This window comes from Camelus ferus, chromosome 12, assembly GCF_009834535.1.
Source record: "Camelus ferus isolate YT-003-E chromosome 12, BCGSAC_Cfer_1.0, whole genome shotgun sequence".
Classification (NCBI taxonomy): Eukaryota; Metazoa; Chordata; class Mammalia; order Artiodactyla; family Camelidae; genus Camelus; species Camelus ferus.
In genome coordinates, this window is record NC_045707.1 from 40,061,172 (window position 1) to 40,637,887 (window position 576,716).

A 576,716-nucleotide genomic window follows, 5' to 3' on the forward strand; every position below is an offset into this window, starting at 1 on the left:
TTGAAGTCATTTAAAGATTCTTTAAAATCATTTATAAAATTCATCAGTAATCTGTTGGGAATTTTATTGAAATTACAGTCTTTGCAAGTAAAAAATGATTGAATATTGGCAATTTCATACGGTTCAATCTAATCCTTTAAATTTAATATTAATTTTGGGAGAATTTATATTTTATCATTTTTAGACAAGGGGTGTTATATGCCCTTCCATATATTCATGTCCCCTTTTATATCCCTTAGTAAATTTGTCACTATATTTTTACATAGAATAAAATTCTTGTAAGTTTATTTTCAGTTGTTTCATATTTAGTAGTTCTTGTGAGAGGAATCTTATTTCAGAAAAAATTAACTTATATGGGAAACTAATAGGGGATGGCATTTTTAAGCACCTTTCTTAGTCCTTTTTCTCTTTGTTTATTTTTTCAGTTAATGTCGTAGAATTTTCTGTCACTTCTACAAATGCTAATAAGTTTGCATCTTCCTTTCTCATATTTAACTTCTCTTCCCATTCTTGAACAAGTACATTGATTATGACTTCAGGAAAAATGTTGATAATAGCTCTCATAATGGACATCTTATCTTGTTCCTGGCATTAATAGATCTGAAACTAACATTTAACCATTAGGTATGATTATCATGACTTTTTGGATAGATAAATTTGTTGTATTAAGAAGTTAGGCATGCCTAGTTACAACGTGGATTTTCTCGATGGTTTTAAATCAAGAGTGGTCATTCAGCTTTTTGGGGTTCTTCTTAGAGGTGTAATGGAAAAGGCCAGAGCAGTGGGCCTTCCTAGCAGCAGGCAGTCTTTTCTGCTCTCAGTAAATCAAACATCTCTAGGAGGTTTATCCTACCAGAACCTGCCTTTTATTTTCATCCAGTTTCCTGAGGCAGATACAGACAGCAGTGTTGCTCCCGCATGTGCTACCTCAGCCAGGAAACAGCTCCTGCCATGAGTAGTCAATTACTGTCGCTGCCTTCATCACCATAAACTCTAAGGGTGACCCAGACATACCAGCTGCTTCCTCAGAGGTTCATTGCAGTGAAGGAAGAGCCCAGACTGTGTGTTCTCTTTTTTCAGCCTAGTAACTCTGAGTTAGGCACTTACACCAAAACCTTTTTCACTTATATCCTAAGATGCTGTTTATTCTCAGGATGAAGGATTGGGAGTTGACAATGTCCCTGTCCAACATGCTCTCTCATACACAACTTCTGGCAGAAATCTGTCAATGTTCCTGGCAAAGTAATGACATTTTCCTTCAGAATTAACTAAATACTTTCTTTCTGTATTATATTAAGTCTCCTCCATCTTTATTTCTATATTGTGTAGGTGGTTTTAATGGGAATTGGGAACAATGGAAATGATCACTTGTGAACACACCGCTGTCTGACCCAGAAGTCCTCATCAATTGTCAGTTGTATTAACGGTAATTGGCATCCACTTCTCTTGCAAAAACCATGCTTTGTGAGATGCAATACAGAAACAAGTGAAAGAGGAATTCAGCTTTCTCTGTCATCTGTTAGCCTTTTACCAAGTAATGGATATCAGTTTTTTTGAATATCGATTAATTTGCTTTGCTTCCGTTCTTGATGCATAGTCCTATCCTGGCTGAAAGAGTTAAGAGTTACAACCACTGGCTAGGTATCTTTTGGCAAGTATTTCCTGAACTTTGACTTCTTCAAGTAAAGCAGAGGCAAATTGGCACCTACCTTGAAATATTGAGTGACCTGATATTTGTGAAAGTGTTTTGCACACTCAAGAGCAGCTCTGCCCACTTGAGAGCAGCTCTGCCCAATAGAAACATAAGGTGAGCCACAAATGTACGCAATTAGTATAATTTCAACTTTTCTAATAGTTACTATTTTAAAAATTTAAAAGGAGCAGGTGAAATTAATTTAATAATTCATTTACAGTTTATCCAATATATTATCATTTCAGTATGTGATCAATGTGAAAGTTTTTCAACGTGATGTTTTAACTTCTTGCTCTTAAACGAAATCTCTAAGCTCCTTCAGCACATCTCAGATCAGATCAGCCATGCTTCAAATGTCCAGTAGCCACATGTGGCCAATGGCTACCATATCAGGAAACAGTTCTAGTATATTAAACATAGAATAACTTTTTGTTTGTTTTTGGTCATGCACTAATTCTTCCTCACTGGACTCCTTAATTAGTGCTTTGTGATGGGTAGTAGGATTCTGGTTTCTCAAGCCATATCTCTTGCCTATTCCTTCAAATCAGACACCTTCTTTGACCCATAGCTGGGACAGACGTGCCCAGGGGCACTTGAGGATTATCTTGGAAACTGACTTCCTGCCACCTGCTGAAGCTGGCAGCCTGCTGTCTGACCCAGTCAGTGGGAGGGTCTGAGCAACACTGAAGCCTTCTGCTCTCCCTGCTCACAATTACTTGTCTGCAAACACTTGCCAACTGGCTGAATTTTCCCTCAGGTAACCTCCTCATTTTAGGGTGGTTGTGGCTGACTGGCAGCACAGAGCAGGCGCTAGCCACACAGACTGTGGCCAAGTCCCTGAAAACCCCCAATTTGTAACTCCTGATATGCATCAGTCTCCATAGAAACCTCTGTGAATGACAGTTCCAATGAAAAAGATCCAGAGTTTGACCACTTCTCACCAGTTCGCTGCTAACATCATCTCTTACCTAGGCTCTCACAGTACTTTCTTCCTTAGGCTTCCTGCTCCACCCTTGCCCCTGTTCATCCTGCTGGGGTGCAAGGCAACCCAAACCACTCCTCTGCCCACTCCCTCCAACGGCTTCCTGTCTCAGTCACAGTAAAAAGCCAAAGTCCTTATGTTGGTCTGTAAGATCCTTCGATCGTGATCTGGCCTATGATAGCTTTTTCTCAATTCCCGACTTTCTCACCCTGCGCTAGACCTTGTCTCCTCACCATCAGAGCCTTGGCCTTGTGTTTCCCCTTCCTGGAGCCTGCAGCCCTAAGATAGGCACTCAGCTTGCTCTCCTATCTCTTTCAGGTTTCTCCTCAAATATTACCTTATCAGTGAGCATTCCTTATAATCCTGTTAAAAATTGCAACCCTCTGCTGACACTCTCTATCTCCCTTTTCTGATTTATTTATTTTCATAGAACTGATCACCATCCAACATTCTCTCCATTTTACTTTTATGTTTATGTAGCTATTTTTCCTGCCTGTCAGGCTTTCTCCTATATTCCCAGTGACCTTATATGTCTGGTTTACTCCTGAATCCCTAGAAGCTGCATAGTGCTTGGCACATAGTAGGTGCTCAATACAAATATTTGTTGACTGAGTGAATTAATGAAAATAGTGGCTAAAACCTTGCCCTACATTGCCCTCCCAGGTCTCAAAGAAAATTCCCTGATAGACGCAGAAAACCTAGCGCCCTGCATGTTAGGAATTCTGGTTCTACTCTCATAACTGAAATGCATTTACTGTGAACCCCTCCACAAATCACTGCCTGTTCCTTTTTAACAAGGGGTTAGTGGTCACAAATGGAAACAGAAGGAAAAGCTGGCAGAATGAAAACAACAAAGTTGTTTGTACCCCCTTGGCTCATCCCCTGAAAATTCAAAGCATTTCCAGTTGTGGCCATTGTTCTTTCTCCAGCCTGACCCCGACTTTTCTCCTTTTGTAGAATTTCATGAGGAAAAAAAATCACAGGAATACCATGGCCACCTCGAGCAGACATGAGGGCTGTACTTATGCATACAAAATGAAGTAAAGGGTTAAGGCAACTTTTCAGATAACAAAAAAACAGAATCCATCAACTGGATGACTGGTTCAACCTGAAAAATTTCTAAAATTTCCTCATTTGTCCACTTCATTTTTGAAACTACACCTTTAACCCCCATTCATCTGTTTTCTCAAACACACAGAAATCTATCCCACCTCTGTTAGGTAAGGTAATTTCCATCTAAATTTCCCTATACAAATGTTCAAGTGCTTGTGTTATTGGTTTCCTTCTGATTTGAAATAAGTATGACTTGGGCTACAAAATATAGTAATGTAGATATTAGAGTCACAAAAACTATAGGTGCTAATCTTTTCATCCAGTAAGAGTCAAATCTCGAACCCTTGTGGGTAGCAGTTCTTGAACACGTGGTCATTTGAATCAAACTTCACATGGGAGAAATACCTAAGGGTCTGACTCCTGTTGGATCCATGGGACAATGGCAGCATGATTTTGGGGACAGCCTGCCAGCACTGGCCCAGTGAGTCAGATATCAAAGCCAGCCTTCTCTCCTCCCTGCATGCTGACCTGGTCTGTTCCTCATGGCCACATGGTACAGAAGTCCTGCAGACTAAGGACATTCCATATTGGATGCAGCTCAGTGTTCTTGGATTTTATGGGCACGTCAGTGATACAACATTCCTTTGAATGATGTTCTTGCTGAGATGTTGCTGCAGCATTCCAAAGCCACAAAGAAAGGTTTTCATGTAGCTAGCTGGCTAGGGCCAAGTCAACCCTTGGTCCATCTTGTTAATTAATTTATCTTCTGTTTTTGGTAAAAACCATTCTTCAGCCATTTCTGAAATTAGAATTAAGCTTTAATTTGCATAATTAAGTTCAAGAGTATGTTATTTTCACTTCCATGAAGATTAATTGGCTATGAACTCTGCCTAAGTATGGCAGAAGACAACATACTCCATTTGCATTATTTTGATGACTCTTACTCTATTTTTAAACTTCCACTCTATTATAGATAGAATATCTTGGAAATTATTTGAAAGCAGGATTTAGACAAACCTGAGTCTCTACCCACTTTAATTGACTCAAGGTTTATTTTGCCAGAATGAGTGTCCCCAGAAGTTCATGATTTTGACCACAGTGCAAAGTATTTAATCCACTAACTTCTGGAGCCTTGATATTGGCTGAAGTTTTTGATATACAATACTTATGCTGAGAAACCTCCATCCATTCCCTTTGTTAATCTATGAACATTCTACTATTACCTTCTTCAAATCCAGGCTTCTTTTAAGAAGCAATTTAATAAAAATAATAATTACTATTATTATAAACAATTATAATGTTAATATAATTATTACACTATTAATAATTGCTATAGTAATAATAGTTATATTAATCATATGACTATTATAGTACTAATAACAATATAGAAATAGTTGTCATTTATCTTATTTAATTTTCACAAATGACACATGAAGTTGGTAATTTTATTATCTCCATTTTATTTGTGAGAAAATTGAGGCACAAAGAAATGAAATTAAGTGCCTTACATCAAACAACTGATCTATTAAGGAACTGGGACCCCTTCCCTTTCTCAGTCTTGCTCTGGATTCAGATATTCTTACCTCCAGAATGTGCTTGATCACTTTCCGCACTAGTTGGTCATCACATCCTTCTGGAAATGATGAACCTACTTATACGTTCTTTGTACTTATTCATCCCACAAATTCACTCTTCAAGACCCAACTTGAGTGTCTCCTCCTCCATGAGGGCTTCCAGAGTGCTCGCATGTAGAATTAATCACCATCCCCCAGAGTTCCTATTACTTTTTATATGGGCTTTTATCATTGTACTTACTGCATTGTCCCAGAAATGTGCTCTTTGTCCCTTGAACTCAGCTTTCCAGCAAGGAGCTTTTCTTACTCATATCTGTGTCTCCAGTGCGCAGTATAGTGCTCAGTGCATAGTAGGTGCTACGCAAAGGATGGTTTTATAAATTAAACATTTGTTTTTTCCAGAAACATAGAAAAGGGCTCTCCTGTGTCTTTTGCCCTTCCCCACCATCCCTTCTCCCCAGACTTCTGGTGCTCTGGGATCTCCCTAGTTGATAATTGAATGAGATAGCTAATGGCCAGTTTCCCCAGAATCATACATAACCCAAAGGTGCACCACCACACCAAGAATCTTGAGCAAACAGAAAAAACGAAGGGTGAGTTTGGGTTGAGCTGGCAAAATCTGCTGCTTCTCTCTTCCTCTTACGAAGGATAGTGCTTGGCTTGCAGGTGAGCGATCAGAATGGTGACTCCATGTAGGGGCAAACACATTCGCTTATGGTGGTGTTCCCTTCAGCTCAATTTATTTATCTCTTCAACTAATATTTGTTAAATGTCTCCTGTCTTCCATGTGTTGGGCTAGATGCTGGGAAACAATTTGTACAAAGAGTAGAAAGCTCATCTAATGGTCGTGCCCTCATGGAGCATATAGCTGTTGTGGGGAAGACATTGAACACTGATTCCCTTCTCCAAAAAGTTATCCGTATCTGTCAGATCCCGATCCTCACTCCTCATCGACGAGTTGCCACCGCAGTTCTCTCTGCCGCCGCAATCTCTGTCCCAGATAAGAACAACCACACTTGCTGACTGTGTTGCACCTCAGTGGCACAAAAAATGGGAAAGAAATCTACATTCATAGTTGATAACCAGTATTTATTGAGTGGTCATTACACACGAAGCCTTATGCTTCCCCTCGTGTATTATATCATTTAATTATCACAGTGCCCACTGAGGTAGAGGCTATCATCAGCCCTGCTTTAATAACAGGAATTACTAATGGCATTCAACAGGTGAAGTAACTGCCTAAAATTAAACAGCTAGTAAATTAAGGGGATGGAATTAAGATCCAGGCTGTTAGACCCCAAAGCCCTGTACCCTCAACCATTTAACTACACTGCTGCCCTCAGTTCTAGCTGCAGCAAAGGAGTCCAGTGAGTTATATCCATATCAGTTTATCTTAATTATCCAAAACAGTACACTTTTGAGAATGAAAGAACTATTAATAGTTACCCTCAGGACAGCAGCTGGGGCTTTCTGGGCTAATGGGGGCATGTGACCACCCATTTTGTATATATTTTTATAGGCAATCTTAGGGCTGTAGCTTCAGGAATGTGTAAATATAAATTGCAGAAATGTAAAGTATTAAATACTTCGGTTTCCTTAAATTTATGAATTTAACACAACATGAAAAGCTAGTGTCTCCATAGTTCCAGGTGCTTAAAGAGTTCTAAGGCTTAGAGAGACAAGTAAATTACAAAGTATACAAAAGGTCCACACGTGATTTTGAACCAACTCTTAACTGCTATTGGCACTCATGCCACTGAGGTTACAGCAGAACCTGATGGTGAACTACAGGGCCTTACGTTCCCTTTACGTTATCACCCCCCAGTAGACAGTTTCAAATAAAACTTTTCATTCATTCATTCATGCACTCATACATTCATTTGTTTTTCATGATATTTATTAAGCACTAAGTGTTCTTTTTGTGTGTGCCAGGGTACTGGAGGTAAAATGGGTGAGTCACGGTACCTGCCCTCCAGACATGTAAATAACTGGCATGTTTTCCCTCCAGGCAAGAGCTCCCGCTAAGCCTCTGGAGTTATGAAAACACTAGCCCTTTACCATCATAATTCATGCCCCCAAGTTAAAACTTTTAGGACACCAAAGTATTTAATGCTTCACTTTCCTTTGTGGTTTATATTTTATAAAACATTTTTACATAAATTATCTCATTTAATCTTTACAGTGATAATAAAACAAGCTTCACCTGATAGATGACAAAACAACTTTAAGTTTTTCAAGACCATGGGGCTTGCATGGTTTTCATGTACAAATCAGAGCTATAGCCAGACCACCTTTAGAGAACACACCAGAAGGAAATGAACATCCCAGAATCTTTCTATGAATAGATTCTCACACAATTAAATTAGGTCCTTTGCACTGTTGCAACTTCTTTTCTATCCATTTGGAGGTTATTGTTAAAATATCAAAACAGTCATTAACCACAAACATACAAAACTATTTTAAAGACCAAATGATCTTTAGGTCAACATAAAGTGGCTAATCTCCACTGAAAGAGTATTTAGAGTTTATAATTCTTTTGACAGTAGAGGCTAAACAGTGAAAGCTTTGGAGACTGTATGACTTTTTGAAAATAAGATGGGATTAAGAGTTAGGCAAATCTGGATTTGAATACAATCTCTGAACCTCATGATTCTAATCTGTGCAGTGGGGATAAATATATCTTCCCTGTAGTGAAGACTATAATAAGTACACAGAGAACTTAATGGGGAACTTGGTGGGGGAAGGGGCTGGTCTTGTCACATATACTGTTAAACCCTTAGCACGTTCCAAGCATCTCCACAGGCAAATGATCACTAGCTGAATCACTGAGAGAACTTTGCTGGCACAGGGTGGATGCTCAATGTGTTATCATTATTTTTATTAATAACGCTTGCTGCTATTTGAGATTTGGGGCCGAGATAGGGGCTGGCAGGTCACAAGCCTACAATGTAATGGAACAACTGGGCTTGGTCCAGGGTCACTATGACATACTGACTGCAGCAGGCACCTTATCACACCCCAAATTTAAATGTCATCAGGAGGTGAAGGACACCTTTATCAGCACCCCATTTTGGCAGTGAAAATCTGCTCTGTTTAACTCTCCTTATCAGCAGGGGCAATGATATGTTCACATATTGATCCATTGTTTCACAAATGTTCTTTTATAACCCAAACTCCAAGTCCAGAGCACCCCATGACTGAAACCCTGTTCATGTTGTTACCTATGTAGATAGACAAAAAAGTGATTGTTTATATTTTTTAACATTTTTTATTGATTTATAATCATTTTACAATGTTGTGTCAAATTCCAGTGTTCAGCACAATTTTTCAGTTATTCATGGACATATACACACTCATTGTCACAATTTTTTCTCTGTGAGTTATCATAACATTTTGTGTATATTTCCCTGTGCTATACAGTGTAGTCTGTTCTACAATTTTGAAATCCCAGTCTATCCCTTCCCACCCTCCACCCCCCTGGTAACCACAAGTCTGTATTCTCTGTCCGTGAGTCTATTTCTGTCCTTTATTTACGCTTTGTTTTTGTTTGTTTGTTTGTTTTTGTTTTTGATTTTTAGATTCCACATATGAGCGATCTCATATGGTATTTTTCTTTCTCTTTCTGGCTTACTTCATTTAGAATGACATTCTCCAGGAGCATCCATGTTGCTGCAAATGGCATTATGTTGTCAGGTTTTTATGGCTGAGTAGCATTCCATTGTATAAATATACCACCTCTTCTTTATCCAGTCACCTGTTGATGGACATTTAGGCTGTTTCCATGTTTTGGCTATTGTAAATAGTGCTGCTATGAACACTGGGGTGCAGGTGTCATCCTGAAGTAGATTTCCTTCTGGATACAAGCCCAGGAGTGGGATTCCTGGGTCATATGGTAAGTCTATTCCTAGTCTTTTGAGGAATCTCCACACTGTTTTCCATAGTGGCTGCACCAAACTGCATTCCCACCAGCAGTGTAGGAGGGTTCCCCTTTCTCCACAGCCTCTCCAGCATTTGTCATTTGTGGATCTTTGAATGACGGCCATTCTGACTGGTGTGAGGTGATACCTCATTGTAGTTTTGATTTGTATTTCTCTGATAATTAGTGATATTGAGCATTTTTTCATGTGCTTTTTGATCATTTGTATGTCTTCCTTGGAGAATTGCTTGTTTAGGTCTTCTGCCCATTTTTGGATTGGGTTGTTTATTTTTTTCTTATTGAGTCATATGAGCTGCTTATATATTCTGGAGATCAAGCCTTTGTCGGTTTCACTTGCAAAAATTTTCTCCCATTCCGTAGGTTTTCTTCTTGTTTTATTTCTGGTTTCCTTTGCTGTGCAGAAGCTTGTAAGTTTCATTAGGTCCCATTTGTTTATTCTTGCTTTTATTTCTTCTAGGAGAAAATTTTTGAGATGTATGTCAGATAATGTTTTGCCTATGTTTTCCTCTAGGAGGTTTATTGTATCTTGTCTTATGTTTAAGTCTTTAATCCATTTTGAGTTGATTTTTGTATATGATACCTGCCCCTATAATCGCGATTTCCACAAGTGAATTAATTCATATTTACGAAGGAAACCCAGATGCTATGGGTAGAACTGGGACAGGTCCTTATATGCTCTCAAAAGCAAGCCTGGGTCTTTGAAGCAAATTTTAGAGATAAAATGTATGTTCTTAATGAGCACTAAACTGTGTGCCTACCACTGCATTAATTTTTTTTACATTACTTAAACATCTTCTTATCTCATTAAATTATCCAAACAATCCTGGGAAGTGAGTAATACGATTCTACCTTTACAGATGGGTACCAAGACCTCAATCAGCTGTGAATAAATGACTCATTTCTCTACACGCTCTAAATAAAAATAGCACCTACAATGATTTTACTTCGGTGTCTGTACAGTTTTCTAAGATGCTCTTTTGACTTTATGAGGTGAAGGAAATAAAATCGTTTAGATCTCTTACCTTCTAGTAAATAGAGGCTTTACCAAGCTGTACTTGGGGTGGGGGAGGGGCAGATACGCTCATAATATCATGTTGGAACCTCAATTAGAATACTAAAAGATCTCCAGATTATTTTATAGTCATAATCAAAAAAATAATCCAGTGACTTTTGAGGGATCCAGCCAAGATTCCACAACTTGTGTTATTCTGAGAGCATTTGGTGCTAGGGCAGCTTAGTAATGAAGAAGGAAATTAGTGTGTAAGAGATTAATTTAAAAATTATTACTTTAGAAATTAATATAAAGATTTCATTTCCTCTTTACGAGGCGATGCATGACCAACCAGAACCAAATGCCATTTCCACAATGTGTTTTTAGTTCTTAGACTTTATTGGTGAGACTGAAGTTCAGTGTGCAATTTGTTGTCAACAAGGACCAAGTACATTGGAATACAATTATGCCATGATGCAAACGCTCGTTAAATGTTTTGGGGTTCCTTTTTTGCATGGTTTGCAAGTTTTCTTGCTTACCCTGGTAAACACAGAGTCATTTCCGTGAACCTTCTATCAGATTGATAAACGGCCTGAGCCACTTGTCCCAGGGGCAGACATCTCTGCTTTGGGGATACAGGGCGACGAAAGCCAAGGACACATTTGTAAATGAGGTCCAGGCCTTCTGAACTCAATAGCGTTGATTCTGATTTGTCCTAGATTAATAATATTAGCATCATGCTTTGCGGCGGTTTATAAAGTGCCTTTATACCCAAATCTCCTTTTGTTTCCATCCAGGGAAGGAAATACGCAGAAAAACGGAGGGTCAGAGAAGGTAACTGACTTGCCCAAGGGATATAAATAGGAAACAGTGAAAGAGTTTAGATATGTGGTTCTGACACTTGAGTGTGCATCAGGGTTACATAGAGAGCTTGTTGGCTGGGCCCCAACTCCAGAGTGTGTGAGTCTGCAGGTCTATGTGGGGCCCCAGAATTTGTATTTCTCCCAAATTCCCAGGAGTTGCTGATGCCACTACTGCTCCATGGCCCCCACTTTGAGAAGCACCGGATTAAAACACAGGTCTTCTAACTCTATTCCATATCTTGTAATAACCTTCAATGAAAAAGTATATGAAAATGAATATATATATATATATATATTCACACACACACACACACATATATATACATGACTGGGACATTATGCTGTACACCAGAAATTGATGTATTATAACTGACTATATTTCAACTAAAACAAAACAAAACAAAAAATACAGGCCTTCTGATTCCTGAGACTGGTCTCTTCTCTCTAGGCCACACTTTCCTACAAATGGCAGCAGCTCCAACTGGCTTTCTCCTTACACAATTTCAAGTTCTTTCTTTAAAATGGAAAATGCAACATTTTATTTGAACAGTTCAAACCCTTTACAGTTGAGTATCTTCCACCTTGTTAGAATATTTTAACAAAAATAGAAAACACCTCCTTTTTTTCCCCTAGTGGTAGAACAATTACTAATCGTGGTTAGACTAAAGAAAAACTGTGGTTTGACAAAAAAGTTTTAACCGTTGAATCTATTGTAGCATTCATATAAATAGCCTCATTTACTGAAAGGAGACATGTAATCGATGAAGTAAAGGTGTAGTTTGGTTGGAATTGGTATTATCATGCCCCAAACCCCATCTAACTGTTCACAAAATAAGGTGTATGAGACACCTATTTGAAGGATTCTGTCACATCTAAGAAGAACCAATTAGTTTCATGTAAAAAGCGATAGCCTATTCCAAATCTTCGATATTAAACTTCAGCTCACTTAAAACCAGGGTCTCTAAACCTCAGCGCTATTAGAATTGGTTAAAGTAAAGGACTGGAAGGCTGTTGAAAGGGAAATCAAAGATGAAAAACCAGGCAAAAGATGGAATAAGTAAATAAATAAGATCCCAAACTAGGTTGAATTGATTTATGCCTAATAACTTAGTGGGCTCTGTGCTTCCTGGCAGCCAAAGCAAATAGGGGTTTAATAAAAAGCAAGAGCTGCCTAGTGCTGTCTGGCCCTTTCCACCGTCATCGATGCTGAGAATGTGGAGAACATGGCATTTAAAAATGACCAAGCAGCCCATCTGGTGTTACCAGCTTAAAATCTGTTTACATATTTGCTATAAATTACTAAAAAATTAATGCTTCCAGAATCTCAGCATTACATTTTTTGGTAATTTTATTCAGTGTTTGCATTAGTCACAAACTTTGTATGAATTTTTAAAATTTTATTTTAAGTTTGATGTATTTCAAACATGAAAAAAGTTCATAAAGTAATATATAAAACTGTTTTTAATCCACTTCTTAGATTTCACAAAATATTTTGTCATGATAACTTCAGAGCTTTTGTTTTAAATAAAATAGATTTGAAGAAAATAGATTTCCCTATCAGCTTTTCCACTCCCAGAGATAACTCTTACCTGAGGTTGTTAAGTAGCCTTTCTGCACTTTTACTACACACATTTTCCATAAACAACAGGCAATCTTATTTTGTATGTTCTGAGAATTTACATAAAAGGTATCATATTCAAGGTACACTTGGGATAATTGCTTTGTTCCCTCAACAAATTTATTTTAGGTTTTAACCATGTTGATAGTTATAAATCTTTTTCCTTGGCTTCTCTGCTCTGTAGTATTCCATGATGTAGTATATTTATGTACCCTTTATTGATGGACCATGTGGGTTGTTCCTCTCCAAAGAGGTTATAGCAGTCTGTGGGAGATCCTGATTCTAGCATCAAAGCCTTATACTGGACACTATTAAATATCTGACATTATTGGATTTATTTAGTTTTACAATCTGGAAGTGTTTCTCATCTCTTACTGTTGCTTTATTGAATTTTTCTAATTACTATGGATGATATTTTTGTGGTTTTTACTTCCTCTCTAAGAATTATTTATTCATAACCTCTTCTCATTCCAGAGAGCTGGAGATGTAGGAGGGATTGTTTTCCATTTACTTAATAATGAATTGAAGTTGTTTATCTCTTTTGGATGCTAATAAATTGCCTTTAGCCCTTTAATTTGCATTAAAAAATCTGTCTTTTTCATTTTTTCATGGTGCCTATTTTTATACAGATATTTAACTTTTAATGTGTTATTTATGATCAGTTTTTTCATTTATGGTTTATGCTTTTTGTGTCTTGGTTTTGATATCATTATTTATCCAAATATTTTAAAGATATTTTCTTATTTTTCTTCTAAACATATTAAAGTTTTGCATTTCACATCAAGAACTTTGACCTATCTAGAATTGTTTTTTGTGAAAAGTGTAAGGTGGAAATCTAGTTTGGTCTTTCTTCTGTAATGCAAGCCAAGTGTCCCAGAACCAGAGAGTAAATGGTTCTTTCTCGCCTGATGGATGTGTAATGGCACCTATCTCATACACTAGCTTTACGCCACACCCATGCGCGCAGGTGCCTTTGTATCCAAGTCTCCTTTTGTCTTCATCCAGGGAAGCAAGTGTGTGTGTGTATGCTTGTTTCTGAATTGTCTATTCTGTTTCACTGGTTTGTTTCTCTACACCTGCAACAGAATCACCCCACTTTTATTAATCTGGCTCATAATAACTCTTAATATCTGCCAGGCAGATTTCCCCTCCTAATTCTTCTTCAAGATTGTCTTGATTATTATTGACCCTTTATTCATCCATACAAATTTTAGGATTAGCTTTCTGGCAAGCACATGAAAAACCCTGTTAGGTTTGTGATTACTTGCGCTGAATTTAGAGATTTATTAGATGAAAACTGACATTTCTATAATATTAAGTCTTCCCCTGGACATATTTATCTCTCCAAAGATTATCTTCCCTTGTGTACCTTTAACAGATTTTTATAACTTTTTCCATAGGGTTTTTCACACCTTAGATAACTTCCTTACTTAAATAGTTACCTAGATTCACAGATAATTTATAGTTACTTATATATCCTGGGAAAAGTTGTTTTTATTTTCTGGATCCAAGTCCTTTATGATATATATGTTTTATGAATATTTTATTTAAGTCTCTAGATAATCCACATTTTTTGGATTGGAACTGATTACAATCATTATCTATACATGCTAAATAGAGGTTAATTGGTATCCTTAATTTGTTCCTGGTTTTGAAGGGAATGCTACTATCAGTAATTATGATGTTTGCTTTCAGTTTGAGGCAGATTCTCTTCATCAGATTAAGAGATAAAGAGAATTCCTATTTGGAATTTAAAATTATGATTGTGTTGTATTTACTCTATTTTTCCAAATGACCATTTTTTTCTCCTTTAATCTGCTCATATGATTAAATTACATTAGTAAGTATTTCTAATATTTAATTACCTTTACCTTCCTATGATAAATCCTACATCTAAACACACACACAATTGGATCTGATTTACTGGTATTTTATTTATGACTTTTGTATATATTTTGTGTATGTTTAACAAATTCATATTTATTGTGATTTTTGTATATATGATTTCTTTTTGTTGTTTAGTTTTTAGTTTTATTTTTCTCATGACTTCTTTTTTTTGGTGGTTCTTTTTCCCCCTCTTTTCCTGCCTTCTTAAAATCAATTGACTTTTCTTTATTCCCTCTTTTCCCACCATCAGTCTTTAGAAGTCATATACAGTTGGCCCTTGAACAATGTGAGGGTTAGGGACACCAATTCCCTGTGTGGTCAGACATCTTCATAGAACTTTCAACACCTTCGAAACCTAACTACTAACAACCTACTGTTGACCAGAAGCCTAACCAATAAAATAAATTGTTGATTAACACATATTTTGTATGTATATGTATTGTAACAATAAAGTAAGCTAGAGAGAAGAAAATACTATTAAGAAAATCATAAGGAAGAGAAAATATATTTACAGTACTGTATTTATCAATACTGTAAGTTTACATCGTCTGTTTCAAAATGAATTGTCTGTCAGTACCTACATCAGTATTGTTTTATTTGATATAAAACACGGTACTAATATTATACATCAAAAGTAAAAGATAACCTGAAAAAGAAACTTATGTTACTTATAGGTATAACGATTCATGCATTGATAACAAAGAAGCAGCAATATGGTTGCTTATGGTAGTAGCCTGGTGTAATCCATATGATTGCTTCACAGTAGCCAAGTCTACACACTAATGAGCGAATTGTTATAAAAAATTTATAGCGTACAGTATTATAGTCATACTGTAGTATTAGAAACATTGTTACTTAAAAAAACATTTAATTGTGATGATGGGCTGATACAGTTTTTCTAGTTAGAGAGAGGCATATGGTACAGTAATTTTTTTGAAAGCAAAGTTATAAAACAGTAAGAAAACTAACACATTACTAATTTTATATTAAATATCACTCACCTTATGCCTATGTAAGGATAGACTAGCATCTATATATATTTTATGCATTCATGATAAACCTAACTTTTTCTAAATGTTGTCAATATGTCTAGGCTATGTGATTCATCTGAGGGATACTTCAAGTTGTTGCAGATCTCAAAAAAATTTTCCAGTATGTTTGTTGAAAAAAATGTCTGCATATAAGTGGACCCACACAGTTCAAACCTGTGTTGTTCAAGAGTCAACTGCATATTATTTTTGTACTTCTAGTGGGTACTTGTAATTTATAACTGTATTTACAGAGTGTAAAGTTTAGCAATATTTCTACCTTCCTTCTAAAAGAAGCAAAAACTTAGATCATTCATCCCATATTTTATGTTATTTTCTAAAATTATAATTCCATGTTGGTTTTTTAAAACCTCCCCAAATTACTTTTTTAGAAAATAGTCCATGTTTGTTTACATTTTTCCTCATGTTTAGCATCTTATTTTCCCACGATTGCTTCTTGCATCCCATTCCTTTCAGCTTCCTTCTTATTCAAGTCCATCCTTTAGTAATCTTATTTCAGTGAGGATCTGTGGATGATAAACTGTCTCAGTCATTACATGTCTGAAATATCTTTATTTCACTCTCACTCTTGAATTTTCATTAAGCTGGACATTATTCCATCCTATTCTGACTTCTATTTTTGTTATTGGGAAGTCTTTTGTCAATCAAATTATCATCCCTCGGGAGCAATACATTTTTGCTATATGGCTATATTAAAGTAAGATTTCTCTGCAGTCCCATTATGATTTATCAGATGTGGGTTTATTCCTTTTACCCTACGTGGTACTAATGTGCTTCTTCAATCTAAGGGTTCATGTTTCTAAAAAAATTTTTTTAAGTCTCCATTACTATATCTTGGAATATTTCCTCTTACCACTTCTCAAATCTCTTCTTCCCAAATGCGTATTGACATGTTATTATGTCACTGTATTCTATCCCTCTTGTCATGAACATCCGTTTAAAATTTCAAATGTTCTCTCTTTTCATCCTTTTATGCAGCATTCTGTGTAATTTCCTCATATTTAGCTCCAGAACACTATTTTTTAAATCCTTTTTCCTAATCTGCTGTTAATTTGTTTATCAAGGTTTTAATTTAACTAAAATTACATTTTAGGCAGTTCCATTTAATGTTTCTGCAGATTTGGTTGTGTTTAGTTTTTAGTCTATTTTTTACGTTAAGGTCTTTATTTCCTATTTTATTATCTCCTTCAGATATAATAATATCTTGAATTGTGGAGGTGCTCAGCCTTTATTGTGTCTGCTGATTCTCCCTTATAGTGGATCATTTTCTCATGTAATTTGTAATTTTGGACTGTGAGTTCATCTTTATTTTCTTTCTTTGGCCCCACCTGCCAGGGTAGAAGTGTCTCTACAGTCCATGTAGTAGGTTCATTTGCTTCTGGTTTCTAGCTAAGACAAATTCTTACATGTTTCTTTGCTTAGATTACCAGCTCATTCTGGGAATGTACATTCCAAGGCCTCACCTGCAGATATTTCAAGCTTGGGCTTTGCTATTTCATGGGAAAAGCGGGGGCTTTTGTATCCTGCCTAGAGCCTTAAGGAAAGACCAGCATTCTTGCTGCTTTCATGACCTTGTTGGCAGGGGTTTTCTCCCCCACTCTTGAGTGTCAAGGCAGCCCCACCAGGGTTAGAACTTTATGCACATGCCTCAGCTCCAGCTGCACATTTAGGCAGGCCCAAGGTCACATCTTCTTGGTCTCCTTTCCCTAAAACCCCAACTCCTAGCTTTTGGGGTATGCACCTGAACTGGCATCCTCCGGACTGCCGTCCTGTTCATTTGTTCAGTCTTCATTCTAGCTCTTCATTCTGGTACCTGGGAGTTTCTCTTTCTTTATTTTGAACTTATGTATGTTTAACTAAACTGTATTATCTTTTATCTAATGCGTGTGTGTTTAGTTCAGGAAGGTGCTCTGCATTGGATCTGTCTCCCATGCTGCCAGAACTGAAAGTGCTCACAGGTACCTTCATTTAGACAGATAACATTCGACTGTAGTTTTTGCCACTTACTGGCAAAATGTCCCAGGATGACTTGAAGGATTTGGGGTAGGTCTTGATGGCTTTAGCTAAATTTGGGGAAGCAGGGATGAGAAAATTTTCATTGGAAACATGAGTTCAGTTTGGGGTTATTAGCAAACATGATCCTAATTATTTCCCCATCCATACTTCTTTGCATTGAGACTTTGCAGCTCTAACCACCAAGGAGTAGAATCTGTTCCACCCCCTCTTCTCACACCCTTTGAATCTAGGCTGGCCTTGAGGCTTGCATTGACTGGCCAGTACAATTGAGAGAAAGTAATGGTATAGCAGGTGTAAGTGTAGGCATCAAGAGTCCCTGAACACTTCGGTTCTTTCTCTTGGTACCGTGTAGCCCCCATGTGAGCAAGCAAACCTAGGCTGGTCCACTGAAGAATGGAAGACCACGTGCAATGGAGACAAATCACCTTGACTGAGGTTATCCTGGACCAGCCAGCCCCCTGCGTTACTAGACAGCTGACCACAGACATATAAGTCAGTCCAGCCAGTGCTGGAAGAACCACCCAGCTGGAGCCCAAGTTGCCAACCCACAGGATCATGAGCTAAATTAGTAGCTATTGTTTTGAACCACTGGGTTTTAAGATAGTTTATCATACAGCAAATGCTCACTTTTGTAGACATACTAAGTTTGAAATATCTGTGAAATATCCATTAGGATATTTTCAGTAGGAAGTTTTGATTCTAGATCTGGATCTCAGTAGTGTAAATGAAGTTCTACGTAGAGATTTAGGAGTGATCAGCATAGGGATGTTCATTGATGTCAAGCATGAACATTGAGAACATTTCTTATTTTCTGAACAAGATGTTAATTTTCTGGTGATAATGACTGCTGTGAAATATTATTCTTCGTTCAGCTCTCCTGCTGTCATTTCTGAAGAGACTATCATGAGATGAATAGTTAGGAAACATGTCTTTCAGAGAGTAATTGATATTTCTCTTGAGCTAGTCTGAGGTATTATACAGCTCAGAGTGTTCCTCTCAGAATGAAATGTTTGGAAGACAGGGTTTAAATTTGCCCTTTCACTGGAAGAGTTTTTGCCTCTACTCTTCCTGGTAGATCACTCTGCCTGATGTATGTGTCATAACCCTGCAGAGTGTATGTAGCTCAAAAATGAGAGAGAACCAACAGTTGTGTGAGTCAACATAAGTGACAAGTCTTGCTCGTATGTTCCTTATGATAACTCAGTGAACTTGGGATTGTGGCTATCCCCATTTTTACAGATAAAGAAACGGAGATTCCTGAGTTTTAAAAGTTGCTCAAGGTCATTCAACAAATAAAGAGCCAGGGTTCAAGCCTGGTTTTCTGACTCAAAGTCTTTCTCACTTCCTACCACACCACCACATCCCAGATGAAGGACTTTTCACCTACACAATTGAATTCAGTCCTCACCACTCTTTGTGAGGTATTACTAGTCATTTTAAAACTTCCTGTGTATCATACGGCTTTATTTCTGTCCTCTCCAATATACTTTTATACAGATTATTTAACCCTGTCTGAAATCCCATGGACACCCCTCCACATGGCCCAAGAAATAGGGCAGGACCAGACTGGGTTATGCTCCCAAGGGAGTCACGCTAACCTATCTTGTCATTTGAAATGGCTGTGAGTCTTTATCTGACCACAAACTCTAATTAATGATCATTTAACTGTACTGTCAACTCCGTTTAAATTTGAGTGATACCAGTTGTTTCTTCCTTAGGCCAACCAATAGCAACAGGGGAAGGCATTCATGCATGCCATTGTCCCAGTGGCTCTGGGCCTATAGCAGCCCAGTTTAATGGGCATTCAGAGCTCATTAGTGAGGAAACACATCAGGAGTGACCGCTCTGGTGCCACACGTTGCAACTAATAGCCCTGCCGAACAGAATCGTTTCTGTTTCTGCTCACTTGTTGTGAAATCCTTTCAATGTCAACAAGTGGTCGTGTCGGCAGGAGCCCGCCATCCTGCCCAGCAGTTTTATCCGTTGCTCTCCTGAGTCAGACTTGTGTCCTCCTCCATTGTCCGGTCCCACAAAGGAGCCTGAGCAATCACAAAGCCTTCACAGCCATTCATCATCAGCTCACCGATTCCGCGGGCAAGATTGCCCACCAAAGCATGGGCCAGTCCGTGGGCCTGGCATGTGTGGGTCCAGAGGCAGGACACTGGGCCAATGGCCCCCTGCCTTGGGGATCTGAGCAGCACAAACAGATAAGGTTTGACTTCCTTATTCAAGAGACAACCAAAGTTACATGTAATGTACAGAGTTGGGCTAAGCATGTACTAAGACCATAACAGAAAAATTGCAGTGTGGCCAGATTGGGTTATTCTCTAGTCTGGAAAAGAAAGTGAACTTTCTGATCAAAGGGGAGATTGCACCAAATAGATCAGTTTATCTACTCAAGGGATGTGTATCCTTTTATTCTTGAATAATTTGGTGCATTTGCACCGTATATAGAAATGAAAGTTGTCTATAAAATGTCACGCGAACTGTCTAAGCTATATTGTTAGATTTTTAGAAAGATAAGTGATACTCCTGTTTGTGCAATGTTTTGATACCCAGGTGGTTGAGAATTAGTCATATTTGCCAGAAGTCCAGAAGCACTAAAAATGATTCTCCAAATATAGCATTTCATACATTGGAAAAATGCTTTCTGTTTTCACTAAAAGGATAAAATTTTCTCTCCTTGAATATAATTCTTTAATCTTTCAGAGCTTTTGCAAGGAAGTGTCTGTTGTAATTCATTTTGTATTTGACAAAGTAGGTGGTGGTCAAAGTGATAAAGATCTTAAACTCCTCAGCTCACCCTCCAAGCCCCAGGCCTGGCCTCTAGGTCTGCTGTGTCCAGCTTCTGTATGTGTTTCTGTATATACTTCTTTTCTAGTCCAGACCCTACTAGATTTTTTAATTACTGGTTTCTGTGTCTGAATCCCTTGCTAAACTGAGAGCTGCTAGAAAACTATTTCTCCTTCTTGCTCGTCTTAGTTGACTTAGCATATATACATGAGTAGATGCTAAATAATTTTTTGTTGAATTAAGTAATCAATGTCACAGAGTTGTCAACAAGTGGACCTGTGCCTTTGCATTTTCAACCTAGAGGTACCACAAGAAGTGATCAAGCTGTTAAACATTTTGGAGCATTACATCTGGTTCACATTCTTTGCAAATTTGGGGCTTAAGAATACAATAGTTAGGTAGAAGTCACTTTCTAATCAAAATATTTGCAGTAGGAGAAGCAAGTTTTTAATATCGATGTTCTGACAAACAGTATGTCCCCAAATTTCTTATGTGTGTTTTCCTAAGATGTGGTTTCTCTTTATGGTTATCTGTCGTCGTTGTTACCGTCATCATACCTTCCAATAATTGAGCCCCTACTATGTGCCAGACACAAATTAATGACTGTAGTCTGTGCTCATTCACATCCACCCAGCTGCTTTTATTAATGCTGTGAATATGCAGAATAGCACGAGGGTTGTGCAGTCCTTCTGTGCATTATTGTAGGGGCAGCCCCTTGCAGAGGCTATGTATCTATAAAATACTCTGAAATTCCTCTATGGGCAATCTGTTTCAGATACAGAAGACATGCCAAAGTGAAGGGAATTCTGTTTCCTAATGGGCCACCCTGCTTTGTGATGCCTCTCTCACGCAACACTTTCAAAAGACCGCTGACTCACCCGTGGGTTTTACTGCTGTGGTTGAAGGTGCACAACGCCAAGGTTAAGCTCATGGCCCTTGCTCCTTTTGAAGGTAAGTGATGACATGCATTGGTTTCCAAAGGAAGTGCTCAGATGATAACTAAAAACTCAGACTTTGAAGTGTTTTCACAATTATTAAAATAAGAAAAACAAAAAGAAAGAATTTCTTATAGTGTCCTTTTTTAGAAAGTTTTTTGGTGTCCATAGTAGGTTAGCTCTGACCTTCACCAGTGCGATTTGGTTACAAAAGTTTTATGTAAATTATCCCATTTATTCCTTCTAAGGATCCTGTGTAATAGATCTTACTATTATCTCCATTTTACACGTGAAAAAATTAAGGATTAGAGACATTAACCAGTCTGCCCAAGTTTAGGGAGGTAGAAGGCCGTGGAACCAGGATTTGAGCCTCTTTTAGGGCTTATGTCTTTTTTTCCCCCCCTAATATTTTTAAAAATTGAAGTATAAATACTGTGCAATGTTATAAAAGTTACAGATTTGCAATATAGCAATTCACAATGTTTAAAGGTTATACTCCATTTATAGTTACGATAAAATATTGGCTATATTCCCCATGTTGTACAATATATCCTTGTAGCTTACTTTATACCTAGTAGCTTGTACCTCTTAATCCCCCTACCCCTATATTGCCCCTCCTATCTCCCCTCTCCCCACTGGGATATGTCCTCTGTATCTGTGAGTCTGCGTCTTTTTTTGTTATATTTACTAGTTTGTTGTATTTTTTAGATTCCAGTATAAGTGATATCATACAGTATTTGTCTCACTTAGCATAATATAGGGCTTGTGTCCTTGACAAGAGTATATGCTCCCACTGATCCCCCATTATGTAGCTGTGGCTGAAGTTTAAATTTGCCTTGCATCTACTAGCTGTTCCAGATGGAAATTTCCTTAAGTCTTTATAATGCCAGAGCTACTTTGGCAATATTGGCCTGGTGCTTCTAGCAGGAAGTCACTCAGAAGGTCTTTCCGCAGGCAGCTTGCCATCTCTTGTCCTTCAAGCCATACAAGAACAGCTCTTTGCTGCCTGGCCACCTCTAACATTTTACAATAGGACACATTGGGGTTCATTTTGTTTCTGTCTTACAATCCCCACAGCATGTCACTGAGGAAGTGATATAGAACTGATTAAGAGCAGTCTCTGTGTCCCATCTGCATGAGTGGGGAATGAAGGGCTTTGCAGCACATTACTTTGGGGGACTTTGAAAAGGGTAATTAAATTGTTTAAATCGAATTTGGGGGCCCCTGTCACAAATCATTACCTTGTCTTTCCTCCATCTATCTCCTTGTTCTTCAAATTAATGGCACATACCACACACTGACCTCCATTAGCTTAATTTGCTTGAGACATTTTCCAGCCCATATCATCAAAATGAGAGAGAAAATTATGTTGGCCAGGGGACCATCTGTGGAGTACAAAATGTTAAAGAAGCAGGAATTTTTCTGCATTTTCTTATTTCTTGTTTTTGAAACTATTCTGTATACGTACAACTCTAGATACTTACAGTTACAAACTCAACACGTTTCTCAGATTACTGGCTTGGATTTGGTAAATAAGACTGGCATTTCTATTCTAGGATGACATTTAAAATATTCTTATCCTCAAATGTTAACACATGAGCTACAGAAAAAAATGATTAAGGCTTTGACTTCTTAATCAAACATTTCTCTTAACTGTGAATGCCGTACATAGCTCTCTAGAGCTATATTCTCTCTAGCATTTCACAAAAAGTGCTGGGAAATAAAGTCATCTCTGAGCACCCCTGCCCAACACACTCAGTTTTTAATGCATTAATTCACTAACCAGCACTGATTCCTTCCTCCTGTAAATGAACTGGTTTTTCTAACTTCCCTGTTGGGTTAATTATCATCAATATACTTCTGAGATTAAGAAATATGATCTATAGATTTGGTGGTTATTATATAATTCAATTTAGCATGCATTTTTTGAGTATATTCTAGTTAATTATTTTTGGCCTGATGGGCACAGCATGGAGAGGAAAGTTCTCTTCACTAGAGCACAGGTAGAATGATCAGTTACCTACCAAAATAGCACTGTATTAAAAAAAAACCCTTCCAGAAACTCCATACAGGCTTAGGGAGGAAGTCTGGTGAAGTACGTTGGAAAAGGGACAGACACTTGATAGTGAGCCTGGTTCTTCCTTAAGCAGCGGTGTGACTGTGGTCATGTCACTCAGTCTTGACAGGTCTTAGCTTTCTTGTGTATTAAACCAGGCCCTTGCACAAGATCTAATTTCTCTATCCACCCCACACCAAGGACCCTTTAATTATCTTTTCCTCTGATTCCTTATGTTTTGAAAGACTTAGTCTAAGAAAGAACATTTATTAATGATTAATTTGTTTTCATTAATGATTTATTTTCTACCAGAAACATACATAGTATTGCCAATTGGACCTTTTCATAAACATGAGACCACAAAGTTACACTAATTTGATGATTGTAGCCTAAATCAATAAAATAATTTTTTGTGTGCGTAAGCCAGACGTGCTCAAACTTTCTCAATTCATGGCACTCTTAGGCCCCCCAATTTTTTTCATGGTCCTCCTAGGCCAAAAAAATAAAATAAAGTCTAGCAGTTCTGTTTATTAAGTACTTAGATCCAAACAACTTAGGTGGTATTTATGTCCTGATAACTTAGTAGCCATTTGGGAAAAAAATACACCTAACTTTTAAAAATATTTTTTAGTTCATTCTTATAAAACCACAATTATAGGTGTACGTGCCTATTGGGCACTGTGCACCTTTGCAGATCTTGGAATCAGATTTATAAACAAATTATTAACAGATAATGATAAATTATTTCTTGTTCCACATTGATTTCCACATGGCACTCACTTGCTTTTTTATTACAGCAATTGTGGAAAATTCACTTTGACAGATAAGACATTATCAAAATAAGTGTAGCACATTTAATGTTGAAATTGTGAACTACCTTGGGCTAAAAATTTCCCTGATGTCTGGCAGATTTGAGTACTTCTGTTTTCCAGAAATATAAAATTATCCTGTAGTGTCTCTCTGAGTTCACTGAGACCTTCTCATGCCCCCCTCACTCCTGTGTTCCTTAACACACAGTTCAGGAACCACAGAACTAGGCACGTTTATCATAGCAAAATACTTAATTTTCACTAGGCTTTCTTAAAATTATAAAAAGAACCAACTGATGCCATCATGACTTTCAGAGATCCCCCAAGTCAAGAACCACTAGACCAGAGAGTCTAGTACTCTAGAGTTCTTCTTTTGAATTCTAATACTGTACCATTCATTCTCTCCATATTTATTGAGCACCTGATATGTTTCAGAAATTGATCTGAACAAAACAGATGAAAAACTCTGCCTTTTTGGAACTTACATTCTAGTAGAGGAAGTAAGAAAATAAAGTAAACAGAATAAATAAATGAATTATGTTGTATGTTGAAAGGTGATGAGTGGAGAGAATCAGGAGTCCCTGGGGCAAGTACAGTTTGAAACAGGGTTATTGGGAATAGATCTTATTGAGAAAGTGATGTCTAAATAGAGACTTGAAGGGAGTGAGATGTTAGTCCTACACAAATCTGAGAGAAGAATGTTCAGATGGGACAGTGAGACACAGGCTTTAAGGCAGAAGAGCAGCTGGGATGTTCAAGGACCAACAGGGACATCAGTGCAACTGGATCAGAGGCATCAAGAAATGGAGTTGTAGGAAAAGATGTCGTAGGCAAAGCAGGGCTGGAGGCAGAACCGGTAAGGCCTGGGAGACCAGTATAAGGGCAATGTATTTTCCTCTGAATGTGATGGGGAGCCACTGAAAGTTGTGAGTAAGAGTGTGACATGATCTGATTTATATTTTCACAGGATCACTTCAGCTGCTATATTAAAATAGACTGTAGATGCTGGATAACAATTAGAGGGCTACTACAGTAATCTAAGTAGCAGTAATTATGATATAATATATCATTATATAGCACATAAAACAATACTGTATATTGTGGTATATTTATAGTATATTGAAGAAAAGTGTGGAAAGAAAAAAGAAGGGAAGCAGGAGGAGACCCAGGATGTCGATATATCAGCAAAGTGTCAGGCTGAATGGTCCTGGGCAGAAGGGCAAAGAATTATTCATGCTATAGCAAGGTCAAGGGGTTTAAGGACTGTGAAAGGGATTTGAGGACTCAGATACCCTGATGATAATCTTGGCTGCATAGTAATCAGTTATTTCGATAGTGAATTATCTCATGATGCAATCTTTTATAAAAGTGGCAACAAAAGTTTGAGAGTTATTCAGTTGGAACTGCATGCTGTTCAGTCAACACTGGCTGGCTGAGGGCAGGGTAGATTGGGTGGCCGGTGGAGAGGAGATAGGAGAATACATCGCACTGAAGTCATTCAATAAATAAATTGTGTCCTGAGAAAGAATGTCTCAGATGAATTGTGAACCACTGTAAAGGATGCATTCTTTTGTTGTTACAGTAATAGAAGCAGCAACTCAGTGTAATTAAGATTTCAGTTAACTTTGGCCTAGTTGTGAATATTTTCACGTGGGAATATCAAAGGGACTGGAAATCCAAGGTGCTTTCAGCTAGGTTAGTGTCACAGAATCCCAAAATTGAATCCTGTTTTTCTTCCTGCCAGTTAACAAAAGAGTGTGTAAAAGGAATTTAAGATTCTTTCTGTCTATTATTAGCTTCCTGGATCTCCAAGATACCTGCAGGGGGACATTCTACCAAAAAGCAAGTGATGGAAAAACCTGTGTTCTTCTTGCTCTGTTCTCCGCTGACTGAGACTTGTGGCTGACAGGTAATAGAAATCTTTTCAGTCCAGTAGCTATTGTAGGAAACGAAAATCCTTTGTGGTTCCCCTTAAATGCTAGGAATCAGAGAAAGCTATTCTCTAACAAACAAAAACACACCAAACAAAAAATTGCTTTTCTTTGCACATCATCCTGACTCCCCAAGTGCTCTGATCAGTTACCATCAGAGCATCTGTCACAAGTACTATTGATGACATCCAACCTCTTGGTGCCCTCTTATACAGATGGTCACTTATATTATGGAATTTGACAAACCACTAGATGAAAGGGCACAATCAATCTTCCCCTCTGTAGCTGCAAGTTCCACATCCTCGGATTCAACTGACCACAGATAAAAAATATTTGAGAAAAAATTACCAAAAAGTTCCAAAAAGCAAAACTTGAATTTGAAGCAAACAATTTACGTAGCACTTACTTTTTATTCACAACTGTTTACATAGTATTTATGTATCAGGTATTATAAATAATCTAGAGATGGTTTAAAGTATATGGGAAGATATGTGTAGGTTATATGCGATGCTGCACCATTTTATATAAGGGAGTTGAACATCTGCAGATTTTGGTATCCACAGGGGTCCTGGAACCAATCCCTTTCGGACAAGGAGGGATGACTGTACTTTAAAAGACACTTTTCCTCCCAGTGAGGGTAGAATTAGTCTCGTAAGAAAACAGCATTGTGCATTCAATGGTATAGTTCATCTAGGGGAAAAAAGTGATTTCAAATGGAACACATTATTGTTTTGTGTTTTTAAAAGCAAAAGATAGATGAAAGCCCAAAATGTCTTTTAAATGAAGGATAGCAGATCTCTAGGCTTGGTAAGTAATGCATGAGTAAAAAGAATCTATGCCTGATCACAGTATTTGTAATTGATAATTAGATAATCCCAGTTTTTAGATTAATTATAGATTTGCATTGTCTTTTGCTAACATAAGAATTTTTATTTAAATGGGACTTTACATTTCTTCTGTTTCTTTCTCCTGTTTCTATTCCCAAACCAAAGAGGGGATCACTCCCGTTTCGTATTGCCATTCCAGATAGGAAAACAGAAAATGAGGAAAAGATATAATGTACTACAAGAGTGTTCTGTGACCCTAAGGAAATGTTTGTTCTTGTATCTGTTTTAATTTAAGATGGGGGGAAAAAGACTTCACAGAGAAGTAAACCTGAGACACTGATTCAAGAGCCAGACAGTTCAATGAACAGGATAATCGGGGTAGTTTTTGACAGGTGCGGCTGCCTGCCTATAGCTGGCATATAATCATTACCATTTTAATAAGGCTCTAATAGGGGGGCTGATCATTCAATGGGGTGTGAGGATCCTAATTCAGCTCCCAATCCCACATGAATGTGCTAGAATTTGCAAGCTTTGTTTTCCTCTTTTGTACCTCTGAATGCCAATAATTACCGGCTATAGATTCAAAAATTCTTAGAACTGGAAGCTAAATTAGCTCTCCTAATACTGCAGAAGAATGTCAATACTCATAAAAAAAGGAAGCAAGTGGTTTTTTTGTATTCTTTTTTTTTTTATTACACTTGTAGGCATTGTGAAGATCAGCAGTTGAAGTGGGCTGGCTACAGCATGAATAATAACATTACTGTCCTTCTCATGAAGAGCCCTCCCCCTCTCAGGAACAAAAAGTTATCCATTGGTCCAAATGAAATAAGTCTTCTAAAATCATACATTGCTTTTTAGCTTTCTGCTTTTCTTGTTAGGAAAGAATTCATACCTTCTCTCTGGTCTGGTTTAGAGACAGAATCTGTAAATATTCTCTAAGTTCCAGTTGTAAGGTAGGTATCTCCCTGGGAGGGAGGGGAAAGCTTAAACCTCCCCAAAGCCTATCTCCAAAGAGATTATTCATAGTCAAACCACTTGCATCATAGGTAGAATTATAATAATAACTATTCTGATGTTGGATCCCATTATTTAGATAGCACGAGGTTCTGGATGCTTTATTTGGTGCTTCAACACCTGTATGAGGTAGATATTAATTTCAGGCCCATTTTCACAGAATGATACTTCAAGTGATGAAATAATATTCTCAGTCATACTTGTATTAAGTGGTAAAGAAAGGATTCAAACTGTCTATATACCACAATTTCAGTTTGTTTCTTGTAGGTGACAGCTGTCTGAAGCTCCCAAGGTTTGTGCACTTAAATCAGTGATGACTGCACCTCACCCCACATCTCACCCAGTGTCACAAAGTACGACAACCAGTCACGTCCCCAGTGTCAGCAGAAATACTCCTCAGTGGAGGTAAGAAACCTGGCTGAGGGTCATGCTCAGGCCAGTGCCAGGAACCAACTTTCAGAGATGCTTAAATTCCCCTCCTTCATGCATCAGACCACACTGTCTCCAAACAAGCCGTGGAAAATGAAATCTTCGGTGGTTGATAAGTAATCTTCAAAGTGTCATTTGTCTGCACTGATGACTTGCTACATCCCTGTTCTTTGGGAGTCCTGCCAGATGCTCTGCTGGCTTCTAACACACTGTGTGGGGGCGGTAATGTACCTAAGACCTTTGGGATAACATCACACGTATGCTCACCTTAAAACAAACTCTCTTCTATGTCAGTCATTGACATGCTGAAGTTTCATGTATCCATCCTTAAAGTCCAAGGATACTGATTACCATTGTCAGGCCTTATTTTGTTTAGCTGATATACTTTATTCATAAAATTTTTAATTAAATGGGACTTTGGATTTTACAGTTCAGAGAGCTGTAGTGTCCTGACCATTGTCACATAGTAGACCTGACACCAGAATCTAATTTTCATGATGCTTCAGAATTATTTTCACTATGAATCAAAGTCACTAGGGACCTTTAAAACACACACATACACGCAAATCTCCACACATTATACCCTAGCCCATTTGAATATCACTAGGGAAATATATTGTTAGGCCTAATTCCTATATGAAAGATTAGGGTCTCATAACTGCTTTCTGATGGACAAATATGAATAAGCCAACTGATACTATATGTTTATTTTCTTAAGTGTCAGAGTCTGATTTTGTGTCACTCAATGCAACTCTGTATTAGCTATTGCTGCCAAAGGAATTACCTCTACATTTAGCAGCTGAAGGCAACAAGGAACATTTTTTGGCAGTTTTTGTTGGCCAGGAGCTCAGGAGCAGCTGAGGTGAGTGGTTCTGGCTCAGGGTCTCTCATGAGATTGTTGTCAAGATGTCAGCCAAGACTGCATTCACCTGAAAGCTCACCTGGAGCTGGGAGATCTGTTTTGAAGACTGATCACGCACATGACTGTCCAGTTGATCCTTCAGGGTCTCACCACGTGCATCTCTCCATTGGGCTGCTTGAGTGTACGGGGCGATTGCTCCCCACAGAGTGAGTGGCCTAAGAGAACAAGGTGGAAGCCATAATGTCTTTTATGACCTGGTCTTAGAAGTCACACTCCATCATTTCTTCAATATCTTATTGCTTGCATGAGTCAGACCTAGTCACTGTAGGAGGAACAAGAATACAAGAAGAGTGAATCAACTAGGGGCCATCTGGGAGCCGGCTACCACAAATTCCATGGCAGAGCTCTTGACTCCAGTAACTGCTTTGGGAGAGTCATTCCCACTCAACTCACAGAGTAGAGCCAACTGGTTAATCCTCCAGATACAAGTCTCCACAGACACACAGACCCTAGGAATGAAACTCACAAGCTCTCTCACCAGTTTTCTGTTAATGTCTAACTCATGGCTAGGGAATGTAAAGACCTCTATTTCTTCTTTAGTCGTTTATTCATCCTTTCCCTCAACAAAAATTTACCGAGGACCTGCGACCTGCCAGGTGTGATAGGTAACAACAATAAAAAATATATCTAGAATGTACTCTCTAGAATTCAACTGACACCTTCACAGAAGTGTACCACTGAAGTACCATTTCCTCGTGGAAAATTCTAACATTCTAGATTTAGGGCTCCTTATTTAATCCTTTTTAAATCTGACTTGTTTGTGAATCTCATCCCAATTGCCATGTTCCCTAGGAATCAAAGAACCATCAGACCCAGAAAAGTGTTAGACAAATAAGATTCATTTTGGCAAAGGTCAACTGAACAAGCACATACCCCAAAGGGTGCCATGCAGTGCTTAAGACCATGAGACTAGAAATAACACCTGGTCCCTGGTTTATAATATCCAACTCATAACATTACTGAGAATATTTTTTACCAAGTTTATACTATTCATAAAACTGAACATGTCAGTCATGTCCTATTGGATTAAAAAAAGTTGTGCTAACATAAGAAATGACTGAAATAGCCATACCTGACAAATAATCTTTCCCCCTTTAAACCATTGAACCACATTTCACTCATTAGAAAAAAATGGGGATAGAAATAGTAGTGCCTACTTCATAGGATTATGTGAGAATTGAATGAAATAATTTATTTATAGTAATTAGCACAGTGTCTGAACTCTTAAGTGCCCAGCAAATGGTAAAATATACCAGTATATTATTCTAAACCACTCATAGCTAACTGGCTTTACTTTGGTGGTGTTCATTTTTTTTGTTCATTTGTTTTGAGAATTTCAGTGATCAATCAAAAATTTAAATTTCAAACATTGAAAATTTCCCCCAAAACATTAAAATTCTCCCATAGTTAATGGGCTCTCCTATAATCTGAAATAGATGTCTTTTCTTCTGCAGATTTTTCACTCGTTTTTATATGACACAGGAACTGGTTGTGTGACTCAGTGTAGCTGGTGTTTTTAACAAATTACAGTGTCATATTGGATTAAAATGTATCACTTTAGTCTATGACATACTTTTCCATCTGTAAAATGGGATGAACATGTTTATTAGTCTTTCATTTAATATGTGACAATTAGTATCTTGGAAAGCAGAAATGTACATTTGGATGAAATTAGTAGGTGGAATAGTCAGTAAAATTAACCTATGGCATCCTACTTTTGATAAGTAGGATCCTTGAGTTTTTCACTTGTCTCGTGCTGTGGACAAGCAGAGGACAGCAACATATTCTGCTAGCGTCCAAACTTCTGCTGATTTTGTGAATATGACCTTTCGAGCCAAACTTAGGCCTCTTCTGCTTCCAATTCTGCTGAACATGAAGAAAATGTGATTTCCTGGAGCAAAATAAAAGGCTTAGAAAGAAGACTGAGAAGGCGTCTTAGATATCAAATAGCTCTTACAAAACACCGTTTTGATGAAGCAGTGTAAGCAAGTCAGAAACATATGTATTAAATTTCCCTTGTGTTATTTGGGGTTTCAAAAATCAAGGGATTAAGAAAGTGGTAGGGGCTGCCCTTCGGTTGGACAGTGCCCTTAGAAACCCCCTAAACGTGTTTTGGGGGAGAGATTTAGTTGACCCTTCAAAACTTCAGGATATTCTCCACAGACCAGGAAGTACCCAGAACTCTTAAGATTGTCTCATTGCCAGCTTTCCAGTCCCATATCTAGATCAAAGAAATGGAGCTAAGTGCACAGATGCTGGGAGGCTTATCTGTACTGAAGTAATGATCCTTTCCTTTGGTTTGCCATGAATTAGAAATAATCCTCTTTTTTTCCCATCTTAAACCAGAAAAGAAATATTAGACACACTTTTCCTTTACTGAGCTCCAATTCTGAAGATATTACCCTCAGAAAAATTTGTTAAATTAAGAAGTATGACTAGTTCTTCTTTCACTTAGCTTAATTGAGTAAAGTAACTCTTTAGTGCCCAAAGCCCCAGTTCTCTAATTGTTTTGTTATTGGAGGATGTCAACAGTTGTCTCCAAAGGATGTTGGGGAATGCTTTAAAATGCGCTAATTATATTATTCAATGATATTCTGAAAAACAAACAGATTCCTAACATCACAATTTAAAAGGAGTGAAGGTGGAAGAAGGAATGAAGTGTCCAAAATATAACAACAAAAGGTCTGCTCTGAGGTATTGGAGTCCCATGCATTGAATGAATTCAGATTAAGTTTAAATCCAGCAAGGTTTGAAGACCATTCTCTTTGGAGCTTGGCGAAATTGGCAAATCAGCTATTAAAAAATAGGACTGAAGTGTTTTATCTGTGTTGTCCTTTGTAATTAGGCTGCTGAATAACAGAAGTATTATCACACCAGGGTTAGTGCCAGAGGATTATCCAAAGTTTTACAAATGGGATGCTAAAGTGGCCCGAACAGGTGCACACACAAAGCCTAAGGGAGGGGAAAAGTAGGAGAATGAAAGCTGAGGCCTACTACTTTCAGCCACATAGTAAAATTAATGGTTTCTGTAAATGAATGGCACGGTTAGATTACCATTGAACTTGTAAAATTAGAGGAAGGAGTCAGATTCTTCATTACACGCCTTTTTCTTTTTTTAATTTGTACAGAGGAGGTCGACCTTAATTGTCGTTTTACCTCAAAAAAAAAAAAATCTTTTCATTCGAATAATTTTGCAGCAGGCACAGTGACTCCTCAAAAGAATTGTGCTTTCTGAAATCTTTTCTTTTTTCCTCCTGGTCTACTCATGTGACCTGTGTGCTGCAGAAAAAAGTGAGTTCAATTTGAATGAGCTCATATTTGAGAAATTGATGACTCTAAAAAGAAGAAGGAAAAGCAAAATATCTTCTACCTTAAAAACAACAGTGAAAATAGCAAGTTGAATGGGCTTCATGCAGGAAAATTAAGGATTCATATTTTTTCTTTAATGAAGAGCCTTGCTTAGAAATAGAATCACATGTGTGGGAACACATGGATTCTAAACATCCTCAGTTGGACTTCAAATTAATTTCCCCCAAATCTGTCTGTTTTCCAATAGAATAGTAGTCTACTCATTTAACAATGAGTTACTTTTTTATTATTGACTTGCAAAAAATGTTCTAGATTATTTAACTTTGGAAATTTAAATGTTCTGAGGCTGCTATACAGAGGTGATTCATTTCCATTTCTACCAACTCCTCAACACTCTCCTACCCGGCTTCCCTGGAGAAGAATAGTGTACATTTGTTATTTGGCCATCTAGATAATCCTGCAGCCTTGACTTTGCTTGAATAGTTTCAAATTCCAAGAACCTGATAGAACCAACAAATTTTCAGGCCTTCTCAGGGTATCACAAGTGTATCTTCATTTTAGCCAATATAATGTATATTAAGTATGAAACTTAGCTCCTAATAAATGACAATGTGTCAATACATACTTCATTATTGTTGTTATTATCATTATGCCAGCACATCCCCAGATACATCCCACCAATACAAAACAGCTGCCAGTAGAAACAGGCTAGTGCTTCCTGTACAACCACAGAATCCAATTGGTAAGCATAACCAATAGCCATGAAACCATATCATTGATACCTGCTTTCAAGAATGAAATACGCAGTCTGAATTTCATTATATACTAATCAAATGATCTTGTCAGCCGTGTCAAAATTATTATTTATATAGCTTTTTGAGAAAAATATCAAAACATTTGCATACATCTACCACTGAATCTTAAAACAGGGTTTACTTATTTGTAAAAAATTTGGGATTAGAAAATCCAGTTATCATTTACTGAGTACTTACTACCTCAAGCACTCTGCAAAGCACAAATGTCCAATGTTATATTGAATTTTCCAACAAACCTTCAATGGAAGTATTATTTTTTTCTTTTCTATACTTGAGGAGCTTGGAGGTTAGAAATGTGAACAAATTTGCCAAAAGACACAGCAAGTGGTGAGGTCAGAAGATTGTCTAGTAACTAAAGATCTATTGCACTTCATTGTTTTATAACCTATTTTAGTACAAGATGTTTATGATCAAAATCAAAAGTCTGTTCACATGTTCCAAAAGCCATAGAAAACCCAATGTTGGTATGTAGAAGTTTCAGCCTGAGTTCTTTGTATGAAACTATCAGCTTCAGTTTTGTCCATCTAAAGAGTGATATACTTCAAAATCCATAGCTGAGATGAAAAAAAAATTTATGGTAAACAACTGATAGCAATAGCTTGGGAATTTAGCTCAAGTTTCACTACACTTCCAGTAAAAAGATGAGCTAGTTTGGCCTTGAGTCATATATTTCTTATAAAATCAAGTTCTAATTCATATAGTTAATGATCAAAATAGAAAGTCTACTTGAAAAATCTCCTGGGACAATACCAAGAGTGAACTTAAGGTCAATATGGACTTTGGGTGATTATGATGTCTCAGTGTAAGTCTATCAATTGTAACACAGGTACCCACTGATGAGGGATGTTGATTGAGAGTGGGAGAGGCTGGACATGTGTGGAGGCAATGCATATGTGGGAAATCTCTGTACCTTCTTCTTTTGCTGTGAATCTAAAATTGCCCTTTAAAAAGTTAAAAAAATAACCCTGATCGTCAAACTGGATGCTGGGGCTTTGAAGCTATTTTTACATTTGTGTCTGTACTTCCCTGTTTTCTTCACTGAGCTTCACTTCATGTCTCCATCCTCAATTGGCATGCTCTTTGAACTTGCTGTAAAGCTTCCAAAATGCCCCTTGAACAAGTACGCCAGTGCTGTCACAGAAACCCATTGAACCACTTGTGCTCCCAGCTGGCTGTGTGTCTAGTTCATACTAAGAGTCACTGAATTCTCTCATTTGTAGTGTGTTACCAGATAGTGTCACAATTTACCTACCTATTTACCTCTTGAATAAAATATGGTGGTGTCAGCTTCGATGCTGGTAGTTTTCTAATATTTTCCTGTCTTTACACACATGAGCGATTTTAAGTTGAGGATAATAACTAATCATTTTTAAAGGATAGGAATGACTTTAAGGATCAGAGGTCAAAGTAGATGTTCAATAAGTACTTTTAGAATGAATGAAGGAATATGCGAATGAAATAAAATGATGTGAGAGAAGAAACTACTAGAGATTGAATTAAGTGAGGTTAGCTCAAGTTGGAGGAAGAGGGGAGAAAAACACTAGAGATGAGAATTCTAGGGCTGGTTATGCCATGATTACCATATGGAAATCATACATCCTAGTTTGTCCAGGGTTGACCTAGTGTACCTGGTTTACATCTACCATTCTAGTATAATTATGCATATATCCTCTTTCACTCTCATAAGTGCCCTGATTTGAATGATAAATTCTTTGGTCACTCATATTAGCATGTGACATTGGAAAAAATCATTTCAACTTTTCTGGCTGCTTTTTCTCTATATAAAATAAAATAGTTGAACCAGATAGACTCTGTCTTACCTTCAGCTTTGGTACTGACTGTTCCCTATTTCTCAACATCTTTACTCATTCCTTCTGTATCTCCTTGCCAACCTGTTCCCTCTTCCCACTAGGAATGTTAAAAAAAAAAATAGTGACAACATTGAAAGAGTTTCTGTAGGAATGAATTAGATTAGGGGAGGAGAGAAAATATATTTACATTAGCAATAAGAGTGAAGAAGACTTATATTTGAAGCACAATGCAAAATATATCCAAGTTATTATGAAACTAATAAGCCAAAAATAAAAATTGTATAAATATGTGTCAATGTACACTGTAATTTTGCAAAATATCCTTACGAAACTAAAATTATAATTAAGAAAACTATTTGATTGTTTTGTAATGTCAGATTTACTGACTAAATGGGATTAAGAATCAGAATGAAACTGAACTTCTCAAAAACAACATCAGGAGCTAAAAGATGATGGAATAATGCCTATAGAATTAGGAGGGAACATTTATTTTCAACCTAAGTTTCTATACCCAGAAAAACTATCATTTGATTGTGCATGGAGAATAAAAAGACTTTCAGAAATGAAAAGTTTTACTAAACTATCTCTCATGCACTCTTTCTCAGGAAGCTACTGGAGGATGTGTCTTAAAAAAACGAATGATGAACTAAGAAAATAGAAGATATGGGATCCTAGAAAAGAAGATCCAACACAAGACAGAGGTAACAGAAAACCCTATGACTATCTCTCCATGAGGAAAGATCCAAAACAATAGCTCTATATCAGGCCTAGAGAAAACTTGTTCAGCTTAGAATGTTTTAGGAGACTCTGAGAGCAATCTATAAGAAGATGAAATGTAGAGATTACTTAGTATGTTTGAATATATTCAGAGGAGGTTTACACAACTTGGGGAGATTTTGAAGTTAAATTAGTGGCTCTTCTATAAATATCATTTGCATAAATATAATGATTAGTAAATATTTCTATAGCCTATAGGGTATGGGAATTGTACTTGTGTGTGGTGGGGAAAAGAGGTATTCACCAAATAAGAAGTTAATAGATAAATAGTCAAAACTGAATAATCAGGAAAGAGGGGATAACTCATTGGTAGAGTACATACCTAGCGTGCATAATGTCCTGGGTTCAATCCCTAACACCTCCATTAAAAGTAAATAAATAAATAAACCTAATTACCTCCCCCACACACAAAAAAATTTTTAAACTGAATAATCAGAATGTTAATATATATAGAGAGGTACACCATAGCATAGTAATGTGTGCAGACTCTTCAGTCAGAATCTTTGGGTTCAAATCCCACCACCACCAATTAATAACCATATAACCTTGGGCAAGTTGTTCTACTTATCTGCATCTTAGTTTTCTCATCTGAAAATTGGGATGATAATTATCTATCTCATAAGATTGTTATATGACTAAATTTCTAATGTGCTTAGAACAGTACTTGGCACATAGCAAGCAATACAGATATGTTGACCATCACGATAATATTATTAGAGCCTTGGAAGTAAATACGAAAACAACCAACTGAAAAAAGTAGAAATTGATTGTGGGAAGAAGAGATTGATGCAGTAGAAAGAAGAGTGTTGCTTTTCATACCTTGGAGAAATTTGATTTATTTTTTTTAGTATATGTTCATGGATAACTTTACAAACAAAAACAAAAACAAAAACAAAACCCTGAATTTAAAGTGATAGGAACCATATTCTTCCATTTAGCCAAGTTCTGGATAAAGCAGCTTTTGTTCATGTGTTTGCAAACATGATAAATAGGATAAGAAGAGTGCACAGTATTTCAGACCACTTGTGTTAATCATGATGCAGACAATAAAGACATACTGAGCTGATTTAAATACAAAGGTATTAATTGAAAAGGCATTGGGGAGCTCATAGAACTGATTGGAATGCTGGAGAACTAGGCATTAAAATACATGGATATGACAGGAAGCTATAAAGCCATAACTGCATTCTGAATCACATCACATACTTTTAAGTAAGGATTCCCACGTTGGCCACCCCTGGACTCTGAGCACTCCAGTTTACCCTAATGATGCTGGAAGTCATTATGGGTATGGTTGCCAGAACTGTCCCTGGAAGTCAAGTGCTGCTGCCACCAGAGTCTTGCCAGAAACGATTCCCTCCTCCCACATTGCTTTATATCATCAACCCCAGTTCAGATCATACCCCAGTGCATAAGATTAGGGACAGGGAGGTGGGGAAGGCAGGTCCTTCAATTTTTGTAGTAGGAGACAGGCTCTACTTCCCTCCAGAAGCCATAAGATGGGTTTCCACTTACAGAACTGGATGAGGTAGACTGTTAATCATCACTTATATTCAGTCATCTCTTATCATAGGAAAAGTGTATTATTTACCCCCATTGACTCAGGTTTAGCAATGTGACTAACTCTGGCCAGTTAAGTAGGAGTAGCAATGACATATATCACTTCAGGACAGAAGCACTAATTTCTCAATTTACTTTTCCTTACCTCTGCAAATATGGAAGTATGCTAAGATGAGGTTTCTGTCAGCCTTAATCCCTAAGTGACTGCAGTGAGTAAAGCCTCCTTACCAACCTGTGATGAACATGTAGCATGAGTGAGAAATCAATGTCATTATTTAAAACCACAGCAATTTGGGGAATTTTTTGTTACTGTAGCTTAGCCTTGCCTACCCTGACTGACGGTGGATTCAGCTGCTGAGTGATCAAAAACATAGCAAATGTTCACCATCATCCTTGTCTGTATAGCCAAACATCTTGAAACTTGTCCAGCCATATACAAACTTCCTACCTATCAGCTAATATCTATAAGCATATGTGTTCTTATGTGATTCCAAAAAAGCTGTTCTTGGCTGCCTTTTGTTTGGCCTTGACCTGCATTCTTTTAGATCTTATCTAGTATCTGCCTAGTTACTATCCCTTTTCTCTGTTTCCCACTCCTGCCTGTTGAACTCAGCCCTGATATTTGGTTTTCCCAAAGCTTGACTCAGTTCTTTCAGAGATAAAGCAGTGAACAAAACAGACCAAAATTCTAGCTCTTGAGAGCTGCCATCCTAGTGGAGAGAAAATGGTAGAGGAGTATATAATAAATACTGTAGCAATAAAGTAAGCGAGTTAAGAACAGTAGAGAATTCTGTGGGTATGTGGGAACCAATAGTTTCTATTTTAAGCAGGGCTGAACAGGTTAAGGCCTCATTAAGGAGGTAACATTTGAGCATGAACTTGAAGGATTAAGGAAGTGAGCCATTTGGCTATCTGGAAGAAGAGTATTCCAAGTAGAAGAAATAGGCAGTGCAAATTTTCTGTAAAAAAAAAAAGTGTACTTAAAAATTTTTAAGAACACCAAAGGGGTCTTTATGGGAATTCCTTTCTATAATATATATGGGTGCCTGTTTTCTTTGATATAATTTTTTTCTAACTTAAATGATGCCACAATTTGGGATTCTGTTTATGCCTTTGCTGATAAAACCCATAGTTTGTTTGTGTCCTTGTATAAGAGAAAAGTTTTAGCTCTGTTTATCTAACTTTTACATCAGTGAATTATTTGACCATAATAATGCCAGAGATTGGTGTGGAGCAACTTTTTCTCAATCAATTACAAATTATTCTAATGATCCACTCACATTCTTTCTTGGAAGTCATCAAAAGTCCGTATTTGGCTTTGTTACTAATATCCAAAACAACTGCGATGAAGACAGTAATCTCTGGATGTAATGGAAGATGTTTCAGTGTTTGGGTATCTGATGACCATTTTATAAAAACAGAAGAAGACAAAGACAATGCGAAGATGCATTCACAGATGTCTTCACCTCCTTTGGGAGCAACATGAGGAAGCACATTGGAGCTGACCTCAGTTTTCAAATCAGATATACATTCCTATAGCTGAGTTGTTTGAGGTTTGCCCTGTGTGGTTTAGTGCGCAGTATAAGATGTCAAATAAAGCATAGTATAGGATGTCAGTGTCCTTTGGACAAAGCAACTTACCAATTTTCAGCAGAAACAAAATTACATTCATGAGAATAGAAAACGCCCACCGCCAAAAGCAGGTCCCTTCTTGTCTTTAGATCAAGTACTTTCAAATATTTTGAAATTAAAATAGATCATGCAAACAATACCTATAATCAAATTCTCTTCCCCAATACCTGTCACTCCTTAGATATAAGTTAACCTGCTAAGGGAATGCATATAAGTTTTTCACTTTAATGGGGTACCATACACCCATATATGAAGCATAGTACATGCAGCCACCATACGGGTGATTAAATCTAAATTTTGTTAGTGAGAATAAAAACACTTTTCCATTGTATTTCACTATGAAATCAGAATCCCAGGAGACCTCCCAAGAGATGGAAGTAAAAATGAGTTAACGTGGTCACCTAGGTGGTAGCACTGGAGTTGAAGAATAGCAGCAATACCATGTCCCTTTGTGACTGCTAAAATTCTGGAATTACAGATTTACAGTGGAAGAGAAATGCAAAAAAAAAAAAAAGAAAAAAGAAAGAAAAAACCACATAAACATTGATGCTTTGATTCCTGCTAGCTGAATGACTCTAGCCAAATTCATATCTTCTCTAAGCCTCTGTTTTGTTAGCCTAGAAAATGGATGTTAATCTATCAGTTACTAATATTATGAGGATTAAATGAGTTACCATATGTGAAGTACCTAGAAAAACTGCCTTGAACATAAATAGCAATAATTGTTGACTTCTTCTACCCTTATTTTATAGGTGAATAAACAAATGCCCATGTAGTGTGTCAGAGAATTGCCCGAAGTTAGTCATCTAGTTTAAACTCTTAATTCAGTGCCCATTATTGTGTAAATTATTATCATCAACTTTTTCTTGATTTTTAATTTTCATCAAATTTTAATTTGCTATACTGTAAGGGCAAAAATGAGACTGATTCAATGCAAATGGTGACTGAATTAGAATGAGCATCACCAATGGAAGGGACTATTACAGACTGAAATCAGAATTTAGATTCCTAACACTGACTTTGGGGATTAAGATGCAAATGGCCAAATTGCATCCCTTCCATGATGCCAGTGACACATCCCAGGGAGGGTCACTTTCACCCTCACTGGATTTTAGTGGGTCCCAAATTTGGAAAGTTGTTCTTTCAGTCATAAAGTGATCACATGGCACTAGGAATCTCTCTAGGGATTCTCTTGACTTCCTGTGGGACTTAATCCAGAAAACCTCCACTCAAGGCCAAACAGTCTGCCCCTTTATCGCTAGCTGCTAGGTGGCCAGCTTGCATTAACGTAGCACATGGAATAAGGACTCAGGATCTGGGGTTAGCTGCCTGGGTTCAAATCCAGTTCCACCATGTACTTGTTGGGTAACCTTGGGAAAGTTACTTAACTTCTCTGTGCTTTGATTTCTCCACTAAAAACTTACTCCCTATGTGTAAATTTTCTAGAAGAGTGCCTGAAACACAGGAAGCAGAATGTGTTTGCTGTTACTAATATTATCAGGCTTCCTCCCAAGTGTGAGTCTATCCTGACTTTTATAATCTCCAGTCCCAAAATATTCTTACCTTTCTTCTCTGTGGGTTGGCATTTTACAATGCTTAATAGATGTTTTCTACATGAGGTACTCCAACTAGCAATTTAAACTCAATGCCTCCAGATTTGTAGAACATGCTAATTACATCTTTAATTATTTTTGAAAGAAGGAGGGCATAAGCAAACAGGCAAATTCACTTCTTCATATCAACCCTAATAATTTGATATCAAACTGAACATAGAGCAAATGGAACTAGAACAAAGTGCCAAAATCTTCTTGCACACAAGTTATATACAGGTACAGATTTTATTTTTCCAATGTAGAAATTTAATTGACAGATAGGAACAATAGTACATCATAGGCTCTGGGATCAGACAACCTGGGTTTGAATCCCAGTTCCATCATTTACTATCCATGTGACTTTGGAAATTTTCATTAACCTTTTACCTTAGTTTCCTTATCTATAAAATGTGGGTAATAATTATAACTAAAGATAGGGTCGATATAAAATTAAATGGGTTAGTATTTGTAAAGCATTTAGCACAGACTTGGTATATTGGAGTGCTACATACACATTTGTTTAATTATGTAAACAAGTGTTAGGTATCACCAGAATGGCACAATGTGACCAGCATAAAATAGAATGAGTCCAGTGAGAGATTTTTTCCATGTAATTCTCCCTGGGCTTTCTCCTATATCATCCATCAAGACCAAAAGAGACCAAAAGAGATTTTACCCTTTTACTGGAGTCACTGAATAAGTCCCTTTTGTGACCTTGCAGAAATGGTCCTGGATTCAGTTCTAGAATGAGTCTGAGAAAGGATTCTCTGCCTTTAGAATAAGCACACTCCCAGGCTTCATAAGCTTAAAGGTACACAGTGGGCTTGAGTGGTTGATGTAACAGTGGCAGCCCGTATTTTTATGCCTCTTGCCTTCATCTGATCACACAGAACATTAACTTCCCAGAAATAACCCAGCAAGTATCCTTCCAACGCAAGGTCTGACTTGTGTTTGAGAAGTTTGCCTGTTATTGATGTGTATTTTAAATATGCTGATTCCTTGAAGACAACCCAACCTTTGGAAATTACAAAGATGTCTCAAAGTATTTCAAACCCCACCTGTCCCAAACCAAACTACTTCCCTTCCCTTCCTACTCCCCTAGCTCCCTTGAGTTCTCTGTGCTCCCTGTTCAACATCTCACACTTTGTCTTTACCCACTCCCACATCATGCACAAAACCCTAACAATTTTGCTTCTAAAATGTCCTGTAATATTCCTTCTCTCCCATAGCCACTACTCTGACACAGATCTTCCATTATTTATAAATGAGGTGATTCTCCGCCCTTTAGATACTTTCTCTTAGGACTATAACTTTTAGCTCACAGCTCCTCATCCTTCAGTTTTATTCAGATTATCTCTCTAAATGAGATACCTTTCATTTGCCTACAGGGAAACTCGTTTATCTTGATTCTACTTTGTTATAAGACTTAAGGAGGGTTTCAGTCTGGCAGGGGATGTGCGTAGAAGGAGAGTGTGGACTATGGTGTTAGCTTTCATTGGGAGATCAAATCCTGCCTGAGCAAAATTAGCTACATTAGCATAGGCTAATCTCCTTACCTCTGTAACCCCCACATTTCTCATCTCCAAAAATGTCTATGATCAAGAACCCTCCATGAAGGAAATAAAGGCACTTGGAAATAGAGGGCTTTGGTTAGGGAGAGGGCAAATATAATTGGTGAACTTAGCAAGATTTTCACTCCAGGAGGGGCTGGAAGGCAGCCTGGAGGGGCTCACACAGGAATGGAAAGTGAGGAAGTGAGAAAAGCAAGCCTGCCTTTGCTTATGTAAAGCTTGGAAGAGAAAAAGGAACTGGAGAGAAGTTGATTCTCTCAGGACACTTGAGCATACCTCTAGGCTGAGAGGCAGAAGCTGAAAGAGACAGGAAAGGGAGAAGGAGACTAACTGAACCAGGTCTCAGAAGGGCAGGAAGAAACGGATTCAAGGGCTTCCATTCCCTGAAGTCCTTGTCACTGATAGGGTGTCCTGGCCTGACACCCAGAATCAGGAAGCTAGCCCACTCACACTAAATGCTGATGGCTTTTTATGACTGGTTTTGACTGTTCTCCTTTGTGCTCAAACATAAATATTTCTAAAAGAAGAGTATTTATATGTCCATGTGGCACTAGTTGAGTCCAAAGGAAGTTGAGAGAAATAAAATGGACAGTATGTTTCCAGATCTCTGGGGATAGCGTGCTGTGGTGGTTGTCATTACCTTTCCTGAGGTCATCTCTCCAGGGGCTCAGGCTATCCTGGCCTGAACAGGGAAGAGGAATGTTAGTCTTCATCTCCTTAAGGCTCACAGACTGTTCTTGGAAGTCTTGAACTTCGAATGTAACCAAAGAGAGGGCTGCTGGCATCTTTGAGAAATGAACTATCTGATCACCACCTCCTCAGAGCCTTTTCCAACTGGGAGCGTGGTTAAGATCTAACTTACGCTCTGATAATTCATTAGAATTAATTGTTAATTGTTTCTCTGGCCCCCTTTAGCATAAACTGGGTAATTTTGTTTTGTTTTCCTCAAATTTGCTTACCTTAGCCCATCACTGGTCATTACAGGATACTTTCAGTTTTATCTTCTTTCCAGAAAAATTGTCCTTCTCAAACCTCTGAAGGAAACCCATTAAAAGTATATACAGTATATAAATAACAAATGGGCTGATTTAGAAAATACTTGATTTTCAGTATAGGAAACAGCGTGGCTTAAAGGGGAAGGCTGTGGAAATGAGAACAGACCAGTTTTTAAGTCTTTTATTTCCTTGCATTTTTAGGCTATTTGTAGTATGTCAATAATAAAGCCATTTCTAGTGTTTTTGAAAGCTGGAGGAATTCACATGAATTGATTTTCTAGAGCCTTGAAGCTTGTTCTTATGAGATTCAAAAACAAGTTTATATAAAATTTTGACCATTTGTTATGAAAACCTTCCTAGCATATATTATGTTTTCCTTCCTTGATATGTCATGTAACTGGACCTCTAATCTTTCCTTAATGGCTAAGATTTGTTTATTCAGGTCTCTGCAGGGATACCCTAGAGCTGATGAGGTGTCTAGACCTGCTTACCCTGGCACAGAATGGCCTCAGGTGGCCATGCTTTTTGAGCCCTTGTGGCTATTCTGTATAGGATTTATCTCTTATATACAGCCATCAAGACACAATAAAAAACATTTACTCTCATTTTAAACATAATTAAAATTATTCGGTCATCTGGATTTCTAGCCTGCAGCAGATAAGGGGCTATTGCTGTCCCTGTGTCTGTTTCTGGCAACAATCCCATCTAAATCTCAGCTCAAAATCCATATGGGCTAAATACAAGGCACTGTGATAAACACAGCAATAAAGGTAGTTGTGTCTGAGAATTATGTAGCATTTTATAGAAATGCATCCTGCTTCTTTATTCCTAACACTATTTGGTCCCCACGAAAACCCAGTGAGAAATAAAAATAACACTTATTGAACATCTGCCGTGTACCAGGCACAGTGGTAAGCTTGTTATATTCATCATTTCATTTACTCATTCAGCAAATTTTCACTGATTGGTTACTCTGTGCCAGACCCTGTTCTAAGCCCAGGGAATACTACAGGGAACAAAACTTCCTGCTCTCGTGTAGCTCATATATTTTAGGGGAGTGACTGATAACAATAAGCCAACCAAACAAATACACGGAACATCCAATGGAAGAACTCTGGAGAAAAAGCAGGGAAGGAGGTAGGAAGTGCCAGGGGTGGAGGTGGGAGCTGTACTAAGCAGGGTGGTTAGGAAGGATGCACTAAGGTGACACTGGGAAAAGAATTTAAGGAGATCAGAGAACCACCCAGAGAGATTACCTAGGGAGAAAGCATTCTGGTCAGAATCGGATATAGCAAATACAAAGTCCCTGAGGTGGGAGTGAGATTTCTGTCCCAGGGGCAGCAAGGAGCCAGTGTAATTAAAACAGAGTGAGCAAGGAAAGAGTAGTAAGAGGTGAGGTCCTAGATGGTAAAGGGCCATTGAAAGGATGTTGGTTTTTATTCTGAGGAAGAAGAAAAACATTGGAAGGTTTTTGAGCAGAGGAGTGGTAAGATCTGGCTATGTTTAAATAGGATTCCACTGACTGCTGTGATGAGAACGAACATAGGGAACAAGGATGCAAACAGAGAAACTAGTTAAGAGGCCATTACCTTAATCCAGGAGAGAGATGCCGGAACCTTGGACTTGGAGGGTGATGATGTAGATGAGAAGAGGCAGGAATCAGATCATTTTGAAAATCTAGAGTCAAAAGAATTTGTTGATGGATCAGATATAGGATTTGAGAGAAAAAGTGGTCAAGGACCACTCCAAGGTTTGTGGCGTGATCAATGAAAAGAATATTTCTATTCATGGAAACAGCAAAGATAATGGGAGGAGCAAATGTAGAGGGAAAACATGAGATTTTTGTTTTGGACGTTGTTCACTTTGAGATGGCTTTTATACATTTAAATGGAAATAACAAAGAGGCAGTGGATGTATACATCTGGAGTTTTGTTTTGTTTTTTTCAGATCTGGAGCAGATGGGAGGGGATTGAATTACGGGTGGGAGAAGAAAAGTTAGCTTTGGAGAAAGAACATTTCTTTTTCCCTTAAGAGAGTTGCTTATTATTAGGAGAGGCTAGGTGAGAATACAAGGAAATAATAAGGCAGAGAAGAGGGAACATGGGGGAGCTCGTTTCAGGTGACCTCAGACTTGTAGATAAAGTATTCAGCAAGTGTTAGGAACACAGTATAACCTCTCAGGCAGTCTCCAAATATGAAGCAAAAATGCAACTCCTAGCACTTACTGCAGACGTCATTAATCAACCACATCTCTCTTCCCTGCTGATCCCAGATGCAGTCCCAAACTAGCAGTCCTCAGTTCAACCCTTCTTGGTCCAATCAGTTAGATCTTGAAATGAAACCAATTGCCAAATCTACTCCTGAGTGAGCTCAAAGCTTCCCCCTTCACTCACTCAACCTTGAAGAAGAAAACAAGCTCTGATAAGAAACAAGTACAAAATGGAGTTGTCATGGACACAAAGCCAGGCTTCCTTAATAAAGGTGGCACTGGGAGTGGGAGTATAGAAGACATTATAAACAGAACTGGTTGACAGCCTTTTTCCTCTGTATCTTCACAGTCTGCTCTATCCAGTGGAAGTGGGTAGAGAGATTGCCTCCCCTTAAAAGGCCAACTGGGAACCTGTTTTTCATTATTTTCTTGAAATCTTGTCCCTGCTTTTAAGCAGATTCATTTTAAGAGGCTTTGAGTCCGGGCCATTTATCCTTGAGCATATATAAATGTGCAGTTAGAGGAGGCAAGAAATTCTTCTGGACAGCTCAAGGAGGGCTTCCCAGAGAAAGGACATTTTGAGCATTTTTCATGAGGTGGACCAATGAGAGAGGAAAAGGCTAGACAGAAAGGATGCATGTGAGGACATGTGCAAGGATGGGGAGAAAGGAGGCATCAAGGAAAGGTGGACCCATCACTGTAACTGAACTGCAAGGTATGTCGCACAAGGTGTGCTGTGGATTGGAAGCGCAAAAGCAAAACTAGAGAGGTAAGTTGTCATCAGATTTTTTAAAATATATCAAGGCTGTGATCCGGCTTGCAACAGGTAACTTTTTCAAAGCTGAAGAATGGCAAGAACATACTTTTTTTTTTACAAGACAAATATCCACTCATTTAAAGTCTTAAGATAAGCACTAGAGCTTCACATGTTATTATCCCCCTTTTACAGATGAGGAATCTGAGGCATCAAAAGAGAAACCTGATCCAAGGTAACCTAGATGGTGATTGACTGAAATCAGAATTTATAGTTGGGCCATCTAGCTTTATAAGTTCTTTGGGACAAGACCCGTGAGGGATTTATTATTTTTAATACTCCCCCCGCAAAAAGTCTATCATGGTACCTGACATATCTCAGGCACGCAATAATCTGCTAATATCAGCTGGAGACCTCTCTGTTTTACTTTAACACCCACAATCATCCTCCTCAATATCCTAAAATAGCCTTAGAGCAGTGTTTTACCTTGGCGATCAATGATGAGAGTCCTAGGAAATTTTGGCTGAGTGTTCAGTGCACCCTAGGCACAGTGTTAATCTTTTAAAGTGCATTAACACATTCGGTCATCAAAATGGCCTTATGCAGTAGCTATCCATTTATAGCTAAGGCTCAGAAAGGTTATATAACTTACTCAGGGTCACACACTAAGTTGCAGGGCTGGGGTCTCCCCCAAAGTCTGGCAGCCTCCAGCACCTACTCCTCACCACTCCCCCCACTGCCTCCTTGCAGGGATGCTCCTGCCTTTGCAGGCCCCAATAACAGCTTGCTTCCCCATGGGCCTCCATAGTGGAGCATAGATTTGCTAGGCTTCGGCTGGGCTGTTTTGCGCAGTGACCAAGGGCACACATTTTGTTAGACATTCGGCCTGAATAAGGGGCTCAGGCCTTTAGTCTGTGGCTGTGGAACAGAGAAAAGCTAACTGACCCAGAAGGGGATTGAACTTGTGACCTAGATTTCAGAGCACCAGGCTCTAACCGCTGGGCTGCAGACACCACACCTCCAGAGGGCTGTTTTATGAGAGCCCTGCCTTGCATCTTAAATCTTGGGTCTCTTTTCCCCGACGCCCCCTCCTCATTGCTGAAGATTAAGAAACTGAGGTTCACGCAAGAGTAGAGTGAGAAGAAAATAAATCGTGATTTAAATTCATGCCTCTGGACGCGTTGCTTAGCCCACTGAACCCCTCTTTCTTCATCTCTGCCACCTCCATTCTGTGATTTATTTCAGGCGATGGCCCTCTGTGTATGTGTAAAAATCCTCCTGAATGCTTTCCCCTGAGGGCAGTCAATGCGTCTCTCTGAAGTTTAGCGCCAATGCTGATGTGTGCAAAGGGATGAAAAACGTACATTTTCAAGTCTCCCCAAAGCTTCGAGCCAAAAGAAAAAAAAAAGAAAAAAAAGTTGTCCATTCCCCTTTTTCAGCCCTCACACTTCAAATGCTAATGAAAAGTGTGTTGTCTTGGGCCGTGAATAGGTCTAAAATGCTCTGGTTTGGAAGTATTTGCATACCCTCCTGAATAGGGAGGCAGCCAGCAGACAGGATTAGCGCTACACATCAACTCCTCCGAAAAGGAGCTGACAGCACTGGAGAAAATTGAGTGTCGGCAAGAGCCTGACTGTAGGATGAAGGGGGAGAAGTATCTTCTCCAGATACTCATCCTTTCCTTTCTCTCTTGAAAAAAAAGAAAATTAAGGGAAAAAATGCATAGAATAAGGAAAAAAAAAAACAAAAACAAGAACAAAAACAAAAAACCCAAGTAAGGGAATTTGCAAAAAAGAGAGAAAAACCTTAACCTATCACTCAAAAACCACTTGTATATTTTTAATTGGGTAGTTCACCACATGCATGCAATTTTTACATGGGCATGCAATTTTTAAATGGTTGGAATTGTTTTGCATTTTTGATGTTCATTTGACATTCTATAATCACTATTTCCTTTTAAATTTCTACATAGCTTTATAAAATATTAATTTTATTGGCTACTTAATCTTCTTCTGTTGTATAAGAAGTTTTTCTCTCTTAGTTACAGTAAGTATCTTCCCTGCTTGTGGGTTTTTGAATCTGTTGAGTTATGTCCTTAGGATAAATCCCTCAGTGATTTTTTCAGGCCCAAATGATAATGGATTTTTTTTATGTTTTTCTGTGTTTTTCTTTATAGCTTTTTGTGTAATTTATCCTTTGTGAATTACCATTTTAGAAGGATATCGGAAGTGTGTGAATTTTTCAGTTTCGCCTCAAACATAGAATTTGTATGAATGTTAATCTTTAATGAATGTTCAAGTTTCTAAAGTCTTAACTTTTAATATAATTCAACATTTCTAAATAGATATTTTTGCTATCAATTTCTTTTATTTCCATTTATATGATCACGAGCAAAGATTTCAAAAAATTTTATTTGTTTATTTCCCATTCGTATTTTCCCATGGATAAACTACCTGTTCTTTGCTCATTTATTGAGTGGGATGGACTTCTTTTATAAACTTGAATGAGTCTTTGCAGATTTTAACATGAGCACTTCAGATGCAAATGTATTGTTCCAGTCTGTTGCTATTTTATTATAGTTTCATTCTTTATTATTGTAAAAGTACTTTCGACTCTTTATATTTTCCAACCAACCCGTTTTGTGGTTTGTGATCCCAACAGATACTTCGTATGAAACAATGAGCTGCAGTCCAAAGGAAGACAGTGGATCAACTTATCCTGAAACAAAAGGTGGAAGAAGCAGAGAGGGCATGAGACTGCCGTGAGGAGAGAATTAAACGGAGCACATCTCCAAGCTCAGTATCTTGGATCCTATGACATACCTGCCCTTCTTTGTCCTCCTGTAGAACTCAGTAGTCACCAGCCCATTGGTTGATTACAGGGCCGCCTGATTTACACTCTCAAGGAATCCTGCTTTCTAGGTAAGGATGGCCAGGCCTCATTTCTCTGCCCATCTTTTTGCTAACATAATTTAGTTTGTATGAAAGAAGTTAACCATATTGCACTAAAGAGCTATTTCTTGCTGGTAGTGAACTGCAGATTAAAGATCCTTCTGCTCTCTAATACCTACAATAACAGCAAGCCACATGCATGAAAAATGTATTCGATTTATGACAACCTTTTGCCATTAGAGCTTTAGAGATTAATCAAGGAAACCATCCAGTACTTAAAAGTAGATTAATTAGGCATCTGTCATCTCCTTTTTTGAGTTTTAGAATTGAAGTTTCTATCAGGGAAGCTCAGATGAAACAGGAATTCATTTTCTTCATTGTGAAAATCACATATATGGTTGCTTTAAAGTAACATTATCCACTACTGAGACAGCTATGAGGAGTTCTGAAGTCTGTCCCAAGAGATCTTTAAAAACAAGACAGCTACATACAAGTTTGTTAATGTGTAAGTGCAACTTTTCCTTAAAAGAAAAACCTTATTTGAAAGCTTTTAAAAACCATTATCTTTTGACTTAGTGTATGTCATAAACTTTATGCCCTACAATGGCTTTTATTTATTTTGGAAATTTTCTGAAGAGGCTTTTTTGTTTCCTTGTTTACCTTGAACCAAGAAGGGCTATAAAAGGAGAAAAAATGCCAAGTGTTTTTTAAAAGCTCTCTCTACCTACTTACCTATCTCTCATCTCCCTGGTCTGTCGAGTGTATGCACATCAGGACACATTCACTGCGCACCTAATATGTTCAGTGTTTTCTCCCACATACTTCAAGGACGCAAGTAGGTATTTCTTGCTCTCAAGGAAATGAAAAGCTAGATTATAATACATGGTAGTATTTGCTACATACTAAATTAGCGGTGAAGGCAAGAGGTCAAGAGCAGGGCAGCTCAACATGTAGCACACAGGCTGGGACCAATACCCCAAATGTTGGTTCTGGTCTGAGGTGATATAAATTCAGAAACTGAAGATAAGCATTTAGAAACTTCTATAGAAATTTGACGGAGTGATTTTATGCTTATTGAATCTCATAATTATGTCTTTGGCCTTGTGTTTTGTGTGGCTTTGTTTTTTTTAAATTCCTTTTTCTAGTAATTTTTTTTTAAATTATATTTTTGAATAACATAAGTAGATGAATGGTAATTTAAACAAACAAGCCTGGTCCTTCACCCTGAGCATACACACACACACACATAAACGTATATACAGACATGTGCATATATATATATACACACACACATATATATATGTGTGTGTGTATATATATATATGTAAGCAACCTGTCTGCGGAAGATTAGAGAAATACCCTATGGAAGAGCATGCATGTGGATTCCCCTTGTCCTCAGTTACTGTCAGAAAAGAAAGTTCTTTTGAAACCCTGCCTCTTCTGTTTGTCTCTAAGAAATCTTGTCCCGCCTTTGTATATACAGAGGCTGTCATCTCTGGAGCTGTTGGTGTCACCGTTCAGTCTTGAGGGTTTAAAGCCAAAGAATGAAAGTCACATTTACTGCTAAAGCACAGATATCTTATAAAAACCTTGAAGAATCAACTATACTTCCATTTTTTTAAAAAAAGAGAAGAATGCTAGAAGAAAAATTTAGAAGATATACTGTCAAAGTTTGTTATATCATTTCCCAGACATTTGGGTGGAGAAATCACCCAAAGGGCAAATTCCCATTTTCATATTTGCCCGACAAACCTCCTATAAAGCTAAAGGAAAATTATTAAAAGTCCATACCTTTATAAGATATGATGTAAATATATATTATAAATTGTACAAATATATATTATTAGATATTATGAATGTGTATTATACATTTTGTTATATTACATATACCACATTATTTTATAATGTAGATTATATGTGATACAATATGATTAATTATATCATTTTATAGATTATTAACATTAATACAAGCATAGATTTATGGACTTTGGGAGTTGAAAGAGATCTTCAAGTTTCTGCCAGGCATTTTGCAAAATGGAAATATTGTGAATAGTTAAAGAGAAAAAGGCTTCTGTGCTTAAATAAGTTTGGATAGCTTTGTGATAAATGAAGTTCCTGCTGCTGGATTTCTCAGAGCCTTTATTAATATTTTCTGAACAAGAGGCCTCTGCATTTTTGTTTTGCTCTGAGTCCCACAGATTATGCAGCTAATCTTACTGGAAAGGCTTAACTGTGAAGGGAACTTTGCATAGTACTTGAAGGAGGTAAGAGAAACTGAGGCTATGGGAGGAAGAGCATCCCGGTCAGAGGGACAAGCAAGTGCCCAGCCCCCAAGTGGCAGCACGCCCAGTGTGTTATAGGCACAGCAAGGAGAACAAGAAAAATGAGCAAGAGGGGAGGAAAAGCAGCTGAGATGGCAGTGGTGCAGGTTGGGGCAGAGAGGGGAGGACTAGCATAGGGCCCTGGAGGCCACTGTGAAGATTCTCAGCTTTTCTGTGACTGGGAGGGAAACCTATACAAGGGAGGTTTTGAGCAGAGGAGTGACACGATCTGACTTACTTTCTAACAGGATTGCCTTTGCTTCAGTGTTTAGGGTAGATTCCAGCTGGGGTGTGAGGGTGGGGAGTGTGCAGGGAGAGCATTAAGGCCAAAGCAGGGAGACTCACTTCAGGGCTGACACAAAGAAATAGAAGTAGAAGTAGCAGTTGGTCAGCTTTCTAATCTTCCTTTGTTTAGTCAACTTTTAGTGTGAATTGTGCAAGATGCCTTCACTTCCGTGTCCCTATGGACCTCTGTTATAATCCCTACTACATTATTTTGAAACTATCTATATACATGATCTGTACTACACTGTATGCACCTTGAGGGTTGGGACTGTGCCTTTCAATAGCTGGTTGAAGGAACTTGGTTCTGTTGCTTACCAGCTTTATAACCGCAGACAAATAAATGGTTTAACCTCCTTGAGCCTCAGTTTCCACATCTCTAAAAAGAGGTAATACAACTTCTTCCTTGGATTATTAGGAGAATTAACTATGCAGCACTTGGTACATGTTGTATATGATGCTGTTCCCTCTTCCTGGAACACTGTTCACGAGATAGCTGCAAGGTAAATTTTCTTACCTCCTTCAAGAATCTGCTTGGATATCATCTTTTCAATGAATATCCCATTTCCCCAACCATCCTATTTAATTTGCAACGCCCTCTACCCCACCCTGCCTTCCCAATTCCCCTGTTTTGATTTTGATTTTATAGCACATATCACCTTCTAACATACCACAAAATTATTCATTATGTGCTATTCACTAAGCTAGAAATTTGATATTTGGGACTCAGGGGAATGCTAGTTTAAAACAGCTTATATCTGCTTACCTGTTTGACCACTTGCTGAAGTGTGACATTTACATGTAATGCCTGAGGTTGGCTTCATTTGAAATAAGTCCTTGAACACTACACCTTCTTAATTTTTGTTCCTGAAAAGCTAAATGAATACTTCCCAACAGACTGTGTGCAGGATTATTTGCAAATGTTTGTCTCAACATTCTAGCGAGCCTACCACTTTTGGTCATGGCTAGGTAGTTCCTGTATGACAAACCTTCCTGGAAATAGCAGCATAAACTCTGGAAAGAATATAAGAAACAATTACCTGAAGGCATTACTAAAATGGGCAGAATCTGTAGGGGGATTGACACTAGGAAAAAGGAAATGGCATTGGGTGAGTTTTTCTGTCTTTATGGCAAGCCACAGTATTACTGGCTTGAAGAACTAGAGGACAGATTTCAGAGCAATTATAAAAAAGAGGGAGAGTCCCTGGATGAATAGAACAGGAAGACAGAGCCATAAACTCTGTGTATAAACTTTGATCAAGTCTCTGGCTGAACTCTAAACTATACATGCATAGTTTAGGTAAAAACTCCTAATAGTGCATCCAAAGCTAAAAGAACTGAACTAAAATTTCAGCTGGTGCTCACTGCAGGGAGATAAAATTTTGCAGCTAAGTTCAGCCAAGTTAACTGATAAAACAAACAAATGAAGAACAATACTTCTCAGAGGAATATAATACTATCAAGAGTCTAGACTATGTATTATTCACAATTTCCAGGATACAACTCAAAATTATTTGACATTTTAAGAAACAGGAAAATGTGACTCATAGTGAAGAGACAACCAATGAAAACTGATTCTAAGATAACACAGATTTTGGAATTAGTGAACAGTAATTTTAAATCAGCTATCATCCTCATAATCTAAAGGACACAAAATATCAGCAAAAAAGAGAAGCCATAAAATTCAGATGGAAATTTTATAACTGAAAAATGTAATATATGCAATATAAGTCACTGGGTAAGTTTAACATCAGATTGGAGATGAAAACAGTTAATTTGAAGATAAGTCAATGGAAATATTTCAACATGAAAAACAATGATAATAAAGATTTAAAGTATGAGCAAAGCCTCAGAGAGTTGGAAGACACTATCAATAGGTTTAATGTACATGTAATTGAAGTCTCAGAAGGAAAGGAGAGCTAGAATAAGACATAAAATGTTGTGAAGAAATAATGACTGAAATTTTTCCAAATTTGATGAAAGACACAAATTTATATATGTAAGAAACTCAGCCAATACCTAGCAAGATAAATAAAAAAGAAAATCATATCTAAGGATATTATAGGCAATTTTATGAAAACCTAAAATGAAGAGAATATCTTGAAGGAAGCCAGATGAAAATGACACATATATACAGAGGAACAATGATTGGAATACCATTGACATCTCATCAAAAATAATGGAGACCAGAAGATAGTAGAATACCTTTATAGCACTGGCAAAAAGGCCAATCCAGAACTTTATATCCTCCAAAAATGTGTTTCAAAAATCAAAGCAACATAAAGACATATTCAGATAAAAGAAAACTTAAGAGGATTTATTGGTAACACACATATGCTACAAGAAATGCAAGAGAAAATTGTTCAGGCTAAAGGAAAATGATGTCAGATAGAAACATTGACTTTTGGGAAATAATGAAGAGAACTGAAAATGAGAAATATGAGAAAAACTATGAAACATTCTTCCTTTTACATTCTTTCAAAATTTACCTGAGCTGGGAAAGGGATAGCTCAAATGGTAAAGCGCATGCTTAGCATGCATGAGGTCCTGGATTCAATCCCCAGTACCTCTTCTAAAAAATAAATAAGCCTAATTACCTTCCCCCCAGGGGAAAAAAACATTAAATAAACAAACAAACAAAATTTATGTGAGTAACTACAAATTTTAAACATTGTAATAAGCCGTTAGTAAGATATTCTCTGTATTATAGTGTTAGTAACATAACTACCATAGTGTATGTAGGAGGGGGCCTTTAGTGGTTCCATATGAATTTAGGATTGTTTTTTCTATTTCTGTAAATGATGCCATTGGAATTTTGGTAGCAGTTGCAGTGAGTCTGTGACTTTGGGTAGTATGGATATTTTAATAATATTAATTCTATTCCATGAACACAGGGTGTCTTTCCATTTATTTGTATCTTATATAGTTTCTCTCATCAATTTCTTATAGTTTTCAGAGTACAGATCTTTTACCTTCTTGGTTAAATTTATTCCTAAGTATTTTATTATTTTTGATGCTATTATAATTTGGATTATTTTCTTTATTACTTTTTTGAGGTAGTTTATTGTTAGTGTACTGAAATGCAGCTGTTTTTTTACATGTTTATTTTTTAATTTGAAATGTAGTCAGTTTACAATGTTGTGTCAATTTCTGGTGTACAGCATAATGTTTCAGTCCATATGTGTACATATATATTCATTTTCATATTCTTTTTTATTGTAGGCTACTACAAGAGCAGCTGGTTTTTGTATGTTAGTATCTGTGCCTTTGAAGGAGCAAACACCTCTTCCAGCCTTTACAGACTGGTTTTGGCAGGTAAAGTCCTTCTGTCAGTTCCCTGGGCTGATGGGGTAACCTCTAGAATTGCAGTCATGCTGGATTGGAGCTAGTTTCCATGCTGCCACTAGGTCCACAGTGAGGTCTACGGTTGGAGCAGGCTTGTTACCAAGGGCTAGGGTGGGACATGGATCCTTGCTGGTCTCTGGGTGGGTGGGACTGCTTCTAGTTCCTTGTTCAGTAGGATAATACAGGAATAAATGTCCACTTCAGGGTCCACAATTGGGTCCTCAGTCAGTGGGCCTATTACCAGATATGCAGACAGGTGTGGCTTCTGCCAGGTCCCTCTGAGGGCTCCCAGGATCTCCAGGGGCACAGACAGGAATATCTTTTACCAGGTCCCCAAAACAGCAGAACTGCTTGAGGACTATGCCTAGAATAGTCTGAACCCTCATTATCGGAAGCCCTTTCAGAATGTACAGCCTGAACAAAGTGAGTTTGCCCCCAGAGGTTCCTGGATCATAGCTGAGAAGGGCTAGAGTGAGTTCATAAGCCACTTCAAGTCTACAACTGGGACCAAGTTCTCTATGCTTATTACCCAATACACAGGACTCCCCCTGAGTCCCTTGGTATATGGTGTTGATGCCAGGACCCAGTCACATGGGCTGTGGTTGAGTCCTCAGGGGTATGGAGCTGTTTCCAGGTCTGTAGCCAGGACCAGGGTTGGTGAGTTAGCCACCTGCGTGCTAGTCTGTGACCTCAAAATGGTTTTCCTTGGTCTTAGACTTTACCTGGGCTTCATAGTCTCCTACTTGGATTACAAAACTCCCACAAAGGCACTTTTGTCCATAGATGGAGGCCAAATTATTGTTGTTCAGAGGGTATATAAGAAAGAACATCTTATTAGGTCATCCTGCTTTCAACACTCTCCACAACCTTGGTTTCCTGATCTAACCTTTTCTATGGTGTATTAGGTTTATCCATAGAAGCAGAACCAATATACTATATGTATATGTATGTATGTATATGTGTGTGTGTGTGTGTGTGTGTGTGTGTGTGTGTGTGTGTGTATCTTATATATATATATATGTAAGAGACAGAGATTTATTATAAGGAATTGACTCAAACGGTTACGGAGAATAGCAAGTCCAAATCTTCAGTGTGAGTCAGCAGCCTCAAGACTCAGGAGAGCTGATAGTACAGATGAAATCCATAGGCCATCTGATGGAGAATTCCTTCTTGTTCCAGAAAGCTGGTCCTTTTGTTCTATTCAAAACTTCAACTGATTGAATGAGGTCCACCCACATAATGGAGGGCAGTCTGCTTACTTAAAGTTCGCCAATTTAAGTGTTCATCTTATCCAAGAACACCCCCAAGTTGACACATAAAAGTAACCACCACATATGGCCACCTGTATCTTCATTGTTTTCAAGAGTCTTGGTGTCACCTGGTAACAATATTTGCATTATTCCAAAGTCTGGTGTCAGCATGAGGGAAGAGACTTGGGCCAGGCAGGGCTGAGTTTAAGCTCTCTGAAAGTTTATTAAGCTCTCTGAAACTCATTTGCTTTATTGATATGATTAAAATTAAAATGCCCTTCAGATATGTAGTTGCTAAAAAGATTAAAATATTGCACACAGCAGAATATCTGGTCCATGGAATATATTCAAGTAAATATTAAATCCTTTCCTTCCTTATTCACAGTTTTCTATAGTTTTCATATGCCAAGGATATTATCTTTAGATACTTGTTCTTTGTCTTATTTGGGGATGCGTTAGCTGCAAATTAATAAAAACCTGTTGAAATGCGCTCAACTAAGAAGAAAAGCGAGGAAAATGAGGAGTGTTATAATGTTATAAGAGGCACTCTTACGTGTTTCCTTAAAAGGGAAATGAGATTTAACTGAGCCTTACTTACAAGGAACTAGGGACTGGACTCTGCATCTGTGGTGTCTGCCCCATTCATTTCTCGGTGGAGTCACTTCCTCTGGTATCTGCTTCACTCATCACTTCTGTTCCTCATTTAATTTGGTTTGCATCTAGTTTTGGTCAGAACTGACTCTGCTCCAGCTTGGCATGACCTCAGTTCTCTCAAGAATGAGAGTTTGATTAGTTGTGGGCCATCCAATAGACTTCCTGACACCAATGCAAGTATCCATTCTGGTCCATTCAGGACTGTATGACATGCTACAAGCACGGTCACTTAGTTTTGCCTGCCAAGGAAGAGGGAGATAGAAAAGAGACTTATATATGTAAAAGCCCCCCAAAACATGTTGACCATTGTTCCCTCACTTTCCACCTATCAAATACTGGCAATTTGTATTTTAATTTCAGGGGAATAAGTACTCTTTACTCTCAGAGAGGTTTTCTTCTCCTTATGCTTCTCCCAGAGAAGAAAATTGTTTCCCCACGAGAGGAAAACAGAATTTACCCAAGCTGAGATAACACCAGTTTATTGACCCTCTTTTGAATAAGATATCTTTTAAAAACCGTTTGTGCTTGACATTCTCCTAAGAGACCGAGCCTGTGGGCTTACTTTCTTACTTACTGCCATAACACTTAATTTCATTATGTCATCTTGTCATTGCTACACATAATCAGGGGGCCCTGGGAAATCGGGCCAGGCTGAATGCTTTGCATTCCAAGCATCTCCTTCTCTTCTCATCAAATTATAACTCTGATGCTCTTTATACAAAATAACCAACCAAAGATGGTTATGACCACATGGATAAAATCAGATGAAGATTTAAGGTATTATCAGGTCAATTTTATCAATTTCAACAGCCGGCCCAGATAATTAGTGCAGGGAGAAAAAGATCTTTTTTTCTCAAAGGTTTGTCTTTTGTGCTCAATTATTCATGTCAGAGCTTCATACCTTCCCTTTGCTTGACGGACCTGTCTACGTTTTCGTGAGCCACAGAGCTTAGTATCTAGGTAGCTTAGTAAATTTTCAGCTTTAGCTACCATTTTCCCTGGGATGTTCATGGGTAGAAATTGTTCATTTTAAAGTATACAAAGCCAAAATTGAATATGGCATTTTATTGTTTGAGACCAAAGGTTGCATGCAAAGATCTGCATACTATGCAAATACATTTTTAGTTTTTCCACATAGCCTTTATGAAGCTTGGCAACCCCCACCAAGCCCTCAAGTAATGTGCTTGTGTTTGACATAGGTTAATTCAATGAATGCTTTACTTCTTTTCTAAAGGCATGTGAAGCAGTCGCTCAGAGTGGCCAAGTGCTGGTATGTTATTGACACTGCCATAACACAGTGTAATCTTACTCATTTATCAGTTTTCACTCAGGAGGACCTGAGGCTGAGCTCATTTAGAGACTGAATTATCTCTGGCCCTCAGAGCCAGATGGCAAGTTTCTGTGAAGGTGGGGGAATATAGATTCCAGGCATTATTGGAAAGTAATCTCCACACCTGCCATGGTCTATGGACCAGACTGATAAAAACAGAACATACTACATTCCTCCCATCAACACACAGCCCCAAACAAACACCCCACAGCCAGAACCAAATTCAGCATGAAATGTAGACGTTATCGCCCCCTGTGCTTACAAATCCCATTGGACCCAAACTCTCTAAAATACTAATTCTATACTTTAGAAAAGAAAAATTGGGTCAGCTATCACTTTCCTTCCAGGTGCTTAAGTAATACGTCTTTTCTTCCTGTCATTATGAAACATCATGTCAAAGACAGAGAAGAATGAGAAACACTCGTGTACATTTACCAGAGTATTATTAAAGAGAAGGAATTACTTTGCTTCAAAGGTAGAGATTTACAACACCTGTATAATGTTTCTAAAGGGGATAATAAAAGGTTTGGTCAGTTCTACTTATACTTATGGGGCTTTTTGACTTACATGTGTATGTTAAAACACACACAATGTATCTGTAATGTATGAATTCTATATATCCTGCCTGCCCCTTGGAGTTATCAAGAGAGTGATTCATTCATTTTCTCAGTTAGTAACTATGTTTGGTTGAAGGGATACAAAAATGGAGAGGACGTGGTTTTGTTTATAAGAGAGTCCATCCTGGAGAAAGGATTAAATTATGTAATGATATGGATAGTAACTCATGTTGTTTAAGAAAGTTGTCATTGTGCTAATACGTTTTCATCATTGTGGACCTTTTATTTTCAGCCCAAACTGGTAGATATAGGCACTTTCAGAATTATTGGAGCAGGATGGTTTATAGCAGACATATGCTGAGTTGGCATTTTCAATAGTTCTGTCTATTAGAATCTTACTAATTTTACACGAATGCTTCTTATTTTCCTCTGACTGTATTAAATTAGTAAGGAAGTAGTGCTAGAGGTATTGGAGAACATGGGCTTTAGAGTCAGCCAGACCTGCAGTTGACGCTTGGTTTTACCAATAAATCACTGAGTGACCTTGGGAAAAAAATCCCATAAATGCTGGCCTTTATTGTCCTCATCTACTAAATGGGGATGGCAATCCTTAATTCTCAAAATTTTTATGAGTTAGATATGATTCTGTATTTAAAAGCGCCTAAGAGAGTAAGTGGTTCAATAAACAGCAAAAATAAATGGTCAGATTTTGCTCCATAGAAAACCTGGTCATTATAACATGACAACTGAAGGCCTCAGACAAATTGATACCTTTCCAAGTCCAGCTCTAGGGAATCATTTCAAAGAGGTGTGAAATTTTTTTTTAACTATGTATGAATCTCCTAGGAGATTTTTGTCATATTAAATAAGTCTAGAAAGTCATTCATATGACATCCTTCTCAGTCTGGTAGGGGAAAACAAAATGTTAAATCCAACAAGAGGATAAGGACTTCAGGCTGCTTTTTTTTTTTCCTTCCAAGAGGGATAGCTCTTAATCAGAGTTCATTCTCCATTCAAAGTAATCTGTGAAGACTGGCATGAAAATGCAGATTCCTAATTGAACAAAGACAATTATTTCCAGATTGAAGTACAGTGGTGAATAGCTCTGTGCTCCAATTACCGTCAGACTTTTACTTCAAATGGGAGGCTGAAATCACAGATGAGTTAGCCTTAATTGGGAGAAATGGCTGAAATTGTACTTTTAATACCCTACTGTAACATCGTCTATGTAGGTCATCTTTTTTCATGTATACATGACAGTGCCCTGTTTATGTCCATTTGGGACAGCAAGCTGTAATGGCAAGAGGGATAGCCTTTTTACAAACAAAGGTAAAAGCATCTAAAAGTTAATCAGAACCATAAAACTGTATAGCTTTTAGATAAAGGAATACAAGAGTACATTCTTTTTTATAACTATGTGTAAACTCATAGACAGACAAGAAAACCTAACTCAAGATAGTGTTAGTTCAAGCAAGATTTTCCTTGATCCTAACTATCCCTTCATAATATATCCACTTAAAAACTATTGGATAGTAGCCCAACTATGAATACATGGGTCCCCCCAGATTAGGGTAGGTCTAAAAGATTTTTAAAAGATTGAAAGAAAGACAAATACAATGGATAGATGAAGTCTGTGATCCTCAAACAATCAGCAAACACCCAAGGAAGAAGGAGGGCCTGTGTATGGGTGAGTCAGGATGGCAGAGATTAGGATATAGAAACGTTGTTAGTAAAGATTCCTCTACTAAGTTTCTTCTTTCACATCAGCTGGGGATTCTAGAATCAGACACATGAAGCCTTGTCACCAGCCGCCATGAATCATTTGCGTCTGTGTAGACGTTTCCCATTTTCAAAGGGATTTCACAAACTGTCTTTCATTTGATCCTTATCCCTCCCAGCTAGGTTTGGTGGATATTGTCTCTTTTTACAAATGGAGAAACTAAGTCCCAGATCCTTGCTTAGGGTGACATAGTGAATGAGTGTAGAGCTGGGAGGAGGACCCAGCCTTTGACTAATAACTAACCCAGTGTAACACATGCCACTGGATCAGTCATGAATGACTTCCATGCCTTAGCGTGAGTACCACCACATGCCACTGTCTTTCAGCCCCAGAAACTGTAATAAAACATCTGTGCTGTCTGTCATCTTACATTCATTAGCTTTCACAATGAACTAGGTCTTTGTTGTCATCCCCATCTTACAGATGTGGAAACTGGGGGGCACAAAGTGTAGATGACTTTTCCAAAGTCAGACAATTAGTTAGTCAGACAATTAGTTAGTCTGACAAATTAGTTAGACAATTAGTCCATTGTCTATTAGTTAGTCAGACAAAAAGTCAAACAATTAGTGCTGGACCTAGACCCAAACCAGCATCACTGACTCCAAATGCTGTGGTTTTTCCTTTTACCAGGAGAGACCTGGGTTTTTACCTCCATTTCTTCAGCTGCTGTTCACAGGATCTGTTCATTTGTTCAACAAAACTATAGCAGTGGACAAAATTGACCCAAATCCCTGCCCCTATAGAGCTTACATTCTAGAAGGAAAAATAGATAATACACAAAATAAGTAAAGAAAAATACTGTGTATTTGATGGTGGTAAGTGCTATGGAGAAAAATAAAGCTAGAAAGGATTTTCTGGAGACGGAGAAGTTATTTTAGATCGGGTCGTCTTTGGAGGCTTCACTGAAAGGTGGCAACTCAGCAAAGACCTGAGGGAGGTGAGAGAGTGAATCTGCAGTTTCAGGCAGGGGGAGGAGCAAGAATTCCCAAGCTCAGCGTTTACTTGACTTATTCAAGGAATCACACAGAAGCGAATGTGGCAGGAGCTGAGTGGGTAAACAGCAGAGGAGTAAGGGAGGAGAGCCTGGAGTAATGGGAAGCCAAACAGAGCCAGGTTCAGGACAGCACGAGTGAAGTGAAAATAGTTGGAGGGTTTTGATTAAAGGACATCATCATCTGACTTAATGTCGAAAAGATAGTTCTAGATCTGTGCTGAGAATAAACTGAACAATGGTCTCTCATGGGCAGAAAAATCAATTAGGAGGCAAATAACAACAACAACAACAACAACAACAACAATTATTATTAAATTAAAATAAAATAGGCAAAACATGATTGACATGGGCTTCAACAAGGGAGGTGGGGAGAAATGGTCCAAAAGCTAAGAAATAGGGCTGGCTCTACCCCTGCTGCTTCCTGTTTGCCTTAGTTGCTAAGTGTCTGGGAAACATGGAGAGGGAAGGCACCCTCACAGGAAAGTGCTCCCAGGGGTGGCAGGCCTCAAGAGTGGGTTGCTCAGATCTCCCTTCAGGAGAGAACTTGCTGAGGAGTGGGGCCAGCTGATGCCTGTATCTGCTGCACCCTGGGTGCCCAGCAGGGCTCTCCCCAAGGCCACACTGTCTCCAGGCTTCTCCCAGTCAGGCTCCTCCCTAATCAGGGCTCCTGTCACAGGCTGTGTTTGCTCTGGGCAGAGACTTCCCCGGGGCTGCACTGCAGTCTGAGGCTCTTTGCACCCAGTCCTCCTGCTTCCCCTCTCTCCCTTCACAGACGTCACACCTACATTGTGGCCTGAGGACCTTCCCACCTACTCCCGTTCCTTCTCCCCTTTATCCTTCATAGGCATTTCCCCCCAATAAATCTCTTGCACATCAAATTCCACTTTGGCACCTGCTTCTCAGAGGACCCACACTGACACACCTGGCCTCTCTCATCTGCCTGGGGCTTCAGTAGCTTGCTCTCTGTCTGCTGAGGTTGTTAAACCCCCATTGGCATATCCAACTGTTTGCTCTAGCAGATAGCAAAAATGAGGCTACCACTAATAAAAATAAATATAAATTGGGCTCTTACTATGTGCCCAAAACTGAGCCAAGTGTTTCACATGGAGTGTATCTTTTTACTCATGACCACAACCCAAGAAGGAATGTACTGTTTTATGTATGAGGAAACCAAGTCTTAGAAAGGTTAATTTGCCCAGATTCAGATATGGCAAATGAAGGAGTTGCCATTGAACTTGGGCAGCCTGGGTATAGAGTATAAATCTTGCTACTATATCAGTCTCAGGACAGGGTCCTCCCACTGCCCTGCCCCACTGAATTCATGCTTTTTGGCTGTTTGATGCCAGTCTGCAAGCATCATCATAAGGTTTTGACCGAACTTATCCATGGGACACAGCAAGAAGCTAGTACCTTAGTACCCTGGTAACCTGGTACCCTGGTACCCTAGTATCCTATTATCCCAGTACCATTCCTATAATTAGATTTCCCACCAACTTCCCAAGGTCATAGAGTTCCACCTCTTCAGAATAGAGCTGTTCTCATTTCTCTGCAAATGTTGATCTGATACCTGGCTGGTGTCTTTGTGACCACATCTCATAATTTGCCTTTTACTAATTTTAAGTGACAGCTATTTCAAAAACTATCATAGGAAGAGAAAAAAACCCTGAATTTGGATCAGAAGACCTGAATTGTAGTCCCAACTCCAACACTAAGGCCATTCAAGATGTGTTCCATTGCTACTCACAAAATCCCATCTGAGGTAGCCAAGGCAAAGAGGGTATTTATTTGCTGTCCAAACTGGGAAGTCCAAAGGGTATCTCTACTTTCAGACATGACTGTGTCTAAGGATTCAAAAAATAACATTAGGACTGTCTCTCTCACTGCATCTATTATCTCTGTCTGCCACTGTTGGGGCTTTGTTCTTGTAGGCCTGTTTTATTTGACAGTAAAGATGGCTCTCCCTGACTTTATGCTACACTTTTCTCAACACTAGAGATCATGAAAGAAGAAAAACTCTCTCTCTATTCAAATAAATCTCTAAATAAGGACGTGATTGGCTGTGTTTAGGACAGGTGCTTGACTATGAATCAGTCATTATGTCTAGGGTGATGACATATTCTGATGAGCCAGCCTGGGTCATGAATGCACCTCTGCAGTGGAGAATATGGAACCAAGTGATTAATCACTACATCAGCAGGAGGTATTTATTCCTTCAGTGAAAACAAGAAAAGATGCTGGCAAGTAAATTTAACAACTTTACCCAACACATTAAAACACACATTGTGCCCCTCCCCAGGGCAACAACCCAAAGGTCCATCTGTCTGCCATGTCCAGCTCAAAGTCCCAATTCCTGGGTCATACGCAATCCTCTTCATCAGGTCCAGATGTAGCGCCTTGTGATCCAGCAAGTTAAAATAAAAACTAGTTATCCGACCCCATATATCTCCCTCCCGACCCTGGCACACAGCTACAATACACTCAGTATGTAACAGTGAAACAAGGACAGGCTACCTGCAACAAATGTCCTCTCTTCAATTCAGAGAAGAATGGTAAACTAGCAGCCTTGAGTCTTCAGCAATGACAAAACCCTTGACCTGGTAGTGGAGGAAGCTCCTTGATTTGATCCTAGATAAATGTTTTAGAATCTATTTGCTTTTAGCCAGTTCCAAGGACCAATGACTAAATTTAAAATTCTTACCTAAACATGCTCTTACAGCCTGCTTCATTTATTCATTTTCTCACCTCCTACCTCTTTCTTCCTCTCAACTTAATGTTGCCTCACTGGAGGTTATCTCAAGCCATAGCCATGGCTAGGAAGGCAACACAATCTGAATTCTGCTACAAACCCGGGTCCTTCTAGTTAACTGAGAAATCTCTGGGGTCTTTTGTTACTTAACATCTTTCTGTTATTTCCTGCTGTTTAGGGTCCAGAAGTAAATAACTCTTTTCTATGAGGTTCCCTGTTTTTGGACCCTTTCTCTTTTCTCTGTTCCCTCCACACACACTTTTTTGGTAATTTTTGCCTGAGAGTACCTCTTTCCTAGAATCCTTGGACTATACCAAGAATTAATCAACACACACTAACATCTGGCTTTTCCAAATTCTTCACGTTGAAATACAAACTCCAAAGATATTTCTTCTGCCTTCCAATTGCTGCAGCAACTGTTTTATCGAATGTTTTCTTTTAGAACCAGGGATCTCTGGTCCCCGGCAGCTCTGTTTTCTCACCATCTGACAACCAAATACTAAGCAATTGCCACGTATTTTAGATTTTAATTATAACATGACATCACTAATATTATACTACTTCAATTAGTAGTAGAATAAGCTACACTCTTGTGACAAATACATCCAAAACTGAAAGATGACTCAAACACTGTAGAGGTTTCTCATTTATATACCAGTCTGGGGTCAGTATCCTTAATTCTTGGGTTACTCTCTGCCACGTGGTCATTCAGGGACCCAGGTTCTATAGATTATTTTAATCTCACAGATCCACTCTCCCTTAAAGCTTTGCCATTATCTTTATTAAGTCAATAGAATAGAAAAAAAGAGAGCATAGAAGGACCTACCCACTTCTTAAAAGCTTTGGCTCAAAAATGGCACACACCACTTCCACTTACATTCCATTGATTAAAATTTAGTCACTAGGACTCACTTAACTGCAAGAGAGACTGGGAAATGTAGTCTCACTATATGACCAAAAGAAAAGGAAACAGATTATTGGTTGTGCTAAGTAAAGAAAAAATGTGTCTAAAGGGAGAGAGTGTTTAATTCTGCCAGTTGAAACTTAGGTACCAAATACATTGAGAGGTGATGTATTCCTAAATGACTTGGACAGTTGATTTTAATTAGAGTTTCTGTGGAATTAACCAGATACAATCTGGATTGACAGAGATTGAGATGAGTGGGAGGTGAAGCAATTGAAGCAGCAAAGTAGTAAACCCTTTTAGGATCCTGGGGTGTGAGGGAGAAAATAGAGAAAGATGGAATTGGGGGCAGACAAAGAACTTTAATTTTTTGAGCTGAAAAGACCCAAGTATGCATAAATAATGATTGTTTTCACCATACAAATGTATATAACAATTTGTTACTGGCTCCTTCTCCTGCTAAAATGTGAAAAATCAAATTAGTATTTCTTAAAGAGATAATGTCCTATTAGATGAATACCTTTTATGAGCATCTACAATATGCAAGGTACAGAGCTAATCATTATTTCATGAGCTCACAAGGAGGATATTATTAACTCTAATTTTTACAGATTAGGGAATTTAGTCTCAGACAGTTAGATATAGGATCAGTCATCAATCAGTACAGGAAACAGAACCCTCTCTAGTTATTTTAAGCAGAAAGAGATCTGGTTACTTAGTAAGCTGTTGTGAGAGTTGAAGAAGAGAGTTTTAGGCTGGGCTTCCAGGGCTGACTCCCAGAAAACTGGTGCCAAGGAAGTGGCACCTTTGCCACATCTTTTGGAATTGTTGATTCGAGAACATACAATGGGGTTGTGATAAAGCAAGAGGCCACCCCTGCCACCATCACTTAATATCCAGAAGTTAAACTAGATATTGGAATGTTGTTTCACGAGGAAAAAAAAAAAAGGTTTGCTTGTCAACAGCAAAGGCCAGAACAGAACAATAGTGCTGCCTCCCTTTTACATTCGAAATCTTATGAGAGTGCCTCTAACGGATGAAGGTTAATTTTCATCCAAAAAAGAGCTTCAAGGGAGTCTGAGAAATGTAATGTTTAATTTTCCAACCTCTGTAGCATCAGGAGGTGTGTAGCATGGAGTTGAAATGGTTGCTAAGGACCAATTCACCACAAACACCAGAGACAGTTACCAATAATTTAGGATTAAAACAAACTATTTATACTTCTTTCATGCTGTTCCTGGATAAGTCTGGAAGAATGTCCCAATCTGGAGTTGTGCAGCATTGTTTTGCAAAGTGTTATTAGTTATACCATAAAAACACACTTGGGAAACCCTAGTTTATACCAACTAGAACATGTTTCTTCATTGCAGGACTTCTTGGATGCTGTTATACGTGTGTAGGTTATCCATTGCCTCAATAATGCTGAGTAACTCATTTCAGAACTTGATGGATTAAAAACTACTTATTATTGCTCATAAGTCTACCAGTTGGCTAGGTGGTGCTGCAGATCTTGGTTGGATGTGCTCCCATAAATGGGAATTGGCTGGTTGTTGACTGCTTTAGCATGGCTTCTGCCATGATGACATCAACTTGGTTCTGCTCCATGTGTTGCATCTTCCAGCACGCGAGCTGGAAGAGAAAGGCAAGGAGCAAGAGAGACAGTAGAAAAGTTCAAACATCAAGTCTGCTAATACCCTATTATCCAAAGTGAGTCACATAGCCAAACAAAGGATGGATGGATCAGGGGACAAGGGAATATACTTCACCTTTTGATGGAAGGACCTGAAATGTTCCATTGTAAAGGACATGTAGGGAGAGCTGAATAATTGGGGACATTAATACAATCACTCTACCACAATATGCTGCTATGCATGATAATTATCCAAGAGAGGGATAATATATAAAACATTTTACAAACTTATTTGACTAGAGAATACTCTTACTGAGGATCTCCTGGGGACACCAGTCTTGGAAAAATAAAGTTACTGCACAATTACCTTGTACACATTTATTTATATATCATATCCCTTTCCCCAAACACATATCTACATTTTAAGAGAAACAAGAAAAACTGTTTCCCTTAAATGATGCATTTTTCGGGCTTGGAGGGTGGTACTGGGGAGCCATCCTATCTACTACCAAAATGTAGTAGACTTTCTAGGTGAAAGGCATTCCCTGTAACAAAGGATTAAGTCAAAAGAACAGAAACTATTTAGACCAGGAAATAAAGTATATCTAGTGTTGCTATGAGTTGAATTGTGTCTCCTCAGAAAATGTATGTTGGAATCATAACTCCCAGTACCTCAGCATGTGACCAAATTTGGATATAGGGTCTTTACAGTGGTAATCAAATTAAAATGAAGTCATTAGAGTGTGCCCTAAACCAACATGGTGCATTCTTATAAGAAGAGGAACTCAAGAGGCAGACAGATACATAGGGAGAACACCTTATGAACATGAAAAATCTATCTACAAGCCAAGGAAACAGGTCTGAAACAGCTTCTCCTCTTACAGCCCTCAGGAGGAACCAGCCCCAATGACACTTTGATTTTAGACTTCTAGCCTCCAGAACTGAGACTATAAATTTCCAATGTTTAAGCCACCCAGTTTATGGTGCTTTGTTATGACATCCCTAGCAGGTGAATAAGGGCCTCTGCTGTTTTTGCCTGCTTTTCATCTGTTCTTCCTGTGGTTCTTTCAGGGAACTCCCCCTCCCCTCCTCTTAGTTCATGTGGTTCTTCTGGATCTGATTCAATCTGTTGTCCCAGGAGTTAGCAATGACCCAGGCTTAAACAATCAGTGTGTCCCATTCCCTGACCACAGTAATTGGTCAGTGAAAATAGGCCAGGTTTTTTGCTGAAATCTTTTCAGGAGTTGCTATGCTGATGGAATAGAGGCCTGGAGCTAGTGGTGGCCACCTTGCTAGCATGAGGAAATAAGCTTCCTGGAAGTGAAGCCATTACAGAGGGAAGCCAGTCTGAGAGATGGGGAGAAAAAGAGTTCTGATAATAAACAATTTGAGCACTTGGATACAGCTGTTTCTGAAATTGCATACTGCTCTACTTTTCCATATATGTGCAACAACTTCTCTTTTATTTGAGTTTGATTTGGGTTTCTTTCATAGCAACGGAAAGAGTTGTGATTAAATGATACAGCCAGTTATTCCTACCTACTTCCAACTGCCTCTGGACTTTCTCCAGACATATTTTTCTTTGTTTCCTAGCTCCATCCTGAATTCCCAGGATATTCCTCCCCTTTACGCTGTGGAGAAACTCCAGCACAGAAGTGAGGGGTAAGTAGCATTTTTACACCTTTTATCTTCTTTAGTCTGCATGAAACTTGAAAGAAAATGTAGTCCTAAGCTGATTTTTTGCAGACTCCCTTTTAAGTACACATTCAACCTCAGAGAAAGTTTTGCTGTAGAATATCAAGGACAGTTTGAAGGAAGAATGTGAGAAAAATCAAGGTCTTGGCAAATTGTATCACTCATTGCTAAGTAACATCAAGTGAATAATTGAAATTGAGAATGAAACACCCAAAATGATTGAAAGTAGACAAAATTAACTAAATTCCTAGTATTCCCAAACAAGTCTCCTTATTTTAGAGTAAAAATATAAATTTGAAAATAAAAATTGTATAAGTAGAATGTACATGTGATTTTACTTTTGACCATGAAATGAGATATATTGGGCAGGAGGTAGAGGGAAAATATGCTGAGCTGTCTGTGGTCCTGAAAATCCAACTGTTAAAAACATGGATACTTTTTATTATTTACTTTTATTATAAGAAATGATGAGACATTTTCTCATAAAGACAGTGATTCTTAAAGAAATCTAAATACAGAGAGATAATTTAACTCATCTTTTTTTACTTTAATTACTCCTAAGCAGATAAATTAATGAAGCAGATTGCTTTTCTTATTCTGACAGAGAGCTTTAAATTAGAATAATGTACAGCTACAAAGTAATCATGAATAAAAACAGGAAACTAAACAGGAACTAAAATTTATTATCTTCTTGGTCTCAATTATAGTTTTCTTACAAGGAAAAACAACTCTCTTATCAAAGCTTAAATATTGTCACATAATCTTCCTTGTTAGATTTTTCTTTCTTATATTTATAAACAAAAGCCTTTTTACAATTATTCATTTTATTATGATATTTAAATAAATGTAGTTCTGTATTCTTGATGCTTTTTTGATGCTCTTTCTATTTGCAGCACATTTTAGAGTTTGATTTGTTGTGTTTTGTTTTGTTTCTGTTAAAGTTAGAGAAGAAAGAAACATTTCTGCAATGTGGGTGTACACCTTGGTCACTGAGCTTTCTATAATATGGCTTCTCACAGGGTGGAAGGCAGACGTGTGTCTGTGAAGGAAGTACTACACGTTTATAATATCAATGAGGAAAACTGAGTTTCATAGCAGTTAACATTGTACAATAAACAAGTTGCAGGATCCAAACTTGAGACTAACTTTATGTCTAAAATTAACCTTCCTCAAACAGTCTTCCTGGTAACTTACCAGCATAATATTACCTGGCTTACTTTGCACTTTGTGGTTCTTCTCCATCATTGTGAGAGGATGTTTAATCCCCATAGCCAGGTAGTAAGCCCATAAAGACTCTCAACTCATGTTGCATCTTCTTTGATAAAGATAAGCCGCATGACCTATGGTCAGAGCATAAGCTTTGTAGTTGGACAGGCCTGGCTTCAAAGTTTGGACTGCCAGACAGCTCTGAGCCTCATTTCCTCATTTGTAAAACCAAGTTAACAGCACCTGCCTTGTATTAAATGTGTGTAAAGAGATTAGCAAAGTATCAGATACATCATAATGTTCAACAAGTGTTGGCTTTTATATATGTGCCAGATAAACAGATAGATGGTTGCAGATGATGGGCACCTAGCACCTCGCTTGAATTCTTAGTAAACAAAAAGAAATGATTTAGGAGCACTGTAGAAGGTGCATTTTGTGATAGCTTAAATTCTCAGATACATCAAATGCCAATAGAAGATAGTATAATAGTTCACCTAGATTTCTCAGTAAGGACTCAGTAAGTTTTTGTTGAATTTGAGTTAAATGTTGGTTTGCCTCCACACACTTTTCTTTGCCTCACTCTACACCCTTTCTCTTATTTCTGTGCTTCAGTAATTATTTCTAGATGCATTTATAAATCCAGCCAGGTTATTTTTCCTAGAGCTCTAAGCCTGTATATCTAATTGCCTAATAGACTTTTCTGTGCCCTCGAGGTCAGTATGTCACAGAATTAGCTCATTATTATCCTCCCCATCCCCTATACTTCATCCTCATCCTCATTCCATATCCCAGCAAATGAAATTCCAGTTGACTAACCAGAAACCCAAAGTCTTCCTTACCCTCACATCCAGTCAGCTCCCACCTACTATTCCGTCTTCAGAATATCTTTCCCCACACATCCCTTCTCTTTCTCCTCTCAATTTCTCTGCTGCCACTGGTTCTTCATCATCTCTTTCCCTCTAAATCCCCCTACCCTCTCCAATCCATCCTCTTCCCAACTGTCAAAGTGACACTTTTAACCTAAAAACCTTATCATGTCATTTGTTACCCTGCTCACACTCCTCCAATGGCCCCCTTCCTAGACTTACTTTGCCTTGACATTTCTAGAGTTTAAAAAGTAGTACTCACTTGAGAGGAACCAAAGACATACAGAGATCAAAATGATGGCTTTATTAATGAAAATACAAAGAACTAGGCTTAGGTTTGGGGAAACAATACCTCGCTAATCCTACACCCCAGAATTAGATTGCCTGACACCTGGATACCCACAGAAAGATCTCTTCCTGTAAGGACAGACTTCTTTTACAGGTGGCCAAGAATACATCAGAAGAGATACTCTACACAGGGTAGAAGAGAAATAGAGTCAAATTCCTTGCCCCTGGACAGGAGTAAGCAAGGAGATAGAAAAGCCGGGGAAGTAATGCCAATTGGGTCCCCATGCAAGGAAGCACAAAACTAGCAGAAGTAAACTTTCTACTCGTGACCCCAACCTCAAGAGTGTACCCATCAGCCAAGCCTTTTATGTTGTCACTAACTGCTTCTCAATCACATCTCGTCCTGGCCCTCTCCACTGACCTCTCTCTCTGACTTCCATTCTTGCTGAAGGACTTGCAGGGGCCTGAACACACCAGGTCTTCTCTTGTTTCTGTGCCTTTGTACATCCTCTTCCCTCTGCTGGGAATGCTCCCTCCATAGGTTTCTGCCCAGTAACATTTTCTCTGTTACTCATCCTTCAAGTCACAGCTGCCTCCTCTTGAAGTCTCCTTGGCCTCACTCTGGCAGTCCTACTCTAGGGCTCTCACTGTATATTGTACACATTCATATCCATCTGCCTGGTTATCTTTCCCTTGCAAAGTTGGAAGCCTCTCGAGAGCAGAGACCTACACTTTGATCTTTGAATACCCAGGACCTAGAACAGTGAATACAGAATGATGAGCACACGGAATAACCTCTAATAAACATATGATGATGAAGTGAATGTATACTGGGCCTCCATTATTTTGCCTCTTCGGCATTCCATTCCCCCTTCTTATGGAACCAGCAGCTTGATTTTCCTTGGAGGGCTAACACCCTTCTCCAGTTCCTCGTATAGGAGCCAACAAGATCCAATTTGAATCTTGAGCAGAGGGTCACAAAAACCAAGGGCAGTGTTTATGAATTTTGATAATGGTGCCCAAGTGCACCTACTTGATAATGAATGATGAATGTTTGTTGAAGAAAAGAAAAGGGAGGGAAGTAGAGAGGAAGGCAGGAAAAGAGGGTGGGAGGGAGAGAGGAATGGAGGAAGAGAGAGAGAAAGGGAGAGAAGGGAAAAGCAGTTTAGAATAGCACTCTGCTGAGGATGCCAGGGACTACTGGGAAAAATCAGTCTGGCTGAGTTACAGACTGGGAGCTGTAAACCCTGGGGTCTAGACGCCTCATACCTTCTCAGCTAAACAGTTCGGTATTTAAATGGCTCCTTCCTAGCCTGGACTATTTTGGTACATCTATTATTGGCTCCCATTTAGTGTCTGTTTATTTAAATCTGCTTTCATCTGGAACATAATTCTCTTTGATTATCGGTTGATGCTGTGGCCCAGTAGGAATACTGATAATTGTCACTGTGCACATTCTGCTGGAAATATAAAATTATTATCTTTAGAGCGGTTGAGTAGGGTGTTTGAGCACGGATGTTATGCAGTGTGATTTGTAGCGTGCTAATTCCTTGGCTCTTTTACCTTGCTCTGCAGGCTGTCCTACCAGCCGCCCCCAGGAACTCAGGTAGACACCCAGCTCCCCAGCATTCCTACCATTTGTTTTCAGCTGCAAGGAGAAGGCAGTCTCCCCTCACTCAGAAGCTTGGGGATTCCTTCGTGGTCATCAGTGACCAAGGGGCCAGAGGCACAGACCCTGGATGCCAGTCACTGTCCCGGTTCTCCACTGCCTTTGAGGGGGCTGCCTGAAACAGGGGACAAAATTTGAGCTGCACAGCCCGAGTAGAGAGCAGCCTGAAGACAGTGGTTAGAGCCGGCACTGACTGGGGCAGCGGTTCCTAGGCTTTACACCCTCCACTCTTCACTGGCCTCCCCTTCCCCTCCCCGACCCCACACCTCACCCCTTCCCTTACCTGCTCCCATCCCTCCCATCTCTTACCCGCCTTCACCTACCTCCAGCTCTCAGCTCCCCACCCTAAGCGAGCTGCCTCTTCATTTACAAGCAGCATCACTAATTGCTTTTTAGGGTCCCTTTTCTACTCTCTGTTCAAAATTCACGGGGCGTTCCCTAGCCCTTTTATGCTACTTTTCTGAACCTTTTCAGCCTCTTTTACAAACTTAGCACTTTCTGTGCCTCTTTTAGTCTTTGGGAGAAGAAAGGGACTTGAGAGGGGTTTTTTTTTTTTTTTTGGCAGTAAAGCTCCTTCTCCTGTACCCCCTCCCCACCCCCAGTCCCACCGCCACCCCCTCCGAAAGCACACGCATTGACCCTCCTCCCTCTGAATGGGGCTTTGTGCAGGGAATTTCCGGAACATAGCCCAGTGCCCAGGCCTCTGTGTGAGGAGAGGAGGGGCCCAGCCAGGCAAGGAGACCCTTAAGCCCACCCCATTACCACGGTCACTGTTTGCCCTGGATTCTGTAAAAGGCCTATTGTTGCTGGTTGCCAGGTATTCCATAGCAACACTTAAGCCAAGCTGCCTACCCTATTTAGGCCCAAAACTTTTCAATGGCCTCCAAAACCCGTGCTTGTCAGCGCTGCAGACTGCTCCTCAAACAGCCTCAGAGGGGAGGGAGAAGCCAAACCGTCCCCCAGCCGTCTCTGTCTTTCAAATATCCATGTTTGAGGCTGCTTGGGGGCTCCTTGTCATTTGCCGTGAATCAGCAGGCCAAACAATCGCAATTAAAATTTCTCTCTCCCCAACCCTGGCATCTTCCCGGCTCTCCACCCCCCAGTCCAGTTGCAGACCTCTCTCTAACTTAATATTCAGCTGAGACTGGGTTTCATCATTTTCTGCAAGGGCCTCTCGACTTTCCTTCTCAACCATTTCAAAGGAAATTGCTTTATTATTTTAGGAGAGTTTGGGTTGCTTGCATGCAGGGTTTATGCCCCTCCTGTGTATGGTGAAGAGGAAAGTAATAGAATCATAGAGTCTGTGTTATAGAAGGAATCTTAATCACGGTCCCCAGATGAGGGTCTGGAGGCCCATATCCGGGAATGGACTTGCTCATGTCGCAGAGTTATTTAGGAAAAGGTGGGGGTCCAGAGCCCAAGGCCCCGGCCCCCAATCCTGTGCTTTTCCTCACTACACCACTCTGAAGTAACATGAGAAGCAGATTGGCAGAGAGAGAAACAGTCTGTGCACCTCAAAAATCGAGACTGATAGAAAGGCAGGTTCTGCTTTCAGAAGAATGCGGGATCCCTGCCCTCCTTCCTTTCCAGGTGAAACATGAGTTTCCCCCAATCCTGTGATGAGCATCCTTGGAGGCATATTAATTTTACTTGCTACCTAGACTTTCCTCACTGTAGATTTGCGGCATCTCTCCTAGGTCCTGAATTAGATGAGACTCAATTTAGCATTCTAGAACATGCTAGCCACTCAGCTGCTTCATCCCCACCACCCTACACTCCCCATTTGACAGAAATCCAGTGACTTGCCCAAAGTCACAAAGCACTTAAAATAAAATCAAGCTCCTCTCCATGACCTACACAGCCTTGCATGATCTGGCCTGGCCAATCTGCCTCATCTTCTACCTCTCTCCCTACAATTCAGTGCATTCCAGCTGTGTCTTTCTGTCCCCCCTTGTGCATGACAAGCCCACTCCTGCCTCAGGACATTCATCCTTGCTCTTCTCTCTGCCTGGAAGCTCTGCCCCCAGGTCTTTGTGGGGCTGGATCCTTTCAAGACTCAGTTTATATGTCACTGCCTCAGGAAGACCATCTCTGTTCACACGCTATCAGTTTAACTTTTCCTGTGGTCCTTTTAAATTTCCTTTATAGCATGTACTATTATAATTTTTAATAATTAATTATCATTTATCAGAGATATCTATTATATTTATTATCATCATTGTTATTATTTATAGCTATTTGTAGCTTTTTTTTTTATCTGCTTCGTTGTCAAACATAAACTCTGTGGGAATTCTATGCCTTGTTTATCATTGTACCTACAGAGTCTAGGGTAGCCTGAAACAGAAGATTTGGAACAGTAAATGTTTGGTGAATAAATAAATGAAGGCATTTGCTCATCGGTGGTAGATGTGAAAGTTAAAACCAAAGCCTCCTAACTCCCAATGTGATATCTTTTTTCTTGGAGGCACTCACTGTTGGATAAGAAAGGGAACAGCATTCGTGTGTTTTTAAGTACTTCCTTAGAACCCAGTGTTTCCCAACCCCTAAAAAATTGTTGTTGTTGTTGTTGTTGTTATTATTATTACTTCACTAAAGAGGCTTTTTAGATTGTTTTTGCCTCATTGACCCCTATGAAATTATCAAAGATGTCCTGTACATCTATTTATGTACTGTGGCTCTTTAAAAGGCTGCAAGTTACTGTCATGTCTGAGATTTCCCCACCCCAAGAACCAATTTTTGCCTCCTTGAGAGTGCATATTATAAGCAACACAGTCACTCAGAGTAAAAGCTTACAGATTTCTGATGGCGGTATAAAACCAGGAAATTAATTCTGTCCCGGATGAAAATGGAGGAGAATTGTCTCAGAGCTTAGGTGTGGAAGAATTCTAACCATTGAAAATGACAAGAATAGCCAGAAAGGATGGTGGCTGTGTTAACTTTGGGCTTCAAGTCCAGCCCTCATATTACATACTTCACAAAGGTTTTTTTTTTTTTTTGGAAGATCTTTAGAAAAACCCTTTCAGCTTAGGTAAGTGTGGTGTTAAACCACTAATCGTTAACCCCTTGCCTCTTCTTATTCAGCTCTTAATCAGATTATACAAAAGCTTTCAGATGTTCTTGGTTTCCAGTGCCACTGTGTGAGGATAAAGTAGAGTTTCTAAAATGCTGGCTCGGAAGGCAACATTGTAAACTTTTACTGCTGGATGTAGGTCCACAAAATAAATTCTTTATTTAAAAAAAATCATCACTGCCGATTGAAAGCACCTGTAGATTAAAGGCTGACATAGCTCTGTTCCGTATGTTCATTTATGCATCCATTAATTCAACAAGTGTGCACTGAGTCCCTCCTGTGTGCCAAGTACTGTGCTAGGGGCTACAAAGATATGTTATTTTCATAGCATTTATACATAAGTACCAGATACCAGGCAATGGAATCTACTTTTTTAGGTTGCATGATTAAAAGCATAATCATTATTTGACCTCTCTGATACACATTATCTGTGTATAGAGTTCTTGGAGATGCTACACAAACTATCTCCTTAGTAGAAAAGTTAGGAGTCTACCCCGCATGTAGTGGACATCTGTTTTGTTGCCTCCCCAGCATCCTTCCTTTTCTTTTTATAGTTACAGCAAACCCCTCCTCTTAGGGGAACTAGCTCCCTATTCCATGGATCCTGGAATTATTTGCAATTCAGAGTACCCTAGCCTTCACTGGATGGAGGACAGATAACCCAGGCAAGGACAATCCCTGGCCAATTAATTGCACCAGAGATGAAGCACATGGCCCTAAAGTAACAGGAAAGTGTCTTCCTCTGGGTGCTTCTACCTTTATAAGATCCAGGTGACACCATTGGAACCCATGCTTCCACTTGTACTCAAGGGGCCTAAGGGAAGGAAGAATTAATTTTAGAAGTTAAAGGTCTCTAGGGATCTTCTAGGGAGATCCCTAGGGAAGGCTGCTGTTACTTACTGCTACCACATTGAAAAAGAATGAAACCAGAGGGCAAAGTTAACATGAATTCCAAAAAGGAAGGTGGGGGCCGCATTCCTGAATATCAAGTCTGAATTTAGATCTGGAGTCAAGTCAGGAGTTAAGAGTTGATTAGGGAAGGCCTAGAGAGCTAATATATCAGGAATTGGCAAATAGGTCCTGGGTGATTGAATCATATACCATTTGGTGTTTTTGTTGACTTTATAGGCCAGCAATATGGTAAACCTAGTGACTGGCAGGCTTACAGGGCCTGAGGCAGGGAAGACTCTTAATGGGTTTTAATTCCTCCTTTTAGAAGTTTCTTGATCTATTGACTTCTGAGAAACACTTATTGTTCAGGTCCTTCCTCCTTCTTTCTGCCATTGACATGCCCCAGATTTTTTCATTCAGCCCTTCTCTTTCCTCACTCTACCACACTATTCTCATCTTCCCCTGCCATAAGCTGAACAGTGCTCCCCCAACAAAGATGTCTTTAAAAAGTGAAGGATTTAGTGTTTTATATGCTTTTCCTTGGACTCTGGGAAAGTCATAATTATCATACAGCTTTTAGATTTTTTCCTTTGCAACATTATAATTTTCTCTAATTACTCTTCAACTATTCATTAAGGAAAGCCATAATCACTCCTGTAGCTTTGTGTGGAGTGGTGCTGGGAGGTTAAAGAGGAAGGATAGTTAGAGAAGAGAGTGATCCGCCCTCATCCATTTCTCTGGTTTCTTCAGTAAATCAAGCAGTGATCCAAGCTAGAAGTGGGAGTGATGGAGAATACAGGACACTGAGCAGCAGATTCCAAAGCTCAGTTCCAGAGAAACATCAGAGGAAAACTCCCACTTTTCCAACTATATACTTAAGGAAAAAAACCCTAGAAAGGTGGGTTGGGGAAGTGGGAGATGAAACACAATGGGGTATCAGAGTTGGCTCCTACTGCCTTATAAGAGCCAATTGCTAAATTTTCCTGAATTTTGTGAGTCAGTTTTTAAATATAGCCACTATTAAAAGTTAAATTAGCTTACACCAAAATAAATTATATCAAAATAAGTTATATCCAAAACTCATCATGTCCTGTTTTACTACCCATCTATGCTCTTGATGTTATTTACATCGATTATATCAGTAGCTGTGTCATGGAAATACTATATAGTGCTGTGTTACTATTCATCTCTTCCCAAATCTGTGTTTGGTGATGTCATGTTGATTGCTGAGATCAGCTCTAACAGGAGGATCTTCAGATAACAGAAAGTAGTACAAATCAAGCTGCTGTTTCCACCCCCTCCCTAGCCATAGAGTCAGTTGTTAAATATTTTCCAGAACATCACTAGTGAATCCTGACTCCAGGGCTATAGAAAATTTTACTGGTGTACTTACTATGCCTGAGAGAAAAAGGGCCTCATGTTTAAAATCATAGTATGTGAAGGCACTAAGACATATTTGAGATAAACTATGGCATTTAATGGTCATTGTAAAAACTTGATAATATTAGGTCCATTTATACAAACAAGAGAACTGAGACTCAGAAAAGCTTTTTTTTTTTAATGTTTCCAAAACCATTCAGCCATATACTGCTTTTAGTTGCAAAGAGAGACACAAAGAAATTATATTTGGTCCTTGATCTATAGGAATTCAGACTATAAGTGAGGAGTCAAGGATATGAATGGGAAAAGTTTAACCTAAATTGAACTTTTAGAGATGAAAATTACAATGTCTCAGGTGAAAAAAATAATACACTGATAGGATTAGTGCCAGATTAGACATTGACGACTATTGAACTTGAAGACATAACAACAGAACCTAACTAAAATGAAATGAGAGGGGAAAAAAAGACTAGAAAAATAGATAGAACATCACTAGGCTGTGAGACAAAATGTATGGTCCTGTATATGCATAAATAGAGTCCCAAAACTGTAGAGGTTTGGTGGGGTATGTATCTAGAAAAAATATTTAAGGAAATAATGGCCACATTTTTTCCAAATTTAAAGAAAACTGTAAACTCAAAGTTCTAAGAATCTCAACAAGTCCCAAATAAAGAAGCATGACAAGATTTATACTAAGGCACATCATTATCAAATTGCTTAAAACCAGTTATGAAAGAAAATCTTAAAATCAAACAGAAGGAAAAAAAGCCACCTTACATACAGAGGAGCAAACATTAAGATTACATCAGAAAACTCATCAGAAAAGAACATACGTGAGAAGATAATGGAGCAACAGCCGTATAGTACTGAAAGGGAACCGAAGAAACAAAAACCCCTGCCAACCTAGAATTCTGAACTTGGTAAAAATCTCTTTCAAAAACAAATTTATCAATAGATCATGACCAAATAGAATTTGTCCCAGAAATGCAAGGTTGGTTTAATATTTTAAAATCTTATCAATGTAATTAACCACATTAATAAACTAATACAGACAAAAATTTATGACAATCTCAATAAATACAAAAAAAATTTGGTAAGATTTGACATTCATTTCTGATTGAAAAAGAAAAACCTTCAGAAAATTAGGACTAGAAGGAAGTTCCTAAACTTGATAAATGGCATCTGTTAAACACTTATGGCTAATGCCATACTTAATGGAGAAAAACTAGATGCTTTGCTGCTAACATCAGAAAAAAGAACATTCTATTCAACATGGTACTGGAGTTTCTAGCAAGTGCAATAAGGCAAGAGAAAAGGTATTTAAAATGGAAAGCATAAGGTAAAACTGCTGTTATTAGTCATTGACACCATCATCAGTGTGGAAAATCAAGTGGTATCTATAACAAAGCAACCAGAACTAATAGGTCACAGAATATAAAATCAAAATACAAGTCAATTTTAGTTTTATATACTAGCAATGAACAACTGGAAATTGAAATTTTACAAAAACAATACCATTTACAATCACATCAAAAATATATCAGCAAAATGAAAATAGATTGAAAAAAACCCAGCAGAGCCTTTCAGAAAGAAAGGAAAAAAAGGGGACTGAAAGGGGATTTGAAGAAATAATCTCTGAAAATGTTCCCAAATTTAGGAAAAGACACAAATCTATAGAGCTAGGAAGCTGAGTGAAACCCAAAGAGAATAATCCCAAAGAAATCCATAGCAAGACACAACATAATTAAATTTTTTGAAAACTAAACACAAAGATAAAATCCTGAAAATATCCATTACCTATAGGGAAATATCAATGTGAATGACAATGAATTTATCATCTGAAACCATGGAGGTCAGAAGGTAGTGACACATTTTTGAAATGCTGAAAGGAAAAAACTGTCAACCTGGATTCTGAATTCTAGAATAGCTAAAATAATCTTGACAAAGAAGAATAAAGTGGGAAGAACTACTACACCCAATGTTAAGGCTTACTCTGTACACATTACTAATCAAGATAGTCTGTACTGATGGAGCAATCAGTATATACAGTAATGGAACAAAAGAGAAAACCCCAAAACAGTTATAAATATGCCCAACTAATTTTTGACAAAGGTGTAAAAACAACACAGTGGAGGAAAGATTGCCTTTTCAACAAATAGTGCTAGAGCTATTGGAAATTCATAGTCATAAAATGGACCTCAACCTAAACCTCACACTTTATACAAAACTTAACTCAAAATAGATCATAAATGTAAGCATAAAATATAAAACTATAAAACTTTTAGAAATAAAAATGAGAAAATCTTTGCAATCTGGGACTCGGCAAATAATTCTTAGACTTGGCACCAAAAGCATCATCCGAAAAAGGAAAAGTTAATAAATCAAACTGCAAAAAAATTAGAAATTTAGAAATTTCTGCTTTATGAAAGCCCATGTGAAAAGGATGAAAAGATAAGCTACAGCCTGGGAGAAAATATTTGTAAACCACAAATCTAACAAAAGACAGCTATCTAGAATATATTTAAAAAACTTTCAAAATTCACCAATAAATAAATAAATAATCATCGGGGAAATGCATATTGTAACCATAATGAGATATCACTATATACCTGTAAGAATGGATAAAATTAAAAATATTTACAACAAGAAATGATGGTAGGGATGTAGGGAAACGGGATAACTCATACATTGCTGGTGGGAATATAAGATGGTACAGCCACTCAGGAAAGAATTTTTCAGTTGCCAGTAAAAGTAATTATTCAGTTACCATACGATCCAACAATTGTACTCTTAGGCATTTATCCTGGAGAAACGAAAACCTACTTCCATGCAGAAATCTGCAAATGTTTATAGCAGCTTCATTTGTAATAGCCAAGAACTGAAATAAGCCTAAATGTCCTTCAATAGATGAATGGTTAAACAAAGTGTGGTATATACACACTATGGAATATATTTCCCTGATGGCTATTTATTTATTACTGGTGAATTTTAAAAGTTTTTTATATGTTTTAGATAGCTGTCTTTTGTTGGATATATGGTTTACAAATATTATTCTAGGAAAATGCAAACTAGTCTACACTGACAGAGCAGGTCAGTTGTTACCTGGGGATGGAAGAAAGAGTGAAAGGAAGGAAGGAGGAATTACAAAAAGTCACTAGAAAACTTTTCCAGTGATGGATACATTCATTATCTTAATTGTGATGATGGTTCACAGCTGCATATGATATGTCAAGCTTATCACGATGCATACTAAATACATGTAATTTATAGTATATCAACTATTCTTCAAGAAAGCTATTTTAAATGGATGGTTTAGGAAAAGGGAAGTGGGAAATGGATGACTTTTATTTCCATTAGCCTAATAACTGAGGCTCAAATAGGTTGTTTCCCCAAAGTCCTATAGCTACTAGTAAAAATTAAATCCAGGATTTCAGATCAAGTCTGTCTTATTCCAAAACTTGTATTATTTCCATTACACCTTACTACATGGCAAGATGAATGTGTGCGCTATTACCACAAAAGTGCTGTGTGGTGAACCATCCCCAAACTAAACATACATTCTTGCTCACTCATCTGTAGGTCAGCTGGAGATCTGCTGATCTAGGTTAGGTTCAGTTGGGTTTGGTTCCTAAGTCCAGGTTCTGTTCAGGTGTGTTCTAGAGACTGTCAGTATCCTGGAACCAGTAGGCGACCTGGAGCGTGTTATTCTCTTGGCAATGGCAGAGGTGCAAATGGGCAAAGCCCAACAGCTTTAACACAATTCAGGTCTCTGCTTCCAGCACATCTGCAGATAACCCATTAGCTGAAGCAAGTTACCTGGCTGATCCCAAACTCAAGGGAAGCATACTCAGGGAAGCATACTCAGCCTCTTGTGGGAGGAACTGCGAAATTACATGGCCACAATAGTAAAAACAGAAAGGAGTGGGGAAATAATAGTCTCCCAACAACAGACCAATAAAAGCAAGAGAAAATGAATACCATTTCAGAATGGATAAAATCTGCAAAGCTGGAGAAGATAAAGGAATACCACTTCTGTGAGACAGGCTCAGGTAATCTCAGGTGACAGGAGGTTGCACATGGAAAGATGAAAGCTCACGAAACAGTGCCAGCAGCCACACAACCAACCCTGGACAAAATGACCATTTTGTTGGCCCTGCCAGCATCCACACCCCCTTATTTTAGTTGAAGAAGTATCATTTCTGTCAAGCAAGATTTCCTACAATTCTCTAACCATAGGCAGATAAGGCATTCAGACTCGGTGACTTTAACTCTTGGGTGGAGTGAAGTTGAAGTTGAACTTGACCTAAAGCAGAGGCAGAACTCAGGAGGGTCTTGCTTCTTGGATTCCCAGAGACGTGTGCCTTCTGCTCTTCACCAAGCCCATTCAGCGACTCTTTGGTTCTGAAAGCCTTCCCACATCTTTCCCATGCGCTTCTTTTTCCCTCAAGTTACCAAAATTCATTTTTATTGCATACCATCTAAGAGTAAAATAATAGACTCTAGATTACTCTTTGGGATGTTTTGAAAAATTTCTGATGACTCAACAGCCACATGACTTACTGTCCTCTTTTTTAATCCCAATCATAATTCCATACTCAGGACTCACTCCTTTTCTGCCTACTTCAGCTCCACTTCTTTCTGGACAGGACTTCCCTCTGCCTTTTAGTTTCTGCTTCCTACCAACTTCTGTTTACTGCTTTCCCTCGGCTGATACCACTTCATTGTCCATATTTCTGTTTGGGCGTCTGCAGTCCAACCTCCTCAGGAGAGAAGAGTTCTCTGGGTGCTGTGGTGACCATAAGGCATAGAGCTCCCTTGCTGGTCAGAAATCAATGCTAATTCTCAGACTGCCTGCAGATAGTTCCTTTTGGGGCAGCACCAATCCCTTGTCTAAAGAGCTGTCGTCAAATTTATGTAGATAGAAAGCGTCAAGATTTATGCGTAAAGTGACTCCCCTCAGAGAGGACTGTTGGTATAGCAGGCTCCCTGAACACTGCACAGGTACCAGCCTTTGTCTGATTAAGAAAGAAATGGGAGGGGGTATGTCAGTGGTGGAGTGCTTGCTTAGCATGCGTAAGGTCCTGGGTTCAATCCCTAGTACCTCCATTACATACATACATACATACATACATACATACATACATACATACACCTAATGAGCTGCCCCCCTAAAAACAAAAAAAACAAAAAAAAATTTAAAAAAAAGATGAGAGTGAGATGGAGAAGAAATGGGAATGGAAGCTAAAAGGGTAAGTTTACAAATGAGGGATCCCCAGGGGTATCAGCAGAGGGAGCCAGGCAAATGTCTTCAAGGCTGATTAGAGCATCCTGGAGAATCTGTTGATAGACATTTTGTCTTGCCCTAAGTTGCTCAGACTGAAACAGGGATAGGGAAGCCAACCACGTGGGATCTTGGAACAACCCCAGAGTGATGGGGACTGGGCAGGTCACTGAGTGTGCAAACAAGGAAGAGCTAATGAGGGACTTGTCAGAGACCTTGAAACTTCGCAGAGCCTAAGAGGGGCTGACGGCCCTTCCCCTCCCCCAGGACTATAGCCTTCGGGAACTTTGTGGCAGGATCTCCAGCCAAGAGAGTAGCTCTGCCTTTAGGGCTGACTACAGTTGGTGGTCAAACCTGGGTGATATTTAGTTAGAAAAAACCCAGAGAAGTTGCTCTGGCTTCAGAGAGCACATGATTCCATCAAACCCAAAATAAAATTCTATTTTAATAACTGGCATTAGTTAGAACCTTTCACTTAAGATAAAACTGTTTAATACCTAACTATAGATCATCTTTGAGAGCTTACTATGGCCAGAGACTGAACTAAGTGTGTTATAAATATAATCTTATTTAATCTTTGCAATAAACCTTAGAAGTAGAGGATATTGGCTCCTTTTTTACAGGTAAAGAAATTAGGGCTTAGAAAGCCTATATGACATGTTCAACAGCACAGAGTAAAGAGTCCAACTTAAGTCTATTTAAATCAAAACCCAACCCTTACCACCACATTCTACGTCATCTTTCTAGATAGTAATAAAAAAAAACCATAAAATGACATCATTAACTCCCTTTTTTAAAAAGGGGAGATTTTAGCAAAATTAAGAGCTCATGAGAATTACTCCAGGTCTTACCACTTAGTAGAAAATGGACCAGGGCTAGAATTCTGATCTTCTGACACAAAGCAGATGAACCAGGTACACTAGAAAGATCATGTCTTTGAAATCAGGCAGACTTGCATTCAAATGCCTCTTGCAGAATGTATTTACTGTGTGATTTAGGCAAATTTCTCAACACCTCTGAGCTATATAACATGGAATTTTTATACCTACACAAGAGGGGAGCTGTAAGAATTCAGTGAGCCAACTTACATACCATCAATGTTAACTTCCTTATTCCTCTCCAAAGCCTCTGTTCTTTGCACAAATTTAGATAAAATAGCAGAAGTTTGAACCAACAAATATATATATTAAGGGAAAAGGTCCAACTTACCAATGGATAGTGTTCCAAAGACTCCTTTAGCAGGTATTCTTTGGAACCCTGAATGAATTTTTTGATACAAGTAATTTTAGAGTATATTCTGTAGGTTGACTTGTGTCTCCCACTAGATTGAAATTCTAACCCCCTGGAACCTGTGAATGTGACATTATTTGGAAATCAAGTCTTTGATGATATAATCAAGTTGAGGTCATACTGAATTAGAGTGGACCGTAATCCAATGACTGATGTTTTTATAAGATAAGGGAAATTTGGATATAGACACACCAAGGAGTGAACACTGTGTAATGGCAGATACAGACATTGGAGTAATGCATCTATAATCCAGGGAATCTCAAGAATTGCCAGCAACCACCAGAAGCTGGGACAGAAGCGCAGAACAGATTCTCCCTCTGTCTCCAGAAGAGACCAATCCTGCCAACATCTTGATTTCAGACTTGTTGTCTCCAGAACTATGAGAGAATAAATTACCATTGTTTTAAGCCACCTTGTATATGTGGTACTTTGTTACAGAAATCCTAGAAAACTAATACAGTGTTTTAAGTAGAGAGTCAAATTTTTCTGCTTAAAAAATAAAACCAGCACGAAGTTTGGTGGGTTAAAACAAAGGCTGTTAATGTAGCTAATGATTATATGGGTCAGCAGTTTGAACTGGGCTCAGCTGAGCAGTTCTTCTGGTCCTGGCTGGACTCATTCACATATCTGCGGTCAACTGCTAAGTCATCCAGGGAGTAGCTGATCTCTAGAGGACACAGCTGGAATAGCTGTTCTCCACATCACTGGGTCTCTTATCCTCCAGCAGGCTTACCTAGTTACTTCTGATGGCAGAAGGACAGAGTTCCAGAGGCACACAGGGCAGAAACACACAAAGCCTTTTGAGATCTAGATTTGGAATTGGCAAGGCATTTTTGCTGTATTCTGTTGCCACACAAGTCACAAGGCCAGTACAGATTCAAACAGGGGAAATAAACTCCATCTTTTGATGGGAAGATCTATTAGCCAAATCATGTGGCCAAGGGGCTTAGACACAGGAGGGGGAATAATGGTGGCCCTTTTACCAAGAATCCACCTCAAGAGGCTCAAAAAGTCACTGTCCCCACCCAAGAGGCGTCTCCAGTGGGCTCTGTCCAGCCTCTCTACCCACCACAAACTTCAGGACAAAATGAGTGCATCCCCTTTAAAATGCCATTCATCCCTGTAGTCCTGTTTCTGCTGAGCACCTCACAGCCTGAGCCCTGTTTCTTCCACCTCTCCTCTCCTCTTCACAGTTATTTCTCACTAGCCTTCCCTTCTGCATTCTAAACAGAAAGATCTCCACTTCTCTCAGAAATTGTGTCTTCTCCTGCATTAGCAAGTATTTGGCCAATAGGTGTATGTTTCATTAATGACAAACGAGGCTTTTGAGTTATGCATAGTGGCTAACAACAGCTGTTCATTTCTGTGTGATTTTCTGAACCAGCCAGTCTTTTGGTTCTTGAGCTCTTCCCTCTTTGATTTTCTAATTCACATGATTATGTGAGAGCCAAATGAGACCACAGATACGAAAATGCCTGGTAAACTGTAAATGACTCTAGATATGTAATATACCATTGTTCCTGTTGTGGTACCACATAATGACTCTTTTCACATAAACAGCAAGACTGCTATTGTCTGCCAACATCTCTTCTCACCTTCTCTTTCATAATAGTAGAATGACTGGTTTCTTAGCTGGATGCATAGCTTTTAAAAATAATAACATTTCCCAGACACCTTTGTAAATAGATATGGCCATGTGACTAAATTTTGTGTGTCAGCAGATTGAATGTAACTTCTGGGTGCCTCCTCTTCACTCTTGCCAGAATGTGGATGTGGCCATGCACCACCTTGGACCAGATGAATTAGGACAACACCTTATGAGAAGTGGATCTTCAGTACCATCCCTGAACTTACTACACTTGGACAGTTACGTGAGTGAATTCATGTTCTAAACTTTCTTTAGCCACCATTATTTTGGGTCTGTGTTCTACATCCTAACATCCTATATCTTAATTAATGCAATATATGTGTGCCAAGAAGGTGTCATGGTTACTGTGATTTTCAATTCCTTACTCTAAGATGCTGGACAACTGCTTAACTCAGTTAGTCAGGTCACAGTGCTCAAATGAGGAGTACCATCCCTGCCCAGGCGAGATAATTCCACACTTACTTCCAACCACCTGTAGCAAACTTCTCTGTGCTACAAATGAGAACTTGGATAGATCTAGGTAAATACATCCCTACTCTGGCAGGTAAGAACATGCCACCTACAAACAATAGTACTGTGTGAAAGACACTGCTGAGAAGTGGAACTTGACCCTACAGCCTGGTGTAAGTTGGTTAGGTTCTTTTGGAGGCCAGTTTGGCAATACATGTTCAAGTTAAAAATGCTAATGCCCTGTCACCCAGCAATTTCACTTTTCAGTATCCATCCTAGAGACAGACTCATCAATGTATGAAAATGTGGTGTGTGAAAGGGAGCATTTGCATGGGTAGTCGGGCATCATTGACAAACAATGGCTGTCTTTAGGATGTAGATGCATTCTTTGAAACTTTGTGCAGCTATTTTTTAATGAAAGAATTCATTTATACTGACCTATTATATATATATTATAATTAGCACATCAAATAAGAGATTTCAGAGATATTATTGATTAGGTCTATGACAAAGTAAAAATTTAAATGAAAGGCATGAGTCAATTTTACATGGCTATGGCAGATGTAATGAAGTCATATTTGAATGAGTTGTGTTTGAGATGAACTGACTTTCAGCATCGCACAAAGGCTTTATTGCTCTGTACTAGACTCAGTGTCTGTCTGAAGAATTGTTTTGACATCTGTCTTCTCTATAAGCTGGGAACTCCCAAAGGCGTGGGCTGTCTTGCTCTCCTTTGCCTGGCCATAGAAGATTCTTAATGAGCTATTGCCTGTGGACTGAGTGATAGTTGTTCTGACATTGTGAATTGTAAGATGGCTTTCCTCATAACAAACAGCCCTGGGAAGGTTGTGGTGGGGTTGACCTGCTTGCTCTAGATCCATGGTTCTTGACCTTGACACTTGGGGGGCTTTGTAAACTCTTGATGCCCAGCCTGCACCCCAGACCAATTAAATCAGCATGTCTGGAAGTGAGACCCAGGCCTCTATGTTTTTCTAGTTCCCAGGGTACTTTCAACATGCAGCTTCAGTTGAAAACTGTGGAGCTTGGTGAGTAAAGCAGTCACCAGCTAGCCAAGTAGCTGAAAACCAGTCAGTCTCAGAGAAAATGACAGTATCAGTAGACTCTTGGACTGTTAGGGACTTCGTTTTAAAATGTTCTTTCTGCCAGAATGCTTGCCCGTTGGATATATGCTTGGCTGCCTCCCTCATCTCGTGAAGCTCACAGCCAGATTCCACTGTGTCACCAAGGCCCACCCTGACCACCATATTTCATATTTCAGTCTGCCCCAACCCCCACCCCAGGATACTCCTGTCCCCCCTTATTCTGCCCCATTTTCCCTTTTCCACAGTACATATTATCCTCTACAATTATAATTTACTTATTAATTATTTTTCTTGCTAATGATTGTCTCACGCCTCCTAGAATGTAAGTTTCTTGGGTACAGGGATCTTTGTCTTCTTTCTTCCCTAAATATCTCCAGAGCCTGGAAGAGTGCCAAGTACATGGTGAGCACTTAATATCTTTTGTGAATAAAAATTAGAGCCTAAAAGGCCTACTAGCTTGTTTGCTAAACCCAACCTTCTCATTGAACTGATGAGGAAATTGCAGCCCAGAGAGGAGATGAGATGCATCTGGGGGTCACAGAGCGAGGCAGTGGCTGAGCTGACGCCCAGCTCTGTCACCTTTCACTCCAGTATGCAGGCTTGCCGTGCAGATGTGTGCACACAGACACTTCCAAAAAGCAAATCTTGAAGAGGAGCCTCTGTTTCCACCTAAAATTTTCAAAAATCCACTTCTTGCTTCTGGAGGGCATTATCAGCATTAGGCCTGGATGAATATGATTTCCAAATTTGGGAACTCGCTGCCTGCCATCTGTGTAATCACTCCCAACCTAGAGACTGTATAGAGAGATCAATTTTTACCAGGCTTTTTTCTCTTTTTGTAGCGATTTTTGTTTTGTGGGGTTTTTTCTCCCCTCTCTAATCTGGGCTAAAATAAAAAAGCCATGAGATCTGCGCTTTGGATTTTGTAAATGAGCTCGCTGCTCATGGCACTTTCCAGCAAGATAAGGCCCAAATGGCATTTGCAGAAATGCTTCACTATCTCTCGAGCAATCCAGCTCCTGCTCGGGCCCCTTGGTAACAGCTTGGCAAATCCGCAAAAGGAATGCAACTATATAGTTTGTGTGTGGACTGCGGAGTTATTATGACTTCCAAATTGCCTAGCAGGTCATTAATCATAGGCCAAGATAGGCCATCGCAGCCACAGTGCAGTGAAAGCGCCCCGCATAATGCGAGTGAAATCATGTTTAACATGCAGCTCTTGCCGGCGTAGATATGGAAGGGGGAGAGAGAAGGAAAAAAAAATCATTCCCCTGTTAGGAAAGAAAACTTCTACTTATCTTTGATTTGCATTCAGTCCTCCCTCAATAGTCCTTAAGCCTGTTATTTAATTCATTTTGGTGCCAGGGTTCATCACAAAGCAAAAACCCTAGGCTAGACCTATGCAGTCTGTGACCTCCAAACCCCCTGTCTTTTCTTGTCAGTTCTATGTCATTTGTGCAGTTGAACTCCACCAATTTGAAATGCTGACCTCTTCCATAGACAACCTTATTCTCCTCCAGTGAAAGAAAGGCCCAGAGCCGACAGACCACTCAAGCGGGAGATGGCAAGGAAAGAGAAAAGTGGTTGACTTGTAAATCAATTTCCACAGCCGACCCAAAACCCACACACACTGAATTTGTATAATTATTTTTAATAGCCGAATGGATTGATAAAGAAGAGGGCTCTAAGAACAAAATAAAAATTTATGAATTAGAAACAGAAAGAACGGAAGCCCAAACTTTGCTCCCAGTGGGCCAGAGCGGCACCATGGGCCTCGTCACTCCTTTTCTACCAGGTCTGCCTGAGGTTATTTGAAAAGTTGAAAATAAAATTCGGGAATACATTTCCATGTCACTGGCAAAGGCAACAAAAGAGAAGAGGGGTGTGGAGACTACCAGAAAAACAGAACTTAAGTTATACACACACACACACACACACACACACACACACACACACACAGCCCATTTGCATTGTGCTATGTGTGTGTACCTGCGCTGCTGGTCCCAGGTCCTACCTGCCCCCAAATATAGAACTAGATAATCCTCTGTAACCTGTGGTTCTATGTAGCTAATTTTTTTCATGCTAAGTCTATCACTCTTCTTAGATTTTAGATCTTTTTCCATCAAAACCAATCATCAGCAATATAATGTTATTTAATAAAAATCTGCATTCATTGAGCACCTACAGTGTTTCTGCACTAGGCCTATAAAGTATATAAAGCACAGTCTCTTTTCCAAATACCTAACAATCTAGTGTGAAAACAAAATATAAAAGTTCCCTCTTACAGGAAAAAAAATGTATATGTGTGTATATATATATACATAAATATATATATATATATATGTATATATACGAATAAAAATGAGTTTCTCCTTTACATGAATTAGTTTTCCTTAAATTTTCTCTCCACATCCCTATTTTCTTGCTGTCTGGATTTTTTTTAAGCTGAGAAGAAAAGTCCCAAGTCAGTTTGCATTTTTCTGTAGACCATTCTTTCTGTTCCCTAGACCTCTGACACCTAAAGAGGAAAAAAAAGAACAGTTCTCTTCTTGTGCTCTGAAAATTGAGGGTTCCCCTCTCTTATGAAGCACATGCTAATGACCTCTTTTATTTCAGTTACTTTTAAGGCTCGTGAAACATTGTTAGACAATTAATGAGAACTCACAAATTGTTATAGTTGAGTGAGATGAGGCGTCATGGAGTTTCCTGGCTCCTTTTCTTAAGAGTTATTGTTCTCAGAGCTGCAAAATGCTCATTGTAACTCCTGGTGGTCAGTATGAAAATTGTCATCATTTCTTTTCTTGATACAGCAGAGTCTATTTTTTTTTTAAAGCAATTCTGGCAATTTTTCTGAATTTTAAATGCAGTTGAAATCCTTTTTGTTTTGCTCATTTCTCCACTCCAAGAAAAAAAGGAAGGATTGTAATCAAAGAAATTAGGGAACATTGTGATAAGGGCAACTAAATAACAACAGAATATGTAAAATTTCCAGAGAAAAAGTGATTAATCTGTGAAAGGTGAAGTCAAGGAAGCCTTCCCCGAGGAAGCAATGTCTGAGCTGGAACTTAAAGGGTAAATGAATACACCAGACCAACAAAAATAGGATGTGCAAAGGTTCTGAGGAGAAAAAGCAGGGTGTGTGCACAAGACTATAAACTGTTTGATATTGCTAGGATACAAAGGTCAACAGGCGTGGTGGCTATTTGGATGGGGCTGCAGACAGAAGCTAGATCGTCAGTGCCTTTATCAACCGTTTACTAGAATAGAAGCTCCAGGAGAGTATCCACCATGTTTGCCTTGTTCAGCATTGTATGGACGTTGCCTGGCATAATACTGGCACCTAGTAGGAAACTTTATAAATACTTGGGAGAGTGACTAAATTAACTACTATCGCAGACAGAGGAGAAACCATGAAAGTGTTTTAAACAAGAGACATGTGATGTCGGAAAGACCACTTTGATGGCAGTCATGTGGTCTACATATTGTTTTTAAAGTACTCAGGTGGCCATAATGCAGAGGATGGATTGAAGTGACAAGAACAAGGAGACTTATTTAGGAGTCAGAGGTCCAGGGAGAAATGGTAAGGTCCTGAACAAAGGCAGAAACACTGGGATTCAGAAAGCAGGAACTGAATCTAAGAGAGAAATATAGGGTATCTAAGTCTGGAAACAGAGAAAAAATTATGTTTAATGGATACATTAGTTACATGCTCAAGTAACATGCTTTTTATGTTTCCTTCAACCCCCAGACACCATTAGAGGCAAAATATCTCTAAATTTAAAGCATAATAGGTACCATCATTAATCTGGGGGGAAAGTTCAACAAATAGTTTAAATATTTTTCCTGATTTTATAGATTTTTCAGACATTGTATAGAATCCTTTGGATTTCATGTTGCTCACCAGGTACCAGTTGGAGAGGGTGAGAGAGAGGAACAGAAAAGATTCTTGGGCTTCTGGTTGAAGATACTGTGTGGCAATATCAGAAATCAGGATTTGGAAAGCAAGTCTGGCATATTCTTTCAACGGACATATTCAGAGCCTACTAAACTCCTAATGGGGGGCTGGATTGAGACCCTGAGAGGCCTTAGGAATGGGGGAGAAAATAGGAAGGACTGAAAATATGGTTTAAAATGTGGTTCAAGTCCAATGCTGTGGGGTTTAAAGCAGATTCTAGTAATGAAAGGAACTAGTTAAAAAAGCTTCACCTGGTCTTGATGGTTTGAAATTCTTGCAATCTTGAAATCTGACTGAGGATTTCAGCCTTTAGAAAAGATACACCTAGCATTCTGTCCGTGCATTTTAATCTTGGATAGACACCTTACTAGCTGTGTGATGTTGGGCAAGCTATTTAATCACCCTGGGCCTCCATTTCATCATCTGTAGCTCAATAAGTTGAAAGAGGAGACCTCTTAAGTACTTGCACCTTTAAATATTCAATGACTCCATAAATGAAATTGAGAAATCTAACCTAGTTTCCAATTTAAAAGTACAGACAAATACAGAAGACTGAAAAGATTGGAAGCAGATGCCAGCTTGTTGGTGGGGTCCAGGAACTGGTGCAGAACAACTCCTGGGGTAAAATCTTCTGTAGATTTCTGAGACCTCAAGCTTCTTTGAGATCCAATATCCATCCTCCTCTTTTTCCTTTTTAAAAAATCTCACTTGTATTTGAAGCAGTGATATTCCTGGCTTAAAAAGTCCATTCCTGGCTTCTTTGGCCCCTTCCATTAGCCATTTACTATAGTTCTGACCTCAGGGAGATAATTGCGACTTACTGAGGGGAGTTAACAGGAAACCATTTTAGAGGAGAGCGCCTTTAGCTGGCACAACCCTTTTTTGCTCTTTTTTCTTCCCCTTCTTGTCTAGAAAGCCGACATGATCTGGAGATGGAGCAGTCATCCTGGGACCACAGGGCACCAAGCCAAACACTAAGAAAGGATGAAAAGCTAGTTAGCACCTGTGGCCTGAGAGAATTGGGAGCCATCATACTAAGCCCAATTCCTATATCCAGACTTCTTCCTCAGAAGGAAAGGAAGAGAGGGAAGGAAGGAAGGGAGGGAGGGAGAGAGGAAGGAAGGGAAGAAGGATGAAAAAACATTGGAATCCCTTTCTCCTGTGCTAAGCTGGCAGAGCTCTGTTTATAACATCAGGCACATGCTCATTGGTTTTACTAATAAATAAAACAAGTCCCATCTCTTCTTCAAAGCCCGCAGAGGGTCCGAGAGCTCTGTTCCTGCTTACCAGCATCTTGTCATTTTTTGCCTCCTTTATTCCAGTCCAGGTGGCTTTATTTTTTCATTTGAAAATGTCATCACCACGTCATTAGCAATGCACTGTTACCTGACAGTAGGAAGAAGCGTCCCCGGGCCATATGGCTAAATTTAATCTACATGGTCACGGTGTAATCCTGTTGAAATGGCTTCCCTTTGCAATCAAAACCGAATTTCACACTTTACCAAGATGGGGACAGCTCTTGTCTTCCCCAGAGTAATATAGATCTCCCCAGGCAGCCAAGGCCAATGGAAATGGCTTTCTTCTCCAGGCCAGCAGCAGGTGGGGGGCAGGGCTGGGAGGTCAGCATGAATGGGAAGACGCTGGAAAGGAGAGGCAGGGAACGCTTGGGGAGTCAGAGTTCAGAGTAACCCTCTGCATTCCCCACAGATTACTACTGGGGACATGTGACCCCTGGAACTTAGGAAAAGTAAATTTGGAACAGAAGTCATCTTTATGCGATTGGAGGTTTTATCATATCCACAGTTGTCGCTTTTAAAGTTAGTTATCTGGCATATCTCCCCAGAAGGGCTAAAATTAAAATCACTGTCCAGAGCATGTAGTTAATCAGAATCTCCAGGAATATGTATGTTAAGCAGACATCCTCCTGCATTCATTATAATGGAGTTCATCCCAGTCCAGTGTAGGAGAATCACTGATGTAAATAGATATGAAAAAGTAATTGAATGTCACTGGTGATGTAGGACAAGCAGTGGTAGTGGTAGTGGTTTGTTTAAAATACAATACTACCTGGGGAGGCTGTGAGGAAGTGGGTACTCATCACTGCTGGTGAAATCGTACTGGATTCCACCTGTCTGAAGGCAATTGTAGGTGATAGGAATCCAAAAGCCTTCAGGAAGCACATTTACTTTAACAAATCAGTTCTTCTTCAGATGTGTCCTGGGGACATAATCATGTGTAATTGTTTGGTTATAAGGTTTTTCATCACAGGATTTATTCACAAATATCAAAAACTAAAATAAAATAAAGAGAAAGAACATTCTCTGTGTAAAACTACAGATTGGTTAAGATGTTATTGTACATTCAATCAACATTTAAAATTATGTGGTAGAAGACTATTTGAGGATTCAGAAATGTGTAACTACCAGATTTTTTAATGTCTTTCTTACTCCGTAATCTATAAGGGCTGGGATCTTGCTGATCATCTCCACTACTGTGTCTTGAGGGCCTAGAATAGGGCCTGGGGAAATATTTGCTGAATTAATGACTAAACTGATTAATGTTCTTATTTTAAGTAGGAAAGTGAATCATATGATACCACTTTGTCAAAAAAAATGTAGATAATTAAATGGTTTTTTTTTTTTTTGGTTGGTAGAATTAGAGGTGATGGCTGTTCTTTTCACTTAAGATATTTATTATATCACAGGTACATTTCCATGTTAGTAAACATAAATCTGTACTACCAATTAAAATTCTGCACCATGTACCATTCTAAGAGCCTGCCCATATTTGACCCAATGCTCCAACACTGAAGTTTCAGGTTGTGTTATATTCTTCAACACTATAAAAAAAATACTACTACTCCTACAATACACACTCTTTGCTGTGTGTCTTTCGAGCATGTCTGATTTTTTTCTTAGGAAAAGTACCTAGAATTAGAATTAACATGTCTGTTTTCATCTGTAGAGGCTCTCTAGCAACAAGTTAGCTGTTCCTTGAAATGTATATCCTCTTTTGATGCCACAAAGTAAAGCCCCTTCCTTTGTGTGTCCCAGGGAATCAGGGTAACATTCCTGAGAATGAGGAGATGGTGTAGAGCAAGCCTCTTCTTGGCGCCTCCAACAGAAAGAGACTGCAAAAGATGCCTGCCCAGTGTGCATCCTGCCTTCTCTCCCAGGCTTAGCTCTCATGTCCTTAGAAAGTGGTGACATTATGAAGTATCTGAATGCTGACACTGTATTGGTCCAGCCAGGCCCCCTCCCAGGGCTGCAGTTTTGGCTCATTCTGGTTTTTTTTCATGGGGAAAAAAAAAAACCCATCGTTAGTTTATAGAAGCCACCATTGGCTGCATTGCTGTGGTTATACAAACTCTACAGGGTTTACTTTAGCAGTCTTATATTGTGTACTTGGTGAAGGAGGTATTCCTATGGTTGCCCTGCCTTCTGAACATTTTCAGCCAATGAAAGACCTTCATCAAATTTCTCATAAGTAGACCTTATGTTTACACTCCTCCATTATTTTTGGCCAGCAGTCTGTGAGGTCATAATGGTATCTCAAGGATAGAATTTTCCTCCTGAAAGATGAAGAAGGCTGTTCCTAGAAGGAGGCAAAGAGGAAAATGTGAGAGACACAAAGAAAGCCATAAAATCATCCCTGCTCTCTGGAAAGCAGAACATTCACACAAGGAATCAGTGGGAAAACAGTCACCAAGAAGCTGACCAACTGTGGCAGAATTACTAAACATTCTGGGGATTGTACTCTTTTCTTGCTTTGTTTCTTTTTTTTTTTTTTTTTTTTTCCTTAATTGGTATTTTGGAACTTGGAAGAGCTGATTATTGGGTGGTGTCAGCAGTCCCGGAGGTTTGGGAGTTAATGCAAACCGAAATAATCAAAATAATCTCACCAGTAACAGATGTAATGGGAGTGATGGCCATCCCTTGAATTTTTATGAATGGTTTTCTGAAATTTTTCCTTCCAAGACCTGGGAAGAGGCCAAAGTTCTGAATCACTTCAGCATGCAGAGAGGATGAGGCTCCTAGAGGGAGCCCAGTGGCCCACTCTACCTTCCAGTGTTCACTCTCCTAGCCAAATAACCACCCCTTGGAGCTTCGTTTTTTGTCTTCCACAAACTAGGCTGACAATTTCCTCTTTGCCTCACCAGGGGTGTTAAGCAACAGCAAAACCACTCTGCTCTGACTGGAGGATGACTGCTCACTTCTCAGAGGCACCAAAATGCGTCCACGTCACCAAGCTGTCTCCCTAACACCCATGAACACAGACTCGCTTTAGCTCATACTACCCTTTGGCATGAACACCATAGGACAACAGAATGCAAAATTCCCTGATGTCTTAGTTATAGATGTTTCATGGATATAACTGCATGTGTGGCATATAATGTCCTGATATACAGAAAAAAAAATACTAAATCCTATCTCATATTCAATGGAATTTTCTTGAGCACCTACTATATGCTAGACACTCTGCTGGGAACTTTTGCATAGTCTATTTCATTCTTTGTAATTACCCTTGCAAATAGGTGTTATTATGTCCACTTATGCAGATGAGGAAGCAAAAATTCAACTCCCAAGCTAATTGATGATGCGTGGAGTATCCCAACCAGGTCTCTTGACCCCCAAATCAAAATTATGTTCAAAGAAGATCGAAAAGTCTTTCCTAAGGAATCTCTCCCTTCCTCCTTCCTTTCATTTCTCCCTATTCCCTTCGTTTCACATGTTTTTGCATGTCAAGCAGGTGCCAGATACTGTTCTAGAAGCAGGGAATATTTTTGGTTAATACAAAGGAGATGGCAAAAAACATGCTGGCATATTGGGAATGTTTCCAGAAGCAGACAAGCATAGAATTGGTCTTTGGCTCTTACTGGGCCAAACTATGGGCCAGATTATGGTGGAAAGAACATGGAATTTGGAGTCAGGAAAACCTGAGTTCAAATCCTGGCTCTGCCACTACCTAGCTTTGTGATCACAGACAAGTCATATAGCCTCTCTCAGCCACTTGTTTTGTTTTTTTTTTTTTTTATCTTTAAGGCAAATATAGTAATACACCACTTTATATTATTGCCCTGATTGTGAAAAAAAATAAGCTGTCTGGCTTGGAAAATGCTCAACAGACAGGAGATGAGGATGTAGCTGTGGGTATGGATTTTAACCCTTCCCACTACAGGAAAAGATCCTGCTCAGCTGCCCTGGTCTGAGAGGTCTGGTCATCTGTCCATGCCTATCTCCTGTGACTTCTTCCAGGTATCTTATGCCTGACTCTTGGAAAGGATAAGCTGGCAGTATCTACATGCATCCTGACACTGCAGAAACCACTCTCAGGCAGGCTCCAGAATCTTTGGCTTTGAAATCCCTGCTCCTTTGGCTGGCGGGCGCTTCACGGGGTGGAGGGCCAATTCGCCATGGCAGTTTGTATCTGCAGCCGGCCTGACAGGCTGGGAGAGGAAGGCGTTAATGTTTTCTGACAGGCGACCCCTAATTGTGGGAGCTTTTCTTCTCGGCCTTTCTGTGAAATTCTGACTTAGGCGAGCAGCATAACAAAGTGGTAGGGCATTGAGCGGGGCTTGCACTACACTGAGCTGGGGGGAGGGGGGTGTTGGTCCTAGGGGTGGGGTGGGGCACTGGCCCAGCATTATTCATGAAGACTTTCAGCTGTTTTTGTCTTTTAACTAACCTTTGAGTTGGATCAGAGGGCTGGCCGGCCTCCCTTTCGCCAAAGGCCCTGCTGGCACCTGGACAATGGAGGCAGACTGTTTTTCTGAGTAAAGAGTGGAGCTGGGGGAGGCCAAGGGCTGTGTTTACTGGAGGTGGGAGGTGAGGGCTGGAGGGGGGCAGCTTTACGTCTGTCCTGGTCTTGGGGAGAGGGGTGGTTATTGATAGAATTTCCAGCTCCCCCAACACAAGCAGCCACCCTCTGACTGCCAACTTTCTTGGCTCAACAACTTTATCCACGAAAATGCACACGGGGCTGGTTGCCCCATTTGATTTTTGAAGGCCACGCTCCCTTCCCCTCCAAAGAGCTTTCTTCTGCTCTTCCTCCTATCCCTCTCCCTCCCAAAGTGCCTGGAGAAGGCTCCAGTCTACAAGTGTTTGGGTGGTGGTGATTTTTTTTTAAATAATTGTAAATAATGATGGCAAAAAAAGGGAAAGAGCAAATATATGAAGAAAGGAGATCGGGAGGAAGAAGTAAAGGGAGAAAGGGAAATGGGAGATGGGAGGGGGAAAGTGACTCTGAGGATAGAGATCCAAAGAAAGGCAGGCAGAAGTGCGGTCTGGAGAGGACTTCGGAGCCCAGAGGCAGTGGAGCAGGGCAGCCCGGAGGAGCCGGCCATCAGGGGAGCCGGGAGAGGGTTGGAGGCGAGGTGCTCTCCAAGTGCTCTCGATTTTGGCAGGTGTGAGCTTTTGTCCCCAGCATCCACTTCCTGCCCCGACAGCCCGGACGCAGGGCCCAGTCCTCTCCATCGGACTTTGCTGAAAGTGATTCCCTTCAAGGAGTGTGGGTTGGCGTCTTTCCCCCATCTCGTCCCCAAAATAGCCCTGGTCGCCAGCGCATCAAAGGCAGCTTTGTGAGCAGCCGCCTGCAGGCTGCCTGGAGGGGGGCGCACGTGGGACTTTGCGGGAGCGCGTCCCACTCCCCTCTCCAGCCTCTCTCTGTTCTCGTCTTCATTCTTCTCTCCTGCTTTGTCTCTTTCTCTCTCTTGTTTTTCCCCTCTCTCCCTCACCCCCATTTTCCCTGATTTTTTTCTTCCTCCTCTCTTCTCCCTCCTTCCCTTCCCTTCTCTTTTCTCTTCTCTTTCACCTCCGTCTTCTTCCTTCTTCCCACCTCTTCCCTCCGGGCGGGTGACCAAGCCTCCTCCCCCACCCCCACCCCCCAGCCCTGCCGTCAGGTAGCGGGGCGAGGCCCCGGCGCGCGCAGCTGACAGCGGACGCATGCCTGCAGCCAATCAACGCCCGGATGCGCTGCAGCTTGAATAAATCATTAAGCCTGACACGCGCTCAGGGCCCGCATTCTGCGCTGCAACTTGCTTCCTGCCATTAACCTACACACCCTCTTTTGTAACAACCTAATCTTGCATACAAAAGAAGTTGGAATATAACTTCGACCTGCGCTAGAGCCCAGCCCTTTGCATTCGCAGTGGGAAAAGAACGTTAGTTGTCAGCGAGTCCACTTCCCTTCCTACCTTTGACTCCGGTAACCTGGAGTTTCTGGGGAAATCCTAAAACAGATCACTTCTTGGCCCAGGAGTGGAGAGAGGGAGAAGAAAGTTCAGAGATTTCTCAACAATAGAAAAAAGGAAACAGGGTTGAGGGCATTTAGTACATCAGAGAAGCATCCACAGTGTTTTAAAAACAGGTTGCAATAAAACAAGCTCTCAGAGGGCTCTCTTTAGAAGATTCAAATTAAGACTATTAAGTCCTAGAAATGTTGACTAAACTTAATCATTTGTCCCTCCCTTTTTAAATGAATGCATAAATGGATGAGTGAGTGAATGGGTGAATGGTTTCCTGACAGCAGCATGGTGTTTATCTTGGTGGCAAGTCCCCAGCACCACCCCTCTACCTGGTTCAGGAAGAGTGTGTGGCAAGCAGTTACCTCTTGCACTGATATAATCATGGACAGCTCTAAAGCCCTTTTATTTTCTATTCATCTGGTGTTCTATGCAAGGGAAGGTATTATCCTCATTTTCCAGGAGAAAAACTGTAATTGCCTTTTTTTTGCAGACTTTCAAGTAAGTCATTTCTGGCTCAAAAGGATGAAGTGATTTTCCAGGGTTTGGTTTTGAACACAGCTAGGTTCACCTCTGCCCTAGGCAATTTCTTACTGATAGTCCTACGAGTCTTTAAAAATCTTACACGAAATGAGAATATCCCTGAGATACAGTGGGAGACTAGCCTGGGTACCAGCAGGGTCAGCAGGAGCTGATGGCACACTTGGAGGGACAGAAGAAAAGAGCTTAATGGAGAAATGGATGTGGCTGGGACTAAGGGAACCAAAAGGTGTAGCACCCAGAGACTAGATGTGAGGGAGAGCTTTACCACCTCTGGGTTGTAGGGGACAGAGGAGGGAGCTGTTACTACACATCAGCAAGATCTATTGCTATGGGAAAGGAGCCTCCTGACAAGCTGTTGCCTGAGACCAAGGAGCAGAGTCCCTGCCAAAGCAACTGAGGAACTTTGCAGTGAGGAGCAGGGATAGAAGTGTCCTGACCTGCCTCCCCTTCTCACAAACTCTTATTGGTGCCTCCAAGTGGCCACACCCAACAGGAAGCCAGAGGGCAAGAGATTCCTAGTGAAGAGGGCCTCCTGAGATGCTAAGCAGGGCAGGAGCTGGGGAAATTATGGCGAAAAAGACAAGTAAGGTCCCTGTCCCATGGAGACTACCAGCTAGTAGGGGGCAATTGATAGTAATTGTATAAACAAACAAAAATGCAGTTGTTTTTAGAGGTAGTCATAGATGACAGGAAGGAGAAACAGCATAATGGATGGTAACTATTGCCGATGGAGAGCTGTTTTAGATAGGGTGATCAAGGAAAGCTTCTTGGAGGAGGTGGTGTTTAAGGAAAGATGACCTGAACTTCCTGGGAAAGCCTACCTTGACTCCACATTCACTCCCAGACTTCTTTTTATGTGGCTTGTGGGTAAGCCTGAAATCAAGGCTGTGATTTAGATGCACCCACTGACCAGTCCCTGTGAAAATGAGAGACTAGAATAACATCGAGCACTCACATTTACATATAGCTTGTAGTCTCCCTCACAAGGCTATATGCTGACTCCTTTACATAGTCTACTCTTGCTGCTGTGGATACCATAAACTACATGTTACAAACAAGAAGATAGAAGCTTAGAAGCGATCGGGGGTGTGGATTCTATGTTCTAACATCCCCAGCCCTGCAAGAGCAGTGGGGTGGAAATGTACACTCTACTCCCTCTTTCTTACTACATCTCAGTCCTAGTCCTTTGATGTTCTAGGCAGAGAACAGTCCTGTTTCCTCTTCTTTGGAGGGCCCATCTGATATGAGCTGGAGATGGATTTTCCTCCATATACATTCTCGTATTCCCAATTTTAAAATTTAAAAGGCTGTGTCAGGGAGGTGAGATATGTATGTCCCAGTACCTCCAGCCCAGCCTCTGATAATACTCGCATTCAGCAGTTTTGCAACCAGTGGCAGTTCTGTTTTTTCTTTCTCTCCCGCACTCCCTGGCCCTCCGTGTCAATTTCAGGCATCTCCAGTCTTAACTTGGTAGTCTCTGGGCCATTTTTTGAATAGATAAGATTTTTCAGTCAATAAAGTCAAGGCAGTTTTCTTACCCAGTACCCGCCACCAAAAAAAGGAAAGTGGGGTGGGTGCTGGGACCGAGAAGAGAGAGGCTGCGATTGCTTACCACTGGGGTCTACATTTTGTATTTCGCTGACAGCCCAGGGCCGCTCCAAAGCCCGCCGCGCAGCCAATGGGCAGTGGTGATTTATGGAGCTGACTAATGCTGGCTGAATGCGGCCTGTCAGAGCGCTGTGAATGGCTTCCCTTCGCTGCACAAGCCCCGGCTTTGTGTTGCTAAGCGATTAGAGCAGATGTAATGAGATTTTGCCCAATCCCCGATTTGCCCTTTCCTAGCTTCGGCAAAATTGTGTGTGTTTTTGTGAATTTTTAGAGTTTGCCTCTGCATTGTGGCGAACAACGGCTAACTTTGCCTGGAGTTTAACGAGACTGGATATTTCCCATTCAGAAGTGAGTAAAAGAACACCTGTCTTCACAAGGAGAAGGGGGGGAAATCCCCTTTGTGGGGGCTGAAACATTATCCTAATGCTATATTCATAGCTATAAATGACTTGCTACACTTTCTTTGGGTACCTTATCTGGAAACTTGCAAAGGAGCTAAATTAAAAGAAAACGAAATTGGTGGGGGTGGGGGTGGGGGTGGACCCAGCCCTGGTCCTCTAAAGGAGAAGATAAAAATAAAGCGGGCATCACAAAGCATTACTTCCCTCAAGTAAGCTCTAAATTGGCCCACTGCTGGCAGAAAGTCCGATTATTTATGGCGATGAGGAATTTACTGATTTTTTTCCCCTTAATTACGCTCATCTCTTTGAAAGGGACTGAAGCCTCAGTGTGCATTCTATAGAGGGTCATTTAGCAAAATGACATCAGATGCTGTGGCGTGCTCCATGTATCGCGGCTTTAAAAAATGATTATTCTGTGCCACTAAATGGTATAGATGTACCAACACAGACTAGATTTTTAACTCTGGAAGACGTGCTGGCTCCCCGCTCTTTGTTGGGTTTTGTAAGATGCATTTTGCGCTCAGCTTTCCGCTTGGCTGGAGACACGCTAACTGAATCTGCAAGTAATGCAGGCAGTGAGCGAGGAGCCGCAAGAGGCGGAGTAGGATTCTGATCACGTCCTTGCTAACTGACAAGAAGCAAGCCAGCCAAAAACCCACCAATTTCTTTTTGAATCTTGGTAATTGGGTACTTTTACACGCAGCTCACGCCATTCGGATAGAGTCACAAGCTTAGATAGGCCAGTGTCTCAAAGCGACCACACATTTCTAAGGCTTTTATTTATTTAAAATCTAACTCCTGTAAGGAATTCATATCATACATGCCTTTCACTTAAAACCAATATGGAAAGTGCGTGCAGCAGGGAAAGGAGTGAAAATGCACGCCTGGGAAATGAAGGAAGAAGCACACATCCGCCACTGGGAGTGTGGAGAGGGCTACCTCCCTCAAGCCCAACCTCAGACACCACCGTCCTTACTCCACTCCTAGTGTCCATTATCTCATCCAGCCTGTCCACAGTTTCACAATGAGAAACTCTGAGTGAGGATAAGGGTTAGAAAGTGGGGTGAGGACCCTCTCTTTCCAGTTCACTTTTGGGGGGATTTTTTCCAATGTGCCGTCATTTTATCAAAAGACAATGCAGCCATCAATCACCTCTTTTAGGTGTATGTGTACATTTGCAGCAAAAAAAAAAAAAATGGTGAGGAAAACCATCTGCGCGCACGCGCGCGCGTGTGTGTGTATCTTTTCCTTGTACGTTCATCATAGAGTCACCTCGGGTAGGACTTGTCATAGGACTTATTTTTGTCATTTCTGCCACTTAGCATGTTTCCCGCCACCCTTTTCTCCCCTACCCACCCCTTCCCTTTGGCTATTGATAACAACTTGGACTGGGGCAGTGGCGTCAAAAAAGACTTGGAGGCAGCTGAGTATTTTCATTTGTAAAAAAAGAAAAAAGTTTTATTACGAAACTAGTTTGTATAAAACAGGGTTATACATGGGTTTTTTTTTTTGTAAGTTTGTAATAAAACAGTAAGAAAAAAAAAAGGCAGTGATAGAAATTTCCCAAAAGGCAACCCATCAAAACCAACTGGCTGCCACTTTGCGTTTGGACAGTAGCTGCATAAACTTTGTTCTTCTTGAACAGTATTTAATAACATCATTAATACATTAACAGGGTTTCTATAAAGTAAGACACATTGGTGCTGAAGTACGTCTGGTGGCCTTTTGATCTCACCTATGAGGAGAGTTCTTTACAAAACCACATAGGGGAAATGGCAGTTGTAAGGTGAACTACAAATCTAAAATATGCAGAGGTAATAGCATTACATGTTAAAGTATCAAGATATACACATTTTAAACCATTTATACAAAACTCTATAAATTTTTTCTCTTTCTCTCTTATGTACAAAAATATCTTAATATATCCCCAAACTGGTTAGAATAGATACAAATAAATTTTTCTTATAATAAAAAAAAATCACAAAAAATTGGAAGCATTCTATGATGAAAACGGTAGAAAAGATGGTGTGAGGGAGTGGAGCTTGGGGAGGGAGCCCCCAGAGGATCAGGGTTTCAAAGGACTGAGTATAGCATAATGTCATTGCAGACAAATGTCCGTAGCTTATTGGAATAGGGGATACAGAGAAGAAAGACATCAGCCCATTTCTAGAGCGCTAAGGATGTGCTTTCAGAGAGGGCGGGAGATGAATGCACTCCCAGCAAGCACTTTCAGCTCTGCCTGTTAGTTGTGGGTGGGAGTTTCTACAGGGCCTGTGCTGCTCCCTTCTGCCAGGAGCCCACTACTTTTGTACACAAGCTGCATTTTGTGCATTGACTCAGGTCCTAGTCACTCTATCAACTTGGATGATTGGAGTGCAAATACACTGTTCTGAGTGCATCCCTGTTTTGTGAGAGTCTTGCTTCTCAAGCATGCGACGCTTAGCTGGTCTAGGGGGTTGGTTGGCTGAATTTGTTTGTTTTCTTGTTTTCTTCTTTTTTCACCCTTCCAACACCGCTGACAGGAAAACACTAAAGATGCAGGTTCTGCGATGGCCCTATAACATAAGAAGAACAGGAGAGGTTAGTGTGAACTTGGAGGCAAGTGGTGGGAGGAAATGGAGATTTGGGGGAGGATCTGTCAGGTAGCATGCCTCTTTTGACAGGTCCTAGTACTAAGTCCTCCAGCATCTCCCCACTTCACCCCTACCTTCCAGTCCTTGGAGACTGGGGCAAAGCAATTCTCAGAAGCCAAGGCTGAAAGTAACACACCAGATCTGAAACTGACAAACTTGAACAAATACTTTAAAATCAACCTCCCTCCCACATCTCCGTGGAGATAGTCCCCCTCCTCAAGAAGGAAAAGGATGAAGGCAAGAAAATCCCCCTGTTCACTCCCAAATGCAGCCTACCTGCTTCCATCGTCCATTCACACCAGGGCCTGACCAGGCCGAGCCCCTCAGAACCAGTTGGTGAAGTCGAGCAGTTCTTGCTCCTCGGGGCTGAGTGGGTCGTAAGAGCCCTCGTCCGACGAGTAGGATGAGACCGGCGAGCCGGCCATGGAGTTCATGTCGTTGGAGTAGTTGGGGGAGATGGTGGGCGACAGGACGCCAGCCTGGAAGGCGGCGCTTACCGCGTCGTGTTCGTCCAGCAGCTGCTGCAGCGCTCGGATGTACTCGACGGCGGAGCGGAGCGTCTCCACCTTGCTCATCTTCTTGTTGGCTGCGCCGTTGGGGACGTGCTCCCGAAGGGTGGCGAAGCCCAGGTTGACCAGCTTGACGCGGTTGCGCTCGCGCTCGTTGCGGCGCGCCACGGCGGCCGGCTGCTGCTGCGGCAGGCTGTAGCCGAAGCCGCTGAAGTTGAGCCGGCGTTTGCAGCGCATCAGTTCGGGCGAGGACGAGCGCTGGCGCTTGACTTGCTTGGGCGCTGACTTGTGACTGCCCCCTGAGGGCTGGCCGTCGGCCGCCGGGCTCAGCTGTGGCGCTTGCTGCTGCTGGTGAGCGCTCTGCGCCGCCGCTGCCGCCGCTGCCGCTGCCGCTGCCGCGGCCGTGGCAAAGAAGCAAGCTGCGGGCGGCAGGAAGGGCTGCTGGGGCTGCGGCTGGGGCTGCTGGCCGGCGCCGCCGCTCTCCATCTTGGCAGAGCTCTCCATGCGCAGCGGCGGCCAAGGAGTCGCGGGATCCGAGCAAGCGGGGACGCGAGGTGCGGGGCGCGCACGAGAGGGGACACAGACAGGACTGGGGTGCACGAACAGAGAGGGAAAGAAGGGAAGAGATAAAGCAGGAGCCCGAAGGGAAGTAAAAAATACACAAAATCCCCGGGAGACTTATTAGGGTGAGAGCAAGGAAGGTGCAAATGCCTTTCCTCCTCCCTCCACTCCTCCTCCCTCCCCTCCTCCCTTCGCGGGTTGGCTTCAGGACCCTCGCGTGGCGCTCGCGTGTGAGGCTGCCGCTGGCGCCTTCTTGTTTAAGAGAAGAAAAAAAGACAGCAGAAGAAGCAAAAGTCAGTGGTGAGCGCGCTCTGCTGTCTCCTGTTCCTCTCCCCCTAGGGCTGCGCTCTCTTGCGCCGGGTCTCGGTCTCTCCAACCGTCGCTCGGGCTGTTTGTATTGTTTTGTTAACCCCCTTTCTTTCTTATTTCCTTCTTTCACTTGCCCTCCCTGGCCGGCTCCCTGTCGGTGCGCCTTCCACGTTCCCTGGCCAGGAGTGAGAGAGTGCTGGGCGGCCGGAGTGCGGCCGCCTTTTCAATGGGACACCCAGCCCCACGCGCAGCCCTGGCCCCGCCTCGCCCCCCACTCCCTGCTGCTGCAGCAAGCGGCTGCAGCCCCCACTCCCCCCTCCTCTTACTTCTTCCTCCCACCCACTCCCTAAACTCCCCCTCCTCCTCTCCCCTACCCCCGCCGGTTCCCTGCGCCCGTCCCTTGCAAACTCTCCATTCAGCCGGGTTTGTTGTTGCAGTGCGTGCGCCTGGCGCGTGCCGGACTCCCGGCTGAATAAACAGGCGGCGCACTCAGGGCGGGCTGCAGCCGGGGGTGGCTCTAGAAAGAGGGGGCCAGCGTCGCCGGAGAGGCGAATAGCTGTGGAAATTGGGGGGGTATATGAGTGGACAGGTTTGGGGTGAAGTGTCCCGGGATTCTCCTGAGAACTGGGCGCAAAGCACAGGGAAGGGTTTGGGCAGGGAAAGTGGCGCGGGGGAGTATAGAGTTTGGGGGCGGTGGAGCTCCATTTTTCCCGTTTTCTTCTACTCATTGCCACTTTCTTGGGGGTTTTTGGTGTTCTCGGGAGCGGAAGTAAATTTGCGATTGAAGTTCAGAAAGATGGGGAGAACTCCGTAAGGCTATTAAAATAAAAGTACTGCGAAGACTTAGGTTCTAGTCCCAACATATCCTCTCACCAGCTCTGTGGCCCTTAGTAAGTGACATCCTCTCTGAGCCTCAGTTTTCTCATCTGTAACAACAGAAGGTTGGATTAGATGGCCTCTAATGTCTCATTCAGGTGTAAAACTAGGATATGCTCCCTACAACCGAGCAAGTGTGGGAGGAGCCAAGAAGAAGGTGATCACGTTGAGGAGTGGCTGTGGTAGATAGGTGTTTATGGCAGGGATACTCTCCCTGGATAACCTAGCTGCCTGTAATATCGACTTCTCTCCCCAAACTATTTATGGACTTGCTAGGGGATGCGTAGAGGGGAGCGCTTTAGGGTATTCCTAGGGTGGATCCGAGAAAAGAGACGGGGAGGAAGTGATGGAGCTTAGAGGGCTGGAGCAGCTTCATTGGTTGTTCCGCGCCGTCTCCGCAGGCACTTCGGCGGCCTTGGCGCAGCCTCCATCCCGCCCCAGGCGTGTGCCCGGCGGGCCGGTGGCAGGCGACTGGGAGCCGAGCCCGGTGGGGCCGCGTGCTGGCGCCGCGAGGGAGGAGGAGGCGCTTGCAGCCGTCGCTCGGCCTCTTGGACAGCGCCCACCCAGGCACCCTTCCTGGGCCCTAGGCCCTGGCGCTCTCTGGCCGGAGCCCGGTCCAGCTTCGCGGCTCGTTGGGACGCGGCGCTGCGGGGAAAGCGGACGGAGCAGAGATTCCATCTCTGTACCGCTCCGGTGGAGGCAGAGGAAGGAGGTTGCGGCGCATCTCAGGTTGCGTCTCCGTAGACAGAAGGAAGCAGAGGGTAACCATCAAGTTGATTTATCCACTAGAAATAGTCCGTTTTGATCAGAGATCTGGGTGCAGGGTTGGCTGTGGTGAATTACCCGCATAATTGCTTCTCATTGAACTTATCTTTGTGGACATGGGTCTTTCTAAGGGATCGTGGGGTGAGCCAGGGAGCCACCTTTGGTGTGTGTGACTAGCTATGAGTGCTGTGGGAACCACAGTGCTGGTGGTGGGCAGTAAGGACGGGGGGAGGGCCTCCCCTCCCAGATGAATTACCTCTCTTCTCTGCCTCAGTTTCTTCTTTTAAAACAGGTGGGTTTGAGAGGCATAGGACAGAATCGTGCCAATAGAGATCAGTTCTGTAAACCTCCCTACCCACACAGTAACCTGTGGCCTGATGACGCCACGTGACTGGGCTGAACTCCTGGGATTTACACCTTGGGCCTCTCCTCCCACACCGGCTGTCACCTAGAAAAGGAGCTGAGAGGGCTCCCAGATCACTTTTGTCTCCTGGGACACAAATTGTCACATTGTAATCCTGGGAATTATAGGAGACTGTGAGGCCTAAAGCAGAGCCCCACACCACCCGCTTTCCAACAGGAGGAAGCCTCAGACCTCCTGGCGGAAGAGCGATCATTCAGGTACATCCCACCACCCACTTGCCCCCGGTGTGAGCCCTGGGTTTGGGCTGGTGGGAGGTGTCTAGGAAAAGCCTCTTCTTGTCCCTCTGCTCCTCTTAAGCAAAATAGTCGGAGGCCAGGGGAAGGGATGTTGAGAGTGAATAGCCAACATCAATGTGTCGAAGTGCGTTTTCTTTCACATTAGGCTGTGTCATGTGCTCTGAGCTCCCTTCCAATTCAGACTCTGTCATTCCACACTTGACAAAAGCCCATGGTCCTGGCTCTACCACCATTTCACATTGTAACCTTAACAAGTCCCTCTCTCTCTACGGCTCTCAGTTTCCAGATCTATACCAGAACAGCAGCCACCAGCTCATTTTGAAGTGTATCTAGGAGTGGGGAAATTTTGCCCATAGCCCAGCACGTGTTCTCAGTTTCCTCCTCGGGTTTGGGCTTCATGGGTGCACAGAGATCCTTATTATCAGGACATCAAGGCCAGAGCCTACTCCCAACCACACACACACACTCACTCCATGCAATGGGCGCTCAAAGGGAAGCGCCAACCAGTGAAGCTGAGCATTGTAGTGGTCCTACGCGTTGGCCTCTGCCCAGGAGAAAAGACAGCGGGCGCTGGGCTCCTTCCGGCCAAAACCACCGGAACATTTGTCCCTATTCTTCCTGCCCCAGCCCTGAGCCAAAATCCCATCTTCACCCTCCCCACTCCTGCATCCTCGGCCTGCTCCCTTACATGCTGTGCAAAATCTCCCGGAGACCCTGGGCTTTCTCTTCCTCCTACTCAAGTAAACATAAAGAGTGCTCTCAGCCCAACAGTGTCCTCTCCACCTTCTCCAACCCTACGGTTGATCAGTCTAGAATCTTTTTTTAGGGCTTGGCTTCTGCCTTTGGGGCCTGCACACTAACTACCAAGGGAATTTTAACATGTTCTTCCACTGAGATTGGCCTTCTGGTTGTTTCACCAATTTGGAGCGAAGGACGAAGGCTCAAGAGCCAATTAGAAACCTGGCTCCGATCCTCTGCCTTAGATTTGACCCCCTACACACACATACACACACTCTCACACACACACTCACACACTCACATACACACTCACATACCTAAGCTGCCACATACTCTCCCAGGCCCAGGGAACTCCAGACCTTACACTGAGGGATAAAGTAGATGGACTTGATTTGGTACTGTGACTTTGAACAAATAGCCTACACTACAAGTCTTGGTTTCCTCATCTGCATCATGCCCTTGGTTATAGCATCTACCTCCAAGAGTTGTGAGATTTCCAAGAGATGCATGTGGGACTCTCAGAACCAGGTCAAATAGAAAGGGGTTATTAGGAATGGCTTTTCTAGAACAAGGAGGAAGCTGCTGCTCACATAGCCCATCCAGGAGAGTGAATGTGGAAAGAGGATGCCCACCTCTCGGCTTCCTGGACCCACACTGTACGAAGTGCTCCATTAGTGGAGATCCACTGGCCCAGCACCTGGGAGTGGGTAATTCTTGTCTTATTTGAGGAATGGTGGTGATGTTCGCTGGCAAACCGAAGTGACAGAGATAGAAACCAAAGTTGTTGTTTTTTAAAACATAAAGAGTGACAAGTGAGATCATATAGACAGACTTGGTGGTGGGCATGAGAAAGGGCTTCGGCAAAGCCAGTGGCCCCAGCCTCTGAACTTTCTGTGCTCCTTTGATACCCGGTGGGCCTGACTCTGAGCAAGTCCCTAGACTTTACTTAACCAGGACACTCAAGGTCTCATTTATCAAGAAGTGGAGGGAGAAGAAAACAACTCACAAAAGAAGGGTTCAGTACTTTCCCCCATAAATGGCACTCCCCTTGCTTATCCGTCAGGGCCATTGGGAGAATCAAATCTGATGTAGTTTGTGAATTCACTTTGCAAATCCCTCCACACAAATGGAGATTGCCATTCTCGTGATGGGGAGGCGGGACCCTGACCTCCTATGGTGTGTATTAGCCAAGATATAGACATCCCAGAAAAATGGGAAACTTCTTCTTTCTTTTCCAATATAAGATAAAAGCCTTAATTTCTGTTCCTTCAGAGCCCTCTTCTATGTTAGGGAGTCCTGGAGCTAGACCATACCTTAGATTAAAATTTATCTGCATTCAACACCTGGGGACAGGACTTCTCTAGTGATGCACAGGGATCAGCTGCCTAGGAGACCTAAGGCGCTGGTGCCCTGAGTCTCCTGACACCTTCTTTCCACTCACAGTTGAAGACCAGGCCCCCTTTGTTCACACACTGCCGTCAGGCTCCATAACTGTGCGCCTTTTCTCTGTGGAAAGGAGACAGGCTTCATCTCTTTTTTAAAGTGCCTCTGATGCTTTTTCTTTGGAGGGAGGGGAGTTACTATTAAAAGTGAAACTAGGTTTTCCATTGAACTAATAATCATTTAATAAAATTATATTTATAGTGGATCCTGAATAAGGGGCAAAGAGAGTACAAAGATGAACACAGTCCTTAGAGTCTTTATTTGAACAGGAGCTGTTTGTTGCCACCTTCAGTTTTGGTGGGCGCTAAGGCCAGAAACCAGGGTTCTTGGAGAAAAGTGAGTATGTAGGGGATTCACAGTAGATATTCCATCTCCAGTAGCGGTAACACAGGGGCCTCTGTCCTGGAATGTATGCTGCTTGAAGCCTGTGCTCGGCACTGTCTTCCCCAGCGAGGATGGGAAGTTCATTACTGTGATGGCTACTGTCTCCAAGTACACCCTTCCCAAGGTTACTTCAGACCTGTTGCTGCCCAGCCGGTGTGAGTCTGACCAGCCTGGACGGCCTGTTGAGGTGGGGGAGGGAGCAGGACACAAACCATGGTCTTGGCTTAGCTTCTCGGTCACAGCAGCCAGGCCTGCACCTGCATTAAGGAATCCAGCCTTCAAACCAATCTATTTGCCGTTTTCAATACGCTTTACAAAGGAAAAAAAAAAGCTGGAAAAACAAAACAGAAAAAAAGCACAAACTATTATTTTATTGTGGCTTTTTGGTTAGGGAGGGGAGGTTTGGGGGAAGGGGCAATTTGCAGCCACCCTCACAAATCCTTTTGAAGTTCTTCAAATCAGGAGCAGTAACGCTGCTAAGTCTTTATTTTTTCTAAAGCCCCATTTACATTATGATTAAATACCTTCCTCGGATCAGCATAAAGAAAGTCGTTAATCTATATAGCTCTGCAAAGAATCAATACATTCTCAACTTTTGTAGGATTTGTTACACCCTATTTTGTTACAGTAGGCCAGCTCCTCTCTGTCTAGGCACATGGCTCTCCTTCACTCCCCTCCTCCCCACCTCCTCCAAGAAAGGAAATAAAGTAAAGGTCTTTCACGGTAAACAAAACCAGCTGATTCTTCACAGAGAACCCATGAATAGCTGGAGAAGAAAAAAAAACTTACAATAAATGGTGCATTTTTTTCTCTGCTGGGTATAGTATTCAAGGATCAGGGCAGTATTCAAACAGAGGTCCATTTTTTGCTCAGCAAGAGGGTTTAGAAAAGGAGCGTGGGGTCCATTCAGCGCTTTCCCCCCTTCACAATCGCTGGGCTCTATGAAACCTATCTTCCATGCCTTGTCGGAGTGTTTCTGGGGACCAATTAGTGCTTTGTTGCACGGCTTCTTTGCTGAATCTTTGAGCAGCAAGAAAAAGCGCTCTCGACTCTCCCCTTATTTTGACCATTTCAGTCATTACTCAGTGTAATAATTAATATGACAACTGGACGCTCCAGTTTGTATAGAAACACCTCAGCTACAGGAGCGAGCGTGCAGTGGGTGGTAACAAGCCGGAGAAGCCACACACACAAAAAGGAATGAATAGCCAGACAGAAAGAGAAGGAATAAAGATAAAATAGTTGGCACAACGCAGAGGAACATAAAACAGACGCGAATGTAGAAAGGGAGGGGGAAGGGGGGGACAGTTAGAAGGGGAGGGGAAAAAAACACCCTACAGAAGTTAACTTATTTTGAAACTGTTTTCTGAATAGAACCCTGTAGATGCCAGTGGCCGGCTGTCATCCCAGAGCGTGTCTCCCCAACTTTGTGAACTCTCTTGGAACTCGGTGGGGAGTAGGGGAGTGAGGGTGGGGAGGAGGGTTAGAAGGAGGACTCCTGCAAGCTTTAGGTTCTCCCCAGTCTCTTTCTGGAAGGTGCACCCAGCCCAAGTTCCCAGCTCCTTGTTTGCCTTCCATTTTTGCAAAAATCTTGTTCTTCCGTCGCTCCACCTTCGGTTGGCAATAGGGAAGGTCAGGCGCAAGTGTAGACAAGAGCTGAGGGCTGCACCACCTCCCTGTGGATGAGTTTTGGGGACAGGGCATTTCTGGTACCCCCGCACCCCAACAACTCTGCAACAGTGCCTCGTGGAGCAGCGCCTGCGGGGCCTGTGGCAGGGAGGGTCTCTCTCTGGAAGCGCACACAGCCAGTCTGAGCTCTGCGCCCCGGTCCCACAAGTGCGCCCCGGGGTGGTGACCTGCTCGGTGATGGCATAATAAATAATTAGAGGGTTTAAGCGTGTTAGCCACAGCTCATGCTAATGAGCCAGATAAGGGCTCACTCTAACCCAAAGTGACAGTTTGAGTATAGCAGGGAAGGAAAAAAGCCCGGTTATTTTTCCCTAACTTGATTGCTTCTTCTCAGATTCATGCGTCCCCAACCCCCTATTCCGCTGATTCTCTCTCCCCACATCGTGCCACACACACAACACACACACTCCGATCCCTTTTGACCCTTCCTCTGTCTTTCACCCTGCCAGACCGCCCGGTGACATCGCAAAATCCGCGGGAGCCTGTATCTGACCTGCTGGGAAAGTTCACTCCCAGCGCGTCCTGGCTAGTCTCGCCCGAGTGGAGGCGGTTCGTGTGCCTTTCTTTACAAAGTATGGAGCGCACCAAGGCTCCCATCCTTGGGGAAGGACTTTGAGGCTCAGGGTCAGAGACCTCTGAGAGCTCTGGGGGCCCTGCACGCCCTTGGGTGCCCTCTGCACTCAACGAGGCGGGCAAGGGGCGCTACCTGTTGGGGCGAGGAACGGCGGTCGCCCGGGGCGCTCCTGAAACACTCCTGCCGCCTCAAGAAAGCAGGGGCAGTTTGCCGAAGTGACTGAGGTCAGTCGTGTGTCCCCATTGTGTGGCCACGTGTCCTGTGTCCATCATCACCTCCCCAAAGTCCGAGCTCAGCCCGACTCCTTGCGGTGCAACCCGGGAATGCTCAGGCCTATAAATCAGCCGGCGGCTGCGAGCTGTCTGCGGCTCTGTGCAGACCTGGACGCTGGCCCTGCTGGCCACGGGGAAAGTTTGCTAGCACCAGGTTAGCAAGGAAGCAGAGGCTGCCGGGGGCCCACGGTCTACCTGGGAAACCACGAGTCCCCAGGGGGCCAGTTAACTCTCTCTTCTCTCCCCACCACTTCTCCCTAGAGTCTTTTGGGGGAGGAGGTGAAGGGAGGCAAAGAGGGTGATTTCTGATAGATGGTTATTCATTGACATGGAACTTTAAATAAACAGGCACAAAACCAAAATTAAATGAGTTAATATTTGTGAAATGCTGAGAACAGTGCCTGGCACATGGTGAACATCCTATATGCATTTGTTAAGTAAATATAAGCGTACTGAAATCCATCACAGGAGGTATGTGCTATCCATCTAAGATGTTAGAAAATACTGCTTAGATCCAAAAATGATCAGGGTGGATGTGCTCACTGACACATCAAATAACTGTTGAACATAATCAGAGATAAATAAGACAATCAGTCTTCAATAATCTTCTAGTCTGATAGAAAAGGAGGTGTATAAGACAAGAAGGTCAATTAAAACACCATAAAAAACAATGGCGGGTCCTCTTCCCTCATGCTCTGTTAGTGTGGACTTCCACCTGCCTCATCCCCCAGGTTACCCCCAAATAAATCCACAGTCTAGGTAAAAAGTGGGCTTGCTGATGCAAACACATCCTAAAGTCACTGAGTGTTTCTTCCCCAACCAGATGGTCATCCTCAGCTTCTCCTGTGTGACAATTTATGGGCAGATGCTAATGAAGTAAACACACACACACACCCCTTTAACACCTGTAGTGTTAAATGCAGTGAAAAGGCAAGCCACTTGAAGTCAAGAGACAGACTCCAGTTTCTGGAGCTTTCTAGCTCTGTGTCCTTGGGCAAATTGTTCACCCTCTCTTAGACTGTTCTTCATCTACAAAATGAGGGGACTGAATAAAATACTTCCCCTCCAGCTTTGACTACGTAGACGATACAGCAGGACCACATGACTGTCAGAAATGGCTTCCCTCTTTGAGCAAACATCTTTTGCTGGTTTTTACTCCAACAACCTCCCGAAGGCACATGACCTCATCCACAGCTTCATGGTGGAGACCAGCCCTAGCTAGTGCCAGGGTCATGGCTCCTAGTGGCCAGAAGGCTGCATTATGGGGTCAGTATAAGTTTAGCCCTGGGGACTAGGGTAAGAAATGGGCCATTGGCTCATCAGGATTCTTGTACAAAGAGAAGAACCTCACCACTCTGGCTAATGGCTTTGCTTGGGAAACAAGATTCCCTTTGACTGTCTGACCAGTTTTTGGTCTGGGATTTGAGAGCCAGGGAAACTCCTAGTTCTCTTTGGCGGGTGGTGTGAGTCGCTCGCCACCTGCTGGTTGTTTCTTGAACTGCAGTGAGGACTGCGTGAAAATACTGCAATTCCATCCCTCTATTACAAGTTGATTCTACTAGTTCTGCCCCATGTGATTCAGTTCAGCAACAGAGCCCTGTGCTGTCTGTATCAAGTCCCCAAAATACCCACATTAGAAATATATGAGGTGCCTATTCATGATCAGATTATGAAACTTCATCCCAGACCCACCAAGTCATAATTTGGCCAGTTGGCCATTTTATTAAACAAGCCTTAGAGTAGTTCTTTTGTACTTAGATCAGTTAGTGAAGATTTAATGCTCTGCCTCTTCTTTCTACCTAAGGCATTTTCACCTCTCCTTCCTGCTTGGGTATCATCTTCTTTCCCGAACTATCACCATTAACTCTAGAGGCAGGTGAGCACCTCCTGTACCCCGACAGTACTTGGCCTACCCAAGCCTAACACCTGCCCATCTGCTGTTACTGCTTGTTTTATTTGTGTATTGTCTCTTAGACCTTACGTTGCTCATGGGCAGGATATTTTTCTTGTCATGTCCACCTTAGTTCCTCTGCGGGAACAGATTCAGATTGTAGAGCCTGAGGCTTATAAAATTTGGGGCTGTATTTAAGAAAAAGAATATGAAATTATAAACATTAGGTAGAAAAAAATGAATATATCTTCAGAACAGGAATGCAAGCAAATTACACATTATAGAAAGCTAGAAAATGCTGCAAACATACATTAACATGTTTATAAATTAATTGCCTGATAAACTTCTATGACAACCTTTTCTACAATTTTTAGTGCACATTCTTTGATTATCTCATTAAAATTTTGATTCTCATCTTCAGAGAGATTAAACAGGTAATTCATCTCATCTCTAACATCTGACTGAAATTTACTCTTTATTATTGATAGTTTGGATGCTTAAAGCACATCATTTCACATGCAGACATGCTAGTTGTTGGGAGAACTGCCATAGATCACTGCCATACAAACACAAAAATTCTGGTAAGTTTATTTCACAAAAGTCTTGTCAAAAAAGGAAAAACTATTATGTGTTTATAATTGTTCATGCTTTAAATCAAAAAGTAAAATACAAAATTATTTTTAGAAACACAACACATAAAGGAGGGTCTTGGTTCTTCACCTTTAACTTCATATCCCAGTGAATTCCAGTTCCACAGAAATCTTCTCAGTGGTTGGCCTTGAGAGCCCAGCTCAGTGGATCTCTTTGGTCTGTCAAGAGCAGTCATGGAGTCAGCTCTGAGAATGGTACTGTCTCCATCTGTTCAGCAGCTTAAGAGTCAGTTTGATTTGTTTCTCACCCTCACCCAGCATCTCTAAACTGACTCCTTCACCTTCTAAGTCTTTCTCAAATGCATCCCATTTTCTTCATCTCTATCATCAGTACCACTTTTGTCCAAGAAACAGTGGCCATTTCTTATCTGGGACAACTGTAATCACCTCTTAACTGCTCTTGCTCTCCCCTCCCTACACTCTGCACACTGCAGCCTGAGTGAGCTTGTGATAATGTAAATCTCACAGAAGCATCTTCTAATGACAAACTTCAATGGCTTTGCAACTGTTTCAGGATAAAGTTTTTTTTGTTTGTTTTTTTTTTTGTTTTTGTTTTTGTTTTTTTTTTTTAATATCCTTAACATGGTCTAAAAGGCTCTGCATGGTCTGGCTTTCTCTAGCTCTCCAGCTGCATCTTCAACCACATTTCCCATTGTTTCCACCACATGACTTTTGCATATGCTGCTCTTTCTGCCTAGAAGGTTCCAGACAGTTCTAGGTTCTTCCCTTCCTCTTTCATCTAGGTATCCTTTACTTCATGTTCTTAGATCAAGAAAACTTCTCGGGGAAAGGTTTTTGCAGTATCATGTACATCTCCTTCATGTCATCTGTTTCAGCTGTAAGTTTGAATTTATTCCTGTAATTTGATTAATATCCACATCCTAAAAAGTATATAAACCCAGGAAGCCAGTTGCATCCTTGAACCTAGAACAGTGCCGGTTTGCAACAAAAGCTTAATACATATTTTAGCTTGTATGAATGAATCTCACTCACTTCTAGTCCCCCACGTGTCTCCTCAACATTAGAGTTCAGCCAGCCTCCCCTCATGAGACAGATGCAGATGAATTAGAAAAGGAATCCATGTCTAAGATCATGCATGTGTCTTACCAAGAAACTGAGCCCTCCATGGTCTGCTGGGCCGTGTGCTTCAGTAAATGTGCTTCCCAAATTTATTACTCAATGAGCAATGACTGCAGCCATCAAGACCCTAGCTTTCAAATGGCCAGACCTACCAAGGCTCTGCAGGGACCCTATGAGTAGGCCGAGTATTTATACCACCCTCACCTTCCACAGAGGGTTCTGCTGTCACTCAAGAGCCAGTGGGAAAGGATGATGAGTACTCTTCCCAACACTAACATCACCACCCCAGGTCTTTTGCCTCCTATCATCCTACAAGAACACAATATCTCAGATTCCTTATCCATACAATGGGGATATTAAAAATCTATCTTACTGGATTGTAGGAAGGATTAAATAGATAATCTTTGCAACATGCCTGGTACTGAATAAATATTTCAGTGCAGAATGAATAGTTGTCCCTTTCTCTTTCCAAAGAGGATAAGATGGAAAAAATAAAGCTAAGGGATAGCTCATTTATGTCTAATTAGAAATCCAGTATGGCTTTGGGCAAATTTTCTAGGCAAGCCACTTTTTTTCTTTGCAACTCTCCTTCCTTATATACATTTAAATAGAAAAGATAACAATAACAACTCTTTCCTAATCCCACAATCTAGAGAAAACGCCTCTGTCTCATTCTTTTTTGTTGTTTTTGTACACCTCTTGACATACCGCACAATGGGGAATTCAAGACTTTATATTCTACTTTTATCAGTCATGAGTTGAATTGTGTGCATTTAAAGAGATGATACACTTTTATGATTTTAAAAATAACTTTTATGGCTGTATCTATTATGTGAATACAGTGTAACTTAGCTATGTCCTCTATTGCTGAAGTTTTAATTTTTCCCCAAACTTTTTTGCCCTAAACATTTTCATACATATTTTTCTACATTTCTGATTAACATGAATTAAGTCCTTAGTATGCATCAGGCACTGTGCTTAGTCCCAGAATTTAGAAAGACTATGATTTGGTCTCTAGTCTGAGAGCTCTTAATCTAAAAGGAGACAAAAGTGTGAAAATAAGACAAAAGCATTTATGAGTTTAGTTACAGAAAAAAGGTCAAGCTGCTAGCCTAGCCAAGGAGGGGTGACCACCCCCCACTGGGGACAGCGCATCAGAGAAGGCATTTTGGGAGAGGTGGGATTTGGGTTGACCAAGTGAGTGCCAGCCCTTAGTTGAACCCTCACCATAGTGGCAGATTCCCCTGGCTTTGGCCTTGAATTTTTCTTAGACCAAATCTTACCCTGATCTGCTTGGATTTGATGCCATTGCTCTGTTGACTGGTAGCTGAGCCTGTTTTGCCCCAAAGCATCTTCACTCCCTGAGTAACACTGTTGTTTTGCCTCTGAGTCTTCTGGGTTCCATCCAGTGGCTTTGCTACTGTAGCTAGAGTCAGTGGGGTGATGGTAAATATTTAACAGCCCACTAACTTCACCCCTGATTTGTAGTGTTTGCTGATTTCCATGGAGTAAACATTCCTAGATTTCAAGCTACCAACGTAAGCATGAAGTTGAGAAGAAACGTATAGTAGCATGTTAATGTGTAGTAGTTCTACCACACAGATAAAATGAGCAAAATAACCTTAAAACCATGGATAATAAAATTTAGAAAAACAGTTATGAAATCTTGAGGATGTATTGCCTTTTTCAAATATAATTTATTTAAATGTAAGTTTATGTAACTTAGTTTTTAATCATGAATGTGTTTAGCAACAGGCTCCCCAAACTGAAAACTCAGCTCTCAAGTCTGCCTTAGCTGCCTTTAGGACACCGCTAGTGATGAATACGTGAACTGGTCCTGGCCACCTCTCCAAACTCAGCTCACCCCTCAGCCACAACTGGCCTCTGTCTGTTCTTCAAAAAAAGTCCCACTTTCTCATGTTTAGTGACTTTGTGCCGATGTTCCCCCAAGTAGGAACCCTCTTCCTTCAGATCTTTGCATTTGGAGTGGAGCCTTCTCATAATTTAGTTCTCAGCTCAAATATTACCTTGTTGAGTAGGTCTTCCTTGTGCATCCAACTTGAATCAATCTCTTCAAAAGCCTCTTATTTTATAATACTTCTTTTTAAAACTTTATTTCTTCTTGGCCATTATCAGTACTGTGTCTTGCTCTTTTTCCTACTTGTTTACTGGTTCTGTCCCCTAATAGAATGTGAAATCCGTGACAGCATTGACTGTCCTGCTCATTGGTGTCTAGAACAGTGCCTAACACATAGTATATACTCAACAAATATTTGTGTAATGAATGAGTGTTTGAATGACAGCACTCAGTGACTTCACTCTGATGTTGCCAAGAAGGGAAGCTAATGTAATGGCTCCAGAGTCTTAAGACTTTATACCTATATATAGAGATGTAGATAGATGTTATAAAACTTTATATATGTATATATATATAATTTATCATTTAATAAACCTTTGATCAGTGCACTTGATTTACCAACTGACTTTATTATAACCCAAGTAGATGTCTGAGTTCTGCTAAGAATTCCTGAAATAGCTTCTTTAAATTTTATTTTGATGAAAACTACTTCATACATTAATTGTTAGTTTGTGTGGCATTGATTGAGCATGATTTTCAGATTTCTGGGTTGTCTCTGTGGGAAAAGTTAGACTAAATAGAAGCAGACTATAGAAACTGGTTCTGAAGAAGCTTACAGCCAGTTGACTTTTTAGGGTTGGGGAGACAATTTCCTAAATTTTTCCAATAAGGCAATTGCATTGTTCTTTAAATTCTGATGAGAAAAGAGTAGTTCTTGGACAGAGAAATCCATCTTAAGTGTCATTTCCATATTGTTTACATCATTAGAAGCAGATTTGGCTGTGAGTGGTAGAAATTTCAAAATAACATGGGTTTAAACAAAATAGAGGTTAGCTTTTCTCTTATGTCAAAGTCTTAAGTCAACAGTCCAAGGCTGCTGGAGTGATGCTGTGTCAAGAATCAGGCTCCTTCTATCTCAAGTCTTCTCTCTTTTTGCTCAGAAAAGCATGGTTCTTACATTTACCTCATAGTCCAATATGGCTGCTCCGACTCCAGTCAGCATTTCTGTATTCTGACCTGCAAAAATGAGAAAATAGGAGAAGGACAATGCTTCCTTTAGGAAGAACTCTTAGCTGTTGCACAGACTAATTCTCTTTGCATTTCCTTGATCGAATCTTAGACCTGTGGTTACATCAAGCTGCAAGGAAGCCTGGAAAAAGTTTTCTTTCTGGGAAGCCCTGGAGCTGGCTACCTAACATTCAGAGCTTCTATTACCTGAGAGAGAAGGAAAGAAAATGGGGCAATTGCCATAGATGCCACATCTTTGTTTCTTCTCCATCAAGTGGGTTAAGCGGTTCCCACACACCAGTGTAACTAACTACTAGGCTGACACACCAAACGTCCATGAAATTGGCCAGCAAGGAAACCACAAGCCCAAAGGAATTTAGGTAGTTAATTGCTCAGAGCACAATAGGCAAATGAGTTTCATGTTTATACTGGCTCGCCTTGTCCCTCAGGTCCATGGACATCAGTGCAGAGTGAATCTGGGGGGTTGCTGAGTACACGCTGTATCTGGGTCACAGCTGAGGAACACTGAGCTTAGGAAACTCTGATCTTATTTAGGGATTCATGGCAACTGTCCCATCATCCTCTCCAAAAAGAAGCATTATCTTTACCCTGGAACATAAGCAAATTTTCTCTGGGGAGAGGAGAAAGACTTTATTGTCACGGAATGACTTGGGGATGGAGAGTTCCTCTATCTATTATGCTGATCAGGAGACAAATCTTCCCTTTGACCCAGAGGGAGATATTACCTCTTCCAAGGCTGTTTGCTGTGCAAAGATCCTTGAAAAGGTAGTCCAAGACATGTAAAAATGCCAGGGAAATTACCTCCCAACATTACCCCTTTCTGAATTCTACATGACTGAACGGCCCCAGTTTCACATTTAAAGGAATATCTGATTTTTTCGAGGCCCATATGTTTAGTTACTAGTCTAATTGTGTGTTAAATATGATTGTTTTGTGGTTGTTTTTTCGGAGCCTGAGACTCTGGATAGGACATTCTAAGAGATGGTGAAGCCAATTTTGCAACCCTCAGCTCAACGCTCACTTTGAGGATTTACACAGAGAGTCTAGGAGACTAACACAAATGACTGGAATAGAGGATTTTATTAGAGAGAGATTTGTTTGTATGCTGTGACATTTTTCTTTCCATTGGTTATTGTACTATCACATTTCTACTTTCTTTCCAGACAGCTTTCCTCTTCACCTTATACCAAGTTGGGGAGGTTAAAAAGAACCTAACAGAGATAGTGGCCTGTGTCCTCTGGAATTTGGAGGATGTAGGGACAATGCCTAACTCATGTATAAAGGCATGAAAATATCTAGCTTATCTGACTACTGAACATGGACGGATGGCCACAGTGGGAGCAAGCTGGACTCCACCATTGGCAGGATGAAGGTATGTTTTTCTTGAACGAGGCTGCATGGTGAGATGACCCTAAAGAGACAGTTTTCTGTGGGATGAACCTCTCTAAGCCAGAGGCTGTCACCTGTACCACAGAATCCTGTTTAAGAGCCCCAGTGGGAAATCCCCAAGCTAAATACAAAACTCTCCATGAGAGAAATAATCAGCATTTGGACATCTTTTTTTTGTACCAGAGAACAAGAATACCAAATAATTACTATAGATGCTTCCATAAAGAACAGGCATCTTCCTAAGGTGTGCTGTGTCTGGGGTGGGGGCCAGGGGTTAGGTTATAGCCCTGCCTGTCTCTAGATCATGTTGATGACCTTTTTGCTGTGAATCCTGACTCAGCAGATTCATTTGATTTACTCAGGTGATGTCTGGTCTTTCTATATATATGAACCTACTTGTGGAGATTTGTCAATACTGAGGTTAGTAACCACCGACTGGGTTGGAAAAATGTCAGGGAAATAGACACTCGCATTTTTCTGATAGTGTGTAAACAGGCAGAGCTCATGTAGGTTGGGAGACTACACATAACTCTTTGCCTGGGTAGTACCAATTTATACCTGTTGTCTCAGTGTGATTATCACCAGCACCTCATTTCACTATCAAAAAAATTCCAGTTTGGATGATAAATTATATGGTCACCCTCTGGAGGCTAATTTGTCAATATCTATTAAAATGATAAATGTCTATATCCTTTGACCCAGAAATTCTACTTACAGTAATTTTTCATACAGCCATAATCTGACATACATGTAAAGTTAGTTTTGTGGAGATCTTGACAGATTGAATTAATTTCTGGGAAAATATAAAATCAGAAGAAACAGAAAAAAATGAATATACCAATAACAGTTAAATAAGTTGAAATATAATCTATTATATTTACAAGAGGTCCTACCAAATCTTCAAGAAACTAATAATTTCTATCTCCAATAGACTGTTCCAGAGATTACAAAAACAGAGAAAGTGGTACAGTTCCTTGTGTAAGGCTGTTGTAACCTTGATGTCAAAATAAGATGTTGGTACAAGTAGTACAGTTGCAGGTCCATTTCACTAATAAACAGAGATAGGAAATCTTATATAAAATATAAGCTAACCATATTTAATAGTGTAGTAACAATATATTATAAACAAAGAAGGTTTATCCTAGTATGTAAAAAGAGCTTAACATCTTAAAAAAAATCTAGTAATGTGTTTCACCACATTAATGCACTAAAAAGGATACATCACATAATTTTCTCAGTAGATGGAAAAATAGCACTTCATAAATTCAACATTTATGATAAAAACAATCCTTAGCACACAAGGGGCATCAAGCATATTGATGGAGAAACTTTGGCTGCATTCATAACAAATTGGAATCTAGCATGTAGGTCTACTCTTACTGTTCAACAAAAATGTCCCCAGATTATCCAGTACATTCAGAGTGAAACCAATCAAAGTTTCAGCTAGAAAATGGAAGAATAAGTGTGTGTTAATAAGCAAGTAAACTTTGGGAAAAAATAAAAGCAAGAAGGTGAACTTGACAGCCAGATATTAAGATATACTACCAAACTATACTATAATAAAAATGCAGTGTGATAGTGACACAAGAGGGGACATCATGGAATGAACCCATAGCATAAAATTAAGCTGCAGAGACTGATCAGGTGTAAATGATAATTTGAAACACTGTACATGTGGTACCAAAAGTCGAAGGGGTGTCTCCTGCTATGCATCTCTGAGAAGAGGTCCTTTCATCTCAACTCAGAAAACTCTGACATAAAAGTTGGGGAAAAGCTGTTGTACATGTTACTGAAAAACTGACTCGTGATATGAAGGGAGAAGAAAAACAACTGGGTCATTACCACATCCCATGTACAAAAGAGACACAAGAAGAGTCAAGATCTGAACGTCAAAGACACAACTATAATGATGACAGGAGAAAGAATATCTCATTAAGTCAGAGATGGGGAAGGACTTCTTAAACAAAACCTCAAGAGCACAAACCACAAAAAATCTTTAGGATGTATTTTGATTATATAAGAATTAATATTTTTTTCTCAAGGAAAGACACCAGTCGACAGTCAACTGAGAGTAATGGATTAAGAGATGGTATCTTTAGTGACTTGAGAAAGGAACAGGGCTAATATCCATACCATACAAATTATTCTTGCAAATCAACACGAAACCCAGGAATCCTCATAGAAAAATAGGCAAAGTATTTGATAATGAACTAGTCACAGTGTGGGAAATCTTAATTGACATAGTGTAGAGAGAGAGATGCTCAAACTCATTCATTAGAAGAGGGATGCAAATTAAAAAACAGCAAGAATATGCCTCTTCACATGGAACAGACCGACAAAGAATCAGACATTTGCAAAACACTGAGTACTGGGAACACCCAGCAAAAGGAACTCTTTTGTCCTGCTGGTGGGAGTGGGACTAGTACAAGCCATTTGAAGGGATAGTCCGGCAGTACTTTATGAAATTAAGCATGCATGTTCCCCATGATCAGACCTCCACCCTTCTATCCCAGAAAAATTCTCGCACAGGTATTTAAAGGGACAAGGATGAGGATATTTATCGCAGCACTGTTTGGGGTGGTGGAAAGTTAGGGGTAGGCTGTGTCCATCATTGGGGAGTCGAGAAATCAAACATGACGAATTACACACTGTGGAACACTCCACACCTGATAAAAAAGCAAAGAACTAGATGTACTTTCAGCAGTGTAGCTGAAAGAAAAAAATTAGAAACGACGAAACCCATAGTACATTTATAGACTATAGTAAATCTGTATTACAACACCATTCACATCCACACACCGGAACTTCCCTGCATTAAAAAAAAATCCAAAGCTAAATATTAAAATGTGTTGAGCATGTTGCCTCTGGGAGGAGGGAATGGGAGCAGGGAATGAAGATACAAGAGAATGAATAAATAAAACAAGAGAGGGGCCTTGGAGGTTTTGATTATTTACCATGAACTGAGAGATTATGATTAACTCAGTTCTCTACCTGTGAGGTTAAATGAAAAGGGATTGATAACCTTTTGGGAAATGGTTGGGAAATCTTCAACTTCCAAATCAGTGAAGGTCAGCTGTAAGTTTACCAGGTACACAACCACATATCTTGCGACATGGTGCCTACCTCTTTGTGGCTAGTCACAATATCTCAGTGGTCCAGAGGCAGAATTCTGCACTTACCCCGTCCAGGGTGATTTTCTTAGGATCCAGCTCCACCCTAGTTAGTAATAGCTACACACTGTATTCCATCCAAATTAAAATGATAGCTTAAAAATCATCTACAAAATTCATGTCACAAGCAATCTCATCTTGAATTTTTATCTCAGGGCATGGATAAATTTTTCCTTTTTGTGAGAATAATTTTTAAAAGAAGCTATTACGTGTTTTTCTCTGAAGTAGCAGACAACTTAAATGTTCTCTCCTCTCCACCCAGATCTGAGGCATTTTTATGTGAGATAAAATGAAGAATTCTGTTTGTAGTGGGTGTGAAGAGACAAGAGAAGTGCTATTATTTTGTTGTCCTGAAAAGCACTGTTGCTCTTATTTTTAAAAAGAAAGGAAGAGTACTTAAGAGCCAGTCCCTTAGAATTGGCTGAAATGTAGCTTGACCTTGAACTACTTACTTAAACCTTCTGGGTCTCAGTTTCCTTATCTATAAAGGGAGGATGCATAGTTCAGGGTTTTTGAGCAGAAGACGAAGTCATGCATGTGGAGAGCTTCAGTGTCTAACATACAGTGTACATGTGAGTGGTTGTTACTACTTTGTTAATTGCATGCCTGTTACACAGCAACATAACAGGTGCTGTCAGGTACATTACTTTCCTTAGCATGACGGCAATATCAGGGGACCAAGTGACGCTTATAAGGCAATCCTGGAATGGAGGAAAACTCTCATCTCATGTCTGCCACGCTAGGATACAGAGTCAGATCAAGTATTCAGAGTCTTCGAGGGTGGAAGTCAAGATCTTGCCCTTCCATGTCAACGACATTGATCTTCCAATTTACCATACAGAATATTAATCAGCCAGCCAAGGACCCCTTTGGACAGACATTATACTCCTTCATGTCTGTGTTCTTAGCAGCCAATGGAAAGCCTGGCACATTACTGAAGCCCTAAACAACAGCCCTTACAACCCCATTTTAAAGACAAAGAAACTGAGGCATGGACATGACCAAAGTTAATCAGTGATGGAATCAGGAGTTAATCTGTTTGTTTGGAATCCCAATTCTGAGTTGTTTTTTTTTCCTTTTCTTTTTTGGCAGGTGCTTTGGTCATTCCATCAAAAAATCCTGGGAGGGGAGGGGGCGGATTTCCAGCAGTCTGTGTTATTGGCTTGTTTTCTCTTATCCCGTTACCCTCTCCTGGCTAAATATTAGGCAGGCACTCAAGGCCTTGATGCCCCTGATTTTTTCACATCCTTTCTGAACTTCTGACTTTGCAGTTTTCTTTTATATTTTGTTTTTCCTGCTGGCAACGTATGCCTCATCTCAGTTTCCATATCTGAAAATGGTGGGTGAATGACATCTTCCTGACTACTAGCCCATCCCCCTGTTTTAGTTTTCTTCTGAAGGCTTAGCTCTGCCTAGACTTATTTGTTTGTCTTCGTCTCCCTCCCAGAATGGCAGCATGGTGGGCAGGGGAGGCAGGGGCCTCCACTTCATTCACTGCTGTATCCGTAGTGCTGAGAACACCACCCGGCACACGGTAGAAGTCCTCAGTAAGTATTTGTGGTCACATACTTTTAAGCAGTATCTTCCATTTATTGAGTGTTTAACTAGCTGGCAAGAACTGCACTAAAGGTTAAATGCATTACATCATTCTTTTTCTTATTCATATTTTTAAAACATCCTGGCAGGGTGGCTATACCATCCTTCTTTGAGTGCTCCCAGCAGCGATGTAAACAGCCTGGGGACACACAGCTGCATTTCAACCCGGGTCATGCTCTGACTTCTGCTTTTTTAGCAGCTGTGCCCAGCATTCACAATGTCACCTACATACAGTTTTCTAAAGTTAAAGCACAGAAAGGCAGTTTGCTGAGCAGTTACTAGAAAGGACCCCCCTCCCCAATCTCAATTAAGACCCTGGCTCTGCTTCTCGTAACTGTTATCATTAGGCTGTCGCAGGTGTACTCCAATTCCAGAGAACCCGCCCCCATGCTTCTGAGCGTCCTGGATGTGCCCAACCTGCTAACCGCCAGGGCACAGGTGCCCTGTGCTTCCAGGGATTTTTCCCCATCCTGGGCGGGCAGCCAGGTCTGGCCTTCCCTTATTCGCCACACCCTCTCCGGCCCCTATTCCCCACCTCCACCCCTACCCTCCCTGGCCCTTATCCACTACCCTCACTCCTCCCCTCCCCTCTCCTCCCCTCCCCTCCCCTCCCCTCCAGGCGGCCCAGGCAGGGTGACCTGGAGCCCGCAGTGTGAGGACAGTGCCCACAGGGGCGTTACTGTGGCTGGCATGCGCAGCAGCAAACACCTTGGAAAGGCTCCTCCTCGCTTCTTAGCACCAGGTTAAAAACCTCACCACCACGTGCTGTTTGCAAAGCTGCCTGTGACTGACACCCCAGAGCCAGAGACTGCACTCCCTGGGAGCCAGCATGTCAGCTGCAGTCCTGGAGAACGGAGGCTTCAGCAGGAAATTCAGCGACTTTGGACAGGTGAGCCAGAGTGGGTCTTAGCTGTGCAGGGAGGGGAATTTGGTCCCTATTGGAAAGAGAGCTGAGGAATGTGGGTGTTTCCTACTACCACAAAGTCTGAATTCATTTGAAGATGATGAAAATATCCAGGAAGTTGACAGATAAGATGTGTGCTCAGCAAATGTCTCCCAGTGAGAGGACATCTGTCCTGTGTGGCTTTCAGGGACAGAGCACTACTTGAGGAGTTGGGGATCTGGCTTCCAGAGCTGACAGGAACTAGCTGTGTGTCTTTGGACAAGCCACTGTCCCTGCCTGTTCACTGGTCCTTAACGATCTGGAATGGAAGTTGCGGTCCTGCCAGATCCACTCTCTTGTGATGTTGATAAACTGCTCTCAGCCAGGTATCGAAATGGCAAAAAAGTGAGAAATGTATCTTGTTTTCACCTTTGGGAGAAAATGAGGCATGAAGAGGTCTCAGACTTACTTAGAACTGGGGAAGGAGAAAACGAAACAGAGAGGAAGATGCACGCAAGTTAGCCCTGGATGTGGAATGTGAGAGAACCCTAAATGTGGTGGGGATAATGTCCAAGGTGTGTCCCAGTCTCTGGAGTTGGTTGTGAGAAATTGTGCCCCTCTTTCCCTTGAGGGGAACCATTGCAGAATACATTCCTTAGCTGACTGATCACACTCTCAGATTCTAGGGTTCAGACTCAAAGCCCAACCCATGGAGGTAACGTGAGTGTTAAGAGCACCTGCCATCTACAGGATTAGTGACAACAACCTAGAGGACAGGGAGGCTAGAGAAGAGGGTGACCAATGTTTTAGTGTAACTGGAGACTGCAGGTCTTTGGACTAACTTTTTGAGTCCTGAGAGAAAGACTTCCTTTGAAAATGGTATGTCGAGCTTGGGAGACAGAACTTCCTGTTAGAGAGGGGCGGCAAGTTTGCACCTGACAGATCCAGACCAGACTCAGCTGTGCCAGCGTCTAGTTTCTGTGCTGCTGGCAGTAAGGCCCCCACAACCATAAGGGGAGTGTAGGAGCAGCGATCTGCTTAGGGAGCCATGGGAATTGAAAGCTTTGTTTATGGAGCACATAGAAGATTGAGAACCACAAATTGCCACTATCGATGACTGGGATAAAGAGGAGGGTGCCCTGTAACACCTGTGCATTGGAGGCAAGGTATTTAACTTGGCAGAGCCTCAGGTTTACTCATCTGAAAAATTGGAATAAAAATACCCACATCCTAGGATTGCTATGAGAATCAAATGAAATAATGTCTATAATGTCTTAACACAGCGTCTGGAGCATCGGAAAGTGCAGGGTGGCTATGGCCAGAAGTGATTTGTTTGTTCAACAAAATGTGTTGGAACATTGGCAGGAGGAATATGCACTGCATCAAGCACGGTGGCTGTTAGGGCCTCCCCACGGAAAGACATTGGACCGGGAGTCAGGAGATACGGGTTCTCACCTTTGGTTTGCTGAAGCTCTGTGTTGGGAAGTCACCTAATGGGTGAAGAGGCTCAGCTTGGTATCCGTGAAATTGGAAGGAGGGGGCGAATTTTGAACTAGCATAGTCTTCAGGATTTCTTCCAGCTCTGACAGTCTGCAAAAAAGACACATTTATGCCTTCTTGAAGTTCACAACCCGGGTGAACAGCACACACAGGATGTAATCGATATAACGCTGGAAGGTATATGGTGCATCACATGCTCTGCACACGCAAGCACAGCAGTCCTTCAAGAGACCTCTGGCTCATTCATCCACTCTACAAAGACCACTGAGCAACTACTATGTGCCGCGCAGTGGCAGAGTTTCTGCTCTGGTTCCTAAAGAAAAATAGCATAGGGCAGTGAATTCGAAGATGAAGGGAACTCAGAAGTCATAGCTCTGGATGGCGAAGCCAGTGTTCAAACCCAGACCTGACTCCAATGCCCCGCACACTCCTCTACCACACTGCCTCCTCCAGGAGGTCAGTTCTGGAATACAGAGGCACAGTGTGCCCATAGCAGGAGGTCTACATCTTGTTTCCAGGAGTCTTACACACTGGAGATGTGTGTGTGTGTATAATCACACATGCCAATACACACCTCCTCCCCTGACCCCAAAAAGCAGTAAGATTGAAAGTCAGGAAAAGAAAAATGTCAGTGCCACTGGAATAGTCTTGCTGAAGCTGACTTGCTTTTGATTCTGAAAACTGCTCTTTTCCAAAGATAACAAACCAAAGAGAACGTACTTCTATTTTTAAATGTATTGCTCAATGATCAGAATTCTTTCCTTCCTGGTTGCTATTAAAGTTCTTCTCTGCCCTATTCCTTCTTATCTAGTTTCTGAGTTACTTTTCTCTACCATGATCCATCCTTGAGGGCATATGTGTTTCTAAGTCCACTCGCATGTCTATTGGAAACAAGTAAGGTGTAGATAGATTACGAACCAGAGAAAACACACTCTGGATGCCCCAGATCCCATGCTGATCCACATGACAGTGTTGGAATCAGGATCCACCCAAGGCCATATCACTTCACAAACTTCCATGAGCTTCCTTTCAAGTCCCTCAAGCTTTGAAAAAGGGAACTGTTATCCCACTTGGGTTCCTGGGAGGTGGATTAAGGCTACTGGAGGCAGATGAAGGATTTTGGAGTTGTTGGAGCAGGGTTCCTGTGCAGGCTCTGCCACTCGTCCCCTGGGTGTCCGTGGACAAGCCACGTCACCTTGCCGAGTCTGTTTCCTCCTTTGCAGAACAGCAGCACCCACCTCGCCGTACTGTGAGGACTCAGTAAGTATTACATGTAAGCTCTTTTTCCTGCTGGTGCTAGTTTCTGCCAATGACAATGTTTATTCACTGTAAAAAGTACCAAATAGTGGCACACAGTAGGTACTCAATGACCAGTCCTGCTATTAATAGTAATAACAATAAAGAGTAGTACCCTGTTATATGGTAAAGGTGAATTTGCAGACACATTTGAGAGAAGTTATAATTTTAAAAAATAGGCTTCATATTTATCAATGGTTTCAAAATCGCCCATGGTTAAGAGTCCTCTGCAGTGCTTTGGAAAATGCAGATTCTAAGATCCTACCCCAAATATTCTAATTTGATAGGTTTGAGCAGGGCCCAGGAATCTGCATTCAAAGAAGGACTCACCAGGTAATTTTGGAGTGGAGACCCAAGGAACGCTTACTGTGAAACCCTGATCTGGAAAGTATGTGGGGAGAATGGAGAAAGTGAAAGGGGAGCAGGCATGGAATGAGACGCAGGCTGTTGGAAGTGGTGCCAAGTAACCATCTGGTGGTTGGACCAGAGCACAGCCCTTACTTTGCAAGAAACAAGAGCCTTCAGTATGGACATTGTGTGCAGAATGAATGACATTCAGGAGCCCAAGTTCTTAACCTGCCGCGCACTGCCTGTGTGATCTCCGGTGAGTCACTTTCTTTGGCCTGTAGTTTCCCCATCTGAACCATGAGAGTGTGGCACTAGATGAACTCTTGAGACAAGTCCATCTCTGTGAGTTGATGTGGGCATCAGAAGCCAAATGGAATGCGTAGATCAAGGATGGATTGTTCACGTTGGCTGAGGAGTGCTGAGGTCTTCTCAGGGAAGTGGAACTCAAGAGGGCTTTTGAGGAAGGGTGATGTGTCTGAAAGGGGGAGAGGAAGGGGTGCAGTGCATTTACTCTAAGGAGGAGTTGAAGGGCAAGGAGGAAACCAGTTTTCTGGAGGGAGGTTCCTGTGGGTGAGCCTGAGAAGATGGGGTACCAAGGAGACTTTTGAAAATCAGAAAGCAGTATTTTATTCTGCTGGCCATGGGGGAGCCTCTGAAGAATTCTGAGAAGGACATGAGCAAAGTTCTTAGGAGGCCCAATCGACACAGATCACGAAGACCTGGATTACTGTGGTGGCAGCGGTAACCAAAGGAGGGCCTGACCCCAGGAGTCATTTCTGGAGAAGGTCAGACTGGCCTCGGTGACTGGCTGGACACACACAGGAGTGGGAAGCTGGAGGCAGACAGAGTTTAGAGCACAGGGCACTCAAGTCGGAATTGCCTCAGTCACAGGTGACACCTGTTGAGGTGTATCAGGAATATGTTACTGCTCTCAGGCCAACAGGAGAAGGGAGTGTTGCCAAGGGAACTAGAAATGGAAAGTTTTTGTCATTTCAAGGAAACTGGAAAGAACTCAGGACTCAGTGTTCTCTCCTAGGAAGAAGACTGACATCAGAGACTGATCTGCGTGTCCCTGGCAGGATTTAATAGAGAGGAGATGTGGAGTAAGGTCTGCAAGAAGTTGTGATTCAGAGACTGCACACTGTGACCCAATGGCATGGGTTCCACTGCTAACTGTGCAGCTATGGACAACTTACTTAACTTCTCAAAGCCTTAATTTTGTCATCAATACAAGGGGGCACTTGGGAAATTAAAAAAAAAAAAACCCTACTTTCTAGATTATTATCAAACTTAAATGAGATAATCCAAATCAAGTGCTTATTATAATGCCTGGGACATTATAGGGGCTTTTAATATATGGTAGGTTAAAATTTTTGTTTAGAAAGATAACATCAAGGTCCATAAGGGTTATATAGTCGTTCAGTCTTCTGATCATTTGAGGCTCCCTCTAATCACGCTTGCTGATAATTCTGGTTCTTCCCCTGCACCTGTTTCAGGTGAGATTCTGGGAAAATCTGAATTTTCTGAAGTAACAGCATTTTGTCCTAAGGGTCATCAGTGTTCATACAGGGCTTATTATGCCCAGTCACTGAGAGCCTGCCTAACACAGCCTTCTCATTCAGATGATGTAACAGCTATTCCACTAATTTCATTAACTTGCTTACAAGAGAGTAGTTGTTCTCCATGGGTTTTTCTTCCCAGTTTTAGGTACATGCTGTTTATTTGTAAGCACACATGGAACTTTATAAACTCAACTTAACACTTAACTTGACATTTTGAAAAGCTTTTGGCAAACCCTTTTTGGAATGCATACCCTAACCCCACCTCCATTTGCTGTCTTGTTCATGTAAAGAGTGCTATCCTTGACATTCTTTGCTATTTTAAGACATCCATTTCCAGTGGTTTTTTTGTGTGTTCTCATGTAGTTCGTGACCTTTTTTTAACAATTGGTATCTCAGATACCAGCATATGAGAACAAGTTAATGCTCCCCTGAGATCCTTGCCAACCGCCAAGAAGTCATTCTTGTGTATTTTTAACATTTCCATCATTTTTATCTCCTTCCCTTAATATTATATTTAAACTACTGTATCTGTTTCTTTCTTTCATCATCTGAATACTGTTTTGACAGGGCTTGGTGTGATTACATGTTAGCCTGACTTTACAGATGAGGAAGCTAAGAAGGCTAAGCTTTTTGCTCAAGGCGCTCTGGCTGGTAAATGCAAGAGAGAGGGTTCCAACCCTTGTCTTTGGACTCAAAAGCCTGTGTGTGTTCTATTTTTAGTACTTTCTACCCTGTATTTCTCACTGCTTTCCTGGGATAATTTTTGAACCATATCATACCACCTCTAAGATCTTTTTCTAGTTATCTCATTGGTTGTGTATATGTCTATTAAGCCAAAATTTGAGCTCCTGGAGAATGGGGCATCCTCTTACTCATCTTTGTTTCTCTCAGAGCCCTAATTGTACTGGGCACTTAGTAGGTGCTCATTAAAAGGCCGTGACTCTATAGTGTGACTGGTGACATCAGTGAATAATTGGATCTTTCTAAAATTGAAACTGAAATCAGATCCAGAAGCATCACTGAGCATTGTACTTCTCTTGATTTACTTATTCTCTACCACACGTATACTTCTGTATGTAATATATGTGGCTCATTGTATTCCAAAGCATACCTAGAAGAGAGAGTTCAGGCTTGCTTCTTCTTTGTAGGTTTCAACAGGAATAAATTGCTAAGCTGTGAAAAACATTTTACCCAAGTGCATTTAATCCTGTAGGAAACAAGCTATATTGAAGACAATGCCAATCAAAATGGTACCATTTCACTGATCTTCTCACTCAAAGAAGAAGTTGGTGCCCTGGCCAAAGTCTTGCGTTTATTTGAGGTAAGTGCTTTATTCATTTCTGCCTTGAATAATGGCATAGCAGACTCCCATGTTATCTTCTGGCTGAATGCAGTGAAAGAACATAGGGTCTGGAATTGGAAGACTTGATTTTCAGCTTAAGCTCTTACATTAACTAACTGTATGGTTAGTTAAGTCTTAGTTAAGTCTTTCATTCTAACTAAAGTTTCTCCATTTCATAATTAGGATCACTGAGAATCACTGATTGCACACCCAGGGAGCCAGTCCTGGACTCACACTTCTTTTATCAAACTTTCCTTGAGTTAATTACAGTCAGACCTCCACATCTGCGAGTCCCACGTCCCGCGGATTCAACCCAATTGTCCACCCGGGGCTGGCTGAATCTGAGGATGTGGTACTCGCTGACGGGGAGGGCTAACGGTCGTCACTGGACTACCACCGCCGTTTTATATAAAGGTCTTGAGCATCTGCGGATTTGGGTATCCATGGGGTCCTGGAACCAATCCTCAGCAGACCCCGAAGCACCGCTGTTCTGTCTTCTCAGTGTTCCCAAAGCACTTTTTTTAAGTTTAACTGCAGCACATACTGCCTTGGTAATTGTATACATTCCGGTCTGGCCCTGAGGATAGTTTCTGTAGGCAGAGAACCTTGTCTGAGTCATCTTTATACCCTCTACAAACCCAGTTTTACGTGTATGAAGTGTTTGATGAAGAACGAAATTAAAGTTGAATGTGAGCAAAGGAAGTTAGACTTTTAAAAAACTCTTTTGCCCTGGATTTTCAGAAGGAATATTTTGAACTAATGAATTTCCACCCAGTAATGTTTTAATAAAATTCTATCTGGTGTCTGAATACATAAATAGATGGAGAAGAGACAACCCTAAAAGCAGAAGAATGCCAAGTAATTCAAGTAGGTACGCGGTAGTCAAAGGAGAGCGTAACTCCTCACAGCTTAGGTGTGGGCCGTGCAGAGTGACTTGATGAAATGGCCCTGCATCTCTGTGGTCTTCCTCCCCAAAACCCGTAACCCCAGTCTAACCATGAGAGAAACATCAGACAAATTCCAGTTAAGGGACAGTATATAAAATACCTGACCGGTATTCTTCAAACTATCAACGTCATCAAAAACAAGACATCTCTGAGACATTGTCACAGTCAAAAGCAGCCTAATGGGATATGACAACTAAATATACTGTTGTGTCCTGAGTAGTACTGTGGAGCAGCAAAAAGGACATTAGATATAAAGTAAAGAAATTCAAATAAAGTATGGTCTTCAGTTTGCGATAATGAATCAACGTTGGTTCATTCATCATAACACACGTTCCACACCATACAAGGTATGAATATTAGGGGAAACTGGGTGCAGAGTATACAGGAATTCTCTGTGCTAGCCCCTCAGAAAACTTCACATAAGTCTAGAATTGATCTAAACAATCAAGACGATTAAAAAAAAAATTAAACCTGGCTATCCAAGGGGAGGAAGAAAATGTCTGCCTGAGTGAGAGGAAGAAATGAGTGTTGAAACGAGGGACAAAGTGCTTTCTGAATGACAAACTGTTCACAAGAAAGAAATTGTCTGTAAAATGCGCCTGTGTCCCATTTTAGCCTTTGTTATTATACAGTTCATCAGTGTTTTCCTCTAGAGAGGTCAGGCCTTAGAGTTAATAAATTAAATACTAGTAAATTAACAGGATATTTTCAACCTAATAAAAAGCCAGGAGTAACTAAATTACTAGGACTGGATGAAATACACCCGAGGCACACAAGCTGTACGCTGGGGGCGATGGGAGTGGGGGTTGAATCCCAGAGCTCATTGACTTTGACAGGTTGTTTAACATGTGTATGCCTTTGTTTACTCATCTATAAAGTGGGGCTAATGACCCATACCTCCCTCAGGCGGTGAGATCTGATGTGCTCTGTAAAATGCCTGGTATGACTCTGAGCTCACAGAAGATGCTCCTACAATGTCTGTTCCTGTACCCCTTCCACATGTGGTCTGTGAAACCTATCAGAAATCTTTGAGAACATGTGAAGAGGAGAAAGATGTCAGAAGGATAGAGAGAGTCAAGAGCCTTGATTTTTAAAATATTTTTTTCCAAAAAAGTAAAATCTCTAGAATTATTACTCAGTATATTTTGTGAACATTTACAGTAAATGGCAATGACCAAGCATCAGGGTGGGACCATTACAGAAAAGCAGAGCAGCTTGGTAGAACCAGGGGTTCTCGTGGCTCCAGTGTGTTTGTGTACTTAACATCTCTCATGATATCTTTATGAACAAGGTGGAGAAGTAATGTTAGATGAAAATACAGACAAAACCTTTAAATTGTGTAGTCGATGATAAACTTCTGGACCATTTAAAATGAAATCAAAGGTAATAAATGGCAAAAAAAAAAAAAAAAAGAAAGAAAAAGGAAGAATCTAAACTACACTTTAGGGCAGTGTGAATGAAAAATATTACCTGCCACCTTGGTAAACAAAGGATGTTGCAGCCATCAAGCCATCACATTGCAGTCACTTCTGTGGTGAGCCCTGTGGGAGATCAGGATGGAAACAGGATGCCAGGCCATCAAGCCATCAGCCACTGCAGCCACCTCAGCGGGGCACCCAGGAGACTCAGGATGGAAAGCACAGGACACTGGCCCTAGACAGTTAAGTTGCATATCAAAGGAATGATTTCAGTGAGCCCAGACTCTCGGATCTTCCCATACATAGAAAAGCACTAGGGGGGAGGGTATAGCTCAAGTGGCAGAGCACATGCTAAACATGCAGGAGGTTCTGGGTTCAATCCCCAGTACCTCCTCTAAAAATAAATAAAATAAATAAACCTAATTACCTCTCCCCACTCAAAAAAAAAAAAAAAGAAAAAAAAGAAAGAAAAACAACTAAAACTAAAAAAAAACTTAAAAATAAAAGAAAAGCACTAAATTCCTTAACGTGAGATATCTGGTTTTCTTTAATTAACAGTCATCTTCTGATGTTCTGACTACATGGTCTTTGTTGCAAAAACTCCTATATATCCTGGTTTCTCCCTTATCTCTTTGGAGCAGTCCATTAGAGCTGTCTCCTGGGCTTGAAGTCCTCAGAAAGTCTGCCAAATAAAACATAATTCACAACTTTTAGGTTGTACATTTTCTTCAGTCAACAGCAGTCTTTTCTAAACAGTATTTTATCAAATGCCACAGGTTAGTAGATGTTTTATTAGAAGAGAGTTCCAAGAGTAAATATGGCTGGAAAAGCCTACATCTAGATTTTGGAGAGCCATCATGCATCCGGACATATTAAAGACTATGGGAAGCCCTGCAGAGAGGAAACTTAGTCTATGTTATCTTCCTCAGGCATTTTTGGCCATGACCCATTAACATTTTGCAGGCACTAGTGTTCCATCGAATTTATGCTGCTTTAAAGTTATGAGCGCTAGGCTGTCTGTTGTAACCTACGTTTGGGGCCCTGAGGAGTAGAATAGCATTGGGGTTAAGACTGTATTGCCTGGAACCAAACTGTTTGGGTTGAAAACCCAGTTGTACCACCTATGAGCTGGATCACCTTAGGAAAGTTATTTAACCTCTTGGTAGCTTAGTTTCCTTAATTTTAAAATGGAGGCAATAGTAAGCTTGTTTTATAGGGCTGCTGTGAAAATTAAAATGAAATAACACACACAAGTACTTACAATACTATCTGGCATATAGTAAGAGCTCAGTAAATGTTTGCTTTTATTATTTCTATGCACCGTATTTTCTGGGTCACAGAGCATTGGGGACTCTTAAAATTCTTAACTATGAAAAATGGTTAAAGGATTAAGATTATTTGGCGTGAAGAGGGAATATGGGGCGAAGAAACAATTATTTCATTCAGATATTGGAAGGGCCATCATGGAAGAAGAATACTGCTTTTTTTTTTTATTACTTCAGAGGCAAAAGGGCAAAATGTAGAAAGTATAGGAAGCATATTACAAATCACTTGAAGGCAACATCCCCACAGAAGAAGGATGCTGGAAGGCACTAAAGTCAAGTATTACTACTTCCAAAACAGCTAGTAAAATCAGGGCAGAATCAAAGCGAAAATTATGGTTTAAATAAACTTACCTTTCCTTGATAAAGACAAAAGATAAAAATCTGTTCTAGCTCCTCCAGTGTTGGCAATGGAGGGAGAAACAGTCCACACGGGAGAATCACCTGCTCCCTGTGAGTCCCTCGCTAAGTACTATGACAGTCACCTCTATGCTTAACGAGCACGGCTGTCTCTTCCTCAGATGGTTAACACCAGTCATCATCCTGTTAAGGGATGACGTTGCCTGCCAGTGAGTTTGTGGTCTCAGACTTCCACTAGTAACAACATCAGAATGCAACACAAGCAGCTTGATTTTTATAATAGAGATACAGAGATATGGTGTTTACACATATTGGTTGGTTGGTGGGTGTAATGAAGCAGATGTTTTATTGAGCTGGAGCCAGACGATTCAGAATATACCAAAACCTCTACTTGCTAACCCACAAACGCCCCAGTGTCCTCAGTAGATGGTTCTCTCGATTCTCCATAGCTCTCTGTATTTTTAGCCTCCACTAGCTCACGTCCCATGCCTTCTTAGGAAAGTAGTCTCCTGAGAGTCTTTACTGTAAGTGGCTTAGTAATGGGCCATAAAATTAGCAGCAAGTTCCTGGAGGAAGTTGTAAAGAGGTTTCCCTTCCTCTGCCGGCACTCCACTAATCATTTCACCGCGCATTCCCCAGGGAGGGGAACAGCAAACAGGCAGATAGACAGAGCTCTGAAGTACATGGGTATGCTCAGTTATCGTCATTTAATTTATGGAGACGCATAGGTTGAGACTAAGCAAGCTGCTCCACGCTAGACACTTAGAGTTAAACGTTGCTTCTGAGCTCATTTCCACAGGAGTCTGGTCTTTTGGAAACAAATCTATATAGCCTATTGTTTATAGCCCAGATGTGACAAATACAGACTATCTTTGTAACATTCACTTCCTATGTCTGACCTCTGCCCAGATGACCCCCGCCTTCCCCTCATCAGATAGGCAGTGAGCTCATACTTTCTCAGTGACACATTCAGTTAACGTCCTTTACGCATCAGCTGTTGTCAGAGCCTGTACAGGTGCTGAGGAGACTGGAGGAGCCGGGCAGTTTACTCTCCGCCCCTTGAGAACTGGGAGGAGTTCAAGGTGCCACGAGTATTCTTAACCCAGGCTTGGGGCAAAGGTGGCCAGGGGAAGTTTCTTGCAGACACCATGTTTAAGCTGAAACCTAAAGGGTTGGCCGGGTGAGAGAAAGGGGGAAGGAAATTCCAGAATGAAGAAACAAATGACTTGAGGTGAGAGCATAAACAAGCAGTCAGTTCACGGAATCCCCAAATCCTTTACCATCTACCAACCTCAGCGTTTCTGGGGACAGAGGCGGGGTTGCAGACGGGAACGTTTGGGCACATATAAGATGTTTATTACTTCAAGTTTGGACTTTAAAGTCCTGCCTGTGACCCCTGGGCCTGGTGAGCAGGACAAGATCAAGAGGGAATCACAAGGGTTGCTTTTGCCCCTTTGGCCTTCCGTCCAGAGCAGTCATGTCAGTAAAATGTTTACAGGGAACATTGCATCTTTAATCAAAATAAGAAGAGCATTGAGTTCCACTGGGGCAGAGGAAAGTTGTTACAACCCACATGACTTTTTCATCTTATTTAAACCCCCTAATATAGATAGTGATATAAAGAATGTCCATGTAACTCATTCCGTGCTTAAGAAATAAATCATAGAAATGACTCCAGTCCCTGGGTATCCCTTCCCAACATGCATCTCCCTCCTCAGAGGTAGCTATTAATCTGAATTTAATTTATATTATTCCTTTGCATCTTTTAAGACTCTGTTATACATAGATATCCATTAGGATATATGGCATGGTTTTGCAAGCTTTTACTTGTCATAAAATTGGAATCATATTGTAGCTGTCTGTCTGCAGTTTTCTTTTTGGGGAGAAGGTGGTGAACTTTGTTTTGAGATTTGTGCATATACTCTTGCTTATTCATTTCCCTCTAGCTTCCCTCTTGATGATACTTTATCTCCTGTTGGTGGATATTTAGGTTGCTTCCATTGTTTGTCCATGCAAATGGTGCTGCACTAAACATTTTGTGTAGGTTTCATAATCTAGTTGCTGAATAGAAGAAACTCACATGGAAAACTGGCACTGTTTTTAGGCTGCCAGCCTATTCAGAGCTGGGCATATTTGAGAAACAGCAACACAGAGCTTCCTTTTTAATGTCCATCATGAAGTTGGGAAAGTGTAGACAGAGTGCTATGGTCCACTGGTGGCATATGACTTGTGCATGCTCATCGGTAGCTTGGACTGAAACAGGCCACTGGGCCTTTTTGATCTTATCTTTGGTGGCAAGAAAAGATGTAGAAAGGGGAACCTGGAACAAGAAAGCTCTTTTCTCTAAAGCCTTGAAAAAAGCTTGGATTGAGCTGCTACCTCAGCTCTCCCCAGGAAGGGGTTTCCTCTGAGTTGGGTACATTCCCAAACACACAGAAAGGAGAATGGGGAAGAAACAATCTAACAACGAGGGAGAAGAATGAGGAGAGAAAAGGCCAAGAGGTTACAGCAAAGACACTGCTAGAGGAAGCACGAGTGGGATCCCAGAAGATGGTCTCCCGGGGGGAGAATCCTACTGAAAGTCCAGCCTGACCCTGCCCAAGAACTCCCCTCCAGAGAGGAGTGGGGGATAATGCTGAGCTCCCTCTAGAGTTTAGCTGTGCTGCTCAGACTTCTGAATGTTTTTGGTTTCTTGTTAAGCCCAGCAGGTTTAGTTTCCAGACTCTTGGTCAGCCATGGTTGTTGCCAGCCCACTCACAAGAGATCGGTAAGATACATGGGAAACCCTGCCTGTACCTCCGTGAGACTTCTCTGTCATTGTCACCATCATTTCTCACCCCCAGTTCTGTGGCAGTCCCCAGACTGTGTCTGCCTTTGCAGTCTATTCTTAAAAGAGCTGCCAGAGTGCTGCTTTTAAAATATGAGTCAAAGGACGTTTCTGTCCTATTACTGCTCATAGCTCTTTAACATCACCCCAAGTGAAAACCAAAGTTGAGATAATGGTCTCTAGGTCATTCTTGGTTACTTCTGTGCCTCCTGTCCTATTGCTGCCCCTCCCCCAGCCCCCACCTGTCACACCAGCCTCACTGACGGCCCCCGGTCACGTTGTGCAATATCTGGCCCCAGGAGCCTTGCACCTGCTGTTCCCTCATGACTTGCTTCCTCACGGACTTCAGGTCTGTGCTTACGTGCTGCCTGTTTACTTTTTGAGGACCTCCTGACCCCACTGTTTAAAAAAGCACCTGTATTGAACCCCTGGAAGAGCTGATCTTTCTTTCCTGCTTATTTTTCTCCATTCCATCTGAAGACTATATTCTACTTACCTATTATAGTTATTGTTTGTCTCTTCCTTCGAGAATGTAATCTCCAAGAGGACGGGTTTTTTTCCAGCTCTGTTCGTTGTTGCAGCCCAGCACCTAGGACAGTGTTTGGCACAACGACGGTGGATTAGATGAGTTATTGAAAGGCTCCTCTCCGGTAACTTGAGACCAAGGATGTGGGATCTTCTTTGTGAATGTCTTTGATGTTGCCCCAGAAAGCTCTGGAACAAGCCAGGGCATGAACTTCCCCCAAGGCAACAGCACAGGGGGTTCCGAGAAGCTCTCCCTTTCCAGGCTAGCCTCATCTGAAAGTATGCTCAGCATTTCCTTCTCCTTTTTAAAAACGTGCTCTCTGGGAAAAAAAGAAAAAAAGGCTGATAAAAGTTTAAGGTAAAAGCAAATGTCAACTGATAAAATGACTCATAAACTTAATGTGTTTCAATTCCTGGGAAAATGTGTACTGATATGAAGCTGAGATAGGTAGTATATAACAGGTCCTTACTGAGTATCTATGAATGAAGCCACAGTTGTACTAGGCGCTTTTCCTTTTTTTAATTTTCATTAAGCTACTAGGTAATACTATTTTTATTTTAAACACGGACAAGCAGAAGTTCAAAATGGCCAACTACTGTGTCCAAACGTAGTGAGTTGCAGAGCAGAATTTAAACTCAATTTAGTTCTAAAGCCCACACTCGTTTCAGATACCATGCTTCTTTCCTCCAGGAATGAGATGGCAGAGGAGAGGAAGGGGCCCTAAGCTGGAAGTCAAGGGAAGTTCCAGACACACAAATCCATTTTTTCACTATTCATTACACTCATTCTGTGTATCTATAATTTTATCCACTTGTGATGCATCCCCCTTTAGGAAGATTTTCCTCATGGAAGGGAGCAGAAAGGGGGTTCTGATGAACCCTTATTAAAATAAACTCTTCATTTCACTTTGCTTTTCTCTGGTCCCCACACTCTCCATTCAAGAGTCCTGAGTACTCACATTGTGACTCTGCCATCTTTTATGCAGAAATTAACTACTGGGCAAATCGTGAAATTGTCTTTGAAATGTTTAGCTCTAAACCTTTCTTGTCTCTGCCAAGATGTCCACGTGGAGTAACAGAAAGTTTTCTGTACTTCTCACCCAAAGATGCGGTGAGTGTGTATGGATCCGTGTGTAAACCTACAGAGAACCCTTGTTTAAAGATAAAAATTCACTTACAAAAAAGGTAACGATAATCATAATCAGGTTTGGAGGTTTATTTCTAAAGGCTCTCTTTGCAACCAAAATTATTGTTATCTAAGGATCCACACTAATGAGCTGGAAAAGTTCCACTTAGGAAACTGCATGCCAAGTTAGAGAGTTAATTATTCACAAATTGATTCAAATGGGAGAGAGCTTAAAGGATATGGTTGGGTGTTCTTAGTCAGAAACTTCACTCATATTTAAAAGGTGTATTTTTCTTTTCATTATATGGGTAATATAAGACTTTTGGCAAATAAATAGAAGTCACACATAATCTTGTCATAACTCACTGTGATGCATTTCATTCTAGTCTTTTTTTTTTTCCTTGGCCTGGGCATAATTTTTTAAAAGATATTTTAATTATCCCATACCTATATCCATCAAAAGTATTTTCCCAAGTGGCTGTCATTATAACCATTTAAGAGAGAATGTTAAATTTTCATTGTAAAAGTAATAAATGTTTTTAGAAAAGTTGAACTATGATTAAAAGAAAGAAAACAGAAAGGAGATCAAATCACCCATCATCTGGAGACCACCACTCCTACACCACATCTTGGAGGGCTTCCTGGCACTTCATTTTAAGCGTGTTGTTGTTACCTGCTTTTTAGTGGTTGCATAATCCCCACCGTGTGATTACACCGCAGTGCACCTAACCATTCCCCTCTTAGAGAAATGTTGTTAGTTTACAAACTTTGGTAAAAATGCTTCCCATAAGTTAGGGCTCCAGATTTATAAAAACCTGAGTCAGGGGCACACACTGTTTTATGGCTATTCTTAAAGTGAGAGGCTTCTCTCTGGAAGTGCTGGTGCGAGGGACGGGGTGTGGGTGGGGAACACTAACAGCCTATAGTCGGCTTTCCAGCCTTTTCCCCAGCCTACACCCCTTCCCACCTCCTTCACCACCGCCCTCCTGCCCTCCTGTGCTCTTTGGCAAGTAAGCACCCTGGAGGTGTGTCTGCTGCTGGTTCCCGGCTTGGCTGTGTTCTCTGCTCTCTACAGGGCAGGGATTGGTTGTCTCTTCTTTTGAAGTTTCAGTTTAGGTAAATAGCCAGTGGTGTGTAACCATTTTCTTTCATCCAGAGCCAAGAAGGATGACATTGCTCTTTGCATCATTTAGGAAGTCATCTCGGTCTGTGTAGAAAGCTTCAGAGGAACCCCTATCTCTCTGGCCTTCTCTCCTCCACATACTCTTTGTATGGGGGTGGGGAGGGGTCCACACTGGGTTACCTGGTCAGGAGTGTGTTGTCTGCAGCTGGTCCCCACAAAAAAGGGCTCCATCCTGTGCCCTTGGGAATGATGAGGAAGAAAGAGCAGGAAGGGTGTCTGTGTGGGGCTGCATATTCTTGTGTTTACTCTATGCAGAGGTTTTCATTTTTTATATTTGGCATAATAGTAATAATGGTAAACGCTGATATTTGCAGAATGCTCACTGTATCCCTGGCAGGAAAGGCTGTGTGGTAAGAAGACCAAAACTCTGACATTAGGGAAAATGGCCCTCTCTCTCCAGCCACTTTTTTTTTAAATTGAAGTGTAGTTGGTTTACAACGTTGTGTCAATTTCTGGTGTACAGCATAATGTTTCAGTCATACATATATTCCTTTTCATATTCTTTTTCATTCAAGTTCCTTGCACTATACAGTAGAAATGTATTATCTATTTTATGTATAGTAGTTAGTATCTGCAAATCCTGAACTCTCAATTTATCCCTCTACCTCCCACTTTCCTCTCTGGTAATCATAAGTTTGTTTTCTTTGTGAGTCTGTGTCTGTTTTGTAAATAAGTTCATTTGCTTTTTTTTAGATTACATGTAAGTGATATCATATGGTATTTTTCTTACTCTTTCTGGCTTACTTCATTTAGTATGACAATTTCCAGGTCCATTCATGTTGCTGTAAATGGCATTATTTTATTCTTTTTTATGACTGAGTAGTATTCCATTGTGTAAATGTACCACAATGTTTTTATCTAGTCATCTGCATAAAATAATGCATAAATCAATTCTCTTTAATGTTTATTATTTGTCTCCCCACATCTTGAGTGTACACTTAATAGAGGAAAATATCTTGGTCTGTTTTGTTCACTGATGTAGTCCAGCCACCTAGAAGAGTGCTCAGTACCTGGTAGGTGCTACATATACATTTGATGCCTAACTTGGATGAAAAGTAATTATATAAAAATATGAATGGTAACTATACTGGGTAATTTTAACTGAGCATTTACTATGTATTTTAACTGAGCATTTACCTGGCAGTGTGTATGTATCATTTTATCCAACATATCCAACAAACTTATGAGGCAGGTACCACTAGTACCACAGAATTACAGATGGAGAAACTGATGGTTAAAAACATGAAAGTACATTTCATGAAAGTATACATGAAAGTGTGTATATATTTATATATAAGGAAATCCTGTTCCTCATCACTCTGCGTTTTGCTGTGTTGTATGTTTTGCTCTGGTTTTATGTGCTTGGTCTGTTCAATGCCAGTGACTGGTCCCTTCCTACCCGCCACTTCTCTTTTCCAGGAGAATGATATAAACCTGACCCACATTGAATCGAGACCTTCACGTTTAAAGAAAGATGAGTATGAATTTTTCACCTATCTGGACAAGCACAGCGTGCCAGCTCTGGCCAACATCATCAAGATCCTGAGGCACGACATCGGCGCCACGGTGCACGAGCTTTCCCGGGATAAGAAGAAAGACACGGGTAAGAGACGAAGGAGTTGTGCAGCACAAATGGCTGTGCATTTTCTTCATAAACTAATTGCAAGAACAACATCTACACTGGAAGACCATTTGGGGGATTAAGCGAAAGGTTGTAGGTCAGGGACCTAGAAGAGTGCCTTGCATATTTAGACATTTAATAAATGTTAGTTCTTTCCCCCCTTCCTCAGGATAGCTCTTTCTTGTATTAGTTGTTATCTGTTGCTACAGTTTTTATACATTTTTCATTCTTGGATTATTACACTCTCAATTTCCCAATCTCTGGAGGTAATATGATTAGGGTGCCAGGGTGCTTCCGATGTAAATACAATTTAAAGAAAAAGTCTTCAGCTCTCTCCATTTCAGCAAGGGGCTCCCCCCACGTCCTCACCACATGCCATTTCTAGAGCTGGAGACTCCCGGGCTCCTTGTTCCTACGACTTTCATAGTCATTGCTCATCTCTTCTGTCTCTTCAACTAGATTACGAGCGCCTTGCAGGCAGGGGGAGCCTCTTACCTGTGTTAATATCCTCAGAGTTTAGCTTAATACACAGCGCTCAGCAAATACTTGTGACTGAATGACTAAACAGAGCAGTCATCAAGACTTGTTCTGCCCCCTTACCTACGCACTAAAATTGCTGCTCGTTAATGTGCTCCGGAGAGCAGTGGAGTGTAGGAATTACAAGTATGGGCTTGGGGTTGGACAGACTCAGTTCAAATCCTCCTCCTTCCACTTGCTAGCTTTGAGACCCCCGACAGGTCTCTTTAATGGCCATACCCTCTGTTTTTCATAAGGCTTTTAGGAGGATTAAATGAGATCTTGCATAGTTGGTGCTTAGAACAATACCCAGCTGGGTAAATGACTGTATGTGGTGGTCGTTAACTATATTATTATTAACTAAGTCCATAGTTTGCATTAGGGATCATGCTTGGCATTGTCTAGTTCTGTTGGTTTTGACAAATGCATAATGTTACGTCTCACGCAGGATGGTTTCACTGCTCCACCTGTTCATCCCTCCCTCCTTACTCCCTCCCCTGGCAACCACTCATCTTTTTACCGTGTCCACGATTTTGACTTTTCCAGAATGTCACACAGTTGGAATCACAGAATACATCATCTTTTGAGACAATTTTTTTTTCACTTAGCAAGGGTCCCTGTATGCCTTTTTATAACTCAATAGCTCATTTTTTAAAATCACTGAATAATGTTCCACTGTAGAGATGTACCACATTTTGTTTACCCGTTCACCTATGACCAAGGACATCTTGGTTACTTCTAAATTTGGGGAATTGGAAACTAAAATTGTTAAACATTCATGTGCAGGTTTTTGTGTGGACATAAGTTTTCAACTCATTTGGGTAACTCATTTGGGTAAATACTTTGAAGTGTTATTGCTGAGATGAACTATTTTTTTCCCTAAATAATCAGACATTTTTTTCAATTGTAAAATCAAAAGTTTCTTTTTCCTTTTTGCCAGAAAAAGAGGATTTCAGGCTCTGTAGCAGAAAATAGCAGTGTTAGTAGGCAGAGATGCTTTAAAATTAGACAAGACCCATGCACAGGCCATCGAAGCACTTACTAAAAGACACCTCCAAGGCCTTCCTAGCCAGGGCTCTGCCCTTCCCAAGGGCAGACATAGGCTCAGGTCGCTGGGTGGGACGGTGGGGCACTCGGAATCCATCTCACATGAGCCCTCTCTGCCTTCCTTCCTGTTCCACCTCCCGAGTAAGCTGCTTCCCTGATGACCGCCTTCTCTTGCTTTTCCGGCCACCTGCTCCCACCAGGAGCCACAGGCCCTCAGGGCGAAGGGCCTGCTGGATCCGGGGCAAGCTCTGTCTCTGCTCAGAGCAGGTGGAGGCTGGCCAGCTGCGGCCCTGGGGTAGGAAATCAAAGCAATTGACAGGCAGCCAGGCCCCTTGAGGAGGCAGGGAAGATGTATACTGATCAGCTGAAAGGCTGGCAGCCTGAACTGGAAGCTCAGAAAGAGGATGTGGAAGAAGAGTTAGGAGCCCAGACTCCGGAACCAGGATGCACACTTGGTGTGACTTTGGGTAAATTACTAACCTTCACAATCTGCCACTGTGTCACGGGGAATAAAATCTCTGCCTCACAGGATTACTGAAATAGCATCGCCAACAGCACAGAGCACGTTTAAGGGTCTACTCCATGTTCTCTGTTCTCACCATCATCATCACTCTTACGACAAATAATGACCTACGCACAGGAGCCGAGAAAAGCCAGCCTGCACACAGCCACTTCTTCAGAGATTCTGAGAACCAGAAAAAGACCTCAGAGGTCACGTAGCCCAACAGACCCCTTCATTTTTCATTGGGAAAAAAAATGGAGGCCATGACTTGCCTTAAGGCACAGAGTGAATTCTGTGCAGTTGTGGGCAAGCAGGTGTCGAGTGCTGCTCTGTGCCAGGCACATGCTTGGAGCTAGAGGGAAAGACGTCAGCACTGCCGTTCTTAAGGAGCTCACAGCTGACAAGGGCATGGAGACAGCCCAGCCGGAAGGGGGCAGAGGAGGGGCACAGAGGAGGGGCAGGTGCTGTAATGGAGACACGGCTGGTGGAAAGTGGCCTCTTGTCTACCTTTTAACTCTGAGGACCCAGCAAGTGTGAAAGTGAAGAAGCCACCATCCCCACACAAAGGTACCTCATAAGCAGCATGGGGTTCATCAGAGGCAGAACAGGGGCTCAGAATGGCAAGGCGTTGATATTTACAGATGGGTTGACATTTGACCCAGTGGAGGAAAAAACGCTCAGACTAAGCCTTTAAAACAACACGTGTTGTGGGACTCTCATTTCTTTGGATGATTGCTCACCCCACCCCTCCTGGCTTCCCATCCCTGACACGCTTTCCTGACCTTCACATCCATGCAACAGAATGGCTGCTCTGGACACAGTGATGCTGAAACAACACAGTCTTGCACCTGCTGAGACAGATGGGCTCTTTGGGTTTCTGGGGTCGTTTTTGTGAACTGGAGTCTGGACCCAGAAACAGAACATCTTAGGCCAAAAACCATCCCTTTTGCCAAATTGTTCGTTCTGTAGAAATCCATGGGAGAATAGTTAGGAGAAGAAATGCACTGTCGTAGATCTGAACCTTTGGATTCTTTCCCTCGACAAAATGCCCTTTCTCCTGAGGGGCTCAGATCTTGGGTGAGCCTGACAGCAGGTTGAAGTGGGAGTTCTGAACCCCTCAAATCAATTAGGCTAACCCACTTTCCATCCTAGTTTTTAAACCGTTGAAAAGGCTGTTAGGGTGCTAGAAAATGAAAATTTTCCAGTTTCTTAATTGCTTAAGTTCCCCACCCAAAACAGCTTAGGGGAAGGTCAATTACGGTGACATGTTAAAGAAACCGCAACCTCCTAAAACACCTCCTGGAGAAGCTGATGTGAGTTTAATAGGATTTTAATCCAGAGAGTCTTTTGAATACTTGAGTTCTTTTCTCCCCCTGCCCTCTCTCCTGATGACCTCAAATCCTTCTTCAGCCCAACATGAAAGAGCATTAATATCATCCATCGATCAATCTACTAATCCTCTTACCTTTCCCTTTGAGTCTCCTGCATGACATTACATTTAGCGGGGGTCGGGGGTGGGGGTGGAAAATTCCTGCACGGAGACAAGTTGCAGCCAGGAGAGGAAGACGGACAAACTGTTCTGGCTAGACAGAAGTGTAGGGTCATCACCTTTTGAGAAATGTATCTGTTTGGAGTTACTTTCCAAGAGCAATGGGAAACTGAGTAGATTTTGTTTGAGTTGTGCTGATTATAAGGGTCTGGGTGTGGAAACAGAGAGTCCAGACTGCCAGTACAGTGGTATTTTCCGCGGGGAGCAGAAATTTTTCATTTTCTAGCACCCTCACGGCGTTTTGAACAGTTTATTTATTTACTCATCTATCTATTTGTCTTATCTACTGTCTAGCTAGCTTGGGGGCACTGATGATTTTGTCTTTTTTACTTGGATAAATTTCTGAAGGAATGATTCAAGGGGAAAAATTATTGTGAGAAAACAAAAGTAACATCATTATGTTTATTCCTTCCCTCCTACATGCCCCTCCCTCCTCCCAGCTTGCTGAGTTTTTTTCTCTTTTCTGCTTCAGCCCTGCTGCCCTGAAAGGCAGTGCCATGAGAAGGCTGAAGTTTCAGATCCATTGTGAGGGAGGAATTCCTTGGAGGAACTGGAAGAGCTCCTGGGATTGTGGGCAAAAGGGCACACATGCATGTGCACGTGTATTTTTTAAGAGAGAAGATCTTCAAAGGGGTCACGGTTCCTGAAGAGTTGAGACCCTGCAGAGAGAAGCTGCTTAGGACGGAAGAAGGTCCAGATGGTTGGGGGCTTTCCCCATTCCCACCACCTGTGCCTGCCTTTCCTCTGCTCATCTGTTCTGTTTCCATCATCTTCCCTTTGTCCTGTCCTCAGTTCCAAACCTTCCATGCATTTCACTTGGCCCGCGTTTGCCTCCGGGCTGTAGATGCTTGTGGCCCTTGGTCTGCTGGAGACCCGTGATCTGCATGTTTGTGAAAACACACGGGGCTGCTTTCAGTCTACCTGGATGCTTGCTGTCTGTGCTGATGTTGCTGGAAGTCCTCTGGCAGCGGGGATGGGACTTTTATGTTCGTAGACTGCCTCATCGAGACAAGCAGACCCAAGCTGACAGCGGAGGTGGTGCCAACCTCGGAGCTGGAAGCTCGGATAGGGCTTGCTCCCGTGCAGTCATCAGAGGCAGCTCTACTCCCTGGCAAGGGAAGAATCCTGAGTAAATGCTGTTTCTGCATACCAGTCTGCTTGCCAGGTCACAGGGCTAAAGCGAAGGGAGATCATAAGATTATAAGCAGGCTCTCACTCTGAGAGGGATTCCTCATTTGCATGTCAAATCCAAAATTCTTTCTCCTTCAGTTGTATCATTAAAGCTTTGCAACAGTCAACTCAGATAGAGTGAGCAGATAACAGGATTCTCGTTCTCAACATTAGGATATGAGACAGACAGGTAAACTTGAGTGGCAGCACAGATTTGGGAGTTTTCATCATTCTAGTTCAATTCGTGGATGGTAGTTACTGGCCAAGTTGCTGGGCTCCGTAGGCCTCCCTTTTCCCACCTGTAAAATGAAGATGTCTGTGTGCCAGTGTGGTTGTGTGCATTCTATGAGATGATTGGCACAGTATGTCTGGCATAAAGGATCCATGCAGAATGGTCAGTAAACTTATCCCTGAGTCTTTCCTGGGAATGCCCAATGAATCTTGCTGGTGAGGCAAGGCTCCAAACTCCTAATATTTGATAAAGAAAGGTCACTCTGATTTGCTTTTTGTATCAATCCAAAAAGATGATGACATTTACAAAGACTGAAAGAATATCTTTTCTCTCTCTGACAGGTGTGTTCCCTCAATTGAAGGAGGTAGTAAGAGGACAGGAAATGATTGTAACTAAATGTCAACTTGCCATTTATGCTGGATTGAGGGATCATGATAGCAAGTCAAAAAGAGCAATTAATTTAGAGCCAGGATTTGGAGTCCTGTTCTGTATACTGCCGGCTAGGTTTGAATCCCATCTGAGGACACCTCACTCCCTTCCCTTCCCTTCCTCACCTGTGAAATAGAGCTGAGACCCACTGGGACACCTCACTCCCTTCCCTTCCTCACCTGTGAAATAGAGCTGAGACCCACTCTGCCACTTATAGGGCTCCTGGGAGCATCACGCAGGAAACTCTGTATTTAGGGTGTTGGATGCATTGAGTTGAACTTGAGTTGAACAGGCCCTTGATCTTTGACATCCTTAAGTGGCAGGTGGGGAGCTCTATGATCTATAACCCCAGCCTAGTATCAGGCTATTTACCACTACCAGCTCCATGAGTGTAGACACTGACCAGGCTAATAATACATAGGGAGTTGGTGGTAGCCACCCACGCACTGGAGCCAGCCTCACTCAGCAGCCAGCGAGACAACTTCATGTGTGGGATGATGTGAGGGGCCCTGGGAATGAGCTCTCATTTCCAAATATTGTTCCTGCGAACCTGGTTTGGATGCTTAACATTATCCGCGTGGCTCCGTGTTATTTTGGAAACAGCTCTGGTCTAGGAGATGGAAGGCCAGCTTCCCAACCAGGTTTCTTTCCTTCTTTCCTCCCTCCCTTTTTTTCCCTTCTTTTCTTCCTTCTTCCTTACCATTCTGACAACACCCATTACCAAAACTAGTAGCCCAGTTTTTTTTTTGTTTTCGTCCTCTTTGAAATATTTATCGCATTTGACACCGTTATCCCCCTGGAATTCTCTTTCCTTAATCTATAAATCTATAAATCACATGACGATCACTTGTTAAAATCCTGGCTACTGGGGTTTTCTTCCTTTTTCTCTTACTACTCCTCAAAAACCAGAGTCTGCTTGACCACCTTCTTCTATTTCATTCACATTTATGCCTGAATTCAGTTGATCATTCATTCATACAACTCATATTTACTGAGCACCCATTCAGTGGCAGCCACATGACAGGGATGTGGTAGGGAGAACAACACATGTGGTGCCCTGACTCACGTGTCCTATGATCTCAGAGGTAGTTGTTATATGGCTGGGTCTATGCAGGGATAGGGAAGTGGGCACGCGTCAGGAGCACTTAGGATGTATTCTATTCAATCCAATCAATGTAGATTGACCATAAGTCCAGTTCTAAGAAGTTCTAAGTAGTGGGTAATCTGATCTCAGGGAGCTCTCAGAAAACAGAATTCAGTATTTGGGGATATGGTGGGCAACCTGCCGATAGATAAATTTGTAAGATACGTGACATCTTACAAAGGATGTTGGGAAGATAGCTCCAGTTTAGACTGATAATTAAGTGCTTTTTCCTTCATTCATTGCTTCACTCATGTCCTTCACTCATTCCATCCACTTACTCATCCTGACATCTTGGCGCACTCTACTTCATGCTTGGTTCCTTTTACTCAGCTGCTTCTCATTCTCACTTTGACATGTGGACAGTAAGAGCAAATGCTTTGCCTGGCTTGTCAGCGATGAAAGTGGACCCTGAACCCACTACTCCCCTGCTCTGTCCGGGAGGAAGGGAATGGCTTGGCACCGTCAGCCAGCATTTGGCTCTTGCCTTCTTGCCAAGACCTTCCTGAAGGGCATTCCTTCTTCAGAAAGAAGGTAGAAGCTCCTTAAAAGAGGTAACTAAACCACTCAAAAGTCTTCACCCTGCAGGATGCCATGGCACACCATCCCTTCTCCCTTCGGGGGAGCTGTCATGATCAGCCCAGCAAAGACTTTTCTGCTGGGCTGGGGGCCATTGCCTCAGAGGAGACGTTCAGGAGCCTAGGAAGAGCGGGTGAAAACACCCTTCTATTTTGGGCCTAGGAAGTGGAGGATTTATTGCTCTCCCTGAGACAGGCTGGAGGCAGAAGTCTGGGGCAAGCCTGGGTGCCTGGCTGGCTCCACCCTGGGGCTGGTGAATGTCTGCTGGAAGGAGAGAGTGAGAAGGGACTCAGCCTGCACCTGGAATGGCTATAAATTTAATGGTCCTGCTCTGACCCGCTGGCCAGGAAGCAGGCTCCAGCCAGGCCTGGGGCAGGGGGAGCTTTTGCTAAGGAGCACCCCTGAGCCAGCCGCCCCTCAGCGTCCGGGCTGAGCAGTTGACCCTGACTTAATGAGACCACGACGTGGGTGTCCAGGGCCAGCTCTCCCGCGGGCTGCTTCCCTTGGAGCCAAATCAATATTTATTAATGATCTGCTCCCCCGGGAGCTCCTGGCCTCACAGAGGGCCTCTGTTGCACCAGCCTGCTCAAGTCATTCATTAACCGCTGAGCCCAGCAGCCTGCGAGGCCGTGGAGGGGCTCCCAGAGGCCAGCCCACCACGGAGGTATTTGCAAAGGTCATTAATGAGCTAATCTGATTTGACTTTTCAAAACAGAGGCCTGGGTCACTGGGGTCAGTCTCCATTCCCAGCTTTCTGATTGAGACTGGGTGGGAGGGAAGAGGCCTGTGACCTTCACTGAAGAAGAGAAGGGAAAAGTGAAGGTGTCTTGGAGGAGCAGAGAACTTAGGTGTTCAAAAGTTATCACCCCCAAATCCAGGCGGGCTCAGGAAGGAAGGCACAGAAGACCGGAGCTGTCAGAGGGATTTTCTTCGAGCCCCTTTAAATTCACGGTTTAGTTTGTCATCTCCTTCCCTTCTCCAGGTGGGAGAACAGAGATCTAAACTAAAGGGCCCCGAACCCCCACCTTGTTCTAAGCCAGACTGGCATAGCGATTAAGCGCACAAGCCTTGGAGTTCCAGTTTCAGCTCCGCCGGCTCAGTGACCTTGAACAAGTCACTTCATCCCTCTGAGCCTCAGTCTGCTCATCAGTAAAGTGGGAATAATCATGTGCACCCCCTAGGATGCTCTGCGAACTAAAACAGACAATGGGAGTAAAGTGCTTAGTTTAGCACAGCATCTGGTGCCTTGGGAGCTCTCAGAAAAATGTAACTTTAAAGGAAACAAAGGTAACTGTAACTTCGGGGCTGGGAAAATTGGAAGAGCCCAAGGGTCGAGGATGGGGACACAAGTATGTGCTCTGCTGCCTCTGTCACTGGTGGCCTGTGTGACCTGACTTTTAATCCGACAAGTATCTCTGGGTTTGTGTGTGTGTGTGTGTGTGTGTGTGAGGTTCAAGTGTAATGATGACACAGGTCTACCTACTGTGGGTTAGTTGCTTCTCAACCCCAACCAAGGAGCAGGTGAGGGCTTGGCTGCTATACCCATTTCACAGATGAGAAGCCAGAGACTGAGGGATCAAGTGACTTTCTCAGTGGGAGAGAGGGATAGGGGAGATGCAACTTAGTCACAGACCTGTTGGCTTCAAGTCCAGGGTGTACACGATATAAAGTGTAGGTACAAATGTCACAGCCTGGTCCTGATTTTGCCTGGGCACCTCTGCAGTCTCCTGCCTTTAGCACCTGGTGTCCTCACCCTGCTTGCTTCATAGCCCTGCTTAGCTGGGCCTCTTGCCGCCACATTCTCCAGCACCCAGGACTTGCCTCTCCTGGGTCTCGTTTCTTTAAGCCCTGCTTGTCCCTACTCAAGCTCATAGCTGGTGAATTACTTCTCTTAACTATCAGGCTTGGCCTGGGTCCTCCTACCCCAGAGGACACGTAGGCTGTACCCAGGGCCTCTGGGCAACAACGCCTTTATGTTAAGTGAGGTCTGGGGAGGAATCAATTCAAAGGTAGGACTGGGCTGCTGCCTGGAGAAAGTGTGGACCAGGACCATCAACCCCTTATCACTTGGCCTCCTCTAATGATGCTAATGATAATGATGCTGAGCGTGGTACCATATACTCTTAAAGCACCTGCTATGCCCCAAGCACTGTTCTGTTCACACATTAGCTCATTTCATCCTCAAGTCCTCTGAAGTACACACTGTTACGATAGCTGTTTTACAGATAGGAACGTGGGGAACAAAAAGGTTAAGTAATTTGCACAAAGTCTCAAAGTCACAAAGTAGCAGAGGTGAGATCTGGACCCAGGCAGTCTGGCTTCAATCTATGTGACTAGCCACCACGCGTTCTGGGCCTTTGCTGGATGATGACAGGAGCCTAGAAGCCACCAGAGTCCCGTGGACTTGGGTGAGCACCTTACGGCCTCACGGTGCTGCCTGGGGGTCCCTCACGTTCTCTGTGATGAGGTCCTGGGGTGCTAAGCTGCTTCAACTTTTGTCTTTTCTTTGCCAAGACTTGAATCCTTTGAGTCTTTGCAACTCTCAAGTTCTCTGATCCGCCCCTCTCGCCCCACCAAGAGGTCTGAACCAAGCCATGTGGCCCAACTACATAGTGTTTCCCTTTGAAGGAGAGAGGGGGCAAAAAAAAAAGTCACTCAAAGCTGAAAGTATTGTGGTTCTGCTGCCCTCTGGCGTTCATTTGGAAGACGGCCTAGCTCTGAACCAAGGTTGGGGCAAAGAGGCTTCTATCTGGAGGAAAGCCTTGTTTCTTTGGTGAGAGGAGAAAGGGAAAATGTAGGGGCCACATATTTTGGGAGCTGAAGAAATGTAGTGGCTGTACTTCCAGAAACAAGCGAGGTTGACATGCTGATTGACTGGAAGTATATTTGCACGTGTCCTCTGGCCAGCCGCAGCCCTCCACAGCTGGGATATGAAACCCAAGAGGAACTGCAGCAACAAGTGAATCCAAGAGCCCACATTTTATACAGGGAAGAACTGAGGCCCGAGATTAGAAAGCCTGTCAATATCAAAGCTGGACTGAAGTTGCTTCCCAGTTTCCCTTCTTAAATCCTCCCTCTCCTCTTCCTCCTCCTCCTCCTTCCTCTGCTTCCTCATTAAACTCTTTTCCATCCTAATGATTAACATTGATCGAGCACCTACTGTGGGCTGGCCACTCTGCTAATTAAGGTGTGTCCCATTTCCTATAGCATTTAATTTATGCAATGATGCAATAATGTGGAAAGACAGTTTTAATTCACTTTGTAGCAAAAGGAACTAAGGCTCCAAGAGATAAAATACTTGCTCAAGTACACAACAAGCTAAGGAGCAGACTTCCCAGCCTTGCTGGGAGACTCTGTGCTCTCTGCACTAGGTAGAGCTAAGGGCAGAGGAAAAGGAAAAACCATCCCTGGAGCTTGCAGCTGAACAGGAATAGCACACCTCTCTGTTCACACCTCTGTTATCGTGCTTGGCTTTCTTGTGCTTCATAGGTTTTGTGTTTTTCACAAAGGTTTGTGGCAGCCCTGTACTGGGCAAGTCCATCAGTGTCATTTTTCCAACAGCATTTGCTCACACCGTGTCTCTGTGTCACATTTTGGTAATCAATATTTCAGACTTTTGTATTATTATATTTGTTATGGTGGTCTCAGATCAGTGACCTTTTTTTTTCCTGAGCGAGATCAGTAATCTTTGATGTCACTACTGTAACTCACTGAAGGCTCAGATGATGGTTACATTTTTTAGTAACTGAGGATTTTTAAATTAAGGTATGTATGTTGTTTTTTCAGACATAATACCATTGCACACTTAATAGACTACAGTATAGTTTAGACATTATTTTATATGTACTGGGAAGCCAAGAAATTCATGAGACTCGCTTTACTATGATAGTCTCTTTATTGCGGTGGTCTGGAACCGAACCCACAGTATTTCTGATGTGTACTTGTATTTACTATGTATCAGGCAGGCAAATCACACATTTTAACTCATTTAAATGTATGTTTTTCCTGTAAAGTAGTACTTTATCATCCCCACTTTACCAATAGGAAGATTAAGGCACAAGGACGTTTAATAATTTGTCGCGGATGCCACAGAGGGTAAGGGCAGAGAGAACTCAGGCCTAGGCTGTCTGGCTCTGTTGTCCAGGCCCTTAACCACTGCCTCTCCCTGAGACCCGCAGGAAACCAGGTCCGAGCTGTGGGTAGACTCTGGCTGTTCCAATCCCCTTGAGCTGTGGCAACGTATTGTCAAGTCTCCAGGACCCTCCCCCTGGGGTCTGGAGCCACAGGATGTTGTATAAAGTAGCATCCCCATCCCTCTCCATCTCCTTGCATTGCTTTCTTCTTCTTCAGGAACTTCCAAGCATGGTTATATATTTAAATTTACTTAGTGCTTATGCCTTGTTACCCTCACTAGAATAGAATCATCACAGGAGTGAAGACTCCACTGTATTCACCCCTCAACATCCAGTGCCTGGTAGTCACAGGTGCTCAGTACAGATTCATGAAAAGTCCTTTGGCAAGTTGAAGGGTCTCTCAAGTCAGAAGGTGGTGCAGCAGGAAAGGGCTGACTTGCCCTATCTCTGGGGGCAGCATTATTGCCAGAATTATGGATAATTTTCAGGCAAAAGAGAGACTATGAATGAGTTGGGACAGGATGCCTTCAGAGAGAGGTGACAGGGGCAGCAACACTCTAGAGAAACAGGAAGGGTCTCAGAGGAGATCCTAAGTCCTGGCTGACTACAGTAGGATGTCCTTTCTCAAGCCCTTCCAAACCCGGGTAGGGAATGGACTGTATTTTCATTGCTGACCACAGAGGTCCCTTGTACAAAACAAGGCACTGGGCTCAAGAAGAAAGGGAAACTTCGAGAGAATTCTCCTGATGAAGTGAGAAGCCAGGTTCCATGCTGGGTGAGCAGAATATGGTGCTGAATCATCCCAGACTCCAGAGTCTAGCTTTTGGGACCATGGAGGTCTCTGAAGTGACTTGCCCTCCCTGTTCCTCAGTTTCACCTTCTATAAAATGGGGATAATAATAATACCCACCTCATGGGGCTGTATACGAATTGGGTGAGGCAGTATATGTAAAGTGTTTAGGACAGTGCCTGGCACAAGGCAAGAACCATATGAGAATTTGCCGGACTTACTACTATAGCGTCTGCTTCTGTTATCACTACCATAGGGAGCCCATCTGGAGAAGTGGGCTGGGCTTTGGGGCATGGAAACTTCCAGGTGGGAAACTGCAAAGACAATCAGACAGTCAGGCTTCACAGCCAGCCCCCCTAACTACCATGTTCTGCCCCCTCCCATAACTGGCAGGATGGATTTGTGGTTTGGACCTGAGACCACAGAGTCAGCGTGGCCTGAGTTCTGAGTTTACATCTGACTCCACTGCTTCCTAACAGCATGTGTATTTGGGTTTGTCACTTAATCTCTCTCTACCTCAGTGTTCTTGTTTATAAATCTGGAGACCAACACTACCCAGCAATAGTACAAATACTGGGGAAAGTATTTGGAGCGATACTCTGTTAGTTTGTTTTTATCATTAACATAGGCAGTAGAGAGTTTAGCAGCTCAGATCTATGGAAATGAATCTCTAAATGGACCTTTACTAATGCTATTCAGAGAAGCATCTTGTTTTGGTGGAATGCAGCTCTTCCTGTCTGATGCACTTCTGTGTAGACCATGGATGACAGTTCCCCAGTCTGGCCACTAGATGGCATGCATGTTCTTTTCTGCCCTACCTGAGCAGGGCCGGATTCAGAAATAACAGGCATGGGATGGAAAGCTACCTATTATGGACCAGACATTGGGCTGCACCCTTTGCCTACATTCTTATTCACTCCTCGCAGCAATCCCCAGATTAAAGGAGATGTTCCACCGAAAATGACACAGTGCCTGACACATGGTAAGACCTCAGAAAATATTGCTCTTCTTCCTATTGTTACTATTATTCTCATTTTCACTGAGACACAGAGAGGATAATTAGGCCACTGGAGCCTGGGTTCTAAGCCAGACCTCAATGGCTGTAAGTTCATCATCTTTTCCCCTAAACTTTCTTCCCTCTTTTCTGTCTATGCACCGGGAACAACAGTGCACTAGTGGTTCCTGACTTCATGGACTTTACAGTCCAGAATGGCCTAGTCTCTGTTCATTCCGGGGACAGTTCCACTCCCAGTGTGTCTTCCTTCCCGAAGGCCACAGAGATTTGGGTGCTACTGCCTGCTCTTCGCCCTAACGTCCCTCCCTGCAGGACCCAGTCATTGTAGGTCACACAACTCAGACTCCATCTCTCCTCTGGTATGCTGCTGCTTCAGAACAAGCCCATGGATTTTTAAGTACTGCTGGGCATCGTCAAATCCCAGACTACTGGACTGCAGTCATTCCACTTCACCAGTAGCTTTCAAATTGGCTTTGGTATCGAAAGATTTTTCTGGGGTGTCTGGGGGTCCATGAGAAGGAGACACATGATAGGAAGATGGGCTCACCCTCTGTGCAAAGCAAGAAAGCAGCTAGGAGGTCTCCAGCACTCCAGCAACACAGCACCTCCTGTTGGGTCCTGAGGAGACTGGGCTCCCATCAGGATATAACCTCCTATTGTCCAGAAGCCCCCGCTCCAGTCAGCTGCACAGGAAGAAGAATCTATTTGACAGCTTCCTGGTTTGTCTTTCCCAGCTTTGTTAAATTTGGGTTTTACTGAAGATTGGTCACTATCTCTCCACAAAGGTCTAGTGGCATTGAGCAGCAGTAATCTGATTCCTGCCCACTCCTCAATCTGGATTTTACACAGCTGGGTAGTGAAGCTAAGTGAGGGTGACCCCTGGGAGCACTTGTCTCCAAAATCAGAGAATTGGAACCCTGGACCTAAGTGTGGGTCTGTGGGTATGTGTGTTCACTTTTGTTTCTTATTTTACAAAAGCAATTTATGTTCATTATTTAATCAGGAAAGTAAAAAGAGAACAGCTGTGGTTTTACCTCATTTATATTCTGGAAGAGATCTGGAACACATATTACATGGAATATTCTGCTGCCACAGTAAACCATCAAAAACCACTCCACTCTACCATGGTAGATGGAAGGGAGATAAATTTTGAGGTAATTCTGAGAAAATCTCCAGGAAAGAGACTATGTTTGGGAATGTGTTTTGATATTTGTTTCCAAGGTGTTAAGTGAAATAAAGCTAGACAGGAAAAAGGAAGGAAGGAAGGGAGGGAGGGAGAGAGGGAGAGAGAGAGGGAGAGAAACAAAGAAAGAAAGGAAGGAAGAAAGAAAAGATTGCATGGTATCTTTTATATGTGGAATCTTCAAAAACAAAAATGTTAAACTCATAGAAAGAGAGTAGATAACTGGGTGCTAGGAGCTGGGTGTGGTGGGAATAAGGAGAGGTGGGGAAAAGGGTACAGACTCAGCTGTGAGATGAAGAAGGTCTGAGGATCTAATATAAAACATGGTGACTGTAGGAGATAATGCTGTCTTGTATCATTGACTTTTGCAAAGAGAGTAGACCCCTCCCTGCTCAAAAGATAAATATGTTGGGTGATGGGTATGTTAACTAGATGGAAGGAATCCTTTCACAATGTATATGGCTATCTAATCACCATGAGCTACTCTAAAATATCTTAAAATTTTATTTGTCAATTATACTTCAATAAAGTGGAATACACAAGTAAATAAATTAGTTTCCAAGGACACTGAGATTTAAATTTTGAACTGTAGTATTTGAGGGATTATCTGGAACCCCACTTGCCACCACCATGGACTTGACTCATTGGGGCTAATCCTGTGCTTCTGACCTTGGTGAGGCCTTTGGCCACCTGCTGCTAATCTGCTGCTGAAGACTTTGCCCTTTCTGTGTTGCAGTGCCTTGGTTCCCAAGAACCATTCAAGAGCTTGACAGATTCGCCAATCAGATTCTTAGCTACGGAGCGGAACTGGATGCAGATCACCCGGTGAGTCCACAGCCCCCCTGATGAGAGTCTGTCAGTTCCTTCCCTCCCCACCCTACTCCCATCCCTCCTTGGGAGCAGTGTGTCTTTGTTTGCTTGGACAGCAAACATTTATTGAGTGCTACTTAGACATCATCACCATCATCATCATCATCATGGTTATTATCATTGAAGCAAATACAACTCACCATCCAGAAACTACTGTTTTTATGTCACATACGGATGTAAGTGGTGTGTATACACACACGCATGATCACACAAAACACACATGTAAATCATCTTTGTTTCTGATTTGGTCCAACTACAGAGATTTAAATCAAGTGCTTGGGGAACTGAACAACTAACGACTCTACCAGGTGCCATTGGGGCAGTGAGGAGTGGTGCATTGGAAATGGATTTTAAAAACTGAGGATGAAAGTCAAATAAGGGAACAAGGGGCTTTATGATCTGAGGGAACAGCATATGCAAAGGCTCTGAGTCCTGAAAGTGTCCGGAATATTTGGGGAATGGCTGGCTGGTGTGTGAGGGGTGAGGGTGAGAGTGTCAGGAGATGAGGCTGAGGCAGTGGGTTGTGGTCAGATTTTAAAAGGCCTAATATATCAGAGAACTAGGACTGTGTCCTGTGTCCCATAATAATTTCTGAGCAGAGGACCAGGGTCAGGGATCTATTCCCTTTTTCTAGGGCGGAGGGTTGCTGGGAGGAGCAGCCCGTAGGTGAGAAGTGCCACCACCACGCTGACTGTCTCTTACTCTCTGCCCTGCCAAGCGGTTCCTCAGTCTTTTAGTGACTTGGAAGCTGTCTTCATTCCGATGTTTACTACGACTCAGCAGGAGCATCTGCTTTTTGTCAGGAGTCTGTTTTCTCCTCACAGCTGCGAGGTCTTTACCGTTGAGCAAGTTGTGACTGTTCTCTTCACAAAAGCTCTTTTCAGGAAGCAAACCGGATGTTCCCATTTTACAGACAGATTCAGTGAGGACTAAATGACTCTCCTAAGGTCAGGTGCTAAATTTTGGGTCCTTCGACTCTTACCTCTGTGCTCACAGCACCTCAAGACAGAGGTCTAGCCCGTGGCAGAAATTCAGGCTCTTTTACAGAGACCAACAAAGAGCTCTTTCTGGGGTAGGCTGGCCTTTTAAACTAGGAAGCTGTTGCTTGTTCCATTTCAAATAGTAAACCCCTTAGAGTAGACTCAAAAATACAGGAAAGCATGAGGAAGAAAATGAAGATCACCCATAATCTCGGTTATTTCCCTTTTTTCTCTTGGTCCTATTCTGCATTTTTTAATACTGAGAAAGTATTTTATAAACAAAAGCGAAGGTGAATTCCCTCCTGCTCCTAAGCTTCAAAACAAACCCAACCAAAAAAATCACTTATTACCACACTGTCCTAAAATAATATTTCTTTATACACACGTGAATATATACATATTTTATATCTTTTTTTTTAAACGCAGTGTCATAACTTACTAACCAGGCTTGGAGGTTTTCAGTCTTCCACTTTTGCAATAATTCTGTCTGCAGTGAAGCTTCTTGCCTGTGCATCTTTATGTGAAGTCCCCATAGCTCCTTTCATTCTTACTTGTAAAATTACTCCGTCTAAGGACAGAAACTGTATTTCAGGTTCCTCAATACCCTCTCCCTCCAAACACTAGAAGTCAAGTTTGGATCCTGGCCCCATCTCCCTGGGTAGGACGCAGCCCACTCCCGTGGAGCCGGGGTGGCAGATGCCACCCCAGGAGCAGCTCTAGACTCCCGCTGATGGGTCTGCCTCGGGGCCTCAGAGCTGTCTGCCCTGGGAGGAAAGCTTCTGCAAAGATGTCGTTTCTTAGAAAAGCTGTCTGGCCGCCCTTGATCCAGCGCATGGCCTGGGCCCACTGGGGTGTTCTCTCCTCTTGCCAGCCTCCATCCTCCCGCCCTGACCATGTCCTCTCTGCTGGCTGCGCTCCCGGCTCCTCCGGAGCCATGGGGAAGGAGGCCAGTCCACAGACACGGCCTGTTCCTCCCTTCATTCTTGTGTCTCCTCAGAGGCAGTCAGAGCTGGTCTTAAAACTCCCTGGAATTCATTCTCTTTACAGACCCAGCCCATGCCTTTGGCTCCCTGGCCTCTCAGTGTCATGAATTTTATCATTAAAACAAAATTTATCAGATAGATGGTCCCCTGGATGAGGAGGCCAGGCTCTCTCTGTTCCTTCCTGTGGCGTCTCATCTGATCCTGGGAACTGACAGGCCAGGGACAGAGTAAACCCTCCAGGGTGCTTCCCAGAGGGGCCTGGCCTGATGGGAGGAGTGGCTAAGGCGTTCTTCCCGAAAGGACCTTCTGTTCCTCTCCGTCCCCTGGAGTTCCTGAGGCTCCTCCATGACCCCTTGCCCTTGGCAGTGTGCACTATCTGACCCAACATCTCACTTCAGGGCCTCGGGAACAGCTACTTTGAGAAGTAAGGCCAAGGAAGGATTCTTCCTGAAGCACAGGGTAGCGGGCATCTGCCTTTCAGCGTCATGGAATCAGAAACTGAAATGGGCAAGCTGACCTCCCCCCAGCCATCCCACCAGTCTCGTGCCCGCCCCCTCGCCCCCCTCCCCCGACTTCCTTCCACCAAGGTGTCTCAAGCAAATGACATTCAGAGCTCACATTTCTTGAACGTGGACTGTCTGCCAAACACCATGCTAAATGCTTTGCCCGCATTTTCACATTGTAAATGTTATAACCATCCTGGGCAGGTTGTATTTTCCCCTTTTCAGAGGAGAAATCTCAGAGAGGACCCTTTGGCCCTCACCTGTATGTGAACTGGGTCCCAGGCCATGTCAAGGAAAAGGGGTTGAAGTGATTAGTAAGACATGGTTCCTGCCCTCCAGGGGCCTTCAGGCGTTGGGTAGAGGGGGGTGTCTGCTCTTCCCAAAGGGTGGCAGAGGGGGCCGGGCTACAGCAGAGCAGGCAGAACTCAGATGGGTCTGTTTGAGTCCCATCCCTAAAATTGACCCTCCTTTCTCTGGCCCTTTCGCTGCCTCTGTGCTCCTGTTCGTGTCATTTCCTTTACCTGGGGCACTTCCCTTATCCTCTTACCTCTTCTTTCCCTGCTGGCAAACCACTAGTCATCTTTTAAGGCCCAAATCATGTGTCCTGTCTTCCCTAAAGCCTTCCACCTACCTCTTCCCCAGGCTAAGCTTTTCGCACTGATCTTGTAGAACCGTGTGCACTGTGTTTTACCGTTTGAACACAGGGTATCAGATCAAAATAAATTCACTACTTCACTGGACTTATACAAGTGAAGGGTCATAGGCATGGTTCCCAAACAGTAGTCTATGAAAAAAAAAATCATGACCAAAGGGAGAAGTGCTGTATTCTAGAACCTTATTTTAGGCACAGACAAGCTGATTACCGAATGTGAAGGAAGAGAAGAGGAGAGACGTAAAACGATTAATTCCCAGGTTACTGGCTTGGGCAATCAGGTGTCCAGATCTTTTCCAGAACACTTTTCTTGGCCTTACTGGTGGTGACCATGGCCAGCAATGCAGAGTGGGCGAGAGGGAAGGTGTGGTCAGGGCTGTCCTTGCCTATTGACTTGCAAATCTTTGGCCAGTGTCTACAGGATAGCAATAGCAGATACTTTAAAAATACTGCTTTGAACTTCTTGTCTCCTGTGTCCCATCCTTCCTCTAGTTGGTGTGAGACTGATAAGATGTAGGAAACCTCTTATTATTGCCCTAGATTGAATATAAATAGCAATAGATCCTATTTAAAAAGCCAAGGGATGGGTGATGGGACTCGGTGAACTGTTCCAGAGTATATCCTTTTTATATTCTGAGCAAGACTTCTCAGCTTTTGAATTTCCCACCATTTTGCACAAATGCATCAGTTTTTGAGTCTCTCCTCTGTACTTGCAATTTTCCTTGATGCCCTGCTTACATCACCTAATCTAATCCACCCAACACTGTGAGGTAGCTACCATTAACAGTTTTGTTTTACTGATGAGGAAACCAGGGGTCTGAGAGGTGAACTGACCACCCTCAGGCCATGCTTCTACACACTGAATGGGTTAGTAGTCCAAGCCAGCTTGTCCGACTTCAAAACCCTTGTTCTTCTCACTAGTCTAAAGATGGCATTTCTGAGGTTTAACCTCAGCCATGATATTAAGAAATGACAAAACAAGATCCCAGTCTAGAAGAATACTCAGAAGGCTTTTCCATATAGTTACCCTCTCCCCGAGATCGCCACTAAAGCACAATCCCACACTTCAACACCCCAGTCACAAAAAATGCTTCCATTAGGAAAACCGAATTGCACGTGGACCGCAGATGATGTTACAGCTTTGCATCCTGCAGCGTTCTCTCCACTTTCTCCCACCCTCTCCTCCTCTCTTCCCACCCTCCCTCACCACTCCGCGAACAATATATTTTCCTGTCAAAACATACTTGGTTACACGCAGTGCAACCAAAAGTGCTGCTATTAGCTTAATTGAGACAGGATGATTATAAATAAATTACATGCAGTGCCACTGAAATTGCTGCTATTAGTCTAAATTGAGACAGGATGATTAGTCATTGCCAACTGTCACTTCATTCTGAGTGTGTTCCGTGTGGCTGCCAAAGCCCTGTGGCCCTCTGGCAGCCTGGGGGGTGCAAGGCCAGGTCCCTGAGGACGCAGAGCTTGTTCACTGGTAGCTGAGGGCAACAGGCCATGCCTCCTGGTGGGTGGGGTCCCTTTGCAGGCTGATAATGAACTTCTTAGAAACTTTTGAGTTGGAAAGGACCATGGTCAGAATCCTTCCTGTACAGGAAACCTGTGTCGTATATTGTATATGGCTGTGTGGATGTATCTCAAGTATAATCTGCTGCCACTTCCCATAATGATTTGAGATGGATTTTAATATTATCTTGCTTTTTTTTTTCAAATTATAAAAGAAATCCACACCCATAGTAGAAAAATTTAAAGGCATAAGTAGTAATAGAAGGATAAAACAGTTCCCATTTTCATACCATTTATTGGATTTTGGTGTATTTATTCCATCATTTCATTTACATACTATTTATATAACCCCTCAAACATAGTTGATACCTACTGGATATACAATTTTATATCAAGCTTTTTTTTTTCACTGATGGAAAAATCTTTAAGCTCCTAGACAAAGTACGTTGAAGATTAACCATAAAGAGCCAAATGGGGAAGAAAAATTGTCATGGGCATCCCATTCCTGCAAGTGATGATGAAGTGGAAAGCCCCTGGTTGAGGAATTCTTCACTTGTTTCCCTGGTTACCTGTCTCAACCCTCAAACCTCAACCCACCACCTGGGTAGGACCAGAAAACTCAAGTCAAGGTGCTGGTTCTGCAGTGAAGCACCCATGGGCAGATGACTCTGTAGATTTCACTTTGTTCGTATCTAGATCAAAAAATAAAAATGGATGTTCTCCAAGGCATCTTGCCAGTGCAAAAGTCTATACTTTATACTTAGGGAGTAGAAAAAGCTATGAGTGTTAAATAAGACTGGTAGGTGAGGATGACTGCCAAGGTCAAGCATTAATGGTTGACAAACATTAATGTTTTCTTTTGAGTCCTAAGTATGGAGATGTGGTCTTCATTCAGCCGAGTAGATAGGTTCCTAAAAGGGTGTGTTGGTGCTGCCTGGAAATCAAATGACAGAGTCCAGTTTTCTTACTGTATCATCCAAAAGCAATTTATCTTTACCCAGTAAAAGTGAGGCCAGTAGTGGTTTTAAGTTTGAAGATGCCTAAGCTTTCCTGCCTGTAATTAATGATTCAAAGCTGTTCAATGCTCTAGAGTAAATACTATAGTTCTACTTGTAATAACCATGTCATTTATCTGGGATTTAGTTTGGGGATTAAAAATGTATGGTAATTTCACTTTACTTTTCCAGTGGGAAACATTGAGATTTCTATAATTCTAAAAATACATCCTGGGAAACAAAACAGGAAACTCCTTTCTTCCCTCCCTCCCTCTGTTTATCTCTTCCTCCCCCTTATCCTTTCTTTATTCCTTGCCTCTATCCACAGGTGTTTGTAGTTCTTTCTATATATGCCAGACTCAATGCTATGGATTCTCAGGCAAAATTACATTACATACATGAATGCTTGGTTCTTTAAAATTATTGGTAGAGCTAGATTTAAAAAAACAAACAAAAATAACCAACTAACCAACCAATCAAACAAAGAAACAAACAAACAGAAAACAGTATCTGAAAGTCAGGGAGTATCTGTCCTCTAAAAATATTCTTTAAATATTACTCTCCATGACACAGGCCTTTGTTTTCGATTTGTTAATGCCTCGGTTTGGCCGCCTGGTGGGACAGAGAAATTGCAAGCTCAAGTGATGGAAAGCATGGCTTATTGGAAAATGCTTGGCAGGAACAAAGCAAAGTTCTACACTGACACTGGTGTCTTGTCTTGCTAAAATTCAGATTACAGTCACTTTGGGGAAGAAAATGACCCTTTAGCTTACTTTCATGAAATATAATTGACATATAACATTGTGTAAGTTTGAGGTACAGAACATGCTGATTTGATACACGTATATATTGCAAAATGATTACCATAATAAGGTCAGTTAACACTTCCATCACCTCACATAATTACCATTTTTCCCCTGTGGTGTAAACTTTTAAGATCTATTTTCTTAGCAACTTTCAAGTATTTGAAACAGTATGGTTAACAATAAACGTCATGCTTATTCATCTTATAACTGGAAGTTTAGCCCTTTAATCAACATCTCCTTGTTTCTCCCACTCTTCATCCCCTGGCAACAACCGATCTACTCTCTGTCTATGAGTTTGGCTTTTTATAGATTCCACGTATAAGCAAGATAATAGAGTACTCATCTTTCTCTGTCTGACTTACTTCACTTAGTAAAATGCTCTCAAGTTCCATCCACGTTGTCCGAAGGTCTTCTTTCTTTTTTATGGATGAATGACATTCTACTGTGTGTTTATACCACATTTCCTTTATCTGTTTATCTGTCAGTGACCACTTAGGTTTCTGTGTCTTGACTATTTGAACAAGGCTACAATGAACATGGAGGTGCAGACATCTCTCCAAGGGAGTGATTTTATTTCCTTTGAATACATACCTAAAAGTGAGGATTGCTGGATCATTTGGTAGCTCAATTTTTAATCTTTCAAGGAACCTCCATACTGCTTTCCAAAGTAGATGTACCAATTTACATTCACCCAGTAGTGCTCAGAGATTACCTTTCCTCCACATTCTTGCTAACACTCTTCTCTTGTCTTTTTGCTAACAGCTGTTATGAAAGGTATGAAGTGATAATCTCATTGTGATTTTGATTTGGGTTTTCCTGATGATCAGTCACGTTGAACATCTTTTCATGTCTCTGTTGGCCATTTGTGTATCTTCTTTGGAAAAATGCCTAACTATTCAGATCCTCTGCCTATTTTAAAATCAGATTATTTTATTTTTTTTCTATTGAGTTGTATGAGTTTCTTATATATAGGATATTAACCCCTTATCTGATGTGTAGTTTGCAAATATTTTCTCCCACTTTATAGATTGCCTTTTCACTTTAACTATTTCTTTGGCTGTGCAGAAGCTTTTTTGTTTAATGTAGTCCCCACTTATTTACTTTTGCTTTTGTTGCTTGTGCTTTTGGTGTCATATCCAAAAATTCATTCCCTAGACCAATGTCAAGGAGCAATCCTGAGAAAGAAGAACAAAGCTAGAGGAATCACACTTCCTGACTTCTAACAGTATTATAAAGCTATAGTAATCAAAATTGTATGGTACTGACATAAAAACAGACTAAGCAACGAACAGATTCAAGAGCCTAGAAATAAATTCACGCACATATAAGTCAACTAATATTTGACAAGGGAGCCAAGAATACTCAATGGGGAAAGGATAATCTCTTCAATAAATGTTTTGGGAAAACTGGATATTCACATGCAAAAGAATGAAATTAGACCCCTATCTTACACCATTTACAAAAATGAACTTGAAATGCACTAAAGACTTAAATAAAAGACCTGAAACCATAAAATTCCAAGAAGAAAACATAAGGAAAATGCCCTTTTAACCAACTGGGATCATCTGCAACTCAAGGATGTGACCTTCCCCCCACCCCAAACACTGAAAAACACACTTGGCTTCTTTCCACTCAGAAATGTGCTGCTTACAAATGTTTGGGAAAAGGCTGTCTGCAAGTTAGCCTCAGAGGAGAAATTATGATCATCCTTTTTATGTACTGAGGTAGAATCTCAGTTAGTTGAGCCCCTGCCAAGTTGTAAAGGTTGACATTTACTGAAGTGAAGTGAAAAGAGCATGGAACTGGGTGATTCCAGTCCTGGCTTCCCCTTTACTTGGCTCAGCTTCTCCAAGCCACTGTTTATTCTGAAAAGAAAGGGATAATCATACTGGTCTACCTCACATGTTTGTTATGAGAGCTATGGATAAAATAAGTTCCTAGCACACATAGACTGGCACAGAGTAGACATTCAATAAATGGTATTTTTTTTTAAATTGCAATAGCAGTAAGCATGTACCTGTTTGCCTACCAAGAAGTTAGGAGGCAGTGTTAGACACCTACCATCGGTCAGGAATTTAGTGGCTACTGTATATCTTCTTCATAGACATTTATCCTACTAACTCTGCCCTAGTTTAGCAAACTTACAAGCTGTAGATGCAATTTCTCTAAACTGTAAATTTCTATATACCGTTTGCACTTGGTGGAATCCCAGGGTAGAGGCTCACACTGAACTGAAAGTGTTGCTAACACTGCATCACTCACAATATCTGGTGGGAGAGCTTACCCTCAGTTTAACTGAGACTTTATTTTCAGAGTATAATCAAAAAAAGGAGAGATGTGCTGTCAGAGCTCAAGGGTTCCCATTCAAAGCATGCATTGATATGCCAGGTCTCTCCCACCAAAGCCTGGAGAAATCAAATGTCTCCTTTCTCCTAGGGTTTTAAAGATCCTGTATACCGAGCAAGACGGAAGCAATTTGCTGACATTGCCTACAACTATCGACAGTAAGTCCGCTCTGCTTGTTTTGGGGTGGTGGGGGGAGGAGCACACTTCTAGCCTGCCTCTCCCTTCCTCAGGGTTGGAAAATACCAGCATAGAGAATCCTGCCTTGTGTGTGTATTTGTATGTATGTGTGCATCTGTGAATGTATGTGTGTGTGTTTAAACCCTCCCTTTAATAACACGTTTAAAAAAATTGCTGCTAGACAAAACAGAATTACCCACTGTGCCGGGGCCCAGCCCTCTCTCAAGCCTTGTTGTGTAATTACGCAGTGATGTCTGAAGTAATGATAAAAGGCTTCAGTCCCAAATAAAACAGCCTCTGGTATTCTCCACGTTAGACAGGGAAGAAGGAAAAAGAGAATTATTTACATTCAAGAGGGAGTTGGCTGCTTTACTGAAATAGTGAATCGTTGGAGGTTTCAGGCAAGCCAAGCCTCAGCATTCTACTTTGATCTGACCCAGTTGCCAAGGGCAATTTTAGGATGAATTTATCTTTTTCTGTCTGGGATTCTGTGCTCCTCCTGTATCAGATTTTAGCCAAAGGAAAATGCAAATAGCAAATATATTATTTGGGAAGAGAACTGTTTTGCTAATTTGAGTCCTGGGGCCTACAGAAATGCTCCCCTGGGAAACTTGGTATTTGGGGACCTGACTTGAAGGTGTGAGAAAAGATGAGCTCAGGAAGAAACTGACAGGTTGTTCAGAACACCAAGGTTATGGTACTTCAACATCTTTGACAGGCTGTGGGGGAGATAAAGGACATGCTAGGGCTGTGTATACTGAATAAAAACCTACCCTCCAAAGGGAAGGACTTCCAGGGAAAATGATAAAAATTCCCTTCTTGAATGAGCCCTGGTAGTAGAGGGATCCAGGACATTGCTGCCCTAGATCAGATTTAGGCCCACCTGGATCTCGGCTAGTGGCACGCAGGAAGCACAGAATGTGGAGACCTCTCTCCCTTGTCCCCACCTTGGCCCCAGCATGGTCAGTTGGACATCATCCAATCAGGTATCCTTCTTCAGATAGTCAGTAGTAATCTTCAGATAGTTAAGGAGACAGTCAATAATCTCCTTGCTATGTCTGGGGCTTCACTAAATGCTTTGTTGATATTATTTCATTTAGTCTTAATAATAACTGCCCCTTTTTCAGATGGAAAAACTAAAAGCTTAAAACAGTTTAGTAACTTGCCAAAGTCATAGAACTAGTAGGCGGCATGATCTGGTTTGGAAATCAGTCTTGTTTAACTGGAAAGTCCTTCGCAGGCACTTCCCTGAGTGTCTGGGACTCTCCGAGTCAGGAGACCACACTTCGCCATGCAACGCAAGAGCTGCTTATGCAGTACATACACTCCTTCTTGGCTGTTGATATTTGGGGGAAATGATCTTCCCCAACCTCCCTTCCATAGAAAATATTGCACCTGATGAAGAAGCATGAAATTGGTTGAGAGCTTCACGATCCTGGATGGTCATTAGATGAGATAAATTGGTTACTGAAAACCATCCAGAGATGGCTGGTCCTGGGAGGAATGTCCAAGAAATTCTAGTCAGTTTTCCATCTCTCATAAATGAGTCCCAAATCGTTAAATGCTGTACTTAGGGTCATGTGACTCATTAGCAACTGAGCTTGTTCAATTCAAAGCCGATTTCTGGCCTCATCTTAGCTCATCGCTTTTAAACTTCTGATGCTACTTACTAGTCCTTCCTCCTTTGAAATTGTCCTTTATCTCAGTATCTGGTACAGTTGATTCTCCTTATTTAAAGACTACTTGCTTAAATTTGAGACTCCCAGACTTGGGGCACTCTCACATACATTCCCAGAGATGCACGGAGCAGGGAAAAATGTGAGTCCCCTGATGCACAAGTTCCCAGCCGAGGTCAAACAAGGCAACGCCGCCTTCTTGTTGCAGCTCTTCTACTGTAAACAAGTGTTCCCTTTGCGGTCTCTTTAGAGCCACATTTGTTGAATTTTTGTTCTTTCTGTTGGTAATTGTGCTGTTTAAAATGGCCCTCCAACATCCTGCTAACGTGCTGTCTAGCGTTTCTAAGTGCAGGAAGGCTTTCATGCTTCTAACGGAGAAAAAGCGTGTTAGATTGGCTTCCTTCAGGCCTGAGTTGTAGTGCTGTCGGCTGTGAGTTCAGTGTGAGTGAATCGACCCTATACATTAAACAAGGCATCATAAAACAGAAGCGCACACAAGACAAGGTTAGGTGAAGTGAGCTGAAAATGTCATGGCCCTATTCCTGCATTTCCCCTGGAGCAGCGGTTCCGTATCCGCTCAGAGTTCATGGTAACTTTATGAACAGAACTGCGGCAAATAAGGAGAATCGACTCTTCCACTCTCTACTGGTTTCCCTCCTTCCTTTCTGAGTCTATACCGTTGCCCTTCTTTTCCTCCATAGCACTTATCACCGCCTAACTGAATTGTGTGGATTTTCTGTTTCCTACCCATTAGAAATGTAGGCTCCACGAGGGCAGGGGTATTTCCTTTTTATTGTGGTAAGAATACTTAACACGAGATCCAGTTTCTTAACACATTTTTAAGCGTACGATACAGCAGTATTAACCTTAGACACAGTACTGTACAGCTGATCTACAGAAATGAATCGTCTTGTAGAACTGAAATTTTCTACCTGTTGAACCACAACCTTCAATTTTTCCCTCCCCCCAGCCTCTGGCAACATCCATTCAACTTTCTGCTTCTCTGTGTTTGACTCTCTTTTATATATGTGTGTGTGTGTGTGTGTGTGTGTGTGTGGAATACATACCTCTTGTAAGTGGAATCCTGCAGTATTTGTCCTGTGACTGCCTTATTTCACTGAGCATGATATCCTCAAAGTTCATCCATATGTTTGCATACAGCACAATTTCCTTCCTTTTTTTATGCTAAATAACATTTCGTTGTAAATGGCAGGGATTTTTGACTGTTTTGTTCACTGCTGTGTTCCCAGAGCACTGTGGGTGTTTAATAAATATTTGCTGAATGAATGAATGAATGAATGAACGAGACCTAGGAGACCATATGATAGTGAAGATTCAAAGTGGTAAGTCAGAGATGGAGCTGGGAATTATATCTGCAACCACCTCGAAGGCAGCTCTAGCAGGTTTTGATTGTGTTACTGGGGTGGGGGTGGGCTTTAAAATTTTATCTAAGAATACACTAATTGGATTATAAAAGTTTCTATCTTTCAGCTGCAACTCAACTCAAACAGAAAGAGGGATTTTATTGGCTCCTAGAAGTGAAAAGTTTAAGGGGAGTAGTTAAGGCACAGGTAGATCTGGGACTCGGCACCTCATTCTCTGTCCCTCCCCCTGACTCTGGTGTCCCCTGAAGTGGCCTTGCTCTGAGGCATTGGCCTCATCTCTCTTGGAGGTGGACCACAGCACCGCCAGGCTGACCCTGCAACCTGACTAGAGGTTCTGTCTCTTTCAAACAGGATCAACTAAAAGTTCTCTCATTGAGTCTCACTGGCTCTGATTAGGACATGGGCCCATCTCTCAGCCAGTGACTGTGGCCAGGGAAATGAGGCACTCTAATTGGCCAGGCCTGGTCACATGCCCACCTCTGAAGGTAGGAGGGGTGGAGTCTCCTCTCACCTGACTGCGACAGGAGAAGGTGCTTTACTGGAAGAATGGGAATGGATATTGAACGCCTGGCACAGCAAATGTCAACCAGGGAGCCATCTCAGTGCCCAGGATGTTACTATCTCTCGAAAATTTGTAGCAGAAATAGCAGATACCTTTCTGTTCAAGTAAGACTCAACTATAATGATAGTTATCACATATGCAATGGTATTATTTGTCAACATTAATGTTAGGTACTTTATACATAGCATTTCCCTTGTCTCCTCCACACCCTCCAGTTACTTGTTATTAGCCCACAGAATGGCTGTACAGATTAGGCTCAGAGAGGTTTACTCAGTTGCCCGAGGCCATTCAGCTAGGCAATGACCCCCATGTCCACTAGTTTCCAAAACCTGTACTTTTCCTTCATCAGCACGTAGCCCTGAAACAGGGGCACATCCATAGGCAGATAATCTGATCTTTTCTCAGGCCCTACTGGCCATCATAGAACCTTCTGAGCTAGACTGGCTGTCAACACTTGAGCAAAAAATCTTTTTCCCCTAATCCCTGCCCATCTTTCTGTGGAACATAACAATTACTTTGCTTTAATGTCCTTGGATGAGCTACAACTCTGAAAGGGCAAGAGGGACCTAGTTTGGAGCCTAAAGATGATCCATAATTCTAAGGTAAACAGTTTCGCCCTGTCCCAGACTCTGTGTTCCCTATTAGGGAACAGGCCTGCGGCCCAGAGAACAGTCACTGGTCTCTGAAGTCAGGCTTTGTTTGGTTTTCATTTGTTTTTGCTGTTCAGAACATAGCTCACTCTTAGACGGTTTTCAAAGGGACCTTTTGAACTAATGACTAATTATAGCGTACCACCTGGGAGCTTATTGGAATCCAGATGTCTGGGCCCTCCCCTCCCCCACAGGCTCAGATCTGTGGGGCAGGGTCCAACATACGTCCTTTAATAAGCTCCCTGTAGTTTTGTTACATCATAGTGGCGATGCTAGGTAAGTGGATCTTATACCTAGCATGCATTTAAATACCTTTATTAACTTCCTAGGGATAGAAACATATCCAGCAATTGCATGCCCACTAAACAAGAGGTTTAAAATTCATGGTATATATATGAAACCCACTTTAGTCCACAGATGTAACTGTTTTAGTTGACCATACAAAAAACACTATGTTGTTTGGCTTGAACTTGGATTTGCCTTTGTTGAGAAAGAGGATACTGTCTTCGGTTGTCCCACCCTTCTATTATCTGCACTTGCTACTTTACATATTTATGTTACAGGCTTCTGAAAGTAAGTGAATTTCCACACTGGGAAATAATTGGAGAGACAGGAGAGCAGAAAAGCCAACTGATTTCCCAAAGTGAGAGGAAATCCTTGGGGCGATTGGGGAGGCAAGAGCTTGCATCCTTGCCTAACCAAATCACACAAATGTTTCCTATATCAAGAAGTGGAATTAGCCTCTTTCAAATAACTTATGAAATCGGCTGTGGTCTGGGGACGGCAGCTCACAAGCTCTGGACCCGTCTCCCTCTGCTGAAGCTCCTTCATCCACTACTCTGCACCTGCCCTATTGCAGACAAAAATTTCATATCTGTATCCTAGTGGGGAGCCCATCCCTCGAGTGGAATACATGGAGGAAGAAAAGAAAACTTGGGGGACGGTGTTCAGGACCCTGAAGTCCTTGTATAAAACCCATGCTTGCTACGAGCACAATCACATTTTCCCACTTCTGGAAAAGTACTGTGGCTTCCACGAAGACAACATCCCCCAGCTGGAAGATGTCTCTCAATTTCTGCAGAGTAAGTCCTCCTCAGGGTCAAAAGATTAGGAGGGTGGGGTGAGAAGGGGAATAGAAGTAAATTCAGGTGAGTGTGGGTGTGTTTGTGCTGATGCGGGCAGGTTGAGTCTCTCAGGAAAAGCAGAATTGCACTGCCGGGCTCTGCCTCCCCTCGAGCTGCCACTGCTAGTCCGGTCTCATCCAAGAGAAACCGTTAGGCAAGGATTTTGCATAGCTATGTTCCTGGAAAGTATTTTATTTTTTATACTCAAAGTCCAGGGTACCTAGTCAGGGTTCTCCTTACAGCTCCGGCTGTCTTACAAGCTGGCTGCAGTGTGTATTTGTGTAAGAAATGTTGGGGAAGGAATAAATTAGGGGTTTGGGATTAATAGACACACATTACTATATATAAAATAGATGAACAACAAAGACCTACTGTGCAGCACAGGGAACTGTATTCAATTTCTTGTAATAACATATAATGGAAAAGGATCTGAAAAAAATACATATGTGTATGTATATGTATAACTGAATCACTTTCAGGTACTGTGCACCTGAAACTAATATTGTGAACCAACTACACTTCAGTAAAAAACAAAATTAAAAAAAATGAAATGTGCTATTTGTACCAAGAGACCTGAGCTCTAAGTCCATGCATCTGGTATGAATCCTGCTCTGACCCTCTCTGGTTGGGAGAGCCTTCCTCAGTTTAGTCATCTGTCCAATGGAGACGGTCAGCCTTTTTAGCCTTTCTCATAGGGAAATTGTGAGAATGAAATGAGGTCGTGAATGTGAAGGCGTAGTGCTATGCACTAGGTACAGTGGGTGCTCACTGAATTTGGGCTGAATTGGAATCTGAGTAACTCAGAGGGTAAATGTTACTGGGTTGATGGGCTTCTGCCCACCATTTCCAGGGGAGATAAGTATTTCTCTTTCTGCCAGGAGGTGTTAATTCAGCAAAATCAATATAGTCAGCTAACACATATTAAACACCTACTGTGTGCCAGAGAAAATGAGGGAAAGTAGGAAGACTGACCACAGGCTTATAGAAATAAAGAGTTTTCTATGCCTCTGAGCTATGCGGAGATGGCATGGCCAGCTCGGGGGCAAGAAGCCAGGGAAACTACCCAGCATGGGAGGGGAGTGGGAGCTGAATCCCTTCCATTTAGAGTCTTTACTTCTCAGATAAAGTGAGGAGTGGGGCCCAAGCAGATCAAACTTCAGCCTGAAGGTCTAGGGCACATAAGCGGAGGGGCAATGGGGTCTTAAAGACATTCTTTGGCTGATAACTCATGTTGCTGTGGCCAATAACAAGAATAAAACAATAATACTAGCAGCTGGGGAGGTACAGAGTAGTAATTAAGGAAACAGACTCTGAAGCCAGACTGCTGGTAGCTATGACCTTGGGCAAGAGCCTCAACCTCTGTATGTCTCAGCTTCTCCATCTGTAAACTAAAGCTAATGAGAGCATCTACCCCCGAGAGTTATTACGAGGATTCATTAGTATATATAAGGTGCTTAGAACAGTGTCTGACATATGGCAGGTATTATTAGTGTTAGCTGTTTTTATCATCATGATCACTGTTATTACTCTACCAAGTGTGAAACAAATTGAGAGACAGATAGAGGAACCAGAGAGATGGGTGGTCAAAACATCAGCTTTATCACTGATAAAAGCTATTTGGAGAATGTGGTATAGATGTGCAGGCAAAATGGACTTCCTCATAGTTCACCCCTCGATTCGGTAACCTTACTTGCCAATTCACTGGCACAGTGTGTCGCCCACTGCCTGACCAAGAGCAGACCAGAATGTGCTCCCGTGTAGACAGTGAAGAGAGAAAGGGCAGAAAGGATTAAACTGAGAATGTTCATTTCCTCTTCTCAGATGCTTCCATCAGAGAAGGCTCTGCTCCTCATGGGGTAGTCTGTGGGAAGCACATACAGAAAAGCTGGAAGTGCTCCTTTCATACTCTTCCCTCCTGGGAAGTGGAGTGCGAATTCCCTCCACACTCTGGAAACACGAGAAGTAGGGAATAAGTGGTCCCCCCTAACAAACATTAATGAAAGCTAAATTTATTGGATGTTTCAAATGTACTAGGCTCTGTGTTCAGTACTTTATGTTTATTAGCTCTTCTCATTCTCACAATAACCCTAAGAAATATCCGTCCACATTTTGCAGATGAGAAAACTGAGGCTCAGAGAAGTGAAGTTATTTGAACCAAATCACTCAGCTAGAAAATACTGGGGCATAGACTTGAAGCCAGTTCTGCTTGGCTATCCACGCCCATGCTCCTGGACAACTGAGGGTACTGCTTCCATACCTAAAGGTTTTCAGGCTTTCAGTGATGAGGCGTTGAATTTTCTTCTCCTTTGCTTCCCAGCTTGCACTGGTTTCCGCCTCCGACCTGTGGCTGGCCTGCTTTCCTCTCGGGATTTCTTGGGTGGCCTGGCCTTTCGAGTCTTTCACTGCACTCAGTACATCAGACATGGGTCCAAGCCCATGTATACACCTGAACCGTGAGTACTGTCCTGCTACTAGTTGCCAGCCACAGTGAGTCCATCTCTCCCTGCTCCAGGAATAAGGTTTGGGTTCACCGTGGGCGGGTCCACAGGACCGGTTGCCTGGATTGTTTGATGATAGTACTAAGAGAGAAACTCATCTCTTCTGGGGAGTTCCTCTGTCCAGACTGTACTGATTTGAGATTTGGGCATCTTGTGAATCAAAGAGTCAGATCTGCTCTGAATGAGAGAATGAGAATTCAGATTGCAAAGAAACTGCAGAAGTCAGAACTACAAAGGTCCAAAGGAGAAGAGGAAGAAGGGATGGCCAGGCTATTTCAACACCTCCTGAAGATAAACATCTGTGTGATTCTAATCTCTCTTTGCCAAGATTGTGTCTCAGTTGGTGGTAGAAAATGACTGGCCGTTATGCTTCTTACTTTTAGCCACCTTCTGACTAGAGATAGAACTTAAGCAATTTATATAAAAAGTCAGCAGGACACCCAAAATGATCTTTTTCTGCCCACAAAGTTCATTACTATAAATCAGAAAAGACATGTTCCTAATAAACCTGGCACATAAAGTGTTAAATAAATGTACGTTTTCTTCTCTGACTCCAGAATATTATTACTATTATTACTATTACTATTATTTAGTTCCCATGCCAAAAGCAGACCAGAATGTGCTCCTGTGTGGACAGTGAAGAGAGAAAGGGTAGAAAGGGTTAAACTGAGAATGGATTTCCTCTTCTATTCTCAAATACTTCCATCAGAGAAGGCACTGCTCCTCATGGGGTAGACTGTGGGAAGCACACAGAGAAAAGCTGGCAGTGCTCCTTTCATACTCTTCCCTCCTGGGAGGTGGAGTGCAGATTCCCTCCCTGAGCATACTGTATTTGCCCAGGGATGTCAGTACCAAGGAGAAGACTTGGGATGGGGCACAGCTGACCCACAGCTCGCTCAGGTGTACGAGAGGATGCCCATTGGCTCTTCTGTTCTGCATCCTACCGAGCATACAGCTGAGACCCCCTGGCTGCTGTGCCTGCCCTTTCCCTTACTTTTCTTTCCCCTTCTTCCTTTTCTCTTGTACTTTGTCTCAACTGATCCCAGGCTTCACATGCCACTTATTCTTAGGAATGAGGTGGCAAGAGTGAGTGAGTTGCTTCCTTTCTTCCTGCACACTTCTCACATAGAAAGACCGAGTCCAGCATGGCGGATAACCCTCCTCCCCTCCCAGCTCTGTGCTTTCTGTTTTTCAGTGACATCTGCCATGAGCTGTTGGGACATGTACCCTTGTTTTCAGATCGCAGCTTTGCCCAGTTTTCTCAGGTGAGGAACTGATCTCTTTAGCTTTCTAGTTACAGGGTTGAGACCTGGATTGCTCACATAAGTTAAGTCCATGGAGGGGCCCTCCCATCCTCTGTAATGGTAGAAATCATGTACAATTCTGTGATCTCATCCCAGATGGGTATGTGGTCCTGTGGAGATGACTAATTACCAGTTCCACAGACTACAGGGTGGAATGGGTGAATCGGTCATCTTCTAGATTACATGTGTATTATTGATTTAGCTAATCTCACTTGTTCTACCAGGTGGAGTTTAAAAGCCTTTTCATCCATGAAAGCTTCCCTGATCCCCATGCAGAAGTAACCTCACCTTCTTCCAAGTTCTCCTGGCACTTCTCCCCTCCTCTTTAGGGACTTTGCCACTTCCTGCCTTGTCAGGCAGTCATCCTGGTATACACTTTAATTAAGTAAGATGGCATCAGCCAAGAATCCAATGCTGATAGTCTGACTCAGAGTTGGCAAAAAATAAAGAGCCAGTTGCCTTGCCACCCTCATCAAAGCAGCAGGCTAGGCTTTGATCATCTATCACAGTGGTGAGCAGGCTCAAAAATGCTTTTTGGATGAATGAAAGAATCCCCCTAGTGCTCTCCTGGCACTGAGAGGCAGCCTCAAACCATGGCTGGGTAGCTGGGATGGTCGAAGAACTGAATGGTGCAGTTGTGTAGCACAGGGCAAGTTGCCAGTCCACCAGGTGCCTCAGTCACCACAGATGTGGGTCAGTAAGAAGCCCTCCCTGGTAATCGTCTTCCCTCAAGGAAGAATAACGACCAAGTGGAATGACCCATGAGCAACTGCTGGGCCAAGTATGAATTTCAGAGTAATGAGATTATGTGTGAATTTCATAAGCATTTTCCCTCATCTGAAAGAAATAAGTATTTTACACTGTTGAATGAAGAGGCTACAACTTAACAGCAGAAACAAACAGAAAGCTGAATTAACTGCTTGCTAAGCAAGGAAGAATAGTACTTACTAGATGCAACCTCTTCAAACAATGAAAATGGTTGCTTTTACGTGGGTTTTTGGGAATTGTGAAGTTCGGAGATTTTTGGACTTTTAGCAGTGGGAGTGTTTAGAAGTTAAGTGAACTTTTAATTGTGGAAGTATCACCACTGGACTGAGGCTACTGCTGACCAGCTGACTCTCAGAAGTGTGATTCCTGTTGCTAAGATGTCACTGATTGTTTGAGGTAGCTTTAAAACCAGGATTAGTTACTATGAACCCCCCGCCCCACCAAAAATCAGTATTTTTCCTTGGGGAAGAGGAACTTCCTATTCTCATTACAGAAGTTATTCTGCCCAGTCAGAGGCTAAGTGACCGTCCCCCTCAAGCTGTTTCCATTTTGGGGATCTCCCCAGAGGAGGGGACAGGTACCTGAGTCAGTAGCTACTGGAGTCACTGGTGTTCACGGTTGCAACTTTGACCTGGCCAGTCCCAAGGCAAAAAATCATTTTGAAAGTTCCCTGAGCACATTCCTTTTGGATCTAAAAGCAGGACTTCCTTCCCACTGGAGTGCAGCGTGGAGGGGGGATGAAACACTTTGGGCCCCTTGTTTTAGGCAAGATCTCGGTTCACAAATAATGGTGACTGTGAGCACAGGGCACTGTTTCAAAACTTGGATTTATCAATGGCTTCTGTTAGACTCAGGACTGTGGCATGTCTGGGCAAGGTGGGTGGAGCAGAGATGGGGAAGGGGTAGGAGAGTGGAGCCAGGCTAAGTCAGTGTCTGAATTTGGTTCACTCTAAATCAGACAGCATTTTCTCAGCATGTGATGGGCTGGGCCCAGGGAGGGATGCAGAGGTGAAGACCGTGTAGCTTCTCACTTCAAAGTGGCCCAGTGTGGGTGGACCTGGCGACTGTCATGCTAATGAAGTAAGCCAGAAAACGAAAAAAAAATACCATACGGTATTGCTTATATGTGGAATCTAAAAAAGGGAAACAAATGAACTCACTTACAAAACAGACATAGAAAACAAACTGATGGTTACCAGCAGGGAAAGGGGGTGGGGAGGGATAAATTGGGAGTTTGGGGTTTTCAGATACCAACTACTATATATAAAATAGATAAACAACAAGGTCCTACTGTATAGCACAGGGAACTATATTTAATATTTTGTAATAGCCTATAATGAAAAAGAATATGAAAAGGACTACATATATATAAAACTGAGTCACTATGCTATATACCAGAAAGTAACATAACTTTGTAAATCTACTATACCTCAATTAAAAAAACAAAGTAGGCCTGGTCCTTAGTCCTTCTCTCTGTCTACACCAGTTCCTTTGGTTATCTCATCCAATCTCATGGCTTTAAATACTGTCTCTACTCTGATGATAAACACATTTATATCTCTAGCCCAGACTTCAGTCCCAAAATTCAGACTTCCATATCCACTTGGATGTCCAATAGACTTCTCATCCTGTCCAAAACGGAGTTCCTCACCTTCCACTCAAACCTTCTCCAGCCACAGCTCTCACTGTGTTAGTTCATGGCAATTCTACCCTTCCAGTTGCTCAAACCTAAAGCATTATTGACTCCTTTCTGACAAGCTCCACAATCAGTCTTTCATAAAATTCTATGTGTAGAATCTATGGCCCATCACATCCCCTGCTACCGACCTCATCTCAGCCCGCTTGCTTGTCACGCTGATGACAGCAGTCGTCTCCTAACTGGTCTTTAAGCCTCTACCCTTGACCTGCTACAGTCTATTCTCATACAACAGCCAGAGTGAATCTTTGATGACACAAATCAGATCTTGCCACCTCTCTGCTCAAAATCCTGCAGTGGCTCCCCATTTCACTGAGAGGATAATCCTAAGCCCTAAAATAGCCAAGAAAGTCCTACATGATTGACCTCCAGATCCCTCTTTGAAAACACCTGCTGTCCCCCACCCCTTACTCTGCTCTAACCACAGTGGTCCTTCCCTGTTACTTCAACCAGCCAACACTGCTCTTCCTTAAAGAGATTTTTCATGGGCTGTACACTTGGCCTATACAATGCTCTTCCCTCCTTTCCAATGATGCTTACCCTGGAACCTTATTTAAAATCCCAGCCTCCGCACCCCCACCCCACTTTCCTGGCACTCTTAGTTCTCCCTTGTCCCTTTCTCCTTTTGTTTCTTCTTTCCAAAGAACTTACCACCTTCTAACATACCTATGTGTATGCTTACTAATTACTGTCTCTACCCACTTAAATGTAAACACCATGAGGTCAAAGGTCTTTATCCATTTGGTACCCTGCCTGCCACATGGAAGGCACTGAATAAGTATTTTTGGAATGAATGACTGCATATAGTAGGAAAGAAATGTATATATTTGTATATATAAACTTTATCTGATACAAGGCAGGCTGGAGCAAATGCTGTGAAAGAGACAGACCACAAGGGGAATTTTGCATTTGGAGCTACAATGAGAGGTGGTCCATGACATTCCAAATGCTCTAGCTACGTATATACCTGGACAGCTACCAAGCATCTCTGCAGGTCTCCTGTGGTGTCTTCAGGGTACATCTTTGAGTCTCATCTAGTGTTCCAGGAATGTTCCACTTGAACTATGGAAGAATAACCACTGAGCCAGAGTCAAGAGATGAAGCTTTAGACACAACCTACTGTGTAAGCTTGACCAGATTGTCTCCCTTCTCTGTGCCTCAGTTTTCTCATCTGCAAAGTGAATACAAAGGACCAAGTGATGGAGAAAGGCTTCCCTCATTCTAGAGATCTGTGATTCTATGATATGTGGTCAGGGAAGACTAGACAGAACAATCAGAGTTTATCTGGGCCCTTCTCAAGGCATCTAACCACCCATCCCCTTCCTGTGGTCAAGTACAAGGTTGGAACTGAGGGTAACAGTTGGAGGTCAGCAGATCCCAGCCATGCCAGTGACTTTGTTTCTCCACAATTACAGGAAATTGGCCTTGCCTCTCTGGGTGCACCTGACGACTATGTGGAGAAACTTGCAACGGTAAGTTCCCTCTCTCCTTGGTGCACAGTGGGAGTGCCTCAGGTCTCTGAAGCTTTGCTTCTTCCCTAAAAGCCAGGTCCTTTGGGGAAAAAATCAGAATGCCCTCAGTTATGTTTGCACAAGTGACATTTCACATCTTGAACAGATGTCTACATGTAATGTTAAATAGGGTGTCTTGAAAACACCAGCAGGCTAGAGTGATAGTCCTTGAGAACCACTTGTGGCAAGTATCTGGATTCACAGCTTCAAAGACAGAATATTTACTCTCTACCCCTGCACTGGAGCCAGCATTTCTCCTTTCTCAGACACAAGGTAGAAATGAGGGTGGGCTTTCCCCTTCTAACTGAACACTTCCTTCTCCCCAGTGAAAATGATGACACTCATGGAAGCGATGGAGGCAGCAACTCTGCACAGCAGGGACTTTCCTTCCCACAGACCTCTTTCCAACTTGAGAGCATCCCTCCCCAGGCTCTAAACCACATTTCTTAGAATGTGCTCAGCTTGGAGGATGAGAAATAAAACTTTATAATGGAATTAGGGAATGCAGATGAATAGAAATATATCCTTAAGATGTGTCAGTTTAGAAGTTTATGAATTCAGTTTATCAGAAGGCCCCAAACTCCTGGATTCCTTCTCACTGACCAGCTGCTCTGAGACCTTGGGCAAGTAGTTTTTGCTTCCTCATCTCTAAAAACAGGTACAATCGTTTATATACTACCCATCTCAAAGGGATATCATGAAGGTCTCGAGGGCCTAAAGAGTTAAATTTGTGTGAATGTGAGTTTTTAAGTGCCAGGTGCTGTAGTGATGCAAAAAGCAACTTTCCTAGAACCAGCAGAGCTTGAAAGTATCTCTCACTTGTAAGAAGAAAATAAACTCAGAGCATCGTGTGACCTGCTGTAATAATGATAAAATATTCATCACCAATCTAACTTTAAAGAAAAATCTTATTATTGATATACTGAGCTAGGAACAGTCTTGGGGTCCCTGCTCGGCCGCTGAGTTGCTGTGTCACTGTATGCATGTTGCTTGACCTCTCTGAGCTAAAGATTTCCCATCTGTATGTGAGGAGGACAGACTGACTGAGTTCTGACAGCCTTCCCAGGTTTAACATTCTCTAGTGCAATAAACAGACTTTTAACTAGAAATCCACCCCTAATTGTCCAAGACTGTGACTCTTTCCAGCAGCTAACTGGGTCTTGGCATTCTCTTAGCCCTGTTCAGTAGGGTGATGTCAGAATTCCAGGACCATATTTCTCAGGTCATTTATCTAGGACATGTTGGACTGAGAGCTATTGAAAGAAAAGGATTTGGTTATTTGGGACGATAAGTGAAGTGACTGACAGGGTTTTAACAGACTGTTGGATGATTGGGATATTGAAGAATAACCTCTGAACTGAGAACGAACTCTGAGTCCAAAAAAAGGAAGCAGGCAACTCCATATGATGAAGTGTACCGTGGGCAAGTTACTTACGGGCAGGGTTGAGTGGATGACGAGCCAGAGGCATTCACAGCCACACTCTGTGCCATTAAAAGGGTACAGGGGGATTTAAAGAGGCCAAAGCTAAAGACAGAATCTGACTACTAAGGGAGATGCATGCCCACACCGACAGGAACCAGGGTTTTTCCCTCCCCCTGGCGGGAGGGTGTCTCATGATCATTATTCTTTGCGGGCCGTTAACCATCTGCATCAGCAAAAGGCATTCTTCCAGTTTTCATACCAGATGAAGGGAAAAGTATAAGTCAAAGGGGAACTTACCTGGTCTGGGTGCATTCCTTGTGAGTAGGCTAGAGCTCAAGTCATGAAGAAAGGGGAGGGGGTTGGACTGCGGGCCTAAGGTGGAGCCGACAAAATGCAGTCAGTGTGGTTCAGCCGCACACAGATGGAAGGCCCCCTCGTTGATTCTATCACGACCCAATCCCCTACCTCCCACTGCAGAGCCTGATGGGGTTGTCTGGTAAGTCTAGCCAACTTAGGGGAACATCTCGATGCCACAGAGAAGAAAGCAAAAGGGGTGGAGGAGTTCCTGCCAGAGAGAGTCACTTGTTGGAGGTACCCTTTCGGGGCTTCTTCAGTACTCCTCCACTGCTTCCCATCACATCTTGCATTCAGCCAACTCTTGATTCACCAGGTGACTTGATAAGGTAAGATGTAGGACACAAAACATGACCCCAGGTCATGATGATTCAGAGAACAGACCTGCACAAACTCTCACCTGGGCAGTCCTGTCCTTGGCCCTGTGTCATCTGCTGCCTTTCCCTTCCTTGGGGTGTGCTTTCAACTTAACTTTCCATTTCAGATTTACTGGTTTACTGTGGAGTTTGGTCTCTGCAAACAAGGAGACTCCATAAAGGCATATGGTGCTGGGCTCCTGTCATCCTTTGGTGAATTGCAGGTATGACCCTAACAGGAACCAAGGATGGATCTGAATTCAGTGGGTACAGCAGCCCATTCTTCTCTTTGTGCCTTTGAAACCCACTTACATCCACTTTGAGATTCAAGTTGCGGGCTTTTTCCTCAAGTGATTTATCTCTTAGCGTCTGTGATTTGGTCAAGACTGTGGGTGTTAGAGGTAGAAATTAAGCTGCAAGTACATGGGTCACCAGGAAGAGGGGTCTCCTGAGCCCAGGGTTGAACTGTGCATCAGGATGTATGCAAATACACACCAGAAAATGGGGTTGGCTCACAACTGTATTGATCATCTTCCTTGAAAATGGTTGAGATAAAATACTCCTTTCTATCTTGATGTTGGCTTTAGATGAGCTGTGAAGGTTATCTAGCAGATGCAAAATAATTTAGTTTACTGCATTTGGGCTGGGACGTGGAGGGAATCAGGATGAGATGGGAGGGGATGCACAAATGGCCTATGGGATGTGGCAGGAACTGCCATCCCTGATTTAACCATGAAATTTTCCACTTGGGGCTGCAGTACTGCCTGTCAGGCAAGCCGGAGCTCCTTCCTCTGGAACTGGAGAAGACAGCTGTGCAGAAGTACACAGTCACAGAGTTCCAGCCCCTGTATTACGTGGCTGAGAGTTTTAATGATGCCAAGGAGAAAGTGAGGTGAGGGGGTGACCAAGGTGGGTCGGCAGCTCTTGGGACCTCCTGATGTGGATCTAGTGCCACTGATCTGTGGGTGGTTAGCCAGGAGAGTGCATTCCAAGACCGACAGCAACAGCATGCATCAGACAGAGTTATCTCCCCAGCCTCCCCTCCCTTGTCCCTTTCCACGTTCTGTTGGGAGAAGTTCCTCCGTGGGACCCGACCCCTATTTCATAGCTTATTGGCTGAACATACTGACCCCTGAAAACAGCTCTGCCACCTGACCCCAGCTCTTTGCAGCCACCAAGTCTGTGGACTGAACCCTCCTACGTACAGGGTGGCCACAGAGGTCCCCCTACCAAACCAGTCCTAGAAGTCTCTTAAGCTGGGTAACTCCCTTGTTCACTTTATCCTCCTAGATACCTGCATAACTTGCTCCTTCACACCTTCATCCATGTTCAACCTCTGTGTTTCTTTCTCTGACCAACCTATTTAATATCTCTACCCATCCCTGCCCGCCAGTGCTCCTTCCCTCTTTCTGTGATTTATTTGTCTCTTTAGCACTTATCAGTGTCTAAAATCTTACACGATTTAAAGTCCATGAGGAAAGGGATTTTTGTCCTTTCTATTTCTCGCTCTTTCTCCAGCCCCTAGGACAGGGCCTGACACATTGTAGGCACTCAGTTAGTAATTGGCAAATGAGCCAGTCTCAGAAGCAGCTCAAAAAGAGGCTGATGGAGTGGTACCTGGACTCTGAGACTTGGCTTTCTGAGACGATGGCCCTGCCATTAACCTGCTTGAGCAACTCTGCCTCCAGCAGGAGATAGGCCAGGAAGAGGGTCTACCTGGGCAAGGCAACCATGATACCATTTTTTACCACTTCAATTTTTCTATCTTATCAATGTTGGATAATAGACATAAGGCATATCAGCTCTGGGACCCTATGAAGCTGGGCATGTCAGCTTTCGATGCTTTGGGCGTAGGTAATAAAAAGTAAAATGCTCGCCCACAAGTGTGTTTTGTTTGGCCCCAAACAACTCCCTCTCCCCCCTTTTTCCAGGGTCCTCAAGTCCTCCATGCCATTCTTGTCTAGTTTTCTTCTAAATTTCAATCCCTTACTGGGAGCCTTAGCCTTCTAGCCCCTGAAAGTTACACTCTGTCATTTCCGAGACCCCTTTAGGGTTATGGACTTTAGTGGATTCATGCGTTATTCCATCTAGGTAATTGTAGTAACAGGTAAGATAACTTGGACCTATTTTGTACCAGTGTTCTAAGTGCTTTTCAGGCATTAATTTATTTAATCATCAAATAAGACTACAAAGTGTGCAGATGGGTGTGCAGAAGCATAGAAGGGGTAAATAACTCTTCCAAGGTCATGCACATAGTAAATGTCTGGTCGAGGGTCTGGACCCAGCAATGGGGCTTAGAGCCAGGACTCTTAACCTCTGTGTCACACTGGGATCACACGTAGACAGCCTTTCTGGAGATGACCCCCTAACCCAAGAAGTGATCAGTCGTAAGCCAGCAGGGAAGACTTTGCCAGGACATGGGCTTCTCAGGCCTTTGAAATCCCACCTGCTCTGCTAGCATCCGGGGTCCGGAGGAGACACCCACAAAAGCTCCAATCTGCTGAGCGATGACTCACAGAGCCAAAGAGAATTCTAAAGAACAAGTTTCAAAAAAGGAAAGGATCTGAGCATCTCTGGGATACCCTCCGAGCACTGGCTAAAAGAAACTAATGCCAGTCATTTTCAATTTCAAGATTCAAGTTTTAGCAGAGATAGGGCTGAGTTTGGTCATGTACCTACTCCGTGGCCAGAGGAGGGCTGGGCCTGAGACTGACTGTCCAGCTGATGTACCTTCAGTGGGGTAGAGGTGGATTCCCCAAAACAAAAATGAGGTGCACTATGGGAACAAGAGAGAAGAGGTGAAGAGCAGGCCAAGTCACAGATAAGTATTACCTGGTTTGTGTCACCAGGTCGGCTGAGAAAGCTCTTTTCAGAGAAGAGAGGGAGAGAGATACCTAACTATTTATTCGTCATGAGTCCTCAGTCACCCATAAAGATAACAGCTAACACTCACACAGTCCTGCTCTTGTTCCAGTTTTACAGAAGAATAAAGAAACCGAGGCGCAGAGGAGCCCTTTGCCTGTGCCGTGAGGGCTGTAACTGGCAGAGGCAGGATCTGAACCCAGGCAGTCTGGCTCAGGAACTTGGGTTTCCCGCTACTCTGTTGCACTGCTCTTGCCAAACTTGGAGAGCCCCACTAGCCTGGCTTATAACTGTCTCAGTACCGTGGCTTCTGCTCTCACTGGAAGACCTTAGAGATATCATTTGTGATGTCTTTGCATTTCACAGGTCATTGGGGACTATCTTACGAATTATATTGTTTGATATCTTTCATAAAGCCCTCAACATGGTGCATTCCTCCCAGACCCAAAAGTAATGCACTGGGAAGGCAGGGAAGTGAACAGCCCAGAGTCAGGCTACCTCCGTCCTTTCCCAGCTCCACAGTGTATTGCCAGCATGACCTTGGTAGTCACTTAGCTTCCTCAAGCCTCAGTTTCCTCATCTGTGAAATGGGAATAGTAACAGCACCTTCCTCCTAAAGTTTTAATGAAGATTAAGTTAGTAATAACAGTTGCTAAGAGTATAGAACAGTTTGGGTACAAGGAAGCTTTCCATCTGTGTTAAATTTCATTAACAGTGTACTGTTTTCTTCCACTCTTAAGAGCTGTGTTTCCCTCTTTGCACTAATTGTCAAGCATCTCAAAGCTTATTTTTTTCTGCAATATTCTTTTGCTGGATTTTGCTTACTCCTTTCATTTTGTTTAATGATAAGAATTTTGGCCTTATGTTCTGTGCTTTTATTGTAAGCTACTTCTGACTTTTGGGAGGTGAGTGACTAAATACCTATGTGCGTAAGTGTATTTGTGTATACACACGGACACACACATACAGCACGCAAAGGCTTCCGAAGAGGACCTCCCTTCTCAGCCTGGCTTCTAAAGCCCCTGTCCTGTCTGGTGAGGTTTCTGTGCTGCTAATAGTGAGGTTCAGTGTGCTACTCAGTGAAATGCCACTGAGAACTCTTTTGAAATCATTTTTCCCCAAATGGTGCCCTTCAGATCTATGGTTTTGGTTTCAGGAACTTTGCTGCTACAATCCCACGGCCCTTCTCGGTTCGTTATGACCCATACACCCAAAGGATTGAGGTCTTGGACAATACCCAGCAACTTAAGATTTTGGCTGACTCCATCAATAGTAAGTAATTTATACCCTTTGAGGCCACTCTCCCATAAATACAGGATTGTGTTTTCTTACTTTCACCAGAGGAACAATAAGAATTGTATTAAATATTTAAGAAGAAAAGTATCTCCAGGTAAGCCATTGACTTATTGAGAGAGAAAAACTCGGCAAAGAAGCCAAAATTGCCTTGAATGTTCTTTCTTCTTTGACCTTCCTAGATTCCACCCCACCTCCTGCGATCACAGGGCCTTTCTGTCCTGACTTGTCACTGCCAGGTTCCTTTTTCTCCTTTGCATCTCCATTCCTTTTCCTCTAATTGTCCACTGGATCTTTTCTCTGACTGGAGTATCAGCCCCTAAGAGACAGGTTCAATCTACCTTATTAACCATACAGTACCCACAAATCCCTCTCTCAGAGCACTTACCGTTATATTTTTTGTAATTGCTTACTTGTCTGTCTCGCCAACTAGACCTGAGCTGAGGGGTATAGCAGGTTTGCTGTCAAATCCCCAGCATTTAGCCCTATTCCTAAAGATCATATTAGATTGAACAAATGCACAAAACCACCAAAGGACTGAGCCAAGAGGGAGAAAAATGTAAGCCAAGCAGGGGTTCCTACTTGTATAATGCTAACAACAGCCAAAGGGAAGATGGGTTTGAAATAGCCCTCTATCACCCTTCTGATGTTGCCTGAGGCAACTTCTGATACGCAGAGCTAGCCCATTATAGCCATTCCCCATTAGGCACGCTGCCTGCAGTCAGCCACTCTCGAAAAGCCCCAGGCTTCTCACCCCCACACATGCCGTCTTGGATACTCTGCTGGGATAGATCCGTTCACCAAGGAGTCCAGCCAAGGGCTCTGGAGGCTGGGATGTGAGACAGGAGGGTCAGGCCAAAGGTGTTTTCTCTCTTTTTCTCACTTCCCCGAGAAAACAAACATAACACCATAGGCTTTTGTTTATAAGGGAATTTTGAAAATCACAGAATAACAAATTTAGGAACTGAAGGGTCCTTAGAGCTATGTGACCTGATATTAGGCCCCATCACCCCTCTGTGCTTTTAGTTCCTCAGGATCTAGGAAGGGGTGAGGCATATCTGTCTCCAAGGTGCCTTCCTCTTCTTTGGAGAGGCTGTGTCCCTGTGGCCTCTTGGTGTGTGGGAAGTTCAGTGGTCTGAGCATCTAGGCTGAGCTACCTGCTTAGGCTGGGCCTTCTCAAACCTGGTGTGCATCAGAATTGCCTGGAGGGCTAGTTAAAGATTAACAGTCCTGAGTCATATCCCCAGAGCAAAGCCACTAACCTGGTGGTAAGACTTGGGAGTTTGTTTGTAGTAAGGCCCTAGGTGATTCTGACATAAGAGGCTTGTGTGAACCACACTTTTAGGTTCTACAGCTTAGCTCCGTGCAAGCAGCTGTGGATGGTCATGCGAAAGAGAAACAGAACAGCTAATGATTCCCTGGGGAGGAAACCATCAACGCCATCCCTGAGAAACAGCCTAGGGAAAGAGGAAGCCAATCACATTAACAGCCCTGGCACTTCCTAAACGAGGGATCACCTGTGCCAGGCAGCCCAAAGCTCCCACCCTAGCCAAGCTGGATGTTCCCTGAAGGTTGGGGAACCTACACCCTACTGAATCCCTCGTGTTTTACACACTGTGGACACTTGAAGGTTGTTTGTTCATGATAGGAGTGGCTCATCTGTTTGTTTTCCTTTGCAGGTGAAGTTGGAATCCTTTGCAGTGCTCTCCAGAAATTAAAGTGAAGCCATGAACAGAACCTGATGTGTCAACTGAGGATCTGTTGATAGAAACTCAATTACTTCTTTTATTTCATCTGAAAAAGTCTGAAAAGCAAGCCTTAGTTTGAAATGACAGCCTTAAATCCTTTTTAGAACAAAGTGGGGGGAAATCAACAAATAAATCAAAATAATCTGAAATGACAGCGTATTAATACGTACCCAAAAGCAGAGTGCTGGGTCTTTTAGGGTCACCTTTGATTTAGGGATGATAATCTATACTCTCAATTGAGTTAAAAATCAATAATCTGTCACATTTCATCAAAGTTAATTAAAATTTGGGACCTGCTTTCTTCAGCCTTCCTGAATACTTTTGTTACTTGGCCATAGAGAATGCCTAAAGGAGTATATATCACTCAATGTGAAACGCAAGTCTGTCAGAATTGAATTTCTGGATTTCATATAAATCTTAACCTACAAAGGTCATTTTCTATTTCAGTGAACTATAATTCTAATTGCTGCTTTGTTATCTTGCCTTTGTAGATCTTCTTTAATTCAGGAGCCTGTTAAAATACTTATAAACATTAAAGTTCATAGCATGGTATCAAAATATTTCTGTATGTTTTATTATAATCGTAAACACTGCTGTGGAAGGTACTAGAACTTTCCACCTGACTCCCACAACTTGCAGTGTCATTTTCCAACTCGTCAAGTGTGTTTGGGGACACATTTTGAAGACACTTAAAATGCAGAAGATGTTTATTAAAGGCCTGGCTGGTAGATATTCAGTAAGTATTCATTGAATGAATAAGGTTAATGCGTTATTAAATAGCAAATCCAAACAAAAGTGAGAATTTTAATTTTGTTTAAAAAACTTTAGTGGTTACAAAATTTTGCAGTTTCAGAAGTTTCTTGGAATGAAATATTCCTCCCAGTGCCATAGGAATATATTAGCTGGATAAGCTCGTGACATTAAAGATGATCAGAGTCTCAGAATCCCAACCCATTGCAGGGGCTTACTGTGATAATCTAAGCTAAGTCTGGATAGTCAACAGACTTTGACTTTTGTTGCTAGTGCATTTTACATGAATATGTGAATAGCTGAGAAACAGTGGAGAGAAAAACAATGTCTTAAGAGCTACGCTTTGAAATTCTCACACTACTTTACTATTTCATTTTGGAAATAGTTAAATCTTAAAGGATTTTTGTGAGGTAGGAGAAGATGGTGGAGTAGAAGGACGCTCGCAGGTCACCCTCTCCCACAAATACACCAAGACCCACATCTACAGACTCACTCAGCCAACCAGAGCACCTGCGGAACTCCGACAGAACATCGCCCTCTTCAAAAGATAAAGACGCCAAAAATCTGGTAGGAGAAAAGGAAAAAAGAAAGAACAAAAGGCAAAGCAGCGCTGGACGGGTCCCGCGGGGAGGGAGCAGCAAAGGAGGACTGGTGCTCGCTCGCTGGATCTCCCCTCTCCAACTGAGAGGCCAGCGGGACAGAGGGGGAGCCTCCGAGGCTCGGATCTGTACAGAGCAGCCCTTGACTAACAACTAAGTTAAACGGGCACAGAACGTCCCCCCGACACCAAGCCTGAGACGCCGGCCGGCAGCGGCGGGCAGGGCCAGGCTGCACAAGCAGGGCGGAGGACGGAAGTGGCTGCACGGAGGCAGCCCCGGGGGAACGCAAGGGGCTGCGCGCCGTGGCTGTGGGTGCACAGGTCAGAACAACCTGGGCCCTCCATAAAACAGCAAGGTTGACGTGCTCCCGGGGGAAGGGTGCACACCCCCATCTCTGAAAACCCGCGGAAAGTTTTCGGGGGAAGAGAGGCGGGGCGCAGGCACAGCCGCCATATCCTCCGCGCTGAGCACTCAGGCGGGGGCAGGGGCAAAACCTGCATCCGCACCGAAGGGCTTAGCAGCCTCAAAGGCCAGACTGAGACTGGCCTGCAGCCCAGGGCAGATAGGATCCTCCACCCTGGTCCCTCAGAGAACTTGCTCCACAAAGACAAACGAGGAGCTGGGTTCTGGCTCGGAGCAGGGACAAGGCTGTCCCTCGGTCTTCCCCGAGCCCACCCGCGGAGCGCCGACCAGGGCGGGGCGCGCAGCCGCACAGAGCAGCGGAGCTACCGGCGGCGGCGGCGCAGGTAGAGCGAGAGCGGCCCCTCGCCTTTCGGGCAGGAACACAGCCCCTGACCGGGGTGCTGGGAGGGGGCACGACCCGCCCTCCTACCCGGCCAGTCTGCAACATCTGGCTGCGGCATCCGGAGGGGCAGCGACCTGCCCGCCCACAGCAGAGGAGAGCTGCACCTGACCCAGTGTTGGGAGGAGGAGCTATCTACTTGCCGACAGGTGCTGGGAGCAGCACAGAAGAGGGCGCCAACGGAGGGCCTCTGAAAACTGCAAGCTGAGCTTCCAAAACAGGACAAAGACAGAAAGACTTCACATTAAAAGCACACAGACTCCAGGAGAACACGGACAAACACCCCCCCCCCCTTTTTTTTTAAATCTGTTTTTACCTGTTCTATTTTCTATTACTCTCTTAATTTTTACTTCTTAATTCATTTCTATTTCTCTTGGGTTTTGATGTCCTGTTATTGATTAGACACAGGTTTCAAATACATCTATTCATCCCCCCCCCTTTTTTTGTAAAGGTTTTAAAAGGACGTCTCAACATGATTAATACTCTGCTTCAACTCGCTCTTCTATTATTCATTATACACTGTTTTCAAACCCTCTTTCTCCCTTCTTTTAAAATTCTTTCTCTCTCTCTTATTTTTTTTTCTTTTTTTCCTAAGTTTTATTCCTAAATAGGTATTAGATAGATAAAATCCTTAAGGACCAAAATAAACAACTGCTACTTCATAAACCACAGTGCCAGAGAGGTATGAGCAAGATGAAGAAGCAGAAAAACCTTTCCCAATTAAAAGAACAAGAGAAATCCCCTGAAAGAAAGATCAACGAAATAGACATCGATAGCCTACTAGATCAAGATTTCAAAAAAGGAGTGATCATATTGCTGAAGGAATTAAAAGAGATAGTGTTTAGAGATATAAAATATGTCAACAATGAAATTGAAGCTATAAAGAAGAGCTAAGTAGAATGGGTAAACTCATTGACAGAGATGAGGAATGATCTAATAGCTGTGCAAAGCCGACTAGATAATGCAGAGGAACGAATTAGTGATCTAGAAGACAGGGCAATAGAAAGCACCCATTCAGAAGAACTACAAGATAAGCAAATAAAAAATAATGAAAATAGCATAAGGGACCTATGGGATAACATAAAGCGTCCCAATCTTCGCATAATAGGGGTCCCAGAAGGAGAAGAAAGATCAAAGGGGATTGAAAAGGTTTTTGAAGAAATCATGACTGAAAACTTCCCAAACTTAAAGAAGGAATCAGATATCCAAGTACAGGAAGCTCAGAGGGTCCCAAACAGGAAGAACCCAAATAGACCCACACCAAGACATATCATAATCAAGATGGCCAGAGTCAAGGATAAAGAAAGGATTCTAAAGGCAGCAAAAGAAAAGCAAAGAGTAAGTTACAAGGGAACCCCCATAAGGCTCTCAGCTGATTTCTCTACACAAACACTACAGGCCAGAAGGGAGTGGCAAGATATATTCAAAGCCCTGAATGAAAAAAAGATGCAGCCTAGGATCCTTTATCCAGCAAGGCTATCCTTTAGGATAGAAGGAGAAATAAAGAGTTTCACAGACAAAAAAAAGCTTCAGGAGTTTAGCAACACTAAACCCATGCTAAAAGAAATATTGAAAGGGCTATTCTAAATAGAAAAGCAGCAGGATGCTACAGAAATGAGAAACTCACAACTGGAAAGGTGATAACTCATGAATTACAAATAAAGTAAACATGAAATTATAAAAGAGGACATACAAATCACTGAGAGTGGGAGAGGGAGGCAGGGAAATATAGAATATCTTTTTCTTTCTTTTTTAAATTTTTTTAACAGGATGGGTTTGAGATCATGTTACTATCAGTTTAATAAAAACAGTTACAGTAATGGGTTAATAGATTTACAAAAAAAGGGTAACCACAAGCCAAAAATGTACAAAGGAGTCACAAAAATTAAATAAAATCCATGAAAATACAAAGGAAAATTACCAAACCACAAAAGGAAGAAGAAAGGAACAAAGAGGATATACCAATTCAACTGCAAAGATAAGTTCAAAATGGCAATAAACACACATCTATCATTAATTACTGTAAATGTTAATGGACTAAATGCTCCAGTCAAAAGACATAGAGTGGCAGACTGGATAATAAAGCAAGAACCTTCAATATGCTGCATACAAGAGACCCACTTTAGGGAGAAGGACACATATAGATTGAGAGTGAAAGGATGGAAAAGGATATTCCATGCAAATGGAAAAGCCAAAAAAGCAGGTGTTGCAGTACTGATTTCAGACAAAATAGACTTTAAAACAAAGGCCATAAAGAAAGATAAAGAAGGACATTTTATAATGATTAAAGGAGTGATACAAGATAAGGACATTACACTCGTTAATATATATGCACCCAATATAGGAGCACCTAAGTACACACAAGAATTAATAACAGAGATAAAGGGGGATATTGATGGGAATACAATCATAGTTGGAGATTTTAACACTGCATTAACAACACTAGACAGATCTTCCAGACAGAAAATAAACAAGGCAACAGAGAAATTAAATACTACAATAGAAAAACTAGATTTGGTGGATATTTTCAGAGCATTACACCCCCAAAAAATAGGATATACATTCTTTTCAAGTGCACATGGAACATTTTCCAGGATCGATCATGTACTTGGGCACAAAAGAAACCTCAACAATTTTAAGAAGACAGAAATTATCTCAAGCATCTTTACTGACCACAATGCCATGAAACTGGAAATCAACAACAGAGAAACAAAGGAGAAAAAAAGGAAAGCATGAAGATTAAACAATATGTTATTGAAAAAACAATGGATCAATGAGGAAATCAAAGCTGAAATTAAAAAATACCTTGAGACAAAGGATAATGAAAGCACAACCATTCAAAACCTATGGGACACAGCAAAGGCAGTGCTAAGAGGGAAGTTTATAGCGATACAGGCCTTCCTCAAAAAAGAAGAACAATCTCAAATAAACAATTTAACCCACCACCTGAATGAATTAGAAAAAGAAGAACAAAAAGCCCCAAAAAGCAGCAGAAGGAAGGAAATAATAAAGATCAGAGGGGAATTAAATACAATAGAGATTAACAAGACCACAGAAAAAAATCAACCAAACCAAAAGCTGGTTTTTTGAAAAAGTAAATAAAATCAACAAACCTCTGGCCAAACTCACAAAGAAGAAAAAAAAGAGAGCACAAATTAGCAAAATAAGAAAGGAAAATGGAGAAATTACAACAAACAAAATAGAAATACAGAATATCATACGAGAATATTATGAAAAACTATATGGAACCAAACTGGATAACCTAGAGGAGATGGACAAGTTTCTGGAAACATACTGTCCACCAAAACTGAATCAAGAAGAATCTGAACACTTGAACAATCCGATCACTAGAAAGGAAATAGAAATAGCAATTAAAAACCTCCCTACAAATAAAAGTCCAAGACCGGACGGCTTCACCGGGGAATTCTACCAAACATACAAAGAAGAACTCATACCAGTCCTTCTCAAACTCTTCCAGACGATTGAGAAGGAGGGAATACTCCCAAACTCATTCTATGAAGCCACCATCACCCTGATACCAAAACCAGGCAAAGACACTACAAAAAAAGAGAATTATAGGCCAATATCACTGATGAACATAGACGCCAAAATCCTCACCAAAATTTTAGCAAATAGAATCCAACAACACATAAAAAAGATTATACATCATGACCAAGTGGGGTTCATCCCAGGGACACAAGGCTGGTTCAACATACGCAAATCAATCAATGTAATACATCACATCAACAAGAGAAAGGACAAAAACCACATGATCATCTCAATCGATGCAGAAAAAGCATTTGATAAAATTCAACACCCATTTATGATAAAAACTCTCGCCAAAGTGGGTATAGGGGGAACATATCTCAACATAATAAAAGCTATATATGACAAACCTACAGCCAGCATAGTACTCAACGGTGAAAAACTCAAAAGCTTCCCACTAAAATCTGGGACAAGACAAGGATGCCCACTATCACCACTCCTATTCAACATAGTCCTGGAAGTCCTAGCCACAGAAGTCAGGCAAGAGGAAGAAATAAAAGGGATCCAAATTGGAAAAGAAGAGGTAAAAGTGTCATTATATGCTGATGACATGTTACTATATATAGAAAACCCTAAAAGGTCCACACAAAAGCTACTAGAGCTGATTGAAGAATTCAGCAAGGTAGCAGGTTACAAAATTAACGTTCAAAAATCAGTTGCATTTCTTTACACTAACGATAAATCAACAGAAGAAGAAAGTAAAGAAATAATCCCCTTTAAAATAGCACCCAAAGTAATAAAATATCTGGGAATAAATCTAACCAAGGAGGTGAAAGAATTATACACAGAAAACTATAAACCATTGATGAAGGAAATTAAAGAAGACTTTAAAAAATGGAAAGATATTCCATGCTCTTGGATTGGAAGAATCAATATTGTTAAAATGGTCACACTGCCCAAGGCAATCTACAGATTTAATGCAATCCCTATCCAATTACCCAGGACATATTTCACAGAACTAGAACAAATCATAATAAAATTTATATGGAACCACAAAAGACCTAGAATTGCCAAAGCATTACTGAAGAGAAAGAAAGAGGCTGGAGGAATAACTCTCCCAGACTTCAGACAATACTATAGAGCTACAGTCATCAAGACAGCATGGTATTGGTACCAAAAAAGACATATAGACCAATGGAACAGAATAGAGAGCCCAGAAATGAACCCACAAACTTTTGGTCAACTCATCTTCGACAAAGGAGGCAAGAATATACAATGGAATAAAGACAGTCTCTTCAGCAAATGGTGTTGGGAAAACTGGACAGCAGCATGTAAAACAATGAAGCTAGAACACTCCCTTACACCATATACAAAAATCAACTCAAAATGGATTAAAGACTTAAACATAAGACAAGATACAATAAACCTCCTAGAGGAAAACATAGGCAAAACATTATCTGACATACATCTCAAAAATTTTCTCCTAGAAGAAATAAAAGCAAGAATAAACAAATGGGACCTAATGAAACTTACAAGCTTCTGCACAGCAAAGGAAACCAGAAGTAAAACAAGAAGAAAACCTACGGAATGGGAGAAAATTTTTGCAAGTGAAACCGACAAAGGCTTGATCTCCAGAATATATAAGCAGCTCATACGACTCAATAAGAAAAAAATAAACAACCCAATCCAAAAATGGGCAGAAGACCTAAACAAGCAATTCTCCAAGGAAGACATACAAATGATCAAAAAGCACATGAAAAAATGCTCAATATCACTAATTATCAGAGAAATGCAAATCAAAACTACAATGAGGTATCACCTCACACCAGTCACAATGGCCATCATTCAAAAATCCACAAATGACAAATGCTGGAGAGGCTGTGGAGAAAGGGGAACCCTCCTACACTGCTGGTGGGAATGCAGTTTGGTGCAGCCACTATGGAAAACAGTGTGGAGATTCCTCAAAAGACTAGGAATAGACTTACCATATGACCCAGGAATCCCACTCCTGGGTTTGTATCCAGAAGGAAATCTACTTCAGGATGACACCTGCACCCCAGTGTTCATAGCAGCACTATTTACAATAGCCAAAACAAGGAAACAGCCTAAATGTCCATCAACAGGTGACTGGATAAAGAAGAGGTGGTATATTTATACAATGGAATACTACTCAGCCATAAAAACCGACAACATAATGCCATTTGCAGCAACATGGATGCTCCTGGAGAATGTCATTCTAAGTGAAGTAAGCCAGAAAGAGAAAGAAAAATACCATATGAGATCGCTCATATGTGGAATCTAAAAAACAAAAACAAAAACAAACAAACAAAAACAAAGCGTAAATACAGGACATAAATAGACTCACAGACAGAGAATACAGACTTGTGGTTACTGGGGGGTGGAGGGTGGGAAGGGATACCCTGGTATTTCAAAATTGTTGAATAGATAAACAAGATTACACTGTATAGCACAGGGAAATATACACAAAATGTTATGATAACTCACAGAGAAAAAAATGTGACAATGAGTGTGTATATGTCCATGAATGACTGAAAAATTGTGCTTAACACTGGAATTTGACACATTGTAAAATGATTATAAATCAATAAAAAATGTTAAAAAAAATTAAAGGATTTTTGTAGTATTTCTTCAAGTGTGATTCTCAGTTGTATCATCATCAAAAGTAAATCCTAGGCACCATCCCAGCTCTACCCAACTAGAATATCTGGGGATGGGGCACAGAGACCTGCGTGTTAAAGCACCCCGAGTGATTCTTTCATGCCCGGCCACGTCTACTGGGTACATCAAGTTTAAGAAAACCTGACTTCTGGAGGTCAGTTCTGCCACTTGCCAATTACTTCACGTTGCATAAATCACGTCCCCTCTTTGGACCTCGGTTTTACTCTAACAATGAGGGAGTTAAACTGGATGAATCAAGATCCCTTCCAGCCTTGAAATACAATTCAAATGTGCTAACACATGTCTTTAAACAGTTGTCCCTAATCCACTAATAGTGTGCAATAATACCCTCATAAGTATGTCAGCTGGGTGGAAAGAGCAGTTTGGTCTGAATATGTCTGAGGTTTCATTGCTTTGAAGCTGGGATGCTTTCTGTCTGTATGTTTCCTCATGCCTTTGAAGAACCCACTGACATGCACTGACTCTAAAAGTGAAAGGAGTCTTTTTCTCTGGTGTTCCTCTCGAGCCCAAACACTCTGCAAAGGGATTATTTTGATAAATGCTTCTTTACTTCACATCAAATGTAAATTAGAGAATTTCTTGACTTTGGAACTGAAATATTATACAGTATTTTAGACTGGATATTTTATTTTATAGTGATTTTTAGTCCTACTGAAGATAATTTAGTGTGTTCGAAGTCAAGTTTAGGTTTAGGTTATAATTTTGGCAGGAAGAAATTACATACTGAATGGAAGATAATCTCTGAAATTTTCATGTGTTACTCAGTACTTAGCTCTTTTTATCTGGATATAAAAGCTACAGCAGTGGGAGTCAGTACATTTCCATGTACTAGTATCATTATCTTTTTAATATATATGAAATGAGCAGTTTTTACAGAAACAATAGTAATGTTTTACTGACAAATAATCTTGCTATATCCAAACAAAAGAAACATATGTAAGAATACTGAAACTGTGTATGTTTAGCATTTAGTAAGTTTCTTAAAGGAGGAAACCAAATTTTTAATTCTAGATTTCTAAGTTATATCATTTAGTTGTGCTCCAAAGAATCTAACACTAAAATGTCAGCTTCATAAAAACAAAAACCTTGACTATCTCCTTCACCTCTGAAAGCCTTAGCATGTAGCACATGGTAGGTGCTCACTTCACTACTCCTTACAATTTTTTTCTGAATGAGCTGAATCACAGAGTGTGTAGTGAAGATTGTCTCTCACAAGTAAACCATTTTGCAAGGAAAAAATGAGAAACAACTACACTTGCAGTTTTCCCTTTTAAAAACATGAAAAATTTACATTTTAGTCTAAGTTATGATTTTTTTTTAAGAAAGATATTATCCCTCGTTTAGACTCGATTATGGCTAGATAGCTTGTATTTACACTGCTTCAACAACAGCCGACATATGGAGGTGCTTAATAAGTGTCAATTAATAAAGGGGACAAAATTGCATCAAATAAACTTCTCAGTTATCCACAGTGGGCCTGAAATGGTCAGAAAGCAATGAGCGACTTGCCTAAAAATTGCAAAATATCACAGAGGAGACAAAATAAGAAAGCTTATTTAAAAGTGGACTTTGCAAAGGAAAAAATGTGGTCAAAGCTCTCTCTTCCCAGTGGAATGTGTACCTACACACACACACACACACACACAAATACACAGGCCTTTTTAATAGCTTTCCTGTTCAGTTTCAAAAACTATAAACAGTAGTAGATTTGATACATGCTAAAAATAGGCCTCGTAGTTTCTGTGCCTTGAAGTTTTTCCTCATTTATAATCTTATTTTCAACTCTACCAGCTTCAAGGCACAATTTATCTTCTCATCTGAAGTAAGCACAGTTCCTTTAAAGAACAAGCCCAGAGTGATAAGCAATTGCAGTGAAGACTGATTCCAGCCTTCCAAGGGTATATAAAACTCTCCTCTATAACATCATTCACAATTGTTCAGCGTTACTCTTTTAAAAATACTTGTTTTGTATATTTCTTGCACCTTGTTTCTTTTATGGCAACAATCTCTAAGTAATAGAAAATTTATGAAACATTTTCATTTTTCATAAAATGAAAAAGACAAGAATATATGCTTCTCTGAGAGATGAACTTAAGTCTCCCAGGAGACGGAGATGTTACTGCAGGAAGCATAATAACCTACTTACATTCAGGTTTGCCTAAATGGATAAAAGATGAAAGGCAATTGGCTTGAACTGCAGTCTGTATTTTCCCTCAGATCATTCCTAGGAAGGAGGTAATGCCCAAAGAGAGTAAGTGGCTCAGTCTCTTGTCCTCGAGGTTACTAAAATCAATGCATACTTTGGATGCCTGTGGTTTATTCCTCCCAGCAGCAAATTAAGGAATATCTATTAAAGAAGAAATAAACTTAGTCCTCTCTAAGACCTCTTTTTCCTAAAGGTTCTCAAAGAAATGTCAGCTGTATCCTGTCCTTTTCTGCAATCACCTTTCAACTGGAGAGGGTGGTAGCAAAAGGCTGATTTCCACTTGTAAGTGGTCAGAGGAGAGTGGAGGAGTGAACGGGAATGTACATTCCTTTGTGTTTTTGAGCTCCTCCCTTATGTCTCTCTTTTCAAAAGTGTGGCCCTTGGATTTCTTTGAAAAGTCATTCATTCTTTCTCTGTGTCTCTCATGCACACACACCATTCCTTTGACCTCTAAGAGACCTTGTACAAAATGAATTGGGGCTGAGTTAAGGACTCTGCCAACAAAGGCACATAGAACATATCTGGGGAAGAACATATTTTAAATCTGTTTCTTAGAGAGCCTCCAGCCATTGGCACCACCCAGGAATAGAGAATTAGCCTGGAACAACAGTATTACTTGCAAAGGGGTAACTAGGAAGGTTTTCAAGCTCCTCCATTGTCCAAATGCTCCTCATGGCCACCAGCCCTAAAGCTGTGGAGCCCGATGAGCTCCATTTCTTTGACCTAAAAAAAAATTAAACTTTAAGAGTGCAGAAGGAGGAAGCAGAGCCTTTCCCAAACTTTCCATTCCCAGAATGTCCTTGGGGAAGGCAAGGAGACAAGAGGCTCCTTGCAGAGTCGCTCTTGGGGAAAAAAAAATCGTTTCCCAGCACAGAGGGCAATCTGGGACAACAAAACGGCGGTTTTATGACAGTGAAGCACCAGAGGCTGGAGCAGAGGGAGAGGGGAGAGAGGACCAGACTACTTGTGCCTCCCGAGTTTCTCAGCACCGCGGACAGCACCTACGCCCAGCATGGGTACTACCAGCGTGGAAAAGACGGAAGTCTACCCTTTTACAAAGCAAGAGTTAGGCGAGGGAAAGAGTTGAGAGGGAGTTGGTGCAAACATCAAAAGGTATGACTCTGATGATTGTTTTGCTCTCTACAAACTTTGAATAAATTTTGACTGGGTAAAGAAAAGGTAGAATGGACAAATGTGACGTAGTCCCCTTGATGACAATGTCCCATGTCCTTTACACAGATGAAAGTAAGGTACCATGTCTTGTTAGTGATGCACTGCCACACAATATTATTTGAGATTGGAGAACGTAGCATCTTACAATAGCACTGCTCTGGCAATCCGATTCAAAAGTCAGTTTTTCCATCAAGAGGAACTACTTGGACAGTCCCTTAATCTCCTTGAGTCTCAATTTCATCCTCTGTAAAATGAGGAAGAGGCATGCCTACCTCATAAAATTGTAACAAAAATCAAATAACATATTGTGTGTTTAGCTGCCTCTCAATCACTTCCGGTCGCGTCTAGAAATTTTAAATGTTTATTATGCTGGTATAAAGCACAAATGAACTCCTGTGAGCACAGGCTGTGATTATTATGGTTGTCCTGGTCTATCAACATGATCTCAACTGATCCCCTTTTCCAAAGAGTTGGACATCTGTGAGGGGGCCCCACACAAAGACCTTTTGCCTTCCATTTGAGGAAAGAGTTTGACTAATGCAGAATTTAAACCTTACCACACAGTGCAAATCTATATACACATATACATTAAAGTCACGAGCAATAAAATACTGAAATGTGCATCAACATGAAGTTAAAATTGTATTTTGAAAAAGATAACTTTGAAGACTAAAATGGAAATTTCCTGTTTGAAGCTGAAGATAATAGACCTTCACTCCCTTAATCCCATTCCTGACATTCCTGCACTGTTGTGTGTTCTCTTTTTCCTTCTGGAGCTATGGCATTACCAACACAGTTTTAAATCATAACCTCCAAAAATCCAGCATTCACTCTGCTGCTAATGACACTTCTTTCTGCTGGGAATATCATGTTGTGCCCATTCTATAAAATGCTTAACATCAATGAAATTGACTTGAAAATCATCATTCTCAAGATATGTCGTTCTCCTGAGGAACCACCACAAGAAAACATGTCTTCACTTTGCTGCCCAACTTTAAGGTCGCCTTGGGACCTGAGAATTAGCAGGCTTTTTGTTTTTCGAGGGACAGGAAGTAGAGAATGATTTTTAAAATAAAAGTACTTGGTACCGTAGTCAAGCCACTTCCCCTCTGAACATTTCACTCCAAAACTAACCCAAGAAAGGGCCAATGTAGAGGGCCAAGTGTAAATAACAATTCTTGCAAAACAGAATAGAACAAACTACTCCCTCAACAATGTGGATATTACAGGAAAGCATCCTGTTCTTCTAAGATGATTGCTCCATCTCCACTCATTAAAGGATTATAGAATAAATGTCTCCAAAATCTGCCATTGGCTGTATACTTTGACAGTGGGAAGACAGAATCAACCAATACACAAAGCTTTAAAATGCAATGTGTTGCACTTTTCAGGTTTAAGTCAAGGAGTATTTATCTGACTATCTACTTGCTGCTCACCTCGGGACCAGGTGCTTTAAAATGACTGAGAGGGTAATGCTGCAGCACCTGCCTTTGTGGCTCCTCCGCGCACGGAGCTGGTTTAGCTGATATGTTTCCACCTCCACATCACCCCATTCCCTGACCTCCTTTTCTCTTCCCTTCCAGGAGCTCTCCTAACTTAAACGGCGCGCTTTCCATGTTTCAGTCCTGACTCAAATTCAGCTCAGATGGAACCGCAAAACACATGCTCCATTTTTAAGAGGTTCAAATCTCACTAATCCAAAGTTCCAGTTTCTATTTGAAGAAAAGTTATATCCCCTCAGCATACATACCAGGGCAGTGGGTTTAAAGCCAATCCCAGACGCAGCTTATCCTGCAATTTCCAGGACCCAGTCTGGCGGCTTGGGGATCCCAAGTAAAGCAGGAAATGACCACGTGGCTATGCAGCCCCCCCCCCCCCCCCCGCTTTTACGCCAGGGCAGGGAAAGGAGCTGGAGGGGGAATAGATTCCGGGAGGGGGCAGGGTGAGAGGGTGGAAATCATCAACATAATTAAAGTCTTTTAAGTTCAAAAGGGGAGATAGCACAGATGGGGAACTTGGAAAGAAACTTTCAGGTTCGCCTAGACAACTGACACACGCTTGAGAGGGTGCGGAAACGCGGCACTCAGACTTTAATTAGCCCAGCTGCAAACAATTAATTAAAACCAATTCCCGTGCCACAGCCCCAGACTCCTTCATCCATTTTAGTGGAGGATGGGCGGGCTGCTATTGGCCTTAAATATCCACGTGTTGACATCGGGCAGGACCATGGATAGCTGCCACCCCAGGTCCTTCTGCCCTCCCAGCCCTGGCAGGCTCCAGTTCCTCCCGGGAGGACCAGGACTGTGGCTGCCAGAATCCGCCTCCTCTTGCTCTGCTCCCTCCCTACCCACCCCTGTGAGACTGCTGGGAGCCAGGAGTCCGACCTTGAGCTAAGTGCCCCTACGAAGGGTCAGAGCCAGAGAGCCAAGAAAGAGGCGCCCCATGAGTTCCGAGGTCCGCACCTCTAGGAGTTCAACTTCAGCGCGGAAAGGCAAGTACCCAGGGAGATGACAGAGGGAGAAGGCTGCCACAGGACTCAGGAAGAGGACAGGGCGGAGGTAACCTTGCTTTTCTCCCTGAGGGCAGCTGGCTAGTCGAAGGCAGCCCTAGCCATCAAGGTTCTCCTTCCCTTCTAAGTGAGGGAAAGGAGAGAAGCCTCTGCATCTTGGAGCTGAGATTTCCTAGGAGGGTAAGCTCAATCACTCTGTTTCCCACAACCTATCTCCAGTCCCTCTTAATGTGGCTCTTTGTGGGGAGGGGTGGCCAGATGTGGAATTCTCTCACCCATAGCTGCCTATCTCAGTGTCCTCATTTCCTCAACCACTATGTGGTCTCCACACTCCCCACACTGCCTCTCTTTCCAGATCTGACACTCTGCAAGTCCTGCAGAAAGAGCTGAGAGGAAGGTTGGGTTACCAGGGCCCAGCTGGGGGTTGAGGTCTAGGGGTTCTTGCCTTTTGTTGGAAGGTAATGTGAGATCCTTCTGCTTCAGTTTGGTCTCTTCTGCTGGCTTTCATTCTAAGTGTAGCAGCAGAGCTCAAGGAGAAAAAGTCTTCCTGTTCCTCCAAGACTGAAGAAGCTTTCCACAGATACAGCCTTTGTTCAAGAAGCTGGAGCTTTCTTTGTGTGGGAAGCACAGGAGCCATATTTCATTCAACTGAGCAACACCTTCTAAGGCTTTGGTTTGTGTGAACCACAAAAGGACTGAGGGCTGGCCCGGGAGACAGTGGTCAGGGTGGAAGGCTGGACCTGTGAGGAGGTAGGAGGGTGGAGACAGTGGAGGAGGGAGAGAAGATGCCTACCAGGTTCTCTTCCTAGTTGGGTAGCTGAACAGGCATGCAGACATACCATTGCCTTTAGGTATTTATAATTTAAATTATTGCTATTGGTTGTGGGCATCTAAACTAGAATCAGAAGCAGGAAGTGTCGGTGGAAGGGAGTCTGTGAATCTGAAAAGCAAATATTCAGTTCATTTGTATCTGAACAGTTCAAGGAGGGGAAATCCTAACCATCTGGCTCCTTCAGGCAAGTACTAGGTGCTCTAACAAGACATGAATTGGGGAGTGTAAAATAATACACCAATATGATTTCTGTAGTACTTTTTGTACTAGCAAATATTTTGAAATAAGCCAAATGTCCATCAGTAAGAGACTGTTCAGATAAATATAATCTATGTACTGGCATATTGTACAAGGGTTCAAAATAAAATGAGGTAAATCTGTAAATACTGACTATCAGGGACATCTAGGAGGTGTGGCTAAGTGGGGAAAAAGTATGATCACATTTTCATTAAAAAAAAAAACACCTGTCGATGTGTGTGTGTGTATATATACACACTTGGTCTATAGGTGTATTTTTATGATCACAGAGTAAAAAAGGCTGGTGAGCACCACAGTGCTGATGGTGGTTACTACTGGGGCTGGGATAGGGTAGGGGTCAGAGACTGCTCTCATTCTTTATCTTATTTACTGGTTTTAAGAGAAGAAAAATGATGTGATTAAAGATAATTTCAATTTTAGATAATAAATGAATTCCACTGAAATGAAGAAAACAAGTATATGAAGATGTCAATTACTAATACATCGCTTCTTTTTAGTCCTTTGAATGTCTAGAATCCAAACCCACACCCAAGGCTAAAGGTGCTTTATCCCAGCTGGAAATTTACATGAATATGACATTCTAAGTCCAGTGTCAGCTTGTCTATTGATGTCTTAAAACAAGAGCTCAGGAACATGCACATTCACTCAGGCTTATCATTGCATCTCCCTATTTAAACTTTCTGAGTCAAAACTGAGTAGAGATGCCATTTCCCTATGGATTGGCTGCAGTAACTAACTGTCTCATTTTACAGATAGTTCCTGGAATTGCCAAGTGCCACAGCTACTCAAAACTTGGTTTTTGTAAATCTTTCTGACTACGAAGACAGCAGAACAGTGATTAAGCAAGGGAGTTGAAGTCAGATTGAACCTCGGGTTTTCCCATTCACTGAATATATGGCCTCAAGCAAATCATTATCACTGTGCTTCTGTTCCCTCATCAGTAAGGTGGGAGTATAACGGTAAATGCCTCACAGGCTTGATAAGAATATTAAGTAAGATTAACCTGTGAAGAGCTTAGGAGAGTGCTAAGTGTCAGCAGTAATTATCATTACCTCTGCCTAGAAAAACACTAATCAAAGGAGAATGGAAATCTGTGTGTGGGTCACACAACACAGTGATATGGGTTCGTAAAGAATTACCGGAGACGGGGAGAAAAGTTGAGGAAAGTTTAATATGCTGTTCTAGGCAACAGTGGACCACTCAGAGGAGAGGTGCATGTGTGAGCGCCAAGAGTGGGCGTGCAGCGGGAGGGGGCTGTGCGCACAAGGGGTAGGGGCTGCGTGATCAGTTCATGCACAGGTGCCTGACAGTTGTAAGATCTGTCTGGGATTTCTCTGAACAATACGTTTCACGACTTTGACAAGGGTAGGATGTGAAGCCTGTCCACCTAGGGTATTGTGAGACTGGCTACTTCCTGGGGTGATGAGTTTTGTTAGGATCACACATCAAGAGATGTTTTTATTCTGCAGAAATGCAGGTATGTGGAGAGTCCTGTGGTAGGGAGTGGGGGTTTAGGTGTCAATGGCTACAAGCACACAGAAAGCCCAAGGGTAGGAGTTTTATGACTCCAGAGAGTGCAAGCCGGCTCCACAACCTCTTAGTTTCAACTTAGATTTTTTTTTTCTGGATTAAAAATTCCCTGCGTAGCCAGCGGGGTGGAGCTAGACAAACGGAAATTGGTTAAGGAGTCTGGAGCTAGTTTGCCTACTTACATGGAATGAGATAATGAGTCAGACCCTGTGGAGTCAACTCCTGGCTTTACCATCTATCAGCTATTTTGCAAATAAGCAATTTTGTTACTTCTCTGTACTTTTTGTTAACAACAAAATGACAACAATAATGCCCACTTTATACAGTAGCTGTGGTAATTCAGTGAATCTAAGCATTAAGTGTTAGCTGCTACATGTCTCCCGCACTCTAAAAGCAAAATTGCTTCAGATGCTGTCAGTGACCCACCCTTTGCCCTTTCCACCTTAAGTTTGGGAAGGCTGACTTTCAACTGCTACCTCCTGCATTTCCCTTCCTGAAAGTTTTATCTGGATTCTAGGGCACTTTGCCTGTCCTAATGGTAGAACAAAAGTGCCTAGAAATTAATAATCCCCATCGGCCTTCTACCAATGACCAATAAGAATCGACAGAGGATTAAATATATATATGTGTGTGTGTGGTGTGGTATACACACACACACACACACACACCCCACACATACTGGCTCTCAGAGTTTCCTCAGTGAGATTAAGCTCAGTTGTCCACAATAAAAGCTGCTTGATAACACACTCTATTATTATTGCCTTTCCTTCCCCAACTCTCTCTCCTTACTGTCTACCTTCAGTTCCTAAAGAAACTATTTGCAATAGAATCCTTTTCTCAGTTTCTGCTTCTGGGAGAACCTAAAGTAAGACAAACAGTCCACGGTATATGGTACACAGTGTTTCAGTGCTGATTATGAGTTGGCATGTGTTGCTCATATAAGCTGCTGTGTGATTTTCTTCCAACATTGCCATTTGTAGGCCTTATCCTATGAAATAATTGCTCTCTCTTAACTCACATATCTTCATTTCTATTTCCTAAAATTGCTTGGATTCCAAAGAAAATATAAGATTTTGATGACTGCCACTACCTGGTTACCAAACATGGGCCCACTCTGGATCACTCTCACTCTGTCTGAAATCCATTCCACAGCTTACCATTTACATTCTCCAAAGTTCCAGAATTGGTCCCCAGGCAGGTTTTTCATCTGCCCTGAGAATATATACCATCATTGTCACTGTCACACAGGAATGTGACAGGCAGACCCCTATCTCTTCTAATAATATGACTGGAAGTAGGAATATGGATTTATGCCCATGTGAATGTACTGCAAAAACTCTAACCCCAAACATACAGACAAAGGGAAACTGAACTCTCTTGTTCATGAGTATTTTGGAAAGAACAATTCCACACTGTAAAGTTGGTAGCCTGGAGTCAGACAGGCTGGGTTTTCATCCCGGCTCTTCCACCACTAGCCGTGTAACCTTGAGAAATTTATTCAGTCTTGCTAAACTTCGGCTTTCCTCATTTGCAAACTAAGGATAATCATACATACATACATACCTCACAGGGTTTTATTTTAGCAATTAAATGTATTAATACATGGTAAGTATCTAACACAATGACATACAGTGTCTAAGAAATATTAGCCCTCGTTTTAACTGTTAATAATGAAAACATTCTGTAGAGGAATCATAAAGAACCACGTAGTATACAGCGACTTTATAGAATCTGGATGCTGGCATGAGACCACAGACATCCTGCAACACAGCAATCCTCTAGCTCAGGTAAGGGGAGGTAACATTCTACTGGACACACAACTGGCTTCAGCAAGCAGTGATAGATACGATTGTTGGTACTGGCGTCACTGCTGTTGGAACTACAGGCAAAAGGGAGAGCTACTTGTGGGAAGACATTAAGCCTATAGGTCAGGGCAGAGCCTACTCACTTCCCCCAGCCAATGGCCACAGGTGACACCTAACACCAGCTGAAGAAAGGAGATCATTTCTCTTCTCCAGGTCAAGAATGTGGACAGAGGCCTATCCACCATGGAAGGGGAGGTGGGGCTTCTGGGTGCAGTCTGCCTGAGGGAAAAGTGGGTTTCATGAGTGTGGCACTGAGATGGAAGTGCCATAGAAACAGAGAAGGGAGCATGGCTTCTGCCTCGACACATTCTGTAGATACCCTGATTGGCTGGCTGATCAGTTCCCAGGATAGAATGAGTATCCAGGGTATGCAGGTCTCCTTGCTGATGGAACACACAGTGGCATTTGCTCTAGACATTTCTGCCCCTTATGGCCCAAGCCCCACACTGGAGGTCCTATTCAGAGTGAACTGCTGGAATTATTTCAGAAATTTTAACCCAAGCAAAGCTACACTGCCCCACGGCCTATCTTACCACAGTATTGCTCTCTAAAGAAACATCATTCCCACGGCAAAGAAGCACTGTGGAGCAATTTAATTCTTTACTGAAATCTTTGAAAATGGCATCTAAAGGAAATTCTATTCCTTTTCTTGCAGCCAAATACTCTGACAGTCCACAAATTTCTCTCCTTTCTCTCTCCTGTACTTAGTATCTCTCAAACCTACAGCCCATGAAGCTTTTCTTTCTCTCTCTCTGTCTACCTCCCTCTCTCCTTCTGCCCCCCTGGCTCTAAAGGTAACAGTGCTATGGTTCAGAGCAAAGTCTCTGGAATCAGACTGACTAGCTTCGAACCCTAGCCCTGGCACTGTTTGTCTGTGGCCCTGGAAAAGTCACCTAATGATATGAGTTGACATATACTGACTTGTGCCTTGTGCCAGGTGGGGTTTAAGTAGCTTGCCCGAGGTCACGTTGCTAAGTCGGCGACAGAGGCGGGACCTGAGCTCGGGCAGCTTGACCCCGAAGCCCGCACTCTTGGAGGCTATGCTATCCTGCTAGGCTATGCCTTAGTTTTTTCATTTTTAAAATGGGGATAATAATACCTCTTTATGACAGGGAAGGCAATGTACTGGTGAGCGGTAAAGCTGTAAATACATTCATTTCCTCAACTGAAGTTCAGAGAGGCTAAGTTACTTTCCTAATAGTCACATCAGTAAATTGCTAAAGCAGGCTGGATTTAAATTCAAATTTGTACTACCTCCAGACGAGGCATTCAAACCCATACTCAGCCATCTGCAAATGACGTGATGCTGATCGTGTTTCTCTACCTCCATGGGCCTCAGTTTCCTCATCTTTAAATTAAAGGATAATAATGCCTGTCCTGCCCACCTCACAAAGCTGGAGTAAGAATAAAAATCAAATATGACAATGCAACTGGCAGACCTTCAAATGGCATGGAAATGTAAGTTAGCTTTCCCCTAAATGGCACACAGCTGAGAAATGAACAAACTTTAGTGGACACCACGCACAGCAGAATTACCCAAGGACTCTATAATTCTGTCTCCTGGGAGATCTGTTAAGTAGACTCACTGAGGAGAGGACAGCGGATGGCTGCCGAGGTACCTGGGGGCTATAGAAGCTATAGGAGAATTGGTGAGTCACCCCTGCTGCACATTTGAGGATGGGAGAAGAATCTGTTTTTACTGAAACAATACTGTTCTTCAAAGAGGTTATTCATGGAGAAGAAGGAAGCTTCAACAGTTGGGCTCATGGAAAACCCAGCCACCTACACATCCAGTCTTCCCTCATCCTCTGTCCTAACAGCAGCACTAGGATTGCCTCCTCTTAGGGAGCAGGTCGCCTCAGTCATTTCTTCAACAAAGATTTGTTGATTACCTACTATGTGCCAGACACTATTCCAAAGAATACAAGCAACTTTCCTGCTTTTGTGGAGTCTGCATCCTGATATACAGGTAGGGAGGCAGAAGGGGAGACACAAAATAAAGAAATAAAGAATAAAATTATTTTGTGTGATAAGGGCTATGAAGAGACTAAACATCTGATTGTTCATTAATTTCTGATGATAGATCACTACATACTTTTGGCAAATAATCTGAAGGTGTTCAAATAACTGAAGGACATTAGTCCTATAAACATTCATAGTCTCACTTGCTCATGTATGTCAGTAAGGTTTCTCAGCACCTACAACTATAAAAAATCTGTAAAACACACAAATAGAATCACTACTGGTTCCTGACTCATTCCAGCAGTAAGTAAAGTCTGTATAAACTAACAGAGGTTAAAAGAAAATCTCCATTTTTCTAATTAATAAATGCAGTTCCAATTAAAGTGAACGTTTGTGGTTTTTAACTATATAAACTGTGTACTAATAATATTTGTACATTTTACTCAATCCAAAAGGAATATTTTAACCCTTAGGAGCTTAGAGTCACAGGAAATATTTTAAAACCATATTTACTTTTAATGTGTATTCATATTTTTATTGCAAAGGTCAATACAATGCTTTAAGAAATGAAGTATATTTCAGGGGGATAAAATCCTGCATGTAACATGGAACAGAAATAGGATTTTTTTTTAAAAAGGGAGATATAAATCTTATAACTATTAGCAAAGTGCTTATTCACATATTTTGAATGGATTACAGGGAACACCAAATTACAATGGAATTCAGATTTCATTGGATACCTGTAGAAGTAGAGTTTACAGTTTTATTTTAAATGTCAATATTTTAATACACTAGGAATTATATTCTTTGAAACATATGAAACAAAATTTTCAGGTAATAATAAGTTAAAAAAATATAAGGGGTATATGGTTTTATAAAATTCTTTTAGGGAGTACATGAGATAAAATTTGAGTAATGTGTCTGTGATCTGCAGGCTGCACTATATTCAGTGGCCCCTAGATGGAGTCTGTTCTCTATTCCTCTTCAAGGACAATTTGGAAGTGTGGAGAACCGTCATTTGCATTGATTGCCCCATAAATTATTAGAAAGGCCCTGGATGGGAAGTTCCCTGAAAGGGAAATGTGGCACAGTGGAAATATCACTAGATCTAACGTGAGTCCTGAGTGTTCTCCTAACTAGCTCTTTGGCTCTCTGAACCACAGTTTCTCCATTTGAAATATGAGCATGAGAAAACCTTCCCTCCCTAATCCACAGTGTGGTTGAATATAGTGATAAAGAACACAGCCCCTGGCATTTGACTGCCTGGGTTCAAACTCCAGCTTTGCCGCTTACCAGCTGGGTGACCTGGGGTAGGCATCTGACATTTCCGTCCCTTCAGTCTGTCATCTAATAATAGCCATGGAAGGATCAATAATACTACCTACTGAATAGACTAGCTGTGATGAATAATCAGATTAATAGTTACAGAGAAAGTGCTCTGAATAATCTCAGGCACAAAGCTATTATTCCTCCTTGTTACCTTAGCTATTACTGTTAGTATAATCATTCACATGTCTATTGAGAAAATCAAGTGGGACGATTCTTGGGAGGTGCTTTAAGCCCTATGGCTGTCACACAAATAAAAGAAATACTGATAAAACTACATTGGTTGTGGCAGCAAATTACAAAACAAAACAAAAACAACTAAAGCTGGCTTAACCTCTAAGGGGATTTATTAGTTCCGGTAACAGGAAGTCCACAGATGTGACATCAGGGCTCCAGTGCCATTACTCTGGTTCTGCCCTGTGAGTGCTTTGTCTTTTTAATGACTTCCCTCAGGCTCACAGGATGGTTACTGACAGAAGCGGAAGCCAGGTGCTTCCCTTCTGCAATGGGCTGAATGTTCGAGGCCGCCCAAAGTTCGTATGTTGGAATCCCAACTCTCAAAAGACGATAGAATGAGGAGGTGGGACCCTTGGAAGGTGCTTGGGTCATGAGGGTGGAACCCTCATGAAGGGGATTAGTGTTCCTTTAAAAGAGACCCCACAGATATCCCTCTCCCCTTCCACTATGTGAGGAAACAGCTAGGAAATGCCAGCTACAAACCAGAAGAAGGGCTCTCACCAGAACTCTGGTGCCTTGATCTTGAACTTCCCCGTCTCCAGAACTGTGAGAAATAAATTTCTGTTGTTTGTAAGCCACCCAGTCTGAGGTATTTTCTTATAGCAGCCTGGCTGGAATAAGAAATACATTCTACCTAATTGGTCTACTTAAGTTAGGTGCCCATCTCTGGATCAAAAACATCTGTTAAGGGGATGCCATGCACTGATTGCCTTAATCCTGGGTGTCTGAACGGATTGCTGACAGATGGGGTACTGTGACTAGATGAGACTAAGCAGGACCCAGCCCCTGAAGCTGACGACGTGAGTCACGTGATGTCTCAGTCAGGGTCCCAGCAGGAAGCAGATGACATATTAAGACTAGTTCAATAAGGAAAATGTACTCAAGTGACTATTTATAAAGTTATGGGCAAAGCTGAAGGAACTGAGCAAGGGATGGTGCAGGACCCCAGGGCTAGCAACAACAGAGAGCCACCAGTGCTCCTCAGCCTGAGGAGTAGGGAGCTTTTATCAAAACATATGCACAGAGAATTGGATGGAGAGGTCCATCCAAGAGGATCTTTGTCCATTCATAAAAAGATGCTGTCAACCTGCAACTACATAGCAATAGGGGAAGCCAGCAGAATAAATATTCCCAACTTTACTCTTCTACCACTTGCTGAAAGCCACAGTACCAGGGAGCCACTGATGCCATCAATGCACACTCATCACCAGGTCAGGCACCCAAGCCCACATCAAAGTAGAGAAGGTTAAAGATGCACTTGGAGCAAATGGAATAGTGATCACAAATTGAATAGTTATCACAAAGGAATACTGAGCACACGTGGAGTGCACAGGGGAGGGAATGATACCTAAACAAAACCATGTCCTGGTAGGAAAGGGGAAGGGGAATGCCAGATATATATTTAATGGGATTCACTATAAGTCTCCTTGTTGGAAAAAAAATTATGTTTCTTTTTCCAACATTAATTATCTAAGATTGCAGACATCTTTTACTTGTAAGTAAAATGCATCCTCAAGGGAGCTGCACAAGAAGGTAACACAAGGCTGAGCTGCCACTACTCGATGAGGGATACAGGAAAGGGGGATGTACTGACCTTTCAGAGAAGAAGTGAAGAAATCCATTCCCATAAGGGATTGCAAAGAGAAGTGGCTGTTCCCTTGATAAAGCCAAAGAGGGCAAGCCTAATGAGGCCTACGCCAGTTACACAGAGTAACTTACTGAATGGTGTTGGCTGCCTTGCAATGCTTCAAAGCATTTTTTTGGTAACACATGATTAGGAGGAAAAGATTTGGATGTTGCCATTTTCCAAAGGAAACTTGACTACACTCAGTAATAGAGAAGAATGTTCTCCTTGGAAAGTCTCATATTTTTATGCAAAGTGGTATCCTGTCAGAATTTACACAATGTATTATTGCCTAATATATGAGGATCAGCTAATTAATTCTGAACTAAATGTCAAGATAAACAAACCCAATCCCTAAGGGACTCCAAGAAGCTCTGTGACTATGTGGCAATATCAAGTGTCCATTGAGGGCAAGAAGGGTCGATACCAGTGGTTCTCAACGCTGACTGCATGTTAGAACTACTTGGGGAGCTTTAAGAATTTTTCTATACCCAGACTCCACCCTGGAGCAATTCAATGAGAATCTTTCAGTGAGGTCTAGGAGTCGGTATTTTTTGTAGTGCTTATGACAGTCTACCAGGTCTGAGAACCTCTGGCCTGTAGGTTACTTACACCTCTGGTGGGCGCAGGACGCCCAAGCCGATCAGATCCCTTGCTTTGCTGACTAGCTCATCAGTTCAGTCCAAAGAGCCATCCTGGAACGTGGCTCTGCCTTGCTGTGTCTTTCAGCCAGGTACCGAGGTCATACAACATAAGGGTTAGAAGTGGGGGCTCTGAGATCAGGCTGCCTGGGCCGAATTTTGAGTCCACTCACTGGCTTCTGTGACTTTAGAAAAGTCATTTAACCCTTTTGAACCTTAGTCTCATAATCTGTAAAATGAGAGGGGTGGGGAAGCAATGGTAGGAATTACAACATAGATTGTTTTGAGGATTAATTTAGAATTAACATCATGTTTATGAAGGCCTTAGTGCAGTACCTGGCACAGAGTGACTCGCAGTAGATACAAAACGGCATCATGCGTCTAGATTTAAGCCAATTGGATGTCTCAGAAGCACCCCTACATTCTGCCCAATTCTGTTTGTGGAGTTCTCTCTGACACGGGGTTGGGGAGGTGGGGATGTTAAAGTACCTGGATCTTTTGGCCCCTTCCAACTCAGAGTCTAAGGGTCTACGAGCTGTGTTGGGGTCACTCTGCATGAAAGGCAAGGACGTTAACAATTCACAAGTAGAAAATGACTACCGTTTCAGCCAACAGCAGTCACTGCTGATCGAGGGCGCCCAGCCCCACGATGGGCGCTTTACACCTTTCTCACGTCATCTTCACTAGAACCTAGAAAAATAGAAAGTATCACACACTTCGCTGTTGAGCATCCTTTGGCCCAGAGACGATGATACTCAGTGCCCATGTGATCTCAGTTTGGACAATCAGCTCTTCTCTCTCGAGAATTTGAGATTGAAAACAGAGACACACAAGCTGTCATGAGAAATGAAGACTGCTAATAGCTCATGACAGAATGCCCATGAATTTCTGCTGCTGAAGAGCTTTTCTGCAACCATTCATTGGTTGCTCAGCAACCCAGAATGTTTTTGATAAGTCCTTTACTTCTGACTTCTGCTTGACCTAATCAAAGTCATTTACTGTCGTTCGTAACCCAAAGGACCCTAAGGAAACAATGCCCAAGTTTTCTCTCTGTCACCCTGGCCCTCCCCAGTATGAGCATTTAGTTCACAACTGCATGTGTATCCATATTCCCAGTTGTCCTCAAGGGAAGAGAAGAAAGGGAGGAGGAGAAAGTGGGGGGGGGGGGTGAGGAAGAGGAAGAGAACAAGAATGATTTTAAAAACTTGGAAAGTAGGCACTTCTTTGATACGATCCTGTTGTGAACCACCACCGGTCCCATCACCCATTTTCTAATATTGCTATTTAGAGAAAAACTTAATTATAGGGTTGTAATTTTTATAGAGTTGGCTATTCTGGTTTATTGAATTTGCTGGTTAACTGTTCAGCACCCTTGAATTTTATTTCTTTGTTTTTAAGCTTATAAAATATATTTTATTATTATATTATTTACATGTATTCAATGTAGAAAATCTTTAAAATATGAAAGTATAAAGACAAAATATTTTATTTCTATCACATAAGACTGATAGTTTATTACTATTCATTTATTATTTTACTTTTAATTTATTAATGTTTCAATAAAGCATGTTACTTGTTATTATAATTCCTTCCAGTTAAATATGAATGTATATATGTAATATATATGTGTGCATGTATATATATAAAATTTGGGATTATTGGGCATACATTATTTATAAGCCTGTTTTCATTACTTAGCAATACCATAAAAATTTTCAAAATCATTGAACATTCTTTACCAAAATCATTTTTCATAGTTAGGTAACACTGTGTCAAATAGTTTATTTAACTAATAGCTTATCACTGGCATTTAGATTATTTTAAATATTTTGTTATAAACAGTGTTGAAATAAATAGTTGTTTTGCTAATTTTCTCATGCCTTTTTCTAGGATACGTTTATAAATATGGCCTTGAATTTTATTTCTAGTTGATACCGTTGTTTAAATGCTATTAGTTTACTTTCCTTCCTTAGTGAGTAGTGAATCATCCCAGGGAAAAGACCCCGAGCCATATTATCTGAAAGTCTGTGTTGACCTGCAACAGTTGCTTGAGTTCCCTGAAGAGCAGATTGGAGAGATACCATTCAGTTGGATTTTCTGCCCCTTCTTGGGAGAAATCAAACCACTAATCATTTATTCTACAAACATTTGTTTATCACCTATGTTGTGCCTGCCTGAAGTGCTCCATTCAGGGCATACGAAAATAAAAAGACAATGTCTTTGCATGGGAGTCAACTTAAAGCTTTAGCTCTTAGTGTTCCCTCTGCTTGGTAATATCTATTTTTATACTTGGTATTTTAGTAAAGATCTCTTCAAATTATTTTAAAATATGTCTCAGCAGAAAAAACACTTGTTGTGTGTGTGTTTATTTTACTTGCTCTTAACTGCACCTGCAGAGAGCTTGGCTCTTTCAACTCCAGGTTTCTGGCCAAGACCTTTCTGTCCGCCTGGGGGCAGCATAGCCTTACATAGAAAAGCACCTGGAACGACACAGCTGGTTTTCTGAGCTCCTGGCTTTCAAACACAAGCCTTTCACGTAGTGTTTCCCAAATGATTGACCCGATAAATATTAATTCTGAAGAACTTATACTTGAAGAAAGGGTTTCACAGTCAAGTAAGTTTAGGTAACTCTGGTTTAAGCAAAGTTACAAAAGTGTTTTCCCTGCAAGAACTTTCAGAAACTTTTCTATGCTTTTGTGGTGCAAAATCAACATTAGGGTGTGTTCACACGTGCCAAGTGCTTCACCTACACTGACCTAGCTAATCCTCACACTGGCCCTGTGAGCAGGCACTGATACATTTCTCCATTTTACAAATGAAAAAACAGAGGCACAGAGCTCCTAAGTGGTAGCTGAGTTTCAAAAGCAGACCATCTAGCAACAGAACTTGCATATTTGACCATTACACTGTAACGTTTGCAATGTGAGACTCCAAGAGAGGAATTAATATTCACTATCTCCTCAGTGCAGCTGGCTTTGGAACTCTTCTTCCTGCTGGTCAACATAGAGAACCAGTGTTTCATAGAACACGCTGGGAGAAATGCTTCCATAATGTGGTGACAAGTGCCATCCCTCTTTCAAATTTAACTTAAGTGTAAATTCCCAGGCCCATTGTGTAATTGAGTGGTTAACATTCGGTTGAATTCTGACTTGATGGGCAGGCTCTTGTCATGTTAATCTCTGCTCTCAAAGCTAACGCTCCCAAACAGAGACTAAAGTATGTAAAGTACGTCAAAAGTTAGTCAGAACTGAGTTTTCTCAGGAAGGAAAAAAAAAAAGGTAGAGGGGTAAAACTAGAAAGCCACGGCTTCAGCAGGGAAGCTAAACAGAGTGTGGAATGTTCTGGGAAAATGAGGAAATGCTCACCTCTTCATGAGAATCCAAAAATAAAACCGAGATTCTAAACAGTGTTGGAGAAATCAACTATACTTCAATAAAATTTAAAAAAAATAAAAAGAGTGGCACCTGTGATCAGCACAAGGCCTTTTTAGAATAAAGTTGAAGCATCTGTAAAACAAAAAATGTTGCTCACCATCCAATCCTACAAGGATCAAGTCATGAGCCACTGCAGTCACAGACCAACAGTGCACCTTGAGAGGAGTTCAGGACAAAAAAAAGGGATGAGGCCCTCCGAGCTTTGGCAAATCAGGCCCCTTAGACAGTTGGTGTGTGTCTCAGATTCTTGCACCTTCCCATAGAAATACTCTAAAATCATTAACTAAGACATCTGTTCTTTGTGACTAGCAGTAATCTATTACCCAGGTGTGTGCCTGATTACATCTACTCCCTAGTCAGAAATCATATATATACACTGGCTTCTCCCCCTACCTCTTGGGGCAGTCAGTCACCTCAGAGCTAGTGAGAGGCTGTTTCCTAGGCTGTAGTTCTCAGTAATATTCCTGAATAAAACTGAAACCCGCAACACTTACATTGTGTGTTTTCCTTTCAGTCAGCACATCTAAGGGAATATCTACCAGATAACACTGGTGGTTACTTTAAGCAGTATTTTCTAAACCGCAGTCATTTATATACATACTAACTTAATAATTTTTTTCCTATCAGGATGCTACTACTATTATTTATCCAGTATTTTCCATAAACTGTCTTATACTTCTGTATAAATTAATTTTTAAAAAGCTTAATATCTGAGAATTCATGGTTTTGAAGGAATAACTGTATTTTTCTAATATGTAAATTTTAAAATAAAGAAATAATTGTCTGTTCCAACTAAAGTGATACATGTACCATTTTTTAACATGCTTTTTTCTGCCAGTGTTTGTTGTAAAAAAAAAAAAATTGAGACTGAGTTTAAAAAAGGTTAAAACAATTTTGAAAAATAAGACCATTGGTGAGAGATGAACTGTATCTATCTCTCCTTTGAGGTAAAATTTTAAATTCTTTTCTAAGGCTGTTCTGAAAATACTAGTTGTTCTTTCCTTATATTTTAACACAGTGTTTGAAAAAACAGATTATCTACTTTCATAAACACATTATCTTGTTCTTAGTTCTAATAACTGCAATGAAAATATCAAATATACTTGACATAAACTGTCAAATCAAAAGAATATTCATTATATGGGATATTTTATTTATGACAATCTATATTGTAGCTCTGTGTTAATGTTAGCTTTATGGCTTTTTAGAAATCAATTTTGAATTTTTTAAAACTCATCTTCTGCTTCTAACAAGTATGATATATATATATTAGGATGCTATGAAGTACATTTTATCAAAAAGCACTTCATCTATTCATAGATTAATCATGGCACCAAACATTCATCCATACTGGTATTTTACACAGAAATTGAGATATAGATAATTCAACCTATTTCAACAAAATATGAACCAGCTGATTACTGGAGAAAACAAGACACATTCCCTACAGCAATCCTATCCCCTAGCACTTTCTATGATGATGGAAAAGTCTGACATATGCACATGTAGCCAGTGGCTACTGAACTGTAATTGGCATAGCGTGATGTAGCCCATGTCCAAGGCATGAGCAATGATAGCCACATACAGATCACATCATGGCATAACCAAAAGTTAACCTGAATAACCAGTAAATTTGTCATTATTTCTGTCTGGGCCCCAGACTGATGGAACACACGCCAACCTGATTTAGTCAGAGTCACATACCTATCTCTTGTGGTAATGTTATTTTCAGCTTTTCTAGTAGGTGCAAATTCAATTTATTTTCTTTATTGCCACTTGGTAGTAGCATAAAAATTGCAGAAGCAACTTGAGCTCATTCATTTAATAAATATTTATGGCAAGCCTATTCTTGGCAAGACCCTGGAGATGCAGTACTAAACAAGACAGAAATGGTTTCTGCCTTCATGGAACTTAGATTCTAGCTGGGTGAGGTTTGGTAGTATCATAAAGCCTTGTCAGTGAGAAAGCAATCTTGGGAGAGCATTGCCCAGATAATTCAGAAACTAAGGTGCCCAGAACTCCTTAGACATGTATGCTTACCTCCAGTACCCGTGCGGAAGAAAACTAATCCAAACCAGAGTGTGAGAATCTATCTACAGAATGTGTTTTCCCTTTTCCCCTACTTTTCAAGTGATGATCTCTTTCCAAGAGTGAATTACACACACCAGAAGATTTCAACTTGATGAACATACTCCATTTCTTTCCTTTTCTTCCTTCCTTTCCTTTCTTTCTTTCTTTCTCCCTCTCTCCCTTTCCTTCTTTCCTTTCTTCTTTCTTTCTTCATTAATTCATACACATTGGCTTTACACTTTGTGAAGAGAGTTTCTAAAATCACCATGAATGTATTCTTTGTATAAGTTTTCGATGGCTCTGCATGCAGGATTAGAGAATTTGTTGTTCTATATGTCAGTCTCCTTGGCATTTTTAAGCACATGAACAGAGAGGTTAAGGTTTGGATCTAGCCACATATGTACTCTGTATCACAAATGGATAATCTTAAATGATAGAATAGAGCCAACTGCATACCTCAGATATATTAGCCAATCTAATGTGCAAAATCTATGCTTCAGGAGAGGAGGAGCCAAGATGGCGGAGTAGAAGGATTCATAGCTCTCCCTCTCTCATTAATACACCAAAAATTACACCTAAAAATGGAACAATTCACACAGCATACCTATTGAACTTTGGCAGAATATCTCTTACTTTGGAAATACAAGAAAATTCTCACAAAACCAGGGAGGAGGAAATAAAAAATGAAAGAAAGAAAAAAGGAAATCAGTGCATGATCTGTCCTCCAGGGAGGGAGCGGCAGAGGAGGAAAAGTGCCCTCACCCTGGGAAGCCCCCTCTCTAGCACGGAGGTCAGCGGGGACAAAAAGGGAGCTTCAGAGGCTCAGAGGAGAAAGTAGCAGACGCTTTGCAGGCAGAAATTAGACACACCAGCACAGAGGGTCCTCGTGATCTCTAAGCTGAGACGTGAGCTGGCGGGGGCGGACTGGGCCGGGCTGCTGGAGCTTGGGCTCCCACAGAGGAGCCCAGGGAGAGAAGTGGGGCTGACTTCACAGAGGCAGCCTCAGGTGGCGGGAGTGTGGTGCAGGCTGAGGCTGGGAGTATGCAGAACAGAACAGCCTGGGACCCCCATAAAAAGCACCACTGCTGTTGCATGTTGAGGGTAGGGATGCAAGACAGCCCCGCTGTAGCAGGCATCTCCACTAGCCCAGAGGGCACTGCTCAGCACCATTGTTCCATTGTTCGTGGGTGTTCTCACAAGGAGAGACATGGAAGAGAGGTGGGGTTCAGACAGAGCTATCTTCTCCACTTGCCCTGGAGGGACACAATCTCTGGTGGAACAGCTCCTGGGCAGAGGTGGGGCTGAAACCTGAATCCATACCCAGGTAGGACTGAGATTTGATTCTAACCTCAGGCAGATCTGGTGCCTCTGTGGACATGCTTCTCTAAGTCAAAGGAGCAGAGTTCTGGCACACAGCAGGGTGGGGTTTGGAGTGAACAGCAGGCCTGCCTACCCTATACGAATGTAGGGCTGGGGACTGGGCTGACCTTGTGGTGCACTATGGTGGGTCCTGGTGTCTGATGTCAGCAGATCTGTGGGTGCAGAAAAGTCACATGATCATCTCAATAGATGCAGAAAAAGCATTTGATAAAATTCAATACCCATTTATGATAAAAACTCTTACCAAAGTGGGAATAGAGGGAACATATCTCAACATAATAAAAACTATTTATGACAAACCCACAGCCAGCACAGTACTCAACGGTGACAAGCTGAAAGCCTTCCCCCTAAAACCTGGAACAAGACAAGATGCCCACTCTCACCACTTCTATTCAATATAGTATTGGAAGTCCTAGCCACAGCAATTAGAAGGAAAAAAAAGACATAAAAGGGATCCAAATAGAAGAGAAGAGGTAAAATTGTCCTATATGAGGATGACATGATACTATATATAGGAAACCCTAAAGGCTCCACACAAAAACTACTAGAGCTGATAAAAGAATTCAGCAAGGTAGCAAGATACAAGATTAATATACAGAAATCAGTTGCATTTCTTTATACTAACAATGAAATATCAGAAAAGGAAAGTAAAGAAAGAATCCCTTTTAAAATTGCATCCAAAAAAATAAAATACTTAGGAATAAGTCTGACCAAGGAGGCGAAAGACTTATACTCAGAGAACTACAAAACACAGATTAAGGAAATTAAAGATGACTCAAAGAAATGGAAAGATATCCCACCCATGCTCTTGGATTGGAAGAATTAATATTGTTAAAATAGCCATACTACCCAAAGCAATTTACAATAGAAATAAAAGCAAAAATAAACAAATGGGACATAATTAAACTTACAAACTTTTGCACAGCAAAAGAAACCATAAGCAAAACAAAAAGACAATCTACAGAATGGGAGAAAGTATTTGCCAAAGATAAGATTGACAAAGGCTTAATTTCCAGAACACATAAACAGCTCATACAACTTAATAATAATGAAAAAAAAAAAAAACCAATCCAAAAATAGGCAGAAGACCTAAACAAGCAGTTCTCCAATAAAGACATACAAATGGCCAATAGGCACATGAAAAAATGTTCAGTATCACTAATTATCAGAGAAATGCAAATCAAAACTATAATGAGGTATGACCTCACATCAGTCAGAATGGCCACCATTCAAAAGTCCACAAACTAAATGCTGGAAAGGCTGTGGAGAAAAGGGAACCCTCCTATGCTGTTGGTGGGAATGCAGTTTGGTATAGCCATTGTGGAAAACAGTACGGAGATTCCTCAAAACACTAAAAATAGACTTACCATATGATCCTGCAATCCCACTCCTGGGCATACACTGGAGGGAACTCTAATTCCAAAAAATACATGCACCCCAATGCTCATAGCAGCACCATATACAATATCTAAGACATGGAAACAACCGAAATGTCCATTGACAGATGACTAGATGGAGAAGCTGTGGTATATTTATACAATGGAATACCACTCAGCCATAAAAAAGAATAAAATAATGCCACGTGCAGCAACATGGATGGACCTGGAGATTGTCATTCTAAATAAAGAAAGCCAGAAAGAGAAAGAAATATACCATATGATATCACTTATATGTAGAATCTAAAAAAACAAACAAACAAAAAGACACAAGTGAACTTATTTACAAAATAGAAACAGATTCATAGACAGAAAACAAACTTATGGTTACCGGGGGGATGGGGGTGGGAAGGGATAAACTAGGAGCCTGAGGTTTGCAGATATTAACTACTATATGTAAAACAGACAAACAACAAGTTTCTTCTCTATAGCACAGGGAACTATATTCAATATCTTGATAGTAACATATAATGAAAAAGAATATGAAAACAAATATATGTATGTATGTGTGTATATATATATGTGTGTGTGTGTGTGTGTGTATATTTATATATATAATATATGACTGAAACATTATGCTGTACACCAGAAATTGGCTCAACATTGTAACCTGAGTATCCTACAATAAAAAAAAGAAAATGATACATGCAAAAAAGAAAAACCCCAAATCTATGCTTTGTAGGCAGGGAAGTTGCAATTTATAAAATAATAAGAACTGGGCCTGGAAAGCATCTTAAATTTTTTCTCCTGAAAGATAATAGGTAACTCCAGGGCTAGGTAAGCAATACGAATGTATAAAATTGACCATGCATAAAACCCCTGAGGCTGAGTTGTTTGTATTCCTATAAAGCTAGCTCCTGGTTAGTTTTGTTGCCCGTTAAAATAATCTTTCCGCCAAACAAAATTAGGGAAGTTTCATCTAGTAGGTGCTACTAAAAGCATAGTATCTAGGACCTAAGATTTTTTAGAGCCTATAAACATGTTTGAGATCTTTAAAAAAAAAAGTTTTGACTCCAAAACATTAAAAATATCAAAATTAACATTTTACTAGATGTCCACAGAATATAATATACCAACCAATCAACTGCAATTCAATACTTTGTAGCTAATTTAAGTTATATTCAGTTTGGAATGTGGATTATGATTGATTGTAACATGCTTGATAGATTTGATGGGCCTAAAAGAGTAAGAATACCTGGAACTTTGAAAAAAATGGCAATACCAAACTTTTCTGGTGTCATATTGAGTCACCAAGTAGCCAGTTTGCAAGCCCTGAATTATGTGCTGGTTGCCCCGACTGGAAAGTCATGTCTAGGGAGGTCAAGTGAATTGGGTAAGTTCCCATAGCTACACAGAGGCATGTCCTCAACTACAGCTTTCATCTCTTGAGTCCTGCATGAGGGCTTTTGCACTCAATGTCATCTGCATCTGATTCATCAAGATGCTGGTTAAAAGGCAAATTCACAGGCTCTATTGAATTAGAACCTCTGGGGTTCAAACCCAGGAATCTGCTCTTTGTCCCCCACAACGCTGCCTATCATTTTACATTTCCAGTGACATAGCTATTTAGCTAGTTAGCTCTGGTCAGTTCATTGAGCCAAGCTGTTTCCAGTGAGTTGATGGATTGGATTCAGTCGACCTGTTAGTATAATGTGGACATGAAAGTCTAAAAGTGGTTTCCTTTTTTACAAATGACCTTAAAATGGACAAACAATAATGCTTAGATTCTTTCTTGAACTGTGACATTGGGCCAAGCATTTCAAAGCTCCCTTGGAAGAACAACCTTGGACCTGCTGGTAAAAATACCAGGGGACAACTGTGATGGAGGGAAACTGTGGGCAGAGATGAAAATGCTGAAAGGCTCAGGGAGAAACCACTCACCCTTTTGGTCTCTCTGCCTTTTTGAATTTTTTTTCCCTAAATACATTATTTCAAAATAGTGAATGTAAAGATGTATGAAATTTTCCAAAAATTTAAGTACCAGGCACTGTCCTAGGTGCTGAGGAATCAATGATGAGCAAGTCAGAAATGGCCTTTGACTTGTTTGATTATAGTCTAGCTCAGAACAAGTATTTAATCCCAGCTCTGCCACTAATAAGCTGTGTGACCTTGGGTAAGCCACTTCACCTCTCTGGATTTCCATTTTCTTATTCTAACCTCTAGTTCAGCATACCCTCTATGGGAAACATGACCTTAGAGAATAGTGGGCTACCATCTACATTGACATTTCATTGCTGCTTGTGCTTCTGTCTGCCTACCAGTCAATTCTTGTTTAATTCAGAGCTGGACCATGCCAGACCAGTGAAATGGCTGTCTTCTCCACATGGCCCCACCCAGAGACCCCTGGGGCCAATTACATCAACCCTTTCTCGAAATTTGCTCTCCAAATTAGCTCTTATGTGCTCTGGCTATGTGAGAGGGTCACATCCATTACCTCATGGATGTGACAGCTCCAGCAAAGCCCCCAGGGAGATGTGCAGCCCACTGCAACCTCCTCCAAGGGCGTTCAGAGGAACAGCGGCAGGGAGCTTCCCCTCTGCAGTGCCACTGGTTCACAAAACGAAAAAAAAAAAGTTTCCAGAGTCCAAATACTCACTTCCAAAACAGCCCCAGGGCTAAAACAAACTGTGGTGGCAGACTGGTGGGAAGAAGGAGGTAGTGTGATACCATGGAAAAACAGTAACATTCAGGGATGTTAAGGGCAAATACACGTTCTTCCAATTACAAGCCTAACCAAGCCTGGCAAATTCTGATGGGGGCATTTTAATGAACATTTAGGCTTAATCTGGGCTTCCCCATTACTGAATTAGTCCAGAATACACACTCTTATATATAGGAAGTAATAGTCATGCATAATCACTGTTGATTTAACTAAGACGTTGAGCAAACGTTATGTGTTTGGCATGGTTTTGGGCATCAGTCTTTGCCTTCATGGTACATGCATTCTAGTTAGTGGAGACAGAAAATAGAAGCAAACTAGTTAACAAAAGATACATATATGACAATTTCAGGTGATGGAAAGTGCTAGGAAGAAACGGGAAGCAGGGAAGGGGATAGGAAATAAAAGAGAGGAAAGACTGCTTTTTATGATTATGGATAGAGGGGCGAGGAAAGACTTCTTGACTGAGGTGACATCTGAGCAGAAACTTAAATGAAGGGCAGGGATGACCTAGAGGCAGATACCTGAGGAAAGAACATTTCACACAAAGGAAAGAGTCTAACCAAATATCTGACAGAGGCTGCTGTATATTTTACGTACATCATAAATATTTGCTGAATTTGTTCAAAAAGTATGAGACAAGTATTTCTACCAACGTTTGAGAAAACCAAGGTTCAGAGAGGTTAAGTGATGTGTCCAGGGCCACACAGTAACTTAACTGTCAGAGTTGGAAAGTGAGACTCTACCTCAGTGTTGTTCATTCCTATGCCTAATTGTTCCTGGGATTAGTCATTTCTGAGCTTCACCTGATTCCCCCCACATAAGTCACACTATCCTAAGCTTCTACCAGCTCTGAGTTCTGGAATTTGATGCAAATCCCTAGAGATAGAGCTTCATATGAATGCCTGACTCCCATAAAAGGATAAATGAAAAGCCCCTGAGAAGCCAGCTGAAGCCTGTGCCCAAAGATGTTTGGGTCTAAAAGTATTGGAGGCATTGATGGAATTTGTCCTCACTGTGCTGTGGGAGGTCAGCCTCTCCCAGGCACTCAGTTAGGCTGCTGCCTCCATTTCTTTCTTTCTGGGGAGAACTGGGTATGGAGAGGGGTGTCAGTTACACCCTCCCTGTCTAAGGAAATGTGCAGAATGGAAAGGCAGCCATTACCCCAGGCTGGCCATCGCCTCCTTAGCAACAACGGCCTTGCACACATGCACACACAAACACTGCACCAAAACAAGCAAAGGTCACTCTCCCTGGTCACTTCCAAGAATGATCTCAATTTTTCATAAAACAATGTTTATAAATTAGATGGAATCCCGGAGCAGTCCGGGAATAGAAGTAACCATTTTATGAGGCTTCCTGCCATGACATTATTGCTTGTTTGCCTTGAATGAGCAAAATAGTGTGCAGCCTACCCCTTCCAGAGCCAAGCAAAGACCTTTTACAAAGGATCCGGCCAAGCGAGTCTGAATGGGGGAGGTATCCACTGTACTAGTAGAGGCTCCGTTTTATAGCCTTTTGACCAGAAGCACCTTAAAGGCAGGGCTGAGCCCTATTCATCTTTCTACTCCAGCACCAAGCATAGTTCCTAGAACAACGTAAACATTCAATAAATGATTTTGATTGTTGAATGAGGGAATATGTAACTGAGTCAGTGAAGGAAAGAATGAATGAATAATCCGATCCCCAGGGTTAGTACCAAAGAAAATGAAAATGTATTCTACAAGACTGCAAACACTTTTGAGCCCTTGTTACATGACCGAGATTTATACGTGATGACACTGAAGAAGTATTCCACATTCTTCAATCTGCTTCCTGCTCTTCCCAGCTCTTCCTTGGTCCCTCAGGGCTTTCATGCTGCTTGCTATAGCCCCTGACATCTAGCCCCTAACTCCAGAATATATTTTCCCACTCTGCCTAACAGGATGCGCACTATCTCAGTCCCCTGGATGTAACTGGCTGGCATGAAGAAAAGCATACGATAAACTAAGTGCCTTAGTTGAGTTCCTTCAGAAGTAGAAGCAAGCGTTCAAGTGCATGTGGTTTATTTGGGAAGAGAGGCTGGAAGAAAAGACAGCCAGTAAAGGGTGAGTTATTAAGCCAGTTACCACTATGGACAACTGGACTTCAGTCCTATGTGAAAACTCTAAAAATCGGTGCAGGAAATAGAAGACCTTTCTACAAGTTATCGCACCTGGAAACAAGGGAGTGTGATATTTATACACCATCTTGATGGTGGTTGGTTGAGAGGTATTAATTCTCTGGCAGTTCCAGGCTGCCCTGTATGTGAGCAGACTGGCCTTTCTTGGCTTTGGAGAGAGCACTCAGAGCAATGTGGTTGTCTACGGCCAGAAGTAACTGGGGCGCACTGAAGTGGTAAAGCCGAAGGAATGTGGGTGGGCCACTGACTGCACTGGCCACCATAACTCTTATTGGGTGAAATGGCTGATTATCTCCACCACAAATACCCTCCTAGAGGGACCTGACTTCTAAAGCAGAGCCTGAATGAGGCATTGTCTTGACACAAACGAATGCTTCTCTTATTTGGGCTGGAAGATGAGAGAGGAAGTTAAGATTTGGTGGTTGAAGGGGGAAGATGAATCTCTACTTAAACATGGCAGATGCATGAGCTTTTCTTGAGATTCTGGGTGAGATGAGCTCCACTTTTGTTAAGAGTTATAATGCAGCCAGTATTCCGTACAGGAGAAAATTTGACCAGAGATAAGTAGCCTCTATCATACCCATACATGTAAGTAGTACCTGGATGCCTTTCAACTACTGGAGAAATTCTATGACTACTCAGAGGACCACGTCCCTCAGCTGTAGGAAGCACCTAGATCTTAACAGGCAAGTTTCCCTTCCCTTCTCCTCCTCGCTTGCTCACAAACCTAGGAGAGAAGACTTACAGTTTCATGGAGTTTTAGTGACATTAAAACTAAAAGGAATCTTAGAGGTCATCTCCTCCAAACCCGTCATTTTATAGCATGGAAACTGACGCTTGGAATGTGGAAGTCACTTGCCAAAAAAAAATCACACAATGGTAAGTGGTAGGCTCGTTTTATCAGGCAGAATTCAGGCAAGAAAATAAAATCACTTTAGGTTTGTCAAGCTAAAAGGGATTTAACACAGGGAAATAAAACACTTACAAAACCACTGAAAAGGCTAAAGGGGCAGAAGTCAGGAGGGCTGCCACTAGCTTTTAAGCTGTGCTTCTAACAGCCATAGAACTTTTGAAGCTGTCCAGAGCTTGGAAACCAGTTCCTCCCATAGACCCGAGGCATGTAAATGTCAGGAGACCACTGTAAAACCTCCTGTACATAGCATCCCATGCTCTCCTTGAAGAAAATGATGTCTTCCACCTCTCTTCCACCTTCCATACCTGCCAGTCCATCTCGCTGGAAGACTTTAAGTCACGTTTAGCAGCGTTGTGAGCTAGAACCTAGACAGTAGAGGGGACATCTGCTCAGTGGTATCTGCTTCTCCCAAAGAACAAGTGGGGAAGAGAGATGGAAAAGAGGGCCAGCCCTGGCTGGAACTCTGTACCTGGTGCCGCCCTTCGCAACAGTTCTAGAGACCCTGACACAGGAGTATTTCCAGTATCGTCATTCAGTTCATCACGTTCGTTGTCTTTGTTTTTCTGCCTCCTCCACGCATGTCAGCCCATAATGCTGTATTATGGGTGTGTAGTGGCAAACCTAGGGGGAAGCCTGGGGGTCCTCAGGATCTGTGGTGGCTACAAGCAGAACAACTTGATAGGGGCATCCAGAAAACTTCCTTTGCTGGAGCCTGAAGGTGTTCATCAGGAACTCTGATTAGCACCTCACTGGTGCACAGGAATCTGAAGCAGTGTGGCTTGTTGATATCCGCAGATTTCTGGGATAACTTGGATGGGGTCATGTCTCTTACACTGATTTGATACATGGCTTTGGGCAAGTTACCTCACCTCTCGGGTAATGTTGTTGGGCTACATTATCTGTGTTCCCAGTCCTGACATTCTAGTATCTGGACATCAAAGTATCTTCATTGTAAGGTTGCAACACTGTCCTGAATGCCAAAGTATGGCAGTTTCATTACAACCTGGAACTTTCTGTCTCAAAGGGAAAAGTTCTGCCTAGACAACTCCCTCCCGATCCCCTCTCCCTTAACCAGAATTAGAATTGACCCTTTGAGGCCAATAGGGTCACTATAGCATTTGGTTCACAAACAAGTGTGTAACTACAGTACACGGTGTGATTGTGAGTTATCCAGTAGAAACCACCCCAAAGCTCCGATTCCTATGTTCAGAGCAATCCTTGTGCCAAAACTGGAGACAAGGCTTTTGGGACGATGAGATTCCCACTTCTTTTTAAGCATCCCATGCCTTCCTGTTGTTCCTCTGCTTCAAACTCTTCTGGTCTGGAGGCATCATGTGTTCCTGATCCTTTCCTTACTAATCAACATATATCAAGTGTCACTTCCTTCCTAAGCTATTGCTCTTTTTGCCAAGATGAGGAAGGCACTAGTCAGACAATAAAACCCCTGTTAACAAATTACTGAATTAAATGTGCGATCTCATCTAATTTATGAAATATTTGAACCCATTTAAAATGGGGCATTCATGGTGGACTTATTAATAATACTACTTTTGTCATTATTACTGAATAATAATATTACTATGATGATGATGATGATGATGATGATGGCACTTTGCCTTTGTAGAGTCTTGTGATCTACAAATTATTTTATTATTTATTTTCTAAGGAAGGAACTAAGACTTAGATCAGTTAAGAGATTTGCCCAAGATCACCCAGCTGATTAGTTGTAGAGCTGGAAATATAAGCTAAGTCTCTTAGTTCCAGTTATTAAAAAGCTTCCAGTTCTTGCTTTTTAATTATGTATCTCACTGCTGGGAGGAAAAGCTCATGCAAGTCCCTGAGTAAGGGTGACTGAGGAAGACGGATAAACTGAGGAAAAGGACTGATGTCACGGTGCATCACTATGTCACATTAGACAGACTTGCAGTCTTTCCCAGAGAAATATGCATGAAAGAAGTAGAGTGATGGGCTGGTTCACAGGATGGTCTGATTTCTGAGTTTTAAAGGTAGGCCAACACTCATTTCTAAATCTATCAATCTGGTTTCCTGCCTTTGGAAGCACAGTCAGGGCCACCATCTTTGTGCAGGTTGGACAATGCACAAGCCCAGGTGGTGGCATTCCCATGAGTAGGCACTGTACATGTATGTGTTCATCATTGAAACTTGCTGGAAGATGACAGTGAAATGTCTTGTTCTAACAAATCAGTGAATTCTGACAACTTTCTGAGAGAAAGAAGTGGGGTTTCTTGAGGAAGGGAGCTCTTTTATCACTCAAAGCTGATAAGGTGAGATTTTGTCATGTACACAATCTAGGGTCCAGATAGATGAAGGATAAGGAAAAATCTGCCTTTCATTTGTGTCCTTATTGACTTACTCACAGTTCACTCATTCACGCATCATGCATTCATTTAAAAACTAGACACTGGGGAATAGTCTGTGACAGGCACTATGCCTGACGCTGGGATGCTTAAGACCAAATTCCTGTGCTCAGAGAACTCAGTCTAATGGAGAATCAGACAAGTAGGTGAAATACCTTATAGTAGTGTAGGTGTTTATGGGAACCCAGATACAGGAAATGTAATCTGGCCTCACATGGGAATAGACAGGGTGGGGAGAGTCAGCGAAAGTCACTTTAGTATCCAGGTGCCCTGAGGATGCTCAAGGAGCAGCGTGTGCAAGTCCCTGGAGGTAACAGGCTGTGTCCTCAATACCTGACAGGTGTTAGCTCATATAACCTAAAAACAACCCCATCAGGCAAGCACTGTTACTATTATTTAACAGATAAGGAAACAAAGGAGATTAGGTAACTTGCTCAAGGTTACACAGCTGATAAAGAACAGATCTGGCATTTGATCCCTGAGAATCCAGCTGCCAAGTTGACACTCGAGAGAGACAGCTTGGATGCTTTAGGAGAACCCAGTTTGGCAATTGCTTAGTGCTGGAGTTGGCTGGAGAAGTCTGTGGGTGTGAGTTACGGGGACCCTTGATGGCTGGAGTGGTCTGACCCAGGGCTGGCTGTATGAACAGGAGCCTTATCTCTTCTTTAGCTCCAGCTGGTGACTTCACCTTTTCTTCTGGCTACTTCTTGGAATCCACTGCCCAGCTCCCCAGGGGGCATATACCTAATAAACTGTGAGGACCCCAGGAAATTACTCATCTTCTCCATTCTACGTCTGTACTGACTCCAGAGACATTTTCCAGAAGTTGTTTTGTCAATTTTTAAACTAAATTTCCATCTACTTGTTTTGTTGCTATGAGGCTCTTTACCCCTAAATGCTGAGTGATGAGAAGAGTGACCTGAAAACTAAATTTCAGTTATTTGAGGGCTCTGGTTTAGATTGATTCCAATTAATTGTGAGTTTACTCTATTGTGTTATTGTATTATTTAAGCTCCAAAAAAGCTGGAAGGAATACATAAATTTCAAAAAGTCTGTTACTTGCTCTCTCAGAACTTTTGCCCTATTTTGTCAGAGTCAAAATTTATCCTTGAGAGATTATTAGAGAAATCAAATTAAAATTTAGCTGAAAAACAACTTATTCTGTACATAAGTGAAATAGCCCATTAACATCACTATGCAAGTTCTTGCCACTGTTCATAGGGTTTAATCAAATAAACAGCATTTTGCGGGGGTGGGCTCTTTCCTGGGTTCAACAATTATTCAACCATCAGATGCAAACACTCAACCATTAAAACACCAGATTGTTGCACATACAAGTTACAAAATATACTTTAGAAAACACCAGAGTATTCCCATGTAAAAGATAGCAAACAGATCTCAATAAACTGTCCCTCTGAAAACCAGTCCAGGATGAATATTTTGCTATTTCATCATGGAAAGCAAACAGCTATCATTTTGGTCCATTTGCTGCGTGGATTAGCTCCCTTGCTGGAGAGGCAGCCCATATAATGGAAAGCCTACTGGCCTGGGATTCAGGGGAGTAGGGAAAAGAACTCAATACTAACCCAAACTCTACCATTACCCAACCCTGAACAAATCCCTTTACTTCGGGAACACCAGTTTCTTATCTAAAATGGATTAAACTCTATGATCTCTGAAGACAGATGTTGTGCACTCCATTCAACGGGGAAATATCCATTTAGTCTTCATCCACAGTTCCTGGCTCACAGGTCCCCAAATCCTTGGAATTTCCTGAGTCATGAGAGCAGTGAGAGCATCTTTTGTTAAAATGTTTGGTCTCTTGTCCTCAGTTTCTGAAGCAACTACAGAGTCATAAGGGTAAAACGAGTGTCTTGTAGTTCATAACTAGCCCCTTTCCACCACAACTGGGTTTATGTTAATGAAGAAGACTTTTGCTAAGTACCTAAGGATGGAGGCTGGTTGCCAGAGGAACCAACTTGAATTGAGGGTTGGAATTTTCAGTCAGTCCCATCCCCTGATTTCTGGGGAAGGGAGAGGAGCTGGAGGTTGGACCTATGGCCAGTGAATTAATCAATCATGCCTGTGTAATGAAGCCTCCATAAAAACCCCGAAAGGAAGGAGTTTGAAGAGCTCCCAGCCTGGAGAACCAGAAGACTTCCATGCGGGCCCCAAGCTCTACAAGGACACAAGCTCCTTTCAGGATGTTGCCCTGTGTATCTCTTTATCTGGCTGGTGATTCGTACCCTTTAATATTCTTTGTAATAAATTGGTAACTTAATGAATAAACAGGTTTCCTGAGTCCTGTGAGCTGTTCTAGCAAAGTAATCAAACCCAAGGAGACTCATGGAGACTGTGATTTATAGCCTATTGGCCAAAAAGTGCAGATAACAATCTGGACTTGCAAGTGGCCTCCTGAGTTGGAGGGGGTGGTTGGCACCTCCAACTTGTAGCCAGTTGGTCAGGAGCGCAGGTAACCTGGGCTTGTGACTGGTGTCTGAAGTGGAGGGCGGTCCTGTGGGACTGAACCCTTTATCTAAGGAATCTGATTCTATATCCAGGTGGACGGTGTCAGAACTGAGTTCTCAGACACTCTGCTGGTGTCTGAGAACTGCTTGTTCATGTGGAAAAGCCTCCACATACACACATACACACCCACCCCTGTTAGGACTGGGTCCATGAACCTAACTTAATGGGCCATATTCTCTGTGTAACAACCACTCAACTCCAATGCAGCAGGAGAGGAGCCATGGGTAGCACATAAGCGAACAGGTGCAGCTGTGTCCCAATAAGATGCTACTTACAAAAACAGGCAACAGGCAGGACTCCAGTTCACAACCCAACTGAGAGGATGGCTGCAGGGATCTGACTGGGAAGCGGGAGGCCACAGGAACCTGCTCCAGGTCCCCCTTGCAAAGGCCACCAAAGCCGCCCAGCCCAGCCCACCTCCAAGGGACCAGAGAACAGACTTGGGATGTGTCCCCTCCGGGGATGAAAGAGTTAAGGAGGCAGGGGCAGGCACAATTTTTTCTTTCTAGGGAAACTATTCGGACTTGGGAATTTGCTCTGCCACACAGCTGGAAGTCATTACTGCTGAAGTTTTTTTAAGTTATAAAGTTTTATTTAGGCCCCTGTGAAGGTTTCCTTAGGCCAAGAGTGAACCCTGTGTACACGGCTGCTGCCTCCAGCCAAGGGCTTCGGTCAGCCCTGCCTGTGAGCCATATTTCCGAGCCCTCCTTGCCCTGCTTCTGACCCTCCTGCCACCTGGCCTCGTCCCTCTTTCCTCCTGGCCTCTTTCGTTAACTATTGGTCCATAGAGACCCTCTCTGGCAAGCAGGACTGGCCTGTGCCAGCAATATGGAAAACTGCATAGCTTAGCAATAGAAACATTCACCTTTTTGTTAGCTGGGATTCAAAAAATGCCAATGTTTTAGGTGAACTCTAGAATCTATCACCCAGAGCCTTGGGTACAGACACAGTGGGTGAGGCCCACAGACCACCAAAAGTCAGGTCAGCACACACAGAAAATCAAGTGGAAAAACAGACTCTTTCCTTCTTTCAGGTTGATTCAGACAAAGAAGACGAAGGGGTGGTTTGCTGGTGTGAATGATAAGCGTCTCGGTTAACTAAAACACAATGGGCAAACGCTCTCATTTAATTAGACAGCTTTTCTCTTTTTTTCTTTACCTTTAGGCTAAAGAAATAAGGGGAAGTAAGAAAGCAGTTGGTGTTGCACTCGATAAAATGTGTTTACAGCTAACCTCCTGGCATCACTGTGTCTGGGATCCTGAGTACAGGCCCATCTCCCCAACAGCTGAGTAGAATGGTTGTAAGTCAGGTTCAGAGTAACCCTCTTTGGCACTGCAGGTTCAAAATCATCACAATTCAATTTCATTTTCCATCCTGTGGCACCAAAGGGCAGGAGTGGGGAGAGCCGCCCTCAGACTCCTGGTAGGACCATCCATAAGACTGGCAGAGAGGGTTTCTTGGGTGAAACTCCTAGTTCATCAGAAAACTGCTAAAAGGAGCAGCACCTTCTCCAAGCACTAGGTTCAGAATCTACACAATTTAGGCAACTGTGGGTAACCCTGTTCGGGTCAGCCGCCCTTTCGGAAGTTCAGTGGCAGAGCTATATGTGACGGGGGTAGAAATAGGGTACAGAAGATCAAGAGGCAAAGATCTGGGTCTGAGCTCTCACCCACTTAATTCAGCACTCAGTATGCAAATGTGGGGTAAGCAAACCAAAATATTCTGGAGTTAGGAAGGAGATAATAATGGCAGTCATATTAGTGATGACGAACATTTACTGAGTCCTCACAACGTGCCAGGAGCCATGCCGAGCGCTTTCCAAGAATTACATGAAGCAGATGCAGCTGTCCCCATCTGATAGACAGGAAACTGAGGCTCAGAGAGAAGAAATGGCACATAAGGTGACACATGGCTACTACGCAACAGAACCAGGATGTCGCCTGAGGGCTAGGTAGCTGCCAAGCTCATGCTCGTATCTCCATGCTCAGGGTGGACAGGAGAAAGGGCGCCCGCATTAGACCTGAGACCTGAATTCTAGACAGAGCTCTGCCACTCAGTAGCTGGGCAAACCCTTTCTCCTCCCCGGGCATCTAAATCCACATCTACAGAGGGGCTATCCCGGTGAATTTGGGTGTGTGGTGGTGGCCCAAGATTCTGTGTCAGAGATCAAACTCATTCTCTTCTCTATGTACAGATCAAACAGGTTTTTCGCTGCAACCCACTGCAGGACTGCTGTCAGCTCAGGACTTCCTTGCCAGCCCCACTTTTTGGTCTTCCCGAGTACCCAGTCCACCACACACCCCTAGTCCCCAGTAAGCTCTCTTGGACCGTAAGTTCCAGGGATGGTCACCCGCCCTTGCCTGCTTTGTGCTGTACATCCTTCCAGGTCTGAACCCCCAAGGCTGTGTCTGTGAACACTGCCAGGAATGGCCATCACCCTACAGGGGCACCAGGCAGGGCTGTGATTCAGCCAAGAGCCCGGATAGAGACATAGTGGTTGTTAAAATATTTAAATAGTCTGAGTAGCTGCTATAAGCTTCCTACATAACCCCTTATGATCCAGCCACTCTCCTGGTGCCCCAGAACATTCTAGAATCCAGCCACTGAAGGGTTGATACCTGGCCCAGTGACCACTAACATCAGAACTCATGGGTGGATGCTACCAGAACAGTTGTTAAATATTTTGAATATCACCTCTGGCCCCAAGCACGGGCAGAGCAAGGGGTACTCCCTGAGAAACTTTTCCAAGGATATCAGAAAAGCTCCTTTCTCTATCCACTTACTAATGCTTAAAATCAGACAAAACTTCAACTGCAATTAGAAAAGATTCTTACAATTCATTCATTTAGTCCTTCATCATTGCTATTATCTGAATGTTTATGTTCCCCCAAAACTCATGTGTTAAAATCCTAACCTCTAAGTTGATGGTTTTAGGAGGCAGGGCCTTTGGGAGGTGATAAGGTCATGAGGGTAAGGTCCTCATGAATAGGATTAATGTTCCTGTGAAAGAGAGAAACAAATACTGGAAGAGAGAGATAGAGACAGGGAGAGAGAGCCTGGAACTTGTCACTTATGGTAGACTATGCCAGCACTTGAGGAATGTGCAAGATTCATTCACTCATCAATAGTCATCAGCCCTAACAATGCACCAGGCTGTGTTCCAGGTGCCGGGAAACTGCGGTGAATGAGATCAGGACCCTCCATGCTTGGAACTTCCTTTCTTAAGGGAAGAGACAAATAAACATGAACCACATATAAATCCAGCAACTGTAGAGCATTAAGGAAGGGTGGGGAGAGGACTTGAAGTTCAGGCTGTTCAGGGTTGGCTGCTCTGAGGAGGCAGCATTTAGAGTGAGGGTGTGATAGGAGACAACCAGTGGGGAAGATTCGGCAGAAGTCAGGGGAGCAGAGGGCTTGACATGTTCCTAGGGTTGCCAGAGCCCAGTGGAGGAGCCAACAACAGCCCGGGGGCCATGCCGCAAAGCCTGCACAAGAGAGGTGGCCCGTGTTTGGGCTGCATCATAAAGGATGGATGAAGTTCACTGGGAAGAGAGCCTGAGCAGACTGGGAACTGGGGACTGGGAGCCTGCAAGGGGGCAGGCAAAGGGAGGCACAGAGGCTGGAAAGTCTCTTATCACACACAACGTGTATAACATTGGGACTGATAACATTTGGCTTAAACTCACACCAAAGCATAAATTACAGGTATCAGCTTAACTGAAAGCAGTTTTTGATAATGGGGAGCTTCTTGAGCATTTTGTGGTGTTGGCGGGAGGTGGGAGAGGGTCATGGGAAGCCAGAGAAGGAAGGGGAGGCCACCTAACTAATCAACCCTCCTCGCCAGGCATCCTGTTGAGCCCCAGGGCAGCCCTTCTCAGGGGTCCCTACTGCAGGCCAGGAGGCTGTTCTGTACACAACTGCGTCTCATCTGAAGTCCGTGGAATCTCATGTGGGGACTCAAGCCTGTGTCCGAGGCATGAAGAGCTCATGACTCTGGTGGGTCTCCTAGAAATCATCTTCAACTCTCTCCTTCCATGGAAGGGAGCCCTGAAGCTCTCTGAGAGAGGTGAACAACTTGCCCAAGTTCGCATGCCCAGCTCAAGGTCTCCTCCCAACCCCATCCCCCACCAGCCTTAATATCCCTCCAAGCTGCTCATTATCCAAACTACAGGTTCATTGTTTAAAGCAGGTGGGTGTCACTTAGTTTTTGACAGATGCCCTGAGATGTGCCAAGATCAAGCACCGTGAGGTAGACGAGGTCCAATGCGGGGTATTTATGATGCATGTATAATTCTCGGCTGAGACTCAGACCCCACCCCTTCCACACTCCAGAAAGCACACTGCTATGCTAATGAGCCAGAGGGAGGCTATTATAAAAGGGGCCAATTTTGAAAATTATTAATGTGTCTTTTCTTTGCATTCTAATTGCAGCATTCTTAATTCTCCTTTCTGCCCATGGATACGCTGAGCCATATACTAGGAAAAGCAAGAGGAAAACACCTTATTATTTTCAAAATATTACCCCCCTCCCACCATTTCACCCCTTCCTTGGTAAAGTTTGCATTCCTGTGAATAACTCTTTCCACATCTAATGGCCATCATGTTTCAAGTTGGTTGGGTTCTGATCTCTATCTAAAATCTATTTTTCTCTCCATCCTCCCAGTCCTCCAATCCTGCTTCGGTAAACCCTGGTGCTAAGATCTCACCTCCCACCCCTGGGGTCACTACTCAATCCACAAAGAGGCTTGGCTTTCCACTAACATTGGTTATGTGACTCCTCTAAATTGCTCACCACTGGAGCAGACAGAGATCCCTTAGAACTAAACCATGTGTGGGTCCTATAGCGTTGGGAGTGAGTAACTTATAGCAAATATGAGCTGATAATTCAACCCAATCACCCATCATGTTCTTCTCCCAACCTCTTTGAATTCTTATCCAGACTCCTGCCCGCCTGACTTAAGAGAGGAAGTGGTGCTAGCTGAGCTAGCTCTTGCAAGAGCAACGTGGCTCTCAACCTCCAGAGGCTTCTTGAACAGGTCTTGGTGTACACATAACTACTATGTTCCTTCTGATCTTGTTATAGAGTCCCATGTCTTTCTCCAAGGTGTTCCAACCAGTGAATTAATGGTCTGAGTTCCAGCTGGAATTGGCCTTTCCTTTCTGGAATAACATTTAGTCTTTAAACTTTCAGAATTCATGAAAGGGCTTCTCTTGTTCTCTCATTCACTAATTATTCTATGTCTGTTTCTGACTTTGTCAATGACATGCCTCCCTCAGTTTAGTTTGGGTATTTTTAATCTTCCAAAGATGCAGATACAGGATGCTTATGGCTCCTTGAAATCCTCACTGATTTTAGCCCCCACAGGTAGCTACCACAGACTCACTCATCCAACAATTTTAGTGTGTAGGAAAATGCAGCCTTATTATTCTAATTGCAGTCTGCCTCCTGATAGTGGGGCAGGGGGCTAAGTTTCAGTCCTAGCTACTTTAAAACTTCATTTGGATCTGTTCACTAAAATAGTCCCTTTGGACAGTGTTCAGTGACTCAGAGTTTCCGGTGTTCTGATCACCTCTCTGGTTACTCTGGAAGAGGAATCCGGTGTATACAGGGAGGGGAGGGTGGTTCATGTGACCTTGTGAAGGAGAAGAGCTGGTTTCTAAGGTTAACCATTCTTTGACCTGGGGGTGCTCTTGGGGAGAACTGTCTGTCCTCTTCTTCGCTAACCTGGCTTCCTTTTGTTCCCCTGGTGATAAGATCCTACCAAACTGCACATTCACCCCACTGGGAATAGAAGGCAGCTTCAAAAAAACTCAGCTCAAGACCACTGTCAGCTGCCCTGAAAAGCCTGCTTTGCTGTGGGCTGTGCCTCAGGAAGACATGGGGATGTCTGTGACTTGGCACCTTCCCAGAGTCTCAAACAGGGAGGTAAAGACAGGAGACCCCCTTCTTTCCTCAGGGTTATCTCCACCTTCCTAACTTTGCTTCCTTCTTCCAGGCCAAAGGCGGGAGAGGAGAATATCTAGACGCATCATCTACCTGCTTTGCTTTCAATCTCTACTTTCCTTGTTTTCTGAGACTAGTGTCTGATAATATGGGGTAAGGGATGCAACTTTTATTTTGCACCTTTTACATCATCCTCTGTGACTATGAATTGGCAAGCTCCTATCACATGTAGAAGCAGTATATTCACCACCCTACAGGAGCAATCTTAGAGCTGGTTCTTTTCAGGAGTGGCCCACGTTAAGAGAGAGACAAAGGGATTGGAAAACCTTTCAAACAAAAACACTATTATCACACCTTCTTTCTTGCTGTGAAACCTTAATGTAAATGAACATTAATTGCGGACTCCTTTGTGACATCCCCACTTTCCCATCAAATGGGTGACCAGGTCAAGCAGCATAAAGGTCAAGTGCATAGAAGGAAAAGGGAGTGAAAGCCATTACATTTTAAAAATTATTATCTCTGTTTTATTATGATAAGATGATCTTGTATCCACCTTCAATATTTCAGTATTATTAGTAATAAACTATTAACTGATAGTGTCTATAATGCAACTGTATCACTCCAGGGGAATGTGTCACCATGGTTTGTAGTCTAGCCTTGTAAAACGTCATAGGCTTCTCAGTTATCTCCAGACATGATGCAAAAGGTTCAATAATAAATTGCGTCTACTGATTTTCTAAGATGCATGAGGAGTTGATGAATGCCTGAATTTCTGATGCCTCCGAATCATCATTTTGAACAGTAATTTCTATTAATTATAGCAATTGCATGGAATGCTTCAGTGCAATTACACTGAACACTTCTGTACAAAGTACAGAAAAGACTGAGCTGAAAGGATGTTTGATCCTGGATACTCTTTGTAAGTTGTCCTTTCCTCTTATGAAATTATTTATGGTCTTATCACTTCATTTTTTTTTTAATGCAGGACAAAAAGTGTCTATCCAACTGAAAGGACTTGTTACTTTGGTTCTACTTAATCAAGATGTTGCTGTAATTCAGATATAAGCAATCTTCTTGTTCCAAAATTTGAGGCAAACCTCCTGTACTTCTCTTATGAAAGAAATTTGGCGAATCGTAGAAAGAGTATGCTTTAAAACTGTTGAAAATCCCGGGAGTAGCTCCAGAAAATGTTGGGCAGAGAGCCCCACTGTCATCTTTGAGTTTCAGTACTGAAAACGTTCACTTAGTACTTCTTAATTATAGCTTTCATACCATTGGCACTGCCAAAGGGTCCCCTATTCACTTGATAATCTTAGTTCACCTGCTTCTCTCTGGTTATGATGCCCTGGCTTGAGAGGGGAGCTTGAGGAAGAGGGGCAGCTTGGTGCTCCTGACTATGAATTTGATTTGATACATTAGAGAGAGACTTAAGTGTCTGGCCTTCCAAAGCAGATTCCCTGTTCAAACAGCATTTGCCGTCATGTCTTTGGGCAGCCTAATGGGTAGAGCATGGACATGAGCCCGTTAATGTCTGGCACTGTGCTGGACTCTTCCCTTTCATAAATGATCCTTGGCTACAGGTGAAGAACACTACTGGGTAAGGAAAGGCCTATGAGAACTAATTTTAAGCCAACAGACTTCCTGCATTCTAAAAATACCTGAGATTTTGGCTGTCTGTAGGAAATGGAGATTTCCTTTTAAGACCATCAAACCTGGGATGGATATTCTCTTCCTTGAAAGCTACCAACTTTAGCCACTGGGAAAGTGTACTTACTCTCTCAGATGATACAATATTCTGTTTTGCCATATGCAGAGACATGATCTATAATCCAACTGGGAGTACATTTTAAAAATTATCTATGTATTTCCTTTTGTAAATATTGCAACATTCAATAGTTTTTCAATGTCAAATCTATGCCAGCACTCATTCTAGACCAAAGGATTCTCAAGCTTTTTGGTCTCAGGATACCCTAACACTCTTCAAAAATTCTGAGGACCCCAAAGACATTTTATTATGTGGATTATATTTACCAATTTCTAAATTGAAACTAAGACATTTAGAAAATTGATTGATTTTAAGTTAATAATAAATCCATTATATATTAGCACAAATCACATTTATAAATTTTATAAAAGAACCTTATTTTCAAAACAAAGAGGAAAAACTAGTGAGAAAAGTGATGTCATTTTATGTTTTTGCAAATTTCTTTAGTATCTGGTTTCATCTGACAGCTCTGAGTTAATACTCTGCATTCAGTCTGTTGTGATAAAAGTTTCAGATAAAGTATATTTTAAAAATCTGCTTCTCATATAGTTATGAAGTTGGAAAAGGGAAAGTGACTTGATAACCTTTTTGGATAATTGGATAATCTGATGCTAAAATAAAACTCAATTAGCAGTAAGTTCTTAAAAGTTAGTAGCAATGAAGAATTTGAAATCGTATCAATTAACTTTTCATTTCCCGTTACATTAAAATCCATCAATCTCCTCCATTAAAACTTTTTTTTTTTTTTAAAGGGAGGTGGGTATTGCTCACTAGCAGAGCGTGTGATTATTAGCATGCAAGAGGTCCTGGGTTCGATCCCCAGTAGTTCCATTAAAAAAAAAAATTAAACTCCATTGATCCCTCTTGCACTCAGAATGGATCCTTTAACCGTGCGTACTTGTGTAACTTCATGTATTGTTCACTATGAAAATGACAGTTCCCTGAGTTATTCAGGAAGTCTAAAAGTTGACACATCACCTTATACTAGATATACTATATTAAAAAAAAAAACACATTTGTTAATATCACCAATTTCATCAGAAAAGTCTTTAAGGATTGGGGAGCTGTCAAAATGATGGTGGCAGATACAGTTTTGCCAAAATTCTAATTTTCACTTGAAATTTTGAAATTTATCATGGGCACCTATACTGTCAGCTGTTTTCCCTGAAGTGGCATTTTCATTCATTTTTGAGAAAATGTCTGCCAGATACCCAAATACAAATAACCATAGTTTGACTGTTGGTCATTCTTTTAAGTAACAATGGTGTTTCATGAAAAATGCAGCTAGTATAGCTTATACCAAACAATCGCACAAATGCTTTTCCTCAACACAATCATTCTTCATTATGCAAGGGGAATATACTTTGTGGGTACCTTCTTTTCATCATATAGACTGTTAAAGGGATGTATGCTCAAGAGTTACAATTTTAAAACAAATTTTCACTGCTTCATCAAGGACATTCTCTAATGAAACTTGTTTTTGTTTTTCCCTGCAAGGGCATTACAGTGAGGAACACAATGACTATCTGTAGAGTTTGATGCCACTGCTTGATTTGTGCTAGGGAGCCAGCAGTTTTACCCACCATCACTTTCTTACGATCATTGCAAAATGTCAACAGGATGAAAAAGACATTTAATGTCTAAGCATTATTATGAAAATAGTTTGATCAGCAGTCCATGGACTACACTTTGAGAACTACTTTCAAAGCAGTGAGGATATTCATAAAGTCTCTGCTATCATGGGGATTACATTTTTCTAGAGATCAGACATCAGGGGAGAAGCCAATATACAGATAAATGAATAAGCTAATGTCAGAGAAGTAAGTGCTAATATGAACATATAGCAGAAAGGTGTGCTAGAAAGAAAAACTAGAACAGGATTACCTTATATTGGATGGTCAGGGAAAGCTTCTTTGAGGTGATGACCCTGTGACAAAAATAAATAAATAAATAAAAGCCAGTCATGTAATGATCTAGAGGAAGAAATTTCCAGACAGAGGGAAGAGGTAGTGCAAAGCTCTGAATGGATTGGGTTTGGTGTGTTCAAGGAAGGCAAAGGAGGCCAGTGTGACTGAAGCAAGCAAATGAGGTACCCAATGGCAGGAGATGGGAATACACATCCACTCAAAGGTCCACCTGCCAAGTGGCATATTGATGTGCTGACAGAGCATGGAATTTGCATTCAAATTATTTGCTAGTGTGGTGACTTTAGTCAAGTTAATTAAAGTCATTAGGTTCGGTTCCCCACAAACTGGGCTCTGAGGTGGTGATTTGCATGCAGAATGTTAACTGGGGAGCCCTGGGGATCCACACCTGAGAAGTGAGAGAAATAGGACTGGGAAGAGGCAACAGGAACTGTGAATCTGGAACAGCCCTTCAGCGGTGTCGTGAACTGAGGAGAGGGGATGAAGCTTTGAACCCTTTACTTGATAAGTCAGTAGATGTGGGCTACCCCAGGAAGACTGTCTGACTTCCTGCAAGGCAACTCCCTTTCCTGGGGAGGGACTGAGTGCTGATTCATCAGCAGGAGGAAGGGGAGTCTTGATGCTGAGGGGATTCTGGGTGGCACATCACAGCATCCACTTCCTTAGCCTCCCTGAGTTTTCATGTCCTTGTCTATAAACTGGAGATAAAAACCAGAATAAAGGAATGACTCCAATAGGAAAATGTGTAAGAAAGGACTTTACTGACAACGTGATTATGCAAATACGGGTTGTTGATATTACAGGGAATTTATGTGACTTCAGTGCTTCTGCCATGGATCCTTTATGATCTTCGAACTTGTTTGTACAAATGTAGTAATATTTGTCTCGTGTAGGAATTTATCTTCTGAATAGCTGGACTTTCCAAGATAACATTATTTTAACAACCTAGCAGGTAAGCTGCACTGGAATTTTTCCTGAATGTCAAAACATATATCACGTTTAGTTTTTTTCCATAGATACCCCTACATATAGCCATTTCTAAGTCACTATAGATCATATTTATCACCTCTTATTTTTCTCCTCTAGAGACCACTGTCATGAATTACTGGATCATGTTCTCATGTTAGTAGTTAAGGAATTTGCCCAGTTCTCACAAGTAATTATTCTTTTGTTTTCACTCATTATTGTACTGCTAATAAATTTAGGAAAACTGGGCTAGGGATTTCTTGGGGGAAAAGAAAGGATTCCATGATAAATATGTTTGGGCAATAGCTGTTTAAGCAGTTTACTTACTGCAAAACTTCTTGGAGCCTTTGATAAGCTAACATGTTGTGATCTCTAAGTATGGGATATAGTATGAGGCCTAAGACTACGTACAGGGCAAGAATGCATAGACCTTTTTCTCCTAATGAGTAAAATTCTGAAAAGCTGACTTTGAGACATTTTGGTTAAAACTGAATAAAGCTGTGTGTCTCAAAGGTCATCCTGTCATCTGGTTCATCTACATACCTACCCACCCTCAAGTTATAGATGCACAAGCAAAGGCGCGTCCAAGAGTTCAGGACAGTGAGGTAATTCTATTTCCAGGAAATAATTTCTGGAGAAACACACGAGACTGATCACGATCCAGCATTCGGCCCATCATACTGTCAGGCCCATCAACACCTCTGGGTCCAGGCAAATCACACTCCCATGTGACTCCTGGGCTGTATGGAGGGATACAATTTCATTATCAATGTATTATTTGGCTCCGCTTGATACACCCAGCAGAAGTTTAAATTTTATTTCAAGATGTGAATTGTAAAAACAAATTTTATTCTAATCAAGGCCTAATCAATTCTAATTTTTTAAGAAAACACTTGGCTGTTGGTAGGCTGGGACTCTGTGATTAAAAAGTGGGTGAGGGGAAGGAGAGGAATTTGAAGAGAAAGTGAAGCAAATGTGAAAGAAAAGCAGGTTATCGTCTGATTTCCGACTATTGGAAAAGCAAGTGTAGATGCCTGTGTTAACTCTTGCTCCTCTCTTTTGCTCACTAGAAATCTGGACTAATTCTGTTAGATCACCTAAAGCCAAATTTAAAATGTAGCAACAGTAAGTGTGCATGATGGCTGACTCACATGTGAGGAGACGGGGTAAGAGGTGTAAGACTTTTTTGGTTCTATGACCCATAAAATCAGTCATGCTGTGCTATCCTTTCCTGAAGTGGCCATGGAGGGTTGGGGGAAATACCAGACCAGGAGTCAGGGACCTGAGTTGAAGTCTTGGCTTTGTCATGGGTTGACTGACATGATCCTTGGGTAAGTCACTTCATTTCTCTGGACCTCCGTTTCCTCCTCAATCCCAGGTAGAGGCTGAACTGGATGAGGTAACTTCCAGCTCCAATATTTCAGGTTTCTTTGCCTCTTTGACTCTTAAACATTTCTTACATTCTTAAACCTTGACACACTCCCCCACTTATTGTAGGATCAAGGCAAAAATTCTACAACTGTTATTCAGGGCCTTTTAGCTTCTGACTCCATCCTTCCCTTCCAGCCTCACCTTTCAGCTAACCTATTCCGCCAATGACACGTCTGCTTTCCCGCCACCTACTCAGATTCAGTTCACGTGTAAGGCCAGCCCACAGTACCACCTCCATTGTGAGTCCTCCTCGACTACCTTTTCTGGGAAGGATCTCTATCCCTCTAACCCTGATGGCCATTGCTGTGTCTTTGGCAGCCCTACCTGCTTACTATAGAGTACTCTTACTTCTTCTTTCCCATATAAATATTTATCTTCACAAATATGCTAATATACCAGCAAGACACTCAGGGACTTTTTCTTTTTTTTTTTTTAACTCAGGACAAGGTAATGAAGAGAACAGAGTGGAACTTTGTTAACTGACTTTTCGATTGATTGATGATTTAAAGATTTCCTATTGTTTTTAGCCATGGTGATGAATTAATTCACACATTCTAACTTGGGCCAATGGAATGGTGACAAGCCACTGACTGGCTGATGAGGGCTTCTTTATATCCCTACTGCTAACAATTATGTTAGCATGTCCTTATCATCTCTAAGTGTGCGTTCTCATAGTATTCACCAGTGCCTCTCGAACATACTTCATTCACACCTTACTATTACCTTCTGCAGTAAGAACTATTTGTTGATCAGGAAGTCTTGTCAACAAGACTTTTAAATAGCTTGCCCTTGGTCAAACAGCTAGCACATAACAAAGTTGAAATCTGAATTAAGACTTTCTGAGCTCAGGGTCAAAGTTCTTACCTGGAGTGGTCAGGAAAAACATACAATAAGAAATCTTTATAAAGTGCACTTCATACCCACTATGCTATAGAAAGTCTACTTAGAATGTTCTCATTTACAGGATTTCTTTTAAGTATCTGACTGGGCTAAAGGAGTGTTCCTATCTCACTGGTCCATGGTGGACAGAGAGTGAGTTAACAACATTGAAAACTATGGCTCTCCACTTTGGAAGGCCCAAGAAAAGTTACGGCAGAAATGCTGATGACTTCAGTGTGTGGGAATTGGTGTGGAAGGCACCGGGGCTTATTAGAGGCGGTAGGACTACCCCTGACACCTACTGACTTCAGGACACCTGGTGTTAGGGCAGAAGCAGCAGTATAATGATGCCCTGTGGTCAAGCTGAAGAAACGTCGATGACCATCAGTATAACCTTGGGCAAGTCACTGAACCTTTCTAAGCCTTATTTTCTCTATCTCTGAGATGGATATAGCAGAATCTGCTTCCCACATTTGTTGAGAGAATTAAATGATATAATTCATTTACTGAACATCTATTTGCTGAGTGCTTGTTATATATCAAACAACACTTTAGATCTTGGGGATTCAACAGGGAACACATTAGACAAAAATCCTTGCTCCCAGAGATTGTTCGTCTAGAGGAGACAATAAATAAAACAAAATAAGTGAAACTTATAGTACATTAGATGTTGATACATCCTAGGGTGAAACATTAGGCAAGGAAGTGGAGGAGAGGATGCTGGTGGGTTAGGTGGGGTCAGAGAAGGTATCTTTGAGAAGATCACACTGGAGCAAATCTAGAGTATGTGAGGGTCAAGCTACGCAGACAGGCAAAGAGAAAGTAAGAGGGGCAGCTCTGAGGCAAGATCTGTGCCTAAGGCAGAGCAAGGAGGCCAGTGTGGCTGAGCAGAGTGGACACAAGAGAGGAGTAGTAGGTGATAAGGTTAGAATCAGGTCTTATAGGTCATCATGAGGATTTTGTCTTTTAATTTACTCTGGGTGAGGTGGGAAGCCTTTGGAAGGTTCTGGGCTGAGCAGTGACATGATCTGACATAGGTCTGAACAGCATGACTTTGGCTACTGTGTTCCGAACAGACTGAGGGAACGAGGGAGAAAGCAGGAAGAACGTTAGGAGGTTGTGGCAATAATCCCAGCCAGAGATGGGAAAGCGCCTCAGAGCAGCCACTTGGTAAAATAACACAATTTCTCCCACAATACTGTGTGGACACCTCCTAAGTACAGCCTAATTTTCATGTGTCTCAGGGCATATTGGGCAGCTGTGGAGACAGACTTCCCTTGTTGTTTGGTTGTGGCCAGACATGGAACCCCAAATGACAACCCCCACAGAACAAAGAAGGAAAGTTCTCTGAGCCAGCTAGCCACTGTCAAGAAATGCTGGTGGCTTCAGAGGCATTATCCAAAGTAGGGAGGGTTCACTTCCCCGTGTGGAGAGGCCACAGCCGTAGGGATGCCAGCTCAAGTCTTCCTCTCATGGGGGCTACGGGAGGGCCTTCTGTTTGTTTCAGCAATCAAGCAGAACACATTACAGATCAGTGAGATTTCAGGTTCTCTGGGGATCAGGTTGGCACTGGCATCATTGATGTAGCACATCCTGGGAAGTCCAACCCGCTCTCCTGGGAGCACAGTTACCAGACCACGGAAGAAAACAACGTGTGCAAGACAGTTTCCACTGTAATGAAATTTTCTCATTACATAGACTTGACTCCTCTGCTATTTAGAAGCAGGTGGAAAGTTCTTTTTTTTAATGAAATTATTATTAAAAAATGTTTCAGATTCCCTTATACAAGCACTGGTAGATGGCTGGCTCCCTCCCACACTGACCAGCCATCTGGCCTGACCGAGTCGTTCCATGCTTTCATCTGGACATACCTTGCATGAGGTCTTCGACATGGCAGCTATGTAGTTGGCTTTGCCAACCCCAAAAGAAAAGCCAGGCAAGTGTTCCCTTGCTAAAGCACTTCATTTAAGGATCTGGTGAGCAATGCTGCCTGTCCCAGGTTATCCCAGACCTAGCAACCCACAACCATGCAAAAACACAGTGGTTCCCCCAGAGGCCTTCTGCAGCAGCTCCATGGCCAAGTGCATTTTTGGCACATGGAAACACAGCCTTCTACTGGAAAAGTTTGCTTGCTACCCACCCTCTGAAAGCTAAGAAATAGGGCCAAGGTTGCAGAGAGGCTGTACCCATTGAAAAGCAGCCATCTTCACTCTCTCCCAGAGGGGTGAATGTCCAGGAACTGAAGTCCACATGGCACAGCCACTGGTCTGTCTTCCCTTTGGGAGCCGTCAGTCTCCTTCATCACTGTGAAGTGGTGCCCATGTTGACTGGACTTCTGCAGCTTGTGTGGGATGAGGTGAAGACTGCGGCTGCATTTCTAGCACAGAAATTCTGAAGGGAAAGGACCTGGATTGCTTATGCGTCCATGAATGTGGCCGAAGAAGCCCAGTGGTTAGAGGGATGGCATTACTGTGTTAGTGGTAGCTACAGAGACAGCAGCTGCAGGATCAGGATGATCGATCTAGACAGTATATATTTCTTCTTCCTGTGGAACTGTGCCACGGCCAAAGACCACAGTTAAACTCATTTAAAATTCTGGTTTCTGGGTTAGCACATCAGCCTTCAGAAGTATTACTCTAACATGCGAAACTAAAGCATGCTCCCCTCCCAAGGTTGCTCTCTGCTCCTAGCTTCCACACTGAGTCTCCTCACAAGGTCAAAGTCCATCTCATCTTTACTTCTATATGATTCGCCCACTCTTCTGCCCACGTTATGTGACTAAGGGTTTTCAGTGTTTCCAAATCAGAGCCCTTAGCAGAGGATTTTATAGGTTTTTTTTAATGTTTTTTTTAATGTTTTATTTATTTCTATTTGTAGGATTTTATAGTTTTTGAGGATAGCTGTTACATATTAGCTTTGCAAATGCAGACATTCTACTGACCAAATTCGAGAACAGACATGCCCATCTGTCCAAACCCAATTTCCATTCTGATTCTACCATCTTAGAATAGAAGTAGATTGTGCTTTGATGTCAGACAGACCTGAGTTTGAATCTTAGCTTCTCCAACTACCAGATGGGTTACTTTGATGGTTTTATGACCTTTCAGAAACTCCTCTCCTGTATTTTAGGGACAGTAACACCTACCATTATGAGTTGATTGTATTAAAAATGCTCGGCATTTGTCAAGTGTTTGGTTCAAATGAGTGGATGAATAGGTACTCAATAAACCTTATTATAACATTCAGAGGTGAGTGGTCTTTAAGAAATTCTTTAATAATCTTACAGAAATAAAAAAAAAATGTGTGTATGGAGCACTATTTAAGTATGTCAAAAGTAATTACCAGAGTATTACATAAGCCATATTACATGACAAAAGTCTCTAGAAGATTAATAATGAAGAAACACAGTCTTATGTCAAGTCTTTAATTATTTCTGAGTAATTGGAATGGTGTAAGATAGGGGTCCGATTTCATTCTTCTGCATAACAATATCCAGTTCTCCCAGCACCATTTTTTGAAGAGACTATGCTCTTCCCACAGAGTATTTTTGGCTGCCTTGTCAAATATTAGTTGGGTGTACTTATCAGGATTTATTTCTGGGCTCTCAATTCTGTGCCATTGGTCCATGAGTCTATTTGTATGCCAGCACCATAACATTTTGACTACTATACCTTCGTAGTACACTTTGAAATCGGGAAATGTGACTCCTCCAGATTTGTTCTTTCACAGGATTGCTTTAGCTATTCAGGGTCTTTTGTGGTTCTATACAAGTTTTAAAACTGTTTTTCTATTTCCGTGAAAAATATCATTGGAATTTTGATAGAGATTGCTTTGAATCTATAGATGGCTTTAAGAAGTATGAACATATGACAATATTAATTCTTCTGACCCACGAATACGAGTTATCTTTCCATTTATTTGTCTTCTTAGTATAATTTGGCATTATTTCACTTACTAAGTGAAATAAGTAAGAAAGAGGAAAACAATGTATGGTATCACTGTATGATATCACTTAACGTGGATTCTAAAGAAGTCAAACTCATAGAAACAGAGAAGAAACGGTGGTTTGCCAGGGTCTGGGGTGTGGGGGGGAAATGGGAAGGCATTGATCTCCAGTCATAGGAGGAGTAAGTTCTGGGGATCTAATGTACATCACAATGAGTATAGTTAACAGTACTGTACTATATACTAGAAAGTTGCTAAGGGAGTAGTAGATCCTAAATGCTCTCACCACATTAAAAAAAATGATAGTTATATGAAGTGATGGGTTGGCTAATGCTATGGTGGTAATCATTTTGCAGTTCAGAAGTGTGTCAAATCAACGTGTACATCTTAAACTTACACAATATTATATATCAGTTATATCTCAATAAAGCTTCAGTGCAGGAAGAACATTCCCTACTAGGAAGAAAAAAAGAATGAACAAGATGGGAAAGGATTTTATGAGATTGGTGTGGATTAAAAAAAGGCTTAAGGATGTTAAAGACCAGTGAACTCTTTAGAAATACATATAGTAGTTTGACTGCCAAGAAAGCTAATGAAAACACAGATTGTATTAGTAAAATCAGAACGTATATAATGAGAGAATTTTATATGAGACTAGCCCTCCAAACCTAAATAGGCATATAGACAAATTGGAGGCAAATAACCAGCATGGTAAATTAATTTTGCATAATATTACATGATTGAAAGTACTGAGAATGTTTGCTCTAAGGAAGGCTGTGGTTGTTATTTTCAAATACTATATACAGAGAAGGAACATGTACGATGTTTCCCAAAATAGGGTAGTCATACTACCACCAATACATTACTAATACGTTAATAATAATATTAGTAATATATTAATAAATATAATGCATGCAGTTAATAACATACTGATAATATAGTTAATATTTGTTAGAAAAATATAAAACCAGCATATCAAACCTGTGATTTCATGGATATTATTGCTCAATTTTGAGATTAAAATCGGTGTTTAAGATACAATCTATTGAAAGAAAAAGCATGACGTGTATAACAGTGTGAGCACATGGTATGACAGGTGTCATAGGAACAACACGGGAACACAAGTCACGTGGATAACAGATCAGATTTCTGGGTGACCCCAAGGGAGAAAGTGAAACCCAATGAGTAGAAGCCGCCTGAAGCAGGTTTCAGCTCAACATATAGTAGACTTTCCAATCAGCTCATTCCAAATGGGCTTCTCCAAATGTGAATGAGTTCTCCAACCCGAGGGGTCTGAAAGCACAGGCTAGAGGGCACTTGGTGGGGATGGAGCAGAGATTCACGCGTCGAGTCAATAGCTGGACTAGGTCACTTTCAGGCCCCCTCTGGCCCTGTTACTGTGTGACTGAGTTCTCCACCAAGTTCACTCAGCACAAAGACTCCTGGCCTTTTGGTGCTAAGGAAATCTGTTGTTTGTTTCAATTTATTTGGAAAATGTTGGGAGGAAATCAAGACTGAATTATCAGAGATGCTCTGGGTTCCTATTAGATTGGGGCTGGTAATGATTGCCTTCGGGGCATTAATTTCAGCTAATAGCCATGGTACCCATCTCCAGCTGCGACACATTAGATGGAAGTCGTCACCTTATCCATTCCCACTTTGTTTAGTCTGGAAAAGAAGACCGTGTTCCCCAATAATAAAAATGGGATCTGGGGAAAGAATGAAACTTCCCCTTAAAGGAGAAGGAAAATGTGTGTTCTCAGGCCACTATCTGTGCTTATAGTTTTGAAGTTCTGGGCAAGTTCCTTAATATCTCTGAACTTCAATTTTTTTTCTCACCCCTAAAATGGGAACATGATACCAAAAGTCACAGGTGCTAGGAGAACAGTGATTATAAAGTACACAGTGTCACTTATCACATAACAGGGGCTCATCAATTCATAAGTATTCTTATCAACCCCTTTTCATCGTGATTACTATTTATGCAGCAAATGGAATGTCAGTAGTAATGCTTCTAATCATCTGCTCATTAATTTGTTCAGCAGATACTTCTGAAGGTGCCTATGGAAACCAGGCACAGTGCCAAGTAAGCACCATGATATTCTCCATTCAAGTGACTAAAAGCCAAGCTTGACAGCAATACTGTTGAAAAGTTGTTAGATTATAATAACACTCTACATTTAACCCCCGGTCTGTGTGTCACAAAATACATCTCATATGCGTTGGTGGTATAGTGGTGAGCATAGCTGCCTTCCACAAAATACATCTCATGTAACATAATCTTGTTTAAGTCTTTTCCCAAATTCTGGGATATAGCAAGCTGCAGGAAGGCAGAGACCACACCTGTCTTTTTGGTTACTATAGTCCCCATCTTTAGCACAGAGTCTGGCACATAATGGGGACTTCAGAATAGTAGATAGAATAAAGGAAGGAACTGATGAATCAATGAGATTAGCCCAAAAGAGAGTTATTAGTGGCATCATTTCACAGGTAGGGAAATAAAGTGTCACTGGCTTTGGTATTTACCAGCCACTGAGTCAAGGAGTAATTTCACCAAGTAAACCACTTGTAGGGTAGATGGCATCTTACCTTTCCATTTTCTTGGATACTAACAACAAAATAAGAACAAAGTAATGTAAAATAAATGTGATCTACAACAGCAATGGCAGTAATAACAACAATAAAAGAAAGTGTCTGCAGGGTGCTTACTATAAGTCAAGCTTTGTTCTAAGAACTCCATGTGATCGTGGTGACAACCCTGTTGGACAGGTTAGGAAACGTCTTTGTGACTTATTATATCTTTGTTGGCTTCAGCAGAGCGTATATTGTCCCCTCTTCAAATCTTTCTCCAGTGGCAGAAATTATAAGCTCCTCGAAAGTAGGCTCTTTGTCTTAATCAGGTCTGTATTCCCAGCACCATGTAGTACACCACAGCAGGTGTTCAATATGCCTTTGATGAATAAATAAGAGAATGATCTAACTGAAGGCCAGAAATGGAAATGCTCAACGGAGCCTAGAGTCTTGAGAAAATCTGAAGAAGTGGACACTTGAACAAAACCTCAGTCGAACTTTGACAGACAGGGGGCGAGTATGACGCATTAGAAGTGTAAGAAGATTACGTATCCTGCCTAAAGACTGGGATGAGATGTGGGGTGGGGAGGAGCTGGATGACCATTTAGCCTCTTATGGGATCTTCCAGTCCTTGGTGTCATGGACCAGATACTTGGTTTCAGTCATCACCCTGTTCCTTTGCCCTTTTGTGCCTTGGCCAGCTTGACTGGTTTACTACTGAGGTCTATCTTTGCAAGCAAAGTGGAGTAATCAAAGCCTAAGAGACAGACCTTCTTTCATCATATGAGAGCTTAAGGTAGGAACTCTGTGTTTTTTCCACTAGCATTGGCCAAAGTATGAGCCAGGAGCAGTCGTCCCAGGGGATAACATGGATTTATGAGAAAACAAAACAGAAAAAGGTTCAATGGTCAAATACGTGTGGGAAGTGGAATTTCATCATTGCATAACTTCCCAGAGCCTTTTCTATGTAAGGCTTTACTGAACACTGATTCTGTCACGGGGGCTGGGGGAGCATGGTGTGCAGAGAATCCCAAACTCTTTAACCATGGGCCCTCGGAGGGGTGTGTGAATGGAATGTCACACAGGACTGGTGCTCTACAGAGCACTATTTTCTAGGGAAGTGCCATCTTAGGTCTTCTCACCAGGGAAGTATTTGTCTATTTCTTAGAGTCCTTGGATATTTATTAATTCACTGACCTTCTGCAGATACAAGGTTTCTTCCCTCTTACATCTCCAGTCCTCTTCCAGCTGGCTTTGTCACAAATGCTCTCTGATCCCCACATCTGCCCGTTTTGCACACTAGAGGGTAGTGTTGAACCTGTTTAGAACTTCCCACACTTGGGACTGAAGAAAAAGTATGATGACATTGCCTTTCCTTTTTACATAAATCAGGGGAACCAAGTACCTAGCAGCTCTCATTCTTACTGTGAAAACCATTGTGACGGGCAGGATTTTGTTCAAAATCCCTAAATCCAAGAGTTCTTGAAAACCCCAGGCCGATTCTCCTCAGAAATTTCTCTGTCTGTACTTGCGTGCTTGGGAGGATCAAGTCTTCATCCGAGTTCTCTAGGGGTTTGTGAGTGAGGGCAAAATAATGACAGAGCACACAAAACTAACTAAATAAAGATATTTCCCTGTTTTGTCCTATCTGGAGTTGTACTAAGGTTGGAATGGAGTTGAAACATCCAACAGAGTTTAGTCACAGAGATGCTTCTCAGCCTTTCTTTAGTTTCTGCATAAACTCTCTTGTCTTTCTTTAGCTATCCCAATTGCAGGCTTCCCATCTTCTACTCAATCTTCAAGACGCACTTCCAACCCCAGCCCTCCTTAAAAATTTAAAACCTGAGGGGGTCACCATCTTTGAACACTTATGATTAGCCCTGGATTAGTAAAGTCTTAGTCTGATCCTTTAAGTTTTCATTTATATTCTTTTTTTCTATCAACTATATTGTGAGGGCTTCAAGAATCAGGGTGATATTTACACTTGCCTGTTTCCTCCCATAAGGATTCAGAACTTGACCGAAAGGAACAGACATCTGTTGGCAGGCCCTGAGCTAGGTCCTTTCATGCTTTAGCTCAATTAAGCTGGATTTTGACTGGCTGCAACATCTGTGCCCTTTTCACTAAGTTGTAGATCGTTCAAAAAGTACGTCTGAAATGGCAGAATGCATAGGGTGAACTTACGTCCTGGTTTGCCTATGATAGTCCTGGTTTACATCTGTTGTCTCAGCATGTGTATATTTTTTTAATTGAGGTATAGTTGGTTTACAATGTTGTGTTAATATCTGGTGTACTGCACAGTGACTCAGTTATACATATACATATATAGACATATATTCCTTTTCATGTTCTTTTTCACTATAGGCCATTTCAAGGTATTGAATATAGCTCCCTGTGCTATACATACAGTAGGACCTGAATTGTTTACCTATTTTATATATAGTATCTACAAATCCTGAACCCCCAATTTATCCCTCCCCATCCTCTTCAGTGTTTCCTTTCACTCTCAAAAGTAGCCCAGCTTGGTCTGTAAGTATTATGATAAACAGGCCCTGAAGTCAGACATTTTGGGTTTGAGTTCTGGCTCTGCCCCTCACTAACTGTGTGCCTTTGGGCAAGTTACTTAACTTCTCTGGGCTTCACTTCCTTCATGTAGAAATTAGGAGTGATCAGGCCTTCCTAATAGGGTTGTGATGAAGATTAAAGTCAATACAGTAATGTGTTTAGATGAATGGTTGGCACATAGTAAACACTCAAAAATGACAGGATGGTCAAAATGGATTCGATCAGGTGAGCACCCCCAGAAAGGCTCAAAGTGACTGCTATGTGTCTCTCTCAGAAGTGAGAGAGAAGCTAAGGAGTGAGTGCTGATTTTAGGCAAAAGAAAACATTATAGGTAGTGAGTGGTGCTTTATAACAGTGGGTCAAAGTGTCTACCCGGGACCAGCAGCATCAGTGTCCCCCACTCCCCACCAGCCCCCGCTTCTTGTTAGAGGTGAAAATTCTTGTATCTTTTGAATCAGAAACTTTGAGGGTGGGGCATGGCAATCAGTGTTTTAACAAGCCTGCCAGGGGATTTTGATGTGAGCTAATGTTTGAGAACCACTGGTCTGGCACCTCCCGGCAATCAGGTCCCCATTTACTGGGGCTGTGGGGTGGTCAGAACCTTGGTTCCCCTGGAAAGCAGAAGGAACAGCAGAGCAGCTTCAACCAGACACAGAGCAGCGTATTAAGCCAGGGAGGTTCTGGGTCAACGTATCCTACCCTGGAGCCTCGTGCCAAAGGCAACCCTAGGAAGATCTAGTCTGTAGGTTGCAAATATAGACTCACAGCCTGAATGTGCCCCACATCTGTATTTTGTTTGGTCTGTTTAAAAAAAACAATTAGCCAGAAATTAAAAAATCAGAAATATTTACATAAAAATCCAGATTTCCAGCATCCCTCGTAAATTCAGAATATTCGGCACCTCTGGGTGGCACTCCCATCCAGCCACAATTACTGCGATGGAGAAGCAGCTGCCCCTTTAACCAGAGCATGCAGCCCCCAGCTTCCCCTAATTCCCAGCAGGTCAGCTGCACTCCAGTATGGGTTACCTGCCTTGTCCCCATTCACACCTTAGACACTGCCCCCTGCTCTTCCATGAGAAAGTGTAGGGCTGGAGTTTCCGTGATTTGCGTAAGTGTGTGGCCCAGGTCCTGGATGTGACGTGTGTTGGGGGAGGGTGGCCTCTGATCTTTTGAGTGGGGTCTTGAAAAAGAAAGAATTTAAGCACCCGGAAGGGCTGCTCTTGCTGAGGTTCTTAAACTGCCCTCTGTGTCAGAATCATCTGGGTCAAAGATTAAAAATGCAGCTTTCCAAAGCTGCCATCTTCCCAATCTGGTTTAATAGGGTTGGGTGGGCTGGGCCCGGGAATCTGCATGTTAAAAAAATCTTCCTTTCTTCCTCCCTCTCTACCTCCACCCCCATTCTGAAGCAGATGGTCCAGGGAACACACTTTGGGAAACACTGAGCTATTTGTAACATTTCATGTGGGATTTATATCTAGGATGGAGTAGGGAGGTGGGAACCACAGGAAAAGATCTTATCACAGGCTGTGTACAAAGAAGGCCAATGACATGGGGGAAGTGGAGTGAAGAGATTTAAGCGTGGTAGAGTCAGATAAAGTCGGGTTCCAATAGCCTGAGAAAGTTCTTTTTTTTTTTTTTTTAATATAAGTGACATATAACACTGTGCAAACTGAAGGTCTATGCATGTTGATTTCATACATTTATATAGTGTAATACAATTGCATTGAAGCAATAAGTAGCACCTCAGTCACATCACATAATTGTCATTTCTTTTTAACCAAACTTGTAAAAACAGAGAGTAAAACAGGTGGTTACTAGGGAATGTGGGGTGGGGGGATAGGGCAGATGTTGTTTAAGGCTACAAATGTGCAATGAGTAGTAAAGAAATCCTGGAGATTCTCATGCACAGTATAGTGAAGACACACAACAGTATGGTGATACACTCATCAAACTTGCTAAGAGACGACATCTTAATTATTCCAACCACTAAGAAAATGTAATCCATAAAGTGTAACTGCCTCTGAACCAGTAGGCCTAGCCTTTGACAGAAAGTGAAAGAGTGATGGTGGCAGAAAAAAAATATGGGGGTGAGATTTCAAGGTGAGAGTCGGCAGTGAGTTATCAGGGCTGAAGGGTGAGACCAAAAATGTTAGTTCTATGCCTCTTGTAGGGCTTAAGGGAGTTACTCTGTAAGTTCCCTTTGAAGGATACTTTGACCGTCTTTGAGTATAAAGAATCAGAACAAAGGGGATAATATTCAATATCTTGTAATAACTTATAATAAAAAAGAATATATACATGCATGTATAACTGAATCACTATGCTAACACAACATTGTAAATCAACTATGCTTCAATTAAAAAAAAGAAGGGGGAGTCCTGATCCTTCTACTCTCCATCCTTGTCTGACTCCCCACTCCCTTCTCTACTTTCTTTTTTCTTTTCCATCTACTTACAATTGTGGTTTGGTTTTGTTTTCCTCCTTCCCTTCTCTATTTCTTTGTCTCTCTGTGTGTCTCTCTCTGTCTCTTTCTGTTTCTCTCTCTCCTCTCTCTCTGTTCCTCTCTCTCTCCTGATACTTCCCAAAATGTAACTCACAAACAACACAAGTAGATACAGCATCAAAAAATATTCAGGAAAAAGAAAACATCCATCACCCATGCAAGGAGAATCCAGGGGAAGAAACCAAATCTCTGAAAAAAGTTTCTAAAGTAATAAGTCCTTGTCAGATTCCAACCAGCCTGGGCCTCCAAATGGAGAGGCAGAGGCATTTGTCTCCTGTTCCAAAGGCATGAGCAACATCCCACAGAGGAGTTCCACTCCCCCTGTGCTTTTTCCTTTGACCACTGCTGTCAAATGTGCTTTGTCATGTCATTTTAGCACCAGGCCTGGCGCAGTTCTCTATATAGTAAAAGCTAATGAGCCGTATGGCTTCTGGCAGCATCGGGCAATATACATGCTCCATTTGGAGCAGAGTAAATCCTTGGAGTCTATAGCTGTGTGCGCTGCCTCAGGCTGTCCCTTGTGCTTCATGGGTCTGTAAATATCATAGCTGTGGTCACTGCTCAGAATTATTAATATTCCAGAGGCCTGCTTTGACCCTACCCCCTACAGAGCAGGTTTCAGCAACACACAGCTTCGCATTGGACCACATCCAATTGGAATTTATGACTGGAAGTGGCAGAAGGCCCACAGTATAGCAATGTCTCACCTTAAGCTGGCTCTGTGGCTTGGACTCTAAGGACATCATGGTATTTATTTGATTCAAATCACATTTATGGTGCTTCTGATGTGCTGAGCACTGAGTTTAGATACTAGAGATGGATGGATGACAAAGACCCAACCCCTGCCCCGAAGAAAGTGATCTGGGAAGGGGACAGGGACACGTAAATAAGGTCCCTTTATGCTAAGAGATTTCAGGTCTAGCCCTTGGCAGATTTTGGAGAAAAGCTGCCCATTCTTCCATTTGCATCACTTGAACTTATTGATGCTCAAGTGTGGTCCTCCGACAGCAACAGCGCCTTGGAGCTTGTTAGAAATGCAGAATCTCAGGCCCTACCCCAGTCTGGATCAGATGATAGTTTGAGATGCCCTGATCTAAATCAGGCCTTTCCAAACCTGAATGGGTTCAAAAATCACCTGGTGCTTCCATATTTAAGTGCTGAGCCTCATCCTTAGAAATTCTGACACATCAGATCTGACGTAGAGCTGGCGATTTCTTTCCAAGCCCTGCAGGTACTTACGATACAGCTGGTCTGTGGACTGGCATTTGGGAACTAGCCCCTAACCCTATGGTTCTCAAACTTGTTCGAATATTAGAATCACTTGAGGGGCTTTTAAAAGTCTTGATGCCCAGCCTATAGTCTGAACAGTTAAATCATAGACTGCAGGCATGGGGCTGAAGCAGGAGCAACTTTTTTCCAGTTTTATTGAGAAATAATTAACATACATCACTGTATAAGCTGAAGGCACGCAGCAGCATGGTTTGATTTACATATACTGCAAAATGATTGTCACAATAGGTTCAGCAAGCATCCACCTTCTCATATAGGTACAATAAAAAGAATAGAAAGAAACAAAAAAAAGGAAAAAGAATTTTGCTTGAGTGAGAACTCACAGAATTGGCTCTCTTAATTTTCCTGTATCCCATACAGCAGTGTTACGTATAGTTACCACGCTGTACAGTACATCCCTAGTACTTACTTCTCTTGTAACTAAAAGTTTGTACCTTTTGACCACCTTCTTCCAACTTCCTCTCCTCCTACCTTCTGTATCTGGTAATCTCTTTTTCTATGAGTTTGGGTTTTCTTTTCTTCCTTCCTTCCTTTCTTTCTTTTTTAGATTTCTCATACAAGTAAAATCATACAGTATTTGTCTTTCTCCATCTGACTTACATCACTTAGCATAATGCCTTCAAGGTCTATCCATGTTGTTGGAACTGATATGATGTCGTTTTTTACGGCTAAATAATATTACACTAAATATATACCACAACTTCTTTATCCATTCATCCATCAATGGACACTTAGGTCATTTCCATGTCTTAGCTACTGTGAATAATGGCAGCAGTCATTTTAAAGCTCCTCCAGGTGACTCTCATGTGCAGCTAAGGTTAAAGTCCACTGCTCTAAACCAGTGATGCAAAAATTTTAACTTGCATGAGTACCACCCAACACACAGTCCCACTGGGTCAGCAGAACTCCAGTGTTTCCTATTTGAAAAAGAGGTAGAACTAGGGCCAAAACCCAACTTTCCCAGCCCCTAACCCAGGATATTTGCCACCTGCAAAACTGCCGAGAAGTATAGTGAGGGCTACATTGTAACTACCTGGATCCCTAGTGTGGGGCTAGTTGAGGAAGCTCAGATCTATAGTTCAATAGACAGTCCTTCTGGTCTTAGCTTGGAGATACATTTCAATGGCTCATTCCTTGTCTTGTTCTCCAAGGTAGAGTCTGCCCAGAGCCTCAGATCTCCCAACACAGAGGTGTTTTTCTCAGCACACTGAGCTGTAGACATATTGGTTTTCTTTCATTTTCTCAAGTATATCCTTTTCTTTCTACCTCAGGGCCTTTGCACAAGCTGTTCCCTCTGCCAGAAATGTTCACTCTCCTGCCCTCTCTCCAGTTACTCCTTCATGAAAGTCTTTCCTGATCTTCCACATGAGATCAAATTCCCCTATTGTATACTTGTGTAGCACCTTGTAACTTTCCTTCATCAGCCTTATCACAGTTTTAAATTATGTACTATGCTAATATTTGAATAATTTCTCTAAACAATTCCAATTAAGAGAGAAACCGCATCTCTTTTACTTAGAACTGTATCCCAGCTACTTGCATTGTGCCTGGAACATAGTAGTAGGGATTCAATGAATTCTCAAGTATCCGTGCACCACTCATCCCAGCAGTAGAGTCCCAGGTCCTTTACATATTCTCCCCGCCCCACCCAAGATCATCACCATTTGCCTCTAACACACAGGCATCATTCTCACGCCATTTGCCAAGATGATCATTTTAGCCCCTGTTAATCTTCCAGGCATATACCACCTCCTTTTTGAATCATCACGCACTCCCCAATTCTAGACTTGGTCAGTCTACCTGAGGTCCCTCCTTCATGTTTGGACATGAGTATTAGCATCCCGCCTCCAACAGCCCAAGTGCTCTGAGCCTCCATGGACCTTTCTTGTTGCTGCCACTCTGGCACTGGCCTGTCTGCCCCCCAGGGATTCTGTCTTCATCACAGTATTAAGTAGGAAATATTGTTATCAATGTTCTAAGATATCTTGTGCTCCTTATGTATAAAATGAGAATAACAGAATCTACCTCAAAGGGTTGACAGAGAATAAAATGATATATATATTCTGCATCCACAATACACTGCCCAGTCAATAAATACTTAGAATTTTTATTACTACTAATAACTTCAAAACTCCCATTGGTGCACACTTCGGCAGCACTATACACTAAAGCTGGAAGGATACAGAGAAGATTAGCATGGCCCCTGCACAAGGATGACATGCAAATTTGTGAAGCATTCCATATTTTTAATAAATAAGTCCCACTGGACCCCATGAAATGTTTTAGTGCTGCAGTTTGTACTTGTTGAATAAGTTGATGGGACACTAACATGGATTTGATAATAATTTTAAATAAGTTCACATTTTACTGGTTGTGACAGCAGTAAATCCACTAGTACATCTAGGACTGGAAAATAACGCTTATTTCCATTTTCAGAAAATGTGTGACATGTCTAAGGATGTAAGGGTCCTTTGCAACAATTCCATGTCCTATGACTCCCACACTGGGTTTTCAGGCTGTAAACTGAAGTACACACTTCGGGAAATGTTAACACATACAGTTTCTCCTCTCTTATTTCATTTTTCCTTTAAGTATGCTCTGTCAGACAAGCTGGAATACTAGCCTTTTCATCAGAAGTTGCTGCTGGTTAGCCATATGAGGTCAGGACTTTCAGCCCATCTATTCTGGGACAAAGAATTTGAAGGAGGTCAGGGCTAAGCTTTGGTAACTTGGGAGTAATGAAAGGGAATCTCACTGTGGCTTCAATCCCACCAAAGACGGTATGGACAAACTGGAAAGGAAAGTAACTCATGCATTCATTTTTTTTCACTCAACAAATCTTTATTGAACATCCTACTATGTGTCGGGAACTGAATTTGGCACTAAGGACTTCCTGGCAGTGTGACCTGAGGCAAGTTCATTAATTTTCCCACCCTCAGATTGTTGCCTGTAAAATGGAGACAGTAATAGGGCTGAAATAGGTGTTAACTAAGATAATGTGAACTGAGAGTGACACATGGTCAGTGAGTGATGCAAGAAGTGTTCACTGCTGCTGCTGCTGCTCATGTTGAACCAGGTGGATGCAGTGTTGCCATCGTGACATTCTGAGGCAAGTGGGACACAGAGAAAAGTACACAGAAAATTACAACAGTAATGGATAGGAGGAGTAGAGAGGGTGCTTTGAGCATGTAGGAGAGGCACCTAATTCAGACTTCCTAGAGGAAAGGAGATTTAAGGCTTAATCACTGAGACATCAAGGCTGAGTAGTAGTGTTAAAGAAAAAATTATTCTTGTGCTTGTTAAAGATAGTAAGGAAGACTTTCTTCAAGAGGTACTATTGCAATGCCCATTGGCATGGGGAGAGAGCTCAGGGTCAACTCTACCAGTGGAGTGGGGAGTTATAGCCCAGAAGTAGGGCAGGCAAGGTGAGGGGTTGGTGGGTGGAAAATTACTAAGAGGGTAGCATTATTCTTGCCAAACTGACCAAACACGATTCTTGATGAGGGCAGGCCATGGGGATCAGATACTACCTGGAATGGTGGGTGGAGGGTGAGGAGTGTGATCAGATACTGAGGGTGATCAAATATCAAAGGTGAGGGATTCTCACTAAATCAACTTGAGAGAATTCTTGCTAAAACTGGACTTTATAAGAGAGAGACAGAAGTTCATGGTTGAGTCTAGTTAAGCAGAGGGCTCAGAGGAGACTTGGTTTGGTCAAGGAGAGAATCTCTTGAGTAGCCCAAGTGAAGAGGGTCCAGGTAGAAACACTATCTCATGGGAAAGGCTCAAGGCTAACAGAACACATTCTCTCCTCTCCCACAAGGAACAGCCCATTCCTAGAGAAGGATTAACTTTTGCTGCACACTGGAATCACCCAGGGATCTTTAAAATATACCGATGCTTAGATCCCACCCCCAGGGATTCTGAACTAATTGGGATGGTAGGCAGCCTGAGTTCTGGGGTTTTTTGCTTGCTTGTTTTCCAGACTTATTAAGATATAATTGTGTTCCAAATACCACTTATTGAAGAGACTATATTTTAACCATTGAGTATTCTTGGCTCCCTTGTCACATACTAGTTGACCATATATTCATGGATTTACTTCTGGTCCCTCAATTCTGTTCCACTGGTCTTTGTATCTGTTTGTATGTCAGTACTACACTGTTTTGAATATTAGCTTCATAATATAATTTGAAATCAGGAAGTGTGATGCCTACAGCTTTGTACAATCTCAAGATGGCTTGTTGGAATTATCCTTAGGAGGCAAGGATGGTCCAAAATACACATATCAATAAATGCAATAGACTACATTAATAGAATGAAAAGTAAAAATTGTATAATTATCTCAATAGATGCAGAAAAAGCATTCGACAAAACTCAACATCGTTTCATGATAAAAACTCACAACAAATTTGGTATAGAAGAAATATACTTCAATATAATAAAAGCCATATATGACAAGCCCACAACTAACATCATACTTAATGGCGAAAAGCTGAAAGCTCTCAATCTAAGAGCGGGAGCAAGACGCAGATACCCACTTTTACCACTCTTACTCGACACAGTACTGGAAATCCTAGCCAGAGCAATCAGGAAAGAAAAAGACAAAAAAAAAAAAAAAAAAAAAAAAAAAAAGATGTCCATTGGGAAATAAGAAGTAAAACTGTCTCTCTTTGCAGATGACATGATCTTGTATACAGAAAACTTTAAAGACCCCACCAAAAAATGTTAGTACTAAAAAATGAATTCAAAGTTTCAGGATTCAAAATTAAAATACAAAAATCAGTTGTGTTTCTATACACTAATAATAAACTATCTGAAAAAGAAATAAAGAAAACAATCCCATTTATAATAGTGTTGAAATCAATAAAATAAGAATAACTTTAACCAAGGAAGTGAAAGATCTACATGCCAAAACTATAAGACAGAGATGAAAGTAATTGAAGAAGAGAAAAATAAATGGAAAGATATCCAGTGTTCATGCATCAGAAGAGTTAATATTATTAAAATGTCTATATTACTCATATTATGAAATTACCCATATTACCCATTGAAATCTCTATCAAAATTCTGATGGCATTTTTCACAGAAATAGAAAATACAATCCTAAAATTTGTATAACCACAAAAGACCCTGAATAGCTCTGGGGTGTTTAAAAACTCCCCATGATCCTACTGTGCAGTCAGGACTGTGAATCACTAGGTCTTTTCATAGCTATGATGGGCCCTTTGCCCCTAGTATATCAAGCTCTTATCAACTCGACTCTCATCACCTCCAGAGGTACAGAATTACAGTCAACCCTCCGTATTCACAGGTTCCACTTCCTCAGACTCAACCAACCATAAATGGAAAATGTTCAGGGGAAAAAAATTCCAGAGAATTCCAAAAACCAAAACTTGAATTTGCACACACTGGCAACTATTTACATAGCATTTAGATTGCATGAGGTATTATAAGTAATCTAGAGATGATTTAAAGTATATGGGAGGATGTCCGTAGGTTATCTGCAAATACTGTCCCATTTTATATAAGGGACTTGAGTATCTACGGATTTTGGTATTGGCAGGAGGGTGTTCTGGAATTAATTTCCCTGCAATACTAAGGAACGACTGTATTATCTCTTGTGAAGCCAACGCTAATTATACTGAAGTAGCAGAGCACATGCCTCTCAGACTTTAGTGCGTAGGAATCACCTCGTCATTGTGTTAAAATGCAGATTTTGATTCAGTAGGTCTGGAATGGGGCCTGAGAGTCTAAATTTCTAAAAAGCTTCCAGATGTTGATGCTACTGGACCTCAGACTGCAACTTGAGTAGCAAGGACCTACATCAAAAACCTTTCCAGTATTTTCAAATTTGAAATAACATATTTCTGAATTACATAGAAAAGCAGACCAGAAACGCATACTCCGTAAGGACAACGGAGTATGGTATGACTATCCCTGTTCAAATGCTGTGCTTTATTTTACGGAGGCCAGTTATTAGTAAGTTGGCTGTAAAATGAATAGCTATTCAACAAACTAGGTTTGGGCTATTGGTATTCATTAGAAAAGTAGAAACATACACTTTCAGAGAACAGCTCCTTATGGAATGTCTTGAAAAGTACTGAGGAGGAAGAGGTCACAGATGCAGGAACAGAGAGACCAATATAGCAAAGTTATTATTATAAGTTTTATCTCTGGATTCAGACTCCCTGGGCTAAAAATCTACCATTTTTCTAGCTGTGTATTCTGGGACCAGGTAGTAAACCTCTCTGTGCTTCAGTTTCTTTACTTATGAAATAAAGAGAATAACCTGTTTTCTTGAGCTGTTGTGATGATTATCAAAATAAATATTTGCAAGGAGCCGAGAAGAGTGTTCTCTGGCACATACTATATGATCACTAAAAGGCAGCCATGATTACCTGGCTCACTTTGGGTTGTATTCCCACTTTGTAAAGTGGGGACTGTGATTTTTGTGAGTTCATTGCTTGTTCCGCATCTTTGGGACAGCAGTCTGCCCTAACTCCCCTGTTTGTGGCTACTCCGCTGTCTCTCTTATGTGTGGATCCTTCAACTCTTTGCCACATAGCTCCTCATTCAGCTACTACTATGTGCCAATCACTGTGCTAAGCACCAGGCTACAAAAGACACGCCTCTGACCTCAAGAAACTCAGGCAGGGAAAGTGAAATGACAATGAGAATCATGATGGTTACTCGTGATTAGAGGTATCAGACCGGAATGGACAGAAGGCTGGAGGATCACAGAACAGTTAGTCCTTCTACTTTATTTAACGAGTGCCTTTGGCTTTCAAATTCAGAACTGCAACAGTGTTCTATTATAAACAGTTTCCATTTGACCTATACACTCTTCTTATTTTCAGTTTGGGGTTGTGTAAAATTAAGCAATATCAAATTTTATTAATACCGCACCACAGAAGTCGTAACGTTTTCTGTCCACTGAAAATGACATGTAAAATCCACTGTGAGAACATAATGCTATTTTCTCACTGCCACCCAAGTCAGGGTCAGCAAACTTTTTCTGTTAAGAGCCAGATGGTAAATATTTTAGACTTTGTGCTTTGTGCTACACAACTACTCAGCTCTACCCTTAGATGACTGGGTGTGGCTGTGTTCCAATAAAACTGTTTATGAAAGCAGGCAGCTCAACGAGAGGTCTTGGTCTGTTCACCCTCCCACCCAAGTGCTCGTTTTCACCTCACAAGTTCTTCATTTAAACACAGGGAAAAATAGTTCTGCACCTTCAGAGATAAAATGATCTCACTATCTCATATGCATTTGTTATCTTTATTCATTCACGAAATGCTTGTTTTCAGAAATCTGTAAGTTGACTTATCTAGAAAGCAGTGTTTTCATTATAGTCTTTAACACTATAACTTTCTTTAATATTTAGAGCTGTTTTTTACAGTGACCAGAAACACTGCAGAAGGAAAGTCCTAAATATTGTAAAACAATTCATTTTTTTTTTGAAATTTGAATGCAAGATCACTTACCTTGATAAGCCTCAGAGAACAAGGGTTAAAAATGTGAGCTTTTGCTAGTCCACCCAGGGTCAACTCCTGGCTCCATCATTACTAGCTTGTGATCTCGAGTGAGTTCTTCGCCATTCAGCGCCTCCATTCTTCACCTATAAAATGGGGATATTACAGTTCTTACTTCATAAGGTTACGGTGGAGATGATCAGATGACCAGTGTAATATGAATAGAACAGTACATATAATAAGCCCTCAATAAATGTAGCTATGGCTTTTGTTCTTTTCACTCCTGCATGTGGAAGGTGACCTTACCTTGTGCTTACTTTGTTTCTGCCAAGAAATTCGCACTGAAGATCAAGGGGACCCTCTTGGCAGGCTACAGCCCCATCAGCTGCAGCATAAATGTGTTGCCCTCACCCTGGAAAGTCAAGATGGTATTCAACTAAATGAAAGTGAATTGGAGGTCAGTCTGTTTTGACCTTGAGAACATTTCTTAAGCTTCAGCTATATATCTTGGGGTAGCTTTCATCTACACTGGGATTCTTCCAAGGTGGTTACATGAAACATTAAGAAGGTCAGATGCATGTTAGTACAAACCATGTTGAGTATTCTGTGGATATTCTTACAGATGTTTGTTTTTGTTACTGTTGTTTATTCCACTTTATTTCTACTCTTATTTGTTATCTCTACTGAGGTATATTTTGTGGTTGAAGTCAAGGCCTCTCACATATGCATTTGGTATCTCTTAACTAACGGCCCAGAAATCCTCTCTCCATATACTCTCCAATTTTCCAGCAATCACTATGCTTTGTAGACTTGAGTCAGGTTAGAACACTATATAGACAGTGATGTCCAAGAGACTATTAAAGGGCATTCCAACTTTGCTGGATAGACAGCCCTTCAATCAGGTTGTGTGTGCAAAAGTGCCTTGACAACTATAAAGCAGGAGGCAACAATTATTTATAAAGTAACTGCTTTGTGTCTGGCATGTTCTAGGACAGTACTGTCTAATAGAACTTGCCACAATAATGGAAATATGATGTATCTGTGCTGCCCAAAACAGTAGCCACAACCCCATGTAGCTACTGGTCACTTGAAATGTCGCTATTGTGACTAAAGAACCAACATTTTAATTGTATTTGGTTTAGTTCACTTAAATTTAATTGGCCACAGTGTGGTTATAGGGTACCTTGCATGTGTTAAAACAAAACAACCTTTTGAGGCAAGTCATATGCCTGTCTCCCTTCATAAAAGAGGGAAATCTCAGAGAAGTTAAGGAAATTTCCAAGAGACACAGAGCTAGCAAGTGGCACATGGTCAGGCAGGATTTACACATCCCGCCCCCCATCTCTCTCTGATGCCATGCCCAGTGAGTTTTCTTCCATATCAAACTATATAGCACTGTGCTGTAGTACCATGTAGTATATATTACTAGTGTTCCTTTGAAATCTATCATTAACAATTAAATATTGTTGTATGCAGATAGAATCACTCTAACCTATTCTCTCCAGCAAAACAAGGGTAGCTAACATGATTTGTACCTAAGGAGAGAATCCACAATCACCCATGGATAACCCAGTTTATCCCCTTTTCTTTGAAGACACTGCACAGTCAGTCTTGACCTTGTTTTTCCATCCTCACCACTAAGACAATGGACAATGACCTCAAAAGAACAGTCAGCTATCACAGCAAGCTGGTAGCTTGGGGGCAGTAGCTCATTTCTTCCAGCAAACTTAGACTGAATTGATTTCCCAACACATGTTTATAGATGTGCTCTCCTGAGTTCCACACACAGAGAGCCATTTCCCTTTTGAACAGCTTGTCTGGTTACATCTTGTAGTAATTTATCTGCATGCTCCCTGCCAACTGGTTCGTAGGGAAAACATGTTTGATGCATAACAATAGATCATTTGGGGATAAATCAAATTCTTAATGAAGTCCTGCTTTTTTTCAGCCAGGCATTTTGCTCAGAAGTCTCTCTTGGGCTCTAGTGACTTGAGGAAAGGGAATGTGGGTGCCCCAATCTTTGAGACAAGTAGGCGCACAGAAAGCTGATTTTCTCCAAGACAAGACTAACGACACAGCATCCCTGGGGTCCCTTCTCATGGAGTCCAACTGAAACCACTGAAGTTGGATTGGAGACTAGGGCCTGGAGACAGTTCAGATTAGACCTATGTTTGGAAGAAATGAGAGATCTATTTTGCCCAAAGCCTCACACTTTCCTTGGAGGGACGCCATGGCCGCCCACACACCCTTGTCTTTCCCAGTTCCTGTAAGGAAAAAGAAAGCTACAAGAACATAGAAAGTAGAAAGAAAAGGGGGAACGTGGGGAAAGAGAGAAGAATGAATTGAACAGAAAATCTAAAAGAAAAAGGAAGAAAGAGAAATGAAGGAATAGTAGGGAGCCACTGAGCAGGAAGAATGCAAGAAAGAAGAAAAGAAATAGGTTGAAAGTTTCCATTTAAAACCGTATGTATCATAAACATTGTTATTAGTTAGTTCTAGCTGAGTCCCTGCCATGTGCCAGACTAGGTGTTCCTAAACACTGCGAAGGACCGAGTGAGACGTAGAAAGCTCGAGGAAGCAGTAGTTACTTCCTCCAAAGTCCTTATCCTAAGCATCTATACCACACATCGTGTAAGAAAGTATATGTCTGTCTTACAGCCATTTTACTCTGAATACTTAGAAGCAGAAGAGTCAGAGACTGAGCAGTGGAGGGAAAAGGCACGATGGGAGAGTCAGACTAACTGATAAAAATTTTTAATCATATCAGTCTGTCCTCATTTTAGGACATGTATCACCCATAGACATGCTTAAATGCCAAGTAAAACACATCTTGCGCTTTGAGTCTGAACTCATGAACTCCCCCGGGGAGCCCTGCAGGGGCTGGTATATGCTTTCCATGGAGTTGGGGGTGCATTTAAAGCTAAATTCTGTGATTGTTTTCTAAGGAGAAAAATGAGCTGCTTTGGTGCTTTTCTTTAGTGAATGAGGAACTCTTTCATCAAGTCAACCCCTTTCCCCAGTCTTCTCTGGCTCCCATTGCCTCCAGGATCATGTCCAAACCCTTTGTCCTGAAATCCAAGGCCTTCCACAGGCTGGCTCCAGACGGTCTTATCAACAGTGTTTTTCCACCACTCTCCACTGCGAACTATCAACTCCAGTAAAGCTGGTCTGCTCCTGCTTTCCTCCACCCAGAGACAAACATACTGGCCCTGAGAGGACAAAGGACAGCTTCTTCACCTTCCTATGCCTTTGCACCCGTGATTCCTTTTACCCGGAGTGTTCCTTGGTGCCTCTCATCCTCTTCTAAATCCTATGTAACCTCAAAGCCTCACTGAGGGCCAGTTTCCTTGGGAAAGATTCCCTGACCATCCAAATCCACAGTGACCTCTCCCTCCTCTGCCCCTTCAGGCTATTCGGTTTTGGTGCCACCATGATGGCAACTCTGGGCTGTCATTCAATGATGTCTCAAGTCCCTGGGAAGGAGGTTATTCTCTCTGTCCTGCTAGGCTTCCAGTTCTCTTGTATTCCTTTCCTGTCTCCTCCCTTCATGTTCATCAACACTGTCCTGCTGTCAGTGCTTCCCCGTACATTGGTCCCCACCTGCCATCTCTTTTTGTCATTTGCCAGGAAGCTAGATTACCGAAGTGCCCCCAACCGCAATTAGAGAGAATCACTTGCTCCTCTCTCTTCCTCTCCTCTCTTCCCTAAGGACAATGAGGATCAGCAAATATTTACCATAGTGTTTATTTCATTCTATTTTGTTGCAGCAATGCATGTACACATTCTGTTTTCTCTATTAGATCGTGAGCTCCTTGAGTGTAGGGATCTGGTCTTGTTTGCTCCCCTCTTAGTGCCTACCACAGTGGATGATGTACAGAGAATACTCAATAAATGCTTATGAAATGTACTTGTATCATTACTGCATTTCTCAATTGTGACTTAAATACAGGCATACGTGCTGAATGAAGGCTTAGAGAGCATTCTTTAGAGAACAACCATTTCTGGAGAAACAAGAAACACTGAAAATACTTATGGTGGGGGGGGTCTCCTCTCTCCTGAGCATAGGCTTCCTTCTCACATGGGCTTTTCTCTCATGGTGGATTAGTTCCCTTAAGGAGATTCAGGATACTGTTTCCCTAAGAAGGGTGGATAGAGGACAAGTGGGGTAAATTTCTCCTAACTCATAGACGTCCAAGAAGTAGAAGCTAAGAGGCAGAAACATCAGGTCTCACCAGAACTAGGACTGAGGATGACGTTAAGGGGCAAACCTGTGCTCTCAACCTCTCAGGGCCACCTGGGGTCTCACCACTGCCTCTTCTGGTGCACAAGATACTTCCCTCTCTCAATGGGCTCTCTCCACCATGCAGCCCAGCTGACACAGGGCTTTGTCTTGCGGTGATCCTAAGTGCCTTTCGTAATCTCTCCACTCTTCTCCCCCACTAGCTGGCAACAGTTTCTCAGTTTTCTAATTCCAACGTTCTGAGTGAAGGATGTGATTACCCTTGCTTACTCTTCCCTGCCAGGCCAGAAGTTCCTGGCAAGCTTCAAGATGGGTCATCTTTGATTCAGGTGCCATCCCCGGTGAAGTCAGCCACGGCTGAGAAGGGCTGGAGGGAGAGGTAACATCAGAGAAAAGATGGCTGCCTAAGCCCAGCCCATCAACAGAGCCTGTGGGCAGGTACAAACCCCCTTTCATTAGGCTGTTCTCCGAAGACAGACACTTTCATGGCAGGGTGGAAAACACAAATTCCTACAGAGAAGCAATAGAAATGAGGAAAGCAGTCTGCTGTAAAGCGATGGGAAATGGTGGCTCCAGCAATTGTTAGTGTTGCCAGATCTTTCCATTTTTAAAGAGAAGTCACAAGGATGGATTTTAGTGTGATGTTCCTGAGTTTTAAAACTCAGCCAAATTTATCTGTTCAAGTCAAACCAAACTTATCTGTGTGCCATATTCGCCCTGCGGGCTGTCAGTCTGCAGGTTCTACTTTAAAAACTGATGTGCAGGGGCAGATTTCCTGAAAGTAATGTAAATGATCTATGAGCAACTTGCCCATTATTATAATTCATTCTCTTTCACTCTAGTTATTTGCATATTAACCCCTCATTAGGTATCTACTGACCAACTTCTTAAATAAGTTTCTTGATTTGGATTGCTTTGAGAGTAAAACTTGCTTTTGCAACATTTCCGAACCCTTCCAAACTTCTTGCCCAAGTTCCCATGATACTACATTCAACTAGGAGAAGACAAGGCTCCTGGGGGATTTTAGCTTGAGGTTTCATAAAAGGTCAGTTTAGGGAAATAATCCCTTATTAATGACATTCTCCTCAGGTTTCTCAAAGACCACCCAGGCCTCTGGCTTGAAGATAAAGCCAGGACTAAGGGCCAGCTGGGTAATTGGCAAAACTAAGCCTCATGCCTTAGGAGCTGTAGAAGGTAGATTTTTGCAAGGTTGGTCTCAGAGGCCAGAACAATGGGCATGTCTGTCTACCTGGGGAGGAGGTGGATAGGTGGAGAATGGAAACACATGATTACTGAGTGGACTAAGTCGTTCACAGGACTGATCATGCTTTACTGAAAATTCTCTGTGATCCTCAATGGTTACAGCAAATTTCCCCAGGCTATGTTGGCTGCTCCTTCCAAGAACAAAACCAAGAACAAAACTAGTCCACAGGGTGAATGATGTTTTAATGTCTCTCCAAGACAAAGATAGATGTGGCCTCTAGGCTATTTTCTTCAGAAATACCTAGTTTGGGAAGAATCAATGTCAAACATCATTTTTATACTATAGGATTAGGGAAAATGAAATCCCTGAGGGCCAGTGCAGTCATACCCCATGGATGAGCCTTGAGAAATAAAGCCAATGCAGGCCTCACCTAGAGCACACCTGTGATGTGGTCTTCCCCTTCTTTTTAAAACCCTTGTGTGTGTGAGCGGGTTTGCAAGTGTGTGTTTTCTTGAAACATAATATTTGTATAGAAAAGAACACACATTTATTTATTAAGTGTACCTCTAAATAAATTATCACAAGATGAACTTATCCATATAACCACTACCCAGGCTGAGACAGAATACTATCAGTACTTCAGAAGCCCCCCAACTAATCCCCTTCCCAGACTTTGGCCCCCTCCAACTCCCCAAAGATAGTCATATCTTTAGTTCCAATGCCACAGGTTAGTTTTGCCTGTTCTTGAACTTCATATAACAGAAACAATATTGTGCATAAAATTTTGTGTCTACTAAGTGCAATGGTTGATTCATCACATTGCTGTATAACATTCTATCAAATGGCTATAATGCAATCTTTCTATTTTACTATTGATGAAAATCTAATTTATTTCCAGTTTGGGGCCATTACAAATAATGCTGCTATGAAATTCTCATTCACACTTTGGGTACCCTTAAGAATGAATCTATGTTTGGTTTTTACCTAGAAGTGAAGCTGTTGACTCATAGGATAGGTATATTTCAACACTGGTAGACACCATCAAGTAATTGTCTAAAATGGTTATACCAACTTATACCAATGTACAAGAATTCCTTTAATTTTACATTTTCACCAGCACTTGATATGGTCAGCCTTTTTAGCTTTAGTCATTCTGATGGGTGTTTGCATCCAGCAGTTGGGAGGACAGGATTTTTTAGGTTTATCATAGTGTGCAAACTTCTGGTTGCATGTGGCTTTGATGTCACTCAAGTATAGAATCAATGTATTTTTTTCATCTTTTGTTATAACATTTTTAGATGATCCAAGTGGAACATGTTTTTACAGCATTTTAGACAAAACCCAGTAGGCCTCAACCTGGATATCAGATGAAATGAAAAACCAGTCTTCATGCCTTGCTCATGTGTCCTCTTCCTCCCCTCCTCCACTTGTGCTGTTCTCACTGCCTTTTAACCTTCTCAAGCCCTCTCATTCTTTAAAGACAAACTCCAACTCCTACTCCCCTCAAGCCCTCCTTGATTTTCCTACTCCTCATCTATCACTTGCCATTGCAATTTCTTTAGCACTTCTAGCATTTCTTTAAATTCTCTGGTATTAAGAGTCACCTCAAGCACTTGTTAAAATTAAAAATTTATTTACCCTACCCTGGTAGAGGGCCTGGGGAAGCTGTATGGTTTATAAGTGCCCCAGTTGAGTCTGATCAGCAGGGGAATTTGAGAATCAGCCAACATCATAGAATTTGAGAGAAATAAAGAAGTGGTCCCAAGTTATGACCACTCTAGTTAGGAATAATACCTAATATGACTGGTCACTCATTCAGCTTCACTAAATAGTCTCCTCCTGCCATCCCCTCACTCTGCCCACCTCCAGCCTCAAGAATTTCGGAAGATGTAGATCTCAGAGACTTCACCTGTTAACCAACCAATGGGATAGCTACATGGCCTGGCTACTCAAAGTGTGGTCCCTGGACCAGCAGCATCAGCATCACTGGGAACCTTTTAGAAATGCACAATCTTAGGCCCACCCCAGACTTACAGAACCAGTGCCTGAAGTTTATTAAGAACCCCCCAAGTGATTTGTATCCACATAAAAATTGGAGAAGCATTGCTTTATGTATGTGAAGGGAATTTCACCAGATGGTCTAGGGGATCCCAGGACCTAAGCAATACAGAAAGGGCATGAGTTTTGGAACCAGACAGTCTTAAGTGAGTCCCAGCTGACAGGGAAGTTACTTAATTTCCATCTCATCTAAGGTCATCTGTAAAATGGATGTACCACACTAAGATGTTATGAGGATTAATGAAGTTACCTAAGTAAAGTACCTGCTTCATAGTGAGAGCTTGCCCACTGAGAACAATTTGCTTTGCACAGTACCTGGTACAGTAACAAGTACTTGAAATGCTACTACTACTGCTGGTCTTAAAGGAGATGGTCCAGATAACATTATTATAATCATTAACCCCAAGGAGCTTACAATCTAAGAAAAGGAAACAAGGTAAACACATAAAGAGTTTAAAGATGAAAGATTATAATTACAAAGGGATCCTTCTCCAAGTCAGAAGTCCTACACGAATTAGGATTCTAAGTATGTAAGTATTAAATATATTTCAGGGCAAAGCAACTAACATATCTAAGCACTTAGCTTATGCTAGGCATAGATTTTACATTATCTTATTCCATAACACCCAACTACAAATGAGATGGATACTATTCAAATTGCTCCCATTTTACAAATGAAACAATTATGCCCCATAAAGTTAACTAAGTGGCCCACGGTCACCTTAATATTAAGTAGTGGAGCCAAAATTTGCTCCACTAACTCTAGAGCACATACTCTTAAATGGTGGTGATGCTGAATAGTTTTTTTCAAGTGACCTAAGATTCTTCAAAAGCAAGAGAAACCACTGTGGCTGGAGTGAGTTGAGGGGCTTCACAGCAGAGACTCTGATTCATCCGGAGCAGCACAGACTCAGCAGAATTGGAGAGAGCGGACATGGTCATGACACTGGCAACACCTTGGATGAACTAATTATGCCTTAGTTCACAAAGCAAATTCACAAAAACTCATTCAGGGCTACTTAGATGAAATAAAAATTGCCCCTACCTGGGTGATATTAATGGCTATAGCTTTTAACTTAATGCTGCCACTACCAGAAGTTGGTGTTATCTCTGTTTTGCAGATAAGAAAAAGAGAAGTTCCGTGGCTTGTATAATATAAGGGGAACAATAGGGAGTGATGCTGGAACTTAAACTCAGATCTTCAGAATCTAAGTTTAAGGAAGCGATCATTTGCTCCTTTAAGAATATCTAGAGGCTAGAGTGACCAACCATTATGGTTTGCTTGGAATTGAAGAGTTTCCCAGGATGCAGGACCTACAGGAAATTCCCAGGTAGACCAGGCTGCGCTGCCACCCCAAAAGGGACCTAAAAACAAAACCCATCCTTGCAGTAAGATATCCCCTTTGGTTGCCCCAAAGGGTCTTCTGTGCTAAGGTAGGGTGCACTGTTCTCACCAGTCAGAGATCCAGTACCCCACACCTCACCCAAGACCTGCTCCCTGCTTAGTTCCCAGGGACATGATGCCAAAGAGACAGGCTTTTCTTCTCTGAGCACTGACCATACTTCAAATTTTTCTCTGTATTTGCTTCTTCCTTCAGAACTTCCTGCAGGGTGTGTCTGTATTGAGTGTAGACCAATGCTTCTCAACCTTTAGGATATAATCACCTGAGGGATCTTGCTAAAAGGCAGATTCTGCTTCAGTAGGGCCGAGGTGAAGTCTAAGACTGCATTTACAATAAGTGCTCTGATGTGAACGCTGCTGGCCTGTGGACCACACTTTGTAGAGGAAACAACACCCATTCTGAAAAAGACAACAGGGGCCCTCAGTCTAACACAGCATTCAAACTGGCTGAATCCAAGTAAACAGTTGATTTCATTCTCCTCTGAATCTTTCTCTTGGTGTCTTACATGTACAAGCTCAGTCTTAGACAAATCTGGATTCAAACCTACCACTCACTAACCGAGTGACCACAGGCAGGTTATTTAATTCCTTGAGCTACAGGTCCCTCACCTGTCAAGTCAGGTTGTTATTCTTCTCATAGTCTTAATGTGAAGAATAAAAATAGTGTTTGTTAAGCACACACCACATTCCACAGATGTTCTTTACTCTTGACAAGAAGACTATGGTTAGTGTTACTATTCAAAGTTTCCCTGGTTCAGAAGAATAAAATAAATGTCTAAATCCATAGGATCACGAGTTGGGAAGGTCAAAAGTGTTACCCATTTTTTCAAAGGTATTTGCCATGAAGCTCTGATAACCCAAAGAAATAAATTTCCAAATGGCAGCATTTCTGGTTTTCTTTATCCACTTATTCAACAAGTATTTACTAGGGCATGTGATGTGCCAACACAGTGATGTAAAGAACAGGTAAGATTCTTGCTCTCACAGAACTTACTTTCTTAGCAGAGCTTTAAAAATTGCTGGGGGTTGGGGGTGGGGGTGGGAGGGATTCTGCAAGAGCAAGAGAGCTCTCAAATCATGTTAGACTTTCTGATAACCAGAAATGAATCCTGGTTCTGATATTGGGGGTGCCCTTAAAAACACGAGTCCTCCAATGTCTTTATGGACAAGGAGCAAATGATCAAGTTCATGCATCACTGGCAGTAGCAGAAGCAAATATACAAAGGACTCATCCCAGAAAACAGGGAGGGTCCATTTCAAATTCTGAGACCGACTGAAGCTTGGTGCTCCCTGACAAATGTATTCCAGCTGGTTTCATTTCACATGAGACACCAGTGTGTGTGTGCATGCATGTGCACACATGTTTATGTGTCTGCATCTTACAGAAAATGAACTCGGTAAGCAGGAGACCTCCATTTGGTCTTCGTGGTGCTGAACAGCTCTCTCCCAGAGTGGAAGAGCCATTAAACACCAGAGAAGGCTAACTCGGGGCAGTCCGAGCAGATGAGGAAGGTAGCTGGCTTTTGCACGAGGGAATTGAGAAGATTATCACAACACCTAATTAGGAGAGATTTTGTTAAGCTCTTCCTGCCAACTTTCCTATAGATAACGGTCAAGCTGTGGGGCCGTGCGTGCCCTGGACCACGAAGGAAGCAGGCAGCCATGGCCTCCTTGGCACGACGCACCCTTCAAGTTAGCAGACTCTAAGTAAACAACTGATTTCACTAATCTCGAAGGCTTCCCTCTGGAATAAGTAGAAGAAGTACAGCCTTCCTCTCAGTGTTTGCCTCTTCTCCATGGCTTTCTTATGAAATGTGATGCTAGCTGTAGAGTTGGAAGGACAAAGCAACTGAGTAAGTGTAATTTGTTACCCAGGACTGTTTTCAACCTTTTTCCAATTACACACATTTTTCTTTTGGCTTTGGCAGACCTGGGTTTATGAGGCTGTTCTTCTGGTCACTAATGGGCTGAAAAAGTGGGCCCCAAGTATTCCTTAAGGGATGTGTTACTGGCCTTTAGTAATTTGCCTATGGCATTAGCTCTGTTGAATGCAGTTAGTTAAATGAGAAAACTAATACTGACTCCTGCTTCTCAACCACTGTCTGCCCTCCTGCCATCCATGTACACCAAGCTTTAACTTGGGGACATTTCATTTAGGGACCAGAAAGCTGTCAGACCAACAGAGATGGAAGCCCAGACTGGGTTCAGTGCTCTTACTGGAATTTGTTTTTTTGTTCCCACTCGCTGGTGAGAAATAATGGATTTAGGAAAGACAGAAGGCTTGTATTTTAAAGTTGTGGGGCAAAAAATAAGGGGCTTGGTGACAGGAACCTTGGTTTATGGTTCTGGGTTGGAGGCTGATTTGATGTGTGACCTTGAATAAATCACTCATCCCACTGTATTTCAGGTTCCTGATCTGTAAAGGGGAGGAGTAATGAGAACTCCCTCTTGTCTGCTGGATGGGTTATGAATCAGAGCTCATGTCTTTATCCTGCCCATTTGCCTGTGGGCATTCTCCACGATTTGGAATTTGTGCCCCATTATTTCCATGTCGTCCTCGGTGAGCTCACCCTTTCTCATAGCTTTAAGTCTCGCATTTATATTACCAACTTCAACTTCTAGCCCAAGATCCAATCTTAGATAGCCAAAATGTTCATTGGAAATTTTCTAGGTGGATGCTTTGCTTTATGAAATTTACTCTTCTATCAAAATTCATCCAGGCCACTTCAGTCTTTATATGAGAACTATATACATGGCCTGAACAGGATGTGGGCTGTGAGTGCCAATCTGTTACTTCTAACTCTGTGACTTGAGTGAGTCACTCATACACACCAAGCTTGAGATGGAGATGGTCAGGCTCCTGTAAATAGAAAAGTCTTGGCAGACTGTCTGTCGTATTACAGACATTCAATAAATAATATCATCCTTCCTATTCTTGAGCTCATTTGGAATTTATATAATGCCTTTAACTCTCAGATTGTCTTTTATGTCTATTATACAAAGTTTTCAAATACAGGACAAGAAAGCACATAAAGAGTTGACTGTCCAGGAACATTCTGGACATTGAGCCTTGTTTTCCCATGGAGTTCCATGATTAATTTGGAGATAAGTTCTACCAGAGACAAAAATAAGTTTTAAGTTATCCTAAAACTACATGTAAGAATGCAGCAGTTTCTGAAGCATAACCATGAAATTTTTATGATAAAATGCCAGTATTAACATTCAACAATTCATCATTCATGTAAAAATATATGGAAACTGAAAATACCATGTCTACATTGTGGAAAACAATACAGTACAGAAGGTTCTTTCTTATCAGATTTGGGAAATTTTCTTACTGATTTTAAGATACTTTAGCACTGGTGGTCTCATAGCTAATGAAGGCACAGTTATTTCAGCTTTCTTTTTAAAGCTTCCTCAGACTTTTGAAAGTAATGGCCTCCCTTCAAAGACTACATTTATACTTTTGGCCACAAGATGTAGTAAAAAAAAAACAACTAACTAACTAAAGACCTCTAAGGAGAGAGGTAAAGAAAATAAAAACACAGAGACAAGTAGAATTGATCTAGAAGGACTGGAACTCAAGTGTGGTAAGTAAAATTTCTAACTCTCACCTGTCCTTCCTAGACCCAGTGCTGGGAATGGACCCCTGCCCAGGCCTTGTCTGTCTTTGTTACTGTTTTTGTCACCAGTGGTGTCAATTTGTTGTGGTTTCAGAGCTTTTATATTTGCAGGAACTCAGTGCTTCAACATTGACAGTAAAGTGAAGGTGAACATAATTCTTTCGAAATTGGCTCTGCTGTCTACGCAGTGTTGTAATAGAAATATAAATGCTGAGATTAGTGAGATTACTGAGGGGTGGTGGTATTGTAATCTTTGAAATCTCTCTATGGGAGACAGAGACAATACAAGTTACTTTCCTTTTATACAGCTAGGAAAACAGTGAAACACTGGTTATATTACTTGCTCGCAACAAAAATGAACATTATGAAGCCTTTTTAAGTGGTGCCTTGCCACCAGCATCAACCTGAGAGTCATGATTTTCCCAAGAGTAAGAAAAATACATGGAACACGTCTGTGCACATGCACACACACACTTGCATATCTATCCCTAACTTAGACACAATGCTTAAAGGAAGAATTAATGGAATAAAACACCTTCAGCTTATGGTAAATGCCTTGCTTCCCTCAGAGATGAAAGAACTTTTAACACTGGAAAGTTCTAACTTGAGATCTTTTAAGCTCCAGTGGGCATGAGATCCCTTCGGGAGACTATGAATAGACTACGACCTCTAAATCGGAGGAAAGAGACTGGTATTTACAGAATATGCCACAGAAATTCTCTAGTGCCTTAATTTTGATCATCTCTCTCTGTGTATTAACAAAAAAATGTATCCGTGGAGATTTGCACTAGAAATCTGCTTCTCTCTTTTACGTGGTTACCACTGCCAGAACTTTCTTATATCCTGGAAGAAGATGCTCAGAGAGTGGCTGGAGATTGTACAAGTGATGCAAGCACTAGAAAAGTGATGGGGTTTGATAAAATTGGAGGTCCTTGTCCACCCAAAGACACTGGGATTCTATGACTTCCTCTACTTCTTTATTCAGCTGTGATGATGGCATTCACGCTTCCACATTCTAGAATATCATTCGTTTAATACTATGGCCAGTGGGAAATGTGTGCGTATGTGTGTGTTTTTGTGTGTGTGCGTGCGTGTGTGTAAAAATCATTCAGGAGAAAACTAATTTTTACATTCACTGGAAAATAACTGATTGATAAACTAATTTATCTTGGTATTAAAACATTCAGCTCCATTGGACACTGTGTAAACCTAACCACTCAGAAACCTATGTGTCCCATACAAGGGGACCAGAGTCATTTTCCAATTGTAAAAGTGAAAACTAGACAGGCCAAAGTCAAAGTCAAAGTGTTAAATGAGGATTCAGGTCTCTGATATTTGTGTTCCCCAATTTTCTCAGTCAAGTCCCATTTCTTTCTTTCTTTTTTTTTTTTCAATTGAAGTACAGTCAATGCCAATGTGTTGATTTCTGGTGCCAGTCCCATTTCTTCATGTTATACTACACTTGATTTTGCTGACCAAGATCACTTAGGACCAGAGTTCCAAACTGCATGGGATGACAGCATGGGGGAACCCAGGACAAGATAGGTGTGTACTGTAATACAGAGGAAGGTAGGCAGTCTTGAGTAGATCTCAGTGTTATTTATATTTTGTCCACAAGATGGTAGCGTACACATTCCATTTAATGTAAAGCTGGCTAGTGATTCTAATTTCCCGTAAAGTAGAGAATGATTTGTGTTGAACCGAAGTCAGCCACTCTGGATATCACTCAGTACTTTTTTTTATTGTGATGAATTGTTGATTTGGAATATATTTAGCTCCGCCATAGCAAGGTGGAGATTCATCAGAAATAAAGAAAACCCAGAAATGTATTGCATTCCAGCTTCTAAAAGGGAATTTGAGAAGTGGGAATACTTGAGACATCTAAAAACCACACACCAAGGATCAGATACTGACATTTTCAAAAATACTACCTTAGTACATCATGCAAAAGACATTCAGGATGTCAAGTTCAATTAATCTTGGGCGAAATTTTGCACAGTATCGAAGTTCCTTCCATGAAACTAGTTTAAGAGAGCTATAGGTGGTTTCCCCTCAAATCCAGGGGGAAAGCTAGACCTTAAATGCTATGAAATTTCCATGAGCTAAATAGGAGGGCAGCATCAGCAAGCTGGCCTGCTCCTCTGCTCTGTGCCTTCCTCCCTCGTCCAGCCCCCACGCCAGGAGGGACAAGACACAGATGGGAAAAACATCTGGCCCTGTCTGCCTCCATTGACCAGAGGGCCTTCGCTGAGGTTCAGATCTTGGGCTCACATCATCTTTTATTTTTTGAACTCTTTTTAAAATGAGAAGCTCAAGTGGGATTTCCTTTCATCTTACTATATTATTTTCAAATTAAATTAGGTCTAATGCTCTGTATCAGAACCACAAAAGCAAGGCTTCAGGGCATCTAAGTGGCTTCCCATTCTGTTTTTCAGAACAGCTGAGCACCCCGCCTAAGGAGGAGCGAGGGAAAGAAGCCAGGAACAAAAGCTGGGACAAGATAATGGCAGAGGGGCAGGAGGGGAACCCCTGCTGTCCCAACTCTGTGGCTGCCTTTCCATTGGGCCCCAGAACCAAGTCAACCCAGACTCTTCAGCCCTCCGCGGTCTGGCCTCATCTTAGCTATGCATCTATGCTCCCCACTCACCAAGAGGCATCCTCTGATCTAACCTACAGAGGTACCTTACTTCCTCTTTGATTTCTTTCATATTCTTGTCTTTCATATTCTTTTTGGCTTCAGGAACTCTGACCTGAATCAGAAACCCAATAGCTCCAGTTCGTACAGGAGGAGCATTCATGCATCAAAATTTCTCTAAGAAGCAATGCAAAAGGTGGGCGTGGTGAGATTTTTTTCGGGAGATAAGGGAGTATGGAGAAATGATTAAGAGAGAGAGAGGAGAGTACTTTAAGACATAGAAAAATCAACTTTCAAGACTAACCATGATTATGATTGGGTAACTCTTCTGGTCTCCATACAAACTGGTATTTTCTCTTCAAGGTTAACACTTTTGTCATTACATCTGCCTAATTGTATGGCAAATTCAATGTAACCTAATGAGGTTTTCTGTTCCCCATATTCTTGACAGGATGAGGGTTTTTTTGTTTGTTTTATTTATTTTTTGTTTTGTTTTGTGTTTTGTTTTTTGTTTTTGTTTTTGTTTTGTAAATAATGCCTTAAATTATATGTGATGGACTGAATATTAGTAAGAGAAATTCATCTTGACAATGCCGCACTCTGAAACTTCTAGAAGCCTTAAGCCTGCTCCTGTGGAAATTTAAGGATCTGTTAATGCCAGGGTGGAGCTGAAATGCTGTAGAAATGTGTGAGAGAACAGAAAAACCATGGACATAGAGGAGAAACCAAGGGGAGGGGGGGTGAGGAGACCAGAGGAAGAAGGGCTAGGGCTAGCTCCCAGAGACCATCACTGACTCAGTGAGTGGACTGGAAGGTAACAGTGGTGTTGCACCATGCCCTGAATTCTCTGCAGTTTGTACTGCAGTAACAGAAAGACTGTTTTCCTTCTAGAAGTGTACTCTGTCTACTAGTCTTTAGATAGTATAAGGCAAAATGGAAAGTTATAGAAACACAGTTCCTCAGGGTGGAGTTAAGGGTTGTGAAGAGCCCTTCAGTGTTCAGAAGCACCCACTGTCCCTCATGTTCACTCACTCACGCTAGCTAGCTATCTGGATTGTACTATAACATGTTCTTCTTACTTAATGTATTATAAACCTTTCCCCAGGTGATTCAATAACTTTTTCCTAAAATATGAACTTTAATAGCTGCATGACATTCTATCACGTGGAAGCACCGTTTTTGTTGTTTTTTTTTTTTAGCCATTCCTTACAGTTGGGCATCCGGGGTGTTCAGCAGCAAGTTCATTTAACTGAAGCTATTTAAAGATGGAGTGAATGATCTATCTCAAAAACACTGTCACCTTCTTGCCCTTGGAGAAGGGAAAAGCTACGCTGGACTGCACAAATTGAGGAGGAATATTAGCCCTGGGTGGGTGGCTAGGCCATGTCTTCCAACGCTGAGAGTCCAAGATTACAGCTGCTGGAATGAACTTCCAGTCACCCAAACTGGAGAACTGCAGGAGGAAAAAGCAGACAAGGAACACGATCCTTCCAAAACTGTGGACTCTCTTCCACTGGAAAGAGGGTCTTAGTTTTATGCTCAAAAGGATAACATGTGCTTGGTCTCACAGTCACCTATGAAGGCAAGTATCAGTGGACTGCAGTTCACACAAAGATTTATGTATGGGAAAGTGGTACCGCATGAGGTCCACATTTAAGGTTCGCAGATGTTCTGCACGTAATATCATCCCTTTGTGTGGTGAAAACGAAGAAAATGTTCCGTTCTTAATTGAGAATCTAGGTGGAGTCAGTCAGCAGGAGGCATGGCCCAAAAAGAGCCCATGGATGTGGGAGGTGGGTCAGTGTCTGGACAGAGTCACTCGTGCAAGGGAAAAAGAGCACACTGCAACAGGCCCTGTGTGCTATGTGGAAGGTGGAAGAGAGTACAGATTCTAAATCTTATTACTATTATTATGACATGTCCTCATTTCCTCTTTCACTTCAAATTTTGTCATTTTCAATAAAAAATAAATTTTCTTCCATAGTTCTTCAGGTGAGGGATGCAAACAGGAAAGCAGTAGGTTCCCACCTGTCTCTACTTCCCCTTCCCTCATGCGCCAGGCTGCAGTGGGAAAAGAGAATGATATAGAAAAGTTCAGGTGGGCATAAGTGGCTCTTTGCACTAACTCAGGAACAGGAAGGGCTGGGACAAAGTACCCAGAAGAGTGAGCCAGGATGTGCTTCCTGCCGCCACCCCCATCTTTTAAATCTGAGCTCCAATTCAAATCAGTATATACTGAACACCAATACTATGTCAGGGACTGTGGTGGACTTTGTGATTGTGTCCCCTCAAAATTCATATGCTGAAACCCTAATCCCCAGTGTGATGATATTTGAAGGTGGGGTCTTTGGGAGATAATTAGATTTAGATGAGGTCATGAGGGTGGAGCCCCCAGGATGGGATTAATGCCTTTATAAGAAGAGGAAAGGTGAAAACTCATTGTAGTGGAATCTACAAAAAAAAGACAAATGAACTTATTTACAAAACAGAAAAAGACTCACAGACATAGAAAATAAACTTATGGTTACCAGTGGGGGGAAGGGGGTGGGAAGGGATAAACTGGGAGTTTGAGATTTGCAGATACTAACTAGTATATATAAAATGGGTAAACAACTTCATACTGTATAGCACAGGGAACTATATTCAATATCTTGTAGTAACTTATGGTGAAAAAGTATATAAAAATGAATATATGTATGTTCATGTATGACTGAAGCATTATGCCATACACCAGAGATTGACACAACACTAAACTGACTATTCTTCAATTAAAAAAAAATATTTTTATATATGTATTTATATATATATATTTATATATATATATATATATATATATATATATATATATATATACACCAAAAAAAAAAAAAAAAAAAGGAAGACGAAGGGGAAAGGACCAGAATTTGTTCTATCTATCTATCTATCTATCTATCTATCTATCTTTTTCTCTCCATGTGACCACTCTCTGCCACATGAGGATACAGCAAGAAGGTAGCTGTCTGCAAACCAGGCAGAGAGATCTCACCAGACAGCAAATCTGCCAGTATCTTGATTTTGGGCTTTCCAGCTTCCAGAACTGTGAAGAATAAATGGTTGTTATGTAAGCCACCCAGTCTGTGGTGGTTTTGTTACAGCATCCAACAGACTAAAACAGTGACTGTTCTAAGAAGCAATAATCAAAAGATAAACTCGTTATTTGTTCATTCTAAAAATATTTATTGACTGCCGGTACTGTGTGCCAGGCACTCTGACGGGCATAGGGAAGACAACAGTGAAACAAATAGATATGGAAGCTGTACTTTTCATGAACCTCTCAGTCTAGCAGGCAATACAGATATTGATTAAAAATGACTTCAGCGTTTTAAGAAATCACAGCATTATACCACCTTTTCCCTCATCCAAGTTCTGAACTGTCTGAGAGAGACAAGAAGCCAGACAGGTGGAGTTCCATGTGCCTGCTTTATGTCGGATAAAGCTATTTGGATCATGTGGCTGATTTAGTCAAGTAAGCCTTCTAATGGGCCCCTGAACTGAATTTCTTCATAAAACTACAGACCTCTTTCACAGGAGAGTAATTTAATCTTCTAACTAAGAGTCATCCTTGCAGGAAGACAGAGCCAGAAATCATTCAGGTCCTCTGCCAAAAGCATCCACTGCCAGCAATCTGTGACCACCTTCATCTCCTATCTGACCTGTGGCTAAGCCAGGATGGCCTTGCCAGTTGGCTGGGCTCCTCCACTGAGGGGGAGAGCCACACCCCTGGATAAGCTCAGTTGGTTAAGAGAACAAAAAGCCGGAATGGAATGAGAGACCAGGATGATTACTTTAGAGGAGATTCCTCCACATAATGCCAGAAAAGTTAGGATATACACATTCTTTTCAATTATGATGAATGCTTCAGAAGGGGGAGCCCAGGGTGCTACGGGAGAGCACAACATGAGGATCTAACTTATTCCAAGGAATGGGGTGTGTGAGCAAGGTACGCCTCCTAGTCTCAGTAGCGTGCAGGCTCATTAACGGGGGGGGGGGGGGGGGAGAATCATCAACAACAACAAGGGTCAATTCTGTACCAGCCATAAGTCAGGTACACAAGGAGTGTGGAGGGACAAACAACTGATGTTTAGTCACCGCTGCTTACTGTTCCTTTAAGTACGTATCTTATCTCTGATCTCTACAGTATTAAGAGATGATGTCATACAGAGACTGTCTATTATATTAATACGCAAATAAAACAATTATGAAGTAAAAGACCTCAGTCACATTAGGGACAAATTCCAAGTCTGGGTGGGTATTTTTGTTTGTTTGCTTTGTATTTTGTTATTAGGTCTACTGGTTGTCTAAGAAACTACCAAATCAGTTGAGCTTTATGACATCATGTAAACAAAATCCTAAGTCCACCCAAAAGTGCAAACACATCTGAAAATACTTTTAAAAGCAGTTTTTATTATGAAATTAGTACGTATTGGTTAAATCTTTTAGAACATGCAGAAAAGTCCCACCATTCAAGCTCATCCATGGTGATCACTTCGATCTACTACTTCCTTTGCTTTGTATTTATTTTTCTCTTGTGCTTATTATCTATTTTGTTCTCTTAGTGGTTTTGTTTTGTATGCATAACCAACTCTCAATTATCTGCAGTGGCTTAACTAATTTGTGGATGGATTATTATTTAATCTAAGGCAAATAATCTATGAGAAAATGTTAATGCTATCACAAATCAGTGAAAAACTGCATTCAACAGGTATCTGCTGAACACCTGTTCTGTACCAAGCAGGAACTGCAGAGCGACCAGATGGCACATGCAGAGTTAACTACAACTTGAGGAAGCCCTGGCTCCTCCCCAACCCTCCGGGTGTGTGTTGGGGGGCAGGCCTGAGCTGTGGTCCCTCTGCCCCTAACCCCATCCCAACATGGGTCAGTGGTCCAACAAAGGAAGTACTTCAGAGGCTCTTAATGTTATGAACTCAAGGCTGGAGGTGGAGGGACTAGGTGAAAAAGAGGAAGAAAGAAGGAGCAATTCCACTCCAATACTTGAAGAAAGGCAAAGGATAGATAACAACCCCATTATTTATCAGTTAACCTTTTGGTCATTTCCCTGCAAGCCATTAGTAATATAACACGAGTCTTAACTTATTTTATAGTTTTTAGAATTTCAGATAATATATATAGAATGATAACTGGATTCTAAATTGTAGGATAGAAGTTTAACTAAGTTCACATTCAATTCGTTTCATATATTCTATGGCTAGTGTAGTTTTAACTTTGGTTTGGGGGTTCTCTACAAGCTGCTTTCCTGGAGCCCCACAGATGAGGTTTATTGGGAATTAGCAATAGTTCTGATTCTTGGAACAGACTATCTTTTTAAAAATAATTCATTATTGTAACTATTTAAGATGCTACCAAGGTCTTTCCCTAAATAATTTAAAAATAATGTTAACATTATTTCTGGTTCTAAGGTAATGCAGTAATACAAGTGCATTAAAGGGAATTTTGGAAAATGTAGCTATAATGATGTGTCTGGTGAGGTGGAAGCTAATTTCATTAAATGCTATGTTTCCTCAAGTGAAAATCTTGATATTTGGAGCCTGAAGATTGATGCAGAGGGTATTAAAAAAAATTGAATAAAGAGTCCAAGGACCTTAGAGTAAAGAGCAGATCAAGACCTAAACCCTCTTTTCTGGAGATAATGGTAATTTATCAAGGTGGCCCAGGGAGGCCCCAAACTAGCTCCAGAGGCAGAGAAGTTGTCCAGGGAAAATGAGGATTGCAGATGGAGAAGACTGTGGGTGCTGACATCTCGTCAACCCGCAAGATTTTTGCTTTCTGGGTGACTGTTAGGATCATACTGTAGATTAGTCTCCCTCTGGCAACAAAAAAATCATTTTAATTTTAATCTGATTTAATTAACTCTATACATTGATTTGTAAAGCAGCATTTAAAAAAAAAGTATTTACTCTATGACACCTCCCTCCTCCAGAACATAAGCTCTCAATTGATTCAAATCTTTTGTGCCTCCCAGTTTAAGTTTGCAATTTTTTGTATAACTCTCTTCTTTGTTCATGACTTGCATTTTATATAACTAGTGTTTTATGTTTATACATATAAATATATATAATATCAGGTCATTATATCCTATGTATATAAGAATATATGAATATTATATCCTGTATATAGCATATGTATTTTATATACATAGCAATTGATAAATTTTTCTTTTTAATTTCAGATTATTACATATAGATATGAATTTTGATTATTTGTGCTGTACCCACCTTCCAAACCACTAACTGTTTTTCAATTGATTTTTTTGTGATTTTTAAGTAGAGTATCAAATCATGGGTAAATATCAGTAAGTTTCTTTCTTCCCTTCCAATACTGCTGCATTTTACTTCTGTTCCATGCTTCATTGCCCTGACTAGAATTCTCAATATAGAATTAATAGTGCTGATAGCAATACATTTCTTTTGATCTTAGTTTTAGTGAAATTCTCTGCTATATCAAGTACAGTCTTTAATTTAAAATAGTTATTCTTTACCATATTAAGAAGACAGCCTTCTAGTATTAATTTTTTAGATTTAATAGGAATACACTGTAATTTATTAAATATATTTTCAGCATTCATTTAATGATCATAAATTTTCTTTTTTTAATCTTAAATATCAACAGTATTAATAATTCTTTCTTTTAAATAGATTTTTTAAAACACTTTTTTTGTATAAGCACTATTTGGTCAAAGTGGAATTACATAGAATTAAATTGATGAATACTTTATATTTATATGTTAACTATATATTGATTCATTTATTACTTATACATCTATGAATTTATAATTTGATTAGATATTATTATTAAATTTATAATTAGTCATATTAATTACTACATATTAGTATTTCATATGTGTTTGCTCCACATTTATGAGATATTGGCTTATGGTTTTCTTTTAATACATTTTTTAAAATTAATTTTGGGCATCAGACCTATGAAACTTTACAATTTGGAGACTTTCCACTTTTTTGTATGCAGAGAACTTTTAAAAAAAAAATATAGGTGTTATCTTTTCTCTAAAAGTTTGAAAGAACTCACCAATTATTTGGCCTGTCAGCCTTTTGTGACAATTCTTTGATAACTTCTCAAAATCTTCGTAGGTATTAATCTTTTATAGCTTTCTACATCATCTTGAATTGATTGTGTTAACTGATACCTTTATAGAAAAATTGTTTATAATTTATTGAGGTATCTAATTAAACACTGCATTTATTTTAACTGTGTTTAAAATAATTGTTTAATCAACTTATTGTTTAACTGATCCCAATTCTTACCTCCAGTGCTTTACAGCATTACATTTAACTCATAATTATATTTTTAATTTGACTCATCTCTCAATCACCCGGCAGAATCATTTGGAATTTTTTTTTTGTAAAGTGCACATAGATGGTATATTTTCTACATCCTTACATACTGGAAAATTCCTCTTATTGCTTCTCAGATGAATTATGACCTCCCTATATATAAAATTATGGGTTACATTTTTTTCTCCTAAAAAAATGAAAGAAATTGTCCCATGGACCGCTTTTATCTCATATCCAAAAGCAGAAGCCAAATGTGAATCTGACTTTTGTAGATTCGTAGCTGAGGCAGATACTGCTAGTTGTTGACCCAACATCCAGTCTCCTTTCCTACTAACTGAATCTTGATTTAGTTGGGTGTAAAAATATTTAGAACTGAAACTCCATTTCCCAATCTACCTTGCAGAAGGAGTTGCCATGTAACATGGTCTTGGCCAATGAATTAATTATAAGTGAAGTCACCAAACAGGACTTCTCAGAAAGAAGGGAAAAGAATTAGCTGGCAAGTGTCCATTTTGCTTTTTCTCATCTTCCTGCCTCCACACAATGTCTGGAGTCCTGGAAACTATCACTTACGGATTGCAGAGGGTAAATCTAGAAGGAACCTGGGTCCTTGAATGGCATCATGGGCTGCCTTTCCAGTGAACCAGCCATTCATTTCTAGACTTATTTTACATGTGAGAAAAATAAACCTTATCTTATTTAGGCCATTGCTGTTTGGATTTTCTGTTTTAGGTAGCCAAACAGGTTCCTAAATAATCAGTGGGTAATTGTTTTATTGTCACAATCCTTGTCAGATTTTTATCTATACTTTTTTTTTAATGTTTGCAGTCTTGGAATACGTTTTTATATTTCTTTACTTGGAGCTTACTGCGCTTTTTGGAATGATGTGCTGAAAACTTTTTCTAGGCAAAAAAAGTTTTAATTATTTTTGGCTTAACCCCTGTTCTCTGCCTTCAGTATCTGTCACCTACTTTAACGCATAACTGGAATGCAATTAATTCACACAGCTTCTGGCCTGTGCCTAACTTTGCCATGAATTCACCTAGGACAGCTCCCCTGGCCCATGATAGAATGTGTCCTGCCTCTGTGGTGTGGTTCTCTGTAACTCTGAAGTGTACAGCTCGTGCTGTTACCTGACCTGCTGGTTACCTGTTACCATCTCCTCTGAAGCACTTTGCTTAAGGGAACTCTAGCCCCAGAATGTGAAAGTACAGTGGTAACCAGATGACTACCATCAGTATCACCACCATCCCACAAGTTCCTACCCTGCTTTCTGAAAAAAACAATTTGCAAAATGATATTGAAAGATGGATCAGAGACAGGATGGTGTCTTGAACAGCTTGGGATGCTATGAGAAATACCACAGATTGGGTGGCTTAAATAACATTCATTCTTCATGGTTCTGGAGGCTGGGAAGTGTAAGATCAAGGTGCCAGCACCTTGGTGAGGGTGCAGGACTGCTTCCTGGCTTATATATGGCCATCTTCTTAGTATATCCTTACATGGTAGAGGGAGGAGAGAGGACACTTATAAGGGCACTAATCCCATGATAAGGGCTCCACCCTCAGGACCTAATGACATCCCAAAGGCCCACCTCCAAAATTTGGAGGGGAACACAAACATTCAGCCTACAGCAGACAGGGAAGAAGACAACAATGGCCTCCTCAAAACACAGCACCTACCTGATTTAAACACAGCTACCTGGTTTTCTAATGAGTAAAGTTCTTGAGTCAGACAGTGGGAATAAATGAAATAATGTATTTATAATTTTGCTTATGATTCTTTGGTCCCTAATAAAGTTTCTCCCAAATCCTCCCAGTGCATGTCCCACTTAATCTTTCTTCTCTCAACAGAACATCAGAGAGGAGTTTGAATTCATCCCTTACCTGAATCCAGAATTCAAGAAAAGGGCAGTCAAGAAGGCAGATTTCAATGACAAAAGAATGGTGAAGAGGAGGGTGTGTTCCCTATGCACCACTCGAGGGGCCACTGGCACAGCTTGTCCAGTGAAAGATCTGTTCTTGGAACATCCCTTTCTACAAAAAGAATTTGCTTTCCCACCTTCTATCCAAACTTCATGTACTTGTCATTTTTATATGACTATGAGGGGGGCTTCTCAAGACATTTCTCCCCTTACCTTTGTACTCTCTTGTGTTGTCCACTCTGTGCTTTGAAAAATGGGATTCCTGTTACAATGAATAGCTAGCAATTCCAGAGGAGTTTTCATACTTTCCCAATTATAAAACTTAACTTTGCCATGAACACATCTTTACAAAGACGTAAATTAGGAAGCTAATGTCACAGTGACTGGATCCATGCCTGATGTGCTCCCCAGCTTTACGTGGTTAAAGATAACAGTACCAGTTATAAAAAAGTGACTCATCCAGAAAGCTGCGACAGCTTTGATGAAGACTGCCAACAAGACAGAAAGGGGATTCTCACGTCATGGTTAAGAGTTTTGGGGTTTTCCCCCTCTTTTTCTCTGGGACCCACCCACCACTAGCCTAACTTATTCCTTTTGTCCACCCCCACCAGATGCTACAGCCACTTGGGCAACTTAATGAGTGAGTCCCATACTTTCTGCTTACTTTCCTACCTCCTTCCATCACCCTGAATTTTCATCTGAAATACATTTTTTCCTATCCACTGAGCAAAATCTTACACATTGTGATGTTCAACTTAAATTTCATCTCCTCTTCAAAACCTTAAAAAAAAAAACTTTCACAGAAAGAACTAATCATTTCCTTCTTTATAATCTCATTCTCATGGTTCACACAATTAGTAGAGAAATGTCTTCACTGTATTGGTCTTTTTTCTTTCCCAATCCTCCCCCTAGTTTGTAAACTCTTCGAGAACAGGCACAATGATATAATTTGTAGCCTAAGCATCTAGCACAGGGTCAGCAAACCTTTTCTGTTAAGGGCCAGATAATAAATATTTTTGGTTTTGTGGGCCGTATGATCTCTGTTGCCACTACTCAACTCTGCTGTTGTAACGCAAAAGCAGCCAGTACATAAACAAATGGGTGTGGTACGTAATATTCTGTGGCAGCCTGGAAAATCCAACTATATCCATCCCTCTTTGAATTTGTGAGTTGTAAATCAGAATATCATATTCAAAAGAGAGTTGATTAAAAAATTAATTTGAAAATGACATTCTGTCAGGGTTATAATTCTTATTTAAGGGTACTTATAATAGTTTCCTATTAGCAAATGTGAACTCACTGGCTTACGAAAACATACATTTTTTGTTGCTATATAGGTCTGTAAGAGGTCGAAAATCGGTCTCACTGGGCTAATGTCAAGGTATAGACAGGACTGGCTTCTCCTGATGACTTTAGGGGAGAATCTACTTCCTTGTCTTCTTCAGCTCCTAGAGGCCTTCTGCATTCTTCAGCTCATGGCCCCTTCCTCCATCTTCAAAGCCAGAAACATAGCATCTTCAAATCTCTCTCCCATGCTCTGATCTCTGCTTCTGTCATGCCATCTCTTTCTCTGATTCTGACTCTCTTGCCTCCTTCTTACAAGGATTACATTGTGATTATATTGAGCCCACCAGAATAATCCAATACCATCTCTTCATCTCAACATCCTTAAGTAAATCTCTTTCACAAAGTCCCTTTACTAAATAAGGTGATATATTCACAGGTTCTGGGGATTAGGACGTGGGCATTTTGGGAAGACCATCGTTTAGCCTACCACAGTATTTAATACTAATTACAAAGAAGAGTTCATTTTGCTTATGGATCACTTGAAGTACCATTTTTCCTGTCAGTTGGTTCCTACAGAAGATGTTGCTTTTCTTTCCAAAAGCTGACTGCTAGCTTCAGCTGTTAAAGAGAAGGACTAGGTGATGCTCCAGTTCTGTCTTTCCCAGGTACACTCTGAATCTGAGTTCTCTTTGATGGCTGTGTTTGCTTGGAGTAACTGCTATTTTCCATGGGGATATTGGGCTGCGATGTGCATTTTAGACCCTATCTGGCAGAAACAGTACCTTTCTCCTTGGAGTGGGAGCCAGAAACAGATTCCCTTTTGTGCAAAATATGAAACTATCATACTTTCTGTGAAAACACCATGAAACACCTCCTCCTCTCCTTGAGCAATGTTGTTGAAGTCACAGAGGCCCAATAAGGAGAATACTTCTTCCTCTGCCTAAATTATGAGCCAATTAAGAAATGAGAGGAGCAAGAAGGGAAGAAGAGAAATCAAAATATCACCTTTATTGTTATATTTGAGAATTCTGTCTGAAGCACTATGCAAATAGGCTTCCTAATACTAAACTCCAGAATTAGATTGATTTACCCACCCTATAGAAGCAGTATGGATACTACAGGTCTCCACAAGTTGGGGCGTGCCCTGTGGAAACTTAGGGCAGAGAGGCACAGAGCAAAACTTGTGATTCTTGCAGGCAGCTCACACCCAGGAGGGCGTGGCTGAGCAATCTGCAAACCAGCTCCCCTCCCAAACTCACCAATCAGATTATTTACCCTACTTCCACAGGGAGAAGAAAGAAATGCAACAAGATCCAGGAGAGTCCCACTAGCGGAGCTCCCTCCAAGTGCAAGGAAACTTCAGCAAGGTTTGGAAGAAACTTCCACCACTGTCAATTCCCTGCTCACCTCAAACAGCTGGCCATCGCTAAGGAGTAGCCCAAGCCTGTTACCACTGAGTCAAGTGGCCCTAAACCAGCATTGCTAGGAACTCCTCAAACACAGACGCTGTTTATTTTTAGCTGTTTGTTTTTTTAAAAGTTAGGACAGGATAAGAAATGTCGGTTATGTATAAATTCACTCATAAGGGATTGAACCAAATTACAAAAACATGCTCCTGTTTTAATTTGTATATGCAATTGCTTAAGAGTAAGCATGGCTCACTCTGAATAGTTTGCTTTAAAAGGCACCAGTATCATGAGAAAATATACAAAATTGAGAAACTGAATAAAACATAAAGAGCTGTTAAATGACACATTTTTACCCAGTCTCCCTGATCTCAGTCTCTTTCTTTATTGATGTTCCTACCAGATTAATTTACCTGGAACATACTCTGACCACATCGTTACTCAAAACTTCATACAGAGTGAAATGCAAACTCAGCTTGGAATTCAAGATCTCAGTCTATCTCCAACCTTATTTCTTATTACTTTTATTCACATAACCTTTGCTTAAATACACAGTCAGCCAGCTCATGTCCCTTTACAATTTGTCACTCTATTCTCCCTTTCCAATGCCATCCCTTGCACTCACATCTCATGTGTCCCAACCCTACACCCCCCTTAATACCCAATTCAAATGTCACAACCCTCCAGCTAAAAAGAACCTTTCACCCTTCCCAGCTGTCATGTAGTCCTCTGTAGGCTCTGGACTCTTAAGTCTCCTGAGGGCAGGAATTATGTCTTGTTGATATCTTTGTGTCCCCCACTGCAAGACTGCCATGGACAGCTGTGCAGGTTGTGCATGGTGGCTCTGCCCTGTAATACTTAGCACATTGCCTTTACATGATAAGCATTTGATCAATAATTACTAATAAATGAATGAATGACTATAAATTCATTGATATCATCATTATCCTTAAGTACTGACATAATGAATTCAGATCTTCAGACACCAAAAATTCTGAGGTCAGAATCTAAGGAGAAATATGAAAGAGAGACAACACTAAAAGGAGTTTAAATCCTTCATAAGATGAACTCTGGGGTCTAGACTCCCTCTAAAAGAGAGTCTAATGAGAACACACCTCATCACCACACACACACACACACACACACACACACACACACAAAACACAGACAAACACACAGAAATATGCAAGGTGTACAGTTCCTCCCTAGCCTTGCAGATCCTTCCCTGCCAGGACCATGTGTGGTCATGATGGCTGAGCACTGTCTGTGGCAGGCCTGTGCTGGCCCCACGGGTATGATGTTCCCTATTTTATCCCATTCTCACACCTCTGCCAGGATCCCCTCAGTGTGAGCACATTTTACCACTCAGTTCCTGTGGCCAGCACCAGGGAAACTGCTACTAGAAATGACATCCAGTGCCAACACTGCAATTTCTTTAAAAGGGAGCCTACCTGGCCTTGTGAAGGAAGGGTCAGAATATACTGTAATAACAATAATGCCAGGAGCCCCCAGTGCCAAGAGATCAGATTCTGAATACGTGGACTTTTTTTGAGCTGGATGGCTACCTTGAAATACAGCTTGCTTATTCAGCAGAACTTTGCCCCTGAATAGGTATCACACTCAGCAGAGGGATAGATAACAGATCAGTGCCCTCCAAATGAAACCGGGCCCCTGGCTACTTTTATTACCATGTATGTAGCCAACTGAAAAGAGAAAACAAAACGAGGCGTCCTGACAGGGTATGGATGTCACTTCATATCCAGATGGCCTGAGCAGTTAGTGCCCCATCTCACTGTTCTCTTACTGACCTCTGTGCCAAAATTTGGAACACATCCACCCATGCAGACAAGCAACACTGTAGGAAGGGAGGCAATATTTCTAGCATCACGGATTACAGGTGTGGGAGCTGACACACTTGGGTTTGAATTCTGACCCACTGCTCACAGGGGAAGTTAACTTTTCCTCATTCACCCTCCACCACTTGGGGGGTGTACGATCATGTGATGGGAGGGACTGAGCCAAATTTTCCTTTGTACCCACCAAAGAGAAGAGTGGTTACAAGCACTGATTCTGGAGCCAAACTAGCCACTGTCCATCTCCAGTCCTGCCACTTCACTACTTAACTGCTCTAAATTTTCTCATCAGTTTTCTCATCTATAAAATGAGACTGCTTATAACAGTACTGAATTCAGAGGGGTTTTTCTGTGAGGATTAAATATGACAATGTTGGTAAAGCACCTGACACAGAGTAAGTTCTCAATTAATACTACTACTGTTACAGAGGAAGAAATGACATTCAGTTAAATAAATTCCTTTCCTTAAATGCAACAAATCAGGACCTACACCGATTTTCTCTTCTACCCTTTTCAACTAGCTGTTTTTATTTTCAAAGGTAAACAGTCCCCGTCTTTTCTACAAGTCCCTTTCAGCTCTTATGGTTGAGGACCTCCTATGAGCCTGACTAGGTAACACTTTTAACACATGGGGTGTCTTTCAGTTCTTACTGAGGTTATAAGTCTGTGAGGAAGATAGTATTATCCTCACCCTATGCTGGGGAAACGGGCTCAGGAAGGCTAGGTGAATTGCCAAATGCATTGAGTAGATATATTTGAACCCAGGGTCCTGACTTTGAAGTTTCCTCAACTCCTAAGACTAATTTATGGATCCAAAATATTGATGTTATCAATGACCCAATAATGTAGAAATTGAGGGTATCTGGTACACTGGGGGGACACAAAATGAGACTTCCTACTCTCTTTCTAAATCCAGAGCTGAGACCTTCTATAGTGAGAAGTGGGCCCACAGGTGGCCCCTAAGCCTACATACCCACCCAGTCATAAGCCCACCCTACCTCCCAACTGACCCCAGGAGAAAGCAGCCAAAAGTAGCTAGTGATTTCCCCCAGACCTCTGTGCTCTCTGCACAGAGACAGGAAATAAGGATCAGAGGCTGCGAGTGCTTGCTACAGCAGCAGTAAGAAATAAAGCCTTGTTAAGAATTTTGTCCTTTCTTTTGCTCACGTGGTGGATCACATTGATTGTATCGTGTATGCTGAACCATCCTTGTGTCCTTGGGATGAATCCAACTTGATCGTAGAGTATGATCTTTTTTATGTGTTGTTGGATTCTGTTTGCTAATATTTTGTTGAGAATTTCTGCATCTATATTCATCAAAGATATTGGCCTATAATATGCTGTACCCCAGAAATTAACACAACATTATAAACCAACAATACTTCAATTAAAGGAAAAAAAAAAAGAGCCTTTGATGGTGATTCCACCCATCAGTAAAAACAAAATGGCCTAGGTTCTCATCAACCAGATTTTCCGCTCCTCCTCAAAGGATGAAGAGACACAGGAACAAGTAACTGCAGAAAACAACTGATTAGTTCAACCAAGACTCATTTTTCCTGTGGAAATCTATTGGAGCAGTAAGGGGATGTGAGTAAGGATTCTGTCCTAAATGATTCACACTGAAAAGCTCATTTCATGCCTTCACATCTGCCTGTTCTAGGAATGTATCCTCGATAGATGTAACACTCACTTCGTTACTGCAATTTACACAGCTGTCAGTGTAGCTGTCAAAAAAAATAAAGCCTCCTCGTGGTCATTCCACCCCATGGGAATGCTGTAAGATCCTTGAAGAAGCCTCGAAAGAGAAGGTCTGCTCAGATTTTCTACTTCTTCATAATTCAGTCTGGGTAGGTTGTATATTTGTAGGAATTTATGCATTTCTTCTAGATTTTCCAATTTGTTGGCATATCATGAGGAAAATGCAAATCAAACAGCATTTTCAAATCAAATGAGATGCTCGCACCTCACACCTGTTAGAATGGCTACTATCAAAAAGACAAGAGATAAAAAAGGCTAGTGAAGATGTGGAGAAAAGGGAACCCTTGTAGACTGTTGGTGAAATGTATATCGGTACAGCCACAATGGGAAACAGTATGAAGATTCTTCCAAAAATTAAAAATAGAACCATCATATTATCCAGTAATTCCACTTCTCAGTATGCATCTGAGGAAACGAAATCACTAACTCAAAGAAATATCTGCACCCTTGTGTTTATTGTAGCACTATTTACAGCACTACTATTTACTACTATTTACCCCGTGTTTATGACATCACTACCGACAGATGAATGGATAAAGACTATGTGGTTTATGTACACAATGGAATATAATTCAACCATAAAAAGAGGGAAATCCTGTCACTTGCAACAAGATGAATGGACCTGAGGACATTACTCTAAGTGAAATAAGTCAGAGAAAGAGAAATACAGTATAATCTCACTTATCTGTGAAATTTGGAAAAAATCAAGCTTATAGAAACAGAAGAAAGATTGGTGGTTGCCAAGGCGAGGGATGGGAGGAAGGGAGGGAAATTGATGAAGGTGGTCAATGGGTACAAACTTTCAGTTTTAAGTTGAATAATTTCTGGGGATGTAATGTATAACATGGTAACTGTAATTAACAATTACTTTATTATATATTTGAAAGTTGCTAAGAGAGTAGATCTTAAAAGTTCTCAACACATACACACACACAAATTAAAAGTATGTGGGTTGATGTGACCTTACTGTGGTAATCATTTCACAATCAGCCCTCTGTATCTATAGGTTCCACACCAGTGAATTCAACCAACTCCAGCCTGGGGACATGGATGGCTTGACTATACTACACCATTTCATATAAGAGACTTGAGCATTTGTGGATTTTGGTATCTGAGGGAAATCCTAGAACCAATACCCCATGGGTAATGAGGGATGACTGTATACATACATCAAATCATTACCTTGTACATCTTAAACTTACACAATGTTATGTGTCAATTATATCTCAACCACACTGTAAAAAAAACAAGTAATATAATGTTAAAAATAATAATATGGACAAATTACTTGCCTAGTGTCATATGGAGTGACCCTTATATTTTATAATTTTGGGGGAAAGAAATTCAAAAACTTATTTCACTCCCATTATATTCCAGTAATATGCCTCTTATCAGTAGTTTATAAATGTATATATTTTTTCATTTTCCATTCACTTTTATAAAGTGTCCAGATTTACAAAAACATTTCCAAATGTTTGTAAAAATAGTGTATCAACTTAAAATGCTTTCTTTCTGTTGCAAGCAACAGAAAACAGTGGCTTCAACATGTAAGAATTTGCTTCTTTCACATAGAAGCAGGAAGGAGTTTGTCTACTGTGATGTAGTTGCCCAACAATGCTGTCTTGGATTTAACCTCTTTATATCCTTCTGCTGCTCTACCCTTAAAGTAACAGGATCGTTGTTGCCTCATAGTCACAAGGTGGCTGCTGCACCAATAGCAATAAAGTCCATCTGCACTTCAACTGCTAAGTAGAAGGTATAAAGAACCAAATGCCAAAGAACCATACTTTCTGGGTACAGTTCTTTGAAATAGTTTTCCCTGAAGTCCCATCCAGTGACTTCCATTTAGAGCTCATTGAGTCATGCAGGCATACCTAATCAAATTTCTGGAGCTAGGAGACAGAGAATTGGAGAGAGAGAGAGACAGTATCAATTTATAACAAAGAAATCTGTTTATGTAGTGTGGCTCTTAGAAAAACTAAAATATCTAATTTTTTTCTCCCCCCCAAGGACCAATTTTCACATCCTTGCGTGATATTGCCCTTGTTTAGATTGACTTATGACTTTGAAAGTCATTCTGAGAAGTGGAACTGCCTCATAACCTCACCAAAATTCTAATAAGCGATAAGATCCCCCCAAACTTCAATGAAAGCCTTGCTGCTCCCAATGTAGTAGTCATTTTGCTATCAATACTTTTGGAGCACATAGTAAGATGGCAAACACAACTCCCTATGGTTTGGGAAGGGTCATGTGTCTAGTTATGCCCATTGAGTTGTAAGTGAAAGGATCACATATCACTTCCAGGACAGAATATTCTATTGCAATTTGGAAACCTAGCAGTCTCTTTCTCTCTGCCATTCAAGATAGTAGCTGTTTTGTCATCCTGGCTTCCAAAGAGAGGAGGTGTGAAGTGGAGTAGAGCTCCCAGCTGACCTGCAATGCATAAAAAATAACCTACTAAGATTTGAAGTTTGCTTGTAATTGCAGCATAACACTGCCTATCCTGAATGATACACTCAGTCATTCATTTACTTATTAAATAAGAACCCACTCTGCCAGACACTGTCCTAGACACTCATACTATAGCAATAAACTAGACATGTCCTTGCCTTCCTGGAATTTCTATTCTAATGGAAGAATCTACTGAGGTCTAATTCAGCAACTCTTCAGCCCAGAAAGGAAGGGATATACTGTAGAAGAAAATTAGCCCTTCTCCTTGAAGACAAGGATAAAATTAGAAAATTCCATCTTGTGATATACTCTTGACAATCTTCTCTGAAATGAGCTGAGTCCAAAGTGCATTGGCCCTTCTGCTCCTTCCCCAGGACACCAAAGGGATGGTAACATCCTATTTTAATTTTGAATTTTTAAGTTAAATGATTTGGGAAGGTTACTGAAGAAAATCATTGGAGAAAGAGCAGGATTTAGGCAAGTGTGAAGGTGTGGAGGGGTCTTCTAGATTGTAGAAGATAAAAGGCACAGAGATGTGAAAATGCAGACTCTTCTCCCCCAAACCAAATAGACCAGAGAAGCATTAGGTTATAGAATGAACTAATTTGACAAAACATCAACTTGAGCTCTTGAAAAGGTAATTTTATTTTGCCTAAGACCCCATAGCACTCACAGAGAGATGTTCATTTCCCACAGGATGAAGCCCATTCTTCCTTGAGAAGAATCCTGAGCAGATACACAAATAATTAAACTGAAATAGGCCATTTTAACCCCCACTGCAGTTCAAACACCCCAGCCATCAAAGCTGGCCAGCCAAAACCAGCTGCTTAAGATCATCCTTTGAGGTTCAATGAACTAGGGCTTTGTTAGACCAGGAGTGAGAAAGGATTTCAAAGACAAGGGCTCTCCTTGGGAAATGATTTCCTGATGACCTCTTCGAATTACATGCTTTTTCTCATAATACAGTTAGCCCCCTAATCCTTATTCCCTCCACTGTGAATCTCTCCTAAGCCCCTCAGCCAGGCTAGAAGAGAAAGATGGGAGGAATGACCACATCTCCCCAACTGATGACAAAATTTCACAAATTAACCTTATACTCCATAACATAAAATGAACAGGAGACAAGTTTTCCTCTGTTGCTGACTCTGCAAGCTCTAGAAAACTTGAGTTTGTGTCTTTATCTTATGGTTTACTTTCAAAAACAAAAAGACGCTAAATTGTAAGCTTTGCAATGATACCACTTTCAGATGCCAGCATCAGTGTTACTGTCTACTTTTAATAGCTCCATTACAACGATTTCTGAAGATTCTTTAACACTTTGGTGTTAGCTAAAAAAACCAAACAAACGCATGTTTGAGGTTTAACATCAGGTGTTTGCTTTTTTTCTCTAAAGTTAAGATAATAATCATTTTTTAAACATTTTTCATTGAGTTATAGTCATTTTACAATGTTGTGTCAAATTCCAGTGTAGAGCACAATTTTTCAAATCATTTTTAAAAGGATACATACCATAAATTCGGGTGCCCAGCTTTGATCTAAGACTATTATTATTGCTCAGAAATTTATCAAAGGGCTTTTTACCTCAGGAGTTAATATTACAGCACCAGAAAAAAAAAAGGGGGGGACTAGGAGGAAATGAGTATGAATCCAGTTCTTAGAAGTAAACAGACACCCTGGGGCTCAATATCAGTTATGTTAAGAGTGTTCATAATAATCTGTTGTTTAAAAAAAAAGTCTGCCTGGAAAACAGGGTTGGGTGAGAATTCCGTCTTCTGACATTAGCTAATTGAATGACCTCGGGAAAGTAAGCCTGTGCACTGACTGCCAGACATGGTACGAAGCATTTCTCATGAATTAACTCATTTACTTTTCATGTCATCACCTTTGTGGCAAGTATTATTATCCTCATTCATGACATGAGGAATTTGGTGCACAGAAAAGTTAAATAACTTACCCAAGGTCACAAGTTTCAAAGCAGGTCCTTGCCCTTAACTTTTTTCATCATTGGATGTTCTTTAAAGTCTCAGGCAGCTTCAGCATCATAAGTTTCCAAAATCCTTAGTTCTGAAGCCACACCCACCAGTTTGTTTTCTAAAATTATGTATAATTCTACCAGTGACTTCATGTTTTATGATTTTTTTTCCTTTTAAAAATATTTTCTTTTGAAGACTTCAATCAAAACCTCAAGTGAAATCTTTGGCTTGGGTTAAAATTTTCAAGGAGAAGATGAAAGATGAGGAAGGGAGAAAACACCACCAATTATTTCTTTTTCTTTTTAATTTTCTTTTTCTTTTTATTGGTTTGACCATTATTTCCTGAGCATCTCAAGGGAGCCAATTTTAGTTCTATAAAGGTTTTACTGATTTTTCTCTAGGGAACTGGGGCATCATTAATCCACTGAAAAAAGCCTGAAGAGATGGAAGTCAATAAGAAATATGTCATATAAGTATATATTCATCCCTTTGTATTCTATTTTTGTTTGGTTTTTAAATAACCCCATTAAACCAAGAATGACCTAGGACCCAACACATCTCAATTTAAATCTTGCAAACTAAAAAGTCGTTATAGCATGGTGGCTCAGCTCAAGAACTCTAGAGGCAAACGACTAGTTTAAAATCTGCCTCTGCTACTTATTCAGAGTGTGAGAATGTTATTTCACCTCTCTGTGCCTCAGTGAATTCATGTATAAAATGACAACATCAATATCTTCCTTCCAAGGTTGTTTTGAGGTTAGCATGCCACGGGATGCCTATGAAGCACACAATAAATATGTGATGACTATTACTCTAATTATTTTATAATAGTGAGAACCTAATTACAGGCTCTAATTATAAGCTTCTGACTTTCCCTGAAGCACAACTTTTCTTTCATTAACTCTAAACACAGGAAAATCAATTACTTAACTACTTTTAAGCATTCTCTATAAACCAGACACTATTCTAAGTGCTTTACAAATATTAACTCAGGTGATCTTCCTTCCAGCCCCACTAAGTAGGTATTGTTATCACACCCATTTTACAGCAGAGAAAACTGAGGCACAAGAAAGTTAAGAAATCTACCCAAGGTCACTATGGCAGTGATAATACATGGATTCTCAAGCCCTGTTCACTCTACCCTCCATATCTGTGGGTTCTGCATCCACAGATATTGAGAGCACTGGGTGGATTTACTGACACATTAGTGGTTTATAAATAAGAATGGCCCATATTAATAGTATTATTAATGTCTTGGTGGACTTAATGCTGTATAGGAACAAATTCACTGGCAACCTGCTGGGACTAGTGGCATGAATTATAGTAAGTTCAGGTAATTAAAGGTAAATACTATGATTCCCCAATCAGAAGACTTTAAAAGGCCAAGAACTACTGGGTTGAAAATATGCATAATACAAAAAATCAACTAATATTTGCACAGCAGGTTTCCATATGTGAAGCACTTTCCTATGGATTAAGTCATCTGCTCATTTCAGAAGCTTTATGAGAGTTTATATTATTGTCTCCATTAGAGGTGAAATGAACTTCAGAGAAGTCCTTACTTCAGAGAAGATCCCATGATAGCAAGTGGCAGAGCTCAGAGGCTCAACATAATTGAAAATGTAGAACATGTCTTTGTCTATTCCTTAAAAGACTGAACACAGAATTTGTTTTGAAAGTTTAGGAAGTTGTAACCTGATGGTCTCAGTTAAGAATGATAATGTGGGAGATTATACAATCGTAAAATTTTGTGTGGGGTCCATCAACAATCATGTCTCTTAGTCTTCTCATTTTACAAAAAAGAAAATTGAGAATAGAGCAATTAAATGACTCTCCTGTAGTCACTTTGAAAATTCATAGCTGTGCTTCTAGTTGAAGACGGCAGATTTAACATATGCTTTACATTACACTCCATCTCCAAAACCCACTAAAAAGACAGTAAAGGAATTGATTTTAAAGACATTAACCCATAAGGACAAAAAGAATGAGAAGGAAAACAACAACAACAACATTTTGGAAGATAGAAAGCAGATGGTTGAGTGGTAACTGGCTTAGCAGACCCATGAAGCTGAAATTTAAGTTGACAGTGGGGGAAGCCCAGAAGCAACCTGCTTTGTACTGCAAAATCCCAAAAAGGCTCCGAAAGTGGCAGCAAGAAGTACCTCTGAAAGTGGGCACACAGCTAAAGCTGAAGTAGGATTTTCTAATAGTGTGTTTGAAAAGCAGTCCCCTTACCCTCCTGGTAGAAGACTGAAGACTAACTCTCTAGAGAGGTTGTATCAGAAAGCTCGTAGACAGAGGGCTGGCAGGCATTACTGAGAGCAGGGGTATCCTACCGAAAACAAGAAGATTCAGTAAAAGTACACATTCTGAATGGCCAGAATCCCAACCTCCTGTCTCACCTTAGCTTCCAGAACACTGACAGCCATGCTGTTATTCCATAGGCTGAAGGCTGAATGATCCTGAACTGGGAATTCTGACCAGCCCAACGTTAAGACTGAAAGATACTGATGGCCAGGTATCCTCTACTGAAATGGCCCAGCTAGATCACGTCAGTGACACCTAGGAATCAACAAGTCTTATACATGTACACAGCTCTTTCTTCAGCTGCATTGTGCTCCTCTCTTAAGATAGCCAGATTTAGCAAATAAAAATGTGATAGTTGGGACATACTGACACTAAAAATGTATCCACTGATTATCTAAAATTTAAATTTTATTGAGTGTTCTGTATTTTATCTGGCAACCTTATCTTTTCTTAAATAAGAATGGACATCCAAGAATCACCAAATGTTTGGGGAAAGCCATGACATAAAGACCAAAACATACTAATGGGGGAGAAGGAACATAAAGAGAAAGAAATGCAAAGAAAGAAATAATTTCAAAACCTGTGCCATCTGTTTTCTCACCAAGTTAAGAAAGGATGTTGTATCTTTGAAACAAGATCAGTTCTTTAAAAAGAAATAGTCTAAAACACTAGAGAGCCATTATTAATTAAAGTTATGATAAGCAGATATGAAAAATTCAATAGAAGAGTCTGAAGGGAAAGCAGAGTTACAAAAAAAGAAAACATAGGGGATGGAGGAAAAGAAGTGATAAATAATTCAAGAAAATTCCCCAGAACTGAAGAGTATGAGTTTTCAGATGGAAAAGACATTTCTGAGCACAAAGGGTGACCAAATGCCCTCGGTAATGAAAAAGTTAAAAAAAAGAAAAGAAAAGAGAAAAACAGAAGGAACGAAAGAGGAAAGGAAGGAGGGAAGGGAGGGGTTGAGCTAAGACAGGTGTCTATTTTAGTACTAGGAGATCAGAATGAAAGATGCTTGATAAATATTAAACAATTTGTTTACAGCCACTCTAGTCTAGAATTAATACAGGAGTTTAATAAACCTATCAAGCCCTAATAAATGAAGTTTTACAATAATAATGATACACATGAACAAGCACAATGGACTGAAAAGAACTCTAGATCAAGGGTCAGAGACACGCATTCTAGTCCTATGTTTGCCCCTGTATGACTTTAGATACATCACTTCACATCTCTGGACCCAGTTTTATCACCTGCAAACTGAGGGTTTAGATTATAAATTCCTATAATTCTATTTAATTAAGCAGTCATGAAATACACGATATTAACATAAACTGAGTTTACACCTAAAATATTTTAAAAATCCATATCCCAGTAATACTTGTTAAATATACAGCCTCTTCTTTTTATAAACCGCATTCCCAATCCTCTTTTTTCTGAGATACATTATTTTTATTGTTATATAATAATTATTTTACATTTCTATAATATTCCACAGGTTTCATTCATTCACTAACTCCCCAGATTCCAACTAATGTGAGATATATAGTAATGAATTATACAGTCATGGGACCTGCCTCATGGAGCTTTCATTCTAGTGGGGAAGATAGTCAAGAAAAAATTTTTAAATAAACAAGTAAATACATTTCTATATGTAATACTATGAAGGAAAATAAGATTCTATGAAAGAAAATAATAAAGTGAACCATTTTTAGAACTAGTGATTAGCAAAGGAATTTCAGCAAAAGTAGCTTTTAAAATGAGAATAAATAAGAGGTTAGGCAGGCAGACAGAGCTTACCAGGTAGAGGAGAAAGTACATATGAAGGCTTTGAGGGAGAAATCGAGCTTTCAAGGAAATGACAGTGGGCGAGGATGGAAGTGTGAGATTCCCCAGAGGAAGAACGGTATGGGATGAGGTTGACACGGTGGCAGAGGCTAGGTTATACTGGGTCTTTGAATCCATGATGAGGCTGGATTTTGTTTTAAGGACAACTAAATCATTTTAAGCATTAGAGTGACCTCATCTAATTTACAACATGTGATCACTCTGGCTGTTATTTTATCTTTGTGGATCTTCAGCACTGCACTTTGTGATACGCAGCACAGATATTACACCTCGTTGAGAAAATGAAGCACAGAGAAGTTGAGCAGCTACCTTGTGAACAGGTCCAATGCTTAGTTAATATATGGCAGACCCAGATCAAGACCTTGGGTTTTCCAACACGACTTACTTAGTACGTTGCTGATGCATAATAGGAACTCAATAAATATTTGTTAAATGAATGTGCATCACACTAGGATATTCTAGCTACTGAGATCTGTGGGTCTTTTGGTAAAGAAAAATGTGGTAAGTTAGCCACCAGGGGGAGTGTATACCTCCCCCATGTAATAGAAACATTGTCCTTGGCAAAGACAACTGGCAGGGAAAAAAAAATCTTTAACTGAACAAAGTGCTTTCTCCAGTTTATACCAAAAAAGATTTCATGAAATAGAATTGGCACCATCACAACAGACCCTTTGTTATGTGTTTGAGCCGGCCATCTGTCCATGAGACTCAGCTATGGACAGCCTCCTGATTTAGAGTTCTCCTGACTTTGTGAAAAAAAAAAAAGTGGTCCCTCCAAAGTAAAGTGCAATGAAATGGAAGTAGCAATATTTCCTGACACGATTCAAACTGTACATGCTGAACAAAAGACTTATTTTTTTTTCTACCCAGCCCTGCTGTTTTGAATTTCCTTGAACTTGCTTCAAAATAAAGTTTGGGAAGAAGAAAACTTTGCCTGTGGCACAGAAATGGTCCAGGATGGCTAGAGGAGTCTACCTGTTGAAGGGGGCTCCCATCGCCCTGAGTGAGACAGGACTGCTTGTTTCTATTCTGTAGCCAGGAGAAAAGTACTACATACAAACGCATCTGGAAACAAAATGCGCGCGCGCGCACACACACACACACACACACACACACACACACACACACAGTTAAAAAAATGGCTTTAAAAGACTTAGATCTCACCTGCCAACCACTTTTTTCCCCATTTAACAAAGATTGAATTTTATCAACAACCAATTGTTTGAAAAATTTGGGGTTCTGAGCCGATAAATGAACCTGGATACAGGTTTGGTCTATACATGTTGTCAGCTTTCACCTGAATTCAGGGATCAAGGAAAGTTTTCCAAAGAGTCTTTTAAAAGTAAGTCAGCCACCTATAATCAATCGATGAGGACTGACTGGTCATTCACCAGATGCTAAGAACAGGATTTAATCCTGTGGGAGGAACAAACAAAAGATTGACACATGGTCCCTACACTCAATAGCCAACTCCTTCTTTGCTAGTTTTTAAGGATATTTTCCAAATATTTCATTTTTAAAAAAAATTTAGAGAGTCAATATCCAGGTAGTTAACTGAGTTTTAATTTTTTTTTTTCTGGGTGTATAGAGTCATGAAAAAACATATAAAGACCAGTAAAGGATCCTCTTAAGATTCTGTGGTGAGGTATAAAATCTTCTTTTATTTGACTTTCCTCAAATCCTCTTACAGGCAGAATGTCTGGGAAGAAGGTTGGGTGTTGGGAGAGAGTCTAGGGGGACTTTGTGCTTAGTACCTTGGATGTCTCATTATTACAAAGCTTTGGGAATTTTTTTTTTTAAATAAAGGCCAAGTACCAATTTTATAACAGAGGCCTGGGGGCTTCTGAGTACATTACAACTGGATTTTTATATTTTCTTTTGCCACTAACTTATTTAAATAGGAATTCATGATCACTCTAAAAATGCTGGTGAGAGTAGTATCTTTGAGCAGAAATGAGTTTGTTGTGAGAATGACTAGTTTCTAGCATTTCCCAATCATTAATTAAGATAAAAAACAAATAGAAGGAAAAAATAAAACCCTTTCAAATCACAAGAAATAGATTCTAAAGTTTCCTAAAATTATAATTTTTTTAAAAATTCAACATTCCACCAATATGTATCGGGGGTGACTATGTAGAAGATACTGGCCCAGGTGCTGTGTAAGATTCTAAAAAGATCTATGATACACTCTATCCCCTGAAGCTCTTAGGCACTGGAGAGGAGAGAAGCAGAGAAGCCAAGCTCTCAGAATAGGCAGTGTTAAGCTGACAGTGGGCAGGGACATAAGGAAGCTCAAGCTACGTTTTGTAGGGATTCAGAGAAGAGAGAGCTCCTACTGCATTTGAGCAAAAGTGCTCTTGAGGGTGGTGAGCAAAAGCGGGTCAAATATTGGAAATCACTCTGGACTTAACTAGGAAATCCTGTCATCTCATTTGATTAGAAAATAGGCTAATTATTGGACAGTACCGAGAATTAAACCTGGAAGTATCTTTAGGACTATCATATAGAAAGTCTTGAATGGCTTTTTGCAGACTCCAAATTTAATTGAGCAGAGAGGTGAAACCATGAAAGACTTTCATCAGAAGTGAGCTTCCAGAAGACTGATTTGGCCGACGTGCACTAGACAAATACAAAAGAAGGACACAAACTCAAGGAGACAGCCACTTAACAGGTTATTGCAGGAGTCTAGACAAGAAGAGAAAGTGTTAATTGGGGTGATAACAACTGCAATGAAAAGGAGGGGATGGAGCTAAGAGAAGATTCAGAAAACAACCAGATATAAAAAGTGAGCTCAATGATGGGGTGAGACAGAGCAAAGAGTCAAATGTTTTTAGTTTGCATGACTAATGTAATATTTGTAGTATTTACAAGAATAAAGAGGCCAGAAGGCGGAATAGGTTTCAAGGAAAAGGGAGTGATTTTGGTATTGAAAATTCTGTGCTGAGATGCCAGTAGTACATATAAAACAAGTCCAGCATATTGTTCGAATTATGAGTCTGGAATCCAGGAGGCAAGGGAGTTCTGGAGGAAAGTCCTATAGAGGCAAGGAGTGGTCACTGAGGCCATGGCAGTGGATGACACTTCTGAGAGAGAGAAGAGGAAGGGAGGGAAGGGGAGGAGAGAGAGAAAGGGGACAGAGGGCAGAATCTTGAGAATGCTTTTCCTTCTCAGCCAAGGAGGAGCCATTTAGGAAACCTGAGAAAAGCTATCCACTGCTGCAGGAGGAGAGCTACTACTATTACAGTGCCCAGGAAACATTTCAAGAAGGGGATGTCAATAGGTCATATGCCCTGGAGTGGGGAAGGTGAAGGTAAGACTGAGACAGGAAGCAAAAGCTGGTTTGATGATTTACAAGTCAAAGGTAAAATAGGTATTTCTCCAATTGTTCAGATTGTTTCAGTGATGTCAGTTGGGCAGAAGTCACATTGCAAGGGTGTAAGGAACAAAGAGGATGACAAAGGGGAGCCAGCCACTGGGGGCGATGAACTCAGCAATTCTGATGAGGAAGGAAAGGAGGGCTGGTGTACTAGTTTAAAGGGCTTTACAATGGTAAAGCTGGGAAGGACTGCGAGTCCTTCTTACAAAACGGGGAAAGGAGCTTTTGGAAAGCATGGGACTGCCCAAGAGAGAAGAAGCTGCCCAAGAGAGAAGATCCCCGGGTGATATTTGATCATCAGTCCAGGTGGGCACGTTCCATTTGGCAAGAAGGACAAATGCTTTTTAGCCAAAGGAAAGGAAGAGAGTGGATGTGAACAGAGACAAAAGAACGAAGCTTTGAGGTGGAGAGGAGTGGTGAGCAGGGAAGATGGGTCTTCTCAATGAAGTGGGAGTCAGGTGAGAGGTGGGTCTGGCGGTTTGAGAATCATATAGAAGCATTAACGCAACCCCTTGGGTGGCGGTCAGGGGGCACAGTGGGAGTAATAAGTGAAGAATTAAAGGACCGCAGCAATGGAGTTTTTCTCTCTGGCCTCCTAGACCCTTGGGCTCCCATAGGCCCTAACTTTCAGGCCTGAGACTGCTCACAACCAGCCTTCAAAGCCACTGCGTTGGAGCTCTTAGCTTGGTAATTCCAAGCATTAAGACCACGCCACCCAAGACTGAAGAAAGAGGCTTTTCCAGGCCCCTCCTGCAAGAGAAGAGATGCTAAGGGCCAGAGCAAAGAAGTATCACTGAAAAACAGGACTGGCCCCAGCCATCTTTCTACCACTTGTTGTGCTGACATGTCAGAGTCAGAAAAATGCCTGACCTCGTTCCTTGGGAAGAGGGAGGTGTGTATCAAAATACATAAATCCTAAAAAGCTCATTGTGAAGGGTAGAGCCCTCGTAATTTGTATTTTGATCACTTTTAAATATTTCTAAAGTGAGCGCTTACAGGGGTGAGGTAAATACTCTCATTTTGTTGGGTGCTTGATTAAATTCCAAACTTATCAATGTTCTGGGGTGTGTCTGGTGACTCCGATAGCTTTGGGCAGGTTTGCCAAGAAAGCACAAATGTGAGAAGAGCTGCAGTGAAACAAGGAAACTATTCTCTCAGTGGCAGGTTGCAGGGCTGTGCAAGGGAGAGTCGGAGAGCTGCTCAGACTTTTGTCTCCCCAGTGGAGGGGAGATTAGGATGGAATAAATACAAATTAGCGATGTGGGCAAGAGCTGTTACTACATACAAAACATAACACTTTGTGTTCCATTCAAGAAATGCCAAGCCCTTTGACAGCACTCTTGCTTTCTCTTTGGACTTCATGAAGGCACTTGCTAAGCACATCCCAGGTCCAGAGAGAAGTATGTCTCTCCACCCACTTAAACAATATTCTCACTCTCTGCTCCTTCTCAACCAACTTCTTGCCTTCCTTTCCTTTCTGCCCACCTCTGCCCACCCTTCATCACTAAGAAACCTGCCCAGGAGAAAACAAAGCTGTACTGAACATCCACTTATAGTAGTAGCCCTGGCATTCACTTACTGAGATCATTATGTGATCATCACAAAAACTGTATAGTCAAGGGATAGTTGAGTGATGGTCAAAAATATTTAATGACTGGTTTGGCACAGCTACCAACCAACCAACCAGAAATAATACGGAAGTTGCCCTGGAACCGAATATTAGAGGCATGCATGGTACCAGGTATGACCTCCTAGCTGCTGGAGTATGGAACTTTTACCAACTGGAACAGAAGTATTTCAATGCTTAGACAAGCAGTATGTTGAATCTTAGCCCTGACTTATCTCCATATTATAGATAAAAATGGGGCCACAGAGGTTTTTAATACCTCACCCAAAGCCATGCATTGAGCACAGGATTGGGACCCTAGTGACTCAACTGCAAGGTCTTTTCCACCCCCCTTGCTGGCTCTCTGCCTTCTTTTCTTTGTCATTTTGTGCTTAGACATGAGAATAATAATCTGGAGAGGACATGCAGGGGCACTAGAAAACTCCCAGGAAACCCCTAAAGCTGCATTTATTAACTCTCTGCTGGTCCCATTAAAAGTCTTTTCAGTAATGGCAAAGTGGGAGGGGAGGGAGGAAAAACTGACTGAAAAGAAAGCCTATATATTTCCTCTTTTCCCCACAAAGAGGCAAAGAACCTCGTTTATTTTGTCCCTCACAATACCCCCAGGACCCAGTATGAGGCTGATGCCCGACACAATTCAGCTGAATGAATGAATGAATGAATGAATAATAATTTCTTCCATTGCTGTAACACTTTATATTCTTGTAAAGTGCCTTTACACCTGATCTCACTGGACCCGCAAGGAGTCCAGCAGGATTGCAGGGCAAACATTATTTGCATTTACAGATGAAGAAGCTAAGATACAGAGAGCTAAGGCAGTTTGCCTGGTTCACAAAACCAACCATGGTGGATTCGTGATTATGACATTTAATGGACAGAAAAGACTAACATCCATTAATCCAACTGTGGAGAACATCTACTCGTCAACTCCCTCCCCAAGGCCTCCAGAGGGCAAGGGAATTAGATGGCATTCTTTGAGCAGTTGCCTTATTCTTTTTCTTCTTTTTACTTAATACAAGTTTCCCAAGTGTGGTTTCTGGACCAGCAGCATCAGTATCACCTGGAAGCTTGTTAGAAATGGCAAAATCTTAAGTCCTAGACCCATGAGAATCAGAGTCTGTAAGGGGGTGGTCCAGTGCTCTATGCTTTAAAAGATCTCCAGGTGATTCTGGTGCATGCAAAAGTTTGACGGCTACTATCCTGTTCTACCCTCTTATTTTCCTGTCTGAGCCCAGGGAGTCACTTCCTGTTCCCATTGGGTCCTCCAGGACCCTCTGCTCACTCAGTCTTCTAATACTTCTCTCCACCTGAAAGCCTGTAGTATAGTCTTGTTAAAGACAATATTAATTTACCTCCCTGGAGAAAGGGTCAGACTGAAATTTTTTCAAATCAAGAAGCTCTGATCCTTCAGGGGAGTCACAACTAAGCAGATGGCCTTAAAGAAGGAAGAGGAGTATGTTGTTAGTTGTGGGTTTGTCATGCATGGCCTTTATTACACTGAGGTACTTTCCTTCTATATCCACTTTGTCAAGAGTTTTTAACATAAACGGGTGTTGAATCTTGTCAAATGCTTTCTCTGCATCTATTGAGACGATGATACAGTTTTTATTCTTCATGTTGTCAATGTGGTGTATCACATTGATTGATTTGCAGATGTTGAATCATCCTGGCATCATCACAGCCTATTTATAATAGCCAAGATACGGAATCAACCTAAGTGCCCAGCAATGGATGAATGGATAAAGAATATGTGGTGTATATATACAATGGAATATCACTCAGACATAATGAAAGATGAAATCTTGCCATTGTGACAACATGGACGAACCCTGAGGGTATTATGCTAAATAAGTCAGATGGAGAAAGACAAATACTATATGATTTCACTCATATGTAGAACACAAAAAATAAGCAAACAAGTAACCAAAAATAAATGAACAACCCAAACCAAATAAAAACAAACATGTAGATACAGAGAACAGAGTAGTGGTGACCAGATGGGAGGAGATGGGGAGGGGGAGGCAAAATGAGTAAAAGGGATCATCTGTACGATGATGGATGAAAACTAAATTTTTATTGGCGAGCACGTGGTAGTCTATACAGAAGTAGAAAAATTCAATGTTGTACACATGAAATTTATATAATGGTTTAAACCAATATTATCTCAGTAAAAAGTTAAATGAAAAAAAAAAAAAAAAAAGAAGAAGAAGAAGGCAGAGGAGGACTTCCGCCTAGTGAGATTCCCTTTGCTGCAGGCTCCAAGGCTGGAGTGAAGTGAGGACACAGGCCAGGGGCCAACTCTTAGTTACAGCCCCAGGAGATCTTTGATGTTCTCCCCTTGCAGTCTGGGGTCCCTGTTTTCAAGAATTTATCAGAATGACTCAGACTTAGGAAACTTGCTCTATGTACCTTGGACAAAATATTTGCTGAGTCAATTCTGTGAGGAGACTTGGATTGACAGTCTAAAAACCTGTTTATAGTTGACTTCCTCTGGCAAACTGCTATCAGACGCGAAGAAAAAAAAATAGCGTCATCGGTTTGGCATATACTGGATTATTCTCAGCATTTGCATTAGGTAGGTGGTCAAGCAAGAGCAGGGAGCGAAAATAAAAAGAAATGATCCAGTCCCTGCCCTACATCTCCCTCACCACCCCCTCCCTTCTTTCCCAAATTCCCACCCCTGAAAAGACAACCTGAGGACTCAAAAGGAAGATGATTTCTCCATATCTGGATATTCTAATACAGTTAAGAAGATCCTAGCTAGTCCTGTTCAGTTGCTGGGTTCTCATATGCTCTCCCTTTTCAAGCTTCTACAATGGATCCATCTTACCAACAACAAAAGTTAGTTAGCTCCTAACCTTTTTGGCTTTACTTTCCTCCCTCCTCTAGGTTCTTCAAGTTATGAAAGCACAATGAGTGAGTGAATGAAGAGAGGGTTGAGTAGAAGAAGACAAAAATGTTACAATGTTCATTGAAGACAACAGGCGAAGGTCCTGGAATTGGAGTCATGAGACTTGGGTCTCCAGCCACGGCTTTGCCACTTGGTGAACTGAGAGATAGTGGCAGGTGAATGCCCCACTGTGGGTCACTGCAAATCAAGGGGCTTGAGTGAAACAAATCTCTAGGCTGTTTTCCAATTCTTTGATACCGTAAGTAGGAAGATGAGACACAATTACATCTTGTTTGGGGGTTTTATTGTCCTTGTCTGAAAACCCAGGTTTGGGGAGAGCAGGTAGACCTCAACCTGTTTATCAGTTTGATCAGTTGGTATTGACTGTCTGCAATGTGGGAAAGGGTGTTGTGACTGACTATAGCATCTGCCATGGACATGATAGGGAAACAAGCGAGGGCCAGGTAGTTATATTCCTAGTGCCTGATTCGTTTCCTTCCTAGCTCTTTCACTACTATCAAACATTGGATGCATATGTCTGTTTAATTGTATCTTTGCTGCCTAAAATACAAATATTATCATATTATGGAGTCCGGTGCCTGGTAGAGAGTCTATTACCTGGTAAGTGTTCACTAATACTTTTTGAATAAATGAATGAGTCTAAGTAGCTTAAGGGCACGTCTAGAGCAATAGCACAGAGGACCACGCTACACTGGACGCACGTAGAGGGAATCGCTCTGTTCCATATGATCTCCAGGGGTCCTTGCTAACTTAGATTTTTATTTTCTCTAAGACTGAGCATCAGCCTTCAACTTGATAGAGGAGAGGACAGCAATGGTGGAAGGAGGAATTTTCCTGGGATTCAGTGAACACTTCTCTTGGAAATTGTTTCTTTTTTGAGTATTTTCACTGAGAGTTTGAATAGGAGGCAATTAGCTTGAGAAAAGATTCAAAATGGAGTCTGGCTTCTCCTTATTGCTCTGATTTTCCAACCACAGGTGAATTTTCCTTGAGTCTTGAAGACTTCATTCTGCTCCCCTTTACTCTTCGTTTGTGTTGGAGGGTGCATATTATTATAGTTGGGTATTAGGCTTTACGGAAGGCTGAGAGAGAAGGAGGCTTTCTTGGTAAGCTTGGCTCTGTGGCTTGGCAGTCGCACAATAAAATGACTTTATCCCCAAACCAGATGTTCAAGTTGTTTTAATAATATCTTATGATCCCTCCTCTAAATAAAACAAAAACTCACTCTATCAGAATGTTCTCTGGGATTAGAAGGTTGATCTCTGCTATCTGGTTTTACCCACCAGAGGGTAGTACCAAGACAAATTTGGAATAAATCCCTACAAAACTCAAAATTGGTTTGGGATGATTTGCTCTGGATTTTGTATAAAAGTACCTGAGAAAATCAAGATAAGTCTCTAAATGCCTCACAAAATTTCTAGGTAGACATTGGTCTCTCTTTATTACCAGGAATAGTGTTGGGACATTGAGTAAGTGCTCGTGAACTGGGACTGATCCGCATTTTCCTTGCACAATCAGTTTACCTGGAATCTTAACGTAAGCTTTTCCAGTGCATGTGAAGTTAGAGTCAATGATTGTTGGGATCTTTTTAACTCAACAATTCTAAGACTTTCTGTAGGAATAACTTATTAATTTGTCCAGATTTTCCAAATTTGAATTCAACTGACCTGCTATCATCAGTGGTGGCTACCGACTCAGGGGCACACCTAGAGAGTCAAAGATGATATGCTTGACCCTTTGGTGGGATTATGGGTTTTCTCTGGGACCCAGGCACCTTTCTCTTCAATTTTATAATTTCACATAGCATTCTGTGCCTTTCTCCCATAGCAATATCCTAATTTGTAATTAGATAATTCTGATTAATGTCTAGTGAACAGGAACCATGTATATTTTATCACTTCAGCCCTAGAATAATGCTTAATACAGATATTTTCCCTCAATAAATATCTATTGAAAAAATGAATAAATCAGTAGGTGAAATAATGAATGAATAAATATAGCTAGCAATAAGCATTCTTTTGATAAGGCACTTGAAAATTTGGAAGTAAATTTCAATTTCTTATTAATTAATTAAATATTTGTTGAGCAACAGGTTCTGGGCACTGAGAAATATAAGTTTCTGTCTTTAAGGAACTCAGAGACTCCTGGGGGAAACAGACAAGAAATTAGACTATTTTAACTGATGCCACATGAAAAATAAGAGCAAAAGGTTTTCAAGAAATATAGGAAGCAATGTCTGGCTAAGTCTGGAAGAGATCAAGGATGAATTTCCAGAGGGGATTATGCCAAGTCTTGAAGAGTAAGTGAGGGAAAATCAGTTAAAGAAATGCCTCTAACAACAGATCTTCAACACAAGAGGTGAAGTGTGTTGATCCTTCCTTGTGCATAAATTTCCTGTAGGGTCAATAGCCAAGTAGGGGAGAGAATTAGCAGAGAAGTTAAGAGCGGAAACCCTGGAGGCAGACTGTCTGGGCAGGAATCCTGCTTCCACTTCACCAGTGTGCTGTGTGACCTTGAGAAAATTACTTAAACTCTTGGGGTCTTAGTTTCTTTATTTTAGAATGAGAATAATAGTAGTATCTGCCTCATGGGATTACATAAAGAATACATTCAATAAAACATGCAAAGCACTTAGAGTAAACACATTGAAGGACAAAATGTTAGCTGTTATTATCATTGTCATCGATGTTGAATACTTCCTGGATGTGGCACATGTTGAGAGCATGGTTTGGGGACAAAAAAAGAGAGAACAATGAATCAGGAAAGGACCACACTGATTAAAAAAAAAACTGTGTCAACTAATAATAACGTAATAATAAAAAACTGTATCTAATAACCACTAATTTTGGCCCATCCACCAATACTCCATGGGATAGTTCTGACATCACTGATTGTCTGGAGACCAAAATAAAAAAATCTATGGGTCTCAATATATCAATTCCAAACCTGCCTCCTCAGTGCCTGGAACAGATTGGGAAATTAAATCATCATTATATTTATAAATATGTGAAGACCCGTCCACATTTCCAAACTAAATATTGTTTGTCAAATCCATTTAATCAGCCTTTATTGAGAAACTTCCTTATGCATGAGAGTCAAAGATGACTATGACATGTCCCCTGCCTGCAAAACTGAGAGCCTTATGAGGCAGATGGATGTGTGCTCAGAAAATGAGAATATAATAAATGTGGTGACTGCCAGAGAAGTCTGCATGAAGGGCCACTGAAGCATAGAGAAGAGAGCAAAATGTCCACCCAGGAGTCAGGAAAGTCTCCACAGAAAAGAAGTCAGAATACGATGAGCAAATATGGGAAAGGCAAGGTCTCTCGGATTCGCTTTGCTATACCCACCAGGCTCAGGAAAGTACCTTGTCACAAGAATGCTCAATAAACAGCTATAATATCACTGAATGGATGAATAAGGAGGCTAGTTTTTCCTACTGCCCATTCTTCTCTACCCCCTCCTCCCCACGACATCTTCCCACACACTCTCTTCAACCCCAGGGGGAACCTCCATTTCATTACTCATCCCTTTCACTGCCTGGTCTTTTGCAAACCTCTCAAAAGCCTCCTCTAGTATTGCTCAACAACACAGGTGTCCTGGGTGAAGCATAGAGCATTTAAATCATGGGGAAAGCCTGACGCAAATGAGCATCTTCCACTAATTTGTCACTGGAGAGTGTGAAGTGCCGAATCAGGGAAGGACAGTATGTGCTGTGTGGTCATTGTCATAACCATGCCATGTTCCACCTGGCTTTTTCCCAAAACCCCCCTGCCCCTGCAGAGAAGAGTGTCAGGTCTGTTGAGGTTCATGTCTACATATGCAGACACGAAACACACGCTGCCCCTGGTGCCAAGAGGGCTGAACCCAAGACGCCCTGTGTCTCCTCACCACCTCATCAAAACGAAAGGAGACCCTGAAGGAATCTAGGAAAATAGGCCCTCCAAACCATCCCACAGCTGCAAGCAATGTAATGGACCAGACGCTGCATCCTTTCCAATCCACCCTTCCACTCTTCATCAGCCCCACCCCCTCTCCATCCTTTCTGCACCCAGATTTTATTCTCAGTGCTAGACAGCCAACAGTCTAAGAGGTCTTCCAAACAAAATCACATTTCCTTCTTTTTTCATCCCCAGAGCATGGTGCATCCAAACCACGCAGCAACTTCACTCCTCATAAATCAATTGTTTAATTGACAGAAGAGGGGATTTGTTTAGAGGCTCACAAGACTCAAAATTTCATATGACCTATCTTCCTCAAATGCCCAGAAGACCTTGATAGTCTGTTGTTTTCCCAGGAACTTTGCAACTTCCAAGGTCTGGAGAAGGGTCAAGTGCCTGCACTCCAATTTTCTCCCCATCTCTCTGGTCTGAGAAGACAAGAGTATCATCTGGGATTTGTGGCCAAGTGTAATCTGTGTGGCCTCTTTGTATGAAGATGAGATGAAATGTTTCGATGAATAGGTTTTTTCTCATCCATAGATTGCCCACAATGCTATGCAGAGTCCTCTCCAAGTTTTGGAGTAAAAACAAAACAAAACAAAACAAAACAAAAAATGAAAAACTTTCAAGTATTTGAGGAAGCATTTTAGCAAGTGCTGGGGGAATAGCAAGTGGTAAGATTATAGTGAAAAAGAAATGGAGAAAGGAAGAGAACTGAAGCAAAAGGAAAAAGAGGAAAACAAAACAATAATGAGAGGAGGCTTGTATCCAGAAGCGTCTTCCTTTGAGCAGAACTTAAATGCAATTCTAAGTTCAGAGAGGAGAGAGTCAAAATTTGTGTAATGATTTGTAGGTTTTTTTCTTTTTAATATCATGGACTGATTGAGTATCCATGAAGAGAGAGGCACCATGTTTCAGGGAGAGCTGTGCTGTTTTATAATTAGAAAATGTGGGTTGTTGTTTCAGTTCTGCTGATAAAGTGAGTGATATCAGGGACAGCTTCACCTGGCTGGCCTCAGCAGCACATCTTGTACCCAGCTCAAGTCCAACCCCATAGCATATCTCCTCTGTGATCACTGTGGTCTTCATCACCATAACCTTCCTCCTGGGGGATTGCAACAGCATCAGAAAGGACTGGAAAGATCATCAGCCCAGGGTCTCCTGAACACACATGAGCATCATCTGGGCAGCTTTTAAAACTACCAAGGTCCTGGACCCCACCTCAGTTCTGTGACATGGTTAAATGGGCATCTGTGGAGGGTAGCCCTGGCCACTGTATTTTTTAAAGCTCTCCAGATGATTCTAATGAGTCTGCCTTGGCTAAGAATAATTATGCTAGCCCAGTCTCTGGGAAAGTACTTATTCATAGATTCAAAGGATATTTCTGAGTGCCTACTGAGGGTATCAGGAACTGTGCTAGGTATTTAGCAGTGAACATGACAAAATCCTAATAAGCCCTTTTACATTCAAACAGAGAGGGGGGAGAAAATGTATAAACAAATAAATAAACATCATAGTTTCAGATAGTGATATGTGCTGTACAGAATACAAGACAAGGTAATAGAAAGTAACTGGAGGGGTATGTAAGGGTGAGAAAAGTTTACTCTAGAAGATGATTTTTGGACTGTGACCAGAATGAGAAAAGAATCCTGCCAGAGGATGCAGAAAAAGAGCATTCTGGAGTAGAGGAGAAGCAAGTGCAAAGGCCCTGGGGTGCACAGCCAAGAGACTGAAAGGTCAGCACTGAGGGAGCAAAGTCTTTCAGTAAAACAAGGATGGTGACACCTGTCCCTAAATGATCATATGGCTATGCTACATAGATGGGTGAGGCGTCAGAAAACATTTGGAAAAGAAAAGCCCAATAAAAATACCAAGAGTGTGCTGTTTCATTGTTGTCATATCATCTAATGTAATTCCATGGCCCACATACCAGATGACAGACCCATGACACCCTACTGACTCAGCTGTGGAACCCAAACATTGCCCCATGATACAACTGCAGAATCCAGGCCTGAACTTTCCTGGTAAGTCCTGGATAGATTTTGCACAAATGCAGTTTATATTCTAGAAATCTGTGATAAAAATGCTGAGACAGATTTCCATTTATTGGACTCAACTCTCTTAATGCATGTGACAAAGTTTGAAGAAAAAGTCAAAAGTCCTTCAAATGCACCAGAGGAAGATGAGTTACCAGGCTGTCTAACTGGGTGATGGCCTCCCTAGATGGTCTCCTCCCAGACAACCAATCTGCTTGCCTTTGCAACATACCACACCTTCACCCAGCAAAGGGAATACAGAAAGTCCATTCATATGATCACTTTCTACTATCCCTGAGAAAGGTACTTTGGAAAAAGGTTAATTTTTTTTGCTAAAATTTGTTTTGTTAATGTTTTTAATCATCTTTAATTATACAAGTCATACATGTTTGCATTCTCCTTATTATCAAACTAAAATATTGTTGGGAAAGAAAAAGTATCTTTGAACACTACCCCAGTCCCCAAAAGTAACTACTACTGACTGTTTTGATGCATTTGTGTACCTATATATATATATGCCATGCCACAGAAAGTGTGCAGAATTTCTTTTCTTTTTACATAACTGGCATCACAGTGAATGTCTCCAAGGACGCCTGCACAAGGATGCTTACTATGAACATTGTTTGTAAAGTAAAGCTACATACATGGCTATCAGTAGAGGAATACTTTGATACATGGTGGTACATTCACATGATGGGATTCTATGCAACTTTTTAGAAGAACGATGCAGCCAGCCCTAAGTGCACAATTAAAGCTTCAAGAGGCATTGCTGAATTTCCTTAACTTTTTTGGGAATTGTTTTATAGTCATCTCTGAGGACTCAGGGAGGTGCGACCAGTTACATACAGCAAATCGAGACAGTTGGGGCAGGGAAAAGGAACTAGCTCTAAAAGAGGTGAGGCAGAGAGACACAGAGAGAGAGAGAAGGTTCGGTTTGGCATCCAAGGCTATACAGCAAACTTGCACGGTTCAGGCAAATTAGCAGCAATCAGGGGATAGCAAGGGAAGGTGAGTTCCAGGAGACAGATGAAGCCCAGAGATGCAGAACTCAAAGCAGATGCTGCTTTGTCATGCTCAGCAACAGGCAGTCCCATTAGTGGTAGCTGGGTTCCAAAGGCTAGCCTGAAATTCAAGGTCAAGACTGCTAGTCCTCAGGGGGAGGGCAGCAAAAACAAGACAGGGCCACCATCCACTGTCCCACATATATATGTATCATCAAACACCTCCTATGTGTTAAAACCTGTTCTAGGTGCTGCAGATACAGCTCTTAATAAGACAAGTACCGTTCCTGCCATGATACAGACAAATTTAGCATATTTTATGGTTTCCTACATAGATCGATTATTTTATAGAGCTGAGATTTCTCCCTTGTCCTATAGTCATCGTGTTGGTGTCATACAAGCTGGGTATCCAACTTCTCTCTCTCTCAATGCTGGACATTGGGAAGGTCATCTATGCACTATCTTTAGTGAAGTCATTCCCAGACTTTAATCTACAGGATGTGCACCCGAAAGGCTAAATAAAAACTCTTATCACCAGATTCCAGTCCCCAGATCCTCTGCAAAGTAGTTCCAGAATGAAGCCTGATATCTGTGTTTTAAACAAGTACCTGGGACACTTAATGAAGCAGATGATCTGCTATACACACAGAGTTTTCAAATAGTGGTTACCTGGAATTATAGAATGGCAAGCATACCAAGGGCTCACAAGAGGAAGGTACATTCTCTGGAATAAACAACCCACAATTTAAAGCAAATGCTCCTTTGTTGATTCATTCATCTTTTCTCTCTTGATAATGTCCAGAACACACCCCCACTATGCAATATAGGGTGGAAGTTGTTAAGGTCATGGGATGAGGGTGCAGAATTAGAGGTGACTGAGGAAGATTTAATTTGGAAAGAAGCTCAGCCTATGTACAAGAGGGCTCTGGGATGCCAAGAGGTAGCTTGAGTTCAACGGAGTCTTCTAAGACTCAAGCCAGACCGGTCTCTTTCCTGTGTTTCCCCAGCTTCTCCAGGAAAATGACACAATTGGCTGAGCAGAGTAGATCCCAGCAGTGCCTGACAACGAGGCACTAAGAGGAAAGTCCAACACAAAGTGCAGAGGGAAAAATGAGATTCCAGAATAAGGGATGGACTCTGTTATTCAATCAAGGGCTTTACGATAGAGTTGGACAGGCTTTCTCTGACCACCCACGTGAACTGGGTCTCTGTTTCATTCTCAGTTCATTATCCCTTATATAACAAACACTGATGAAGTTCCTGCCTTGTGCACTCTTACAGAGCAATGCTTCCTCCCTCTGACATATATTTCACATCTTTTTAGTGTAGTAACTTGATTCTTCTGTTTCTACCTAGCAGGCTGAAATTTCCATGAAAGCAGGAACATGCCTGAGTTTTGCTTCTACTGCCTACCAGGCTGACTCACTGGTGTTACAACAATAAGGCACAAACCAGGGATTGTATCTAGATATGAATGTGTCCCATGGTTCCTGGGTAGGAGAGGAGAAACCAGGTTTGAACTGTACAGAACCAGACACTCACCTGTTGAAAACGTTTCTAATCATCACACACATAAGACTGTAAACAGTAGACTTAGTTCTCACAGAGGCTTCCTCACTACAAACTTGAAAATGCAGTTTATATAATTATAAATGTCACATGCATTCATTTCTCTTTTCTTTTTAAATGGGAAAACAAAGGAAATAGAATTTATCATTACACCTATGTTTGTAGGGCACAAACCTGTATTGGTACTATAAATAAAGTTGATTAATATTTTTCTATTCTCTTTGCAAAAAATAGTATTATTAAACCATTGTCATATGAAGAAACAATCAAAGCATATTCAATCAAAAATTTGGTTAGAAAAAATATTATATCAATGTGCCAGGCAGCGCACAAAATTTTTATGTTTTAATTTTTATCTATATGTGCATTATTTGTCAACTTTTAAAAATCTGTAATTTATTCTTTTCCTATAGGCACAATTTTATACTTTTCTTAATGAGGATTCCCCAATCCGGGATCTGCCTATGGTCATGCCCCATGAACTTTCTGTACACACTTAGGTAATAAACAGCTGTACAACTACTTTAAACTGAGAACACAGTCTCAGTTTAGAAGGTTAATAAGAGTCTAAGATATCAGTAAAAAAAATCCCAGATTGATTTAGGGTTGCTTCTTCTCTCTTTCTTAGTTTGGGTATATTTCAGAAATATATATTAGGCATATTTGAAAAACTGCAGTCAGAAAGGGGAAGGCTGGTTAATTTCTTCTATGTTTTTCTACCTTATGCTTCTGTTCTTCACTCTTGCCCTAGCTGACCAGCAGTTTCTGAAGGTCAGAAACAGTGGTGAAAAAAGGTCTTAATGGAACTGCATTGGGTAGTTTCCTGTTCTCTCTATGGAGGTCTTTCCATAGGTTCACAAGATGTTCTGCACTGGGTTCCTCTCCCTGCAGATCGCTTGATCCTGGGAGATGTGGATACACTTCTGTTTTGAGTGGTTGCTCCTGACTCCTCCCTCACTGAGGTGTTCACCTCCAGATGCTTGCTGCTGGGATCCCTCTGTACCTCTAGCATCAGAAACAACTCATCACTCTCTCTCTCCCAGTTGTTCCACATTCGGTCCTTAGGAAATCCTCTTGCATCCCTTGCTCCACCATGCCCTGGGAGTACAGGCCAATTCCACCGTAGAGTTCTCTCCTGACTCCAGTGCCTTTGTTGTCTAACAGATTCCCCAGGCAGCAGTCAGACTGTGCTCCCAACGACATAGTGCTTTCCTCAAAGTCTCCTCGCACTAGACTAGAGGTGATAGAATAGTTGATCACCTATCACTCCTCCCTCTTTATAGTCTTGACCTGGCTCAGAGGTCAAAAAGTCACCAACCAGTTCCTCAGGATCTTTTCCTTTGTAAATATGCAATTGGTGATTTGGTGGAATTTTCCTTCGACTGAATTTTGGGACCTAGTCATAACTTCAATTTTAACATCCTGTTGCAGTCTTAATTGCCATTGCTTCACTTCATGGTATGCAGTTCCTCTGTCCCTGGGCCACCAAACTGACTAGCCTTAAAGAAAGCATGGTCTTTTAAAAAAGTTAGCTAACATGTGTTCAAATTAGCTCACTCTTCCTCATAACTGCTCATTTTAAATTCCTTTGGAAGGAATCAAACTGCACTGAAATACTTTTGGCCAATGCATGGGCTTCTATGAACACAAAATTAATTAATTCCTTTACCACCAAGTATGTATGGAGTGTTTCTTTTGTGCAAAGCACTCTGCTAGACACACAAAAAAATCAACACACAACAGAAGTTATGTGAAGAGAGGTTGTGTAAATTATTCTACAACTATTTCACACCCCATCAACCATCTTTTTTTGCTTAAATGCTTCCCAAAACCCACAGAAGCTAAAGCCAGACTGGTAGGAGTATGTTGCTAATGATATACCAATGTCCCCCTTCAATGAAGGATTAAATCCTGAGTAGACTAGAACTGAGAATCTGTCCCCTTCATGTTCCCAAAAGAGAGTCACCCTCTTAGCAGTTTTTGTTCATTATCTCACAGGTGCTAGATTCCAGTGTGGTACATCCAATGTGAATTTCCATCTGTCCCTGGCACCTGCATCTTCTTCTTGACTTACCACCTGGACTCTCCTTTTGAAACTGGTTATTTTTAAAATTAGGCCCCTTAGGCTGCATGATTTGATGGAATTCTTCACAGGTCTGATTACTAATGCAAATTGGTGACTAATTCCCAAGTCTTAGGAAAAGGACTTCTTCTATCTTGGGATTGGGTTTCGCAAAGATCCTCTTCAAGAGCCCTGAAAGAAGACAGAATCCTTTTCTTGAAGTGTTAACTTCCTCAATCAAGACAGGTTCTGTTGTGAGTTAGATCTCTCCCCACTGCTCTTTGCTTAAATGGGCGTGAAGTGGGGAGGATGGGTAAACTGCTTTCCTGGTACCCAGGAGACTAAGGAATGACCTTAGATGTCTTTTCCCAGAGACTCTGGGAAGAAGTTGCAGCTGCCATTTTAATTTTCTTACAGATAATATCGTGTCTTTTTTTTTTTTTTAAAATGGTTTCAAGGAGTAAAATCAAATATATCTTCTTTATGACCATGCCAGGTTCTGCATTTTGCTAAGCACTAAAGGTTTTCTTAGGTCTTAAAACAAGTGTCAGGGGTTTTAATTCTATAAAAAAGAAAGAACTGGATGTTCTGAAGGCAGACCACATGGTCGCCACTTAAAAGTACAAGTTTATAGCAAATGGCTGAAACTTTCTAGTAACGCTGAAATGATTTTGTATAAGTGTACTGTTTCCAAATATTTTTCAGGATTCATTTGGGAATGATTAAGCTAATGTTACATCTTTTCAGTGTTATGAAAAAGATGACTTTCAATTGGAGAGAGATTTCAGCAAATCGCTAAGGAAATAAAACCGACCTGGTCCTCTTCTTCCCGTGCTATGTGGAGAGAATGGGCTTTTGTTATTAGGGCACCTTAGGACATCTGGGTGTCTGCTACGTAGCCAAAAGAATGAAGAACATGCACCCTCTGGAGCTCCTTGAGGAGTTAAGAGCTGACTTCTAGTTAAAGCACAGTACTGCTGTCATGCCCATGACAGCCTTGGAACTCTCAGAAGGCATGCCACCAACTTGCTCAGAAGTCCCAGCAAGGATATGCTTCATTGCATTACACAAATACACAAATGAAATGAAAAGGACTGGGCAGAAGCGTCTGGGAACAGGTCAAGAGAGGAATCAGCCAGCCAACAGCTGAATGGGTATTGTGAGGACAGCGTGCCTATTGTGGGGACCCCTGCACGCATTTGGACAACCTCGTGCTGACAGGGAGGTCTCCTGAATGTTTTATGTACTGGCTACATTCCCATGAATGCTAGCCTGAAGTCACTGATAGATACTTGATGGAGACACAACTCATCCAAAGTAGGATCCAAGAGAGGAAAAAGCAAAGCAGATGCAGATAAAAGATAATTTATAAATCTGGGTTGGTGCCCTCATGGGTTCAAGGAAGGAAGGAGGCAAGGCTGGAGAAGTAGGTCCAGGATTGCTAGAAGATATTCAAAGGCTAGAATTATTACCTATATTAATCCAATTCCAACTTAACATGGTTATATACATCTTAAGGGACATGCTCATTTATGAATTCATATAAAATGTGTCTGTGTGTATATGTGTGTGTAAAGGAATCCATTATAAGAAATTGGCTCACATAATTATGGAGGCAAGCAACTCCCAAGATTTGCAGGGTGAATTGGCAAGCTGGAGACCCAGGAGAGCCAATGATTTGGTATAGTTCCTATATGAAGGTTGGCAGGCATGAGACCCAGGAAAAGCCAATGATTCAGTTTGAATACAAAGGCAGAAAAAAAAGCTAATGTTTTAGTTTGAAGGTAGTCAGCTAGGAATAATTTTCTCTTACTTAGAGGAAGATCAGGCTTTTGTTTCTATCCATGCCTTCAACTTATTGGATGAAGCCCACTCACATTAGAGAGGGTAATCTGCTTTACTCAGTCCACCAATTTAAATGTTAATCTCAAGAATATGAAAATGAATATATGTATATATGACTGAAGAATTGTGCTGTACACCAGAAATTGACAGAACATTGTAAACTGACTATACCTCAATAAAAAAATAATTAAAAATGTAAATTACTCTAAAAAATGTTAATCTCATTCAAAAAATACCCTCACAGAAACAACTAGAAGAATGTTTACTAAATATCTGGGCATCTTGTGGCCCATTCAAGTGAACACATAAAATTAACCATCACAATTCCACCCCTTGTCAACTTGCCATCCACATGCATCTCCTTAAACCATACTTTATCATCAAATGAACACAATAACAGGATCATAATTCTACCCTATATGATACAACTATCCTGAATATAACCTAAAATGCACTAACCCCCTCCCCCTGGAAGAGATAAAGTACTTGGGTGATGCTTACTCTTTCCCTTGATATCTCATAACTGAAATACTATGATGTAAAGTTAACAGTACTAAAATACTATGCTATAACGTCAAAACATCTTATGCGAATGATAAGAGGATAACAGAGGGAAGAAAACAAAGACACACACAATCATAACAAAATAAGGAGGAAATACTCAGAAAATTATAGTCTTTATTTTTATAACCGGTCATGAGGTTGTGACTGGTATTTATAATGATCTTCATCCATTACCCATTCCATAGTCCCTTTGCCTCTAGCAAGATTTCAGCTGGTTGTGGTTCTTTATCTGGTGGGGTGATCCAAACTCTTATTACTGAAGAGTCTGTGCCATTACTAATCCTACTTGGATTGGATAGTTGTAGTTTTCCAGAAACCTTAAACATACGGCGTGGTAACTACTAAAAAAATGCCCTAAGGGATCCCTTGTGTTCCAGACATACTCTTCCTCACCTTCATTGTGCAGTAGTAGTCCAATTTCCTTGTGGTAGTCCGGATCAACCACCAAGTCAACAGAGTAACTTCCTTCTTTGCCTGTTGATTCAGAGGCATCAGGAGCCCAAAGTGGCCAGGCAGCAGTCTTAACTTCCGGTTCAGTGAATCACTGCTGTGTTTCCTGGTGGAGATATTCCTCCCTTTGAAGCTAAGACCTCCAGGTCAGCAGAGCATAAGGACATAGGAACAGGAAGCAACAATTCTGCTAGTGAGTCACAGGGCAATAGTGATTAGTGTCATTCCCATTTCCACTCCTTAATTGTTCCACCTGTGAATTCTGGCTCTCAGAAAGACAGTATGTATGTTGCATGCTGATCAAGGCATGTATAGCCTTCTAGAGAAGTTGGCCACGGCCCCGCAGGGTATGGCCACCTAGCTGACACCATAACCGAGGCTCTGAAAGGCCATGCCACCATTCTGTCAAGCCAGCTGCTTCAGGATGCTGGGGAACACGGTAAGACCAGTGAGCACGGGCCCACTGCTGCTCTTCTTTTGCTGTGAAGTATGTTCCTTGACTAGAAGTGCTGTTGTGTGTGATATCATGATGACGAATGAGGCGTTCTCAAGTCCACAGGTGGTAGTTTCAGCAGAAGCACTGCGTGAGGAGAAGGCACATTTGTATCCAGAGTACATGTCTATTCCAGTAAGGACAGAATGCTGCCCCTTCCATAATAGATGGGGTCCAATGTAATCAACCTGCAGCTGATCAGACAGCTGGCTGATGAGCCCAGGGAATGGTGCCATGCCAGGGACTGTGTCGGTCTCCTGCCAGCTGATGGGCACTCAGCAGCGGCTATGGCCAGATTGGCCTTGGTGAGTCCACATTGCTGAGCCCACGCATAACCTCCATTCTTGCCACCGTGGCCACTTTTTTCATGAGCTTATTGCATCCTGACAAGGGTGGCTGGGGAAATAGGTTTATTGGTATCCACAGAATGGGTAATTCTATCCGCCTGATTATTAAAATCCTTCTCTGCTGAGGTTACCTTCTGGTGAGCATTCACCCTCAGATACAAATTTCTTCATGTTTTTTGCCCATTTAAAGAGGTATATCTACATATCTCTTCCTAAAATTTCCTTATCACTAATTTTTGAATCATATTCCTTCCAAGTCCTTTACCATCCCACCCAAACCATTTTCCACAGCCCATAAATCAGTATATAATCGCCTATCTGGCCACTTATCCTTCCAAGCAAAGTGATCAACCAGGTGCCCTGCTCAGAGTTCTTCCCGCGGATAAGATTTCTCTTCACCACTGTCCTTCAGAGACATTTCAGAAAAGGACTGTAGTGCCACAGCTGTCCACTTTCAGGTGGTGACTGTACATCATGCAGAATCATCTGTAGGCCAGGCCTACGTCTTCTCTTCCTCTGCCAACTGATCAGAGGGAACTCCTCTGAGTCACAGGTGCAGGCTGGGAGAGAAAAGGTAGCACTGCGGGAGTGCAGACCATAGGCATTCGGGCCACTTCTTCATGTAACTGACTTATGCCTGTGGAGCCTGCTTGGGCCTGATCACATATAACCACTTCCATTTGATGATGGAGTACTGCTGTGCATGCCCAACTTTCGGATAACACCCAGTTCATGAGGAGCAGCTCAGCTCACATGGTGACTTGGTGGCCCGTAGTTAACTATTCTGCTAAGGTAGCAGGCCAAGACCTGTTTCTCAAAAGGAGAGTAGTTATGCACAGAGGATGGAAGGGCTCCCCGATGACTCACTTACAGGAACCTGCAAAGGGCTCCAAACAGCATCGCTCTCTGCTGCTGGCACCTGAAGCACCGTTGGACCTGCTGGTCATATGGTTGAAGTGCCAGCAGCTTTCACAGCAGCCTGGACCTGCGGCTGAGCCTTCTCTTACTGTGGGCGCCACTCAAAACTATCAACTTTTCAAGTTGCTCAGTAATGCGCTAGAGTCAAACAAAGAATATGTTGCCTCCAAGATCTAAAAAGGCCTATGAGGCACTGTGCCTGGTTTTTGGTTGTGGGAAGGGCCAGACGTAGCAACTTATCTGTCAGCTTAGAAGGGATGTCTGTACATGCTTTGCACCACTGGATTCCTAGATGTTTCACTGACATAGAAGACCCCTGAATTTTTAGTCAGATTTATTTGCCATCCTCTGACATTTACATGTCTTACCAATAAATATGGAGTAGTTGTTAATTTTTACCCATGAAGTCCAATCAGCATAGCTGCATCAGTGTAATAGGCCAGTATGATATCTTGTGGAAGGAAAAGGCAATCAAGATTCCTGCAAACTAAATTATGACATGGGGCTGAGGAGTTGATAGACCCCTGAGGTAGGGCAGTGAAGGTGTACTTCTGGCCTTGCTAGCTGAAAGCAAAGTGATTCTGGTGTGCCAGTGGACAGGGATGGACAGAGGGCATCTGCCAGATCAATAGCCCATCCTAGGTAACAAGGGATGTGTTAATTTGCTCAAGCAATGACAACAGGTCTGGTTCAGCAGTTGTAATTGAAGTCACCACTTGGTTAAGCTTACAGTATTATTCGCTGTCATTCTCCAAGATCCACCTGTCTTCTGCACATGCCAAATAGACAAGTTGAAGAGGGATGTGGTGAGGACTCCTACCCCTGCATCTTTCAAGTCTTTGATGGTGGCGCTACTCTGTGAAATCACTCCAAGCATGTCGTATTGCTTTTGGTTTACTATCTTTCTAAGCACAGGCAGTATGAGTAGCTTTCACCTGACCTTTCCCATGACAATAGCCTCCCTCCACAGGTCAGGGAACCAGTGTGGGGATTGGGATTCTGCCAGTTGCTGACTATGTCTATTCCTATTATGCATTCCAGAACTAAGGACATAGCCACAGGATGGGTTCAGGGAAACAGGAGTTTTAGACCTGAGCTAAAATTCCATTAAGCACCCAACCTCATAAGCCCCTATTCTGACTGGTGGACTGCTGTAACATTTTGGGTCTCCTGAAATTAGTGTCAGTTCAGAGCCAATGTCCAGCAGTCCCCAAATGGTCTGATTATTTTCTTTTCCCTGATGCAGTTACCCTTGTAAAAAAAAATTGTGGGTTCCTCCGAGAAAGACTAGGAGAAAGATAAACAGCAAAAACATTTGGCAGTGTCCTGGGGTTCTTCCTCAATAGAATCCAGCCTCCCCTTCATTTGAGGGGTTCTGTAAACTGACTCAAGTCTTGGAATTGATTGAGGGGCTGCAACTTTCTGTTTTTATGAGCCAAGTTAGACTTTGGTTCACTTAACAATGACACTGCTTTATTCTCGGTGAAACTGAAGAGTTTCCTTTCCATATTACGAATCTTGGTATCTTTCTCCCTATTGTGTTTGTTTTCAGTGTCTGTGAGCCTATCAGCTTTCTGGGTATCACAGGGCTACTTATTCTGTGCCTACTATTGCCAGGCACTGTTCTGAGTCTTTCCCCTGTATGTTACTTATTTCTCATTCATCTTTATATAGTAAGTAGTGTTGTTATATCCATTTTTCAGATGAAGCAATTATCTTACATAAAAGCAAAGGAAGTTGCCCAAGGTTGTATGTGCAGTAAATAGTATAATTGTCATGTAAAACCAAGGGGTCTAGTTCCAAAGCCCATGCTTTTACCCCACTTTCCTAGGCTGAACAGGAAAGAGGATAGAGAGAACTCAGGAATCTGTAGTTTCAAGGATATTTTCTCTTTTGTTCTGGATAGTGTCAGAAAAGCCATCTACTATAAGGCAAGTTCGCTGTTTAAAATTCTGTTAGATTTCTTATCTGCATCAGCCCCCATCATGTCCAAAGGAGGAAGGTTCCTCTTTCTATCCAAGATGAATCGCTCTCTCTTTAACTAAATCCCATCATTTTATTCCATCAAAAAGAATTTTTAAAAATCTTCTTGCCTGTGTCTTCATTTTTGTCTCTCCTAATCATTTTCCCTTCCCACAGGTATGTTCTCTGTTTAAGGGGAAAAATAACAACAAAAAGCACACAAAAACTTTTTTCAAACCTGTGTTTTCCTCCAAGTCCCATTCTACTTTCTGCTCCCAACTTTGCCAGTTGAATGTCTAGAAAAAAAGGGTCTAAACCTGCCGTCTTCATTTTATAACCTTCCATTTCCTCTATAACCCACTGCAAATTGTCCTGTGTCCCTACTTTGCCATCAAAATAACCCTGCTCCTGTCACCTACAATTTCTTAGTTCCTAACCCAATGTCCTTTTTCTTCACTTGGCACCACTGAGGGCTTCCTCAGTCTTGAAACCCTCCCCTCTCCTGGTTTCTAGCCTCCTCTTTCCTGGTTCTTCTCTTCTTTAAGCATTTAAGATGCTTAAATCTTGGTGCTTCCTGGGGTTCTGTTCAGAAACCTCTTCTCTTTCCATTCTTCAAGGTAAACTATTTAATGTCACCACCATGCTGCTCTCTTTCCAGAGCTCTCCTCAACTCTGGACTTGGGCATTGGAGTGCTCCTTGAACATCCCCAATTAGATGTTCTACAGACACATAAATTAACTTCCTCATCTTCTCGCCAGTAAACCACTTCCTTCCCATTGATCCAAGTGCTCAAATCAATAATCTAGGAGAAACTCTTAGGCCTTCCTTCTTTTTTGCACCCAAGTTATATGAATTTTACCTCTTAAAAGTATATCAAAGCCACCCTTTCACCATTCCATTGCACTGCTTTGCCTTAGGCACCCCTCCTTTCTTACTTACTAAGCCAGCACAATGACCTCTGTGTCTTCCTGCCTTAGTCTTACTATCTCAAATCTGTCCTTCAGAATGACCTCTCTAAAGCATATTTTGACCCACACACAATGGAATACTACACATCAATAAAAAAGAACAAAATAATGCCATTTGCAGCAACATGGATGGACCCGGAGATCATCATTCTAAGTGAAGTAAGCCAGAAAGAGAAAGAAAAATACCATATGATATCACTCATATGTGGAATCTTAAAAAAATGACACAAATGAAGTTATTTACAAAACAGAAACAGACTCACAGACATAGAAAACAAACTTATGTTTACCACAGGGGAAAGATGGGGGAAATGATAAACTGGAAATTTGGGATTTGCAGATACTAACTACTATATATAAAATAGATAACAAGTTTCTACTGTATAGCACAGGGAACTGTATTCAATACCTTGTAATAGCCTATAATGAAAAAGAATATGCAAAGGAATATATATATGTATTACTGAATTACTATGCTGTACACCAGAAATTAACACAACTCTGTAAAAATAAAAATAGTGAAAAAAATTAAAAGTCATTAGTTCCGTTTCTTCAAAAAAGGTATATTTCTATGCACACAAAAAATATATTCTGTCACTTTCCTACTTATATCTCTTTAGTGGCTCACTAATGTCTGAAAGATAAAGTCCAGACTCTTAGCAGGTCATAAAAAGTTATTCATGATTTGATTTCTAACATTTGCTCAATTATTCCCTGCACACACCAGCCATCTCCAACAATCTACAATTCCAGGGGCATACCATGTTATCTGTGTCTTCTTTACACACTCTAGTTTCACTGGCTAGAATTCCGTCATTTATCCATTTGAAAACTCTTGAGCATTCCTCAAGTCTCAGCTCAAGAGTTACCTCCTTAATGAAGTCTTTTGTGACTCCCTCAAGCTGACTAAGGTCTTCCTTTTTCCATGCTTCCCTTTTTTCTCATAGTTATTTGTACATCTATAACCCTATGAGGGCTGTACAAGGTTGTAATTTATTGATTCAACAAAAATTCCGTGAGCTAGTCACTGTTCAAGGCACTGGGGACACAGCAGTGAACCAACTATAGAAACTTTCTCCTTGGAGTGCTTACATTCTAGTCGGCTGGGTAGATTAGATTTCAGTAAATGTTTACTGAATAAATGGTCAAACATTTCCACAATTTCATTTTTAAGCCAGCCATCAGGAGATATTCTTGGATCCCAGGAATTCATCTTAGCACTTCAGTCTCTCTCAATCACAAGGACAGAAACCTCACAGAATCCTCAAGAATATTTTTCACTTGGAAGTTTCGTGGTCTAGTCAGGAATCCATATATTTAATGATGTCACTTAACATGATAAGGAGCGGTGACCTTGCCGAAGAAACTAACCAAGTTGTGAACGTACTAATAAGCACTCAAAGCCACTTTGCCTGCATTTCTCCAGAAAAAGTGAGACGGGGGTGAGACAGGGAGGATGATCCAGTTGATAAAAATGGCCAATAGCAAAGAATTAATAAATCAATAATACGTGGTAAGCACGAATAAGTGATACAGAGAGGGTCTGTTTGCTTGCAATATGACCGATTACAAGACTCAAACCTTGGCCCAAATGAACACGGTAAATCAAGTAGCCAAAGACATCAAAAAATAATCAAGTAGCTACGGTGTGTCTACTGTGAGGTGGCCCCACTGCAGGTCTGATGCTCTAAGGACAAGCAGAGATGTTCCTGCACCGCATCCACCCGACAGAAAGCTGTGGGCTTCGATCAGCAAAAATAAAGATCCCAACACAAAGCAATTGAAAACCTACTCTCTACCTGGAGTATGACACCTTTACTCCCCCTTGTCTTTGGAATCTGAGGCAGGTATTATTATACTCATTTTACACATGAGGACCCAGAAGCTCACAGAGATTAGGTGACTATTTTAGGGTCACACCTCTAGCAAGTGGCAGAACTTGGATTTAAACCCAGGTCAGCCTGATTCTTAACTCAATCTATGTGCACAGTCTAGATAACTTGAAGGGTTGGGCATTTCCAGACTTGAGAGCATGGGGGTCTGTCTTCTCTGAGCAGGCATTTAAGCTGTCTTACTCAAAAAGGATCAGGTAACTGAATTTCTGGAGATTAATCCCTGGCCAGTCCCTTGTTTATTTAATCCATCTAATGTGCATTCAATTGTGTTATAAAAGATTTGAACATGCAAAGGCCTTTGAAAACAATAACAACATGAAAAAAGTTCTCCAGCCCACACTTAGTGCTTGGCAGCCTGAGTCTGGCCTGAGGCAGGATGTGAGAAAAAATATAATTAGCATCCACTCAGGCATAGAGTCTCAGGCCACAATTTCTTACCCTGGTATTAATCAATGCACACTTGGCCTGAGCCAATGTACACAACCCCAGAGCTCATAGCTTCTCCCACTTCTCCATCCACCCCCTGGCCCAGACACACAGTAGAGTTAAAAAGAGCTTTCAGGTAGAGCCCTGGTCCCATTAGCTCACTCCATGGCAAAGGCAGGGAAAAGTGTTTGGGATGGCAGGTTTTCCAACCCCTGGGGAATCCAAATCCAGACAGATACCCAGAAAGCGGCCAAGCATTCTTTGGTGGGGAGGGTTCCAGCAGGCAGCTTCTTAGATTGGTAATTGTTCATGCACCACAGGGGGCTCCTCTGGCTGAGCTGGGACTCCCCAGCTACAGCTGTACCGAGATCCCCTCCAGTCCAGACAGATGGAGCAGACAGTCCCTCCCTCCCTCTACATGCTCCAGGAACACCGCCGGTACCCACAGACAGAGCCCAGGCACAGGCGGAGGGCTTTAACTTTTTTGTCCCCTTTGGTCATATGTTTTTAAATGCTTAAAATAAAGTGCATGAGATTACAAAGAGAGCCAGTTACATAAAATAATTATTAAATGTTGGAAAAATCAGATTTGTCATGTGGTGATATCTGTGCTCAGTATATTTGTTTAATAGTGAATTAAATAACAAGAGCTCACTCCCCCCTTTTTATTTAAACCAGGATTAAGTTTCAAGATCAAGAAAATTAATTTCAATAAACAGAACTACACCCAGCATTGTTTCTTGTGGTGGTAAACTTTTAAGCATCTCACTCCCTGAATGATGAGTTTTGTTCTTTCATACTCATTCATTCATTTCTTCAATTCATTCTACTAAAAAAAAATGTGTACTGAGCAAGGAATTGTGATCACTTCTGACCAAGGATCAGAAAATGATTCCTGTTGGATAAAGCTGGCCACGTCTACTCGTTTACATTTGGTCTGTAACTGCTTCCACGCTACATCAGCAGTGTTGAATAATCCTGTTTGAGACTGCATGACTTTCAAGGTAAAAAGTATTTACTGTCTAGCCCTGTACAGAAAAAGTCTGCTGACTCCTGAACTAGACCTAGCTGTTACCCTTAAGGACTTTTCATAGACCACAGGAGAAAAAAGATTGAAAACAAATTTCAATACAATGTTATAAGTACACCAACAAAAACATGTCTAAGGTGTAGAAATTACTAAGAGAGGAATGAAGAATGAGGAGCATGCAAAGCTTCCTAAAAGAGGTAACATTTGAGTTGGTTTTGAAATAGAGGTTTGCCATGGGGACCAACTTTCTGGGCAGAGGGTATCACATGAGCAAAGGCATGATGGCATAAACAGCATTGTGCTCTAGAAATGATAAACACCTCACTACCGCTGACATATAGAGCCTTAGAAGGGAGGGGCAGGAGATGACTGAAGAACAAGGCAGGAATCAGACCATAAAACACTTTATGTGCCACCTTAAGGAACTCAGCTACTCTTCCACTGGTATTGGCAGTGCTGTCCAACAGAACTTTCTGCGATGATGGAAATGTTCTACGTCTGCTCTGCTAATAGGATACCCACCTGCCACACATTGTGTCTGAGCACCTGAAATGTGGCTATTGCAACTGAGGCACTGAATTTTTAGTTTTCTATCATTTTAACTAATTTAATTTAAGTAGCCACATGTGGTTAGTGGCTTCCATACTTCACAATTCTAAGTGATGGAAACTGAATTGATTTTCACACACAGAGAGGTAGAGTGAAAGCAGTCATGCATGGGTCATATGTAAATGAACAGGCATGGTTAGCCTTAGCCCAGGGGCATCATTTTCTGACTCCTGATCAGAAATGATCAGACCTTGCTCAGCACATGTTTTTGAGTAGGAAAAGTGAGAATACACAAATGAGTGAGTATGGAAGGACAAAACTATACAACATTAGGAGGGCAAAATACCTCAAACTTCACCACCATGAGAAACAATGCTGGGTGCAATTATGTCTACTGAAATTAATTTTCATGATCTTGAAACTTAATTTTGGCTTAAATAAAAAAGAAGCGAGGACATGTGGAATGCTCATGTTTGGGAGATGAGGGAGATGTGCATGACATGTAATGATAGGAGTGGGGCAAGAAGACTGATATGCACAAGGTATCTCCCACATGCCAGGCAATAGTCACTGCATTTTCCACACATTATTTTATTTAATCCTCTCCGAAATTTATAAGGTAGGCATTACTGTTCTTACTTTACAGGTGAAGTGATGAGTCTGAGCTATGTGAAGTGGTTTGCACAAGAACACTTGTCCAGAGAACCACACTCTCATCTAGAACCGCTTAACTCCAACCCTGGGGCTTTTTTTTTTTTTTTTTTCAATGTTGAGAAGTGGAGATGTGGGAGTTTCACACTGTAAAAAGATTTGTTTTTTAAATACCGACAAGAATGACCAGAATTACAACAAGGCATGAAATTGGCCAGCATCCCTACTTCTACATATGATTCAGTCAGTTGGAGATTTTGAGAATTCTGAGTTTGAGTCTGAACCACTTCTGAAGCTGGACTATCTGCTCACCTGAAGAGTTCATGGCAGCATCACTGGGATGTGTGGCAGGACTCCAGAATGACTGATGGCAACAGGAGAGCATCTATTTAGATGAGTAGGTTCTGCTTTCATTACTTACAACTTTACTGTTACCCCTTAAATCAGAGATTTAAAATTCAGCTTGCCAAATGATCCTTCAGACAAAATGATATCTTTAGGAAACATACATACCCAACTACTGGCATTGCCACCTTCTCATTCTGCATAAACTAAACCAATAAGTTAATAAAAAGACTTACTTCACTAAATCTGCAACTATCTACAAAGTATGTGGATTAAAATCAGCTATAGGATTATGTTTGTAGAATACTGAGCACACTGCCACTTCATTTATTCACACATTTATTACTTTAAGATGTTTTTAGAGCACTTACCATAAATCAGGTTCACTACTAAGTGTTGAGGAGACCCAGATGGACAAGACACTTCTTTATTTTGTAATAACTTGTCAATTACATGGAGACACACGAGTAAACATATTGCTAACTGTGGCTCCCAAGAGAGGCATGTGCAAAATGCTAGGGGGACACTGGGAAGAGACTGGTTATATCTGCTGGTGAGGAGGGAGAGGCAGTGTCAGGAAAAGTTTTACTGGGGGAGTAAACTTTAAATTGGGCCTTGAAGGGTGGGAATGATTTCAGCAATTATCTCTTACCTGGAAATCTTTGCCTGCCTTTTCAATGGCCTCTTTGACCTGCCCTTGCCGCCCCGTCCCATCAACAGAGCAACCATGTGACCTTTATGAAACAATTCAGACTGCATCTTCTTTGCTCAAGTTCTACAGTGGCTTCTAAATGAAATGAGAGTGAAATCCACTTTCCTTAAGAAGTCTTATGATATAGCTTTGGCTGCTTCTCTCCTCATTTCCCTCCAGTCTCTCCCTATACCACTGCCCATGACTGCATTTCAGCTTTTCTGGTTTTCTTTCTGCTTATGGATGAGTTCTTTCTGGATATCAGGTTTATATCAAAGTAAATCTTCAGGCCTTCAAAATATTTATTGTTGCAAAAAAAGATCTAAAATCATAAAATAAAAAATCAAAGAATGCCTTCCTGCTTCCAGTCTCAGGGCCTTTGCATTTGCTGTTCCTGCTACTTGACCTACTCTGCCCTAGGTCTCCATAAAGCTGTGTTTTTCTCTTCATTAAAATCTCAATTACTGAGAGGTCTTTCCTAATCATTTAAAAAAACACACTCGCCCCACCCCATCCTGCCCCTTGCCTCTCAGGCATTCACACAAAATTCTCTTTACTTCATTACCCACTTTTCTTCATTGCCTTACTTAGTATCAGAATCACTGTATTTATTTGCTTTCTATACTCATTCATCTTCCTAAGTAGAATGTAAGCTCCCTTAGATTAGGAAATATAATTATTTTTCTTTGTTTCTTTTTTTTTTCTCCAGGGCCTAGAATAGTGTTTAGTAAATAATAAATGATCAAGTGGAGAAAGGGAAAGCTTCCCACAGGAGTTCTTAAAGATGCTATTCTTATTATCTAATTACATAATACATTTGTTTTGTTGGTAGCAAAAGTTTTAGAGAGGTAAGCACTAAAAATATGCAAACTGTTATGCAGAAACCTCTTGAGATGTCCTTGTTTGAGATGACGTAAGTTCCCTGGAATGGTTGAGGATACAAGGAACACATTTTCCCCATGTGGATCAGTACAAATCTCAAAGTAAGTCTTGGCTTTTTGATTCTGTTTTCATTGAAATTCCTTGATTTTAACAGCCAATTGCTCAGCCTTCTTGTAAAGCATTTTAGGACACAGGAATGATGGATTTAGGGAATTGTCAGAATGAAAACTGATGCTGTCATAGGTTTTCAGCAGTCAATCCCTATGAAGCAGTAAAAGCCATGCTCATGGCTTAGGTGTCAAAAACTCAAACCAATACTCTGCTGTGTGCCTCATAAACCTTAAAAGGCCTTTTACTAGCTTTAAATATGAACTTATAGTCTTATCATGCTCCTATAGGATCCCCAAAGAAATCATAAATATAGTGAGCTGCCCCTCTATCTGCTAAGATTATCACAGGTCTTTCCCCTAGTTCTGGTCTTTTTAAGGTTCCCAGTGTTGTTTCTTATTCCCTCATGGCCCTGTCCACTATAGGAGAAGGGTCAGGTGGTCTCCTACAAGTCTAGTCAGTAGATATCTTCAGACTTGAGGTGAAAGGGAACAACCTGAACATGGGATTTTGGTTTGAAGAAATCTTCCCAACGCGTATTTCCAGTCTCATTCACAGCTTAGAGGTGGAAAAGAATTAAAAGATAAAGCAGTTCATGAGGAGATTAAATGAACTTAACTATAGAAAGTGAATAGCAAAATCCTGATTATAGTAAGTGCTCAACAAATGATAGCAATTAGCTATGACTGCATCTATATCCTACCACTTAATCCAGTTAAAATCTGATTATGTGTCTTCCTCCCATTAGACAGGAGACTAGAGGTCAGAGGATTAACCTCCACAGCACTAGAAATAAGCAAGTGTCTGAAATGCATTAGTCATTCAATTTATGCTTTTTGACCTAGACAGAGCACTGGCTTCTGGGTCCCACGCTATCTCTGAGTAGCTGTGAAACATTGGGTAACTTTGCTTAGCCTTACCAGGTCTCACTGTCCTCATTTGTAAGAGGAAGAGATTCGATTTTATGGTCTCTAAGGCCCTTTCCAATTCTAACATTCCATGGCTCTACTAAAGCAATGCTATTAAGCTAAGGAAGATTATTAGAAACTATTGGAGCCAAATTCCATTTTTCTTTGTCTGTTCTGACCAAATACTCTACAATGATGAATTAGCCAAGCTGATTTCCTAGCAATCCAAGCGATTGTTTTGCTGTTATTAAGATTCCACCCTAGTCTTTCAGAGTTTATTCTAACTCAGAAAATATGGTGGAAGGTGGAGATGGATATGAACCAAATGTTACCCTGATCACTTTCCCCTCTCAGCTTCCTAACAGCCTATGTATAGCTCATAAAGGCCCATGGTCTCAGTTAGCAAATAATTATTTAACAGTTCAGTTAAACAATGGCTTAATTTAAAAAAATGGTTTAACTCAGTGAAGCAAATAATTGTGTGTTTACTATGTGCCAGGTACTGGTTACATTCTTCAGATACAGATTAAATGAAAAAACAATCAAAATGTATGTTGACTGAAAAATGCTATCTGCAAGACTGATACTTACTCAGAGCCAAATTAAACATTTTCTTTTCCAGATAGACAGCTAGATGCAGAGATTCAAAGCCAAACCAGTTAATTTCTAAAATGAGTGAAATGTAGGAAATATATGTCTCCTACATTCCAGAGATCACAGATGTAAATAATTAGTACAGAGCCTAGAATTTTATAAATGTTATCTTCCTTCTCCATCTTGTTCAAGTTGTCACCTAGAAGTCATTCTGAATTCCTCTGCCGCTCACTCCCAGGTTGTCAAGTCTGTCTTATTAATACTGCTGTATGTTAGCTACTTCCCTACATTCCAACCTATAACAACCTTCAAGGTTCTACCGTCTCACTTCTTGCATTAATCTTCTGAATTTTTCCTGTCGCCAGTCTTGACTCCCATTAATCTGCTTTTCACATTGAGGCTGGAGTGTTTTTTTTTTTTAAGTTCAGATTTGTATATTCCAACTGCTTCAACCAGAGACAGTGAGGAAGGGACAGAGTCCACAAATAGAGAAATGGCATCAACAATTGGTGACTGAATGCATTTAGGATGGAGTGGCAAAATTTATGAAGAAGGGGACAAGAATGACTTACACTTTACAACTTCATTAAATAGATGGATGGTGTTGCCACCGGAAAAAAAAAAAAAAAAAAAAAGGAATGAAGGAGGAACAGATTTGGTGGGGATGATGGTGCAGGGAATGCCATGGCTCACTGCACTTGATCCTCCAGCTGCTGGAAGTGTGGCTGCTGATGGCTCATGCTGATACTTTCCCAGGAACAGCCATCATCAGTTGTTCCAGTGCCTCTCCCTCAGCTCACACTTATGCCTGCATGAGAGTTCCTTTGACTAAGTGATGGAGGAAGAAAAATGCCAAATTAGGTTCATGGTTGTGTCAACTTGGGTACAAGCCAAAAATGATTGCTGCTGCATCGCTCAGGAATAGCTCTAAAAGACAGTGGTGAAGAAAAATCCCCTCAGTGGGCAGAACTCCAGGTAGTGTATTTGATTATCCAATTTCCATGGAAAGAGAAGTAGCTTGAGAAAATGTTATTTATGGATTAATTGACAGTGGTAAATAGCTTGTCTGGTTGGTCTGACACCTAGAAGAAAAATATCTGGAAGGTCCAGAACAAGTCTGGTGAAGAGGTATATGGACTGATTTATGAGAGTGAGCACAAAATGTGAATAATCTATACCGTACGTAAAAGCCCACCAGAAAGTATCCATGCTAGAAGAGGCACTGAACAGCCTAAGAGACAGAACAATTCAGCCAGTTGACTTCAGTTATTGGCCACTCCAGTGATGGCATGATAGGCATGTGAATAGAGTAGCCACGGTGGGAGGTAAAGAACATATGCACAGGCTAACAGCGTGGGCTCACATGTCTCAGGCTGATCTCCTACCATCACTGCTAAACGTTCAACCTCCCAACAACAAAGACCCAAGACGGCACCATCCCTTAAGGAAAACAGCCAGTCACCTGGTGGCAAGTCAGCTACACTGGACTCCTTACATCCTGGAATGAGCAACAATTCATTTTGACTAGAATTGACACATATTCCAAGTACAGGTTCACCTTTCCTGACCACAGAGCCTCAGTAATCACCACTATCAGAGGGCTTAAAGAGTATATTTGATCCACCAACATAACACCATATTAGATAAAAAGACTCATTATACAGTAGAGGAAGTACAGCAGTGGTCACATGATCATGGGATCCACTGGTTCTTTAACAGACTGCACCACTTAGAAATTGCCAGCCTATACAGCAATGGAAGGTCTTTTGAAGGTGCAGCTGAGGTACAAGCTTGGAGATGATACCTGTAAGGATGGACTATCATCCTCTATGACATAGTGTCTACCCTAAATCAAAAATAATTATATGGTATGAAAATGAATATATGTATGTATATATATGACTGAAACATTATGCTGTACACCAGAAATTGACACAAGATTGTAAACTTACTATACTTTAATAAAATAATAATAATAATTACTATTATATGGTACAATATTTCCAATACATAGAATATAAGATCCTGGAACCAAGACGTGGAAGAAGGAATGGGACCCCTCTGACTATCAATCCCGTTGACACCCACCTCCACACCAGGAATTTGTGCTCTCCAACACTTCAATTTTAGTATCTTCAGGTCTAGATGAGTCTGTTACCAGAACAGAAAGCTCCCACCAGGGGACGTAGTTTGAAACCCATTAAACTTTAAGTTATGGATGTTGCCTAATCTCTTCAGTCTACTTGTACCAAGAGAACTGCAGTCAAAGAAACGAATCAGCACACTGTCAGGAATAATTATCCTGATTATAAAGAGGACGTAGAGATGCAGTTATAAAATGAGACAAGGAAGAATAGATTTGGCATATAGTAGATCCACTGGGGCATCTTTTGTAACTTCCTTACCCAGTTTTGTCGTTAAATGGATGTGGAGAGCAGCCAAAGCCTTAGAAGGACATGATGGCCAGAGAATCAGACACCTCAGAGAAGATGGTCTGAGTCACCCTTTCTGGGTAAGTCACCTAAACTAGCAAAAGTGCTAAGTGAGGGGAATCAGAATGGACAGTAGAGGAGGGAGACGGTGAGTGTCAGTTGTAGTGCCAAGACCAGCTAAAAAGCAGGAGAGTTTATAATTTCATCCAACTAATCTTCCTCTTTTAAGTTTCCCCAGGATAAAAGGCAAAACAGAATCCTGGTAGGGGCTGATCCTATATGTTGAGAACTCATTAGCAGAAGTGAAAGGATCTGGTATCTCAAAAGGTAGACTGTATCTTGAGGTACCCAGACCTCCCCTTCAGCACTGAGGCATTCATTCCTATATCTGACAGGAGCAATATCTGCTGATGGTCCATCGATTCATCTCTCTCTTGGAATTATCCTCTGCTTAAGAGTTTGCCTTAACCCTATATATTCTTCCCTGGGGCAATCTGCCTGCAAGGCAAGGACACAAAAGCCTTTCTTTATTCCCTGAATTTCAGACAGTTCTAAAGCTCTAGAACCCACTATGTGATCACCTGAAGCCTTTGTTGCAAATGCACTTGAGTTCAAATTCTCCTTTTACCCTCACTTCCTGCCTCCCTCACTTCCTCCCATGGGGACTGTCACCAAGAGCACTCCCCAATAACTTCCTGTATCTGAATCTCCATCTAAGAGTCTGTTCTCCAGGGAAACCAATTTAAGACAGATGATGAGTTTGGTTTAGGTTGAGGTTATTGTATGACACCCAAATGGAGACCTCAAGCAGGAGTCTGGATTCTGCATATTGAAACTCCAAGAAGATATTGGACGTAAGAGGCAAATTCGGAAGATACCTGCAGAGAAGAGATAGGTGAAACTATGAAACTAGACAAGATTCCTCAGTGGGAGTGCACAGGGTGGCAAGAGTAGTGGCCTGAGAATAGAATCTGAGGAAAACTCTAGGAAGGGGAGAAGGGCTAAGAAAACCAAGAGAGAGAGTCTGATGGAGAAAAGGGCTGAGGGATGAAGGAATTTAAAGGTCATTGATGACTTTAGCAAGAGCCACTGAACTGGGGGGCTAGAAACATGTGTGATGAGCCAAGGAATGAATGGGAGGTGAGGAGGTGGCAAGGTGGGTACAGACCAGGGGTCAGAGATTCAAATATTCACTTGGGACAGATAGGTGAGGTAAATGAGTAAACTAAGACAGTTCATTTAATAATGGATGTCCAGACCTACATGTGCCAGGCGCTGTAACAGATACGGAGCTTTTCAGTAGTGATCTGAGGGAAAATAGACAAAGCAGTAAAAAGAATAATTTTTTAAAAATTGAAGTACAGTCAGTTACAATGTGTCAGGTTCTGCTGTATAGTACAATGTCCCAGTCATGCATATACATACATATATTCGTTTTTATAAAAAAGAATAATTTTGGAACTCTTTGAAAATGAATAAAATAAGACAGGGAAATGGGGCAAAAAGTAGCAAAGTGAATGGGGGGATCATGGAAGACTTCTCTGAAGAGATGACATTTAAATGCGTCCCCGAATAATAACAAGTCAACCATGCAAATATTTGAGGAAAGAATATTGTAGGTCAAGGGAAAATAGTAAATGCCAAGACCCTGAAGCAGGAATGAGCTTGGGGTATTTGAGTGGCTGGGAACTGTCAGTAAGGAGAAGGGAACTGGACAGCCACTGCCTCCCCCCTTTTTTTGCATTTAGAAATTTCTTTAATCTTACGTTAAAGGACATTAGAGGACAAAGAGGACAGTGGCTAGGAACTGTTAGCAAGGAGAAGGGAACTTTTAGCAAATGGAGCAGGAGAGTTAGTCAGGAAGCATTTTAAGTCAGGCTAGTTAGTCATGGTGAAGATCAAAATGACATACACCTTAGAAGTCAAGCATTCAGAAAGCCACAGGTCAAGCACAAGAATACATTATGCTGGAGGTGACAGAAAGGGGTGGGGACAATGGCAGAGTAAGGAGTACTTGTCCAACCTACTGGCCAGCATCATCTCCTCAGCTCCACTTAAGAATATGGCCTCAGTTTCCCAATCTTCCAATTTCAAAAAAAAAAAAAAAAGGAGAAATTCGGATTCTTAAATGAAATCTCCAGTGTCTAAATGATGTCATTAAATTCCAATCTTGTTTTTTAAACATACGTGCATAGTCCAACACTGTGCCTGCAGTCAGCTGACAAATGTGAAGGCCAGACTTAGCCGGCAGGTTTCTAGTTTACAACCCCTGATTCTCAACACTGTTCTTCTAGACTTGGCTAAGACTGGAGAAAGACAGAAGCAGCCAGCAGGATGACATGGGGCAAAGGGAGGTTCAGTTTTGAATGAGACAGGTTTATAGTCTAAAGAGTAGCCAGAAGTGAGGAGGACAGGAAGGAACAGGAGGGAAAGAGGATGGCAGGTTTAATGAGACCTCAGAAGCAGCAGGAAGGGATCGGGTCTCAGAATTGGGTGGAAGGACTGACCTTGAATGGGAGGACAACTCCCCCATCTTCTAGAACAGGGGTGGACAAACCAACCCCCACAGGCCAAATGGGCTCACTGCTGAGTTTGTACAGACCCTAAAGCTAAGAACAGTCTTCACATCTTTAAATGGTTGAAAAATAATTAAAAAGAACAATATTTTGTGATATATGAAGATTACATGAAGTTCAAATTTCAGAACCATAAATAAAGTTTTCTCAGCACACAGCCATCTCCACATTCTCGATGGCTGCTTTCTCGCTTCAGTCACAGAGCTGAGTATAATGGCCCACAAAGCCTAAAATATTTACTACCTGGTCATTTACAAAAGCATTTCTGTCCATTCTGCCCTCGTCAGGTCGCAGGCATGTGGACCGTGTGTGGAGCACACGTGAAGGGATGGCACACGCGCCCAAGCAGGCTGCAGTGACCCAGAGTGTCCTAAGGGAGGGCTCCCTGGAGGCTGATGGGCAGCAGTGAGTCCCCCACTAGATAACAGCAACAGTAGCAGGGAGGCCTCATTTGCAGGAAGGTGTGCAATGGGGTGTGTCAATCAGCGACGCAGACCCAAATGAAGGAAACATTCTTGTCCGCTTCTGCTCAGAAGGAAACCTCAGAAGGTGGGGAAAGTGAAATTCAAGTACTCCCTCTAGTTATTTGTACACCATAATGGAAAAAGAAAAAGAAAGGAGAGGAGGATGGGGCTGAGGGGAAGAGAATGTGAAGGGGAGGAAAGCAGAAAGGAACTATGATCTCATTTCTTGGTAGACACCATCAAAAACAGGGTTTCTCAAAGTGTTGCCTGAAGACCACAGGCATCAAATTCACTCAGGGATACTTCCAGGTGTACTGAATTAGAACTTCAAGGGTTGGGACAAGAATATGCATTTTTTAATAGACGTGTTTTATAATAAACTGCTAATATAGTAAGTAAAATGTTCCTTTAAGTTCTGTGAGCCATTCTAGCAAATTAATCAAATCCAAAGAGGGTGTTGTGGGAACCTCTGATTTATAGCCTGTGGGTTGGAAGCACAGGTAACAACCTGGACTTGCAACTGGCATCTGAAATGGAGGACAGTCGGTAGAACTGAATCCTTAACCTGCGGACTCAGGACTCCGAGGCTATCTCCAGGTAGACAGTGTCAGAATTGAGCTGAACTGTAGGATGTTCAGCTGGTTTGGAAAATTGCTTGGTGTGTTGGAAACAAATCCCCCACCCCGACTGGAATTGGGTGCAGAACTGTTATAAAAAGTTAGACATACAGCTGTAAAATCCACTGACAGGGGAATGCAGCATGACGGCATTTTTAAAAGGCCTAGTCTATGTGGGGACAGTTACCATACAGTTTGGTGAGGGTGGGAATGAATGCAGGTAGAATGAGAAAAATAAGTTTTCTGATCAAACTAATTAAAGTAATCAAAGCAACTCAGATGTGCAGAAACCCGTCCAAAAAAAAAAAGAGTGAAATGATTTTAACCTTTTATTATGCATCCCGCTAGATTTTTCTCTTCTGAAAATCAACTCAAAACCATTTCATATATTTAACAGCAAAAGAAAAAAATTAAAAATAAAAGTTCCCCAAAAGGATTTATTTTGCATTGCCTACTCAATTTCCACACTTGCAGAAATAACTTTCCAATTATTTCATAACTACTGTGAGTTACTATGACGAAGGGTTGGGGAGGGGAAAGCAAATGTTTATTTCTGCTTCTGTGTAAACGTTATTGTGATACCCAAGAGGCAAATTACATAATAATGCTCCTTTAAGTTGCTTAGAATTTCAGGATGACTTCATGGTCCAATAAAGTCCTGAAGCGTACTGTATCTCTGGTCATAGTGCATGACTTGCGCATGAAGTGACTAATTTGGGTTTCAAACACCCCGGAGGGGAAGTACAGTGTAGAAACAATACCATCTTCAGCTTCAGTGTAATTAACATTTTTTTACTCAGTGAAGACTTGTTTTGTTCGATGGGGCAGCCAGATGTTTATAGACGACACAGCATACAAAGTGGTAGAAACCAGAGAACTGGCAAAGAGAAGGAGAGTCTACAATGATTGACAGGCTAAAAGAAATTAAAACTGGCCTTCCCAGTTTGATGAGCATGGGACTTCTTAATTGCACAATCCTGATTAGAATTTGACCTTAGCTGGGTAGCAGTTCTCAGAAAATCCTACCACAAAGTTGATGGTCAATAGTCAAAAGTACAAAGAAGGCATGTCCTGTTAGCTCAGATAACAGGTAACCTCTGTGACTGGTTTGCTACATGGCAGGCACTGTGCTAAGAGCTTTACATGTGTCCCATTTATTTCTGTCACAATTCTGTGAGGTCAGTGCTGCTATTATTATATCCGTTTTCTTTTAGGTAAGGAATCAGAAGTTTAGAGAATTCAAAAAACTTTTCCATGTTCATACTGGCTAATAATAGCAGAACTAGACTTTATACTCAGATCTGTCTGATTCCAGGGCTGCTGCTTTAAATCACTAGACCAGGTGAAACCTTGGAAATTCTCTAAAATCCTCAAAAAAGTTAACATGAACCCAAAATTCTGTTACCCAGAACTCTAGTAACTGTGACCTCTATGCATCTACCTTTGCAGTTCAGCACTGAGTATCCACCAAGCCTCTCAGGGGATATAAAAGTACATTGTCTGCACCTTTTAAAATCTCGTAAGTGTATTATGAAGATTAACTGCACAAACAAGTGGAAAATGATACAAAAGAGTTGTATGATCAAGAACTTAAGTCATAGTTGGCTTAATTAGTTCACACATTAACACACTACTCTATTTCAACACATAGACATGCTGGTCAAAATATAAGAAGAGAAAACCAAAAAGACATGGCTAAACTCCACATAAAAAAAAGAACAAACATTCCGGTGATCTTGAAATGGAACCATAACACTAAATAATAAACAGACCTACTGGGCTCTGGGTCTAGAAACAGGTAACAGTGAGCAGAAGTTTGGCACCTGTGGGCTACTGGGGAGGAAAAGGCCCCACGTGAGATGAGGGACTAAAAGGAGACTTCCACTATAACAGCTGTTTGAAAAAATCTGCTGGTAACTTTGGTCTGTGCACTAAACTTATAGGACATTGGGGTCCAAGGGAAGAAAGAGGGCATAGACATAACTTCAATGTCAAAAAATTTAAACAGCCATCCAATTCTGGTGACAAGATAAGTGAAGCCTGCAATAACACCACAGCACGGAATCCCTGTACCATCATCACCAATCTACTTCCTTAAGATGGAGGCTGAGGAACAGATTGAAGCCATTGATAAAGAAGGGTGAATACAAACAGAGAGAGAAAAAGATGAAACACCCCCCCATTCAGAAGGAGCCTACAAATTAATATTTAAAAATACTTAAAGAAATCTAACGATGTACAAGACAGTTGTAGAAAATATTGTAGTTTGACTTCCTTAACCTCCTACTCCTAATTTCCCTTCAACTTTTCCATCCTCTACTTCAGAAGCTAGGAAACAGAGCTGGATCACTGGTGACATTCTTGAGCAGCTGCACAGACCTGTACTGCCTCCCATGAAAACTCTTGCTATATGGAATAAAAATTTCTGTTCCATATATCCCCTGTGCGTGCGTGCGCGCGCACACACACACACACTCAGCCTCCTCCATTATCTACATCCTGCCCCAGAGTGGTACATTTGTTATAGTCAAGGAACCTACATTATCATCACCCATAATTTATATTTGACTTTACTCTTGGTGTTGCACATTCTATTCTATTGTAGGTTTTGAAAATATATATGGCAGGTATACACCATTGTAGTGTCATACAGAATAATTTCAGTGCCCTGAAAATTCTGTGTGCTTCACCTATTAATACCTCTTTCCCCAACCTGTGGCAACCATTGACCTTTGACCTTTTTACTGTCTCCAAAGTTTAGTCCTTTATATAATGTCATGTAATTGGAATCATATTTAGTCTTTTAAGATTGGCTTCTTTCATTTGGTAATATGTCTTTAAGTTTTCTCCATGTCTTTTCCTAGCTTGAGAGCTCATTTCTGTTTTAGCACTAAATGATATTCCACTGTCTGGATATACCACAGGTTGTTTATCCATTCACCTACTGAAGGACATCATAGTTACTTCCAAGATTTGGCAATTATGAATAAAGCTTCTATAAGCATCTGTATGCAGGTTTTTGTGTTGACATAACTTTTCAACTCCTTTGGGTCAGTACCAAGGCCAGATCATATGGTAAGAGTATTTTCAGTTTTGTAAGAAACTGCCAAACTGTCCCTCAAAGTGACAGTACCATTTTGTGTTCCTACCAATAAATGAGAGTTCCTCTTGCTCTATTTCCTTGCTAACATTTGATGTTATCATTATTCTGGATTTTGGCCAGAATAGTTATGTAGTGACAGCTCATTGTTGTTTTAACTTGTATTTCTCTGATGATACACAGCATGGAGCATTTTTCGTATAGTTATTTGTTACCTTTACATCTTTGGTGAGATGTCTATTCAAGTCTTTTGCTCATTTTTCAATCAGGTTGTTTGTTTTATTACTGTGAGGTTTAAGAGTTCTTTGTACATTTTAGATAACAGTTTTTTTAATCAGATATGTCTTCTGCAAATACTGTCTCCCAGTCTGAGGCTTGAATTCTCATTCTCTTGAAAGATAGAAATTTTATAAGTGGAAGATGTCATTGAAATTAAATACACATACACACAAAATGGATTATTAAACAACAGTATGGACATAGTAGACACAGTTGAAAACAGTACTGGAAAATTGGAAGACAAAGCTGAGCAAATCATCCAAAGTTAGAAAACATATAAATGCTCTTAAAATACATGAAATGAAGAGTGAGAAACTCTAACAAATGTCTAACAAGAACTCAATAAGCAGAGAACTAGGGAAATGGACAAGAGGTGATCATCAAAATAATAATGGCTAAAAATTTCCTAGAACTGAAGACATAAAATACTCATCTCAACACACTGTGGGAACCTACAGAGTATCAAAGACAAAGAAAATATATTGAAAGATACAAAAGCCAAAAGATAGGTTTTCTACAGATGAACGAATTCTACAATTAGACCTAGAGAAAACTTTCCATCAGCACTAAATTTGTCAGAAGACAATGAAATGTCTTTGAAGTGATGAGGAAAATGATCTGAGAGAGTATAACTCTATACTTAGTTTAACTATCATTCAAGAGTATGGGTAAAAAAAGATGTTTTACATGTAAGGATAGAAAATTTACTAGTCACATATCTTAATAGAAAGATTTACTAAAGGCTGTAATGCAGCAATAAGAAATCGAACTTAGAACGATGTAGGAAACAAGATACAGTTGTAAGCAAAAAACAAGAAATGACCACAAATCAATGATATATTGCTTATTGTGAAGGGAGAGGGGCAGGTGGGTGATAAATGATAAAAATCTAGTGGAATTTTTTTTTCAGAATTAACACCTAATTTTTCTAACATTGTTTATTTAATAAATTATGTTCTTAATAGAACTAAAATATCATCATACATCAACTTCTTGTATATACAGTTCATTTGGGACTTATTATTATCTTCCCGATGAGCTATTTGCCTTTAAGCAAACTAGTCTCATACTATTTTGATTATAGTAGCTGTATAATACATTTTAAAATCTGTATGAGGAACTTCACCTTTTAAAATTTTTTTCCAAATTTTTCTGGTCCTTTTTTATTTATGTTCTAAAAGGGGTCAGCACACTTTCTCTATAAAAAACCAGACAGTAAATATTTCAGACTTTAAGGGCATGTAGCTTCTGCCACAAGAACTCAACTTTACCATTATAAAGTAATAAAAGTACAAATACTTCTTCTGTGAACGTGTGTGGCTGTATTTCAATAGTGCATTATTTACAAAACAGGCAGCAGGCTGGGTTTGACTGGTGGGGAGCAGTTTGCCAATCCTTGCTCTTAGCCATTTCTTACTTCCTGTTAGTTTTCAATACTAACCTGGCTTTGCCATATCCTTTCTGAGTTCTGTCTTCAGGGTTGGTTACTTTAACCACTCAAGTGTCTGTTTTCTGTGTGGTCCTGGCTGTCTCGCCACTATAATATCATCACTTTTGATGTCTATGTATGGGGCTTACCTAGTTGAGAGCAGGGACAATCTCTCCCTTGTCTTTATGACTCTAAGATCTAATAGAGTGTTTCTTACTGAGTAGGTACTCAATGAACATTGTCAGAAAAAGGTGGAGAAGGGGAATCTGGAATTCACTGTAACCCTCTTGTTTGATAGTGTGGAAACATTCTTGCTCTGATTTATAAAACTAAGTTAGTGACAAAATGGAGAGACAATAAAAAGAGAGTTGTAGTACAGAGAAATAAGGGTTGGAATTAACATGGGAGCTCTCTGGAAACTTGTAATTGGCAGGTGGAGGTCAAAGAGAAACTCAGGCTTAAACAAAGATCCAAAGAATGAACAGAAATTTGCAGGCAAAAGAGAAAAGAAGAAGGGAGAAAGCTCCAGAAAGAAGGGAAGATATACATAAAGGCTTAGAGGTGAGAGAGAGCATGGTTGATCTGCAATAGTTCAGTGGGGCTGGAGCGTGGGGTGGGAGGTGGGATGGAGACGGAAGCAGAGGGTAGTAGATAAAATAATAGACTCAGGTGAGGCAAAGGGTAGGGAGCAACCTGAAGTCTAGGCTTAGGAGCAAACTCATGTATGTAACAGAGATTTCCCAAACTGGGCAAGCAAAGCTCTGGATGAAGTAAAGGGGATGAGTGTATCCAAGCAGGGAAAGATACTAGAATCTTGGGCACATTGTGATTAGCCTGAGGCAGGGGAAGGGGATGAAGCCTTGGTGGAAGGGGCCAGAGAAAGAACAGCCACTCGGTCAGTTGAGAACATCTGCTCACAACTGTAATGGGAACAAAGGGAGGAGGAACACACACACACCCAGGAGATCGCTTGCCAAACAGTCGTCAGTGTGGGATTCTCTTGTTCCTGCTCATAGTCTCCTGATCAAACACACAGCAGCAACACGATGTGCTCTCTAGGGCAGAGAAAGGTTTCAGCAGTTGAGGAGGGTGTAAGGGAGGGAGGGTGAATGGGAACATCTGCTCTGTGAAGACACTTGAAAAGTAATCTTTTAATAGCTTGGGGAAAACATCTGGGCCGCACACCCCGAGACCACCAGTGGCGTGGTAAGTGGAGAAAGATTGGAGGAATTGATGAGGAGGGAGGCAGGGTGGATGGAGAATGAGCTGTAAGCTAGAGAGGAAGGACATGGGCTTGGTGAGAGTGGTGTGGCCCCTCTGGAGAGGTCAGTCACCTGTAGACTCTCTCACGCAAGGACCAAAGGCAGATGGAATTTTCACCCACTGAGCTAACAGAAAAGGCTCACTGGGTCCATGCCACTTGGAAAACTGTGCCCAAACCTTCAGTCTTCAGAGTGCTAAACACATCAAGTGGTGAACAGCTACCATGAGATAGAAAAAATAAAGCTTTTAAAGGCCTAACTCACTTTTAAGAAGGTGTGTATGGACAGGGAAGAAAGGAGCCAGAATAATTTTTGAGATGAACAGACAGGGCTCCTTAAATGTGACATGTTTCTCATGCATTAGCCCCTACCTTCAGTTAACTCTAATTGGGAAATACAACTTGAATTACTTAAGATGGGTTAGAACATCCTAAGTTTTCTTCGATTCATCTATCAACAAGTATATTATTGAGTTTCTGTCTTTTCTTAGGACTGTGCGAGACTCTGAAGCCAATTAGGAAAAATAACTTTTAGTAATTAGGAATTGTACAGGGTTTCTCAACTTTCAAAATTGGGAGTTGAGGAAAATGACACACAGGAAGTAAAATTACTTTCAAGGATCATGTGACTGGTAAAGCAGTAGATCCTGGACAGGATTAGGTTTTCTGACCTTAATTCTGGCATAGGTTTCTCCTACTATCTGCAAGTAGAGTGGTCATATGAAACCTTTCATGAGCCAAAATGGTGTAAAGGGAGGAAGCAATTACCTTAGGATGCATCATGCCAACAGATGTACAAAACAAATCAAGATAAAGCACAGATGCTCACAGACCCAGTTCAAAGCTATGGGTGCTTAATGCTGAGATGCTGAGTGTGGTTCTTGGGAAGAAGCTTGGTGGTGACACACTCATTGCTCAGGGTGTGGGCTGCCTCTATAAAGGCTCAATGCAAAACAAACACTGAGCGCTATTTTTGCTTTTCACCTTATTTTTTTTCCATAAAAGTGATAATCCTCTTTAGATTTCTGTCCATTAGTGAAAACAGGTACTAATATAGATCTTCCATAAAAGTGCAGTGGCATGAAATGAATTTCTGAAAAGCAGAGGACAGAAGCCCAAGTTCTCTTCCCCACATGGAAGAGCAAAAAAAAAAAAAAAAAAAAAAAAAAATCCTTTCTAGTTGGCAAGGTAAGATGGCCAAAAAGGGAACAGTTAGAGAGACCATGCAAAGCTAAGTCCGGAATAACGTGTTTGCTTTGTTGATCATGTAACACTGGGAAAGAGAGAGGCTAGTGGGAGAAGAGGTAAAACAGGTTCTTCTTGGGGAAAGAAACCTGGATAAAGAGGTCAGGGCTGGCCTTTCCCTACAACTGAATAAGCTCTAGTTCAGACACATCTTTGTGCTCCAATGTGTCATTTCTGTAACTTCAACATAGAACAACAGGGCACCTCTACACACCTGGGGCCCATTGCAGTTACAGAAAGGAAAGGCTACAAAAGAAAACACTGGGGCTGGTGAAAGGCATAGACACAGTTACGTGGTATTGGGTCATCACTGGGTCAAGACACTATGTTAGGTTCTTTACATCTTCATAAAAACCCTCTGAAGTGGGTGTTGTCTCCCTCACTTTATAAAAGAGGAAACTGAGGCTAAGAGACATCACACATCTAGTGAGTAGAAAGGGAAAGTTAGACGAGCTCTCTAACCTCCTCATGTCATGGATGCTCTGGGGCCCATGCCTGGGGTCAGCTCTGCTGGAGTTCATTGCATATGGCTTATTACAGAAATGCAGGCTTGAGTCGCATCACATCATGTTACTCACATGTTACTCCTATTTCCCTACCCAACATTTTATATTTGACAAATCAGGTTAAAATGAACCAACAAAGGGCAGCAGACGCAAACAAATACCAAAAGTGTATCTGAACCTTGTGTGTATCTGAAACTGATTAAGCCTTGCTCTGTTCATTGCAGTTGGTGGTACAGATAGTTGGGAATGCAGGGAACTGGAGTCAGAACCATCACCTGGGAGGAGTGAGTAGGAGAACAGGCCCACGTGTGGGAGCTGCGAAGGTGTTCAGTTCCACGTGCAGAGCAGTACCTTAAGGAACGGCAGCACACAACAGGTGGTAGATCAGCAAAGCAATGGGCATCAGAGAGGTCCAAGGCAAAGCACAGCATGTCCTGACCCATGGCAGGAACATATTGGAAGGGAATATTGGGAATAGACAAGCATGCATACTTGGACTTGTTTAACTAAAGGATGGGACTTTTGCCTAGGCACGCACTGCTTCAAAGGAGACACATTTGGAACAGGAAAGGAAAGGAATTAGCAGAATACAAGAGCAGGCTCTGCCAGGAAACCCAGGCAGACGGACAGAGGCCGCTGGCACTTGGAGGGCAGAGGCCCACCCACCAGAGACAATGATTCTAGTTCTTGGGAGGTGACTGGCAATAACGCAAGGCCTGCAGCGTGGATGGGTTAACAAGGGAGAGACTCACACACAGGAATAAGATAGGAGTTCAATTCCCCAGAGGATAGTAGAAGCCTACCTCTTTACTTAAATTCAACTCATTCCTAAAAACCTGTTGGATAACAAATGTCCAGATAGTGGGAGCCTACAGTCCCTTATTTAAAAAAAAATAATAAATTTATGTCCCTCTTTAAACCCAAAACAATATTCCAAAACATCACTAAGTAGCCAGATTGAGATCTGTTAAGGATTTCTGCACAAATAAATCAACAGTACTTCAGTAATTTTTGTAATTGCCTCATGCATAGAAAAAAATGTATGCATAGTAGATGGGGACAAAATTATGACAAACATTTTTTATGCAGTTGCCTCTCTCAATATACTTGATACTTCCCAGTCTTTCTTCCAATGAATGGGCTTTCCAAAGCATCTTAGGCCCACCAACTTTCTTTATACACTTTCCCATTTTCTTAGAAGACATCATCACTTAATACGGTGAATATGACAGTGAGAATGCACAATATGTTGAAATAATGAGATGCAATTACATTAGAACAGCTGAGATGCAGCTGCAACACATCTGCACATGTTCTCTAACCTACAATCACATGTGACTTAAGCAATGTCACTGGCATATATATGCTGATGCTTTTTGGGGGGGAAGGGGGTAAATATTTGAGCAGTGGGAGTTTAGACAGTGAGGGGTTCCTGTACAAAGGAGAAGCAGGTCTTGGAGATAACAACAGTAACAGATAAAACTGTGAGTTACAATGTTTAAGTCCTTTTTATGTGCCAGGCATGTGAAAAACAGTTAATCTTGCTATCAGGCTTTAGGTGGAGTCTAATGAGTTCATAAAGTACAGGGTTGCTCTGCTTCAAGGTTAGGAAGAGGCTGTGCAGTCAACTGGAACTCCTGTGTTCCAGCTCCAGGAATCAGGAGCTCCAGGAATCAATTGCCAAATATCCAAACTTGAGTGGGGTGAGTAATCACAGGCTTTTATCATGAAGTAGACACTTTATTGTCTCCATTTTACAGGTGAGGAAACAGAGGTGAGATGGCTAATGAATGGCAGAACCTGATGTGAAACAAGATCTGTATGGCCCAAAGACTGTGCACTGAATGCCAGACTTCCCCCTTGAGAACCACACACATAACTCAGTTAATAAGCATTAGATGCCCAGATCAGTGTTACTTAAACTTAAGTGATATAAAGCATCTTTGAAAGCAGGGATGGGCTAATTTTTCTGTAAAGGGCCAAATAGTAAGGATTTTAGGTTTTGTGGGCTATACATCCTCTGTTGTACCTACTCTATCTTTGTATTTGAAAAGTAACCACAGACAATACATAAACACATGGATATGGCTGATCTCAATAAAACTGAATTTTCAAAAACCAGTAGAAAGTTGATTTAGCCTCTGGGCCATAGTTTGCTGACTTCTCTAAGGGAAAAATTTCTAATACTCGTGGCCTCAGAATCTAGGGCCTTGAGTTTCAAAAATTCTGACTTGAGACAATTATCTTATGAACTTATTTTTGATTTATCAATGACAAGATGACATTTTTCCTTACTTCTGGTAAAATAGTTTTGTTCAAGATTATCCTTAAAACAAAGAAAACAAAAATTCTCTTGTACCCCAAGGATTCCCAGCACCCCTCTGACTAGAGTTGGAGAAGCACTGTCCTGAGTGATTTCCCTCCTCCCACCTTCCTTCTGGGACAATGGGAGAGAGGAGGGTGTGGAGACACAGACAAAAGCCTGGCTTTTGTCACTATTGGGAGGCACAAGGCTTGAGATCTGTACCACAGAGAACAGTCCACCAAGGGGAGAATCAGAGAATTCTCCATTTATTGTTCATAGTTTTCTTCCCTGTACCACTCCCTGCCCTCATCAGAGTGGAGGAGTTCTGATGACTGTCAGGTATCAGATGCTAAGGACAGAGCTTTTAAAAGGAACAGGAACTTGCTCTCCTGGCAGGGAAAAGGAGATAAAAATCTTACAGAAGCAGAACCCCAGCCTCACTCTTTACAGTTGCTCCCTAACACCCCTTGCTGTCCCTCCTGCTGTTCTTACTAAGCCATACACTTCCTACTCATGTGAGGGCAATACTGATAATCCTGTACCACCCCTTTTACAAATACCTTTCAGGTTGTGGATATCACCCTGTCGGGTTCCAGGCCTCTGACACCTCCTCTCCCTATGTGTCTTTCCATTCTTCCACCTTCATATCTAACTCTGCCCTAGCTTAGAAAAGTAAGTGCTCAATAAATGGTAACTCTTATTACAGGAGTGCCTCAAAAGCTTTTAAGACTCCAAATTCCTTGGGTGGTAAAACAAGACTTCCTCAATCATACTTTCCATTTCCTTGGACTTTAAATTCCATTGCTCTTTTCCCATCCTTCTTTCTCTTCCCCACTCATTTGTCTTAAGACATTATTAATAACCTATCACTCTTTATCGGGTGATATTTTGATAGGGTAGGACTTTTTACCACTCTGTTTCCTTCCTTTTACCACTTCTGCTTCAGTCTAGAATGCCATTTGCAACCCTCCGCCATTTTTCATTTTGCCAATCCCACTCATTCTTCAAGACGCAGCCCATGTATTGCCTCATCTCTGGAGTCTTCTCTGGCTCCCTAAGTCAAAAGTGGTTACCACGTTTAATGTTCCCAAAGCACTCTCTTCATATTTTTATCCTATAGCATTTTCTACATTATATTGTAAAGCATCAGTTTACTGTGAATCCAAGAGTACAGGAATATATCTTACTCATTTCTGTGTTTCCCAGTTCCTAGTGCCTGGTAATACAGAGCAGTCAGTAAAGATTACTTGACTGAATGAATGGATACCTTGATCGCTGTGATGATGCTGATGTGGAAACTACATTACAGTCCCAAGAACAAATACTCCAATATTCACCTTGGAACTGATTCTTTAGTCTGTTACTCAAAAGAATCATTTTCTGTGGAACTCCAAGATCTTCCTACATCCATCCAAACTTCTTTCATCCCTTTGGAAGTTTGACAAAGCTAGGGGTGCTCACAGCATACAATCTCCTCTTCCAAGAGAAATGTTTTCTTGACCTCTCATGGACTCCTCAGAGATGTCTTCTCAAGAATTATAAAATGCTCTGATAACAGATATCAGATTCACAATCAGCCAGTTACTCTGCCCAGTGTATTTGTGGCAGCCATCATTCAAGCTGTCCTGTTTTCACATTTTCTTTCCCAGTCCTCAATAGTACTTGTATGTATGTGTGCATGTGTGTATGTGTGTGTGTTTTAACTCATTTGATAGCACTGTTAGATTTCCACATTTGAAGGTCAAAACACAATGATGAACTCTATGTACCCTAAGTAGTTCAATCATTGCTGAAGAGTTTACCTCCCCATCCCTCCAAAAAACACACAAAATACATAAACAAAAACGTCACTGCTTGCTTTAGTTTTAAAATGTTTCTCACTTTTAGCTGGTCTAGACTACCTCTTATCTAACTAAGTATTTATGAGGAGCCTAGCCCTTTGGTACCCCAGGCAGTCAGAACTATTTATTCCTTCTCTTTCTTGCCAAAGAAACTGTATATCTACTACTAGTTTGGTAACACACATCCACAACAACAGGCTTTCTACATACAGGCATAGAGTCGAATACTATTTCTGATCTGCACTTTCAAAGCTACTCCCAGAGGAGTGGCCAAAACACATGAAGAAGACAGAGAGATAATGAACTCAGACAATTTTGAACTTCTCACCTTCTATCAAATCCCATGACTAAAGGTGATTTCGAATTTTGATTTTGTCTATCAATGAGAAACTCATCAGAATATTAGATTCATCAGTTTTTTAAAGGCATATTTTTGGGGCACCTCTTTTGTGCCAGGCATGCTAGAGGCACTGAAACATAAAATTAAATAGGACCATCAAAATCTTTGAGGCATTCTCAGTCCAGTGGGAAAAACAGCCAAGGAAAGAGGCAGTTATAGCCTCCTGGGGCAAGTGCAATAGTCAAGTGACGCTCAGAATACCACAGAAACATGGAAATGCTAGTTTCTTAAAGGGTAAGCTTAGAGTGTTGATTGAAAAGTAGTATTTTCTAATATAAGCACTTGATACTATAAATTCTCCTAAAATCTCTAGCTTCAACAGCATTCCATAATTTTGTTGTATTTTCATTTTCACTCAGTTTAAAAATATTTTCTAATTTTCTCTGAGGCTTCTTCTTCAACTCGTTAGTTACTTAGAGATGTGTTTTTAAATTTCCAAATATTTATGAATTTTCCAGGTATCTTTATGTTGTTGATTTCTAGTTTAATTATTTATGGTCACAGTATACATTGTATATGATCACATTTTTTTTTAAATTCGTAAATTTGTTGTTTCTCTTCTTCCTCTGGCCCAGAATATGTTCTTTTGTTGAGTGTTCCATGTGCTCTTGAAAACAGTATGTTTTCCACTCTTGCTGGATGGATTGCTCTATTAATGCAAATCAGGTCAAGTTGTCTGATAGTGTTGTTCAAGTCTGTCAAATTCTTGTTGATTTTCTTTCCAATTGTTTTATCTATTATTGATAAAAGAATGTGATCCTTTGTATTTCTCCTTTTAGCTCTATCAGATTTTGCTTCCTGTATTTTAAAGCTCTGTTATTTGATGTATGCACATTAAATACTGTTATGTCTTTTTGGTGAATTGACTCTTTTTTCAAATTTTGTAAGATTCCTCTTTACTCCTAGTAATTTTCTTCATTCTCCAGTCTACTTTGTCTGCTTAACATAGTCACTTCAGCTCTCTCTTTTTTAATTAGTGTTTTCATAGTATAGATTTTCCATCTCTTTACTTTTAACCTATCTATATCATTATATTTAAAGTGAATTTTGTGTAGATAGCATATAGTTGTGTTTTTATTTTAAAATCCATCTTTATCCTTTAATTGATTTAGATTTAATGCAATTATTGATATGGTTAGATTTATGTCTACCATTTTATTATTTGTTTTCAGTTAGTCACCTCTAGTTTTGTTGGTGGTGGTATTGTTCTGCTTCCCTTTCCTGCCTTTTTTATTTGAATATTTTTTATTATTTTATTTTAATTTCTCTATTGGCTTTCGGGATATAATCCCTTAGCATTATTATTTTTTTAGTGGTTGCTCTAAAGATCACAATATTCATGCATAAGCTTTTACAGTATGCTTAGAGTTAATATTTCACCACTTCAAGTAAAATATATACTGCTTACAACCAAATAGATTCCATTAGTTTCCCCTCTCAGGTATAGTTGTCATATGTATTTCATCTACATATATTGAAAATCCCATCAGACAATGTTATAAATTTTCCTTGCAATATTCATACATATTTTTTTAAATTTTAAGATAAGAGAAAAATCTATTATATTTACTCAGCTATTTGCTATTTCTGTTGATTTTTCTTCATTCTTGAAGTTTCAAGTTTCTGGTATAAGTTTTCTTCAGCCTGAAAAACTTACTTTAGCATTTATTTTAGTGTAGGTCTGCTGGTGACAAATTCTCTCAGTTTTCCTTCATCTGAGAAGCCTTTTATTTTATTTTCATTCCTGAAGGATATTTTTGCTGGATATTGAATTCTGAGTTGATAGTTCTTTTCTTTCAGCACTTTAAAGATGTTGTTCCACTCTCTTCTAGTCTCTATGGTTTCTAATGAAAATTCCACAGTTATTTGACCTATTTTTCTCCTAACCTTTGTATCTTAAAGCCATTGAATTTTGAGGTGGTTTGTTATACTCAAACCCTATAATCCAATCACACTTAACTTCATTTAGGTCTTTGAGAGCCCTTCACTTTCTTTCTTCTGGAACTTGGCATACTTGGTTCCCTCTTCATGAGAACTACACCCTCAAACATGTACACATGTTTGCATACTCCCAAATGAGCCACATTACCTCCTCATTTCAGGTTTCAGGTTGTTTTCCTCCTTCCTTGACTCTTCCCTGCTCTGTAAGTCTAGATTAAGAGCCTCTCTTACACATTTCAAAGCACTAACTGTGCTTTCCACATCATAGCTCTTAAAATAAAATAAAATATGTATTGAGCACTCACTACATACTAGGCCTTGTGCTTAATGTTTTGCAAGAATCTGTGAAACAATCCTGTTATTGCTTCTATTTTCCCAATGAGGAAACTGAAGAATGAAATGGCTAATTTACCTGCCCATAATCACAGAGTACAGTTTTTAGTGGTTGAGCCAGGATTTGACCCAGACAGTTTGGCTTCAGAGCTATGTCTTTAGCCACTATTTTAAGCAGCTTCCAACTTACCCCACTGTATTATAATAACCCTTATATTGCTGTGTATAGCCAACAAGAGACTAAGCTTTGAAAAGAAAAGAACTGTATCTATCTTGCTCATTTTTGGTATTTTTAATGCTTAGCCTAATCCATGATTCACAGATGGCAATCAGTAAATTTTTATCAACTGCATAGCATCAAAACATTGTATTTTATTTCTCAGGTTATGCATGTTACCTCCATATTTTGAGGTTGTAGAGGGATCTTCAATTTTCATTTGTTTATCTCTAGATTCAGAAATCTGAAATATGGTGGGTTCTCAATAAATGTTTTCTGAGTGCATGATTGTTGAGTGAAGAGAAAATACACAGTGCAGAAGGTTACTATGCCTTATGGATCAAAAAAGGTGCAGAGGCTCTACTTAGAGAAGCCAGGAACTCAACATCAGTAGAACATAAATAATGGTAAGTGCAGAAAAGTAAGGACCAAGACTTCTGGAATCACTTTTCTATCAAAGTTTATAAAACTCACTAGTAATCTAATAAATGGGATATAAATTAGAATATACCATTTCTGGTGTACTAAATTATCAAACTGAAATTAATAACATTCAATGGTAGCATGGGTATAGTAAAATAACACTAGCATTATCATGCTGGTGGAGATTTAAATTAGGATATTTGTTTCAATAATCATTAAAAATATGTATACAATGGAGACTCTAACTTCTTTTATGAGAATCTACTCCTAAAGAAATGATGAGAAATACAGACAAAAATGTAGGTGTCTATGTTAGCTAAACTGGTTTAAAAAAATCAGAATCAACCAAAATTATGTAGCCATTAAATTTTTGTTTAGAAAGACATGGAGACATACTTACCATACATATGCATACCAAAATAAAAAGCCTGAGAGAAAATATTCCAAAATGTCAATAGTGATAACTCTGGGTGATGAAATTATAAGTCATTTGAATTTTCATTTTTATACTTCCCTGTATTTTTCAATTTTTCAACCATTGGCATGTATTTTTCTTTAATCAGATGAAAACAATAAATGTTACCCAAAAAACTGCAAACTAAGTTTGCAGCTGACCACAAGACCCATCATAAATAAACAAGCTGGAGTGAGCCATTTCAAGAAAACAGACGTAATAACTGACAGGGTGGTGGGAAAGCATACAAGCCAAAGGCCTTTCTCCTTCAGCAAAGTAAAGATTATGTTGCTAAAGACACCCTGGGAAAGCAGTGCAAGCATCAAGGAACCCAAGGATCCAAGACTTGTTGGAAGGAGAACATATAGGTTTACATCTGCCTATTAAATATGACTTGGAGGAAACTTTAAAGCAAATAAATCCCAGCACTCCAGTGCTCTAAGTGAACTGCCAATCCACAGCCAAAGCAAATTCAAGCTTTGGACCTTTGATTTGAAGGCTCTTAGTAAGAAGGGAATTGGAGACCTAAAAATTTAATTCATAGTCCACACCTCTTCATGTGTACTTTAGTTGGCCAGCACTCTACTGAGGGCCTGCTTGGATGATAGTTTCAGGCTGTTGACCTCCTCCCCCTCGCCTTGATTGTGTCTTGTCACCAGACGTTTAGGAGATGATTCAAGAGCTCTTTCTAGTTCTCCATCCTTGCCTTTGGAAACTAACACATTTCCATACATCGAAGTCTGGTATATAAGGAAAAGTCAGGATTTCGTATCTTCTTGAGTCTGTACTGAAAACTGGCTATGACAGGGATATATTTCTTCACAGCTATATTGTAAGAGCAACATCTAATTACGTTAGACATTTGGATACTAGAAATATAGATCTCTTTTTCTCATGGTGTTAAGCCTGGTTTTGGGCAATAGTTTATTCAAGTGATAGAAGATGATCCACAAATACTGATTCATTGATTGACTGACTGATGATTTTCCTTTTTCCACAGATAGGATGACAAATGCATTCATTTCACCAGAGTTGTCATTCCTACTCCAACACCATCAGGGAACCTCAAAATTCACTCACAGAACTTTTTCTGAAATGCAGAGGAGACCTCATAGAGCTCCCCAAATACTGTTCCAAGTTGACACTATCAATGCATTAGCACACAGATCAAAGTCTATTTGCCATCCATTTTACAGGATAAAGTACAAACTCCTTAGTCCAAATACCAAAGTGTATCTCTCATTACAGGACCACATGCCTCCTAACTACCTGTCCATCCCCAAGCAATCACCACTCTGTCTTGCTTCTCAGTATCTAATTCAAATCACTTCCTCTTTTCTGTACTTAGCAATGTGCTTTTAGTTCAGTTGTAGCATTTACTTAATTCAACTTTGGAGACTTAGTCTTACTCATGACAGCATTCATCTTTGAGAATCAGAATTCCTTTCATGGGTTCCCTTATTATAGCTGGACAGGGACTGCACCCATTTTAACCACATCTGTAACTCCAGTACCCAACACAGTGCCTGTCCACATAGTAGATGCTTGGTAAATATTTATTAAATGAGCAAATTATATCCATTAATTGCAAAGTTTATAATAATGAAAAGCTACTATGAATTGATATTTTCTCACAAATTTGCATTTCAGAATTTCATAAATATCTACATATCTTTTAAAGAAAAATAAATAGACTTGAAAAAATAAAGTTTAGGGGGATGTTCTGGTTATTAAAATATTTAAGAGAGTTAAATGTATCTATGATATTCAGAGACTGCTAATAACCAAAGACTGCAAAGACAATAAAACAGACTTAATACTGAACATAATTTCAACTTTCTTTGATGATTCAGAAGGTACTTCATGACCAAGCAATACCCTAGGGTCATCATTATGTATCAATTACTCTTACTGGCAATAATGGTTAATAGAAATTTCTGGTAGTTGAATGCCAGATTAACAGGCTGTTCCTGCCTTTGGAGCCCATGTGTACACAGACTCTGCCAGCCCCAGACTGAATGAAGTATTTCTTGATTCTACTGCTTTTAGAGTTTTCCCAATAGAATTATTCAAAGTCTAACTGCATTTGGGGGAATTTCAATTGGTCTTCAACATGGCCAGTTTCTACACCCACCTCCAAATAATAAGATGTTACTTATTCAGCATATTACAATTGCCATTGGAGAGAAATCCCAGGCTCTACTTTCTGTGAATATGTGTGCCTTAAGGAAGTCACTTAACTTCTCTCTTGTGTGGTTCTCTTATGTTTTTAAATTTTAAATTACTTATTATTTCTATTATAGCTATTACCATCATAATTATCTTCTTGTCTCTTAATAGGTATAATCATAGTATCTACCTCAGATTATTATTGCAGGGGTTACACATATTGAAAACACTTGTCAGATAATAGTTGCTGAGTAGAATATAACTATTATTATTGTGATGTTGTCTATTCTGTCTATCATTGAATAAAACTCTCAACCAAAAAAATCATCTCCTACCCACTTAGAAACCCTTATTTATTCATTCAATTCATTTAGCATTTTCTTGAGTGCCTACTATGCTCCAGGCTCTGAGTCAGGCATCATAAAAATAAAGATATAAGAGTCTTGGTATCTCCTCTAAAGGAGTTCATAGTTTAATAGGAGAGACAGACATATACTCAGGACAGTTATAAAACAATGTGGTATGTGCACACCCTCTAATAGGGACTGGATAGATCAGGCTCAAGGAGGACTTTCTTTAGAAATGATACCAGTGTGGGGTCTTAACAATAAGGCAGGGGGCAAAGGAAGGATGCAGGTGAGATATGATGAGCATTTATTGGGAAGAGGGCATTTCAGATGGAAAGAACACTTAAAAGCAGACGAGCAAGAAAGAGTATGGTTTTGTTTGGGGAGGATGGAGAGTCCATATGGTTTAGAATTGCTGGAGTTAAAGAACAAGGCAAGGAATGATAAGAGATAGGATGGAAGTGGTAGGCAGGGAGTAGACCACAGAGGAACTTTCAGATCATGAGCCACCGACGGTTTTAAAGCAAAGAGACACTGGAACTACAGAAGTGGTGCTTCCCACTGTGTCACTGTCAGAGTTCTTCAGTTCTTTCCCAGGACAGTAAAAAGTTGAACCATGGCAGTTTGCACAAGGCAAGAGGCATAGAAAACAGTTTATTCTTGAACCAGTGAGGCATAGATTGAGTTTGGGTTAAAACTCTCAAGAATGAAGGATTCTGGAGATGTCCATTTGACCTGGATTGCCTCCCTCTTTTCCCAGTTAAGCACAAAAGCTGGTCAGACAAATAAGCATAGGTAGATAGTGAGTCTCTAGATCTTTGAAGAAGTCCAGAAGAAACCTGTGCTTTATGAAAGCTGTGTGTGAAGGCCTGGCCTTAGTCTACCCATCTCAATTGTACTTAAAAGCCACCAGAGCCTCCCCTGGGTTTAGGCCATAGTTAGTGGAGAGCCAGGGGTCTGTGTTTACAGACCAGCAAGGGTGTTATGCTTACAGGTGCCTCATAGGCACATGACCCATGACTTACAGCTTTGTATTCCAAGAAGTTCAGCATCCCCACAGCTCAGCCAGCTTTGGACATAAATGTCCCAAAATCAGCAAATAAACACTGTACTGTGGCCAAGGCAGCAGCAGCTGCTCTAAGAATATAATGGGGTAAAGAAGGGACACAGAATGCTTTGCTGCATTGTCTTTCACAAGAAACTGGAATAATCCTGAATTAAAACTCCAATGCTGGGCTTTTATGGTTAATAACCCTTGACAAAAGACAAACACACCCTGTGCTTATGCAAAATAATGTGGAGAATTTGTGGAGTTCTTGATCTGGATGATTACAGCCAAAACTTCTTTTAACACATTCACCTAAAATATTTGGATAATTGAAGGGAAACATCATTTATTGTCTGAATTATCTGAAACTCTCCATTTCAGTGCACTCTACAGACACAGTTCTGAATTACATTTACCCAAGAAATGCTGCTTTGAAAAAAAAAGATTGACATTGGAGGGGAGGGATGGGCCTCCTCAATGCAGTCCAAGATTTTTTTAAAAACAGCTTCAAAAAAATCAACAGGAAAGGAGAGGGTGACATGAAATGCTTTTAACTTTACTGTCATTCTTGAGTCTGTACAGATCCCCCCATCTCCATGAAGTAGAAACATGCTTTCTCAAACTCAAAGCAGACTACCTGAATGATCACATTTAAATCCTATTTAATCTGGAAAAATGTGAGCAATGCATCTGCCAGGACATCAGTAATGAATTTAGTCACTTGGGCCTAAGAAAGAAATCCATCCAAAACTGAACAAGGATGGAGTCTTTGAAGGTGGCCATGACGGAGCTAGTCACAGTGTGTTAACGATCTTAGAAGCTTTTCTCAAGAAGAAGCCAAGGCACAAATGGAACTGAGTGACATCAGCTCAGAGACTAAAGATGAAGCCTGTATGTTAACCATTCTTCTCCTCCTTCTCAGTGTCCTAGGTCATCCATCTATCCCAACATTTAAGTAAAATTCCAAAGCATCAAGAACATACGTCATCTACGGACAGTTGTCTTGGCACTGGGGAAGTAACAAGATAGTCCAATTATCTGGTTTTCTTGTATCTATTCCATACTTCAACTGCCCCTGTAGTATACTCACTCACCCACGCACAGCCATACACACCAGGCAGTATTAACTATTATAATTTTTTCGAAGCCTGTTAATGAATTATACCAAAGTATTTTGTTATCAAAAATCTATAGGGACTGTCAGATTGGGCATTCTGGTGCCTGGCAGAGCCATAATTCTCTTTGTACCAAATCTCAACACTCAGTAAATATTAACTGACCTAATTGTCTCCTGTGGTCAAGTTTCTTCAACCATACTGGAAGTTCCTGGAATGCACAGACTCAAGTCCTATCCTTTGTTTGTTTTCTCTATAGCAAAGTACTTGTAATGGAATGGGCTTGATGAAAGTTACATGTGAATTGATTGGTGTACACAGAAACACGTTTGTTTGTCATGACATGACACTACATCTTGTTTACGATGTGGCCCAACTAGAAACATTTAAAACACAAAGGGTTTAACAATGGATTTTGTAACTAAGGAGTTGGCATTTTAAGGGTAATCATGCATCCTCAGTGAAGAAGAGACTTGGCCAGGGTCACTGTAACTCTGAGCCCTAATACAGCTCATGCAATACTCCTAGATCATTTCAGAAAAACCTGGAGCTCAGAGCTCAACTTCTAAGTAGTGAATACAGGGGCTCTCTCTGTTCTAAAGAGTCGACCAATATTTTCTATCTGTCAGTTCTGGCACATTTTACTGTGAGAACACAAGTTCTGAAATCCCAAAAGAGACCCAGAAGATCACCAAGCTAATCGACAAAGCAGAGCTGGCTTTGGTATATATAAGGGGATACATCTCAGGGAATTTTGCAAAACTTGAATATATGGAGTAAGCAGCTCTAGTGATTCCAAAGAGGCCAAGGGAAACAAATGAGGCTTTATTTGGGGTTATATAAAATGAGACCATGTCAGAAACATAAATCACTGGGGGAAACATTTCAAATCCAAGGTAAACCATAGCTAAATGTTCTCTGTCTGGACAGCTTGCCCTCCAGGAGATCTGAATTTACCCGAGGTCAAATGGAGACTAAGGTCAGAGACAGGACCTGGAATAGAACCCTTAATTCCCAATTTGCAGGCTACAGTTCAAAGCCCAGGCTAAAACTGAAGGCTAAAACAAGCATTGTAACAGAAATCTGTAAGCCTTTAGTAGAATGGAACAAGTTCATTGAAATCACAGTAATCTCTTCTAGGAACAAATGGTTTATAGGATTTGATGAGTTGGAGGGGTGAAAATGAGACATCATGTGTGGCACATGAATGGCAGCTTCTAAAGCATCTCTGGGGGAAATTCCTAGGAATGGGCAAGCCACCTCTGGGTATGATGGAAAACACAGTTTCAGATACTCTTATTTACTAAATAGAAACAGACTCACAGATATAAGAAAACAAACTTAAGGTTACCAAAGGGGAAAGGAGGTGGAGGGGAGGGATAAACTAGGAGTTTGGGATTAACAGACATACACTACTATATATAAAACAGATAAATAATAAGGTCCTACTATATATATAGCACAGGGAACTATATTCAATATCTTGTTATAAACTATAAAATAAACTTCCAGTTTATGGAGAAGAAGAAAAAAAAAGGAGATAACTCTTCAGAAGACTCAAGCCAGGCAGATCCTCATGATGACATGAAGCATGAACACTGACATGTTCATGCTTTATCACTGTGACCAGACATCATATAGATATTGGCCAAAGTTGAAAATGACAAATGCTACCAAAACATAGAATTTTTGAAATGACCTTGAAAATTGCCCATATTAAATGAACCTTGCTAATCTTGACAGACCCTATCTGTATCCTGTGACTCTCTGGTGTACTCAGAACAATCTGTCTTCTTACCAGCCACTTCGCTGAGGAGAAGGAAGGGGGATAGACATCCAGCCGCCCGTTACAAAGAAAGGGAGTTTAGCGATAATGAGAATAGGAAACACGAAACAGTCTGATTAAATGGAAATGAGATGAAGGGAGACTTTCCAGATTGAAGACAACTTTCTCCTTCAATACAATTACCTAAAAAAGACAGATCAATAATAGTATCCAGCATAAATATGGATCTAGATAAACAGCATCTGATCTCTAGATAAACTGCACCTAGCATTTCACTTTTTAAAAAAGTTATATAGATACTATCATGCTGTATGTATCATTCTAAAATTTCTTTTTTCACTCAATATCACATTTCTGTGCACTAACCTGTTATTTTAACTGTTGTGTAACATTTCATCTTACGAAGAGAACATAGTTTATTTACTCATTTTCCTACAGATGGACATTAAGTTACTTCCAAATTTTGCTATTTCCAAACAATGCTGCAATAAACAATCTTGTCCATGTGTCCTTATGCACCTGTAGGGAGACTCCCTCAGGGATATACCTAGAAGCAGAGCTGCTGGGTCATGCAGTTTGCACATTTTCAATCTTACAGGATATAGCCAAATTACTCTCAAATGACCTTCTTATCCTTACTCTGTTTACTCCACAAACTCCCAGAGCACAAGGCACCACAAGGAAAGTAACAGGATTTTGCAAAAAGAGTCAGCAGATCAGTGCTCTAAAGCTCCATGGCCTTAAGATAGTCACTAAAATTTCTGAGTCTTAGTTTCCTCAACTGTAATATAGAAATGATGATACTTTCCTGACCTTATTCCCTGGGCTTCAGTGAGCAAATAAACTGTGATAGTGAATGAGCTTTGTAAACTAGGAAGTGCTGAATGGTGTTACTTATTTTTGTTGATAGTCACACATACATAAATCAGTCACCTGCGTTCATCAAATATCTGAGTGTCTACTATGTAAACAGGCAACAGATGAAGACGGCTCCTACTCAAAGAATGTGTAAGTTAGTGACTACATTTCATTTTTTTTCCCCAAATTCTTCAGTGACATCGTGCTAACTACTTTACAGGCAACTCCTGATTATTTATGATTCTAAAATTCATTTCTCATTTGGTTATTTGAAATTTAAAACAAAATTTTCAAATGGACACTATGATCAAGTGATTTGGGTCCAAGCTTAAATTGTTGACGTCTAAGAGAACCAACGTATATGGAGTACCGGTTATATATAACAGAAGTTGAGCTAAATAATTTTGTACGTATTATGTAATATACTCTCCCTAACAACTTGCAATGTAAAGTTTTAATAATTTCATCTCACAAATAGGCATCTTGAGGTACAGAGAAGGTAACTAACCTGCTTGAAGTCACACAATTAGAAAACAGTGGAGTGAGGCTTCCAACCCAGGGCTGGTGATGCATGCTATTTTTACTTCTTTACATGTATACATAATCTACTCCACCACTTATAACACTTGTTCTATAGGAAAGTGAATGCCAATAAATGACAAGAAAAGGTAGTGGTAGGTCAGAGAATGTGTGTGCCCCTGGCCAGAGCCACCTCAATCTCCCATTATGAACAGTAAATACGGCAAATCAAGTTATTATCTGTCTTTCCAGCAATGCCCCCAGAAAGCATTAGTAAAGAGAAGGAACTATAAAGAGAAAACATTTCCCTGCGATTGGAGACAGAACTGTTTCCCAGTCCTGTCACAGCAGAGTCACCATTCTTGTAATGACTAACATCTGTATAGTTCTCTATAGCTTACATACAGAAATATCTGTAAAATGTCGAAAAGATGAAAGGAAATCTTGATGTACGACGGTTTGGACCTTAGAGGCTGTTTTCCCATCCCTTTTTTTCCTTTCCAAATAAGATGCTCATAAATCAGGGTATGTCCGCACTGTACAGATTACTATAAACCTGAAGCTATGAGAGAACAATTGAAATCACACACGAAACTAAGTAAATCCCTTCAAGAACAAAGTCCGCTTCTACCAAACTCTACTAGGCTGTGCTGATTTCAGAATTATTTTAAATGGAATTTTATTTGAAGCAGTGATAACCAATTAGAACAAGTGATGGGAAGAAGGTTCCCATTCACGTTAGCAACAAAAACTATAAATTACCGATGAATAAAATCAAAAACAACAAAAAAGAAAAGTATGCACCAAATCTCACTTATGAACATAGTCTGGTTTTGATACTACTGTTAAGCTAAAGCTAGCCTTACAAAATATGTTGGGTGGTTTCCTACCTTTTTATATTTTTTGGAAGAGTTTGCATAAGATGGGAATTATCTTGTTCCTTGAAGGTTTGCTGGAACTCATCCACAGAGTTATCTGGGTCTGGTGCTTTTTCTTAGGAAAAAAAACCTTTGGCTCCTGTTTCCCATTTCTTTTTTGTTTATTGGCCTAGGTTGTTAAATCCATTTTGATACTTTATATTTTCCTTATTTAGGTTTCAAATTCCTTGGTACTATGTTGTTCATAAAATTTTTATAATTAAAAAAAATTTAAGCATTTTTGTTTATGTCTCAATATTCATTTCAGATTCTATTTATTTGTGTTTTCTTTCTTTTAATTTTTTTTCCCCAGAGTATTATTCATTTTATAGGACTTTTCAAAGAACCAGCTTTCGGTTTTGTTAACGCTACTTTCGGTATTAGTGCATTTTTCTCATTTATTAAATTTTGCTTTTACCTCAATTTGTTAGTTTATTCTTCAGCTCTATCCAGCATGTTATTTATAGTACCTAATGAATTTTTGTTTTCTTTGTGTACACACAAACACATATGCACATACACACAGGTATCACATACTTCTTCCCAGGTCTCTTACAGGCTTTTCTTCTCTTTTCTAATATCCACCAGTCCCTGTTTTATAAGCTCTGTTCTTATCTCAAGATTTCTTCCTTTATCTTTTTAAAGATCTTAAATTGTTTATTTAAATCCCTTTCTGATTGGTTTCTAACTATTTTCTAATACAACAGTATTTCTCTTTGTTAGATTTGTTGTTCCCTGTCGTAGTATAAAGGTTTCTCATGCGTTTGGTTGTAAGTTCATCTTCTGCAATAGAATTCTCATCTCTGTGTCCTGAGCTTAACTGTCTTCCATATGACTTGTGACTTTCTAGGTTGGGTCCTTATTGCAAAAGCAATCTTAATGTAGTGCTGGGACCTTTGCTCTCCATTTTTTCTATAGATTGACCTGTGGACTAAGTAAAATTCTTTCCTCATTTTCAAATATGATTTCGTATTTCAATATTTAAATATATCTTTCATTTCATTTTTCTAGGTTTGGGCTGAGAAGAAAAGATTTCAGTGTGTGCTTATTCAGTTTTACTTGTATTTCTAATTGTCTTTGCCTTATCTAGTTTAATGATAGTATTTGGCAAGAAATGATTCATGATAGTGGTATCTTTATTGTGTGTCAAAAATTATTTGTAATACATAATGCTTTTTCTTGAATTTTGTCTTCAAATTAATATTACAATCTCTATTTTCTTTCTTATCTAATAACATCTACTACTGCTCATAATTTTGATTTTAAATGCTAAAAGATGTATTACATATGCTCCTTCACAAGAAATAAATATTTTTAAAATTTAGTTTGAGACTATCTTTAAACAAAACAAATTTGCCCATGGAAGCCTTTGGTTAAAACTAACATATATGATCTGGAATTTTCTTATTACATATACCTATATAGCATGTAACACAGATATATGATCTGTGATAATCTTGTACTGTATTATTTTACAGTTTTCTTTTACTAATCCTATAAAATTGCTGCTTATGAAATTATCAAAAGGTCTTTGTGACTTCTAGCTATTTTTTAGTCTCAGTTAGAAATAAGAAACATCTTTTCAATCCTCTAATTTTCTTCCATTCTTTCCTCATTTCAACAAAGACCATGTCATGGTCTTTTGTTGACATAATCTTGGATTTTAAACCCAAATTATTTATAATATAATAATACTATTCATTTTCTATTTTTGATTTGAGAAAAAATTTGAAATTGACTTTGAGTTCTATAACCTTAAGTATAATATTTTGGTCTTATCTACTTTCTACTTTCATTGGCTTCAATTCTTACGCCCAAAACTTTTATATATTTACTTTGGAAGTCTTGATCATTTTGTTTTACCTCATCTTTCAGTAGATTAGAGAATATTTTCATTTACTAGTTTTCAAGAGGATGCAAGTTTACTCTATTTTCTCCATATATATATATATGCCTTGTTTATCATTATATCTGAAGGGCCTGACTTCTGATAAGCATGACTATATTTGCAGAACACATTAATTCAATGACATTTTAGAACTTTCCCATATGAAAGAGCAAGATAATTTAGTTGGTTATAAAATTCTTTGTCAATAGTTGTTTTTCCCTCCCTCAAAATTTTCTAAACATAAAATGTACTGCTATGAAGAAGAATAAACCTAGGTTTGTCCCATTATTGCTTCTGCAGCTTAAATTTTCAATGAATTTTTCTTTATGCTTCTAGTCCAGAAATCTTGCCTGGGTGAATACAAGTTTAATTATCTTTTCACTAATTTTCTCCTGGAATAGAGTGAGCTTTTAAATCTTTAAACATGCCTCACTTCATCTCAGTTAAGATTATTTTGTCATATCTTTAATTAATAATTTGACTCTATTTGTGCTTTTTTTTCAGGAGAATAATTTGGTTTTTGGCTTTCATTATCTGTCATATTTAGTTTCAATTTTTAAATTTCTTTGAGATTTTTCCCTACATTCTCAAAGAATAGCTCAGATTTATCTCTTAAACTGCTTATTGGATTCTGTATGGCACTGATTATGTTCACTACTGTCTCTAATGTGGATTTTATAAGTTTTTGTTAATGTAGTTTCAATCTTTACCTCATCAATTCCTTTTTCATCCTCTTTTATTCTCTTTTTAATTTTATTATCATACCTTGTTATATTTCATGTTATCCTGTTAATCTCATTCTGGTACATTATAATTGCTGCCTTCTTGTCCTGAAGGATTTTATTGTATCTCTACATATAGTACAGTGATAGTCAGCCAGTTTCAAGCGTAACAATGAGGATAGCCCACCAGGACAGTGCTTTTCCACGTGTGGTGCACAGACATGTACAATCAGAAAACGGTTGCTGGTCAGAGGTAAGTAGCTTACATCTAAACAGTTATCAGTGTAGAATGAGATATGAAAAACACTCAATTTCTATACTAGTTTCACTGCTGATCTGTGACAAGCAGTCCCAAGACTAGTGCTGTTCTGAACCACACTCTCATTGCTCTAGATGATTGCAGAGTAACAAGATAGAAAGGAACTGCATGCCTTAGTGCTGCTTCCCTATCCTTGACCACCCTGCTCCAGACCATTACATGAAAGGAAATTAAACTTCTGTCTTCTTTGAAACATTGTCTTTTGGGCTATCTTTTTCTATAGCAGCTTTGCCTATACTTTAACTAGTACACGGCAATAGAACATTTTCTGAAATAGGACCTTCCTTTTGAGTCTTCCAGTACTTGTCCCTTTCCTTTATTCTAAAGTATTTTTTTCATAAATCCCATGTCAGTTTTTTTCATCTTTTTCCTCTTTATTTATTCTTGAACATGGAACAGCGTTTTCAGAAAGTTTGTCCATGGACAGAGTGTGTGGGCTGCTTTGGACTTACACCGTGTCATATAACAGAAAAATCTCCTTTTCATCTATACAGCCGCATGTGTGAGCTGGGGGTGGGGGAGAAGGGGTGAGGTTAGGTCAAGGTGATTTACTTTAGCTCAATCCCTAGGTTCTATCACAATTTCACTTAACACATCTCTTCCCTTGTGCTCATCGCCTTGTTCTCTGATACTCTGAACTCATGGTATTTATTTAAAACCATCATTTCCATCATCCACTGTTATTCGAGTTCTTTATTTCAGGCATCTGCTTCCTCTGCCACACACACACACACACACACACACACACACACACACACACACACACGCTTTTTGTTTTGCCAGGACCTGTATGTTGGACAGGAGAAGAATATGAATCTATTAGGATTGCACCACAGGTGAGGGACACAGGAGAGAGATGAAGCTCAAAGGTTGCTGGCACTAAATTAAATGTCAATGGGAACCCTAGTTTTTTTTTTGTTTGTTTTTTTTTCCTGTCATCTTCATAACAGGAATTGGTGACTGACTGGATGTTAAGGGAAAGGGAGAGGGAATACTTCAGGATAACTTTCAAGTTCCTAGTGTGAATGATTGGGAAGATGGAGAGCTAGTACTTGTTGAAGGAGGAACAGGTTTCCCTGGAAAGAGGATGACTGGGGTTACAAATAAGATACTATTCTAACAGCCAAGGAGAAATTTCTAGTAGGAAGATGCTTGTATACTCTAGAGCTATGGACTACACATATAAATCTCAAAATCACCAGTATGTGGGTAATAACTGAAACCAGGGTCATGAGTGGGACCAGCCTGAATAAGGTAAGAGAGAAAAAGGCCCAGGAATAATGTGAAGAAAACTATTAAAGAGTCAAGTGGAAAAGGAGGAACAGGGAAAATGGACCAAGATGTAGTTAGAGAAGTATGAAAACTATCAGAAGAATATAATCATGGGGGCCAAAGGAAGAGACAGCTTCAAGAAAGAGGGAATAGCCCACAGAGACAAATGCCCATTCAGAGGCTGAGCCAAGTAAGTATTAAAATCAACCCTCTTGATTCTGGAATCAGGTTGACTACCAGCCTCGATTTTCAATGTTATTCTGAGTTGTTTCTGAATCCTTTAATTTATATGTATTTTTGTGGGAAATCAAGAAATTCTGCAGTAGAAGCTTTCTCCAGCTGACTTTCAAAACAGAAGTCTACACTAGTACTGGGTTTTTTGTTTTGTTTTGTTTTTAGTATTTTTGCAAACCTTCTTTTTTGGTCAAGGACCATTTGGTTGCAAATAATAGTATCCTATTCAAATTAGGGTAAGCCAAAAGTGGAATGTTTTTAAAATAATACGAGTGTAATTCATAGAACCCAAAGTCAGGAAGTCTAATGAGGCCTCATGGGGGACTGGAATGAGGAACTGGAAAGTTGTCAGGGACCAAGATAGCTACTTTCTCTCTGGGCCTATCTCTCTCCAGACTCTGTGGTCTCTTGTCTCTGTTTTTCTTTGTTCATCTTCTTAATTCACCCCTCTGTGAAGTTCAGAGCTTTATTTCTCCATGAACGGGAAAGATAATAGCTCCCAAGGCAGTTCCACCTACCCCTTCTCTTTCAGCCCCATCTGAGCTTGCATAGCATTCCTGGGTCTCTACCTCAATCTTCTAGAGGAAAGAAATTGATTGGCCAAGTTTGGATCATGCATCCACTCCTAGTCCAGTCAGCTATGAGCAGGGAAAATCATGTGCTCTCTTCCATTATGAGAATGCAGAAGAGAGCCAGCTCTGAGAAAGAAAGAGGAATGGGAAAATAATTCACTAAACTTCCTCATCTTCCTCATGTCACCCAGTTCCCTTCTTTGCTCAACTTACTGTCTTCACATTCATTTTGTATTTTCATTTCGGAATGTTCTCTTCTCATGATTCTCTGCTATTATCTTTTAAAAGCCAGGGTTTATTTGCATCTTACTAAAAATTATTCTGGTTGCCATTAAAAAATAATTTTTGAAGATAATGATCTTCAAATGTGTGCATTTTTTTTCTGCCATAAATTTTCATAGGCCTAGAGGATTCCTCCTTTCACACAATATAGTTTCATAGTCTTCAGAGGTTGCTCTTTTCTTCTTCTGAAAAGAGGACAGATCTATAATTGATGTTTGCTACTAACAGGATATGTGGCTTGCACTTGTGTCCATTCACAAAGGTTTGGAAGAGGCCCCTTATCAAAATATCAAGGGTGGTGTGTTAAGGGGAACAAATTGATGTGAACAATTTCTTGCCCAAACACCACTGTCTACCAGGCCTTTTTCTGGTGTTGTTCTAATGGCCTGAGAGATGAATTTCTCCACCCTGGTGCCTTTCCCCCTTATTCTCTAAATTAAGAAAGGGGAGAAAAATTTATAGTCCCAACATGCACTCTATTACAAGTTCCAGAATATCAGAATCCTGAAGATACTTTTATCTTTAATTTGTCAGAGGTTCACAAAACGTATAGTACATGTTCCATAAAGGTTTCGATTTGACTCTTTCTAAAAGTACAAATTTGATCATGTCGTTTACCTGCCATTCTATAATCCTTTAATGTATCCTTGAATGCAGAGAAAATTCAAGTGTGTTCCTTTGGAATTCCAAGACCTTAACAAATTGGCCCCTACTTTTCTCACTTCTAGGAGAGAAGCTTTAACTATATCCTCATAGGTATCTTAATGGGTCATATGAAATCTACTTGCACTTCCACTGTATACAATGCAGGCTCGCACTTCCATGTCTGTATTACCTGCGTCATTCCCTCTACCTCAGAGTCTTATCCCTTCCTCCTTCTGTCTGCATGATAAACTCTCACTCAGCCTGCCAGCCTCAGGTCCATTATAATCTCCAACCTCTGGGGCAGCTGTCAGAGTCAGATTCCCATCCTTTCTTCCTCCACGGCACCTGCGTCTATGCCTCTATTAATCTAAAAACAATGCACCTTGTTGGAATCACTTTATTATTTTTCACTCGTCTGTTTCCTTGCTGGGCTGGGAGCTCTGTGGAGACAGGGACCACATGTTTTTCATCTCTGTGTATCTAGCTTCTACTTGGAACCAAGTAAGAACTCCATAAATGTTTGATGAACAAATCCATCAGTGTCTAGATATTAAGCTTGAAGATACAAAGACAAAAGTAATGAGGCTGGTAAAACAACCCAAAGGCATTAGTTAAATAATAATTAATCCACTAGCTAAGTGTTTAGTATAACATGAGCAACTAATTTTCAAGAAGCTTGAGTTACAGAGCTTCTTAATCCTAACTCACAATAACACATCTGGATCCCTGAATACCAGTCAGCTGTAAATTATGTGCCCAGAGACAGGGAGGTAATTAAATGTGTGTGTATTGGCAAAGCTCTGCAGCTTTCCCTTTGTCACATGAAACAAGAGAAAAATGGATTTTTCCAGTAGCTCGTGAGGGAAATACTAATAAATACCTTCTTCATTTGTATAATGTTTTAAAGCTTACAAATTGCTCTCACATCCCATGTAATCCTTAAAACAATCCTGTGAGTTAATTAGAGTATCATAAGCCTACTTTACAGATGTGGACACTTTTTAAAGCTCAAGAGGTAAAATGATCACATTGCCAAAAGCCGATGAAAGTAGTACTCAAACTCAAATCTTCAATCCCTGTGTTTAAATCAAGTGCTCATTTCATTAATCAGTTAGCAGAGAAAGCCAAGCAACTAATACGTTCAGCAACTTGGCTCCCAGACAATGACAACATCAATAGCAATTTATTTGGTTACACTATATATGCTATTCAGAAGGTCTCACATCCTTTCACTTGCTTCATACAAACAGCCTTGAAAGTTGATTGGACAAACACCCTTATGCTTGTTTAGTTGACAAGAAGTCTGAGGGCCAAGGAGTCTAGGTGACTTTCCCCAGGTTTTTTGCAAAATTAGTCACTGAGAGACCTGATTCCTGACTCTTTCCTATCCATTCCCCTTGTTAACTAATATCTTGATATAATTAAAAGGCTCGGCAGTTGTTAGAGTTAATCCACTCTTTAGAATTCAGAAAAAGATAAAGAGAAATAATTAGTCCATGTCTAGACAGCGCTAGACTTATCCCAGTGGCAATAAATGCCCTATGATGCAATTCCTTTTGTACTAATTCCTCAGGAGAGTGTCCAAAATGAATCTGTCATACTCCCTGTGGTGCTTGATTTAGAGTAGCATAGTGTTTAGTATAAGATGCATTTCTACTTGAATGGGAAGTCTCTTACCATTAGTCTAGGGCAAAGGTAAACAGTCATCTTTTAGGGGATGTATTTTGAGCCCTGTAAGTTCATACACTTCCCTCAGCTGAACTTTATGCCTGGGATTTGTATATTTCATGCCTTCCACCTGAGCACACACTCCTCCAATTTACATGCTCACTTCTGTGCCTGTACACACAGACCACAAATATACACATGACTTTGCATAATCATCCCTTGTACATACAAACTTTATTTAGACACACGCACACACACACACACACACACACACACACTCATCTTTTTATTATACTCCCCTTTCCCAACAGGAAGGCACGTATGGACATGTAAGGCATAAACATATCCCTTTGGATGTCTCTCCTCCTCCTCATACCCTATCCCTTTAATTAAATGTGCACATATACGTGTACTCACACACAAAATGCCAAGTTTCACAGTGATCAAGAATCAGGCCAACTTTCAGGTTCTGAATGTACCTGGTAAATTCTCTGAAATTCACCCTAGGGACCGAGACTGCTGCTTGGGCAAGACAGGAGGGAGGAATTTTAAACCCTGGAGCAGGAAGAACAGGGCAGCACAACTGGAACATAAAATGGGAGACTCTCCTATTAATAAAGTTGAAGGCTGGGAAATAGTCCAATCAAGGGCACCTTTCCACAAATACCTCCCTGACTCAGATATCATAATACTTTAGAAAATGTCACTGACGAGCTTAGCTTTTTCATCCTTAGGGTTCTCCTTCTCCTGAGAGTCTACATGGAGGAAAGACCACTGAACACTGAAGAAAGACCCAAGTTTGAAGTCCAGACTGGCCTCTTAAACAGTCTGAGCTTCAGTTTCCTCGTGTATCAAAACGACATGATGACACTCACCACTCAGTGTTGTAGTGAGAATTAAGTTAAGTGGGACAACATACATAAAGTACCCATGACAGTCTATGACACAAAACAGGCTCTCAATTAAGGACAGGAAACCATTATGTTATATTTTATAAACACATGAGATGTTACCAAAGCCAAGTTGTCTGAGGGGATATACAGAGTGCTTTTTACAAAGCAATGGCATATCAGCTGAATTCCTCATGGCAACATTTTTTTAAATGGGGAGAAGAAACAAAATTTGGATTCTTGATAAAACTTAGTCAAAGATTTAGGAATTCTTTGCATGAGGCTTTGATTTCCAAACAGCTAGAACAAAAAAAGATTTTTGCTTTGCCAGGAGAAGTTCAATTTAACCACGTAAGTTTTGAAGGAAAAAAAAAAAAAGCCCAGATTTCTCAGCAAAGATGACAAATGGGAACCAAGAATCTGGAGATGTGAGCTCTTTTCTAAAAAGGTAGTAACCTGAAGTTAGGTGAGAGTAGACAGAGTATTCACAAGGCAAATTTGAAAGTGGTAACAAACTGCCAGTGTGACTATAACCTTAGAATGCATGATCTCAGTATTTTTTATGCTACCTGTAAAAAAATAAGAAAAGAATGTTTTAGAGATCAAGTAATAATTTGAATGATCTACACATCAGATCACCAGGCAGTGAGGTCCCTATGATAGAGTAGAAATAAATTAGACTTGGAGTCAGATGTTTGGAAAACTTACATGAGCCTTAGTATCCAATAAAATAGGATTGATATTAGTATTCATCTAGTATCTTATTATACAGATAAAATGAGGTGTTGCCTGTAATGTACTTAGAACAAGTTTAGAATACTTGGCAATGGTAGTTATTATTTTTACTCAACTCATAGATTTATTGTAAAAGTGAAATAAATATACTGTAAAATATTATTTTTAATTTTGAAAGTATACTTAATAACAGCTAGATGTATTCTGAGTGGGGGAGGAGCTCCTGACTCAAATATTCACTTTCCTCCCAAGTGGATCTCTGTAAATTTTTTTATTTTAATTTGTTTTTTACATGAGAAATTAAAATGTGGGCATGCTCCTCCTTCTACTCTATTTTCCCCCTTTCATAAGCTCTTCTGTGCTTCATTAAAGAGAACCACTCCCACCCCACCTCTAGAAAATGTCAAAATGAAACATGATTTTACCCAGAAACTGCTTACCAGCAATATTGGCAAAGCATTTTTGTTCATCTGTCAGGCTTTTTAGCCAAACGTAGCCATTCTGCAAAGCTGTACTAAAGCATGAAATAAACTTTTCTGTAAAACATTTAATAAAACTGTAAAAGTTAAATAGCTCATAATAAGCAACCATACAAAAGTATGTAGCGCAGCTCTCAGTCATTAACATTCCTTAAGGTTTGAAGGAAAATTCAAGCCATTCTTTTAAACTGCCTAACTTACAGTATGGAATTGAATCAAGGGTATTGCTCCTAGGATTTGTTCCACTTTGATATCAAGGGGATTTCACAATTGTTTCACTGAATTAAATCTGAGATGATCAGATTCTGCTCACAGATGTAAAATTAATTTGCAAAGACACTGAATTTCTTGGAATTCCTGTATTAGGTTTGAGAAGAGAATAGAATGTTTTTTGCTTATTTCTCTAAGTGTGATGCTCAGCAAGAAATGGGTATTGTTTTTGGCTGTGCAGTATCCAGCTCTTCTTCCTAGCATTGTCCTATTTCCTTTGAGGTAGATTCCATTATATGGACTGCTGCAGGTTTGGGGTGTCCCAGAAAAACAGATGTCACTCTTCTCCGGATAAGGCTGAAGAATGTGACCAAGCTATGCTGATCAGAGTCTATCTCACAGGACTACTGTGAATTTTATCAGAATGATAGCAACAGGAGGGAGGTAGGAAATAAACAGTTGGTGCTCATTGGCTGTCGCATTGGACGGTGGCACCTTGGTCAGTCCGCTCAATAGTTCCTGCTGCCAAACCCCACAGACTTGTTCAGATTCCTCTACTCCTAAAAGTCCAATGCCCTAACCTTCTCTTTGATTTTGTAAGTATCTTGTATGCCTCTAATAAATTCCTTTTCTTCCTAAGTTGTCTATGGTTGTTTATTATTGCTTCTGCTATAGAATCCTAATTGCCACAGAGTATCAAGTAATAGTGGTCCTTGGTTCCTATTTATTTTCAGAGAAAGAAGTACATGTGGTGCAGGAAAATGCCACCAAAAGTAAGAATTATGCAATGATAATTTTCCCACCTCACCATTCTCCCCATGCAAAACACACAAAAGAAAAACATAAAATTCATCAAAAGATGAGTTTTTTTCAACAAAAGAAAAAGCATAAAACTCATCAAAAATTTAACTGAGGAGGTATAGACAAGAAGTATCTATTCCACACAAAATGATTTTAAATCCCCTAATAGCTGAGAACTTCATATAAATATTTGCCTAATGGCTTGAAAGGCGCTGAGAAGAAATGAAATCCCTGTGAATTGAAACCTTATAGATTACAGTTAGTGGCTCCAAATTGTTTGAGGTTAAGAGGATTTATGATTTATAAAAGACTAGTATTGTTAGCCCTTGCATAAAACAGCTACATCTCACAGGCTCATTTTTACCAGGAGCAGCTCTCTGGAGCCAAAACGATATACAAAAGGCAATGCCAGCTTCTATACTTTGTTCAAATCCCCTCGCCTTTCAGGCCAAGATATCTTGAGTGAAAAAAAATCAGTTAGAAAGTTGGGAAGTAAGCTGGTATTTAATACAATTCCATCAGATCCTTTTCTTTCCCCCCTGAAGTCTTACTGAAGAAATCTTAATTAAGGAGAGGGAGGGAACTAGACTAAATGCATATGTGATGTATTAAATATCTGACAGACCATTTGCTTGCTGACCTGGCCAGGGAGCCAGAATGTAGAACAAACCTGTAACTAGGCTCAAGGGCAGCCTGGAGCCATCACTGCCAAATAATGGCTGCTGTCTTTTTAAAACTCTCAGAGGTTCACACTGCAGACTTCCTTCCAGTTTCCAGTGGTATGAGAGACACCGCCAGTATAAATCTTGTTGTCACAAAAGAACAAGTTATAGTATATATTCAACCACACACACACAAAAACTTTCAAATAACATTAACTTAAACCCACAAAACCAAGGAGAGTCAGAAGCAAAGCTGAATCTCTGTCCTTAAGTCACCCCATTGTGTTTCAATCTTGAAGAATGCCCAACTCATCAGAGGGTATCACCAGGGCTGTGTCTGCACAATACTAAGACAGTAAGTCAAACTGGTTAAGAAGAGAAAAGAAAAGAGAGGAGAAGACAAGAGAAGGGAAGGGAAGGGAAAAGAAGGGAAGGGAAGGGAAAAGAAGGGAAAAGAAGGGAAGGGAAGGGAAGGGAAGGGAAGGGAAGGGAAGGGAAGGAAGGAAAGGAAAGGAAAGGAAAGGAAAGGAAAGGAAAGGAAAGGAAAGGAAAGGAAAAAAGAAGAGAAAAGAAAGGAATCTTATAGTCCAAGTCTAGTTGACAAAGAAAATATAAACCAGTCTCTTTTGTGACTTTTCATCTCAGTGTGTGGACCTAAACACTCTCTCCAACCCCCACAGAGCACCTAATGCTGAAAGAAAGGGAAGAAGCAGCATAGTGCAACTTGGCGATTTCACTCCTACCATCATGGGTTCTAGCAAAAGTTTTTTCTAAAGCAAAAGTAAACTAGTGTTATTAGTATTTGATTGAACAATGTATAGCCTTTCTTGACTCATTCATGAATCAAATCTTCTAGTTTTCCAGACTCACTTGATTTAAATCATTAGAAGACATGGCTTTCTTTGGGAATCCATTCTGAAGAACTAAAAGCATTATCAAATCTGAGACAAGAATGCTGTCTGAGGCAGTAATCTGAGGCAGTAAATCTTAGTGGTTAAGGACCAGAGCTTTAGAGCCAGAATGACCTGGGTTTCAAACCAACCCAGCAATCACTTACCAGCTGCGTGACCTGTGGCAGGAAGCTCACCTCTCTGAGTGATGAATATTTCACTAATAACGTGAATGGAGAAACACCCACTCACAGGGTTGCTGAGAGTATTAAATGAGATATTTGTGAAGCCCTTATCACTGTGCCTGGAATGTGGTAAACCTTTCATATGCAGTACCTACACCTGTGAGCATCAATATTTCCAAAGAGGAAAAATAAGACCTCTTTAAGATCAAGATTTGAGGATGCTGAAGTTTCTAGATGCAAAAATAATCTGCTTTCATTACACGGAAAGTAACTTTCACACAAGGAAAAGGCTGCAAAGGTGATTCATTTGTCATCCTTTCCACAAATATGCCCTATGTGCCAGGCACTGGGGAACTCAAAGATGAACAAGATAGAAATGGTCCCTGCCCTCCAGAAAATAACAATCTAGAGGACATGAGGACACAGAAGTGGGCAATTACAGCAAGGGGTCTATTCAAGGTTCCATCTCTAATTTATTCCCAAATTAGGAATTTGGGATTAGCAAACACAAACTACTGTTATACAACATAGATAAACAACAAGGTCCTACTGCACAGGGAGCTATATTCAATCCCTTGTAATAACCTATAATAAAAAAGAATATGAAAAAGGAGATATATACACACACACACACACACACACACATATATATATATATATATATATATACACACACACACACACACACACACACACATATATATATATATACACACACACACATATGTATATAAAACTGAAGCATAGTGCAACTTGGCGATTTCACTCCTATCATCATGGGTTCTAAGCTCTACACCAGAAACTAATACAATATCTCAATCAACTATACTTCAATTTAAAAAAAAAGATGTGGAGAAGTCAACTTTTCTGGCACAAGGGCAGAGCTCTTTTTGTTCTACCACAGATGACAGGAATTAACCTGATACTCTGTGTACCAACTTTTGATATACTGATAATAAATCACTTTTGTCCCTGCATCACATCATTGATTCTCCCAGGCAATTCTTAGAATTCGCCCAGTTACTAAATATGCTTGAAACTATTAAAAGATACTTTAAAAAAAGTATCCCATATTGGGCTGGGCCTTCTCCCAAGTTATTTTAAATTAGTGAGGTCACTATTAATACAATCAACTATATTAATAAATGCATAAACATTTCTTGTTAGAAAAAAAAGGTTTGCTTAATGAGAATATTGCCCAACATCACTTTACCAACTCAAGCACCTACTTACACATAATCACCAACTATTTGTTCAAGGGGATATTGTCCTAGTCAAGTGAGCCCAGCCTGGAGACTGCAACAGAATAGTGCCAAGCACATAACAACAAATGGCTTGTATTTTTTTGAGCATATACTACATGACAGTCACTGTTCTAAGCACTTTATAAGTTTTAACAAGTTTAATCTTCACCATAACCTATGCATTAATTTCCTAGGGTTGCTATAATGAATCACCACAAACTAGGTGACTTAAAGCATCAGAAATCTATTTTTTCACAGTTCTGAAGTCCAGAGGCTGGACTACAGGCTGGAAATCCAAAAATAAGGTGTTGATAGAGCCATGCTCCTCCTGAAATCTGTCAGGGAGAATCCTTCCTTGTCTCTTCCAGCTTCTCACTGTTGCCGGCAATCCCTGGTGCCCTTGACTGCAGCCGCTTCACTCCAATCTCTGCCTCTATTGTCACATGGTATCCTCCCTCACCTCTCTCTCACCCGTCCCCTGTGTGTTTGTCTTGTAAGGACACCAGTCAGGGGAGTAAGGCCCACCCTATTCCAGCACAATCCCATTTTAATTTAACAGATTACATCTGCAAAGACCCTATTTCCAAATACGGTTACATTCTGAGGTGCTGGGTGGACATGAATTTTGGGGGACATTATTCAAGCCAGTAGACGAAGGTACTTGTTATTATGTCAGCCTTAGAGATGAGAAGACCTGGTCACAGGGATGAAGTAACTTTCCAACTTTGTCCAGATAATCAATGGCAGAGCCAAGATACAGCTCCAAAACCCATGCTCTTAGCTGCTACACAATGCTGCCTATCAAAAAATATTTCCCAGATGAATGAACAAAATAGTCATAAACAGCTGAATGTCAGCATGCTTGATTATATGTCCCAATTTTACTTCTTATCTTCCCTTTCTGAGACCACTGCACCTGCCTCACAAGTAATATTCTTGTTCTCTCTTCTCAAGTCCACGTGATCTAATCATCTTACTACTGTTCTTAAAACTTCAAATCCCTAACTTAGCACAGCAGCCAATAGCCTTTATCTATTGGACTGAAAGGTCCATGTGGACAGGGATTGTGTTCATTTTTGCTCATCACTGTGTCCTCAACAACAAACATGGGTCCCTAGTACCTAGTGGGCTCTCAAAAGTCATTGTTAAGTGAATGAAGAAGAGAATGAATGAATGAATGAATGATCGATCTGGGCCAACCTACATTTCAAGTCTCAGCTCCTGATGCACCCGAGTGCCTCTGCTGACGTTGTACCCTATGCTAGGTGCATTGTAATCACCCTTTAGGGCCCAGCTCAAACATCCCTTCCCCATCAGGTACATTTAGACAACACACACACACACACACACACACCCCACACACATAAATTGCTTCCACTCACAGGGTACCACAGAACTTTGTGACATCACCGATGATGTGATGTGTTATGTTTCTTCCTAAGTTCACCTTGGGATGTCCTGTGGGCAGATCTGTGTCTTTTTTGTTTTATGTCATCAGTGCTATTAGAAAGTGGACACTCAATAAAAGTTAGCTGGATAAATGACTGAGTGAACAGTCTAATGTCAATGTGTACATAAACACAGCTTTTTCTTCTATTTTGCCTAGGGCTTGACTGTGCCTATACAGAATCCAGTCCCCAAATGATGAGACAACTTCTTGGCTTTCCAAACTACTCAAGCACAGACATCACACAGCTAAGAGAAGGCTGAAGTTGAAGTCTTGGTTCAAAAATGGACATCCTAGGGGCAAACTCATTATAATACAGTGGAGCCCCCCACCACTCCCTGAATTCCTATGGGTCTATGAGATGGGTAAGTGAGCTGAAGAGATGAAGAAACTGACAGTGTGATTCCAGCCCTGAGGGCTGATTTTACACAACTGACAGAGCTTTGTTCTCTTTTAATCACATCTGGAGTCCACTTCAAAGTTAAGCCCATGTACTCACTTCCCACTTAATGTAAGTATGGGGACAGTACAGCACGGAGACAGAGAGCAGGGGTTTTGGAATCAGAGAAACCAGACACGCTATGGTGATGTGGTCTGTAATCCACCTGTGAGTCAGTAGGAGGGTACGTCTACGTGGATGTCCCTCCCTTGGTCCCACATCCTCCTCTTTTTACCGTATTCCGATGATCTCCTTCACAGCAGGACTCTCTGAAGAGTTACGAACATATATGTGCACGCATGCCCCACTTCCTCCCCTCACATCCTCTCCAGAACCCTGGTGAGGCTTGTCCCCTCACACTGAGGCCGCTCCCATCAAGTTCAGCACTGTCCTCCATGTTGTCACCTCTCTGTCCTTGTCTTATTTGACCTTTCCACACCAGTCCACACATAAGGACCACCTCCCTTGTTTGAAGTATTGTTCTCCCCTCCTGGCCACTGTTAACCTCACTTTCTCCTATGCTGTCTCTCCCCACCATCTTCCAAACTGTCTCTCTGACCTCAAAATGCCAGCATGCTCCAGAACTCAGGCCAGGCCTTCTCGGCCCTTCTGTCTCTCCACTACTGGGTCTTGTCCAGTGGTCTGAAGGCCATATGTATGCTGATGACTCTGCCTGTTCTGGTTTTGTCCCTGGACTTCTTACTCATCTACCTAACAGTTCTCTTGCCAGAGACATAGTGTAGAATAGAAGTAAGCATGGGCCCCATAGAACCAGAGCACCTGGATTTGAATCCCTACACTGCCACCTTTTTTGCTTCAGAACTTAGAGAATTTCTAGAACCTGTTTCTTTGTCTAAGCAATGGGGATAAGGCCTCATAGGATTCTTTGGAAGATTAAATAAGTTAATATATTTAAGAAGTGTGTACCAGTTCCTAGAACATGCTAGGTACTCAGTAAATGACAGCGATCATTATTACCATTAGTACCAATAGGAATATCTTCCCTTAGATATCAAGGCAGCATCTCAAAGTTAATGTCCCTGAAATAGAACTCTGGAGTGTCCTATTAAACCTCATTCCTACTTTTGTCTTCTCACGTCCGTATCATACTAATTTATCTTATTTTCATATAATGTATTACTATCTGAAATTTCTTTATTTATGTCTTCAATTGTTCATTGTCTGCCCCACCGCCAGTTAAGAAGCTAGGATTTAAGCTTCACTGAGGGTAGGGCCACATCTGTCTTATTCACTGCTCTAATGCTACCACATCAGTGACTCATATTAACGCATAGAAGGCATGCAACACACAGCTGCTGAATAAATGGATGGATGAATGAGCGACTGAACAATTTGACTTGGATTTGGTATCTATACTTACTCAGCACTTACTACTCACAGAACATCAGGAAAATATTTAACCTTTATGAATCTTAGTTCACTCACCTGTTAAATGAGATAGCAACACCTCCTTATAGGGTCACTGTAAATGTTAAATGCACTTAACACACCTAACACAGTGTCTGGCCCAGAGAAAAGCCTCATTATGTGGTAATTAAAAAATGAAAATAATCATTCCTATGAATCACAGAATAGTCTTTAAGAGGAACTGGCACCCAAGGAGTGTAATTCAAGAAAACAAAAAGTGTAGTATATAGCATCATGGACTTTTAGAACTGGAAGGAAACTCCAAGAAGAAACTTTTTAATCTATTTCACCTAACAGATGTACAAACACGTGACTGGATAATTAAGTGATTAGTCCAAGATCACAGACATAAAAATAAAACTAGAATCCAGGCCCCCAACTCCATGTCCATTAAACCTGACATGTTGCTCTACCCTTTTTCAATTACTTTGGTTTTTTTCTTTACTGAGGTATAGTCAATTACTTTGATTTGATAATTAATCTACATACACACGTACCTCACGCATGAAATTCAGGTTGAATTGATTTTCATATGAAAATATATTGTAACTCTTTGAGAAGTATTCCTATAGCTGGCAAGATATGAAAAGATGGACTAATGTGAACATATACATACCTATTATTTCTCTCCAGCACTTCTTCATCCATTCCTTGGTCACCTACTATGTCCAATGCTGTGCTTGATGTGGAAGAAAACAAGTGGAAGACACAGTCCCAACTTTCAAGGAGCTCTGTGCACAGACTAGTAGGGAGGACATTTACTCATGCTGGTTACTCAAAAACTTCAGTTGGCTACCCAACAAACAAGTGTTGAGGCCCTGATCTGTGCCAAACATTGCCAGATTCCAAAAATGCGTTGGTGAGACAGAGTGAACTAAAGTGAACTCCTTTCTCCCGTAACAATTTGAGGTAAGGTTGAGGCTGGTGGACAGTGCTACTCTACTTGGTCGTTGGGAGACCAAAATTTCTTCCCTCACCTTCTGCCACCCTCTAGGCTTTGCCATCCATCCTGTGGATGGTAGACACTGGGTCACAGTTGGTTCCAGCAGGCAAGAACAGGAAGGAGAAATAGACATGACATCCATCACTTGCGTCTGCATTCTGTTTGTAGAGATTTAATCACGTGGCCACACGTAACTGCAAGGGAGGCTGGGCAATGCAGGCAGCTGGGCAGCCACGTGCCTGGCAACAATTCTATCACCATAAGAAAGACAAGAACAGGCTTGGGAAGACGGCTGGAAGTCTTGGCCTCAGTGAAAAAGCCTTCACAGTATCCCATCATGCGTACTCACAATCTAGGGGGAGACAGAAAATAATCAAACCCTTATGAACTATGGTAAACATCATGAAGGAAAAGTATATGGGGCCGAGAGCAATGAATAAGGGAATCGACTTGAGTCCAGAGCATCAGGAAGCAGGAATAGCCTACAGAAAGGTCTGGCAGCAGATGGGAAGGGATAGTTTAGAAATTCAGACTCTGGAGCCAGGCTTCTGGGTTTGCATCTTAGCTCTAGAGCTTACTAGCTATATAATCTTGGGTGAGTTATTTAACCACTTGTGCATTAGTTTCTTCACTTGTAAAATAATAATAATTTTTATTATTGTCAAATTATAGTAACTATTATCATCATCACGATTATTAGTATATCATAGGTTCCTTTGTTATGGGGATTAATTGTAAGTGCTATGCCCTTGGTGCATACTAAATATAGCCAACACTGCCTAGGCATTTGCAGAAACATGTACCGGGAGGTCAGGAGTTTATAATCTAAGTGAACTACCTAGTGATGGTTACTTAGGATCTTCTGGGAAAAAGCACAGGCATTTATTATGTCAAGTAATTCAAGAGTTTCTATGTTTCTATCTTTCAGTCTGTGAAAAAGCCCGAGCTTGACTAAATGTGCCCAATATACTGAATGAGGAGAAATGTCTAACTAATAAATCACTGAGCTGCTGCCACCAGAGCATGTACAAGTAATGTCATTTGCAGTTTATACATGCTATGGGGAAGTATCAAGGAATGGCAGGAATGAACCTCAATCTGTACACTCAGGTATATATTCCTAGTCCTATGTGCCTATTCCTTTATGTTTTAAAAATGACCTAGTCTCAGTTCTAAGTTCCCATTATACTGTGCAGTTGGGGTATTCAACCATGGTCATTTTGGAGGTGGTCTTCCCTCACACTTGGCATTAGGTGGGCTCCAGGGTCTTGAGGAGCCCCCTAAAATGGGGAAGCCCATTTATTCAACAATCACTGCAGAGCTCGGTTAGTTCCAACTTGTGTTTTCTCTGTTCAGATGGTCCCCTCAGGTCGTGGGATTGTGATGTGCCTCTGGGGAGTTCAGTGTTTATTCTTGGCCTCCTCAGCCACTGTCCCCTCTGGGATCCAGCCACCTCCTCGGAGCACTGCTGGGGTGATGGCGAGGAGAAGGATGCACACAGAAACCACAAACCTCTGCCCCCTTCTTCCTGTCTGAGAATTATTTTTTTCCATCTGGAAGAATCTCACTCTTTACCATTTCCTCATGGTCATTCCCCCTCTCCTCAAACTCTCTAGAATATAGCCCCAGAAAATTTCCTCAGTGGCACGGAATTTTGGAAACAAAAATCAGGTAAGGTAGCTGTTTGCATTCTTGTGTTCCCTGCCACACACCTGCCTGAGACAGAGAAGCAAGATCCCAATTAACTGGGGGACAGCCAAGGAGAAAACTCAGGAAGATAGAAAGAAATGTGGAAACATTACTTTGCTACAATGACACCTGTGTTTCTGTCCAACCGAGGAGACATCTCCTTCAGAAACTCTTCCAAGATCGTCTCTTTGAGAGATTATCCTTCCCTTTTCGCCCTGAGACACTAGGACAAAGTGCGTGACTCCAGCAGCAGCAAGCTTGATACCCAAAAAAAGGACAAGAAGCTGGAATATAGTGAATATGTGTGTGTGCGTGTGTGTGTGTGTGTGTTTTAGTTTGCGTTTACATGCTTCTATCAACAGCTGAATTTAGTGACGACTTGCCCAAGTTGTCAATGATTAAAATTCTGGAGTTTTCACACTAAATCTAGGATATCTGGCATTTCTTTAAAAAAAAAAAAAAAAGACTCAAGAAATACTGAATATGTAGTCCCAAATGGCAACAGGAGCTGAGCAGTGGTGCCCCCTTCAGATCAAGCATGTATCCTCTAGTTTCCCACAGAACTCCATGCTCTCAACTCCCTAAAATCCATGCAATGCTGGATGCCAGGTATCACTTTAATTGTGATGTCATTTTCTATCTGTAGAGTTCAGAAGAAAATAATGATTTTATAGACTCATGTTCCACATAGAGAAATTAAAGACAGACAAGAAGGCATCTTTGCTGTAGGAAAAGCAGGAGAGAGGACATTTCCTTTTGCAAGTAACAAGTATTCTTACATGTTTAATATGCAAGTGAAGTATGTCTGGATCAAAGAGTACAAGTTAAGAATAGAGTTGCCAGATAAAACATGGGACATGAGTTAAATTTGAACCTCAAATAAATAACAGATTTTTTTTTAGTGGAAATATGTTCCAAATATTGCATGGGACATACTTATACTAAAAAAAAAAAAAAAATTACAGCTTTTCTAAAATTTAAATGTAACTGGGCATCTGGGGTTTGGTTGGTTGGTTTGTTAAATCCAACAACCCTACTTAAGAGGCCATTAGAAAAGAAATCTGCCTCATCACTCGTTTCCTTTACCTGTTGTCCACTTTCTGCTATAGCTGCAAAGGGGAAGGGGAAGAAAGGCCCTGGAGAATCAGGAACCGTCCTAGAGCATTTGGCAGCATGCTGGAGAACAGCACCCTCCTTAAATGTAGACGACGAAGACTCTGGTTCACCCCTGGACATGGACATTGAACAAGTGCAGATGCAGAGGACGATGTCTCTTTTCAATAGGATATTTGGCACTAGAGGGAATAAGCTTTGCATGAAAACATTAGAGACCACAAGAACATAAGGTCCCAGAACAAGACCAGCAGAAAGTGGACGATTAAAGGAAAAATACACCTGGACCAGACCAGAGACAATTCTCTATACACAGCTGGTCAAGGGATATTAGCAAATTCTTAGTGAGGATCAATTATAAATTAATGTCTGCAATATAGTTTTCCATAGTCACAAATTAAGTTGTGTTTATTATTATGTAAACTAGATGTAGCCCCCACTCCAAAGAACACGGTCATTCTGCATCAAATCTGAGTTAAAGAATCACTTTTCCAGGACTGTGCTGGATGGACTTCTGGGCTGGGTGGTTCTGGGTTCTACCTGAGCACTCTAGTGAAGACTGGAGTTCCCAGAGGGCTTAATATTTGGGAAATTGCTCTTCTGTCAGAGGGCTGATTAAGAAGTTGGTTCAGGTCCTGCAGTATGGAATGGGAACCTGAAGGTAAGAAAGATAGCCTCCCTGCCATTCTGCGACCTACCAGAGAGTGGGCAGAGAAGGACATGTGAATAAACTGCTGCAACATGGTGTGGTGAGTCTGACAGAGGTAGGTGTGCATGCTCCAGGGGGAGGGAATTCTGTCCAGGTTTGAGATATACCTGGAAGGCTTACTTTCCCAGGTAATGCCTGAAGTTAAACAAGTGAGAAAAGTGGAAAAGTGGGTTCCAGGCAGGGAGGTCATTTTGAACAAACCCAGAGACCAGGAGAGCCCTGGTGTTGCCTAGAAGGCAACTGACTAACTGCCAAATGTCAAGCACGGAGAGGTGAGAGATAAGGCTGGAGAACAGGTACAACCAGGTCATCGGGGCCTTGTGTGGCCATGCTCAGACGCTCAGCCTTTCTTATATAATCACTAGCAAGCTACTGAAGCATTTTAAGTAGAAGTGACAGGGTCTGATGTAAATTTTATGTCAATTGTAAGGAAAGAGCAGACAGAGCAGCTGTAGGGAGACCACTTAAAAATTACTGCAAAGGTCAAGGTGATGGCTGATGAGGGCTTGAGCTACAGCAGTGGGAGGGAAAGGGAAGGAATGAATGGATTTAATATATAATTCGGAGATAAAACCAATAGGATGTGGCAATTGATTGAGTGAGGGAATATGAGGAGTCTTGGATGAGATCACGAAGCCAAGGATGACTTCCAGCTTGGGTGACTGGGTGATGCCAACCAAAATAGGGAATACCAGAGAGGGAAGAAGATGAATTTGGCCTTGGACATGCCAAGGTTTAGATGCCTGTGGAATATCCAGATGGAGATAATACAGGAAGCAGGGCTATTTGTAAGACCTTCAAAGTCCCAGGCACTCTTACTTCTGGAAGCCCCATCCCACATCATAGCAAATATATTAAAATTTTATCCATATCCCACATTAGATCTAATCTTTACAATAAAAATGTGACAGGATTTTTATAATTTTGATTTTTAAATTATTTGCAACTTTAATTTTTGATTCGTGATGATTTTTAAATTTATTACAAGTTGAACTTTTTAAATAATAAATTCACTTTAGTAATGAAATTGACATAATGTTTTAAATGACACATTAACTTAGCTTTTGCAGGGTTGTTTTCATATTTTGGAGTTAATTATTCATTTATTTAGGCCTCGCAGGTGTTGTAGGCCCTTGAAGTTCATAGGCTATAGCACCAAGCCCATCAGATGTGATATAAAACTAACTTGTAAGCAGACAGTTGAACATACAGGCTTGATGTTTAAGAAAGACAGAGGGGTATAAGGCAAAAAATACATAAGTTTTGGATAAAACTATAAGAGTGAATTTAATTGATCCAAGAAAACATATAAATTGAAAAGAGAGCTGAACTAAAGAAGGGACAAGCACCAACATCTAAGAGAAGGTCAGAGGAACAGGCATTTCACAAATGAGATGGTGAAAATAGTAGGGAGAGATTGAAAGAAGAGAACCAAGGGAGCAAAGAATATCAAAGAGATCACAGTTGATCACTGGAGTCATGCCAGGTAAAGAGGAATGGTCCACCCAAAATAAAACAAGGATTGAAAATGTCTAGAAGATCGGGCTAGTGCTCTTAGCTGCTATGGGGAAGCCACCACAGACCTTAGAAGGAATATCTCCAGGGACAGAGAGTGGTAAAAACTGAGGGTTGGGAGAGTTGAGGGATGAAGACAGATGAGAAAGTTGAAGTAGTGAATGTAGAAACTGGGTAAGATTGGATAAAGAAAAGCCAATAGTTGGAGGGAGACAGTGCTCAAATTGAGGTAGCTGGTGTTTGTTTACAACAGAAAAGTTTTGAGCACACTTCTGAGCCATGGAGAAATCTCCAAGACAGGTGGGGATATTAAGGTTAATAGAGAAAGGATGAAATTGGTGAAATGATGGCCTGGAAGAAAGGGGTGGAGTGGGGTAAGGGCTCAGGGCCAGTGTCTCCCTTGCCTAGGTAAAAGGATGTCTTTTCTCCTGGGGACAATTGTTGGGACTTCAGCATATGCTCATTTGTACCATTATTTCTCAGTTCCTGAATATGTCCTGTCCCCTAATAGGACCATGAAGCTCAGACAAGGACTGCCTCTTAACTTAGATGTAGTAAAAAAGGGGACTTTTTAGGGTTAAAGAACTGTAGAAATTATATAGAAAATTCTCTTTCAATCATTTTTTTAAAAGAAGAAATTTCAAAGAATATATATTTATGTCTTCTAAGAACATAATAGCGGAAGAGAGTCTCCCAATTCCAGAGGCAAGAGTCTCTCTTTCCAGCAATTCACATAATAAAAAGAGGAAGAGGAGAAAGAAGTGGAGGGTCTATAACCTAAAAGAAATAGAATCTCCTTTCCTAGTCAGTTACATATCAATCAATGTGAGTTTATCCAAACCCTGTTTGACCCTATTTATTGCATTCATTGATTCAACAAACGTGTGCAGGCTTGGCATGAGGGCTCTAGGTTCCTATGGGGAGTAACCAATTCTGAATGAATACTATTCAATACATAAGGCTGTTCTCTTGTTTTTTTACCCTCAAATGCTTCCTTCCAACTTTGAAGAGTGCCTCACTGCTTGACAGTTCTAGAATTTGATGAACAATTCTCCGCTGACCCTTTCCCAAGCGTGTCCTCTCTACCACAGAGCAGATACAAATGCAGTTCCCTTTGAAGACTTTCGGGTTGGCTCTGGGATGAGAGTGGGTTTGGATTGGTTGTGCGGTATGAGCTACACAAGATGAGAAATGAGCATACTGACGTGATCCCGTATTAGTCAGGAAAATTCTAAGAAACTGTTCCCAAAGAGAGGCAGTAAGAGGATTTTTTCTCTTCTATTAGACTTATATAACTCGTCAAATAACAGGCTGCCATTTTAGAATAGTTGGTGTTGGCATGCTGTTGTGAAAATTACATGAAACTATTCTTTTTAGAAAATATTACTTCAGGTTTTAGGTTAAAGCTTGATGCCAAACACAGATGAGTAGTTGGTTTACACAATTATCGCCTTTTTCTTAGAAGTAAGGGTAAAACCTCAAAACATGCCACAGCAGAAAAGCTATTTCTGTCACTGGCTAACAATTGAAGGACATCCATAAACCTTTGGAAATTAATATCCCCCAGGAAAATCTATTTGACGAAAGTCACAAGGAAGTTATTAACTAGAGTTAAGTCACTGACAAGAGAGGTTATTAATGATCTCATCAAAATTTCAAGTGCATTTAACTATCACATTGCAAGCCTCATTATTGACGACCCAGCGAATATTAAACTATTTTACAGTAGTTACTTGGCTAGAGATCAAATGAAAAAAGATGAAAAGCTTAAGTTCTAGGTAATTCCATAATTCTTTAGGTTTCACACAATTAAAAAGTTAAAGTCATTAGCCTTTCTGTCTGTCTCTCCCCTAAATCTACCAATCGCTAATTCAGTCGGTTTCTTTTAATTGTTAATTGTTCCTTGTTTCTCTTCCAAATGCTGAGGCAGGCAGGATGAAAGTTAGAAAAATCCTCCAAGCCTTGGTTTTCCAAAAGCACTTCAGGAAGCACAGTTTATTTTCAGATTGGAAGAGACACTTGCAAGTACACTGGGTCTTTAATTGCCATCCCTCAAAGAAGTTTTCCACAAGGGAAAGAGGCATTCGCCTTCCCACTCAATTCTCTCTCTCTCTGAGATCTTGATCCAACTTTCAGGTTGACACCAGGTTAAACCCCAAGCTTTGCCTTTGTTAATGTCCTCCATAAGTGCCAGAGCTTGATCAAGCTCTGATGGTGGGTCATACATTTTATAGATACATAGTGGTTTAAAAAAAACTTCGCAGAAATAGAGTTCTTTTATAAGGCTTTTTCTCAATTGTAAGTTTATCTGATTACCTAAGACAACTGTGTCCTCCTTTCAGAGCCCCTGGTTCAACAAACATTTATTGAATTTCTATAATTCACATAACACTGTGTGAGGAGCTGGAGAGACAGAGGTAATTATGAGATGGTTCCTAGCATTCAAGGAGATCAAAAACAAAAACAAAAACAAAAAAACAAAAAACAAACAGGCCATTCAATACTAAGTAAAAATGATACAAGTGGTATGCAAGAAAGCCTAGGACACAGAGAAGAGTAGAAACCTAGCCCAACATGGAAGGAATGAAGGGGAGCACAAGAGAAGCACCCTGAAGTGGGGTGATGCCTGTGCTGAACCCTGAAAAATGAGCAGGAATTCAGGAGGAAGGAAGCTTGTACTTATTAGTGTCTACAACAAGCAGGTGCGTCACACATGGTTTTCCAAGAAATCCTTTCAACAACCCTAGGAAAATAGTATTTTATTCTCCTATTTGTAGATGAGGAAACTGAGGCTTAAAGAGAGTATATAACCTAGTCAATTTGCAAATGGTAGATGTGGGATTCCAAGCTTATGCTCCTAACTACTGCAGTCTGCCACCTCTGGTGTTAACACTCCTCCCTTCTTGCTCCTCAGGTCTGCCATTGTGATCTCCGCAAAATTTTTAGACAACCTCTCTTCACACACAGACTTGGCAAATCACTTGCTGTCAAGTGTCTGAGCCAGTGTTCTGTGGGCCACTGTGGATGGCCACAGAAGATCAAGACAGAAGGCGGTTCAGGAACCCCACTCTTCCATAATGCATGTCATTCAATGCCTGTACCACATCATTTGACAATTTATTAAACGATGCTTTCCTTGCTAACTGGTCCACTCATTTATAACAAGATGGAGAATTTTACTCCCCCTGTGCAGCTGGTCAGAGGATTCTTTCAGAGGATGGACCATCCTTGATAGAAAAAGTCTTGAGGAGTAAATTTGGGAAAGATGATCTCCGAGGGGCAAACACGTCAGCTGGTGCCAAAGGGAGCTTCACAAATTCATGTGAGATAAAAAGAATTTAATTGCTCCTGATGTATTAGAGGAAGAAATGAAGGGGAAATTGAGGGGAATGTAGGTGAAAGGGGCAAGAGAATTGCAAGGTGTAATGTGACTTTTTCGTGACCCTCAATTTCCCAGTAAATCTGTTGTCACAGTAAATGCTCAGTGAGATTATTGGACTCCTTGTGAAACCTGGTGAAGGAGCAGCTTCTGTGTGCAGAAGTCCAAGTAGAAGGGGTTCCAAAAGATATGCCATAATTCTCAAAGAGACAGCCAACAAGCAGAATATGGTTGATTTATACACGTGTGTGTTTTGATCCATCACGTTTTCTTGCTACTGTCATTGTTGTTTTTAATATGAATGAATTTGACAATACTGTAAAATTCAGCATATCTCACTTTTAAAAATCCAGACTTTCAGCTTTTCTTGAAAAGGAGTAAACAATGTGGCAACTCTGGGTCCACAATGCTGTAAGAAAACAATTGACAGGAGCTGGATAACGTTGCCCTATTAGGTGAGGCATGCACTCTTCAGTTTGTCACAGTCCCCACTATTCCCTTTTACCCTATGTAACTGAGTAAATCTAACCAATTTCCCTCATTTACATTATCTATCTGGTTGCATTAGGCTTTTGAGTTTGTGATCCCTGCTGTAAGGCTGAGAAACTCTCACAGATCTGGTGGTGGTGGCAACTGGAATTACAGGCAATTTCTTCTTGAAGACAAGGGTTGTACAGTTATGCTTTATTTCTGCAGCTAGGGAAGGAGGCCAAGAATTATCAGTTATTAATTATGAAGTAGGTAATTTAAATGTATTGAAGCTTTAATCCTCACAAAAGCACTGGTAGATAAATATCATAATTATCTATATTTTACAAAGAAACTAAGACTCAAAAAAAAGTTAAGCAACTTGGCCAAATCCAGCCTTCTGTAGATGAGAATTGGGATGGGACTCTGGGATGTCAAGGATTTCACTCCTTGTTCTGTCTTAGCCTGACTCTGGATTGTGAGATCTACCATGTCTTTTGTGTTCTCCCACGCTGCCCCAACTAATTACCTAGTGGGTGTCCTAATAAAGGACAGTGGTGACCTTTATTGAGGCAGCTGGTGGCAAGCTGTGCAGATGCTCTGGCCATGCTCAAGTGCTTTTGGCTCTGAGCCAACTGGACTGGTGTTGGTGAGTTGACAAATCCTAATACTCTCTCCAGGGGCTCTGTCCTTTAGTCCATGGCATGTGCCTCCATGTCATGTTTTTCCATAACATATCCAAGATTTGGAATAATGGTAGGGCAGAAGGAAGATGAAGGGCTTGTGATGAGCTTGGAGAGGTGTGGCCAGAGGAACCAGCCTTTGAAAGTCATGTAGCTTTGAGATCAGTAACTGAGGAATAATAATTGGAAAAAATGGAAGAAAGAAAAAAGGAAGCAGAGAGAGAAGGGAAAGACTATTGGATAAGAACAGAGACAGCCTAAAGAAGAGAGAGAAGCAGAAAATAAGAAAAGGAAGGAGAAATAAAGAGGAGTATGTAGGAATCACTGAGGGAGACAATCACCCTTGCAAATAACACAAAACCTTCCACTGGAGGGATGACAAAGAGTGAGAGAGAGCTCCCCCCTTGGTCTCAGACCATCTCTCCCCACATCTTCACCTCATGGGGCATCATAAATCCTTTCCTTACCTTGTTTACCATACCCAACATACTTTCTGTTCCTCTTTACAGCCCAAGATTGGATAAATCTTCTCTCTGCCCCTTTGTCACAAGAAAAAAGCTTGAACTTTTAAAAAGAACTTTACTACGAACTGAGGGGAGATAGAAAGAAATATACAAGAAAACATGACAAATGACTAAACATACCACTACAATGCTCTAAGCTTAAAATAGCCAAACCTGATCTGCAAGTTGCCTGATCTAGTCTGAGGTCTCTCTTTCATTCATTCAACAGGTATTTACTGAGTATCTATTATGCACCAAGCATTGTTCTGGGTGCTGGGTATTAACGAGGGAGCAAGACAGGGAAGACTGTGCCCAGACTCCTCTTTTTCATCATCTTTCAGTCACTGTATCTCCTTCTACCTATACCTGCTTGGAATATTTTGTTTGCAAGTGATTGTAACTCAACTTCAGCCAGCTTAAGCAAAATTGGGAATTTATTGGCTTATATAACTAACATATTAGCTTCAGATGCCAATACAGCATTCTAATGCTTTTCTTAAGATGTCTTCTCTCTCTCCCCCTCAGTTCTGGACACCTCTTTTTGGCTTCATCTTCGATGGGCATTTTTCATATGGTAAAAGATGACTGCCAGCAGCCCTAACCATACCATATCCTTACAGTGTCTCCTCTCAAGAAGAAAAGGAAGCATCTTTATTAATGATGGTACTAAGACTCCAGTGGAGACCTTTGATTGGTCTGGCTAGGGGTCATGTCACTATCCCTGAATGAATTAAACCAATCTGAGTCCCACATTGTCCTAACTTAAACATACAGTGATAGTCACAAACAGGGAGCCACGGGAAAAAAAATCAGTGCACAATAGGTATCTTCACTCCTTTCTCGTCTAATTAATTAGGATCTAAGAATCAGACATTTTTGGGCACCACAAATCAAAGGAGAGGGAGTATTCCCAAACAAGGCTGGGTTTAAGGGCACACCCCATGAAGAACAGGGTCACTGGCCCAGCTCCAGTCTCACCTTCTTAACTTTTCAAGGTCTCCCCAGTTGACACTGATGTATCTTCTTCACTTTTGCATCTCCTAAAGAGCAGGACATGGTGGTTTGTGTACTACAGGGACTCTAAAACATCGGCTGAATTGCCCTGGTAAATGCAGCAGCTGGGGGAGAAAAGCAGAGGAAAGGAGAGGAGAGGAGAGAAGAAGAAAGGAGACAGGGAGAAAAGAGGAGTAAGGCAGTAAGAAGAATTAGGGGAAAGAGAGAGAAAGAGAAGGAAGGAGAGAGGGAGCAAGGGAGCACACCACAGGGCTTCAGAGCCCCGAACCCTGAAGGCCAGCATCCGAGTGTTCGACTCCCACACCGTTACCTTAAGAACACAGACAAGACATTAAATGCTCTGAGTCTTAGTTTCATCACAGCATAAGAAGCACAATACTTTCCTTACAGGAGACTTCAGAAAATTCCATGCAGTGATGCTTGTAAAGCTCTTTAGCTCAGTTCCTGGTCCAGGACATTCATGTAGTAATAACTTATACCATTTTCCTTCCTTTATACCCAGTATTACTGTTGAGGGTAGGGTTACAGGAAGGGGCAAAGTCAGGCCCATAAGGGCCTTAGATGCCTCTCAGAGGCCATGAACAGCTCTCTGAAGAGGTTCGAAATGTGTTCTGGAAAAAAAAAAAGTCTGCAACCAAAAAACTCAGACCACTTCTAGAACCTAATCCAAACCAAACCTTTCTGAAGGTCATAACGTGTTCTGAGGTTTCATTCCACTATTTTTCACTTATACAGTCCTCAGCCCTGCCAGGGCTGAGCTAGGATTTGAGCTCAGCACAGCCAAATACCACAAGGGGAAAAAAGTCCAAGCCCTTTGCCCTGAATGTATTTCCAGCTCAAGAAAGAACTGAAAGCCCTGGGAAGCTCTGGGCAGCCAGTGACCCCAGCAGCTGCCTCTTCCGAGCAGCTTCAGAGCATCACTCAGAGGACCTCGAGGCACTGACTGCAGTCCCCAGCTTCCTCTGGTACCTCCAGGGCCACAGACGCAGAAGGGTTCACAGCGGTCCTCAAGCTCCGGCAACCCAACCACAGGCTTGGTGAGAAAGTGGGATCAACTGACTGATTTTTCCAGAAAGTATCTTCCCTCCAGCAAGGCCCTTGTAGAATGCAGTCACAGAGCTGATCCGTGCCCACCTTCTTCATGGAAAAGAATTCCCCAGTACTTAGTACACTGCGTGCTCACGAATTCACTTCTTGCAAAAGTAACTGTATGGAAGATAAAATGGGCTGGGCTAATTTAGGAAACTGAGTAGGACAACTATTTGGAGAGAAGTGGGGTAGGGAGAGGAGAGCAAGAAAGAGGGAGGAGGAAAGGAGGAGAGGGAGGGAGGAGAGACAGAGATCAGAACAATCTGTTCGGGTGAAATGGAATACAACATGCTGTCTGGTAACATGTGCTTTCCACTGACACCCATGGCTGTTGCTGGAAATTTGGAGAGTGTTTGTAGGAAGAATGGCTTCTAGGAAACTGCCTTTCTGCACTTAAGATGACAGGAAAGAAAGACGGACTGACAGGCAGGAATCTCTTATTAAGATGGGAAATAGCCATCAATTAGGCCAATGTTTAAGTCACTGATAAAATTGTTTGAAAATGAGAGAGAGAGAGAGAGAGAGAGCAAGCATGTGCATTTTTTGAGGTAGAGAGAGTCTAAAGCTTTCCTTATATATTTAGCACTATAACAGTGCTGAACAAATCAATTATATATAAATAAATTATAATAAAGCTCAGTTTGAATCCCAACACTACCATTAACTAGCTATATGACTTTGGGAAAGCTATTTAACCTCATCTTTCTTATCTGGAAAATGGGCATAAACTAGAGACAACTGATAAGGATTAAACATACATAGAGTACATGGTGTCAGGGACATAATCATTCAATAAATAACTGATAACAATATTATTCTTAACAATATTGTTCTCAAAGAGGTCTAGAACTCCAAAAAAATTACAAGCCACTGATCTGGAGAGTTGTCAAGGCCAATTCCAGTTTGAGCCATCTGTGTACCTTCCTAGCCCAAGTTCCCCGCCTACACTCAGCCCAATGTCCTTCCAACTACCTGAGAAAAGGGAGAAGACAAAAACGGGTTGCTCTTTCCTCTCAGCTCATCCTCTCTGCACCTCCTTCTTCAACATCTACACACCCTTTTGCTCACCCTGACCAAGCAAAGTGATTCTGAGAAATATTTATTGCATGTCTTTGTTGAGCATCAGGATTAAAAGCATGAGGAAGGTCTCTACAGTGAGGTGGGATCAGGACAAGGGCATGACAGCCATGGTCCTTAAAAGTGGTTCTCAAACTTGAGTGAGTATCAGAGTCACCTGAAGGCATGGGAACACATGGATCATGGGTCTACATCCTAGAGATCTGAAAGCAGGGTCTAGAATAGATATTTGCACACCTTGTTCATGGTAGCATTACTCACTATAGCCAAGCAATAGAAACTAAGTGTCCACGGACAGATGAATGGATAAACACAATGTGGTATATGTATGTACACACACACACGTATATACACACACACGCATATACCTGAGGGGGCGAGGAGTGAGAGAGTCCCCAAATTTACAGAACAGAGAATAGAATGGTGGCTGCCAGAGGCTGGGGGCAGAAGGGATGAGAAGTTGTTTAATGGGTAAACAGTGTCAGTTTTCTAAGATGAAAAGAGTTCTGGAGATTGCACAACAATGTGAATATATTTATTACTACTGGGCTATACACTTACGAATGGCAAAGATGGTCTATTTTATGTTATGTGTGTATTTTGCCATATTTTTTTTTAAGAAAAAGGAAACACCAATCCCTGGGTCCCACACTCAGAGCTCTGAGTGGGGGTTCTGAGCATTTGCCTTGCAAACAGGTTCCCAGGAGATACTGATGCTCTGCGTTGGGGACCACACTGAGAACCAATGAGTTAAGGATTAGGAGCATCACCCCAGGCAACATCGCAGCCGTGGCTGAGAGCTCGTATATCTTAGAAGTGGTAGCCGCCATAGTGTAACTGCAGTCAAAGTCCTCTGGGATTCTACTTTAGATGCCAGATTGGCTCCCAGGCTCTTGAGACACTGGGAAAGGAAGGATAGAGACAGCTAGCTAATGTTTCTAATACAACTGCTTCTCAGCTCTTAGCCTGGAAGTCCCTCAAGACAGGAACGGGGCTCCTTAAGACAGGGACTGTCTTAAACTTCCTGAGATCTTCCCCTTGCTTTCAGGTTTTTTCCCAGTAGATGTTAATTAATATCCATTGATTCAATCAGAGGAGGGAACTAACTGCAAACTTGGATCAGGAAAAGCAAAATACAACCACTCGAGGAATATTTATGGAGCACAAAATTTGTATAGGAAATTTCAAAGGGCTCTAACACCAGCTGTTACTTATTGACTATTACCACTATTACTATGAATAAAGATCTAGCACAGCACTTACAACAATGAATTCTCCATTAACGTAATTTTTTCCCATCACCCTGTTTACCAAAGTGCTATTCCAACCTCTACTGTCGTACTCCAGGTCCCTAGCCCTCTTTTCCTTCTTGGGCAAATGACTTTGACCTTTGTTAATACTTCTGAAAGATTATTACAAAATTTCCCAATTTTCTACCCCATCCCTACAACTACACATATACTTACTTCTCTAAACATTCTGACCTTCTTCCCCCTGTTTTAAAAGAAGTGTCCTCCAAGGCTAATCTTTCCACCTGTCCTTTGTTTATCCCTGCTTTAGGTCTATGCAGGTGCTTATATCCATCAGCTGTGCCCCTCTTCTTCCTACACATTGAGCCCATCCCTCTCAGATTCCCTCACTTTAGAAAATAAACCCAGAAATTAAAAAAAAAAAAAAAATCCAACAGGCCAGAAAAATGCCCCCTCTCTGGCCTTCATCTCTATGAGTTCCTGCTCTCCCCCTCTCCCTCCCTTCCCAGGCAAGTTCTTGGAAATCTAGGCCACCCCTTGCTGATTTCACTTCCTCCTTTCCTCACCCACAGCAGTCTGGCTTCCAGCCACCTCCCCACTCACTCTGTTCTTGTCAAGGTCACGCTGACCTCTGTATTTACAGATCCATGGTAGCTCCACATGCCTCACCTTACTTGACCTTCCCAGGCACTTGGCACTAGGGCGCACTCCCTCCCTGCAACTCCCTCCTCCCCTGACTCTCTCCCGTGTCCATCTGTCTCCCACACACACCTCTGCTCTGTTGCCCTATGAGTGCTTCAGAATCAGTGTCAGAACTGAACTCTTTGTTTTTCCCTCCAAACCAAACTATCCTCTTCTTTTTCTTTTTTTTAAGTGCTTTTAAATGTAAACTTTATTACCCATTCCACTTCTATTAAGTACTGAGCTCCAGAGAAAGCATTTAGGGATATGGTAAAATCTGTGTGATCTGAAGGAGAAAATATGTCCATTGTGAAAAATATGGGAAACAAAGCATACTTTTCCCACAAAATTTTGTAGGATGAGATGCAGATCTGTATCCTCTTCCACTTCTTATTCTTGATAATGGCACCACCACCCAAACCAGAAACTTCTTTTTCTTTCTTTCCTCTCCATATTCAGTTGTTCACTGAACCCCATTATCTGTATTTGTTTAACAGTTTTGGGATTCATCTGTGTCACTTCTTTCCACTATTGCTGCCCTTTTTCAGGATATTTTAACACTCATCTGTACCTCATACTAGTCAGAGTGGCCATCATTAAAAAGTCCACGGATGATATATGCTGGAGAGGGTGTGGAGAAAGGGGAACCCTCCTATACTGTTGGTAGGAATGTAGTTTGGTGCAGCCATAATGGAAAACAGTATAGACATTCCTCAAAAGACTAAAAACAGACTTACCATTTGATCCAGCAATCCCACTCCTGGGCATATATCCAGAGGGAACCCTAATTCAAAAAGATGCATGCACCCCAACGTTCATAGCAGCACTATTTACAATAGCCAAGACATGGAAACAACCTAAATATCCATCAACTGGATACAGAAGCTGAGGTATATTTATACAATGGAATACTACTCTGGAATACTACTCAGCTGTGAAAAAGAATACAATAATGCCATTTGCAGCAACATAGATGTACCTAGAGATCATCATTCCAAGTGAAGTAAGCCAGAAAGAGAAAAAGATAAACCACATATTATCACTCATATGTGGAATCTAAAAAAAGGAAAAAAGAGGGCACTAATGGACTCATCTACAAAACAGAAACAGACTTACAGACAGTACACAATCTTACCATTACTAGGGGAAAAGGGGTGGGAAGGGATAAATTTGGGAGTTTGAGATTTACAAATGTTAGCCACTATATATAAAAATAGATTTTAAAAATGTCTTTTGTATAGCACAGGGAACTATATTCAGTATCCTGTAACAACCTTAATGAAAAAGGATATGAAAATGAATATATGTACATATATGCATGAAGGGGACATTGTGCTGCATACCAGAAATTGACACATTGTAACTGACTGTGCTTCTATTTAAAAAAAAAACAGAACACTCATCTGAATTATTTCAATGGTCTCCTAAGTGATAGAAACGTCTCCAGCCACTCCTGACACCAAACTATCTGCCACAAAGTACATGGTGATATAGTATAGTGGTTAGAGTACACTGTCTGTTCAAATCTAGGCTCAGCCCTTTACCAGCAAGTCATTTGTCTTCTCTGTGCCTCAATTTCCTCAACTGTAAAATGGGAACGATAATAATGGTAACTTTCCTTTTAGGGGGTCTTGTGATACCAAATGACTTCGAACTGTTCAGAATAGTGTCTGGGAAAAAGCATATGTTAAGTATTACTTTATTATTATTATTACTGTTATTTACTGCTATCAGAGTAAACTTTAAAATAACTAAAATTAAGTCACTCCCTCACTTTAGAATAAGTCAGTTCTACGACGTGGCAGACAAGGTCCTCCACATTATGTTCTCTACCTGCTGCTTCATCTCCATCTCATGCTCCACCCAAATTCACGCTTGGGTCTTAAAGCCCAAGCCATGCACCCTTAAATTCCTGAAACTGTACATGATTTCCCTGTGCCTGGTATGTTCTAACCCCTCTTGTATACCTCTTCATCCCTCAAAACCCCTAGATTATTTGTGAAATCTGGCTATTTTTACTACCCCTAAATAGAAAAAAAAAATCACAAATTTCTGTATAATACTTCTATGACTTCCATATACATATGTGTGAACACATGTCTGTATGTAAACACATATGTGTGCATGTATATACATATGTGTGTACACACATACACACACAATCACGCTGCACTCCCCTTCTAGAAGTTCTTAAGGACACGCACTATCTTACTTACCTCAAGGTCGATAGACCTGGCATAGAATATGTCCTTACACTGACATTTTACACTCCTGGGTGCCTCAACATTTCCAAAATCATTATTTTTAGCAGACAGTCTCCGGAGATGGCCACCACCCATGCCTCCCCTTGTGGCCTGTGCATGCTGCTCCATCCGTCGAGAGTTGGGGACTTTTTCCTCTCCTTTTAAAATTAGGATGGTTCTATCTTTGCTTTGACAAAAGAATGCAATGGAAGTTACATTTTGGAACTTTCAAGCCTAGGCCTTAGGACAACTGGCAGCTTGTTCTTTCCCCTTTAAAAAACCAGGCACCATCTCAGATGTCCGATCCCCCTGAGGGCACCTCACTGCAAGGCAGCAAGGCCTGTGGACCAGGGGAGGGGGAGGCTGTCTCCTGCCCATCTTCATCATCAGCGCTATCCAGGTTTTTCCCTCCGTTAGGTAGGCTGACAAACTGTCCCAATTTACCTGGGAATTTCACAATTTCAGCAGTGAAAGTCTCATATCCCAGGAACCCTCTCAGTCCCAGGAAAACCAGGACAGTTGGCCACCCTTCCTTATGAATTCCTACCACTATTAATATGCTCTCCTGGGTCTCTGAGGTGAGCCATTCAACCTCTGCCTCCAGGAGGCTCTAGGTTGGAAAAGGACATTTATTACCTCCAAGACCAATTTCCTCACAGGCCAAAGAATCACTCTCTAGTCTATTTCCCATCTCCAATCATGCCCAGCCACATGATCCAGCAGAGCTTGCCAGAGGCTAGACAATGAACCCAACTAATACAATGAGGACTATTTCAAAGTTATGTAACTGAAACTTCCTCTAATTATTCAATTCCCGGTGAAATAAAAGCCTAAAAGTTAAACCCCAAACGAAGTCTCTTTTTAAAGCTCAAAGTACAAAAAGTTAAATACATAAAATCAAAAATCCTCTCCTCTCCAATTTCTGTCTGCTCAGTCTCAGCCAGTTGGCATTTGGGTTCCTGCAGCATCTCCTGCACTGTCTTCCTCAAGAATTAATAAAGCTCTTCTACCTCCTAAGTGCACAATTTCGGCTCTGCCACCACCACCCCCAGGTAAAACCACCACAAGCAAATGTGAACACTGTAGCCCTCACTGCATAGCACAGCTGTCCCCTTGGCACCCATCCACGTAGGTAATTTAGACCCACAAGGTTGTTGTTGGCCATGAACCACCACCGAGACATGGTGCTGCTGTCTAGGAAAAGGGGATTGAGAGAAAAAAATAAATCAGCCAAGGCAGAAACGTGAAGGGCAGTTCTTCCCACTCAACCCAATGAGAGATGGAAGGCATTATTCCAGGGTCCTGCCTCAGTTTGTAACCCTCCACTTCCAACATCCAGGTAAGATGGTTTTACTCATTTCCATAAAATTCCTCCTTATATTTGAACTAGTTTCTGTGACTTTCTTTTCCCTGCAGCCGAGAACCTTGACTGAAACACCATTGTTAAGAAATTGCCTATTAGGGAAGGTACTTTTCCCTACGCCAAAGATCACACTCATTTGTTTCCCTCAATTAGCGTCTTACATAGATGGAAGAAGCTTTCAATAAAGCACACATTAAATACAACGTGAAAATGAGTTCTGAGAACATAACTGCACAGATGAGAAGCATGAGTAGAGTTTCTTAAACTTTAATGACTAAATTGCATTTTTACTCATTTATCAACCTTTTAAAATATTAACGCTGTGGGATCTCTTAACAGCATTTCTATTTTAGGGGGAAGCTTCCTCAGACATATATCATGGTGTGATATAAGATTTATGGAATTCCAGGACACTCAGAAATATATCTACCCAGAAATATAGCCCTTATTATGGTTCCCAAACTGCAAACAGGTGAGGTAGATGAATACACAACACATGGATCCAAGGACATTAGATGTCTTTTATAAAAAAATAAAACCCTGGGTGATTCCAGGATGACAGTGAAAAGATAATCTCCATATTTGAATGGGAGTAGGGAAGCTGGATCTCATAACCACGATGTTTGCACCCAAAATTCACCATCCCCATGATCATCTCTGTCACTAAGAACAACTGCCACTACTGTGCTCGCCTAACGAGGTGGAAAGGGGCGCTTCCTCCCCATTTCACTCTCTGGTCCAAGTGAAGACACATGAGCCTTCCTTCATAGTCTGTACTACAGCTTGAGCCCATGCTGGAATGTTTAAATGAGACCTTTCTAAAGGCTCAGGAATAACAAAAGGAAAGAAAATGCAGATGTAAGCTGAAGTTCTCCCTATCCCTTTGTTCTAGAAGAAATTCCTTTAAACCATCTGCTACGCCCCCTCTATCACCAATTACCAGGGCCTGGGAAAGTCCAGAAACTTGTCAGGAGCCTACAGCCTCAGGTCTCTTCTGCCCTAGGTGTCCTGTTCCCGGATGCTACTTCTGCCTTTGCACTGAATCAGACAATATACAGAAATCAGCATCTTCTTACTTCCCCAAAAGAGCATGCACACTCACACGTACACACAGCACAGCACCACACAATCTAGACGACTAAAGATTCTACACAGGAGTCCAAGGGAAGTGAGGGCTTACATCACATACATCAAACAAGTGAAAAATCCCTTCCTGAACATTGGCTATCCCCAAGTCCCCTACCCACTCTGGGGCTGACAGACATCTCTCCATCTTGCTGTTCTCCTTAGCAATGCCCAGTCTCCTCTACTCATCTCTCATTTCCCCCTCCTTATGTTTTCTCAACCCCTCATCCCCTCAGAAGCCACACAAGTTCCTCTCCTTGTCTTCTGCATGGCAGTTTAGTGACCATCTTTGGCTATTAAACCCTTGGGATACCCTTGGGACCTCATCCTCCACCCCCAGAAATTTATCAAAGAATTTCTTCCACATGCTACAGTGTATTTCTAAGTATAATTCTGCTGAATAGCACTTTATCTGTATTTGTACAGAAATAAGCCTCCAAAATAAGATAAAATTAGGGAAACTACTTTGCAAATATTACCTGCCCTCAGTGGTCACAGACCAGATCCCATCCAAGCTTCAGGTCTGCCTTTACGTGGTGGGCATTACGCGGAGACCACCACTACCCAGTGGTACAAGTTCCTCGACATCTAGACCCATGAGACCACAAGCAGGACACAGCAGCTTAGGAGCTACCTTTCAGTAGCTGGCTTTCCACCTGAGGATCTATCTACATTCACTTTAGTGACTCAGGAAATCCCTCCTTTCTGAGAAAACCAATGACTTTCCCCAGCAGACTAAACATGGTCACACAGTAGTGGCAGCATCAGGGCCAGCTTCCAGGGCACGCGACCTGTGCTGCCACACAAGGCCCCACGCTTAGAAAGGCCCTGTGCTTCATTTAATATTCTGTAGTCATCACCTTCAAATTCTTAATAGTCACTGAATGAGTCATTGAACATTTTCATTTCGCATTGGGCCCCACCAATTATGCAGCTGCTCCTGCCCAATATTTATATAAGAGGTACAGGCACAGAGAACGGACAGAGAACGGGGGGTGGGTCTTCTCCTTACAATGGCCTTAGAAACAGCAGCAGAAATGATCTTAGTAGTCATTACATACAAAGCGTCTCTGTCAGATGAGAAAATGGAGTGCCAAAGATGGGGAGGAAATGGCATCAATTCTCAGAACTCACTGGTGGGAGGGCCATTGCTTTGCACAACTCCATGGGGCATCAGCCTCATTATCTTATAGCTGCAGAAGTCACCATCCACCTTATTCTCTATGTGGACTGCTATCCCTGGAGATGGGTCACACAGTGACTCAGAACTAGGTCTCCAAACCAGCATGCTCTCCCCCTTGCACCACCCTAGCTCTGGGGTACATCCCGCCTTCCAAAGCATTTGTTCTCTTTCCTGTGTCCACAGGGAACATGCACTTGAGCAGAGCAAAGGCAATATTGGACATTTCTAGGAACAGGTGCCTGGAGAACTGGGGAGGATTCTAAATGGTGATAGAAACCAGAAATTCATAAAGAAAAGGAGGCTCAGGGAACAATTTTTTGTTCTAAATTAGATTTCATAATGCTGGCAGGAAGATGAAAACACTAGAAAGGCAAAGCTGGAGTGGGTGGCTGACAGCTGTAGGCAGCTGGAGTGAAGAGAAAGAATAGGAAGACCATTAATGTGCAGCAGTGGGAAAAGGACCTAGAAATAATGAACGTAAAACCCCACTGAGGACCGAGATGACACAATTAGAGACACATAATGGGCCAGTAACGTAGTTACTTAGTGCCTTTATTCTCTGCTAAAGGAGTTTTAATTTGCTACTAAGAATTTTGATGTGCTAACATGTATTGCCCAAGGAAAGGAACACACTGTTCAAATCTCAAGGTCATTTCGACCGGGTTTTGAGACCTCTCCAAATAGGGCATATCTGAGTCCACCTCTGGCAGGAGGTTTGACTGAGGCAAGACTGGCCTCGGGGTACACTCCTCTTGTGGTCATGTGCAGTCACTGCCCTGCCCCTGTGATTGCCTCTGGTGTCTGGGAATTCTTTTTCTATTGGGAGATTCAAAGAAAAATTTTAAAACGTACAATCTGCAACCTACATTAAAGTACAGTCCCAGGGATAGTCTCAGATGGGAAATATGAATTTGGTGAAAAAGCATCTGAATATGTGGAGTAAATTCGAAAACAGAACCATCTGTTGAATAATCGGATCCAGTAGACTCCACACTTTGTACCACCAGCTGCTGTCAAATAGGAGATTATGAAACCTTGTAATAAGTGCTCCACTAAGCCTGTTTTCTTATTTCAGGGTTATTTTGGGGCAGAACCGCAAGGCTAGGGGGATGAAGCTCTGGAGTCTTTTTACGTAAGCATTTATTCTAAGTGCGTCTTTCAATCTGGCCATGCACTATGGATGTAAAAGTGACCCCAAGCCTCATTTGTGAGGTTGGAAGAGGAGCATAAAAAGCAAATTCCACCACTCCTCCGCTCCCTCTTGAGTATGAATTCTCACTTCCTCTCCTGTCTGTCCCAGTGTTTCTCCACCATCTTCCATCCTCTGCTCCTCCATGACCCAGTGTGGTCAGATACTCTCGGACATGGCATGGGAAAAGAAACTGAAACGGATTTAAGGATCAATATTTCAGGGCTTTTTTTCTTGGCTTCTGGCTTTGACCACAGATTCGAAGGAGAATTGTTCAGGCAGAGGAGAGTTCAATAATCCTCTCAGTGAAAAGACAAGAGGAAAAGAAGCTGGAACATTCTTCCCACTTCTACTCCATAACATCTCTTACTTCTTTGGTTCCTCTCTGGCTCCACAAACTCTTGTTCTGAGTAAGTCTTGCTTTCATTGATGACTGAACTACTCTGAGGGTGGGCAGATAAAAGGTCCCTGTGATTATAGTTCCACAAGACAGTTCAGACTTACGAGAATCTGGAGCAAAGGGTTTATTTAATTCAAGAGCTTCCTTATATCTGGTCAAAACCTTAGAGTCTTTCTCAGTTCCTGACTTTTTCTCATTACCCACATCTCATCCAACAACTAGTCCTTTTGCCTGTGTTCTCAAAGTACATCCCAAAGTCCTCTTCACTCCCTCTGCACCTCTGGCCTCAATAACTGTCTCCTAACTTGTCTTGCCCCACCTCAAGCCTATTTCCAGCCAGTAGCAAGAGGGGTCTTTGAGAAGTTAATTCAAATGGTGTGATTTTCTGCTTCAAATCCTCCAAAGGCTTCTTTGCACCTAGAATAAAGTCAAACTCTACCATGTCCTCTACAATCTGGTCTAACATGATATGATCACTCAAATCTATTATCTCATCTATTATCACTCTTCCCCTCACCCACAACACTTCGGAGACACCAGCCTTCCTGTTTCTCAGATAGGCTATTTTGATTCCTAGCTGGGGGTCTTGCCATTGGTCATCTCTCTATGTTCAGAACATTCTCTCCCTGGGTCTTCCCATAGCTTCTTCCTTCTTGCTCTGACCACCCATGAAAGTAGCTGCCACCTCCTGGTCCCCAAGTCACTCTCTTGTCCTCCTCTGGCTTGTTTCCTTCACAGTAGTGAACACAATCTGAAATTCAAAGGCTTATGTATTTGATTATTTGCTTGTATACTGCCTATCTTCCTTCACCCAAATGCAACCTCACTGAAGCCTGAGAATGTTTCTGAAGTGTTCACTCCTGTGCCCAGGCCAGTGTTTAAAAAAATGCCTTGTGAAATGAATAAATTCCTAGCTGGAGATGCCAGAAAGGGATTTGGGACTGAGGATACTGAATACATCCAATCTCTTTTTAAGGCTTCAAGTTCAGTGATTTCAGAGCATCATTTGAAAATTTGGGCCAACATAGTGCTTTTGTCTGACAAATACACACATGTTTATCACCAAGGATAACATACTTAGACACCATACACTCTGTGTGGAGCCTGTTTTCCCACTGACACGTAGCTATGAACAGAGCAACAAACCCCACGTTTGGGAAGTGCCCAATCGTTTTCAAAGTGCATTCACCCAACAACTCCCTTTACCCTTTCACAGCAGCCCTGTGAGGTCATCAGGGGAGGAACGACTCCTATTTCACCGGTGTTGAAACTGAGGTACAGTGACACTGAATTCCTACAAGGGTTCAGAGACAGGGAAGGAACTACAGCCCAAGCTTTCTGGCTTCCTACTCTGCCAGGCTGCCTCTCATTATCTCATCTGATGCTCACAATGTCCTTGGGAGGTTGGAAGGGCAGGGTAGAAATCCCTGTGACATTCCAGTGAAATTTTCACATTACACACATGCATGCCAACCCCGGCTGGGAAACCCCAGTCTGCACCGATCGAACTGGGAAACATGGTTACAGGGGGCTCTCTTAATGCCACACAAGTGGTAAGGCAGGCCCTTCCAAGCTGCTGTTCTGTGTGCAGCACCGACAAAAGATGGACCCATGCGTTCTCCAGCGCCACCTGCCCCAGTATCCAAGTCACAGCCTCTCTGATTCCTCTCTCTCCTTTACCATTGACCACCCACCTGCCCACTAAGTCTCCATGCAAGGTCAGCTCTCCTTGCAACCATCACCCTTTCTCACACCACTCTTCATCCCTTAGCTGCAAGCAAGACTGCTAGGATTACAAAACTAGTGTGACCTTAGCAAGCTCTTTAACTTCTCCATGCCCATTTCCTTATCCGTAAAATGGGGGTAGTAAGTAGCACTGATCTCACAGGAGTGTTATGAGGATTAAATCCGTCAATGTCTATAAAGCGTTCAGCACAGGGCACAGAGCAGATGCCATGGAGCTGTGAGCTGTAATTATCATCATTAGTCTTTCTAGGTCCTCGTAAACACTCCTTTGGATTCTTGTTTCAGTCTCCTAACAAGACCCTTAACTTATATCTTGCCCACCCCCTCCACTCACCACAGAGTTTCTTAACATATAAAATGGACCATGTCACTCCTTGGTTCAGAACTCTCAGTGGTGTTTCGCCGAACTCTGGATGAAATTCAGTTGCTTTATGCTAGCCCAAAAGGTCATGGTCTGGCCACTTCATCCTTCTCCCACCTTACCTTATGCCAGTTCTGTTTTGGTAATTTGGTTACAGCCTTACTGGCCCTCTGACAAGTTCCAGAACACACTAAATTCTTTTATACCCCAGACCCTTTGCACATGCTATTTCTGTGTCTTACACTCTCTTCCCCTTGTTCTTCATATCCTCTGGTCTCAGCTCAGAGCAGCCTTCCCGTATGCATTATTTGAGAGGGATTAGCCACATTCATGATTTTCTGCCTTGGTCCTCATATTATTTCTTAACAGCACTTATCAAACTTCCTAATTATTGCATATAATTGTTTCTTTACTTATTTTTGTTGCTCTTTTCTCTCTTCAAAATGAAAATCTTGTGACTGCCAATGAAAAGCCAGTGACTATGACTATCTTATCACAGAAGTAGAATTTAGAGTAAAGCCCAGGACATATAAGTGCTTCATAAATATTTGCTGAATGAATATTGAAGTTGCATGATCATGACCTAGCCAATATTTTCTCCCCACTTTTGGATAGATGAATGCCAGCATGTGACTGCTATAAACAGTCAAACCCGTTTGAACATGGAGACATGACTTATAGAAATGACAGCATGTGCTCACAGCCAACACTATTCCCAGTCCCATGAATTTTATTTCTCTTGCAGTTTTTGACCACAGCTTCTATTTTAGAAGAATAAATAACATGAAAAAGTTTCAAAGATGCTTTAAGAAACCAGCTTTGAAAAAAAAATTATTTCTTGATGCTATACACACACACACATACACTTTATATGCATAAAAAGCAAAGCTTCCCAGAGGAGGAAATAAAAAGAGAAGTGTGATGGTTGCAGACACATAAATGGATCTGAACAACTGAAATGTCACCCATGAGTTTCACTAAAGAGGAATTAAAGGGAATTTCATTAAATTTCTCCAAGTTTTGATGGGAAGGGAAATGAAGCCTATTAAAATTGGTTGTGTTACTGAAAGTTGAAGCCGTGGCAGTGTGGATGCGTGTGTGTGTGTGTGTGTGTGTGTGTGTGTGTGTGTGTGTGTGGTGGAAGAAGGGGAGGTGGGCAGATTATTAAGGCCAGAAAACCTCATCAGCAGTGGTGCAGTCCTGCTGCTTGGCACAAGCACTTTGAAGATTTCCCATAAGTTTGTAACCACAGAAAGAGCCAAGTAGCTTGGATGTCTGCCTCCTTCCTCCCGCCCTCCTTCCTTTTCTCCCTTCCTTCCTTTCCCAAATCTTGACTGAGCTTCTGTTATATGCCAGGTGCTTTACCAGGCACTATTAAATCAAAGCTGATAAAGACCTAGTCCCTGCACTCAGGGGACCCACTTATCTGTAGAGAAGGAAGTTGCTTAAACAAGAAGTGAGCCCAAAACATCACAACTACAAAGGGAGATACAAACTACAAGGGCAGCATGATAACTTTTATTTAGGGACAGCTAGAGTACAGGGTTATGGTCAGGAAGGCTTCTCAGTGGTGGTGACAACTGCACTGGGCTTTGTAGTTTCCATGGGAGTTGGTGCATTATCAGGTGAGGACAGGCATGCCATTTGGTGGTAAGAGCCAGGGCAGAGATCCTATACTGCCATCCTGCGTCCTTCAGCTCTACCGCGTTTGTTCACCCATCCCTCTCTTCATCTCCGCACACCCCCCTCTTCCCCCCAAAACTTCCCCCTCGGACAGGCACTGCAAAATCAACCCACATCTCTGCAGTTCAAGGAAAGCACACAGTCTCCAAGTACGAAGCTTTGCTGCTTCCTGGCTGGGTGTCTCGAAGCAAGCTACTGACTTCTCGGGACCCAATTTCCTCACTGGTAAAATGACAATGAACGTATTATCGACCCACTTTACAAGATTATGTGAGCACGGTGGACAGAAGATAGCAGTGCGTGTAAAGCTGCACTTGCGCTTGAGAGGACGTTTATTTAAAAAAAAAAAAAAATCTGTACTCACAACTGCAAAGCAGCAACCAGGAGCGAAGGCCTACGCTGCCACAGGTGGATGACAAGGCCCGGACCGTTCCCCTCCTCAGACGCTGGAAGGTTTAACACCCAGAATGCCCTTCGGGAGGCGCTCGCCGAGCCTTCAGTCCACGCATGCGCTTCGCTCTGACGCAGACTCCGTGGCCCGCGGTCACGCCGCCCTGCCCTGGACTCGCATCTGACCAGGATCACGTTGATGTCAGGGGAAGCCGCTCTGACTCCGGCTCAGGCGCAACCTGACACTGGGGTTTTCTTTCACCAGCCGGCGAGAAAACATGTGGGATGAATTAACGACGCCAACTAGGGAAATCAACAGCAGGCGGACTTCAATCGGCCCCCAGACAAGGGAGCGGGGTTACCCGGGCGCCCGTGTGCCCTGCACTGCGAGGGCCTCAGAGCACGCCCGGCCTCCTCCCGCCCCCAGAGTTGCTCTCTGGTCAGCCCTCCGGCCCAGAGACGTGGGATTTGAACCCAGCTAGTCTGGTTCCCCACTAAGGAATTGATGGCGGAGAGAAAGGAGTCACAGTGAACAATACAGACCGAGACCTCATAGAAAGAGCAGGCTCAGACCTCAGCTTCACGTTTGCGGGAAAGCAGTACGAGGGAGCTAGTCTGGGAGGAGGGTCAAAGCCTTACAGCTCATCTTCACCGTCTGGCAAAGTTAGGGCTGGGAGACTGTGTACAGTCAAGGAACAGAACACCTGTAGCTGGAAATGCTCCATCACACTTGGAAGTGGCTCTTTTTCCACCCCACACTTGCCCACAGGCAAGTCTTTGTCCTTTAAAGTTAAGCAGTAGCTTCTTGCCAGCCACACATTTCTCCAGGGGGAACAGAACCAAATTCTGGAGTCACTACTGCTCCTTCCTCCCCTCATCATCCAGTGTCCAGTATCTTCAGCCCCAACTCCTCTCTTCCTCTGGCTGCCCTGATAAAAGGCAGGTTCTCTGTGGAGATAATTCCTGCCTTGGTAGGTGATGTCCAGTTTGAAAAGTACAATCAGTGCTTACAGGTGTCTGCCAGGTGCTTACACATACTGGATGTGGAACATCCCCTCCTTCAGAGGGACACGATGTAAGAGGCTGGTGAAGGAGAAAGGAGGATGAGAAATAGGATGCCCCATACCTAACAAACTACGTGAAACAAGGAGAGTTGATGGTTGCTGTTTCTCCTAACTAAAGACTGCTGTCTTAAATCGGTCTGGCAGACAGCCATGGCTTAGGTGCTTTTGTGACATCCTGCTGCTTTTGGCCAAGTGAAATGGATTTCTCTCTTCCTTGGGGAGACATGTTTATTTCAAACAGGCTTGAGAGGAGAAAGCTAAAAGTTAAAAAAAAAAAAAGGTTAAGTATAACTGGCATTGAAATGGAGCCTTGGATAACCTTTGGAAATTCCAGTGTGATTATTACCTCTGCTCACATCTGAGTTCCACACCCTCTCTTTCTTGCCAGACCATGCTTCTAGCATTTTCCTGGCTCCCCCAGTTTCCCTCTGAAGGTGACACTTCACAACAAGGCCATCTTCACGTCCTTGTCTCTGTGACTGATGGCCGCCATCATCCGTCCTCCCCAGGAGCTTCCAACATCTGGGCACACTTAATTAGGCTGTGAGATCAGAATGGGGGAAGGAACACCAGGGTCGCTGCCAGCTAACTGATGTCGTGAGAGGTGGACCACTGGGAAAAGTGTTCCAAGAAGGGGCAACCATAGGCTTGGGCAAGTTCTCCCAGGTACTGTCTTTACGGGACCCCAGCCACTGTAAACAGTGGATTTTCAGTCACACAGGGCTTCCTTTCTTCCTTTTTACCCCCTTTTAATTGTGGTAAAGCATGTGTAGTATGGAATTCACCATTTCAACCATTTTTAAGTGCATATAGCTCGATGGCATTAAGTACATTTACGCTGTGCATTCATCACTACCATCCATCTCTAGAACTTTTTCACCATCCCAGGCTGAAATTCCATACCCATTAAAGACTAACTGTCATACTCCCTCACCCCAGCTCCTGGCAAGCACCATCCTGTCTCTGTGAATTTGACTGCTGTAGGAACCTCATACAAGTAGAATCACTGAGTATTTGTCCTTTGTGTTTTTGGCTTATTTCACTTAGCAGAGTTTATTTAATTTATTGATATCATAATCAATAAATACAGGTTTGCATTGCATATGGAAAGTGGTGAAAGCCCTTATAAAAATAGAATGTTGTGCCTGCTTTTCTGCATTTTGGCTTTGTCACTCAGCATTTCCTCATGGAATTCCCTCCAAATCAAGTGGCAAGCTCTAAGTCGATCTTTGTAATGGCTTAATCCGTGGTTTGACTGTGCTATAATTTATTCAACCACCCCCTCTTGGTGAGCATTCGGTTTTCATGTGCTCCACATGGCAGCCTAAATGCCACTCATGGATTGTGACTCAGCTTCTGAACGCCCTTCAGAGGCACCCTTCCTCAGGCAAAATGTGATCCAAAAGCCTCACAACGGCCTTCGAGGCCCTCAGTGATTTCTCCATTCTCACTTCCTCACCATCCTCTCTGTCCCAGTATTCTCTGCCTTGCTCACTCTGTTCTAGCCACACTAGCTTTCTTGATGCTCCTCAAGCCTGACATGTGCACTCCCACCACTGGCCCTTTGCACATGCTATTCTCTCAGCTCTGGAACATTTTTCACAGCTATCTGCACAGCCCACTTACCTTCTCCAGGACTCTCTCAAGACTCTATCTCTAGCTTCCATGTCTAAGTAAGCAACTCCCCTTTCCCCTTGCATTCTGTATCTCCCTTCCCTTAATTTTTCCCTTTAGCATTTATCACTCATTTATTTGTTTATCTGACTCTCCCATTAGACTGTAGACTCTACAGGGCAGGAATCTAACTGTTTTGCTCAATTCTGTATCCTCAGTATCTCCAACAGTGCAATAAATATTAACTAACTGGAACAATGATGCTTGAATAAATGAACAAACAAAACTACATAGGTTAATGTGGGATGTGGACCATCATGGGACACAGAATAGCATCTAATCAGAACAATAACAGAGACAGTTTTCATCACTCTATCAAATTAGTTTCACCAAATTCCTAGCATGGAGGAATTGGTCATAACACTGAAATTGCATTGTATTTGAGGCTTATATGTTAACCACAGATACACACACACACTTAGCTATTCACTGAACTATAAAGAGCTTATTCCATGAGATAGATCAACCAGTGTTATCCTGTTTAAATCCAGACTCACATCCATCTGGTCCCCATTATAGACAGCTTTGTATCCAGTAGGTTATAAATGAGCAAATGCTGTGATAGAATGGCACAGTAGCTGAGAGTGCTGGTTCTGGGGTCTGACTCCCTGGGCTTAAACCAGCTCTGCCAACTACCTCTGTGTGAACTTGGGACAAATTACCTAACCTCTCTGTGCCTCAGCTTCCTGTGTGTCCAGTGCAAATGAGAAGAGTACACCAAAAGTTTCTTGTTACTATGGTTACCAAAGGGGAAAGAGGAAGAGGGATAAATAGGTGTTTGGGATTAACAGATACGCACCACTGTATATAAAATAGATAAACAACAAGGACCTACTGTATGGCTCAGGGAACTATATTCAGTTTCTTGTAATAAGAAAATTCATTGTACACTTTAGATTTGTGCACTTTTCATGTCTGTGTTGTGCTTCAATAAAAAAGTTTAAAAAATGAAAAAAACAGATGAAGATGTAAAAAGCATTATTTTAAAATAGATTTTATTTTCACCCATATGATATGATTTATTTTGGTGAAAAAAAATCTAACAGTGTACAATTATTTTTCAAACCTTCATTTTAGATTTCATAAAACAATTTAAAAATCTTATTTAAAAAAGTTTCTTGTTGCATGAGGCAAATGAGTTAATACAAGTAAAACACTTAGAACAGAATTTGGCTCATAGCACACATTCATAATTATTATAGAGGTTAAGAACACAAACTCCAGAGACAGACTGCCTGGTATCCAATCCAGGCTCTGCTACTTACTAGCTGTGTAAACTTGAGCAAGTCACTTAACCTCTCTGATTCAGTTTCATCACATGTAAAATGGGGATAATCACAGTGTCTCCTCCTGAGAGTGTCATGAGAATTAAATATGTTGATATGTATAGAACCTAAAGCAACATCTTTGACCCATGTTAAGTGCCATAAATCATGTAGATGTTTCTTGTTATCATCACTGTTATCATCATCATCGTATGTGTAGCCCAGATTCTGAGTTACAGAGATGAAAGAGCAGACATAAAACATCTCTCACATAAGAGCACTTAAGGAACACCTGTCCTTTCAGAGCCTGCACACAGGTAGTTCTATGCTTTTCCCAGCAGACTTTGGACCTGGCATGTATCCCAAACTGCTGCCCCTCCTTTTTCTCTACATCCACAGATTTAGCCAAGTCTTCTATGCTCCCAAAGCACCTTGTCTTTGTCTGCAGTTCACCTTCCCTGGCTGGAGGTACTGCGAGTTCCCAAAGCTGTGACCATCTCTCACCAGAAGGTGCAGAGGAGACAGACCAGAAGGCCTGAGGAGGTGGAAATCAGGATGGTTCACCACAGGGCCCAGAGAAGAGGACAGAGGTAAGAACTGAAAAGCTCACTGATAATGTCTCTATCTCATGTCTTTCTCTGTAAAGTGGGTTAATCACCACACTGCCTCCATAGAGTCACTCTGATTGAATGAGAGGAAGGATGGGAAAAGCTTAGCCTGGTGGCTGGCACAAAGAGCAGTGATGGGGAGGAGGATGAGTGGGAGAATGCAAGTGTGCTCGGGCACTAACAGAACAGCACGTGAGCATTGCAGGGGTGAGGTGGGGCCGCTGTAGTAAACTGCGTCACCTGCTTCTCCTCCCTAGGGTGGATTATACTTGCCTGCTCCATGGATCTTGGATTTGTGACTTTTTTGGCTAATAAAATGTGAACGAATGATGTGGTACCTCTGGGCAGCAGCTTTAAGTGTCGGTGCATGGTCTGCCGTACTCTCCTGTCCCTGCCTCAGCCACCATAGCGCATGTTTTAAGATGGAGTCTCCATCAGCCTGGAGGCCTGAATACTGTGATCAGAGTCCTTTTGCCAGACTGCAACTGACATGTAACACATATGAGAAATGCATTTTGCTTTAATCCACGAAAATATTTAATTTTTGATTGTGTCAGCCTAAAAGCATTTTGGTGTTGCTGGAGCCTGAAATCAAGGAGGAGAATGTCAAGTGATGTGTGTGGTGGGGGCTGGGGGTCAGATCAGAGCCCTAGCATGCTAAGGGTCTTGAGCTTTGTCCTGTAAATTGTTAGGGAGGTGCCTCAGTCAAGCCCTCCTGCCCTTGAGGGGCCCACAGTCCTGGGAAACATTCTTCGTGTGGTACCTGATCAAGGGTCACGTAACAATAACCAGCTCCAAAATCCTCCGTGCCTCCTTTTTTGCCAAAAGATAAACTCAAAACTCTTTCATCTAGCACTTAAAGACCCATATACATGGCCCTACTTACCCTACTCCTTAGCAACATGGATTGCCCACAGTAACCACAGTGTTCTACTTTACATGTCTGTGGAACATGTTTTGGCAACCCTGTACATTTCAGCCTTTGTTCACGTCTTTCTCTCCCACCTGTGTTGGGCCTCTTCTCCTTCCAGTCTTTCAAAGTCCCAGTGGAAAGTTGCAGACCTTTGAGGGATTGGAGCTCTAGTCAAAGTTCATTTAATGACACCATGGAAACTGTGTTACCAGTTTTTTAAAAATTCTCTTAACCACTCTGGTCCTCATCAGTAAAAGATTATTGGACCAGATGCTCTTGAAGGTGCTTTTCATAACGCTTAGGATTTTACATTCCATTCAGCCAAAGTAACTCTTCCCACCTCCAAACTCCTTTTCTCCTTATTTTGCACATTTAAGATGTGGTCTTATGTTATCCAGTGTAAATGCCTCTCCCACCTCCTCCCTCTTCCTGAACCCCTCCCTCTAACTCAGAGAATTTGCAGTCTTTGATGCATTCATATTTCTCAGGAGAACCTCTCTTCTTGAAGCCTCACATTTCCATATGGAGGAGCCTCCTTAGTTAACATTCCTGGTCTTTCTTGGTGCCTCCAGTCATTTCTCCCCTGGGATAAATGACTATCCTGAATGGTATTTGGAAAAAGGAACCGAATATCCGTGGCTCAGCCCTCTCTGAGTGGTTCTCTTTTGTGATCTGTCTGCGAAGGACGCATTTGGCCTTCTCTCTGCCATTAGATCTGGAGTTGCCCCTGTGGAAGAGGCCTGTCATTGCCAGTATTAGTTAAGATCAAGTTTGGCTGAAAATGACAGAAAACCGCAAAAGACTGGCGCTTAAGTCAAATAGAAGTTTATTCTTTATCTTATGTAAGTGAAATCCAGAGTTAAGCAGTTCAGGGCCAGCGTGGCACTTTATTACTGTCTTGGTCAGCTTAAGCTGCTGTAACAAAACACCACAGGGTGGGTGGTTTAAACAACAGAAATTTATTTCTCACGGTTCTGGAGGCTGGGAAGTTCAAAATCAAGTCCAGTTCCATTTCTGGTGAAGGTCTTCTTCCTGGTTTACAGATGCCTGCCTTCCAGCTATGTTCCCCCAGGGCAAAGAGAGATCATCTCTCATGTCTCTTTTTATAACAGCACTAACCTCATTCATGAGGGGCTCCACCCTCATCACCTAATTACCTCCCAAAGGCCCCAGCTCCAAATATCATCGCATTGGGAGCTTAGGGCTTCAATATATGAATTTGGGGAGGACACAAACATTCAGTCCTTGGCCCCCTAAATTCATGCCTTCCTCACATGCAAAGTCCATTAATTCCATCCCAACAGCCCCCAAAATCTTACCTTATTCCAGAGTCAACTCTAAAGTCTAAAGTCCAAAGTCCAAAGCCTCGTGCGTGTATCATCTCAATCAGATATGGGTGAGACTTGAAGCACATTTCATCCTGTGACAAAATTACTCTCCAGCTGTGAACCTGTGAAACCAACAAGTTACGTGCTTTCAAAATCCAGTGGTGGGACAGGCATAGGATAGGCATTCCCATTCCCAGAGAAATGGGAAAGAAGGAATGGGTGACGGGTCTCAAGCAAGTTCAAACTTAGCAGGGCAAACTCCACGAGACCTTAAAGGCTCAAGAATAATTCTCTTCAGCTTGATGCTCTGCCTTCCTGACCCACTGGGGCAGTGATCTTGCCTTCTAGACCACTCTCAGTAGCAAAATCTGTATTAGTCGGAGTTTCCAGAGAAAAAGAGCCAGAGAGACAGACAGACAGACAGACAGACAGACAGAGAAACAGAGAGAGACAGAGAGGGAATTGGCTAAGAAGTCTCATGATCTGCTGTCTGCAGGCTAGAGATACCGGAAAGCCAATGATGTAGTTCCAGACTGAGTCCAAAGGCCTGAGAACCAGGACAGTCAAGGGTGTAAGTCCCAGCTGGAGTCTGAAGACTGATGTTTCAGCTCCAGCAGTCAGGCAGAGATATCAGATTCTCCTTTATGCTACCATTTTGTTCTATTCAGGCCCTTAACAGATTGGATAATAATCACACCTGTATTTGAGAGGGCAAGCTGCTTTACTGAGTCCATCAATTCAAATGCTGATCTCATCTGGAAACACCCTCACAGACACACCCAGAAATAATGTTTAGCCAAATATTTGGGCATTCCATGGCCTGGTAAAATTGACACACAAAATCAGCCATCAAAATGGTCATCCGAAAAGCAGACTTTTTTCCTCTTATTATCCATCATTGTCAACATGTAGTTAGAACCCAGTGGTGCAGTATGGCTTCTTGAGTTCCAGCCATCACATCCACCTTTCAGTCAGCAGGAAGAACAAAGGGGATAAAGAAAGACTTTCCTTTAAGGACAATTCCTAGCACACACCACTTCAAGACACTCACTGCTTAAATTACACTGGATCGCACTTAGTCATATGGCCATACTGAGCTGCAAAGGAGGCTGGGAAATATGGTCTTTATTCTAGATGACTATGTGCCCCACTAAAACCTAGGAATTCTATTACTAAAGAAAGAGGAATTGTATGCTGGCTACCTAATTCATAAGAGAAATGGTATTAAGCCCACTTAGCTGTGGTTTAGAACCACATTCTCAGTGTATCAGTCATGGAGGAGAAATATGGATCTCTTTTCGCCTGCCTCTTATGTGGCTGCCTCAATTGTTTCCAGCTCAGAAGGGGAACAAGGGATTTATTTACTGAAACCCAATACTGTCAACATATCATAGCAAATCAGTTGAGATGGTAAACTGAGTATATCTGCCCCAATTTTGTTCTGGAAGTAAGGTACCAATGCACGAAAGAAACACGTTTCATCCCCCCTCCCAGTAAAAACACTGGAAATAAGTACAGATAATATGAGTATGGAAATATGAACAGTTTTCTATATAAGACAAGCAGCTTATGAGAATAGCATATAGCAATATTAAGAGACTGCTTTGGAAGAAGTTAAACAGAAAAATATTATCTTCTTATTTCTACCCATTCAGTTATGAAATCAAAGAAAGATGCTAGCCACACATTCCCAAAGAGCAGGGGGCTGATACATGAAAGCTTATTTAAGTGTCTTGTAGCTTTTTTAAAATTATTAAAGTGAGGCTAGAGCCAACTTAATACTGAATTATGATGATATTTTTACATGAAGAATTGTTAGGTACATGTTACTTTACACATTAGATAATACTAGGTACATATTTGTTAGATATATATTTTATGTTAGATACAAACAAATCTATTACTTCTGATAAAACACATTGAATAATAAGATTCCTTCTCTTATTCATCATTCATTTCATGATTCATTTCATGTCACACACACTTCATTTTTGACTGATAAAGTACATCGCAACAGGCTTTGTGAGACTTATAATTATTGAGGCTATTTTTGTGCTGCTATTCACTGCCTTTTCTAGCTTCTCTGCATTAATAATCAGCTTTTCCTCTTCATTATTCAGTATCCAACCAAAGAGAACTGGTGTCAGCCAATCAGCATCTTGGGTGATGACTCATTTGCATTCAGAAGCTTAAAAATATTAGGTCCTTATCAACAAAACTTAAGCCTGCTGTTATACACTAGGCTCTGAGCTAGGTCAGGGGATATAGTGAAAAATAAGGTATGTTCCTGCTAAAAACTGAAATGTAAGATTACATAGCTGCTAAGATTTGTATGTTAATACAAAATAATTACTGCCACTGACTTCGCAGCTAACAAGCTGCCTTTTTTACACTGAGCTCATTTAAGCTGCAAGACAGCCTCAAGAGAGAAGTGTCTCCATTATTAACCCTATTTACAGACCAGGAAACTGAGTCCAAGGTGAAAACTAGCCCCCATATCAAAATTGTTTTTAAAAGTCCCACTCCATATGTTCTTCAATTCTGGAATTCCTTCCAGAAATTCTGAATAAGAGTATGAAGTGTTTTCAAAGAGTGGTGCCTGAATTTCTAACATCAGAATTATCTGGGGCACTTGTCTAACAGGCAGATTCCTGGGCCCCATCTCAGACTGACTGAATTCAAATCCTGAGAGGGGTCCAGAGAAGTGGCAGCTTAACAGACTCCCCCAGGTGACTCTCCAGCTGTCAGTAGTTTGAGATCCACCAGAGTAGGCCTTTCACAGACAGAACAGGAAGGATAGGACATTCCAGGCAGGGAGAAATGTACAAGCCAAAGTTTGGAATTACGGACAGTCACGGCAAACACAGAATCCACAGCAGACCAAAATTATCCATTTCATCAATTTCTAGACTATGTCATAGACTATCCACTGAGTTGAAAATCTTAAAGGAGGGGCTGAAATGATTTCTAAGCCCTCAATGCCCTGGTCTCTGTGACACCTCCAGCTTCTTCAATCAGATGCAGGCTGCAGCAGCTAGTAGGTCAAAAGTCTGCCTCTCTTGAAACCAGGGACACTTAATTTAATCCCAGACACAATCTGCTGCTGGCTACAAAGATTGTCTCACTGAGTTACACCCAAGTCCTAAACAAACTGTGTATGGTAATTATCAGAGTACTGGACTAGAAGCCAGGAGACTCGGGTTCAAATCCTGTCTCAGCCATTGTACTCATTATATCTCTTTGTTTGCAAGTCACGGGACTAGCTTAATTTTATAGAGGAATTTCTCGTAGAGACATGGGTGTCTAATGGGTCCCAAAGGCAGATTCAGGCCTCTAGAAAGACTATTCTATCTATATTATTCTTCCTTACCTTGCTAGACACACCTGTTCATTTTTCTTTGCTTTGCTAGAGTAGCTTTTTCTGCTGCCCTGTTTACAGGATGGAACACAGCTGCCCCTCTGCTCCCAGTAATAGCTAACAATCACTGTTCACTTACTTGGATCAGACAGTATTCTAAGCTCTTTATAAGTATTGTATTTAATCATTACCACAATTCTTTGTAGTAAGACTGCCATGATTGCCCCCTTTATACAGATGAAGAAACTGAGACACAGAGAAGTCAAGTAACTTTCTCAATGACACACAGCTAGTTCTGTTATGGACTCCAGGCGGGCCAACTCAGAGTCAGTAGACTTGTGTCCTGCCTCGCATTCTTTCATATAACATATAAAGGTTTAATGGCTATCTCTCTGTCTGATTTCATATTTCCAAGTAGAACCAGATTGTCCCATATGGCAGGGGGTCCCATCACACAGTATGATCATGAATGAGAGGGCTGTGTTCATGGAAGTGAAGTCCTGAGGAAGCCCCTGTGCTTCCTACAAAAGCACCTTCCATGCCTGCTAATCCAACCAAGGGATTTTCTACAGGTCCCTTCTCATCTTTTGGATTTTAGGTTCTTCTACCATAAAATGAAGGTGTTCATCCTGCTCAGTGTTTTCCAGATGTGTTCCATGAAGTACTGTGCACAGAAAAGCTCTGTGGTCCTTGGGAAATGCTGTTTACTCTATTCCTCTCTTGGATACTCACAATGAAAATGGCTCCGAAAAGGCCATTGATGAAGATAATTGCTTAACCTTAATGCAGCATTTCCCAAATATATTTGACTACAGAAACTCTCCCCCATCCTTTGTACAGACTCTGAACCTCTGCTTTATGGTAACTATAGTAGAGTTCAAATAGAAATGCTGTAAACTACCCACCACAACCCTTCATGTCCACCTACAGCTGTGTCCCTCCTCTCCTCCTCTTCTCTGGTTCCAATAGCAGAGGTACCCTTTCTCCTTTCAAAGGCTCGTGGGTCTGGATTCCATTCCCTCCTGCCTTTTCAGCAACTTTATACTATCCATTTCATATTTCTTTCTCTCCCTTCCTCTATCTCTATCTGTCCTGTATTTCCAAACCTCTGCTTCCTGCCCCACTTAAACCATTTAAACATGGTAAAATGTCTTTCATCCTAAAGAAAAACTCTTCCTGGTCCTCACTTCCCTGTCCAGATATCTCCCTTCCCTGCACAGCCAAAATTCTCCAAGAGGAAACTACTCTGTCCCATGTCTTCTCCCATGCATTCTTCAGGGCTCTCCAACCTGGCTTCTGACCCCAACACAAATCACTTCCAAAATGGTTCTTGCTGGGATCCCCAATGGCTTCCATATCACTAAATCCAAAGGGCAATATTTGGGTCCTTATCATCCATCTTCTCTCAACAGCATAAGCCATACTGCAATAACTGGTCCCAGTCTTTCCATACTAGTCTTTTCCTATCCTTTCTGCAGATCCCAGCTAGACTTTACCTCTACTTAAAGCCTTGTGGTGGCTTCCTGGTGCTTTCAGGATAAAAACTGAAATCCTTAGCATGTCCTACAAGATCCTGCCTCATTTAGTTCCTGCCCTCCTCCCAGCCTCACCTCCATCCACACTGCCCCTTGCTCTCTTGGCACAGCTTGCATAGAGATAAGGAATGCTGATAAACATTCTGCAGTGCACAGGACAGCTCCCACAATAAAGAATTACCCCCAAGTGTCATTGGAGCCAATGTTGAAAAACCCGATCTAAGCTAATCATTTCATCATCCTTCCTAATGATAGGTTTAAAATTCCTGCAGCACACAGTGTCCACCTGGCTACTATTACAGGCCCAGGAGTGGGCATATATATCCTCAGTTGGTTCAGTCTGACTGCAGAGGTGGACTTTTCTTTCCATGGTGAGAGGAGAGTGTTTCTCTCTCTCCCTATTTCTCCCTTACCCCCTCCCTCGCCATTGGTTGGAAACAAGAAAGCGTGTTGCCCCACCTGCTACCGACAATGCCTTATGACCACATGAAGAAAGCAGTATTCACCACAATTCATATAGCAGTAGTGGTACAGCAGCGATGGGGGAGAGAGAGAGATAGAGAAAGAACCTGGATTTTATAGCATTGTTGGGCTACTGGATCAAACAAATCTGAAGTCCATCTTACTGCTAAATTTCTTATTACATGAGATAAATAAATGTCCTAGTTTTATAAGTTAGTTTGAATCATGTTTTCTGTTACTTGATACTTCAGACTTTCAGATTCATTTGTATGGTTCCTTTCAGTCCTTTATGATTCAATGACTTTTTGATTCTAGATGTGGCTAAAATCCTTCTAGCCCTGGACATCTTCAGAGGAAAGGTAAATAATTCTAAGGAGTGCTAGTAGATGGCAGGGAAGAGCACATCTTTGTGACATTAAAGAATACTTCTTTTCTTATTTACTACTTGGACCTCTCTTCAATTTCTATTCCTCTCAGATCTATCTCAGATATATTCAGGCCATGATGAAAGGCAATTTATCTTACTAAGACGATGACAGGTGTGCTTGTGACCCCATCAACCTTGCCTTCTGCCTGTTCCTGTGGCTCCAGTTCCAAGCAGCTGCTCCTCCCCCCATTTCTGATGTGCTGGACATGCAGGAATCCTCCCCCCCCACCCCCCACCCCCCGCATTATCGTCATCATCATCATCCATCACAGTCGCAGCTGCTACGGTCACTTGTCATGACCATTAGGGTCCTGTGGGACACACTAGCCTAGATTGCTGAGTTCTGTGTCAGGATAGCATTTGAACAGCAGCAGTGATAGCTAGGATGATCGTGCACTTGTGATACCTGGGGCTTAGCACTTCACACGCCTTCCAGCACTGAACCCTCATAGCCACTTTGCGATTCAGGCACTATTATTAACCCTATTTTCCAGGTGAGGTAACAGGCCACAGAAAGATTAAACAGATTCCCCAAATCCACACAGCAGGTAAATGAAGCCCTTTTTCCTGGGTCATAGAAAACAAAGGTAGAGTGGACAAAGCCACTGTGATTTAGTTTGTTTTAATTGAGTCTTTTCTAAAAATTTTTGATTAAACAGTAGGCACACAAGATAACCTAATCAAACAGTGTGGTGAGTGATCAAATGAAAGGCAGTATTCTCCCTCACCTGGCTAGGTGTCCTGTCCTGCTCTGCAAGGCTAACAACCGCTAAAAAGTTTCTGGCAAATGTTTTGCAGAATTCCCTTTGCATATGCAAAGAAGCATTTCTTCCCTTAAATCATCTTGTCCTAACTTCCTTCTCTCTTAGGGCAGCATTCTCTTGACACAAGCCATGCTGGGCCTTTTTCCTGGTCTTTCTTTCCCACCTCCCCTCACCCCACCCCCCCCAGGCTTCTTTGCCCCTTCTGGGAGGGCAGAGTTGTTGGTTGCCAACATCAGCACAGTCAAGTCATCTCTGGCACAATCATGAATGAGGGGATGAGAGCTCAACCACCAGCACCTTGTGATGAGAGAAAGAAAAAAGGAAAGATCAAAAAAGAAAAATCCTGAAAAGCAGAAGTTTCCTGAATAGTCTCCCTGCAGCCCTGCTGGGCAGCTTTCTCTTTCTCCCGCCTGAGTTGCCACCCTAAATCCACAGACTGCTTGGTTGCTAAAATGTCAGGGTGAACCTTCAGCTGGACAGTTAAATAAACATATGAGGTCACTAGCAAAGAAAGACACTGCCAAGGATCTAAGTTCTCCTGAAGATCCCCTGGTGAAGGCAGTCCCAGTTCGGGGGACTACCCTTTCTGCTTTCACCCCGAGCTGCTTATATTTTTGTGGTTGTTGCTGAAGTTCAATTGCAGCTCTCTCAGAAAGGCTTTAGGAAGTAACGTTTCAAACAGGCCCTCCACATGCACTCTCTTCCAAACATTTGCTTTGTCTGGAAGTGGCACAAACTCCCACCCACTGCTAATCCCAGCTCACTCTCCATCTCGCCACAGCATTTCTCAGTAGGACCAGCTTAAGTATTCGTCAGTAACAGACATTTAGTCCTTAGCAAACCAAGTGGAAATTGGGCAGTGGATCTCACTAGGCATTTCAGAAACATGTGCAGCCATGGCTCAGGTAAGGAGCTCCGAGCCCACACTTGGAGGATTCCATGATATTGGTGTCTGGATAGAGACTTTGAGAGGTGCCCTTGTCCATAAGGAAGAAACCTGGCCAGCTGGTACAAAGCAAACATAAATTAAGCTGCCTCATGACTATATACACACCATGAACCCACAATCCACCCTTTGATTTTGGACTAGGTAATGAAGGAAGCTCATTCCATGATGAGGTATAAAATATTAGGATCTAATCTTGTTTTAGACACAGCAGCTCTACCTCTCTTTCAGTGTTTTTCACCTCCACCTTGGTGCCATCTACTGCCTTAGTCATACTCAACTCCCCAGCCACCACCAGCACCACCAGACAAGGCATCTGGTACTCTGCATTTGTATCACACCTGGCCTGGTATCTGAAGTTCCGTCTTGTGTGTTTCTAATCTTTGGACACCTTCCATTGATTGATAGTGCCTGATTGGTGGGTCTTGTCCAGATTCAAGAGGAAAAACTGATGTTTATGTCATGGGTACATAACTGGGAAGTTGGACAGTTGGGTTGCTGTGAACTTGCAACCCACCTGTCTCACCTCAGTTTATGAGAACTTTTCCACGCAAACATGGAAATGTTAGAGCCAAAGGCTCAAATTAAGAATCAAATAAGCCTTGAGTCTGGGTCCCTCTGACCCTTGTAGTCCATCTCCCCAGTAACTAACCTCTGCCACCTCCTCCACCTGTGTCTGAGTCCTTTTTGGCTCTGAAGATGCCAAGGACTTCCCCTCCTTCTTCTGAACCTCAGTTTCCCTGTGACGGTAGTAGATAGAATTGTTAGCCCCAATCCCTCACTCCTCCTGCATTCACAGCCTTGCCATGGTTTCTTCATGGGTGCAGTGTATTTCCCTACCTTTTGACTTTGAGTTTGATCATATGACTTGCTTTGGCCAATGGCATGTGGGCAGGAATAACAGTCTGCTAGTTCCAAGCTTAAGCCTTAAAAGGAGTCTCATGTTTCCATTTACACTCATGGCTTTGCTATCACCAGGAGTTATTCCACTGGTCCCAGAGGAGAGTGAGAGATTTGTGACAGCCTCCCCATCTGCAGTAGCCTGAAGCTGAGCTGCCCCAATCTAACCATAGATCTTCATTTAGAGACAGAGCTGCTCACCCAAAGCCAGGCTAGATGGACAAATCACAGCTATCCTGCAAAAGCATTAGCAATTATAAATGATTGCTATTTTAAGATACATAATTTTGGAGTGATTTGTTACGCAGCAATTGCTGACTGACACACTGATTTCCTTATACTGGCTGCAAATATCACCTTTCTGGCCCATATTTTTGGACATTCACTGACCACCTGTACCTCCTAGACATCTTGTGCATCCTGGAGTAAGATATTTAGACTCTGTATGTCTAAGAACACCTCTCTTTCCTTCTCTGTAAGGTTATAGGATAAAATATTGGATGCTCAGTTTAATTTGCATTTCAAATAAAAAAATTTTAAGTATATTCCAAGCAATGTTTGCAAATTTTTTTTCAAATTCAGATTTAACTGAGTATTATACATTTTTATTTGCTAAATCTGGCAACCCTACTCTTCTACTGGTGGGATTTGACAAAAGAAAAAATGACACCCTCCCACCCCCAGACACACACACACACACACACACACACACACACACACACACACACACACACAGAGTTAAGCTTAGATCACTTATTCTATCACTTCATGGAAGAGTTATCTTCAATGAAAGTTTAGAGCAGTTTTTTGGGGGTAAGTCTGCTTGAAGTGATTGCCTTGTGAATATTCTCTCCAAATTCCAAGGCACAGAGGTGAGGGAAGGAAGGAATTATTTACAACTCCACATTAGGTTAACTGGATCAGTGGAAGGACTTCATTTCTCTCTCCATACTCTCTCTAGTGAAAATCTGTCCACTCTTAACATATCAGAGGTGAAACAGAGAGTTAAATATCAGGAGCCACATATTGGGTTTGCAAATGGCTGCTTGTCATTCCTCAGTGCATAGAAGGACCCTATCTTTTATTGTCAATTTGATTAAAGGCTTCAGCTTCAAAATAAAATTTGTGTCCAAGGGGCTTTCATTTTCCCTTTGATAAACAGGCATAATTCACTTTTCTTTAATGTTATTCCAAAGAGCGTTGTGTTACAATGGGGTTTTTGTGATGCCCCAAAAACATTTTTGAAACTGTTCTTATCTTTCCAGGCTCTTGCTAACAGCCACCACAACAGTCTCTTGCGGTATAAGTGTGCCTGCTCTAGCGGAGGCTCAAGAAATAAGTTTATAACCTCTGTAAGTTGGATCTCCTGGGTGAGAGGGAGAAAAGGTTGCATATAAATTCTTTTCCATAAAAGGCTTTATCAAATAACTGAAACACAGCATACTAGGTTCCAGATTCATTTTCAATCAGCATTTTGTGAGCACCAACTAGGTACCAGGTGGTTCATAGACCACTGGTTCTTAACCTTGGCTGCACATTAGAATCACATAGGGAGCTTTTTGAAAATACTGCTCCCCAGGGCCCACCCTTGTAGAGTCCAGCGCAGTTGGTTTAGGATGGAGGCTGAGCATTAGTATTTTTAAAAGCTCCCTAAAGACTCTAAGGTGCAGGCAACAGTGAGCAACACTGATACATAAAATTGTGTTTATTCTCCTCAGCAATCCGATGAGGGAGGCAGGAGTATCGTGTATAAAATGTGGGGACTGCTCACTGTAAAGCAGCCTCCATCACCCTCTCCTCAAGCTTGGGCCTGTTTCATGCTGTTTCATACAATGACAGCTCAGGACACCAGGGGGCTTCAGGGGATTTTTTAAAAATTGAGTCCTCTATAAAAAGTATAATGCTCAGAACTTCTCAGATAATTAAACTCAACATACCAAAACATGATAGATATATTTTAAACTTTGTATTATCTAATATTTAATGTACATAAAAGTAAAGGAACAGCATAACAAACCCCCGTTACCCATAACTCAACTTCAACAATTACACGCATTTTCTCAGTCCTGTTTCCTCTCTGTCTTCCAGGGTTTACATTTGTTTTGTTTTACTAGATTGTTTTAAAGCAAATCCCAGTCATATTATTCGCCTGTAACTTCTCTAACACCTGAGGACTTATTTTGTTGTGGTAAAATAAAAGTAACATAATGTTTACTATTTTAACCATTTTTGAGTATAGAGTTCAGTGGTATTAAGTACATGCACATTGTTATGCAACCATTACCACCATCCATCTCTAGAACTTTTTTCATTTTTCCCAACAGGAGCACTGTACCCATTAAGCAATAACTCCTCAACCTCTTCCCCCAGCTTATGACAACCACCCTTCTATTTTCTGTCTCTATGAATTTGACCACTCTAGGTACCTAATATAAGCAGAATTGTACAATATTTGTCCTTTTGTGTGTCTGGCTTCTTTCACTTAGCAAAATGTCTTCAAAGTTCATTCACATTATAGCATGAAACACCTAGGACTTTTTCTGCAGAAAATCTAATATCTTCATCCTTAACAAAATTAATATGATATTAATATGGTTAAGTTTCCTTTAAGCTAACAGTGCCCTCTCACCCAAGCCTAGCACTTTTTTGTGCCATTCATTAACTTAGAGAAAGAAACCAGGTCATTTGTTCTGTAGGATTGCCATCGTTAGGTTTGGCTGGTTATATTCTTCTTCTCTGGGAAGCATCTAACATGCTCCTCCCTTCCATTATTTCCTGGAAACTGATGGGTAGCACAAGAAGCTTAACCAGACTGTTGTCCATTTTTTTGGCAAGATGGCTTCCTGGGGAATGTAACATACATCATATTGTGCCATTCAAGAGGCCAGTATTGTCTGACTGTTCTGCTTTTAGTGATGTTAAGATCGCTCAGCTACTGTCACCCTGATCCTTCCATCCAACTTCTGCGTGATAGGATTTCAATACTGAAAGAAGCCACCCTGAGTTTATGACCTCTGCCCAGCTCTTCTCAGCTGTTTGAAGGAAGAAACAGAACCAAGGAAGTTTAATGATTTGTTCAAAATCATTTGTTTGTCAACAAATGTTTATAAAGCTCCCACTCCTGGAAGAACGCAGGTCTCTTCCCATGTGAAGTTTCATCACTCCTCCCCATGCGACCACATGGCTCAATTCTTCAAGAACTTGGTAGCAATGAAAGCTGCCCAGAGTAAACCACAGCCTCAGGAGGGCAGGAGTCTTATCTATTTATTCTCCACTGAACTCCCTGGACAGAGCACAGTTCTGGCATAGAACAGGCATCTGATAAATATTTGTTATATGGAAGGAGGAACAAGTGAATGAAATGAATACTTAATTAATCTAATCAAAAGATGCATGAACTTTTGGGGCACTTTTTCAAACATATGTTTCTCTATCTCCTTTACCTATATACATCTTTATAAAAGAATGCCCAGATAGTTCTTATTACTTTCTGTCCATGAATCTATCTCAATATGAATCTTAGATATTTGTAAAGAGCAGTGTGGTCTTTTGCCAAGTGCCTTTTCTGGGAGATCACACACACAGTCAAGGACTGGCTTTGATTTCCCCAAAAAGCTTTGAAGTCTCTTACCTGGATGGTCTGTTGCCCTTCTACAATTTCCAGAGAGCAGCCAGGGCGAAATTTTTCAAGTACAATTCTGATCATACCATTCTACACTGAAAACCCTCCAGTGTTCTTCCACTGTGCTTAGAATACAGCCCAGACTTCTCGCTGGGACCCTCAAGTTCCTGCGTGTCCTAACTCATGCATCTCTCCAGCCTCATTTCTTAGAATCCCTTCTCCCACACTGGCCTCCTTTCACTCCCCTGACCACAGAACCTGCAGCCCACTCCTACCCAAGGCCCTTGGACCTGCCTTTCCCTCTGCCTGGCCTGCTCCTTCACAGCTCTCCCTTCAGGTGTCTGATCAACTGCCCTGGGACAACCCTGTTTAAAACGGGCCTCCTCTAGTCACTCTGTATCCCATTGTCCTGGGTATTTGCTTCATAACACTGTCACCACATGCAATTACCTTATTTGTTTATTTGTTCCCTCATTTTTTTAATCCCTCTCCTCCATTAGAATAGAAACTCCATGAAGATAAATAATTTATCTTACTCACTACTGTTCTTAACAACTAGGACAGTGCTTAGAAACAGAAAATGAGCTTGGTAACTATTTATTGGGTGAATGAATTAAGGCAAACCTTTAAAAGTTTGTGAATGCAGAATGCCTGAATCCTTGATTAGCCTGCCTGCTTTTCTACCCTGGTCTTCACCCCAGTACACAGCTAAGCCTTTTGACACACTATAGCTCAACTTGGCCCTAGACTCTAGGAAAGAGTTGAAAGAGCCCTGATTTGTTTAGCTGTCACATAAAATTCCCTTAATGTCAGGCCTGCTCCCACCTTGGGCCCAAGGTCTGACTCGTAAGGTTGTGGCTTATTCCTGGACCTAAATATTCATATTATTTCTCAGGTCATATATAGACTCTGCCTTATGCCCCTGCTTCTGCCTTATTCTCACCACTGTCCTCCCACCCTAGGAGTTAGAGTCCTGGTTCTTATCCCAGTCTCCGTGCTGGAGCAGGGCTGCTGCTGCTGCCCTGGTGGGCCTCTTCTGGATTTATCCCATGTCTCCCTCAAAGCCTTTCCCATCCCCCCACCCCCAACTTTGTCCAAAACAGCCAACACCCAGATGATGGGCCAAGTTAAAGGCTGTTACACCAAAAGCAAGCAAACTCGGCCTGCCCCTCCATGGAAGCAGGGAAGGGTGTCCCCAGGATCTTACAAAGGAAGAGGAAGTGGGTCTGGTGCTCTCATAAACACTTCAAATGAAAAGAACGGTCAGCATTTTAGATTTGAACTATTAAGTTGAACCACATGAAATCGCTGGTTTGCTACCTACCAAAAATAGAAGGTTTATATCACTCAGCCACACATCTCCCGGCCTGCTTCTTCTCCCAGACATGGCACACAGAGCTATTGTCTGTTGTCTTGGATGGATCTGGAGTGAAGAAAACATGGACCATAATTAAAGGGTGAAGTCTGGGACCAAACTCTGAAAGAGAAAGCCTTCCCAACCCCTTTGCTATGGCTTAGGACACTTGAAACAAAAAATAAGAAGGAAGTGTCGATATTCATTCACACTCCCTCAGCAAAAATGCATTCAAGTCCTACTATGTGCTAGGCATTATGCCTTTAACCTAACATTCTCTTCACACTTGATGTTTGAGCCCAGCTTCGTTCTTCCTTTCGAGGAAGGCCTTTGTGTTATAACAGAAACAGCACTCATTTAGAGTCAGAAAAGCCATGGTTCAGCTCCCAGGTATGTTATTAACGAGCTGGATGACCATAAGCAAAATTTCAGACTCTCTGAGTTCTCAGTTTCCTCATTGATAAAATAGGTATAAAAAATAGCCACACTATACTTTCAGGATGAAATAAGTTGGTCTCCATGGCAAGTGTACTCACCATGGGTAAATTCCTTTCAGTTTTCCTTTTTTCATAAAACCCTTTATTCATTCTCAAGTTTCCTTGGAGCAGCTATGGCCTCTGGTTTAAATAGGTTTGTTCAGGTTGGAGCAGACACTTACATTAAGTGGGATAAAAATCTGGGGTAAGGTTCATAGACACCAGGTTAAGAATTCCTGATGTATGTTTAGGTGTTTCAATACTCAGTGGATGACTCTGACCCCAAATGATCAACGTCTCCGTCTGCTTTCTTGTTCTATTTTTGGATGTTTTATAAACATGCCAATACCAGTCTACGGGACCCTGGACTTTGCTACTACCCAAAGCCCTTGGCCAGTGTTATCACTGATCACGACTAATTGTTGGCAGAGCTGCAAGGGGGAGTCGCTCTCATATCCTGCTAGGGGAAGTGTAAATTGAGAACACCTTTTGGAGGACAATTTGACAGTCCCATTAAAAACCCAGAAATGTATGTAATTTGTATATTAGAAATTCAACAGTAAGAATATCTGGTGAGAAAGTAGTTCATTAGATGTTTGTTTACAAAAACTTGGGGGAAGTCCTCAATATCCAAGCAGAGGCTTAATTAAATCAAGTATGACCACCCATAAAATGGAATACAATTGGGCCATGAGAAATCTCATAATAAAATGAGAAAGTGTAATCCATTGCTAAGTGAATAAAGCTGATTATAAAACAGCACAGTACAGTGTTTATCTTTTTTTTTAACCAAATATACCAAAAGTCTAACAGTGGTTATATCTACATGGAAGGATTATTGGTGATTTTTGTTATCCTCCATACTTTTCTATATTTTCCAATTTTTCTGCAATCTATGTAAAGTACTTAGAATATTTTCAAAATTAGAGGGTAGAGGGAAGGATCCATCTTCCTGTTTTTTTCTAAGTAGTTAATTCAAAAAACAGCTTTAATGAGGCGAACAGAGCAGAGAGCAGGGACTTCTGAGAATGATGGTGACACAAATGGCCATTGTTACATCATGGTTATGAAAGATTTAAGAATTGCTATTTCCATGTTGTGAGTTTTCCAAGCCACATGTTTGTACATGGAATTGCCTTGACCAGTTGCGTTCAGCTCAGTGAATAATACAATGGAATGTCAGGGCAGGAAGGAATCTTAAAAATCAATTTGTTTTGCTACATTTCTTAGGTGAGGCATAAAAGCTCAGAGGAGCCAAGTGACTTGTGTTAGGCTGTGGAGCTGGTTGTATCCTTACACATGGCACTAGGTAACAAGTACACTGGGGTTCACATGATGAAGAGGCAAAGATTATTTCAGATTAGAAAGACCCTTCACAAAAGTATCCATTTAGAATAAGGTAGAGTATAAAAAATGGTAACAAGACAAGACTAAAACTGTGTTTGCCAGAATTCCACTTGAGGAGAGCACAGTGTTTGTTTTAAGGAATGTGGTGATAAGCTTACTTAGACTAGAAATTGCAGCCTTGGGGCCATGAAATTGTTGGTGCCAAGGCTTCAGGAAGAGGGGCAGAACCCTTCTGCACAAGAAGAGAGAATTGCCTGTGTTTCTTAAAAAGGGAAGAATTGGGAAAGAGGAAAGAGATGAAAAGTGTTGGTTATGAAATGTTGGTGAGCAGATGATTTTCTGTGAGGTCCATGAAATAGCTGAGTTCTGTATCCAAGTTGGGGCAACCAGTAGGCTGACTTGTTCCGACTCATCCTAGTTTGCTTGAGACTTTCCCGGTTTGAGCAGTGACAGTCCATGTCCCAGGAACTCCTTAGTCAGGGTAGTTAATCACCATAGAGTAACATGTGCAATTATGGGAATTGAAGACCTCATCTCATTTCTAGATTACAAAATAAGTTTTTCAAATCCAAGAGACTGTTGAATTTTGCAAAACATTGTCAAGTTTTGTAATAGGTTAAATGAGCAAAGTGGGAAAGAAAACGTCTCTTCCCACATCCAAAGAGTCTATAATTTTTCAAAAGCCACTTCCTAGGCTGTAACAATGCTTTAAATTATTTATAAATGTGAGACCCTTAATTAGGAAGCTTCTCTCTTGCCCAAAGACCAGGGATTAAATTTCTGCCCTGCCAATTGTCCAACTCACTAAATCACATCTCCTGTAAATAAAACTCAACTTCCAGATGTAAAATGAAGATATACTTGTTGTACTACTTCAAAGTCCTGAGGTTTAAATGAGCAGTTCTTTCCCATATTTAGATCCTATGCAAATACACTAATACTGAAGGCAGAAGAAAGGTGAATGTAAAAGCTCAACATCATCATTTTGGGCTAGAAGCTATCCCTAGCCCCATGGAAGCTGCCAGATTTTCCTTTCTCTCTCTTCTCTTTTTCTTCCCTAGTTTCTCTAATTCTCTGCAGCTCCAGGATGAGGAGTGGAGCACCATGCTCCTCCTGCTTCAGAGGAGAACCTGCACTTGGAGGAGTCAGGCCAGATGGGAACGAATGTGCCTTCCTCCCTGTCATTCCATTAAGGCTCTTCTGGGTTTGGCACAGCTCTCAAAATAGCCTTTCTCCTGGCATCTTTGTGGCTGCAGTGGTAAGATGGAGGTGATGTAAAGATGTGAGACAAAAAATAATACTGTCCATTGAGCTCCTCCAAGAGTTAGGAGGACCTGGTTCTAGTGAGTAGATAATAGTAGTTCTTCAACCCTGAATGAGCATGAGAATCACCAAGGAAATTTGCTAAAAACAGAGATGCCTGGGGATCCATTACAGACATCCACAATCTGTAAGGTCAGCTATGGTCTGAATGTTTGTGTTATTCCAAAATTCATCTACTGAAATTTTGACCCCTCAGGTGATGGTGTGAGGAAGTGGGGCCTTTATAAGTGATTAGGTCACGAGGGCAGCACCCTAATGGATAGGATTTAGCGCCCTTATAAAAGGTGCCCCAGAGAGATCTCTTGTCCCTTCTACCATGTGAGGATATAGTGAGAAGTCTGCAGCCTGGAAGAGGTCCCTCACCCAACCATGCTAGCACCCTAATCTTGAACTTCTAGCCTCCAAAAATGTGAGGAATAAATTTCTGTTGTTTATAAGATACCCAGTCTGTGGTGTTTTGTTATAGCCTGAACAGACTAGGACAAGCTTTTTATTTTCAGCAGGCACCAGTATATTTAACTACCTCCTCAGGTAATTCGAATGGATAGCCAGGGTCAAGAACCTTGAGTACAGAATGTGGTGCAATGGATCTCAGCCCAGGTGGCTCTGAGGCAAGTGGAACGCAGACTGCACTTTGTGAAAGGTTGCTGTCGTGGTTAAGAGCACAGGTTCTGAAGTCAGGATTACCTGGGCTGGAATTCCAGTTCTGCCCCTGTGTCATCAGACAAATTACTTAATCTGAGTTCCGCTTTCCTTAGGCATTAGTTGTGACTTTTGGGAACAAAAACAGGACCTTCCTGTTAGATGAGAGAATGTTTGTAAAATGTTTAGAAATGCAGAATATGGAACAAAGTGGATAGTAAAAAAATTGTCTACTTTTTTTTTTTTAGTCGATACCTGAATTTTTATTTGTCTTTTGGATTGGAACAACAACAAAAACTGAATGGCTAAATTTTTCAAATTATACCAAAGCAAGGGAAGTTACATTGAAATAGACATATATATACCATGCCGGTGGCATTTTAAATATATTCCATCTTTTTGGAAATAGCTTCGGTATCACATGTTCTATGGAGCATTTTCAATTATTTTAGATGGCTTTATAAGCCATATATTGTTGGAATTAACCAGACATTTACTAGTGGGCCATGTTTTTTGTTCCAAGGTCCTAAGATGTTATCAATTAGTTGGTAGATAATTTATCTCACCATTTCATATAAATTGAGCAATTTGGTTTTGAAATCTATCAGGAGATCTAAGACTGATAAAAAAAATTGTCTACTTCTAATTAGTCACTTAGTCCTCTGTGAGCCTCACCCTCCTCATCCACAGAATAGAGTTCACTCAAAATCATCTCTAAGGTGCCTCTCAGTTCCAACTTTCCATGACTGAGGAGGATGTAAAGCAGGCATTGGCAAACTTTTTCTCTAATGGAACAAATAGTGAGTGTTTTAGCCTTTGCAGGCCATATGGTCTCTGTTGCAGCCTCTAGACTTAGCCATCATAATGTGAAAGCAGCCATAGTTAATATCTAACGAATGAGTGTGGCTGTGTTCCAATAACATTTTATCAACAAAAACAGGTGGTGGGCCGGATTTGACCCTGGGCTGTTGTTTGCAGCACCCTGGTGTAAAAGATAAAAGGAGAAAAAAAAGTTCCTTCCGCTCTGTGCTAGTCAGGGCCGCAGGAGTGTGCCTTCTCCCAGGCACCACACTTTCGGAAAATATGAAGGCACAGAACAGTTACATGATATGCCTTAGGTAGGTTATATCTTTCAAATTGGCCATAAAATATATCCCATTACTCACACTTTTTGTACAATGAGACTTTGACACTTTTCTCATCAAGAGATGGGGCCTACGTTTCCTATCTTTAGCTCTGGGCAAAATTATGACTGTAGCACAATGATACTATGTGACTTTCGAGGGAAAAAAAGAGACATTAAACATGATACAGCTTCCACCTGGTTCTCCTGAGACACCTATCTTTGTAACCTGCACACTATGCTGTGAGGAAGCCTAAGTCTCCCTGTGGAGAGGCCCACGTGGAGAAAAACTGGCAGTCAGCACCAAATTCTAAGTCGTGTGAATAAGACATCTTGGAAGTGGGTTGTGCAACTCTAGATGAGCCACCTCAGCTGGAAGGAGTAGAGATGAAACGCTCCTGGTGACCAGTTGACTAGGATGAAGATTCGTGAACCAAATAAATAATTGGTTTTACTTTAAGCCATAAGTTTGAGATGGTGTGTTACAGAGCAATGGACAAAGTTTGTACTGAAAATGGAAATATATATATATGTATGTATATATATGGCATTAATTTGGGGATTAGACAGAGGGCAGAAACCTCGTGGGTCCTGAAAAGAGTGTTAGTGAAAGCCTGAACGGTCTCAGGTGGTATCGAAAAGAAACATGAGTAAAATTTGTTTCGAAGCTAGAGGAAAGAGTTCCCATATTATGTTGTGACAGAAAAACACCTGGATTAGCATGGCCAACAGGAAATGTACCTAGTGAATCTGATGATTCGGCTCAGGGGATTTCCAGAAAGAATATTGGAAGAGTCACCTTTCTTCTCCTCACTACCTATGGTGAAATGTGAGAGGAGAGACATGAGCTAAAGAATATCTGTTACATACAAAGGAGCCAAGATTTGCAGGGTTTGAAAAAATGAAACCATTTCTCATTCCCAGCTTTTCCAAGATTTTCACATCTATAACTGGTTTCAAGGCAAAGATAGTTAAATACAGGGTGTGACTATAAATTCTATTATTAAGACTTCAGAAATACTGAAGGTTGTGCCTCAGAGACCCTTTCAGATAAAAGAACTACTAAGGATATGATGGGCATATATCCCAGATCCTCTCCATTAAATAATAGGGCTTCCAAGAATCTTAAGTGCAGTATCCTTTAGAAGACTTAGTAGGGGACCAAAGATTAAGAGCCTGTCTCAAATAGGTTTGTAGGTGTACCCTTTGTCTAATGGGTAAACATCAATATGATTCATAGAAAACCCACAAGGTATTTATGATAATATTTATGGTGGAAACACTGCCAATCTGGGCTAAAAGGGACAGCAGCTATACAAAATTAAGAGACCTCTGGACTTGGATATGGACTAAGAAAATTACTCAGCTACAAACACAGGCTACAGTTATGGAAGATAAAGGATAATTCAGAAGATGGAACCAAGAGTCAGAGGGTAGAACTAAGAGCTGTGGAGAACCATTCCAAGGAGTAGGGTGAGCCTTAATCAAGGAACTAGGAATATGTGTCTGGCTGGATTTCAGAATTATTATGGCCCCCAAATAGTTTTGTGTTTCTTATTTTTCTCTCTCTTTGAATGGAAATGTCTACAAGGTTATTCAGTGCCTGTCCCAAATTATATGTTGGGTGTGGAGAGCAAATAACTTGCTTTAGTCACAGGTCTTCAGAATAGTACTCAAATGGCTGCACCCAATGCCATAATGGGATAAGACTTGGATTCTGGGAAAGGGGTATGAGTATATTTTGCATAAAGGATGAGTGTGAATTATTGTGGCCAAAGAGTAGACTATGGCAGATTGCATTTTCCAAAAATAGCCATAAGAACAGCTCCAATCTCACATGCTTTTCTTACAATGTAGCATTGACATCCTCTATTAAAATGTGATGATCTGTGACTTCTCAGGCTAGGTCATAAAAAATGATACAGCTTCTGAGTAGGTATCTTGAAATGCTCATCCTTGCAATCCAAACACCATGCTGTGAGGAAGCCCAAGCTCTCTGGTGGAGAGGTCCATGCTGAAATTGCCAGCCATGTAAGTGAGCCATCTTGGAAGTGGATCTTCCAACCTTAGATGAGCCATCCCAGCTAAAACCATATAGAACAAAGAAAAGTTGTCCCACTGAACCCTACCCACATTGCAGATTTGTGCTATAAATAAATGATTGTTGCTTTTGAAGCCATTAAGTTTTGGAGTGGTTTGTCACATAGCAATAGATAAGTGGAACACTTAGCAGATGGTGGAAGTCACATCTGAACAGAGATATTCTAATTTCATAGTCTATATTTGCAGTTGGTACAGAGTGCTGCACTGCCCAATACCCCTTCAGGACTGAAAGGCATATTCACTCAAATGCTATGAGTGTTGTTCACCGACAGCTCTAGGCTTTCAGGCTTCTACAATAATTGCCCTTGGCTAAAAAGAGCCACCTTCCCCAAAGTCATGACTCCTTCCAAGGACAGCCTGCATCCAACGTCTAGTTGATGCAGGGATATAAAATCTCAGCCTTCTTACCCCAACTTGGGCCAACTCTGAAGGGCAGTCCCAGCTCAGAACTCTCTGTGAGGTCATCTGAGGCTTTGTTGCTGCTGCACCACAGCCCAACTTCTCTCTTCTTCCCATCCGCTTCTTTCACTTCCTCCACAGGTGCTGATTCTGAGAGACCTCCCCCGAAACTTCCTGCACGCAAATCTCCATTTCAGAATCTTTCTGGGGAATCCAACCTGCAACACTATTCTTAACTGTCATTAAAACAGTAAGAGTAGAATGAGATGTCCACAGAGGTGCTAACCTGGAGGCATTCATGTAGAGGCACTTGATGGGAATAGGGTAGAAGGAAGTTAGCCCATGTAAACAACTCTTGTTGAATGCCTACTGCATGGAAATACAAAGTTAAGGGACCGTCTTTAGAAAATTTACCATCTAATAAAAGATATAGATAAGGAAACACGAAGTTACAATACAGTGTAAGAAGCACTATAATAGAGAAGGATTCTAACAGGGCCATAGGAACCCAAGGGTCTGAGAAAGGTGTCTCTGAGCTTGGAATTATAGGAGAACAAGAGCAGCACATAAGGATCCTTAGGCACTGCTGAAAATACAAATGATGGGGAATGGTAAGTGATGTAGCTAAAAAAGTTGGCAAGGGCTGGACCATGAAGACTTTGAGTACCCTGGTTAGTGGAATGTACTTTACTTCATAGGAAACATGGAAGGGTTTCAAGAAATGAATCATCAGAGTTATATCCACAGTCTAGAAAGGTCACTATGGTCACATCTTTGTAGATGATTTAAAAAGTAGCAAGACTAGAGACAGGGAGGGCATTTAGAATTTGCTGTTATAATGACTGAGATGAGAAATTATGGTCTTTTCTATTATTATTCAATGGCACCAACTAAGAGAAATGGGAATTCTGTACCTCTCCCCCAGCTCCCTTCCAAAAATTAAACCATTTAATCTGAGCAATCTACACAAAATGTGGCTGCCTGTGCTGATTAAATTGAGCAATTAGCTGATTAATCCTCCCCTCTATGGAGAGGCTGAGAAAGCAGAAGAAACATCAGCAGTTCATCAGTTTCATAAGGGCAAATTAGTTCCTCTATCCCCCAGTACTCCAGAAAAAGCACCAGTTCCTCAAAAATGAAGATCTTGGTTAATTAGACACTTCTGTGACACACCACTGCCCAGCCAAATGTAGAGACATTCTGGGTGCCCCTAAGGAGTGGCTTCCCTGCCCAAGAGTGTCATGACCACTTGAAAGACTTTCCCCAAGGATGAGAACATTTCTGCTGGCAATGTATTATCAAGAACATCTAATCTGTCTTGTGCCAGAATTTACTTCTTGTTTGTGTTTGTCTTAAAAACATTTATTAGCCACCATTTCTTTAGTTCATAGAAAAGCAGAGACCTGTGAAAAATGCAACAGAAAAAGAAACCTGGAGGAGGTTACTTTCATGATTGTCTCGGGATGGGATAATCCCAACATTAGGGCTAAGGGCTAAGAACTCAAGGAAATTGCTGGAATCCTTTGAGATTCAATTCCCTTGGGATTAGAGGGTGGGACTGGAGGTAGGGGAAGACATTTCTATTTTGTTTTATTAACTACAATCTACAGTTCACTAAAATTTTAATTTCTTAAAATACATTCTACATGAACATATTTAAAAATTAGACAGTACAACAGATTAGAGGTAAAAAAAAAAAGTTTCCCTTATACTCTGCCTTTTCTCTAATTCCCAATTTCAATGCCAGATGAATCAGTGTTTCCAGTTTCTTCTGTATCCTTCTAGAGACACTCTATGCCTACATAAGTATGTATACTACATGGAATCACATCTCAAACTACTTGCCCTAAAATCTTTTGTCTCAGGGTTGACTTCTGAGGAGACTCAGTTAAAAGGTACCCTCCACAAAGATTGTGATGATTTGCACCTTCACCAACAATGGCTGTTCCCTGACCCCTCCTCAGTTCTATCCCCACCCCAACGCACTTAACAGTTTTATTGTGTATTCATTTGTTTATTCATTTCTTCATTCATTTGATGGATACTTGTTGAGCATTTTCTGTATCAGGCACCTGGCCTGCCCCTAGATACAAGACAGAGTACTGGAGATCAGACATACTGTCACCATTACCTGCACTCCTAAACTTCTTTCAAGAAAGGTAAGTCCAATATTCTTCCACAAATGGAGCAAAAGCATTTGAAATGCATGACCTCAACTAAAGCAACACATGAAGTGAAGGCTTCCAAAAGTCTATTAACGGGCAACAAGAAGACTGATGGTCAAATTTTTCCCAGGTTTGCTAAGGAATGGGGCTGAAGAGAACAGGAGATGTCAGACCCTTGAAGTAGGTCAAGGGGACCTAGGACAGAAGATATTTTTCAAAGATTTCACATGTTGATCTAGACAAAGGGGTCTGATCCAGGACAAAAAGAAGCTGTGTACTGAGCAATTTTGTCATAAGGCTACAAATGTTCTGCTTTCGTGATTTATGGATCTGTTTTTGTTTTTCAGACTGCCTGTTTTCATAGTAAAGAGCTTTATTCCCGGAGCACAAATTAATGGAGGTATTATTGTTTTTAACAGAACAAGAAGGAAAGTCACCCCTATCCTGGACCAGTGCCACAGTCTGCCTTCTCTGCTCCTAAACCAGGGCTGCCAAGCTTTGCTGGGAAGTTCCTACATTCTATAATCATAGATTCCAGTCACAGCTGGGCCCTTGATGCTCTGAATAAAGATTCAAAATCTCTATAGCACTGGTCCCAAACCAGACCAAAAAAAAAAAAAAAAAAAAAAATCACCTGGGAACTTGTTAAAGATTTAAATTCTTGGGCTTGACCCAAGACTTACTGAATTAGAAACTCTTGGATGGGGTTCAGTAATCTGTGTTTTAGCAAGCCCTCTAGGTGACTCTGATGTACACTCTTGAGTTTGAGTTCAATACTGCTAACCTCCCCTCTTCCTTTTCAAAATTCTTTATTTGGTTTCTGTGAACTTGATATTAGTGGTTCTGCTTTTACATTTTAAGCTGTTTCTTTTTAGTCTCCTTCCTCCATTCATCCATAAATATGGTTATTTCTGGTGCTCTATTTTCACACTATCTCTTCTGTCCATGTGACATCATCTATTTACAACACTTCAGTTACAACCTGTATTAGTCCGGACTCTTGGTTATAAATGGCAGAAAATGCAATTCGACTTAAGTAAAGTTGAACAAAATTAAACAAAAGATAGAATTTATTTGATCAATGTAACATGCTTGTCTTGATCCAGGATCTTAAATAATGTCATCATGATTTGGCCTCATTCTTCTTGTCTCTCAGCAATGCTTCCATCAGAGCTGGTTTTGTTTCCAGTCCAATTTCCTCTATGAGGCCCCTTGAAGCTCTAGAAGTATATGCTCACAGTTCCAGGGCCATGGTGGTTTATGTACCCATTCTAAACCAGTCATTGTTGCCAATAAAGTAGAATATGATTTTCTTAAACTTTAGTCACATCACCATCCCCAAAGTAGAAGTCAAGTCAACCTTAACCAAATTGACACCAATTTATTTAAGATACACTTAGTACCTACTATGTGCCAAGTGCTGTTCTTGGTTGTGGGAATGCAGCCATGAACAACAGTCAAAGTCCCTAGGCTCATGGCGTTTATATTCCAGAGGAGACATAGGAAATAAACAAATAAAACAAACATAAACAAACAAAGCATAGGAAGTTAAAGACAGAGTGATGATGCTGCTGAGGCGGGGAAACAGCATATCAGGATGTTAACAGAAGGATTAATGGATTCTAAGTGGACAAAAACAATGGATACAACACCCAGGTCTACATCTTTAGCCAATATATCCAATTGCCTGTTGATCCTGTCACTTAATAGGGAAATTGAAATGTCCCAATCTGAAATTAGCATATTCCCTATTTTTAACTTTATGCTCAGTTTTATTTGAATTGATTTTTCTTTTTAAATAAAATTTTTTCAACTAATAGGGGTCTATATCTTCTCTCCACCCCCTCACATTGGTATGAGTAGCAAAGGGTTGTAGGATGGAAGCCACAAAAACAGGAGTGGAGAGAAACTCCGAAGACCATTTTTGAAAAGTCTGAGGTAGTAAGCTTGAAGAAAGATGACCAGGGTAGAAAGAAATGACCTTCTTAAGAAGTCCCCTCTAATCCCCCAGTGAAGCACCCTGAGCAGAATTTTTAAATTTAAAATGACTTCATTTACCCATTGTCTCTAGCTTCTACCAGGTGGTTCATGATATGAGCAAAGCTTATTATTCAGTTGCCCAAACTCAGTTGTACTCAACAAATCATACCAATTCTGTGTCTTGAATGATTCTGGAAAGTATTCTCTGACGTACATGCCTGTGACCACTTCCTTAATCCATAGCCCATCATCTCTCATCTGAATTTCTCGTCCAAATTCTGCCCAGTGCTCTTGCTTATAGTCTTGTCCCTGCCCCCAACATTCTTCACATTATTTCTGGAAATGTCATGGATTTCCAAGCAGTTTTGAAAGTTGACTTGATGTTTGTGGTTTGAATGTGATTATGTGTTTTCTTCAGCCACATTCAGTTGCCCAGGTGCAGGCATGGAGTTGACAAGAGATTCAGAGTTGGGATTTTGCCTGACAAGTATGATGGGAGAAGGATGAGCAAGGTATATAACACAAGAGAATGGATTAAAGTGATGTGTCATAGAATCTAGGTTGAGTAAAGAGGAAAGCAAGGGCATGAGGAAATAATAGACAGGAAAGTATGGTAGAATCAAAGGACTGAGATCCCACTGGGGTAAAGAATGGTTAGAGTACTAAAATAAGTGAGCTGGAAAGATAAAAGATGGTATGCAGGGAGTGGGTACTTGAAATGAAGATTTGGGAAATAATTCTTATTTTTTCTTCTCTGAGAACGTATTTATTTAACATATTCTGAAATCAATGGAAAATGAATTTGGTTTAAATTGGAAGCATACTTCAGCACTGGGGATTTTCATGTGCTATTTGGTAACCTAAATAAGGGGCAAACCCCACAAATCACTGCTAAACCAGGACTTGAACCCTGGCCTCTCAGACTGAAAGTCTAATGTTCTATGGACTGAGGCTATTCAGGCTAGAAGTTCACTTAACAATGACTAAAGTATGAATGTGGGGAGTGATAGCTGAAATAGAGTTGAGGAACAGATGATTGGATGCAAGAAAGTCAAGGAGTTCAGAGGCCAAAAATAGACTATCCATATAGATGCTAAATTCCTCAAGAATGGTGCAAGAATAATGGTGGAAAGAAAGTCAATAATACAGATAATAAACCTTCAACACATGAAAGAGAATGATCAAGAAGACAATGGGTAACAGCAATAAGGTGGGAGAGAAGGTGGCATATTTCGATAGCTTGTACTTCAAAGGAGCTAGAAGTGAAGTAGCTTAGGGATGAGAAAGCAAAAATAGTCATAGGGACACCTATCCGTCATCTCCAGGACCTGTTGTGCATGAAATACAAGAAGAAAAAAGAAAACAGTACCAAGAGAAGGCTGGGGAAAAAAATCACTGTCCTGGAGAAACAGATGGGTTTCTGTTAGAGCAAAAAGGGGAAGCAAAAGAAGATGAAGAAATGGGGGGATTTTGCTGAAGACGTGTCATGAGTTCCAGAGGATACAGTAGAAGAGATTGGAGAAGTGATAATAGAAAACTAAGTCACATTGAGGGATATGCAGAGCAGTATATAGAGTCCCCATGATGACATGTGACCTGGAATGTGAAGAGGAATGAAAAGCATAAAGAATTTAGTCCATGTGGTCTTTTAGAAGGAAGTTAGTAACTAGCTCTGACTGTAATCTCATTTCTGACACTAGGACTCCAAAGCAGTTTTCAGTGATGATATGGGAAGTGTTGGAAAGCAACATGGTCTTCTAAAAAGTATGAGACCTCCATTAGCCTTATATGGACCCCCAAAGCAAGTCCTATTAAACTCTGGGTAAACTGTAACTTTTCCAGGGACTGTTTGTATTTTTAAGGGAAGCCATTTTCCTTAAGCAGATGGAGGAGAGGGATTTGAGCCTCTGCATCTTGTGCCTCCTCTGGCCCACCTTTCTGTATGCTTCCCACTTCACCTCAGCTAGTGGTCTAGAGAGTTAATATAGCAGAACAAAGATTATAGCTGCAATTCTCCAATCATTAAATCATTAAAATCAGGTAAATACTGATATTTGATGTCATGTCTCTCTAAATCACAGCTGGTAAATATGACAGAAAGATCAATGTGGCTATTTGTAGTTTGAATATACTTTCCAAAATTCTTTTGGGTAGCTATAAAAGTTGAATTTTAGATTTGGTTTTAGCTGTAGATTGATGATAGGGATGGTAAATTTCATAGAAGGTGAAACTTCCTAAGGGCTTCAAGATCATTCATGTTAGCTGGCTTATTTCTCAAGGCTTAAATAAATTTGGGCCTACCCAAATCAGCTGAAACAAGTCACCTTCACCTTGACCCAACTTTTCTACCAAGGAGAGGCCATCAGACAACTCTGTATGAAGATAACACAAAATAGTCTCCAAATTGGAGAACTTTATAGGTTAGTAGTTTAAGCTAAATATATACAAACATCCTCGTACAAATAACATCTACTCTATTAGCACTTTTTGTGTGCTCAGTCTGTGAGGTATTGATATCCCAATTTTATAGGTAAGTCATTTCCCAGAGAATGAGTAATTTTGCCCAGGGTCACACACACAGTCAGTGATGCTGCTCAACCTGGGATGGTCGATGGAAAAGCTCAGGGAAAATGAGTCACTTGCCCAAGGCCATACAACTATTTAGTGATACTCCTGGGATGTAAACCTAGGTCTTGTCTCAACTTCTATGACACTTATTTTGGGGGATAGTTATTTACTCTTTCTCACATGATGCTTCTATTCACCCCACCTAGACCATCTTGAACTTGACCTATACATCCAAAACTCTGGCACACATATCTAGAAGAAATGCTTTGCCCAGGCAGGTACCCATCTGTGTGTCCAAGGAGCCATTCTGTTTACCATTTGCCTTCTCTACAAAGTGCCACATTAGTGAATATATGTAGCAAAAATAGACATTTCTTCCTTCTTGTTCTCTTACCCATTTGGGGTCACTGTACCCCATTATTCTGTACACTGTCCCTCATCAGAGCTCCCTTTCTCCATTTCAGTGAGATATCAAGTGAATAAGCAGTTGGACCTGAGGTGGCTTCTAAGATCCCTTCCAGTTCTAAAATTTCATGAGTCTGTCAATGCTGTACTTCTGATTCTTATCTTGAAACATGGTATATTAAGCACTGGTAGCAGACATGTGCTTCTGTTGCTCCTCCCACGCACCAGCAAAAATATGCATAATAAATATTTTAAATGTTGGGTTTGCATTTCTGTAGTTTCTTCTATGATGTCAAGTAATGAGGTTTGATCGTGAAGAGGGAATATGGTCATGGTTTTCTGGAGCTGCCATCCAAAGTTCCAAGTACCCAATAGCAAGCAGAAAAGATGACATTGATTGCCTTTGTCTCTGAGGCTGAGGATAGGTATGTATTAATCAAGTGATTCATGTTCTTCACCTAGATGTCTACAGATCAACTCTTTTAGAAACCATCTTGTCAATTTACCAGTTGAGCTTTGCCTATTGCAGTTTCTGATTTTCTGTGATTTTTCTCAAATAGCAATCCACCTACATCTAACATAATTTTTGCACAGTTTTACAAGATACATTAAATTATTCCCTGCCAATAGACTAAAATTATCATAGTTATAATTCATTTATATAAACAGCAGTACCTAACTCACCAGTGATTTTTGTTCTCAGTGTTCATCGACTCCAAGAAATCTGAGCTGTATGAAGAAACTGAGGCCTGAGAGCATTAATCCACTTGCTAGACCATTGGCTGTGAAGTCTCACTACAGTACACAAGTTTTTACTTTTATCCCAATTTTCTTTTTACTACACCTACTTTTAAGAGATTTCTTTTTTTCCTAAATAAAACACTTTATTTCTGTCCAGTTGGAAACAGACCTTTAGGAATCCTTAGCTCTAGCAAACTGTGATTTCCCCTGCTCCCCATAACAATACTTTTTTTTTTTTAAATTAAGTGGCAAAAAGTTCAACAAAATAATGCTTGTGGTAAAAGGAAGGAGAGAAATGAGATGGCAGCTAGATGCGGAGGTAGAATCAAGAGGGGAGAAGGGCCAGAATATTTGTGTGCTGATGAGAAGAGTGCAGGAGAGAGAAAGCTGAGAATACAGGAGAGAGGGGAGGAATTTCTGGAGTGAGGTCCTTGAATAGGCAAAAGGGGATGTACGTGGTGTTTGGCCTCAACTAGGAACATGGAAATTTATGTGTATTAGTAGGAAAGAAAACAATGTGTGTGGTGACAAAAAAAAAAAAAAAAAAGGGTGAGTAGGTGAGTACTGTGGGAGGAGCTTGCAGAAAGTCTCTTATGATTGCTTCTATCTCTTTGATGAAACAAGAAGTAAGGTCTTCAACTAAGAGCAAGGTTGGTGGTGGAGGTGGTAGAGAATTCGGGTGAGAAGAGAAGATCTGAAACAGCCATCTACAAAAGGAGATGAGTGAACAGACAGGGGAAATGGAGTATGATTGCCAGGCAAGGTCAAGGGCCTATTCTCCACTCTCTGCTCACCATAGCAAACACATGTAATAATGATCATATAGTTTAGAAACTGATCACATTTTAAATTTGATTCATGGTTATATCATCTTTGATTTTTTAGTGTTTAGTATCTCTTAAGCAAGATAGCAAGTTCCTCGAGGTCATAGATCATGTCTTGTATTTCTTTGCGTCCTTACACTGATTTCTAAAGGAGCTGGGCACGTAACATAGGTTCCATGAAAACTCACTGCATTCAATTAGAACCACCTCTGCTACATGTATAGAATCAGAAATGGACATTGTGTGGTGGAGCTTACAAGCTTGATGCCAGCACAGAAAGAGAACGTGATTCAGGATGGTTGATTTTGAACTCCTTGACCTTTTAACCTTGGAGATTTTGGCTTGGGGGTCATGGCTAGGAGGGCACCAACTGAGATACCAATATCCACACTGAAGAGTCATCTGCTCTGTGCAGACTTCAGACCAAAGAGGTCACTTTGGAAAATTTACTTGTGTTTATTATAGTGTTGCCAGGCAGGCATGATGAAACCTCATCTGACCTAAGGCAAATATAGTAAAATCTTTATCTGTAGCATTTAGATGAGTTAACTGAGATTCATTCTTAATCCATTTGTTTGTTCATTTTTCAAGAACATTTGGATATTTGTTTCCTACCTCTGTGCTTTCAATTTATAGAAACTACAACTTCAAATAAGGAGACCATTTGATTCAGCTTATAATACAAAGCTTATTCTGCCAGCTAAGAGGTTTGAAACAATTTGAGACTTTAGTTTTTATTATTGCTTCTTTAAACCATGATTACTATAACAGGTGATTTTTAAGAACAACCTTTATAGATTCCTATATTTCTAGTCTTATTTCAACTTTAAATTATCTACCATCTCTCAAGTCAACCTGCCTTTAAAAAAAAAAAAACTACTTTGGGTTCTTATTGTTTAGTTAAAGCCCACAGTTAGTGCTCTTTGTGTTTCTAGGAGGCCTCTTTTCAAAGTGGGTCGAGGCCACAATCAATTAATCCAAGTACTGGGTAGAAGAACACAGATAGAAAAACATAGGTGTATTTCTAGTTCTTAGCACGTTGCCTGTGATGCTCAACAACTATTTTATGAATGAAGGAATAAATAAATGTATGAATAAAAAGTACAGTACTTACGTGCACACAAGAGGAGAAGGCATGAACAAAGTGATATGGGAGTTGACAGGGAGGAATCATCACTTCTAGGGTGTAAAGAGACGGCGGGAGGACTGAGGAAGGACAGATGGAAAACATGATGAAATTTTCAACCAGAAGACCCGGGATTGAGGTGGGGGAGGAGATACTTCAGCAGGAACTAAAGGGTCAAACGGGGCAAAGCAGGTCCAGAGCGTAGTAAGTAGTCCTAATTTGGCTAGAGGGACAGATGAAGTTATGTGATGAGGTATATTTGTTTGCAAAGATCAGTTCAAGCTGAACTGCAAAGGGCTTGGGAATCATACTGATTCCATGATAACTTCAACCAGAAAGTTGGTGTGATTCAATACATTACTCTCCAGGATAAAGAACCCTGGAAAGCAGACATCTACAGTCTAAAAGTCTAATCACTTCTTAAGAGGACTTAGTAGAGGTTGCTTAGAAATAATTCCTTTTGGAGGAGATTTTGAAATTTGAGCAACTCAAGAAATAAAAACATCTTTTTCTGATCGTGCAGGACATTGAAGGGTCTGATTTTACAAAGGTCAGTTACTCGATGATACATTCGAGCTGATCTACATCTGCATTTACTCTCTGTATCCCTAGGCCTTTCCAGAGAAGGCTTAGTTTGACAGTAGAAAGGAGCATGGCGCTATGAAGCTAAATGAGGAAAGAAAGATCTCAGATGGGAAGGGCCTATAGAATGCCTTGGCTTGCTCTTTCTTTTCTTTTTCTTCTTACTCTTTTTTACATGTTTGTTTTGTTTTGCACACATACACTTACTTAACTGGGACTACGGGATTTAGTACTATAATTCCAATTGTATCAGATTTCAAGTGTGTCTCTGTCTCAATTACTAAAATCAGACTTCCTGGGCAAGGAGAAAGCCTCCACTGTGCTCCCAGCAAATGATTGGGACATAATGAACATCTGGAATGTATACTCAGCTTCTTTACATGATTACTGATAGACCCAATCCTGTCGTGTTCTTCCAGGACCATAAAAAAGTGTTAACACAGTTACATCACACACTTCAGCTGGTTTGTATAAGGCATGATTTTTCCACATGATATTTATTTAAGAAAGTAAATAATAGTCCCAACTCAAAGTGATGCTGCAGCTCAGGGCACCCATGTTAGCCCAGCCCTGGAATTTCCTGCCCATTTTCTGGACTTAACCAAATTGCTTGACACTGAGCTATGTAACTTATTCTCCAGGAAGCATAGTTTAGTAGCTCCAAGAGAATGAAGTTTTCTCTAGTTTGGGGTGACCCCACTTTAGTGTGGGTAGTTGGACTGCCCCAAGGATGAGTTGCATCTTTCAGTCATGTGTTACAGAAATGGTTTCCCTTCACAAAGAAAATCCCTCTTTTGTAGGACAACACAGCCCTGGAGTTGGCATGCTTAGGACATAGTTGCCACTGAAATTTGTCAAAGGGGCTCAGTTGAAGATCCTGCAGAATTGTTATTTATAAACTATAAAAATGCAGATTTATCACCACTGGTGCTAAATGCTGATGACTGCTATTGTCTAGTTATTCTTGACTGTGCTTAGTGTCTGTTCTTGGTTCTTCTCTCCCACTGAAAGGATTCCTTTCATTCCCTGAGGAGTTCTGAGGTTTATGTTTTGTCTGTTTTGTGTTTGGGTCCTGAGAGTTGCTTGGGTTTGGATCACAAGAGTCCTTTGCCCCACTGAGTCTGTTCATAGGGGTAACACCTGGCAAATTGTCTGTGGTTCGAAAACATTTGCTTTATCTGCAAAATCCACAAAAGTTAGTGGGTCAGAAAAAGTCCAGATATTGGAAGACTTGACCTAGATGGCCCCTTGGGAAAAACAGATGTCCTCACTTAGCAGCCTCAGCCTCTCTCCAAACTTTGCAAATGCTACAATTGCCTCTGGATGTCTCTTGCTCTCCAAAGCAGTGGAGTGAATTTAACAACCTTGGCACCTTGCAGAGAAGCTAGCCAGTCCAGGATGTGGGATTGCTACCTTGATGGGAACCCAAGCTGGGAAGGAGCCTGCCAGTTGGATTGGCAGTGCTCTAACCCCAGCAAGATCCAAATCTGAAGTCACCATTTTCCTTGTGAAGAAACAGGGATGTAAAGCCAGAGAGCAGTTGATTAAAAGGAACAAGTTCAGCTAGTGTTAGCCTGGGAAAGAAGGTGGGGGCAGGAAAAAAAATGCAAAGAATAACTGGGAGCCAAAGGCCAAAATATTAGGCAGTGAGCATACAATCTGGTCAAACCATCCATCCTACCTTAAACTGCAGGAAAGTCAGTAAGACTTTAGGAACTGTCCCTAATCCGTCAAAAACTCCACTTGGGAATTGCCAGACAGGAAAACAATAGCTTTCTGAGAACGCCCAAGCTGCACCACACCAATTCTAAGGCAGGTTGAGAGGGATTTGCTATGTTATCTCTTTCACAGCAACCTGTAGATGCTTCCATAACCTTGGGAAGTACAGACACCTAAGACTTAGTTTGCCTTGGTGTCTAGGAATCTAAGAAGTAAAGCATAAATTGTCATTAAATGGGAAATGCTATGGCCCTTATGTCTCATCAGAACAAAGTTTATCTAAATCAGAGTGGGATTACTCAGTTGATAGATGCTTGGCAGCGTGAGTTGCTTTACTACAGTTGAGCACATCAAACACTCCAGTAAGAATATAACCCAGAAAATCTATCCTCTGTTCTTACTGTAATTGGAAGAGTAGAAGTGTAAGTGTCTTCCAGTATGAGGCAGGCTTTGCCTGAGCTTCTGGTTTGGATTCTTGTACCTCTTATTTCTGGAGAGTAATTACTCCTGCAGCTTTTGTTGCCTGTTTTGTTTTATTAGAAGAAACATATTATAGTGAAAAATCTGTAGTGATTTGATTTCCTCTCTTATTCTGAGGCAGTAGCTAAGGCTAGAAGTGGTGGGAATGAGGACTAATAAACATAATCTCTCATTGTTAGCTTCCCCTAAAAATGCTCTAAACATGGCTGTAACCAGACTGCATCCTAAGTGCTCATCTCTGAACTTTCATTGGATATTTTGGAAATGGCTATTACAATTATTCTAAACTCATGTTTAGAATTAATTATCCCTTTATTGAGTACCAGTGAAAGTACAGTATTGTACTGTGGGGAATGTAGGAGTTATACAACAAAATATTGAAAGAGATCACCCATCTAGATGTGTAAACCATGTAGTGGTGTGTATTAGAACAATATGAATTTGAATCCTGGCTCTGTAATTTACTCGCCATAGGACATTAGGCAGATCACTTAACTTCTCCTGACTCAATTTTCTCTTCATTCATCCAATAAATATTTTTGAGAATCTTGTATATTCCAAAAACAGCACCAGGCACTTAGAAACAAAAAATGAAAGTAAAATATCTATTTCCTTGAGGTATGTGAGAATTAAGTGAGATAATTAAAATAATATGAAATAAAGAATCAAATATAATGTATACTCAATAATGCTAATGGTTTATTATCATTATTACTTGACAAATATTTAGTAACAACCTACTGAAAACCAAGCACTATGCTGGGGTGAGGGATATGCAGGTGAACAATAATGGGCTATAAAGAAGCCATAATGGACATTAGCAAGAGAGCAGACTGCTGAGGAAGGGGGTGTTTTGAATGGTAGGAGAGGACTTAGGTATGACCAAGGGCCTCTGAGGAAGTATAAAACACATGAACATGGCATTTGAGGAAGATGGTTCCAGCAACCAGAACTGGCCAGATTGCCATGAGGGAAGACTGGTTAGATGCCCATCCAATAATCCAGGAATTAATTAATCCAGTCTAGAATAACACTGAGCAAACTGAGAGGAAGAGGCTGAATTTCAAAGACAAGATAAAGAAAGGAGGAAGAATGAGGGTGAGATTTGACGAGTGCATGCATGTAGATGTCACATATGCAAGCCAAGACCAAGGCAATGAGCATAGAGGCTCAAGCTTTGAAGAATAAAGCAGTAAACTAAGTCACTAAATACACATCCACACAAACATATACGTATATACTATATTTTCAGTCAATACTAAGGACAGATAGCATTATTCAATGTTTTTAACAACTGTTAACTGTGGAAGTAATACCTGTTAAATGTAAATAATAATGATAATAACTAGAAAATGCATTGAAGTATTAAGAAGAAAGTTAAAATTGTAAATCTAACTAGACTTCAATTAAAAACAAAAGTTAAAATCATTTGTCATCCTGCCACCCAAAAGGTCATGGCACCATATTAGGCCAGGCATAGAATCAATCTTTGGGGACAGAAGCATGTAGAAAAACCTCACTCTCCATTTTGCCAAAGGGTAGAGCATCACCCTTCCCCAAACATCACCTTAGGCCTGAAACTTCTTTCCATTGATCAAAACTGCAATTTTTTAAAGTAAGGGAATGAACACACTTGCTATTATGTAGGGAAATTAAGCATAGATATTTACATGTGTGATCATGTGCTTGTGTGAGTGTGCGTGTATGTGTTCGTGTGTATGTGTGCATGGGTCATATGCACAGTTGTTCCCCTCAGTGGTAGGAAAAACAAAACACTGTTCATTTTCTTGTCATCAATGAGCAAAATCTTCATAAAGTATTAGTGACATGACCAAGGCAAGGGTCCTGTGACTTCCTTTTGGCAGCAATCAAGGAACAGTAAGTGCAGGAGCAAAAGCTGAACGTATGAGAGGAAAACTTAGAATTGGGAAATGTAACCCATTAACTTGAGTTTTCTTTTCTACAACTGGGAAAAGACTATCATTATTGTTCACTTGTCATGAGGGAGGACCAGCAAGTGCACCTTTTAAGAACCACTGGTGTGATGGTTAGTTATATGTGTCAAGTTGGCTAGGCCACAGTACCCACATATGCAGTCAAACATTCTAGATGTTTCTGTGAAGGTATTTTTCAGATGAGATTAACATTTAAATCTGTAGACTTTGAGTAAGCAGATTACCCTCCATAAAGAGGGTGGGCCTCATCCAATTAGTTGAGGGACTTAATAGAAAAAGACTGATCTTCCTGGAAGAAGAAAGAATTCTACTAGCAGGCTGCCTTTGGACCCAAACTGCAGTTCTTCCCTGAGTCTCCAGCCTGCTGGCCTACCTTGCAGATTTTGGACTTGCTAAACCTCCACAATCATATGAGCCAATTCCTTAAAATATATTGATTGAGAAAGAAAGAGAGAGCGAGGAGATAGATAGACAGACAGATCCTGTTTGTTCCATTTCTCTGGAGAACCCTGACTGATACAACTGGGTTTAAAGATCTATTCTGAGATCTGAAGAAGCTGAGGTCTTGACCAAGTTGTTGTGAAAAGGAGCAAAGTGTGTGTTAGGTGTACCTGAATGTCTGCAAGGTACCAAGGGCACACCTGCACTCCACGCTCAAGGGGCTGTGCTGGGCAGAGGATGAGGTACTGTCTCCAAGGATATATGCTTCTCAGATGGATCATTACCAAGGTCTTACCTAGATTCTTTGTCTTCTCCTCAGTTGATTCCTCAAACATCTGTTTAATGCAGGGAACCCTCACAGGAAGCAGTCTGAAATGTTTCTCAGTAGCCACCTTCAAGTAAAGAATCAAGGCTGAAAGCTGTATGTTCTGCTCTCAAAGAACACAATAAAGCCCCCCTTAATTGACCTACATGAAGAGTGGGATGCTCTGATAAACCAGTTTTTCCAGGAAGTTTAGGGCTCACCAGAAACAAGATCTTTTTGCCTCAACCCTTATTGTGGAAAATCTTTATCAAGTATAGTCATTTCGCTTTTCCATTAAAATCTACTTACCAAGGTATAAGCACTAAAACTAAATCTTTCAAAATGTAATCTCTGGCAAGACCATTGGGTGATCAGTCTCCACCTCAGTTCTTCTTATCCAGGACTGCTCAGATTGACCTAGGTTATAATGTAACCCAGGTCTGCTGTTGCATATTTACCTTGAGGCCCTGTGCCATTCCCAGAATTAATCACAGATTCAGTTACAGACAAATCTTTGTTTACCAGAGAATCATGAGGGAATTGAGACTGTTTTTCAGTCTTGCAGCTCTGTGAAGGCTGCTGATGGTGCAAGGAGGACTAAGGGGCCCCCACGGTGCGGCAGTCTGAGAGCATGGCTGAAGCCTTAGCTCGCACTCACCCCAGCACTGGGAACACCTCCTCATTCCCACGTAACTTTGTCCATGCTGTTCCCTCTGCCTGGAAATAGCCTTCACTGTTTTTTTTTTTTTTTTCCAGCTTGGATGTGAACTCATGCCTCAATACTTAAATGCTGTGCAATGTACCAAGCCTTTTTCAGTATCTCCAAGCTCTATGAAAGACTAGAATGAAAAAGAGGGCGAGCTTAGAGGGTATCTAAGTTATCAAGAAACATAATTAATGCATTTATGGTGGCAATTTTTTGTATGCAGGGTTGTTGCTCCCTGCTTCTTTCATTGTGGCTATGCTGGTTTTTTTTTTTTTTTTTTTTTACTAACACATAGCATGTTATACTGCAATGATGCCCAAACATCAGACATTCAGATACCAATTACATACTGTTTTTTGTCATAACTGTCTGCCATATGTAACATAATTTACTTACTTTAAAATGTCTTTTCTTAAATTGATTTTTTTAAGACTTAGATACATATATTTTAAAAACTAAGCTTTAAAATATCTATTTCAAAAATAGCTTCACTTGTCCTAAATGGAAAGTATTCTTAAAAATAAATACCACAAAAACAGTATTATTAAATTCCAGGTAAAACCACTTCATATAAAGACTTTGGGCTTAAGATTCATTTTTGGTTTGGTTTTTTGTTTTGTTGTTGTTGATTTTTGGGGTCAGAAAGGGAGATTAGCAAGTATTAAAGAGGCACTGAAGACAGACTTGTACTAAACTGAGACTTTCCACGCTTACATGATTCTTTAACCATGATGTCTTTGACCATCAGTGTTAAAGCCTACATTTTGAACACTGATGTAGAGAGAGTGCAGAACAGACAGGGGGACTGGATTTGAGCTCCACTTGCAAGCACCTAAATTCGTTACATTAAAACAAGTCACTTTTCTATCCACCACCCCTTACCCCTCCTTTTTCTTATTTATAAAATGAAGACGTTGGTCATTTCACTTTCAGAGAGTGTATTATCTATTTATCATAATTTACTTTCCAGAGTTTCATTCAATCAATAAAATGTTGACAGCCTATACCAGGAGTAAGCATTGGGAATAGAGCCATGGAGAAGTCATCATGCTCTCATAAAGTTTGTCTTTCTTTCTCCACGTAGCACTCTTCCCCTTTTTAAAACTAGAGTGAATTAAATACCTTTGGTTTCAAGAGGATTACTAAAACTAAAGATAAGTGCAGGTTAAAGTGTATTTGAATCCAGAGCTTTTCACACGCCCCACGCCTCTCAAACGCCACACATCAACGGTTAAGATTGCGGTGGCAGTTTCCCCGCAGCCCACTAGAGGGCGCGCGCATTTCTCGATTCCAAAAGAAGGTTCTCTTTGGGTACTTGCCCCTGAAATTTGGAATTGGTGTCTCCTTTCCTCACTTTCTATTCATCTTGGGGCAATTGTGGTGAGCCCTCAGGTTCTCTCACTCCACCAAGCCATTCTCGCCCCACGCAGTGACTCTTCGTCAGCCATTACGAAGAATTCTTTTTCTCCCAAAACCACAAAAGTTTTGCTTCTGACTGTTCTCAGCATTTGCCCTTTTGACATTTTAGAAGAAATAAGATCCAAGTTTGATGTTGAAAAGAAAGCATTGATTTCTTTAGTGGGAGGATTTCTTCTCCCTATTACTGTTTTCCCTAGCTGTGGGGAAAATGCTCCTCTAAGGATTTTTGAGCTAAAGATCTTTCTGTGGGATAACAGAGCTGCTTCTGAGCAGATCTTTTGGAGCTGACATTGGTCTCCTTGTTCAGCAGCATGTTATATTTTTGAGGCTCAGCCTTTTCCTCTGAGTTTTACATTCTTAATCGACAAGATCTTGATCTCAAACATTGGAGAATACATTCCCAGACCAACCTTCCCCACAAACCACAATCCAAGAAACATGTCCAGTAGTTTACCCCAAGGTTTGTACCTGATGGGTGGCCCCAAAACCTTCAACCTCACCCTTTGTTTGGTAACAAAGTCCTCTTACCTCTAAATAACTATCCTGAGCTTTTCTTGAGAGTCAGCAAAGACATTAATGAAATAACTTGTAAGCACGCCCCATTGTATGCAGATATGAAATTACCTTTTGAATGGGCAACTCTGCATTTGACAAGGGGAAGCTGGGAACCTGGCTTGAGCAAAAAGAGTGGGGGAGGGGGACAGGGCTTTGGCCCCTGCTTTTGTGAATCTCAGTCAACCCGCTCTTAAAGGAGACGAAAAACTTTTTTTTTTTTTTAAAAAAAAAGGTGTCAGAAGTCTTCTGAGACTACAGCTTTATGCAAATACGCTACTCAAGAAGCAGGCTTTGGGGGAGAGTTATTTATATCCCACAGGCATTACACATGCAGAAGGTGAAACTGTGAATCTCTGCATTTCCAGGAGTGGATGTTCTCATGATGAGCACATCCTTGCTATTTTGGTGGTGTACAGTTCCCATACCTAACTGTCAGATTGTTCCAGGCAGGAGACCACATAATCATTCAGTAATTTTAGAATGACCCTGTGTGTTTCTTTCCAGTGGGGCTTCTTGACCTGAGCCTTTCCTGGGGATTAGATTTACTACCATCTTGGACCCTCTAGTAATAGGTGCATTCATCTTTTTCTCCTAAACAGGTGCAGGATTTGGTCATTAAAAAGTCATCATGTGGCACATTTATTGCCCTTTGGCTTTCATGTTGACTCCTGGAATTAGCAAAGAAAATGGCCATTTCCCTAGGAATTATTGCCCTGCTCTGTTGCTGGCTCACCCTACCCAGAAATATAGACCATTCTCCACATTGAAGTATACAATAATCACTTCAGGAAATTGCTTTCCCTATTGGAAACTGAGAGCTCACATCGGAATGTTTCCACAGCACAGCTGATGATAATTACGACTCACTGAAATTTCAGTTTTCTTTGATTGTGACATAAAAACTGGGACATAAATTAAAACCCAATTATCCTTTAAGGGTAATTGGGGTTATAAAACCAAGAGACTGTGAGTCCATGTGTCGCTGTCACAGGAGCACAGTGTCTGATGGAATGGTATGTGTCCTGTCTCCCAAAGCAGCCTTTCACTTGAAGCGGTTGGGGATCAGGAGCTCCTAATCCCCAGGTGCTCACTATTTGCCACAACAGTACATCAGACTGGGGCACGGCCTTGGAGAAGTGCAGTGAGCTTCTAGCACTTCTTGGAATGATTAAAAATGTGAAAACTGCAATGGGAAAGTTGTGGCCTCCCCCTGTGAAGGTGCTGGGTGGTGGAGCAGGGCACTGAGAGCCAAGACTCAGCTGGTACCTGACTGCGCATGTGGAAATGACAGATCTTTCCACCTGTGAGATAGGGGCAGTTCTTTGGTTCAGTACAATCTATATCATCAATGCCCATGAAAGGAAGTTGGACTTTTTTTTTTTTTCCACAAAGGGCATGATCTGCAAAAGGTGCAGGAAAAAACAGATTTTTGGTAAATCAAGTCATAAGCTAAGTGTATGAAGCGGAGCTCATTAAAGGAAGTCTTGGATTATTCTTGAAGTACAGGAATTGCCCACTCACCTGCAGATGCCTTCCAGGCCACCTCTTGATGATGCATATTGGTAACATCTTCAGGTAAAATTACATCCCCTGAAACTTCCCAACCTTTTACCCCAAAGCCTCTCATGACACAGCCCTCCTCCCCGAATCTGAATTCTCAAAAGGGGTTCACTTCCTTGTCTTTCCAGAGAATTTGTTATTCCCTGCCAGTGTGCACTTTTCACAGTTTTCAAAGAGCACATACCAACCACCTGAGAGTGGCGTTTTCCTCTTTGTCACTGCCACTTAGCTGAAAGTCCCTGTGGGGCCTTGACCATGATATGTGTAATTGGGCACTTAGTAGGTACTCATTAAATGATGCTAAACATAGTGCATCATTGAAATGGCATAACTCCAGGTGTCTAATTGTCTTTCTGGAAGGTAAACATTGCCACAAGTTATTAACCACAGAAAAGACTTGAGCAAACTCAACCCCCTTTCAAAACCAATCAGGTTTTCCTTCGAGGGCACTCACCTCTGCAAACGACTTTCTGGCTATAGGACAGTGCAAAGACCCGGGCTAGGCTTTCCAGGAGACCTGTGTTTTCGGTTGATGCGTCAGTATCACCAGGTCCCCTGAGAATCATGACAGAGAACATGCAAGGTCCAGGTTATTTCCACCATCCCTGGGAAACTGTGACTAGATAGACATCTAGGTAAAGTGGTATGTCTGACCTGGGCTTTTGCAACCTTCTTTCATAATCCGCTTTCTTATCTCCTACTTCGCAAAACCAAAGAGAAATTGGTACAAACTGTATTGACAAAAGATTAGAACTTGATTTTCAATGGCAAAGGCAAGTATACATTATAAATAGCAAAACAGCTGGCTTGGACTATGTTGCCGGCCACTCATCCAGTTGAGAGATTTGAATGACATCATAACCCTTGAGAGGGTATTGCTAGCCAGCTGGTGTTATTTAGAATACACAAAAATTGGAGAAAGAAGGCACACTCACACACACACATGCACACACACACGGGTTCAAGTTATGCAGAAAATATGAACAACGGGAAAATCATTTGCCCCTCAGGTGCCCTTCCCCTGAGGGGTGATAGGCAGCTGAGTATAGGAAGGGAAAAAAAAGATTCGATTTTATTTTTTCAGTTAGCTTTACAGCTCAGCAAAATCTTTGCCCTGTCGTGGGCAAAAAGCAGGAGACAGTGTCCTAAAGGGAGCAGACTGCAAAGCTGCCTGCCCCCTTCCAGGTTCAAGGAAATGAGATCATTCCCCTCAGTTGGCAACTGCGGCGAGGGGTCACCCCAGCGCTGTCTTCCAATCTAGTTCAGCCCAGTCATTTGAGGGTTAAAATTGTAGGGTGTGCTTGGCATGGTCTTTTCTTCATTTCTTTTTTTTTCTTTTAATTTTGCTTTTGCTCTAGAATGTAAAATTGCTCACCCATCCTCCACGTATATTCCTCTCATACCGGTAAGGTGTATTAGCAGATGTGTCTTCTTGCCCAGTAGAGTTAATCAGAGAGCAGCCCCAGTATTTTAATGTCTGCTCACCCTGTCACTAACACACATTCTTTTAAGGGAAAAAAAATGCTTCTGTGCTCTAGTTTTAAAATGCAAAGGTATGATGTTATTTGTCACCATGCCCAAAAAAGTCCTTACTCGATAACTTTGCCAGAAGAGGGAGAGAGAGAGAAGGCAAGCGTTCCCCCAGCTGTTTCCTGTCTACAGTGTCTGTGTTTTGTAGATAAATGTGAGGATTTTCTCTAAATCCCTCTTCTGTTTGCTAAATCTCACTGTCACTGCTAAATTCAGAGCAGATAGAGCCTGCGCAATGGAATAAAGTCCTCAAAATTGAAATGTGACATTGCTCTCAACATCTCCCATCTCTCTGGATTTCTTTTTGCCTCATTATTCCTGCTAACCAATTCATTTCCAGACTTTGCACTTCAGAAGCAATGGGAAAAATCAGCAGTCTTCCAACCCAATTATTTAAGTGCTGCTTTTGTGATTTCTTGAAGGTAAATATTTCTTACTCTTTGAAGTCATTGGGGAATTTTCTTTAAATTGTGTACTGTTTGCTTCTGCCTAGAAATGTTCTTCACTTTAGAATTTTCATTGTTTCGGCACTGAGAGTTATTTATAAATTGCTGAATATGCAATTCTGTGGGATCTGAAAAAATAGCTCCGGGAGATAAATGCCTTTGCACAGATATCTGTATGAGTAGAAACTATTGCAAGGTACTTATGCTAAATCCTCCACTTCTGCAGGGCTTCAGTGGTGTCATTATAGAAGATTCCTTTAAATCCTGTCTATGGTTAAGGGCTATAGAGCATGGATATGAACTTTTGGATTTTTTTTGCAGGTGCAGATGTTTTATTTTTAAGACCATGTTCGTGTGTGTGTAGGAGTGTGTGTGTGTGTGTGTGTGTGTAACTTGTCAGGGCTTTTATTACAAGGCATGCCACATACAAAGAGTTACATTTTAAGTGATTTTAAAGCTTTTAAATAGGATCTTTGGAGCTAAGGTCCCGGAACTCTCTACATTTATGCCCAGAGAGTCAAAGTTAGAGTGAAGTTTAATTTGCTCTTCTGAAAAAAAACTCCTTAAGAACTCTTACTGACCTTGCATATTCATATAATTTAAACAAATGCATACTGTATATGGAAAGCGGAAACTTTCTAGCAACAGCTATTCCAAGTTTTTTCTTTTGAGGAGGACTCTCATGGGTGAAGTTTGGACTTGGGGTTTCGTGCTGTAAAACTCTGATTTTATACTCGGTGTTGTAAAGTCTCTTTAGGTAAATTTGGCTGGCGTTGTCAATGCACTGACTTCTCGTTTCCAATCACTGGCCCTAGTTCAAGTTTCCATTCTCAGCAAAATTATATCCTTCAAGACTTGTGTTTTTCCAATTTGCAAGCACTTTTAAGCCGCTGTCACTGGCTCCCCGATGCAATTGCCTGAGGGCTCAATTCATAAACCGTCCCTACCACTAAGTACGCGGTACTCATTTGCTGCTTTCAAATACTCCACCACTGGGACTTTTCTTAGTCAAGTAAGTGGCTTAAGAGTTAAGGATACATCCTTGTCAGGCACCTGATTCTGCCGCCCTTGAGATGTTGGAATGCACACAGGCTACCTTGCTTTTAAAAGGAATGAAGTCAATAGACATATGTGCTATGTGGTCTGACAGCTGAGGGTTTTGTCTCCCTGCTTAGATGATCCTAAAAGAGGCTGTGGAGTGTTATCTCTGCATTAATTACACATTTGGAAAACTCCAAATGAACTTTACATGCTGTGTATGCTGAACTTTTCAGAAGTAGAGCTAGCCATTAAGTTGTTGCTTTTTCCTGTACTTGGAGCAGGAAGTGGTTCGAGGGAGCTACGTGGTCTTTCAGTGTAATTCAATGAATAAAAGTGTCTGCCAGGCAGAACTTGTAAGCTGATTGTACTCTCAGTCTCAAGATGTTTCCAAGTGTTTGAGTCAGAGGGAAGAGGGCAAGGGAGAGGACTGGAGCTTGGGTCACTGTTCAGGGAGGCTACAATAGGCACACAATGGAAATTGGTGGCTTGATTGGGAGGAAAAGATTGACTCAAATCCCAGCTGTGCAATTTGCTCATTGTCTGAATGGACAAAAGGCAGTTTACCCAGGCTCATAGCATACCTGCCCGGGTGTCCAAATGTAACTAGATGCTTTCACAAACCCCACCCACAAAGCAGCACATGTTTTTAAGTCCTCAGTTTTCTATTCACATCAGTCTCATAATACCCACCCTGACCTGCTGTAAAAGATCTGGAACAAACAAAAATGGTTACACCTACAGTGAGTATTTTCTTATGACTATTGCCCTCAAATTTTGCTGGGCATTTTTTATTGTAGCCCAGACATCTGGAATCAATTGATATTCCATTTATTTAAGACAAAAAGAAAGGTATTTTCAATTCTGGATTTGTGAATGATTTTTGAGAAAAGCATGCTCTGCTTTTTTTTTTTTTTTCCTTTTTTTTCTTCTCTGTCTGGTCCTTCCTTCCTTTCTCTCTCTCAAATCTTTCCTTTCTCTCTCTTCGTTTCTTTTGTGTTTGGCAAAATAAAAAGGCCAAGGAAATGATGAACATATGGGGACACTTTTTTTCAAACTTTTAACTCCTAAGCAAGTTCCTTATTGTTTTCTTTTTGGGGGGGAACATAATGTGATAAATTCTCTGGTTCTCTGTGGGTGTACTGGACTGTTCCCTGAATGAAAGGAAAATGCACTAGAGGTTCTATCTTGTCCTAGAACTATAAGTGCTGATATTTATCTGAGAACATAACTCAGCAAAAAAAAAAAAGGAAAGGGAAAATCTGTAAAAAAATAAACCTTAAATCTTAAATGCTAGAGATTTATATGTGTTGCTGGATTTAAATCTGTTATACAAAAGAACTAACTATTAAAAATATAACCTTGATACCTAGTGATGTTCTTAATTCACTAAAGCTATAAATTGAATACCTTTTTCCGTGAATTTCATGAGAACTGAAGAACTTGAAGCATCTACAGTTGCAGGTGCTTGGCCTTCAGCATCACTATAAACACAGCAGAGAAGAGAGGGATGGAGTAATAGGATTGGCAGGATAACATTCATTCTAGAACTGGCCCATTGCCAGAGTGTGGTGTATGTTCTGTAAGATCAATTATTAGTTCTTGCTTTTGAGAAGGGCAGTAAAGTCCAGTTGGGTTGGATTTGCGGAGGTTTCCACTGGAAATATTGAAAGAGAACACTCCCACTGATTATTTTATAATTAGGAAAAATGAGAATTGGATGATAACTTGTTTCTAGCAGTCCCAGTGGCTTTGGCTGCGTGGGGGTGGAGGGTTTCCACAAAGAGGTCCTATCAAGAAAATGGAAGAAATGTTCAATTGGGCTTTTACCTCCTCTTCTATTTTATGTTCATTATTTATGATGATTTGCAAATAGAGGATGCTTTTCATCTTCAACTGTTTTACAAGCATTAACTAAATATTTACATTGTGTTAACAGGAGTCTGGGGGTTAGGAGTTTTTTCCCAATTGCTGAGCCGAGAGTCTGGCCACAAAAATGGAAATCTTAATTAAAATGATGGAGCAAATTTTGCCACTGATGTAGAAAGCCATTAAGTTAAGAGTTCATGGAGGGCAAGGAAGGTGGTCAGAAAATAAGTGACTGAGTCTGTTTCTCCAAAAGTGATGGGGCTGAATGGACCTGCCACTACTGGGAGGTTCAGAAAAGCCTCTTTTCATAATGATAGCTTCCAGCTTAACTCCATGACCTTTTGATTGGGTCCCTCACTTAACATCCTGTCACTGACTCTGCCAATGCTGCTGAAAAGTAAATGCATCTGACAGGGGTGAAGCTACTCACCTTAGGAGGCTTCCTGGAAGAAACCACATCCTTGTGCCACAAGTAGCAATATGGAAAAACTTAATGATCACCTCTGCATTGTTTCTACTGCTGAGAGTGAAGATGGAGACTTGAGCCACAGGAATCCTGCTTCTGGCAGTGCTGCCATTTGGCTGTCTATCATTGGCTAAGTCAGGCCAAGCAGGGGTCCGTGCTGTAAAATGGATACAGTGACATGTAAGTCCCTCCAAGAGATGAAATCAAAATTCCTGTGACAAAAATAATAATAATAATAATAATAATAATAATAATAATAATAATAATAATAATAATAATAATAATAATAATAATAATAATAAAATTTTTAAAAAGGCTTTTCCAGGTTTTGAGCCCAGTGCCCTATTCATGGAAGGCACTGTCTACACATGTGTTGATCTGATATTGAGCTTAACACATGGAGGTTTAGAATGCAGAAGGAGTGGGGTTTACTTAGCATAAGCAATTTCATTCCTAAATCCTCACATTTTTTCCTGTTTCTGGTTTTTATATCCACTTGTAATTGTTAACTGCTGGTATCCCCCAGGTAAGAAATCTCTGTCTCTTTGTCTTTCTCTGCCTCTGTTTCTCTCTGTCTCTGTTTTTATCTCTGTCTCTGTCTCTCTCAAAAGTGAAAAGAAAAAAAAACTATAATGATATATAGTATTTTCACAAGTTCTTTTTCAGTCACAGTGAATTCTCTTTAATCAGCATGGGGGGAATGATGTTCTGGTTAATTTAGTATTCTGGTCAATAATGAATGCACATGCCATCTGTGGATGGCCAGTCTTCAGAGAATTTAAATTAATAAAACATATTTGGCCCCAAATCTGAAATGAGCACAATTTAACCTTTGATAGTTCCAAAGGTTTACTAGGATCTCTGAATGGTGTGCGATCCCATTGCAATAACAGCATCTTTTGCTTCCATAGTAAATGTTTCTGGATATTTTACCTCACTGAGTTGTAAGAGGAACCCATAAAGAAGGGGGTTCAGGGAGGACTTCTCAAGGTTGCACAGTAGCAGGAGGATTAAACTCAGGTTGCTTGATGCCAAGACATGCTCAGTCCACACCGCCCTGTGGTCACTCACACCTCCTGTTGCACTTCTGAGCGGGCAGTTCTGATTGGCAGTATTGGAAAGCTGGGGGCAAAGGCACTCCTGCCTTACCCTCAACCCCCTGGCAAGGACCCAGGAGGAAGTGTGACTCTCCTTCTGCTTCTTTGGCAGGTAAAGATGCACGTCACGTCCTCCTCGCATCTCTTCTACTTGGCCCTGTGCTTGCTCACCTTCACCAGCTCTGCCACGGCTGGACCTGAGACGCTCTGCGGGGCTGAGTTGGTGGATGCTCTTCAGTTCGTGTGCGGAGACAGGGGCTTTTATTTCAGTAAGTAGTCCTCCCTCTCACTGCTCTGTGGATTTACAACCGCAGGCAGTGTGTGAAGAACGGAATGACTGCCCGTGGCTGGCAGTCGTCCTCAGCCTCTGAGATTCCTCACCTCAAAGTGAGCCTAGTGTTTCAGCGGGGCTGTGGCAGCTTTTGCATTTAGGATGGAATTTTCCTCCTTAGCAGTTTGTCTTCCCGCTGAGTTTTCCAGCAACTATTCTGCTCAACCCTCACTATTCCATTCCTTCCAGTGAAAAGATGGGACAAAATGGCCCTGGGGGATTGAGGTTTTTTCCCGAGATCTGTGGGTGCATGGATAAACATATGCAAACATGTAGGCCTGTTTTAAGTGCTAGGTAATTTGGAGGAAACTAGGAAGGTGGAATTGGCAAAAGAATTTTAGAGGCACATCCCAGATGTCTCCATGTGATATGAAATTACCATGAACAGACAGGTGAACTTTGCTGAAAGGCACGTTTGCAAATACACAGGCTCTCTCTAAATGGAAACTGAAATGCTGTATTAATTTGCCCTCCATGCAAATTGACCTTGATTTTTTGTTACTGCCTTCTTTTGACGTTGCTCTTCTCTGGGGCTCTCCAGTGATGTCTCCATTTGGAAAAGGGTTTCTGACAAGTGCAAGGTCACTTAGCCCATAAGTAGGTCTCAGGTGATTAAAAAGTCAACAGTCAATAAAAAGTAGACAGCCAAGTCCATGCTTGCAAATAAATAATAAACACAAACAAGAGTCAATGCTGCCTGAGGGAATAGATCACTTAAAGAACCTACCTCAGAGGCATCTGTCTCCTTGTATATTACAGGACACTGAAAGATGGAAAGCCAGATGCTTATTCTGTATAATTCTTTGAAATTTTAGAGAGTTCCAGGGAACTGACGCTCAGGTCCTCAGGACGATGAATCATTCTTAGAGGTTCATATCTCTCAAGTGTAGACAGCTCACCTCAGCTACCCACTAGGCTTTGAATAGCTACTGTGATGACTCACGTGCTTCAAGTCTCTCTCATCATCTTTCCAGCAAGGGGTGTGTGTGTGTGTGTGTGTGTGTATGTGTGTGTGTGTGTGTGTGTGTGTGAAAGAGAGACTCAGGGGAGGGGTCTGTGTGTAGCAGGCTGGGATGGGTAGGAAGAACGGGAAGGAAGAGGCTGATAGGCAGGTTGATGATCTGTACTTGGAGATTTGGCGACAAACAGCTTTTCAACAACTAGAGACGGAGAATGAGAAGTGCTTTCTACTCTTTGAATGGATAAATTCCTACTCTCTGTTTCTAGCCTGTGCTTTAATTGAGTGAATTCATTTATTTTTCTGGCAATAAAGCAATTCTATCCAGTTCTCTGTTGCCGTGCAGATGAGCGAGTTCACTGGGTGAATGCTTTTCAAATAGCAGACTTTTACCTTCAAAATATCTTGCAGAAAGCAAATGTGTCACATCAGCATCACCCAATGATGGGTTGTCACTATTCTTTACTTTGCAGCTACTGGTCCACATTTTAAAAAATGAATAAGTGGTTCTCACTTACTATGCCCAAGAGGACTTTTTCTGCCTTGATAATCCATTTGTGCCATTTCCTTTTATCCACTTCACTAGGTGATTGCCAAGCCCCCCAGTGTCTTCTGTTATGTGCCAGGTTGAATTGTGATGTCCAACATGACATGCTCCAGGATTTCCATGCACAGTGCATGGAAACTGAATCTTTCTATAACTTTCTGTGATGTTTGCATTAGGTGACAAAAACTGAGAATGGAAAGAAATAATTTGGTCTCAAGTAAACATATTATCTTATATATATTCACACAGATAGTTAAGAGTATTGTACAGCTATGACAGAAACCAATTTAAATGCACTTTTGAAATACATTCTGTTACTTCAATAATCAGATTTTAGCAGATGCTTTTTAATTCTATTTTAGTAACTTCAAAGGGGAAGGTTAATTATGGCAATGCTTGATGTTTAGAGTGTAACTCTGGGTAGAAGTTGGTTTTATAAACTGTGTATTATTATTATTATTATTAAGAGTCTATATATCATAAGTTCTGCGTTTCAGAACTTCATGACTTATTGTGAATTCTTTGTCTGACATAAACCCTTATGCATAAAAGTATTATTGTTAACTTGCTATCAACTGGACCACCCTTTTGCCCAAGATAAATTAACCCCTTTAAACTCTTTAATTCAAAACACTGATGAAGCATCTGCTATGTGTAAGACACTGTACTAGGCATGAATGAGATACCAAGAGATTAACTTTTCCTTTGAGGAACTCACAGCCTAGTTGGGAGATAAAAACAAAAAACAAAAAACAAACAAACAAAACATATGTAAGTATCATCAAGTGTCATAAGAGAAAAATAATCATGGAAGAACAGATTATGGTCATTTATGCTTTTCCTGAATATTTTGTCCCATTTTTGAAATCTCCTAACCAGAATCTACCCTCTCAGTGGACTCCCTGATACCAAGATCCGTATTTATTTACCACTGCATGCCAGTATCTGGCTCAGTGCCTGGCTGATACAGCCTCAGCTCATATCTGATTGTTGGACTGACAGGATTGACTTGAAATGAATCCAATTGAATGGAAAGGCATTACTTGTTTGATCTTAGTCTTCAGAATCATCAAGAATTAGGTTTGTCAGATACTTTGGACAATTCTCATCTCATATTTACCCGGCTATTTGATAAAACTTTATCTTCTTTCCAACTGAATACAGTGTATACTAACAATGACTTAGAGGCTGCATTCTTGTCCTCCCCAAGCTACATTGATGGTCTGTTTTGTGTCTGAGCCAATTATTCTTACAGGCATTAACTGCTGTCAACAAATTTTATTGCGTTTCCTTTTTGTCCCCTGAGATTTACTGTGTATGGAGAAGTCAGCTCTAAGTATTTACAGCCTTTGAAATACTTTTTAGAGGAAAAGAGTCTTCCCCACCTCTATCCCCTATCAATTGACTCATTATCATTTTACCCTTATTTTCAAAGTTTTATTGTGGCTGTGTGTTTTATTTTAAGCTGCTCCAAATTCATTTTCAATGTATGGGTATTTTTTAATAGTGGAGGTGGTTTCTGATCTTAGTTTGAAACTCAGACATCTCAAAGAAAATTGCCTCCATATCTATCTTCTTTGTTGGGCCAGAATATTTAACCGAGAGACTTTGTTAACCCTATTAGAGACAGAACTGTTTTGAATAATATTTTTGGTAAGGCTTATTTTGTATAGATTGACCCAATGTTGTAAATCAGCTCATATTTCTTTACAAGCCAAGTTCCACTACAGCACAGGGGAAGCCACCTTCTAGATTATCTGTTTTGTGAACATCTTCCCAGCATAAGTGGAATAGTTCCTCTATAATTTATGAGCTTCCCCAGACATTTTATGAAATGGAAGTTGCGAAGATAGAACTAAGTACTGATTCTTCCCTATGTATCGTAGTAAGAGAGTGCATCAACCAGTCTCGGACCCTCATAGTTCAGGAAGAAAAATGGTGGCATAATGGAGGTGGCACATTGGAAAAGAACTAGCTATTATCTTACCAGCCTGACAGAGCCCTCACAGAGGGCAGCTTGTTGTAACTTCACTTTGCGTGGAACCAAGCAAGAGGAAAAGAGCTTCAAGTGAAACAGGAGAAGTTAAGCCTGCCATAGATATAATTCTTGACAGCCATGGTGATTGACCGTTTTAACATGCGCTTTAGAGGCTTGTGGAATTTCTCTCCTTGGAGATACTTAAAAAATTGATGGACAACCAACTACCTTGGATGGTTTCAATTAAGAGCAACCAAAAGAAAGTGAGTTTCTGGGGTCCTTTTTAGTTTTAAGAGTCTATAAACAGTCCCTTAAATAAACTGTATATGCTTTACCTCAGCGGTCTGGGAAAAAGGAGAAGTAAATCAATTAGAAAGGAAAGTTGGATACCCTTTTGGCTATTTCAGATTTATAGCTTTTGTAAAACATACTTCCAATGCATAGTTATTAAGAACAGGTCTGAATAAATGAATGGCATTCTTCATGTGTTAAAACATACTGTTTTATAAAGAGTTTAAGTGAAACTTTGCAATGAATTTCATTGTTATTGATTGCCACAACCTTCCTAGATCGAGGTTATTATTGTTAACTCAAGCTTCCTTCAGTTGAAATATAGTGTTCAGAAAACTGCTCCCAGACCTGTCATTCATTAGCTATATGACTTTGGCAGGCATTTAAGCTTCCTGGGCCAAAATGTCCTTGTCTATAAAACAAGAGGATTTTATGAAAGTAAATGACCTCTTCTAACTTTAACAGACTCATAGTCTAGGTTGTAATTAACAAGGATTTGGTGCTATTCAAGAAAGGAGAACCCTTGATTTAAATAGTGACCAAAGAACATTTAGTCTCCTTTATCTTCTTTACATAGTGTCTGTTCATCCCCAAAGATAGGAGATCCCACTTACTTAAAGAAAGAGGAGCCTCAGCTTCTTTGTTTTATTTTCTTTTAAGGTGGGTTCCAACCCCTCAGGGATGGAATAGAAGCTCAGACATGACCAAATACATGCAGGTTATCTGGCCAAAGGAGCACACGCCTTGTGAAAACAGATTGTCACTTTTCTTTGCTAGGAAGGACCAGCTGACAGTTCTCATCTTTACGTTTTCTCACTCTCTTGGAAGTGAGGAAAAGTAAGTAGGTCAGTTTTTAGCTGCCCTTTTTTAAATTAGAGGGGACAAATTAGAATCTATAGACTTCTAAACCTTGACTAAAAGCCTTTTCCTAGCCTGTTGATACTGCCTTTCCAAGAGAATGCAGTTGGGGACAAAGATGCACTCATCCACCATTAGCATTGCTTTGAGTGGGGCTGGATTTGAACTAAACCATTTGCATTTCTTGGCTTGATATCCCTTAGGCTGCCAGCCATGCATTTGCATGACAGCTGGTCAAAGTTAGAGGTACAGTCACTGGCTTTGGAAAAGCTTTTCTCTTTGAAATCAATTGGCACATGTGGGATTTGACCTTGGCCTTGGCCATCACTAAGCTAATAGGTCACAGATATTCTTCAAGAAAAACAGTGAGATTTTATATTGACCCCAAGCGCTTGCTGCTACTCTTTAAATATGCCCAAGAGGTCCAGTCTGGGCAACAGAAAGGACCGCTAAGAAAGTTATCATTTCTGTGCAAATTTAGAAAATAATTTGCATTTTTCTGATATTATAATGCTCTCTGAGACCATCTTCTCCCTGATGGATAATTACAAGAAACAGGAGAGGGAATAATTCAAGACCAAGTATGGTCTCTATTGCCAAGAATAAATGATTTGAATCCTAGCTCTGCAACTTACTTGGTGGGTAGCATTGAGCAAGTCATTTAATCTCTTTGTTCCTCAATTTCCTCATCTGTAAAATGGGGCCTACTTCATCAAACTGGTTAATATATTAGACCATATTAAATTAGAATACTGCCGGACACATCGTAAGCATTGTAAGCACATTCGCGGTTTTACTTATTTATTCTCTTCCAGGATCAGTTGCAGAGTCTATTGCACAGGTAAAAGTATCTGAGCAGCTCATTACACACATTTTTACTCCATAACGGCAGCTGATAAAACCTGCTGCTAGTAGTAACAGGTACATAGTCATATTACAAAGTCGTAGCACAAAGAATGGTTTATATTTGACTAGTATATTCACTTTTTCAAAATCCAGTTGTATCAGTTCTCTTTACCCCAATCTTAGAAGGCAAGAATTATTGCTTCATTGGACAAATGAGAAATATGAGATTGAGATTTTGTGACTTACCTCACTTGATGGATCCAAAACCAAAGTCAAGGTCTCTTGTCTCCTAGAAGCACATTCACCTGGCCACTGATATTGTTTAAAGGTCCGAAGTGTTGTGGCATAGGGGGATGCTTCCAAAATCCCAGGCCTCTTCTTAGAGATCAGGAGCAGGGACCCCTGGGTGAACTCTTCTTTGAGAGGAAATATGAGGAAGATATCCAGGTAATGACCCTACATCTTACCATCCAGAAAAACTTAGGAAATACTAACAGCATTTCCTCAGGGTACACAAGAAAAGCTTCTTTAATTAGATGCTGCGGCTGTTCAAGGGTCTTCACAGACTGGACCCCACTCAGAGAGGACACTGTAGCTTACCTGTGAGCACAGGGATATGTGGTATGATCTTCAGGACCCCTCCTCTGGCCAACTCCAAGTTTTCTTCTTCCTCTGCTAGCAAACCTCAAGTGTTTCATTTCTAGCAACTGCTAGTTCTGTTGGTTTTTCTCAAAGACCTACTGAAGGAGGGCTATTTATTTGGACCAAGGATCTTTCTCTGGGTGCTATAAGAGAGGTGGTAAAGGAGAGGTGGTCACAAGGCACCATAAGCCATAGAGTGGGCCAGGCAGGAGAGTCTTCCCCAACCTGACCATGAAAGGAGCTATGGGAACAGCGAAGGGTTTGGATACAAGGCTTCCACCCATACCGGTGTCCCACAACCAGTTGCTTGAAGACCATTGGTATTGGAATGTCTTGGATCTTCAGTGGCTGGTAGGCTCATATCTCCATTTTGGATCCAGAAGAAAGTGTTGGTATTTCCCAGATCCTCTGGGCCTCCATGTACCTTGTCCAGACATCATGTACCATGCCAGCATTCCTCAAGGCCTCTGTAAAGAGCCAACCTCATCCCTCTAACAGACTTTCTTCTGATTTCACAGCCCATACCACAGAATCAGACACACTGCAAACAGGCACAAGATCTCTCCCAAGGAGATTTCTCATTGTTCTCAATAATAGGCTACAAAGCCTTTGCTCTTTTATGCAGCCAGAGTCTTTGACAACCATGGTGGCAAAAAATGATTTTGCACTGAGCTGCTGCCCTGGCAGAGTTCCATCCTATACATCTCTGTGAAACACCAGCAAGCTCTTACATCACAAAGAATTACTTTTGGTTGCCTGGAAAGTTCAAATCCTGAGGCCTTATTAGCTGTTAGACTAAGGAGATGACAACACAGCATTTCATTTGTCTTTATCTATATGCGAGATCATGTTTAAAACATAGCGAAGAGCTGTTATTTGACATGTAATTCCTTAACTGCAGTAAGTTGTATGCCTATTTAATGCATTGTTTAGTCTCACATTGGCTAAAGCCACTTAAAGAAGCACTTGGCAAGCTCTGGCTTTTCATTCTTGGCATAGCTGCCCCTCTTACTTTTTCACTGAACCTTAAATACCAAGAAAAACCCTTCACTTAACTTTACATCTGGCATATTGCTTTTTGCAGTTGGCCAGAACTTTTGCACGTGGCCCTCTGCATTTGTCTGAAGGTAATTAATGGCTTTGCAATATTTGATCAGCAGCAGCATGGACACAGAGAGAAGTTGTGCAACCAGCAGAGACCACACAGTCTTTTAAATTAAAACCTTTTGCATTAAATGCTCTGGTGTTCTGCAGGGATAAGGGTTTCCTCCCTCCTCCCCTACTCCCCCCAAAAAGGTATGCTGAAGCCCCAGTGAAGACATCCAAGAATCTGATTCTTGATGAAGTATACATCTCTCTAATAAAACTACTTAATTTTTCAAAGGAAATAAAATTGAAGATTTCTGTAAGCTTGGAAGCCTTTGAAAAATAATCTAGTCAATATCAAGAGTGAAACTCAAAAGGAAGTGACATGTTCAAGGTCATGCTGCCAATTAACGGCGGAAGTAGAAGGAAATAGTTTTGATTCTGTTTCCTGATTCCAACGCGGTTTTCAGCCTTTAGCTGCAATGGACCAGGCCAGTGTCTACGCCACCTGGTAAATTTAAATGACCAGGAGAGGCCTCCTATCAAGCTCACCCAAGTGAACATAGATCTTGGTGGCACTCTCATTCCAATAAACTCACCTGGGACTGAAGTTGACATGTCTGTTCCCTTGCTATAGAAATCTGCACAAACTAAAAGGATTCCCTGTCTATTTCCTATACAATGCACAAGGCCTTTCAATGTGCTTCGGGCATTCCAAGTCCACTTCAGGTCATGATTTAGACTATTATTGTATATTATATTATTCTGACTCTTTGGTCACTCTCTCCAATGTCAACTTGGGTAGAACTGCTTTGGAATGACTTAGCAAAGCTGTGCTCCTGGAAAATCTGAAACAGCCTGAAGAGTTGTTGGATGGGTTTCTTTTCTGGAGATTTCTCTGGCGGCCCCAAGCCAAAAGAAATTTACACCTGATTTTTTTGCAGATTTCCAAGCAAATACTCTATGAATCTCTTCAGATTTTCTTCTGTGATCTTTATGAGGTACTAGAAAGGCTGTTGGAGGGGTCTTTTAAACTTTGAAAATGTGTTAGTCATAGAGTCAATTCTGTGAATATTGCTGGGAAGATGGTACTACTTGTGCCATTTACCCTGATGAAATGGGTCTTTCATCAGAGGCAAATGATGAAGAAAGTCTGTACTGAGCCAACCCACAAGCAACCAACTCCTGATTATCTATGAAACTGGGGAAAAGAGCACCAAGGGATGGAATTCTGGATTCAGCTGATCTGGGGACATGTACATTTCAACCGCCTCCCTTTTCCTTCCTCCCTGTCCCAGCCCTAGCCCTTTTATGAGACCAAGTGACATGTTTTAAAATTCTACTTTATTCTCCTACTCCCTCCCCCAGCAGCGCCATTGGCAACAGGATTTCTCAACCACAGCACTATTGACATTTTAGGACAGATAAGTTTTTGTCTGGGGAGAGGGGCACTGTGCATTGTGGAATGTTTAGCACTATATCTGGCTTCTACATTCTAGATGCCAGTAGGACCCTCCTCCCAGTTGTGACAATCAAAAACGTCTCCAGACATTGCTCAATGTCTCCAGGTTGGGGGCAGTACAGAATCACCCCCTCATTGAGAACTACTGGACTAGAGATGGCTCCAGAAGAAAAGTAACTAGAGAGCTGGGAAAGCTATGAGTGAAAGTGACACACCAGCTAGAGATCAGTCACTGGTTAATGGAGTCTACAGTCCATTGCCCAGAGTTAGCAATGAGAAGAGTTACTGTGGTTTTGAAAGCTTCTCTCTGAAAATAAAAAGCTCTTTCTATAGGCTATCAAAAATGTGTTCGCAGGCCCTCCCTTTCATTTAAAAGCTATAGAACTCATTTATTTTTGTAACAGTAGTCAGGGAAGGCAGAAATGATATAGAGCAAAACTGTGTGATTGTGACCACCTGGAGCACATGGAAAAGAAGCTGGCTACCTTTTTTTAATTGAAGTATAGTTGATTTACAATATTGATAGTTTTAGATGGACAGAGAAGCTGATCATCTTTGACCCCAATATTTGTGGTCGTTCCCTTCTTTATCATGTAATAAATAAGCTCTCAATTCCTCACAAGTGGAAAAGCGCTGGCTCAGAGAGAGGGGCCACAGTGTTTCTTCTCCATTCTTGTGTCTTTCCTGGCTGAGTATCATCACAGCCCTTCTATTGCCCGTAAACAGCTCTACCAGAAAGCAGAACGAGATCAGTGCAGTATTTATTACTCTGAAAATCAGAAATTCCACGATTTGGCCTCACCCAGCTCCCTTACTTAACAGCTCTATGACCTTGGAGAAGTCACTTAATTTCCTTGGGTCTTCCATTCCTCATTAGTAAAATAGGAATAAGTATATTATACCTCAGAGTTTTTTTTAAGGCTCAACTATAGAAGGTGTTTGGAAACATATTTGGAAATCCAAATACGTCACCTATTAATGGATTGAATTGAATATTCTGTGTTGTCCCTCTAATCACCATCCACAAATTAGTTCAGTGGCTAGACTTTAATCTTTAATGATATTGAACCATTAGTTCAATGTTCTGCAATAATTATAATCTAGAAAATTTAATTTGGCAGTGTATCTTCTCAACCCTATCAATTACAAAGAAAAGCATGTTGGTATCTCCTATTCACCTATCACTTTGCTTTTAGACCATCCAGGAGTCAATTAATGGATCTTCAGAATGCTCATTCAGTATTACTATTTATGTCCTCATTGGAGGAAGCAGAAAAAAGATGAGATCTATCACTTTACCACACTGAGCTTGCTTAAAGAGTTAGTTTACACATAGTGGTTAGGTAGTCACTGAGGTATCAGTGTAAGCAAAAGATTTTCATTCTTCCAAGTCAGCTATTAATGATTTTTGCTTAGCCTCAAAAAGCAGTGTTCAGCAGAAGGAATTACTCACTAATCAGAATTTCTTTGTACTCTCAGATTGCCCATCTAAACTGCTTCCTTATCACAGCTTGATTTAGGGGAACTGAATTTTTTTGGTTTTGAGCATGGCTTTGATGAAATCAGAATTGTAAGTTTTATCACCATATAGACCAGTGACCATGTGGTTCAAAGATCTCAGAGGCCTCACATCCAACAGCTCCCAGAGACACAACAGTTGACATAGAAAAGAAACTTTTGAACCCACAATCAAATACTGGCTATTGTTGCCATGAATTTTCATCCTCCCTATTTTGAGCTCTTTCAGAAAAAAAGAGACTAAATTTTAAAAGTTGTTTCTGTCCTCCACAGCATCCAGTGTTGGGCACTTAATAAAACTCCTTGACCTGACGTTTAAAAAGGCATTCCAAAAGCGATTTCCTTCTACCAGTCCCCAGGGTATACCCCATGACTTTCCATTTGCTACCACTACCATTGTTGGATCTGAGACTGAAGGTATAGAAGAAAAAATTCTCACTGTGGCCACAGTGAAAACTTCTCCTATATCAACAGTAAGCTAATTCTAGTCAACAGAGAGTTTTCAAGAGCTACCATAGAAGGCCGCACAAGTAGATGCCACCTATGACAATGATTTTGAGAACAGAACTTCCAATCAATTCCTCTACCTTATTTCATCTAAAGCATTCACACTAAAAGGAGAGGTGGTAGTCAAGGGAAAGTACAAAACAAGTGATACATCCCTAGCAAATAAGTTCCAAGGTAGGTATAACAACTAGAGCATCAGCCCTCAGAGAAACAAGTGGTTTCTATTTGCCAAAGTGTAATTGAAGAATTGGAGAGCTAGAAATAACCATATAGAGCAGTCTGGTCCAGTGTTCTCATTCCCAGATGAGGGAAGCAAGGTCCAGAAAAAAAACCATGACGTACATGAGGTTACAAAGCATGCTGGTAGGAAAGCCAGGACCGCAACTCAGTCACCTCACTCTCTGTCTAGGGTTCTTTGCATAGTCAGACACTTTAAATTTAACCTTGATAAACTCATATGAAAGTAGCACTGGCAACCACAGTCCATAAAGTCCAAGTGAACTGCTATGTCATATTCTTCTGGTGTCATGCATCAGAATACTCTTTGAATATTTAAGCCTTAACTACGCATAAGAAAAATTTCCCAATTTCTGTCACCCATTGGATAATAACATCAAGTGTCCTTATCCCAAATCTAATCAACCTGACTGTAGGACAGTGAATCTTCATAGACTCTAGCAGTTTGATGGTTTGGAGGCTTAAAACAAAACAAAACAAACAAACAAACAAAAAGGAAAGAGCTAATTCCTTTTTAAAGGTCATTTTAGTTTAAAGGCATGTCAGCTGGTTGACTGGTTGATGCATCTTGTATTGCTTGTTAGCTCAGAAACTACCCAAAACAAAAGGTATTGTCAATGCATTATTTCTGTTTCTAAACATTCCTGACTTGCTAGTCTTCCATGAAGGTCTTCCATGAAGAAGCTTAAATTTTCCTACGTATTTTGAGTTTTATGTTTCTTTCCATTAAAGTTTCCAGCCGTTCATAGACATATTTAGTTTGGCAGAAGGTAGTGGTGACTCATGGAATGAAGAAATTTGAAAGCAAAGCTACTGAAAATGGATCTAATTTCTTTTTTGAGTAATTTGGGAGTGAGCGTTTGATAATTTGTCTAATTTTTCCTGGTTTCATCAGCTGCCATATTGCCAAATATTTGTTCCATACGGATGCTTTGTTATTCCTGAAACATGTAACAAACTTCAGCTGCAACTATATCTAATATGGTCAAAGGTAAGACTATTGTTGGCTCATTTTCTCATTGTTTTTGGCTGGACACCCTCAATCAATGGCTATTGAGTGAAAAAACAGGATCATATTGAAACCATTTTCAGCATGTTCCTTCCTATGGATCCAACCATTTCACTGTGAGTTTGTCAAGCACAGCAAATGTTCCCTATTAAAGGGACGATTATGTTTTCGGCATAGACACCACTGCCAGCTAATTGCATTCACCTTATAATTCCACTCTTTCAATTTGGTGTAGAGATGTTTTTGGCTCTGCAAAGATTCCTTCTTCTCTAATTCTTGCCTCTCAATATGAAACAGATATTTGAGGATAGATTCTGAGAAGATCAGTGGCATACTACTCATATAGTAGGTATCATTTCAGAGCTACTTTAAGATAGACAGTCTGTGTGCCCTAAGTCATGTGACTCACAAGACTTGTAAGAGGTGTTAGTACCTAAATCTGGCTGGCATTTCTGTAGACTACTAGTGCTTTGCATGCAGTTATGGAGATCTCCCTAACCAGAGAAACCGGATTAGGGTTCAATAACATTGCACAAAAACACCATCATATGTAAGTTAAAGATGCAGAAGGACTTACTTCTGGCTGGTTCTGAAGTAGGCACTGATCACTTAGTTTTTTACAGTCATTTAGTGGGTAAGTGGTTTCAATCAATAGAAATGATTCCAATGCCCCCCCCCCACAAAATAGCAGTAATAAACAGAGAAGTCTATCTCTTAGAAGAAACCAGATTTTACTAAAGGCCAGGGAAAATGTTTTGTGGCAAGAAATAATCTCTTATTAATAATGGGAAGATCTAGTTTAACAAATTGTTACAAGAGGCAGGCATCAATGTCATGTAGTAAAAATAGAGATTAGTTAGTGTGAAGACAGATCTAAATACTTGCTACTCAAAGCAGCCTGAGAGCTTGTTAGAAATGCAGAATCAGGGGCCCTACTCCTGACTAACTAAAATAAAATCTGCATTTTAACCAGATACCCAGGGAATTTGTATGCACATTAGGGCATTTGAAGAGTCCTGGTCTAGGAAATCACAGGAAATAGCAGGTACCTGTTGACTGGTACCTCTCATCTTTTAAGAGAGAAAATACAAAATAGAGCTAAACTTTCACTAAAGATTTGAAAAACAGTGTTGGGGCCAAACCTGCTTGTGGTCATTAGCAATATATATGCTGATTCAACAATATCAAGCCCCGATTCTCTCAAGTTGGTGGAGCCTTCCTCAGAGGAAGTATAGAGCTGCTCCAAGCATAACCCCATGGCCTGACCTTCTGTGAACTGGAAATTGGAACTCCTAATTGCTGTGGCTGCAGTTTCCAAACCCATCACTGGGGCCAGGAACTTAGATCCAGTCCTTAAGATCTTGCCAGTTTCTTTTTCAATAGTTACATTTTTCAAGAATAGCCAAACAAGAGTCCTTTAAAAAAAAATATATTTCTGATTGCATTGAGTGGAGAATTGTGTGTTGTATTCATATCAGATTGCTTTCTTTGTCATGTTCAGCCAGGTTCTAATATTATTTCTCGTAATTCTGAGTTGATCAGTTCTATTAGGATTCCTCTTGGGATTTAAGAGAAATGGTTTTAAACTAAGAAGTGGGTTTCTGTCACATACTGGAAGGTGATGCGTAAACTTTAAATCTGCTTTACAAAGGGACCAGCTGGTTCCCCAGTTGATAGCCTTCACTAGACCCATTCTGGAACTCGGCAGTTTCCCTAGCCTGAGCCCATTAATGAAGTTCTGGTCATCTAAAGGACATGACTTCCTCAGAAAGACATTTTCCCACAGCAGGGTAGTTAAGAGTGAGAGAAGGCCAGCTGGTAACTTCCAATCCTTGAATGACACTAGGAAGAAGCAGGGATTTGAATTGGGGAGTTAGGGAATCTTGGACTTACTTAGAGCTCTTTCACTAAATAACTTGGTAAATTTGGTGATTAGTCCCATGGGTCTCTAACCCAAGTCCCATGGGTTTCCACTGGAACAATAATATTAAGATGAACCAAGACATTCCACTTCTGAAATGGGACTCTTGTGATCTATTTTCACAATTCTCTGGTGGCAGGCAGGGGTTGGGGTGGTGGGGAATAAGTTGTAGATATTTTCATATTTTTTTTCACAAACATTTTTCTTAAACTTTAAGTACCTGGCACCTCTTGATTATATTCAATCTAGGATAAGTTGGTATTAGACTTAGGTCACAATTATATATTGAATTTGTTTAGACTTAATCCACAGCATTTTAATACATTTTAATATCCCTGACTCTTTGGCACTCTACCTATTGAAAGAATGTTGACAAGATAATTTCTAAGACCTTTCCAAAACTAACATTTACTACTGTTTTCTGGAAATCTTTAAAATCCATTAAGAAATCCAACTAGATGTGGAGCTTAATGTATATTTCTTTATTAGCATTCTTCTTTCATTACTTTTGCTCAGTGCTTCAGTAAACTGTATACAAGTAAAATCATAGCACTAATTAATTTGATTATAGCATTGCTGGCTGGCCACATGCTATGTGCTAAGCAATACCCAAGGGAGGATGTAGCCATGCCTTCAAAGAGGTTTGATAATAGTGTATGAGGACCCATTAAATATCAGTCAGACAACCCCAAGCTTGACTCAGATAGGAATAATTCTCCCTTATATTTTTGCAGTCCACACCATTCCATGAGTACCTTCTGGTTAGCAGAACACTAACAATGAAAGCACAGCCCCTACCCTCATGGAGTAAATAGTCTTGAGCAGATGTGACAAAATGGTGCCAGATCCTAATCTCAACCCACTGAATCTAGCCTATGGACATGTTTTGTTTGGGCCACTCAATGAATTTTTTTTTAATTTGAAATTTTAAAATCAAGAGATTTTAAATAAAAACAAAGATGAACAGATTCTTTTGAAAAAGTGGGTGATGTAACATTGCTGGCTGGCATTCCTGAGTGGCAGCTATTGGCTCTAGCCTTTTAGGTGGGGTATGTGCCCCTCAGCTCACCACAGTGCCTTACAGGCTTGCTTTATTCCTCTACATTCCCATCTGGCCTTAGTATACATTGATCCATGCCTCTCCTGTCCCAGATATGCAAGATCTCTTTGGACACTAACCATATCTCTTTTATTCAATTCAACACTCATTTATTGCCTTTGGCACTATCACCCAGACACTAGGCTAGCCACTGCTGATACATATGAATGAGATGCAAACCTCCTCTTTAAGGAACTCCATAGCTCTCCTCAAACATAGCAAAGGTACAGCTCAGGTAGAATTTAAAAGAAAATGAAGTCCTCCTAGTGAGGGAAGAACCCAAATCTGAAAAACTGAATATTCAATAATTTAAATATCATCAAAGAGATATTTCTTCAAGAGCAAGTGGAGTTTTTGGCCAGTGATTGTAAAGCAAGAAAGGCCAGTTTCCCAGCCAGAGCAATGGACAAGTTATGCAATCACTCAGAGTGTTTAGGACAGTGGAGACCATCAAACCCAACTCTTCAGACAAAAGTGAGTTGCAGCATTGTAGTTTGTTTTGCACCAAAATCCAGAACAGCTGTTACCAATTCACTGGAAGATTACACGTGTCCCTCCTTCCATTCCTATCACTATTTTAGGTCCTCCTCATCACTCACCAAAACTATTGCAACAGCTTCCTCAATGATGGTTCTGTGTCCAATATCGCTTTGACACCAGCCATCCCACCCATGAGATTAATCTTTCTAAAGCGCGGTCCTAATCACTTTATCCCTCTTCTAAACAATTTCCAGTGATCGTCTGTGGCTAAGTAAATTGAATCCAAACTCCCCAGTTTGACAGTAAAGCATTTTATACAAGGCCTCTATCTAACTTTCCAATTGTGTTTTTGTCTGTAATGTTTTGTTTCTAATGTCTAACTAATGTTTCCCTACAGCAAAGCTGACAAACTGACAGTATGTAAGTGGTATCCAATCTTCAGAAGTATTCTGTTTGGCGAATATAATGTTTTCATAAAACTTTGAATTATCTGTCAGTATTTACTAGATGACTCTTCCCTCTAAATTGGCACGTGCTTCCTGCTTTACCAAAGTCCCTACCACTCTGTATTACCTTACTGTGGCCCTCTTCACTCCTTCATATGACTTGCTTGGCTCTGATAGGCATTTACAAATGCCCCCTACATAGTCCAAAATCCAACCTAGATGACTTAACTACCACACATTTTATTTTTCTGGGCTTTCCTTCTGTTCTTCTCTCAAATGTCACCTCCTCTGTAAAAGCTTCTACCTCTGAATAGCAATAATAGTCCTCTTACAACACATATAATCTATCCTATATTGTGTTTTTTAATTGAGTGTTCATGCTTTATAACCATCCGGCTGACTAGAAGCTCCTCAAAGGTGAGGGCTATTTTATTAATCTCTGTAAGGTCCCACTTACTCCCCTGTACACGGACGGTACAGCCAGTGTTTGTGTGGAATAAATCATCCATTTTTCTTTGGCCTTCCAGGCCTAGGTTAGTTGTGTGTACCCATAAGAAGGCAGTAACATTAGAAATGCAGACATGGCTGAGTCGGAAGGCCCCTGTGGATTTTTAGGCATTCTCAAGTAGGGAGTGAGAAATGCTGTATCTAAAGAAAACTACTGAGGGAATTTAGATAAACAGAACATGATCCTTTTTGTTGGAAGCTGGCTGTGATCTTCAGATTAAATCACTATTTCATGTCTCACAAGGAGCATCGGCAGACCCTGTGACATTTGAGAGAACAGAATATGCAACAGAATTACAAGAGTCGGTCCATTCCTAGGGACCCAGCTGAAACAGTGAGTTGAGCCACCAGCAGGCAGAGCACAAATAACCTGGAGAAAGTGAGACAGAAAGAGCTCTGTGCACTGCACGCAGAAATGTCTCTTTCTAAAGTTACTGAATGTCCAGAAAATATCGCTCATTCCTGTTTGCCCTGGCAGAAGAGCCGTCAACAAGTTACAAGGTTAAGGAGTCAAAACTCAGTGGCTTACAGATATGGATCCAACTTAATGGATTTTGATCCAAAATGACCAGTTGTAAAATATGGACTAAAAAGAAGAAAGCCACTCTTCCTAAATGCAATTCAATTCAATGTTTTATGGACAACTATGTACTCGGGACACTGTTAGAAATCAAGAGAAAACTGAAATAAGAAAGCCAGTAGAGACAACTAATATTAATGAGCACTCACCATCTTCTCAAAGGGAGACATCAAACCTGACTTCAGGTTACCTTCAATCTGGTTAAGAATGCAATCCTTACCCACATGTAGGAATTGTCATCAAAGTAATCTGACAACATTAAAATAAATAATAATATATAAAAATGACATTTTTTTTCTAGTCCTCCCAGACACCGCAGATCTCAAAACATGTTTACTGAATTTCCAAATGAATACCAGGGTTTATCATTTTCCTTTCCCTTTCTACCATCTTGTGAGGTTTTCCACTGATGTTTAAAAGTGAGGTAGAATTTGTCACCTTCATGTACCTTCTGTCTGCCTGGGTCCTGGAATAGGTAGAGATATGGATAGGCTCTGTTGCCTTTGAGAGAGGCCAGAAATACTGTATAACCAAGGTGCTTTGACTTTGAGTTGATGGAAAGCTCATGAAAGAATCTTTCATTTTGTGAAGTTTCTGGGCCAATCTTTCCAACTCAGGTTCAATGACAATCCAGTGGCCATTCCAGTTCAAGTTCAATGCAGATCTTACCGTCACAAAGTTCCCCTTCCACCTGATCCTCCGTTTCCCCTAGTGCAGATAGGATCTGATGCAAAGAATATGGGTATCATTGGTTCCTTTTCTTTCAGCACAAGAAGTCCTCAAAACAGAGATTTTTCTAAATTAAACAGAAATCCAATTGTGAGTGTCTGGGTATATTTGCATAATATTTGTTTTGTTACCAATTAGGTATCAGAAGGAGTTCTGAACATGAGGCAAGGGGACCTAACACCCTGAGGAGGCTTGGCTTTGTTGATGATAAGCTGGGTACTTTGGGCAATTCTCTTGCTTGTAAAATGGGTACAGTCAGCCCTGCCCTTCCTCCCAAAAGGGGTTTTTGTGAGTATCAGCTGAGATAATACCTGTGGAATCGTCACAAAATTCTCCCAGACCCAAGGCCAGCTACGAGTTTCTAGAGATAATATGAATGAGGCGTTGTTGGAATCGAAGGAGTGCTAGGCCAGGTACATTCTGAAGTTGTAAGTGGTTTAGCCAAGATGGCATTCAATTCCTGCATCTTCGTTGAGAGCTTCCTCTGGAGCCATTCCTTTTTGGGCTGTGTATGCTTTCCATGGACTGGAATTACAAGGGCAAAAGGAGGAGTAGCTGTGTTACTGGTCAGTGCTTCCCATAATCCACCATCCCCGTGAGTAAGGATAAGAGGTTAATTAAATACATCTCTCGGGCAACAGAAATGATCAAGGCTGTCCCTGGAACACGGTTGCTTCAAAAAGTAGGCTTTTGTTTCAGGGAAAATCTCCCACAGAGAAACATGGAACGCCAAAGAGAACTATAAATAGGACTATCATTTATGTCAATTATAAATAGATTTGTTCCCTTTTGATTAGAAGATTAATGCTAGCTGAAAGTTGGTAGTTGAACAGAAATGAAGGGAAAACTACTGACAAAATATTATGACATGCTAGCAGTTAGATTTGATACCTTTTCCTCCCTGTGGTATTTTCTCTGATTTTCCCTAAATGAAGACTTTCTTCTCATTTGAGTTTAGAATTCAGTTGTTAGTCTTTGAAGTACATTTGTTCATAATCAGCTCCTCAGGATCACTCTTTACCTTCTGGATTAAAACACACACACACACACACACACACACACACACACGCCCCTAATGGAATACAAAGGGGCAAAACTTTCTTCTCAGACTCTCCTGATATGATCACTATGACCTATTACAAAAGTTCTCCTTTTCATGAAAGAGATTCTTCACCAAATTACTATGTACACGTGGGTCCTTAGCAATTAACCTGTTAGCAGTGAGCATAGTGACTGAAGGGATAAAGATCAGTAGAGGAAGGGCCACATCCCATAGACTGTTGCAGCTGTGCACGTGGTAAGACATACAGCCATTTTCCTTTCATTCTGGAGGGAACATTATCCAGAGGGATCCCGGCTCTGTAGGTCTGGCTAGCCAACTCCTTGTCCTCTGCTCATGTTCATGACTCATCTCTTCCCAGGGCCAGGAAGAGAAATGGCAGCTTCCCATCCAAGCTGTCTGCTAGGTTCATCCTGGGACGAGGGTTTGTGGATGGAGCAGCAGGGTGCCTCAGTCCTGTACCAGGCACGATGGAATGTAAGAGAATGCATGTCTCCCGCCTACTAGGATGAGGAAATGGAAAATCTTACCTGAGTCCCCCCACCTTGCCTCACGCAGGGTCTTGATTCCCACTATCTCAGATTCAGCATTAAGAAAGAGGCTGTAGGTAGAGGTAACTGAGAGGAGAGGGCAAATGCAATGAGCAGGGACCAGTCTGGGAAATTCCTTCCCCACTTTTAATGCCCAATTCTGGTTTCACTGTGGGATATTTTAAAGTGAACTTAGCTTGTCAACTGGAAATTTGGTGCCTGACCCAAGATTCAGGGGGAGATTTCTGGAAAAACACTAATTAGGGATTTTGAAAGCCTGGGTCCCAACACATAAAGAAATATGTTGAATATTTTTAAAGATATAAAATTCTTAGAACCGTTGGACAGGTTTCTGTATGTGACCGCTCTCTTCCAAGTGGCATTGCTCAACAGCACAGCTCCCATCAGAAGGCTGACATCATGCTGTTGTGCAACTCCCAGCCGTCGCAATGTCACTTTGCTAACGGCACTTGCTGTGCATTCACTGCTGAGAAGCCAAGCGGCTTTAGGTTTTAAGTCAGAAGGATCATTCCCGTGAAACCTGAGCCGTTGGTTCTTCTAAAAAGTCAAAATACATTTGAATCTTGCAAATCAAGAATGTCAGAGCCAATAATTTCTTCTTTAATCAAAACCCAGGAATGGCACGGTGGGTGGCTGGGGCCATGTTTTCCCTTCCTCTCATTCCCTTCCCCCACACCCCTAGCCAAGATTCTCCAGGCTTGAGAGAGCTAAATAGGAAAGAAGCCCTGGGCCTTGAGTGTTCAGGCCTGAACCTCTCTGCTGAGCTCTGTGTTACGGTGGACTCTGACACAGTAGGATGTGGAACATGAGCCTGAGATCATCAGTTTGTTCCCAGACTGATAGGTAAACAGAAAATAGGAAAGGCTTCTTTCCACATACCCTTGCATTCTCACTCAAATATTTGGGGTTCTGTCCAACAGCCAAACTCTGCATCTAATGTTGGCCTCTGACTCAGTTGATCCCTTGATGGAGAATCTTTTAACTAGCTGGATTACTTCTCTGGTTCAATCTATGAAACAATTTTTTAAATTGTGGGGATAAGACTCTTTTCTATTCTAAAATAGGCTGGCTGAGAATATTCTTGGGAGCTTCATGAGGAGCTCTGAGTCCTGGCTTATTCATAAAGATGGCGATGGCCTTCGGATTGGGTTAAGTGAAACATTGGCATGTGCAGGTGACTATGTGGCTGTCATCTTTCAGGGAAATCTAGAAATAGCATAAAAACGAACCTGCCCTTCCCCCTGGCGCATGAACTCCCCTCTAGGGAGAAGGAAGGGAAAACTCTGACATTCCCCAGACTTAGTGAATCACTCCAGAGGGTCAGTAGTAGCCTTGGTTAGTGGCAAGTTTCAGAGAGAGCTTCTACAAATTTACCACAATTGCTTGTAAAGTGTAATGAGCATACTTAAATTTGTCTAGAAGTCATTCAGGTGTTTAGCATAGACCCTGACTAGGTAGGATTTGGAGAAACGGAGAAATCCTGGGCCAAGAAACCAACTCAGTGGAAAGGTACATGGACAGCAGAGTATAGAGCCAGTTTGAAGGTGCATGTGCCATCCAGCAAGTTGTTGGGGTAATATGCTCGTGGAGAGCAGAGCAAGACAGATCCAAAAAGATAGGTTAGAGCAACATGTGTATTAAAGAGTAAGAATAGCTAGCACATTCTGAGCTCTTACTATATGCCTGGTCCTATTGTAAGCACTGATATGTACTAATTCTTTTAATCCTCACAACAAACCTGTGAAGTGAGTTCTCTCACTGTCCTTATTCTACAAGTGAGGCCACTGAGACACAGAAAAGTACATAATGTGCCTAAGGGCACATAGCTTTTAAGTGGGAAAAAGCCAGGGTTTTCCCTCCGGCAGCCAATTCCTGCGCCCATGGTCCCTGACTGCCTTTACAGCATCCTACCTACAGCATGCCTTTATTTTTCGCTTTGTCTTCCATCACCTTTTCCCTAGCTGTGGAAATACTGGATAACCTCTAAGGCCAAGTTCATACATTCCTTCTTTAGTGAGACTTCTTCCAACTTTGTCTGCAAGAATTTATCTTTCCTTACTCCAGGCTCCCCTATTTCACCTAAGTAGTTTTTCCAGTCTTTCTTATATTAAAGTATGTGCTCATTTGTGAACTTCTTCTGGCCAGAGTTGACATCATATTCCCCTTTATAGCCCCAGAACCTGGGACAGTGCTTTGCCTGTATCAAGTGCTCAATTCATATTGCCTGAATCAAACTGAATATCAGAGTCTACTGGTCGTGGCCTGAAATGTCCCCTAATCCCACTATATTTCTTTAAGATCATCTTTTCAAACTCAAAACAAACAAACAAACAAAAAACTAAGAAATCCTGGGTCCCACAGGAAACTCTCTCACTCCTGAAAACTTACAACCCATTAAAAAATCATTTGGAAAAGCACAGTGTGGACAATCTCAGGCCACAGACCAAGAACACCATTCCAGGTTCAGCCCTGCTTGGCTGCAAAAGGAGGTGAATGGTAACAGGGCTCCTAAAGGCAAAAACACGGCCACACATGGATGCAGTCTCTCACCAAGAGTTGTGGGGTTCCAGGATTTCTGAGAAGGCTCCCTCTATCCTAATAAAATTCTCAAACTCTTGACCCCTCAACCCCAACTCCCTGCAGGAGATGCAAAAACACCCAATTTAATTAAAACCTCTTTTTTCACATTGAAATCACAAGTTTTCACAGGGTGCAACGTGTTGCTAACCCAGCAATTTCCAGACTAGACTGTTCAGCAAGGCAGGTGCTGTTTTCTTTTTAGGGCCCATGTCCTTAAATTGCTTTGCTGCTTAGATATCCCTGAGGGCCAAACTGCTGTGGCAGATTCCAGTCCAAGCTCCTCCTGTTTCACCCAACTTGCTTGTGGTCTGGAAGATTTCTTTCCCCCACAGGCAAGATTAGCCAATAGGAAGAGAACGTCTTACCTTTTTAAAAAAGTATTCTTTTAACCTTTGTCGTTCTTGACCTTGAAACTCAGACAATCAATAAAAACAGGAAGCACAGCACTATGCCTTCTGGAAGGATGTTCAACAAGCATGTGCAATGGCCTACAATTTTCTAATTGGCAAGACTAACATTACACAGATTGAATGTCATAGATCTGCAAAGTTGAGTGCTAAAGTAAAATGTAATCAGCAAGTGCACAGATATTTCCTGAGCATCTAGTACACACCAGGCTCTGTAGCAGGTGCAAGAGATATAATGCTGAACTAAACAGACAGGGCTTCTGCCTTAGTGCTTAGTGTTTTGTCAGAAAGATACAGATGGCCCGTGCTAAGGAAGAACAAGGATTGGTGAGACCTTTGTGCCCTGGTCTTGTCTGGGAGGAAACTACACAGTACCTTCCCCAAGTTTTCTTTCCTTCCCAACTGTGGAAATAGGTTTCTAATCAGTCTCTCATCTTCTTATTTCCCCCTTTTCTTCTTTTTATTGCCCTTTACAGCATGCACTGTTGCACACCCACTGTTACAGTCACTGATTTTAGGTTCCTTCTGGCATGGAAGCCTCACTGTTGGGTTCAGTTTGAGCTCTTATTCTTTCCTCTTATTCCAGCCAACCAAGGGAGGCAACTTAGATTGTGTGACTTGTTGGTTTCCACCTGGAATCAAACTCATTGATCCTCTCTGTTTCCTACATATGTTGGGATATTCCAGGTACATTGAGTCTCTTGTCCTGGGAAGGCCCACAGTTCCTGAGGTGTTAAGAAAAGGAAACCATAAAATGTCCACAGGCCTATATCTTGGCACCTTTCTCTCAAGCTTTGGGAAGCACCAGTTTCCTAAAAATTTATTACCCACTCTGTGTAAACAAACAAAACAGAAAATGGTGGGAAAAAAAAAAAGCAGGCAATTCTCCAGTTACTTGTTTGAGAAATACACAGGTGCTCTGTAGGAGGGAAAGCAGTGGTCTCCCTGCAACTTGAAGATCAAGTTTGTAAGGAAGGCACAGGGGTTTCGTTTTTGTTTTTGTTTTTGGTTTTATTGAAGGATAGTCAGTTTACAATGTTGTGTCAATTTCTGGTGTACAGCATAATAGTTCAGTCATATAGGTTGTGATACCTAGAAGAATTCTGGAAATATACAAGCTAGACTATGTGTGAGAAACCACTGATCAACCAAATCTGAGACTGTGACTTGATATGGTATTATAATGTATATTTTGACATTTGCTTATTTTCTCATCAATAAACTTTCTGATTTTCCAAAAGCATTTTCCTTGCTCTCCTCTGATATTAGCATACTAACTTTCTATGACGAGATCTTCTGAAGCCTCTTTTAAGGCTAAACCTCTGTGATTCTGTCTCCTTTGACCCCAAATCCTGCAATTAGTAGGGTTTTAGGAGAAATGAACTAAGACTCTTTCTCTGAAAATATACTTATTACTGGAGTCTTATTAGAATTGGAAAGAAGAATCAAAATTAGATTCATAGATAGAAGAATACAATATTGACAAATAATATGCAGATTTTGAGAAATGAAATTTAAAATAGCAAGAGAAAATTATGGTTACCAGTGGGGAAAGGGAGTGGAGAGAGATAGATTAGGAGTTTGGGATTAACAGATACACATTACTACGTATAAAATAGAAAAATAACAAGGATCTACTGTATAGCACAGGGAAATATATTCAGTTTCTTGTAATTAGCCATAATGGAAAAGAAGCTGAAAATGTGTGTGTGTATGTAAGTGTATGTATGTGTGTGTGTATATACATATATATATCTGTATAACTGAATTGCTTTGCTATACACCTGAAACTAACATTGTAAACTAAATCAACTACACTTCAATAAAAAATAAGAAAGAAGAAGAAACTAAAAAAAATTAAAAATAAATAAAATAAAATAGGAAGAGAATTTAAGGGCACCAAATGAATTTGAAAGAAAGAAAAGCAAATGTATCCTTTATCTGTATTTATCAACATAGAGTAATAACCATAATCTCCAAATTATGTGGTACATAGCCTTGGCTTTCAAGTGAGGGGTGAAAAGAGATTGAGAAGTCCAAAAAACAGGATTTTATCAGGTCTAATTTAGTCCTAGAGCTATCAGGAGTCCATTTGTCTCCAAGTGGAGCATTGCCTGGTGGCTCTGTTTCCGTTCATGACAGAAAGCTGCTGGGGCCATCAGAGCAAGAGAGACTTCACAAAGAAAGTCAGAAAGCAGGGCCAAAAGGCAAATAAGGTTCCTGTCACAGCAAAAATGGTTCACTTAGCTCTTTGTGCTACTCTCTCACTCTTTGTAATGGAGCCATTTTCTATGAGAGTTGTGTAAAAAGCTAGATTTTTAGCTCTGAGCAGCAAATGAGTGAACTGGACAAGAAAAGCATGAAATGTAATGAGGGAAAGAAAGGGTGATAGGAGAATAATGTAAAAGCCCTGGAGAAGAGTTCTTCCTCTTTAAAGAACCCACTATGTGAAAATCCATACCTATAGAACAGATACACTCTGGATGGATTTTCTCAGTTAAGAATCATCACTTTACTAAAATGCTTTTTAAATATTCATCTTGCAACCTCACATTCAGTGTGGTTGAACACTTCCTTTTGGGCACCTCTCTCTCTCTACTCTACTGGAAAAGATGAAAAGGAGAATCAAGGAGGTAGGTCCCTTGGAGGTCTCTGTGCCTACCTATGTTTGTGCTTTGCTTCTACTAAGTGCATAAAATATGACAAGACTTAGAAATCCTAGGTAGTCCAGAGGGTAAGAGTTTCTGTTAAAAACAGAGGTAGAAGAACCATGGAACTACAGGGTTGGAAAACACCTTTAAACCCATAAAATCTCTCTACTGAGAAAGCAATCCCTTCTTCAGTGTCCTGACAGAAGGACTCTGTGGAAATCCCCCCAATGATCAGGACATCAGTGGTAGAAAAACTCTATTGCCTCCCCTATTCTGCAAGCAGAAAACCGTAACAGTAGGGTGTTAGATGAGTCCATGAGACGGTCATCTCTCTCATTAGTGGCAGTCGCCCTAGGTGACTCAGAAGGGTTCTTTCTCTTGAACCTTCATTGTACTCTGTACCTGCTAAGGCATTTCATTTTGCTTTACATTATGGTTATTTATGGTTATTTATCATGTAGCTACAAGGGAGGCTGTGAAATATAGTTAGCCAAAACTTAGTGTTCTCATTATTATGGAAAGAAGGAGAATGGATATTGAGCAATGAGTAAGAGTCCCTGCCACAGGGACCATCCCCGCATATAAGTCATATCACTTAGGTGCTCACCCATGCACTACAAAAATCAAAGGTTGATCTAGTGCCAGCCAGATCCAGATGCCAATCCTGGCAGCATTATTTGATGAGCTGTGTGATCTCTGGACCATTTCCCATGCTATCAAAAACAAGAAGAGTACTCCCTCTTCAGTTCCTGTAAGATGATGTGAGATGAGCAGTAGTGCCTAGCATAATGCCTGGCATAGCCAACATTTATTATTATTATCATTCTTCCTGCATATATGACTGGCTCTGTTCCAGACTTTAGACCAACTTGGGCATAAAAACATTAACAAAACTCTCAGTGGCCATGTTTCTTAAGCAATTTCATGCCCTATCCATTAGCCAGTTGCTTTAGAGAAAATGAATGGCTGCCCAAGAGAATGTCTTTATCCTCAGTTTCCCTCTCCTTTCTGGTGTCAAACAAGACAAAAAGCAATTAATAAACTTCTCAATCTTTAAAAAATGACAGTTAGGATCAGCAGAACTTAAAAAGGAGCCTAAAATGATGGAGGGAGGTAGGAAGCTTTTTGGAATGTGAAGATCATTTATTTTCACTTTAATTTATTTATCAGGTCAAGCAAACTAATGTGGGAAGTCACTATAGAAAAGAGTAAAGAAAAATATATCTCTTTTGATACTGTCCACTATATCATAGCAACTAAATTGGTGAAGAGGTGTACTAGGCTTTATTTTCTATTGTTTCATACTCAGTTCCTCTTTGAAGATGCTCTAAGATACACTAAGCTCTTCCTATGGGCTTCTGTCTAGGCAGGAAGTATCAAGCTGAGAATTACTGTGGTAGAATGATTTAGTGCTTAGACAGACCTGAGTTTGAATCCTGGCTTGGCCTCCTAATAGGTGGGTGATCTTGAGACAAATTAATAAACTTTTCTAATGCTTTGTATTTTCAGCGGTAATATGAGGATAATAGTGTCCATCTCATAGAATTGTTGTAAAAATTAAATAAGAACGTGTATGTGTAAACTAGATGTCCCCAAGTTTTCCAATTTACTTGGGTCACATTTTTGTCCAATATCTATATAGAATGTCTTGTGACCCCTTTCCACATCCTATGGGAAATCCACATACTCTGAAAAAGCTCTGAAGATTTGGGGCACCATGCTTCTCCTAAATTAGTTCAGTCCGTATAGTCTGCTTCCCAGCTATTTCCCACTCCCAGTTTTCTCTCTTGACACCTGAAATTGCCATCCTCTATCACCTGCCTCCTTTGCTCTAGCTCATCTGAAAGATGAATCAAGAGTAGGAAAAAGCTGGAAGCAGAAGAGTCATGAGTGCCTGGTTTTTGCAGGCGCAATGGGAATGGGCAAGAATAAGGAGACCTGATAGCTAGGATAAAGGAAGACTTGATGTAGTATGCTGCCTGCCTGGATAAAAGGGAAAAAGAAGTAGAAAGTAGCCAGAGATAATTGTAAGATTTTGAGTCTTGATAAGCAAAAGGATGATGGTGCAGACATGGGCAAGTCCAGGGGAGTATTCAGCTTTGGTTGACTTTAGGCAATAGCAAAGCCATTGACTTTGGTTTTTGAGATACTGAATCATAATGGGAGTGTTCAGAAGACAATCCTCATGGCTTATTAATGGTGCTGGTCTAAAACTCAAAGAGAGGGCAGCTCAGAGGAACAGGTCTGGAAGTTTCTTTGTACAGGTGATAGTTGAAGCAATACCCTCCCTCACCCCAATATGAAAATTTTAAGTTATTTTTTAAATAAAAAGGAAGAAAAGAATATTGCCATTTTAGAATCTCAAAAAAACTGAGCACCATCCTATTACATCATAAATAATCTTTCCAAAAAAACTCATTCCTTTAGCCCAGTTTCTATTCATTATTAGTTTTGTAACTAAAATTCAAAATCACAGAATCACAACATACTGTGATTGAAATAAGCTTTAAAATGTTCCTGATCCAAATGCCTCACTGACACAGGGAAAAGTGGCCCGCTAGAGAGTACGGGTGATGTGGACGTGCTCACTCAAGCTGAATGGTGCTGCCAGGGATCCACGGCCCACTAGAGGAATTTCTGCTCTTCCTCGCTCATTTTTTCACCTACAGTTTAGCTTCTGAAGATTTGATTTTAGATATTCTATCTGCATTTAAAGTGTTCCTTCCAACTAAAGTACACACATAGGTAATGAGGAGAAACTGCAGAGTAAGGAGCCAGGAAGTGTGGATCCTAGTCCCACGTAGAGAGAAATGGCTGCACGACCTGAAGAAGAGATCTTTCAAGGTCTCTGTTTCCTCATTAGAGCAACAAGAGATTAATCTGGATTAGCTCTGAAATGCCTTGCAGCTCTGATGTTCCTTAATTCTTGGAGGTATCAACTGTTTCCAACTGGATCCACATCTTTCAATCCCACACAAGATGGAGAGCAGGCCCATATCCCAGTTTTTGGGGAGGCCCATCAGGACAAAAGCTGGCCTCTCTCTGTGGGGGCTGGAGAAGGGAAGCAGCTGAAGCAACACTATCAGTTTCCTTCCTATTCAGAGGAGAACAATCGAGCTCCTCCCAAGGGAAACCTTTCGGATTTTGACAGTGTGGGGTCTGTCTTATGACGGGAACGAAGGATTAGTGTAGAATGGGGGTGCTTAGCGGCTGGGTTTCTGAACACAGAATCAAAGATGGAAGGAAAGCCAAAAAGTCCTTAGGTCCAGTCCCCTGCCTCTATCTAAGCCTTCCAAGGCAGATGGTTGTCATCCTACATTTAAAGATCTCCAGGACAGCTTCCCACAGTGCCCTGGTTCAGCATGATTCCCCCTTACAATCAAGAAATTTTTCCTGATGTTTAAGTGGAAGCACGTTCAATGTAGCACAAGTCTGTTTACCCTTGTCTAGTCCTCAGTGGAGATGAGAATGAATTCTCTGTGTAATAATGACCCTTACTATACCTAGTGGTGGAGATTAAGTCACTTCTTAGCCTTTTCTTTTTAGGGCTAAATCTTCACTCTGTTTTCCACCCAGTTAATCTTTTTTTTTTTTTTTTTAACTCCTATCTGGATCCTTTCCAGCTTCTCCAAATGAGTCTTAAAATAGGAGGATGAAATCTGAGTTCCCACTCTAATTAAAACCTCAGCAATGCCAAGTTTTGTGGGAAGATTACTCTCTAGGCTTTCATTTCATAATTCTCTACATACGCTGGCCTCATATTACAATTTTGTTGTAGTACTTTCTCACTCACTCAGGGCCCACAGCTATTTTGCTATAGTACTTATCTCTGCCAACCAGAGCCCATTTTTAACATCTTATTTTTAATGACCTCCTCTCCCCTAATCCTTCTTTCCTGCCTTAGGGCAATCTGAAAAACATTCTAGTCCATTATCAGTCACTGAGAAAGGAATCTCAATTTATATCAATCTTATAAGAGTCTGAGTATCACTCATTTCTCCTAATACCCACAAGCATGGTTTGAGCATGAAAGGCAATGCAGACCATCCCTCTCCATTCATTTATTCAACAAGCATCTATTTGAGCACTAATGATAGGCACTGGGGATACAGCAATGAACAAATCACAATTTCTCTGTCCATTCAGTAGCATATCATACAATGTATACCAAAAAAAATGTATTCATTCAGCTCTTACCCTTTGCAGACCTGCGGTGGGTGTTGGGGCTACAGCAGTGGACAGGATCTCATGGATCTAACATTCCAATTGGGGGTGGGGAAAGAAGACAAAGTACAAGTCAACCAATAAATAAACAGAACCAAGTCAAATCTTGTTAAACATTTTGAAACAAACAATAGAATGACAGACGTCAGGGTGGTGGCTATCTTAGATGTGGTAGACTCCCCAAGGAGAAAGCTTCCCAAGGAGGAGGTTCTGAAGACCTTACAGCTTAGCAGGGGTCTGCTATTCTGAACCAATTCCCTTTAGCAAATCAACTTTCCTTATGGTCTATTCTCCCAGACCTGAAACTAACTTATGCTGGGTTGTTAATGGCTGATAATGCACTGTTCGTTAGTAAATTATTTACATTTCCAAAGGACTCGTTCATGTACTTTAATCAATAGAAGTGATAAACAGAAGGAATTTCAGAATACAATACCCTTAGTTCCTTAGGAAGTTAATAGACATTCCTGGAAAACAAGGATCCAGTGGTCTATTAAATATGAGGAGAGTGGGCTTCAGTACCATCAAATAGATTTCTTCACTAGAACGTCTCACAAACTTGAATAGACTGATGTATTTTCAGAGATTCCAAAATGGGATAACACATAGAGCTGTTTCTTACACTTCTGGCATGCAACCTCTTGAGGAACACTTTGAATGCTGAATTAAGGAGATATCTTGGATCCTTTGGTGTCTTTGACATGGGATTTGGCATTTGAGATTTGATTTCAAATCACAAGCAGCCAGCCCGGATGTTTGTGAAAGGTATAATAAAAACAAGACCAGCTTCTCTGCAAGCCTGGGCCTGTACTTCTCTAGGTTCCTCAGATTGTGGAACCTTTTGAGAATCTTTTGAGTGTCTGAATTTCCTCTTTCCAGGAAAATCCACAAATACACATAATTACACACCATGCAGAGGATTCCCAGGCCTCTTACCAAAACTCATCTATGGACTGGAGGATTTCTAAGGACCTGTCCGGTGCTAAAGTTTTAATAGGTTTCTGCTCTCAGATCATGTTGACCTCTTGGTTCGTGTTTTTTATTAGCTTACAGTTTTCTTGGGACCAGACCAAGTGTTCCACCTCTTCCCAAGCTCCTTCAGCCTTAGTGGAGTGCTTAGTACACAAAGGATGCTCATAAGTATTTGTGTGCCTGTGGCTGCCTCCCCAGAGGGTCCTGTGGTAGCTGAAGCCTGAGAAACAGCCAGGGAGGGTGGGGAGACCCCTGAGCACAGAAGTACCAGCCAACCCTAGGGATACCCAATTGGCTTCCCAATTAGTGAATGAGGTCATTCTCCCTCTGATGTTTTCCAGAAATAGATCTCTGAAAAAGGCGTGCGCTGAAATGACCTAGCGAGGCAACGGGAAGGAAGTGACTAGAAAGGGAATCATTAAAAACCCAACTTCTTCTTTAAAGGGAAATGGAAACAGGGACCTGGAGGAAGGTTATAATTGCCAAGCCAGCAGTGGCCCCTGCTTTCCTCCCCCTGCTCCCAATATGGATTTCCTGCCTGCGGGGCACCATTTGATTTAAAGCTATGGGAGCCTCACAGACACTCTCATGAGAAAGGCTCGGAAAAGAAATAGAGCAGCGTTTGCCCTCTTCCTGCCACTTGTGCATGGAAGCAGTTCCATTAATTAACCCTGTTTCCTCAGCAGGTCTGATCCCGACACTTGCTTGAGAAATTTTGGTGCTTATGTGAAGCCTGGCTGACAAATAACAAATCATGATTTATTATTTTTCTTCTTGCAGAATTGAATGTCCTCTGGTTTATATAACAGCCTTGGTTCTATAGGCAATCAGTGGTGTATTTTCCTTTCACTCTCCTTTGCCATGACTTTTGAATGACCCAGGAAAGGATGTTTTGATGATGTGGTCCTGAGGTCCTAAAAACCCACCCCACCTGTTTGGCTTCTCTGCATTAGCCTGGGAGGTTATAAAGGCTGAGGGCATAGAAGAGGTAGGTGTAGGTCCTCGGGAAGTCTGTCTTCTTGAACTAAGTTTTACAATTGAGCAGATTGGCTTGAATATCCACCTGACAATTTTGAAAGCCTAAAAATAAATTGAACCTGGTACTTAGAAAAGGCAGCTTTCAATATCTGAGGACATACCTGTGTTTCTAGCTTTCCATTTGGCCAGGGAATTTGTCAAGGCTCTAATTTCCCTCCCTGCAACCTGGCTTGTTGTCTTCAGGTGCTAGCTGGAAGTCACAATGGCACAGACCATGCAAATAAAAAAGGCAGGGAAGGGAAAAAGGTCAACATGTGTTTTTCGTTTCAGTGTAGTTTCTTACTTTGGAAGGTTATGATTTTTTTTTTTTCCTTTTTGCAATAAAACTGGTTCTGCTACTAGACTAACATATGGTTACCTTTATTAGGCAATTATCAAAAGAGATAGGAAGTCTTTCTGGAGTTTTAAAAGTGTAAGGGGTTTTTCTCAGGATGCCAGCTCTCACTGGCCCTTTGCTCCTCGCCATTGCTCTACCACTTAATCACATATTATACAGATATGCTGGATGTCTGTGTCACCCAGAGCCATACGCATCACCTGAGAACTTGTTGGAAATGCAAATTCTCAGGCACCACCTCAGACCTACTGATACAGAAACTCTGGGAGGCAGACCACAATGTTTTCAGCAGCCCTCTGGGTGATACTGATATAGGTTCACGTTTGAGAAGCATGGATATGTATCATTGTGCAATCACCCACCCCTTGGCCTATTAGTCATCTTAGGCACTGGCTGCTTCAGGAGCCCCCACAGGTTTACGAACCTAAAGTTCATCTTTTCATGGGGGTTAGGAAGCAGATATGTAGATGGAGAAGTTTTACCCTTTGAAATCAAAGGAACTTCCAGATTCATAAGTCACTTAAACTCTCAGTTTTCTCATCTATAAAATGGGAGTAATTTCATCTGCCTCATAAGGTTGTTGAAATGGCTGAAGGACAGAATGTGTGTGAAAGTGATTTGTGAACTGCCAGGCACTGTGTGCAGTTAGCTCTGGAATTAGCTGTGTGGAGCAGTAACACCAATATGCAGTGTGAGCTGCAGGCTCCTGATAGGGAAGGGAGAGGGGGCCAGGAATGTCTCCTTTGTCCTCATCTGTCTTCTGAACCCTGAGTCCAGGCACATAGTAGCCATTCACTGACTCTTGGCTGAATTATGGTAACTAACATTTGGTAAGTGTTCACCCGTGCAGTCATCACAAGTACCCTGTGAGGTGGATACTGTGCACATCCCCCTTTTGGATGAGTGCTGAGAGGTTAATAACTTACCCACAGCCACAAAATTAGAAGTGGAGCCAGCGTCTGAACTCAGGTTCTCACCGCTTCACTGCACAGCCTCACAATTAATTCATTAATGGTGTTGCTTAGGGTAGTGACCTGAGGTGACACTTCGGGAGTGCCTGTTCTACGCCACTCACTATTCCAAGCTCTCCACATGCCGTAACTCACTACAGCCCCATAGAGGGAACTATGAGTCAGGTAACCATTGCTATCATCATCCCCCTTTAACAAGAAAGAGAACAGAAACACAGAGACAGGTCCTGATTTGGGGTTTCTTCTTTCCAGTGTAAAAGTCTCATCATGTGATGAGACTTTGTGCCTCTCTGTGTCTGGTTGGTGCACTTGACATCATCCACTAGTCAGTGAGCATTTATGAAGTGCCCAGTACTGTGATTCTAGACACAGAAATATGAGACCTGGTTTCTGCCCGTAAAAAACTGCTTCAAATCAAGTTGGGGAAGTGGGCCAGTCTTCATAAAACAGAAAATAAAGGCTAATATTTAGTTAAGTGCTAGTCTGTGACGCACAAAGTAAACTTTTTGCACCTTCAGAGAGGTTAGTGGGAATGAAGTCCTCAGACAAGAATTCTCACAGGTGCCTGAAGGAAACATTGTCTAAATCACTGTAGGTGCTCAATGAACATTTGTGACTGAATGATTATAAGCAGGAGAGGATTAACGTGGTGGAAGGAGGGCAGATGTGCAGAGCCTCTGCTGTTTAGAACACAAACTCCCCCACTCCCTACGGGGCGAGGGGTGGTGCTATCTTGGCAGAGATGTTCCTTGAGTTCCCCCTCTCCCCACTCTGGAGAAGAAACCTCATAGGTACTTGATGATTCTGAAAGTTGAGAACCAAGGTTTCTTGTCATCAATTTCATTTTTTCCTGGTTTTTCTCCTACTTAGCAAACTTCTGGGTGCCAAGCCCAATTCTTGGTTACATCCCATGTTTCCTTCAGAGGAAACTGCCCTAGTAATTGAAAACAGAAATTGGTTCTTTTATTCTAATTCACGGGATGCAGGTAAGATTCATTTGTGCTCTACCTTGGCTCTCTCTTTTCTAATCCTGGGAGAAAATTCTGGATATAATTCTCTGCTTTGGTCCTTATGAAAAATTGTGGGTTTTCATCAAAATAGGATTGTCTGATAATATTATTTGACTCAATAATTCCATTCCTGGGAATTTATTCTTACAAATGATCTAGAAGGAGTAGAAAGTCATGTGCACAAAGACATTGCTGCATTAGTTGAAATAATGATAAAACTGGAAATAACCTAAAAGTCTAATAACAGGAGAATGGTTAAAAAACAAATGGTGGCAAACCTACTCAGTAAAATATTCTTTAGCTTTAAAATTATAGTTATGAAGATTATGTAGCAATACGGAAAATACTTACAATATAATTTTAAGTTAAAAAAAAACACAAAAATCCTACCTTAAATTGAGGCTGTGACCGTAACTATGACAAAAGGATACATGCATCTGGATGAGAACTAGAAAAAAATTGAAAAATGATGATAACATGATTTGTTGGGTCAGCAAGGTGATGTGTAAAATTTATTTCAATTTCTGCTAAAGTTGTTATAATTTTGTGCAATTCAAGGGGATTGGAAACAAGATGTTCTGGCTGCATGAACGAACTGACTGCCCCTTTTGAAACTGGAAAGGCTCACAGTGTACTGGGTGAGATGTGAACATCCAATACCCAGCCATGTCTTAAATTGTAGGATTGCCCAGACTTTCCCCTCAAGAGCAAACCCATGCATAGCATTCCTTCTGGCACTCTCTGGAATACCTAGGCTAAAACTCTGAATGTGCTCAAACCCTAGGGTTGGTGGGCTGATTTAGATGACCTCACCCATATCCTTTGTGGATATTAGCATTATGTGCCTTTGAGAATCCCAGTAATGGAATCAACTTCAGAGTTTTCCTCACCTGGGAATTCTCCCACTTTGAAGGTGCCCCTGTTGTGGTGAACAGGCCCAGCAACTTACTAGCTGTATGATTGGGGTCATGTTACCTGACCTGCTTAAACCTCAGTTTCCTCATATGCAAAATGGATATGTAACAATGCCTACTCCTTGCAGTTGCTGTAGGATGTAAATAAGACATGAAAAGTAATATCTACTCTAGTAGCTTAATAGAAAGTGCTCAGCAAAGGGAAGCTATTGGTAGTATGTTATTGCAAAGGTGCTCATTGTTCTAAATGCTGAATAAAGAAGTTTGAACATAAAATGAACAGAAGAATGAAATGCCCCCTTTCAATCTCAGGAGAAACTTGGTTTAATGGAAAAGTTTCAAAGTTTGTTTGATTATACCTTTAGGTATCATTATAACTGCTGCTTTCTCACTAGCTAATCAATATCCTCTAGGTTTGAGTCTTTTCAAGTGTTCTTGCCGCATGGAGGTGCTGTCCGCACTGCTGAATTTAAGTCAATGTTAGGGAGCTTAACGAAGCATCAAACTGAGTAGTGTAGTCTGTAGGTTAACTCTGATACTTAAAGAAATGCATAATTTTAGGTCAGATAGAAGGCTAGGAGAAAGAGCCGCTGTTGGTGATGCCACAGATGGCTTAGCCAGGTGGGGGAGATAAGAAGGCTGGGACACCCAGAGTCACAGCCAAGGACAAGAGAGGAATTTGGTTTGAAAGGAGAAAGTGGAGACATCAGTAGCCTGGAAGGAGAAGTCCCGGGTGATTTGTGGCCTGTTGAGTACCAGGAAAAAAGATGTGGCAAAAGAAGGCACAGATGTTCTGAAGAATGCATGGGATTTATAGGTGGTTCATAGTCCGACTGCGGGAAATGCCTGCTGAGGGCACATCTCAGAGGAAGGTGGGAGCACTGGTTCAATGAGAAGATATGGGAACCTAGGATTTCACAAGTGGCCTTTACCAAACTATCATCCTGAACCAGAAGCAAAGGAGGAGGAAGGGGAGGATGAAAAGTTGCTTGAGGAGAAAAATAAATGATCAAGTCTTTAGAAGTAGATTAAAATATTTCTAAACCCATAGCCCCCATTTTCCTATCATTCTTTTCTGTAAAAGTCATTGTCAATGACTTGAACTCACAGTTCAGAAATGAGGAGGTGTGTAGCTCTCTCCACAATCTCCTATCAAACCCCTACTTCTCAGAGTCAAAAAGCTTCACTTCTCCTTCCATCCCTGTTATACAGAAGCAGCTACAAGACCTTGACAGTCATTTCTTCTCATCAACCTAAAGGTTTATGTATACAGTTTTAATACAAATATGCATCTAATTGACCTAGGGGGGATTATGGAGATCATAACCATCGAGAGGTCAATGGATTTGATACTCTCCTTTCTCACAGGTGTGAGAGGCTAGATGTGGGGTTATAAGGAGTAGGTACTTGCTAGAATGCTGGAAAGAGAGAATGGAGGCTGCCCTGTTAAACAGCTATGCATCAGAAGAGGGCATTTAGCCCCTGAACTTGGGCCCTCACCTCCTACTAGAGTTAACACAGAGCTAATTATGCCTAAATATTAGCATCTGCAGTGCCTTCATGCGGGCTTCCCAGCCCGGAGCCAAAGAGAGCAGACAGAAGGCAAGTGCTGAGGGGAAGAAAATGTCCCACAAGCAGTTATCCTGGCCCAGTGTCCCTGCACAGAGGAGCCTCCGCAGCTGGAGGACACATCAGGCCTCGCATCGCTTGCTTCTAATGAGGCCAACTAATTCTGCAACCACGGACAGGTTTTGTGATAAATTGGAAAATGACTTCTGGGGCAACTGTCTCCAGTTCTCAGAAATAAAATTCACAGAAGTGAGTGAGTGGCTAAAAGGCCAAGAGGCCGTTGCCTCAGAGTGGGGTCCCAGAGCAGAGCGATGTCATTCACATGTACAAGTATGTGAGAAAAAAATAAAAATGAAAACAAGTTTGATTTCTCCAGCCAACATCACAAGCTGAAAATATTTTTTTCTTTGCTGAATTTAGTAAAATAAATAAGAGAATCAAGAGATTTTTCTTGATTAATAATAATATTCGCTAAAAAGCATTTAATGAGGTTTGGAGATGTAGGCATGATATCAGTCCCAAACGAAATAAAGATGAGAACAGGATTTAGCTTGGAGATGAGCTGCAACCTAGCCACACCTCTCTCTCTCCTTATTCAAACTTCACTTGTTCAATTCAGAAACATAGTGTTTTGGGGGTGGGGAGGGAGGTTGGGAGGAATGGGGTGGCTAAAACTAATGGGGCTCACTGATTGCCAGATTACTAAGAAACTTCTTCAGTTGACCTTGAATTTGCTATCATGTCCAAAGATATATGAAATTCTAAAATACAATAATTTGAGGAAAATCCTTAAAGTCTCTTAGTCATATTTAAGCAACCAAATATCAAGGAGAAAGGGAGAAAATTATAGTAGCAAAATTCTATAGAAAGAAAAAGAAATAAAGGTTGGTTGGATGAGTCCAGATTTTAGCTGAAAGTTCCTGAAAAAATGTCATCACTCTCTAAATGAACCACTCATTTAGCTCAGTCTGTATACCTGCTTGATATTTTGATGAATCATACTACCACTTGCTTGAGAATTCCTAATACAGATTTTTAAATTTTAATAACCTTAACATTAGTTTATTTTACAAAAAAAAGGTGGCATTTGAAAAACCAAGTATATAACAGTCCTTTTCTAATTTTGTCCTCTGGACAGATGTTGTGTACCAATGGCAGAGATGACCTATCTAGAAGCCCATTCACATTATCGGAGATGGGATAACATATAGTTGTAGCTGGAATTTTCCAGGGAAACCATACATCTGTCCCCCAGGAAGGAACTGAACATCATACGGAGGATTCATATACCACTGAAAGACTACCAGGAAGCCAGTGAAATAAAATGTAGCTCACATCAAATGCTAGGAAGTTCAGCATTCTGGTCAACAATATTAACAAACCTCCTAAGGCCTGTCATTTATCGTCTGAAGATGCAGCTTTATGAAAAGTAATGGTAAAAGACCATGCCCAGGGATTTCTAGAAAGATTCTTCTCATACTCATTTCTAAGTGCGCACACAAGTGAGGGCCATTCCCCTTCCTCATTCCTCAAAGCCTTTAGGGATCCTGGTTTTCAAAATGAAGTTGGGTTCTTTCTAGTATTTCAACAGCTCTAGCAAGTGACTCTTACTTTTCTTATCCTCCTCATTCACACCTGTAACCCACCTTGCTCTGACTTCTGCAATCCCCATAGATGGCCTTGCCCCCTCCCCTTACTCAAACCTACCTTCATATTGAACATTTTCCCTATTTTTCCTCCATCAAATTCAGTGCTGATCCCTGCTTTTCTTAAATTCAACCTTAAATATATCAATCTTGTTTTCAGGCTAAAATTAAGCCTGACAAAGAGGAAACTCCTGGTTCTCTCATCAAACTTCACTATATGTTTCTCTATTATTAGGGAGAAGCACTGATATGCCCTATATACATTGCTGATTAAAAAGTGGGCCCATAGCCATCTAGATAATTCTTTGAGTCATATCGCTAGAAAAAGAGTGCTTGATGTTATCTAGTACTTTGTCTACGTGAGAAAACTGAATCTCAGAGAGTTTGGGTGACTTGTGAGTTTGCACAAAGGATCTGGGGCTGGAATCCAATGTTGTTTTCAATACACCATATTGCCTTCTTTTTATTTCCTCTCTGCATATGGCACTGTGCTAGGTGCTATAGAAACACTCCCCAGGACTTCTCAATTCAAGAACAACACTGTTGACACACTGGCATGAAAGGGACATCACACACAACCCAACTGGCACTGAAGTGCACACTCTGCAGTTATTTATATCATATAACGCCCTAACCACCTTCTCCCTTCCTCCCTTCCTTCCTTTCCCTCCCTCCCTGCCTCCATGCCTCCCTTCTTCCCTCCCTCCCTCCCTCTTTCTCTCCCTGTGTTCAATCTGTCACTGACTCTGGCTGCTGCTTCCCTGCAGTAATGCCAAGGGCTGTCTCTGCTGCTGTGGAGGCTGCCTTCCAACAACTCACTCCCTGATGCAGGCCCGGATGCCTCTCCTTACAGGGCCTCTACCTCCTGACACTCTCCCTTCAGACACGCCAGACGGCCCTGGCAGCCGTCACCCCTTCACCTGCCATCCTGACCGTGTCACACCCACCCCTGGGAAAATCTCCAGATGTACCCTGGGCAAAACACAGAGACCTGAGTGAGGAGACTGACAGGGAGCAGGGCCCCTGAGAACACAGGGCAGGTGCCAAGTTGCAAAGAAAAATGACAGACTTTAGAGTGAAACTAAAAATAAAGAGAATGTGTTTTAATACCCCTTTAGCTGATTCATCTTTCTGTGGCACCAGAAGGAGGGGTGTTACCCTCTATTCATGAGTGCCCTATGTGTTGCCTACAAGGCCTCTCTTCCCACATCTGAAAGAGCAAATTGACAATAACAGTGTTAAGTATAGGAGATAATGCTGGTGGCATGGCTACAATCTCCAGGTTGGAGCCAGACTCACCTTACAATTTCCATCACAGTCTTCCTCAAAAAATGAGATAACTCAGGTCCATATATGCGCTTCCTCAACATCCCTTCTTATTCTTTCTCCTGTTGTCTGTTTTCATCTCATTCAGGCGTAGGTCCAAGATTGAGGACCAATTAAGAAGGCATGGTGACATTGTATACTTGGTGGCTCCTTTTTTCCAAAGCATGATTGTCAGGAGAGGGAGACAGTTTTTGGTCTTTCCAGAGAGGGAACTAAACTCTAATTCTTAGCCTACCATGAACTCTGCATAATCTGAGCCTTTGCCCTAAAGTTCGTCAGTGAGTTAAAGGAATGCCAATGGCTGCCAATAGTAGGAGACGAGAATCTATAGAGGAAGAACAGAAAAGAAAGAGGAGAGAAATAAATATGCTGGTTGAAAGTGATTGGGAAACCACTTCTGACCAGGTATTTTGCCCACACCCAACCCATGCCTTGCAGCATTATTTTGAAATAAGTGAATAGATACTAGCACTGAAAAACCAATTATTTTAGCCAGTGGATTATTTGGGAGAAATCAAAAGTAACAAGAGTTCAAGATAAGTCCATATACCTTTGCTTGTTTGACTTGATTTAGAGGGTTCCTTCTCACAGAGTGTCTATTCCAGATCAAAACTACTCATGCATTGGTGGTATAGTGGTGAGTGTAGCTGTCTTCCAGATTAAAACTATTCAGGACAGTCTATACAACATAAAGTTTGAATATCCTTTCAAAGGAACATTCATTTCCGTTAATGGAGAATAGTCCTCCTTTATCTAGAAAGGCCATCTTTTCAACCAAACTTTGGAAGGATGTATTTTTAAGAGGAAGAGAGGTGGAGGATACCTGCCCAGCTAGCCTTGATGGCCAACTCAATTCCATAATAATAATAATAATTATAAGAGTTAACATTTATTTAGAGCTTATTGCGTACTAGACATTGTGCAAAACACTTTATATACATTCTCATTTAATCGTCACAACTGTCTTGGGAGATACTCTTTTTGTATCCATTTTACATAAGAGGATCTGAGTCTTAGAAGACTTGGTGCCTTGCCCAAGGTGAACAGTGAATAAGTGGCAGAATCCAGATTTGACTCCAAAATCTGTGCTTTTAGCCACTCCCCATATTGCCTTTTTTGTTGGTATGACAGATGTCACAGGCAGATCATACTCAAATACTGTTGTATGCTCTAAATAATTGAAACTATATAACAAGAAAATGGTAGCTAACTTATATAGCAGGCCTAAGTGAAATAATTCAAACGTAAAAATGACCTCCTGGCATTTGATTATCTTTTACCTTAGACGTTGATAAACCAAACCGTTCCCTTAGGACAACATTTCCGTCCAGCAAAGCATTTCTCTTGCCAAAGTATAATTTTGTTGGCTACATCTATCTCCTCCAAGCCCTGGAATCAAACCTAAGCTAGTAAATTGTGCTGACCTGGCAAGATGCTCATCCTCCAGGGCATTGTATCAGGCTAAAGTAATACATCACATTGCTTCCCACTCTGTCGGCCCATTTCTCCAAAGAGTCCTAAAACGGTAATGTTTCTTCTCTGAATCTCTAGTTTTCTTGCCCGTAGGCCTTGCACTTTAGCTCCCTGGCCTTGGAGACAGAGGAATACTGAATAGCACTAGTTTCACACCTGCCCTTTAGTTGAGGCTTCCAAAAGAAAGGCGGGTTTGAAGAAAGGGGCAGCCCCACAGAGCTCTGCTTCGTTTCTTTCAGACTCAGAGATACAAAAACATTGACTTGGTTGGGTAATGGGAAGACTTTGGTCTTTTGGGTTATGAGGATTTAATAGCTGAGAAACAGTTGCTGAGCAGTGGGGGTGGTGGCAGGTCAAATAGGGCCACAATTCCTAGAAAAGATGACCTCGTCCAATTGAGAAGTAGTGGGACCAGTAAACACTGGCAATTAAAAATTAACACAGGCCAAAGTGAAATCAATGCCTAAATTTGATAGGCTTTCAAGAAAAGTTTATGACATGCAGTTCATAGAATAGAGGATATTTTCTCAGTGTTCACTTTTACAGATGCCAAAGGCCAGTCCTACTTGGACAGATCCTCCTGCAGAGAAACAGAAATGTGCAGAGTCCACTAGCAACATACAAGGCAGGCAGTAGGTATATATTTTAGAAAAATTTCTTCAAAAACAATCCTAGTTTCAAAATGTTTTGACCACAGCTTTGATATTGATGATCAGTCAATTAATTACCCGCTAAGTGTGTGAGTATGTGTGTATACGTACATAACCTTGTTATTCTAAATATATAATGATGTGGTCTATAGCAGTGAAAACATCTTTCCATATCTTTACTAAGCACATGGCTACATATATCTCAATATTTGTTTTAATTCAAGTGTGATTTCCACAGATTTTTTTAAAGATGAAATATTGATTCATCAAAAGGTTTTAAGTTAAATGCAAATCCTATGAATTCAGGAAATATCAACCATTCAATATATTACATTTTTGGTCTAGGTAATAGTCCTATAACAATTTTCCTTATATCAAAAATTCATGAAAGGAGTCCTGTTTCCATATAAAGCCACAAAATGTGTAGGAAAGACTGAGAAGTGATTCTCACTTTTCCACACTTGAAAGTGGCAATTAAAATGCTAAAATGGAGACAAATTTAAGACTACTCACATTTTACCCAATTTTCCTACCAGCATCCCATGCAAAATTATGTCAACTGAATGAATTTTTATTAGATAAGGTAGTCCATGGAGCATTGTTGCCTAAGAAACTAATCATTCCGAGTTATTCTAAACTGTCAACATGTCTGGAGGTTTTGGATAAATAGTTGGTGGAGGAAACCTAACTGTCTGGCTTCTATAGAGATTAACCGTAATATCTGATTGTGTGATCAATCCTTAGATAACCAAAGTTAAATGCAAATTCATTTCTGTTAGTTAATAATACATTTGTGCTTTCTACCAGACACATAATTGTGAATTTTCTAGAAATAGCCCTGGAAATACAACTTGAACTGCCTTACTTCTTTTTTTCCTGCTTTGAAAACATGATCAACTTAGAAACTCCTCTTGTTGGCAGTTTCTAGAGAATAGTTTTTTATTCCTCAGAACCAAAAGAGCAACAAGTGTATGTCTTCAGAACTAGATATTTCCCTATTTGGAAAATGTTTGCATTTTTCATTATTTAAATAATGATTCTTTAAATTAATATCTCCTCTTTTCAACAACAGAGTTAATTATAGGAAAGCTTTCTCAAGAAGCAAGAGGAGAGGTTTCAAAGGAAATTAGAGTTGAGTACAGTGTCCTAACTGGATTCCCAAAACCCTGTAAGAAACACAGCTTATGTAGCACCAATAATAGTACTATTTTTACCAGTGATGAATGACCAGAACTCTTTGCTCTAGAAGCAGTGATCCCAGTTAAATATCAGCATTACACCTCCTTCAGAGATGGAGGGAAGCGGGTTGCTTGCATCCATGACAAAATGTGAGACTCAGCTAATTGATGTGGTTTTGATGATGCCACAATTCTGCCCAAAACCCTTGTAACTAGCAAGTTCGCCCAGAAGATTATTGAATTACTCCACTGACCATGCATTATTTAAAGGGAAGTGCTATTATTATAGAAGCCAGCTGTTTAATCATTGGAATTCTGTCTGTTGGCTAACTTTCAAGATACAGCAGTGCACTGTGACTGCACTTTATGTCTACTTATAGAGGACTCAAAGCCTAGGTTAGGTGGTAGCCAACTTGTCTGCTAAGCAATCTTTGGTCTGCATGCCCTGGAGCAAACCTACCAAAAAATAAATATATAAGTTTCCAATATCAAGACTTTGGCAGCAAGGAAAATTCTGTAAAACTCTATACATGCTTGTTCACTCTAACAATTGAGTGAATATATGAACACTTCCTAAAGCTGGTATGACAGAACTCTGGGACTGTAGTTAGTTTTAGAAAGGACTATATTCCAATCACCTGTCTTTTGTTACAGTATCAAATAAAGAAAAATGTTTTGAGTATCTTGGGGAACTCAAACGATAAACAGAAAACAAATTTTCACCTTCTAAGTTAAAAAATATTTGAACTTCTTTCTTGAAGACAATGTAAGTGGCTTCCAACCATACTGAATATTTGGTTGGTCTAGATGAGTTTTCTCCTTCATTTCTTCACTTACTGTAGAATCTTTGGAATAGAAAGGATCATAGCAATCAGATACTGTGTTCCATACAGGAATATGTTCCTAGGATCTCTGACAGGTGTTCATACAGTCTTTAGTTAACTGCTTCTAGCAATGGGAAGTTCATTATCTTTAAAAGAAGTCATTCCCATTTTCAACGCCTTTGAGTTCAAATTGTTAGAAATTTGAAATACAAGAAATTATTTTCTTGTATTAATCCAATATTTATTTCCTGTTCACCCACCAATTCTGATTCTGCCTACTGGAGCAGAATTACCTGGTGCCTAATAAGCAGTTTTTAAAGGCAAGAGTGGAACAATTCATTCCATCTCATTTAAAAATTACTCATAATGGTAATAGCTATAATTTAGAGGTCATTAAAAAAATCCCTATTTTTCTCAACATTTATACCAGAGCAAATTATTATACTGTTTTTCTAGTAAACCACATTGTATCAGGCTTATAGTTTTAGCCCATAGCAACAAATGTCTTTGTTTTGGTTCTGCAAAAAGAAGTTATATGAGGCATTTGAAAATAGAGGGCAAAACTTTGACCCTCAACTGTTGCCTCTTAATTGGAGAGAAATGATTTTTTTTGTTAAACATCTTGATGCAGAACCAGAAATCAAGTCTATAGGACACTTCAAAGGATGAATTAAACTTTAAAAGGCAAGGTAAACACTTGTTATATTCATATATTCTCAGTGAAGTACAATTAGTCCAGACAAAGAAAAACATCTCTCTAGGACTGTGGTAGCTAGAAATAACTAGTAGTTACATTTATGGCAAAATCCAAGTCTGTAACATTTCAACAACATTTAAAAAATAGATATAGACATAAGGTAAACTTGCTTTATAGAACATTACAGAAAAGTCCTAAATTTCTCTGTTCCTAAATTCATTGATCTATGGGCTAAAAAAGCACAGCTATTTTATAGACTGAGCCATGTCAAACTCTGAGCTCATCTAAGAGGTGACAAACCAGATGCCTGGTGGGTGCTGTTATTTTCTTTGCTGTGCTGATGATTACTTTCTATCTCACAAGAGGAAATAGATCTGTAGTGAGTTCCATGGTTTTTGATAGTCATCAGGAAGGGAATATGCAATACTTAACAACATTTAATGCTATTCTGAGAGGAAAGTTCATGTCTTCCTCCAATAGCAGGCGAGGAGCTCCAGAACCTATAGGGTCTCAGACGCAAGATTCCCTTACAGATGCTTAAAATGAAAGTGCTAAATAGGTCCTGGAATCACAAAACCTGTCCTTCTCCATCTTCAACCCATAAGGATGAATTTTGAAATTAGTCTTCTAACTTAGCCACATTTGATGGTTTCTGGAATAACTCCTGTCACCTTACCTCCAAACATCAAATTACTATTACATATTCAACAAATGAATCTCAATTATGTCCTACTAAAAAATTTACCATTTCAGCAAAGAGCAATCATTGCCTGCGGTAGATGATAGGGACAGTGACCTTACAGTAGGCTAAGCCACTTTCCCCTCTCTCTCCACCCCAAGAGAAAACAGAAGTGTATCAGCTACTCCCCACTGGTGGACCCCTTCAGCCTCTTGAAAAAGCCACTTAACAAAAAGTATGTAGAAGTCCTTTGTGGATTACAAAGAACCATGTAAACCCATTTGTGTCTTTAATTTACAGTTCCAGGAAAGGATTATATAAACAAAAAAAACAAAACATATTGTTTACATTGCCCAAGGGACCAGATGAGTCCTGGCTTGCCAGGGCCTGGCTGGCAAGCAGAAGCAGAGAGTCTTCTGCACCAGTCGAGCCTCCAACATCAAGTGAAAGCACCACTGAGGCTTCATCTGGGGCCAGCTGCCCAGTCCCTCTCAAACTCCTCAGCCATGAGGAGCCCATAGGGTTTGCCCTGAGCGAAAGCAGCAGCCCCCATCCAAAGAGACCACAACTGAATCCTCACTAAGTTATTACCCGCAGCTGCCCTAAGAAAGGCAATAAACCTGCCTTACAGGGAGGAAGCATCCCCAGGTTCTTGTGCCAAGCATCAGGAAAACATTTGGATTCTTAGAGGATGCCATGAACGGCTGGCCCCTTGAGCAGCAAGGCAGCCAAACTAGTTTGGTAGCAGGCCATGACTGTGGGTCCAATCTCCCCCAGCTAGGGAGTTCAAAATACATATGGGGATTTTGACTTTCAAAACTCCATCCTGAAGTATAGTGTCATTATTAGGCAAACATCGGACTTTCAATTTAAAATATAATATGTCTTCTATGTCAGGAATAAGATTGAATATACATCACATTGATTAATTGGATCCATCTGGGCCAATGGTTCACAGATTCTCTTCCATGAAGCCTGGACATTAGTGGAGAAGACAGTCCCTCCACCTCACAAGGGAGGTCAGAGAGACAGAGAAAGCTGAGATCCAGTCCCCTGCCCTTGCATGAGACAGAGCAGTTTCACTTTTGTCTGCTTTATATATTGGTATATAAGCAAGATTTGGTTTACAAAAGTTCTACTATGACAAAAAGCTTACAAATAATTCAGGTACATTTTAAGTTCCATTTAAACTTGCTTTGCCCTCTTTTTAAATCTAGAGCCAGGAAAAGTGTGTCCAAATCTAAACAAAATAAAATAAAACTAAAACCTACTTGCCAAGTAAAGATGTCTAATTGATTTGCAAACATCACAAAGAAATGTGATTCATGGTTTTCCCTCTGAGCTATCAGAATCAAATGAAAGATAGACATTTAGTTCATTTCATCTCAGTCTAGTGGCTATTCTATAAGGAAACAGAATTGTTTTGGTCCCCTTAGGGTGATGAGAGAAGGAGCCCTATTACATTGGTATTGTCATCAGTTCCAAGTTCCAAAGCTTCTGGATGCAGTCAGTAGTGACTATTTCTTCACAGACCATGTAAGATTCTGGAAAGGGGTTCTCAGAGAAAGGACGTACAGTGTGTCAGGTGATATGCTAAGTACTTTTCATACAGTATGTCTTATAATCCTCAAGCAATCCTTACAAGGAAGATATTATCAACCCCACTCTACAAATGGATAAACTGAGGCCCAGGAAGCTTAAGTGCCTTGTCCAGAGTCGTACTTCAGGTTTCCTGGGCCCTACGAGGCACTTGGGTTTTGCTGGAAGTAGATCTGAGTTTGAATCCGAGCTCTACCACTTACTGCATGGATGACCTTGAGTAAGTCATTCCCATATCTGAGCCTTGGTTGCCATATCAGTTAAATGAGGAGTCCTTCCCAGACTTAAAACCTCCTTGATGCTCAGTCTCATGTTATAATGGAAGAAGTTAAGCCAAGGAGCAAACATTAGAGCCATCCTGTATGCAAAAACCATGCAGATTTGCTAAAAGATTAAGAAAATGTAAAACATGATCTTCTTTTAATTAATAGTCCCAGCAGCCTCCCAATTAAGCCAATATGTAAGGAAAGGCGAGGACTGGGCATAGATAAGATCCTTGACTACAGATGATGAATGAGTTATTGCCAGTGAATGTGGCACAGACTCCAGGAGACATCCAGAAGGATCCAGAAGGATCTGGGGGGTCAGCAGTTGAAGGAGCTTCAAGAAGAGGCTGACTTACAAATGTGTGGGTTGACAAGGTACGGGGAGAGGAGAGTCTTCAAGGGCCGGGTGGAACTGTGAGGACAGCATATTCTACTCTAAAGCCAAGACCCTCTGCTTTGAACAGACAAGCCCACGGGGTATGGCTCCAGCAGTCGGAGGGCGCCTCAGACAGGCATCGTGGACGAGTGCTGCTTCCGGAGCTGTGATCTGAGGAGGCTGGAGATGTACTGCGCACCCCTCAAGCCTGCCAAGTCAGCCCGCTCCGTCCGTGCCCAACGCCACACCGACATGCCCAAGGCTCAGAAGGTAAGCCAGCTCAGGTGGGGCCAGCCGTCCTCGAGAGACCTGTATCTTAATTGTGTGGGTTGGCCAAGCGGTAATTATGTCCCATAGGATCCTGGCTCCCAGGTTAGGAAATCTCCATTCTCACCCGAGAGTCCATCCCTTTGGTCACTCCACATTGTAAATTATTCCCTCTGCTGCTCTGGATGAGCTGATCACCAGAAGATGGTCAAGAGTGACTAAATGTGGGTTTTGGTATTGGACAAAACTGAAGTCCTAGCTTCACCAATCACCAGATGCGAACCGTTGGCCAAATAATGTAACCTTCCAAGCCTTAGTTCCCTCAGTAAAGTTGAGATAATGGTAATATCTACCTCTTCAGGTCATTGTATGAATTTGGTCAGTTAATGCACATGCAATGCTTTTCATGTCCCTGTACAAAGTAACTGTTGGACAAATGTTAACATCTGTCATAGTTATATGAACAAAGTATGTGACCTTTCAAGTCCTGGTATTCTACAAAGGTACAAAGAGAAAAAAAACACTCTAAAACGGGAACTGTTTGAAATTCACATTCAGTGGCAAATATAATTAAAGAAGAAAAACATTAAAAATAGAAATTTCTGTTTGGCTCTAAGAACACCAAAAAATTTCCAGTGATCAAAATCTGCAGGTATTTTTTACTAAGAGCTAGACTTTAAACAAGCCTTAAAGGTACTATCTATGCCATCAAAATTACAGAAATCATCTGATGCAAACTGATCACTTGATAAATTTTGTTGAACGAGTGAATGAATGAACAAATGAATATAAGTGATTACATTTTAGTCATTAAGTAGAAAGAAAGAACTAAAGAGAGGGTGAAGAATGCGAGGAAGAATGAGTAAGGAAAGTAAAAAGCTCTCAAGTCTCCCTGGGAACACTGTTGACAAAAAAAAATTTTTTTTTTAACTGTGGTTTTAATCTTTGGAGTAGAAACTAGAATCGTGCAGAAGGCACAAGGTGAGAGACCAAGAAGTTTATATGACACCTTTGCTACTTCCTGGTCCTAAATTGCAGCTGAGGCTGGAGGAGGACCAGGGAGCTTAGGAGAGATGTGACCCCAGGGAGCCACTTTGAGTGATGGAAAGGGACTGGGGACAACCTGGTATACAGAGAACACAGTAGCCAGTGGACAGGTCAGGGAGCAAGCACCACAGAAGTAACTTCTAGGTGAACGTGGCTAGAAAGTGTGCTTGAGGGGACGAAGGCAGATTAATTCTTTCTCTTCCCAGGTGACCCAATGCCTCTCAGTTTCTAGTTGGTGGGGTGGGGGTGTCAGAGATGAGTTTCAAAGTCCTGGCATGTCAGGTTTTGTGACTGGGGTCTAGACATCTCTCCAGCACCAGTGCCATCTCCTGCATCATGTGGAGCCCAGGCATCTGGGCTGACGCAAAGGCTCTGTCTTCTGGGACACCAAGGGAACCACCTATTCTCAATGCAATTATTTTTGTGATGTTTACAGTATCAGCCCCCATCTACCAACAAGAAAACGAAGTCTCAGAGGAGAAGGAAAGGTGGGCCAAAGAAACATCCAGGAGGGGAACAGAAGGAGGGGACGGAAGCAAGTCAGCAGATGAAAGGAAAGAAGAAAGAGCAGAGGAGGGAGACTGGAGCTAGAAACTGAACACAGGCAAAAAAGGAAAACGGAGGAAAGAAGGACTAAGACAGAGGCAAGGATGATGAGAGAGAAGCAGACAGCAATAAAGAAAAGTGGGAAATGCTATAGCGGAGATGAAGAAAAGTAGGCCTGCTGGAGCTAGATAACGCATGTGACAGAAGGAGAAGTAACCTGTTGTAGGAGGCGGCTAATGAACTTGGAGAAATGGGAAAGAAAAATGTAATGCCCAAGAAAGTCCAAAGAAAGACAGTGGCAAGAATGCAAAAAGAACAAAAATTATGAAAGAGGCAAATAAAACAAAATTCTCTTCCCCCAAAAAAAACAGTTAAATAAGAGTAAAAGAATTAGAACAAAAATCAAGGCTTTTATACGCATTTAAAAATTTTGTGTGAATCCATTATAAAAGAATTTCTTCTATCTCACTATATGTCCTGAGTTAAATATTAGCCCCAAATTCTCAGCAAGACTGAATTGTGTCATAAAAGTTCCCAGATTTCCTTTCCTGCAGTGTCATTGGAGTCTGCATTTCTTATTCAAGTTCAGGCCAAAGGGCACCCAGTATTTACCTAAAGGCCTGTGAGATCTGAGAGCTTACCTATGAGAGGAGGTCACTGAACTTTTTTTTTTTTTGCACTTTGGAATCAGATATAAAAGATGCATTAGTGTGCTAGGGATGCCGTAATAAAATACCACAGACTAGGTGACTTACACAACAGAAATGCATTTTCACATTTCTGGATGCTGGAAGTCCAAGATCAAGGTGTTGGTAGGGCTGGTTCTTTCTGGGAGCTGTGAAGGAAGGATCTGTTTCAGGCCTCTGTGCTTGGCTTGTAATTGGCCTTCTTCTTTTTGTATCATCTTCCCTCTGTACAAATCTCTGCTAAATTTCCTCTTCTTATAAGTGCATTGGTCAAATTGGATTAGGCCCATAATGACCTCATCTTAACTTAAATCCTTATATAAAGACCCTATCTCCAAATTCAGTCATGTTTTGAGGTACTAAGGGTTAGGACTTCACATATGAATGGGGTGTGTGTGCACAATTCAGCCTAAAATAAGATTTCTGATGTATGATCCCATCACCTGTAAAATTCTCTCCCTCTCTCTCTTATGCATGCGCACATACACATACACACACACAAATATAGATTTTTAAATCTGAAATCCCAAGAGTTTCTGTTCCATGGAAGTACTATGTTGTCAGAGCTACAAAAAGACTCAAATCATCTGTTTCAATCCCATATTTTAAAGGTAGGGATACTGAGACCCAGAAATGGGCAAAGACAGGCTTGGGTTCTAAACCACCCTTCTTCTGGCCAGCAGAGAATAGTACATAATCAACATGAACTAAGAAAGAATTCCAGAAGGAAGAGATGGGACAGACATGGCCACATGAAGTCTCCCCTAATTTAATATTTTTTCACCAGAAGGAAAGGAAGGAGTGAATGAGCAAGGGGCACTAAATTACCCTGAGGGTAAAGAAAAGCTAAATAGAATCACAGAATTTGAGTTTTAGAAATCTTCTCCTTCATCTTCCTTGATTTAAACAGTAGGGTTAGGGTCTTCATTGGTAATAAAGCAAAAAGTCTGAAGATTATTCAAATTGTGACTTGTAAGTCCTGAGAGATGGTGCAAGAGCGAAGTGCTCAGCCAAATAAATGAAGACACTTGGGATAAGAAGATGACTAAACCAAGAAGTGAAGCATTTCATCCAAGTTGTCTACTCTGAAGATGTCATGGTATAAAGGAATATCCTTTCTGCCTGGTCCTTTATGCCCCAGCCATGCTTTCTACTTCAGGATCATCCATGGTTCATTGAAAACCCAGGATATATAATATATGGATATGCCAAGGCTCAAGCCAGGGGGAAAATTTCTGACCACAAGCATGCCAAAGTCCCAGATGGGAGCAAAGACACTGCTACTGTTGTGGATGCAAAGTGGATCCTAGCTTATCAGAACAGACAAAAGCCAGGCTAGTGCCTGAGCCATCTAGCTGGCCACCTTATTCAGGAGAAGCTCAATTCTCCTATTAACACATCCATGCTTTGGGACCAGTCCTCAGGCATAAGCCAACACCTACTGTTTCTACCACCTGAGTGTAACCTGCAAACAGAGATGGCTCTTCAAGGGACCACAGTGTGGCAGAAGAATTAACGGTTTGTGCTCTATGGAAAGATTCCTTAGAAGATTATCCCTTTTCTCTTTCATTGATGACTGAATCAATGTCAGTTTTAACACAAGGCTTTGGATAAACCACAGTTATACCCAATGATGAACTTCATTCAAGAAAAAGGCAAAGGCTTTAAAAGAAAAAAAAACAGCAATAGAACTTTCTAGTTAAAGAATGTTTAACTGCCAGAATATGGGTTAAAACCTGCTTATTGCAGTAGAGTTTTATCAGCTCTAAAGCAATCATCTAGAATGCCTCCATGTGATTTCTGAATAATATGAACTAAGTAAACAGGAAGACTCTATTGTCTTTCCATCTCCTCCTTCCTAGTATCAATGCTAAGCACCTAGCAATACGTGGCATATAATGATGGATGAATGCATGGATGGACAAATGAGTGATATAGGGAGGTGAATAGTAGTAGAGAGATAGATCATAAAAATAAGTAGTGCTGTTAAGATGAAATAATTCCTCTTGCCCTTGCATAAGATAGTGAGGCAAGTACAGAGTGAAAAATGGAAGGCAGAGGAGGTGTGCTTGCACAACTCTTGCATGTTTAGCATTTCCTACTCTAGCTTAAATTGAAATTATTCAAAAACCTACTGCTAAAGGTGGCAACTGGCTCAGTATTTTAGTGAATGTTATGTACTTGTTAGTCCCCCTGGTGCTTTCTTGAAGTAGGCAGAGTATTCATTGTTTAAAATTCCACTGTTTCAACTGTTTCTTTTAGGACAAATTGACTATTGTACATAAAACTAATGGGAATATGTAAGGAATCATGATCCTGAAATTAAATTGTTGAAAAATATTTTTTTATTGAGCACCTACAATGCGCAAATCTCTGTATGAGGCATGAAAGAAAATTATAAAGATTAGAGAGACAATAAAACAATAGTTAAGAGTACAGAATCTAGAGTCAGATTGCCTGGGTTCAAATCCTGGCTATCTCATTCAATAGTTGTATGGCCTTGGGAAAATCATGTAACCTATCTGTGCCTCAGTTTCCTTATCTGTCAAATCGAAGTAATAATTGAATCTACCACATAGAGTTGTGAGGATTTATTGAGATTATATATATGTGTGTATGTGTGCATACAAATATATATTATGGTGTTTAAAATGGTGCCTGGCACATAGTAAGCACTATTAAAGTTTTAGTAGTTTAAGAACTCAGTTCTTAAAATTAGGGCCATCTGAAAAAGAACAAATCTCCTCAAATAGAAGTGGGTCTCCTAGCACCAAAAACTTCAAGCTCAAGCTTGCCAATACTTTACAGTGACATAGTAGTGGGTTTCAAGCATATGATAGGAAAAGAAAACTCAATGACCCAAGACCCCTTCCGACCCAGGGAACCCCAGTTCTATAATCTATTCCAACTTCAACTAAAGCTCAGCAGTCCCATGTGAGGCACCGTTAACTTTTATTTCAAGGTCATAGAATGAGCTTTTAGAAAATCACCATTCTTCTCAACCAGTTAAAATCAAATGTAATATGTGTTTTCATTTCATGGTGCCTGAGGAAATTTTAATTGTAGCATGAACTCCAGCTCTTACTAGTTTAAAGTAAAATTGCCAAAATAAATAAAAATGTGGGATATTTCCGGGCTCACACAGCTTCCGGGACATTTCAGTTTCTAGGGCTGCTGATCCAGTGCCTTTCACAAGCATTTGATCTTCCTTCAAACATCTCTTGAAAACAAACAAAACCTCATACAGCTTCTAATGCGAGTGCCGTTAGGATGTAAGTGTGGAAAAGCGGCAAAGAAATGAGCTCCCAAAGAGTCCCTCCTGTTCTCTCCCCTTCCTCTCCTGACCACGTCCCTCCCACCAGTCACCAAGAGGAAACAGTGTTTTCTTCAGTAATAAATTTTGCAATTTCTCAAGTCTGTTTGCATCCATGGGGGAAGATGTGGGCTATTCTCTTTACTTGCGTATGTGAAGAGAATAGGGCTTTTGGCAATATCTGCTAGATGACAGGGAGCTGACTTAATCCAAGGGCAAAGATGATAGTCTGGAGTTAAAGTGGAAGCCTTTGGTAGCAATGAAAAGATAAATCATTTTAGATGAAGCAGAATGCCCTTTATGAAATATCCACTATAGAATTCCTCAGGTTGTACGCTCACTTCAGTGATTAAAAGCCCAGCTGCTGAATCGTTTGAAAATCAGTGATAATATTAATTGACCTAGTCAAGATAAGTTCACTTTTAAAGAAGGAGCAGGTAAGGTTAGCAAAGGTTCTTCAGTGGCCACTGACCTTCCAAACATGCAAGGTCAAAATTAGTTTCTCCTTCCTTGGGGGGTCCAACTGAAATCTGAGTACCTTTCCCTGATACCTTCATATTTGGAGTTCCTTATTTAATGCGACTCCTTCAGTGCCTTTAGTGCTACCTCATTTGTATCCAGCAACCAAAAGAGATGGTTTAGAAATACAGACTTACATTTAAACTCAAGTAGAGAGAAATGGAAATTGAGAACAGCAGGGAAATTATGAGAGATGTGGGACAATGGGTCTATGAGTCCATGTCTGGTACCTCTAGAGAGCAGCCAAGAAACTGCTTGCCACACCAGGAACCCAGTTACAGCTCAGTGGGCTATTGCTCGATAAGTAACAAGAGCTAGCAAACATCTTTGAAAATTCCCATCTGTATTTTATTAACTAGTGTGGTTAAAGTTTTAAGATCTTTTGGTCAGGAAACTAACTCTTTTGAAAAAGTGGAGGTTTGACAGTCATAACAATGCTAATGGTGCATCCAACTAATTTTAATTCTAAATACCCTTGGTGATAACTTACAATCTGTAATTAACTACAGCAAATAGTTTGGGGGAGGGGTATTATTTTCTCATCTTTACTTTCTCTGTGCACACTCGTGTGTGTGTGTGTGTGTGTGTGTGTATTTTTGTGTTCTAGCATTGTTGCATCCATTAGGGATTTGGGATGAATCGTTTTCTAAGATTATAGGTAAATAAAGTTTCCTGGCTTTTCTTTCAGTGAAGGCAAATTCTTCTGTAACAATCATCATTCAGGAGAAAAGGCACAATTCCTTTGTCTTCTCAAAGGCCTATGTTCTAGTCCTAAAATCAATATTATTCAGAAAACAGAGGGAATACTACTGACGGGGCAGAAAGACGTTGGTTTCTTTTTATGGTATCTTCTAAGGATCCAGGGACTTGAACCATTTCCACTCTAATCTACAGAAACTGACTCTGTAGATCAGGAACAAATTACTTTTACACGGAGCCAATTTGCAACCTTAGAAACTTCCAGGTCTAATTCTTGACCAAATACAATCAAGGACCAGCACATACAGCCAGTCTTCCTTTCAGCACCCCCTGCCCCAGCTCCTCTTAGAGACTGGGATTACTGGCAAAAACCATCAAGTGCCTTTTCCTCCACTTTCCCCTTCTGTAGCCATAAACGTCTAACTTCCTCTATTCCTGCTGGCATAGATTTTTGTTCCCCTTGGATCAAATAAAGGAACATACTTTCATTTGAGCAGGCACGTGTCATTGTCACTCTGGGAGAAAGATGGCAATGTTTTATTTTTATACTTTACTCCTTGGCTCCGCTAACTGGCGGGATCAGATTTTCTATAGGCAGGTGGGATGTAAAGAGCAAGGCTTATGAAAGGCTGAGCAGGATGGCAACTCTTCTCCCTGGTAAAATAGCTCCAAAGTTCCCAATGAGAGACCAAGAAATCTTACATCAAACCCAAACTGGCCAAATGGCCCAGGCTTCCACCCGCCAAAATTTTAAGAAAATTCTGTGTAAAATATACAAACGTTCGCATGGGGCTTTCTGTCTGGCCAACTCTAAGAGGTCATGTAATCAAAGCAATTTGCACAGCTGTTGATAACAATGATGGCAAGACAAAAATTCCAAATGAGTAGGAGTAAAACCATGGTAGGTTGAGGGTTGGTAAGGATTTCCAATCAGTTGACAATTGTAGACTTGGGAACATGCAATATTTATGTTATAGTGTGAGTGCGGCATGCTTGACTAGTTCATGAGGCATTGAGGACTAGGAAAAATTAAAAGTATAAATGAATCAGTAAATACCTAGCATTATTTTGTCAGTATTGGTTGGCCAAGACCACTATTGGATGCTCTGGTTTGTCTCTGTAAATAATATTTGTTTCCTTCTTCAAAAGAACACTAGGATGGGAGTAAAAGTACTTTTGGCACAATGCAACGATTCTGATTTTTTTCAGCTATACACGCATGAATTGTTCTTGCAGCCATTTTCTGTCCTGGAAAAGCACTGGCTGGCACCATGCATGTTTACTTTTATATGCTGAAGGCTCCCATCAACCTCAAACAGATGCAAATCACTTTAACTTGTCATAGTGTTATTTTGTTCATCCTAAAAGTTCAGAAGAGCCTTCCAAACTTGCAAAATTTCTCTCAATTCAGTGAGGAGGAAAATTTAGAAGACAGCATTTGAATGTTCTGCCCAGATTTGTTACACACACAAAGAATGAGTGGAAGAGGGCAACACTCTTTCCTACTAAACCCCTGACCTCATCACTATTGCGTTGAAATGACACCAAAAGGTAACAAACCTGAACCTCACATCTCCCCAGAATATTGTGACATAAATTACCACATACATGAGTTTAAGTACTCCAGCCTAAGTTGTATATCAGATGAAACAATGACATTTCGGAGGCTTAAGAGAAAAAAATAATCAAGTCCAGTTTTTAGGTGAAATTGCTAGAATCTGGTGAAATTGCTAGAATCTGGTGTTTCACTTTTTTAACCACAACATTTGAACCTTTCAGCAATTCCAAAATCAACTCTCTCTAAGATAGTGTGCTTCAAGTTTTTTTTTAATTTAAAAATATAACACAAACACAAACAGCTAACTAAACAGACTGCCCATAAAATCAACAATCTAAGCAGCCCTGAACCCTGAAGTATTTTACAACATCCTTCAAGACTATTAAAGGCAACATAAATACCTCTTGCCAGTGAGGGAAAATACCCTTCAGCATTTTTTCTCTTCCCCCCTTCCTTTTTCTTCAGCCTTTTAAACAATTTTGGTAGTGATTTCTTACATCACAGACAGAAATATTTGAAATAGAGTCAGGTAGTGTCCTTTAAAGAATAAGAAAGTTGCCAAGGCAGGATAATCTGTGAAAAATTATGGAATAAATACATTCCCTAAACCTGGGGGTTCCTAGGGATGTACCAGTTACTAGAAAAAAGAACAATACATTTGCTATCCCAGCACTCACGGGGCTCTGGGAACACAGTAGGTGACTACTCCTTTGCCAGCCAGAGAAAGGGTAGCACCCAAGCATGGTTGGGATGTGCTTTGACAGTAGTACCCACCAACAAAAAAGGCAATAAAAATAGCTGGTATTCATTGGGCATATGCCTTATGGTAAGGGCTATAGCGAATCACCTCATTTAATCTTTACTATTAACCTGTAGGGTCAATGCTCTAATTACTCCCATTGTACAGATTAGAAAACTTAGGCTGAGGGAGGCTAAATGTCTTGCCAAGGTCTTGTTGTAACTAGTGGCCACACCAGAAGCCAAACTCAAGATGGACTCCGGTGTGTTAACCCCACACTGTGCTCTCTCTTCTGCATTTTTTCGTTGATATTTACTGTACTGCAACCCTCCAATTTTCAGTTCCAAGACAGGAGGGGGCTCTGTGCCATTTGTCCTTGTACAGAGCACAACAGGAAGTAGGAAGCCATGCAAGGATTGCTACTGACCTGAACTCTATTCCACCACTCCTGCAGGAAATTTAAATCAATTTAATAAGCATTTCCTGGTTTCCTGCTTTGCTCAAAGCAATATGCATCTGGGCGAAACAGAGGTGAAACATGTTCCCTTCCCTCAAAGAGCTTACTTTTTAGTGGGGAAGCAAACACTTAAGATAATTTATTCTACAGCACATCTGTGCTCTAACAAAGGCAACCTAAAGTGGATTCTGACATCACAGACGCTAACAACCAAGTTCACAAAATAGATCTAAACCAACAGCCCTTGAAACAGTAGGCTCTTTTGCACTTAACTATGCCAAGTGAATGTGTAAGGATGACCACATACAATCATAACAACATTACGAGGTGGGCACTCTTAACCAATCCTTTCATTTTGCAGAAGAGGAAACAGAAGGAAAGAACAATGTAATGATTGTCAAAGGTCATGCAACTCTGAATGGGGGGCTGGGATCCAAACTAGATGTGTAACCCCAGGTCCTCCAAGAAACAGAAATGAGACTGGGTTAAATGAGAAAGGATTTTATTAGGGGAAATGCCTGTATGCAAAGAAATAGGATCAAGGAAGCGTGGGCAAGCCGTCAGAAGGCAATGCAAGTCTGACCCCAAAGAAAGAGAGGAAGAGAGACAGTTGGGTGGAAGCATCCTAGTCTGCTATACAGTTTAAGGGAAGTTCAGCAAACCCACTGAGGAGTCCTTGAGCCAAAGCTGTCCAGTAAAGGAGCTTTGTGTTTCCCAAGAATGGGTCTGCTGTGGTATCCCCACCACACTTATCTTGGGTATGGGAGGGGCCTGCTCAGGCCCACTAGGACCAGAGGAGAGGATCAGATTGGGAAAAAACGGGCATTCTCAGTTTAAACACATGAGAGATAGGATGAAGTAGTTTCCAGAAAAAAATAAATAAGAGGTGGAGCAGACCAACACTATGCCCAAACTATTTACCTCTCACTTTGTTAAAGAGACAGTTACTCCACCAGGAGCATAAGTCTCTTGAAAAGTCCACCTTGTCCTTTGGTTTTAAAAGTCACATCCCAAAGCACTGAGCTGACTGCATGACACTCACTCTGCTTGGCTCTCAGAGATGAAAGGCTGACCTGACTCTCCTAGAATTTGAACTTGTGATTTGCCCAAAGTAAAGAGGTATCAAAGTTGATACTGAGACAGCTAAATTGTCCTCCACAATTTCACATCTCCAGGCCAAGCCAGCAAAATAGTTAAAGCACATCCTTTATCAACAGGTAAAGAGCTGACACTGGGCCATCTCTTCAATCATCCACTGCTTTTTTTTTTTTTTTTTTCCATTTTGCTCTTTTAAAGAGAAGGTCAATGCTGAGTTGAGACTTTATGCTGTACAATAGGCTGTTAACACTCCATGCTGGACAGTATTTTCCCAGCACTTTTTTTTTTTTATAGGGTGCCAGGCTTTTCTTAGAGCTTATGTCATACAATATTTAACTTGTTTGTAGTGGGTGGAGATGGAAATAGTCTACTGAAAACATCACTGCTTCCTCCCTAAAATTTAAAGGGCTTATTATCATCTTTCTTTTAGATTCTGTCTCTTGGGCAAAATCTCATAAAGATAGGCAGGAAGAAAACAAGGGCTTATAACATCCACAGGGTTAGCTTTTGCTAAATGAATACTATGCTACTAGACCTCTATCAATAACCATGCAAATGAGACTCGGCCATACTGTGATAAGAGAGGGTACCTACTTCCTTAGTTTAGAGTGTTGCCTTATCCTCTAAACCAGCAGCTACCACCATCTGGGATCACGGGCAACTCATAACATTATCAGTTATTGTTATTGGAAAGAGATTTGGACCTTGAGGAACCAAATATTGTTTAACCTCTTGGGGAGGCAGTATGGCAGAGTAGCTAACTGGTGAGCCCTAGAATCAGAAGGAACTGATACAAATTCCAATCACAGTTACATTTTCACTGTAAGAAATTAGGTAAGCTGTTTAACTTTTATAAGCTTCATATTCCATAAAGATAAAATGGGCAAAACACTAGTACCCGTCTCTGAGAGAACTATGAGAATTATATAACAAAATATATACAATTAGCATATTACAATACAGTGCCCAGCACAGACAACTGTTCAAGCGATGGAATCATTATTCTTTTACTAAAATAATAAACTATTTTACTATTAGTTCTAATTCTATCAGTTTGTTCCTGTGTGACCTCAAGTAATCACTAAATCTTAGGGAGCCTCAGACTGTGACTGAAACGATGCAAACAACATCATCTCACCAGGTTGTTGGGAGGATTTGCTGAGATTACTGTGCAAACTGTAAAGTGTCTGCAAATTTTAATCAAGATTACTATTATCGCAATTGTTATTAGCTCTCAGTGATGTTAGCAAGCTTGTGGATAGCTTTCCTTTGGAAATGGAGATAATGGGGGAATGTGAATGACCCCTTCAGGGCATTTTACAGCTTCCTACATATCTATGTAGGGCACACATTGTGTAATAACTATATTACAAACTAACCCCTATCCAACTTATTCCCTCATGAGTTGGTTCATTCTTCCTTCAGAGGGTAAATTTCCTCAACCAACCCCAGTGAGTCAGAATACCAACTTTCTTTCTTTCTTTCTTTCTTTTTTAAATAATCTTACCTTCCCTAGTGTCAATAGGAAACAGTATTTACTCACTACTGTTTTCCTTTCAAAAATCTGTCTAGTTGCATACTAGAAACAGTTTCAGCTGGTTTGTTTGTCTTGGACAAGCTGTTGAAGTGAAAAGTTTTTGCTTGGCTGAATGTGGGACAGTTTCATAACTCTGCAAGAAGTGCATTGAAGGTGGGTGCCAGCTCCGACGGCTGCTTCTAACATGCCTCCACTTGCCACCCACTGTCAAGGGTGGCCCGCGTCATTAAATTAAGACAATGAGCAAAGCAACAGATGCAACTGAGACCAAATCCCTGAGTGCTTTTGTTTTGTCACTGTCATTGTCTGCAACAAAGAAGTCACATGTGAGAACCTGGGAAGAGAGCCAAATGCAAACCAGACAACATCCCAGCTGGTTTTGAATGGCCTCCACCGTACGCCTGTGTGCATGGGAACCATGCTACTTGGAGCAGTGTCAGCTTTATCAAGTGAGTTTCTGCCCATGACTTTGCTGTGATGCTGAAACAGACCCAGAAGAAATAGGCCAGAGGATCCCTCCGCTCAGACTTTACACTTACACCTCTGCTTTGAGAGAAAAGAAAAAGAATTTCTGCTGGGGAAAAGGATCAGACCTGTATAGCTGGCCAAGCTAAGATCAGTCCTTTTTGCTACAGCTCATGAATTTGAAGTGGGAAGCATAGAAGATACCTGAATTTTTTTCCTGGAAATCTGGGATTAATTTGATTTGAGAGGAAGGCTAGAGATTAAATACCTCATGTGGCTTTCTTTTAATTTGTTACCATTTCATTCTTGAGCATTTTCCTAGTTTGGCCTTTACCCAGACTCTTAAAAATCTTCCTTTTCTAAGCTAGCATGCCTCTTAAACAGAAAAAGAGGTAAAACCCAAATTAAGGTATTTTTAGACCTGTTAGTTAATTTAGTTACTAGTTTGGTAGAGGAGCAGTATCCTTAATGATAGTGACTGTGGGGTTTTGATGAGCCATATACCATCAGCAGGGTCTACTGAGAACAGAACAGAAACATTTCAAGGAGTTTGGGACAATAGTGATTCTACTCTGTAGCCCTATATGTCTTTTTTCCCCCATTTTTCTGGAGAACTCCTTTGAGGAAGCAAAACAAGATGTAAGACTAGGAATACAAATTTATTTGTAGCTTACCAGCAGATGCTGTGTACAGCAGCAAATACATGTTAAGTGAATCTTGTAAAAGTTGTATGGTATTTGGGGGGAAAGTGCCAGAATTTTAAACAGGTGGCATTTCAAGCTATCCTATACAAATGACCAATTTCTTCCCACAAGATTTTTTTCAATGGTCATTGAGCTGGATATTTTAATAAACATTTTTACACAATGATGCCATCTTCCTCTATTCAGTAATCATAAGGTACTGACCATCAACTTGCTAAGTGCTAACTTGCTTTTATAAAGGACTTGATAACGCTAATGTTCCAGGTAGAGCTGAAGACACGTGTAAGAAAAATTATCAAATCCCTCTGGGTCTCAGCCAAGAGGTATCATTTCCAGGGATTGGTAGTTGATTCTGCCCCAGGTTATCTCTCGCTCCAGTTCTTAGGTCTGAGTGATCTCCAGAGTCCCTTACAATGATTTCTAAACTTCTAACAACAATTGGGTGAGTGGTCATTATCTTAGTCAGAAGGGAGAATTTGGAGATTCCAGTCATTATGTTGAGAATTCCTGGTTTTGGTCTTGATGGAAACATGTTCCTGGGAAAAGGGACACTGTGGATCCTTGAATTTCATTCTTTACCAATAATTATTGATTACATCCTCCTATAAGGGCCTCCTGACTAGAAGTGAAATCAAGAGAGGAAGCACCTGATGTTTATGCATGCAAATGTCATTTTCCTGGATTTTATTTTATATCTTCTTTGTCTAAATAAATGTTGCTATTTAAGTATTTTCAAGGATAAAATAATAACTATAGAAAAAGTGTACCGACTTGATTCTGCATATTATCAGAGGGTTCATTATATTCATTAATTCACTTAACTCATTCTACAGCTACTTATTGAGCACCTGAAATATTCTGGGCCCTGCTCTAGACATGGAGCTATAATAGTGAACAGATAAGTCCTTACTATCATAGGGCTTCTATTCTAAGCAAAATTCAATATTCCTTGGATAACATCATTGTTTGTTGATAGGTGAATGGTACACCAAACCAGGGAACCCAGGATTTTTAATCCAAGAATGGCTACTTTCCAATAAAGTTGGAATAATAACAGTAAGAAGTGTGAGTAAATAACAATAGGTAATACTTATGTAGTGTTTACCATGTGCCAAACCTATTAAGTGCTCTTACATTCTAATTCTTTAACCTTGACCCTACAAGGTAGAAATTCTTAGAATCCTAGTTTATGGATGAAATTCAGACATAAGAGATTGTCATTTGCACAAGTTCACATAGCTATTAAATGGAAGAGCTAGGATTTGAGCACAGCTCAGAATGTCTGTGTTTTTATAGATTCTAAATCAACTTCAAACCACTAAAACTGCCTCTCTCCAAAGGAGAAAAAGCAAAAAACAAAAAAGGAACATCTCCCTTTTATAAAAATTAAAATAGAACAAAATGCAATAAAATAGCAGAGGATGATCCCAGAATGTGATTTTTTTTTTCTCACTAGAAAAAGATGCTCCAGGCCAGAAGACTGGATTTTAAAGACTCTCCTTCCTATCAACAAATCTATGATAGCAGCAGATGAATAAATGCACATTTTTGTGTGGTTACAAAGCAATCTGTGGTCCCCATGCCATCATAGAGGTACAGAGAGGTAGTCTGAGTGAGGTCTGGCTAAACTAAAAACTAAAGGCCCATCCACTTATATGTGTATTTCTCAGAAAAACCAGGCCCAAGTTGTTTATTAAATTGACTGGTGAAACATAAAATATGAAAGTTTGAGACCAAAGAGAAATAGATGGGTATAGGATACATAAAATTTCATCAAATTAACTTCACATTTTCTCCCTCATTTTTAGGAAGTACATTTGAAGAACACAAGTAGAGGAAGTGCAGGAAACAAGAACTACAGAATGTAGAAAGACCTTCCTGAAGAGTGAAGAAGGACATGCCACCGGCAGGATCCTTTGCTCTGCATGAGTTATCAGAAGACCCACCAAAAAAGTTTGATAACATTTCAAAAGATGGGCATTCCCCCAGTGAAATACGCAAGTATACATTCCAACATTGTCTTTAGGAGTGATTGTTAAAAAGCTTTGCACCTTGCAAAAAATGGTCCTGGAGTTGGTAGATTGCTGTTGACCCTTTATCAATAATGTTCTATAGAGAAAATATATATATAGATCTTAGTCCCTGCCTCTCAAGAGCCACAAATGCATGGGTGTTGTATAGATCCAGTTGCACTAAATTTGTCTCTGAATCTTGGCTGCTAGAGACATTCATTCAGCAGCCTTGTCTAAGTGGTTTATTAATTTTTTTATTTGCACTTCTTTCTACGCAACACAGGCTGTTTGTTTTACAGTGTCTGATAATCTTGTTCATCTATCCCGCCCCCACCCCATCACCTTTATATTTGCTGAATTTGGCCTCCTCGATAGCAGCAGCAAGCAGTCAAGTAGTACACCAATTTTTAACCCACAAGATTCTATCTGTGGCATTTGTACCAAACATAAGTTGAATACATTTATTTTAGACACAAAGCTTTATTTTTCCACATCTTGTTAAAAAAAAAATGCAAGTAGTTGCAACTTTGAGGCCAATCATTTTTAGGCGTATGTTTTAAGCATAGAAAGTCTCAAACTCTCAATGGTTCCTTCAAATGATGAGTTAGTGTGTCACCTGATTAGTAACTTCTTTCTTTTAATTTTTTCCATATAGAGCACTATGTAAATTTAGCATATCAATTATACAGGATATATCAAACAGTATGTAAAACTCTGTTTTTTAGTACAATGGTGCTATTTTGTAGTTTGTTATATGAAAGAGTCTGGCCAAAACGGTAAAAGGTGAAAGCAAAACAGAAGAGGAAGCCTGGAGCCAAAGGTGACATAGAGGGGAAGGGTACTAAAAATCCAACCATTTGGGAAAGAAAAGTTCCCCCACTTATGCCTTCCAAGAGAAATGAGACACGAAGTCCACTGATGCACAGTTGAACTTGAGCGAGAGGAGTGGAAAAAGCAGAAGGCTAGGTATTTAATAGTCCTGGTTTCTTTTTCTCACTGAAGAAACAAACATCTGCCGACTCTGCCACAGACTCACCACTGTGTGACCTTGGGCAAGTCACTTAACCTCCCTGTGCCTCAGTTTCCTCATCTGCAAAATGGGGGCAATATATCATCTACCTACCTCACAGGGGTGGTATGAGGATTCAAATGATAAAGCTCCAGATTTTTATGAGTTGCTCTGAGGGTGGCAAAATCAGAGCCCTTGAATTGCTAGGATGCAAGGAATTCTATAAACAACCCATTCACAGCATAGCTGGAAAGCTGTTTAGCTGAATGCTCCTGACATGTGGATTCTTGTCAATGAAGCTATCCAACTAGCTATCCAACTAACTATCCAACTAACTAGTTGTTAAAAGCTAACAGCTCAATCTCTTTTAAAACACTTTTCAAAATAACTTAGAAACATTTGATCTACAATTTGATTTTGTATTCTGCATTTGGATTTATGAATACAAAGTGAAAAGAGAGAAAGGAAAAGAAAAAAGGAGAAAAACAAAGATTTCTATCAGTGAAAGGGTGATTATTCCATTTTTAGCACTTACTGACTCTTCCAGACAGTTACTAATAATCTAATAATACTTCTTTTAATATTATGATACTCTTTTCACTTCTCTGTTCACTTGAAAAAGTTATTCCTTTTTTAGGCAATCTAAAAAAATGACTCAAGATTTCAAATATTGAAATAATAACTAAGTCACAAATTTACTTTCTTTAATGAATTTTGTTCTTATCTCTAGCAGTAGGTACATATACATATATATATTTTTTAATTTTGGTAAAAATATGCTTGACTAGAGTTTCTAGATGAGAGGCAAAAATTTCCTTCACAGCTAGAAATTTTCTCTCCTGTCTGCTTAGAAGAGTGGCCCCCTAGCCGCACTCTGTGAATGTGTCTTAAAGACATTCAATTGAAAATTGGTATCAAGAAAATCCAATGATGAGGACAGGTCCACGGTGACCTAGAAAATATTTCCTGTCTACATATCAAGATTTTCTTATTAGAACAATGAATTGCCCATCATCCAGATCTTTTTATCTACCTTAGAACTTTTTGGTGAAAAGCAACCAGGCTTGATTAGTGCATGCAAATTATATCCATTTTATTCTTGGAGAGTGTACATGGAAAACAAAAATAACATCTTTAGTTTTCATCCCACTGGTTCACCTCAAGGTTCAGAAGCCAGGAAAAAAAAAAAGATTTCTTGGATCTCCGAACATACGCAAAAAGAAGGCCTAGTTAGTGGGTGCCCCAGCTCAGCCAACCAGTATTTTAACCTCAGCCCACACCATTATTTGAATTCAGCACCTCTGGCTTGCTGAGCTATGTTCTGATCACTGTGGATAGCTGTAAAAGAAACTACAGATCATTTTTGCCCTTCATCTGTTTTCTAGACATATGTGTTCTGTGGAATGAGATGCTGGACCCATTTTCCCAAAACGGCACTTCTGATTTTTATTTCTTATTCCTAGTGTATACCTTTTCAAACTACTGATTCCCAACAACACTACATGCAAACTTCTGCAGACCTATAGGTTTCCAGACATAGTTGTATACAGTAGTTCTAAGGGTGTCTATGACTTATTTGATTTGCTTAATAATTCTATTCACAAAAATACCCCAGTGAGGAAAGCTTAAATATGAGAAGCCATATTACCTTTCTTAACTTTTTCCAAAACACAGTCCTCTCCAACTGTATCATAAATCAGCTAATTAAAAAATTAACTACTTATACCAACCCACTTATTTTCAAATGAATTAAAACTAGAAGACAAATTGTTGTCAACACCAAAAGTCAGCTGATCACTATATACTACAGCAGAATGACCCAGAATTGACAGAAGGAAGCACATGAAATTTTACAATGAAATTTTAAGCTTTGCTTTAAATTTTTAAGATGAGGCAATATCAAGATGTTTATAAAAGAGCTACAAATATTGGTAAGAATGAGTTTTCAACTTACGGGTTTATTGCCAACTTAATTGACAATACTAAATACCAGTCAAATTTATGTTCCCACTTCTCCAGCTATATAATTGTATTGTTTGAACATTTTAGAATGAAGATGCTCCACTGAAAAAGTTAAAGCATTATTCCATTACCTAGAGATAAGGAAAAACTCTCCTAACACCCACAGAAACACACACAAGCACACACACACTCATCCTAAAAGTCCAATGGAATACTGAGAAGAAATCACTTCCTTGAAAAATCTTATTTAAAAAAAAAAAAAAAAAAAAAAGGCCTAGCCTCCCTTGAGAATCCTACCCCTCCTTGGAATGTCAGTGTTTGTATAGATGAAACCATCTCATGCTCTGTGGCTCCAGAGTTTCTGCTACTTTATGCACTTAGGAGAATGCTTAAAATGGAAGATGTAGCACATTTTGCTTTCCCATTTATTGTTTGGCCAGCTATGCCAATGTGGTGCTATTGTTTCTTTAAGAAAGTACTTGACTAAAAAAAAAAGAAAAAAGAAAAAAAAAAAGAAAGCATAGACATATTTTTTTAAAGTATGAAAACAACAATTCTATAGATAGATGGCTTAGTAAAATAGCATTAGGTCTAGTCACCACCACCTTTCAACTTTTAATCACTCACAAGTAGTGTATTATTCACCAAATTGTGAGTTTGGGGGTGCAAAGGCAGAAGATGGAAACATTTTTAAGTTAGAAGGCCCCATTATTTTGTTGGCTCTCAAACTCAACAAATTTAGCAATATATTATCTGATCTGAACACCTTGATCAAGAGCATGGAGTATAAGTGGGAAAAAAAAAAAAGACCTTATAGGCAAAAGGCAGAACTGAAAAAATGATTAAGTTACTTATTGATTGTGTGTGTATGTGTGTGCTCTCTGCTCTAAAACAGATATTCAGCAAGTGGAGGAAATAGAAACAAAGAGAAAAATGCATAGATTCACCTGCTAAAAATACCTTCTGCCACATCCCCCTTGAGTAATTCTTTGGCATTTACTGGTTTATAGAAGATATTCTCCCTTCATCTAAACATCTCAAAGAGCAGTAGCTCTCGTAAAAAGCAATCACTGATCTCATTGGGAAGTGTTGGAAAGTATTTCCTTCTGAGATGGGGGTTATCTACTGAAAAGGAAAGAGAAGAATTTATGAGAAATGGTTGAAAGAGATGGCTAACAATCTGTGAAGATTTTTTTGTTTTTGTTTCTGTTTTGTTTTTTTACTTTATGCAGTCTTTATGAATATCTTAATGTTCAAAAATGACTTATTTTTTTCTTTTTTTATATTGGAATGAGGGATGATAAGTTAAACCCACATAGACTCTTTAAAACTATAGGCTAGATAGAAATGTATGTTTGACTTGTTGAAGCTATAATCAGACTATTTAAAATGTTTTTGCTATTTTTAATCTTAAAAGATTGTACTAATTTATTAGAGACAGATCCTATTTGGCTCTCTTCATAAGAAAGAGCATTCCCACTCATATCACCTGGGCTTCCCCTTCAGTGTTTTCAAAAGACAAATCTGATTTATGCATCATTATGGCATCATTTATTTTTTAATTTTAAAATAAAAGAAGTGTGATTCTTTAATGCCCCTCTCCTGCAATGATCATAAAGTCCAGAATCTGAAGGGGCAAAAATAAGAGGAAAATTTTGTTGATGCTTTGTTTTTGGTTTGTTTGTTTATTTTCAATGCTAGTGATTAATCCTATAGTATATATTTGCTTATTGCTATGTTAATATTCTAAAAGACTTTCTTATTAGGTATTAGAAACTGATACATAGATACCTTTTTTGTGTGATTTCTATTTAAAAAAGGAGGTAAGAAGACTGTCTGAGCTTTAAGTGCGTATGGTACAGGATAAAGATACAAATTTAAATAACCAAAACCTATCTTGAACAAAACTTTTTTAAGGAAACCTCCCATAGATAAGACAGAGACCCAGGGAATTTTTGAAACTGTCTTTTTTCCTCCCAGTCCTTATTCATTAGGTATCTGCCTCAAAATTTTATAGAGAGCTGGCCAAGCTGAAATCCTAGTAATTAAAGGGTCTTCTTTTAAAACATACATTGCACATGTTCCTTCTTAATTTATGATGCCACACTGATCTTAAACATGGTCTCCCTTTCTCCCCATTCTTCAGCTGTCATTGATAAGGTCTTTCAAAGGAAAAAAAAAACCTTATTTTTTAACTAAAAAAAGAGAACACAAAAGTTCAAATGTTACTGCCCAATCGAAATGTGAATTAAGATAGAGTTTCTCCTATTTAACTCCTGCTGAATCACCTGTCACCTTCAAAATGACTTTTCACAATCCTTAGACGCTGTCTTTTTTTTAATTGCCTAGGCCTACTGTATCCAAAAAGTAAACATTACTCATTTTTTTTTTGCCCAAAATGCACTGATGTAAAAGTAGAAAAAATGAAAAAAGAATTTGAAAATCCCTTCCAAACCACCCACTGGCCCCACTCACCTACCCATAGCAAAGTCACTACTGTAATCCCTTAATCTGATTTTCTTTGGATATTTATCTTGTACCTGCTGCTAAACACACTGCAGGAGGGACTCTGAAACCTCAAGCCACCTACTCACATCTCTTATCTGTGTCTGTGTATTATTAAGAATGTCTATTCAAATATCAAAAACTTTCAAACATTATGCAGTTTGTATTCAGTTTACATAAAGGCCCCAAATACCACGTCAGATCTCTTTTTGCTAAGAGAGCTAATGATTATGAAAACTGGGATTACATCATGTGTTTTGCTTCATTTGTTTTTATCACATATGCAGTCCAAGTGTCATAAATAAACTTACAGACACTGAATTAATCTTCCCTGCTACTTTGAAACCAGAAAATAATGATTGGTCATTCATTATATCTGTCTTAGTTCAAAAGCATACTTTTAATTAAATTAACTGATTCTATTTGAAATTATTATTCAATTCATTTATGGCAGAGGAATATCAATCCTAATGACTTCTAAAAATGTAACTAACTGAATCATTATCTTACATTTACTGTTTAATAAGTATATTTTGAAAATGTATGGCTAGAGTGTCAAAATAAAATGCTATATCTTTCTTTAGTAATTACATTAAAATTAATCATGTTTGATTAATTAGTTCTTTTGAACAATATTGGTGTAATGTGTCATTCCTTAAGAATTCTGTTGTTATGTAGCATTTTTATTAATTAAGGTCATTGCAGCAAATAAACATGAATATTTATGCAGAAAATAAAACTAATCATACACCAGAATGTAGATACCATAGAATTTACAGATTATATTTAAAAATAAAGGTTTCAAAGAACTTGTACAAATTACATGAGATGTATGAATTGTACAATATAAGCATAAACAGTAAAGCAGGTTTAAGTAACTGACCCCACTCACTGTAACCCAGGAGCGAGTTATAATCCATGATACAAAGCACTTGAAAAAAGATTTTCTATCATGTAGGATACATAATATACAAGTAGCATTTAATATATTCCCATATGGAGAGATGTTATAAGAACATGATCTCTCAATATTGAGTTTTGTTTCAGTAAATCTTTCTAATTCTTTATTGAATAGATATTGTGAATATCAGACTCACAGTAGCATTTACAGAAGCTCGAGGTGGAAAGATTAGTAATTTCCCTCTTGTTCTTTGGAAATATCTCATTCTATTTCCCTTTTCTTAAACTCTCTGTGAGTTATTTGGAAAGTTACCTAAATCTAAAAAAGGTTCATAGGCTTTGTACTTGATTTTAAGGAACTAATAATATTACCAAAGTTTCCTGTACTGTTTTCCCATGTTTGGATCACCATCCCTACCAGCTTCACTCTCTCAGAGTCTCCGTGGCTTCCCCAGGACCAACAGGAGGACTAAACCCCTCTTCTGTTCACGCTCAGCACTGTCTTCTGTGGCCATGACTTCTAACTGCATTGCTTCCCTCCACCCTCTACTCTAGACAATACTCTTCTCCCTTCATTCTCTCTCTCTCTCTCTCTCTCTCTCTCTCTCTCTCTCACACACACACACACACACACACACACACACACACACACACACGGCTGATCTGTGTACAACCTTTTCAATAAAGGTTTTGTGGATGGTGAAGTAAGAGGGCAGAAAATGGCTGCCAATTGTCAAACATCACTGTCATCTTAGGATGTCATCTTAGGAATTGCTTTCTATCCAACCCTTCATCCACTCCCTTAGAAAAAATATGCAAGAAAATTCTACTACGTTCTTATGCAGAGCAATCTTCCTTTATCACAGCTTTATCCACAGTGGGGATGGGGGCAGATCAGCTCACCTTTTATCATTGGATATGCCCTATAAGTGTTTTCTGCAAAACAAAAGAGCAATTCTGTCCCTGAGAGGAATTCTGCCTTTCTTCAAGATCATCTAGGCCAAATTACAGCCTCTTTTTAAAGATGATAGTTTTTCCTTCCACAGATCTTCGTTAGATCTGTGTGAGTGATAATTACCACCACCTCAACAATGGTTCATATTTGCTGAGTTCTTACTATGGGTCAATCACTATGCCAAATGGTTCACCTACATTTTCTCATTAGTCCTTATAAAAAAAACCCCATGAGTCAGGCACAATTATGAACCCTATTTTACAGATGAGGAAATGGAGGCTCAATGACATTATTTAACTTACTGAAGGTCACAGAAGGCAGAGAGGGCTTGAATCTGGGCCTGAGGATATCAAAACTGTGTTGTCACTACTTCTCTATTCATGCCCCAATCCAGACACAAGGACAGTGCCATATACTGACAGATACATCCTTGTTCAAATTTAGCTTTACATGCTAGAGGCAGAAATACAGCTAATTGGACCCTTGAGTAATAAACTATTTTTGAATATGATATTTTTATGATAAATCAGCATTTCTGGTCAATAGCCAATATATCTAACTGGATTTTCAACCTTACCTACTGCCATTCCTCTACTGGTTCACATTGCAACGTTGGTTCTTGATAGTTCTTCCCATCATTGGGTATGTAATACCCAAAGGTAAACCAATCTCAGTGAGGAAGGGTATGTCTTGAGCCCTTGTATAGTCCAGAAATAAACCATTTCTACATAAGTAAAACTAGAAGCTGACAATAAAGAATCTTGCCAAGAGCTCTGGCAACAATACACATACTGTTCTCTTGACAGCTTGTCAGTCAGGTGGTCTCAAACGGGACATGGTTGAATCAGGGCTTCTACAGACAAAAATGTGGACTCACAGAGTCCATGCTCCTATATTCCTGTCCTTCAAAAAGGCCTTAGTCATCCCATTCTAGGGATTCCCAGCAGGTACAGTTCTAGCCCAAGAAGGCATTTTGGAAACATTCAGGGACATTTGGGGTTGTCAATCACAATGACTGAGGGGGGCATTATCAGTATTTATTGGGCAGAGGTTAGCGTTTCAAACACTTCATGTAAAGTGCTATTTATAATTACCTAAGCCTAGAATATAACTCAAAGTATTTTTGCATGATTTTAATATAAGCTGAATTTTCTAGGAATGCTACCACTGTAAATCAGGGGGAAGGTGGTACTTTATTTCATTTGGAACTTTACCCAGTGTTGTCCACTGTTCTAGAAAAAACATGAGTGGTAATGCTAATTGTGCTGTTTGACTCTCTCTGCTCTCTACCTGTATCAGTCTGCTTGTAGTTGTCACAGTCATAATTCTTCACCACATCACTGTTTTCTAATAGAGTTGGGCCTTAGCATTTCTTTCTTGTAATGTATGTTATTTTACTACAAACTGTTTTCATTTTATTTTATATTACAATTCAGGCATCAGTTTGATTTTTGTTGAAATTGTATATGTATTATCAAGACTATCACCTCGGGATATTAAAGGGTTTATCATAAAATATTTGCTATAGAAGGGGAGCTTTGGGACAAATAGGGCTGAACCACCAGCCTATCCATACCGGTTATGATCCTCTCTGGGTCATAATGGCAGGTGGATGGCAGAGCCTTTGCCCTCTTCCCAGTGAGGCATCTTAAAGTGTAAAGCTGAGCTGAAAACTAGTGTCTTCCTCACCTGTTTATGGATAGAGATTAAATCTTTGGGATCCAATAAAGGATAATGGTTATGGTTAATACAACATCTGGTTTCTAAATGTTCTTTCCTTCACCCTGTGACGGGATGAGATGATTTTGAAAAGAATAAAGCAATCACTAAAAGCAGAAACAGATGTAAATTGGATTTGAGACAATAGCAGCAGTACATCAGAAGTAAAATTTGACCTCGGTCTTCAAGCAAAGTCAGAAATGTGGCCTAGAAGGGAGGTTTCTCTTTTTGATGGTTACTACCAGGAAAATTAAAGACTAAGTAATTGTCCTATACCTTTCTAATTCTCTCTCTCTTTTTTTATTGAACTCTATGGCTTCTGCTTAGCCCCCAACCTCCTCCACCTCCTCCAGAGGTAAGAGTGGGGAGAGTCTCTCCAAATGGAAATTTAGGGGGTTCATAATCTCTATTCATGGCAGCTTCTCTATATAAGTGCTGTGGCTGAATCCATCACTGCACCCCACAAACATGGAATTCTCCTTCTCTACCCCAAACATCAAAAAGATGTGTGTGTGTATGTGTGTGTGTGTGTGTGAGACAGAGAGAGAGAGAGAGAAACTATTCCTCTAGGGAGAGAAGAAGACACCAGTAAAAGAGGCAGAAATGATACCTAGCATTGTGCTCACTCGTTTATTTGGCCCAGATCTTCTAATTCAGTTACACTTTAAAAACCTAAAATACTAAAAAGTAAGGTTGCCCCAAGACCAATATTCTCTCCCTATTTTTTCTGCCTCTCTCTACTTTAAAGATCTTTTGGAAATGGAAACATTCCTATTCCTCTCCTATAGCTAAATAAATTTTCTTAGATTGTTAATATTGAAAAGCCTCTTCTGGTATCTCTAGACCTCACTGCCATAGTAAAGATACAGTGAAATAATTTAATACATATTTATTGCTGGAATGTACTGGATGCTTATCTGTTTGCTCTTATATCCATTTCCCAACATTCTCTTCATCTGTTCCATTTCCCAGCCCTTGTGTAATCTCATTTCCAGGTAGGCTTGGCTAATAGGAGGCACTAACAAAAGACAGGGGATGCAGGAGCAGGAGGAAGGAAGAAGCCAGGGTGTGTCCCCTACTTTCTCTCTGCTTCAAGTAGCATCCTTGGCAGTAATTGTAGTCCCTGCCCCCAACTTAGAGCAGTACCCTGTTTCCCCAGTGGACCTAGATCTATCCAGATGAGTTTTTTCAGATGGGAATACCTCTTCCTCTCTGTGTCTTTCTTATCCTAGGGATGGAGGTGACTTCCTGACATTGTTAATAGCTGGGTTGAATCCCTTCTCTTATTTGGCATCTCATCTCTTCCATCACCTGTACTAAATCCCCTCTGTTTAAAATACCGAGAATCATTTCTGCTACCCTCTCTGGACCTTAACTATACCCACAGGAATAACATGGTGGTAAGAAGCATGAGTGCTAAAATGAGGCAGATGTTGTGCCTCTGATACTTCTAGCTGGGTGTTTTGGACAAATTAAAACAAGTTTTGTGAGTCTCAGTTTCCTCTTTTGTAAAATGGTAATACCAATAAAAACAATAACAATAATATCTACCTCATATTGGTATCTGAGGATTAAACATTATCATGCAATAGTTCTTAAATTTCTAGATTTCTCAAAATTGTAAAATTCCCAGAAATAAAAGTAGAATTTTTAAGAAATTGAAATAGGGTGGCAAAATCTTTATTTGGCTAAAATAAGGGCATTTGAAAAACCAATCATTATTATCATGTCATTAAGAGGGCATTCATTTTAATAACATGGCATGGGTATAATCTCAGAATAAAGGGCAGGTTCTTAAATTTAACAAATTAAGCTTTATGAGAAACTCATCACATTTTTAACTTATTTTTCTCATATTTTGTTTCTCTGTGGCTAGATGAAAACACTGGCACAGCTTGCACTGGCCTGCTCCTCAGCTTTTGTTTGGGGTGGTACCTGACATTTGTATGATTACTTCTCTTGTCACTACTTTTATTGTTACTATTAGGAATAAGAGTATTAATCAAGGATCTCAAATATCTAAGGCACAATTTTCTCCAGTGGCTTTGTCACACTCTGATTCATGGCCCCAACTTTTCTGACCAAGTGACCACCTTTTCCCCTAATACTCTGACTTAGCTAAATCAGGGGAAACTTACTATTTGAGCCTAAAAATCCTTGTATCACAAAAGCAAATGTAAAAGTTCAAGTCTAGCATTTTCTTTCTGTGTCACTAATTATACATATAATCCTTTCTCTTTCTTCATGCCAGCCCAGCCCAGCCAGAGAGCTACAAATTTTCCACATGATGATTTTTAACTACTTATACGATATGTTCAGGCCCTCCCTATATAATACCAAAATAATTATTCTTGTCAATATAATCAATTCAAGGAAGCAATGCAGATAAGTCATTTGTCTGTCATTATGTACAACCTGAACACCAGTAATTTTTCTATGAGTTTTACTGGCTTCCTCAGCACATAACGTTAGTTATTCTGCCTTTTACTTTTAGTCATATTTGTTCCACACCATATTCTTCTAAGTTATCACTGTTATTCTGAGCAATCTATTAAATGGTATTTGATGGTTTGGTCTCTTACTCCTCAGACTTTAAAATTTTCCATAATGTCAAAGAATAGAAATATCCCTGATGAGGCAAACACAGCCCTGAAAGAAAAGTGAACCTATTTTCAAGTCCTCCTTAAGCTGTGAGGATTTATTTTTAATCTTTCAATGTGTGTGTAACATTATTCCAAATCCTCTTTGGGGTTACTCCTGCAGTACCTTGGGATGTATCAGTCACTGGAAAAGCAATTTGAGATCCTCTATGACTGATTTTTGAAAATGCGGTATCCACAGAAACAGACTTCAGATGCTATCCCAGCAAATACTGGAAACTCTACACTTGTATGGAAGATGCCTTCTGTGGGTTTGTCCCAGGGCTGTTCTGCAGACACTGTCACTCTTTTAAACACAGCATATTCTAGCTATATCCTTGTGTGCCCATTTCATAAGAATTCTGAGTGTAGACTTGTATTTCCCAGAAAACATATGAAGCAAGCTAAAACAGCTGGATAAGATAAGGAAAATCAGTCTATGAAAAATTTGCTTAGAGAGTCTTTAAGGCACATTCATGCTCTCCAGGGTTTATCTGTACAATATTAGTAAGCCAATTCTAAAAGTCAAACAGATAATACTTCAACACTTACAAGTAGACTCTTACACCAAGGAACCACACACTCCTGGATCAGCACACTGCTTTAGACCTAAGAAGTAAATGAATGTGGGGAACAGATGCACATGACAGTTCCACGTCCATTTGGTCAGAATATTGTCTCTGAAAATGTGATCTCTGCCCCACAAGCTGATGGAGGAAGGAAGACAAGCTTCTTGAAGAAGTAACCCAGATTAACCCACCGGGAGCCATTCTTCCAGTAGTTTTAATGAATTGCACACAACCACTCACACTTTCTCACCAGGCCCTCTTGGGACCAACGCCACATAGTTTAGAGACAAGTAGACAGGATTAAGGGTGAAATCTGTGAACCACGGAACACAGTTTTCCTCTCCATGAAACTAACTCGCCCTTCTGGGTATCAAACCCATGACCTTGGACTCATTAGCACTTTACTCCAACCATGCCCAAAACAAATACAGGTTTAAAGCCAGAGGATCTTCATACCACACATAAGAATGTAATCAACAGAGCCACAGGGAAACACATAAAGTAAACACTTTCTATATAGTCAAAAAGAACAGAAGATTTGGAAAGAGCCTGCATTCTCTGAATCCCTTAGTCATCTGAAGGCTTACTGGAAATTTCCACTTGGATATCTTCCATCACTTTGACTTCAACCATTTTCCTCTCTCAGCCCCCACCCCTGAAAGGAATTTACCATTTGGAACTTTCAGTTTATGGCACCATCACTCAGTCAACCAAGTTCAGAAACTTGGAGTTGTCCTTAGCAACACATTTGATCATTGAATGCATATTTAGTCCAAAATAACATTCATTGAGGCCTTTATTCAAACATCTCTCTTATCTTTCCACCTGTCCATCCTCAAAAGTACAAACCTCATCACCATCTGGATGTTACAGATGTTATGGATGTTACCTTCTCAAAAACTTCAGTGACTATTCTTCCAACCTGATATCCTACATCTCCCCAAAATCTGTTAAAACTAAACTATTCATGTGCATCCCCGCCTTTGCATGTCCTTTTCCAAACATCCAAAGGCTAGCCACCATTTAAGACATAGCTTGTATTTAAATTCTGCTTTTCTAGGCTACTTCAAATCCTATGGATATTTCTCTTTTGAACTCATGGACCCAACATTAGCAATACTATTCATGAGGAATCTAATTCTGTAATAATCTATCATTAGTTTATTTTTTTCCTCTATGTAGCACTTGTCTCTCAATCATATAAATTCTCTGAAGGCAGAGATTTGGCTTTTATCCCACAGGTATTTACTAAGCCCTAATGTGTGAGCAGTACTCTTCTGGGAATATAATTACGAACAAAACAGACTTATATTATAGTAAGAGGGAGATGGACAGTAGATGAATACATCAACAAGGTACTTGCAAACAGTAGAGAAAACAAGAGGGCAATATAAGAAAACATGAATTGAATCACTACTATTAATTCACCTCTTTTCTGGGGTCAGGCAGTCCAATGCGGGAAGTCAAACCTTTACAAAATGAATTATTACCCCATTTTATCTCGGATTCACTTCTCCTCTAGCATTCCCTCCCTTACAAGTTCCATCCTGTCATCTGGTTTTCCACTCCATGTAGCTGATGCCAGACTGATCTCTATCTTCTGCAATTCAGTCATTATAATCCACTGCCTGACAATCACCTCCACCTAGAAATGTACTCTTCAATGCAGCAATCACTGAACACTTGAAATATGACTGGTCCAAACTGGGATATGCTGTAAATGTGAAATACATGCTGGATTTCAAAGATGTAATATGAAAAAAAGAATATAACATAATAGGTATTTTTATATTGACTTACATGTTGGCATGATAATATTTTGGTATTAAGTGAATATATTATAAAAATTAATTTCATCTGTTTCTTTTTATTTTTTTTAATGTGACTGTTAGAAAACTTTTAAATTACACGTGGCCTACATTTGTGGCTCTCATTTTATTTCCATTGGACAATGATGACCCAGAAGATCTACCAACCATTCAACAGATACCGAGCACTTACTGCATACCAGGCATGATTCTACTTGATGCCTAACTTCTAGTATTGCCAGTACTTCAACTTGGTGAATCTAAACTGTCTTTTCTCCTCCCAAGTCTACTCTAGATTTTGGCTTTCCCACTTTGGTCAACGATTCTGTTCCAATTTCCCAGAGTTAGGGAGTCAGACACCTTTTTTTCACAGTTCATCATTTACCAAGTTTTGTCGAGTTTCCTCTGTAGCATGGCCTCTATTTCCTTCCTCCCTGCTATTCTCATACCACTGTCCCTGACATCTCTCAGAGAACAATTTAGCAAGATCTCTGCTTCCATCCCTCCCTGTTCCAGTCTAACCTATATGCTACTGCTATATCAGTCTTCCTAATCCAACACACCAATACCAGAATCAAAGAATGGTACAGTAGAAGGGACATTGGGTATCCTTGTGGGATCCTTTCAAAATAATGAGATGAATAGATGAGATTTATAGATGGAGAACTGTCTGTTTGTCACTGACTATTTAGTACCTCACATATATAATCATATTTAATCATCCCAACCGCCTTATGAGGGAGATGTTATTAACACACCCATTTTACAGATAGGGATCCCAAGGTCCAGGGAGATTAAGTAACATGCCTCAAGGCACAATTCTAGTTGTGAGCACAGGTCTATCTGATCCCAGAGGCCTTGCTCTTAATTTCTATGTTATATTATCAGAGCAAGTGGGAAAAGTCTTCATAATCCTGTCCCCTAATACTTGCTATTCTCTCTAGATCAATAAATGATACCACTGTTTACCTAGTGGCTTAGGTAAAAAACCTGAGTCATTCTTGGTGTCTCTCTTTCTCTCACACTCCAACTGAATCTATCAGCAGATCCTCCACTAACTCTCTATTACAAATATATCCCAAATTCGACTTCCCACTATCTGCATATATATATATCTCCTCACCAAAAGCCCTGTAATTACTCACTTAAAAATTCTAATTTGGTTCCTTACTGCTGTAGTGGATTGAGTTGTGTCCCTCAAAAGGATACGTTCAAGCCCTAACCCCCTAGTGCCTATGAATGTGAACTTATTTGGAAATACAGTTCTTGAAAATGCGATTAGTTAAGGATCCACAATGAAATCATCCTGGATATAGGTTGGGCCCTAAATCCAATGACTGATGCCTTCATAAGAGAAAGGAGAGGGAGATTTGGACACAGGGACACAGATGAGAGAAGGCCGTGTGGAGATGGTGGCAGAGACTGGAGTTATGTTGCCACAAACTAAGAAATGCCAGGAGCCACTAGAGCTAGAAGAGGCAAGAAAAGATTCTTCCCTAGAACAATCAGAGGGAACATGGCCCTGTCTACACCTTGATTTTGGACTTCTGGCCTCCAGGACTATGAAAGAATAAAATTTCTGGTTTTTTTTTTTTAAATCACCTAATTTGTGGTAATTTGCTACTGCAGCCCTAGCACACTAATACACTGCCCTTTTGTCTTAGTCAGTTCTTACTTAACACAGCAACCAGAGTCATTCATTTGACTGAAAAGCAGATTAAGGCACTCCCTGCTCACAAACCTCCCTTCTGAGGTTTCTCATCACATGTCTCAGAATAACATCCAAAGTCCTGCTCATGGCCTCCCAGGCCAGATATAAACCTGTCTGTAGCTACTCTCCGACAAACCTCTGTTAAGACTGCTTTGCCCATGTCTCTGGACTCTCACTGTTCCTCAAAGGCAAAAGTATATTCCCACATCATAACCTCTGCACTTGCTGTTTTCTGTCTGGAAAGCTCTTCCCCATGGATCTTCCTTGCTTCGTAGAGGTTTCTGCTGAAAAGAAAGAAAGGCCATCGACACCGTACCTAAAATAGTATCCCCTATCCTGGCCTTTCAGCCCCTTTACCCTGCCTCATAGCGCTTCCCACTGGCTCAGTATTATACCTTGCACTTACGCATTGGCTTGCTTACGTCAGTTGACCTCACTGATGCACCCCAGCACCTAACATGGTCTCTGAGACATATAGGCCCTCAAAAAAGATTCACGGAATGAGTTAATAAATAACACTTGAGTTGGGGCCTAAAGAAAATTTAGTAGGATTGTCTAATGGGCTAAATGTTTTAAGTCAGGGTAATAAAAATATAAATAATAGCAGCAGCAACCATTTCTTGAGGGATATCTATGTGCCAGGTACTACGTGAAAGATTTTAAATATTTTGTCCCAATTAATCCTTAAACAATTCCATTAGGTAAGCGTGATTATCTATTAAGCAAACTGAACCTGGAAAGAGTAAGTAGCTTTAATATACAAAGTAGAAGAAAGTATCCAGAATCTTTACATATCTATGTATAATTCCTATAAATCAATATAAAGATACAAATAACCCAGTAGAAAAATGGGCAAAGATATGAATAGAGAACTCATGGAAATGAACACACAAATGGCTGATAAGTCATTTGAAAAAAAGTTGTCATTCCCATTTATAATCAGAAAAATAGAAAACAATGATGAAACAGAATTTTTTACTCATAATTCTGGCAAAACTTTTAAGTTTGGTAATACCAAATACTGACTAGAGTTTGGGAAAACATGTATTCTCATATTCTGCTTATGGGTGTATACACTGGTTCATTGAAGGGAGAGAGCAATAATTAAAATTTAAAATGCCCATATCCTTGGAGCCATCAATTTTATTTCTGCCCTAGAGAAGCCCCAACACATATGTACATGGAGGAAAGAACAAGGATATTCACTGCAATATTGTCTGTTAGAGCAAAAATCCATAAATAACATCAATGTCCACAGTAGGGGGAATAGTGCGTAACAGTGAATGTATTCATGGTAATAAACACTATGAACAGTTAAAAATAATGGGGTAGATCTCTATGAACTATATGATCAGATTTTCAAGACGTAATGTTAAGTGAAAAGAGCAAGATTCAGAATGATAATACAGTAACGTATCACGTATACAATAACAAAACAATGCATTTTCCATGGAAATGACTGGTAGATGATAGATGGATAGAGAGAGAGAGAGAATCTTAATTTATTTGAGCTGCTATAACAAAATACCACAGATTGAGTGGCTTACAAACAAGTTTGTTTCTCACAGTTTGGAGGCTGGAACTCTGAGATCAGGGTGCCGGCATGGTCAGGTGAGGGATCTCCAAGTTGCACATTTCTCTTTGTATCCTCCCATGGCAGAAGGCTGTAGGGAGCTCTGTGGAGTCTCTTTTATAAGAGCACTAATCCCATCCATGAGGGTTTCATGACCTAAGAACCTCCCAAAGGCCCCATCTCCTAATACCATCACATTGGGCATCAAGATTTCATCATATGAATTTTGAGTAGATACAAACATTTAGAATAGATAGATAGATAGAAGTGAGGGAAGGAGAGAAGGAGGGGAAAAGGAAGAATGGAATACAATTTAGAGCAAGGAAATGGATGATATCATCAAAGGAGAGAGTGTGGAAAGAAAAAAGTGAGGGACCCAGGACTAAACCTGGAAAAACTCCATTACTGAGAGTTTGGGTAAAGGAAGGTGATTCTGAGATGCTGCAGTCTCAAAGGAAAGAAGAGAGCCAGAACATTGTTATGTCACCGATCAAGTCAAAGTATTAAAAGGAGATAGTCAATGTTCTACTACATTGAAAGGTGACAAAGTGTTTAGTAAAATTACTTTTGCGGCATAGCATATATAAGCAGCTTTTCTTGAATAGCTTTCGTGGATTAGAGAGAGCAAACACCACACTGAGGCTGAAGTAAATAATGAATGAGAGGTGAGGAAATGAAGACAAAAGATATAGAAAACTTTTGACCAAGGAAAGGTCAAAGATGTAAAGGAGAGAAAAGAGAAAACTTGAAGAACAAAGTCCTTGAGAAGATGAGAAGATCCAGACCCCAACAGGAAAAAAAAAAAAAAAGATCTTTAATTGGAGAAAGGGCACTTCCTCAATGGTAACAATGGAGGGAAGAAGAAAATAAGAAGTGCAGTTGCAGGTAGGTTTATAAACTTGGTAGCAAAAAAAAAAAAAAAAAAAAAAGAGGGTGTGCCTATCTGATGTCTAATGTTTACACTCTCCATGAAGTGGGATTCAAGGCCATCATTAAAACTGAGGGCAATATGGGGTCGGGGGAGGGAGACAGGGGAGGTGGAAGTTTGAGGTGGGAATAAAAGGTACAAAATATATTCGCTGTGGTGGGTAATTAAGGGACGTCTATTTGTTGTAGTGGGTAGAAGGACATACAATATAGAAATCTATTAGCAGAGAATGTCTACTTGAGGTTGAGGATTACAAATATATAGTGATGCCAGTATGACCATTTGTCTCTGTAGCTATAGGTTGTATATACTAGAGAAAAAAGGTCAAGATATTTTTTAAATACAGCATTAAATTTTACTTTCTTTCAACCTCCAGTAAACTCCTTATAGTCAATCAAAAAGTGTGCATTCTGTCTGACATTTATTTTTTGAGATCAAAGAATTATTTGGAGAATACTGTTTGTGTTGCTTTATTAAAACTGTCTGGAAGCTTCCAGAGAATTTAAATGAGCAGTATTCTTTTTGTTTTTATAAATGAACTGAGAAACAATATGTATAAAGATGTTATCTTTGAGTCTTCTAGCTTCCTCATTCCTTTCACCACCTGTAGCCATCAAGCCTCACCATTCTGCCTTCCAGGTCTGTCCTTCTTCAATGTGTCCTCTTGTTCCATAACCACTGCTATCACTCTAGCCCTGCACAGTGGTGGGTCCAAAGCTAGCTGTATGTAAGAATTCTCAGAGCTCTACCTAAACTTGTTCAGAACTTCTGGAAATTACAACCCTAAAATCTCCATTTTAACAAGTTCCTCTCCATGATACTTTTTCAGTCAACATCTGTCCACATTTGGAACACATTCTGCCATATACTAGGTGTATTTTGGTCTTCCCTGACTTTGGAAAGAAGCGAGGAAGGGATACAGGATTTCCTTTTCTGAACCAATAAGTTATCCTCAGAGATGACTGCTTGAGTCTAAAGTATGTAAGGCCATATTGTGTGTAAGAATGATGTTTGTGGAGGAAATAAATGAATGGATAACCACTGAACCCAAGGAGGTGGTGAGGAGATGCTGCATTTAGTAGCAGTCTATAAGACTGGACAAGAACTTTGCACATTCTGTGTTGAAGAGCTGCCAGGGAGAAGAAACGGCAGGCCAAGGAAAAGTTGTGTAAGAGGAAAACTTAAAGAGGAATATGGAAGCTTGGAAGGAGCCACATATGAAATAAAATGTCATTTATTCATTTCTAATCACGACTCAGTTTAATGAGGAGATTTGGCAGGGAGGGGACCCTGGTTGGAATAAAGATGCTCTATTAACCAAAGAAGCCAGTGGAGACTATGTTGCCAAATAAATGGTACCGGCCTTCCCTAATTTACCAGCTGTTTCCTTTCTGTTGAATGGAAATAGAAAAATTAAACCTTCTAAATTCAATATGAAAATAATTCCTTCGGACTCTAGAGAGCATGATCAGGTTCTTACAAGAGAAACTATTTAGCAGTGACTTAATAATACATCTCCAGAATACAAATTCAAGGGACCAGACATGGAATGTTCATCAGCCTTTCTAATGACATTCGCAGAGTTATTTTTATGCTTAATCAAATGAATCTCAGACAGCTTTTGAATATGGAAAGGATGATACACAAATGTTTGTGCCAATTTCTGGTTATGCACTTTGCTTAAAAATTGACTTGGACTAGCTGAAATTTTGGCTAAAGGCTTTTCTTGGTGAGAACACATGAAAATATGTGGGCATTTCATCCGAATTAGGGAAGGTGTCACTTCACTGTAGGTCTCAGCGTTGTAAAAGGTCAGTTAGGTGACAAAGTGACAAAGTCTCCTTACACTATTTAATGAGATTTTATAGATTACATGTTGAAGTGGGCAATTTCCATTACCATTTCCTGGATGGGGAATACATTGAAATCTTCTATTAAAAGGACAATAAATGACTGAAAACATAAAAATTAAAGCATGTTTCCTTCATTTGCTTTTGCCTTAGAAACACAAATTCACAATATAATTTAGAACTAAATGAGACCTAATAGAGCACCTAACTCAAAACATTTGTTTCACAAATGAAGAGAAGCTGTCAGATTTAGTTCAAAATTAGAGAACCTAAGAGCTGATTGGATTTATGATAGTACTGCCAACTTACAGCTTAGTATCACTGAGAACTCTACTTTGATCTTTGATATGTGTATTGGAAATAAGACCAGGGCTCCCCAATAATATCCTATGAGTGGTCAGTGGTCATTTCCCTCAAAGTCCTTGTCTTTGTATCTTTCCTACAATGTGCTAGTTTCTAGGAAATACTGGGTGGAATAAAGCAAAAAGGGGAAAGGAGACCCCAGCAAAATCTTACCAAAATTACTAATTCGTGTGAAGAGAAAAAAAAAATCATTTTTTCCTTGGCTAAAGTAATTTGGTTTGGCTTTCCACATGACCCAAATTCACCAGATAATTACCAGTTCTCTGTTTCTCTTCGTGCCGTTTTGGTCTGGCCTTTGAATCCTGAGTGTACCCACAGTCCAAGGGATTAACTGAAAATTTCCCCTGACATTATTAAACCCATATACCATGCATTTTATGGCCTGCTGCAGGACCCCAGACTGCCAGCACTAGCAAATGCACCCAGAAGATTGGCCCAAGCCCCTAGATCAGGTGAAGGGAAAGAGGTTACTGGAAGACAGCTGTTGGGGTTGCAAACTACATGGGGACAGGGATATGTCTGTTTTATGTGTCATTTTATCCTCAGCACTTTGCACAGTGCCTGGCAGGCGTATAGAAGGGGTTCAATAAACAGTTCTTGAAAGCATATACAAATGAATGAATAGAAAATCAAGGGAACAACCTCAGAAAGTTGAGAAAGAAAATGTAACTTTTCTATTGTACAAAATTATCAGTTTGTTAGCTCTATCCACCCCCCACCCCCACCCCACACACGCATTTGCCCTGGTGTGGCTGAACACGAATGTAAGAACTTTAATTGTAACAGACAATTACTGAACCCTACTATGTATCAGGCATTGTTCTAACCCAGTTCTTCACGGGTGTTAATTTGTTTAATCACTACAAACTTATGTGGTAGATACTGTGATTATGCCCTGTGGCAGAAAGGAAGCCAAGAGTTTCACAAATTTCCTTAAAGTTTCCCAGCTAATCAAGGGATAGAACCAGGATATAAGGTGGTCAGCCTGACTCCAGAGACCATATTATTGATAACTATGCCCATTAATTCTCAAAATTGAAATTAAACCAAGTAATGAACATGGTTGGAAATGAGGGCTAGGGACGTCCCCTCCACATTTCCATCCATCTTCTGGGGACTGTGCTTGTGTTTCATGGCATTTATTAGTGTCTTTTTAATTAGCTATTAAAAAGAGATGCTCCTGTAGAGCTTAGCAAAATCTTGGGACATTGTCGGGTATCTCACTCATGACAATCCATGGGTAACATGCAGGCAGCTGTTTACAGAGGGTCCTCACAGAAAAGGCTGGGAGAAACAGCTGGCATGGCCCTCATCTAAATGGCAGTGCATAGTCTGCAGGGCACCCCATCCCTCTTTGCTCACCAGCTCCCCTCCACCTGGTCCCTGTAGGTCAGGCCCTCAGCCCATCACTTCTCCTCTCCCTCTTCTAATCAGGTGACCACCATCTGCTGGCCCAGAGAGGGTGATCTGTAACCTGGTTCTTTCCCTAGTCTCATTGTCACTTAATTTTATGTCATAGTTTCTACAACCTGCTTCCTTAAGGTCTTCCCTTTGTATTGTCAAGGGCTCTTTCCTCTTTCCTCTTTCCAAACCTGACTCTTACTAATCAAAAGGTCTGGCATTTGAATCCATACTTCTGTTGTGGGCTGCAAGAACCTATTTTATTAAATTCTCCCTTTTTGCTTTCCCGATCTAACAGTCTCAACTCTCCAAAAAAGCAATACAGATGCCTCTGGTTGAACAGGGAAGAAATTCTGAAACATAAAGAGAGATTATTATTTCAAAAACAGAAACAAAAACCTCTCTTTCAAGCCAGTCAACTACAGGCCACTAAGCTTAAGACATCATCAAAGCTTACTAATTTACCTCATTGAAGTGCTGTGTTTCATCTCGCTTTGGTGTGTTTTGTCTCCTCCCCAAACCTGTGGACACAATTCTTGAACATGGCTCCCTTTGCTCCACAGCGGAAAAGAGCTCTGGGCCCTAGCTTTTGTCCTAGATCTGCCATTAACTTACTGCAAACCTTGGGCTGGCCACTTCTTGCACTGGGTGGCTGTCCCAGTTGTACAGTCAGTGGAATAGTCATTTCACTCACTGTTTCTGAGGCAATTAGTGTGGGCCAGACCTCTTTGGGAAGGTGCAGATGCATTACCTCTCTTGACTCCACAAGAATCCTGGGAACCAGGAAGGTAATTTCACCCCTGTTTTACAGATGAGGCAAGTGAGGCTTATCATCTAGGTAGTGATACAGCCAGGATGCAAACTGGGGTTTTCTGGATTCTGAAACCCTTTTTACCCTACAACTATATAGTATTTAGATTACAGGGGTGTGTGTGTGTGTGTGTGTGTGTGTGTGTGTGTGTGTGTCTTAGAGCTGCTAAGTCTCTCCTAGGGGAAACATTAATGGGCAAACACAAAGTCTGAAACACATCTATGCACAATACTGGAAAGGGAATACCCAATAGTTAGTCACCTCAGGCAAGGGGCAGAGCCATGGGGATATCCTGGTCCAAGAAGATACGGGCAGCAAATGTGAGTGAACAAGCAAATTCCCTTTGGTTGACCAATCTGGGTTGATTACGTTTTTGGGACAATTTCTCACTCTGCTAAGGCAAGACCAGAGTTGCAAAATCTTTAAAAAGGACAAGGCAGAGACCACAAGCATTTTGGCAAAGTTCTGGTTTGCCATGGCCTCTTACACTGACTTATTTCTGCTGAAATGATAAGGATCCCAGGCAGGCTCTCTGGGCAGGAAACTCCAGTGCTTAGGGAGGGAGCCTAATTGGGAAATGGACAACGAACCATATGCAGACTCTTGTATCCCTGACACAGCAAAACCCTGTCTTTGCTCTGGATGGCAAAGTTGTTTTCCCACTGTGCGCGTGGGAGAGAGATGACGCATTCTGTGACAGTAACTGTGAACAGGTGGGGGGAAACAAGGCTCACTTCCAAGAGGTCTGTTAAAACTTTCCCTTTTCAAAGTCTGAGGAAATAATAATGTGGCTGCCCAAGTGAAAATCTATCTGTTGCTATGCGTTCAGTGTACACCTTGCTTATCCACTCAAAAGTCTCAATTAAAATCACAGCTGTTATTTGTGTGTTGGGTTCAGACATTCTCCCATGGCCATGGCAAAGAAACAAAGGAAAATATCCTTGTTGGTCGTTACACCTGCAATAGGGATGAATGGTGGTTGATGTCAGCTGCATTCATATTGTATCTGGAATAATAATACTGCTTTTCATTTGAAGAAAGCTTTACAGTCTATGAAGCCTTTTATGTACATTTCATGCATTCATTAAAATTAAACATGGTGCCTCCCTTACAGAAAATAATATAAAAGGATACTTTTTAGAAAAATCAGCTTCTGAGGCATGTAGAAGACCAAATGTTTCTGAGTCTCTAAATATATTCTTTACACAGTCTTTACATAGCACCCCAAGATTCCCCACTCAACAAATTTCTTATTCATCATGACAACAGTGACACATATTCACACTCACATACACACAAAGCATATTTCCTGCTCTTAGTTGAGCTGTCTTTTTTGCTTATTGATTTATAGGAATCCCTTATATATTTCTTGATGTGAGTTCTTTGTCAGAGGTAAGATTGTTACTCTCCTCTAATTGTATATTGAGTATGTGATTATTGCACTATTCGTTTAACTGTAGAGTTGGAAAATTTGCTTTAGTCCAACTTCTTCATCCACAAATGAGGAAAACTGGCCCAGACTGAAGTTGGCATGTCTACTTAGTGGTAAAATTAAGATTAGAACTCAAGTCTTCTGACTTTTTCTCCCAGGTCGTAGCTAATATTCTGCATTGACAAATTCTTACGTTGTGGTAGTCATACAATGTGATACAGTCATACAATTCACACACAGCAATTAAAAATTAAAAACAATCCACTGACATAAGAAACAACATGGATAAATCTCAGATATAATGTCAAGTGAAAAAGTCAGACATAATAGGCTCCATATTGTGTGATTCTACTCACTTAAAGTTTAAAACTAGGCAAAACCAACCTATCTATGGTGTTAGAAATTAGATCTGTATTCCTGGAAAATGACTGTCACGGGAAGATGCCATGAGGGTGCTCTCTCTGGGTGTCAAAATGTTCTATATCTTGATGTGGGAGGGAGTTGCATGGATGGATACATATGTAAAAATTCATCAAGCTATATACATTTAAGATTTGTACATTTTTCTGTATATAAGTTATACATTGGTAGAAAACAAAGAAGAAAACCAAAGCACAGACTTAACTATTTCTCATTAACTTGATGGATATTGAGCAAAAGAGAATAATTTTGGCCCTCAAATGATTTTTAATCTGAATTATTCTTTTTGGCTGACTTTCACTATTACACAAACCACAAAGTTGCCAAATCTCTACTTCTTTGAATAGTCTGGCTCTGCCTTGAACAAGCTGTGGGTTGGGCTAATTGACCTTCAAAGTCACTCCTAGGTCCAAATTTCTGGAATTTTTTTTAAAAGATGCCAAAATATATATAATCTCTGAGTGGGAAGGAACATCAGAGGCTGTCTGGCTGTTGTCTATTATTTTGTAGGAGAAAAGACTGAGCTTAAAGAATGGAAATGACTTGCCCAAGTTTGCCCTGATAGTAATTCAATGCAGCTCTGCTGACTTCATCTCAACTCAGGTCATCAAATAACTCTTGAGCGCCTGCAATGTTCCAGGCACTGAGTCAGACACCACATTGGGCTCCCAGGTTCCATAACGCCACAGCCAAAGGTGCCATTGTGTTGCTCTGTGAGGGAAGCAATGAGCTCATTTCCCACAACCTAGTGTGAGACCACTGGCAGACAAGGTCAGAAGACTTAAAAAGGAAGCAAGACAAAGGTCAAAGTGCTAAAGTAATGCAATCACATAATATTCTTTCCTGCATTCAACCATAGAACCATTGAAATCTTGTCCCAGGGTAGTGGTTCTGGGACTCTAAATCATAATAATGGTAAGCTATAATTCTGGAATCTACTATATGAAAATTCTGATCATATGGCCTAAAATCAGGTAAACTTGAAATTCTCTATTTAGTAAATTTTGACTTCCTTTCTGGTGAAAATGGTATTTTTAAGCAAAGTTCTATTCTCTTCAGTTGACTTAGCAAACACGAGGAACTAATTGCTGTAGCGTTCTTACAAAGTGACTATAGGAACCAAAAATGATGAATGTGAAATTTACCACTCAAAGCATGTAAAACATAAGAATTCACTATGTGACAACAGCTTTGTAAAGTAAACACAAGCTCAGAGAAAGCCAGAGACATGGGTCTGTCATAATTCTACCACTGACCAGCTATGTGATCTTTTCCTCTCTGGGCAGTCACTTCTCTCTGAGCCTCAATTTCTTCATTTACAAATTGATGGGGTTGGCCCAAAGAACTGCCCACATTTTTCTCAGCTCTGAGATTCAACAAAGTCTGTGACTCATGGGCTCATGAAAAAAACCTTGGAGTCTGATGAGCTTTGCTGGTTGTCCCCAGGAGATCTGTTGGTAGTTAAAATGCAGAGGGTTAAAGAAGAGGAAAAGGGGTGAAGAAGATAAACGAGGGGAATGGGGAGGAAATTGAGGAGAATATAAGAGGGAGAGACTTTCACTGAGGGTCTGCATAACCATTTGCTAGGTAGGGCCTTCACGTGGCTCCTGCCCTGGACTTCTGACCTCCTTTCCTTTTCCTTCACTTGTGTACTCACAAAATACCTGATTCTATTTTGTCAAGTTGGCCCACTAGGGTTCCTGGACCTCAGCCTAAGGTGATGACTGACTGTTTCCCTATACTTTCTCCCTCACCTCCTACCTCTCCCTCTTCTATGCATTTGTGACCCACCCTCAAAAGTCTCCTCTGCTCTCCAAAGGCACCATAACCCACACAACATATTTCCTTATATTCATGAAATTTGGAGACTTAGCTGAGGTTTATACTTCCAAACTCTGAGCCTAATGGAGATTATGTGAATATGCAGTCTTGCCTCCTTGAACTTGGCATGTCTCAGAATTCACCTGGGGTACAGATGGGGATTTTTCAACAACAGGCACAGGATAGGTGCCCCATGAATCTCTGAAGAAATAACAGGAATGCTCAGTGCCCAGATATCAGGAAAGAACAGTTATCCTGAGGGCACAGCTGAGACACTATGGGGACAAGCTCTCAGGAGAGCATTCTTTCCCCAACACAAAGAGTGTATAGACCAGATTGGGTCTTGTTTCCTAAGACCATCATTTAATAAGAGCTAAAGAGAAGTGTGAGTTTGTAGGAGCTACCTCTCCCATTCTCTTTCCATCACCTACAAAATCAGAACCAAACTCCCCAAACTGCCATGGAAAGCCCTTCATGAACCTCTTACATCTCCATTGTAATTTGTAGCAGTTCTGCATGTGCCTGCTTCACCTTCTTGAATCTGATTCTCTGGTTCTGTGGTTTTCAAGTTGGGTGCAGTAGTTCTCCACATTAGAATCACCAGGGAACCTTAAAACTTCAGATGCCCAGGCCATACCCCAGACCCATTAAATGAGAATCTCTGAGGGTAAGAATCAGGCATCAATATTTTTTAAAGCCCCCTGATGACTACAGTGTATGGAGAGCCACTGCTTTAATTGGTTTAAGAATCATCTAGAGGGGTTGTTAAGAATAAAGACTGTTTAGGCCCCAACCCCTGAGGTTCTAAATCAGCAAGTATGAGGTGGAGGCCTTGAAATGTGCATTTTCAACGAGCTCTGAGGGGAATTACTGTGCAGATGGCCTGAGAGCCACACTTGGAAAAAACAGGGCTCTTGGTCCATTAGACTACTCAGTCCAAGTTGCCTGAGTACAGCAAGCACTCTCACTCTCCTTGGCTTTGATTCGGCTTTGCTCTCTGCCTGGAATGCCCTACCCTCCCCCTGACCTCTGAGAGAACTTTCGGTCACCTTCCAAATGTAAACTCTTCTCTGTGACTTTTCCCGACCCTTCCCAGGAGGAATTAATTACTCCCCCGTCTGAGTTTCCATAGCACTTTGTACATGCTTCTGCTAAAACATTTATCACACAATATTATGGCTGTTTCTTTATGTGTCTGTCACACCCTTTAAACTATGAGTATTTTCCTTTCTTCATCTCGCCAGCACCTAGCACAGTGCCTGGGACATAACTCAAGTCAGTAAATGTTTATTGAATTAAATGAAGTTGTTTGTGGAGTTGGTCATCATATTAGATAGCCATCCATCTGTGTGTGGCAAGACTACAGACACTGGGATAAGACACAGGAAAGATCCTAGTGCCAGACAGGAGAGCCGCTCATAACAAGGCCAGGTAGGAGAAATGCCAGTCCCAGGACCAGGGCTAGAGCATGACTCCTCCAGCACAGACGGCATACAAACAGGTTCAAGTTTGCTTCCTAACATCAGTAGGGACAAGGAAAATATTTAGGATGGTAATTGAAAGTTAGAAGTAGATGTGAAGCAGAAGTCCAGATTCATTGATATAGTTGGTGATCATCAGAATAACTGGAGGACTTATCATTTAAATTAAAATAACAGAGACAACTGAGTCAAAGCCCAGACCTACAATCAAAATCTCTATGAGACATGCTGAGACTCTGAACAGTTAATAAGAGCTGCAGATGATCTTTTGGATCACTCAGGTTTATGAAACAGCTAGCTGAGCAACTTCCAAAAGTGCTGAGAATGGGTAGAAAACATTTTTAATACAAAGGAAAACCAGAATCCCCAGGCACCTAATGACCTGCTCTGGTGGCACTACGTCCTTATCTGATGGGAGGCGAATAGTAGCCAAAGGTCATCCCTGGGCCCTGGGAAGCCAGAGACCTTTAGAGAACCTTAATAGTGGGCTGCACCACCCAGAGGCAGCTCTTCTTATCTATCCCACCCCTCTGAAGACTGGAGCTGGGCAAGGCTGGGTATGAGGTGAGGAACATTGTGAACAGAGGAACCAGAAGTTGAGAAAGGCTGTAGAAATGAAGCCAGCAGAGCAGGCAGAAAAATAAATAAGAACACAAGCAAAGGTCAGCCCTGTCTCCCCCAAACTACAGTAATGTAAAATTATGATTCCAGTCATGTCTCAGATTCTGAGAAAGGGGAGGGACGTGGAGATGCCATTAGCGGATTTAGCCACACTGCAGTCTTGAGGCACAGTCTCCCAGACTGCCCTCACTTCTGACACTAACTGCTAGTTTAGGGGATTCCCCAAACCACTCCAGGTTTGATCATTCACTAGAAAGATTCATAGAACTCATTGAAAGCTATTATATGTATATGGTCATGATTTATTATAGGGAAGGGATTAGAACCAACAAAAGGAAAATTCACAAAGGGCAGAGTTTAGGAGGGTTCCAAATGCAAAGCTTCTGTTGTCCTCAGGCCAAATTACCCTCCCAACATCTATGTGTGACAATACAGAGTATTGCCAACTTGGGAAACTCAGCTTCAGTGTCTAGAGTTTTTACTGGGGCTTCATTACACCGATATGATTGATTGCCTACATTATTGAATTCAGTTTCTGGTGGCACTTCCCCTTCCCCAGAGGCTGGGCTAGAAGAGTCCTGAAGAGGACAGGGTGCCTGCTCTTTGCCATACGGAATTAATGCTTGAAGAATCAAAAGTGGATTTTCTGTGGAGCTGTAATACCCTTACCCACACTGTATAGTCATGGGATCAATCGAAGAACAGATTAGAACTACTATAGCCTTACTAAAAGTTTGGAATAGAGGTAAAGATACTCAATATATACATATAATGATTCACCTGAATTTTAGTAAAACCCTCAATTATGCATCAGTCAAAAATCTATCAATCAATTGCTTCTTGCTGAAAAGTGTACTTACTATGTGCCCAACACTATCCCATATGTTAAGCTACTATTTGGGGGAATACTATAGAAACAGATATAATCAAAGATCCAGGGTGTTAAAAGCTAGTTGAGTAAGTCAGACTAATGAAATAGGCAGAGGTTTTTAAATAGAATGCAGTGGGGCATGTCAAACTCTCCAATACTGATTGTCATTGACAGGAGAGATATATTGAGGGTGGGAATGTGTGAACTAATAACTAAGTGGAGGCAGAAAAGAGTTTGAAACTCTGCTGGAATAGAATGTCTAATAGTAGGTTATTAGGCTCTTAAATGTGAGGTAGAAACTATATATGCGAAATGAGCTCAAAGGGAAAATCAGTGAGGCCTGGAAGAGCAATAGGAGTTTCTGGACAAATCTTGAATCAGCAGATGCTTTGGACAGAACAAGTGGGAAAAGAAGGCCACCTTCACAGCTCTGATGCACAGTAAAAAGTAACTCAGTACTAAATCTATTTCACTAGAGCTGGCCATCTGAGTAGCAGTCTGTACATTCTGATAATGAAAGTATCAAGCAAAACCTTTAGAATACCTTCAAAAACTGATACATAGAAGCAAATGACACATTAGGCAGGATGTCGGGTGATAACAGAGATATAAAGCCCTTTCCCATCATCTTTATGAAGCAGATGCTGATCTATCAAGATATACCACTTGAAGAAGAAAACATTTTTTAAAAAACAGAAGTTAGTAGTTAACTGGAAAAGGAAATGAGGTTTGGGAGTTGTTACTGAAGAATAGGGATCAATGTAAAAGCATTCTCAGAAATACGAGATTAGCACAATTCTGAACAGCTAAAGAACCTGGAAGATAGCAAAGGTCCCTGAGCAATTTCAAAAACTCTCTAAAACATTTTCTGTTTTATGCCTTATTATGCTATCTGAACTTTAAGAGGTCCAAACATCTCATCTGATTTCCAAGCCTTTCCATTTCCTGTTAATAAGTCTTATCTCTATCATTAAGTGATTAATTAAATTAATTATTCAACAAATATTTGAGAACTTCCACTATTCTAGGTTCTACAGATACAACAATAAACAAACAAACAAACAAAAAAACTCTGTCTTCATGGAGATTATATCCCATCAGAGAGGGACAGACAACAAACACTATATGTCTAATATCTAATATGCAGTATAGTTACTAGTTCTGTGATGGGAACTAAAGCATGTTTAAGGAGAGGGAGAGAAAATGGGGTACTACTGTTTATATAAAGCAGACAGGGAAAGCTTCACTGATAAAGGCCACCATGGCCACTTAACTAATGAGCCCACTGAGCACCATTGGCACAGCTGAGGAAAAGGAGCTGCTGGCATTCAAGGGCAGATCATATTGGTCACCTAAGTGTTACAGGCCCTTTTTATGAACATTTACATGTAACTCAGATACTGCGAACCCATTTTGAGAGCATGTCAAATCAGAGTATATCTGGGCACACCTGAATGTATGGTTTTGTGGATCAGAAAACACTGCTCATGGTTCCAATTTCTGCATCTATTTAGTTACAAGCTAAATTTAATGATTTATGAAAAAATATGATATTAGGTAGTCCACAAAATCTCTAGGAAAGTAAGCAGACCAAGCTCAGATGCTATACATTCAGGGATCATGTTCAAAATCGTGTTACAGAACCTGGCTGGTGAAGATACCACTGCCGCTACCGGTAACAGGTGACCCACACCCCACCCCTGGGCGTTGCAGACAGCTCTGCAGCACTGCTGTCCCTGGGAGACTAGATGTAGCAGACGTGGCTGCCGATCACTTTAATGGATCTCTGAGGTCCTTGATATTCTCTAGCTTGTTTTTGTGTTTGTGTTTACTTGTTTTATTTAAAGGCTTGTCTACAACAGCGAAGTCTAGAGGGGTAAAACAGAGTTTATAACATAACCAAAGAAAAGGGGGAAATAGATGCTGAACTAAGAGCAGTTTTTTGTTTTTTTTTTTGACTCTAAAAGAAATTACTTTAACCAATGGGTGAGGGGACAAAGGATCTGAAGAAACTTGACTGGTGTTTATATAAAGCAGGTCACTAAGGGAGGGAGGGTGTAGCTCAGTGGTAGAGTGCATGCCTAGCATGCTTGATGTCCTGGGTTCAATCCCCAGTACCTCCATTAAATAAACAGATGAATAAACCTAACTACCTCTTTCTCCCAAAAAGATTAATTAAAAAAAATAAATGATTTTTTAAAATGTTTAAATAAATAAAGTAGGTCACTAAGAGATGACAAGCACCCTATCTCCCTCCTAGGGTCAAAAGCCCACAGAGGCAAGTGAAACCCAGCATATGTTCAGGGAAACCTGAGAGCTACAGGAACCATTGCCCAGTTCCCCAGTGTATGGCCTGGGAGAGACTCACATGAGAGACTTAGGTCCAACATGAAGGTAAAATAGCACTGATGGAAGAAGGTATAGCAGTGAGACTCGTCAGGAAAACAGGCACCACCTGTGTCATTTTAAACAGAAACAACTTAATACGTGGAATTGGTTACACAGACAATGACAATGGTTACACAGAGCTAAAAGCCAAATGAAGGATGGTGAATTATAGATACCAGTAAGAGTAGAAAACCACCATTCACAGGGCTGAAGGGGCACAGGGTATTACCAGAGCCAGAACCTGAAGCCATTGGGTGAGAGTTAGAATGGTGGCAGGGGTGCTCCACAGGAGCTGGGAACCCAGAGAATGGGCTTGACCAACAGGACCTGAAATTGCATAAACAAACAAGCAAACAAAAGCAGCCAGTGTTGGAAGCCTTACTGGAAGCAAAAAGGAGAAGAAATACTCTGGTTCATCCTGACCTCCAATCTTCCACCAGTTCTACCCACTGGCGAAACCTACTTAAAAACCAGTTGGCAAGAGAACCTGGGAAATGTAGTTCCCTGCAATGCAGATGGCATGGGCTCTTCAAAGAGTCCACAAGAAGGAGCAAACTGTTGAGCTCCACCCTCTGACAGCACTGATACTGTAGGCATGAGAAGGTCACAGCCAGACAGGAGGTGCTGAGTCTCTCCCAAGACTTACGGCTGGAACGTGAGTCATCATTACAGACATACTAGTGATTGTTTTATAACCTGTGGCTAAAACACCAATGCAATGCTGGCTGAGGTGACCACTGAGTTCTGGGGTGATGTGGTTGAGGGTCAGGGAGGTACCTAAATGTGTTTTTTGTTAGGACTTGTGGGTTCCTGACAAGCCACGCTAGGCAAATGCCCTTATTTGACATCATACCTAGGCTTGTTGAGATCTGATTCCTTTAAATTGACCTCAGTAAAGTAGAACTCACATAAAATGTATATGTACTAGTGCTCATTTTCACCAGTGCTCGTACCCAGTCCTCTGATGGACTTATGGAGGAGTTAGTGGGTTAACCTTTCAGGCAGCCAGAGTTTCAAGAAGAGACCTGCAGCTGGGGAGTGAAAGTAACAGTGGATTGTCTGCTGCTCATGCCTGTTTATCTATTTAAGAGAAAGCTGGTCTTTTTGAAGCAGTCTTTGAGACTCTCACACAAATTTGGCTTGCTTTTTTCTGGGGCAAGATCCCCCAAGATTACTGGGGCAAGACATACTAGATACGTGGCATTTGAGAGAAAAAGGAAAACATTTACTGGAGAAATTCTGTACGTCACATCCAGCATTTGCATTTTTCAAATGTACCATATCATCAGTTCATACAATCCCCTACATGTGGTAATGATGGTACTCCAATTTATAGATGAGGAAACTGAAGCTCAGGTAAGCAAGGCAAATTCCTAAGGACATACAATAACTAATGAGTAGAAAACCAAGAGTTTGACATCACAGCACACAAGGTCATCCCTCCAGAAAACATTTGAGAAGACCCACCTTAGAAGGAAAGAGACAAATCAAGGGATTCTTGGGGTCTAGTTATCCACACTGGGGAAATAAAAGTCCCTAAGACTAAATCAGTTGTGATTCAATTGGGATTCACAAAGACTTCAAGGCAAAAATAGGTAGGGATTCATAACACTGAACTGACAGAAGATTCTGAAGCCTTGTCTGGCATTGGTTGTTTTCAAGACGCTTCCTGTATCTGCTTTCAGTGATCAGTGACCCCCTAATGTAGATTAATCAGTTTAAATATTACAGTGAATTAAATTACATAACACCATCACATGAAACAATCTACTTAGTGTGATGGATTTACTCACCTGATCTGAGAAATGCTGGACTGAAAAGAAGGAACTGCCTCATTTGCACTTGCTTTCCAGCACAAGATGCTGATATCTCTTCTGCCCCTTCTCTCCAGTCCCACTCACATCTGACTCAGCTTCTGGTAGTCTCCCTCGCACGGTATCCTTTGGGCACCAAATCCAAACAAGGCACTTTCCCACCTGGGAGGGAATTTCAGGATCTCAGCTTCTAGAGTTGAAGTTCAATGCCTTGCTGCTGGTAAGCTCAGCTGAAGTTCAATGTTTCTCACTCCATACGCTCACTTTTTTGATAAAAGAATGCTTTTAAGTATGAGACAAGGCTTTCCTGGCATGGCCTGGCACTTCAGGCCCCTGGACTTCCTGCCAAGCCTTCCCTGGCAGTCTCCTGGCTTGGGGACTCAGGTTCTACCTCGTTTCAGACAGTTTGTCCCACTTACCTTCCACCCCCAAGTTAAGCTATTATCTCATGGGAAGGGTTAGGGCAGGGATAGAGAGTGGGGACAGAGGGACAATCCTTGCTCTTTGAGTCTCTAGAGAAGCCGGGTTCTTTCCTGTTATCTATTTTCTCCCTCTAGCCCATAACCTAGGTCCTTTGAGAGGATGTCGTTTTTCCTGTCTCGGGACTAAACAAACTGGGATTCTCTCTGGCTTTTGGTCCTGAGGGCTTTGTCTGCTGCCCTGCCTTTATTCTGTATCCTCTGTGATCTCATCCCTCTTCCTGCCTCAGTTTTGCTCCCCTCCCCCACCACCCTAGCTCATTTTTCCTGCTCTTTACTCTTTCCAGTTCCCTGCTCTCTCAGGCTATTGTCCCAGGAACTCAGCCACCCTCCCCATTATCGTCTTTTCTACAAATAACTTTGGCTTTATCTGCTCATATCTGACACAGGCCTTGGCCCTTTCCTCCATCCTAGGCAATGCCATTTTCCTTGCACAGTCCTGTACACAGCTTCACAAACTGCACCTGCATTTCAAAGCAATAGTCGTTGATCCCAGCCATATAAAATACTTATTAAGACTGCACTTTTATATTTGACAAAACAGTTTTAGTCAATGACAACTACTTTTTCAGAGGAAAATGCATTCTTTCCTAGAGAAAACACTGGTAAATAAACACAGTAAATCAGAAACACTCCTGCAAACATGGGCACGTAAGTTATTTTGGTATAATGTTAAGGTCTATGTGTATCTAACAAGTTTTTCTCCTCTCCCTTCTTCAGTGTCTCTAGCAGATCTTAATACACTTACCATCAAAAACCTCCCTAATCTCTTGGGGGAAACTTCCCTGACATATTCCTAATATTTACTATATACATGGGCAAGTCCATTAAAAAGAAAATTTATGTTGTCCAGTGTCAGGAGCCAAAAAGAAAAATATATTTCAGAATTGGAAAGAAGCAAGCAACTACAAAGTCAAATAGAATTCTGGAACAACTTCAAGCAATGATGGAGTAGAACAAGGAGGAAAAGTTAAGGCAGAATAAATTGATTCTTTTTAGATAGATTTCTTGCTAAGCCAGAGAAACTCTGCTAGCATCAGCTCCCATATGCACCACAAAACTCAAACCACAACTAAAGGTACTCTGGGGAAAAGTAGGGACCAGAAAGCGAGGTATTTCATGGAAGCATAGTTCTAGAGCTAGAAGTTATCCAAACAATCAGGTTGAAACAGGTAGGCTCCACAAAGTCAGTCTCAAATGTACCGGATCATAATAAAATGATACCTGACATTTATTGTTTAATTATTATTGTAGAAAGAATACTTATCGTGAGATCTAACCTCAACAAATGTTGAAGTGTATGATATATTATTAGGCGCAACTGTTGTACAGTAGATCTTAGAGTGTGTTCATCTTGCTTGACTGAACCTTTATGCCTGTTGATTAGTAACTCTCCATATCCTCCTTTCCCCAAGACCTTACAGGACTACTGTGAGGTAAAATAAAATAATGTATAAAAAACATTTCACACTACTATTATCTTCATTTTCCCAGTGAGGAAATTGACACTCAAAGAGACTAATTAACTCATTTAAATCTTTACAGATAGAAAGTAGCACAGCCAGTATTCAAATGGAAGCAGCCAGAGTGCATAGACCTCTTAACCTCTGTGCTATCTAATCATCACAAGGGTCTGGTCAATTCAAACCTCTGGTTAAACTACTCAGAAAATAAAAGAATACACATTTAGAAAGGACTCTGGGGGTTTTTACTTTCTGGATGAATGGTGCCTACATTAGTTAGAATAAGCCAGGTTGTGCTACAGTAACAAGCAATCCCCAAATCTCAATATTGTATAACAACAGAACTTTATTTCTCAATCATGCTATATTAAGTCAGTAATGAATCTGGCTTCACATGATGCTCACTCAGGACTCAGACTGGCAGAGCCTCCCCATCTGAAATAGTGTTGGTCGCTACAGATAAAGGATGGGAAGATAGCAACTTGTGCACTGACCTTACAGGCTTTTACCTGAAGGTGAAAGTCACCAATTCTGCTCACATTTTATTGGCCAAAGTAAGTTACGTGGCCACATGTAATGTTACAGATGTGGGGAAATACAATCTAACTATGAGGATTGCTTGCTAATATGTTATATGGCACAAGAGCATTGCCTGGAAGTATTGAGGGATAGTCCCAATGACTACCATAGTACCAAATTCATGAAATTACCCTGTAAGCTTACTTTACTGTGGTTGTGTTGACTAGCCCTAGTTCTGTAATTTACATTTGTTGGTGTGCTTTGAATTTATCTGTGTACATTATGAACAGGATTAACTCCAAATTATTTACGACCACTGTTGCTCTTCTAGAGCACTAAATACACTTTCCCTAAAGCATAAAACTACACAGGTAACATTTCAGACCAAATTAATAAAAACAAGATTTGATTAAAACTAAATAGAATCTATATCCCAGTTTTGGTCACCCTCCATATCTATAGGTTCCATATCCACGGATTAAACCAACTGCAGATCAAAAACAGTCCTCCACTCAAAATTCTAGAATGTTCCAAAAAGCAAAACTGAACTTGCCACACATAGGCAACTATTTATATAACATTTAAATTGAATTTACAACTATTTACATAGTATTTATATTGTGTTAGGTTTTATAAGGAATGTAGAGATGATTTAAAGTATACAGGAGGATGTGCATGTGTTATATGCAGATACTATGCCATTTTGTGCAAGGGACTTGAATACCCGCAGACTTTGGTGTCACTGGGGAAGGTGGGGTTCTGGGAACCAATCCCCCACAGAAACCATAGGATGACTGTAATAAACAGAAAAATTGAGACTTTATGACATGAGATAATACATGCAGAATTTCTTAGCATATTACCTGGCACAAAGCAAGTACTGGATAATTTTTAGCTTCCTTAAACATACCAGACTTCAATTAATTTTTCTTCAAGAGACATATCTATCTCAATATCTGCCAAAGACTGCTGAATGCTAGCAATACTTCTGGCTCTAATGATGATTACCAGATACCTTGCATACTAATAAATTAAAAAATAAAAAAGAATGACCTTGAGAGATGTTGTCCCAAAGCTCTTTTTCAGGGAGAAAATGTTGAAGAGGATTTAGTTCTCTGAGCCACAGTTATTTTCACTTGAGCTAAGCCTCCTAAAGTATAGCTCTTTCTAATTAACCAGAATAGTTTTCAAACATTTCTGACATGTGTTGATCATCATCACCACCCTCTTTGACATAAAATTACACATTAATACAGAATATTGGAGGCAAAGGCAGGTGGAGGACAGTAACGGTTGTTTTCACAGGAAAAAAAAAAAAAGAGCAAAACCACAATTGGCACAGTGGAATTTTCCTATTAACTGCTGGAAAGAGAGATATGGGTGTCCAAAGGCAAAACACAGAAAACTCCATACAAAACTGAACCACGGAAATCAGAATTGTAGATCTTGAGGGAAACCCATGGTATGAGAGCAATTCTCTTTGAGAATTCAGAAAACAAACAAGGGCAGTGCCAATTGCATAATGCTGCTCATCCCTTTTCTGATTAAAACTGGGGTCAAAGGAATGCCAGTCTACTAGAAAAAAAAGAATGGATTTTTTTTTTCCACTGGTCTCACCCATGATGAAGACACTTTGATGATGGAAGGGCTCCTTAACTTTACTCTACCTTACTTGACCCCAGATATGAATACCTCCAACTGAAACCTTGCTTCTTCATTTTGCAATATGAAGAAGTGCTTGCTGGGGGAACTTTCTAGCCGGATACCCTTGAATGCACTTCCTGATGAAGTGGGAGATGTGCCAGCTGCCACTACAGATGCTGAAAGAACTGGGAACAAGTGAAGCTGATTGTAATAATATGTTGCACAAGGCTGAAGGAGCTCTCGTGGTGGAGAGCCCCAGTTCAGGGGGTAGGCACCTTCCAGCTAAACAAAGGCCAAGGAAAAATTTGGCCCATTACTCCAGCAAAACTATTAGCATCTCTTGCTAATATGTTACATGGCACGGAGGGCTGTGGAATATCTCTCAAAAAGAAAAAGAAATAGTAGCATCGCACGGAGGGCTGTGGAATATCTCTCAAAAAGAAAAAGAAATAGTAGCATCAGGGGAAATTGAAAGTTTCTTGTTCGTAGAGATTATGTTTGGCAATACAAGTAAGTTGTATAGCTGTGATTTCAGAAACATGGAGAAGGCTCTTGGCCAAGAAATATATCACTTTACTACTTGCAAATGTTTTAATTTCCATTATTACAGATGTATTTCTTTGATCTAACTCTTGTTCTGTTGTTAAATTAAAATTCAGGCTATATTAAATCAGCATCAAATCATTTACACATTACTAAGAATTAACATATCAAAATCTTATTCCAGAGATTTGTCAACACCTCCTAGGAACAAAATAGCGGAGAAAGAAAAAAAAAGGGTGCTCCATGTCTGAGGGGGTATTTATAGCATTCAGGAATGGATCACTTTAGATTAAAAATCAGAGGTTGAGAGCTAGGCTTCTGGAAATATGATAGGAAGAGGAAAACAGATGAGGGAGGCAAAGGCAAAGTTAAATTTTACTCCTTCATTTGAATGTTTTTCTTTGTTTCAACAAATTGATTAATTGAGCCATTTGCAAAAATGGGATTTTTGATGGCTACGGTATACTAATCCTTTAGGCCAAAAATACATTCCTGAAAACTAGCATTGTCTGATTCTTTTTATTGTTCGTAACTGTCTTTTCACTCCCTAGAAAACCACCTGGAACATAGCAGATAATAAATTTTTTTTGTGTGTAAATGAATCAATGAATAAATAAGACCAAAACTTCAAATCTAAATAAACACTATTTCCTTCAAAGTTATCACATGGGAAGTTGTATACTTATTCCAATTACCCCCTTATTGCTCCAAACATATCCAGACACTGTTCTAAGAACTGCCAAAGCAAATGACAAAGTCATTTTAAAATCATCAGTGGTGTCAAGTCATCTCCCTCTGGTGAAACATTTAGGTTTGGTTGTTTTTTTTTTTTTTTTTTTTAATATTTTAAGTCCAATAACAGATGAATTTTCAAGCTAGTGCTATTTTTCAATCAAAAATGAGATATAATTTTATGAAAAAGTTAGGCTGACTTTCTTGTGTGACAAACGCAAATCTAAAAGAGAACCCCAATCACTCCAAGAAAGTTCTAAGCAATGGCAGCACTGTTAGATCAATTAGCTAGTACTCCCATATGGCTCCTTTAAAAGATAAGTCTCATTTGAAGATCTAGATTTTGGCCTGTGTGCTATCAAACAAATAAAGTGTGCAAAAATTTTTTATTAAATTCACACTCTGCGTTACCTTCTATTATTCATTATGCACAGCATAAAAAATAACATTTAAAAAAATCTCTTTTAGGCTAGGGCAATGATGTATAATTCCTCTGCATCACCTCATTTCCCCACTTGCCCAAGATCCAGGTTAGGCAATAAATTCAATGTGTATACACATCTCCAACTCTGACCTATCACTTGAGCTCTAGATTTACATTTTCAACTGTCTATCAGACTCCACACTTGTCTATGTATTATCTAACTCAAACTCAATGTGTCTAAAAAAAAAGTCTTGCATACCTTTGGTTTTCCCATCTCAGTTTTTGCCTATAAAATCTAATCTCCTCAACTAGAATGATCCTTCAAAAATATGCTCAGGTAATGTGAACTTTTTACGACCTACCATCACCTTAAAATCTAATCTAATTGCCTTGGGGCACAGTCCTCTGACCTGGCCTCTGCTTCATCTCAGCTCCAACAACACTACCCTGTAGTCACTCTGCTCTAGGCCTTCTGCCCCACCTGTTTTTCAGAGAATCCCTAAGCTCATCATAGACTCATCCCCTTATGATTTCTCTTCTTTATGCCTAGAATTTCCCTTCCCTGTCATCTCATGTCAAATTCCTTCTCATCATCAGGACACTGTTCAAATGTCAGCTTCTGAAAAAGATATTTCCTAAGCTACCTAAAATTTCCCCATTCAAGTTACTCTATCCCTCAATCCTGCTTTATTTTTTTCACAGGACTAATCATATCTGAAATCACCATTTGGTTGTTTATTGTCAGTTCCCTTACATCTAGCATATTAGGGCCATAAGGGTAGAAATTTTGCTTAACTTGTTTACTATAAGACTTGAGTACAGCACTTGGCACATAGTAGGCACACTACTATGAATGAATGAATGGATGTTCATTAAACATACAAATTGTATGGTAGTTCTAAGAAAGATTTATGTTCAGATTGTACTCTTCTAAAGGTAAAGAACTGCTGATGGAGCCAGTAGGCATCAGTTATGTAAACAAATGACTGGATTTAAAACTAATGCATCCATACAGGCAGGCCTAGGTTATTAGTTGTATAGACTATATTCAGTATTAGCTGGCAAACAGGGTATGTATCATTTCACACTATCTCCAGAATCTTTGAGTACTGGATAAAACACTTCCTTGGGCAGGTGGAAGATGACCTGAAATAAATAAATGTGTGTGTGTGTGTGTGTGTATATATATATATATATATATATATATATATATATATATAAAATCATGGTCAGCCCTGACAAGATACAGAAAATGACCAAAGATGGCATCGATTGGCTGTCCTTCTTTGTCCTTCTTTGCTCTCTCTCCTTTTAAAGTGTGGAGCCTGTTGGAAAAGCATTATATGAATTCAAAGCATTATCTTATCAAATCCCCACAATTATTTTAACTATGTGGCATAATCTGTGCACAGCCAGTGATTAAGCTGTGCCACAATTAAAACAATATCGTGAAACTCATTACAAAGAGCTAGACAGACTGTGCTATCTTTCTGCTCAGTGTCCGAATGTTACACAGAGGAACGTAATTCTACTCTGCAGACACCATCAAAATCTTCCAACATATTTTTAAATCCCTGGCTATCTGAGCAGTGGGTGGGGTCAGGGAAGGACGGCTGACAACAAAGAGTGGGGAAGAATCCTGAATGAAGTTTGGGCTTTTAGATAAGCCTTTCATCATGAGAGGGGAAAATAATCTTAAACGATTCTTAGGAAAATATTATTTTCACTTTATAAAAGCTGTTTAATCAGAAAGCCAGATAGTTTGGCTTGGCTACAGGAGCTATTTAGAAGACAGAAAGACCTGGCTGGTATATCCCCATTTAGAATGAAACCACAATTATTTTCCTAGTCAGAGCAGGTGAGGGAAAGAAGAAGGAATCCAAGGACTAATGTTAAATTCATCCTTTCATATAGTTATTCACACAAGGCCAACAGCATGAATAAAATGCTTCACATGTATGCATCCCTCTGTTACCAAAAGGTTTATGTGTTTCTTTCATTCATATTATCATTATTTTTATTCCCAACTAACGGTAGGAGACACAGCCCATAAATTCATGGGCTAACGTCAAAAGGAAGATATCCAACATGAAAAATCTGCACAGGTCACTAACAAATGGCTACAAAATAATTCATACCGATTTTTTTTTACCCCAGTCCAGGGCTACCCTGACAAAAAAAAACAAAAAACAAAAAACCATACAAATAGAATCACTCTGTGGGGTTATACAAGAGAATGGGAGAAGAAGACTTAGTAGAAGGTAAGTATCAGGTCTTATCTTAGATCAGCTGGTCCTAGAGCATCTGCATAGTTTGGGAACCTAGAGGTGGGGCCCAGAAATCTGTGTCTTAATAAGACCTCCTGGTCTCAAGTTTGAGAACCACTGCTTTTTTGTTATTATCATTGCTGAATTCTTTTTTTCCAGCTTTACTGAGATATAATTTACATATAATATTGTGTAAGTTAAAAGTGGACAATGTGATAACTCTCCATGCCTTTTGTTATAGGATTATAAGAATATGTCATCCCCTAGGTGGCCTAGGCCTCCCTTTCTGCTCTAAACTTGACCGTCCCATATGTTAGATGTGTGAATAACAATGTAAATCAAGTGCCAGTTAAACTCCCCTCTACACCTGAAGAGAGCAGTGTAGGTAGACTCAGCTACAAAACAAAATCAGAGAAGGAGAACTAGAATTTCTCTGGGCAGATCTATGGTATTAGGAAAAAATAATGTATGATAAGATTATACATTGAATATTGAACTAAATTGTAAGCTCTTTGGTTCCTAGTCATCTTGAATGTTCTTCAGTACCTGGTGTTAATTCTTTGACTGTATTGGCGATCTATACATATCTGTTTAAATGAATGAAGTAATATTTCTAACAGACTCCAGTTGCCCTACCATGGGAAGCAGTTATATTCACTTCTGTTTTCTCTCCACTATCTTGCAGAGCACTGTCTCACCTAGCCATGTACATCATCCTGAAAATAGAAATGGCCATTACCAGGCTCTCTGACTTAAAAGTCAGACCTTACCAGAAAGGCATGAACTTCATTCATGCATACTTCTGTTCATTCAACAAATGTTAACTGTGCATCTGTCACATGTCAGGCACTGGGCTAGAAGCTAGAGAAACACATTCAGGTGTGACGTCCCTCTACATCTGGGAGCACACAGTTTAGTAGAAAGCAACACATATGAATAATTAAGCCCCAAAGGAGATGCTAGTTGGCACGATGAAAGTGTGTACATTCAATTCTACTTCTAAGAGTGTGACAGGGTGTCTGGTAGCATGGTGCCTGAATATACCCTGCACATCCCTCTAACCCAGCAACTCAAACTAAGTCAACTCTGCAGAGATTAAAAACTTATTCTGAGATCTGAGAGGGGTAATGACCAGCATTAGCTGGTTTAGAATTGGCCAAGGACATGAAGAGTTGAATTTTTTTAAAAAAGTCTTTTCTTAGACTGAGTTGTCTGAATATTCTTACTGCAAACTACTGTTCTGGGCTGTATACCGAATCTGTGCGTCAGTTCATTTGTGCCTCCTTGACGACTGAAGTCAAGGCCTAATGCTTGGCAAAAATAATTTGAGCAGCATGCCACCCACTCTACTCTCTGCTGCCACAGTGATTCTAGACCCTGTGCAAATCTACCCTAAGCAACTAGGGACTATAACTAGGGAAATTAATTTCCTTAAAAAGCAAAGAGAATGGAGTTGCCAAAAGAGTTTCTAAGAGGATATGCCTGGAATTTGGGATTTTTGATTTGTGTTTCTACAAACCCTGGGCAAGCCGCCCTACTAAAATTATCATTAAATTGAATTTATGACCAAGTAATGGTACATTTCTCTCATTAAAGACAGATCTTCTCTATCTGTCTAGGCTCGACCATGACCTGCGTGGGAAAAGAGTAAATCACCAGCCCCGCACTGCTCTTTTGTGTACCTTGGGAGTGGACAGAGAATGCCAAAGCAGTTAAGGTCAGCTTTGTGATCTGTGTCCCAGGAGGGCAGAAAAATCAGTTTGAGGATTTGCTAAAGGATCAACAAAATAATTGATAACCAGTGCACTGGCATGATTCTGTGGTTGGAATGCCTTTGAAACTATTCCCAAATGGCACCAGGGATTAGGGAAGATTCTTGAGCAAAGAATGAGTTATGTGATCTGGGGCATACTTTAACTCTGCCATAGACCTGGGTGTCGTTGTGAAGAACACTTAACCTCAGTGACCTCCTCGTCTGTCAAGGAGATAGAATAGCGGCTGCAACCCAGATGGAGCACACAAAGCACCAAAAGACATCCTCCAAAAGTGATCGATCAGTTATTTCTAGGGGCTTCCTCAAGTTTTTAAATTAAAATCAGGAAAACAAAAACAGATGAAAATAAAACCTGATTTCAATCCTCAATCCCAAATTATGAGTGATTAACAACTGGTATTCTTTGCTTGAATTTTTCAATGGTTCTTCACTTTCGTATTTCTGCCTAGAAGAAACAATAATGATGATTGCAATATTTAATATTTATTGAGTGTCTGAAACCTTGACCCAGGCACTGAACTAAGCCCTTTATCTGCATTTTGTGTTATCTTCAGCACTACCCCATGAGATGGGGATTTTTAGTTCTGTTTTACAGGTAAGAATCCTGGAGTTTAAAAAAAAAAAAAAAAGAATCTTGGAGTTTATTGGGCGCCAACCCAATAATAATGACAGGACTCAAATCCAGATTGGGCTGTTTCTAAATTCCATCCTCTTAAGCATTAACGAGTTCTAACAGAGGAAATAACAATTGATGAAGGAAGTCTTACATGTTCTTAAATTTCTAGGTCAAAATTTTTCAAATGTTAGATAAAAAGTTTAGTATTAGGAGGCTTAATAATTGGTGCCTTGAGAATATCCCTTTTCAATTTACATAACCATCCATTTCAGTCTCCACTAGAAATCTATTCAATAGTCATTCTTTTCTCACCTACAATTAACCGTAACAACTTTCTATTCTGTACTTAGAATATTTAAAGTGAAAGTATTTTCAAGATAAACTCTCTGTCTTAACTCAGATCTCTGACTCCATTCTTTTACAAGTCTTATACTTTTTATAGCCTCAGATTATATCATAATATAAATTCTTTTATAATATCAAGAATTTGATTATATGTTCCTTAAAACTTTATTCCCTTTGAGAACTTGTACTTTATTCCAACCATTTCTGAAATAAATTATTATTAACTTTTGATGACTCAAGGCTCTCTGGAGAATTCATGCTTTTATGCTTTCTGTAGCTTTACAAAATAAATCCAGACTTCTGTGTATTGTAGTTTTTGGATCTGTATTTTATCTCTCTCTCCTCCCACCATTGTAAACTGTTATTCCACATGCTGTCAGCATGGCCTCACTGCTTATAATCTATCTTACTTTATAAATAATTGTCTGCATAAAGGTCTGAAGGAAGATCCATGTTTTTACTGTGGAGTAAAGGGCATGGGCTTTGTGACATGTATTTTCATATTATCACTTAGTTTACCTCTAAGTTTACAACAGTCTCCACAATGGTTCTATCTGACCAAAGACATAAGTTAAATGTAAATGCAACTTGGATTCTTTTTTGCAAGTCATATGTATACATATGGAAATATAAATAGATAAAGATGTAGATGATGACAGAGGTATAGATATAGAGATAATATGCATGGGTGTTTTAGCTTAGACTGTTTGCAGACCAGACATGGTACAGTAAGAACCATGAAAGTAAGGGTTTTCTCTAAACTAGAGACTGTTTTTGAAAGTTTGTTTCGGGCCAAGAATTCAAGCTTAAACATTACTTACCACTGTGTTTATTTATACTACTGTGTTTTATATATAAAAGTCACTCAAGTGCTAACTAAAGAAAATCATACAAAAAGGCACTCAATGCCAAACCATTGAATTGTTTGTTAACATCTT

The 576,716-nt window shown here is 40.8% G+C and overlaps 3 protein-coding genes, 4 long non-coding RNA genes and 1 other non-coding gene across 10 annotated transcripts; 4 read left to right on the forward strand and 4 right to left on the reverse strand.

Moving 5' to 3' along the window:
• Positions 1-21,204: 21,204 nt before the first annotated feature.
• On the forward strand, positions 21,205-96,297 carry LOC116667694. The gene is made up of 9 exons (XR_004324682.1): positions 21,205-21,407; positions 26,053-26,165; positions 28,296-28,433; positions 35,920-36,015; positions 49,066-49,325; positions 55,121-55,213; positions 68,682-68,750; positions 86,488-86,595; positions 96,040-96,297. It is a non-coding gene; the product is annotated as an uncharacterized LOC116667694 (long non-coding RNA).
• On the reverse strand, positions 66,843-73,218 carry LOC106731153. Its single transcript, XR_001367567.2, has 3 exons — positions 73,136-73,218; positions 72,779-72,927; positions 66,843-67,087 (listed from the first exon to the last, which is right to left on the reverse strand). It is a non-coding gene; the product is annotated as an uncharacterized LOC106731153 (long non-coding RNA).
• A 6,803-nt stretch (positions 96,298-103,100) lies between the features above and the next one.
• Positions 103,101-105,922, reverse strand: ASCL1 (achaete-scute family bHLH transcription factor 1). Its single transcript, XM_014568250.2, has 2 exons — positions 104,582-105,922; positions 103,101-104,227 (listed from the first exon to the last, which is right to left on the reverse strand). The coding sequence occupies exon 1, from the start codon at positions 105,316-105,318 to the stop codon at positions 104,629-104,631; it is 690 nt and encodes a 229-aa protein (XP_014423736.2). The 5' UTR covers positions 105,319-105,922; the 3' UTR covers positions 103,101-104,227; positions 104,582-104,628.
• Positions 105,923-115,318: 9,396 nt separating this feature from the next.
• On the reverse strand, positions 115,319-415,195 carry LOC116667695. The gene is made up of 7 exons (XR_004324683.1): positions 415,110-415,195; positions 266,290-266,423; positions 242,607-242,649; positions 140,269-140,617; positions 135,316-135,498; positions 128,306-128,440; positions 115,319-119,800 (listed from the first exon to the last, which is right to left on the reverse strand). It is a non-coding gene; the product is annotated as an uncharacterized LOC116667695 (long non-coding RNA).
• On the forward strand, positions 126,638-190,113 carry PAH (phenylalanine hydroxylase). The gene is made up of 13 exons (XM_006195317.3): positions 126,638-126,856; positions 132,770-132,877; positions 144,026-144,209; positions 159,250-159,338; positions 168,257-168,324; positions 173,502-173,698; positions 176,058-176,193; positions 177,434-177,503; positions 181,422-181,478; positions 183,779-183,874; positions 184,409-184,542; positions 187,669-187,784; positions 189,485-190,113. The coding sequence occupies exons 1-13, from the start codon at positions 126,797-126,799 to the stop codon at positions 189,526-189,528; spliced, it is 1,359 nt and encodes a 452-aa protein (XP_006195379.1). The 5' UTR covers positions 126,638-126,796; the 3' UTR covers positions 189,529-190,113.
• Positions 260,939-261,047, forward strand: LOC116667857. The gene has a single exon (XR_004324911.1). It is a non-coding gene; the product is annotated as a U6 spliceosomal RNA (small nuclear RNA).
• Positions 415,196-421,518: 6,323 nt separating the features above from the next.
• Positions 421,519-475,824, reverse strand: LOC116667696. Of its 2 annotated transcripts, XR_004324684.1 has the most exons (10): positions 474,800-475,824; positions 467,612-467,804; positions 466,723-466,796; positions 462,753-462,853; positions 458,717-458,897; positions 458,050-458,146; positions 442,778-442,942; positions 435,326-435,424; positions 421,979-422,109; positions 421,519-421,717 (listed from the first exon to the last, which is right to left on the reverse strand). It is a non-coding gene; the product is annotated as an uncharacterized LOC116667696 (long non-coding RNA). The 2 variants fall into 2 exon arrangements; XR_004324685.1 differs by lacking the exon at positions 442,778-442,942.
• On the forward strand, positions 463,911-536,816 carry IGF1 (insulin like growth factor 1). Of its 2 annotated transcripts, XM_006186041.3 has the most exons (5): positions 463,927-464,250; positions 468,857-469,013; positions 515,863-516,044; positions 517,525-517,576; positions 531,218-536,816. In XM_006186041.3, the coding sequence occupies exons 1-5, from the start codon at positions 464,188-464,190 to the stop codon at positions 531,241-531,243; spliced, it is 480 nt and encodes a 159-aa protein (XP_006186103.1). In that variant the 5' UTR covers positions 463,927-464,187; the 3' UTR covers positions 531,244-536,816. The 2 variants fall into 2 exon arrangements, with proteins under 2 accessions (XP_006186104.1, XP_006186103.1); XM_006186042.2 differs by lacking the exon at positions 517,525-517,576 and having other exon boundaries at positions 463,911-464,250.
• Positions 536,817-576,716: the final 39,900 nt, after the last annotated feature.

Bases quoted from the DNA above. Each gene is read 5' to 3' on its own strand.
- ASCL1 (XM_014568250.2), bottom strand. From the start codon at position 105,318: ATGGAGAGCTCTGCCAAGATGGAGAGCGGCGGCGCCGGCCAGCAGCCC.
- PAH (XM_006195317.3), top strand. From the start codon at position 126,797: ATGTCAGCTGCAGTCCTGGAGAACGGAGGCTTCAGCAGGAAATTCAGC. The intron at 159,339-168,256 runs GTGAGTCCACAG...CCTTTCTCCTAG, and splicing joins AACTGGATGCAGATCACCCG to GGTTTTAAAGATCCTGTATA. The intron at 176,194-177,433 runs GTGAGTACTGTC...TCTGTTTTTCAG, and splicing joins CCCATGTATACACCTGAACC to TGACATCTGCCATGAGCTGT.
- IGF1 (XM_006186041.3), top strand. From the start codon at position 464,188: ATGGGAAAAATCAGCAGTCTTCCAACCCAATTATTTAAGTGCTGCTTT. The intron at 464,251-468,856 runs GTAAATATTTCT...CTTCTTTGGCAG, and splicing joins GCTTTTGTGATTTCTTGAAG to GTAAAGATGCACGTCACGTC. The intron at 517,577-531,217 runs GTGGGCCAAAGA...CCTCATTTTTAG, and splicing joins GTCTCAGAGGAGAAGGAAAG to GAAGTACATTTGAAGAACAC.